The sequence below is a fragment of the Python bivittatus genome, unplaced genomic scaffold (assembly GCF_059951505.1).
Source record: "Python bivittatus isolate LINGU-HERP-01145 unplaced genomic scaffold, Pbiv_v1 ctg000020_np1212, whole genome shotgun sequence".
In the NCBI taxonomy this organism is placed as follows: domain Eukaryota; kingdom Metazoa; phylum Chordata; class Lepidosauria; order Squamata; family Pythonidae; genus Python; species Python bivittatus.
Genome location: NW_028277030.1, coordinates 2,066,309 through 2,537,535, shown reverse-complemented (window position 1 = coordinate 2,537,535; position 471,227 = coordinate 2,066,309). Strand labels below are relative to the sequence as shown.

General features: G+C 38.8%; 17 protein-coding genes across 36 annotated transcripts; 10 read left to right on the top strand and 7 right to left on the bottom strand.

The window, feature by feature from the left end:
* The first annotated feature begins 1,530 nt into the window (after window positions 1–1,530).
* Window positions 1,531–33,154, top strand: ITGB2 (integrin subunit beta 2). 2 transcript variants are annotated; one of them, XM_007434921.4, is made up of 16 exons: window positions 1,531–1,681; window positions 10,970–11,030; window positions 13,500–13,588; window positions 17,934–18,114; window positions 18,901–19,071; window positions 20,798–21,039; window positions 21,876–22,031; window positions 23,166–23,261; window positions 23,394–23,483; window positions 25,282–25,422; window positions 26,558–26,745; window positions 27,991–28,235; window positions 28,767–28,986; window positions 31,499–31,704; window positions 32,314–32,480; window positions 33,018–33,154. In XM_007434921.4, exons 1-16 carry the CDS (start codon window positions 1,658–1,660, stop codon window positions 33,081–33,083), a joined length of 2,343 nt encoding a protein of 780 aa, XP_007434983.1. In that variant the 5' UTR covers window positions 1,531–1,657; the 3' UTR covers window positions 33,084–33,154. The 2 variants fall into 2 exon arrangements, with proteins under 2 accessions (XP_007434983.1, XP_025026763.1); XM_025170995.2 differs by having other exon boundaries at window positions 1,536–1,681; window positions 10,973–11,030.
* A 2,180-nt stretch (window positions 33,155–35,334) lies between these two features.
* Window positions 35,335–65,365, bottom strand: KMO (kynurenine 3-monooxygenase). Of its 2 annotated transcripts, XM_007434919.3 has the most exons (15): window positions 65,237–65,365; window positions 63,648–63,717; window positions 60,088–60,185; window positions 56,468–56,557; window positions 53,695–53,743; window positions 52,494–52,581; window positions 51,497–51,662; window positions 51,324–51,395; window positions 48,206–48,327; window positions 42,989–43,136; window positions 40,630–40,687; window positions 37,060–37,142; window positions 36,879–36,980; window positions 36,704–36,763; window positions 35,335–35,906 (listed from the first exon to the last, which is right to left on the bottom strand). In XM_007434919.3, the coding sequence occupies exons 1-15, from the start codon at window positions 65,288–65,290 to the stop codon at window positions 35,790–35,792; spliced, it is 1,377 nt and encodes a 458-aa protein (XP_007434981.1). In that variant the 5' UTR covers window positions 65,291–65,365; the 3' UTR covers window positions 35,335–35,789. The 2 variants fall into 2 exon arrangements, with proteins under 2 accessions (XP_007434981.1, XP_087989486.1); XM_088133360.1 differs by lacking the exons at window positions 63,648–63,717; window positions 65,237–65,365 and adding an exon at window positions 60,644–60,745.
* Window positions 65,366–66,120: 755 nt separating this feature from the next.
* Window positions 66,121–85,512, bottom strand: CUNH21orf58 (chromosome unknown C21orf58 homolog). The gene is made up of 10 exons (XM_025170997.2): window positions 85,350–85,512; window positions 79,611–79,669; window positions 78,049–78,106; window positions 76,598–76,671; window positions 75,922–76,080; window positions 74,738–74,852; window positions 73,126–73,262; window positions 71,959–72,167; window positions 71,478–71,545; window positions 66,121–70,219 (listed from the first exon to the last, which is right to left on the bottom strand). The coding sequence occupies exons 2-9, from the start codon at window positions 79,665–79,667 to the stop codon at window positions 71,503–71,505; spliced, it is 852 nt and encodes a 283-aa protein (XP_025026765.1). The 5' UTR covers window positions 79,668–79,669; window positions 85,350–85,512; the 3' UTR covers window positions 66,121–70,219; window positions 71,478–71,502.
* A 14-nt stretch (window positions 85,513–85,526) lies between these two features.
* On the top strand, window positions 85,527–182,921 carry PCNT (pericentrin). 4 transcript variants are annotated; one of them, XM_088133309.1, is made up of 42 exons: window positions 85,527–85,657; window positions 87,125–87,283; window positions 87,580–87,835; window positions 88,768–88,826; window positions 90,271–90,445; window positions 92,044–92,168; window positions 93,081–93,171; window positions 95,884–96,148; window positions 96,641–96,728; window positions 99,053–99,269; window positions 101,377–101,615; window positions 104,466–104,932; window positions 106,708–107,260; window positions 111,234–111,377; window positions 112,366–112,514; window positions 115,307–115,539; window positions 119,218–119,408; window positions 121,830–121,992; window positions 128,332–128,544; window positions 129,264–129,493; window positions 131,138–131,261; window positions 132,830–133,053; window positions 136,892–137,059; window positions 138,592–138,744; window positions 140,130–140,297; window positions 140,699–141,751; window positions 142,335–142,853; window positions 145,969–146,071; window positions 146,938–147,098; window positions 147,564–147,755; window positions 151,555–151,774; window positions 154,273–154,447; window positions 155,137–155,287; window positions 156,541–157,233; window positions 158,581–158,837; window positions 160,448–160,541; window positions 163,698–163,853; window positions 165,726–165,964; window positions 166,570–166,658; window positions 168,094–168,229; window positions 175,004–175,113; window positions 176,901–182,921. In XM_088133309.1, the coding sequence occupies exons 1-42, from the start codon at window positions 85,589–85,591 to the stop codon at window positions 176,924–176,926; spliced, it is 9,297 nt and encodes a 3,098-aa protein (XP_087989435.1). In that variant the 5' UTR covers window positions 85,527–85,588; the 3' UTR covers window positions 176,927–182,921. The 4 variants fall into 4 exon arrangements, with proteins under 4 accessions (XP_087989435.1, XP_087989432.1, XP_087989431.1 ...); XM_088133306.1 differs by having other exon boundaries at window positions 151,579–151,774; window positions 154,273–154,495; window positions 176,901–182,919; XM_088133305.1 differs by having other exon boundaries at window positions 154,273–154,495; window positions 176,901–182,919.
* A 686-nt stretch (window positions 182,922–183,607) lies between these two features.
* On the top strand, window positions 183,608–185,123 carry LOC103063270 (uncharacterized). The gene has a single exon (XM_007430766.3). It carries the CDS (start codon window positions 183,618–183,620, stop codon window positions 184,683–184,685), a length of 1,068 nt encoding a protein of 355 aa, XP_007430828.2. The 5' UTR covers window positions 183,608–183,617; the 3' UTR covers window positions 184,686–185,123.
* Window positions 185,124–187,606: 2,483 nt separating this feature from the next.
* On the top strand, window positions 187,607–251,384 carry LOC103062705 (RCC1 and BTB domain-containing protein 2). 7 transcript variants are annotated; one of them, XM_088133287.1, is made up of 14 exons: window positions 187,607–187,887; window positions 188,344–188,451; window positions 192,369–192,497; window positions 192,972–193,122; window positions 197,614–197,780; window positions 198,512–198,670; window positions 201,240–201,347; window positions 204,641–204,783; window positions 206,456–206,646; window positions 210,632–210,758; window positions 212,000–212,139; window positions 219,053–219,183; window positions 221,560–221,730; window positions 250,926–251,384. In XM_088133287.1, the coding sequence occupies exons 3-13, from the start codon at window positions 192,372–192,374 to the stop codon at window positions 221,698–221,700; spliced, it is 1,584 nt and encodes a 527-aa protein (XP_087989413.1). In that variant the 5' UTR covers window positions 187,607–187,887; window positions 188,344–188,451; window positions 192,369–192,371; the 3' UTR covers window positions 221,701–221,730; window positions 250,926–251,384. The 7 variants fall into 7 exon arrangements, with proteins under 7 accessions (XP_087989413.1, XP_087989404.1, XP_087989405.1 ...); XM_088133278.1 differs by lacking the exon at window positions 250,926–251,384 and adding an exon at window positions 245,198–245,319; XM_088133279.1 differs by lacking the exon at window positions 250,926–251,384 and adding an exon at window positions 230,470–230,658.
* RB1 (RB transcriptional corepressor 1) lies at window positions 224,951–297,052 on the bottom strand. Its single transcript, XM_007430762.3, has 27 exons — window positions 296,575–297,052; window positions 292,471–292,576; window positions 290,172–290,281; window positions 287,407–287,541; window positions 284,818–284,856; window positions 284,189–284,256; window positions 280,454–280,564; window positions 278,977–279,119; window positions 276,817–276,894; window positions 276,170–276,279; window positions 275,408–275,482; window positions 274,711–274,798; window positions 269,034–269,150; window positions 266,058–266,114; window positions 265,941–265,972; window positions 265,763–265,839; window positions 265,347–265,549; window positions 246,642–246,760; window positions 240,144–240,283; window positions 239,806–239,951; window positions 238,199–238,303; window positions 236,772–236,885; window positions 236,515–236,681; window positions 234,326–234,356; window positions 229,050–229,192; window positions 226,699–226,748; window positions 224,951–225,922 (listed from the first exon to the last, which is right to left on the bottom strand). Exons 1-27 carry the CDS (start codon window positions 296,712–296,714, stop codon window positions 225,849–225,851), a joined length of 2,778 nt encoding a protein of 925 aa, XP_007430824.3. The 5' UTR covers window positions 296,715–297,052; the 3' UTR covers window positions 224,951–225,848.
* On the top strand, window positions 246,805–264,166 carry LPAR6 (lysophosphatidic acid receptor 6). The gene is made up of 2 exons (XM_088133298.1): window positions 246,805–247,843; window positions 257,869–264,166. Exon 2 carries the CDS (start codon window positions 258,194–258,196, stop codon window positions 259,217–259,219), a length of 1,026 nt encoding a protein of 341 aa, XP_087989424.1. The 5' UTR covers window positions 246,805–247,843; window positions 257,869–258,193; the 3' UTR covers window positions 259,220–264,166.
* A 1,746-nt stretch (window positions 297,053–298,798) lies between the features above and the next one.
* ITM2B (integral membrane protein 2B) lies at window positions 298,799–315,022 on the bottom strand. The gene is made up of 6 exons (XM_007430759.4): window positions 314,531–315,022; window positions 309,014–309,142; window positions 305,971–306,174; window positions 305,170–305,280; window positions 303,443–303,593; window positions 298,799–299,591 (listed from the first exon to the last, which is right to left on the bottom strand). Exons 1-6 carry the CDS (start codon window positions 314,663–314,665, stop codon window positions 299,503–299,505), a joined length of 819 nt encoding a protein of 272 aa, XP_007430821.1. The 5' UTR covers window positions 314,666–315,022; the 3' UTR covers window positions 298,799–299,502.
* Window positions 315,023–315,944: 922 nt separating this feature from the next.
* Window positions 315,945–319,566, top strand: NUDT15 (nudix hydrolase 15). Its single transcript, XM_007430758.4, has 3 exons — window positions 315,945–316,262; window positions 317,399–317,595; window positions 318,660–319,566. Exons 1-3 carry the CDS (start codon window positions 316,120–316,122, stop codon window positions 318,794–318,796), a joined length of 477 nt encoding a protein of 158 aa, XP_007430820.1. The 5' UTR covers window positions 315,945–316,119; the 3' UTR covers window positions 318,797–319,566.
* Window positions 319,567–322,810: 3,244 nt separating this feature from the next.
* On the bottom strand, window positions 322,811–335,341 carry MED4 (mediator complex subunit 4). Its single transcript, XM_007430757.4, has 7 exons — window positions 335,178–335,341; window positions 334,009–334,075; window positions 333,514–333,684; window positions 328,268–328,325; window positions 327,164–327,250; window positions 326,381–326,512; window positions 322,811–323,781 (listed from the first exon to the last, which is right to left on the bottom strand). Exons 1-7 carry the CDS (start codon window positions 335,258–335,260, stop codon window positions 323,609–323,611), a joined length of 771 nt encoding a protein of 256 aa, XP_007430819.1. The 5' UTR covers window positions 335,261–335,341; the 3' UTR covers window positions 322,811–323,608.
* A 768-nt stretch (window positions 335,342–336,109) lies between these two features.
* On the top strand, window positions 336,110–363,041 carry SUCLA2 (succinate-CoA ligase ADP-forming subunit beta). 2 transcript variants are annotated; one of them, XM_088133256.1, is made up of 12 exons: window positions 336,141–336,267; window positions 340,674–340,774; window positions 347,803–347,980; window positions 349,167–349,266; window positions 349,672–349,834; window positions 352,018–352,146; window positions 352,988–353,126; window positions 356,781–356,942; window positions 357,061–357,203; window positions 360,328–360,448; window positions 361,271–361,359; window positions 362,212–363,041. In XM_088133256.1, the coding sequence occupies exons 2-12, from the start codon at window positions 340,697–340,699 to the stop codon at window positions 362,284–362,286; spliced, it is 1,377 nt and encodes a 458-aa protein (XP_087989382.1). In that variant the 5' UTR covers window positions 336,141–336,267; window positions 340,674–340,696; the 3' UTR covers window positions 362,287–363,041. The 2 variants fall into 2 exon arrangements, with proteins under 2 accessions (XP_015744019.2, XP_087989382.1); XM_015888533.3 differs by lacking the exon at window positions 340,674–340,774 and having other exon boundaries at window positions 336,110–336,267.
* A 14,517-nt stretch (window positions 363,042–377,558) lies between these two features.
* Window positions 377,559–396,238, top strand: HTR2A (5-hydroxytryptamine receptor 2A). Its single transcript, XM_007432170.3, has 3 exons — window positions 377,559–380,966; window positions 388,201–388,401; window positions 391,413–396,238. The coding sequence occupies exons 1-3, from the start codon at window positions 380,561–380,563 to the stop codon at window positions 392,210–392,212; spliced, it is 1,407 nt and encodes a 468-aa protein (XP_007432232.1). The 5' UTR covers window positions 377,559–380,560; the 3' UTR covers window positions 392,213–396,238.
* Window positions 396,239–401,553: 5,315 nt separating this feature from the next.
* On the bottom strand, window positions 401,554–408,050 carry LIG4 (DNA ligase 4). Of its 2 annotated transcripts, XM_025169159.2 has the most exons (3): window positions 407,808–408,050; window positions 406,653–406,725; window positions 401,554–405,095 (listed from the first exon to the last, which is right to left on the bottom strand). In XM_025169159.2, exon 3 carries the CDS (start codon window positions 405,076–405,078, stop codon window positions 402,352–402,354), a length of 2,727 nt encoding a protein of 908 aa, XP_025024927.1. In that variant the 5' UTR covers window positions 405,079–405,095; window positions 406,653–406,725; window positions 407,808–408,050; the 3' UTR covers window positions 401,554–402,351. The 2 variants fall into 2 exon arrangements, with proteins under 2 accessions (XP_025024927.1, XP_007432224.1); XM_007432162.4 differs by lacking the exon at window positions 406,653–406,725.
* Window positions 408,042–415,945, top strand: ABHD13 (abhydrolase domain containing 13). Of its 6 annotated transcripts, none has more exons than XM_007432163.4 (3): window positions 408,042–408,171; window positions 409,046–409,155; window positions 413,887–415,943. In XM_007432163.4, the coding sequence occupies exon 3, from the start codon at window positions 413,922–413,924 to the stop codon at window positions 414,933–414,935; it is 1,014 nt and encodes a 337-aa protein (XP_007432225.1). In that variant the 5' UTR covers window positions 408,042–408,171; window positions 409,046–409,155; window positions 413,887–413,921; the 3' UTR covers window positions 414,936–415,943. The 6 variants fall into 6 exon arrangements, with proteins under 6 accessions (XP_007432225.1, XP_025024929.1, XP_007432227.1 ...); XM_007432165.4 differs by having other exon boundaries at window positions 408,098–408,395; XM_025169160.2 differs by having other exon boundaries at window positions 408,101–408,259.
* A 17,601-nt stretch (window positions 415,946–433,546) lies between these two features.
* TNFSF13B (TNF superfamily member 13b) lies at window positions 433,547–441,487 on the top strand. 2 transcript variants are annotated; one of them, XM_025169155.2, is made up of 6 exons: window positions 433,547–436,545; window positions 436,631–436,730; window positions 438,354–438,410; window positions 439,320–439,432; window positions 439,515–439,665; window positions 440,522–441,487. In XM_025169155.2, the coding sequence occupies exons 1-6, from the start codon at window positions 436,210–436,212 to the stop codon at window positions 440,632–440,634; spliced, it is 870 nt and encodes a 289-aa protein (XP_025024923.1). In that variant the 5' UTR covers window positions 433,547–436,209; the 3' UTR covers window positions 440,635–441,487. The 2 variants fall into 2 exon arrangements, with proteins under 2 accessions (XP_025024923.1, XP_007432231.1); XM_007432169.3 differs by having other exon boundaries at window positions 436,634–436,730; window positions 440,522–441,486.
* A 12,638-nt stretch (window positions 441,488–454,125) lies between these two features.
* Window positions 454,126–467,255, bottom strand: IRS2 (insulin receptor substrate 2). The gene is made up of 2 exons (XM_088133154.1): window positions 463,371–467,255; window positions 454,126–458,163 (listed from the first exon to the last, which is right to left on the bottom strand). Exons 1-2 carry the CDS (start codon window positions 466,693–466,695, stop codon window positions 458,159–458,161), a joined length of 3,330 nt encoding a protein of 1,109 aa, XP_087989280.1. The 5' UTR covers window positions 466,696–467,255; the 3' UTR covers window positions 454,126–458,158.
* Between the last annotated feature and the right edge of the window lie 3,972 nt (window positions 467,256–471,227).

Genomic DNA, 471,227 nt, shown 5'->3' with positions numbered 1-471,227 from the left:
ACTCAGAGCTTAAGTACTCTAATATCTTAGCCCAATTTTATACTTTTCTTGGCTTTGAGAGAGTTAATCTAGAGCCAAAGAAATGTGCTCTTGACTCTGATGTGCAGAAAGACGGGAGTGAGGCATCTTATTCTTGAAAAGAAGGTTAAGAAAAATCTTTTATCCCAGACAGCTACTTACTAATACCTTGTCCATCCTGCACAGAAGAGCTTTCTCTTCGGCTGGTCTCAGTGTTTCGTTATCTATGGTTTTAGAAGGGAGATATAATATCCCTGTACCTGGGTATCTTTGCCTCTGTCTAGAAAGGGCAATGCAGTCAGTCTTAAACTGTAGTTTTCTTGTGTTGTCCATTTTGTTTAATCTGGGACTCTGATTAATAATGCCTTTGTTAGATCATCAAGATAGGTCAGAGGAGGAAAACACATCCTTTTTACTAGCTAATTTGTCTGCAGAAATTTCTAGAAGGGTTATTATGTTTTGCTCAATTGCTATAGCTGTACGGGAGTTAATGGGATATGTGTGTGTGTATGTATATATATATGTGTGTATATATATATATATATATATATATACACACACACATATATATACAGTATATATGTATGCATGTCATCAGGATATGGAATAGTTGAGCAATAGTGTATTGCTCAAATAACAGAAAGTAGTAACTTCTCTGTTTTCAATCTGAGTGGACAGCTGGACAACTGGTCTCTGTAAATAAAGCAATAAATGAACAAATGAGGACTTTCTGATGAACACCTTGATAATTCAAAAGGCCCAGACTGACTTTTAACACATTCTGCAATGTACATTCTGAAGGGCATTATTTTGATACACAATTTTATATTTTATATATACACAATTTTATATATGCTTCACATAATGTTTAACCATACCTGTAACAGTGCACTCTATTTTATTTCTAAAGGGTTAACTTGCTTTTGCTTTGTAAAGAGCACTGGTTTCTTCTCCCCCCCCCCCCTTATCTCTTTGCTGAATGCCGGATTGTCTTTGAAGAAGCAATTAGCTGAATACAAGTTGTTTGTTTTACCAAGCTTTTGCAACAGTCGTGGGGCCCTGCAGTCCAGAGAAAAGATAAGAAAAATCTTGTATGCCATTCTCTTGGTAACCAGAAGAATAAGTTACATTTAAGTTTACCTTCCTAAGAACCACCTTTCACTTGCTCAGACCGTCCCAAAAATCCCTTGTATGGGTGTGAGGGGATGTACTATCTGATTACAGATTTACATGTCTATAAAGTCTCTGATGTTTGTGTTGTAAGGTGTGATTTCATCAACATTTCTTGTGAATGTGTTGATTGGGGTCACCCAGCTGTGTCTTGATCAAAATACATCTGTTATCTTAAAGAAGCCTCGTCTCAAGTCTTTTTATTTGGCTTTATTGAGACTTGGGAAATAAAAGGTGCCATACAATTCTGTGCAGGTTTGAATTAACTGCTTCTCCGCCAGTTGTTCTCCGTCTGTTTTCACTTCCTCTCTACAGAAACATAAGATCAGTTCACTAAAGGAAGGGGTGTGACTTTTAGCAGTTTTCTGAAGAGTAGGTTGTGGGCTTGTTTGTCTGTTTTATTAATACAGAAGTGACTCCTCAAAAGAATAGGAGCTCCACATTTTCACAACTAACAAAGAAAGCTGAGATGAAGCCACAGAGACTGCTTGATGTATGTTTTACATTTTTTTTTACATTTTTTTCTGGATATTTCTCTCCTTTGAAGATCATTACTCTCTGCATGGTGTAATTATAATTTATTTCCTTTTTCTTTAGAAAAATCTATGAGTTGACATTGCTTTTTAGTTATTTATATCCTGTGAATAGTCAGCTATTCTCCTATTTTTATTTTCCCTGTGGTTTTAATATGGCCAAGCTTTAATTGCTCTATTACCAGCAGCCGCAGATGCTTTTCACCATCAAGGTAACATATCTGTTAAGCCTCGGCACTCTGTTTTGTTTGCTTCGCTTGTTTTCTGTTTGTCTAAGAAAAAGCAACCTGTATCTTAAAACTGACTGCTTTCTTAACTACCATTTCTTGATTCCAAATCAACTTCTCAGTTTTAAATCCTGACATATGGGGGGTATAGAGTGCATGTTTACTCACTGCATTGAGTTCAGTCAGCTACTTGAATATCACATAGAACACTTTAAATATCCTAAAATTGTAAGAAATAAAAAATTGTTTCAGCTATATAATTGGGTACAGATAGATACAGTTTATCTGAAGCTGTTAGCAGTGGGTGCATCATGATGAAAACATAGGGCTTTCTGGAATTATTAAGCAGAGACTTACATCCTTAAAATAAGAAAGTCAGTCGGTTGTTCCACCCAGCATTCTACATGCAAGGGAGCGAGGGAATATAGCAGTGAGTACAGTGATGTTTCCAAACACAGATCTTTGCTGGAGGATTGTTCAGAAATGGTGTTCAACTTTTTCATCTATCACTGTGGAGGATTTAACTATTTATGAGTATGCGGTATTAGATGCAAAGGCCTGTGTGAGTTTGTAGGGTGGCTTGGTTTTTATACTTCTCAGCAGAAAGCTACATCCCATTGTTTCTAATTAAATTTGGTGTGCAAGTATTCATACAGCCTTGTAATCCAAAACTTTAATTATAAGAATTACGGTACTTTAGAGAACTTGTTGTTTGGGAACTGCAGCAGAATGGATCAATAACAATAAGGTTTATGTTGAAAACGTGTATGCTTCCAGGTAGATGTGAGATTGACTTGTTTTGGGCATAGTGGCCTACCTTCAGGTAATTTTGCAAGGAATGGATGCTGTCTTAATGCGAATTAAAGTACAGTAGTTGGGAGTCAACAGTATACAAATTTAATAAAAAAATAAAATTCATTCTCTCTTTCTTCATTTGTTTAAAGTAGCTAACATTTTCTTGGTGCCAACTACAGTCTGTAACAACGATATGACAAAAAGTGCTGCCAGTATTTCATTGTTCTGATCTGAAGCTTTAATTTGATATACTGTATATAAATTTAGTGATTAAAAAGAGAGATGAAGTGTTGCATCCACAAAATATTGGATGGTCACTCAGATGCTAAAGGCATAGGAGGGCCACTTAAAAGTTGGCAACTCTGTTGGGAAGCAGAATTTCTCAAATACGAAAGCTGAATGTCTCCCTTTATATGATTGTTAAAAATAGAGAATCGCTGACAGAAGTAAGATTGTCCATAACATCTGAATCTCTGATTTCACAGTTTTTCCTGTTCAGCCTCTTTAATCTCCCTTGCTTTATTATGTATGAGGATCAGCACCTATAGTTGTATCCAAATGTAGCTTCCCTGCTGATTACAACTAAACCATTTTTTAAAAAAGATTTTTAATCCCACCTTTATTATTTTTATAAATAACTCAAGGCAGCGAACATACCTAATACGCCTTCCTCCTCCTGTTTTCCCCACAACAACAAACCTGTGAGGTGAGTTGGACTGAGAGAGAGGGAAAGTCACCCAGCCGGCTTTCATACCTAAGGCGGGACTAGAACTCACTGTCTCCTGGCCTGGTGCCTTAATCACTAGACCAAACTGGCTCTAATTTAATTTAATAATAAATATTTATCTTCCAGTTAAAACAAGATCTCAAATCAAATATATTTGGATAGAATTGGAACAATATATATATGGAAGCTCTAGTAACCAAATTCCCTAACTTACCTGTCATAACTTGGGCAAGTGAATTGTGTACCATACAGTTTCCAGATAAGAACATCACCTATGCAGGCTCTTGTTTAGCTAGTCTTTGTAATAAGTTAAATTTAATAATCCTAAATGGTACAACAGCCCATGATCATCCTGGTGAATTCACATTTATTTCTGGGTGGGGAGCAAGTTTGCTAGAATATTGTCTAATACCTACCAATTTATTTCTCTTGGTTAGATCATTTAATATTGGCTTGAGTTCAGATAGTGACCACCAAACTATAATTTTAAGTTTGCTAACCAATGATAAAGATGTTTGTCTAACCCAACATGATTCTCCTGATGTTCTTCATGAAGGCAATTACAAATGCAGGATTTCTTGGGCAGAACACTTAAATAATTATTTAGCTTCAGTTTTAAACTACTCAAGTTTTATATTTTAGATCACGCATAATAGAAAATGGGAGTTTTGCAGAAAAATGTTTATAAGCCGCTTCAGTCCTGACGTTCTGGGTGGAACTTGGACTCTGGGTGACGTTCAGCAATGAAATAAAATAAAAATGGATCATCATAAAACCCAGAAGTTAAATACACAAGATAGATTCCCTCACTAAAACCAACAGAGGTTCAAATTGTTCCTTTATCAAGGAAAACCATAAACACACGGCCCCTGTTATTAAATGCAATTATCACAGTAATCCTTTATAAATATAGAAGTTATGTGTCATATGCAACACTCTAAGTAACTTCATACTACTGTTGCCAATTCAATTAAAGTTATTGTTAAAATACTAGATATCCTACCTCTTTAATATAAAATGGCAGTTAAAATCCTTGAATGAAACCGTAGTCTGTTCTCTAGCTAATGATAATGCTCTCTTCTCTTTGTGTATGTTATTATTTGAACCCTGCAAAAAAAATGGCTCCTTTAAAAAAATGGCTAATGAGTGACCAAAGTTTTGTGAGTTTCCCCAAACTTCTTTAAAGCAACAGTAAAATATTCCAAACACCATAACTTTTCTGAATTAACATGTAGCATATAGTCTCTGGGACTTTTTTTAACCAGTGTAAAGACCTTTTGTCCATTTTTATAAATAACTTTTTATCCTCTGCTTTGTGTTCACAGGATATGTAACCACTGACTAAAAGTTTTGCTTCCCTTCCTCCTCTAATGCTGTTGAAATGTTCTCTGGCTTTTAGTTTCTGGGTTGCCATGCTCTGATGACTTGGTTCATCACTTCAGAAGGGGAGGGGAAAGGAGAGCGGTTCCTTCTTTAATATACAGCTGTTTTTTCTACAGTATTTCACCATAGTCAAAATCTATTTTGTCAAATAATTTCCCTTTTCTGTAAAAATTCAATGTGTCAGAATATGCAGCATGAATTTAAGGGTATTAACTGGGAGCTTAAAAACAAGAAAAGTCCCTGAGTTCAGTGCATCTTCTTTTTCTTTTTCTTTTTCTTTTTCTTTTCCTTTTCCTTTTCCTTTTCCTTTTCCTTTTCCTTTTCCTTTTCCTTTTCCTTTTCCTTTTCCTTTTCCTTTTTCATGCCTTTGAATTAGTGTTGACTCCTGGCAACTGCCCGGATTAGTCCTGCAGTTTTCTTGGCAAGATTTTCGGAAGTGGTTTGCCATTGCCTGCTTCCCAGGGTTGAGAGAGAGGGACTGGCCCAAGGTCACCCAGCTGGCTTTGTGCCTAAGGCAGGACTAGGACTCAGTCTCCCAGTTTTTAGCCTGGTGCCTTCACCACTACACCAAAGTATAAATAAAAAGGCTACTTTGAAGGTTTTAAAGCTATCAATCAAATTGCATCAGAAAAAGCTTGTAATTAGTTTTCCATATATTAAAAATGAAAGAAAAAAGCATGACCTTCTTCAGATGCTATCTGTGCCTATATCAGCTATTTAGGCTCCTGCAGTTTTATTATATTTCATACTTAGAAGAGAATGAGGTGTAATTTTGACATAAAATGCAGATGCCTTTGTCACTAGAATTTTTGCACTGGGTCAAATGCTTATGCTTAAATAGTGATCCAAATAGCTCAGAGACCCCTGCCACCCTTTCCTCTTTATAGTGGGAGGGAGCAACCAGAGTTCCCTTTTTCTCAGCACTCTTTCAACAGTACAAACTGCAGACAAAATGAATAGGACAAGTAGGTGGAACAGTGCCGGCGTCTGACTGACTCTGACAGTGCTGTCAAAAGAAGTTTCACCTATATCTTTCCTGGCCCTCTCCTCCTCCTTATTCTGTTTTTGAAGACCACTTTGATGCCAATAACTCAGTTTGAATGTCAAAACAAATCATAGTTTAGCCATAAAGGACTGAACCTGAGCAAGTCTTGGGATCACATGCATTCCCTTCCCTTCTCCACCAGTGCAATCTCATATTTAAAGTTGTAACTCCAATTGGTTAATATGTTGGAATCTGGCAAAACTGTTGCTAGTTTAATCAACATTGTTTTTGAAACAAGTCAAGATGAAACTGCTCTTTAATCTTGGTTTGTTTCAGCAAATCATAGTTAAAATATAGTTCTTGGACAAACATGTTTAGGTTAGACAAAGAAGATAATTATTTTATTTTCTGATTTCCTCACAATCATTTTACAGATTAGAGGTGCAATGCTAGTGTAGGCTCATTCATAAAGAGATAAACACACCTTCTCCAACCTGCTCCCTTCCAGTTGTATTTAGACTACATTGTCCATCATTTTGTAGCCAATCTCAATAAAAGTAGTTTTAGCCTTTCTGTGAAGTTGATTTCCTAGTCTGGCCTGCCTGGTGGGGCTGACATTCTGAGACAATAATCACTGAGTCCAGTTTGGCTGTAATTCTGGGCAGAAGTCAACATCTGTGATGTGAAGCAAGAATCAGCTTGAGAAATCTTCAAACATTTTCTTCTTCCTTTTTTAATGACCTCTTTCTTTGCAAAGATTGACCTAAGAATTGCAGTTCTTACAATAACATTATAAACTAGGTCAGTATTAACCTGCCCCGCTCATCACATAATAGAGGAAGCTGGAGGTATGCAAGAATGAGAGATCAGGAAACAAATTTACTGAGCAAGCCTTAAGAGTTCATGGCAGAAATAAAATCTGACCCAAAGGTTTCCTCACTTAGAACTCAATCTCACCCCTACTGAGCTCAGTCACTGCCTAATGTGTAATTTATACTGCTACAGAATTATGTGGGTGTGCGCCACTTCTATTACTCAAATTATACTAATAGTGTAGACACTGTTTGACTATATAACTTGCTTTGTTGCAAGAGATGTTGCCTTGTACTGCTCTGTGTCTCCCTGTTCTGCTCCTGAATATAGTCATGCGCTCTGATGGCAAATATTACTCCCACCATACATTGATTCATGATAAGATCAGAATCTCACATACTGCCGAGAAGTTCATTCAGTTCAGTTCAGTGGAGCTTTCCTCCATTTAAGGAAGTATCCAACCATCTCTGTGTCTGCAGTCTGGAATACTCACTTTCCTCTTGTTAGAAGATTGTCACATTCTTCCACTGAATGGGGATGGTTCTGTTAAAATTCTGCATCCATTTACAGATGGTCCTTGCTTAACGACCACTCATTCAGCAACCGTTCAAACTTGTAATCATATACCCTTTGACTAGTTCAGTTTTGTACTTCACCAACAACTTATAAATAAGTCCCAATAAATGATCTGAATTTTGTATAAGTCAAATCTCTAAGTATTCCATTTTGTTTTTTGTAATTCTTTTTCAACTACAGTATGCTGCTTATTTGTAGATACTGAAGCCAGTGAGGTGGTCCTGGCCATTCTGAAGAGAGGATATTGAAGGATTTTACATTTGTCTTATTGATAATTAAGTCTTGCAATCTATATGAATTGTTATCCCTCCACTGACCGAATTTCTTTGTACATTCTTCTTCATGGGCACGAATATTTAGTATTGAAATAAGAGGCAATAAATCTGGGCTGATTCATTTTCCGTGTTTATCCCATACTTTTAGGACACTATTTATTTTTAAATGATCCTGTATAGATTGTATTTGTCTATTTATATCAGGCCACAGAACAATCAACATGCAACAGTGGGAATATCAATGGTAGAAAAATTTACAATCAATATTATGCTTAGGAAAAATGAAATAAGATGTTCTATTGATTGTATATTACTCCAGTAATGATTACCAAAATAGACAATTCATTCTCTAAAAATTGTTGGAAGCCAGGTTGGATCTTTTTTTTTTTTTTTCCATATTTGATGGCAATGCTGTAAAAGCCCAACTGCTGACAAAATGATGTATAATAGAATGAAACAAATCTTAAAGGTGGATTTTTATTTTTAGGCCACTATTTTTTACTAAATATTACTAAGCCTTATATTCCCACAAAGTATATTAAATTGGTTTTATACATGGCAACAGTTGCTAGGATTCTCTGCACTTCTCAATGGAAATTATGAACAATTTCTTCTGTGGCAATTGAACTTATGGGAGTATGGCTTGATGGCAAACTAACTTCTTATTTGAAAAATAAATCTGATATAGAATTTAATTCGATATGGAAATTATTTTTGGATTGTAATCTTATAAATGGGTGTGTATCATATCTAAAATTTGGGTTTCTCCTAATGTAAGATTATAATATCCAATATTTTTATGATCTGATAAATTTGCCATATTTCTTAGATTAGGCAGAAATGTTTGCAAGTTGAACTATACTGGTTATGGTTGTTAATTGCTGCATAATGACCCAATTTTAATATTGATTTATTTTAGTAATGTCTTAAAACTTTATTTATTATATAGTATGTAATATACATATGTACATACACACACATAATAACTAATAAATACTCTTATATGCAGATTTATTACAGTAATCTAATTTTGAAATATTTTAGCTAATTTTATAAACCTTGTAATTTTCCTTTCTGTTTACATTTTTTCCTTCTTGTTCTTCCCTTGTTGTTCCTTTTATTGCACTTGTAAAATTAATAAATTAAAAAACAGCAGGAAAAAAAGAAAAAAGATCATTCTATATGATTAAAACCAAGCCCTTTCACCACTTTTGAAATTAAACTGGAAGTAAGACAAAAGCGATAAACATTTTTCCTTTTTTGGCTATCATTGGTCAACAGAGGGTAATCTGAAATGTTCTGTTGTAATACTGGTACAATATGAATGTGAAATTTGCAGTGTTTCCTCATAATGTTTTACAAATGTCATTGTTTCCTTGATGTCAGCTAGAGCATGTTATCTCCTTTTTAAATTTGGACTCTCCAGAATGACACCACTAATATGGATAGGAGCATTTCTGGGAATAAATTAACTTCTGAGGAAAGAAATCCAGAAGAATTCAGCTTCAATTCTTCCATCTCTTGATGAGGTTCCTGGCCTACGAGGGCCCTGTTGCTTTCTTTCCAGTTGCTAGTGAATAGTTACAAAAATTTTAAAACACAAAGCACAATAAAGAAAATGACAGTTCATGTGCTGTCTGGAATGGAAGAACACAAGTACATCACTCATAATGACTCATATTTTTAAAATGCATATCCAACTTTCACACAGGTTTTTCAAAGGGTCTGAACCTTTGTAACTTTCTTAGTCTCACCTTAAAGCAAGGCAGAAAAGATGTTGGGGTTGAAGGTCACACTCTTTTTTATTGCTTTTTGGCTTCCAAAGACTGCAAGGCATATGGCGATAATGACACCAGAAGAAGTGGGAGAGAAAACCTTTGGCTCTTTGGGAGAGGGTGTCTTTACTCAAAATGAGTTTAACACACCTATTTGGAACTTTATCAAAACAAACATTGTGTGGTCAAAAATTGGCAATTGGCCACTGAATTTCAAGTGTGTGATCTTGTGGGAGAGCAGAAAAACTGGTTATATACAGCCCAGAAATTGTGGGGTTTGCTCACCTTTGTAGTAAAGCATGTACTGAACATATTCTGTGGCCTTTAATCCAGTCTGAACAAAAAGGCAACAACTTGTCTAACTGCAAATTAATAATATAAATATAAATTGCATTGGCTTTTTTGGCAGGGGCAGCACACTGCTCGCCTATGCTTAATCTGTGGTCTACAAGGATGCTCAGGTCCTTCTCATAAGTACTACTGCCAAGCCAAGCCTCCTGTCTTGTACCTGTGCATTTAGTTTTTCCTGCCTAAGTGCACAATATTACAGAATATTAAAGTCTATCAAGATCCTTTTGAATCTTGAGCCTGTCTTCTGGGGTGTTAGCAGTCCCCCCCCCAGGTTTGTCTTTCACGAATTTTCCTAAGCCTCCCTCCTATCCCCTTATCTAAGTCATTTATAAAAATGTTGAAGAGCACTTGGCCCAGGACAGAACCCCGAGGGACTCCGCTGCATCCCCCAGGTAGACGTAGATCCATTAAGGACCAGGGGTTGGATAGGGTTGTTCAGCCAATTGCAAATCCATCTGGTAGTGGGATCATCCATCCCACATTGTTCATTTTATCAAGAAGGAGGTTATGGTCAGTTTTAACAAATGCCTTCCTGATGTCTACAATCACAGCATTCCCTTGGTCTACTATTCTAATCACTTTGTTCAAAAACGTAATCAGATTTGTCTGGCATCACCTATTTTTAACAAACCCATGCTGGCTTCTAGTCACTGAAAAAGGCTTAAAGCCATCTAAATTAGTGGCTGTTGTGTTTCAAAGAAGCAAATTATATTTGTTTATGCAGTTTATATGATGCTCAGTTCTGAAGAGGCCTAATTTTATAGCTGAACTGGCTTTACATTTCTTTTTCTATCCTAAATGAAAGAATCTCAAGCATGTCTTTATAATGGCATTGATCTATACCTTTGATCATTTTGGTTGCTCTTTCTGTATTTTTTTTCTAGCTCTATAGTATTCTTTCGAGATATATCACAACCATACATAGTTGTATATCTGTATAAAGCTATTACAGTATTGGAATTTGCCTTTTCATACTAGTTGCACGCTAAGTTTACTGTTTTATTAGCCACCAACCTGCTTATAATCAATCAAACTCTGTAACATACAGCTCCAGTTCCTTATTGTTATGTATTTTACATTCTTTAAATTAAAAAGAATTATTTTTATTAGTATAATCCACTATAATTTTCATGCGACAGTAACCTTAAGTCCCATTTTAAAGTAGTCAACGAAACTGTAAGCAAATATTGCATATCCTTCTATTTCTCCTCAGGTGTTCTTCCCCCACAAAATATCTTCTTGCACTTATTATTTAAATTTTAGGCATCCTTTGTAAAGATATTTGTCCACATAACTTTTCTTGTTGCTCACATTTCATTGCATACTATTTACTTTTCACAGCAGATGTTTCGTAAGTACTTCCTGTTGTTTTTTGGAGCCGTGCTGCTGTTGTTGACCACAGGTAAGCTGGCACTTGCCATTACTATGTAATTCTGCCATACTGTCTTAATGCTTAAGGCCATTGAAATAAAGAAGCCCAATTCGTTAGGTTCTGCCAAAGGGCCAATATGTCCCATCGCATTCTAAAAAGAAGCCAGCCAATCCAAAGGCCCTTTTATTCAGTCATCTGGATCCCAGCTTATGCTGAGAGATAGAGGAGAGAACTATAAACAGAAGAGCTGAATTATCCTAGAGGAAACCTGTATGTTCCATCTTAAGTATTTTCCAGACTTTTTTCGAAGGCAGTCAAGGTGCTATATCTCTTAACTGATAAGTTCAAGGAGTGATGGGCATCAACTATATTGCAGGCCATGCATCTCCCAAACTACTCAAACTTTTTCCTAAGTACAGGTAGTCCTTGCTTAATGATGGTAATTGGGACCAGCATTTCCATCTCTAAGTGATGCAGTCGTAAAGTGCAAGGTCACATGACCTCAATGCTTGGCGACAGCAATCCCTGCGGTCCCCGTTGCTGTCATTAAGCAAAAATCACAGGTTGCTAAGCAAGGACCTCATGTGACTGCAACTTGTGACTTCCTGCTGGCTTCCCACAAGCAAAGTCAGCGGGGAAGCCTGCTAGAAATTGCAAGTCCCAGACAGCTCGCAAGCAGGCTGGAGGGCAGGTGAGTACAACAGAGTGAGGCGGGGGGGGGTGCTGTACGAGTGCATGTGGGCTGGGGAGGGGGGGCTGCATGCGGACTGGGCACAGAGTACAGCAGGAGCATGCTAAGGAGTATGAGATCCCTGGGATCTCGTACTCCGTAGGGGGCTCCTCAGGAGAAAAAGTGGCAGGAGTGATTTGCAACCTTCCCTGCCATCTTCCCTACTGACTTTGCTTGTGGGAAGCTGGCAGGGAAGGTCACAAATGGTAATCATGTGATCGTGGGACACTGCAACTGTCATAAGTGTGAGCTGGTTGCCAAGCATTTGGATTGTGATCATGTGACCGCAGGGGTGCTGCAGAGGATTGGTGGTAACTACTGCTCGTTCAGGGCCAACTTCAAACAGTTGCTGAATGAGTGGTTGCTAAACGAGGACTACGTGTACTCAGATCTTCTCAGTGTTCAAGGAGTATTGAATAAATGTAACTCTGATAGCTGGGTCACCATCTAGTGAACAAACTCTTCCTGGCTATGTCATGGGGCAATTAACATTTCCTTCACTTGATGCACCTGACACAACACTGTTGTTGGCTATGTTCCCATCAGAAGGGAAAACCCTTTGCTTAATTTCCCTTTTGCATGGATACACAGCACCTCAGGGTGAGACAGTGAGTTTTGAGAGAGTGATTTTAGTTTTGAGGTTGGCTGATCTGAAAATATTATTCCATTTGTGCATCTTGTCTCCCACTTACTTCCATATGTGCAATAGCTACTACTGTTACTATGGGGTCAAAACGGTTATCAATACCTTACCCAACCCCCTTATTCAAAATGAAAAGGAGAAAGACCTCTCTAACACTAGAAACACACTGAAGCTAGTGAAGGATCTTTAGCCCTAGGACAGACTTTTAACCTTAGTGAATATCTTGCATGCAAAATAATGAAGAATACTAATAAAATTTGTGATGCCTTCTACCTCTTTGCCTGCCATGAAAACTATATGCATTAGAAATCCAGCCACAGAAAAGATGGAGAAAATGCTTTCATTGTACATAGAAACAGAAATCTCCTTCTCCCTCTGGGAAACCCTGTCCTGTCACAGCCACGATTCCAGCAAATTATATTGTCCTTGTTTATGGTGTACAGGAATTGATAAGGGCCAGGATTGGTTGCTTCCCCACTGACCAGATGTCACCAGCTGGGAGAAAGCCTCCAGCAATCACTCTTCTTGACAGGGGGTGGGTCTTGGCTGGGGAGGAGGAGAGCTTTGACAGTTAGCTAGATTGCTTCACTGCACGGCCTGCTGACCAGAACTTGAATTTGGATACAGCTGCATGGGCCTTTGATTGTCCTGATAAAATAAAAGTATTGCATGACTTGGTTTTAGATTTTTTTTCTTATGAATTAGCAAAATTTATTATATTTTATCTGAAACAGCATTCAGCTATGCTACAGTGCATTGGATTTCCAAGCTGTTGCAAATGTGGAGTGGAGGGTCAACTTCCTCCACGTCAATCTCTTCAAGTGTGATGTGTAAACAGCTTTTTGGACCTTTCAGGAGGTTGCTGGGAGGCAGGATGGTGGTTGAGACAGGTAGTCTCATCCCAGTCCCAAAGCAGAGGCTGCACATACAGGCTGCCGGGCCCACAAGAGGAAAAGAACATCCCTTCAGTAGTGGTAGAGCACCAGGAGTTGGGGCGGCTGGCAAAATGCACCTCCAGATTGTAGGTGGCTGCTAAGGTGGGCTGTCCTCCATACCTGGGAGGATCCGGTGTATTTCTACTTTGTCTGTTGCTCATTATAACTTTTTCTTTCTCTTCCTTCTTAAGCATTTTCTCTCGAATGTACCAAATACAATGTAAAGTCATGTCAGGACTGCATTGAGTCTGGCCCTGGTTGTGCCTGGTGCAAGAAACGGGTAGGTTTTTTAAAGAAATAAAAGCAAACCCCCCCAAAATCTTACATTTTAAAGTGTCTTTTACTTGTCTCTTTTTAATTTGTTCCTTTCAGCTGTCTTTGAGTATTTGAGTTGCTTGTTGGTTTTTTGCTTAGGGTGGAAATTTTTGCTTACACAAAGTTCTGTTGTGTGAAAAGGCTAGCTGTCAGTGCTCTAAAAAAAGAAAATACAATCTTGCAGTCTGAAAATACTAAAAAAAAAAAGAACTGTATCTTTTTTTAACATCCGAAGTATCTGACCTTCTCCGACCCATCTCTCACAATGCTATCTTACTAGGGATGTAGGAAACAAATACACTGTACTGTAATGTTCTTCCTTATAGCTGCCACTAATGGAGTCAATGGATTGGCAGAATGCTATTGCTTCCCCAGGTGGAACGGGCCAGCGTTAGCGTGAAAATTTCTATGTCCACAATACTCAGACTTTCCTTAGATATCCACTAAAGGACTTGGCACATCTGCAGCAATTCTGTTTTGGGACAGAAAACGCATGCTTAGCATAGCTGGTTCCTACAGTGCAGAAGTGACTATGGATATTTCTGTTGATTCTAATTTGAATACATTTCTTTACTTTTTTGTGGGGGCGGGGGGCAGTCTTTCCTTACCCTCACACCTAATCTTAATCCCAAAGAATGAATGCATGTGCAAACCACCAGACAAGTATACAAAAATAAATATTGTAAGAGGAGGAACTTTAACAATTTCCCCTCTTATTGTGGAATGTAGTTGAGTTTTGATTGGATGTTGTCTTTATACTCTAAATGCAAACAATATAAGTATGCCCATGTTTACAATGCTGTAAGTATTCTGATTTGGTCTTAATGAGTGTTGTAAAGCTGGTGGCATGGAAAATCTGTAAGATTCTTCTAATTCCTATCTATTTTTAGTTTTTCCACTAAAAAGGAGCTGAATCTTTTATCAGGAAGATATTAACAAATAGGCTTTGTTGAGTCTAGAAAGAAATAAGCTTTAAACACTTTGTATATATTTATATACAAGGGTCTTCTAAAAGGCTATTCTTAATAGACCAAAGAAACCATAGTCGTTTTGTGCCACATTGATAAATTGTGTCACATAGCATAAATCCTATAAATCTACATTTTCAACTGCTTCTGACTTGAAGAAGTAATATTTCCTTCCCATGAGTTCTCACATGATACTTGGCAAACGTACCAAATAAAGTCACCTGTCTTTTCTGACATGCTATAATTCTCCAGTATCTCAGGTGAAGGTTTCCTTGTTTCCTTTTGAGGTAAGCAATGTTATGCAAAAAAGTAAGAAGTAGTAAGAAAAGAGGAAGAAAAGGAAATCTAATCTAGTTGATACCAACATCATCCTTGATTCCACCACATCTACCTACATTGCCTTCACACGTTGCCTTTTGTTCTTCCGAATTCTCACTTCTCTCATTTTCAGGATCTTATTAAATCCATCCAACCATAACTTTCTCCGTCATTTCCTTCCTCTCAACCCAGTCACACTTCCTTCATATAATTATTTTGTGGCTCTCTATATGGCCAAACCATCTCAATGTACTGATTTCATATTTCTCACTTACTTTTGTATTTACTAATCACCCATTCAGACACTATCTATATTTGTTTTACCTCACACATTAAAGTACAGTACCCCATTCCCACTGGGTTCAACCTTTTTGAATATTTTACCTGACATACATAATTGTAACACAAAAAAGGTAGAAACATGCTCTGATATACAACCATTTTCACTTCTTTCATTAAAGATTCATTGTTCTCAACAGACAACATACTACACTAACATTTTACCCACATCTGCATGTCTTTTTTCCCATCCATTTTCCATCTGCTATGAACATTCTACTAAGGTGCACAAATTTATTTATTTACTCCAACTTTTCATCATTTACTTGCAATTTTTCATTCCACTTTCTCTTCTACCACAACTACTTTGGCTTTTGATCTATTAATTTTCAAGCTTGTACTACTTATTGAATCTAACATTTACTCTTATATCCACCTTCCATTCATTCTGTTGGAAGATTAATCTAGCTTCTAATACTTTTTCATGCAGGACATGTAATTTTTTTCCCCCTGTGAACACTCTACTTTTACTTTAGTTTCTTTGACTTTTTTCCTTTTTTTTTCCATGTTCATTTTTTCCCAAGAGCCAATTCGTGACTGTGGAATCAAAACGCAGGACACAAATGCAGAATAATCAAGGCTTCACTGCAGTGTTTATTGAGCAGTACGTACTGGAGGGGGACCCCACCAGAAGTTAGTGGGAGGCACTCCCCTACAGGCAAAATGAATGCTCTGATATTTATACAGTTCTACAAAAAGGGGAAGAGAAAAGGAACGTATACGCATACATATTCATATGATGATGCGGGCATACCTAAATAAGCAATAGTTCTCAAGTTACTCTCTGCCCCTCTGTTATCTGTTAACTGCTAGTAAAACAATAGTGTCACAGAGAAGAAGAAACAAATTAGTTCAAGGTGCCAAATGCCAGGAAGAAGGCATCCTCCCTCAGGGCAGATGCCTAGGTTGCTATGGGGATGTTTGTGATAAGGAGTTTACAACTGGCCTGGTTCACATCAGCTTCAAGGATGCTTCCACATGCTTTTATGTTTCAATCTTATTAAGGCGATCCCATTCATCTGAGGCCTCTAGAAACTTGTCTTTTTCACCCAAAGATTCATTTTTCTCACAGTGACATTACCAGAAACCATCTGTACCATATCCAGAACCTGTTATCACCCTTGCATCTTTCACTAAGTCTCTTAATCTTTCATCATAAAAAATCCAAACTATCATGCTTTTAGGTTTATCCCTTTCAATCATGCATAGGCTTATACTTAAACTACATAATCAAAACAAACAGACCTTTTGGAAAGCAAATAATCACCAGACAACCACTATTTTCATTCAGTCTTCAGTCTCCAAATAGCTAATCACTTTTTTATACTATTTTGTCCTAGTCCCTTCCCTCCCATCCATTTACCTCTTTTCCCCCAGATCATCTTCTCTGAGAACATTGTAGTTGTCCAAAAATGTATGCCTGATTGTTTCATTATCACCATTCACTGGACATTTTTCCAGTGAATGGTGATAATGAAAATGTGCAACTGCTACCACCAGTCTATGAATCCATATGGCTCACAGATTCACTCTATCAATCTCTCCCCCAAAGCAATCTAGTTAATATCAATTCATATTTTCTAAACTACATTTTAGCTTTTTCATTCACAATTAAACCTACATGTTCACTTCTATGATCAGCTGCACTCCACAAGATGAGATTATTTTCATTCATCTCTGTTTCTCTCAGTTTCAGAATATATAAAATATCTGTTTTCTTTCTTTTCATTTATTAATTCATGCTCTTTACCATATACTCTTACATTCCACATCACAATCTAGGTACACCACTGGTCATCAGAAGATAGGCCCATGAATGTTGATCTGCAGTGCCCATCATGGCTTTGGTCAATCAAGGCTTTTATAGCAATTTTTAGAAGAAGGAAAAAATAAAAGTAGATTAGTTTAGTCATACCTGATCCGCTGCAGAATTTCCTGCTAATGGTAAGGACGGTATCAGCCAGTTTTGACACATTTTGACCAGTATGCCACAAAAGCAACTCATGCCCAGTTTGCCATGCTCATGCTAGTCTATACAAGCTAGGATTTTTGAGGTATAGGCTTGCAAGCCAACATACTGTTGACCACACCTCGCTGACTAGGAGGCAGATGCAGTTTGCTGACACACTCAGTGAGTTAGGCTTAGGTGAAAAAGCATCCTAGAAAAATACAGTCTCATACGACTTTTGTATTGTTGTCAAGAAAACTGTATGGCCATGTCATGAAGGTCTAAGAACTGAATTCAGCTCGAAGGAGATGCTGTCTTTCTATTGCTGTGAAATCAAGTGGAGTTATTATTATTCTAATAATAGATTCAAACAGCCCCCACCCTACTGGTATTTCGAAGGGCCTTGAAGACATGGCTCTTTGCCCTGGCCTTGGTGAGGACAACTGACGCCCCTTCTCTTCCTTTTCCTTGTCCCCATCTGGGTTTGCTTCTCTGCCATCGTGTTTCTTTCTCTTGTGTTTCTTGTACTGTTACTTGCTTTTAAATGTTTTAAATGATTTGTAAACCGTCCAGAGTCCTGGGAGTCACTGGGATGATGATGATGATGATGATGATGATTGCAAGAAGCATGCCCTCTAACAGTGAAATGTTCTTTTCTTCTACCCAAGATATATTAGGTCCACACAATATCTAAATCTTATTAACTGTTTTTATGCTTTGATTGTTGTAAAATACAGGATTTCACTAAAAGAGGAGAACCAGATTCTGTTCGATGTGATACAAAGCAACAGCTTCTTGAGAAGGGATGTGATGGGAATATTATTTTTCCAGAAAGCTTTGCTCACCCCTTTCCTTCTGATCAGCCAAATAGGAATAAACAAATCTACCCTGAGGAAGTTCAGCTGCGTCTAAGACCAGGTATCCCATAATCTTAACCTCAATTCAGAGAATTAGGAAATGGCTAAAAGGGATGACTGTAATTTTAGGACAGAAAGGTATATGACACACATGTGACTTTTTCTGCTTCTTTACACGTATTTTTTATAGAAAATTAGTATAGATCCAGCTTCAAATATATGACATTTTGATTTTTCTCATTCATCAGCAATGTTTAGACAACATGACTAACTGCTAACTATTTCCCAGGGCAATTCATTCACCATGCCTTTGTGCAAGCTGGGCACAACAATGGATGCTAACTTCAGTCCAATTAATTTCAATTATCTACTCTAAGATTGCCTGGTTTTCACTATAATAAAACACCATATGCGCCTCTCAGAATTTGTATGTCAGATCTGTACATCCCATATGAAAATTATGCAAATTAAAGAGGATGGGGGATATGCATGTGACCTGTGTGTGTGTATGCACAACTGTTGCTGGCTTGCTCTCTGTTTCTCTCCTGAATATTCTGTGTCCCCCTTTCATTCTCTGTGTTTCTCACTCTGCTCCTGTCCTCACACTCTGTATCTTCTCCTGGGACTTAGGTAACTCCAGTGATGCCTTCTTTATCATTCTGCCGCACCTTGGTCACCACATGACCACCATGTTGCTTTCTTCTGCCCCTGCTACTTTCATGGGTTTTTCACATGTCTCACAATCAGCTATTCAGCTTGCACTGCTTTACTTCAGAGAAGCATCTCTAGCTTTGTGAGATGTGGTAAGTTTTGGGTAAATGTTCATTTTCTTCCCTTTTACCAATAGAACAACCTGCTGTTTTTAATGTGACATTCCGTCGTGGTGAGGATTATCCAATAGATCTCTATTATTTGATGGACCTTTCATTCTCTATGGAAGATGATCTGCAAATAGTGAAGAAATTAGGAGGGGATCTCCTTAAAGCTCTCCAAAGTATTACCAAACGTGCACGGATAGGTATGTGCTTTCTTCTAAAATATATATGACTGTCTTCTGTCACAGCAGATGGAAGCACTTAACCAACTTTAGCTTATTTTGAAAAACAGCTAAGAAGGGTCAGACCCAGCTAGTGTTCAGTGAGAGATGACCCTGAAATCCTAGAGCTGTTGGCTGGATAGAAAGTATAAAAAAAATATCCCAGGTGGTGGCAGTGGCAAATGATTTCATATTGCTGCCAGGAAAATGGCATGGCTGTGTCCATGCAGTGATCAAGAATTAAGTTTGACTTGAGTGAGTCTCTGCTTTTTCAGTTGTTTAAAGCTACTAAGATTCCACTGAGAAATTCTCTAGTGTGGGACTGGTATTTCTCATATCATAGTTAACAGCTCTTAATCTTGCATTAAGGATTTTGAAGAAATATCCATTTTTAGAATGTTAACATTAGATAAAACTATATTTTGTAGTAAGCTTTCTGTGGACTTATATCAAATAAACTGCCAAGCCATAATGGAAATAAAAGAGACTAGGGCTCTAAGAAGGATTATATTATTTTGGGTTTTCTGGTTTTGGGTACTTCTATGCTATTATAGTTTCCACTCTTGAAGCCCTCAAATTTAGTCTCACAATGGTCTGCACTTGTTCCCCACTTCAGCCATTATGAATAATCGCCAAGGCCAACTAATGTTCTTCTGGTGGCAGGAGTGCCAAATCAACCACTTAATGGCACTGCACATACTTGCCCCATCCTCACTCCACCAGGATTATTTTCATAGCAAATAATAAAACATACCCCTGCTGGTTGAAAAGCCCAGTGTGACAGTACGAAGATTTGTAGCTTGTCAGCAGTGGAGAAGTGGAAATGCCAAAGAGAAACCAGCCCACCCCAAGCACCAAGGAGCTCCAGCATCTCAGTTTGTAAAATGGAAGTTTTGCAAAGTGAGATTTTGGGCAGTTGGGCTGGAAGAACACAGGAGCATGATATTGTTAAGAGATCAGCACTAAAGCCATTTGAGGTAGCCTTAGAAATCTCCTCCTCACATCATACTATAAACCAAGGACCTACAAATAAACTAAAAGTTGAGGGATTCAAGAAACTGCTTCTCATACTACTTAATGAAACAGTGGGATTCACTTCCTCAGGCTATGCTAAGAGTCATCAACTTAGATGACTTTAAAAGAATATTAGATAATTCATGGAGGATAAAGCTACTAATGGTTGTTAGCCATAATGATAATATGCCCTCTCCAGGAGAGGTAACATGGATTTGAATAATAGTTATCCTCATGCCCTATCCATAGGTTTCTGAAGAGATATCTATTTGACCATTGCAAGAAACAGAATGCTTGGCTAGGTAGATCTTGGGTGCAGTCCAGCCAAGCTCTTCTTAAGACAATTGGTATCTCCAAAGCAACTCCTTGAAGGACAGAAGCTAGTAGAAAATGAGAGGGAATAGTACTTCTAAGGGAGCATCATGTAATTTGTTTTGCACAACAGCTATATATAAGGAAAATAGCTATTTTTTAATGAAAGATAATGATGGCATAAATATATATTGACCCAAGTGTATCTAATTATCAAAGGATATCCCTTTATAATTTTAATAATTGCATTTACAGTCCTGTTTTTCTCTATAATTTTATTTTTAATGATATATCCCTGCAGTGATTTATGGTTCTCCCATACACACACTCATATTCAGCAAAGTTGACTAGTTTTCAGTAACATTTCCCCATTTTGCTTTAGGTTTTGGTGCCTTTGTAGATAAGACTGTCTTGCCATTTGTAAACACACATCCGGAGAAGCTTCAGAATCCATGCCCAAGCAAGGAGATCAAGTGCCAACCACCATTTGCTTTCAGGCATGTGCTCAGCCTCACAGATGACATACAGAGTTTTCAAGAAGAAGTAGGAAAGCAGAACATATCAGGGAATCTTGATGCACCAGAAGGAGGACTTGATGCCATGATGCAGGCTGCTGTCTGTGGGGTAAGTCTCGTGGCCACGACTGTGTGGAAATAGAATTGATTGATGACCTCTTGTGGTCAAAAATGGAAGATGGTTTTCCTTAACTTAATATTTCCAATATATGCTACTTTTGCATAAATTCTATACAAATACATTTCCTGTTCAAGGCCACTATTGTTGTGATGTTATTATTATTTACACTTACATTATGTTTGTGGTCAGTATGGGCAACTGAAACAGGTTACAATATACAAGTGACAAGCTGAACATAATTAACAGTCCAGAATTTCCATAGGGGCTGCTCAGTTGTTAATCCTAGTACCTGTCTTCTGCCCAGGCCTTTTTTCTGCAGTGAACTAAAAGAAGCCAAATCTTTTGACTTCAGATTTCAGACCTTGCTGTTTATTTAAAGCTTCTTAAGGTCATCAAATATCAGCATCAAGAGTTATTAGAAAGTAAGGTTTTTTTAATGGTTCCTGAGGTGGGGTTCTGTTGTTGGTTCTAACAAACACACTAGCTGAGTTTCAAATGAGAAGTTTTGGGAAGAATAGAAAGTAGAAATGCCTCACATTTATTTTATTCAGATCTCAGCCACTGAAGCCAGCCTGGGGGTAAATCAGGAAACAATAGTTTAGTTTCATGAAGAATTCTTTTGGAAGAAGAAGTCAGGAAGGGAACAATCTGATTAGACTGAATGCCGAATTTCCTTCCTTAGTGGCTGGACAGGCACCTGGGAAAGCTATGAGGCTTGTGTGTCTCAGATCAAAAATCTGAGACAGACTGATTCATCATGTTTCTTCTTGTATGAATTATTTTGTGAACTGTTATCATTATTATTGTTTTGCTTTAAAATCCAGAATAAAATTGGCTGGAAGAATGTGACTCGCTTATTGGTGTACACCACAGATGATGGTTTCCATTTTGCCGGGGACGGTAAGCTTGGAGCCATTTTAACGCCTTTTGATGGAGAATGTCACTTGGAGGAAAATATGTACAAAAAGAGCAATGAATATGTAAGTGCTCAAGTAGCTCCCAGCTAGTATTGCTGTATGATAAGTATTTTGCTGTTTCAATCTAGAGCTGGACTGGACTTCATGTAGAACAGCTGGTCTGCACTGTTTTGCCTCTAGAAATGAGAATCAAGACACCAATCATTTTGACAATAAAAACATGATTTACCAGACTGTGCAATCCAATGCAGTAATAATTATATTAAGGGCACAATTTATATTGTTTTTAATTGCATCTAATTACACAATTGTATACATATTTATTTCTATTATATATTTAGAGTTACATGTGCGTATGTCTGCATGTTTGCACATGCACCCAAACACACACACACACACACACACAGTGTACTGCCTAAAAAAAAAAAATCCATGGAATAAAAAAGAGCAAACAAAATATTAAAATGTAGTAGGGGCTATAGACATGTCAAAAATTATTGAAGAGAAGTACTGCAGACCTTGTGTGAACACAGAACCTCTCTGTGTTCATTAAATCTGTTCAAACATTTTTCAGACTTCCTCCCAGGGAGCCCGGGAAAAAATGGGTGGCTTTAATGAATAGCAGAAAGGTGCTGCCCTGTTGCTCTGCTCAGGCAGAGCCCAAGGCACTTCTTCTAAATCCTTGTCTAAGCATGGCCTCCACAGGGCATCTCTCTGTTGGCCATCCCATAACTTCTTTTGAAGAAAGGATGGCTAATGACAGAAGCTACTTGATTGTTCAGGCAAGATGAGTGAGGGTCATGTTCTGAGAATGATCATCTCTGCTCCTATAAAGCAAGAGCTCTCATAATCTGATGCTCTGTCACTGATGCTGCTAGAATTACCAGTCACATGACATGGTGCAGGAGACAGTAGTAGAATATAATAATGAATACACTAAGTAAGCATTCAGCAACTATTCCATCGTTTCTATCTCAGTGGACTTTTGTGGAAAGAAAAGGTGGGAGGAGAAAAAAAGTGGGAAAATATGGGAGAGGTACAGTGGGAACCAAACAATATTTGTACTGTCCAGATGAATTCAGGCTGAGACTGAGGCAGGGTGATTTCTTGTCTGAAAGCCAGGTCAGGTTTAGTGAATGGGTTAAGTTATCATCTGTGTTGATTTGAAAACAGAGCCCTGTTTTCTTGGTTCCTTAGGATTATCCTTCTGTTGGTCAGTTGATACAAAAACTTAAAGAAAATAATATCCAGCCCATTTTTGCTGTTACCAGTAAAGTGTACGATACATACGAAGTAAGTAAATCTCCAGTAAAATAGAACATTTTGTAAATTATGTCATGTGAACAATGCAAATGTTATTATGGTAATACGCTGCATGAAAAATGGTCAGATAATGCTTTTGGTATATTGGTTTTTTACTGGTAGAAACTGAGCAAGATGATCCCCAAGTCTGCTGTAGGAAAACTGCAGGAGAATTCAAATAATATAATTCAACTCATCCAGCATGCTTATGATGTAAGTTTTATTAATCTTCTTATCTTACTTAAGTCCACCTCTAGCTCCTAGGCTGTATAGGATCCCTGGAAGCTGCCTGCAGCCCATCATGTCTGTCTCTGTCTCTTTGACTGTCTTTCAGTTCCAGGCAGCCTGACAATCTGCTTACTTCCTGGCAAGCTGCAGAAGGTCACTCTTGCAGGGAAGAAACAGAAAATCTCATGGCTTCTCATTTTCTCCCAGTCTAGTACTTAATAATAGTAATGTCCTTTGTCAGTGGTAGGAATAAAGAAGCATAATTTCCTCCCTATCTAGGAGCTTAAATTTGCTCTGTGTGTGTGTAGGAAGTGTGTGTGTGCGCGCACACACACACAAGGAAGATCTATGTGTGTAATTTCCTATGCATGGTAAACATTTGTGTGTGTGTGTGTGTGTGTGCATGAGTGACATGTACATGAGGAAAGAAGTGTTTTATGTGTGAATATTTACAATGAAATACCTTTGTGTGTATTTGCATGCATCTGTCACGTGCAGGTATGGCCTCAGGATATGGTATGGCCTTTGCAGTGAAAAAGATTGCCCACCTTTCTTTAAGAGGTGATTAAGTCAGCTGTTTGTTTTGCTCTTTGGAAATATATTTAAATTACTAAAAAAGAATCAGGGAGCAGAAGCAAAAGCAAAAGCAAAACAATTGTTGGCTAGTATAGTTATAGCTATCCTGGCCATTTTGCTTGCCAAGTCAGAGAACAACGGGTTCATTACAGGGACAAAAAAATCCAGCTGTTTGCAAGAAACCAATGTTGTTGTGGCTGTCTCTAGGTTTGGAAGACTATGTAAGAAGGTAGCCATCAGCTGCATCAGTGGGCCATCACCTACTATAAGAAATGTTATCAAAAGAGAGTGACACCAAGATTCTTTTGGGTAATTTGATTAAATTAGCTGGAGGGTGAGAGTGGTGTCTTCTTTCTAGGTTTCAGCCAGGTTTTGTCAGACATTAAAAAGTGATTCCCCAATGAAGATTGGGCCAGGGTTTATGCTATTTATCAAGGAAATTTCACTTAATCAGTGGAAATAAATATATAGTATTCTTGAATCAAGCTCAACTCCTAGTGACTGTATCCATTCAGTTTTCTTGGTATCATTATGGAACTTATTTGCTAGTTCCCTCTTCTGGGGTGTTGTTTTCAACTTCCCTAGCTAGCCAGCAGCCGTGGAATTCTCAGGTGGTCCCCCATTCAAATTCCCACCAGGGCTAACTCTGTGTAGCTTCTGAGATAGCCAAGGTCAGCTAGATGCTGTTATCTGCTATTTCCCAGTGGAAATGCCTCACCTTAATCAAAATATTCACAGAGACATACAAAACAGTTAAGTCTCATTTGTTCTGAGCAGTGCCTCCATTTTCTTCCAGTTTGGGAACTTTTTTCCAGAACAAAATGCAATCTAAACAGAAAGCCTGAGCTAGTCCTTGGATAATGTCAAACACAAATCAAGGCACAAAAACACATGTTTTGGTGGATATCTTTTTTAATCTTATCTCTGCATATTCCCCTAAATATCAAGTTGATTATTTGACAGGTTTATGAAGAATGGAGAAAACTTCAGATCCATTGCAATGGAAAATGAACCCAAGAGATTACTTTTAGCTGCCCTGTTTTTCTCAAGGATACTCATTTTCTATTCTACATGTAAGAAATGTGTCAATGTGAACTTTCAGACAATACAATCGTATCTTGCTTTTCTTCCTTTGAATAATAAAATTTATGATACACAGGTTCCATTCTTCCATTCTTCCATCAACTTTATCTTTATTTCATTTTAGGATTTGTCTTCCAAAATTATTTTGGAACATAGCTCTGTGCCAAGCTCCATCAAAATCTCATATGATTCCTTCTGCCCTAATAAAATACATACAAAGGATCAACCAAGAGGGGAATGCGACAATGTAAAAATAAATAACGAGGTAGGGGTTAATTCATACATTGTTTCTGTTGAAAAGTATTTTGACTGTAGTGTACATGGAAAGAAAAGGCCAGTTTCTCCATTTCAGGAAACATTTATGAAAATGTATTTACTTATTTATTTACTAACAAACTTATTTTATAAGGCTGTTCACCAAGGCTTTTAAAGATTCTGTTGAAAAGTTTGTGGTGTTTTTTTCTTTGAATTGAAAAGATACTATGCTCTGCTTAGAATTCCTTCCCATTCCTTCTTTTTAAACCAATGCAATTGATGTGAAATTACTTGTGGCACCCCCTTTCTTAAGAGATGTAGCTGACTCCCTTACAGATGGCTTCTCAACAGAGCATTGCACCTGGAGACTATCTGCACTGAAGCTGCTTTGTCCTGGGTATGTGTGGTAGCAGTTGTTTTTCCAAAACACAGCTCCTGCTCAAGACAAACAGTACCGAACAAAGTGCAGTTTTTTATATGGCAGTCAAGGTATCTTGTCTGTCTGTCTGTCTCAAACTAGGGCTCATTGATTGATGGACTGATTAATCTGTAGTTCAAGACTGTGAAACAGACCAGTCTTTTTAGCAACCCTCCCCACTCCAAAGAACAAAAAGGGATTTGAGATCGGTGTGGTTTATCACTAATTAGTGTGTATTACAATTCAAATATAAAAACAAATCATGGTATCTGCTAAAGTGAAACTAACTTCCTGCTTTTACACATGATACCTTATCCTGATTTACCTTTACATACTAGCTCCATATGTTGACTATGTATTTGCCTCTGTGTGTCCATATATCCATTCCCTGTTTCATACTCTTGGTCCAAATCAGGCACCCTTTGACCTCTTTTTTAAATCCATGTGTATGGATATACATTAATGTTTAAATTTGAGAACTTATTCTTAAGGCATATCTCTTTAGTTTGGCCTTGTACGTAGTTTGGCCTTTTGTAAGTAGAATTTCATTGATTCCATATGGTACTGTGGTTATTTGTATGTTTTACTTTTATTTAACCAAGTGACATTCATGGAAAAATAACTTGTAAGTAGTATAGATAAGTAATTAATGAAGAACTGTGTGCCTTTACTCATTATTTTAAACATCATTTGAGACTAGATGGAGCAGTCCTTTATTTTCTTACAGATTACCTTCCAAGTGAAAATTACAGCAACATCATGCATTGAAAATCAGACTCTTACTCTCCAGCCTCTTGGTTTCACAGACTTCACCACTGTGCGTATACGCAGTCGGTGCAACTGTGAATGTGATGAGGAAATACCAAGTAAATCTGACTGCAATGGACAAGGGAGTATAGATTGTGGGATTTGCAGGTAATCTAAGTATTTTAGCAACACAAGCCAAATATTTGTTATCTTATGTAAAGGTAGTCTTTGGGTTACGATGACAGTTGGGATCAGAATTTCTGTTGCTAAGCAATGTGGTCTAAAGTGCAACATCACGTGGCCGCATTGCTTAGCGATGGCAATCCCAGCAGCCCCGGCTGCCACTGAACCCCAGGACCATGCAGGTCATTAAGTGGGAAGAGGCGGGAGTCCTGGGCAAGGAGTGTGGGGAGCTGTGTGGGTGCCACAGGCAGGCACAACAGAGTGCAGCTGTGTGCAGGTGCCATGGGGGGGGGGTGAGGGGTGCTGAGGATAGGCTCTACAGAGCGCTAGTGGGTAGGGATCTTCCCTGGGATCTCGAAGCCTGTAGCGGGGCTCCTCAGGAGAAAAAGTGGTGGGAGTGAAAATACATTTGCTTGCTTGAATTTTCCAAGACAAGGAATTTAACATGAAAATAATGAATAGTAATTTTAAAAAGTACCTTTTTTTTCGGTGCCTTTGAGTCAGTGTTGACTCCTGGTGACTGCCTGGACAAGTTCCTGCAGTTTTCTTGGCAAGATTTAGGAAGTGGTTTGCCGTTGCCTAGGGTTGAGAGAGAGGGACTGGCCCAAGGTCACCCAGCTGGCTTCATGCCTAAGGCAGGACTCGAATTCATGATCCCCCAGTTTCTAGCCTGGTGCCTTAACCACTACACCAAACTGGCTCTCTGAGTACCTACCTAGCAAATTTTTCATACTGAATCATTTTCTTATCAAATTCACAAATCTCTCTGGGCAATTTTCATTTTTTAACACATGCATACTATATAGAAATTTATTACAAAGTTATAAAACAGAAGCTTATGAAAATAACTGGAAATAAAACATATCTGATTGTAAATTAGAAATGTAATAGTTGCCTCAAGCCCTCGTGATAGTTCCAGGTGAAATCAAATGGTAGCTTACTAACCTGAGAAGAATTTGCACTCTGTACATAGGTCTGAGCAGCAGACACACCCATAGGCTGGATCCTGAATAAAAAGAAACTAGCAGAATAATTCTGTGCCTTTCCATCCAGAAGTAAAACCCAGCGGCATTCTTTTTTGATGAGTATATATGAGATGCAGCCTGTGTAGCAACAGATTGTAAATACTGCAACAGGCAAAGGAGGCTGCAGTTGAAATTAAGGATGCTCAAACTAATGTTGCTTGTTAACTCTATTCTTTGATGTTGAATATTTCTTCTCTCATGCCAGATGCAAAGCTGGCTATATCGGAAAGAACTGTGATTGTAAGACTGGAGGCAAAACCAGCAAGGAACTGGAAAAGAGTTGTCGAAAGGACAATGCTTCAGTCATTTGTTCTGGCCTGGGCGATTGTGTGTGTGGACAATGTATTTGCCATACCATGGCAGATACCAAAAAGCATATTTATGGTTCCTTCTGTGAGTGTGACAACATGAACTGTGAGCTTCACAATGGTCAAGTGTGTGGAGGGGAAGGTAAGTGACTGATGTAGGCAGATTATGAAAATACTGAATTTACCTCTTTTGGCCTTTGATACTATTACTCCAGATGTTCTTACTACAAGCTCTAAAGCATATCATTTCCACTACATTCTCTATGTTATTTTTCTGCATTTTACAAAGAACTATATGACTAGCACTTTGATCCAGACCATATATATAATTTGGAAGTGAGTCAGCTGATATCAATGGAATGAGTTTTTGTCTTCCTGTGAATAAATATTGACCATTTCCTTTAGAATGTTGTTTATTTTGCAGTGCTTCAACACCTAATTTGTCAAGGACAAACTCTTCTTGCATAGAAAAGCACTGCAGTGTTTTTCACGATAATAAGAATTCCAAGACTTCTGTGCCTGCAGTGGATCACTTGAGAATGTGGGCCATGTGGAGCAGAGCACTGGCCTCCGTTTTAATGTAGTAACCCTTTCTAGATCATTTGGGTGTTATGTGTCAATGATAGATGCAACAAATGCTTTCTGTCCTAACCTCTCCAGTTTCTCTCTGCAGCACGAGGAGTCTGTGATTGTGGGAAATGCAAATGTAAAGGAGGCTTTGATGGCACTGCTTGTCAATGCATATCTTCAACAGACGGCTGCGTGAATAAAAATGGGAATGTATGCAGTCTGCGTGGGGAATGTCAGTGCAATACATGCAAATGTAATGGACAATATCAGCCCCCTTTCTGTGAAGAGTGCCCAAGTTGTCCATCTCTCTGTACCAGAAATGTGTAAGTGATGTGAGGGAATTCTGCACTTTGATCCATCTTCTTATCATCACTTAGTTTCACTTTGCTATTTGTGATATAACTGGTTATGGGGTTCTAAAAGACCATACTCTCTTGTTCCATGACTTCTAGATTTACTTAGTAGCCTTTGTTGAAAGTCACTGTCAGAAACCTTTTGAGAGTACAAGTATCCAAGGAACTTGGGACACAATGAGCTGCAGTAAACATTTTGCTTGCACACTTCACTCCTTTAGTGTTGCTATAAGGAGAAATTAGATTATTTTCATTTCTTTTTTAAATTACCCATAATTTATCTTGACATTTCAGTAAAAAACAAAAATTCTGTAGTTAGTCTTGGTAAGACCATCATTTATGAAACTAGGTTACTTCTGCTAACCATATTAAAATTAGCTAGAGTTTAAGGTTTAGAAAATAATTTAAACAATAGTTAATGTAATTATCCTACTTCAGGTAATTAGGATAATCAGATACATTATGCAAAGACCTAGCTTTCTGGAAAAGGCTCTAATGCTGGGAAAGGTGAAAGGAAAGAGTAGAATAGTGGCAAAAAGGATCAGGTTATGGACAGATTGTCACAGAGAAAATCTATGGTGGCCAAGAGTTGACACTGACTTGTTAGCACATAATGTCAACCCTCCCAGGTAGACCAGACAGGAAACACAACCAGATAAGCTAATTCTACTTTATTGTAAGGCTATATTAACATCTTGCAAGTCTGAAAGTACAGATCTCCTGCTGTCTCCTTTACAGCCTGAGAAGTTAGAGAGTGTCCCTTCTGAGCCTCTTTCTTCATCCATTATGTAACTATGGGCTATGCCCTCTCTTCTCTGACCATTCCCTAAGCAGCATCTCTTCACCCTGTTTCTCAGCTTTCTCACATATCATTACACATAATCAATCAATCAATCAATCAATCGTTAATCTAATAGGAAAGATTTTGTTCTTCTAATGGAGAGAGAGAACTAGGAAGTACATTGTATGCATAGTTTATGGAATAACTCTTATCCACATATAAATAAAAGTGGATATTCTCAGAAACCATTTAAATACTGCATTTGCACTGCTTTGGACTCTTCCTGCATTGTATTGATTTAAGCTTTCCAGCTATTTTTGTTTTAGTGACATTTAGTCTTGGGAAGTATGCAATCCTGGCTTAGAATGTTAGGGTTGATTTCTTCTCTTCCTCGGCTTTTAATCTTCCCAGCAGTACACAGGATCTGTATTGGCCCCATCTTTAATTTGTTTGATCAGAGAGCAAAGAGCAAATCTGCTGATCTTTAAAGACTCAGTGAAGTAATTTTGAAACCTGTCAGAAACCTCTTCATTCTGATCATCATTAATGAGATTTGAGGCTGTTTAAATGTTACAACAATTCTCCAGCAAGTTTTTCAACTGAATATTCAAATGATTTCTTCTATATGATTTGAAGAAATTTAGCAACACAACATTTGGCTAATGAATTAATTATAGCTGATGACTTAGCAATTTACTTCTGTTCATACTGTTTGGTGCTAGTTGCACTATGCAGATAAGAATAGGATCCTCTGAAGTTTTCTTTGTGAGGATAAATATTAAAGTGGTATAAACAGGGCTGTGTCTTGACCTCTTTAATTTCTGTATCAAAAAAGTGATATGAATGTTCATGTCTTCAGTTCTTTCCTCCATCCATATAGAGCGTGAAAAGTCAGGTGCCATAGGCCAATCACAATATGTTTTATTAATATTTTTCAGAGAAGATGTTACCATACTTAGGAGTGTTCAAAGGTAATGTGTGAAATGAGTAAGGAAGTGTTTAAAAGAAAGTGCAACCAATTTGAACATTTAATGTAATTTATATGATAAACTGTCTATGGGGCCTGACTTTTGTACAGCCATCCCCTCCCCTAGTCAGCATACCACACAGAACGGCTGCATTATTTTTAGTCCCAGCAACCACCATAAACAAGGTTGGGGGGCTGTTACTTCCTTCCCCAATTTTCTCCCTTTTGAATTTTTTCTCTTTGGAAGGAAAAAATGAAATAAGTGTTGTAATTAGGCTTGACATCAAGACAGGCTCAGAGGGGTCTTACCTATCCCATCCCATTCCCCCCCCTTTTTTTTTTTTGCATGTGCATACCCAGTTAGTAATTAGAGATGAAAATTATTGAGGAAACAGAGATGGGAGTTCCTTGAAAGGGCTGTTTTGGGTGGAGTCTCATTACGATATCACCTCAGTCTCAGTTCTACCCGGTAAAGAGTTTGCCATACCAGTTGACCCGGGAGAGTTAATTTAACCCCCAGGGAGACTTCATCTATTTGAGGTTAAATCAAACTTGTCGTCCCCCTGTCCTGGAACCTAAACAGTATGTGTTTAACAAGTTTGGGTTCTCTCAGCTTTGCATCCTCATCATTTACAATATGCCACAATATGCTACATAGAATATAGGTCCATTGCATCATGACTCTATTATGAAACTTTTTAAAAAAAGCTTGCTTCTTGTTGGTTTGTTTTTAGTTCCTGTGTTGAATGTCTTGCCTTTGGGAGTGGGCCATTTCAGAAGAATTGCTCTGATGCTTGTTCAAATATTACTGTTCAAAGTAAAGTGTTATCAGAAGGTAAACAATGCAAGGAAAAGGATTCACAGAATTGCTGGATCTCTTACACAATATTTCAGACTGATGGAGTTGAGCACTATACTATTACAGTCAATCCTGAGAAAGGTATGCTTAGTGCCACACTACCAAAAACTAACATCTGCTCTCCATTCTAATATTTATTGACTAGAAATGACATTAGTGCTATGCAGTTGCGGGACACAACCGGTACCTGAAGCAGATCTTAATTTGCCCTTCACTTTGTAAGTGGTGGGAAGAGAGGCAGCTTGTATCGCTGAGGATTTTTAGTGGATCTTATGAGGATTTCTCTTCCTGGTGAGGGAAGACTTGCTCCTATAGGAACAAGGAGTCAGAGTTAGGTAGGGTTGGGTGGAAAGCCCCTAAGCAGAGTAACATAAAAGTTGTGCCCCCTTAAACAAGTTAGGATAGCTCCTTAATGGGATGCTGTACTGTACCACTGAAAGAATATGGGGCCTTTAAAGAGTTTCTAGAAATCTTATATGGAGATTCAGGATCTGTCATTTTTGTAGAAAAAAAAATGAAAATGCATTATGTATATTTTTAGAATTCTGCCTCTTTATCCATTTAAGGAATGTTTACTACCAGCGTGTAATACATACAATGGATACACTCTTCATATACATACATAGCTGTACTTTTGTTGCTCAGCCAAGTGCACATTTTTAAAATCGTTTTTCTCTCTTCTCTTCTTAGAATGCCCCCAACCCCCTAACATTGCAGCCATAGTGGGGGGTACTATTGCTGGAGTGGCTCTGATTGGGCTCCTCCTCCTCATGGCTTGGCGGCTAGTGGCAGAGTTGATTGATCGCAGAGAATATCACAGATTTGAGAAGGAGAAGTCCAAGGCTAAATGGAATGAGGTAAGGTGTTTAACCCCTGCAGAGAGATATAAAGGAAGGAGAAGACATACTTGTGTCTTTCTTCCTTCGTTTGAGTTATTAATCAAAGTAATTGATTCAGCTTGGTGTACTTAGACAGGCCTTTCAAATGGGTTAACATAAATAAGGAAGAAATATTTACATAACAGAGAAGGTGTTAGGTTACATGCTGAAAACACTAAAACTCCTGTGCAATGAAAACAGGCAGGCATCCTAGGGTCTTCCAAATACTGCTGAATTACTGCTCCTAACATGCTGAGAATGATAGTTTGGCCACATCTGGAGAATCTCCATCCCTGATTTAAAACATGCCATCCAGAGATAATGACTTATTTGTAGCATCAGTTTGGAGATTCTCTCATTAATAGTCCTGTTTCCTTGTTGTTGTTGTTTAGTTTGGGTTTTGTCAAACTGTTAAGAGAGCCCAAGTGTGTCTGATTGTCCATCTGAATCCTGATCTGTTCTTGAGAGATTAGGTGTTACTAGCAGCTAAAGATAACTCTGACGTTTTATTAACAGGCTGACAATCCTCTTTTCAAGAGTGCCACTACCACTGTTGTGAACCCCAGATTTAATGGCCAATGAAGTTAAAATTCAGCAGCAGTGCAAAACACCAAGAAACTCTTCAGCGGAGAAACAGAAGATGAAACAATTTGCCATGGTGCTTTTCTTAAACCAGCTGTTATTGTTGTATAGTATCAGTCATTATGAAAAAAACAATCTTTGGGTTTTGCAACATGCTTCCATTCCCACATTTTTTTAAATCCTAAATGCTACAAAACTTAACTGCATATCACAGATGAAGCACTCAGAGCAACTAGGTGTCCTCCATTCATTACCACTCAACATGTGGAGATTTGGATTTTGGTTTGAGTAATTATTAAAGATCTGCTATATTACCATATGTAAATAAAATTGGCAACTGCTACTCAGGGAGTTATGTTAATTAATCATCTTACTGTTTATAAGGCCTATTTTAAGGTAAGTCACATAGTAAGAAAATAATAAGCCCTACCACAAACCTTCCCCAAGTAAGTACTATGTTGGATTCAAAACGATGTGTGTTGTTGATTTGTTCATCTCATGAGCATTTGCAATTCCATCCATCTGTCAAAGAGCTCCAATATTTTGCACTGCGAACTATTTTTTTCCTGGGACTCCAAAAAAGAGAAGAGTGTATCAGAGTAGAGCATTCAGTCCCTTTGCTTTAAACTGCTGAGTTCACTGCCTCAGCGAGCTTCCAGCACTTAACACATTTCTAGCATTGCTCTTTCCATACTTATCACCCATATGCACCTATGTGTATGCTTGTCTTGTGGTTCACAAAACCAGGTGGGTAGTCAGAGAATGTTGCTTTTGGAAAATATTGATAATTGTGGAGTAGCCTAAAATGGCTTTGGCTCATCATGATTGTAAGCAAGCTTTGTGAGGTCTTATCCCAGTACTGTAAACTCCAAATTTAGTGTTGTGTTGCAAGGGACCATTCTAAAGCTATTAGCGAATGAACTGAAAACTCCACAAAGCATTTTATTCACCTGTTGCTGAATCAGCAACCTTGGGATCTGAGAGCTTTGGGGAGCAGATGGTGAGCTGAGGGCATGGCCAGAACATGCCCCAAACAGAGAATGAGCTTCCTTGAATGTGAGTTACCAAAAGTGCTAGATGCCCCTTCTGGATTATCAGTCGGCCATTCAAGCCCCAGGAACAGGACTGTTTTAAACAATAACATACTGGCAAAAATGTACTTTCTTTTCTCTTCCACTACTCAGAATGCCAAGTTAGTCTGGAAAAATGAGCTTTTGCCAAAAGAACTATCCACTGAGTGATAAGACTAAATGGTAATTTCCATTTTCTGGTTTAAGCTTAACATTAACAACTATATAAGCTGTTGAATATAGGGATTTCTTCTACTGAAAAAATATTGATAGGTCCACAAATTGTGATCAGATAGCTTTTATTTGGACTGTTGAATAAATCTGGATTCAAACAACATGCTAAGTCATAAATCACGTAAAGTATATTATGACTTGATGAGATGCATGTGCAGAGTTCTATCCTAGTTTTTTCACATTGCATTAAGCCTTTTTTTATTAGTTTGGTTAAACTGGTTGAGTTCACAGGACATAAGCAAATGCAAACCCAACCATTGTATGTGACATGGTGGCAGGTGAGATATCTGAAGGCTGTGTGCTTCATTTTTGAACTATTGACATTTTTGGCATTGGAGCCATCAATTGCTGGCATGATAGCACAAATTCCAGATGCTACATGAAGAATAGTATTGTCACGATTCATTTTAAGAAATCTTAACTAATAGAATGTTATATGAATTAAACTTCCTTGTGGTAAAAAAACTGTACAGATTGATTTTAAATCATGCATAAGGCCTTCAGTACAACCAAAAGCAAAGTCAAGTGTGGGAATGGGCACTTCAAAAAAATCAGGCAAGCTGTATGCAACCAGGATGAAACAAGGTAATCAGGAGTCACTTTATCACTGTTTTGTCTGACAGCTTGTCAGTTCCCAAGATGCCGTCCACAGGGAGGGCAAATGGCAAAACAATCATTGCAACCTAAACTCTCCCCTTTTGTATTAGCACTGCAATGTCTCACATGCATATTCATGTAAGGAGCAGAACTTGCATTGTGATGTCACAATGCACATACCATTGTTTTGACAAAATTTTGGTTCAACGCAGATTCCAGTTACTTAGTAATGTACATGACCACTGATGTTAATGCATCACTGAAATCAATAAAACTTTTACTGATTTAAAACCATTTCAATTTGTAATTGTAAACCCACGCTTGCGAGTTGTCAACTATACATTACTACCAATAAAGCTCATGCCCTATTTCAAATTGTGATCAAGCGTGTCATGTTTGTTGCACTAAGTCTAAGACATGAAAGGGGTTGTTTGGTATCAGTTTTATTTCCCCTTAAATTATGAACAGATAGAATCTTCTTAAGTTTAAAGGCAAGCAGGAGAAGATTCAACTGGGATTATATATGAGATTCAAGTATGTAATCAGAATTAACAACTGATTCAAATACCCCCCATTTTCCTAGTACATACTCTCTGCTGCCAGCATTCTTCACAACTTTGACCCCCCCACCCCATCTTCTCAGCCTCTTCCTGCTGGCCCATCCACCTTGGATCCACCATTCATCTAAATCATATGTATTTTTATAATATTTGGGAGATACAACTTCTAAAGCAGAGATTAATTATTCAGAAAATATTCAGTTCTATCTCAAATGATTTCTGGAAGTTTTCGACCATTTTTAAAACTATCTCCACAAGTCCTTTATGCGGAAGTCCACTTTGGGTAATTTTCCATTTCTGAACAGATAGATGCCACTCACTGCTGCTGTTACCATGATGAGGAAGAGGCCTCTATTGATCACCTTTAGCAAAAAAAAAAAAAAAAAAAAATCCAAATTTTAGTAAAAGATCTGAAAAATATTCCAATGGGGGACAGTTGCAATTATTTTGCCAACACTTTTATGAAGTCTTAAATCTGGCTATTTAAGGCTATTGTTTTGTACGCACAGCAATGTCGGTCCCAATGAGACTTAGGTTTGAGTCCAACATGCATTTCCTTGCATCCTTAATTACCATTTTTATTTCTCTGTTACATCATTCCCTATTTTCATCTGTCCCCTTAACTCACCATCAGACTCCATAATATAGAGGTACGCAGTATCTTGTGGACTGGGCAGGATATGGCACAAGGGAAATCTGCTGATAACAAGCATACCTTCATTCTAGCTCGTTAGTTCTGTCAGAACTGTTTAAGTTGGGCTCACATTCCAAGAAGGAAGAGGGTCCTGGGGAGGAAGAGGGTTTCAGGGCAGCCCCAGTGATACTTGCATTTCTGGTGATTCTGAACAGCCTCAGGGCTCATAAATTCTAGCTAGGGCATTACATGTACTGGTTGCCCTGAAGTGTGGCTGGTCATGCTATCTATCACCCCCAAGCCCTAATGAACAAAGAAGGGATGAGTCAGGTAGGACCTTTAGGTCTACTGGAAAACTATTTGGACATTTATATATAATTCCGTGGTACAGGCTATTCTAAACTTTCATCTTTACCAAATCTAGACTGAAGATAGATATACTTCTCCACTTCCTCATATTTATTTGCTAAGAAAATAAATGCTCTGTGTACCTATTCCAGGCAAATGCATCTAAATGTGGTCTACCTTATTCTGCCACTTCCATCTTTGCACAGCTTCATGGTACCGGATTCTGGAGAATGTCACCTGAAGGAGATTACAAAATCACTGCATGATTCTGAATGTATCCCAGAAAGAAAAAGTAGACAACCGGAAGAGAAAATACATGAAAATCCTGCAATATTAAGTGTTAGTGTCTCACCATAGTATACAGAGGAATGATGGTGGAGGGCAGGAGGGCATGAAACCAATTGTCTATGTGCTTTCGGAAAATGAACCACCTTGAATTCACATGTTCCCGCATCTGAAACCAGAAAGAGATGCATTTGCATTTGATAACATTGCCTATCATTCAATTGTCAATCAAATATTGTTTAACTTACCTCTATATAATTATACATGGCTAAGTCTGAAATTGCATGATCATCAGGTACTCTCAGATTTGAGAACATTGGAAGGCAAACACCTAAGGAAAAAGCAGGAATGTGACAGGCTTTCTGCCGAGAGAAACCTTAATATGCCACAGAGTATACAGATAAACAGTAGTTCTAGTTAGTTGTCCTTCTCTGGTAAATACTGGTTACACGATTTTTCATGTTCATTTTGCAGCTTTATGAGCATACAATGCCTACAGGTATGGTCTGTGAAGTGATTACAGTAAATATATTCTATTTCAGCCCATCTCAACTCAGGTTCTGCAAGAGATTGTGACCAAAACAAAAAACAAAACACAATTTTTAAACATTTCCATGCCACACAATGCCAGTGCTTGCAGTGATGGCAATTTTTATGTATCATGACTCAGCTGCTGGCCTGCTGGTTTGCTGCTGCTGTATAATAATGTTATAATTTTGTAACTGCTAGGTCTTTATTTGAGCCTCATGTCACTCACTAAGAAAAGTTTTTTTCAAAGTCTTGTATAAAGTTGTGTCTATATTTTTATTCATATTTCTTAGGGCTAAGGCTTTTAATAATAACTTTTAATAACTTCACTATTCAATGTTATCCATACATTTTCATGGTATAAATTTAAAATCAATGTATGGCCTTTATTTTTTAAAAAATGTAATGGGCTTACCTTTAGAAGAATTAAATCCCATTTTAGCTTATACCAGTTATTTAATAGAAATTTAGTATGAGTGCCTTATAAGTTTTTAGAATTTATGAAAGGAAAGAAAAAGATTAATTTTAAGAAAGATAAACTTAGCATAACTGCCTGTTGTTTTTTCCAGAACATGGGGTGGGAGAAAGGGGGCTAATATTTTAAAGTTTTAAATAGGGAAAAACCTACTCTTACATATACCATTACTCATTAGCATCTTGTAGAGAAGAAATTTGTGGTAAGACTTTTAGGCTTACCTGTATATGGAAAAAAAAAAAAGTAGGATTTTTTAAAAAAGGAAAAACTTAAGTTTCCTCTATCTACATTACTAACTTACATTAGACTTGACATCATTTGTAGGGGAGGAGAAATCAAACAAATCAACAAAAAAACCCAGACCCATGGAAAAATATAATTCTCTATTCCAAAGACCACCAACAATCATTACTGTATTAGATTATTATATCTACAATTTACTGGTCATTGCTAATGTGCCATGAGCTGTAGAGATAATACTTTTTACGCAGGGGTTCCCTAAGGCCTGAAAATTATTTCAAGGGTTTCTCCAGGGTAAAAAGGTTGGGAAGGGCTGCTCACATTCTCAGCTCAACCTCCTGCACAGGGCTGTTTTTTTTTTTTAGTTTTTTTTAAATCCCACCTTTATTATTTTTATAAATAATTCAAGGTGGTGAACGTACCTAATACTCCTTCCTCCTCCTCTTTTCCCCACAATAACAACACAGGGAGGTGAGTTGGGCTGAGAGAGAGGGACTGGCCCAGAGTCACCCAACTGGCTTTCATGCTTGCAAATCAGAGGCAGGAGCATTATGTATGCCACCTTGTGCTGTACAAAATAAAGGCAATATGCAAATCTAGCAAATAAACAAATTTCTCAGGGTTGTTGTATACATAGGTTTAGTCTCTCTTGAAAGGCTGCTTTCAAGATAGCTAGACCTGTGCTTAAATAACAGGGCTAGCCTTTGTCCTGTGCTGAACACAAGATTGACTTAAATGGGACAAGAGCTGCCAGCTTGGGTTGCTGGTTGTCTAAATAAATTACACACTTCTACAGCTTCTGCTGACAAGGGGTTTGCCTGGCTGTACTTTCTCTGTTTCTATTATTCTGGGGGTCAGAATAACTCCCAGAATATCAGTGCCCTTTTGACTATTCCTGCACTATGTTCCATGGCTGTTCAGGTTTCTGCCAGCCATAGCCACTCACCGCCAGTGCTGCCATTCTCTTGCAGGGTTTATCAGCTGCAGCTCCCTCCCAATTCACCCCGCGCCCCTCTTTTACACCTTTTACACCTGACACATCCCAGGCATGGAGGAAGGGCACAGGTATTTATTTATTTAAGCAATTTATATGGCTGCCCAACTCACTCAGTGACTCCGAGTGGCTTACAGGAATAAAAATCCCAAATATAAAATCCACTACACCTACACCCCTGGCAACAACACATTTACACTAGCCATTTGATGGGCTCCAGATTGACCTGGGACCCCCAGGCCCATGGGCAAAACCATGTCTTCAGGATCTTCAGGGACAGCATCAAGGTGGGAGCCAGGGTTATCTCTGCGGGGATGATGTTCCACAGGGAGGGAGCCACCACAGAGAAGGCCCTTCTTCTTGGTCTCACTAGATGGACCTCCTTAATGTGGGGGAGACACATACCCTGCCTCTCCGATCTGGTGGGTCGAGCAGTTGAAACTGGGAAAAGACAGTCCTTCAAATAACCTGGCCCCAAGCCATGTAGGAGCAGGAAGGAGCTCAGAAGAGTCTCCTCTGGGTCTGCAATTTGCCAGCCAGGGAATTTGGGGATAAGGGGTTCCCACTCTTTCAAATCCCACCACACCATGCATTAAGCAGTGCAATTATGTTTCCCACCCACAGGTGACACTCAGTAGAAGGGAAATAAAGGCAGGGGAATACACCAATGACTTCCTTAATTTGACTGTATGGACTGCCCCACTTGCTGGCCTCATCACTGTACTGAAGCAGAAGAGGCCTCAGCTACTGGAGCAGTGCTACTGATGCCGGCATCCTTTTTTGCTGACTGAAAAACTAGAGGATAACATGCTAATGCAGCTTGAGGTTAGGGTTAGGGTTACAGATTAATGAAAAACAATTGGTCTAATTTAAAAATACTTTGCCACAACAGGAATTTATACAGGCACAGAGAACATACTTGTCACTGTCTTAAAACTTACACAACAGGAGGGAGACTTTGAGCTCCATAATCTGAGATGTCATAAGGTTAGCATAAAAAGATGTAGGCAACTTATGCATGCTGTTTGCTTTAGCCTATTTAACGCATATTTGCAGATATATATTACAGGGCAATTAACAATATTACTCACAGTCCACACGGTGAACAGGAGGTCCTGGATGCTGTTTTAAATCCTCTTGTGGTAAGTACCCATCTTATGGAGTGCTTCGTGCTACAATTCCTTCTTGCATTACTACTGCTGATGGGGGTGACATTTACAAATGCTTTCCTCCCACAGACGGACAGAATAATCATTCAAACCTTTATACTGAATAGACTGTGATACTTGGGAAGTTAAATTCTCTCGTAAAGATTCCTTCCTGTTCAGGAGCAATCACAGTCCTTATCTCATACTCTGCTACACACATCCAGCCCACCCATGTGGGATCCATCTGACCTTACAATTTGCCCAGCACGCAGAGGTTGGGGGCATTGGTTCTTACCCAGTTCTGCAGATGAAGACACACCCTGAATATGTGGATGGGAGAATAGACGATAGAGATACTGAACTCATTTCACATAAAGCCATTTTTAATTTGCATTCGGTAGAATACTGTCTTTTCCAACTAATAGCCACTTACAGAGATCATTTTGAAACTGGTCCATCAGCTCATCAAAGACTAGACAGTCTTCAAATCCCTGGGGGGGAGGGGAAATGCAAGGTAAGTAATAACCTAATTTTAAATAGTAAATTCTAACTCCATAGGTATTGCATTGGGGAAAAGTGTGACATGGTAGATGCCCAAATTACTGTACTTTTATAGTTTTCAAGTGATAAAGTTGTCACGCAGGCTCAGGTAACATCTCCTCAAACCTTGATGATATTCTTTTTGGCCAGTTAGAACAACTGAATGCTCAATTACAAATATTTAACTCACAAGAAAGCAGAAAAATGATGACCTCAACTTTAATAAATCAGAAGTGGGAGGCAATTGAGGAGAGGGCTCAAAGGTTGCCCCAAAGACCTCAAAGAGCAGAGGTGGCCAGGGGCAAGAAGTTTAGCCTGTTGCTTAAGTATCACTATTGTTCACAACAATGACCTTTATCTCAAGAAGAACAGATAAGTAAATAAGAACTTCTCTGAAGCTTGTTTTCACTGTTTTGGATGAACTTACTGTTTTGTTGTTGTTCTTAATCATTCCAGGCACAGGTCAGATCTATTTAAACCTTTGTAATCTTTTGTCTAACCCTCTATGATTGCTCTTGCAACAGGCGTCATTCTCTTCCAGGCTTGCTAGCTTGCTTACTCCATGACCTAGTTGTTCTTCACCTTGATTGCCACAAGATTAATTCCCAGGATCATGCTCATGGTCCCGGCTGAGTCTGTTCTACTCTGATAATTATTCTCCACAACTTGGCAGAACTAGAGTCTTGTTTTTTACTTGACTCATCTTGCTGCTTCATTTACCTAAAAAATTTGCTGTATATATCCAGACTTTGAACTTACTTTCTGCTCTGATAAAACAAGTTTAAAGTCTTGTTCCATATCTAGTGTGGTTTTGGCTGTTAATGTCCTTTCTACTGTTTCTGGTAATTGGTGAGAACCACATCATCTGTGTTTCCCAGTTTGGGAACAATAGTTAAGCAAGGTAAAAAAAAATCCTAGGAAACTATTAGTGCTACATTTTCTACACATAGTTGTAGTTTTGGAGCGTCCTAATAAGCATTAAACTTCTGATCAGTTTTCCCGTTATTATCATCACTGTTTGTTAAGGAAACACTTGAGGTACTTTTATATAATTTAAATTTGGATCTAAAAACAGAGACTCTACTTGATATCCTGTATAAAATGTACTATCTTAACTGTGGAGTCCTTGGTGCTCTCTGAGCTTGGTTGTTTGATTGCAGACATTTCATTACCCAACTAGGTAACATCATCAGTGCTAATGAGTGTGGGGTTTGCTCCCTGTTTATATACAGTAGCTTCTCCTGCCAGTGTTGGTGGGGGTGTGGTTTTCTCCTTAGTAGTTCCTTGATTAGGCTATTGTTTTCTGCTTGATTGTTTGTTAATCCCTGCTTATCTGGGTGTAGGCTGCTGGAGAAGATGTGTTCTGGTCTTTTTGTTTTCTTCTTAGCTTTTTTATTGTCTCTTTTGAATGGTGTGTAAATGTGGTTTCTCTTCTATTGGATACTGTTTTACTACTATTTGGAACAGGACATTATAACCATTCTTCCTCTGTTTATTTTCCTCTTCATACTTGTAATCTTCTCTTGAGGTCTATCTTTTGCATCAGCATCTCAAACACAGCCAATCCAGAAAGGGAAAAACCTGGAGTCTTGGGAGTATCAGCTGATATTCTACACTGAACTCCCTGCTATCCCTACTCTAGTGCTATTTTTCATTACTTATTTGACAGCTCCTCCTTCTCTACTTTTCAAATGCTAAGAGTCACATACAATCAACCTCTTTGTATGCTGCAATCCTTGCTTCTCTAAGCCAAGGCTCCATCATACCTTGGCTCAAGTTCCCCAAGGTAGGTACAAACTAGGCCAAACAACACAGCTAGGAATTGAATCCTTGTGGTAATTCAGGAAGAATAATCACCAGTGTATAAACAGCAGACAGTCACTCAGCAGCATGAGGCTGATACAGAATTTACAATCCCTCCCACTTTAAAACCATCACGTTCTTTTCCCACATCTCCCTCTTTGTAACAAAGCTTTTGTCGTCCTTTTCTTATGCTTACTTGTTAACAGGTATGGCATGTTTATATCCCCTGCATTCCTGCTGAGACTCTCTTGCCCCTAACAGAACCCTGAGACCTTGTCACTGTCCCTTTGCCTTATTGCTTGGCAGCTTTCCCCTGTCACCCTTTTTTCCCTTGCTGTCTGAGCAAATGCAGAAGAAATAGGGCACTGGCTAGTGTGCTTTTTTTTTTTTAAGTGCTCTTTATTGAGAAAAACACAAAGAATTTCAGTTGCAAGGATTCTTTGACTTACAGCGTTCATGCCTTGGCCATAAAAGGGTACGACCGCATGTGCAGCATCTCCCATTAGCACGCACTGAGAGCCAATGTGATACGATGAGCATTTCACAGATACCATAGCCTGAGCTGGTAGCATAAAGTAATCCTGCATCAGTTCTTGCCTGAAATTTCAAAGTGCCATATCACTGATTAAATGCTAAGCAAACATTACCATTTGATAAACAGTTGGAATATGGATATTTTGAAAGCTACAAGGAGAGAGGGTAGTGAGGTTTTCGCACAACTATTTCATAGAAATCCAACAACTAGAAAAGTACATGTATATGTTCAGAACTTGAAAGAATCAACAACGTCACAAATATGTATATTTCAAATGAAAAAAAAAATCCATGAGAAAGTTTTCTTGTTTAAGGTAAACAGTCAGGCAATTGGCTGGGATCATATTTCAAAGAGGAATGACAATCAGTTTGGTTTATTTTTACCTTAGTTTTTCCTTAACAGAGACACCTGCTGGCAATTGCCTGTACTTTCCCTTTTTAATCATTTTTTTTTAAAGTGGACTTTAGCTATAGTAGGGACACCTGTTGGCAATTGTTTGCAATTATGTTTTAAAGTCTTAACAAATTATTGGGTTCCCCCCCCCTGCTTTTTGAGAGGGTTTTTTTTTCCCCTCCTTGTTCTCTTCTCTCTTTTCAGTGATACATCTATACTTTTTTGGGATTTTCATAATGGCAACACGCAGAACATGTTTGGATGCTAGAAGAACTTCTTTGGAACGGCCAATGGAAAAAGAAGATAAAGAGAAGATAAACCAATTTCTGTTAATCTATTCAAATTGATGATCAATGAAATGGGAGCCAAACTGACTCAGTCACTAGATGTTAAATTGGATGCCAAATTTTTGAATTTTGAAAAAAAGATTGAACAAAGAATGGATAAGATGGATAGTTTTGTAAAACAAGTGACTGTAGATATGAAACAGATGTCAGAAGAAATAAACAAATGATAGGATGGAAATCTTCGAGAATAAATCAGCAATTAGAGATTCAGAATTTGAAAGAGGGATGGATAATTTGGCATTGTGGGAGTTGAGAGCGAAAGAGTTCTGTCTGCGATTTAGAGCCATTCCAGAATCACCAAATGAAGATATTAAAAGAAAGTTGACTCACGCGTTGGCAGAATTCTTAGATTGGGAAGAAGAGAAAAGAGGAGAAATTGACAAAGTCTACCAGATTAATTCACATTTTGCTACAATAAGACACATGCCAAGAGATGTCATAGTACATTTTATCAGGAGCAGTACAAGAAATCAAGTTTTGCAACAACATTTTAAATCAAGATTGAAAATCAATAACATAGATATAATTATTTTGAAAGAAATTCCAATTAGAATTTTACATGAAAGAAAAGACTACTCTTTCCTGACTGAGGTATTAAAGCAGAAGATTCCATTTTGTTGGGAGAAATTGGAAAGCGTAACTTTTACTTTTCAACAGAAAAGATTTCGACTGAATACTGTTCAAAAGGCTAGAGAATTTTTGGAAAAATGTAAAAGAGTTTTGGAAGAGGTCCAAATGGAAATCCCAGAGAAAACAGACCAAGATTTGCAACGAGGAGAGGAGCTAGAGAAGGAAGATTTGGAATTAGGCGCTACTGATATGGATTTCTCTAAATTATTTCCCTAAAAATGGATTATAAATGCCTAATGTGGAACATTAATGGGGCTAACTCCCCTCACAAATGCAAAAAAGTATTCCATTATTTGAAAAAATTGAAACAAGATGTAATTTATTTGTAAGAGACTCATATAAGAAATAGAGATACAAAGTACTTAATACTGTATGTAAAAACTTAGGAGAAGAGTTTATTTCAGCAGGACCAAAAAAACCCTAACAGAGTTGTTTTATATATTAACTCTCATTTAAAACCACAACCAATACTGACAAAGGTAGATTTGTGGGAGTGGAAATTGAATTATATGGACTCAAAATTCTATTATGGGACTTTATGCTCCAAATGAAAATAAAACAGGTTTTTATAAAAGACACACAGAACAAATGATAAATTTTACATATGAGAACTGGATTTGATAGGAGACTGGAATGGTGTGGTTTTGCCACAATTAGATAGAACATCTGAGAAGAAAATTAAAATTACCCTAGGTAGATTACCTAATGGATATTTTAACATTAGTGGATATCTGGAGACAAAAAAATGGAAATTCTAGAGAATACACTTATTTTTCTGAAAGACATAGATCATTTTCAAGAATAGATATGATATGGACTTCAAAAAATTTGGTTAACAACACAACTAAAGTTGAGATCTTACCAAAATCTTTTTCTAATCATAACCCTGTGATTTGGAGTTTTAAAAAGAAACTTACTACCTTCAGATGGAGATTAAATGAGATGTTATTACAAAAAGACTGGATAGTGAAAGACTGTAAGAAAAAAATATTGGAATTTTTTGAGAATAATCTAAATAAAGACATGGATTTAAAAACAGTTTGGGATACAGGCAAAGCTTTTATTAGAGTATTTTATTCAATACAATATTGAACTGAAAAAAAAGCATAAAAACACAAGCTTTATTTTACAGGAGATTAAGAGAAAAGAAGAAGAATTAAAGACATTACTGATTAAGACAAATATATCAAATCAAAATACTACAGCAACAACTGTCTATGTTGACAGTAAGAGAAATGTAAACCAAAATGAATTATGTAAAACAAAGGAATTTTGAATTTGCAAACAAACCAGGAAAGTGGTTAGCTGATAAGTTAAGGAAGGAGAAAGAAAAGAGGATGATATTGAAACTTCAAGAGAGAAATATGACCTTAACAGACAATTTGGTTATACAAATTGTATAGCCAAAAATTTGGCTTTTCATCAATATTATTCCAATTTGTATACAAGACAAGACATTTATCTGGGAAAAATAGATTAGTATCTAAAATTGCAAAACTTACCACAACTTACAGATGTACAAATAATGAATGGACCTATAACAATAATGGAACTTTTGGAAGCTATAAAAAAGATTAAACAGGAAAAGCACCAGGGCCAGATGGACTATCAGGGTCTTACTATAAATGTTTTGAGGATGGATTTAAAGTTGATAAAAAGATGTATGGTTTTGAACAAAACAAAGCTGTTTTTGAAACTGAATTGTGTACCAATAATGGACATCTTATTGCTAAACTGTATAAGCTTTTGTTGTGATTTGAAACAGAAGATGAACAAGTTAAAGATTGTATGATAAAATGAGCTAAAATTTTTGGATATACAGTGGTACCTCTACTTATGAACGCCCCTACTTACGAAATTTTCGAGATACGACCAGCTCCGGCCCCAAAAATTTACCTCGATGTGCGAACTCCGCCTCGAGGTACAGCCATTTTTCCACCCTGACACGTGGTCTGCGGCCATTTTTCCGTCCTGACATGTGGTCTGCGGCCATTTTTCCGCCCCTGACACGTGGTCCGCGGGCGTTTTTCTGCCCCGCCGCGTGGTGCGTGGGCGTTTTGCTGCCCCGCCGCGCAGCGCGCAGGTACTTTTCTGCCCCTGACGTGCAGCGTGCGGGCGTTTTGTTGCCCCGCCGTGCGGCGCACGGGCGCTTTGCTGCCCCTGACGCGTGGTCCGTGGACACCGGAACGGATTAACGGTAATTACAATGAACCTTATGGGAAAAATTGCTTCGGAGTGCGACTAAATTCGAAGGGCGGAACGGATTAACCGTATTTACATTGAACCTTATGGGAAAAATTTACCTCGACTTGCAACCAACTCGACTTGCGATCAAAGTCACGGAACGGATTAAGTTCGTAAGTAGAGGTACCACTGTATAATATACAAATGGAACAATGGGAAAATATGTGGATGAAAGGGTTAAAATTTACACTGTGTTATAATTTGAAGGAGAATTTCTATAAAATGATGTATGGATGGTATATGTCACCAAAAAGATTATCAAAAATGTACAAAGGGGTTTCAAACATATGTTGGAAATGTGAACAAGAAGGGACTTTTTATCATCTTTGGTGGGCATGTAATAAGGCTAAAAAATTTAGGACCCAAATTCATATATTAATTCAGAAGATTTTGAAGGTTAATATACAGTTAAAACCAAAGACTTTCCTTTTGGGATTGATGGATAAACAATTGGAAAAAGCTCATGGACCTTTGTTTTTATATATGATAACTGCAGCAAGACTATATGCTCAAAGGTGGAAAGACTTGACATTACCCGCAAAAGGAAGAATGGATGGTGAAATTATGGAGCTAGCTGAGATGGCAAAATTGACAGCTTTGCTTAGAGAAAAAACACTGACTAACTTTAATGCCAACTGGAAGCCCCTTCTGGATCTTTTGCAGGAGACAGAAAAAAATGAAATCATGATATATGGATTTGATGATTAGTTAAAATAAGAGGTTATACAAAATATGTATGTTAAGATGTAGTTTTAGAGTAAGAGGTTATTATATGATTTATCTATATCTGCTGCATAAGAAGTCAGAAGTCATTCTTTTTGTAATTCTTCCTTTCTTCCCTTTTCTTTACTTTCCATCACTTCGGTATTCTTTATTTCTAACTCCCTTGTTCTCTACTTCTCGCTTTGATTATTAGTTCTTGTTTGCTTTTATCTTTATGCTTTTTTTATAACTTAATAAAGTTCTTATTAAAAAAAAAGAAAAAATATTATAGACATGACTGAGGTTCCAAAGTGTTTTCTGCATTGTCTTAAACTACTCCTATTGTTAATCTGCATTATAACTTTGAAAAAAACTTCACTAAAGGTTTAATTAAGACTTAATATAAAGCAAAGATTCAACAGAATGTGTAAATCGGTTTTGGAGGACAGCTGAATTGGTAGGCAGTTATCTTAATCTTTACTTGCTTTCTTAGCATTCACACAGAGTTTTATTTCTCTGAGTTAATCTTTTATATACCATCTTGGATTATAGGACAATTTGCAAAAAAAGTCAGATCTCAGAATCTTTTTTTCTTTTTGAGTGAAGACTAAATGAAGTAATAAGTGGAAATTAATGCACAGTGGTAAATACTGCACAAAGAAAATAATCAATTACTTTCAGGTCTCTCATTATCTCTGCAAGAGTTTGTTCTGCCATACACAGTAATTAACTGATTCTTAGATGTCTTCATTCTTAGACTAGGACTTGTTTTTATTTGATTTGATTTGAATCATAGTAGACAAAATAAAACTTACTTTCCTATTAGGGGAACTGAGTCTGGAAAATAGGTTTTGAAGAAATTCAGGACTTGCTCTCCTGTTGCAAGCTTTTCAAAATCATCAAAGGGCATGAAGAGTGTGCATGTGAATGATTTGTCCTATGGATTAAAAATGAATAAATTACATGAAAACTTGAAAGGAATTTTGACTTAGTTCAATCCTAAAAGCAGTCCCCCTGCAAGGTAAAGAGAAAAAATATATATTTGATTCAGTTATGTTAAACTAACTTATTTGTAAGTATATAATAAAACGGTTATCAAATGTCTTGTCTTTATTTTAAAAAAATTAATTAAATTCTATAACTGTGCCATCCCATAAGGCTTTCAGTAAAAAAATACTGTTTTTCCCCCCGTTTCAAAGCTTCTGCACTTACTTTCTATGCTCCATTAGGGGCTTCCTCCACTGCTGGGTTGAAGCACTATCCACCTGCTTGAAAAGGCAGAAAACTACAGCAACGTGTCTCCATTGCCAAACTCCTACCCTTTACTGCCTCTGTTCATTGCTAGTCGTCTGACCTTCCTGGCTGACAAAGTCTACAGTTTTCTATATCTTGAGGGTGTTCTTGGGTTCTGTCAAAATAAATGCTGCTTTAGGCTACTATAACACCAGTACAGCTAAGGATGACTTAAGCCAGCCTCACTCAGGGGTTGGCGATGAGCTGAAGGCAATCTCATGGGGATGAAGCAGGAAAATGCTATCATCAGGGCATCTTAGTGCTATGATTAGGTGCAAGTGGGAAAAGAACCACAGATTTTTAGCTGTCATCTTGGTGAACTTGCAGACCATTAAGGTCAATGGAATATTAATCACATTCCAAGTGTCTATTCATTTGAAAGTGAAACAGGCATTCAAAAACGAAATATTTATTTGCTTGCTGCTGTTTTGACAGCACCTATCAGCAAAGGAGATGCCTTACATTTGCTTGCAAAGTAAAAGAAAATGACATTTTTAAAAACCCATTCTAAAACTGTCTATCAGAAATTACGAGCTTACAGAATATTGATGCCATCTGCACTTACAGGCAGAGAAAAAGGATGGACTACGTCAGTCTAGTCTATCAAATCTGTGAGGAAAAACAAGTTGAGCAACAAAATAATCCTATCAGTTGAAACCAAACCCAGAAAAGATAACAATGAGCAAAGAAACAGCTGATCTTTTCTAACTCCTAAACCACCCACTTTCTAACTATGAATTACTGAAGGGTTGTTTTATGTCTGTCTGTCTGTCTGTTTTTGCAGGCAGCCCTCTAGTGATATATAACACAGCAGGGGAAGGCCTAAATGTGGGAAAGAAAAAAAAATCCTCAGAGCATTCCCATTTTAGAATCATGCTTGCCCAACTGGATGGTACAGCAAAAGCTGTTTTCCAGTCCATTTTAAGAGATGAAATAGCAAATTTGATCTTGGCTGTCAGGAGGTAGGTTTTGCGTTTATTGCAATGCTTTATCTGACAAGAGGCCATCTTTTGGAAGGAAGATGGGAACACTATAGGTTGTAATAGCTGATATCTAACCCTGTTTGTTACATTCTTCCTTCACTGCGAAAAATCACCATTTTTGCTTTGTCGTTAGGCTGTTTTCTAGAACATGCTATTCTGTACAGGTAGTCCTCAACTTACAACCATTCATTCAGCGACTGTTCTAAGTTACGATGGCACTGAACAAAGAGACTTACAACCGGTTCCCGAAGTTACGGCCGTTGCAGCGCCCATATGGTCACGTGATCAAAATTCAGGTGCTTGGCAGCCCACCTGCACTTATGACCACAGGGGCACTTCAACTCCCCCCACCCACCTCTCTCCCCTCCATCTATGCCTTTCTGGCCCCCTGCGCTCCACGGCCCCTCCTGCCCTAGCTGACCTTCATTGTCTTCTTGTTCCCACTGCTGACCAAGAATGCCTGGCCTGGCCCTTCACGAGGCAGCTGCTGGCTGCACAAGGCTTTCTTCCTAAGGTTGTATATGGTGGTTTCCTTGCAAGACCTGGGAAAGATGGCCTCACGTGGCCAGCATCTGCCTCATGAAGAGCCATGGCAGGCATACCTCATCAGCAGCGGGAGCAAGAAGATGGCAAATGACAGCTGGGGCAGCAGAGTGCAGGGCTGCAGGGGCCTCAGAGGACAGGGTGGCAAGTGTGACTGTGGCTGGGACTGGGCTGGGGCGGCTGGGACTTCCTGGGGCATGGCAGCTTTGCACCATGCTGCTGGGCTGGGCTGGGGCTGGGTTTTGCATGGCGCAAAGGGGCTTCCTGGTGCACTGCAGCTCTGTGCCTACAAAAAGCTTGCAGCCCCAGAGCTGCAGCACACCAAAAAGCCCGAGTTGCAGCGTATTCTTTCCCTGGCCTTCCTGAGCTCGTGCTGCACCACAGCAGTCCCCTCCCCAACTCATGTGTGGCCTGCACTGGGCCTCCCATGCCTCCCCCCCACCGTGGCTCTCCTGTGCTCCTTACCTGGGACTCCCACCTCTTCCCACTTAACCACCCATGTGTCTTGGGGTTATGATGGCAGCCAGGACTGCCCCAGGATTGCCGTCGCTAAGCGATGCAGTCACGTGACATGCTTTATGACTGCATCACTTAGCGATGGAAATTCCAGTCCCAATTGTAGTTGTAAGTTGAGAACTACCTGCATTGCAAAGAAAATAGAAACTCTTCTCCATTAACCAAGCTTTAAAAGTTTATGGTGGCTGAAATCTTCTAAAACGTATATTTTAATGTAACACCTGACACTCCACTTAGTACAGCATGTAGGAGGTGATGCCTCCTTTCCTCCACTTTGTGACTCCTTCTCCTAAAATCACCCCTCAGGCTGTAGCGAACTGTGCCGGGAATGCCTGCATGTAGGAGACAGTGATTATGAGTGGCTGAATCCACTCAGGCTGGATCCAGTTCAGTGGCTGGATGAGCTAGATATGGCCTACGAGCAGCAACAAGAGAGAACATTTATGCCTTTGTGTCAGAAAGAAAGTTAGACATGTAATTCCAGACATGCAATCCCTAATACTGTACATTTCCCACAAGTTTCCTGGCTGAAACTGATTCTCCAGACCAAATCCAGATTCCCGAATGTCAAAGATGGAAGATACATTAGCTCTCTTACCAGGTTTGGCAGCGCAATCATCATGAATGTGTTCCTAGGCCAGATGTGAAGGTAGTTTGGCTCCATTGCAAACTGAAAGACCAAAAAAGTAATGGAAAGGTGTCTGTCAGTGCCGGTGCAGCTATCAACTGGCAACAGGAGAAACAAGTTTACCATGAATTTTCACTACCTACATCTCCATCTTTTGGAGGAATTTTCAGTTCCAGGTATCCATGTGGAATATACACTTGGCTGTAATTGAACCGTGTTTGTCTCACAAATGGCTTCCTAACTGTGGAAAAGGCTCCATCACAGCCCACAATTAAGTCACAGGTGACCTCTTTAGTCATTTGGTCTGATCTTTAACAAAACACAAAGAGTACCATTGGTATGTGTATTCAGCTATTTATAAGATGCCAATAAATATTGCGGTATATTGAGTGGTGATTGAACCTGACCTCTGTTTGCGCAGATCTCCCTTTGTAACATTAAGTTTAAAGAATTTACTTATTTCTCTTCCTACTGAACTCTCTTCAAACAGATTTGGGGAAAAGGAAGTAAGTGAAGCTATTTCTGAAATAGGAATTTTGACAGCCAGTAGCAATCCTAAAAAATTCAAAATCACTGGCTTCTAAAATGTATATTTTAATGTAACAATTGACTCTCCACATGCTGTTAGATTTTATTGACAATAAGATTGATTTGTCAGTCCTATAATTCAATATTACTCAAAATGTTTTTTGCATGAGCAGATGGTCTTTTCAAATGTCCACTCAAAGATGTTTTCATATATTTGATTTCAAATATTTATTAGGAGAAGAGGAGGAGGAGGAGACTGACTGAATGCATAGAATTGATGCTTTACATTTATTTACTGAGGAAACCTTTTATCTTGTGAAAATATGAATCGTTGCTCAAAAACAAATATACCCTGATCTCAACAGAAGTCCCTCCACCCAAGGTTATACTGTCAGCAGTTTATGAGATGCAGTCACCTGATGGTTGATTAAACATTTCGTTGTGTTTGGTTAAATTGTTAATCTTTGCTAGCTTTTGAAAGAAAACCCTAATGATTTTTGAATTTACACAAATACAGGCCCCCACAACAGCTGGAAGGCGTCAGTGTGGCCTATTGTTTGGGTACTGATTAATGATTAGAGTGTGCTGGAGAATCTGCAGCTATTTGATTACCCTGAAAAGGTCAGTAGCCCTGATTCCACATTGCAGTGAAGCAATTTGTGCTCAAAGTATAATTTAACATTGGGATATTTCTCAGCAGCTGTAAAGAGAGGAAAAAGAAAACAGCATGAAATGTAAATATTTGGACAAAACAAGGAACTACTTATTTTCCTAGGGGTAGAGATCTGAACAACTGTTTGTAAGAAAATATTTCTGTAACAAATACATGTGTAGAATATAACTCATTTACTAACCACGTCAGTTTGTCTCATCCAGTCCATTCACTAAGATCCCTGTTATTAGATGCCGGTAATTTGGCCTGACGTATGTGTGCCAACACAAGATTTGGTTTTTGGCACTTGATGCGGTTTATATGCATCCACTTTCTTACTTCCTGCCTTAGCCTTCTCAATAACTAAGAATGTTTATTTTGTGCCACAGAGACCAACCGTATGGTGAAAAACAGGTCACTCCAGCCCACTCCAACATACTCAGGTCTTTGGCTGCAGTACGATAGTTGCTCACTGCAAGCAGCCAGAACTCTACCAGCTCTGAGCAAGGTGAAAGTGCTGTTCTCCTGTTCTTCAATGGAGGGCGGGGGCAGTAACTTCTACCAACATAACATTCGCTATTCCCATTATTGCTTTTCTACTGTCTCTGTTTTGGCTTGCTACGAAATGTTCATGTTCTCAATTCCTGCTTGCCAGGTGTCTAAAGCGAAATGACTGGGTAAATCCTCTGGCTTGCAGTTACCCAGATGTTCAGCTTGCCTGAGCTTATGGAGGTGTGATACTTTGGAAGAGTGATAAACCTACACTTAGAACCTGGCTGCTGGTCGGCAGGCTGCAGAGAGCTGCTGGGTTTTAGAGAGTTGGTCTCTTCAGTGGACTGTGCTGAGCTGCTGGGTTTGACCTCTCTCCCTCTTTCTACACCATACATAGACCACTTGTGGTCTTAGCTCATGCAAAAGGAGAAGAAGACAGCATTGATTTTAGAATTATGGTGGAAGCGGTTTGAAGACATATTTGCTGAACTGCTAACATGCTCGTTTTAAGAGGGGGATGTGAATTTAAACCACTAATTTTAAACCGTAAATAGCAATTCATCCTTCTTATATCTTGATTCCATGCGAGTAATGATACTGCCTCAAACACAGCATTACTTTAAATGCAATAAATTGAGAAGGGACCAAAACAGATTAAGCCACACTTACCAGTTAATAATTCCTTATTCAAATTTGCTCGATCTATAGAGAGAATATACTATCAAAAAACAAACAAAAACAAAATAAGACACAGAGTATTATACATGTTTAACTGTATTTGAATATACCCTTGTACAATACTCTCCAAATTTTTAGGAATACAAATCTTAGATTCTTTTCATGACCAGAGACCATGGTAACTGAAAGCCCATCCCAAAGGATTACCATCTTGATGTGCTGGGAGGACCCAGCATTTTTAACAGCTCTGAGAGCAATGCTGTGGGAATATGAGCTTCAGGGTCAGCCTTGCTGGTAAGACAGAAAGGCTAAAGGTAGCCCACAACAGGGACCACAGCAAGCAGGGCTATGCAGACATGAGAGAAGCCAAAACCTAGAAGAAACATCTCCAACCCCAAACACAGAAAGCAATTGCAAAGCCCTCCTGTATACAGTAGGCATGGCTGAAACTTTAGGCAAGTTTGAATGCCAGATGGCGAGATACCATCACCCTCAGGTCAGCACAGTTTTAGATACTGGGGGTGAATATTAAATAATTCACGGGTAAATCTGGAAGCGATGAGCTCACCGGGCCAAAATCGCAAGGACATCTGGTCACTGGTGGTACCAGTGCTGAAACAAGGCCATGTACAATTGGAACAGAGAATGTGAGAAGCATGAGCCGAAGAAAACCTGAAATTATCAAAGCAGAAATGAAGCATACTAAATTTGATCCTTTAGGATTTTAGATGGATTGGAATTGGTCACTTTAAATCAGATGATTACATTATATACTCTTATATGAGGTCACAGGAAGGATCAGAATGGCAGTGATGCTCAAAAAGGAAAATGCTAAGTATATGCTTAGTTAAAACCCAAAGGAGGACAGAAATAACATCTATTAAAATTAGTGGATACCAGGCAACCATCAGTGTAATAAAATGTGTGAACCTATTATAAATGCAAAGGCGAAAGGCATTCAGAATTATAAGGCAAACTGCAGGAAATGCTTAACACAACATCAAGAAATGGGTAAACAGAATACAAACATAGGAGAAATGGAGGAACCTAGAATTAGAGGAAAATTTAGAATGGGCAACTGCAATAATGCAGGAGACAGGTTAACAAAGGTTGGCAAAGAGAATGCTTTGTTTACTCCCAACACTTGATTCAAGCAGTATAAACAGACTCTACACATAGGCATCACAAGATGCCAAAATACATCACAGGACACAGAAAATGGAGAAGTGCATCCCAGTCAGCCAGGATATTTTCAGATACAGAATGTCAAACAGACAATGAATTTCCAGTGTCAAATACACGGATTAAATTGAAGAGAGTAAATGTGACAGCAAGATTTGACATACGGACACTTGGTCAGAAAGGAACAAAAGGAATAGAATTGGTATGCTTAATTTATGTGAAACAGAACCTGAAGAGGTGGGGGATGAGATAAAAGACATTCTGAAAAGAAAAATGGAAAAAATTATTCCCAAAATGTCAAAGAAGAAAAAATCCAAGTGGCTTTCAAAACGAGCATTTGTGATAGACAAACAGAGATAAAGGATGATAGCTCTGGGCAACAAGAAGGACACACAGACTTCAGTGACAAGTAAGAAACAGCAAGATAGGATATCTCCATCAAGAATGCCAACAAATGGAAAAAAGTAGAAAAACATTATTAAGAAAAGAGATGCTTTTAAGGTCAGATACATCATAAGAACAATTACCACTAAGATAGGAATACTCTGATTAATCTGATGAGGCAGACAAAGACTATACTGAAACCCTTTACAAACAAGATTACAAAATGATAGAAATGTTGGCACAGAAGGAATATATTCAGGAACTGACTCGTCTAGAAAGTGAGGTACAAAAGAAAGTACACCCATCATCAAATAGGAAAGTACCAGATATTGAATTATATAAAGCTACAGAAGAAAAGGAAGTTAATGTGCTAATAGCTCTGTGTCAACAATTATGGCACAGAGACTGAAAAAGGTTAGAATCAAAATAGCCGTCCAAAACACTATAACCATTTAAGATAGGCAGCCAACATCACTCTGTTAGGTGAAAGTAGAGAAGACTTAGAAGAGCCCATTTTGAAGGCTACCAAATCAAGGCTGCAATATTTTAGAGACACCCTCTTCTCCACAGTCACTGTTGAATTTCTAGCAGAGCTTACCTGAAATTACTGTATAGCACAAGCTGCTTGTATGAATTGCACTGAATATGGGCCTAATCTATGGGGACAGCATTTTGATTTTAATTTCTAATCCAGTGACATTTATTCATCAATGACTGCATAGTCACCCCGTGGTTTTCTTTTTTTTTAACTCTATTTGAATATATATGCCACAAGCCAGTTCCCCAAATTTCATTCCATTCTTCCAACATGTCGTCACATTTTAGAAGAAGTAGAAGAAAAAGAGAGAACATGCATATATAAGAGCAGGGATGATTGTTATATGCTAGATCACCAGGAGTAAACAGCAAGTCCACAAGTACATCTTTCTATTCTCCCCTAGGCAAAATTAACACAGCAAAAGGGAAATCTGCTGTGTGCTGTGCACTCCTGCTGATCCCAGTTTCCACTGAGAGCAATGCTAAAGATGGCTGCAATGTCGGAAGGTGCCATTTGTGTCCTGCTCATACTTCCAGAAAATATACACATACTCTCAGTAGTGCCTCTGTTCATAATAGTAGCAGACTTTTCATTAGCTATATCCTAAGAATTATACACAAGAATAAACTACAAAAGCTAAAGGAATATTTAACACGGTACCTGGCTTTTTGTTCCATAAAAAATTGAATATCTTTTGCCTGAGAGTGTGTGAATTCTCCTTCCCCTCATGGGGATGCCTTTGGACACAATCTGAAATTCAAAAAAAATTTTTTTTTGTAATTGAATTTTTTTTTAAAGCCACAAACAACTGGTTGGAATTTCAAAAGGCTCAATGTTGGGGGGGCGGGGGAGGTTTAGGATAGTTGTCTAGATTTTTGAAGCCCAGTTATGATAGCCCTAATTTAAAGATAATAATAAATAACCTGTTCTTGAAGTATCTCATGGATGAAAAAAATAAAAAATAAGGTGGACGGGCAGTTGTAGCCCCCAACCAATCATGGATATAGCAGGATTTCCATGTCAGCAGATACCAGTGGGCCAAAAAACATGCTCAGGCAAAGAAAGTAAGAAAGAGTTGTCTCTGAATAGCGTTTGGTTTGGAAGCAAGTTACTTTCAGTTTAACTGTTTAACTGTTGCTGTTTAGAATCTTGAAATGTTATGCTGTGGCCGCCCTTCTATGGAAAGCAAGCCTTGCTCCCTGACAGATGCTGTGTCATATTCTCAAGCCCAAATGTGCCCACTTGCCTAAGAGAGTTTGAACCCATCATCAGTATCGACTTGTAACATTATCTTCCTATATTTGTTATTTATAATCCATCTATCTGAAGATTAACAATTCAAGAGCACCCTCAAAATGAGCTCTGGCCTTCTGCATGCTCTACCCTTCTCAATTCCCTGCTGAGTTTTGTGTAGTTGTTTGCAGTTTTCTTCTGCCTGGTAATTAAAACATCCGAAAGGGAGATGGAATAATTCCCTCTTAAATCCATCATAAGAAAAAATATATACTTTCTTCCAGCATTTCAGTTCTTCTTTCTAATAATTCCATGTTCTTCAACTGTCAAGCCCAAGGAGCATCAACAGATTGGGTTGTAAAGGATGCTGAGCATTCCCTGCTTTCCTGGATATGGGTGTTGCCAAGTGCCTTCTCTGCCAGCACAGGCATGCCTCCTCAAGCAAGGCACCACAGGAGCGTTCCATGTATGTCAAGTCACCCTGCAGCATCTCAGAAAGCACTGCTATATACCACACTGGAAAAGCATACATGTGACTTCACCAAGGTCAAATTCCTGGGGTACTGTGCTTAGGCCTGGCCATGGATGCTGCCAAGGTTCAAGTAACCCAGCTAATCCCCCAAAGAGCAAAAAAAGATGTGTAGCGATTTCTGGGGCTGGCAAACATCTACCGCCTACCCTGCCTTCTAACACATCACCACTCCCATCTCTGGGCTACTCTGAAACAAAGGGCCATTCCAATGGGGTCCTGAAATGCAGTGGGATTTCCACTGCCTGAAGGAGATGTTTGTGTTGGTCCTCCTTCTGCACCATCCTGACCCTGTGAAGCCCTTCGTAGCTGAAGCCAATGCTTCTAATGTGACCATTATAGTAGTCCTCCTGCATTCCACAACATCAGATCTACAAGCCTTGCCCTGTATCTTTCACTCAAGGAGGTTGAGCCTGGTTGATGTCAACTACATTATCTGAGAGAAAGAGCTGCTTGCTATCAAGGATCCCTTCAGATTTGGTATGTAACAATTGTCCTGCCTGTCCTCAGGCTAAAGATGTCTTGTTCAAACCTACTGGCCTCTTTCAACCTCTATCAATGCCTTCAGGCCCCTGGAAGACCCCTTTCGTGGATTTTATTACCAACATCCCACACTCTCAAGGGTTCACCACCATACTGGTGGTGGTGGATCATTTTACTAAAATGGGGCACTTCATCCCTTGCAAGGGTCCCAACCACCAAGGGGACTGCCAATCTGTTTCTCCATTATGTTTTCCAGTTGCATGGCTTGCCTGCTTGTATTGTCTCATATTATATGGTCCATTTCACTGGTGGGTTCTGGAAGACTTTGTTTGGTCTCCTGAAAGTGGATCGCTATCTGTTCACCACATATCATTATATGAACTGCAGACCATCCATAACATACTCCACTAATAATTACTGGCAGCCAAGGAGTGGTATAAAAATTTTGTCCACCAAGCAAGACCACCCCTGAAAAGTCAATGACTGGGTCTGGCTAGTGACAAAGCACCTGCCTCTGTGAGGTCAAACATACTAGCTACAGTGTGATATATTGGTCCCTATAGAGAAAAAGGAAGATTACTTTGATGGAGATATGCCAGCTCTGTTGCCAAGGCAACAAATGGTAAAACATTTTTTAAGGCCAGAATGTCCTGATAATATTTGGAAGACAGAAGTTCCCTAATTTACTGAAATATAAGGAGGAGGTACAGCAAAGTCAGACTTGCAAGATTCTATTATTATAGCCAATTTCAATAAGAGTAGTTTTAGACTATCTGTGGAGTTGATTTCCTAGTCTGGTCTACCTAGTGTGGCTGACAGTCCCTTTCCCATCCTGGCACAGATCAATCCCATCACCTAAAGCTCCTACTTCTGCCCTCTTATTGGCTCCACCCTCTCTTTCACCAACCTCCCCTGGTTTGGGTATCACATCACATCTGGTTTATGAACTCCAGCATCACCTCTACCAGTGTTTGTGGACAACCATGAAGAATATGAGGTCCACCAAAACCTCAACTCCTACAGCCCCACAGAGTTCTGCAGTATTTAACTGACTGGAGAGCATATGGCTTGAAGGAATGGTTTGGGGAGGATGCTGCAGACGCTCATGCCTTTCATTGGATCATCCAGTTCCATCCAGAAACAAAGTGGGGGAGGATGCATGGCCCAAAGAGCAGGCTCAGTGACGCTGGAGAGCCCTCTGTTTCCCTGGATGAAGTCTTGTCCTATCATGTCCCTATTCTGCCAGGAAAGAGGCCTCCCCAACCAATGCAGTTGCCAGGCACTAGATCCCTGCACATCCACAGGAGGTGACTCATTAGTAAGCAGCCATCAGATTTGGTAGGCTGTCTGCCTCCTCAGTAGCACAGTAGCTCAGTAGGGTTGTTCAAGGATTGAGACAATGCCGGCACCACGCCTCCATTGCTGGAACCAGTTTTACATCCAGTTTTATGCTCCATGCTATGTGTCTCTGATTCCCATTACACTGTTGGCCTTGGCTCTGACTCCAGCTCACCTCTTGGCATTCCAAGGCTACACTATGCTTTCTGATAGGCCAGTCAGCCTTGTTTATGTCTCTCCTTCAGCTCAGGAAACTTGGTATGCAAATGCACATCCCACGCTCTCCTTTTCAGTAATTCCACTCCTGTTTCCTTGAATCTGCCTGCACACACACCCTCCTTGAGCCCTGCTCGTGGGGCTAATCTCTGATCCAAGCACCCTCCCAGTGTGTGCTCGACTCCACCTCCTCAGACACTCACACTGTGCCTAAACTCTGCCTGCCAAGAGCTCCAGCAATGTTCTTGCTTCCAGATCATGAAATCAGCATCCTTTTCAGCATGAGATACATGGGGGCATCACAATAAATGACGGGGTTTTTAAAAAATTATTATTATATATTATATGTAAACATTTACATTATGCTGCTCAGAGTCCTTCAGGACTGGGTGCCCTAGAAACGTTATTAATAAACAAACAGCAATCCTATAATCCCCCTGCTGCAAAGAATGTTAGATCTTTCTCTTTAAGGCATAGTCACCTGATCTTCCATCCCAACTGCCTTGAGAGCTTGCCGTCCCCTATGAGACAAGGCCAAATTAATGCTCCTGCCACGAGTTACACTTGAACCACGGATATCTGAAATGAAATGAACCATCCATTTATCACGTGCCTTAAGATATTATATTGCTGGTATGAAAAATGTTCATAATTCCTTATTACTCACTGTCAGAACATTGATTTGTACAAGGGTAGAACTAGGCAATTTTTTCCCTTAAGGATAGCAGAAGAATATGAATGGCATGTTGTATCTCATGGATGGGCATCCTTTCCCCCCCACTTTTTTTGGTGCCTTTGAGTCAGTCTGTCCAAATAATGAAAGCAACCTCACAGCAAATTTCTGCCCTTGGGGGAGATGGCTTTGTAAGATCGGGGGGGACGGGGTGGAAGAGGGTTGCATTGCAATGTTGCTTACATTATTCTGACTCCCTTGCCCTCCCTTTTTGGATGCTGCCTGACAATAGGCTGCTTTTCAAGCACCAAAATTCAGTTTCCCCCACACACTGTTGATTCCATTGCTGATCTCCTTCTTGTACCTGACACCAGCCAGAGGAAAACATCTGGTCACAGAGCTGCAGAAGGGTCTGCTTGTAGGTCTCTTCCTCTGGGTCTTCCCTAGCACCCCTTTTGGTCATCCCCTGAATATTTTTTTAAAACAGTATTAAATCACCAGCAATGTAAGGAATGAAGCTGGCATTTTTATCCAGCTTGATCAAAATGGTCAGCAAGTATAAATGTAGCCACACCCACCTATAAGTTTCAGCCAATAGATGGTTTTAATGAGCCAGATTCTTACCTCCAGGGAGACAAGTCCTCTAATTCAAGGGCTGGATTGGGCACACAGGATAGTACACTGAAAACTGATCTCAGAAATATTGTTTGGATTTTTTCAAAAGGGGAAAAAGTTATAGATACATACAAGCTATTCAACTACAGGCAGTCCTCGAGTTACAACTGCAATTGGGACTGGGATTGTCATCGCTAAGCAATATGGTTGTAAAGTATGATGTCTCGTGACCACATCGTTTAGTGACAGCAATCCAGGCAGTCCCAGTTGTCATCATAACCCAAGATGTGGGGTATGTGCGTGCGAGTGCAGGGAGGCCATGGAAAGAGGGCGAGGGGTGCGTGCATATGTGTGTGCAAGCACAGGGAGGCTGGGGAAAGAGGGCATGGGATGTGTGTGAGCAAAGAGGGGAAGGAGGGCGTGGTCCATGCAAGCGAGCGAAGAAAGGCCTGTGGGGGAGAGACTTACCCCAGCAACTTGTGACCTTCCTTGCTGGCCTCCCACTGACTTTGCTTGTTGGAAACTGGCAGGGAAGGGTGCAAACGGCAATCACATGACTGCAAGATGCTGCACCTGGTCATAAGTGTGAGCAGGTTACCAGGCACCAAAATTTGTTCACGCGACCGCGGTGGCACTGCAACGGCCAGAACTTCGAAGACCAGTTTAAGTCCTTTTGTTCAGTACCTTCGTAACTTTGAATGGTAGCTGAACGAATGGTCATAACTACCTGTATATGAGCTTGTCTAATCATGTTCCCTCGGAACACTTGGAAAACTGAGGGGGTAGAATTCCCTCTCTTTGAAAAGAAAAATCTGACAAGGGCTTCCCATCGAGGCTCTTGTTGACCCTGATCCTAGCAAGACAATTCCTGGCCATTTATATGATTTTATCTTCTCAACTGTAAGGTTATTCGCTGATGTGAAGTTTAGAAACAGGTAACATTGACCTAGCCTGCAAATATAAGGATAGCTGAGATCCTGTATTTGATCTGGAAAATTTAAATCACCACTGAAATTTTTATTATTATTTTAAATAATGCTAATTACCAACGTCTCTTGGTGATTTAATACTATAAGATCTCCACTTCTGAAAGAATTAGAAGTTTCAAGAACAGCATTTCAGAGACTTCTGAAGACAGCAATGGCAGACTGAACATGGCTCTGCTTTCCGGAGCCGACAACCGTAGTCGAAAGAGGAGCCGGTGAATGCATTGGCTCCTTGGGACTACTCTCCGGATCAAGGAGAGGACAAGGATCACCCACAAATTTGCTCCATACAGAATCTCCCTGTGAAGAAATTGTAAAATAGCAATTGCCAGCAGGTCTGAGAGTTCTGGGAGCTGGGGGAAAACCATCCTGCCTAAGTCATGGTTTGGTGCCTTTCAAAGACACACTGGGTTCGCCTACTTCCTCTCTTAATTACTTTAGGAAGCTGCTTTTTTACTGATTTTTTAGAAGTTAAGAACCTTCCAAAGGGCAAGAGAATCTCCTTCCACCCTGGATGAAAGAAGCTCCATGTAGGTGTAAGGATTAAAAAGAAAAGATTTACTTTTTAGAAAACAGCAAAAAGGAGACTAGAATGTGGATTTTGGAAAGTTAAAGGGCTAGATGGACTTGAAAGAATATTTCCTGTGGGGTGTTTTAAAATTTATAAAAGAATATATGAAGATTTTGAAATTAATTGTAAGAAATCCTCCCATGGGAAAGTTTTGTTGACTGGATAAAATAGAAATTCAGGTTGATTTGAATGTGGATTTGGAGTTTTTAAAAAGGCTGGATTATAAAAGTGATATGGAAAAAGATGCTGTGGATCTGAAAATGGATTTTAAAATGTCAGAGTATAAGAGTGATATGGAAAAAGATGTCAAAATGGATCCACAAATGAAAGCAACTGATGTCATAATAATTAAAGGAGATATATAAATAATAAATCAGATGAGTGATTTGGAAAACCTTCTTATCTTGGATTTACAAAAGGAATGCGTTAAACCAATTAAGCTGTTTTTGAGAGGACACAAAGAAAAACTACTGAAGCTGTTCCTGAAAGGAGACAAAGAGAAAATGATAAGAAATCAACTTGTGGAACATTATTTGACAGGATTATAGATCAAGCTCTTTAAAAGTAATCAGAAGGTTTACAAAGTGAATTTATTTGACCAGGGTTAAAATATATGTTCTGGTTTCTGTTAGCTATTAATGGGATTTTTTTTAAAAAATCAGGACTGAGTGATGAGGTTTTAAGGATCTGTTTATAAATGGAGAGAGATTTCTTTTGCTTTACTTCTTAGAGAAAGTGATAAATTGGATTACAAAATGGATTTCTTTGATTAAGGTTAAAATACATATGTTCTGGTAGCTCTCAATAGACTTTTGCTGATTAGGATTGAATGATGAGTTTTTACAATTTGATTATCGATAAGTGATGAGATATGGAAAGAAAAGATCTTTTTTTTATTCAAATACTAGAGAAGGTGCTAAGTTACTGAAATTGTTTATACTTGCTGGAGAGAGGGGAGGGTCATCTTTTATATATCTTCTTTTCCTTTTCCTTTTTCCTTTCTTTTTTCTATCTCTTTACACTTCTCTTTTTTCCTTTATTTTTTATATTTTCCTTAGTTCGTATTAGTCTTTTATCTTTGCATTTGTAAACGCTAATAATTTTTTCTAAAAGAACAGCATTTCAGTCAGATTTGCAGGCATCCATATAAACAGGGTTATCATTTAGAGTATTCAGATATTATCAAATTATCATACCTGATCTTGCTTCATACATTTCTACTTGGAATCCCCTTCTTGCAAAGAAAGAAGCATTTAGAGAACCCACCTGCAACAAAAGCATTGGAGTGGTTTTTGAGTTGCAAACCGAAATATGCTGAGCAGGATTTGGGGATATCACATGGTTTTAAACTGTGTGATGCATCTGAAGCATTTTCTGTAGGGGAGAATCAGGTAAACCAAATCCCCCAAATGACTTCTTTGTGTGAACCAGGCTCTTGTCAGCAAACGTAAATGCTGAGGGACCTTCCACTGCTACAAATGGTGTGAGGATTTTGAACATGCCACTTTATTGTTTCTATCCACGGAGAAGTTCCTTTTATAAAAAGAGCCATGAAGGATAAGGAAATTATTCAATCATTGCTTTTCAAAATAGTCAAAGCAAGTTTGAAGATATTCCTTTGCCTCGCTATAAATATTTTCATTTTTATTTCATGTTTTATTTCATATTTATGTATCTTTTCACACAAGCACTCTCAACTCTGTATTTAAGGCATGTTTGTGGAAAATGCCAGAATCCATCTCTTCTCAAATACAAATTGTCTCTAGAATTGCCTTCTTTTTTAACTAGTCAGAAACTGTGAATTTCACGAACTTTTAACAGGTATATTTTTTGTGCACAGACCCTTCTCAGTTGGGAAAATTGTCTCTACTGAGTTGCTGCCATTCACATCATAGTATTACAGTTAGCATCTTTTAAGGATAGTCAAAATGGGCTAGTTGTTTATGGACCATATTCTTATTTCCACATTACTTTATCCTTATTTCTTCAGACACAGGGACACCTTTACATCTTTTAGCAATAAACAGGCAATTACTTGTCATTTGTACTTAACAAATTCCTTCAGAAAGGTTCAAGGAGCAAAGTCATACACAGCATCAACTTAAGTCTCTTCCCAATTCATTTGTATGCAAACAAATAACATTATTAAAAAGAATATTTTACACCAATGGTTTTTTTTAGAAACTTTTTATCTTCACAGAATTCATCTCTCTTGGTCAAACACACACACACACACCCCGTCCCGTACTCAACAGACATGGAAGGACCTATGGTAGCTTCCTGATTTCTGCAGACTGTTGCCCCATAAAACGGGGCCCCATAAAATGGTGCTCCAAAATACTCAAAAGGACCTAGGTAGCTGCCACTCACAGGGGAGGACTGGTGAAAGCAAACAGGGCCAGCAGCATTCTTGCAAACATATTGCAAAAGCCACTGAAAAAGCCCATATGATAAATAGCCAAAGTGTATTACGACATGCTTGTGTGCATACATAGGCAAGAAGACATGAATGCAACCCCTTATCGTCACAGAAAGGGCAGCTATTTTCAGCTTAAACGTATTTTTATATTTCACACTAAAGCACAGTTGAAGGTTGAAACATTTTCAGCCAAACAGAAGACCTTGTTAGGTTTCCTGTTTCACTCTTCTCCATCAAGTAAATATATATGGGTACAAAACACAGCCAGTATTCACCAAGAGACTGCCTAGCAATGATCGTTTAAAAAAGGTGTTTGCAATTCTGGTCAGTGACTGTAGTAAAAAAACATTAAGAAAAGGTTCTTACCAATCCTCCCCCAATTATAGCTACTTTTTTCCCCTGTGTATCAGAAGAATCCATGGTTTGAACGCCTCTTCTTTTACTAGGCAAAGCAAGCCCGCACGGTCTTCTTGCGATCAAAGGGAAATGTTTGCAGGGTGGGCGGAGAAGGAGGAGGCTCCCTTCAGCTCTACGGCCAACCAGATTTTGCTGAAGCAGAAGACATTTCGGCACCCTGCTCTTCCTAGGTTGCTCATTCTCTAATGTAACTCTCAGCAGCAGAATGACAAGACCAAAGGTCGCCCCCTCCCCACCACCTCCCAGACAAAACATGGAAGAATCTGAAATGTGGCATCTGTTGCCTACGGAAAGAAAGAAAAGGGGAGGGAAATCCTAAGTAGAAGGGTGCTTCTCACTCAGCTCCCTTTGTGAATCCAATCTTTTTTTTTTAATCATCAGACTAGTTTGGGATTTCCTCTTCTTCTTTTCCCTTATAGGTACTGTACTCTTAATCTGGACCTTTTGGAAAGGTAAAAGAAAGTTCTAAAAAGTCCCAGTTGTCAGCCAGACCATGTGACTGGCTCACCTAACGTTGTTTAGTTTTAGTTTAATGAGTGGCATAAAACATAGTAAAAACAATCTGGGGCTTGTGATTTGTAAACCAATAGAACTACTGAGTGCATAGCTCACTCTGCAACTTCATGTGCATTTGCCTTTAATATTCAGAAAGTAATGCATGCAGCAGGCCATACTTTCATTAAAATCACAAAATGTGTGTTGTGTCATTGTGATACAAGGTGTCCCCCCCCCCCCCCCATGTACTTGCTTGGAATATCACAATGCCAGCACAAAAGGGACAGAACTGTATCAGATGATGCATTCTTTGTCTTTCATCCTCCTGCAGATGCCTATACACTCAATGGTGAAAAGCAACAACAGTGAATCAAACATTTTATTCTGCTTGTTCCTTTCTGGCTATGCATGCACTATAAAATAGGGCAGCAATAGCAAAGAAATCCCAAACTTCAATGTTTCTTTATCTGGAACATAGTTCATTTATTTTAATTTCTGGGTACATAGTATTTTAACCTTGCATAGGAACAAGATATACTTGCTGTATATGTTGGTGAAACAAGCACAGAAAAATGGATTTGAAGCTACTTTTTTAATGATTTGGCCTTTCCATGTGGTTGTAATAGTCTGTTGGTGGTTTCTGAGACGTTTCTGATGTATGGCAGTGTGATCCTTTTCATAGCTTGTGTTGGTTGTGTTGTAGTGGGTTGAGTGGTCAGGCACTTTTTGATAAAGTTGCGTGGATATCCATTTTGTTGGAAGATGTTGTGTAGGTGGTCTGTTTCCTTCTTCTGTTGTTCTGGATTGCTGCAGTGCGTTTGCGCTCATTTGAATAATGTTCTTACATAGCTCCTCTTGTGGGAGGTTGGGTTGTTGCTTTGGTAATGGTAAAAAAACACCAACAGACTATTACAACCACATGGCATCTCTGTAGCACACAAACCAACTAAAGCCCTCCAAAACATCTTAAGCAAACCAAAAGACCCATTAGCCCAAGAAGAAAAAACTGGAGTCATCTACAACATACAGTGTAAGGACTGTAACAACCACTATGTAGGACAGACAGCAGAAGGCTTGTAGAGCACATCCATGAACACCAACCAGCAGTCAGAAGACATGATGAAAACTCCTTAATCTCACAACACATGGACAGACTTAACCATAGTTTTAACTGGGAAACGGTCAGCATTTTAGACCAAGCTAAATCCAAAAATGCAAGGGAATTCTTGGAAGCCTGGTATTCAGACAAAGCAGCAATCAACAGACACATAGAGATAAACAGCATCTACATACTATTCAAAAGAGACAAAAGACCAGAAAATCGCCTCACCAGCAATCATCACCCAGATAAGCAAAGGTTTCCACCAGGCACACAAGCAAGCAGTGAACAATACCCTAATCAAGGAACTACCAGAGGAACAAAACCAAACCCACACCCCCACCAACACTGGCAGGGCTTGCCACAGTATATAAACAGAAAGCAAACCACACCCCATTCTAGCACTGAAGATGTTACCTAGCCAGGTAATGAAACATTTGCAAAAAAAGAATCAAGCTCAGAGAACCCCAAGGACTCCACAATCCAGTACATCTTTCTCCATATCCTTTTCATTGCTTGGCAAAATTCAATCCACATTCAAATTAATTACAAACGTATCCATTGTAGCTTGATCTTCTGTAACTTCATTGACACACAATCTGTCATGTTAAGTAATTTTAAAGAACAATATTCAAAAATAATATTAAAGTTGTTTGCTCCTTTTGTTTAACAAAACTAATTTATTGTCCTCTAGCTCCCTCTAGTGTCCAACCTTCAAGGTTTATTGTTGTATTTCCTCTTGCAAGAACCCAGTGCCATTTCCCACAGGAAGAATTCTTCTAATTAATTCAAAACTGTAATTCCAAGTCCACCTAGACTCAATGTTAACTTTCCAAAATCCATATTCTAAGCACCCTTTTGCTGTTTAAACCAAAAAAATTTTTCCAGAGCTTTTAAAATTACATTTAAAACAAAGTTTCTCCAAAGAGAAGGCAACTCACCTGATGAATACAGTAAAACCTTGCTGATCTGAAGTGTCTTAATATTTCCAGTGCAATAAAACAAAAATGTATTCCAGTAAGTGATTAAGAAATGAGGTTCAGTTGAGTTTTATGTCCTTAAAGGGCTGTGATATGAATATGAGCTTGATGTAAACCCAGCTCCCAGCGACTCAACTCATAAACCGACCACAAAACAATTCCTCCAGTCTGCTAATGAGCAGTGGCTGTCTGGAGTCATGTGGGTTATCTCAATGACCTCTCCTTCTTCCAGAGAGATTTTGCTGGTCTGGCTCCAGTATCCAGCTGCAATTTTCCTCGTAAACACAGCCACTGCCAGCAGGATGTCAGCTCACCATGACACTCGCTGGAAGTATTCAATATCCCTGATATTTCAATGAAGGTAGAAATTATACTACAGTACATGTGACTTTTGCCTTTCCTGCACTGGCAGTTTACACTGGCATGAGACTTTCCCAGAAACCTCTGATTACATATTCCTGGCCCTAGCCCAGAATTTAAAGTCTTCTGTTGAGCCATCCTTTTCCTTAAAAAAAAACTCTCACCTTTTTCTGCTAAAGCCAATAAGGTCTCACCTTGGCAAAGAAGTATGAGAAAAACAAAGAACTTCACCATCTCTTTTTGGGGAGGTAAGGTCAGGTGATATCTGATGAGTATATCTAGAGATGAATCTTAAGCCTGTAGAATGATGTGAAATACCACCTTCTCTTTAGATCACTGCCGTACTAGCCATGCCACTGGCCAGGTGTTGATAACGCTGGCCTGAAAATACTGGCATCAAACTCATGAGGAAATTGGCAAGGCATTATGAAAAGAGGACCTGGAGGAGGCTGTAACCCGGACAACACAATGAGTCTTTCTACCAACCCTTTCTACCAGGAAGGGTGATGCATTAAACCACTAGTGAGATAAATTCCCAAGTTTACTAAGTGGGTGGGAAAAGGATTTTGTTCCATGCCTGCACAAACTGCCTTTAGGATTGAATGAGAATATGGGGTGTGTAGCTAAAAGACCAGTGGCCTCTCTATTCTAGCTTAGACTTATTGACATGAATACTGTTGCCATGGTATATGAAGCAGATAACCTAAAACAGTTGGACAACAAGCCTTGCTGAGATGTTACCTGAAAACGCTCACCTGTCAGTTAATACTGCAGGGAGGGAGGAAAGGATTCACCTGAACTAGAACTTTTGCGTCCAGGAGCCTGGCTGTTGAGAAGAGGTTATGCACCTCTGTATCTTCCAGAAGTTCTGAAGTTTAACTCCCACAATCTCTTCTCACTGATCATGCTTGATGGAACTGATGAGAACTATACTCCAACTATACTTCTGAGGGACATCAAATTTATACCTATTATTGGCTCATGCAGCACTTCCTTAATTATCTAAGGAACGATTTTTTTTTTAGGTAGTGAGGAGGGCTCCAAGCCAATCCTGGTGAGAGGCCATAGCACAGTTTTAAACCTTGGACATTCTGCACAGAAGACCCAAAACTATTTAACTTGTGCAGGGTTCCTTTCTGCATATTTTGGTACTCATGACTAAATGGCTAGGGGATGATCAGTGCCCCATAGCTTCTCTATTATTTACAATAGAAGAGTTTCTTTGTGAACAGCCAGCAGAATAGTTTTGATTTCTGGGACCTCCTTCTCTTTTGCATATTATGGCACTATTGCTAGCTAAACTACAACTATTTTCCTCCCATTCTGTCTTGTAGAGCTTGTTTTGCTGCTCCTGATTCCAAACCTTATGCCCTAGTCAGTGCGGTATTATAACAGTTCAACCTTTCTTACTTTTATCACTCCCTTTCTTTGTATGACCAAAGATTATTTCTATTGTTTGAGAAGGTTTGTGCTACTATGCTCCATGTTACCTCTCCTTCCCCTTTTATTGGGCAATTAGAGCAGTGGTTTCCCACAAACTCTTAGTGGATGGATCACTCCTGCAGACTGCTTTATAGTGAAAGGCTCTGTTGTTGGCATCCTATCTTGATCATTGTTGGGTGGATAGAAAGGGGTACAAAGAAGGTCTCTCCACTGCTTCCTAAGTATTATCATAGGACTGCTGCTATGTGGCCCATAACTGGTATGAGTTTCCAATATGGCCATGAATGCTGGCACTACTTTTCCATGGCATTCTTCCTCCTCCTTCATGCCTATGACAGGAGTAAACAGGATATGGTGCATGTTATTTATCACTTGGTATAGCCAAACAGAATTGAAGCATAGGCCTGCTGTGTCTGGTGGAAATGTTATGCTCAATGCAAATCCTGTGTTCTCAGCAAATACGCATAGTTTCTGTCTGTCTGCAGCGAAGTGAAATATCAGATGAGAACGCTCCAGTGGTTTCAGTTAGGTAATCAATGTCTCTTTGCAAGCCACCTGTAAGAGAAATACAGGTGTGTATACAATATTTAAGCAGGGTAACATTGCACTTCTACAATGATGGAGGGATACAAAGAAAAGAACCAGAAAAACTAATTTGAAAAAGAGCTTATATACTATTGAAGCTCTCTTTCCTTCCCTCTAGCTCCAAAAGCTTGCATCTCAGATGGCTGCATGAATATAATCCTTCTAGTGCCAAGAAGTTCATTAATAACTGAAATCAATGGCCTAATGTGTCTTTTCATTATGGTTTACTATTTACTAGGTCTGCATCATAAGTTTTCCATAAACCACATTTTTCTATTACTGTATGAAAATAGAAAATGAATAATTCTACAAAGGCAGCATAGTAATCTAATTTTAAAAAATAAGAAATCATAAGAATGGACAGAGGTAGAATGACAAACTGTGTGTTATTCATCATTTAACTCTGGCAGGAAAATATATGTATTCAGGGAAGAGGAAACTATTAAAAATATGACTCTGGGTACAGAGGGGGTCATTCCAAACAAAATAAAATTTACTCAGCTTCTCTTTGGGCCAATCTTTTGTCTGGAGTTGCTCAGAAGCCACATAATACACTCTCCAACCCATTCTCCTGATGCTATTTCCATTCACATTCTGAACTCAGCAAATACTGCTATGCACTCATGGTGCCTAATACACCAAAAGGATTCTATATAGATTCTGTACTAGGAACTTATAGTTTTGTCTTTATAAGCTTACATCATCTAATATGCAGATTAGCTCTCTCTAAAGGAGTTCCCTGTAACAGCAGCTCCAGAGGAATCTTACTACAAAGTGATCAACTGAACAAATCGAAGTTTCATGCAAGGAGAAATAACCAGAACTGCTATCATTGGGAAAAGATGCTTGCTTGCTTTCTTCCTCAATAGGTGGTACAGATTTGGAAATGTCCAAAATTAAGCTTCCAGGGGTGTTGGGCTACAATTCCCACCACGTCTAGCCAACATGTTTGTACGCCTACAAATCTAGAGGAGACTGTCCTAGATCCAGGATTGTTCAACATTATCCTCCCATCAGCTTATGAAAGCAGAAAAGCTCAGGTAGGTTATGAGAGAAGCCCAATAGGTCAAGTTGAGTGATATCGTTGTTATGTGGCAATTTATGGTTAGCTGTGCCTAGTGGAACAATTAAAAAATCTCAAATCTGTTGACTTAGCAGGGAGATAAGGGCAAATCTAGCATACTGGCATAGCCCTGATATAAATACAGGAAGCCTATGCTCAAATTACCTTTTCTAGTCTGTTGCAATGGAATCTACAAACCCGAAGATAATCCAAGCAGTCCGTGGGTTGGCACACTTGGGAAAAAAATGTGTAATTAGAAATATATATTTATGCAATGATCTAACTTTATATCTGTGATTTATCTAATTTTCCCTTTTTAGTAAGCTGTTGAGCAATTGAAAGTAACCCATGTATACCTTGCCAGAGGAAAACTTTTCAAAACCTGCAAATTTAGCTGAGGCCTAACATCTGCTTAGAAAATTGAAACGAGATGGATAAGATGGGATACAATTTAACTTCTTATTCCTGAAAACATGAATTTTGCTATTTCAGTTATGTACTTCATTGTTGTTTCTCTGTGATACTTTATGGCTAACACATAATGAAATATAGCTGAACTGGAATATTCTAAGAAAGGAGCAAATAGACGAAAGGACTTAGAGAACTTCAAAACCAGTTTTCCTACAATGGCAACCTGTTGACTTACGTGTGCGATGCATTCGCTGGAATGGGTAGATTATGTATTTCAGATGGGAAACCTCCCAGCTGTGGGCTAGGACCAGGTTGCAGAACTAAAGGCCACATGGGAAAGCCACTTTGAGAAGGAATAACTGGTGCTCCTAAAGATGTGTAGTGGTGATGATGTACGGTTGATGGTCGTGATTTCTCCATTCTTATTGGAACTGGAGCAGTAAACTGCAGATAATTTTAAAAATAATACACACACACACACACACCCCATATATATCAGGTCAAATGATGTTGTGATTCTGTTACTGATTTGAAGCTTATGGTTTAAAATCTTCTTTTCTCCTTTGTTTCAGGCTCACAAACAACATCAATGAATCAGTGACACACTCACTTTCCATCATAACAAATGCAATTGAGGAAAGGACAACCTTTCATGTTGCAAGAAGCACAAAACATTTCTCTCTATGATGCTTTCACTTGTTTTGACTGGAGATGCTAACAAATATTTGTAGTTTGCCAAAAATATTATACTTCCACATGCAATACAAAGGAGTATCTTCCATACTCAAATTTTTAAGTGCTGCAATGCTTAGGTTTCAAATTGGAGAAAAAGGAGAAAAACCAGGTCAGGCAGAGGAGAGATTGCCTACAGAAATCACTTGGTTTCTCCCCACCCCACAGAGAGATTGGAGTGGAAGGATTACAAGAGAGTAAGGAGGCACACAATGGGGAATACACCAAGCTATTTGCATAATGCACCTGGGGCTGCCAGTGCCAGCGCGTTGCTTTCTATGTGTATTCCCTATTTTGTGCCTGCTTACTCTCTTGTGATCTCTTCCTCTCCAATGACTGTAATTACAAACATTAATTCCGTTCTTGCTAATTATCCCAACTATGGGGTGAGCATTCCAAAGGGCAGGGGAGTAGGGAAAACAAAAATACAGTCATGGTCATGTGATTTCCAACTTAGCGATCGCTTTGCTCAGTGAAGGAGTTGCCAGTCTCAATTGTGGTTGCTAAATGAGGACTATCTGTAAACTGTAATCCAGCCTTTTAAGAATCTCTATTTGAATGACACTGTCTGGCCATTAAAATGATTAGCACACATACATTTACAGATACGAGTCAGACTTCTGGCTTTCCCTAGCAGTTATTACTGAACATCCTTTAAAAGCATAGCTACCTGTTGTCCATGCTGAAGCATAGGGACCCCGTACCCACTAGCTGGTGAATAAGATGGTGGTAAAGATTTCAGCATCATGTTCTGCATAATGATTTGGTGCATCTGTGCATTTTGCATCAGCATCATTTCTACCATCTCTAGGAAAGATAGAAGACAATTTAAAGACCATGCTATGATTATTATGGAGAACATAATATAATGCAAGTGGTGAAGCAACCTTTAAGAAGTATGGTCTTTTGAACAGCATTTTTTAAAACAACCAACCCAGTATTAGCTGAGTTCTGCTGCAAAACTTATATTTTAAAAGTATGAACAATAACACATGATAAGAACCTAAATATGTATACAATGGACATACTACAAATGTACACAGTGACCTTCAGCAAAGAAGGAAATAATTAGCTCAACAATTCCTCTAAGTTCAAAGTCTGCCCAGGCAGAATCAAAGATGGGTCTAGGATACACACACACACACACACACACACACACACGTATACATACATACATATACACACACATACATATGATTCAGAGGCTCTGAGGTTTGCTAAGGAAGGGATATTACAAATTTTCACTTCTGTGAAAAAAAATCAAGGAGGTTCCCAGCTACGTGCCTAAATTATATCAGAGTAATACATATCTTGTAGAGCTCTATAGTTGGAGTGTGCAGGGTGTTCATGTGGCACCTTCTCTAACTCCTTAAAGCAGCCACATCTTTGCCCATGTTTTCCCAGCTGTTCTCTGCACCTGCACCATGATCCCAGAAAAATATGGTCTGGGCTGAAGAGGCTGCAGACAACTGCTCTGCACGTGACATTGCATTCTCAGAGGCACCATTTTGCCTTCTGCTGGTTGCACCTGCCATTTTGATGTTGTTGACCCTCCCTGCAGACACCCCTGCCCGTATGGTAAAGTTGTCAGGGAAAGTATAGGTAAAAATATCAGGAATGGTTTTATTTCTTTTCAATGCTACTTTTCTCAGTTGTGTGGCTGAATCTTTTCTGTCCCTCTATTTGTTTCTTTATTTGGATTGTCTGTAATTTAAGAATTATTAGCACTTGAATGCAGATCTAGATCTCCTGTCACTTGGTGCCACTATCTTATCCCCAAGTCCTTATTCTGTTGCATGTATTAAATTTATCCAATGTGCACACACACACACACACACACACACACACACACACATGTTATAACAGTTCCAGTTCAGGGAAAAGTAAGTTCCTCTTATTCCCCCAGACTAATTCTAAAAAGAATCTCCCCACAGCTACTCTCTACTTCTTAAACTGCATCCCCAAACCTCAAGTGGGCAAATTAAAAGGGAATATTTGGCACTTTTTATGCCACTTTACTTAAAAGTTAGTCACACTGAACCCAACAGATCTTATTCTTGAACTTGTGTGCATAGGATGGGAGCCATATAAACAACTCCATCCATGTTTACTGGGAAGTAAGCCACATTCTGTCCAATGGACTTAATTCTGAGTCAATGTGCGTAGGGTTGAGGTTCTGCAGCATAATCTTAGATATATTTTCTAGGACTTGAAGTTAATTATGCTATATTAAAGAAGAGTTATTCCTATCTAGTGTACATATAGTTTTTGAACATAAATACCTTCTTTAATACTCCCAGATCTAGGTGCTGAGAAGGACTGGGGAGATGGAATCTGTGTAATGAGTGGTGGATTTGAAGGTATTTGTTGAATTATGGTCGCTGGTTGCTGTGGTAACTTGCAAAAGAAAAAAGTTGGAAAAAGAATAGTGAAAGAATAAATTGTAGCTCCATTCTTATATCTGTGGCTGAATGAAATTAATGTGCAATTAAAATGTTATAATTACATAAGAGTTCATTGAGCAAACAGAGAGAGCTAACAAGAGTTTAATGGGGAGAGGAGAGACCAGAAAAGCTGTGCGTTCTGATGGATTGCATGCTGAGTCGTGAGGATTGAAAAGATCATAGGAGAAGATAATTACAAAGAAGTGAGGAATGGCCAGGACAAAAATTAAATTACATTTAAATTACATTTAAAAGGCATTTGCCTTTGGTTATTGTTTTTCTTCCCCTATTGTTTTTAATGTGATGATAGCTACCCAGAGTTGCATTTGTGGCAGCCATATAAATTGATTTAATAAATAAATAAATATTTAACATTATTACTTTCCATGTGTTTAATAATTCTTCTGTTAAAAATTACAGTTTAATGGCAATGGTTAGAACAATTCTAAGGGCTGTATCTAGGGCTTTGGGACCTCAGATTATGCTACCCAAACTGAAAGTAAAGTGCATTTAAATCTTCAATATTAAATTTCTCATACCAGTGCTAATGTGCTTTAACTTATACATTACAAGGCCATTCATCAATTAATGTGAAGTGTCATCTTCAGGACAATTGTGTAAGGAAAGACTGTCTGCCACCAAATTTTAGTTCACCTAGAATTGCAATCTGATTAGGGCAAAACACAGTAACTTGATCTGCTTGATATGCAGAAATCTGCATAGCCTAATATGCAAAAATTAGATGATGAATATATTACAATACTGTTAATGTCTGCAATCAAGTTGCTAAAGTTACAAAATCTGGAATCAGAAACATACAAACAAACAAACAAACAAACAAAAAAGCTGGCCAACCCAATTCCAATATTACCCCAAAAGTTCTTACAAAACTATGCTGTACTAATGAAATGATGTTCGGGACTTGTCATATAATTAATCTGTGCTGCCTACAGCTGGTTTTGCTTGAATTAATTTGATAATTTCTATTGGTCCCTCCTGGAAATAAAACAGAGAACACTTACTGTTTGCTGGATGATTCTTGGTTGCTCAGGTATGGGTGGAGGGGGAAGAGGAGGAGGAGAAAGAGAAGGAATTTGGTAGATATGTTGTGGCTTCAAGGGTTTTTTATGAATCCTTGGTAAACTGGGTGGTACTGAAAGTTCTTCCAAAAGATTTTGCTCCTGTAATACCAAATATAGAGTTTTCCTAAGCTTATACATTTGCTTAAAGAAAACTGACCTGAAACAAGACAGAAACTGAAGACATTTTCAACACATAACCTTTTCGTGCCAAAGACATTAGCAAAAAAAATTGAACATTGAGCTTTTCATTAATTGTATTCAACGCATTGGAGGGAAATAGATGTGATACTGCATAACTCTTCCTCCTAATTTTATTAAACTTTAAAACTGCTGTAAGAAATTTTCCCTTTGAGAAAGGAATCCTGATGTAGAAAATGGGTTATTTTGCCTTTCCTCCCAAATTTGCCTAGTCAAAATTACTTTGCTTTTCCCTAGAGTTTTTACTTTTCTCAGATTTGCAGCTCACTACAGCTTATCGAAACCAATAATACTAGCTGGCAAAGAACTAAACTACTGTAGGTTAACACTGTATTAACATAGTAAAAAGTGGGCAGTAAAAAGTGTATTTTACTCAGTTTGTTTTAAAAGAAAACAATAAGAATTAGAGATATCATACTCTGAGCTGCTGTAGAAGATCTTTCCTTCTTCTCAGTGCACTTTGTAAGGCATAGCCATGCTCATCATAATTCCCTAAAAAAAAAGTTGGAGACATTAATATCTCACTTAAAAAGGAGTGAAAGAAAAAGAGAGAGCAAAACCGGCATGTTACCCTCCATGCAGAACAGTTTGAACAACCATTCCTCTGGAGCTCATTAGAAATCCATGGGTATGGTGGGCAGCCTGTGGGGGCTCTTTCTCCACTTGGCAAGCACAGGTTGGAATAAGGCACGTGCAAATGTGTTGCTTCTACCTGTGAGGCAGAGGGACCTAACAGAACCTGATTCTCCTCTGGGCCCATTTAGAATAATCCTCCATTTGTAACCTGTCACTGCTCTGTCTTTGCTGCTGTGAAAGCTCCAAAGGATCTGCCATGTATGGTGGTGCTCTACAAATCGTAGCAGGAGGGGATAATAGCACCTCCAGTCACTTGCATCCATCCTTTCAAGGTGGGGAAGTTCTAGTCACTATAGAAACTGCTGGGAACAGAATGCTTTTTCCTTCTTTCATCTCCCGCACCCTCCTTAAAAGAAGTCAAAGCAGCTGCTGCAGACCTGCACAATTCACAAATTCATCACTCCTATTAAAGATTTTGAAGCAGACATTGCAAGCCCATAGAAAAAGATTTGGAAAGGGAGAGTCATTTTTAGAGAAGGCTTCTGCAACTCAAGCCAATCCATGTTTATTATTTATTTATTTAACAATATTCGTAATCTATCCCAGTTCTAATGGACTCTGATGTGATGGAATGGAATTATGAAGGCCAGACTCAGGGAGAAAAACATTTTCTTTCATCTCCTGAGGCGCGAGGGAGAGATAAGAGGATGACTGGCACCTCCCTGAGGAATTCACAGTGTTGTGGCTGGCATTACTTGGGAGCTGGGGTTTCAGTCTGGGAAGATTCTTGCTAGAGGTTGTAGCTAATAAACATTGCTGGACTGAATTTACATGGTCTCTTGGAGTTCCTTGGGCTAGGCCTGACATCAATCTTCCCAGACTCAAATCCCAGCTCCCAAGTAATGCCAGCCACAACACTGTGAATTCCTCAAGGAGGTGCCAGTCATCCTCTTATCTCTCCCTCGCGCCTCAGGAGATGAAAGAAAATGTTTTTCTCCCTGAGTCTGGCCTTCATAATTCCATTCCATCACATCTGAGCAGCTAATAACAAAGTATAAACACATTAAACAGACAATGAAAAGCAATAAAGGCAATTTGAGATCCTTAACCTTTCATCCTCCATATGTGTAGCCACTTATTATGTAATCTGATCAATAAAGCTTTGTGTGGTAAAAAGTTTGTAGACAGATATTAAATCCAGATGGGATGAATTCTGCAGAGTTCTTTACTGCAATCCATGATTTGACACCACTACATAATTCCAGTACAAATGTGACAGCTTTAATTGCTTACTTGTTTCAGAGAAGGGTGATTCAAAGTCATCCAAGTTTTCACGTTCATTTTCTAATTTCTATGGAAAAATATAACAGAATTCTTAAAAAAAAACCCTGTAACTTCTAGCATTAATTTCAACATGTAATGAAAGGGTATTCAAGATCAGTTTTCATAATAAAAATAGTGTAGATTATTAAGAAAAGGGGTCTGAGGAATCTGCAGGAAAATGTATCAAACTTCAGACAAAGCATAAATTAAGCAAAACTAAATGTGCTATTGTGCAGCATACGGATAGCCATCCTTTCAGGAACTCCAAGAGACCATGTTAATTCAGTCCAGCAATGTTTATTAGCTACAACCTCTAGCAAGAATCTTCCCAGACTGAGACCCCAGCTCCCTAGTAATGCCAGCCACAACACTGTGAATTCCTCAGGGAGGTGCCAGTCTCATCCTCTTATCTCTCCCTTGCGCCTCAGGAGATGACAGTGTGTGACATACCGAGACATGCCATCAAACCATGTTGCTGTTTTTGGTCTCCATCCTCCCTACATCTTTCAACAATCTCTCTCCTTCTCTTGTCCCACTCTTGTTGTTTGGGTGACTACTGTCCAACCATGCTGCCCTGGCAAGTCCTTCGGATGGAAAAGAAGAAGGAGGCCCTGTGGATGAGCCCAGCCCAGGCCTCACTGCTGAGACACAGTAAAATAAACACTCTGGGGGCAGCCACCAGAAAGTGCATCAGAAGATCTTGAGGAAGAGTTCATATCATCTCTGTCCAAGGAGTCTGCCGCCATTCTGCTAGCCAGCCATTTTTAAGCCATATTCTGCGGAACTGAAATGTTTGCTGGTGAGGAGATCAGAGTAATGGGAAACAACTCATTATCTCAGGGAGGCAAAAGAGAGGCTTCCTGCTTTCCTCGGATCTTCTCAGAGGATGGATTATGCCTCCTCTTCAGAAAAGGAGGAAACCCCAGGCAGCTCAGGCTTCAGCCAGATACAGGCACGTATCTTGGAAGCTTCTGAGCTGCTGGGACTGATTTTCTCTGAAGTACAGGCCTCTCACGGGTCAGTCAGCACTGGTCTAAAAAATAGGTTCTTCAGGAATTAATGCTCCTAGAAGATTTAACTAGCAATAGCTAAATTTGGGTGCAATTTTGCTTTCATATCTAAGCCTTCTATTTCAGTCCTTCTGACATTGGAAGCTTCTGCTTTGTTCAGGTACTTGAGGGGGACTGTTGGACTTACTCTCAGGTCCAAATATGTATTTTAACTCTCCAATAAAGTAATCTTTGTCTCTGTTTTTCAATCTACTTAACTCTTAAGGTAGTAAGTTTTGGGAGCACTCAGTGCTCGACTTTAAAGAACCCGCTGAGTTACAATATAATACAAATTGGGGAAAGGCCCAAAGTGGCAGGAATGTTTGACTGAAAGTACACATTTAAGCATATATAGCATTCTTGACCTGTTCAGTATGGAGAGCAACATGGATATCAGCTAACTGTAATGCAAAATCTCCATTTTAATTGACAGGTCTTTTTTTCATCCTTTGCTACCATTTCATTGTAGGAAAGTCAGCTTACCTTCTCAAGAAGTTTGAGCTTCAGACGGGTCATGTGATCAGCCACATCAGAGTCCATCACTGGGAAAAAATTCCAAGGTAATGTGTGGGTGGCAAGCTACATTATTTTGAATATTGGTTACCTTTTTCTCTCTCCAGCTTGTTACAATTTTCTATGTATTTTTTCCTCAGCAAGAGCTTCACGCTGAGGTTATAAGGGAAACAAACCTCTTATACCATGTCTTTTGCAATGTACACTCAACATGGTTGCTAAGATATTGTTTCATTTGAACAACAGCAGTATTTTCTTCAGTCTGCTGACTCTTCTAGTGCAAATTCAGCATGCCCAACCCTGTGTGTTGCTAACACCCTCCTCTGAATAGCTCTGTTAAGCCTAGGTAATGAGTTAGCTTCATGTCTGTTGGTCACAATTTAAACAGAATTCATTTCCAAGGACTGGTACAGTACTCACCTGGGTCATGCGATATTGAGATCACTATGACTTAGGACTTGTAATTCGTTTCAGTGTATAGCCAATCACAGATAAAATATAAAGAAGTCCTGAGCAACAAAGTACACCAATTAATATTTAAAACATTGTTGCTTCAAAAAGGATATTTTCTCATATGGCCTGAATTAATTGTTTTTAGCCCAGCATAGCTACCAATTATAAATTATTGCAAAGAAGGTCAGGGCAGAGTATGTGAAAAGTACTTTCCTATACAGTATTATCTGGACTCCTTTCAGTCAGGATTCAGGCCAGGATATGGGACTGAGACAACACTGATCACACTCTTGGATGACCTCTGGTGGGAGTGGGATGGCGGGTAGTGCATCCATCTTTGCTCTTCCTGGCCTCTCAGTGGCCTTCAATACCACTGATCATGGTATCCTTCTGGACTGGCTTTGGGGATTGGGGGTGAGTGGCATGGTATTATGCTGGTTCTCCTCCTTCCTCTAGGGTCAGTTCCAGTTGGTGGTGATAGGAGGGGAGAGGTCCAGCCCACAGCCCCTACTTTGTGGGGTGCTGCAGGGCTCGGTTCTCTCTCCCCTCTTATTTAACATCTACATGAGGCCACTGGATGAGCTGATCCGATGGTTTGGGGTGAGATATCATCAGTATGCCGATGATACCCAGCTTCATATCTCCACCCCAGGCTGCCTGAGTGATGCCATGGATGTCCTGTCTCAGTGCCCGGAGGCTGATGGGGCGCAATGGGCTTTGGCTCAACCCAAGCAAGACTGAGTGCCTTTGGGTGCTTAGGCCTTCCAGTACCAAGATTTTTCCACCTCTGGTCTTGGATGGGGTGGCACTGCCTTAGACGGACCTGGTGCACAATCTGGGGGTCCTCTTGAACTCATGGCTTCTGCTGGAAGAGCAGGTGGTAGTTGTGGCTAAGAGGGCCTTTGCACACCTTTTGAGTTGTGCGCTAGTTCCACCCTTTCCTAGACCAGGAGGGTCTGCTCACTGTCACTCATGTCCTCGTGACCTCCTGTTTGGACTACTGCAATGCACTCTACATGGGGCTGCCTTTGAAGAGCATTCAGAAGCTTCAGCTGGTACAGAATGCAGCTGTCTGGGTTGTAAACGGTGGCTATTTAGCACATGTAACAGCACTGCTTCAGAGGCTGCATTGGTTGTCCGTGTGTTTCTGGGTGCAATTCAAGGTGCTGGTTGTCACCTTTAAAGCCCTTCATGGCTTGGGACCGAATTACCTGAGGGACTGTCTTCTTCCAGTTGTTTCTACCTGTCCAGTCCAGTCCAGTCCAGTCCGGCAGGATAAGCATGCTCCAGGTCCTGTCAGCCAAGTAATGTCAGCTGGCAGAGACCAGGAGACGTGCCTCTTCTGCCATAACACCTGCCCTCTGGAACATCCTCCTTCCTGAGATTAGGATGGCCCCAACCCTGCTGGCATTTCGGAAGGCCTTGAAGACCTGGCTATGTGCCCAGGCCTGGGGTCCTAAGTGTGTGAAGGGCCCTGTTTCCTTGTTATGTTGACACCAGTGGATTATAATATCGCTTGGCTGCTATTTGTATTTAGTTTCTTTTTTGTATTGTGTTTTAACCATTTGTTTTTATGATTGTTCAACACCCAGAGTCACTGGTTTGAGATGGGCGACTATACAAAATGAATGAATGAATGAATGAATGAATGAATGAATGAGAAAGAAAGAAAGAAAGAAAGAAAGAAAGAAAGAAAGAAAGAAAGAAAGAAAGAAAGAAAGAAAGAAGTCAAGTCAGCACATTCAGATCTGGGACTGGAATGTATCCATTGCATTTGTCTGTGTGCCTTTGAGTCAGTGTTGACTCCTGGTGATTGCCTGGATTAGTCCCTGCAGTTTTCTTGGCAAGATTTCAGAAGTGGTTTGCCCTTGCCTCCTTCCTAGGGCTAAGAGAGAGGGAGTGGCCCAAGGTCACCCAACTGGCTTTGCACCTAAAATGGGACTAGAACTCATGGTCTCCCGGTTTCCAGCCTAGTGCCTCAACCGGTACACCAAATTGGCATTCTTATCCATTACCAAGCATTTCAAAAATTCCAGTACCAGAGAACTTTTATATACAAAGTTTCCAGTATTTCAAAACTGTTGTTCTGCTCTGAATGATGACGGTTGTTGCATCCAATTTTTTTACATTTCAAGGGTTTTTGCATTGTTAGGGGGTGTATTCATCTCGCCACATCCACCCTAATGATAGACTATTAACTCTGTGACCAGTAAAAAAGTTCATTTCCCCTATGCTTTCCTTCTTTAATGCTAGGGACAAACTATGATGTTTTTCATATGGTATATATGATTTTATTACGTACATTTTCAGCACAGGAAGCAATCAGCTTGCTGTATGTCACAAGAGAAGCTTTAACCTTTTGCCTCTATAATGCCTCTCTCAACTTTTTACATTTAAAGAGAATAGAAGAAATCTCTTTTTATAATAGCCATTTGTTATCTGAAGCAAGGGTCAAGACTGCCTGCTAATTCTGATCCATTAAGTTTAAAAATATATTCAAATAAACCTTATTTTAAATGAAGTTTAAAAATGTATTTAAAGAAATGTTATTAAAAGGCATAAGCTTTTGTGAGCTGCAGGAAATTTTTCGTAAAATACTTGTCTAACCGTTCAAGGTATGCATTAGTACTGACAAAACCTCAAGTGTGTCTACATATATAATTATTTGATAATAATAATAAAACAGGAAGTTTTGTGAATATATTTGAACTTCAACAAGCTAATGCAAGCAAGATTGTGGATAGACCATTAACCTGTTTGGATTTGATGATTCTTATCTACTAATTTGATTGCATTTTACTCTGACAGTACCAATACAATGCTAGGTTGAGCATGAGGTGTTGCACTTCACAGTACTCAGAAGAACCATACCTGACTGTCTAGCATTGCTCAAATCATAGGCTACAGTTAGCATCGGATAACACCATTCATGGTATAAACCAAGTTAACCGTTTCAAGATAAGCTGTACTCAAACTATACACCTAAGAAAAAAATTCAGATTGAATTGTAGTCATTTAAATACATAAAATAGACAACGTGTTGGGTCTTTGTGAGCTGTCTGCAGGTTATGTGCCACCCCAGCAGAAAAACTAGTGTGGAAGAACAATCCTGCTCTTCACAATAAAAATAATTAAAATCAATCAATTTTATCAGAGATTTGGCACTAATGATTGACACTCTTCAAGAGCTGACCCAGTAGCTGTCTATTACATATCATTAGAGCCCTGGAAATTATAAAAGATTGAAAGGGCAAATTTAGATTTAAAGTCCTTGCTGTCATTCAGCATGACACCTACATCCTTTTTGTAGAAGAGAGGAAAACTAAGTCTTTGCAGACATTATGGCTACACTAGAATGCAACTGACCAAATAAAAGTGCAACTAGTATCAACAGTGTGTTGAAATGCAAGATCTATTATCATTAAAGAGGAAAATAGGAGAAAAATGACAGGTTTTTCAATCTACAGTACTTAGTATAAGACAGCCAGTTTGGTGCAGAGGTTTAAAGCCTCAGGCTAGAGATTGTGAATTCTAATTCTGCCCTAGGCACAAAACTCAGCTGAGGAAGAAAGCAACAGCAAACCAATTCTGAACATCTTGCCCAGAAAACTGCAGAGATTTGTTTAGATGGTGGCCAGGAGTCAAGAATGACTTGAAGGCACAACCCTCCACCCCAGCTTAAGTACACTACTATATATACATGGCCAGAGAAGACACGCAGTACTATGATTTCCCCTTGGTGTCATGGAGAAAGCCTACTTAAATTTCTGTCTTGGCAGATAAAATGACACCTTTTGATCACTGATTTTTGCAATATAAAAGAATCTATAGTTAGAGCCACGAAAATAGTACATACTGTTTTAATTAATACAGAAGTGGAATTCAGCTTCAGTGCTGTGAAAAAAACCCCTCACTCCTGATATCTAGTATATCCAATCTCACATGCATCAAATTTCTGATTAAGTCTATCAAGCACTTCAATGCTGAGCCATATGTAAAATTACGATTGTGCAATTAACAGTTGGCTCCAGGTCTTTGCAGGGAAGAAATACATAATCCATCGAGGAAACCACAACTGTCCACTCTATAGTTGTTATTATTTTTTGCTATTTTAGTGGTTGAGAAACGCCCCTTTTTATTTTCTTAATTTAACTTAGGAGGGAAAAAGCTTCAATCGTAAACATCAAGGAGTTAAAACCCACTAACGGCGCTGCCTTTTCCTCTTCCTACTAACTGGCTCTTCTTCTGCGAGGGGCGGGCCGCATTGAATGCTAAGCGCGGGAACGAAGGCGGGGAGTGAAATTTAAAAATAAAGGAGAATGCGCAGTCTGTTCTCCTGGATGAGGTTGCGGTCGTGGGTGGCTTTAGGGAACCGCCGCGCTTGTGCGATACAGAAAAAGGAAGAGTTGGAGCTCCGTTCTCGGAGAGGAAAATTACTAATGCATTGGGGAGGGGTGAAAGCTGTCCATTGAAAACAAGGAAGCCTTACAGCGGTGATCGGGTAGCGAAACAAAACGTAGCAGGGTCCTGTTCTTTCCAACTCTGGGTCTTATTTCTTGTGAAGCTAGCTATTTTAAAAAGCCCTACCAGTTTCAATAATACATTTGTCACCATCGCTCGCTTCGCTATGCCCTCCTTTCTCCTCCCTCTCATAACGGCGGTACCTGTAAAGTACGCATAGTAATTTATTAAACTTGTATGTCGCCCGACTCTCAATGACGGGTGTGTGTGTGTGTATACACACATGTAATACGCATGTACACATACATCCTATTTCTTTTTCAGGACTATATAAGATAGATTTGGCGAACCGGACTGTGATCGAGCAAACCTATTGGACAATGCAATTGCTAACACTTTGTCGGTTTTGCTCCACAAAAGTAACACGTCAATACGCCATCTGACAACACTGAAATCTTGATTATTTGCAATTTCGTTTTCTTCGGCCGCCCAATCGCGCAGGATGGCTTGCAAGGGTGAAAAACAATATAAACAAGAAAACTACTACAGGAACGGCCGCGCCCGGGATTTCGACTGCACAGTGGGCAGACAAAGGCTCGTCTAACTCCTCATCGTTTGCATACAGTACAGTGTATACAATGGCGCTCCATGCATGTTATTTGTAGCCATGCTGCAGTTTCGAAGTTGTGAAAATCGAAACAAAAAGCAAGCTTTTTTCCAGCGACCCCCTAAGCTCCTCGGAGTTCCTAACCATTAAGTCTGCCAAACCCTCCCTCTCCCCAGTTCGGCGATTACCGGTTCCGGCAGCTCCGCCGCGCTCTCAGATTGCAGAGCCGCGTCCCGCGGCTGACTCCCTATTGGTTCCCGGCGCTCCAATAGTTGGCGCCAGGGCTGCGGGGCTTGGGCTTTGCTCGGGCACTTGGGGGAGGGGCGCGAGATGACGTCGACGGATCCCATTGGCTGAAAGTTGGAGGCCTCCGGAGGTTGCGCGACGAGCAACGGCCGAAAGTGAAGTCCGGCTTCGTTTGTTGGGCATGGAGCGGGGAGAGCCGGCGGCGGCGGCGGCTGGAGAGTCTGCTGGCAGCGCCCGTAGTCTGCCAGAGGTGCATTGCTTTCCGCTGCTCTGGAGCGGGGTCGTTGGAGAGCCGCAGCGAGCGGACGCTTATTTTCCGAGCTGCGTGGGGTGGAGGGGGAGGATCTGCTCTGTGCCGGATGGGGAGGGGTCCTTCTCGCCGCCTCAGGTGTGAGGCACGCGTGTTGCACGGTACAGGGTTCCTCCCTGTATTAGGGGGTCGCCCATGCTCCTGGCTCAAAGCATCTCTTGGATTGTCTAGGGCTGGGCTAGGGTAATGCGCTGCAGCAGCAGTTCCCGCAATCATACGAGACGCTGTGTCTTGAACTCTGGTCTTCCACCAAGGAGATCTTACGCGATTTCCTCACCTCCCCTTCGCCATTATGAGCCGCTGACAGCTCTTCACCGCTCTTTAATATGTATATATATTAGTCTGTCCTGCGCTGATTGAAAAATAAATCGTTGTTCTTTCGTCTCATGCTGTTTTTCTGTTTTTGGATTGCTCTTTGTTTTTAAATGTTTTTAACAACTGTAAACCACCCAGAGCCACTGGGAGTCGGGCGGCACATACATTTAACAAATTATTATTAAATTATAAACAGTTTGTTATTTTTATTTAATTGGAGTAATAATAATAGTTACAGACAGACTGCACCAGCCATAGTGTGTTGGTCCAGCTGCTTGTATTAGACACAGGCTCCTGAACAACATATATGTTCACTGTCAGTGCTTAAAAACATCAAGATTTCCCTTAAGTGAAAGGATTTTGCTTTAGAAGTTAATGAGGAACTGATTTAGCAGGGATAATCTAAAAAACAAGGGAGATGACAGTGTATCTTAAACATCTTAAAAATTAATGTCTTTAACAGGAAAAGGGGTAGTTGAAGTCATAATAAAGATGCTGCAAGATTTCAGAATTCTTTGAATCCATAGCAGAATATTAATAACAGATGGGACAAATAACTGGATACTAATAATCTAATTATAAGGAAAGAAATATTAAAATGAAGTATAGTATGCAAATGACATTATGCAAACCAGACTTTTGCATACTATTTGTTTTGTGGTGGAATAAAATGTACATTTTAACTAATAAACTAGTTTATACTGTTCAGAATGGTTTCTATTATAGGGAGACTGAAGGTGTATCTGGATAACTGGATGATTTGAAATAGAAGAGCATGCATTGCTGATCCAAATTGTTTTAAATCAACAGGAAAAATGACCAACCCCAAACAGTCAAAGTATAGTGCTGATGAAGAAAGCTTGGATCTTTTTTAAAAGGACTGTAAATTCAATTCTGATACTCAGAACATTCTTGAATCTGGAGTTATTTAATTATATCCATATGTTTATTGCAGCTGCTGGGTCTCATGGTTATAATAAAAGCAAATTTAGAGTTTTCAAGCTTGAAAACTGCTCGTCATCATGCTGATGGATATATGAATGTTCTTGTGTATGTGTACAAATATATGTAATGCACTTTGCTTCTCCTTAGGCTCAGGAACAACAAAATTGTGACATAGGTGAATTTTTTGAGTGTGAAGATGAGAGCAAAAACCTACATGCTAAATTAATGGAGGAACAACAGCAGTTATTAGAAGAATTGCAACAAAAAATGGAAGCTACACATCAAGGAGAGCTGCAACAAGCAGAGGTGCAGTATTCAATAGAATAAGCTACTGCAGATTTTAAATCCCCATTGACGGCAACCATGACTTGTGTCATTTATGTTGTCAGCATGATGTTACACTACCATTAATTATGAGAGCAAGCTGCAAGGAAACATAGCATGCTGCCCTCAAAACCCCAAATAAACCTTCCAATATATCTTCCATTTTTAATAGCAGCATGATTCCAAGGAACACAGCATTGGAACTCCAATACTGTGAGAAACTGACAATAGTTATAATAAAGCATATTCATTCATATGCTGTCTTTTTTAATTTGTAGGTCCCAGATAATCTTAAATTGGAAGCCTTAAGGCTAAGTTCAAATAATATACGCACATCTCAGATGGAGCTAATGCAAATGAATCTGACAAAGGAGAAGGAAACTGCCCTAATGGAGCTCCGTGAAATGCTTAATGATAAGCATGCTCAAGAAATTGCAGTTCTGCAAAGTCGATACCATTTTGAATTGGAGCTTATAAAGAAACAGAATCAGAAAGAAAAAGAAGAAATGGCTTTGAAACATCAACGTGATATGGGTATACAACTTATAGCTTCTGACTCACTAGTATAATTACTAAAACACTAGATTATTTGAGGAATTGTTTTATTACTATTTGGAAGCAAAATGAATCCCAAGTACAGTAATAACAGATCATATATGAAATTAAGTGAAATTAAGTAATATGAAATAAAAAATGAGTTGCCAATAAGACTTAAAAAAAATATTTAAATGAAATAACAGCAAATATATTTTAAACTTTGCAGAAATCTGACTGTTTTGCACAAGCTGAAAGTGGGAGTATTTAAAAGAAATTATGTGCAAAAATTTATATACTAAGTTTGAAAATTAAGGAAGAATGTGCTTTGACTACAGACAGTCCCCTACTTACGAACTTTTGAGTTGTGAACTTTCACTGATACGAACAAGATGGACCCAGAAGTCAGGGGAAGGCAGGAAAGGGTTAATTTCTGGAGCACTGCAAACTAACCCTTTCCCGCTTTCTCCCGCCTTCCGGGAGATTGGAAGTTTGTGTTGGAGTTGGAGTTCCTGGAAAAGGTTAGTATACCGGGTGAGGCAGGAGATGTAGCGGTGGCTCCCTGGGTGAAGGGATGAACTGGTGGGACACAACATGCTCTGTCGCTGTCCTGCCTCACCTGGCAATGGAGCGCACTGCGCCCCACTGGCTCATCCCACTGCACTCTCCAGAGTCTGCATGCTATCGCTCCTCACATTGGCAGCAGAAGACAGGGCTCCTCTGCCCACACTGCTGCCCTGCCTCCTGCCTGCTGCTCGTTTTTTTACTTTTTACAGTACTTTTTACTTGGTTGGACTTACAAACAAAATGGACTTACGAACAGCCTCTTGGAACGTAACTTGTTAATAAGTAGGGGACTGTCTCTAGTTAATTTAAAAAGTTTTCACATGAACATATGTGCCAGTTACATTCTGTCCCATTTCATATTTCAGATGAACAGAAGAAGGAAATAACTCTGGAAATGGAGGAGAAACATCTTCACGTTTTGGAGGTATTGTGTATAGTTTGTTACTTTTAGTAAATTACGTTTATTTCTATCTTAAAACAGAAGATCTGTTTTAATATTCTTCAGAATCTGATATGAATATGTTAATTAAAAATAGGTGATATATTAAAATTCTGAGATGTCAATAAGGTCTGTGTGTTCTAATTTCTAATCTAGGTTAAACTTCATATTGTACAGAAGATACCTTGAGCTTACTGTCCATCTTGTGTGGGATCACACTGTGGCTTAATTTAGTGATCTGTAACAAGAAATTGAACTGTATCTCACACAAATGTGTGTACATGTTTTTTTCTATGAATATCCAGACATGCTAGTAGAAATAACTGACAAAGCTCTGGACAGGTGCCTACTCAGGGCATGCTCCAGATCTGACGTGCTTTTGGAGGCCTTTTCTTTCTGGTGGGTTTATCAAGTGCTATTAAACAATAAAAACTGACAACAGGTCCTTTGCCTCTTCCCTTTTGGGGTATGGGGAAAGAACAGAGGAAGAATATTGCTTCCTGCTCCCTAGCCACTTAAAACAGTGTTTTTCTTTTTGTTCTGGAATCTAACATGGAACCAAGAATTATTATTATTATTTTTTTTGCATTGAGCCAGGATGACCATACAGTGCCAGCAGTCATGTTGCTTGATTACTGGATATTGTTACTTCTATGCCTGGCTGCTTGTCTGGAGTAGTACTGATGGAAACATCTTGAAATTACAACCTGAACAGCGTTGAAAGAAGCTAATAACTAAGGGATGACAGAAGCCCACCTTTGGCCAGCAGCTGAGAAGCACTGCTGTTTGTAGTACTCTGAATTCTTAAGATTGCTTCTGTTATTGCTGACCACCTGCAGCAGTGCAAGCACTCTTGGCTACTGACTCTCCTGTCCCAGTCCTACCTACTACCTGGGCTATTTTGTTTTCTAATAGCTAATAGGTTGGTGATCAGTAACTGGGAGGCAATACCACCTGCCTTACTCTGAGCTCTTCTGCCTTTGGAATGCAGGAAACATTAAAGGCATGGGAGAAAGGGTATATGTGTTTAAACAGGACAGGGCAGCTGTGCTGAGAAGAGTGACAGATGTTGCTGTTTCAGTTCTCTCACAGTGCCCCTGATGTAAGAAGTGAAGTGTGGGAGTGAAGTTGCCAATACCAGTCTTCCTAGGCTCACCTAGTTGAGGATACATTCAGAGTTCTGTGTTTCCCATTAGGAGACAGCTTTCAGAGGTGCTAAAGGAATCCTAAGATAAACATTCTTTTTGAAAAAAGAATAGGTTATGTTTTGTGGCTCGATATAGGCCTTGCCCTAGAATTTTGTTTTTGCAAAGTCTTTAGTAGCTGGGACAGATAGAGTAGAAGAGCCCCTAAAGTTACAAAAAGTCCAATTTGGAAAGATTTTGTTAAGATAATGGCATTTTAATGATTAAATTTCATTTCCTTTTAGAATCTTAAAAAAGAATGGGCATTGAATGCAGATGTCAGTTTAAAAAATGTATCTGAAGAGTTATCTCTAAAACATCAGACCGAATTGAACAAGATGAAACAAAACTTAACAGCAGAAACTGAAGAATTAAAGAAAAAAATGGAGAAGCTGTCTCTTGAAAAAAGACAGGCTGAAAGTAAGCACTGCATTTTGGCAATAATTATCTCCCCAATATCTCTGTGCTTCTCAGACAAGTCAAGAAATCAGCAAGATACAGGATTTTATCTTACCATTAAAACAAGTAGATGCTTTGCCACTGTTATCAGTAGACAGTAGACTGCATTAATTTTGAAGCATATGTCTTTCAGAAGTGAAAGACAAACATAAGAAGTGATATGGAATTTGTTAAGTCTTACATAACTAGGAATCAAAACTGTAATTAACTATTAGAATCGATACTAGTACATTAGATAATGTTGCTTTCTTCTTAGTCTCAGACAGTCATGATTTCCTTTGCCTGCCGCTACTGGTAGGAAGAGTGATGGTGTAAGGATTGCAGTAATCCTCTCCCTCTGCCAGCAGTTCTAAAGAATCTTCTCTCTCAGTTTTACCCATGTCTTCTGCACAGTGTGTTGGACACTATTTAATAAGGTGTCCAGATTTGGTATTAAGTCTCTTTCCAGTCTCTTTCCTCCTGCCAGTAATCCCACTCAAGAAACAGCAGCATTACTTGCAGTGGGATTTTTGAAGGAGTAGAACCTCTAGTGGGGAGGGGCTGGGCTTATAGCAAGGAATATGTAAGACCTCATTAGCCTCTGTGATCAGCCATTCGCGTATTCTCTGAAACAGAATGTTTAATCGTCCCTCATTGTATTGTTTTGAGTGTTCCATGCTGATCTGAATAAGAATGATTAAATATCTATTAAGTGAAGAATATTGATGAGAGGATTAGATCTTTGTCCTTGGTGTTGGGTCAATTCCTCGCTTTTGCTCTGTCAGTTTTGTTCCAAAGGAATGCGGTATTGTAAAGTTGTTTTAAGGTTTGTACAATTGCAGCATAATCAATTTGGAACTCAGGTGGAGAAACAACACATGCTTTCATTTCATGCAAATTCCTTGCCGAGGTCATTTTTGTTATTTTATTATTGTATTTTATGTGTTTTATGTCACTGTTTTTCATTATATTTAAATGAATTCTTTAAAAAATGCAGTGTACATAGCAGATAATATATAAATATTTTAATAAATAAATATGTGTTATCTTGGCCCATTGATACAGCCTCAGAAGGATTGTGAGGAATTCAGTGATTTAAGCTATCTACAAGCTGTTACCTTGTCCTATTTCCTCTTCATATATATCCATTCTAGAAAGACTATCCAGGTTCAGATAATTTTGTCCCTAAACTGCTAACCATCCTCCTTTCCAGTTATCCCATTTGTTGTTTTTTTCCTGATGTGGTTCATCTACATGTTCTAGGAAGAAACTGCTTGAAATACCAATTTCTCATTTCTTGTTTCATATTATAGCCTTTTCTGTTTTTGGATTGCTCTGAAGATTACAATGATTTCTTTTTTAAAAGTTAAAATGAAATTATGCAACTTAAGCAGACCATCAATTTCACTCCTTTTTTCCTACACCTCTTCAGAATTCTGCAGCTCTCTATTTCTTATATTAGAAAAGGTGATTTAAATGAGTCGTCTCAAAAGAGGCACTGTACTTCATGGGCAAAAGGTGTGCATTTTGATTTTTATAATACAAGAATGTTCATAACAGAACTCAACATTATTTTGTAGTGGAACATAAAATTCTAGAAAATAAATACCATCTAACCATGAAAACACTGCAGAGTGAACATGAAAAAGAACTGCAAGATGTAAAAGAGCAAAGCAAGAAACAAGTAGAAGAGTTGCAGCAGGAGGTAAATATGCTTTATGGAAACAGAATTTGATAAAGACAAAACCTCTTGAGAGTTGGTACTGTAACAGGCTGCGCAGAATTGTGCCTTACTGCTACATAAAATCATAAAGTAAAAAAAGCATCTTGTCCTTTCCATGTGTAAGAATCTGCTGGTCTGACAATAACTTAGAAATTCACTTTTCTGTGGCAAGTTTTGGCATTGCCTCACCTCAGATTTGGAGTACTGTATCCATATATGTCCATAATATCAGGAAGCTTAACCTATTTCAGACTCTCCAGAGCTGTTGAGGAAAATATTTTAGTGCTAGTGCTCTTAATAGATATCTATATACATGTAAAGTCTCGTAGTTCAACTCCTAGTGACTTCTGGCTGTATTTTTCATAGCAACAGTATGAAAATTGTTTTCCGTTGTTTTCTTCCAGATTTTTTTTTTTAACTTCCTAGTCTGGCATACTGCTTTGGTGTATCCTGGTGGTCTCCTATGCAAGCACTCACCAGGTCTGACCTTACTTCATTTTTTGAGATTGGCCAGAGTAACATACGTGCCTTGCAGGGTGTAATAGTTTTCTATATGGCTTTGATAACTCACATTATTGTGATATACAACAAAAACTTTTTGATAGAATCAGTGCAAGAAGAGCATGATTTTAAGCATTTGTGTCTGTGAGAGCCCACAATCTGGCACTTCTCCATAATAAAGGATAAGGAAAAGTACATCTCCACTAACTTTCTATATCTAAAGTATTATCAAATATTAATATTCTTTATGTATGTATGGTGATCCAAATGAAAAGTGGCATTTGTTTCTAATTATTGATTCTTCAGCTTCTTAATAATAGTTACACAGTTCATACAGTAAAATTTTAGTGTAAAAATTGACAAAGATGTGGTAACTTACCATGACTTCTATAGATACAGAAACTAAAGGCAGATTCAGAAGAAGAAATGGCACAACTTTGGTCACAACTGGATAGCGCACGGGCAAGTCGGCAAGAATTAAGTGGTAGGTTTAAAATTGGGAAATTGTAAATTGTAATTAGAATAGATTTGCTACCATTTAGTGACTGTATTTTGCTTTATGTCTGGTATGTTGCAGTTTATCAGTGACATGTTTTACACCCTCATAATGAATACTTAGTAAAGGAATAATTACCAGTTTTGAGGGAAATTGCAATTTTAATCTCCACATTTTAGATTATATCTACCTTCATTTTTGGAAATAGATGTAATTTTCCCTGTTCAAAAGTATGGGCCGCATGTATCACAAATTCATTTGCAAATTTTTAATTTCAGTTCAAAGTAATGGTATTTGGTCTTTATAGGCCTGAGTGATCTGGAGCCAGGGTACAACAGGGATCACTGCTTTTCATACACAATTTTCCCATTCACTCAACTCTTTGGAAGCCTTGCTTAGTTATCTTTCATCTCTTAAATAGCACTTAATAATTGCACAAAGCAAAGCCATTCAGAAATACTTCCATAGATAAGGAATTCTCCTAAGAAAGTTAACTTAGCAATCTTAATGAATGGATTAATCATGATGTTATTTTGATTTACCACAAAAACTTAACTTGATAGAATCAAGGCAAGAAGAGTATGATATCAAGTATTTGTGTCTGTGAGATCCCAAAATCTAGCATTTCGCCATATAATAAATGTCCTGAAGTACACCTCCACTAACTTCCTATACAGCATCTAATGTATAAAATATTAATATTCTTTATGTATCTACGGTGATCCAAACGATGATAATGATGGAGAACTTTCTTTTAAATTAGTTTCGTATTCAAACTTTTGGTGCTGCTGAAAATGTGCTATGTTTTAATGATTATGTTAGATTTTTTTAAAAAATCAGGATTGTTGACGTTCAGTCACTTCCAAATCTTTATGATCCGATCGCTATCATTTTGTCAGGATTCTCTGTCATAAATTGATTCTTTGAATTCTTGTAAGTGCATTATCAATGATAGTATTTGGCCTCTCTTTCTATTGCTTTAGATTTTTCTAAATATCAGGGTATCATCGACATATTTTGCCATTTTGTAAATGGCAGTGATTTTCTGCCTTCACAAATAGGCAAGAGAAGATTTCAGAACACATTTTTAAAATTATATCAAGAGAGGAGGTTCAATTTTAAAACTATTTATTTGGAGTTTTTTTTTTTTTAATTCTTTCCTTTGAACTTTATAAAACAGATAAGCACTCATTGGCTTCAGCAGCAAATGGCAGCTTGGAAGAATGCTGATCCTAGCAATTCAGCTTGTATATTATACTTCAGTGCTGGAAAAAGGTCCCTGTGAAACTCAAAATAAAATAAATATTTCTTTCTGATAAATTCTGCTGATTACTAACATGGAAGGAATTTATTTGGTATTTATTTCTAGATTTGTTTTATATGATGAAAGTCTTCTGTCTCATTGCACAGGCAGGGTATAGTGAGGGATTCCTAAGGATAATTTACTATTGTGGCCTGCTGGAAATTACAACAGTGCTTGTTTCTAATACTTCTAATTAATTTGGCATCAGAAAATGGAGAATTGTTCTCATTCTGCTTTGTGTAGTAGTAGGGACAGTCTGAATGCAAGAATGGTTCATCTCCCTGGGGATAGCTTCAGCTTGTAGACCTTGCCTACAAGTCAAACAGAAGGTATTCTTTTTTATGTGGAGAATGCTGTCTGACTCAAAGTAAGAAATTCAAGATAAGACATTTCCTGCCTATTTTAGGAATTCTCTTTTAAAGAGCATGATGGGCTCATTATGAGCATAATTTAATAATTATTGGAATTGCACAACTAATTCATTATAGGTCACAAAACCTCTATGTGGCTTTCTCAGCTTAAGGCAGAATGTGCAATTTTTAGCCTTACACTACATGTTATCCCCAAAGCCCTTCCAAAATTAATTTTGAATAAATAGTGAAATATTGTGGAGTATTTATATTAAATATATTAATTTTAATTTCATTTTGCAACTTTAGTTTTTGTTGTGGTCCCATCATTTTGTGCAATGCAATCTAGATGTACCATGGAGAGACTGAGTATGATTCTTTGCCCAGAATGTATTCCAGACCTCAGCCCTAAGAAATGCAAAAACAGGGACAATTAAAAATGGGTGTCATGTTACAGTTTGGGATTTAAGGTGTGTCTTTGATCTGAAAAGTTGTCTTGAGTCTTTCTGATTTGACAGCCATATAAGTCTAAGGAATAAAATAGAACTGCTGTCATATTAGTTCCCTATATAGACATATACACTACAGACTTGAGTTGATTTAGCAGTCATGGCATCCTGTAAAATTCAGATTGGCAAGATAGAATAAGAATGGCTTTTAAAGAATAAAACTGTGGTGAAAAACGTAGGACGAATATAGCTTTATTCATTTATTTCTCATATAACTCATAATTTCTTTTCAAACAGAGGGCCAGCTGAGAAAATAAAATTATATTATAAATTTAAGCTGCAATCCCATAGACATATATCAAAAAGTGTGTCCTATTGAATTCAATGAGATCTTTTGCATAAATATGCATGGAATGGAAGTTCATGTTCTTATAATGAGATCGCTATGTGTTCGTTCAGAATTAAGTCCCATTGTTTTCAGTAGTGCTTGCACTCAGTATTGCAGCCTTAATGGTATGGGAGTTGCATTTTTAAATTATTTTATTTCAGCTGAATTAATATGTTTAAAGTGAACAACTTTATCTTTTTTACCCATCAGAACTGAAAATACAGCTGCTTGCTCGTACCTCACATGTGGAAGAACTTGAATATCTGAAAAAAGATTTTCAACTTAAATGGGAAAAAAAAAGGACTGAACATGAAACTGAGTTGGAACAACTAAGGCTTTATTTTGAACAGAAATTAAAGTCTGTGGAAGAAAATTATAGAGAAGAATTAACAATGCTGCATCAGAGATTGCAAGAAGTAAAAGATTATTCCATAGTAGAGATGGACAAATCCGAAGAACAAGATGTGGAATTTGGGTGAAGTTAATGATTTAATATTGCTATTGTGCTATTGGTTCCACCTCAGTGAGCTTTAAATCCTAGTTTAGGTTGAATACAGTAATGATCTTAATTTGCAGTCATTAAAGAAAACATTTTGGCTCACCACCTTCACTAAGGATAAGAAAAGGTGCTGTGGCTTCCAGTTCATAGAGAAATAACTGTTCAAGTGACTTTTCAGCACACAGATGATTAGAACATTATGGAGAAATTAGTGTGAAGTTAGCTATATATTAATACCACTGTATCTGTAGTTTTCGATGATAAATGAAAATGAATTATGGAATCCATATAGCTTCACTTCATGCTAGTATTTTCTTATCTGATTGTGGCAGCATTAATACATATGTAAGGATCTTAAACTAATCTCAGATTGTAATTCAGCAAGTTTAAATCAATCATTCTGTTCTTAAAAGAATACTAGCTAAAGTTATTTTTCTGAAACATTGATATTCCATATATTTTATACAGCCCATCTGTTACATTATTGGAAGAGATGACAGAAAGAGAAAGGTTGGATTTGTTTGAACAGCTAACTCAGCAGCTGGAGCACTATAAGGTAAGTTACCAAGCAATAAATACAGTAGATGTATTTGAAAGTCATTAAGCTCATCCACATAACCTGTTCTCTATAGTGTGAAGATGCCACTGTTACCATTTGCTGAGGACATATCCTTACACTGGAGCCTCCATCTTGTAGGCTGCCTGCTACTGAAGCTGGTTTAAGATGCTGGGTTGTTCTTGTTTCTGTTTTAAGTGGTTCTGTTGAATAGTCAGCAGTTGAATTACATAGCTACAGCTTAATGCACGTAATTGAAGGTGTTTGAATTGTTTCAATTAAAATTGAAAGGACTTGGCTCTTATGCTTCGGTAGCATGTGGGGTAAGGAATTCCTTTCCCAGTGATTGTTGCTTTTAGGAAGCCCTGGTTCCCCATTCCTACTCCTCATGAACTGTTTTTTTTTAAACTATTCCATTGTACAAGGTAATCTGGTATAGATACAGCTTTAACATACTTTTGTCTCCTATTCTTTGGATAATTGGAGCTGTATGCATACTGTTATCTGACAAAAAAATCAATACAATTTCTTAAACTCCAGCTCTTCAGCAACATTTATCCAATGTCTACATCTTGGTTGCACAAATCCACACTACCACTAGATGGCAGCCAGGATGGACAAAAACTCCACCTTTTTGTTTCCATCTAGTGGCCAATAGATCAATTAGCTGCTAAGTCAATAATCGTTTTGGAGGAATTATGAGGATGTAATCAAGAGCATCTTTCTCTCCCACACATATCACACACACACACACCCCGTTCTTGAATTTCAGCTCCCAAAGCACTTACACAGTGGCTACACCTGAGCTGCACAAATCCAGGTGATTACTACCTCACAGTTAAATACAAGCTTTCTGCTGCCCACTGTTGATCATTAGGTTAACAGTACTTTGGAAAAGAAAAAAATGATTGGATGAAGTGCCCAAGCCTTAAAAGCACTGCCTCAGCACACATTCTGTACAGTGATTAGTAGTGTTTTTTCACATCTGTGGTGATACTCAGATTTCACCTGGGTGAAACAATCAATCACAGTGCAGTGTTACATGGAGGAACTAGTGGACAGCAGCACAACATGGCCCATTCTAGGTGCATGTTAAGGGCATATTGTTGGAGCATGCAACTTATGCTAACATGGTTCCCTCCTAGCATAATAGCTCAGTAATTTATTTAAAGGGTAGCTAGTAGCCAGATATACTAATTGATGAAAAGGATAATAAACTAGGTATTGAAGTAGGAAAAAAGGTACAGCAGAATTGTGGAAACAGTTCTTAGTAAAAGAAAGACAGGGATCATACATCATGCTAAGCCATAGTTTGATTAACCATAATTTGCTGTATAAGCTGCAGCGTGAAGCCAAAATTAGACAAGCCACATTATGTGTGTTATGTAAACAAGATGGAAGACTTTTAGCCAAACCAGAGTTAAATCCTGTAAGGTGGTGTAGATGAGACATTTCAGAATATGCATTTTGAAATGGGATTGGATTGGTGATTATGTCTTGGCAGGTTATATTCACAACCTCTTAAACCTGAAGTTAGCTAACTATTTTTTTACTCTCTCCACTGTAGTTCTTGAATAGTACATTTATACTGCGTGTATTGGGTAAATGGGGTTTCTGATGAATTAAGTATAGTCTATTATTTTGCTTCTCTTTTTGTTTATTATTGGTCAGTCCTTTCATACTTGCAGCCCACCTTTAGTTTAAATGTGACGTGAAAACCCACTTCCTTCTGCATGGTTGAAATGCTGCTACCCAGCTTAAAATGAGGGGAGGGGGATATCTTATTTCCAGGAGGAATTAAAAAAAAAAATTAAATGTATCTTTTTAGTACCTTATGCAGCTCTATAGACCTTTTTTTTTAATTTTAAAAACCTAACAACAGAATTGTAATGGTCTAGTATTTCGCCATTTTCATCTTATCACATTGTTTTCAAAGATAATTTCCTGTATTTACAATTTCCTGTATTTAAAATATTCACTTTACATATTTTACTCATAATTCTAAAATCATCATTTTGAACGTTTTTCCCTGAATTTGTCTTGTTCATTCCTCCACCTTGACTTTGCTTGCGTTGGTACTCCAGTTGTTAAAAACCAATGCTATATCTAACAGTTGTTCAGTTCTCATTTTCTTTATGAAGATTTGGTTTTCTCAACCTGTGATGTTGCTAAAATGTCATCTGCATATTGTAGCATAGTATTACATTTTAATGCTGATTACCAAGAGTATAGATTGCTGTAATGTATAAAATAGTGCAAAATGATTAAATAAAATTTTAATTTCCTACTCTTAATCATACATTTCTCTTACATGTTCCCTTTAGGAAGAACTTTGTTCTTTACAACTGCATTTGGACAAAAAACATTTGCATGAGATTGAGTTGTTAAGATCTACTCTTACACTCCAATACCAAGAGAACATTATGAAGATGAAGTTGGAGCTCTCAGATAGATATACTTCTGAAATAGAACAACTAAAAAGGAAACATTGTTTAAATCTTGAACAGCTACGTGCCAAAATTTCAGAAGAACACCTTAAAGGTAAAAGGCTGTGTCTCATAAGCAAGATGTGAATTTTGAATGCCCCAACTTGTAACAGATTAATAAATGGGCACATTTTATATCAAATGTCAAAGATAAACACACGATTATTCACTTAATCAGTGGTCACATGTTACACAGGCAGACCTCGCTTACTGACTACCTTGTTCAGCGACTGTTTGAAGTTACAGTGGTGCTGAAAAAATAACTTTATGACCAATGCCGGTATTTACGACCTTTGTAGCATCTGTTAGTCACATGATCGCCATTACAGTCAGTACATATTGTCCTGTGCCTGACCTGTTGTTTTTCTTTTCCACCCCTTCGGGAGTGGAGAGATTGGAGAGGAAGGGATTACGAGAGAGTAAGCAGGCACACAATGGGGAATACACATCAAAAGGAATGTAGTGGCACCAGCAGCCCTGAGCATGCTAGGCAAACAGCCAGTGTATTCCCCATTGTGTGCCTGCTTACTCTCTTGTATTCCCTTCCTCTCCAATCTCTCTACTCCCCAAGGGGGGGAGGGTCAGGCACAGGAGAGATTACCTACAGAAATTGCTTGTTTTTGTTTTCTTTTTTTCCCCCTTGCAGAGTGAAGAGATTGCTTAAATAAACAAGAGGGGGCAAGAAGAAAAAGCAGTATCTGTAGGCAATCTTTCCTGTGTCTGACCTGCCCCCACCCCCCACCCCCCACAGAGGAGAGAAATTGGAGTGGAAGGGATTACAAGAGGCTAAGCAGCCACACAGTGAGAAATACACTAGGCTGTTTGTGTAGTGCGCTAGTGGCTGCTGATGCCAGTGCATTGCTTTGTGTATTCCCCATTGTGTGTGCCTGCTTACTCTCTTGTAATCCTTTCCTCTCCAATGAATGTAAATACAAAGAGTTCCGTTCTTGCTAGTTATGCCAGCGCTTGGGTGAGCATTCCAAAAGGTGGAGAGTGGTTAGGAGGCAAACCAAAGCAGAAATATGAAACTGATTAGTCTTGTCAGTTTTGAGCTGGCTATTCCAGTGCCTAAGGCAGAGGAGTGGAGAAAAGGAAAGCACAATCACAGTGATGTGATTTCCCACTTAGCAACTGCTTTGCTTAATGACAGAGCTGCTGGTCCCAATTGTCGCTAAATGAGGACTACCTGTACCTTAAAAATAGATTATTGGTGACTTCATTTTTATAACACTTTCTTGGTTCTCAAATTATGTATCATAAGTAATGTACCAGAAGATACATGATAATTGAAACCTCTGAAAAGCCTTGGAAATAGCTGTTAATTATTAAGGTTAATTATTGAGATTAAATATGCATTTTACTATGAGTATTTTATATGGGAGCAAATTAGGGTTCCTGATAACAGTTTTGGGACATAGTTTTTATTTTGAGATTTTGCTTGTTTAAAAGAAAATAAAAACTCTGAAGAATTGAAGAGATAAAACACTCATGATTTAAGAACACAACTAAATGTCACAACATTATTTGTTGCTGTTGTAAATCTTGTAAACTGATAAAAAAACACAATGTAAAATAACACAGTAATTTTGTAAAATATCTTAATGTCTAATTTCTTTGGGGTCATTCAGTCTTGTATCTACAAAGTTTGGTAAACTTCATATCTGTAATGTAGTTACATTACTACATTAAAAATTATGTTAAATTGTTTTATGTGTAACTTGACAAACTGGACTAAATGGATTAGTTCCCTGGTTATATTGTTAAGAGCAAAATTTTATAAAACATTTTATAAAATGTACTGCAATTCTTAGTATATTGTGTTCCTGACCTATTGATTAGATAACAGTAGCTCTGTTAATCCCATCTGTAGGAATTTCAGCGTACTTTTCAATACATATATCTTCCCTATTGTCTCTTTAACTTGCAGAAGTGTAGCTCTTCCAGACGTTCACTTTTGGATAAACACTAGGACAGAACCAATATTCTCCAGCTATTTTATGTGGGTTAACATTTGTCTCTTACCAGAGAATTAGATTTATGAATAATTTTAACTGCATCATAGTAGAAGTGACAACAGTTTCTCAGAATTCACAAGACAAGGCATCAACCACAGTCTACCAAATCCTCTTTCTCTATGCTTTAAAACATTTTATCATTTTCAGAAATTACTAAAATTCGTCTACAAAGTGCTCAAGATGCTGCACGTCAGATAGAAACAGAGGTGGCAGAGCAACTCTTGTTGTTGGAGAATGAGTACAAGAATGACCTTGGTTGTCTTCAGCTTGAGATACAGTCCATTTCTGCTCAACAAGAAGAAATAGAAAAACTGAAGAGAAAAAATACTGAATTAAAGGAAATCAGTGTACAACAAGAAAAGCTTTTGAAAGAAGAATTAGATCAGGTATATATTGAGCAATGCAAAAATACTGCTTTTAGGAATAATTTGGTTTAAACATATCAATTATCTTTATTATTGAAAAATAATAATCTATTCCATTTTTTAAAAATGCCTTCAGTGTTCGTATTTACTGTGTAGTTATCCTCACTTCCAAGATTACTGAAAATAATTTTAAAAAACATGTTCTTTTATTTAAATAACGTATTTTATTTAAATCAGAGTTTAAAACAATTGTTTTATTAAAAATGAAACTAGCTCAAAGATATTATCATGAACATAGCTTCTAAGTATATTCTGTTCAAATTGCTAATGCTAATATAGAAATAAGTGAACTGACTGTAACAGACATTTTTCTAAAAGTCAAAAGACAAAGAAAGTCAGTGAATAAATAATTTGAGATCAGCTCAAGAAAGAGGAGCCTGGATATATGCAAGGGAAAATGAACAAAAAGTGGGGAAAGCCATTTCAGCCATATGAGGATTTAATAAATAAGTTTCTGGATATGAAGTGTACAAACCTAATCATAGCAACAGGTCCCTAAAAATACCCCATAGGGAAGTATTTTGGTAAAGTTTGACTTCCTGTATATGTGGGTAAGGCACAGGCAAAATGCAAATAGTGCAGTAAAGAAATGCAAGGCCTAGTTGCTCAAATGAAACATTATTATGAAAACTGTTGCTCCATCTTTGAAGAATGTGAGAGTTCAATTCTATTGTCATCTGTTGAAGAATAGAATTTCTAATATAGTTTTTTGTTTGGTTTATTGACAGCTTCATCCATAATAAAACAACAAAGGATGCAGTTCTGATCAATAGTGCAAAATGGGTAGAGAGAATTAAAATGGCAAGAATGTTGGGAAAGTTGATATGTTGCCTTAGTATTTACAATAACAAGGGGTGTGAATACTGTGTTTGCTGGATGTATATCTTGGATTTTAGGAAAACTGATTTTGAAAAGCTTAGATAAGTTCTGATGGCTAGACATTATGAAAGAAAAAGAGATCAAGAGGGGATGGGATATCATAAAACTGAAACCACAACAACAAATATTCCCATAAGGAGGAGGAAAAAGAGTTGAAGCTATTCTTTGAGACAAGAGCTCTCTGATGAACTAAGGCTTGCAAGAAATATGGATAGAAGAGACAGAGGTACGGTTTAGTTGGGAAGCCTAAGAAGCAGAAGGAGCTGTACCATGCTAAAAGAAGAAAACAGATTTACTTGCCTTGTTAGGAACAAGAAAAGGGTCAAGGAAAGATTGGATCTGTTGCTTGGAGAAGATGGTGAAATGATGTTAACAGGTGATGGAAGGCAACAGTTTTGACTTCCTGTGTTTTCTCAGTTGATACCATAAGAGGTGTTATATGCAACATGGGACAAGTAGAACTAAAGATTTAAGGAGCACAGAATAGATACAGTGGTACCTTGGGATACGAACTTAATCCGTTCCGTGACTCTGGGCGTATCCTGAGTTGGTCGTAACCCAACGCAAATTTTCCCATAAGGTTCAATGTAATTACCGTTAATCCGTTCTGGCGGTCCGCGGACCACGCGTCAGGGGCGGGAAAACGGCCGGGTGCCACATGGCGGGGCGGGAAAATGGCCAGGCGCCGCGTGGTGCGGCGGGAAAACAGCTGGGCACTGCACAGCGGGGCGGGAAAATGGCCGCGGACCACGTGTCAGGGGCGGAAAAATGGCCGTGGACCACATGTCAGGGCGGAAAAATGACTGTACCCCGAGGCGGAGTGCGCACATCGAGGTAAATTTTTGCGGCCGGAGCTGGTCGTAACCCGAAAAGTTCATTAGTAGAGGCGTTCGGATCCCGAGGTACCACTGTATGAGTTTAGAGAATACTTAACTACTTGAATGAATTAGTATGAATTATACTGATGCTGAAGGACAAGGACCTTGTGAATATTGTTTCAGAGACGTTGAATGTAATTTATGAACATTCTTGGAGAATAAGTAACATACCAAAAAACAAAGTTTGTCCCCATCTTTAAAAACTGGAGAAAACTGGGTTTAGGGAATTACAGACTAGTTAACCTGCTGTCAATATTGAGCAAAATGCATTGTTTAGTGGAAACCAACTTTGGGCTCATAGGAATGTCATGCTAGCCAATTATTTTTGGTTGTTGTTTTAGTAGTTGTGAGACTGAATGGACATTAAATACCATTAAGCTGTTGTATTCAGGGAATGGTCATTAATGGTTTGAGTGGAAAGTACAGGGTTCTTTTTAGGGCTATGTGTTGTTCAACAAATTTATAAATACAGAGTTGTTGCTGGAAGCAGTCAAAACCATAAAAGAGAATCAAGACTCAAAAGAATCTTCATATGCTGGAACACTGGGCCAAAGTATAAGATGAATTTCAAAACTCCTGTATTTTGGTACAGAAGACAAAATATAAGATGGGTATGATAGTGTTTGTTATTTTTACGTTTACTTTTCAACATCTGCTTTATATATGTTTAGAGCTGCAAATCTGAACTCATGTTTATGTGAGAAACAACTCCATTTAACCCAGTGACATTAATTGGGGTGGGTGGGGGAAGGACTTCTGTACATGGCTGAACTATAGATCTCAGGCAGTAAGGCAGTGGTGAGGGATGCTGGGGACTATAATTCAGCAGAGTTAGGAGAGTCACAAGTTCTCTTCTCTTGATTTATAGGTAAAGTTAAATGTTGCATTATGCATTTGGGGGGATAGACATTTTTGTACAAATAAATATATTTATGTTTTAGAAGGGTTTTTTTATATAGTAATGCAGAATTATAGTTTGAAGTATAATTTTTTTAAAAATTGTGTTGAGTTAGACTAGCTTAGGTTTCAATGGATTTTATGTGATATTTAATAGATTAAGTGTAAACTAATTGAAGATCATACAGATGAATTAAGAAGAACTAGAAAAGAGCTCTGGGAAGTGGAACAGACTCATAAAGCAAAAGCTGAAGAATGGAAACGTGAAAAGGAGATATTGGTAGCGGAAACTAAAGAAAAATTATCATTGCTTCGTAAAGAGCTTCAGAACAAGGCAGAATATGAGAAGCAAGCATGGCAAAGGCGGTTTGACCTTCGAGAAGCAGAAGTGACTTGCCTTCAAGAACAGCAGGCTGCTCAAATTGTAGAATTAGAGAAAATTCTAAAAGAGCAGCAAAATACTATCCAGCAGTTAGAGGATAGTTTAGTAAATGCACAGAAGACTTTGGCTCAATATAACAGTGAATTATCTTCCACAAAGACCCTCATGGCTGAAGAATTAGAAAAAGCTAAACAAGTTTTACAAGAAGAATATAAGGCTAATTATAAAGAAGCACAAAGCAGGTTTGTAATTTTTTTCCTATAAACGTCTAGCTTGATCCTTCAGTGTAAATGCCTTCATGACCATGTCTGTATATGCAGTGTCTATTAATTTAGCTATTTAATAAATATACCACATTTTCATAAATGAATGGCATTCAAGGCAGTTAATGCAATTATTACAATAATACACCAATTATAAATATACTTTAAAGCAAAGTTGCAACATTAAAAAGTTACTAGTATTCACCCAACTCAGTGACAACTTAGCTTGAAAATGGACTATATACAGGTAGCCCTCAATTAACAACCATTTGTTCAACGACCATTTGAAGTTACAGTGGCGCTGAATGAATGATAGTTATGCCTGCTCCTTGAAGTTACAGCTGTTGCAGTGCCCCTGCCGTCACATGATCAAAATTGGGGTGCTTAGCCCGCCCACACTTAACAACCACAGGGGTGCTTCAACTCCCCCCACCTGCCTGTCTCCCCCCATCTCTGTGCTTTTGGCCTCTGTGCGTTCTGCCATCCTGCACTCTGCTGACCCTGCCGGCCCTGCTGCCCCCAGCTGTCCTTCGCTGTCGTCTTCCTCCCACTGCTGATGCAGCATGTCTGGCCCAGCCCTTCATGAGGCAGCTGCTGGCTGCGCAAGGCCTTCTTCCCGCTTGCCAAAATTGTGTGCGGCCTTCTTGCGAGGCTTGAAGCCTTCCAAAGCCTCACAAGAAGGCCACACACAATTTGGACAAGGCCGCATGTGATTTGAACAAGTGCATCCTCCCTGAACCACACAGCACCTCTTGTGTATCCCCTTGTGCTCTCTCTGACCCTCCCTCACGCACACGTGCTCTTTTGCATCCTCCCTGACTTGTGCTTCGCCGGTCACGCACAGCCTCACGCACCCTCCCCAACTTGTGCAGCGCCTCTCGTGCACCCCCTTGCACCCTCCCCACCTTCCCCTGAACAACCCCTCCCTCCCCCACTGGACAGCAGCCACTTACTTTCCTGCGGGCCTGGGACTTAGAGCTTCCTGCCAGCTTCCCCACTGACTTTGGTTTTGGGAAGCCAGTAGGAAGTTGCCTCATCTAACAACTGTGGGGTTCAGTTAACAGCAGCAACCAGGACTGCAGGGAGTGCCGTCACATCGCTTAGCGATGGAAATTCCAGTCCTAATTGCCTTCATAAGTCAAGGACCACCTGTACCCAATTTGTAATACAACAAAGTATTATTCCTGATAGGTAGTTGTTTAGTTGAAATTGATTTGTATTTTTTATATTACAGAACTGTTTATGGTAGAAAAGGGTAGGCTTTTTCAGTTAAAGAGGAATTGAGCACTTCAATTGTAGCAGGATGTGGAAGGCAGAGATAAATAAAATTTTTCATTTCATGAAGCAAAAATATAATCTGATTAAATTGATAGTGATTTAAGAAGTATGTGTTTGTTTTTAAGGCTTATATGGCCAGATATCTTGTAAAACATATTTCTGGGCAGCTCACAACAATAAAAACCAAAGACAATAAAACCAGGTGCCTAAACCGCAATCTCCAATCCATCCAACAATACAGTCCTCGGCTCCAGAAGTAGATAGTCTTTTGTCTCTGGATTTCAACAGAAGACTACTATGTCACTATCTTATCCTTTAAGGAATAAGCTTTAGTGGGTTTGTTGTGTAAAAATTAGCTTAGTGATGGATATATGTTCAAAAATGTCCCAAGAGTAAAATATGCATTATTATATGTTGTTTGTTCTTTGTATGGTATGTTTCTGGTAATTTCTTCATATGCTTCCTTATAAATCTAGATTTTTGGAAGAGAATAAAAAAAGCGAAACAGAACATGAAATTCTTCTCCAGGAATTGAGGGAAAAGCATATTGATGAGCTAGAACTTCAAAATAAAGAGTTGCAGCAGGAACACAAGGAACAAATTTTGTCCCTTACATCCAGCCAGCAAGCTGAAATTGAAGTTCTCAGATCTACATTAGAAAGAAAACAACAGAATTGGTTAAAGACTCATGTGGCTGATATCCAGAGAAATCATCAAGCGCACATTACACAGTTGGGGACAAAGCATTTGTCTGATTTGAACAGTCTGGAGGCTACGTACCATTTTGAAATTAAGTTCCTGCAAGAAGAGCACAAGAAAACTCTTGAGAGTTTACAGATAAATTTGAAAGAACAATTACTTCAGAAGGATAAAGAAAATCAAATGCTTTTGGCTCAAGAATTAAATACGATGAAACTTAAATATGCTGAAGAACTGCAGGTTTGTGAAGACAATCTGAAAATAGAGCTGGCTGGTGTTCACATAGAAAAACTTAAAATAATGACTGCTGAAAGTGAAGATGTTCATAAGGTAGGTCTGAGCAGTAAAAGGTTGCGGTTGTTTTTGAGTTCTAATTTTAGTGATACAAGCCAACCCAGATGTCATAGTTGAACAATGACAATCTGTTGCAGTACGTATCTCCCTTTTTTTCTCACATGCACACAGTTTTGCGTCTTTAGTTCTTGGTTCCACGGGCAGGGAAGCTTCAGGTTTCCTATTGTCATGGACATATCACCACTTGTTTTGGATTGGATTAGTGGCTACATCTCACCTCTATAGAGGCAGTGAGCTTATTAGGGTGGTCATTGTGACTGCTGTGGTAATGCTTTCAGTAATCTGCTTTCTCCAGAACTGCCTGCATTTGAGAAACCACCAGTCTCTCAAACACCTTATTCAGCAATTCAAATATGAGTCTATAGTTGTCCATCTCTGAGGAATCCAAGGCAGGCTTTTAAAGAGATGTATTATGCAATAACGAGCACCTTTTGTTTTGATGCAAGCTGTTTGATAAAACACCAATTTCTGTATGAGCCTCCACACTTAGGGAAGATGGCCTAAGGAGGATCACCTACAGTTGCCACAAACTCATCTGTTCCAGTCTTCTCTGCTCCTGTCCCAGTTCTTTGGAATGCACTCTCTAGTTGAGGGGGCCTAATAACTTTAATAACTTTTAAAACTTTTAACTTTTAAAAAGACCCTTAATAGACATTTTGGAGAGGCTTTTAACTGAGAGTTTTAACTATTAATTTTAATTATTAATTCTATTGTTTTATTTGGTTAATTGCAATTTTAACATTTTGATTTTATATTTGCTATTTTGGTAGTCAGCAGTATAACCAAATAAATATGTAGTACTTGCTGTGACTTATAACATTATGACTTTATAAAATATGGTTACCACTATCCATAGTTCAACTTTAAGCTGGAACATACATTGGTCTTGCAGTTGGTGGAAAAGAACAGTTAGCAATCAGAATGGCTCATTTAGTTTAGATTATTACCACAAAATATTTTGTGGACCAGGAAGTAGAGAGAATGAAATGACATAGTGGGGAAGGACATACAGGCCTATAAGTATTTTCTAGATATCCATAATATGATTTGACTAGTTGATTATTATACAAGGGCTTTGCAGGAAGTGGGTGGGATTGTATTTTGCTTGCTTTAGGCTGCCTTTTTCTGCAGAGCTTTATCCTTGCAGCTGTGACTTAATTTTGGATTATGTGACAGATGATTATGTCACTTTTTGTTTAGCATTTAACCAGGCATATGGGAAAATATTAAGGTTTATGGTGATCATGCAGATGTCATCTGAATTATGCCACATTATTTGTATGTATTTTGTATGTATGTTTCATGAATGTTTTACACAATTTAAATATAGGCTGTTACAAGAACATAAGAGTGCTGCTGTTTGATGAGAAACTTTGTCAAGGTTTTTTTGAAAGTTCCAAGTATACAATATCAATAGGATCACCTCTATCCACATGCCGGTTGATACTTTAAAAAAAAACAATGGAAGGCTGGTGAGGCAAGATTTGTATATAGTAGTCCTCAGTTAACAACAATAATTGGGACTGGAATTTCCATCACTAAGCAATGTGGTTGTAAAGCCAGCGTAACATGACCTCATTGTTTAGTGATGGCAATCCCAGCACTCCCTGTTGCCATTGTTAAGAGAGAATTGTGGGTCATTAAGCAAGTCCCAGGTGGCTTATAAGCAGGCAGGCTTGAGGGGGGTATGCAGTTGGCACATGAGGCATGGTGGGGTCAGGGGTGGCTGTTGCTGGGCGGGGCAGAGTGCAAACAACTTACCGGAGCAACTTGCAACTTCCCCTGCCAACTTCCCCATTGACTTTGCTTGTGGGTAGGTGGCAGATGGGATGCTTCAACCCATCATAAGTGCAAGCTGGTTGCCAAGTGCCTAGATCGCAATCACGTGACTGTAGGGGTGCTTGGATGGCTGGAACTTTGAGGACCGGTCATAAGTACCACTTGTTCAACACTGTCATAACTTCAAATGGTTGCTGAACGAGTGGTCGTTAAACGAGGTCTATCTGGAGGTAGGTAGTCCTTGTTTAGTGACTGTTTGAAGTTATGATGGTGTAAAGAACAAGCATTGTGATCAATCCTTGCATTTATGACCATCACAGTGTCCCGCAGTCCCATGATCGCCATGAATGCACACCAGTTGTGAAGTGTCTGAATGACAATCATGTGACCGCAGGATGCTGCAACGGTCGTGAATGCAAGGATTGGTCACAAAGCTGTTTGTTTTTTTTAACACCATCATAACTTTGAATGGTTGCTAAATGAGGCATTTGGTAAGCAAGGACTTCCTGTATGGTAAATGTAATAGCATTGTGGGCACTGTTTTCAGTTGGTTCCACATTTACTTCTTATACCAGATTATGGTCACTGTTTAGGATTAAATCTAGGGTCACCTCTCCTAGTTCCAAAACCTGTTGTTCTAAGGGTCCAGTCTTTTAGAGAGTCTAGAAATTTGGGTTCTCTGTGGAGCACGAAAGAACAAAATATATGTGAGGGGTAACTGAAGTACCTTACTTTTACAATAACGTCTCCTGTACATGCCTTGCTGATTCCTTTTACAATATCAAGATTATGATCAGGTGGATGATAGCATATCCCTAAGATAAATTTATATTAGCAGACAGATATTGCCACTCACAGTGAGTCTTTGGAGGAATCTATGGAGGATTGTTTTCTACTATAAGTTTAATTTCTACTAAATTTTATGTCCTCTTTGAACTTATTTATTTATTTTATTCTATTTGATGCTGCCTGACTCCAGAGCAACTCTGGGCAGCTCACAATACAATAAACAGAATAAAAACAATATAATAAGGACAGAGAATGCCAGTTTGTTGTAGTGGTTAAGGCACCAGGCTAGAAACCGGGAGACCCGGAGTCCTAGTCCTAGTCCCGCCTTAGGCACAAAACCAACTGGGTGACCTTGGGCCAATCAGCCCTAGGAAGCAGGCAAGGCCAAACCACTTCTGAAATCTTGTCAAGAAAACTGTAGGGACTTGTCCAGGTAGTCTCCAGGAATTAACACTGACTTGAAGGCACCAAAAAAAAAAAAAAAAAGATGCATACAACGAAAAACCAAACTAGAAACTTCTCCCAGGACATCCTTCTGTGTCCTTTTCTATAAAGTTTATATCAGGCTTTCCCTGTTCCCCAAGGTTACAGTTATACATATTATATCTATGTTGTTGTTTGTAATCAAGTGCTTTCCCATCTTGGTTCAGAACCTTCTAGCATTGTCATAAAAACGCCTATATACCATGTTCTTTTAAGACGTTGACATGAGCCTCTTTCACAGACTTTTTATCTCCTAATTGCCATATTCATCCAGTAATTGGCAGCAAAGAGATAAGAGTTTTCTGTATCTTGTTTGCTGTTGTCTGGTAGGTATTAAGATTTTTGCAACCCATAGTGAGTAGCCATAATTATCATTTTTCTTAATGTATATCACTGGAAATTCTTGTAAATTCCTTAAGCATCTTAGACATGATATATATTATTTTTTGTGGTTCTTGATTATAGTAGGTATTAGTTGAGATTCTAAATTTTGCCTTTGCTGGACATGAAGCAACTAGTGAAAATTAGGGCCATCTAGGGGATGTCTGGAATTGTGCAGCTTAGATCTCGTAGCTCTATGAAAATATGCAAGCTGTGTCAGAAGTCAGAGTGGCATAGTTAAGTCACTGCAGTGATTCAAGTTAGAACTAAGCAGACAGAAATAGTCCATACAAGCTCTAAATTGTGTTTAATCTATAAGTAGAAACAAAATGAATTATATTATTTTAATTTTATCTGGTAGCAACTCTTTGTTTCTTTTGTGTGGAAAGATGAACAGTTTATAATTTGGGATTTATTTATTACCTTTGATTCTGTGTAGAAAGAATTAACTATAGCGCTAGAAAAGCAAAGGCATTTGTTGGAGGATGAGCATCATAAAACCCTGGTTGTTTTGCAGAAAGAAGTCCTCCAAATGGAGGAAGAACATAAAAAAAGAATACAGGGATTGCAAGATCTTCATTTGGTGGAAATCCAGAAAGAAAAAGAAAATTGTCAGCATCTTCAGAGAGAATTGGAGCAAATAAAGTCAGAAAAACAACAGGTGAGAAGTGCTGAAAAAGTGATTTCTGAAAAAGTAAAACTGTATTTCCATTTGGCCTTGATTTTGTATTTTGCTGTAACTTGAAATTATCTATCTGAGAAACTATAATAGAGGTGGCCAATTTTGCTGCTCTTACTTAGCGGGTTTTCTTGAAAAAATACTAAATATTGCTATATTTGTTTCTTGAAATACAAGATATGAAGAAATGCAACCATTTTCAGAACAGTTTCAATAGTTTCCCTCTGATATTTTCTCATCCCCAAAGGAGGGAAGATACTACTGATGACAAAATATAGTTTATCTCCAAAAGTAAATAGAAGACTCATCACGATTCAGGCAAAAGAGTTATGACGTGTACCTATTTATCATATTGGGTACTTAGGCTCTCAAAGTATGGAAAGATATTCCTTACTGAATCTGTGAAATAAGCCAATCTTAGTCACGCATAACCAGACTGATTCATTTCAAGTTGATAAAAATTTAGAATTAATCAGCCTTGACTGTTAAATTAACTGATTAGGTTGAAAAAGGGTTTTGGGTAGATGATGTCATGAGGTAAACTTGTTGAGAAGCATTTAGGAAAAAAAGATTCAGATAATTATGAATCTTAATTTTTACCAATGCTCAGTCTCTAAGACTTTAATTTGAGTAGACTTGTGTGTCTGTCTATGTTTTAATTACCTTGTTTTAACAGAGATTCCAGTGTTAAATGTAAGTGTGTGGTAGTGGTTATACCTTGATTGTGCATAGGCGTGTGTGGAGGCTATTTCTGAAGAATAAAACCTTTTTTCTAATAAAGGCTAAACTCAGAGATCATGGCAATGTCTGGGAAACTGCTTGCCCCTAGGGCACCCAGTAATATTTATTTATTTATTTTACTTGTACTGTATAGGGTAGAATAATATGAGAACATAATTAATTGAGTATATGCCTGCATGGTTGCCTTCACAAAAATTGATATTTATCCTTACTGTTGATTTTTCCACAGCTGGAGAAAGAAATCAATTTTTTAAAGAAAGAGGTGGAAGAGGCCAATACTGAATTAAAAAATCTACATCCACAAGGCAGAGTTAATCAAGAAGGAAATACTCTTATAGCCTTGTTGAGAGCGGATATTGACAATTGCAGGAATGAAAGGTTTGAACACTTGAAACATTCTAGAGTACATTTTGGATTTCATATAAAGTAAACAAGCAATGAAAATGTATGCATATTTTTGTATGCAGATGATGCAGTGTTGTTGACCAAGAACCCAAATGATTTGCAGCTAATGTTATCTTGTTAGATTGTATGGATCTGAAAATTAATATATCAAAGACCAAGTTATTTGTGTTGACAGAGAAAATTCATGAAATGAATAATTTCAAGTCATACATAAAGGGCAAAAAAAAAAGTAAATGGGAAGTAAATTATTTATAATCTTTGGTAAAATGTTTACAAAAAGTTGGGGAAATGTATACAGTATACAAATGTTGGTAGAATGGTACTGGGGTAATATGTAGTCTGTTGTAAGAAATGAATGTTTGTTAAAAAAGGCCAAAATACCTAGGGTATGTCAGGACAAACATAAAAGTAAGCTGAATGTAGTGGGAATGAGTTACTTAAAAGATGTGTGTGGCAAAAGAAGGTAGAGGGTCAAGAATAAATGTTGAATGAATTAATGACCGATATAGAAGTAGTACATTGAAGTGATTTGGTTATATAGACAGAATGAATGAGGATCAAATTGCAGAACAATGAATAGCATATATAAAAGAAGAATGAGGGTGGTGCCAAGAAAACCAAGCAAGTTGTAGTTAGGTAGAGTTGATGACATTTACAGGAAGAAAAAGATTGAAGAACAAAAGGAATTAATCAATAGTATGGATGTGCTGGAAGAGAAGGTAGTTTAAGAATAGACCGGTATAGAGAGGTATGAATGGTGTTGGTGTTGATTAGGTTTAGTAAAAAGTATTTTTTGGTTATATCCGTTTAATTTCTTATGCTCATTAATTCTTACCTTTTTTCTGTGCATTGCCTAACATTGCTTATCCTGAAAGGGAATAGTGTGATGGGCGGTATGTATGATAGAGAATATTCAAGCTAACACATTTGCCAATACTAAGACCAGCCTTTAAGCATCTAGTATTAAAAATTTAGTAATACAACACAATACAATAATGATCTTCAAATCATTTCAGAATTTGACTGGAGATAAATTGTGGGGAAGTTACAGTATGTATTTATATTTAATATTTAACATAACTTTGGTCTAGGCATTGTGATTTAATACAATTTAATACAGAACATACGAGGAGATATGGCCTGATCTTTTATTAATATCCTTATTCTAGAATTATATGAAACTTAGAAATCAAAAAACTTCTTTAAATCTTTACCCCATATGATATAGTTGACCAAGATGCCATTTTAAAAAATGGGTTGGAAAAGAGTAGTTTGGAGATTACAGTGTATTAATGTATCTTCTAGTATAAATAAATTGGTAGGAAGCTCTGAGACTACAGTAGTCAAAGATGCAGAATCTGTTTTAGCCCAAGTGAGCTGCTAGAAACCATTTTTCTGATGTATCGAATCTTCAGTGTTAGCCTAATAAACTGATGTGATGATATGATGAATGGATAGCATTAAAGGCTAAAGCTAATGCTAAAAAGCAGAAGGGCACATGGATATGTTAGCTGAATAGTCTAGTGAATAAAAGTGATTTGTGTGGAGATCCAACTCATGCCTGTCAAGGAGCAAGGATACAAGTACAAGTGTCTGATATAATAGCAGAATGGATAATTCACAAGCATGTAAGATGGTGATAGAGAAATTAGGACTTAACCTGATGAGCTCTTTGTCACTGCCAACTATGTAGCTGGCAGGTCCTTATTGATATCGTATATCCAGCTGCATTAAGTACAAATACACTGGAAGATCCATGGTCAAAAGAATTCCTGTATACCTCTCCCCAGTTAGACTGCTTCCAAAAGTCTTTAAGAATGAAGGATGAAGCTATTATAATTCTAATAGTTTTTCATTGTTTGAGATCTCCGTAGTTTTTGGAGCCAATCACCCTGGGGACCATGGTGCCTCTCCCACATGAGAGCGCTTGTCCAGGGTCCAATTTTAAAACCTTGCTCACTGCTTTTCCAACTGATAGCCTAAACGCTAAAGAGCAATAGCTAATATCCATGGGATATTAAGCTGATATAAATCAACTGGCAAGATGCATAAACCCACTTTGGAAATCTTTCTCAGTTGGTGTCACAAGGAAAGGTGCACATTTTTACCAAATGGAGAAAAGGAAATTTTATGATAAAGGATTAATAGTAACACAATTAAAATATACAGTATGCTTAATGGAAGTTATTGATAGGAAAGCCTGGAGTTAATTTACTTTTCTCCCCTTATTAACAATTTCTTGTATTCTGTTCCTTGGTGCTGTTCAGTAGGAGGTTGCATGCCACCTTGAATCATTTGGTCTACTAGTCCAGTTTCCTAAGAAAGTGACAAATGTCTTTATCCATCCTTAGGTCTGTGTCCTTTGTAAAAGTTAAATTTCCATGTTTTTCTGTATCAGTTCATTGTAAAATGAGTCAACTGGATGATATACTTCCCTAAACTTTAACCTTTGTTTTGTGTTGGTAGGAAGAATAATTTTAGCTAAAATATTACTTCTCTTGCTTGCTTTTTCCTGTCTAAAGTTGTAATTTTCAAATTAGAACAGCACTTGACTAGGGATAATTTTGGGGGAAATGGTATAAGAATTACATCTATTTTAGCCTTTCCTATGTAGCCTCCAATAAATACATAATATGTGAAGATTTGTTTTTGCTTTTGTTTTAATTTGCTTCCTGTTTTCTAATAAGGAAGAAGTCATAGTGGGGAGGTAATCAGTTAGTGGAAAGGCCAACCAGAACAATTCAATCTATAATATTTTATTTTAGGGATAAACTACAAGAATCTTGTCAGCAGGCTTTGAAATTACTTCTGAAAATGGTGCAGTCCACAAAAGATATGGAAGATCTTATCTGCAAGAAAATTGGCCTTTGTTTTGATGACAGCTTGGCATCTGGAGATTCAAGAGAGAGTCAGATCATGTCTGGAGAAATAGTACTCACACACACGCTGAAAACAATGGAGAAATGGCAATTAAAGAAAAACAGTAGAATTTTCCAAGGTAATAACCTGAAGGGAAAATAAAATACCATTGTCTATGATAGAATTGTGCAACCCTGTTCTTGATGTCTTCCAAGACATTGCTGTACAGGTAGTCCTCGCTTACTGCATTTGTTCAGTGACCGTTTAAAGTTACGCTGGTGCTGAAAAAATAACTTTATGGACCATTTATGACCACAGCATCCTTCAGTCACGTGATCACCATTGCAATCAGTATGTGTTGTCCTGTTCCTCACCTGTGGTTTCTCCCTCCCCTTGCAGAACAGAGAGATTGGAGAGAAAGGGATTGCAAGAAAGTAAGCTGCTTGCTCTTCTAAACAGCAGTGCGATCGCACTAGCAGCCCAGGGCTAGGAGCCACAGGTGCACAACGCAGACAGCTTACAGTACTCTCTTAAAATCTTTTTCTCTCCAGTCTCTCCACTCTTATGGGGGGTGGGGGGGAGAAAAAAGGCAAGTGATTTCTGTAGGCAATCTCACCTTTGCCTTACCCTTTCTCACTGCCGGTGCAATTGCATTGCTTTCAATGTGCACAAGACAGTAAGCAGGCACTTGAGCGTTCCAAAGGGCTGGGGAGTGGTTAGGAGGCAAACAAAAGCTGAAGGTATGAAGCTGACTAGTCTTGTCTCTTTCCAGCCTGAAAGCATAGTCATGGTCACATGATTTCCCACTTAGCAACCACTTTGCTTAGTGGTGGAGTTGCCAGTCCTAGTTAGGGTTGTTACCTGTAGTTAGATGAAAGTTACAGTCTAGTCCTGGGAGAGCTAAATGTGGATTTAATTGCTATCAATGAAAGTGTTTTAAGTTTAGACAGTTAATAATCTGTAGGTGCCTGATAAGGTCTGCTTATCAGAAGCCTACTGTTGCTTCTGTTATTTTTATCACAACCATTGAAACCATTTAACCTGTCTTTTCTAAATGTGACAAAAGGGAATAGAGCACCATCCTTACTTTGCAGTTTTCTCTAAGCGCCGATACAGACTGAGTCCGGATGAAGGATGCACATGTAAAGATAGTAATGGCAATAATGAGAAAGAAGTGAACCTAGTCAGAAAAAATAAGATCTGAGAAGAAAAAAACAGTCTGTGATACCAGGATTAGGCATCCATACTATGTTTTTCTTTCTCATGAATATATTAGAGTCTTTGCTAGAGCCTGTTTAAATACAGTATTACTTGATTCTTGGGTTTCACCAGGCATGAAAATAAAAGCAGGAATTGGAGTTGCATACTTCTAGTTTTATTTCTTCTTCATATTAAAAAATATTCCATATGAATGGTTTTTGTAGACTTCTAGACTAAAAAGCACTAGATGCTGAGTTTTAGTAGGTTTTGTATGTTACGTAGACTGTAAAAAGATAAGGCATTAACCCTCAATTTGGATTTTAGTCTGGGCTGTCTGTCTAATGTTTTTAGCCATTTTTATGTTTTTTTCTAGTTTTTTACACCACCCAGAGTAAATAAATGAATATTAAATAAATAAATAAATTTAAATGATTAACTACAACTGATTCATATTCATCCTGGGTTGAAAAACAAAAGCAGAGATATAACACTGGGCCATAAAACAAAAGTAATATCCTTTGCTATCCTGATTATATAACTGTTCTTCAATGTTATTCTTTGTGATTCACATCTCCAGGTTCTGTTGTAGCACAGTGCCCCTTTCAGAGTATTCTAGAGACAAACTTTTGGAAGCATTTAAGGGACAACACTTGGTCATTCTCCTAGGTTCTTTGATATCTGCAGCAGTAATACTATAAGAACATTTCACCATGAGTAGCAACCTGCCCACCAGCCACCCCACCCCACCCCACCCCATCTTCCCTAGTTTGTTTCATTCTTCTGATTTATTTACATTATTTTTCCCCTTGAGCACTTTGATGTTTACAAACTTGACTCTATATAAATGTGCTTAATGCAGGATTAAGTTCTCACTTACTGAGTACATTGGCAGATCTTTATTAATACTGTAGGCCTATTATAAACTCAAGTCACTATTTAACTCTACTATTGCAAAGAGTACATAGAGGTAAGAGCCCATTTAAAACATCTCTGCCTGAGCTATCAAAGTTGTCTAGGAAGAAGAAGAGAGTAAAGAATCATCATCATCTCCCTTAAATTGGTCAGTTTTATTTGCAAGTGTCCCATGAAAACATACTGGTTCTAAATGGTGCTGTAGGTTACAATATTGCTTTTCACATTCCAAAGCTACCCCACCCCCCAAATCTTCGCTAAAGTTGATAATTGACAGATTTTCACAACAGAGATGAGTTTCTTGATTCACAAGGAACAGAGGAGGTGAGAGAACACATTACTCTGGCATTCACAGCCAACAGAATGCTTCCCCCTGTTTCTGTAGGGGGTGACTCCATTGGCAATGTTAATGGCAGGAGTACCTTTAATGGACATTTGTAGAGTAGCTCTGGGATGAAATAATCTACCTTTATAAGGCATTATAAAATAAATTTGCCTCAGATGTGGACTTTGGCTGCAGTGAGTCACTATGAGTGTTGTAAACTGAGAATCTTATCCTTTCCCATCTTACCCTGGGAATACTGCTATAGTATACCCCTTTCCTCTTGGTTGTCATAAACAATTAAAAAGGTATTTGCCATGAAGTACTTTTCTAGTCTCTGAAAGATGGACTTGACAGTTTCACCCTATTTAGGAGGAGAAGATGACTATGAGAGTACCCAGGTGGCCAGGTGGCCCAGTTTACAGTACATGTGAGTCACTTACGCCAACTCATAAATTGTCCCATTCCCATTTCAGTTGCAACTTAGTTGTTATAGATGAAGTCTGATGGAAAGGGGTTTCCTCTGTTGGATAGGAAGAAATCATACACATAGTCTTTTGGCTAGAATAAGACACAGGTAACCCCTCCCTCTCAGGTCCATCACTGACCAGAAAAGTACCTTGCGGTAAGTCTAGCTACTGTTCTGAACTATACTTAGTCAAGACTTAAAATCATCTTTCACCAAGGATTCAATATGTTCTCCACCCCATGTTGTAAACCACAGAGAACATGATGAAGAATAACTTTTATTTACCTGTAAATGAAGTTCTTTGCACGGCCATGAATTTATTTAAACTCTCTAAGCCAATTTCCTGCTCTTGTTTTCTGTAAGTTTTAAAGAACTATTGTGCAATTCATCATAACAGAGAATGAGAAGTATCCACATCTTACATGGGATGCTCTTGCGGTGGCATAACTGGACTTTGTCAAAAGGTTTAGATTTGGTGTGTGCAGAAAGAAGCGTTGTGGAGATAAAGAACCATCAAGCAATATACTAATTATACAAAAAAGAATACGCTAAAATCAATAAAATCCAGTCAACTGCAGTAAAGATTAGGAACATCTGTAAATACAGTTTAAATAGTAAAGATAAAAATATCAAGAACAACAAACAGCATAGGAACAGTCAGAACAGAATCTCTTGAATATTTTAGAATGCAGAAAAGTTATGGGAAGAGATATTATTTCAAAAACTCTGGTTCTATACATGCTGCATGCATTGAATTATTTTCTGCACAGTGACATAATTCTGTGATAAGGAATTACATTCAATTGAATTGTAACTTGGCTTCTAAAATTATATTAGAGTAATATAATAAATTAAGTTGTTTTTTGTATGTCTTTTTAAACTCGTATTTTAAAATTAATCCATTTATTGAACAGGTGAAGTTCTTGATCAGACTGCACTGGAACACAGCTTTGATTCTTTGGAACTGAGTGAGCATTTATGTGAAAGTATTTTTGAAAATCCAGAGCTTATATTTGAAAATGAAGAGAGGATTAAAAAAATCTGCCATTGTTTATATATCACTGTGGAGAAACTTCTTGAGATGCTTGCTGAATCAACCAAACAAGTAAAATATTTTTTATTTAGTTAAGCAATAACTAAATCTTATATATTAATGTTATGGGAAACCAGGCAGTGCTAAAGACCTATTCCTTCATATCACCCATGGAAGGAGCTGGAGAGCAGTTCTTGAAGTGATGTACTTGTGTTATGTACAGTTCTCATGTTGTTGCATTTCAAACAAAGTCTTCAGTGTAACACTTTAACTACAAGCTCAGTGGTATGATAGATCTGTACAGCTTTCTAAAACAACAAGTAAAAATTCAGTAAAAATACTGAACGTTACTAATTACAAATACTTTTACAGACACTCCAAAGAATACAGTTATTACATGCCACACCAGTTGAGATTTCTGAGACACGTAAAACACAATTATCCAATCACGCTTGTCACACAGTTAAGTACCACTTATGCTGCAAAAGTAAGAAATTGAAATTGTCCATTTCTATTGCATTAAAACCCCCAATCCACTAAAATCTCCAAAACTATTGGCATTTTAGATATAACAAGATACTTTAACAGATAAATTAAACATTTTGTATAATAAAAAAGTTATGGAAGTGTAAAGGTTCATTTCAAAATAATATTCTGTAACAAATAATTTAATCTTGGTGGTGGTTCACAGAACCCTAGAACCCTTTCTTTCTGCTAAGGAAAGGAAGCGGGTGGATTTCTTAACTTACTAATACTCAAAAGTCCAAACATGACTACGATGCCTAAGGCAATTTTTTTAAAAAATTATGGCGCACACACCTGATGTTCACTGTCTCCCAGGGGTCACAACCCACAGTTTGAAACCCCATGGTATATATTATATTTCCTACCTAGAGATTGCTTTTGTGTAAGAAAAGTGTGATTTCTTACCATGAGTATAGATGAGACTTCACTGAAATTTCATATCTTTCCTGTGAAAGTAATTAAATTTAAAATAGCTAATGATGGAAACAAGCACAGTAGGAAAGTGAAACGCAAGAGCATGGAGTATGGCTAGAAACCAACATATTTTTACATCCTGGGATTAAGAGTTAAGATGCTGAAGGAAAAATTCAGAACTAACCTATATTTTAAGCTGCAATCCTATGCATATGATGAACTAATTGTTATTATTTCTAGTTTGCAGCTCTGTCATTATTTATTTATTTGTTTATTTGGTGCCTTCAAGTCAGTGTTGACTCCTGGTGACTGCCTGGACTACAGGTAGTCCTCAACTTACGACCACAATAGGGACTGGAACATTCATCATTAGGCAGTGCAGTCATTAAGCAAGGTGTCACATGACCGCACACGATTTTGTGACACTTTTTGCAGTGGTTGTTAAGTGAATCACATGGTCATTAAATGAATCATATGGTTCCCTGTTGATTTTGCTTGTCAGAAACCTGAGAAGGTTGCAATGGCAATCATGTGACCCTAAGACATTGCAACCATCGTAAGTACATGCCAGTTGCCAAGCGGCCAAATTTTGATCACATGACCGCAGGGACGCTGTGAGGGTCTAAGTGTGAGCACCGGTCGTAAGTCACTTTTTTCAGTGCTGTTGTAACTTTGAATGGTTGCTAAATGAATAGTTGTAAATTGAGGACTACCTGTAGTCCCTGCAGTTTTCTTGGCAAGATTTTCAGAAGTGGTTTGCCATTGCTGCCTTCTTAGGGCTCAGAGAGAGTGACTGGCCCAAAGTCACCTAACTGGCTTCATGCCTAAGACATGATCTCCTGGTTTCTAGCCTGGTGCCTTAACAGCAAACTGGCTCTCATTTCCTAGTACAAATGTATAAAGTTCTGTTGCTTAAAAATAAGATGAAGAAAGCCTTCAGAGAACATATTGTTATATAGCTTTCTTCCAAGTACTAGCTTTTAAATACCAAATTTCTGGTATAAAAAAATAGAGACCAAAACTCATAAAATTAAAATCAAGTCACTAGGTTCACTAGATAATACTATATCAGTAGAAATAGCATTTGAAAAGCAATATGTTAGCATAGAAAAAGAATATCTGATAGTAAAAGAAAACACTTTATTTTAATGGTTAATCAAAGTAACAGAATTTATTATTAATCTTCATATAGTGAAGTGGTTAACTTTATGGTGGCTGGGAAAATTGTCATTAGTATTGTTCTTGCTGCAGTTAGCAGAATGCTGGTATGCTTATGTCATTGGCAGAGATGGGATTTCTTATCCTTTGTTTCATTGGTTTCTTGGGAGGGGACAGAGGAAAATCAGCTTTCTAGATATATTAAGCTTTGTTTCCTACTAATAATCAGTAGGAATTTGTGCCACTATTTAGTTATTTGCTACCAAATTTTGATGACTTGATCTCAGGTGGCAGCTATACAAGAAGGATTTGGGGGCTAGGTGCAACCTAAGACTGCAAGTTGCTTGTCAGAGTGCATATTTTTATTGTGTTTTAAATCTGTTTTTTTTTTGGAAGCTGGAGGAAATGCATAATATCCATAGTCATTCTAAAGAGGACTGCGAGAATAAGAATTGGGAAGCATGCCAAGTGCTTAATGAGCAGCATGAGTTAATGGACTGTTTTAATGAAGAGAGTAAAGTGCAGAATCAACTTACATTGGAGCTTCATAAAGCAAAAGGTAAGCAAAGTATCTGCCCAGTAATGGACCATGGACTTGGCCACAGCTAGATGAAGGAAGTAAAGTAGGAAGTCAAGGAGTCAAGGAATAATTGGAATAACAGGCAAGTTTGGCCTTGGAGTACAAAATGAAGCAGGGCAAAGGCTAATAGAGTTCTGTCAAGAGAACAAGCTACACTGGGGCAAAAAAGTATTTAGTCAGCCATGAATTGTGCACGTTCTCTCACTTAAAAAGATGAGAGAGGCCTGTAATTTTCATCACAGGTATACTTCAACTATGAGAGACAAAATGGGGAAAAAAATCCAGAAAATCACATTGTCTGATTTTTAAAGAATTTATTTGCAAATCATGGTGGAAAATAAGTATTTGGTCAATATCAAAAGTTCATCTCAATACTTTGTTATATATCCTTTGTTGGCAATGACAGAGGTCAAACGTTTTCTGTAAGTCTTCACAAGGTTTTCACACACTGTTGCTGGTATTGTGGTCCATTCCTCCATGCAGATCTCCTCTAGAGCAGTGATGTTCTGGGGCTGTCGCTGGGCAACACGGACTTTCAACTCCCTCCAAAGGTTTTCCATGGGGTTGAGATCTGGAGACTGGCTAGGCCACTCCAGGACCTTGAAATGCTTCTTACGAAGCCACTCCTTCGTTGCCCGGGCGGTGTGTTTGGGATCATTGTCATGCTGAAAGAGCCAGCCACGTTTCATCTTCAATGCCCTTGCTGATGGAAGGAGGTGTTCACTCAAAATCTCATGATACATGGCCCCATTCATTCTTTCCTTGACACGGATCAGTTGTCCTGGTCCCTTTGCAGAAAAACAGCCCCAAAGCATGATGTTTCCACCCCCATGCTTCACAGTAGGTATGGTGTTCTTTGGATGCAACTCAGCATTCTCTCTCCTCCAAATACTACAAGTTGAGTTTAGACCAAAACGTTCTACTTTGGTTTCATCTGACCATATGACATTCTCCCAATCCTCTTCTGGATCATCCCAATGCTCTCTAGCAAACTTCAGACGGGCCCGGACATGTACTGGCTTAAGCAGGGGGACACGTCTGGCACTGCAGGATTTGAGTCCCTGGTGGCGTAGTGTCTTACTGATGGTAGCCTTTGTTACTTTGGTCCCAGCTCTCTGCAGGTCATTCACTAGGTCCCCCCGTGTGGTTCTGGGATTTTTGCTCACCATTCTTGTGATCATTTTGACCCCACGGGGTGAGATCTTGCATGGAGCCCCAGATCAAGGGAGATTATCAGTGGTCTTGTATGTCTTCCATTTTCTAATTATTGCTCCCACAGTTGATTTCTTCACACCAAGCTGCTTGCCTATTACAGATTCAGTCTTCCCAGCCTGGTGCAGGTGTACAATTTTGTTTCTAGTGTTCTTCAACAGCTCTTTGGTCTTGGCCGTAGTGGAGTTTGGAGTGTGACTGTTTGAGGTTGTGGACAGGTGTCTTTTATACTGATAACAAGGTCAAACAGGTGGCATTACTACAGGTAACGAGTGGAGGACAGAGGAGCCTCTTAAAGAAGTAGTTACAGGTCTGTGAGAGCCAGACATCTTGCTTGTTTGTAGGTGACCAAATACTTATTTTCCACCATGATTTGCAAATAAATTCTTTAAAAATCAGACAATGTGATTTTCTGGATTTTTTCCCCATTTTGTCTCTCATAGTTGAGGTATACCTATGATGAAAATTACAGGCCTCTCTCATCTTTTTAAGTGGGAGAACTTGCACAATTGGTGGCTGACTAAATACTTTTTTGCCCCACTGTAGTTACAGCAAACACTCTTTTCGAACAACACAAGAGACGACTCTACACATGGACATCACCAGATGGTCAATACCGAAACCAGATTGATTATATACTTTGCAGCCAAAGATGGAGAAGCTCTATACAGACAGCAAAAACAAGACCAGGAGCTGACTGTGGCTCAGATCATGAGCTTCTTACTGCAAAATTTAGGCTTAAATTGAAGAATGTAGGGAAAACCACTAGACCACTCAGGTATGACTTAGATCATATTCCTTGTGAGTACACAGTGAAGGTGATGAATAGATTTAGGGGATTAGATTTGGTAGACTGAGTGCCTGAAGAACTATGGACGGAGGTCTGAAACACTGTACAGGAGGCAGCAACTAAAACCATCCCAAAGAGAAAGAAATGCAAGAAAGCAAAATGGCTGTCTGATGAGGCTTTACAAATAGCCGTGGAAAGAAGGAATGCAAAAAGCAAGGGTGAAAGGGAAAGATATAAGCAACTGAATGCAGATTTCCAGAGAATAGCAAGGAGAGACAAGGTCTTCTTAAATGAACAATGCAAAGAAATCGAGGAAAACAATAGAATGGGGAAGACTAGAGATCTCTTCAAGAAAATTGGAGATATCAAAGGAACGTTTAGTGCAAAGATGGGCATGATAAAGGACAAAAAAGGCAGGGACCTAACAGAAGCAGAAGAGATTAAGCAAGAATACACAGAAGAACTATACAAGAAAGATCTTAATGTCCCTGATGTCCATGCTGGCGTGGTCACTGACCTTGAGCCAGACATCCTAGAGAGTGAAGTCAAGTGGGCCTTAGGAAGCATTACTAACAACAAGGCTAGCAGAGATGACAGTCTTCCAGCTGAGTTATTTAAAATACTAAAAGATGATGCTGTTAAAGTGCTGCACTCAATATGCCAGCAAGTTTGGAAAATGCAACAGTGGCCATGCGATTGGAAAAGGTCAGTTTACGTTCCAGTTCCAAAGAAGGGCAATGCCAAAGAATGCTCAAACTATCACACAGTTGCACTCATTTCACACACTAGCAAGGTTATGCTCAAAATCCTACAAGCTAGGCTTCAGCAGTACATGAACCGAGAACTACCGGATGTACAAGCTGGGTTTCGAAGAGGCAGAGGAACTAGAGATCAAATTTCCAACATTTGCTGGATGATGGAGAAAGCACAAGAGTTCCAGAAAAACATCTACTTCTGCTTCATTGACTATGCAAAAGCCTTTGATTGTGTGGATCGCAACAAACTGTGACAAATTCTTAAAGAGATGGGGGTACCAGACCATCTTACTTGTCTCCTGAGAAATCTGTATGCGGGCCAAGAAGCAACAGTTAGAACCGGTCATGGAACAACCAATTGGTTCAAAATAGGGAAAGGAGTATGACAAGGCTGCATACTGTCACCCTGCTTATTTAACGTATATGCAGAGTACATCATGAGAAATGCCAGGCTGGAAGAATCACAAGCCGGAATTAAGATTGCAGGGAGAAACATCAACAACCTCAGATATGCAGATGATACCACCCTAATGGCAGAAAGTGAAGAAGAACTAAAGAGCCTCTTGATGAGGGTGAAAGAGGAGAGTGCGAAAGCTGGCTTGAAACTCAACATAAAAAAAACTAAGATCATGGCATCTGAACCCATCAATTCCTGACAAATAGAAGGGGTAGAAATGGAAGCAGTCATAAACTTCATTTATTTGGGCTCCAAGATCACCGCAGACGGAGACTGCAGCCATGAAATTAAAAGACGCTTGCTTCTTGGGAGGAAAGCTATGGCAAACCTAGATAGCATATCAAAAAGCAGAGACATCACCTTGCCGACAAAGATCCGCATAGTCAAAGCTATGGTTTTTCCAGTAGTAATGTATGGCTGTGAGAGCTGGACCATAAAGAAGGCTGAGCGCCGAAGAATTGATGCCTTTCAACTGCGGTGCTGGAGAAGACTCTCAAGAGTCCCCTGGACTGCTAGGAGATCAAACCAGTCAACCTTAAAGGAAATCAACGCTGATTGCTCATTGGAAGTGTTGATACTGAAGCTCAAGCTCAGATACTTTGGTCACCTAATGCGAAGAGAGGACTCTTTGGAAAAGACCCTGATGCTGGGAAAGATTGAAGGCAAAAGGAGAAGAGGACAGCAGAGGATGAGATGGTTAGATAGCATCACTGAAGCAATGAGCATGAAACTGAGCAAACTCAGGGAGGCAGTGAAGGACAGGAAGGCCTGGCGCGATATGGTTCATGGGGTCACGTAGAGTCGGACACGACTTAGCGACTGAACAACAACAACAACAGATGAAGGAAGAAGGCATATCTAAATACAGAGGAGAAAAATTCTTAGCAAGAGGGCAGCCATACACATTGAATAAATATTGGAATTCTGCTACTATGACAACACTTTTGCCAGTTGCCACAGTTTTCACTTGACTATACTGTATATCATTGGTTCTCAACGGGGGCGGTACCGCCCCCGGGGGGCGGTGGGAGGATACTGAGGGGCGGTGAACTTGTTTTGGGCGGTAGGGGGGCAGTGGGCATGTTTTGGGTGGTAGAGGGGTGATGAGCATGTTTTGGCATTCGAACTTAATTTTAAAACTCCCAAAAAAATTTATTAAATCGATTATCCAGTTTACACCATTTGTACCAGCAATAAAACGAACTTACGTGACAGCTGCCCTCACGCACTTCTAAGAATGGTGAGATGAATTTGTATTCTAGGTAGGATGACCTTGAAGAACTGGACACTACGATTCTTCTCCGATCCCAACCAGCACAGCGCATGCGTCAGCTGTTTTCCCGCGCGATTAATTGCAGTGCGTGCGTTGAGCGTCCTTTCAATATGAATGTTTGGTTTGACCTGTGTTTCTTGAGTTGCTTTTCGTTCGCTTCATTTTTTTTGCATTAGTCATTTTAATTTTAATAAAAGGAATGCAATTATCTTCCAGGGCAAAAGTATCGAGTTAAATCGAACAAATTTGGTGTGTAAGTCTACTGAAAAAAATTACTTAAAATTTTTGCCTTTTATAATTCAGTAACTCCCCCCCCTCCCCAAAGGGTGGCGTTGAAAAGTTTTCCGCTCCTTAGGGGGGCAGCAGCTTCAAAAAGGTTGAGAATCACTGCTGTACATAATCCGATTCATTCTCCTGTTTATCCACATAATTTGATGGTACAAGTACAGTTAAAAATGTAAGTAGAAAGAATTGAGTACTGAATTATTCCTGATAAATATAACCTATTAATTTGTCAATTAATGAAGAAGATGGGGAAAGCATGGCTTCTGGAATCCTTTCCACCCCCCTTTACCAGAAGTAGCCATCAGGGTGAGGTGTCTGTATTATTTCAGTAGAACAAAGTAACATGTTGCATCTACGTGCACTTTCTATTCCGAGGACTAATCAGTGAGTGTGTATGCATGTTACCTGTGGCTATGAAACTCTAATCAGGATGGATTCGTAGGGGTTCCCTCTGGGTGTGTCTCTGTGTGAGGGACTACTCAGGGCAAGTGCATGTGCATTGTGTATTTGTGTGTTTCTACTCTCCCCCCCTCTTTGCATGTATTTGTGAGTATGTGCACTTTGAGAAACATGGAGTAGGCTGCATATGTTCCAGTCTCATGTGATCAGAGGGAAAAGAGACTTTTTGATCACAAAACAGAGGGGTCAGCAATTTGGGTAGCTGCCTAACTGCATTTTCCATAGGGATGCATTGAAATATTTTCTGCAGTGTTTTTCTCTGCAGCCCACAACCAGATCCAGCCCATTTTTAAATTCAATATTTCTTTTAGTAGCTTCTCCCATCACATCAAATTTGGTCCATTCTGTTCTTTACTGACATATTGACAGCAAAAGTTTATATTGTCAAGGCCATGTTTTTTATTGTTGTAATAATAAGTTCACTTCCATATAAGTGAACGAACCATCAGAAAGGCAGAATGAAGAAAAACTGGGGGGGAATTGAGAATATTTGGACCATAAGATCATTCAGTACTGGGTGATGTAAAACCAGAATGCTCACTGGAAAAGCTGATAATGAAGCAAAACCTTAAATATTCTGGAAACATAATTCAGAGGCAATAATCATTGGAAAAGACCTCAGTATTTGGAAAAATTTAAAGCAATAGAAAAAGAAGCCAAAGTGGTTAGAGAACTGTAATTGACAATGCCGGCAGAAGCAGCCAGTGACAGACAATCCTGGTTAAACTATGTCTATCAAATCAAAAAGAGTCAGAAGCAACTAACAACAAGGCATTTTTAAGGGAGGAGTATTTCGATTGTGGATGCTGTACTACCGCAGAGCACAATATCTTGGATGGAGAAAAAAAACCTTCATGTGCTAAGCTGATTATTTTGCCTTCCAGACCCAGCCAGTGCTTTAATGCTGATATAATTAGAAGAGATGGTAAACCATTACATATAGTAAAATTGACATTTTAAAAATAGTCTCCTTGCACTGTAGAATCCTACTATTTTAGCTGCAACAGTTATTATAGTACTTTCTTGCATAAATTCTTTCAGTGTTGAGTAAAAAAAATCAAACATTTTTATGCTGTTTGAATTGTAGGTCTCATTGAAGGTTATTTAACAGAGAGACATACTTTGGAAGAAGCTTTAAATCTTAAAGAAGAATCTGAGCATCGTCTTGTTGCAGAATTGGAAAAGCTTAAAGCACAGATTCAAAAGTTAACCCAGGATAATGCAAGATTTGTAGAGGAACAAAAATTGTTAACAAGTCAAAATAGAGCTTTGGCTGCCAATGTGGGGGAGAGAGAAGTTGGTAAGAAATGAAATATATCTTACTCAATATATTAAATACGCATAAATCTTGGTTGGAGAATAAGACTGCTGCCAGTTTTAAAGTAATTTGGATTGTATTTTTAAAAAATTACTTAAAACCAAAGTAGGCAATAATTTTATGTTGGTTAAGCTGCAGTACAAGCATTATTTATACTGGCATTTCAGAAGTAATATTTCTTATTCATGAATTAATAAAATGAGATTACACATTTCCTGAAAGATTCCTCTGCATTGTAACCCACATCATATAGACATGATTATGCACGGGTTTGGGGGAAAGTGGGGGTAAAATTTTCACAGTCAGACTGAAATTTGAGAATTTGAAAGCTATGGTCAAGTTTTCTTCTGGTTGACCCCCTCTTTTGCCCCTGATCCTTGTGGGCTTACCTGGCAATGATGATAGGCAGCAGAAGTAGGTGGCTGTGAGCTGCCACATTAATTTCTCACAATCTGCATAGTATAGCTATATTGCAGAATATTTTACCAATTAAAAATGGTAGCTAGACTCCTATGCCCTGTACTACTTGGAGTCAATTCTTGACCTTGTTGAGACAATGCTAGATGCCAATCTCAGTCATAATTATAATTCTGGTATACTGTTCAAAAAAAGGTTAATTTATGGTGCAGTAATTGTTTTAAAAGAATTTTCATATGAATGTTGAAACATCTTGGTATTGCTGTTTTTTCTTTATGTATTAGAATTAATCAAGGAGATAGAGCATCTAGCAAAAACAAAATTAGAACTGCAGTGTCAAGCAGAGAAAGATTGTTCAAACTTGAATACACAGATGAAAATCATGGAGATTGAACTTGAAGAACAGCTAAACAAAAATCAAAATCTAGCTGCAATGACATCTGAAGTTGTTGACCTAAGACAACAAATGGAAACTCTTGAAAGACAGCTGAAAAATCAGAGAGATTTCATGGACGTAAGAAAAATATATTTAAAATCTTGGGAAAACTTTTTCCTAGCTCTCTGGCTTAAAGTTTTTTCTCAAAATATAAAAATATGCTAGTCTATATTAAAAATAAAAATTGTGGAGTCCTTGGGGTTCTCTGAGCTTGGTTCTTTTCTTGCAAATGTTTCATTACCCGGCTAGGTAACATCTTCAGTGCTAAAATGGGATGAGGTTTGCTCTCTATTTATCTGCTGTGGCCTGCTTTTTCCAGTGCTGGTGGGGATGGGGGTTCTGTTTTGCTCTTCTGGTAGTTCATTGATTAGCATATGTTGACTGCTTGATTGTGTGCCTGGTGGAGACCTTTGCTTATCTGGGTGATGATTGCTGGTGATTGAATGCTGGTGAGGCAATCTTCTGGTCTTTTGTCTCTTTTGAATAATATGTAGATGCTGTTTATCTCTGTGTGCCTGTTAATTGCTGCCTTGTCTGAATACCAGGCTTCCAAGAATTCTCTTGCATATTTGGATTTGGCTTGGTCTAAAATGCTGACAGTTTCCCAGTTAAAACTGTGGTTGAGTCTGTCCATGTGTTGTGCAATTAAGGAATTTTCATCATGTCTTCTGACTGCTAGTTGGTGCTCATGGATGCGTTCTGCTAGTCTTCTGCCTGTTTGTCCTACACAGTGTTTGTTACAGTCCTTACACTGTATGTTGTAGATGATTCCTGTTTTTTCTTCTTGGGCAACTGGGTCTTTTGGTTTACTTAGAATATTTTGGAGTGATTTTGTTGGTTTGTGTGCTACAGAGATGCCATATGGTTGTAATAATCTGTTGGTGGTTTCTGAGATGTTTCTGATATATGGCAGTGTGATCCTTTTCATGGCTTGTGTGGGTTGTGTTGTAGTAGGTTGAGTGGTCAGGCACTTTTTGATAAAGTTACGTGGGTATCCATTTTGTTGGAAGATGTTGTATCGGTGGTCTTTTTCCTTTTTCTGCTGTTCTGGGTTGCTGCAATGCGTTTGAGCTCGCTTGAACAACGTTCTTACACAGCTCCTCTTGTGGGAGGTCGGGTTGTTGCTTTGGTAGTGGAGTACTTGATTGGTGTGGGTTGTCTTCTGATAAACTTGGGTTTCTAATTTGCTGTTGTTTCCTCTGCTGATGAGGATATTCAGGAAGGGTAGTGTGTTGTTGTTTTCTTCTTCTCTGGTGAATTTTATTCCTTTGAAGATGTTGTTAATGGTTTCAATGACCTAACTAAGAAAGGCCAGATCACAAAGGAAGAACAGTGGTGGACAAACCAACAAAATCACTCTCTGTAGCACACAAACCAACAAAATCACTCCAAAATATCCTAAGTAAACCAAAAGACCCAGTTGCCCCAGAAGAAAAAACAGGAGTCATCTACAACATATGCAAAGCAGGCCACAGCAGATAAATAGAGAGCAAACCTCATCCCATTTTAGCACTGAAGATGTTACCTAGCCAGGTAATGAAACGTTTGCAAGAAAAGAACCAAGCTCAGAGAACCCCAAGGACTCCACAGTTCAACCCTGAGCTACACATATTCGCCTCCAAAATAAAAATTGTTAAAAATTAGTAATAAAAATTGTTTTGATTTGATTTGAAATCTAAAATAGACTAAGACCTGGAAAAGTGACTTTCATTTTCTTAACAGAAACAAGCTATTGAAAGGGAACATGAACGTGATGAATTTCAAGAAGAAATTCAGAAACTAGAAATGGAGTTAAAACTTACAACAAAATCCCAAGATTCTGGAAAGTCCAGAGCCTATCTGGTAGGTAAAATCATTGCATATGTTACGGAAAACTTTTTTATAGTATTACCTTATAATGTAAGTATTTAGTTGGCTGGGCAGCCTTATGATTGAGGTGAGCATTAAGACAATATGTCAAAGTAAAGAAGAATGAATATTAGAAATTGAATATGATGTGCTGTGATTGTATTCAGGTTAAATAGGAAACCTACACTCAATCACAATATGGTTTTGTTTTCCAATGAGTTCAGTATGAGTGTTTAGTTTTATATCACCTCTTTGTTGATGTACCATGGGGTCTGAAAGATTTTTAAAAAAAGATTTAATAGAGAAAAAGTAAATTCAGCTACAAGATTGCAGAATTGAAATCTCTCAGGACAGAGCTTCAGTAGATTTTCCCAAAGCAAAGGAAATGAATTAGAGGAGCTAATGGAGAAAATGAAACTTTATATTAGCAGGGTCACTCAGTTCCTCAGATTTTCTTTGCTACTAATCAATAGTGAACAAATTAAGTCTGACGACTACTTACTGACAGACCCAGAAATGGCAATCAAGGTAGTTTTTTAACACCAGGGTCTTCCAAACTTTTTCTGGAATCATTTTATAAAGTTTGGCAGACCACATAGGCTCTATCAAGGTCAGATCCAGTTACAAATTAACCACTCAATTTGATTCACTTTCCCCATGGCCATGGAGCATTTAAAGGCTCCCATGGTGAAGACTTTTACAGGTAGTCCTTGCTTAACAACCCTAATTGGGTCCAGAACTTCCATCGCTAATTGATGCAGTCATTAAGCAAAACATATAACTGCATCTCTTAGTGATGGCAGTTTCAGTAGTCCCGGTAGCTAGCCAGGACCATGCCATCATTAAGCTAGGATCTCACACTTCTGTTTCGCTGTGCTTGCCTCTGCTTCAACTCCCCCTACCCACCTATTTCCCCCACCATCTCTTCCTTTTTGGCTGCCCTACACTCTGTTGCCCTGTGCTCTGCCGTTCCCACCACTGACCCTGCCATCCCCACTGCCCCAGCTTACCTTCGTCTTTTTCCTTGCACTGCTGATGAGGCACGCATGGCCTGGCCCTTCACAAGGCAGCTGCTGGCTGCATGAGGTCTTCTTCCTGAGGCTGCACACCGGTTATCAGAGCCTTGGAAGGGCCAGCAGAGGCCAGGCGCAGGTCTTCAGAGGCCTTCGGAGGCTGCAGGCAGGTGGAGGGGTGCTGCAGGTGTGCGCATGCTATGGAATGTGGGTGGGGTGCTACAGAATAGCAGGCTCCTTGGGAGAAAAAGCAGTGAGAGCAACTTACTGGAGTGACTTGCGACCTTCCCTGCTGGCATTGACAAGCACCCAGATCGCGATCACATGACCGCGCGGATACTGCAATGGCTGGAACTTTGAGGACCAGTCATAAGTCCATTTTTTCATTGCCATCGTAACTTTAAATAGTCGCTAAACAAATAGATGTAAGCCAAGGATTACCTGTAGTGGCTTTTGATTTGAAACACATTGGACTAATCAAAATAAAAATATTAGAAATACAGTGATTATTTTCTGATCTCTGAACTATGATTTCTTTTGTTTTTACAGGTAGAATCTCTCCACAATGAAATAAAAGAGAGAATGGATGATTACAACAGGCTTTTTGCAGAAAAAGAGCAAATAGAGAAAATCCTTGCTGATCGTAATGAAGAAATAGAAAGGCTGGAAGGACAGATCGGGGAGCTGAACTGTCTGAATAGGGAGGAGGCAAAGAATGCTGATAAACTCATGCAGGAACTGGAAAAAATGAAAAAGAAGGAAATTGAACTAAAAGAAGTAAGCTTAATTTTATAACTGTACATTTTTAATAAGAAGGAATTTAGAAATTATACAGGACAGCTAATAACTGAAATCTGTGCTTTGTTCAAAATAAAAGACAGATCTGTATACAAACTGCTCAATGAAGATGGCAAAATGCAAACATGTAACAAAGAAAAATGGAGTTACTGAACTATTTTGGCCAGTCTTCTAAGAGAAGTGGGTGTGTGTCTGCCAGGCAATTGTGAAGAACAGGAAGAGATCTGAAGCTCAAGACTGATAGAAATACAATCAGGGAATATCTGTTTATTTTGAATATGTTTTTGCATACTAATCTTACTTTATTTTTTATTGATAACTTTCTTAATAGATTGTGGGAATGTGTCAAGAGTATATATTCCCATTAGGGTCAACCAAAGTGCGAATGTCATCCCAGCTGCCCAGGTAAAGCAAGTAGGCATGATATAGGAGGGTGTTGGAGGCAGATGATCACTTTAGTGGCAATGGCCAAGGCATCATTTCATATTGTGTGGGAGAAAGTAGTGATAAACTGTTTCTGTATTTTACCAAGAAAACCACATGGACGGACAATATAAAGTGATTGACAATATAGTGCCAGATGATGCGCCCCTCAGGTTGGATGGCACTCAACATGGTATTGAGGAAATACTGAGGATCTTTTGGAGTACTAACAGTATTAATTACGTGGTTAGACTAAAGCATTTAGGACATTCAGTTGCTGATGTTGCCCTGCAGAAAAAGAAAATTTGAAGAGTTTTATGGTCAAATTCAATCTGAAAATCAACACAACATGCAAGCAAGATGTGCTGCATATGGTTGGAGACTGGAATGCCAAGTTGGAAATATTACAGACAAAAATGTATGGTAGTTGGACTGTGCGGCCTAGGAAACCAAAATGAGACAAGAGAATGATTTACTAATTTCTGCCAATTCATTGATTTCTTTGTTATTAACACAGTCAGTGTAGACAGTAAGGAAAATGACCTTGAGGAAAATAGGCAGGAATTGCTACCTAGGCAAAAGGTGCTGAAACATTTTTGAAGTGCAGAACAATGAGATAATATTCGGAGGTGGCTGAGGCAGATGTCTCCCTAATTCAATGGTGCATAAGAAGGAGAAGGTACAGCACAATCAGACTTGCAAGATTCTGGTATGGTAGCCAATCTCAATAAAAGTAGTTTTAGCCTTCCTGTGGAGTTGATTTCCTGGTCTGGTCTACCTAGTAGGGCTGACAGCCTTCTGACGACCAAAATGGTGCTTATATACATGGACACTACCAAATGGAGTAAACAGAAATTGAAACGATTAAGTTATTGGTAGAAGGAGGTGGAACAGTTTAGTAATAATAGCAAGAACATGGCCAGGGCTGACTATGGAACAGATCATGAACTGCTCATGTGCAAGTTCCAACTAAAGTGGAAGAAGTTTCCATGATATGTTATTGAGGCCACTATTTTCAAGGAAAACATCAGGAATCACTTTGAAGTTGTGAATTTCAATGATAGGGAACCAGAGGAATTGTGGAAAGGATAAATGTGAAAAGGGATTGTGAAAGACCAGGAAACAGAAGCAAGAGGACTGGATGTCAGAACAGATGATGGGAATTGCCAAGAAGGGAAGAGAAGCCAAAGTCAGGAAAGACAAAGATCTCAAGAAGAAACTTAACAAAGAATTTCAGAGAGCTGTTGGAAGTGACAAGAAGCAGTATTACAATGATATCTGAAGTGTATGTTCTGTGTATGTTTCCATCTTGAATGACATTGAAGGTGGAAACATACACATAAAAACATGGAGCATCTTCCAAAAGATCTGCAAACTCAGAAGGAGTTTCCAACTTCAAACTGGTATGCTAAAGGACACAAATGGGCAAATAATAACTGATTCAAAGAAGATCAAACAAGATGGAAGGAGCATACTGAAATTCTGCACAATAGAGATGTCAGCATCCAAGACACCTTAGAAGATATTCTCTATTTACAAGAACCTTTAGTACTAGAAGATGAAGTTAGATCAGCATTCTGGTCATTGCCAAGTTGGAAGGCTATAGGACTTGATGGAATGTTTACCGAAATATGACAAGGAACAGAAGAAGAATCTGTAAAGTTTCTAACAAGCTATGCTGATAAATCTGGAGAATAACAGTGGTCTAAATGTTGGAAGAAGTCAGTCTACTAAAGAAAAGAGACAAAAGGGTATGCAAACTATCATACAATATCCTTAATTTTACATGCTAACAAAGGAATGCTTAACACAAATTAAAGCCATAAGTGGAAAGAGAGATGCAGGAAGTTCAAACTGGCTTTAGAAAAGGCCAAGAAATAAGAGATATTATTGCTGATGCACACTAGATAAATGAGAAAGTCAAAGAATACCAAAAATACCAGTGTGCTCCATTGATTATAGAAAGGTCTTCAGTTGTGTCAACCATGTCAAGCTGTGAAATGTCCTTAGGAAAATGGTAATCCCAGAGCATCTCATTGTTCTCATGAGAAACCTATACATAGGTCAGAAAGCCACAGTCCAGACAGAACAGGGTGAAACAGACTGGCTCTTGGTCAGCAAAGAAGTGAGTCAGGGGTTTTATACTCTCCTCTTATTTATTCAGTCTATATACTGAATATATATTAAGAGAAGATGTGCTTGGTTTTAAAATTAGAGGAAAAATATCAATGACCTGCATTATTCTGATGACGCTTTTCAGATAGCTGAAAGTGCAAATTATCTGGAAGTTGTAGTAATGAAAGTTAAAGAGTCTAGTGAAAAAATGGGACTAAGATTAAATATAAAGAAGATGAAACTAGGTACAGTAATGAGTCTTGGAACTGACAATGAAGATATTGAAGTGGTAGATATCTTCTTCTTTTAGGGATCAACTATCAACAGTAAAGGAACCAGCAGTCAAGAAATATGCCACAGACTAGCATTTGGTAGAGTAGCCATGAAGGGCTTGGAAAAGATTCAGAAGTTATGATGTGTCTGTACCTACAAAGATGAGAATGGTATAGATAATGGTTTCCCTTGTGACATATGGAAGCAAAAGTTGGACTTTGAAGAAGCAGGATAGAAAACGTATTGATGCTTTTGAACTTTGGTGTTGGAGAAAACTCTTGAATACCATGGATAGCAAAGAAAACAAACAAATGGATCATAGAACAAATCAGAATTTTCATTTAAGGCACAAATGGCTAGGCTCAAATGATCATATTTTGGACACATGTGAAGAACTAGTTCTCTTGAGAAGTCTATAATGCTGGGAAAGATGGAAGGAAAGAAAAGAAGAGGACAACCAGCAGCAAGGTGGATGGATTAATTACAGTAGCTATGGGTGCACCATTGGAAGACCTGAAAGACCAGATTGGAGACAGATCATGGTAAAAATCTATCTGGTCACTAAAAGTTTAATACCTAGTTGATGGCACATAATCAGTCAAAGTATGGGATGGCATAGATACATAGCAGGTTTGAACACTACTCAGAATGTTCATGAATGGTTCCTCATTAAACTGAACTGAGGAATCTGTAGGGTGCCACAAACATCAATCCTGAAGTCTGTATTCTTCAGCATTTTTGTCAGCAACTTGGATGAGGAGATCGAAAGAAATGTAATCAAGTTTGCAAATGATATAAAATTGAATGAACTAGCTAATACTCTAAAATTAAATTCAAAATGGCTTTAATGCACGCCAAATGCTTTCAAAAGATGGTCACATGATTACTGACTTTTACCTCTAGAGTAGAGCTTGCCTCTTGCTTTTGGTGCTTCTAGGAAGCTTAAGCATCAACAGGCTGAATGAAATAGCATTTACCTACATATGCAATTTTTTATGTTTTACAGGATAAAGAAACATTGCAGCAGCAACAGAACAAAAATTTAATTCTGATTTCCACTTTGCAGTCTAAACTAGATGAAGTTAGACAAAGGGTACTTACTGATACTAGTGTGGATCATATGCTAAAGGAACAACTAAAAATACAAGAAGAACTTATAACAAAAAAAAGAGAGGTAAATTGAAATAAACATAACTCAAGACTCAGTGGAAAAAATCTCATGTTGATTCTTCTCTGTTTGAAAATATAATTAGCAGTGAATCCTATTTCAAGAATATAATTTATAAATGCATAATAACATCTTCTGTAAAACTCCACAATTCCTTTTTCTTTCTTTGCAGATGTTTATACAGGTAGTCCTCACTTACTGACTGCTTGTTCGGTGGATGTTCAAAATTATGACAGTGCTGAATGAGATTTACAGCCAGTCCTCAAAGTTGCAGCTGTCACAGCATCCCCACAGTCATGTGATTGCAATCTGGGCATTTGGCAACTGGCTCGCAATTATGATGGTCACAGCATCCTGCATTCACGTAATCACCATTTGTGATCTTCACTGCCAGCTTCTGACAAGCAGTCAATCAGGAAGTCAGCAGGAGGCCGCAAATGATGCTCACGTGATGTTGCACTTAATGACTGTGTGGGATTTACTTAACAACTGGAACTGCTAGAACTGCCACTGAAAGTCGGTGTGGTCATGTGATGTCATGCTTTATGACTGCGTTGCTTAGTGACCATGTTCCGAATTACTATCATTAACCAAGGACTGCCTTGTCAAGGAATTAAACTCTTGAATTGCCTTTGAGTGAAAGCTGGATTTATTTTATTTCCTGTTACAAAGGTGCAGGAAATATATTACATTCTTAAGGTGGGGCTCTTAGAAACAAATAATTCCCATTTACTTTGAATTCTTTATCATGGTCTCTGTGACTCATACACGTTGACTATCATTTGTGTAGAGCCTGTTCAGAATCTTATAAAGCTTACAGATTTCTTGGAAAAAGTCTCACTCACTATAGAGGTGGGGGCAGAATAGATCTACAGATGGGGCTATGCCTTCCAATTCTTTCAGAATAGACTTCTGTACCTTTTCCCACTGATCATCCTGCTGATCAGAGTGTGAAAATCTACAGGGTTTCAGATGTTTTCATCCTTTTTCCTCTGTGCTGGTCTTTGCAGCTCACAAGGATAATCTCTGCCTCCTGAAGCATCCCAATTTATTTTCTATCCATCAGGGGCAAATGGAAGATTTGATTCCATCTTCCCTCAGAGACAAATTAGATTAGGTCTTCCTAGGTACTCAAAAAGCCTCCAATGTTAAATGGAGTGTACAGAAAATGTTTCCATACTTACACAAAATGGCATTTGGTGGATTTCCACAATCCATATAAGGAATTGGGTCAAAACTCCACTCTCACTTTCCTGATCTGAAGAAAGAAAAAAGTAGGGAGTTCCTTTGTGACTGCTTGGTAAAGACTGACGCACATTCATCACCAATTTTTGTAAGAGAGTTTGTAGCTCAGGTTTGCAAATCTGAGGGTAAAGATTTGTTGTTGTTGTTTTGATAGGTTTTTAAGCTTTAGGAATCTTACCACTGAAATATATATAATTTATATAAATAAATAATGAACTTTTACAAATATGTGTTGATGGAATGATTGAAAACAGTAATGCTTTGTTTAATTTCATAATTTTGTTTTGCTTCAGGCAGCAGATTTATTAGAACAACTTGAACAATTTAAAGAGAATTTAGTGAATAAAAATGAAGAAATCTTACAGCTGAAATCAAAGTTAGAAGTGGAAAAAAATGCTAACATCAACAAACTAACCCAACTGAAAGAAGAAAATGCACACCTGAAAGTATGCCTGCAATTTAATTTTAAGGAAAAATCATTTCTTTAGAGATTGTGCTCCCTAGAAACTGCATGTAATTATCACATTTAAGGAGAAAGCAAATGGATTATATGAAGGAATCGTTTTTCCATTTTGTTACCTATTATTAAAAAAACCTCCTTTCCTCCACAATTGTCCTTCTGACCCTGAATTGGAAGCTATATAACAAACGTATTTGTGGGAGAATTTGTTGTGGCAGTGCCACAAAAAATTAATTAAAACTAGACCTAGACTAAATTTAGGCACGCCTCCTTGCTTTATTTTACTCAGATAACAATAACCATGGGTAAAATGGGTAGGAGCATTGCACTAGGAGAGGAAGGCATGCAAATCCTAAATCTGATTCCAGCGTCTCTGTTCAAAATTGGACTTCTTTAAAAATACATTGAACTCAGTTCAACTTACAGATATGTTTATATTTATTATATGGTTTTAAGAAAAGAATACAGGACAGGCTTTTTTCCATTTAAAGTTGCTGAAATATTAAGATTGGTGCTTTGGTAGACTTCCCATCTAATTTCTAGGAAAAGTTGAAAGAACACTAACCATTTTTTAAAAATCAATCCTGGTTATAGACTGAAACTAGTATAATGTTTTGCAGGCTGGCTCCCTTTGAGTTAGAAGTTCCCAATTCAAAACAATTTAGTGTTCAGTTTTCAGGGAAATAGATATAAAGATACAAATAGAGCAAGGAACCTGCAAACCTAAGTGACTGGTATATAAGTACAAATTTGTATTAGGCATCTGGATGCCTAATACTGAAGGCTGTAAATTATAACTGGATTGTCTTTATAATTTATATGCTACCTCATGTTTACAATTCTGTACAGTCCACGCCAAAGTATATTTTGCTTTTAAAGCACAAGGCTCATAGGTGTCTTCTGCTTGAAGGTATAAGTTCCCCTCACAAGCTATGTCTGAATTCTCTTTGCAGCTTGGTGACTGAGCTCAGGTACTACTAAGACTAAGAGAAAGAATCCTGCAAACATAGTCTGTTTCCTAGAAAATAGGAAAATGCGCTACAGCACAGCATTGTATTTCTGAGCAGAATTAAATAACACTGCAAAACATATTTTATTAATCTTGCTCATTTTTAAACTAAAGGCAGTTTTAATCAAGGCTGTGCTATCTCATAATATTCTTAATAGCAGAGGCATCAGTAGACATTTGTTCCAGATCAAACGTAAGAAAGAAGTCACTAGTTTAATACATGTAAACTAAAACAAGTTTTATAATATAATATACTCTATCATGTGGGGCATGCTTGGAGTGTCAACATGCCACTTTGTTTTTGTCAAGAGTAAAGGAACAGATTGTAGCAGATTGATCTAATACAGAACTCTTTCTGTTAGGAAAACATTGAAAAATTGGCCATACAAAGTCAAAATCCAGGTGAAAATGAGCTGGTTATTCTGCAGTTTCTGAAATCCTTGCTTGAAGAAAAGAATCAAGAAACTGATCATTTGAATGAGCAAATTGAGAGATTGGAACAAAAAATAGAGAATAGCAAGGAAAATGAGGTAACAAAATAACACTTTTTAATTTGCCTGATAATGAATCTATTAATACATATTAAGATAGTGAAAACTTTGGAGGTTAGAACCGATATAACAACAAAATTGCTACGAACTCAAGCATGTGTGAATATGAATTTAGAAGTTTCTACTATTTTCAATATTAGATTTTATTTATTGGCCTAAATGTGGCAAATAATGGTTTGCTTGAGTCATCATTTCTTCTCAGCCCACAATCACATTTTTATTTGAGTTCCTAATTAGGCCCTACTTCCCCAGCATTAAAAGTAATTAAAAGGAGCTCTCCACATAGATCACATAAAATATAAATATAATATGTTTATAGTATATGTTTAAAATACAGTACAAAAGATATATGTCAGAACTAATGCATAGTGATATTTCAGGTTCTGGAAAAGCAAATGTTTGAAACTGAAGTCATGAAATCAGTTATAGAAGAACTTCGTAGTGAGAAGGAGCAGTTGTTAAGAAATAAAGCAGAAGAAATTGAACAGCTCCATAAAGTAATTGAGAAGCTTCAGAAGGAGTCAGAAGTTCTTATACCCATATATCATGAAGCTGAAAATAGACAAGGCAATCCAAATGATTTTTCTTTGGAAGAACAAGAAGAGAATCTTGAAAATAAATTGACGGAAGGGTCACAAAGTCTTCTAGAAAACAAAAGGGATAATGACAACCGTGTGTTGTTTAATAGCAGTCAGAATGAGCTTCAGCGACAACTAGAAATGTCTTTGATGGATAGAGAAGTTTTGCAACAGCTGTTTAATGAAAAGGAATCTCAGTTTAAAATGGAATTTAAAATCCTAGAACAAAATCTTGAAAATGTTCGGGAGTCTTCTAGGCAGTGCTGTTCTGAACTAACATCTTTACAGTTGTTATACAAAGAATTGCAAGAAGAACATAAGCTTCTGAAGATGTACATAACACAGAAGGAAGCTGAAATGACAGAGATGAATTCGTATAGTCAAGATCTTGAAGTTAACCTAAGAGAGAGAGAAATAAAACTATTAGAGATAGAACTACAACTCCAAATAGTATCAGAGCAGAAAGTAGAGCAGGCAGCTAAAGTTCAACATATGACAGAAAATGTTGTGAAACTTGAAAATGAACTTAAAACTATGACACAAACACTGCACAACAAAGAGACCACTTATCAAAGAGAAATAAGTGAACTTCAAGCTACTGTTGCAGAACTGAAGTCTGAAATTGAGAAAAAGGTGGAAGAACTGGAAATACTAAAATCTGAAAAAGATCTGTTTCACTCACAGTTGAAGACCCCCATGGAAAAGGACCAAGACAATTACCAGAAAGAAATTAAATACCATAAGTCAGTGCTTGATCTTGCTGCCTTTTTCCCTTCTGAAGAAAAAGAGGAAGAGGAAGAAGAAAGAGATTTAACTAATGTGCTTTCAGCATCTACTAAATATCCTTTTCCACTGGTATGTATTAGCCCAATTACTGCTAATCTTAAACAGGAGAATCAGAGGATTTACACATGTGGTTAAAAGAAACTCAGATATACAGGGAAATTATCAATCATTCCTCAGTAAGTAGAATGTGCCCAGCACCAGTAATAATAGCTTGCCCTGCCATCATAGCCATACTTATATTGCTGTATTGCTTCTCTACAGAATTACTGTCTAGATATATTACCAAAAGAACAGGTTGGTGTATGTGTATTTGTTTATTTGATTTATTATAGCTGCCCATCTCATATATGTGACTGTGTGTGTGTGTGTGTGACATTATCAATTAGGAAAAAACCCAAAACTTTAGGAAATTTCAAACAAGTTCATTCTGAAGTATCACTGAATGCCAGGTGTCCAGGAAAAATGAACTTCCTGAATGTGTAGTGAGAAATGTAGCTGTGGTTCATTTTCTTCCATAAATAGCTGCAAAGAAAGGGCTTTTCTTAGGAGCAAGATATTTGCACAAAGCTTCCCATTTTCTATTTTATCTCAGTTAATGGTCAGAAGTATTCACGTTTACAGCAGTTTTCTAAACATTTGTATTATTTTGCAGGAGGAAGATAGTATGACTCATCTGCAGGTCTCCAGCAAAAATCTGAATATTCCTAATAAACAACCACAAGATGTCCCTTTCATTCAGGGAAAGCAAACAGATCCTGATGAAGTGCAGCAAAATCTGAAACCTTTTTTTCAAAAAATATGGCAATCGAATCATGCTTCTCAAAGCTCACAAATCTCTCAAACAATATCAGATTGCTTTCAAAATATAATCACAAATACAACCTTGTGGGATTCGCCTGAGAATATGAGGAAAGAGAACAAAAGTTTAGAATTCCAAGCAAGCCTTTCCTCAACACCCTTCTCAGAAGTTGATATGCATAGTATAGCCTTTGAAAGCCTGTGCTCAGAGAACTCAGTCATCCAGGAAGACACCCCTAGAGTTTTAGAATGTCCAGTTTCTTATTCTAATGGCAATGAGGAAGCAGCAGCCAATCTCCACGTCCTGTCTTCTGCATTCCCAGAACCCACCTCTTCTATTAACAAGTGCAATGGTGTACAAGAAAATGTATCAGTAAGTGACTGATTATTTCCAAACTCACATTGCTTTGTTGCTGAGTCATGTACCTTCAGCAGTTCCCATGGAAACTAAATGAGTTAAGAATAGTAAGTACTCTGTCATAGTCCTTTTTATATCATTTCACCATGAACTCTTGTCAGGAAAGTAAAGGTAATTCTGAGATAATACTGCCATGTTCTTTTAATAATCAATTATATGTAAGTGACTCCTTGAAAGTAAATATAACTGCTTTATTGTATACAAGGAAATAAACACAATTGGAGAGATCTGATCTAATAAGAGAGCTATTATAACAGTTGAATGTAGGATTATTCTATCAAGTCATTAATGGTTCCAAGGAAATTGTACTGATTATTCCTGTGCATGCTTTAAAAATAATTGGGAAGAAGTGCTTCAGCTCTCACACAAGTGCAGCATCTCTCTGTATACATTAAAGCATATTGTCTTTTTTCAGACTTCTGCACAAGCATAAAAGAATGTGCATCTGCTTTAAAAACATTAATTCAATGTCATTCTTAAAGCAGCTGCACTTTTTCAGGTTGACATGAAAACCTAAAAAAGAGGGGCTGCTTTAATGAATGCCAGAGAGGTGCTGTGATCACACAAGATCCAAAATACTTCTGAATAATATTCAGAGTGTGCACAGTTGATTATGTTGAACCATGAAAGCTCTAAAGGCAAATTCAGTTAGATTAAGCCAAAGGTTTATCTACTTCATTATCTTGTTTCTGCCTGGGAAGCTTCCAAAGCATTATTTCAAATGGAAGCCAGATAATTAATTAGTGCATTGGTTGTTGGATGATAAAGTGATCATACGTGATCAAAATGAAAAATTAAGATAATTATGGGGAACAGTTTAAGGAGATGGGGCCCTAAATCTGCTTAGGTCCTGGGGTTCACAAGGACAGCCAAAGGCACCTAATGAGCCAAATCTTGGCAGGTGAATTCTACTCAAGGCAAGGTGAAGTTATATACAGTAGATAGAGTCCAAAGAGATGTGCTTGGTCAAGATGACTAGCAGGCATGGATGGGTGAAGCAGATGAAATCTGTTAGATAAGCAGAAGAATTTTCAAGACCCCAAAATAAATCATGCTGACTGAAGTTTTTCCTAAGATAATAGAAGAATGTTGCTTTAACAGAGAACTAAAGCCATGTGAAGCTTGATATAGGCTGTCAAGAACTGTACTCTTGCCCACACCAGAAAAGCTGATTGGCCTGAAGAAGGATCTGAGTTTTACAATATCAAACTTCTATGTGCCTGAAGAGAAGTAGTGTCTGCCAGAGGTTCATCCTCTAAGTAAGAAGAAAATGGCAAAGTCCTCTCTGATTGGAAGTTTCTAAAGACAATAAGGGAAAATATTTAATTTCCCAGTCTATCAGTACAAATTTGGCTGGCCAACACATGGGACAATTATAAGACAGAAATGAACATCTAATAACTCTCAAGGAAATCAGGAATAAACAAAATATCTCAAGAAAATAGAAACTAGTTTTCCTATCCGCTTGCTCACTTGTAATTTCCTTTCAAGCTGCTCTATTCTAATGAAAAAGTAGAACGGAAAGAGGAGCAGGCACTCCGTTCCAGTTATACCACCAGGGGAATGATCTTCTGCACTCAGATGGCCATGTGTTTGTCCTATAACATTTTGTGGAAAGGCATCTTTTATGTGGACACATTCCGCTTGATCAGGAGAGTATCATGCATAGTACATAGCAGGAGAATTGTTTAAGATTATTGAAATTTTGCAAGAAACGTGTGTGTTTTGTGAGACCTGTTAATGTGTTACTGATAGGAATTATGTTGGAGGCAACAGTTTCTTGCACAGTGAAGCTAGAGCTCTTACCTGAGCAAGGGTTCTGAGGAAACCACTCACCTTTCTTACGTTCCAGGACTTGCACTTGTTTATTATTCAGTTGGATGTTTCCCCCTTCTGAATGGATTTTTTCCCAAATAGGGTTTTTTGCTAAAACTGATTCTTACATATTCTGGGGAACGTTGGGGATTTTTGCAGTGCTCAAGACAGGATGGGAGTGTTTATTGGGGTACCTAGACAAAACCTCTCTGCAGCAGAACTTCCCATGAGAACAAGAGGTTCTGTAGAAACCTAAGCTTTTCCTCAGAAGAGATCTCTACAAGTTGGGGTGCAAACATAGTCACTAATATGAGGATCACCTACTTCAGTGTTCCTTTGGGTACAGTATAGTTTGAATTGTACATAAACTGTAGAATATTGATTCAAAATATTCAGCAGTGGGGACTCAGTTAATTCTTGATTGCTTGTGCTCTGAAAAGATTCAACCTTTGCTGAAGGAGTATACAGTTCCCTTGATTGTAGAAATTCATAATTAGTTATTTTCCTAGATTCAGTCATGAACCTATATGCCCAATATTCAGCAAGGACCAGCAGTGTGTTTGCACAGCTAATACAATGTTAAATTTGGTTATATTAACACATAACGTATATATTATTTAGAATGCTATAGTGTACTTTGAAAATGTTCAGAAACTTATGGTTCATATTGTTTCAGCCATACGGTCATGTAGATCTTGTGACTATTGTCATAACAGCTTCCCTGGCCGCTGGTCTATTCTAATATTCACAATGTAGATGACTGATTTAAATAGAAGAGAGTATATGTAGTTCAGGGTTGAACTTGGGGTTCTCAGAGCTTGGTTGTTTTCTTGCAGATAGATGTTTCATTACCCGGCTAGGTAACATATGACTGATTTTAACCTATGTAACTTGGGACCAGGCTGTTGGAAAGATTGGAAGGTAATTTGGGAAGAATGTGAGAAAGGACTTCTCGGTAGTTGTTCTCAGACAAAGAAGTTCTCTATTAAAGGAATCTAGCCCAATTTAATATTTCCTAGTTTTTGCTCAAATATCCTAAGTCAAATTTTTTTTTTTTGGATTTTAAATGAACATATTTGCTGAATTTTTTGTTTATAATATTATTGTTAGTCCATTTAGCTCTATTTTTAGAACAAAAGAAGGGAAAGGGAACAAAAACATGGGCTATTAATTAAATAAAAGCAATAGTGGTTGTAGATCAATCTTTAACATACCTAGGAATTCATTCCATTTTTCTGTATTCACATCTGAATAGGTAAGCGATGCTGAAGTCATTTCTCTGATACCCTCTGAGTTACAAGATGGTCTAAAACTGACAATGTCCAGACTTCAAAGTGCAAGCACTGAATATGGAAGCAGTGAGTTCATGGATACATACTTCCTAGGATTAACTTGGGGGCATTTTATGACTATATTTTGTCATAAAATATATTTTGTTTGACAGCTCAAACAAGGAAATGGAATACCCTATAAGAACAAAAGCTCTAAATAATGTAGTTAAGTTAGAAGACTTTTTCAGAATGATCTTCTACCTGGGTATGCTGCATTTCAGTTCCCATAATCTCTAGTTAGCATGGGCAGTGACTGGGGTATATGGGAGATGAAGTAAAGTGTATCTAGAGAGCACCAGGTTAGGGAAGTCATTTGAATAAAAATTAAATACAGGAAGCTAACAAGAAACCACAAGCAGTAGAAGATCATGCTATCATTTGTTGCACATTGTCCCTCACAGACAACCAACATTTTGCCTTTTCCTTTCTCCCACCATATACCTTAATATTATTATTTTAACAAGTTGCATCAAAAAATACAAAATGGAAAAAACAGAAACATAAAAGCAATAATAAAAAACAGAAAAAGAGAGAGAGAGAAAGAAAAGAAAGAAAGAAAGAAAAAGAAAACAAAAAAGGGGTTAATAAAAGAATAGTCAGATTCCAAAGTTTAAGGACCTAATTTAACATAACATGAACATCTTTAACACTAAAGGATTTCTCCATAAATCTACTCTTATAAGTGACAGTGAACACAGAGCCAGCAAATAGCACAACCTTTTTCTGAAAGTCCAATTACAAGCTGTTCCCAGTGCAATTAACTCACCCTTTTATAAGGGAGGAAAACAAGGCTAGTTACCCAAATTAAATTGAAATTCAGATGGTTAGACAACTGCTGGTTCATTTGCACTAGCTCTCTGTTTCAATAACACAGTTAATGTTCTGTTTTTCAGGTACTAGTTTAGATTTAATACTTCAGCTTAATCAGGCAGAGCCAGGAAATAAGGTTTACCAAGACAGCAATGCCATGGCTTCTCTGCAATGCTTTGAAATGACTCCAGATGTCACTGCGGCAACAGCAAAAGAAACAGAAATGTTGTCACAACCATTGAAGGTAATATCTGGTAAATAAACTAGTGATCTACTATCTATATGGGAATAACAATATCTTAAATACGATATTTGTTGATTTCAACAGAAGACAGGGTAAAGCTATTAACAAAATTTCCATTTACTTTGTCCTCTTTTTAGTATTTTTCTCACATATAAACAGCAAATGTTGATGAAGTATTACTCTGTACCTCCTTCACCATTGGCCATATTGACTATGATTGTTGGGAGTTGTAGTTTTGCAATGTCTACACAGCTCTAAGTTTCCCCTGTCCTCCACCACAGAAACCTGCACGTGGGGATGAATAATAATAATTAAAAATCTCCCTCTCCTTCAAGGGCACAGTATGTAGGAAGTCTTAATTTACAAACTGCAACATAGCAGAGAGTCAAACTATTTCAAATGGTAAATGCCTCGTTAAGTGTTGACTTTTGTTCTCATGAAGTAATGTATTTGACTCCTTTTCAGAATGTGCTAAAGATGGTGTATGACGAGAGTTACAAACTGCTAGTTCTGTCAGAAAAACCTCTGCCTCTTGATGATGGTGATAAGATTCAACAAGTTCCATCAGTGGAGGGTTGGCAAAGAGAGAGACTAATGTTGCTTGATATAATACAATCACTGAAGAGTTATCTCAAACAATCCGACAAAGAAAATCAGGTACGTTGATATAACTTTTGTTTATAGTTATCCAGTTACTACTACTACTACTATATCATGGTTTTCCAGAAATTCTTAGACAGCATTCTTTAATTTCAAGATGGTCCTTCCTTAACACAGTTGATGTTCAGGAGTACGAATCCTTCCAGATTGCCTTTACTATTGAGTTACTTGGTCAGGTTTTGAGCTTCTGTTCCTAAGAGCCAGGTTGCTTGAATTATTGTTATTTTAGGTTTATTTGTGTAGCTTAAAAAAAAAAGATTCTGGTCTTTGTTCTGTTGATTATTGGCAGTTGCAAGAGGCAGAAGCTCAGTGATAGAGTACTCTGCTTTTATTGGCTATTTTCTAACACTCAGTGCACTTTCCAGACTCTTCCTAATACCTCTGAGCCTTCTCCTAAGGTGTTTTTCAACTTCCTAGCCTGTCTACATTGTAATGGAATGGATACACATTTGACACTTCAGCATCCAATTGTCTGTATTTAGATTGTGTCTCTAACATGAAGGTTGAAGTACTTTCCAGCCTTTTCTACAGGTCAGAAAATGACACAGCTCTTCCAGAATTATCTGGGCCAGCTAGTAATGGTGCATAACTATATTGAGTCTTGGTAGGCCTCTAATTCTTAGACAGTAGATGCAAAAATGGACAGTTGCCTATCCTCTCGTTGGCATTTTTGAAAAGAGTGAGTAAAGCTTTCCCTTATTGTAATAGTATGTGGGAATGACCTTGAGAGGTAAGGGGAAGAGATGCTGTCTAGGGAATGATTAGGTAAAAGGGGGAGGAGATTGATGTCAGCCTTCCAGGTAGACCAGACAGGAAACACGACAAGATGAGCTAATTCTACTTTATTATAAGGCTACATTAACAGAATCTTGCAAGTCTGAAAGTACAAATCTCCCGCCTTTTTTTTTTTTACAGCCTGATAAGTTAGGTCGGATCCTTTCTAAGTTTCTTTCTATGCCTGTTATTCAACTGTGGGCTTCTCCCCCTTTTATCTGATTATTCCCTAGGCAGCATTTCTTCCCCTTGCCACTCAAGGTCATTCCCACATACCATTACACTTACCCACACTCATACATTATACTACTGCCAGACTCTTGAAGGGAAATTTCTGTAAACCAGTTTTATTCATAAGTTCAGTGTCTGATGACTCAGAAAATTCTCTGTGTACTTTCTAAGCATAATAACTTCCAAAAAGTGTGGACTTAAGTGTAAATGGGAGGTAGGGTTCATATCTTTTCCTCTTCTTCTGATTCCCTATTTTCAAATACTGTCAGTAGACTGTATCACAATCATCTGAATACTCAAAACTCTTCTTCATGGGGAGGGGGGAGCCAAAGTTAGAGAAAGAACAGAGCCTTCAAGCTCTTGGCATTTTGGAAGATATTTCTTCTCTGATATATTCCTGAACACTCTAGCCAGAGCTAACAGTGTTCTGCAGTTGTAAGGTAGGTCTTTCCACTCTTAGGTCCAGGTCCAAGTGAAACCTCTGAACAGTCAGGCCTTTTTCATTCATCTTTCAGAAAATACAGAAACCAGGATAGGGAAATCTCTCCAAAACCAGCCTCGTGCCCAAGTTGTAAAATAACTTTATTTCCTATACAATAAGGTGTTGCTTTTGTGTAGATCATCTCTACCTTTGGCAGCATCCCAGTTGTTTGACTTAGCTCTGTGTAAGGATTCAGAGTATCAGCTAGTACTTTATAATGTCAGCAACTAACTCTTTCTTCTCAAAAATGATTCTTCTGTGAGCAAAAGGAGCTTGCTCATTTCCTGGGAGAAACAGTGACAGTCTCAGATGTCTTTATGGGTGAATTTCTTACTCAGTAATATATTGTACAGCAGCAACATGGATTTCTATACTTTTACTAAGTAGTAAAATGTGACGATTTATCATGTGGTAAAGCATATGCTGGAAGCAGCAAAACGTTTTACATACTTGTCATATTTCTATAATCCTAATCAAATAAAACAGTAAATATGGCAAATACAGAAGTTTGGAACACCCTCCCAGTTGATCCAGTGCTACTTTTTATTTTTTCACTATAAAATGGCTAATAAGGCTCCAAAAGGTGATTGAATAATTAAGCCTACAATTAGCCAGCTGAAGACAGTTCCACAGGCAAATGAATGCTATTGCCTCCAGTTGTAATTCTTCTCTCTACTCTCAACAACCATGAGCTTCTTTAAACTGCTATGTGAGTATTTGAAAATGAAGATAATTTACTCTTATAAAGCAGGGGGAAAGCTATGAAAAGCTCTAAGCACTTCCAGCTAACAATGTTAACTGTGGAAAACATTCTTAAAGAAATGCAAGTTTCAAGGGACTGTTGAATTAAAGGCAAACTCCAGAACTAAAGAAAACAAATCTGCTGGAATTGTCTAAAAATTGATCAGGTTGACAGAAGAAAACGAAGCACTAATGACCTCCTGGAAAATTAGCTGTTGCTGCCGTAGTTAATTCCAGGTCTAGTACATCTTCACTTAAACAATTATGATCTGCATGGGCAAGTTGTCAGAAAGAAATGTTTTCTCCATCCTTCTCTCATAAGTCATCATCTGAACCATACAAAAACCTTGATAAATCTGAACATTTTTGGAACAAATTGCTTTGGACTGACAAAAGTTGAACTGTTCATCCACAAGCACACAAAATACATTTGGAGAAAAGTACACTTTGACAACCATTGAGCATGGAGTTCCTCTATTATACTTTGGAGTGGAATGGCAATCAGTGGCACAGGAAATACTGTGCATTGGAAGGAAGAATGGATTTAATTAAATATGAAGGGTTAGGGATATGGCAATGCCCCACAATCAGTGAAGAAATTGAACCTGAAAAAGAGTGGGTATTTCACCAAGACAACAATCTGAAGCACACATCAAAGTCAGCAACCATAAGGTACTTATAGGAAAGAAAGAAAAAGGTGTGGGTATGGTGTTTACTGTCCCCAGATTTGAATATTATTGATAATCTGTGAGGAGGTCTCAAACATGCAGTGCAAGGAAGGAGACCTAAGAATATTTCTGAGCTAAAAGAGTTTTGCAAAGAAGAGTGGGGGGAAAAAATCTAAAAGCAAATGAGAAAGCTGGCTACAGGAAACATTTGGAATGAGGAAGTGTTACAAAGTACTGACTGAAAACGTGTCCAAATATCCACATCTGCCGTGTTCACTGTTTTCCTATTTTGAATCTATAAATAACTGCACATAAATACTAAGTATACATTAAAATTTGCAGAGAGATGTCGATATTAACCATTTTACTGACTTCCTTTCATTTAAGGATTAATTAATTGAAAGATACAATTGGACTAGATACCTAAACTTTTAACTGCAACAGTATAGTGAAATGATGATTTTTCAACTGCTGCATCCTGCTCACTAATATTACACTTGAAACAAACTGCAATGTATTGCTATTTATTTTCAGTGTTCTAATTCTAAAAGAATATTAGTCTGGAACATACATACCATATTAGGAGCAAAACAATTATATATTATTTGTCTCAGATTATTGTTATCTATATGTATATGTGGTTCGCTGATATATGCATGCATATACACATGTAGAAAATCCAAACCTATGCTGATGTATATTAAAAAAATCACATTAAAATGTTTTGATTTTCCCTAAGAACAACAAAAATCTTACAAATCTATGTTAATTCAAGTGGCCTAACAAAGTGTAAATTATATGCAATCTTAGTTTGAATTAGTTTTAAATTCTATGTTGTAAAAAAAATAGCCTAGGTATGTGAATTTACATTTTTTAAAATTCTGCCATATATTCTTTCAAGATAGGAAATGGACTTTCTTTTCAGGAGCAGCAGCAAAAGAGGGTTGTGGAACATCTTTCATCTTCAGACAGGAACAGCTTGCTTTCCAATGTACAGGATCTTGAAGTTGAGTTGAGACTTACAAATCTTCAAAGCCAAGAGAAATTACAGGAACTCCAAGAAACACTTGTAAATACAGAGAATCATGGGGAAAAGCAAGAACACCAGCTTCAAAGACAGGGTAATATATTTTTCTTTTCCTCTCATTGTTCATTTGACTAAATAAATATTAAAAATATAAATATAAAAAATAAAAATCAATAATTTATTGATTATTGGTTTTGTTTAAACTTTTGTGAATATTAGATCCCAGCCACTGAATATCTTCCTTCCAAATATTCTGCATTACTGGTCCTTCCTTTCATGTTTGTATCTCTTACTATTAGTGTACTTCTCTACCAAATATTGGAGAACTGGATAAGCTGGATAAGGAATTCTCAATTTTGAATAGTTGTCATCTTATCCACTACCTATTTGTAATTTCTTGTATTCATCCCACTAGCTTTCATCTTTCCTAGCTGGATGAAAATTTGCCCACCAGAATGAAAACTTGAGAAGCACAATTAATAAAATATTAATAAAAATATATCTTAAAATATATTTATTAGTTGTATTATCCAAGTACTATATACAAATGGCCCTTATTATCCATGGTCTCATTGTATGCAACTACATATATCTCCAGCTGGAAATTACCACATTTCAGTATCTACAGTAAAGATTTCACTTATGCATGTTTTTTGTGTACTTTCCATGCACAAAACGGTGGACAGGCTTTTTAAAGAACACTTTTTCATGATTATTTATTTATTACATTTCTCTCCGCCCATCTCCCCCCAATGGGGGACTCTGGGCGGCTCACACAAAACATTAAAACCATAAATACATAAAACATACAAATTTAAACAAAACATTACTAAAAAAGGAGAAAGTCCAAGATGATGATGGATCTGGGGCTGAAGTCAGCAGGCCTCTATGGGGCTAGCCATCCCCCACGTTTGATGTATTCCCTCCCCACCCCAGAACGTGGCAGAACCAGGTCTTCAAAGCCCTCCGGAAGACCAGGAGTGAGGGGGCCAATCTCACCTCCGGGGGTAGAATATTCCAAAGAGCGGGGGCTACCGCAGAGAAGGTCCACCTTCTGGATCCTGCTAATCGAAGTTCTTTTACTGAGGGGGTCCAAAGCATGCCCTCTCTGTGTGATCAAGTGGGACAGGTTGGAGTCATGGGGAAGAGGTGGTCCCTTAGGTAACCTGGTCCCATGCCATGTAGGGCTTTAAAGGTGATAGCCAACACCTTGAATTGGACCCAGAAGCAAACTGGTACCCAATGCAGCTCGCGGAGCAACAGCGTTATGTGGATCCTTCTTGGGGCTCCCAAAATAGCCTGCGAGGCTGCATTCTGGACCAACTGTAGCTTCCGGATACTCTTCAAGGGTAGCCCCATGTAGGGCACATTGCAGTAGTCTATATGGGAGATAACAAGGGCATGAGTGACTGTTCAAAGGGCATCCCGATCCAGGAAAGGGTGTAACTGATGGACAACCCAAAGTTGTGCAAAGGCCCTCCTGGCCACGGCTGCCACTTGCTCTTTGAGCAGGAGCCGTGAGTCTAGGAGGACCCCCAGATTACACACTGGGTCTGACTGGGGCAGTGCTACCCCATCCAGCACCAAAGATGACAAAGTCCCGGATACAAAGGCGCCATTAACCCATAGCCACTCTGTCTTACCAGGGTTCAGCTGAAGCCTATTGTTCTCCATCCAGACCCTTAGAGCCTCCAGGCACCATGCAAGGGTGGTTACGGCATCACTTACCTCACCTGGGATGGAGCTGTATAATTGTGTATCATTAGCATATTGATGATACCTCATCCGATGATGACGGATGATCTCGCCCAGCGGTTTCATGTAGATGTTAAAAAGGAGCAGAGAGATAACCTGCAGCACCCCACAAAGGAGGGGCGGGGGGTGGGACCTCTCGCCCCCTGTCACCACCAATTGGGATCAGCCCTGGAGAAAGGAGATAAACCAGCACAAAACTGTGCCACCCACCTCCAATTCCCTGAGGCATCCCAAAAGGATACTGTGGTCGACAGTATCAAAAGCCGCTGAGAGATCGAGGATGGTCCCACTTCCACCATCCCGCTCCCGCCAGAGATCATCCACAAGTGCGACCAGTGCCATTTCTGTACCATAACTGGGCCTGAAACCTGACTGAAAAGGGTCCAGATAATCCGTTTCCTCCAGAACCCTTTGAAGCTGTGATGCCACCACTTATTCTCCTTATTCATGGTTTTTCATTTGGAACAGAGTCTCTGAATAATGAGAGCTACCTGTGTGTCATCAGAATTATACTTTATTAGAAAGAAACAAATCCAGCAAACGTATTTCTTTATTCTTGCCTTGTCATACAGGCATATTGGCAAGTTGTCACTGAAATATTCTTGTTAACATGATTTCAAGCAAATCAATAGTTGATTTGAACAATAAAGGGAAAGGGAAACAAATAGTGAGAGCAAGTGATACAACAATGATATATTATCCTCATTGGCCTTCCATCTAAATTGGTAAATAAGCTTCATTTTAAAAAATGGTAAACGTATTTTGGGAAAAAAATATTTCAATTTTGGGAATAGATTTTATCTATTTACATTTTACAATGTTTAAATTTATTCTCAGTTGAACTACTAGAATACAAACTTCAGCAAGAGCAATCCATTGCAAATGACTTGCAGACTTCCCTAAAACGTGAACAAGAAAAAGCTTCTGAAATGCATGAATTGCTGAAACAGGAACACACTGCAATATTGAATTTGAAATCAGATCTTTGTGAGAGCAAACAAACAAACGAGAGGTTAGAAAAATCTTTACAAAAAACCCAAAATGAAGTAATTAAATACAGGTAAAGATTTCCAAGTGGACCCTGCCTTGCATTTTGATTAATCCATTGCTATATTATGAATTCTCAATCTTTCTGAATTTTCTTTCATAAGGGTTCTCAAACAGAAGGGGGGTGGTATGGGATCATAGACAAATTTTAGGGGTGTTATAGCCAGCTTGCCTAGACAAAGGGACCTCTGCCGGAGTGCACTCAGCTGTGCAGCCAGGGTTGCTGGCATTCTCTTAAGTCTGTCTTGTCTTCCTTCTTACATAATGAAGTCTTTTTGTTAATTCTTTTTATTATGGGAATTAACTGCAACATCAGTGTTATGATTTCTTATTTTAGTTACCCTTTACAGATAGCCCTAATTTTGTAATGATATATCCCCTTCCTAGGTTTTATTACTTGATTAAGAATGTATATTTTCAGCTTTGTATACACAGATTGAGAATTCATTTTTTATATTGGGTATTGAAACCAGCACAAGGAGATTCATAAACAGAAATTGACTTTTTTTGTACATTGGGATTAAAATCTGTAATGTGAAAAATATATGAATTTTTATTTGTTCAGTCATTAAAGGCCTGGTGTGCTGAAAAAACAGTGATTTGTCATTAGATTAACAATTTTTACAAATAGTATTTTAAAATGTTGTGTCATAGTTCTGTATTGGAAAATAAGGAGAGAAGTATTACAGCAGCACTTGAGGATTTACAGAGTGAACATCTTAAAAACAAAGAATTACAGATTATGTTGGATGAACAGCAGCAACAGCATAAAATAAAAGAGGATGAGAAATCAAAAGCCATAGAGGTAAAATATTTCATGAAAATAATAACACCTATTGCTACATAGTCTTTTGTATTCTGTTCTACAGTGTCTTTGAATCCTGCCACAAAAATGTTCTATGTAATGTTATTAATAATTCTTAAATATAAAAGAGGACAAGATCGCCCAGTTGTTTTCCTTATTTGCCCCCAAATACTAAGGTACTAGCTTGCCAGGTCAATTTCTCAGGAAAAATAAAACCCACATACTGAAAAGACTCTTTTCAATGGGTTATCTTGCAAAGACCACCTAATGCTTTTGTAGTGAAGAGAAGATACAAGTCAGTAAAAAGACAGCTATATAACCAATTTACTACAGCACTTTCATTTTCTACAAACAATAAAAAGTAAAGAATTTGCCCTATTTTTTTCTGGTCATTTATATAAATTTGTATAAAATGTATGTCAGTATCTAATATCTCAGCATGTGCGGAAGGCCTTTATTTTTACATCTGTATTTGTTGATAAGTGTAATGAATCTAGAGTTGATAGTCATTGGAGTCAAAAATATCAAAGATGCTGAAAAATATGAAATGTGAAAATTCAAAACATTCTGAACTATGGTAAGATAAAATACTGCTCACCAGTTAAAATCTTCTCCAAGGGCTTTATCAAATTTGTTATCCCTTAATTTAATGTTAGATCTACTTTATATGGCATGATATTTATGTCCCACCAGTCCAAATTCCCAGTAAATTTAAAGAAAAGCCTAATAGCAATAAATTCAACTCCAAAATATCTTAAAATTTAGACCATCCACATTTCTTTCAGGTAGCCAGCAAAAGCACACTTTAGATTTGTATAGTTAAAATGGCTAGCCTGGCAGCAGCTTCAATCAACTAAAGCACTTCAAATAGACTCACCCTTGCAACTCCAATAGAAGTGACAAAAATATACTCTCTGAATGTTTACTATTCATGTCTCATTACTTTACTGAAAACTTTTTTTTAACATGTTTGTCTTGGGTAAGTGCTTGTTAGGATAGACCCATTCCTTAATTTTATGCTGCTCTGTTATAAATTCCATTTGTCTTCAGGAGGATGTAGCCTATAGCTGAAAACACAGGTGGAAGGGATGGACCCTCTTTTGATGGTGAAATAGCTTCTTTGCCTTCTTCTGTTCAGTTTTCTTAATTTACTTATAATCTTCTGGGCTGAAACCTGCTTAATTTCCACCAAATCTCATTGACTTCACAGATATTCAGTATAATTAATGTAAATATATCTTTCTGTTGTACAGGAGTTGCAAGCTGCCTTGGAGCTACAGTGTATTCAGAACAATCAATTAACTGTGGCTTTAGAGCATGAACAATCAGCAAACAGTAATCTCCGTAAAGAACTCCAAATTGAACATTCTCGCTGTGAGGCTTTATTATCCCAAGATCAGAATAAACTGTTGGACCTGCAGAAAAATTTAGATATTGAGAAAAAACGAAATACAGACCTTATAAGTGCCTTGAATCATGAACGTGTTTTGACAGAACATCTGACTATGAGATTAAATGAATGTGGGTCTTGTAAACATAAAGATTCATTGCAGGAATTGCAAACTCAGTTGCATTTAGAAAGATCCCATGCCAGGGAGCTTTTAGCCATAATTGAGAAATCACAGCAGCAGGTATTTGATTCAAAGAAACAAATGAACGAAATGCAAATGTATTGTAAAGAATCTCAACAAGAACAAGATCTCCAAAACACTGTTCAAGTTACACAGTCAATGATGCAAAATAAAAAACAGGATGTTCTTCGTATTTTGGAGGTACAGAGAGAGAAAGAAGGACAAATGAAAAGGGGATGGGAACAATTGCAATCCGTTCTCAAATCTATGAGAGCTCAAGAGATCAGGACAGTACAAAGAGAAAGAAAAAGGACCCAGGAACAACAAACTGAATGTCACCATCTAAAGACACTGCTAGAAGCTCAAGAAAGTCAAGTAAGAATATCTTATTTTTGTTGCCTTAATGGTATAATACGTATCAAGGAGTCTACATAAAACCATAGATTCTATGGTCCAACCTGTACATTATCTGGGCCAACCCCTGATCAGTACAGGAGCTACTAAAGTGTCCTGAACAGATGGCTATTCAGTCTCTCTTTGAAGCCTTTGAATGAAGGGGAAAATACCACTTTATATCACTGGTTGACAGCTCTTACTGTCAGGAAATTTCTCCTAATACGTAACTTGAATCTACTCATAATCTACAATTGTTAATCCAAAATATAATCCCCTCCCTTTGTCCCTTCTTCCACTTTCTGACAAAAAAGCTTATCAGCAAGAGAGGACTTTAATTTCTTAGATGTCCAGTAGATGTTGTTAATTTAAATCTCCCATTGTCAAGTTTGGTCAGGTGGCATAGAAGGAACTCATCCATGTCTTCTGCCTATCTAGGCAGTCTATAATAAACTCACAACAATATCATGTTTGAAATAATAAGGGGTACCTCCTATTAGCTCCACTTTTGTAGTTTCTTGCAGTCTCTAAGTACCCTTCCACTCCTTTGGTTCCCCATTGTTTCCTGCATTTTTGGCCTCAGTTCTTGGTAGTATATTCAGTTCTGGGCTTTTGCCATCCTTTCCCTTTTTCTCTAGTTTAATGCCCTCTTGTTGAGAATGGTGAGGTACCTGTTGAGCACATTCTTCCCAGTTCCATGAGATGTAGTCCATCTTTTGTCAGAAGTTCTTCGTGTAAGTAGATCCATGATCAAGGAACTCAAAGATAGCAGCACAATCTATGTAACTAGTTGTTCACTTCCAGAATCCTGTTCCTCTTCTTATGGCATGATAGCTGGAAGGATTGACAAAAGCAGTATTTGTATTCCCAGTTTCCTCACCTTCCTGCCCAGGGCCTTGTAGTCTCTGAAAATCAGTTCAAAGTCCCTTTTGGCATTGTCATTCATCCTCACTTGAATACTCAGAGGAATAGTTATCAATGATTTGAACAGTCTCAGCAGCCTATTCATCATATTCTGGATGTTTCCTGTGATTTGATATCAGCTCAGCATACTCAGCCCTTGGTTTCTCTTAGCAATTACCAACTACCACAACGTGCCTCTTGTACCCCAAGGAGGTTCTTTGATTTGTTTGTATATGGCAGCAGAGGGCTTAATGTGATTAAAGAATCTCAGATACGCAAACAGACTTTCAGAAGTGTATTTCAAATAATATTTTTGTCAATTAAAAACCAACAACACTGACAATCTGGAAGTTCCCTCTGCTTATGAATATTCTGTATATACATTATTGAGTATAGTACAAATTATTATATTTTTTATTCCAATAGAATGAGTCCACATTACAACATTTGCAGAACTGTAGAAGATTCAAGGAATTGCAACAAATGCTAGAAGAGCTGAAGAAACAGGAAACATTATTAAAAAAATATAACCAATTTCCCTCAAAAAATAATTATGCTAACTTAACCTTTACAACTGATACTGTAAGATTGCATGTGGAACAACAGAAATTGGAAAACATCAGAGAACAGCTGGTTCTTGTTGCTGCATATCTTTCTGAGTTCATACATGAAACTATAGACAAGTGAGTATTTTGTAAGAATTCTCTTCATTTTAGAAACATCTTCTAGAAGTTGGAGAAACAATTCTAATAGTTGGACATGTCGTCTACACCTTCCAGAAAATACCAGTCCCTCTGGAAAAGAATGTTAACTGCAATACCTGATACTACAGTTCAGATTAGTGATAACATTGATTAACCAGAAAGCTTGAATTCAATGATACATCTAAGTGTTTTCTTTACTGAATGCTAACTGCTTTCCAGATTTTAGGCAAGTGTTATATAAAGATTCCAAGTTGCAGAAATTTCCCCTGGCCAAAATCTTTTTGGCCTGACCACTCCCCCATCCCCTCTGCTTGAAATAATGCTTCCTCTCCTCAGCGGTTAGGCTTTAAAAAAGTTTCCAGTGTAGTTGATGGATGCTGTTTTAAGGCCTAACAGTCTGCTGTACAGGTAGTCCTTAGGTTACGATAATTCATTCAGCAACCATTCAGAGTTATGGCAGCACTGAATAAGGAGGACTTACAACAGGTCCTCAAAGTTTCAGCTGTCTCAACTTCCCTGCGGTCACATGATCATGATTTCTGACAAGCCCTGCTGGCTTCCCATAAGCAAAGTCAATGTGGAAGCCGGCAGGAAGTCAGAACCATCTGAGGACCTCGCTTAACGACCCACATGGCTCTCATTTGACACTGTCAACTGGGACTGCTGGAATTGCCATCGCTAAGTGACAGGTCACATAAGGTTGCGCTTTATGACCATGTTGCTTAGCAGCAGAGTTCCCGGTCCAAATCACTGTCATAACCTGAGGACTACTTGTAAGGGGAATTATTGTAAGTGGCATGAATGCAGAGTGTGAATGTGGTTGGAATTTATTGGTGGGCATGGAATATGTAACTGTCAATGTTTACAGTGGAGTAACCCCCACTTACTTTGGGCTGGTCCAACCATTGTTGTGATATACTATTGATGCCTTTGTCCTTTAGCCAAAATAAATTCATTACATCTAATGTAGAAAAAAATGGCCCTTGGTTTGGTTTGCACCCTCAAAATAAGGATGAATTTCCTGTCCATGAGAGCTATTAAGCAGTAAACAGCCTGCCTCCTGGAATCATGAATGCTCTATCACTTGAGGTTTTCAAGTACCTCAAGTTGGACAGGAAGGTCCCTTCCAACCCTGTGATTCCTTTTTCCTTCACTACAGTATATGGATTACTCACGCTGTACTCTCTCATACAGTATGCAACTGGGGTAGAATCACACAATACCTACCTTCCTAGGCAATAATTGGAAGTAACTGGACATTATTATATATCTTTGTTCACTAAATGAGAAAGAATTTTGTTTTTAATGTTCTGTTTTCCAACAAAGGAAGGTGTCTTCAATTGTTTCATGGAAACTATATAAGCATATTAGTACAAAACAATTTTTGAGGTTGGCTCAATTTTTTTCATGACTTTTTATGACTACTGAATTATTCCATATAAGATCAGCTAATTGCTTCTAGACAAACTTAATATCTTTATCCCAAGTTGCTCAGGGACAAAATGTACAGAGTTATATATATGTTCTTTGGAATAGCTACTTGTCTAATAACTACCTAGAATAATTTTTTTCTGCATTGTATTTAACAGAACAGTAAATTGGTCTGCATCAAATGATGAGATAGTTGCAGCCTTACTTCATGTACTTGAAATTAAAGAATTACTGGCTTCTTCCAAATCTGGGGTAAGAGGGTGCATTTTCTTTTCATAAATAATTATTTAAACTTTAATTACAGTTTACAGAAAACCAGCTGATTTTTTGTGTCTTCAGTGGGATAAAGTATCTTTAAATTGTCACATCAGTTTTGAATTAGTACTATGTATTTTTTTTTTTTTTGGTCTGCGCTCAGTCATTACCGACTCTGCAGTGACTGCTTGGATGAGTCCTTGCAGTTTTCAAGGCAATTGTTTTTCGGAAGTGGTTTGCCAGAGCCTCCTTCCTAGAGTAGAGCCCAGCTGGCGAGCGCAGGAGGCGGGGTTTCCGTTGCTTCGCACCCTTTTTGGGCGCGCACGGTTTTTCGCGCTTACCGGCAATTGCTCCCGACTCCTTTTTGCAAGGCGCCGCCAGCATTTTTCCTCCCACCGGAGTGAGAGTACCCATTTATCTACTCACGTGAGTTTTCGACCTGTTGGGTTGACAGGAACTGGGGAGGAAACAGGAGCTCACCCTGCTTAACGCGAAGGCTGGACTCGAACCGCTGAAGCGTCGACCATTTCTGGCCGGCAACTTTCAGCGTCATTAAGCCGCTGCACCACCGCGTGCCCCAGTACTATGTATAGGCAGTTGAAAAAGACAATTTGGAGTTCTCTGCTCAGGTTTTTAGTGTATAGCAATATAGATCCATATTAAAAATGGCAAGAAAATTTTAAAAACTCTTAACAATAGCAACCTAATTTTCCAAGCTTTGTAGTTTGAAAGGTCTCTTTGGCAGTCTTAGTATAAACCTATATCCTGTCCTTTAAAACAGTAGATTGCCTAAAATAAGTTCTAACATCTGAAAGATTTTTCTGCCTGAATAATGATTCAATAAGATAGGAATTCTCAGAACATAAATTTTGGAATAGTTGTAACACAACGTTTCAAAGAAAGTGAGCGTTGTTTATCCCCTGAATCTTCAGTTAGAAAAGTAGCACATTAGGTAAGGCCTTGAGGAAACAGATAATGGATATTGGGAGGCTTTGAACAGCATTCAGTATTCTCAATGGAAGATTTCATGTCTTGGACTTTTAGTTTATCAGTACATTATTTGTTACTTTACTACTACTGGTTATCTGAAAACATAACTGAATTTGAAAGATGCTGACCATGAGATATACATTTTAACAGAGATAATCTCTACTACAATGAATTCTGTATAATAAAAGTATTTCTAATTCTTTAGGCCACTAGAGCAAATATAGACCTCATATGTGGTATAATTATCCCTATAAAAATTATTATTCTTATACTACTATAATACTTTATATTATTATATAATGTATATATTATATAACGTTGTATAATTATATTTATACTATTTTATTACAAAAAAATTAAAAGGTCATAATAAATTACTATTTTCCCAAAACTGTTCCATGGGAACATTATTTCCTATATTTACTCAGCCAGATAGACAGACAGACAGACAGACAGAGGTAGTCCTTGACTTATGACGGCATTTGGGACTGGAATTTCCATCACTAAGCAATGTGGTAAAGTGTGATGTCACATGACCGCATTGCTTAGCAACGGGAATCCTGGCAGTCCCAGTTGCTTTCATTAACCAAATCCCACGGTCGTTAGGTGAGGCATCTTCCTGCTGGCTTCCCACAACCAAGTCAGTGGGGAAGCTGGCAAGAAGTTGCAAGTCCTAGGTGGCTTGCAAGCAGACCGGCAGGCAGGTAAATGGCTGCTGCTAGGTGGGGGAGGGCACAAGGGAGTGCACAAAGGTGCGAAGCGTGGCGAGGGTTAGAGATGGTATGCAAGGGTGGGAGGGAGGCTTGAGGAGAGTGTGTGGAGGTGCACAAGGGTGCAAGGGAGGTGCAGCAAGGGTGCATGAAGGTGTGAGGAAGGTGTGGCGAGGGTTGGGGAAGATGCAGGGGTGCGCAAGGGAGACATGGCAAGGGTTAAGGAGATGCACGGGGGTGTATGAGTGGCTGGCGTGAGCACAGAGGGGCTGAGGGAGGGTGTATGGGTAGGGGAGACTTACCTCAGCAACTTGCAACCTTCCCTGCCGGTTTCCCCATTGTCTTTCTGGGGAAGCTGGCACAAAAGGTCGCAAATGGTGATTTCATGATTGTGGGGCACTGCAACTGGTCGTAAGTGCGAGCCAGTAACCAAGCGCCCAGATTACAATCACACGATCATGGGGGTGCTTGAACGGCCAGAACTCCAAAGACCAGTCATAACCACTATTTGTTCAGTGCCATTGTAAGTTTGAACAGTCACTGAATAAATGGTTGTAAGTTGAGGACTACTTGTATTTATTCCAGCAAATCTTCCCTCTAGGTATTCTGTAAATGTGGTTTGGAATCCAAACCAGTTAATTATGTTATCACAATAACATTTTTCAGTATTAAATAAACTAACATTTGAAAATTATTTAGGCTTTGATGAGAAACTTCCCATATGCAATGAAATATTTTCAGCAGTGAACAATTCATGGCCTGTAGATCAGATATGGCCCTTCCAGGGCTTGTTGCATAGCTGAAATTCAACAGCAAATGTCCAGTGAATGTGGGAATGGCGTCTGGAAAGCAAACTGCTCCCATTCTCATACTTACCCCCACCCAGCACCCATCTCCACACACAATATTGACTGAAAAATGAGTCAGTACTGTTCCATCTAAATTTGACAATTTGCTGTTGAATTTCACCAAAGCAATTATTTAGCTTTTTTTTACAATTTTAGGGAAGATTAAAAATAGGGAGCATTTTGCCTCTCAGAGCGCTCCCACCATTCAGTTAATTAAGTACCATCAAGGCAGGGTGACCTGTGGTGACTGTAGGGGCCCATGTTTGGCATCTTGATCTTGTCTTTAGCAACTTGTAACTCTTCCAGAGACATTCCAGTAATCTTTTTGATCCTCTCCATCCACTGGTAAACCACTTCTGAAATCTTGCCAAGAAAACTGCAGGGATTAGTCCAGGCAGTTGGCAAAAGTTAATACTGACTTGAAGGTACAAAAAAACACAATGTCCTCAGGAAGTTATTCAGTCGTCTTTTAAATTCATCTTTAGCAGATTGATTTGCCACAGTGGATTTAATTTTTTTTAACATATATTTGAATGCTGTTGAATTAAAATCATGTTTTATTGTATGAAGTTTTTATCAAGTTATTTTTAAAATGTTACATTTAGTTTATCCCTACAAGTATAATTCACTCTATGCAAGCATCAGAAAGGAATAACCAGGATAAGCATGGTTTACAGAATGGTTTGAAAGCAACAAACTATGACGCAACAAAAAATTTTGTGATGGAAAACAAGCTAACTGTGATGCCTTCCAGTCTAAAGGTAAACATTCTGTGAATACTGTAACTGTATTTCAGTTACTTTTATCCATACAGTACATAGTTTGGGAATGAAAGGAAAACAGGTTGGGATTTACTGTGCTTAATATGGAACAGGGGAGTTTTATTTTCAGCTGAAATCTCAAAACAAGTAGTCTCTGATTCATGTAGTATTTAGAGTCAGGAATGTATAAAAAAGCCAAGGTGAATTCTCTTTATCACATGAATATTTTGAGTCTTCTGATTATAAGGAAAAATACAAATTTGGGATTAGCTGCTGCTCTATTTTTTTCACTCCAGAGACCTATGTTGGATGCTATCTACCACCTAAAATACAGACAATTTGGCAGAAGGGACGGTTTTTAAATATTTTTGAACACATAATCCTCAAAACATTGAAACAGATCAGTTTTGTTTTAATCCACCTGCATTCTTGAGGAGTAACTCCCAGTTACTGAAAGAAAATTCCACAATAAGTCCAAACTTCCTTCTGATAAGAATGATACAAAAGTTTAGGTCTTAGCACTCACCCAGAGTTAGTACAACTCTGAATATTAGCAAAGCATGAATATAGGTTTACTGCCCCTTAAGAACAAAACATTCAGCTCATTAGTACTGTTGGATCCAGCCCTTATTTTGTATGCCTAGGTGACCTCTGAGATACAAAGGACTTTTTACTTATTAAGCTAAAGGACCACTCAGTGACCTTTTGAAGTTACAACGGTACTGAGTGGTACTTATGACTGAAGTTCCGGCCATCCCAGCATTCCCATGGTCACATGATCGCAATCCAGGCGCTTGGCAACTGGCTTGCACTTAAGATTGCAGTGTCCCACATCACGTGATCACCATTTGCAACCTTCCCTGCCAGCTTCCCACAAGCAAAGTCAATGGGGAAGCTGGCAGGGAAGGTTGCAAGTTACTCTGGTAAGTAGTTTGCACTCCTGCAGCTTTTCCCCTGGAGGAGCCCAGTTATGGAGTACAAGATACTCCGTAGTGTGTGTGCCCACAGCAACCCCCCATAGTGGCCACCTGCACACCCTCCCCCACCTGGCAGCAGCCGCTGTTGGCCCCACCATGCTCATGCCATGCTGTACCAGCCACCTGTGCATTTGGCAGCAGTCATGCCACGCCAGCCCCTCACACACCCTACCCCACCTGATAGTAGCCATGCCCTGCCATGCTCACACCAGTCACCCACACATCCTCATACAGTCTTGTGCACCCAGCAGCAGCCACCCCCAACCCCACTGCACTTGTGCCACGCCTCAACAGCCATCCATGTATCCTCCCCCACTTTGCAACAGCCACTCCTGGCCCTGCTGTGCTTGTGCTGTACCAGCTACCTGCCCTCATGCACCCTCCTCCACCCAGCAGCAGCTGACCCCACCACATTTGCACTGTACCTCAACAGCCACCCGTGCACCCTTCCCCACCGAGTAGTAGGCATTTACCTGCCCGCTGACCTGCTTGTGTGCCGTCTAGGACTTGTGACTTCCTCACAACTTCCCCATGGACTTTGCTTGTTGGAAGCTGGCAGGAAGTTGCAAGGAGGTCCTCACTTAACAATCCATGATCCTTGCTTAATGACAACCATAGGGAGTGCCACGGTTGCTGTTGCTAAGTGATGTGGTCAGAGACATCACACTTTACAACTGCATCACTTAGCAATGGAAATTCCAGTACCAATTACCGTCATTAAGCACAGACTACCTTGTAATTATCAAAACTCCAAAAGATTTTCTTTGTTTTGTCCAGCATAAAACATCTTCCATAGATTGAAGCAAATTAAACATAAATAGATCACAGGAAATATTTCTGTCAATAGTTTCTTAGCTCCCCATAAGTAAAATTATTTTGTTTTTTCTTTATTTAGATGCAAAAGCTGTATCGGAAGTATTTGAGAGCTGAGAGTTTTAGGAAAGCCCTGGTTTATCAGAAAAAATACCTTCTTCTGCTTCTGGGTGGATTTCAAGAATGTGAGCAAGCAACATTGTCCCTAATAGCACGCATGGGCATTTATCCTTCTCCTCCTGATCTGAGTGTTTCTGAATCACGAAGCCATTTTTTTACCAAGTTCAGATCTGCAGTCCGAGTAGTCATTGCAATATTAAGGTAATTAATCTATAGCACTTTGAAGAAAGCACTGAAGGGTTTACGTCAATTATTTCCTATTGTTGGTTTCCATAAGAGACTATGTCTGGTGAATAAAAGTTCCTTTAAGTCCAGTTGAAATAATGGGATTTAAAAGGTTAAGCAACCATTAACGCTTTAGTCCGTTTGTTTGTGTCTTCCCTTCCCTTCCCTTCCCTTCCCTTCCCTTCCCTTCCCTTCCCTTCCCTTCCCTTCCCTTCCCTTCCCTTCCCTTCCCTTCCCTTCCCTTCCCTTCCCTTCCCTTCCCTTCCCTTCCCTTCCCTTCCCTTCCCTTCCCTTCCCTTCCCTTCCCTTCCCTTCCCTTCCCTTCCCTTCCCTTCCCTTCCCTTCCCTTCCCTTCCCTTCCCTTCCCTTCCCTTCCCTTCCCTTCCCTTCCTTCCTTCCTTCCTTCCTTCCTTCCTTCCTTCCTTCCTTCCTTCCTTCCTTCCAGCAAGTTTAAGAAAGCAATACATTATGGTTAGACAGCACTTGTACTAAACTTTGATACTCAATATTTAGTATAGAAATATTATCTTGTGTGTTGTTTTAATTTGCTCATTAATGTCTGTCTTTTTCTATCTCCCAAGGTTGAAGTTTCTGGTGAGAAAATGGCATAAAGTAAATAAGAAAGAAATGCTGCCGGAAGCCATTTCTTCTAGCCTTGGACACAACTCCTGTGAGAGCTTTTTCTGATGAATCCTCTAGATCTTATGCAGTTCTTTAGTAAATCATCTCTATTAAGTAAACTGAAAAGTAATGTAATGATATATCTATATGATTCTGTTTTGCTACTATTGAACAAGCAAAATAAGATTTTATTATGCTGCAGAAATCATAAAAGCATAATTACTAACAGAACATACTCTTACTTTTCATAGTTGTTTAAATTTTAAAAAACCAGTTCTGGAAATGATATGAGATGGAGGCTGTTAGAGAGCAATGGAGAGATTCAGTGGATGGCTTAGCTGCCTTAAGTTGGTGGTTTTTTATACAGCATGATTATATCCGTATGAAGATCTTGTTTGGGGAGATGTGTTACTTGCCTATAACAAATAAATACATTGCATTTCTTTTCTATGTACATTTTGATAAAATAATTGGAATATTTGCTCCAATTATAGTTTTGATTCAGTTTTACTAACTTGATTTGGATAATATGAAAAGAGCAAATGACTGTTGCAGGCAAATTGGTATCTGTATGCCAATGTATGCTATGTTCTCAACATTTACTGTCAAGTGGACACTCACTGACAATATTAAAATCTTAAAGCTACTGTTTATTTTTCTACATAAAAACACTCTAAATTAATATATATCTTAATTCAGAGGTTTTCAGACACCTCATAATAAAATTAATGTCATTGAGGTTTTTTATGTATATATCAAATAAAACAATGATTGAATCTTTTAGTTTCATATATGACATTTTTACTGGACATAATTACACCGTCACATTTCAACTAATATTTTAGTGGGAAATATGAAGTTGCTTAGTTCTGAACAGTTCTTAAAATCTGTGTATGGTGTTAACATAGCAACTCTCCCTTTTTACTGCATGTTTATTTTTGGATTGATATTTGATCCTTATAAAACCAGCTATAGAAAACCATGAATTTGGTATTGGCTTTTCCAGGCAGAATGGGAATGAGTTCTGTCAACATTACTGCTTTGTGTGCTCAAGTAATATCTATATCTATATCTATATGATCCCCTTAAATTTGCTTATTGCTGCCCTTTTGGGATAGCAGTTCACAGTTTGAGAATTCCTGAGTTAAATTGTGTTTCCAATAAATTCTAAGCATTACTAAGTAAATGTTCATAACCAGATTTTTTTTTTAAGTGTTGGTAAAGTCAGCTTTGTATGTTCTTATACTTTCTGATAGTTTAATAGATGATTATATGGTAGAGTCTAATGGACTTATTGATATGACTCCCAAATTTAATAATTTTACTTGGTCATATTTTTTTTCAGAATACATAGTTTTTATTGCACAGTAGAATTTACTTTATTAATCATGCTTCTTTTTTTTCTTCATTTGCGGGGAAATGACTATAACCTGAGATTCTCACAGTACAGATTAAAATGAAACACTTTATATTGTTTAAAACAGATCCCATAGCTAGTATAGAAGTACTAAAGCAACAACAGCCCTTCCCAGGTTATGCTACTGAAGAAGGTGAATACAGAAATAATCACACAAGACTTGCAAACTGCACACCTAAATCCTTACACCATTTACATAACAGGTTAGTGCAGAACTTACTTTGTTGTATTGTGTCTTCTGCAGGATTATTTTTACTAACAATATTGTATTATAAAACATGTTTATATTATGCTTCAATAGACTCATGTTCAGCTCTATGTGTTAACAAAACGTGTGTTTATCTATACCAAAAATATTTTAGCTACTTCATTTTACAATTATTATTCTAATTTCCATTTTCATCAACAGTATAGCTTCAACGGTATAATTACAAGTACTTGTTGATATGAATACAGTACGAATAAAGTTTCCTGTCAAACTTGGTGTACCACAGAAATTAAGAAAATGAATCTTCTCTTTGAATATTTGTAGTTGCTATGAATTTGATTGGCCTTAGTCAAGCCATGTCTGTCCTATCGCATATTACCTATCTTATAGGTCGAATCCCTTTTTTACAGTTCCTAGAATTCCCTCCAATCATGCAACTGTTGAAAATTAGCATGGTTTCCAACCATGTTGATTTAGAATGTACATGAAAATAATGGCAATAATGAAATAGTTTTAACATAGTTTTAGAAATGCACATATACCTTCAGTCCCACAGAAATATAGAAAAGCTTGCCTGAACCATGCTACTACAAGGATCTATCCAGTTAACATCATTATCCCATTCATTGCACCCCTCAGCCTCATCATCAGTATTAAATGTGGTAGATGTTCATTCAATCATAGCTTATCCCTGGTGGAAGGATTAGGAAAAGATAAAATATGTAATCAGCTCTGCTCTTTAAAAAAATTACAAATAATTAAGCTTAGAAAACTATTCTTGTTCTTCTATGAATTGGTTTATTGCTGAGTCTTGGTGAAATTTCCCTTTCAAAAATAAAAAACCTATTTATTTAAATATTTAGCAGGAGGTGTCTACATTTTTCATATATTTAAACATACTATTTTATTTTTTGTAGTTTTTTTAAACATAATGATAGTATAATTAGAGGTAAAAAATACAGTATCATTATCCACTTTAGCTAGCCAGCTGAAGCAATAAATGCTTCTATTAGTGTACTTTCATAAATAATTACTATTATGTCTTATAACCTTAATACATGCTTTACTCTGTGCTCAGGCATGGTTGGCATAGTTTCTTTCTTATCTGCAGCAAAAGAGTATCTTCAGTTTAATACATGGGAAGCAATCTATTATATACAGTGTGTTTCATCCACAGATGTATTTGAAGTTCTCAGAATTTATATTGAGTCTAGTTTATTTAGATGCTGATATAAAAAGTTACTATTACAAACTGATAGTTTTCCTACTTATGCCATATGTTTCCTTATATTGTGCCATATAATTTCTTGATTACTTGAAATTATGATTTGGATTACAGCTTTAGCTGATAGTATCATAGATTTTGAGGGGGCATTACAAGCCATCTAATCTAACTATATAATCAGTGTCTGAAATCCTGAGGAAGCATAATGTAATCTCAACCAATGGCTGTCTAATCCCTGCCTGAAAATTTACAGCAATGGTGATACCTTAATATACTACTGTTTCTTTATACTTGCATTAATCCATTAAATCACTGTTTTGTTATATGGAAATTATTATCTTATATATATAGTTATATATAATTAATTTTTAACTCAATAATGAATGAGCTTCAGGAATGTAAAGAACTTCCTTTGTTATGGAAAGAGGATTCTGATTTATAAAGAAGGAAATGACTTACTTTGAACATAGATTATAAGATTTTTATGGCAATATTTGTGAAGATAATAATTTTTTTTTTTAACTGAAATGACACACCCTGATCAGACTGGATTTGTTCTGAAGAGATACATGAGAAGTAACATCATATATATTTTGAATGTTATCAAAAGATAAATCAGAAAAACAAAAAAAGGGGCTATGATTTTTCTTGATACAGAGAAAACTTTTGACAATTTAAAATGGTGTTTTATGCTTGCAATTTTGAAAATGATGAATTGTGGCTTTAGTTTTTTCATATGGATGCAGTGTATTTATAAAGAACAAGAAGACAAGATAATAGTAAATGGCTCTCTATCACCATAATGTACCATACTGAAAGGGGATGAGACAAGGTTGTCCCTTCATTTTTATTGGCACTAGTGTCAGATTCAGCCCAGCATGGCCAAGCAGCGGCACTGTTTCAGTTTCACCGCCGCTAGTCAGTTTCACCGGGAAAGGTAAACAGGCAACTGCAGGTCAGTTGCAAATGCAGCAGGTGGCGGCAATTAACCCAGGGCAAGAACAAAGGGAAACAGATACCTTGTAACACAGCCAGCTTCCCCAAACGCCCCAGGCAATGGTAACCACGATACTCAAGGAACTCGGCAATCCAGCAACGATCAACAACCAATTAAAAACCTCCGGTTTTACCCGCAGAAGAAAAGCTCCACGAGCACGGCGATTATGAGACAAAGGAAGCAGGCTGAATCTGCCATTAGGAGAAGGGAGGGGGAACTCAATGGAAGGGTGACCCAAGTATGGGCAGAGGCGGAAGCCAAGGGTACTGCGAGGTCAAGGGGGGAAATCCCATATAAACATTGTAAGGAACGTGCCAAGCCAATCCTGGCTTTGTCTGTAACCGTTACGCATTACACCCGAGTAAAGTAACTTTCGTCAAGGTTTTTATTCAGCGTTGAATGCAGCGATCCTTATAATTAGTGCCATTGGCAATTAATATATTTCAAGAAAATAATATTTCAGGAGTTAAACTAGCAACTCAAGAACACAACTTATATACTGGTGATGTTGTACTCAGAGTTACTCAAAGATTCTTGTACTGTTGACGCAATATATGCAGCAGTATGGTTCTGTATTGGGTTATTGGATCAATAAGATAAATTCCAAATATTGGCAAGAGGAAAAGCAATGCCTGCATCTAATAACAGGTTTAACCCTAACACTAGGAATTTGTTTGAAAAAAAAAAAGAGGATTTATTTTAAAATAATTATTCACAGATCTAGAAAAAATACAATAGTAGTTATCTCCAGAAGGAAAAAACAAAATTGTCTTGGTTAGGAAGTATTGTGGCCATTAAAATAAATATTTTACCAAGACCTAATTTATTGAAAACAAGATATTGTAAGGTTTGCAACCCTAAATCCCAGAGAAATCCAATTCCAAGAATTCAGGAGGAGGCTCTTAGAAAGAAACAGCACTTTATTCGGCCGAGTAAAAGAAGCTGGGTGGTCAGCAACCCAAAGCATAGGCAGCAGATATGCCAGGGTGTGCCAGGCCAACGGAAATGCAGACTTAGTTTTTATAGTCTTATAGGGGCAAGAGATTGCAACACACAAGGCAGTTTGAACCGGTTTAGCTATAGACCCTTTCCTGAATACCCTCAAGGTACACAAGGCAGTTTGAAAAGTTTAGCATACCCTCAAGGTACACAAGGCAGTTAGCTGTAGACCCTTTCCTGAATACCCTCAAGGTCTCCTGTGTCCTAAGAATTAAAGATTTTACAGGATTTGAAGAACGAGGTAGACTGGCAACTCCAAATTTTAAAACTGTTTTGCCATGTCAGTTGCTTACCATGGATTACAGAGTGGATTGTATCTCCTAATGGCCCAGTTACCTCTATAGAAGGGGGAGGACTTCTAGACTGTCTGCATAAATATTTCTGAATTGAGACAACAGAAACAAACAATTTATAAGAGAGATGCAATAATAAGCCATGTATTGGATGTCTGGAATAAATACAGGAAAATAATAAGTCCAGTTTTTCCCGTCTTCTATTAAATGTTTATTTTTATGAAGAAAAAAGCAAAAGAAATTAACTCAGTGGAGAGATAATAATTTCGATTATAAGAGTTAATTATTAATAAAATTTTAAAAAATGAGATTCTTAATTCACAATGGCTTGGTCCACCAGACAGGTTTCAGTGTCTTCAGATAAGTAGTACAGGATTAAAAGAATGGAGAAACAAGGGGAACTCTTAGGGATTTGATTGAATTTGAAAGTCTTATAATATGTAAGAATCTGCTGGGCTTTATTTATAAATTGCTGGTGCAATATGACTCAGAAACCGAACAAGTCAAAGATTGTATAATTAAATGGATTTAAGATGCAAGAATATATATGCAACAATGGAAATTTCAATGAAAGAATATTATATAGAGAAAAAAATGGTATAAGATGTTTTATTGTTGGTATGTTACTCCAGTTCTGAATGCTAAAATGGATAGTTCATTTTCTAAAAAATGCTGGAAATGTAATGAGCAGGTCGGATCATTTTTCATATCTGGTGGCAATTTTATAAAGCTCAACAATTTTGGAAAATTGCATACTAGAATAAACAAATCTTAAAAGTCGAATTCCATTTCAACCTGTGATAGTTTTACTAAAGTTTACTAAACTATATATTCCCTCAGAGTTTACTGAATTAACTTTGTATATGCTAATTGGTGCAAGAATACTATATTTTATTGATAGACCTTAGATCCCTTCTATGGAAGAACAGCTAAGTTATGGGAGCATGCTTCAGCATCTAGACTAACTTCGTATCTTAAAAGTAAATCTGACAACACAGTTAAATTCAAATTATAAACCATTCCTACACAACAGTTCAGTACAGTACATGGATTTGTAACACATCCATAATTTGGGTTTCTCTCTGCCTAAAGTCTATATTTCAATTTTATAGTATTTTTAAATTAGAATAGACTTTTAGTAGTATGGACAGAATTTATTGTAGTTCATAATCTCATTTTATGATCTATATTGTGTTGACCATATTTATGCTTTGCTTAGAGTTTAATAGCAATTTTCAGGCATTTAAAACAATGTAATATACAGTCGTGTGAAAAAGAAAGTACACCCTCTTTGAGTTCTATGGTTTTATGTATCAGGACATAATGAAAATCAGCTGGTCCTTAGCAGTTCTCAAAAGTAGGTAAATACAACCTCAGATGAACAACAACACATGACATATTACACCATGTCATCATTTATTTTACAAAAAGAAAGCCAAAATGGAGAAGCCATGTGTGAAAAACTAAGCACACTCTTACTGCTTCCATAGATATGAAGAAGCTAAGTAGCAGCCAGGTGCTGCTAATCAAATGCCCTTGATCAATTGATCATCAGCAAGTGTGACTACCTCTATAAAAGCCAAAATTTTAAAGGTTTGCTGGTCTTGAGTATTGAGGTATGTGTTAACACAATGCCAAAGAGTAAAGACATCAGCAGTGATCTTAGAGAAGCAATTGTTGCTGCCTATCAATCTGGGAAGGGTTATAAGGCCATTTCCAAACAATTTAAAGTCCATCATTCTACAGTGAGGAAGATTATTCACAAGTGGAAAACATTCAAGACAGTTGCCAATCTTCCCAGGAGTGGATGTCCCAGCAAATTCACCCCAAGGTCAGACCATGCAATGCTCAGAGAAATTGCAAAAAATCCAAGAGTTACATCTCAGACTCTACAGGCCTCAGTTAGCATGTTAAATGTTAAAGTTCATGACAGTACAATTAGAAAAAGACTGAACAAGTATGGTTTGTTTGGAAGGGTTGCCAGGAGAAAGCCTCTTCTCTCTAAAAAGAAAATAGCAAAGTTTTAGGTTTAGGTTTGCAAAGTTGCATATGAACAGATCACAAGACCTGGAACACTGTCCTTTGGACAGACGAAACCAAAGTGGAGATATTTGGCCATAATGCACAGCGCCACATTTGGCGAAAACTAAACACAGCATATCAGCACAAACATCTCATACCAACCGTCAAGCACAATGGTGGAGGGGTGATGATTTAGGCTTGTTTTGTAGCCACAGGACCTGGGTACCTTGCAGTCACTGAGTCGACCATGAACTCCTCTGCATACCAAAGTATTCTAGGGTCAATGTGAGGCCATCTGTCCGACAGCTAAAGCTTGGCTGACATTGGATCATGCAACAGGACAATGATCCCAAGCACACCAGCAAATCTACAACAGAATGGCTGAAAAAGAAAAGAATCAAGGTGTTGCAATGGCCCAGTCAGAGTCCAAACCTCAACCTGATTGAAAAGCTGTGGTGGGACCTCAAGAGCTGTGCATAAACAAATGCCTGCAAACCTCAATTAACTGAAGCAATGTTGTAAAGAAGAGTGGCCCAAAATTCCTCCACAACGAGGCTGACAAAGTCATAGAGAAAACTTCAAGTTATTGCTGCTAAAGGTGGTTCTAGAAGCTATTGAATCATAAGGTGTTCTTAGTTTTTCACACATGGCTTCTCCATTTTGGCTTTCTTTTTGTAAAATAAATGATGACATGGTGTAATATGTCATGTGTTGTTCATCTGAGGTTGTACCTACCTACTTTTGAGAACTGCTAAGGACCAGATGATTTGTATTATGTCCTGATACGTAAAACCATAGAACTCAAAGAGGGTGTACTTTCTTTTTCACACGACTGTCTATCATTATTCACAATCCATATACCAGAAAGTTTGGTGTAGCCAGTTTGTTGTAGTGGTTAAGGCTTCAGGCTAGAAATCGGGAGACCGTGAGTTCTAGTCCTGCCTTAGCCACAAAGCCAGCTGGGTGACCTTGGGCCAGTCACTCTCTCAGTCCTAGGAAGCAGACACGGACAAATCACTTCTGAAAAACCTTGCCAAGAAAACTGCAGGGACTTGTCCAGGCAGTCACCAGAAGTCAAAACTGACTCAAAGGCACACATATAAACACATACCAGAAAAGTATAATCTCTCTGACATTTGTAAATCTCTTGTTCATTCATTTGTATCCTACTCTTCTATCACATTCTTTGGTTCTTTTCTGTTTCTATATTTTCATTATTTTTATATTGTATAGGTCTGCTAGTTTTACTTCACAAACTTCATCAAAAGATCCTGAACATTCATTAACTGAATACATTGTGCACTTGGAGGCCATTCAGGAAAGATTAGGAATTCTTCTGCCAGGTAACTTCATTTTGATAAATTCTGAATCACAGCATTTACCTGTTTTAAATCATACTCAGTAATCTTAGTATTGACGTAAAATCCAATCTTGTACAATTTTTTTAAAGGATAAGTAACATAACTTTTTAAAACTGAGACTGATACAATTTACTGACTTGGGTGTGAACACTGTAGAACTCAGTTTAATTCAATGATTTCCTATTTTCCTTTATCTTCTAGAGAACATTTAAAAGCTCCTCTCTAGAAGTTCAGTCAAATTGATTAATCAATTTTGGGAGAAACCAGTATAACAAGCTTTCTTCCATAGAAATTCAGTAGAAATTACAGGTAATCCTTGCTTAACAACCATTCATTCAGCAACTGTGGGGAAAATAGGAGGAAGGAGTATTAAGTATGTTCGCCGCCTTGAGTTATTTATAAAAATAATAAAGGTGGGATTAAAAAAAAATCTAAAAACAAAAAAAAACCCTGTTCAAAGTTACAGTAACGCTGAAAGATTGGTAGTTACAGCTGGTCCTTAAAGTTACAGCCATTGCAGTGCCCCTGCGGTCACATGATCAAAATTTGGGTGCTTGGCAGCCCACTCACATTTATGACTGCAGGTTGTGCTTCAACTACCCCTACCCGCATATCTCCCCCCCATCTCTACCCTTTTGTCCACCCTGAACTCTGCTGCCCCTAGCTGACCTTCACTGTTGAAGACTCGGGAAGACCATGTGCGGCCAGCAGCTGCCTTGTGAAGGGCCAGGCCAGGCCAGGCACGCCTCATCAGCAGCAGGAAGAAGTAGATGGCGAAGGTCAGCTGGGGGGTGGCAGGAGCAGTGGAGTGCAGGGCAGACAAAAGGGCACAGATGGGGAGATAGGCAGATGGGAAGAGTTGAAGTGGAGGTGAGCACAGCAGAGCAGAAGTGTGAGGTCCTGGCTTAACAACGGTGTGGTCCTGGGCTAATGACCGCAACCGGGACTACCAAAACTACCATTGTTAAGTGATGCAGTCACATGATGTTTTGCCTAACAACCCTCATTGCTTAATGACAGAAATTCTGATCCCAGTTAGAGTCATTAAGCAAGAACTATCTGTACAGTCCTATGCTATCTAATTAATATCACAGTATCAGTAATTCACCATACTTAAGAATACAATACAAGGCTTGTTTTTTCATGCTACTTTATTTCAAGTGAAATTATATCAAAGTTCAGATCAGATATGGCTATAAACGTACTCTTCTAGAAGCTCAACCTTACATTCAGGAACTAGCTAGCAGTAGAAACTTCAAGAATCTAAGGTAGTTGCTTTCTTGAGGGCAAGAAAGTGATACATTAAAAAAAAAAACCTGCTGCTGAACCCCAAAATCAGGTCTTATGTATATGTTAGCTCTAGGATTTAATTTTTCACAAGCCAGGGACCTTCAGTTTGTTTAACAATCCCTGGCTTGTTAAGCCAAAGCCTGAAGCTAAAATTGGTTGCTGGTAAAAGGAGCTAACAAGCATGCAAGAAGCAGCATGTGCAACTAAGCTTGTTTGATTGGGAAGAATTTTGTCTTACTATTATGTGCAAACTAGACTACAATGTGGCCTTTTGTACTTTATTTAAATAGCAATATCTCAACATTTTTTGTAGAGTACCATAGATTCAGTTTTAATTATAAGTTAGATTTTCTATACTCGTTAATTCAAATTTGTGTTTAAAGTATATTATTTTTAAAAGAAAGATGTAATATATTTAAGAATCTGATTTCCAAATGTTAGTAGAATAACAAAATTAATTTTAATTTATATGAATTTAGGACAAACTACACAAGAAAACAGTTAAATGTAGTGAGAACACACCTTGAATCTGAACCAGAGTTCTTCGGTCACTGCTTTATTCTCCAGTGAACGGCTTGCACAAGTGTTGCGCCCTGCGCTTACAGGATATTTCAACACTTTTGTTCATTTGAATAAAGGGGTCTATGTGTGAGAGTTTTTGCATCAGATTTTATAAAAAAATACTTTCTGTGTTTTAATTTAATATACTGATATTCCATGTAAAATAATCCACAGTTTTTAATCAAAATTACTAGGAAGTTTACGACTATAATAGCTTTCCTTTCCTGTATTATTAATGCTAAATACCAGAATATCTTTTTATTAAAAATGTTCAACTGAATTGCACAGACTCTTATTCAAAATATGTTTCTAACTACTTAATTAGGATGACTGTAATTCTTTATTATTGTAGTTGCTAGTTTGTCTATATTTCAGAAAATAATAAGATTAATTAGTACTTTAGAGGTCATATTTGCACTACCTATGCCATCTTCCTTCACTGCAAGTGAATGCGTGGTTGTGGAAGTCAGAAGATCCTTTCCCAGTTCCTCTCTATGTTGTTAGCCCTGATTACATTAATGATTCCATTTCACTATCATGCTATCAATTAGTGAGATGTACATGATCCTAGCCCTCCAATGGATTTGTCAGCCTTTTCTCTAAGCCACCCTCCTACAGGGTGAGGAGTTTGAACTCTTTCAGTCCTGATTTTGATTAAAACAGTTTGCTGGGTCATCTGAATTCAATGAACTTGATTTAATTTTCACTAACAGTACTTTCAGATGAAGACTCTGTGCCAGTTCTAAAGAAGCTTATGTTATAATTTGTTACGTTCAAGAATAGGAACTTCTAGCTCAGCTTCAGGGTATTTGAAACTACAATAAAAACAGAGGAAGTCTTTGAAATGCTGCAACTTTGTGGAGCTAGTGGGCAGTCTAGCTCCTCTTGGATGGTGTGAGTTTGGGTGTGCAGTGATTTTTGTTCCTTCTTAGTGTTTGAGGATCAATAGTTTTAAAGAGGATTGCAGATTATCTACAAATTGGTTTGGAGATAGTAGAAAGTGCAATAATGGTGGTTTGGAATCACCCTATGATTTGTTTCAGACTAACCAACCTGAAGCATGGGTACTGGTTTGTTTAAACAAATCATAGTTTAAATAAGTTCAGTTCTAGTAAATGTTATTGTCATTGGCATGTAAAGAGGAAATGGTATATGTTTGCAGAGCTCATGGATATATAACATTTTACACATTAGGCATACTTTGGCATAATATTTTGCCAGTTTTCCCTTTTTTTCTGGGCACTGATATCCTAATCAGAACTTGTATATATTCCTCAGTTCTGGAGTCTTAGCATGTTTTCCAGTCATAGGTCTGTATAATATAAGTGATCCAGTAGGGCATGAAGTTTAGGTTGAATTTCCTCTGCACCATGTGGGGGCAAAATATGCCATTCTTCTACTTAACCATATTTTATAGAAAGGCCTGTTCCTACTTTTCAATGCTATAAGCATAATCTTAACAATCTTAGCTATAATTAACATAACAATCTGGAGAAATAAATTCCTCTTTAATTTCTCAGAAATAAAGACATTTTGTTGGGGGAGGGGTTGAGATTTTACCTGGTTGACAAAGGGTTTGCTGTCAATCATGTAGCGCTACTCAGGTGATACTGCTGTGTATTTACCAGACACAAAAAGTAGGAACATTAATACAAGTTTGTAATACTCCTCACTTAGATCTAACTTTCTAAATTAGCTAAGTTTCTATACAATTATGCTGCCAGTGCATGTAGATCAAACCCATAATTATATGCATGTAGCAGAAGCTGAGAGATTTTGAGGTATACCAAACTTGCGGGATTCAAATAAATCTTGCCAGTGTTACTATTCCATTTGAAGGACTAGATGCAGAATGTCTTATGACATTCTGCAGAATAAGCGTGTTGTTACCCAGTCACTTTATATATGTGGGGATGTGTAGGGAAATATGTAGTGAAAATTGAAGTGGATTCTTGAAGGAATCCAATTTAATACGGAATGAAAGAGTTGTGATGTATCTTATGTAGTTTTACTTTCTCCTCTCCTGTATAGCTTCTCCTTTTTTAGCACCAGCCTAGAAATGTCCATTTTCTTGTGTACCCTGACTTGTGTAAGTCAATTTTGATGATACTCAAACTTCTTGTGTCTTAGAGATCAAGGCTTAGGGGCAGCATAATTGAATCAAAAAGCCTGATTGATTGATTGATTGATTGATTGATTGATATCCTACATTTCCCTGCCTATCATTCCTGCCGTGAGGAAGGAAAAAGTCCTGTATTTAAGCCTTGCCCTCTCCAGATAGAACCTGGAATCACACCAGGCTTAAACCCCAGAGAGCTGTTAAATGGTTCAGTACCAAGTCAGAGGGAATCTGGTGGCCCATATGCTTCTGTATGTCAGAACATAAAATATGTCTTTACAGTATTTTTCACTAAGGAAAAAGAGCTTCACTAGTTAATAAAATACCTGAGAGATACATTATTATACATAGTTTAGCTTATTAAAATATACATTCTTAGAGCAAACACAAATTATACATAGAAATGTAAGCTTTTTTTCCCCATTCAGTACTGTAAATGCACTCATGAACTTTTCCTGGGCTTCTGTTATACTTTGCTTGAAAGCCAAATTCTGCATTTGCTTTTATTTTTATTTAAAGTGGTCACAATTAAGTAATTTCATGATAATTGGATGTGCATTGATTAATAACCATTATGAAAGAGGTGCAAGAGGGCTGTGGCATTTTTGTTTTTTTCTTAATATGTATAAATATATACAGTTTGGTTAGGTTAATTGAGATGGTTTTAATATGTTACCAGGAGAAATGATAACTGAATGAAATATTCCATGGGTTCTTGACTTCCAGATGTATAGCTGAAAGCACCCATGAACAGAGAGGAAGGTGTAGCATGTTGGTAAAGTTAGTTTTGAGAAGAAGACTTGGTGAAGACTTGGAGATGAATTTGACAGCTTGGAAATTGAATTCATACAACTTTAGGTTTCTTTGATTCTAAGGGTAGCTTTGAGTTTTCCTTGGACTACCCACTGAGTAATGTTATTTAGAATTAATCAAGACTTAGGTGTTTTGAACTGTGGAATAATTTTTCCAATGGATTCCTCCCCTCCATATTTGTTTTTAAATATAGTATATAATCCTTTCATATACATTATGGATTAAACTAACAAAACCTGTATTTGGTTGTCATTAAAAGAAAACTTTATTGTATGTTGTTAGCTTACATAGAAATTCCACATTTCAAAATTCTGACCATACACTGAGAATAAGGTCCTCCTAGATCACTGATTTTGAAATCAATTACAGATTATATCTTTAATATTTACAATTGGCTTTTAGTTGTAGCATATGGGGAGAATAATGGGACAAGATTATACTGGGAAGCTGATTTGAGAACAGAGATGCCAATAGCTTGCTTCCTTCAGGACAAGCTTGGTGCAGTAGTGGGCAAGCATCCTGTGGATGGTTTTAAAACAGAGTTTAAAATGGCAGATTGCCTTTGGTTAGGTTCCTTAGCAGCTGTTCCTGGTAAGCTGAGTGTGCTAAAGAAAGATTTACCAAGGCTGAATATCAATTTTTGGAAATACGGAAGCCAGCTGTGACCTGAAGCAATTACATGGCAGGTTTTGCATTAATAATGTGGGGTATTCATTTTAGTTGATGTACTAAATAAAAATTAGTCAGTAAAAACCAAACTCATTAGCATTACTTAGGAGCTGAAGTGGAGAGTGTATGTTCAAGAATAGAGTCAAAGAATAGCAAGTCCTATGTTTATTTTAAAGTTATGGGTTGACAGGGTTTAGAGAATACAAATACAATACAATACATTCTAGTAAACTCATGTTTTAAGGGGAATCATCTTAACATACAGGATTACTGCAAAAAAGAAAGAAACTCCGTAGAAACCAAGGTTTTTATTATCCCATTGCTCGCTTTACACAGACAGATGTCTGTTGAGATATCTTGCCAATGCATATATAGGTACCTATCTACAATATGCACCGACATCAAACTTCAGTGTATTATAATTTAATAAGAGAAGGCACAATATGTCACAGTACAACTAAACTGTCTTTATTTTTCCACATTCTTACAAGATGATTTGAGCTATAGTATTTACCAGGAAAAGCAGGTGGTGGGTATAATAGTGTTCATTTGCAGCTGCTTAAATTATTAACACTTTTTTAACCTGATGCTTTTACAGTCACGCACACTTCAACTGGTCTGTCTTAGCACAATGACAGCCAACCCTTTCACTTCTGTACTTTTTCCATTAGCCACTACCCATGTTTGAAAGTCATTTGAAACAAGCACTTTGGGGGTGCCCCAGGCTGCAACAAAGGTAAGAATGCTTTGGGTACTGTTGGATGTGACAAATACTGAAAGTTGCTGAAAAGGCAGGCCAGTGCAAAATAATTCAAAAGCACCTTGTTATTTCCTCAGGAGGCATATCTTTTCCTCTGTGCTGCTACAGGTGAGGAATTGCTTAAACATTTTTTTTTTCAGTACCTTTGTGTTGCCTATGGCGATTGAAAACCATTAATATTTTTTTCAGTGTTACACAGATAATTTTAATTGGAAAAAAGTTTATTGGGAATACTTAGACTTCACCACTCATACACAAGTGCTATGGTGGCTTACTGTAATGTTTCATGTACATTAGAAACACTGCCTCAAATAATTTATTACACTGCTCACTCTGTACATGTATACACTTATATTGAGGATCTTTGTTGTAGCAGCACAGTATTTCTTTTCTCAGTTTGAAACAGATTTAGGGCTATTTCAAAATAGCTATGCTTATGTAAAATTATGAGACTATGGTCTTCAGGAGAAGGTATACCCTCAGTGATTGGCATTCAACTCTGTCTTTACTCTTTATTGGATACTATATGATGATTGGTATTTTTTCTTTTTTTGTATTTGGTATGGGTTTCTTTTTAATTTTGTTGAGCCTCTTTTATAGCTCAATGCTAGTTTCCGTGTTTTCCACCTCAGAATGATGAGAAACCATGTTTACAATAATTATCAGAATGTGTTCTGGGTGCTACATAACAAAATAAAGATTTGGAGGCTGTGAGTTGCCCACTCCTATTTTATCATGTGAGGTATCTTCACACTGAGGATAAAGAATATAAATACCTTAGGTTTTGGGCAATGCCCTTTCAAGCAGAACCATCTGACCCATAACTCATTCATCACAAAAGTAGATGTTCTGATATGCACTGAAATCTTTAAATGGCTTAGGAAAACTTCCATATTCTTCAGCAGGTCAGATTATCTCAAGGTCTGCCTTGTTTAGGATGAAGCTGTTCCTTATTTCATCATTAAAGCCTTCCACCACTCAGTAGTCGCATCCTGTTTATAAGCAGTCTTCCCTAAGGGATTAAATAAGCTTTTTCATGGTTTGCCAATTGGTAAACAGTATATGTCTAAGTATTAACAGCAGGAGATTAGACCCTGTGAATAAGTTTTTTTTTTTTTTTTGCCTTACTATGTACTGTATTAGCAGATGTTCAGAGACAAAGATGGGTTTCCTATATATATGGCCTCATCTTTTGTAGGAAATGTGTCCTCATCTTTTGTATGAGAAGCTTCTTTAAGAACTTTTTTCTGTAACTTTTGAACCATTAAACCTATTTTGGATCAAATGTTTGTCACACTAGTCTACTGATAAGAGTATTTTTATTTGGTTTACTTTTTCTGTAATTATTAAAATGAGCTGATTATGGTTCCTAATGTATGTGCTTTGTCCTGATGTGCATTTTTCTAGTTTTATAAGTGATTTAAACTTTTGTACCACTCTGGGATTCTATTGACTGAAAGGGAGTATAGAAATGTTTTAAATATGTTTATTCTGAAATAAAAATCTTAGTTTGATTGTCATAGTGTCTATGATGAAGCATTCAAAGTGAATATCCATTAAGCATTAACTGACTAAAGTTTTAAAATTTAACTGTCTCTTAAATGGTCAGTTCTTAATTAAAGGAAATATAAGGTTAAACCTCTCTTCCTTGATTTGTATTTCCTTTCTTTCTGCTAATAAGTGAGTAGCCCATTCCCTTGTTACTATCAGAAAGCCAGAAAGAGAGAAGTGGGTTCTCTGATAATCCATCATGCCTTTTTAAAGATTCATCCAAAATCTACCAGGTTGCCAGTATTTTTCTTATCTTGCACTAAAATGTAGGGATCCAGGTGAAATAAAAGATGCTCTATTCTAAGTGCAGAACAAACAGACCCATTTGGAATGTTCCATCAGATAATTATATTTTGAATGTTAGTGCCATGGGGAGCAATGGGAACTCAAAACAACCCCTGCTCCCTTGGACAATCAACCATTTTAGAGGTTTCTTCCTAGTCTGCAATAAAGATTCTTACCTAGACCTGCCATGTCATGTGTTGAAGAGCCTTAACATGCATATCAGCCTATGAAACTATAAGTCGAATATCTGGGAAATTCTGCTGAGGACTTGACAGCCTGACAGTTTGTTAAGTATACATACACACAGGAGAATGAGTTAACAGCTTTGTCTCATGATGATAGTTAAAACTTAATTATGCATTGTGCAACTTTTTCTAAAATACATTTTGAATTGTGTTACCCAACAGGTGTCAACAAAAGCACAGAATAAGGCAGAAAATGTATTTCCATTACTTAATCTGGCTTTGGATTCCTCTTTCACATAGTGATTCTAAAATCTACCATGCCTGCAAGAAAATCTGTTTTTGCAAAGAAGGGACGATGTTTGTGAACTGTTCAGGAGTCCATGTTCGGGTGTCCAATCTAATGTTCCCCCCTGATACAGAACACTTGGATCTGTCACACAACAACTTGTATTCTATTCCTTGGAAAGGTCTAAGTTCCCTGTGGAAGTTGCAGGTTCTCCTTATGAGCAGCAACTCCATCAACAAAGTTGGGGAAAGAACATTCATCTCATTGGACCAACTCCATAAGCTTGATATTGGTAGAAATGAGATCTTATTCCTTGGCAACAGTTTTTCAGTGGGACTTAGTTCTCTCCATGAACTCATTTTGGCCTACAATAAGCTGCAGGAGCTACAGTATAAAAGTTTTCAGCACTTTGAAAACCTTCAGAAGCTGAATTTGCAAAATAACAACATCTCCTCCATAGAAATGGGGACTTTCCGCAGTCTCACTCGCTTGAGGCAACTTTACCTTCAGAACAATTGCCTTCATGCCCTACATAATAGATTCTTTTCTATGATGCAACACTTAGAGATCCTGAACTTGGAGGGTAATATGATAAAAACTATTGCTCCTGCAGCCTTTACTCCATTAAGCCGCCTTACAATACTTAACTTGATCCACAATAAAATTGAGCATATTAAATTCAAAACGTTATTATCTTTGCAAACCCCTGGAACTCACATCTTACTCTCAGACAACCCCTGGTTCTGTGACTGTGATCTTCAGAGAGTTTTTGCAAAACTGCACAGTGTCAGGAGGCTGGTCTTGGATGACTACTATAACATGACATGCGTGGAGCCTCATCTCTTGAGAAACCGTCCTCTATCATCTGTGGATACAGAGCTTTGTATTGCTGAGACAGTGACCGTTCTTGTCATAACCTTCACTGTCTTTGTAACTGTGGTAGCTGCCATTGGAATGGCTGAAAGGAACAGAAAGAAAAGGACAGGAAAACACTGGAGTGAGGACAGTGAGGCCTCTTACAATGCTCATAACTGATTAAACTTTTGGTGCTGGAAGGCTACATGCTTGAAAATGTTACTTCATTTAATTAACATAGTATATATTAGAACCATCTTCAGACATGCAATTCTGAATGTGTGAAGAAGATACATGTGGCTGGCTCCTTCTTAATTACATCCTGTTCATCAGGGATGCACTGAGCCAAAACAGCATTAGCTGAGGCTGAAAGATGCTTTCAGCATATTTTGAACTTTCAGCATGGACTGAGGAGTCTGGACTAATAGAGTTCTCATCCATATGGAAATCTTCATGCAGCAAAGTTCGCCTCTTCAGACTTAAGCCAGCCCCACACTGGCAGCCCCAGGGAGGACTACTGCTGCTAATGCTGTGACTAATAGAGCTACAAAGAAGATGGAACTAGACACAAGCATTTCTTCAGGAACTTACATCTATCATTATGTGGTCAAATTGAACATTAAACAACAGAATCCATCTTTATAAGTACATGAGACAGAAATGTAACCATTGCAGCAGTGTTAAGCCAGCTTTAGTCCATTCCAAATGGGGGGGGGGGAGTGTGCTTCTATTTTCCACAGTGGTCTCAGGATGAGGCATTCAAAGAGGCTGCCAATTTAACTAGTAACATTGAAAGAACTTTTCAATCTTTTACTTAAAGAACCTTTCAGATTTATATCCATATGCATGAGCCATTCAATACTCTCAGGTGATAAATGACATATATACCAAAAGATTTATCTTCTATTTCAAAATACAGCACTGAGAAAATACATTTGTAGGTCAAGGAACTAGTATTTCATAGACTACCCAATTCCAAGCCCTTTGGGTGGTGCTGGCTGATGGGGGATGGATGGTAGGCAGGGGCAGGATAGATTTACTACAGAAACTGAGTTTTGTTCCTTCAGCATATTATTATATGTATTATTAGGAGGATTGCAACAAATGGCAACTTGCAGAAAAAGACAAGCTGCCAAAAGGAAACTGGGGAGGCTCTATTAACCTGGTTAATATTTGGATAGGAAAGTGCATAGCTACCAGATCTGGTTTGTAAGAATCAGAAAAAGGAAACGACAGTACAGAAGACTCCTGTGTTCTAGGAGTCATCCTGATATTTGAAGTCCAGATGTGATAGTCCTAAGCCAGAGGTTCTTAAACTGTGGGTCATGATTCCAGGAGGTGGGACACTTTAAAAAATTGCTTATCATGTTTGCTCAAAGTGATAGCACTATCAAAACTTGGTCCTGCTTTATTTAGGCTGCCTTGCACTTAGGCTCAGCCTTGCACAAGCAACACAGGGAGTGAAGTTCAGGAGTTCTCAGAAGTGCGGGAGGGCCAGTGGTCAAAGCTAGCTGGTAAATTCTGATTGTGGCTTATAGTATCTATGTATCATTCTTTCAAAAATGTAATTGCAGTCAATGACCAGCAAGGTAGTGTGTATGTAGTTTCTACAGTATATGTAGAAGTGAAGTTCAGTATTTTTGTTCATTACTTTAAACTTCTAGCCTTTCAAAATGAAAAAAAGTTGGGTGATAAAGGAAAAGCTAACAGCTTAAGTCTGGACACCATGACAGTTAAGTCTCTTTTAGTAAATGATGTATTTATTTCTTGCAGAATTCTAACATAAGCAAAATACTTTTATTCATGTAGGAGACAAATTCAGTTATCATTTTAGAAAGTTACAGAATTGTACATTTTGATAAGTCCTACCCTAAACTATGTGGTAGACTGGGACGTCAGAACAAAAATCCTGGAAGGGGACAAGAGCAAACCATTTCTCACCAAAGGGAAATTACCGAGTTGAGCTCCGGTCCAAAACGCAATGGAATATTGGAAAGAAATTGTGTAAAGGGTCTGGCCCAAATAACAGAGACAAGAGTTTGTCTTGCTAAAAAATTCCTCGAGTGCGCCCTAATGGGAGAGGCTCTGAATACTGGCGACTGTTCCATTCACGATCCACCCCAGAGCATGCCCAACCCTCCTCCGTATTGCAGACACACGTTACTTTGCTATAGAGGAAAACACGTGCCGCCGCTAGCACAGGGACAGGAAAGAATTCGGCTCAGCTAGAAGGACCGGCAAAAGCAGCCAGAGCAAGCGCCTTTGTGAACATGCATGTAATTCCACCTCTTTCGTTCATAAACCAGAGCAGGAACCGAGTTGCTAAGCCGGTGTTTCTCAGCCGAGGGTAAACCGAAGGAGTCTAGGCAGGACGGGGCTTCCTTCCCCCGACTGGCTCGGTCCTGCTCGGAAAGGAAAGCCGAGCCGCGAGCCCTTCGGGTCTTTCCCCGGGTCCCGGGCGGGGGGAAGGTGCGCTTTATCCCCGCCTCCGCGCACGCGGCCGCCTGGGCGGGCAGAGGCTTCCCCCACGGTACCTGGAGCAGCCGCGGCTTTCCGCAGGAGCGGCGACTCAGCAGGCGGGAGGAACCATGGCGTCGCTTCCTGCGGGAGTCGCGGCGAAAGACCCATAGATAGCCCCCGGTGACCAGGGGCTGAAGCAAAGCAGGGACCCGGACCTGCGCACGAGGCCTTGGGCTTGAGAGTAGCACTTGGAGATGGGGGAGTGACGATCTGTTCAGGGAGAGGTTAACTCTGACCAAATACTTCATTATTAACCCACTCGTTCCGTATGAGAAGAGAGATTTTTTGCCTGGATTTTGGCCCAAGGCTATGGTTTTACGCGAGCCCAACTAATCAAGACATCGCTAGATGGCAGCGAGACACAGGAAAAACTCCCTTTTTACAGCACTGCCATTTACCGATCGACAGGATTTTTGCAGTCCAGGATATAGTATTCCTACAGTACTTCCATTGCTCTCGCAGAGCAGGAGCCCATTTTTAATCTAAAGCAAGGAGATTTAACCGCCGGAGCAAAGGGACCGAAGCGAAACCAAATCTGCTCTGGGATAGCAACGCACCGCCTCCTTTCTTCAGAACAAACACGAAAGCCCGCTCGGGGGCCCCTCCCAAGCCCCACCCGCCACCCCGGGCCTTGCAAATCAGAAGCGGCGGGGGCGCCGCGTCTCGCGCGCGACTCGGGGAGAGAGCGCCGCCCCGCTTCTCCTGCCCGCCGGGTTACTGCTCGTGCCGCAGCCGGAGCCGCGTTCGGATGAGGCGCGGCCCCTGCATGAGGCCGCAGGGAGGCTGGAGGACGGCCTCGTCCTCTCCCCAGTTCGAGCCCCCCGGGAACCGAAGCAAATTCCTCTGCGACCGAGCTGATTTGGTGAGGGGAGTTGGGTTGGCCTCGGCTCCCTCAGCGTATCCTTACTGGTCGTCGCCCCCCTCCCCCCGGTTAGGATACTCTTTAGAAGTCTTCATTGGCGGCTATGGCTACAGAAGCTGATTCTCACGTAGAGGTCCTTCTGTGAGCCTCACAAATGGATAATTAGTTTTGAACCGTTCGTTGAGAGGTTCAGAGATTGCAAAATTCAGGGGTTGGCGGTACGGCTGTCCCTAATGGCAACATATGGCACTGAACCTCAACATAGGTCCTGTTGCTGGGACGAGAAACTGCAAAACAGGTCAAATGTGAATGCTGACTTCATACTGACCATGGTTTAGCTTCTTTCTAGTCGTGTGGTCTGAGCAGTACCTTGGAATGGAACTGCTTTGAGGAAAATTAAAGCATCTCTCAGTGGCTGGTATCAGAACTGTTGTTTCTCTTGCTTCTTGTTAGCAGCTAGGAAGAGGCCATCTGCTCTCCACTACCTTACTGATAAGTGACCAGCTGGCTGGCATGGAAAACTGGAATAAGTACCTGCACCTCCAAAGCAGCCTTTAGATATTGGTATGTTCCTAACACTTCCTTGCTGAATATTGTTATAGGCTATTGACATGTCATAAGACTTGTTGGATCTTAAACTGCCTGCACAGAGACCAGTGGTTGCTGAAAAGGTAAGACAGATTCTGTGGCTTAGGTATTGTAACATTTTATTGATCAGGAAATGAATGCTTTCAGTCATGAATGCTAGTAGCGTACAAATGCACGTGGCTCCACAAGAATCGGTGTAGACAAAATGCATTTTTTTCTGTAGTGGAAGATTATTCCTTAGATGGTTGCATGTCCTACTCACCATTATACAGTGTGTACGGTGTCTGATGCATACGTGATTGCCTGTGTCAGAGAGACCCCTCTCTTGACCAAAAGTTCAGTGCCAAATCAGTTGGAAGCCAGGTTTCTTGCAGCAAGATCTTATTGAACTAGTTATGAAACTTAAGTTACCACCTCTACGTTTTGACAGCCAACCAGCCGCATTCCAACTAATTAGGGTAGCCTTGTTCTGGTGGGCCTCATGTCAGTCGTCTATATGGTTCTGAGGAGAACCCTGCATGTAGGAGATACAAGAGGAGGATTCTGGCTCTCCTCTCTGGTATAGGCTACTTTGTTTGAGATACACTAGCCTGCTTCCATCTTTGTAATGCAGATCTTGAGACTGAAGTTTCCCTCTCTTGAAAGTTCTAAATTTCAAGATTTAATAAAGGCAGAAAGATCCACTTTAAAAAGAAAAATAGAGAAAATTTGAGGGGGCTGTGAACATTGTGACGTCTGTTTCCATTAATATCCTGGTCTCCACAGAAGACATTTTTGAAAGTAACTGTGCCAGGTGACTCATGGAGTTATGTTTTGCTGAGGAGAAGATCCCAAGGAGTAAAGTCTGCTGATAGTGATGTAGCTATCTTCTCATTGCTTGGCCTGAATCCTACAAGTAATGTTTGGTATTGCTGTTCAATCCAAGTGAGCTTCAAAAGTTAGAGCAGGGAAGATACAGGGAAGACAGTTGGAATGGACTTTTCCCATCATTGATGGGAAAGTTCAACGGATGACATGTTTATTCTTAGATGTGTCTAGATACAGTCAAGGAAGATGATGATAGGACTGGAACAAGTGAAAAAGGCAAGAAGACCCATTAATAAAAATAATCCAGGGAACAAAAGTAAGACCTCCCAATTCAGATCAAGAGGAAGAAAAGGCAGGGATCTCTCTCTCTCTCTCCTACAATCTTATCTTCATTTGTCCCATTAGGCCACATTGTTTCCACAGAGTTACGAAGTTGCCATACACAGTTATCCCAAAATTTGCCAGCCCTTCTGAGATATCTCATACTTGTATAACTTCAGCAGTAGTACCTCAAGAGATAGGTTTGTTTTCCTCCCTTCTTTAGTGAATGTTATTCCTCAGAAACAGAAGGGGCAGTGAGCTGAATGGTTAGAGATGAGGGGTTCTGCAGGTAATCCTCTCCTAAGGCATAAGGTGTTTAAAATACTAGCTGACTTAAGCTTTTGTTTCTGCACTGTTTGAATCAGAATCCAATTATTACCGTCTAACTGCATTTAAAACAATATGACTCTGCCTGTTAATCACCACAATAAAGTCTTTATTATTAAAATAATATGAGATTGCTCTTGACTTCAGTAGGTGGAATCTTTGGGGAAATGGGAGCAAGTGAAGATATGTGGTGCCTGATGTCATCGCACAAGTGATGTGACATATTAGGCATCATGACATAGTTATGTACATTTGTGTGATAACATTGTGGCGTGTTATCATTTTGACATCATTGTGGCTTGTTATGGACATTGGTGTTCAGGAGGGAGATCTATTGTCCTGGAGATTGGCAAAATGATGACTGAACCAACTGGGTGCCTTTCAGATGTGTTGGACTTCACATTCATTGGGATTCCTGGATGTTGCATAGTTAATCCATCTGGTGTAGATTGAGGAAGGCTGCTCAAAAGCATTACAAATGTAATTTTAAACTAAGGCTGTTTATGCAACCATTAGGGCTGTGCAATGCTTTGGATGCCAAGGAGAAAAAGGGCACTCACATACTGATCAGAAGCTCCTTAAGGTAGCTGACTCCTTTCCCAGGATTGCATAACTGGGAAAAGATGCATTTTTAACTCTAGTGTTATCACCTGGGAGTTATTAACTGAATGAAACAGATTTACAGTAAAAAAGAGCCCCCAAGAATAATTCTTGAGGCAGATCATGATTTGAGGGTCTGAATAAGCTTATAGTTTTTATTATTATTTTAATATATATATATGTGTGTGTGTGTCCTAGACCAGCATAGAACTAATAACATAACAATCACTCTAAAATAGAAATAAAAATTTAAAAAATCATATTGATAGCATAAAATAAGGTAAAGAAAATTATTAACATAAAATTACAAAGTACAGGAATTAAAACCTGAGAAAAACCTATAAAATTACAATCAATTTTGCAATGAATAATCTAAATGCTATAGATAACTAAAATAGATAGCTATAAAAGGATACAGGTAATACTAGGATTTGTAAAACATTACAAAAATGTAAAGCAATGCTAACTTATATTAAGTCTAATATTTGCTGCTAGGGTTTGTTGGGATTAAGACTATGATCCAACCAACTATATCTAAGAAATAGCAAAGTAAAACATAGAATGATATGTGAGTATTTAAAAGGAAAAGAGAAAGAAAAAAGGGGGGAAGAAAAAAAAAGAGAATATATTGAGTTATGGAAGCCTAGGTAAGGCTTAGCATCACCTCTTGAAGGAGTTGTTTATGTTTAATCATAGCTCTGTCATAGAACCGGGCTACATTGTCCAAAATCCCTGCCTCTTGGTCAGCTAACAGGAAACTAAGGTAATCAGCCTCCGGTCTGCCTGAATACAGATAGTCCTCAACTTACAACCATACATTTAGCGACTGTTCAAAGTTTACAAAGGCACTGAAAAAAGTGACTTAGAACTGGTCCTTGCACTTACGACTCTTGCAGTGTCCCTGTGGTCACATGATCAAAATTTGGGCACTTGATAACCAACATGTATTTACAATAATTGCAGCATTCCATGGTCATGTGATTGCCATTTGCAACCTTCCCAGCCAGCTTTCGACAAGCAAAATCAATGAGGAACTGTGTGATTCACTTAATGACTGCATGATTCGCTTAACCATGGTGATTCACTTAACAATTGCTGCAAAAATGTTGTAAAGTTGGGTGCGGTCACATGATGCCTTGCTTAACAACCACACTGCTTAACAACAAATTTTCCAGTCCCTATTGTGGTCGTAAGTTGAGGACTACCTGCATTGTATTATACATGGGGAAGTATACATATCTCAGAGATTTCTGTAGAAAAGGCAACACAGCAACACATGACCCACAGTTTCAATTTTTCCCTCACCACAAGGACAGCCGCAGCTCCTTTGGTATGTTGTAGAACCTTCCCTCCAAAAGGGCAGGGAAGAGGACATTATAGCAAGCAACTATAAAAGCTCTTCTGGCATTTTTGGGGATGATACTTAGAGATCATCTTTTGGGTAATGATATTGTAGAGATAATATTGTGGGAGCAATACTTTTTTGTGGGTTCATTGAATTAGTATATGGTGAAGCCTGGCTAAGATCATTTTGCAGGGCCATATCTCTGGCACGTTGTTTGAAAGATGCTTTGGCCTGATCAAATCCCACTGGAATCAGTACATCGGGAGAATCCACAATGGCTTAGGGTGGCACCAAGTAATTTTCACCAAGAAGTCTGGAATTTGTCTTGAAGAGTCAAAGAAGCCAGACAACCTGGGCTGAAAATTAATTTGTCCTAGTAACTAATATGCTATTTGTTTTAATTGGAACCATTCCAGCTTCAGCCTGAAGGGTTGAGTCTCTAATTATCTTTAGACAAGCTGTATAATGTCTGTATATATTTTTACTGAAACAGAAGATGCTGGATGTTGGGAAATGGCCAGTATTTGCTCTCCGCTCTCAAGAGGAGCTGAAGTTAATTCGTCAGATTTGTGTATTTGGCAGCGCTGGCAATGAAGTTCTTTATGCGACGGAAAATGATGAGGTAACTTTTGAAGATGTAACAGTGAATAGTTGTTTCTCTTGGTGTCATTTTTAACTGCAGGTGTTTCATGATTCCATGCAAATGTGAAGCTTGACATTCTGAGAATCTTTGCATATACATTTGTTTTAAGATTTAGAGGGTATGAGGTTTCTCTGCCTTGCATGGTAAGTGGCTTTTCCCCAGGACTAAAAAAAAACCAGAATAAATGTACAATAGTGTACATCTGTTAAATATGCTACATTTGCATTATGTTCATTATAAATTTTAGCTTTTCTTGATGTACAGTTTTGGATTCCTTTAGGGCAGAATACATAGAAATGACAGAAATGTAACTAAAATATTTACAGTACATATCCTCAAACATGTAAACTCAAAATTCACTATAAATGTGTTTTGGGTGTTTTTAAATATTTTCAATTATATATACTTATGTAATACAAGTATTTTGATACTGACAGTATCATTGTGTAATAGGTTTTTGCATTAGGCACTAACTGCAGTGGCTGTTTGGGAACTGGTGACGTACAGAGCAGCATCGAACCTCGAAGATTAGATATTTTATGTGGCAAAAAATTAGCTTGTCTCAGCTATGGAAGTGGCCCTCATGTTGTTCTGGCTACTACTGGTATGTTACGTGGTTCTACCTATGGTTATTCTTATTAGTCTATTCCTTGGCAAGGCTATTCTTTTTTCTTTTAAATATAAGAATATTGTCAAGAAAGGAAAGCTAAGAAATTCTGGGGAGATGCTTGAATTACTTACTTTTATGTAACTGGTGCAGTAGATGGAATTGGGTTTTTTTACAGTTGGGTAATTGTTTTGGAGCTTAGTTGTTAGAATACTACATGGAAGTGATGTAATAACATTTAGCAATTTGCTTTTGAATGTCACATGGCTAAGGAGTATTCAGATTTTGCAATAAAACAGAACTTGGATATAGAGGCACTTAACTGCTTAATCTTGTCCAGGAGGCTACATGTAGACAGGTAAGCTTTCTGACTTTCAGGTTATATACATTCTATAGTTATCCATATTCTTCATTAAATGTTATAAAGCATACTGAGAAAATGGATGTGTTTCCACCTCAAAACACCTTAACAAGAAAGCAATTCATGCAAGACCATACAATCTGGATAACTTCCACAGAGTTTCAAATATTATTTCTGTGTGTATTGGATAGAGTTTTGGCATATGGGAAAGGCGGTTCATTTTTCTGCCTTCAGTTAAATGGGTCATTTTTAAGGACCCTCTGTTGTAGTAAAAGTATCCCTTCCTGTTTAATCATTTAATGTAGGAGAATTTTCCAAGGGGTATTGAACTAGAGATCAGGATACATTACATTGAACCACATATTGGTTTATTGACAGCACTGGAGGCCAAGACAGGCCTAAAGAAGAAAGGGTTACAGTCCCTCTTTATAGATTTATGCAAATTAGATTATACACGTGATTGGATACAGCAGCAAGGTATTTGATTGGATATAAACAACAAGTAATTGATTGGATATAATACATCCGGTGCCTAGTGATATCAGTGAGGCAATTAGGATGTAATTGTGAGGTAATAGCTGTCTGTAATAATATATCATATATATAATATATAATAGACTACAAAGACTTTAGGGGTTTGAAAGAACAAAGAAGCAGTATTCCATGAACATAATTTCTTTCTAGGGAGTTGCTTTCTTTTGCTTTCCCAGAGCTCTCCTTACCTTCCAGTATCTTCTCCTAGCTTATCAGCATCCCTTGACCTTGTAATGTCTTATGGCTGAGCTGACAATTAGTTTCCCTGGAAAAATATATTTGTGAAGGGGGTAGTTGCCTAATTTACCATCTTATTGCTGAACTTGTGCTTTGTTTTCTCTGAGGAAATATATTTGGGTTAGGGTCTTTCAACCTGACCCATCAAATTCTCCTTTGGTTGTTTCTGGGCAACATATGTAATGGATTTTTATCCAGACATCCTTGGACCATTCTAGAACTGAGCTGCATTTGGAGGGCTCTGAAAGGTTCCCTCTCAAGATTTTCCAGTATCAAGGAACTTTCTGCCTCTGCTTGTGTGAGATCATTGTAGTTGCTTAGCTGTGCTTCATTATCTTGCTGCTGTTCAATTTTAACACTGTAATACTAAAAAAAAAATTAAAAATTAAAATGGAACTTCTGTTGAGTTACTTATATTGTTAGGCATACTTTACTGTTGATGGCTTTGAAGGATCCATTTAGGAACTATCAAATATAGTAATAAGCTTCTATCTTGAGATGGATATTCTTTGTACCTTTTATTTAGGTGATGGCCTAAATAAATAGTGGATCTTGTCATCTTTTTTTGTTCACAAAGTAACATGTTATATCTCAGGGCTCTACTGTGGAAGCAAACTCTATGGGATGGGATGGTACTACAGCAGTTTCTGAAATATCTAATCCCATGGAGAAGAGGCCATTGAAAATTGGTAAACCTTTGGCATCAATTATATCATTAGAAAAATGTATTTTATTTCTGTTCCTTCTTTGATACTATCAATCCTGGCACCAGTTATAAAGCACTTATCTCAAAATCATTCTCCAATATTATGTCCCACCTTATCAGCCCCAGAGGAAAGAGGCAAAGATGCAGAAAGGCTACAAAGATGGCTCCTCCTCCTTAGAAGAAAACAGTAGCAAAAAAGACCTCTCTCAAAAGAAATATTAGGTCATTTTGTGCTTTGTCATCTACTAGTTTCCATCTCCTGTGCTACAACAAGTTTGATGACAGGCAGTACCTAAACCTTGAACGCTGGTTGGAGATATTACTGTCAGCTCAGCATCTGAAGGGAAGACATTTGTTTTGTCTGAATTTCACTCTAGATATTCTTCCTTCTTGGCAAGATCAATATATTCAGGGTATCTTGATATCATTCTTAGTTTTCTCCAGCCTTGGTTCATTTATTATATTCACTCCATCCCATTGCAATGTGAACCTGTGCTGTGCTGACAGAAATAAAACACTGTGTTGTTCACTGTGTTATAGTGGCAGCCTTAATTATGTTTGATACCAATGTTGCATCTCATTTACATTTGTCAGGCTTCATAAGGACATAGTCTCAGAGTCATACCTTGATACTATGCTAGGATCATCATAGCCAGTATGAGCTGAGTTTGTGTCACAGAAGCCCAGTTTTCATTAGAACAAGACATCTTTTATTCTAATGTAGAAGTCCCCCCACCAGAGGCTATAAAGCAAATATTTAAAAAGGCAGGAGTGTTAGACCTGGAGACTAGATGATTAACCTGGTTAATGACAGTCCAGCTTTCTAGGCTGTACAGTCAGATGAGTCAGTCCTGGTTTCAATATTGTTGCTACCAGTACACGTAGGACTCATAGCACACTGTCATTTTTGTTTGCATTCTTCCTTCCATTCCAAAGTTCACAGGGATTGGTTTACACTGATTTGAGGGATGACTGTTTCCATAAGACCATCTGACCAGACCATCACAAAAATTTTCATTTTGCAATTAAGAAGTTTTGGTTTGAGTTCACAGTGCTTGCCCTCCATCTCCTTGGGTGTTTAAATGTAATGGTTATGGCAGTTTTCCTTACTATGTTGATTGTTTACTGACAGCCCCTTGATTGAAGAAGCAACCAATATCACAGCTATCTTGGCTCTTATAAATCACCTGGGCCTTTATGTGAACTATGAGAAGTCACTACTGATCACCTTGCACTACATACTTGTCCAAAGTCTCAAATTAGATCCTTGTTAGATTCAAGTGTTCTTATTGGCTGATAAAGTTGTCATGCCCATTGCTCTTACATTGTGATTAATGACAGTGCCATTACCTTGAATCCATTTCCAGAAGCTGATCTTGGGCTACATTGTGGTGATTACAGTTGTCCAATATGCCAGTTTTCAGATATGATCACTGCAGTGTTGGTTTATGAGGTACTTCTCTCTACAAGTTTACCAAGCACAGTTTCAGCTCAGCTATTTACTTTGTTTAATCAAACCCACCATTGGTAGAGCAGCATAAGTCAAGTGCTTCCATTCTCCCTGTAAGCTCCATTTGGACCCTTAACCTGGACAGGTCTTGAACCAGACCATTTAGGGAATGCATTCCTACAGTTTTCATTATTTGGACAAATCTTATATGCCTTCTGCCCATTTCCACAATAATGGAGTTGTTTTGAAAATTTGTCAGTACTGATTGATTATAATCTTAACTTTTTATTTGGTGAGTAACCAGTTATTTAGGATGGTTACCTATATGTGCCTGGGTCACAGAAGTATGTGCATAGGTCATAGTGATCATTCACTTAGCTAAATTTTCCCCACTATTTTCAGCATGAATGATAGCAATGTCACTTTCAGGTTTATTAAGAATTAAGTTTTATAACGTGTCTCAGATGTCAGTCTTCATGTGACACTACTGCCTAGATAGGGTGTACCATCCTAGTTGTTTGGTAACTGCAGCTTGCTAGATATCTATATGAGTGATGCACAGAAACTGCTGAGTTTACATGTAACTGTAGTTCTTCAAGGAATAATCTACGTATTCAAACAATCCTTCTATCTTTCCCACTCAAGCATTATATCTAAATTAGGGTTATGATGGCGGCCTTAAGGAACCGAAGTCAATAAGAGTAAGTCATTGAGATATGTGCCCCAAAGAAGGAATCTTTCAGTCTGTCAAAATGTAGCTCAGCTCTAGAATGTTATGATGATGTCTGTGCAGCTGCTAACGATAAGAAATCAGCCCTTTGAAACCAATGCAGAGGAAAGCTTTGATGGTTTGATCTTTTTAATATGAATGAAATTGTAATAATAAAGAAAAAACAGATGGTCACATAATTTTGCATATCATGCAAAAGAAGTTCCACTTGCAGGCTAACATAGTGTTTGGAGTATTGATAGATTAACAGACACCATTCTCTCCTCACCCTGCCATCTACTCTGTTTATTTGTTTCAGCCTTTACTATATCCATTAATGTTAGCAAAGGGTGGAAAGTTAATTTGTTATTTACTTGTGATCTATGTAACTATCATTTCACAATGAAAAAATGTTCTAATTCATTGGGAAAAAACTTGTAATGTAGCCAGTTTTTATTTCAGCCTTTCAAAGCTGTTTTCTTATGTTATAGAAGGAGAAGTATATGCTTGGGGTCATAATGCTTACGGTCAGCTGGGAAATGGAACAACCAGTCATAGTTACATTCCTTGCTTAATCTCCACCAACTTGGTAAACAAAAAAGTCATTGAAGTTACCTGTGGCTCACATCATTCAATGGTATTGACTGCTGATGGTGCGGTGAGAAGAATTATTGTAATTCTGTGCAAGTTGCTTTTAAATTTTGTATCAAATTTTATTTTTTTATAATAATTTTTATTAAATAAATTTTTTACAACGTTAAAAGTTAAACACAAAAATATAGAAGAAAAGTAAGAAAGAAAGATAAAGGAAAAAGTGTTGAAAACAATAGAAAGTGAAGAAAAAAGAAAGAAAAGAAAAAGAAGCGACTTCCAATCTTCTTTATAGCAGTTATAGACATACTTCAAAATTATATAATGTAGTTCCCTTCTCCCCATATACAGCCCTTTTTAATTGGTAAATCCAGAAATCACCAGTTCATTTTTATCCATTTTCAGCATAAAGTCTATAAGAGTTTTGTATCAAATTTTAAAAGCAGTAAGAATTCGGTGTTAAAACTAGCAACTGCTAATTCCTTATTATGGCATTTCTGTAGTCCTTTAATTATTAAACATTGATTTTTTGACTTTCTGATAAAAGTCATTGTTGCAAGCAATTTTTGTGCTCCCTCCCACCTTTGACTAAAATTTAGATGTTGAAAGTCTCTTGAAAACAGTCTTTCAAAGACTGATGGGCTGACCACATTTAGTAAACAAGGTATGACTCTGTTGGAGCAAATACTTCATTTTTTAGATGAAACCAGGAAGGCAGCATTTTTTAACATACTATGCTGTACTATCTTTCCAAGATACAGGGAGGTTCACTTTACTGTTACTAGTTTCTCTTTGCAGGTGTATTCATGGGGTTATAATAACTCAGGACAAATTGGATCTGGCTCAACAGCCAATCAGCCTATTCCTCGAAGAGTTACTGGCTGCTTACAAGATAAGATAGCAATTAACATTGCTTGTGGTCAGATGTGCTCAATGGCTGTGGTAGAAAATGGTGAGGTAAGATTATTCTTCTGAATTACAAGGCCAGTTGTTTTAATATATGTAGCCTTATGTGCTAAATTGTTCATGGTGCCTGCCTCTTCAATTGTTAGAGTAGTCAGTGGAACCAATTAAGAAGAATTATATGTCATGCCTATATGCTCTCTTCTAAGATAGTAGAATTTTGATATTAGAATTTCTAAAAAAATTCATAAAAATAGTAATGCTATTTTATATGAGGAGTAAATGGGCACCCCAATACTATTAAGAAGTGTCACCATCAGTAAATAACTAGGGTTTTTCCCCCTCTTGTTGCTGGTACTCGTGAATTAAACCAAGAGAAACTTGTTTAGTGTTGCTGTCAAGGGAAGAATCCCAGTGTAGGAGAAGAATGGCTGTATCTTCTTGCATTTCCTTCTGGCTGCTTTTGGCTGTATTCTCTCCCTTGACCTTTTGTTACAGTTCAGACCATGCACTGTACTGAAGCATCCAGCAGCCCCTTCTGCCTATCAAAGGAAGAGCCTTTTTGCTGCTACTCCTCCTTTTTTTCTACCTCTCAATAACTACCTGAGTGTTTGCCTCCCTCCTGTCACACTGAGTGCCTCAGAATAGTTCTCCCTTTTTATGTGAATATATTTCCTTCTGTTTCTGTTTTTGTTGTTTTGGACTTGGCTCTTTCTCTCTTTAGCTATTCCATTTCTTTCACTATTCCCCTCTTCTTTGCTACACTTGCAATCTGATGTGCTGATAGAAGTGTTTTAGATACAGGTAGTCTTCACTTAGCATCCATTCATTCAGCAACCGTTCAAAGTTACAACAGTGCTGAACGAAGGGACTTAAGGCCAGTTCTTGAAGTTCCAGCCATTGCAGCACCCCCTGGTCACGTGAACAAAATTTGTGTGCTTGGCAACCAGCTCACACTTATGACCGGTTACAGCATCCCACAGTCACGTGATCACCATTTGCTACCTTCCCTGCCAGCTTCCAACAAGCAAAGTCAGTGGGGAAGCCAGCAGGGAGAGTCGCAAGTTGCTGGGGTAAGTCTCTCTCCTCTCCCCCGCCAGCCTTTCTGCACTTGCATACATGCACTGTGTCCTCCTCCCCTTCGCTTACACACACACCCTTTATTTTTCTCCTTGTTGAGTAATGCAGGCTAATGGCCTTTAGGCTGTGACATCTGCCTGAACCTTCATGAAACTATTTGGACTTCAGCTAGGAAGTTTCAGCCTTACTGCTGGGGTTTCCAAGAATTTGTATGTAGAGAATGGACCTTGTGTTGCCGAATCTGTATGAAGTAGTTGAATTGGAGAGATGGTTTTGGTTGAGATAGTATTGGTATTTTTTATCTTGATATAATTCAATAGGAATAATAAGGGTTAAGTTCTGAATAATTAACTAAAAATTGTGGACTGGAAATTAAATACATATATTACAGATTTTATTTACCATCTTGAGAACCTCAAAATCTTCAGTCAAGTTTGTGGCTTAAATACTAAAGGTTGTTGCATTGCACTTGTGTAAACATGGGACAAGCAGTTTTGACTACCTTTGGCTCATCCTTCAGCTGTGTTTCTTGAAAAGCTAAAGCTTGCTTACATGTCTATCTGACTTCCCATCTCAACTGTTGAATGTATGGCAGGTTGCCTTTGTTTGATTGCAACAAGTGCAAAATGCAGCAGATTGTTTATTAAATGTGCTTATACAGATGTTAGAGATGTTGAATTCATTTCAAGCTAGATTCCACTAATTCATCATTCAGTTTAATACTTTCTTAAACGTAAACATGGTCTAGCAGTCCTGTGGCAACTTCATTCTTCTGTCTCAAGCCTCTCACTGAGATTTTCATGAAATGCTATCCTCTGAGCGTTATGAAAACCAAAGTAGCTTTGTAGAATTGGGCTACCTCCTATAAGGATGGAATGTTGTTTTTAGGGAAGCTACCGGAGATAATTTGTTATCTGCACCTTTTAACAGCTAATTGACTTATCCCTTCATCTACTTTTTAATGCTATGATTGTCTTTGTGTTCTTTATTGTGTGTTTTTTTAAAAAAAAGATACAGTTGGGAAATGGCACTTTTCTCTAAGATTCTCATGGCCCATCACTTTTGTTTGAGGGAGACAATGGTAAAACAACAGATAATGGGAAGGGAGAACAGAAAGAACCATCACGTAGGTAAAATTTCTAAAGCATTCCTAAAGCATCCCCAGACTATTATTCCAGTCCTAAAACATCAACCTAGCATTTTCACTGACACAGTGCTGGAACTGAAAGGGAGTATTTAAAGATGAGACTACTCAAGCAGTTTGCCACCCTGGAATCGTTCAAGATTTCCCTCCCCAGGTTAATGGAGCAGGTTCAGAAAGGGCAGATACTTTAATGTTAGCCTGAGCTCAGGTGTCTTAATATCTCCGTAGAGCACAATATTATTAACTAGAACTGTTTTACATAAATGAAGAGCAAAATTTGTGGGAAAAAATCATACATACTAACTTACACATGGACTTTAGTGAATTCTGCACACCTAATTCTTTTTTCCTTTATAAGTCTTATTCCCACATACTGACTGGAATTGTCTTCCTTTTAAGGTTTATGTTTGGGGTTATAATGGTAATGGTCAGCTTGGATTGGGCAATGGTGGCAATCAGCCGACACCATGCAGAATAGCAGCTTTACAAGGCATCCATGTGCAAAGGGTATGTTTCCTGCATGTTCAGATCCAAACCATTACTTGCTGAGATTTCTGATACATCCAAAATGCTAGTTACAAACGAATAGCAAATTGTGAATAATTTAAACACTAGTTTTCATCTGTATTTTTTTATATTTTGCATCTTTATTTTATATTTTAGCTGATGCTAGTCATTTTAAGTATTGAGATGAATAGAATAAATTTTAAAAAATGCAATTCTCTCAGGTTCCTTAAGGCCAGCAGAAAACAACAGCTGCTATGCACAAAGTGATACTATCTGTAACTTAAGAAAAGTCCAATGTTTGCAGAAACAAGAATCTTAAAGAGTTGGGAGATAGGACTGAGCATCTTGAGTGAGCACAGAATGTTCACTGTTGTTTCTTACATGTGTGTGTGTACCTTTGAGGCAGTTTTTTTTACTCTTGGTGACTGCCTGCACAAGTCTCTGCAGTTTTCTTGGCAAGTTTTTGTAAGTGGTTTGCCATTGCCTGCTTCCTAGGACTGAGAGAGAGTGACTGGCCCAAGGCCGCCCAGCTGGCTTTGTGCCTAAGGCAGGACTGGAACTCAGTCTCCCAGTTTCTAGCCTGATTCCTTAACCACTACACCAAACTGGCTCTCTTTCTTAAATATACATGCATAATTTTATTTTGCAGACTAATAACAATACAATACAAATAACATTAAAGGATCAACACAACAGCAAAATGAATAAGCATTGCAACAAGGGGTTGGGGGAGGAAGAATGGTTTAGAATTTATGTAGAAATAGAACAAAACTCCAAAAACAATCATATTGTTCCAGTTTTCTTCTTTGCCATGCTGTAAAAAAAAAAAATAACATGTTGACAAACAACAATACATTGCTGCAAATGGACATGTGGAAATCTTCATAGATTCCAGATAGTTCAAGAAAAACATATTCATCCTTAACATATAGCTATTGATCCAGAGTCATATTAAAAATCTTGTTGCTGTCAGCCGAAATACAACAATAATAGAGCATCATCTCTGGGCTAAAATTCCAACTCCTGAGTTGTATCTCCAACAGGAAGATTGCAATCAACTCCTGTTAAACATTTTGCGAGGTGTCCAGTATATATGAAACATTTTTGTTGCATCAACCTAATTTCAAGATGGGAAATTAATTTAATGTTGTTCAATACAACTTTCCATTCATTTACCAAAACAGACCATTAGAGTCATAGAATCATAGGGTTGGAAGGGTTCTTGGAGATCTTCTAGTCCAACTCCCTGCCAAGGCAGGAATCCTCATACCATCTTGGACAAATGGTTGTCCAGTTGTTTCTTGAAAACCTCAGGAATGTAGCACCCACAACTCTGGGAGGCAAGCACCCACTTAATAGTTCTCACTGTCAGGAAATTCCTCCTTATTTCCAGGTTGGTTCTCCCTCTGACAAGCTTCCGTCCATTGCTTCTTGTCCTACCCTCAGGTGCTATGGAGAATAAATCAATGCCCTCTTCCCTGTGGCAGCCCTTCAAGTACTGGAAGACTGCTATCATGTCTCCCCTTAGTCTTCTCTTGGTTAAGCTAAACATACCTAGTTCCTTCAGCCGTTCTTCATAGGATTTAGCCTCAAGACCTCTTATCATCTTTGTTGCTCTTCTCTGCACTCTTTCTAGGGCCTCAGCATCTTTTTTGTATTGTGACTAGAACTGGACACAGTATTCCAAATGTGGCCTCACCGGTGCGATGTAGAGTGGTACTATCACTTCCCTTGATCTTGATACTATCCCTCTGTTGTTGCAGCCCAGGGCTGCGTGTCTTTTTTGGCAGCTGCAGCACAGTGCTGACTCATACTTAAACGATGGTCCACCAGGACACCTATATCCCTCTCATAGGCACTACTGTTGAGCCAGGCACTGCCTATCCTGTACCTGTGCATCTGTTTTTTCTTGCCTAAGTGCAGAACCTTATTTTTCTCTCCACTGAACTGCATTTTGTTGGATACTGGATTGTTGGACACTGGACTGTTCCAGTGATCACACAGGTCCCTACAGGTAGTCCTTGAGTTACAACCATTTGTTCAGTGACCATTCAAAGTTACAGCAGTGCTGAACGAATGGTATTAATGCCTGGTCCCTGAAGTTACGGCCATTGCAGCATCCCCACGGTCACGTGATCAAAATGTGGGTGCTTGGCAGCCCACCCACACTTACAACCGCAGGGGCACTTCAGCTCCCCCCACCCGGCTATCTCCCTCTCCATCTCTGCCCTTTTGGCTGCCTGGGGGAGGAGGCAATCCCTTACCTTACTGAGGCTCAGGGCTGGAAGGGACCAAGCCAGGAGTGGCTTGGATCAGGGTATGTTCTCACCTAACAAAAACCTGAGAGTTTTTTTATACAAATGTGTAATTAAGAACTTAAGACAAAGTTTTAACAACTAAATAGAAGTGAATGTAATAGCAAAACATTGGAAAGAAGAAGAAGTTCCTCTTGCTCTTTTTACACTGTCCAAGATGCTTATATCAGTCCCACAAATTTCTTTCAAAACTTTGGGAGCAGCACAGGGGTCTTAGTAAACACAGCTGTATTGCCAATCCCAGGTATAGCATTTGTACTCCTCCCCCCAAAATGAACTGACAAAGATAAACATGTCAGATTAGAGTACACAGAACCCCCAAGCAGTCTGAGAACCCAACTGATAACCCCCATGCATTCCCCACCACTTAGCTTGCTTATCATTATGAAACCCCAGTTGTTCAAAGATTGGGGAGATTAAGTTATGAGTAGGAAGAGTAAATTTGTCTATATATTTATTTTGATTTGATTTATATCATGCTTTTTGTTTGGGAGCTCAAGATGGTATAGTGTAGACAGCACAAAGCTGACAAATATTTAGCAGATTAGTTGCTGCCTAAATATATTCATGGTTCTTGACTTAGTTCATGGCCTGAATATTGCCCCTGCCACCTCTTTAGCACCTTCCCCAGCATTATGGGAACATCACACTCTGATGGCCACATTTTGGCCTGCTTATTTTTGGGCTGGGAAGGAAGACTGATCTCCCTTGGGTGGTGGTAATGAATCAGCCTACATGTTTTGTTATCTGCCCGTCTGCTTTTGAGTCAAGGAGCTCCCTGTACCTCACAGTTAGGCACAGCCCTTATGAGTGTCTTTGATTTTTTAAAAAACGATTCAGACGTGCTTTACTTTTTATTTCATGTTTTTCCAAAAAAAAAAAAAATGTATTAAAATAGTTTGGGGCATATTTCCATCTTTTCAGGTAATCAGCAAGAACAGCATCAAATAAAAGAACCTAATTCTTTTTCTTTTCTAGATTGCCTGCGGCTATGCACATACACTAGTTTTAACAGATGAAGGCCATGTCTATGCCTGGGGAGCCAATTCTTATGGCCAGCTGGGAACTGGCAATAGGAGTAACCAATCATACCCTGTGCCGGTCACAGTAGATCAAGACAGGTACAATTCTGTTCATCATGACTCAGTAATCAGAAGAGTTTTAGCCTGTAACAATGCTTCTGGCTTTAAACATCAGTAGACATAAGAAAAAACTCCTATTACAGAATTGTTTGTCTGTCTGAATCTAAAGCAGCCACGCCCACATAAAAGGGCTTCTGACAGTCAAAAAAGGGCCATTTAGTGTTGTGTAAGTTATATCTTTTGGTAGTTTTCTATGCTTCCCAACTGCTCTGCAGTACAGAACCAGTTACTAGTCTCTTGTGAATTGGTAATTATTTATGTACAAGACTATGCTCTATCTTTTTATCCCACATTGGATCCCCATATGATCCAAAGGGTAGCTATCTCAATACTTAAATAAAAAAGATTAAAGCAAAAATAAGCAATATAAATAGCAGTAAAGAAAATACATCAGGAATGGAATCATAGATTTTAAAACAAAACTTAAAAAGCAATAGTATAAATAAAAGTCTGTTAAAATAAGAGTTGTTTTAGTGTTGATTTGGCATAAAGTAAAGGTGATAACAAGCTTATTTTCTGGAGTTGAAAAAATTTCCAGGCATATTGAACAAAAACTACTGTAGTTTTTCTTTGTTTTAATGTAATATTGACATTTGACAAATTTTATTTCAGCTTTGTATTTTGCCTTGGATAAGATCATAATGTCTTTCAACACAAGTAGTCCTTGCTTAACAATGGCAATTGGGACCAGAATTTCTGTCACTAAGCGATGTGGTCGGAAAGCACAATGTCACGTGACTGCACTGCTTAGCAACACCAGTCCCTGATTACCATTGTTAAGGAAATCACTGCAGGTTGTTAGTTTTATATTATGGCTGAATACTGTTGACAAATCATAGTTGGTACCTCAAGAAGTTGCTTTATCTTGCCAAGCTGTATCTTGGGCAGATAGAGAACAAAATTGAATTGCTCAGAATCATGTTTGAGCTTTGTAAAGTACAATAGACAGGCTGTAGAAGGTACTTGTTAACAAGTATGAACAGTGGTCTTGTGTCATGTCTTGGAGTTTGTTTGAGCTTTAGATCTGTGTAACCTTGTATGATCTGCTCTCAGATTATAGAGCTCAAGGTTAAGAGCTCTATGATCTGATTCAAGTTCAAGAGCTTCTTGTAGCAGGATGTGACATCATACTGGTAGTAAGATGAAGTAGCAACCATTATTAATTGGGGATGCTGGAATCCCAGGAATAGTGGGAACCAGCACTGCTGAAAAACGCACAATCCTGAAGAAAGGAACCTGCTGCCTCCCTGCAAATTCCAGGTATAGTGGCATTAATGAGTTGGACTCTCAGGGACAAACAGCAGTTGGGGCTGAGCAGTATTTCTCACACTAGTGTAATCCAAATATACACATCACATTGGTATAACTAGAAATGCTGATAAATGCTGATTACATTGCTGTAAGCCAGAAATGCATGGATATTGGGGCGGCTGTATAAATTGAATGAAATAAATAAATAAATGCCCTAAGAGAAACCAAAGAATTTAGATGCTCCAATGTTTCAAAATGTACAAGGCTTTTAGGAACACAAAAGGGAAGCCATGCTGCTGATTTGCATTGAGTCAAATGCTTTAGTCTTTATGACTCCTATGGTCAGTCACATCATGTTCTCCTTACACTACTGATTTTTTTATTTGCTTTTCAAATTTAGAATTGTAGAGATTGCAGCATGTCACTCTACTCATACCTCTGCTGCTAAAACCCAGGGTAGCCAAGTGTACATGTGGGGTCAGTGCCGGGGACAGTCTGTCACTCTTCCATTCCTTACCCACTTCTGCTGCACTGATGATGTGTTTGCTTGTTTTGCTACTCCTGCAGTGACATGGCGTCTCCTTTCAATAGGTGAGCTTCAAATTAACTTTTTTTAATGCTTGCATTCATGAATCTGAATTAGACTTTGAAGACATGTAAATTACCATATTTTAAATGCACCCCTTAAAATAGTTTGAGTCATGATTTGGAAGAAGTCACATTCTTTTTGGCTGTCAGCACTGCATCCTCTTGTCTGCTTTCTCTTTGGATAACGATGCAACTTTTTTGTGTGTTCCCCATTTTTCTGCTTGGTTGCATGTGTGCCATGATGATAGCAAGAAACACTTCCCCATTCTGGGCTTTTGACATTTCTTTCAGTCTGTATTCTGTAGAAGATGCACTTAGAGCTCACTAAGAGAAGAAAAAAATCAAATGCATTGGGAGTCAGAAATTAGTTAGGAAGAGGGTCAAACGGTGGCCCTGGAAGAATGAGTTCTAAAGACACCATTCTTTTTTGTCCTTAAGCCAGAAGGTTTAATCAAATGAAATTTGAAAGAAAGATTATCTGAAATAATCAATTGAAAAGTATTATGGCTTTGTTTGGATTAGGGTTAGAAGTTTTTGAACAAAGATTTGTATTATTTTAGGAAATTTCATGCCAGCATTTCATGTTAGAAATAGCCGTGGGAAACTTTCAAGGATACTTTAACCTATTTTGCCTAGAGCTTTGTTGGTTTACTTTTGTAGACCAAGTAGAAATTTCTGAACCAAGTTGACTTAAAGAGACCTGCACTATATTGGTAGAAAGCACATTTTTAAAGTTCACCAAATGGGTGGGTGGATAGACAGATAGGCAGAAACATTTACTTGAGGTGCTAAGGCCATTGAGGACAAAAGTCCATACAACATTGAACAAATAATTTAAAAAAGAAAATAGTTGGACTCTATCAGTTACACACAGCAGCCTATACTACTAAAAGATTGTGCAGACATTTTACCACCTGTTTGAATTATCTTATTTGTCCTCCCCAAATAAAACAAAACTAATGACTTTGGCTGAATTGACATGCACTCAAATGCAGAGCACTTATTTAAGAGTTTTTTTCTTTTCTTCCTTCTGGAATATAACATAATTTGTTCTGGAATATATGGAGTTCCAGTGTTTAGTCTGCTAAAGGTATGTTTGTCCTCCAAGTTAATCAATATCCAAGTACAGTGGTACCTCGGGATACGAACTTAATCCGTTCCGTGACTCTGGGCGTATCCCGAGTTGGTCGTAACCCGAAGGAAATTTCCCCATAGGGTTCAATGTAAATCCGGTTAATCCGTTCCGCCCTCTGAATTTGGTCGCACCCCGAGGCAAATTTCCCCATAGGGTTCAATGTAAATCCGGTTAATCCGTTCCGCCCTCCGCCCGAATTTGGTCGCAACCCGAGGCAATTTCCCATAAGGTTCAATGTAATTACCGTTAATCCGTTCTGGCGTCCACGGACCACACGGAAAGCGGCCGGGCGCGGCGTGGTGCGGCGCGAAAATGGCCGGGTGCAGCGTGGCGCGGCGTGAAAACGGCGCGGCGCGAAAACGGCCCGGCGCGGCCCGGCACGAAAACGGCCCGGCGCGGCGCGAAAACAGCCCGGCGCGGCGCGAAAACGGCCGCGGACCACGCGGCAGGGCCGGAAAAACAGCCGCGGACCACGTGGCACGGGCGGAAAAATGGCCGCGGACCACGCAGAAAATGGCCGCGGACCACGTGGCACGGGCGGAAAATGGCTCGTACCCCGAGGCGGAGTTCGCAAACCGAGGTAAAATTTTGGGGCCAGAGCTGGTCGTAACCCGAAAAATTCGCAAGCAGAGGCGTTCGTATCCCGAGGTATCACTGTACGGCTTCTAGCTTTTCTGGAAGACTTCCTTCCCAGCCATGGGCTTGTTCAATATGACCCCTCCCCTCCACCCCAAGCTGTGTGAATGTTTTGCATCTTGGGGACAAGAGGGGTAAGCCTCCTGGGGTAAGCCATTCTGAGCAGAATTTCCATGGCTAGGAAAGACATGGTTAAATAGCCCTTCCCCTCCCCTCATCCCATTCCTCCATTCAAGTTAAAGCACCTAAAAATAAGAGAATCTCTTCTATGTTACTTTTCCTTGAGAAGTGAGTTTTTGGAGTCAAAACTAAAAATAGACAATGTATTGGAAAAGTAAAAAGGAGTTTAATCCTAGGGAGGAAAGCAATGATCATGAAGGATATGTCTGTGACAATACAGATCAGTATAGTTAAAGCAGTGGTTTTTCCAGTAGTAACATACGGTCCTGAGAGTGTGCCACTGAGAAAAATAATACCTTTAGATTGTGGATTTGGAGACAGTTACTAAAAGTGTCATGGATCCCAGGAAAACAGTTGCCAGTCTTGGATTAAACGAAGGCTGATCAGCAAGCCAAAAGTTCTCATATTTTGGGCATGTAAGATATGAGTGGATGATGAACTGGGAAAAAATATACTTGGCAAGGTTGAAGGAAGCAGAAGAGGAAGACAGTGAAAAGATTGTTACCAGATCTTATCAAAGAGATTATAGGAATGTTTTTTGAAGAGCTATGAATTAGACTAGACTGGTCATGATGGTGAACATTACCCATATACAGGTAGTCCTCAACTTACAACCATTTGTTCAGCAACCATTCGAAGTTACAATGGCACTGAACAAATGGTGGTTACAACTGGTCCTCAGGGTTATGGTTGTCTCAGCACCCCCCATGGTCATGTGATCGCAATCTGGGCGCTTGGCAACCCATACATACTCACATAATCGCCATTTGCAACCTTTCCTGCCGGCTTCCCCAGAAAATCAACGGGGAAGCTGGCAGGAAAGGCTGCAAGTCACTGGGGTAAGTCTACCCCCCCCCCCCCCGTGCACTCTCCCCAGCCCTTCTGTGCTCGCACCGCACCAGCCATTCTTGCACCCCCATGCACTTGACCCATCCCATGCATCCTCCCTGACCCACATGGCCTCTTGCACACCCCCATGCACCCTCCTTGACCCATGCTTCACCCCTGCACACCTTCCCCAACCTGTGCAGCACCTCTCATACACCCCCGCATGTTCTCCCCAACACACACACTGCCTCTCACACAGTCGCGCATACCCATGCACCCTCCCAGACTCATATGGCATCTCTCGTACACCCCTGCGCACCCTTCCTGATTTTGCGCACCCCCTCATACCCTCGTGCATCCTCCCCAACCCTCCCCCACGTACCCCCTCACTCTCCCCCACCTGGCAGCAGCCACTTACCTGCCTGCCACCCTGAGACTTACAACTTCCTGCCAGCCTCCCCACTGACTTTGGTTGTGGGAAGCCAGCAGGAAGTTGTCTTGGCTAACAACTGTGGGATTCAGTTAACAATGGCAAATGGGATTGCAAGGATTGCCATCGCTAAACAATGGAAATTCTGGTCCCAGTTGTCATAAGTTGAGGACTACTTGTAATTATCAGGAGTTAAACCCTATGTGATACCACTTAGATAGCTTTGTGGGGTGAACACATTTTAACCGGCACATAGACTAATTTGCTGTTTGTGCTGAGCTAAAGAGACTGCTACTTCACACATTGTATTTTCTACTGTCTATCTAGCTGCTTACCTATTTATTTATTTAAGTAATTTATATGGCTTTAAATGTTTTCTTTTGCATATAAGCAGCGCAGGCTTCTATGAGAAAAAATTCCTGCTAATATATACAGCTAATTTTACTGTTCAACCTTTCTTAGATTGAATCTCAGATGGTATAAACTGTAGGAACTTTCAGCTGGATATGTAACAAATGAAGTTGTGGTTAGTTCATCACTTACACTCACTATTCCTGATACAATTCTGACACAGCAAATGCAAATATATTCTGTAGAGAAGAATGCTGACAGAAGTATCCTCTTCTCTTGTTTTGTTTGTCCGAGTTTCATAGTGCTGCTTTTATCTGTATGGTGCAAAATGCAGCTTGTTGTTTGATTTCCATTAATGTTTTCATGTATTATGAAAGAGACTGAAATAAAGAGTACTACTAAAAATATTTGTAATATTTTTGTTTCAGAACCTGACGATCACTTAACAGTAGCTCAATCAATAAAGAAGGAGTTTGATAACCCAGATAATGCTGATTTGAGGTTTCAAATAGATGGAAAATACATTTATGTTCATAAAGTCCTCCTCAAAATTAGGTACGAAATTATCAGTCTTCTCAAATACTTTCATCATCTTCCCTGGCTTTCTGACCCTTATACAGAAAGTTTCTCTAGTGGTATTAAAATACTGTGCTGCTGAATTTCATAACTCATCTGAGTTTTTCTTAGTTTTCTGTAATAACAGTTGGCATCCTTCCATAGACTTATGAAAGCCACTTGGACTGATGTATTAATGCTATAATTACAGTAAAGATATCACTTTTTGAAACAATGGTGCAGTTACAAGTTGGAAATAATGAGCCATAAAGCAACAACATAAGTGGAGGTGTGGCTTGGCATTAATAAGGCACTGCTGAGGGAACTGCAAAGTACAGATATGTGGACAACAAGTCTTCCACACTCAACTTAAAATAAATAGCTTAATAAGAGTCCATGGAGAATAGAAAACTTTAAAATGTGAAAATTGTCTTGATGCCCATTATGTCTGTATCTTTAACTCATGTGTATGTATCTTCAGCTGAAGGACCAACTCCTTCTGTCTCCCCAACATGTACCATATTCCTATTCAGCTGGAGCTTGATATGTTTTTTATTAAAGAGAAAATATTACTCTGCATGAATAAACAGTTTCAAAAAAACAAAACAAGTGATGATCAGCAAAAGATTGTACTGACTATTACATTGTCAAAAATGGAAATAAGTCTTTACAATGTACATAATTCATCTGAGAGCCAGTTTGATGTAGTGGTTAAGGTTCCAGACTAGAAACAAGGAGACTGTGAGTTCTAGTCCCACCTTAGGCATGAAAGCCAGCTGGGTGACTTTGGACCAGTCCCTCTCTTGCCAAGGAAACTGCAGGGAACAGTCCAAGACTGACTCAAAGGCTATCTATCTATCTATCTATCTATCTATCTATCTATCTATCTATCTATCTATCTATCTATCTATCTATCTCTCTATATGTGTGTGTGTATTACAGTATTAAGTGGGTATCTAAGTTTTACATTATTTATGCATAATGGTATCTTTTCTGTAGCTATAGGACTTACTTGGTTCTGTTTCTCTTCCAGAGTGAAACACAATGCATTCATAGTTGCAAAAGACACAGCTAATATAGAACAGGAATGGCTCAACCCCTCTTTCTAATGCATGTTGCCTTTGCATGGGTTCATCTTTTCCATATCATTTTCATGTTAACCTTTCAGGTTTTCTGTTACATGGTACAAATCAAGCTGTTTGCTGGTGCTGATATTGTAACTGTTTCCTTTTTGTGCCCAGGTGTGAGCATTTCCATTCAATACTAAACAACAATAATGAAGAAATTATAGAAATAAGTGAATTCTCATACCCTGTTTACCGAGCATTTCTGGAATATCTTTATACGGATAGCATCAGTCTCCCTCCTGAGGATGCAGTAGGTAATTGGAACAGAAGAACTGAAATTAATTTACCAGCTAAGAAGTTAATGTATTTTTTCATGATATTTACATAACACTATTAGCTCTTGAATATACTGACTTGTGCAAACTTAGAGCAAAGCAATGGAATGAGTCTGCATATATTTTTCACATCTTGTAGCATTAGAGAAAGTATTTTATTAGTGATAAAGGAAAATAAGCAGACTGGTGTAACGAGACAAGTTGTGCAGTAAGTTGTAAGAGAAAGCATTACACTGCTGAATCCTATATTCAGCAATCTGTGACCTTCCCAGTAGGCCAGGATAAAGATAGGCACCCACTGATGTTTGTAATTAGTAATTAGAGGTGTGTTGCTTCCAGAATATATATCTCTCTCAATGTTTGCATGAATAATTATGAGAAGAAATTTAAAATTTTAGGTAGCCTAGTTGTGCTGGATTGCATCCTTTGTTTTAATCCATAGTAACAGCATAGTTACTACAGTAGATAGGAATTCACAGTCATCTCTGTTGGCTCTAAAGCTACTTGACCTGTGCATGGTTTAGTGAGTACTTGTGAGAATTTAAAGCACTCATTGCAGCCTTTTCTTTCTTCGCCTGTCCCAACTTGGGTGAAGATATTGCTTCAGCAGCAAAAAAATTCAAGTGTGGGTGCCAAGTTAAAATTAAGCCTTGCTACTGTTACCTTCATTGAAGGTAAGCTGATAGACAATGTCCAAGATAAAATGTATAGGAGAAAACCTATATTCCCTGTTGGAACTAGGAAAAAAAATCATCTAACAATCCAGAAGCAAGTTAAATGTATGTAAGAAACTCAGTGAAATCTTACTTTACCAGACCTTGTCGCAGTGGATTTTCAATGGAGCAGAACAAATTATGGCAGAAATTATGCAAATAGAATGCAGAAATGAATGAATTTACATAATTATGCAAATGATATAAATCCCCACAATGCCACACTCTTGGATTCATCAGACTTTACTCAATAGCAGACACCTTGCTAAGATGAGATTTTATAATAATAATTGGTATGCAGACAGTGCACTAAATAAGAAAAGTTAACATAGAAACACCTCATTCCCATTAAGCTGCCACAGGTATCGAAAAAGGGCAATTTCTTTAACTAATGTACTAGAAGTTCTCCTTGGGAACAATTTTAACATTTTTTGCTGAGTTCATAATCTTTATGTTGGAATCTGTCTTGGGAGTTTTTTGTTGCTGCAGTAATTATAGTTCAGAAATTTTATATTAAAGAAAATATATTTCCAGGCTATATTTGAGGGCAAAACTCCAGAAGATACAGTTCTGACTTTCCAAATGGTGGAGTAATAGCTCCAACAGTCTTTCTTGGCTCAAAGGAACTTTCTGTCTGATTGGGAAATCCCTGTTAAGGTGGTAGCCAGAAAAAGGAGAAGGAGGGAGTTTTCTTTTCCATTTCTGCTATTAGGAGAAGAGAAGGAAAGAGACCAGATGCCCCCATCCATATGCTGAAATCTTGAAAACAGATTTCAGCTTTTCCCAGATGCTTAATATAAAAGAAAGACAGAATCTCCCTGTGATTGCAATGGTCTCCTTAACTCAAAGGCAAAAAAAGCTTCTCCAAGGTGGAAAAGGCAGTCATTTCAGCACTGCATAGTAAGCTTAAATTTGGGGATTTTGGTTTTTTTTTCCTTTGCTTTTTCAAGGAGGAAAAAATGAACTAATTTGGATAAGGGACTGAAACCCTGGTAGATTATTCACAGGTGCTGTAATCAGTGGGCCAGCAACCCTCCAGTCCCACTTTCACTGTCCCTGCCTGCCTGCCAGCCAGCCCTTCCCACCAGACAGCAAGAGCCATCTCAGCCATGTGAATCTTCTCTGGGTTTCCCACAGAAGGAATTTGGTCTGGGCACATCTGCAAGAAGCAAATCCCCCAGATCCCTCCCATTCTGCTAGTTAAGAAGATGTTTTCTCCTTTCAGGCAGGAGTTGCTAAACAGGCTGGAAATGAGTGGGACTGAACATCTCTTAGCTTCAGATTTAAGTTGGCATTTGCAGGAAATAATTTCTAGGTAGCAAACTGGCACAGAAGTTAACATCTATTCTGAAGAGGAATGAGAAAAAGCTAAGAACTCTATCAAGTTTAATTTATTTTCTGTGCCTGCTCGTTCTACTACATTGTCTCAGGTAATTATGCTCTCAGTATAGTTGCTCAGTAAATTGTAGGTTATTTATTTATTTATTTCTCTATCAAATTTATAAAGCTATCCATCTGTCCAGTGAAACTCTGGATGGTGAACAAAAAGTACAGAAATCAACAATTGTATAAAACACACCAAAAAAGCCCCAGATCAAGGTCCTTGCATTAAATATTTCAGAGGACACCCACACTATACATTTATGCCAGAACTCCAAAAACTAACAACCTGGCCCCAATGCCTGGGGGAAAAGCCAGGACTTCACTGCTTTCCCTGAAGGCAACAGAGTGAGGGCCATCTGTATCTCTGGGGGGAGACTGTTCCATAAGGCAGGCATCATGACGGAACCCATGGTTCCTAAGATCCACCAGGTGACATGGCCGCATCAGTGGGGAGCTGGAGCGTGCCTGCTCAGCAAGATCCACTGGGACAAACAGAAACCATTGGGGAGAGGTGATCCCACTAGTAAGCTGGCCACATGCCATGCACGGCTTTAGAGATGACAACCAGCATCTTGAATTGCACTCAGAAGCCTACTGGGAGCCAGTGCTGCTTACATAGCAGTAGTAGTATATGTGCATATGGTGACACATCCATTATTGCATGTGCTGCTGCATTCTGGACCAACTGAAGCTTCCAAATGCCATTTAGAGACAGCCCCATGTAAAGCATGTTGCAATAGTTCAATAAGGGAGTAACTAAGGTGTAAGTGATCATGAGCAGTGCCTTCTGAGGAATGGATGCAACTGGCACACAAGATGTATTTGTGCAAATGCCCTCTCGACTACAGCTGCTACTTGATCCTCAAGCAAGAGCTGCAAGTCCAGATGGACCCCCAGATTGCACACCAACTCTGCTTGGGGGAGTATTACTTCACTCAGAATTAATTATGGAAAATCACCAGATATAGGGGGGCCTAAAACTGTTCAGTCTTGTCACGTTTCAGCCAGAGCTGAAGCTGGTACCTCCCCATCCAGATCCATATAACCTCCAGGCATCAGTAAAGGACTTCAACAGCATCATTCGGTTGGCCCAAGGCAGAAATGTGCAACTGAATGTGATGAGCATACTGATGAAACTTAATCCTGTGCTGGTAGATACCTTCACCTGGTGGTTCATGTAGATTTAAATAGGAATGGAGAGGGTGTCAGACTCTGTGGCACACCACATAGCAGAGGACTAGAGCTAAATCTGTTACACCTACCAACACCTATTGTAACCAGCCATGGAGGAAGCAAGAGAACCACTGAAGAACAGTGCCTTCCATTCCCAGCCCTTTCAACCAACCCAGAAGGATACCATGATCAATGGTATCAAAAGCCTATGAGAGATCAAGAAGGGTCAGGGTAGATACACTGTCCCCATCCCCGAGCCCACCACAGGTGTGATCATTGCCATCTTGGTGCTGTATCTCAGCCTGGGTCTAGATAATGACTTCCTCCAGAGCCCTTTGAAGCTGCAGGCCTGTCACCTTCTCAACAACCTTCATTAAAAAAGAAGATTGGAGAACAGACAAAAATTGTCCAGCATGGTTATTTCTTTCTTTTTCTTTTTTAATATGGTGTTGAGGCCAGATGCTTGTTGCTGGGCTAGATGTTTAGATGGTGTTTGATATGTTGTCAAGAGGATGGAGAGGCTGTTTGGTGATGTTTTGAGAAATTGGAATGGTTGGTGTGTTGCAGAGACCTGTGTGGTCCAGTGCAGGGTGGGAAGCTGCAGTGGTGGCAGCTTGGGAGGCTGGTGGAGAGCAGATCCCCTGGAGCAAACTGCTGGGTAGCAGGAATGTGGTTGAGTGGTCAGTAGAGAATTGCAGACCAGTGCTGAAGTCAGTGTGGCAACCAAAGAGGCTTCCTGGCATTCCAGTGGCAGTGTAGCAGATGGAATAGCACTGCTAATCACCTGTTGTCTGGTTGATTGGTTATTGGTTCCACCAGTTTGAGCCAGAGGAACATGGAATTAGAAGAGGCATCTTGCTGATTGCAAGGCTGGCTGTAACTTTCATGTTAGTTGTAATGCTAGTGCTTGCCCAGTGGTGGGGACAGCTTGAACCAGCCAGCCCTCAATGAGATGTGATCTGGAGTTAGGGGATATTGTCCTCTATCCCTTGTTATATACAGATCACTCCCTGTTAGCCTTGGAGTTCTCTGCAGCTACTCCCACTGCGTGGAGGAGGGACCTATGTGATTGACCCAGTGGGTTCCAAAGGGAACTTGGGGTATTCCCTGAAGCTCTGGTGCATGGTTGGCTGAGACCTTAGTCAATGCTTGGCATGAGCAAGAAATGGAGGCCTTAGATTGTGCCTGTGCAGATTTTCTGTGCATGAAAATCCCGGAGGCTCCCCAGTTTTCAGAGGTGCTTTAGGAAATGAAGTTGTGCAAGAGATACTTAGAGCACCACTGAAAGAAGATGAAGAGTGAGTGACTGAGCACACGAGAGCCTTCACTGAGGACAATCTTATGGCAATAAGGGTGGGGAAACGTCCTTATTCTTCCACCCTTATTGTGTTTGCGGATAGCCGCCCAGTGACCCTGTTTTGTGTGGCTTGGTCCTTTTGGGGTAAGGAGTGTTACAGGATCCCTTTTAGGGTCATTGTGACGATTATGCTCAGCCTCTGATGGACATAGTCATTTGGATCTGTTTGGAATTGAATTTCAGCAGAGCTGATCTTTAGATAACTGAGGCACAGTCTTCCCCAGATTTCTGGGCAGAGTTCAATCCGGTTCCTCCCAAGGAAGTGGACAGGGTTCTTGGGATGCTGAGTCCTGCCACCTTTGTGTTAGATCCATGATGCTCCTGGCTGGTTAGGACCCCCCAGGAGGTCACATGTAATTCAGTTCAAGTGGTAGGAAATGTCTTTTGTGCCACTTGGAACCTCTTCACATCAGATTCTTGCTTTCCAGGAAGACGAAAATCTATCAAGAAGGATCACAGCAACCAGGAATTTACTAGAGAAGTTAAGCTTGAGCCAAAAATAAAGCTGACCTTTTATCTTAATTTTTTATGGTTTATTGATTTTATTGTAATTTCTTTGTTTTTATTGTTGTGAGCCGGCCAGAGTTGGGAGTCGGGTGGCATACAAGTTTAATAAATTACTGTTTAATAACTACAAAACAATTCTGCTAAGGTAGGAAAGGTAAGAATGTATTGATCCAGAGGGTACTGGGAGAAGAGGTTGAGACCCACAACCTTTCACTCTCTCGGCCCAGTCTTGCTGCTACCTGCACATACCTGAAATTCCCTAATAGATTTCCATCAGACCAGAATGGAACCTCCTTTTTCAAAGTACAAACTATTACCCCACCCCTAAATAGTGCTTTTTAACAATAGATATTGTTAAGTTTTGAATTTGTGGAACACTGGCTCCTCTGGTGTTCCTAATAACGATAGGGTTTTATTATGTTACAAAACTAAGGAATCCCTCTGAGCTTTTGTAAAAAGCTTTTTTTTTTTTTTTAGAGCAAGTACTGTGTTCTCAGATTCATGGAGAATGTATTTTTCTAGGACCAGCCCAATTTTTTTCATGCATTAACTTTATTTGGGCTGGTCCTAGAAAAGTACATTCTCCATGAGTCTGAGAACGATACTTGTGCTAAAAAAGATCTGCTTTTTACAAAAGCTCAGAGGGATTCCTTAGTTTTGTCAACTTTTTTTACTTTTTGAATCCAGTGAGTCAGTTGCTTCATTTGTTAATAAGCCCTAAAACTGGTCCATAGATTTTAAATTATCAGAATTCTGGGGGGGGGAATAACTTCAAACTGAGAATCTACATCTTCTGCAAGGATAGACTCATCCAATTTCTTACCATTTCCTCATTTGTAGTCTAATTTCTACTTACCTCCCTAGTCAGTTTCTTATTATTGATACATCTAAAGACATTTTTGTTGTTGACCTAAATTTTAAAATATGCCGGAAGAATCAGTTACAATATATGTCCCCTCTCCCCACATCTTATTAATTACTATACTTGTTTTACTCTGGTTTGGGCAAAATTTCCATTGTGTGTAGACAATGCCTTGCATTTTAGAGGGGTCTCCTCTCCCTGAGAACTTCGTGAACAAAGTTACACAGCTAATGTTTTAGGGATGAAGAGAGTCTACTAAAATCTCCTGTACTCCCCCCCCCCCACTTTTTTTGCCCAGCTGCCTCAGTCCATTTGCTACTGTTGTTCCTGTCTGCCTTGCCTTATATAGATAACAGGGATTTTTTGTTTTTGTTTTTATTTTTTATTTTTTGCTTTATTATAAACCCAGAAGTAAATTGTAATATGAGGGAATAAGGATCCTTATTTTCTGTGTTATATTTAACAGTGAAGCCATTAATTATAAACAATTCCAACTCTTGATTCATTCTGTCCCTTTTTGAGCTGATGCTCAAAGACCCCTGCCCTGGGACTTCATTGGTGACCCACCTAATCTGTTGTACATAATCTAGCTGAGCTTGTAAACATGTACTGATCGACTCAGGCAATAAGGTGATGGTTGAACTCAATGCAATGCTTTCTTGTTTTGCTGCTTCCCTGATTTTTTCCACATTTCAGGATTGTCATCATTTTTTGAGCCTTGGGCTACCCACAGTGATCATTTGCAGATACCTATATTTAAAACACCAGCATTTCATATGTGACATTACCATCAACATTTTCCTCCCATGGGTATTTTATAGTTATGTATTACTGAAAGAAAAAAAATCACGCTTTCCTTCTAACCTGTGTATGAACTTGATTTTTTCCTTTTGGCAGGCCTGTTGGACTTGGCAAGCTTTTATAGAGAAAACCGACTAAAGAAGCTTTGCCAGCAAACAATTAAGCAGGGCATTTCTGAAGAGAATGCAATTGCCCTTCTGTCAACTGCAGTCAAGTATGAAGCAAAGGTATGGAGAATATTCTTTACTGGGTAGCTACGGCTGGGGGTTCTTGTTCTATATGCTTGGGAACCAGAAATGATCTAAGAAGCTGGTGATTAAGACTGAGCTGTGAGTTTGAATCTGCCTCTGCAATTATATTGGGTGGCATCAGTCAAGGAATCATTTTCCTCTATTTTAGTCTTCCATCCGCACTGTTGGTATATACTACAACTGGCCTATCTTATGGGGTCTGCTAAAAATTAGGAGCAGATAATGTATGTGAAGCACTTTGAAGATGTGAAAGCATTGTGCAAATACTAAGAATTTGCTATTATAAATCATTAATCTGAAAATCACAGTATTTGTAGTTCTCAAGCTATCAGTGCAGCTTCACAACTTATGGAACAACTGTTGGAGAGACACACTTGGCTGCATGAAACATCTAGAGAACTAAAAGAGGTGAATAAAGGAAATTGGAGCAACCCAGAGATAACTCCATGCTGGAATTTTAAGTGTATGCTGGAATATTCTGAGTTCAGTGAAACTAGCTTCTTAAAGCTAATGATTAAAACAGTTGTAAGTTAAATATGAATAATTAGCATTTTTAAAAATAATATTTCTTTTACTATAACATATGAGCTACTTTTATTGAAGACATTGAATCTTTAAAATAATAATGTATAGTAGCACTATCAATTTATTTAATTATTACTACAACTTTCATGCCACTCCATTTCTGAAAACACTGAGTTGCTTGCAATATTAATATAATAATATCAAAAACAAAAATCAATTAATATTGTTACAATCAAACAATCCAGTGTTTCACCATTCAGGGATAGCATGATCTTAGTTGTCCCCTAATGCCATGAACTGGCAACTAGAGAAGCTGCTTACGAGTAATCCTGTCAAGCACTGGGGACAAGCACTTATTCCAGAGGTTGAGCAGGAACTCAGTAGAACTCCTTCTAGGGCTTTGGAAAACTCCCCAAATGTCCTTTGGAAACCAGCTAGATCCATTAGAGTTCTGGTTCAGATTGATCAAAAAGGTCCATCTTCCTCACAAAGATCTGTGGTGCAAGTTAATTCCATGGAAGCAGATAGTGATCTGACCATGACAAGGGACTGATTGCGAATGCCTCCCACTCTGAGTTCACATCTCAGCTGCTCCAAGGTAAAATCAGATCTAATATGTGGCTGCCTATGTGAATCCGGCTCATGATCACCTGGGACAACCCCTTGGTTGTCATGGTGGTTGTTAATTTATGAGCAGAGAAGTTAAGTTGAAGTCCCCCTGATCTAAACAACTAAGAATTCCAACAGCAGTCCTATGATAAGGTCAAGGGACAATGATATACAACAGGAAAGCTGGTAGAACAACAGCATCCCCAACTTGCCTCTCATGTCAGAAATAATGCTTTACATCACTTATCTGCTGATCACCTGCCAAATCTCCTAGATGATAATCACCATTCCACCTCCCCTACATTGAATTTGGGGCTGCTACAATACCTGAAACCCAGATGAGCATCTCTCTAAAAGGAGAAACCACACTCCTCACCCATCCAGGTTACACACAGTGTCTGCCCTCTCATTCAAGATGGAGAAGGGTGGATTTATTACAGGCAGACCTGGCATTTAATAGCAACAGCTGGACTTCAAGGTACTCTGTAGCCCCACTGCCTGGCTCTTGAGATGAGGTGGAATGGCCACAAGAAAGGATCAGCCTAAGATTTCAATCTCCCTTCCCCAAGAGTGGTCTCAGGGAGTTATAGAAAAATTACAGTTGAATGAGAGGGTAAAACACCAAGATATTAAATTGCTATTTATCCTAGATCTCTGGATTTAGGTCGGATCTGACCCAATTACATTGAAGGAAGATGTGGAAAACCACAGAGTGAGGGATGACCCATGACAAAGAGGTGTAAATTGGAGCTTAGGAGAAGAGTTGAATAGAAAGCCTATCAGGTTGTTTCATTGTGATGGAGAAATGGGAACCTGCTCTTTGGTGAAGGAGGGCACAGGGGGAAAATGTATGACTATTTGGTACTTATTTATCATATTTATTTATTTAGTATTTAATAGGGCTGTGTTGAAATAGCTTCTGGGTTTTGTTTTTCCTTAACACTACTCTCCCTTCATTAATTTTCTTCCCCCTCAGAGGAAAATTTCATGAGTGGGAAACTGGCATTTAAGTTAGCTATGAGATCAAATAAAGATGATTTTTAATGAGTGGAACAGATTGCAACAGCTGTTTTCCTCAGTTTCTACTGCTTTCCAGATTTCTTTCCCCATTTCAGGACTGTTGTCGTTTTTTTCAGCCCTGGACTGCTACCCACATGATGATTTGGAACAATATAACATGTTAATGGTGTGTATTAATATGTAACACTCCATTTCCAGGAGTTAGAGGAATTTTGCTTCCGGTTTTGCATCAACCATCTGACAGTCGTTACTCAGTCTCCAGGTTTTGCAGAAATGGACCATGACCTCATGAAGAACTTCATAAGCAAAGCCAGTCGAGTTGGAGCATTTAAAAACTGAAGGAAAACCCTTGCCTGATAATGAAGAAAGGTATTTTCATTACCATTACTTGTATTTCTGAATCTTAAGTGCTGAGATAATTTCTTCATACGAGGAACCTCTCTCACTTAAGCTAGTGTTAATGCACTCAGTTTGCAGAGACTAGGCTTCACAAATTGAGTGGGCATGCAGCAGGATTCATACCTCTATTAAAAAAACACTAGCAACTAACTTTCCTCCAAATGTTATTAAGGTTTCTTTTTCATTAATATTCTTCTTTGAAAAATATCTGGAAACTGTTCTTTGACAGCTTTAATTTGGAAACAGGTTAGCTGTGACTGCTGAAGTTGCATTAATACCATGCAGTAAAGTAAAAAATGCTCTGAAAAACAACCTAAGTAGATATGTATTGCTTAGTATTTCTGGTGAAGTAAACTAGGAAATGAAAACAGTGAACTGTCATCTTTATGTGCTAACATGCTTATGGAATTCCTGTATTGCTGCTTTGACATAAAAAGAAATTGGCCTTAGTTTAAACATGGAGAAAAATATGTTGTTGCCATTAGTTGAAGGAGTAAAGCTTTATTTGTGGTCAGAAAGTTTAATTAATAAATAAATAAATAAGCCATTTATCAGCAGGCTGAGTATATCTTTTCGGCCATATCTAGGATCTCCACAAGTGACTCTGTAGCTGTCTCTCTCAAGTTATTGTCACTGAGTCAGATTCAAAATTCCTAACTGCCCTGATAAGTGACTTGAATAAGCTGTATTCTAAATTAGCTGTATGTGAATTTTGTAAGGAAACTTGTTATGCCTAGAGAAAACCAACTTCTCAAACTCAGTGCCGAAGATCTGATACTCTTATGCAAGATGGTTCCAAAAAACGAAGGAACAGACCGCCACTGCCCTTAATTAGAATCCTTTCTACATTTGTTCTACTTTGCTAGCCCTGAAACAACAAGGAGCAGCTTGGACTATTTTAATAGAATAGTGCAAGCATTGCAGCCAGCCTTAACCACCAGGAGCCCACAGAGAACTTACAGTACTATTCACGGCTGAAAGGCCTGGTTTGATATAGATTTCATAAGCACAAAGAGTTCATCAACACATACCAAACGTAGAGGCCATCTATCATCCTTCCCTCTGCAGAGCCTCATGATTGTTTGATTACGTGCCATCAAGTCATTTTTTACTCTTAATAGTCCTCAACCTACAACCATTCGTTCAGCAACCATTTAAAATTATGACAGCACTGAACAAATGGTAATTACAAACAGTCCTTGGAGTTCCGGCTATCCCAGCAGCCCCGCAGTCATGTGATTGTGATCTGAGTGCTTGGCAACCCATTCGTACTTACGACCAGTTACTAAGCACCCCAAGATCATCTGATTGTCATTTGCAGCCTTCCCTGCCAGCTTCCCCAAAAAGTCAGTGGGGAAGCCATCAGGGAAGGGCACAAGTTGCTGGAGTAAGTATCCCCCGCCCGTGGACCTTCCCCCAGCCCCTCTGCACTTGCACTGGTCACTTGCATACCCTTGTGCACCCTCCCCAACCCGCACAGCACCTCTCACCTGACCCTCACTGCGTCTCTCGCACACTTTTCCCAACTTGGACTGCACCTCTTGCGCACTTTTGCACACCCTCCCCAACCCGTGTTGTGCCTCTCGCGCCCTTGCAATCCTCCCTGCCCCTCCCTCATGCACCCTCCCCATGCCTCTCACACACCCTCCCTGACCCTCCCCTACCTGACAGCAGTCACTTACCTGCCTGAAGGCCTGGGACTTCCCACTTCCTGCTGGCTTCCCCACTGACTTTGGCTGTGGAAAGCCAGCAGGAAATTGCCTCGCCTAACAACTGTGGGATTCAGTTAATGACAGCAACCGGGACTGCAGGGATTACCGTCGCTAAGCAGTGCAGTCGTGCTTTATGACCGCATTGCTTAACAATGGAAATTATGGTCCCAATTGCCGTTGTAAGTTGAGACCTACCTGTAAAAAGACGTAAAGCCTCATATACCCCTCAGAAACACAATATTAAACAGCTGTTCAAAAGTAAAAAGGAGGCTATGGGGATGGCCTAGCATAAAGTGATTACTGCAGCTTAGTGCAAAACTGCAGCACTTTTCTGGTGCATTATTGCATGTCACTCATTGCTGAAGCCACCCCAAGTCAACTGGCATATTCCTGCAGCAGTTTGAGAGGAATGCCACTGGGCATTGTATAAGAAGGATGAAGAAGCCTTTATCACATCCAGTCTGGCTTGCTCTGCTGTGAAATAAATTTGCTGGTAAAGCAGCTCAAGCCCAGCCAGGGCCCTGGGGAGGATTCCGTAACATCAGAGGCAATCAGAAACAACCTGGAACGAGGGCTATTTTCTCCTGACTGCGCTGTGTGTTCTGTTAAAGAGGGGTGGGGGGTGGAGGGTGACAGTAATAATTCTGATATACAAAAGAGGTAAGAAAAAGCTGTCCCCAAACTACAAACCTATTAGTCTGTTAAGTATAGTCAGCAAGCTGTAGGACAGACACCTATGGGAACAATTAGTGGATTGAATATGATTCTGGCAGAGCAACATTTGGATCAAGCTGTTCTGTATTACATTCACCCTTCATATTGCACCATTTGGCAGAAAAACATCCCCCCAATCCTAATCAACTTTTACTGATTTTAGATTATCTGGTATAAATTACCATAAACATCAGTTAATTGCCACCTATTTCTAATGTCATAAATACAGTGTCCAAGGGTACCTCAGTTTTCAGGGGAGTTGGCAGGACTGCATCTTGACTCTATTATTATTCAATTTATATATTAATTCACTTGTCACTCATTTAGACAGTTCAGACTCAACAAAACTGCCCAGCAAACATCCTGGTGGTACTTCTTTATGCAGATGTCATGATAATTTTCTCTCAAACCCAGTAGTTTAAAAAGAGCATTATGCGTTCTTGCTCTCTACTGTGACAACTGATCTTAGAAATTATGGAAGAACCAAAGTGGAGAATATGGATTGTATTTCATCTGGCCTATATTTACCAAAGTTCAAAATTCATTTATAAAAATATATATTTTTGCAGATTTTCAGTTCACTGTATGAAACATTTCTGAAAGTCTAATTGCTTTCCATTTCATGTTTACTAAATTATAGCTATCACGTCAAATTATATCAAAGACCCAACTTCAGGATAAAACATGAATGTTAAATATAATTTTCATTGTACATTATTAATGATTCCCATGCTTACTTTTCAAAGTATTTTATTAATCTTTAATGTATTAGAATACAGAATATTTCTATGTTCAATTTGTCAAAATACATAGTTATTATAGTTTAAGGTTAGCCAACTCTTAAGTATGCTTCCTGCTAATAAAATTTCAGGACTTTATTTTCATAGTCTATATTGAATTTGCAATCTGAATACTGATTATTACAAAACCAACGGACTAAAAAAATGACAGCTCCAAAATTGCACTTCTCTGATCATGAGACAAATAAAACTGTGTACATTGAGGTGTTTTGTACCACAGTAATTGTGGTTTGCTGTACCATTCAATAAAATTCAAGCAGGCTGCCAAATTACTTTTCTAATTTGTGTGCATGTTTTAACAGGAAAAAAAAGATAAACATGTTAGCAATGTATATGATTTAATAGGGATATCTAATGGATTGGATCTAGAAACCATACTTAAGTGCACTCCCCAAGAGGGGATCCAGACCAGTGACTATACCTCACAATCCAATTGTATAAATTATTGTAAACTCTGTCCTGCAGGCAGTTCTCTGATGTATTGTTGGATGCTGCTTGGGGGGAACCTCAAAGATATAAATAGTGCATCAAGTCTAATATTAAAATGACATTTCTTAATAAAACACTAGTGCATTTTGTGTATTTCCAAATTGAACCTCAAATGTCTGTCTAAAACAAAGTAGATTGGTATAAACTGAAAAAGGTAATATAATTCAACAATAATGCACTGGGAAATCAATTTTACTTAAAACTAATATGTATAAATTAACACTTGAACGGATAATACATATGCTATATCATAGCATAAAACACTGAAAACATGAAATTCAACTAATTTAAATTAGCTACACAATATATGCAGAACAACATAGTAGAAATCAAAGCATACAGCACAGTGCAGATCATGGGTCTGAAAAGGAGTTCACTTCTGTACAGTGCCTGAAGCTTCAGCACCATCATTCAGTTTCTGGTTTTGTATTCTGGTCCGAGTAGATGCTAGAGAAACAAAAATACTGCCTTTTTAAATACTTGTTAGTATAAGCTGTGATAAAGAAGATATTTGCTAAAATAAAACAGAAGACATGCAAGCAGCTAATCTCATATTAGATCTGTGAATTAAAAACAGGATCCTCATGAAATGCAGGTACCTAGATTTTCATTACATCTTGGAGGACTTTATTTGATATTTTTCTTTCAGCAGTTAACAGTAATGGAAAATGAAAGAAAAAGCAAAATTGTACTGAAAGTAGCTTTTGAAATTTCTATTTCAAACATATGAAATCTCATTATAATTATCTATTACTGACTGATCTTTGATTTAAATGTAGCAGTTAGGGATTCCTAAAATAGTTCGTTCATAATGTCCAGATATGGAATGAAATGGAGCTCTTCTCTTTTGGACATAGACCAAAATGTAGATGTTCTGGGAAGACCTGTTTTGCGGGGTGAGAGAACAGTATGGAAAAACCAAGGTTGAGGGATTTTCTTGGGACAAGGGGAAGGAAAGATGCTGGGAAGCTTAAGGGGCAGGCCAGGTGATACTGAATGTTGGCTAGAATCTAAAAAGGTACTTTAGATACATGGAGATTCCTTTTACAAGAAATAGCTGACCCTGTTGGCTTATTACACTTTACTTTATAAAGAACCACTATCCCCAAAACCCAGTAAATGCATGGCACTAGTTATTTGGACCTTGCCCATTGTTGTAAGAAACCACCTCAATTGCCCCCACTAGTAATTTATAATTATTCCCATGATGAACAAATACTTACTCATTTCTGCAAGCTTTTGTTGAAATTTCGACTCTCCGGAAAGATGCTCCCTGTAAATTGGGGGGGGGGGGGGAATTCTACATTTTATACAGTTCTGATTCCAAAGTGTGTTGCACACATAATTTGTGGCTCTAGACAGCAAACGCCAATTCACATCGCAAAACATAAGTAACCAAATTGAATGATTCTCCTTCAGATGCTTATCTGCTTTATGTAGAATTTTTGACTAAATTGAGGTTATCTTGTTTTATTGCATGGGGAACATGCCTTCCCTATGCAGATGCCCTTTGAAAGATCAAACTCTACTCTCATTTTTATATAAACCTGACTGTAAAACTTCAAATTCAAATTTAATGTCATTTTTTTTGCAAAAATAACAAACTACACAGAATTCCACTTTCAACCCAACAGCGCTATTTCAGATATTTTTTGCCATCATTTATTGGTGTAACCAAAGTTACACCAATTTATAAAATCAACTGATCCCCCATTTACATATCCAACCATTCTCTTATATACAAATCATTGCAATACAAAGAAATGCAAATGGAAGGAAAGAAGACATCTTTGGATGTTACAGAAAGAGTTAAAAACTTTAACTCTTTAAGATCTAATACTACTACTAACTAAGAGAGCAACATTTTTAAAGTTGGGAACCTGCAAACCAATATATGGTGATAATCTACCCAAAAGTGGTATGTGTAAACACAGAAAACAATTCAAGAACCAGTCCAATTGAGCTGGAAATTCTCCAGGAAAGCTCCCTGTGCTGAGGGCAAGAAAATCACCACAGCCTAGCAGGCAGGAGACGGCGGGGAGCAGGAGGACCGTGGCAAGAGAGAGATCAGATTCCATTTTTAGCTTCTTTCTGCTTGCTGCTTTTACTCAAAAAAACCCTTGAAGACATTACAAGGAAACCTCAATTTAATGGACCAATTAGGAAAGGGGGTGCCCATTGAATTGGACAGCATCTCATCTACAGCAACATTATGGTAATGATATAAATTACATCATTTGCACCCATCTGACATCAATATGCAGATAGAATAAATGATGCAAAATGGCAAATACAACTGAAATTTTCCATTGCATCCAAGTCCACTAAATTGAGGTTTTGCTGTATAAACATTAACAAACATCCTGTGCAATGTCCATTTTCTCCACCATGTCAACCTAGAGTTGTCAGATCCAGCTGAAATCGGTCCTGGGGATGTCCCTCTGCTAAGTACAAATGTGCATGGGACATACTTGCCTGTCTGCATATGCCTGTGTGTGCCGAAAGACAGACTTCAGGCAGAGCCAGGACAAAAAGTATTAATTGAACTAAGCTATTTATAAAATAAAGAACCCATTTATAAAATCAACTGATCCCCCATTTACATATCCCAACTATTCTCTTATATACAAATCATTGCAATACAAAGAAATGCAGAGACATACAGGTACATTGCCATCTGTCCTTCCATCATAAATAGCAGAAAGGAAGTGAAAGGAGGGCAATGTGGTAAAGGGAAGGGGTATCTGCACTAGAAACTGAAGGAAAGAGAAGGAGACAAAAAAACTGGATGGAGCTGAAGCAAAGGGAAGAGATAACTGAACCATAAACAAGGAAGGAAAGAAGACATCTTTGGATGTTACAGAAAGAGTTAAAATTCACCTAAAAGCCATCCTGCCCAGCTGATGGTCAATGACACAGCTTTTCAGCAGTGGTATCTGCAGTCATTAGCACCTCCCGCCTACTTCTTTACTTTAATATTTTCACTAAGATGATGATATTCATATGGGGCAAATAGAATGAATTGTTATAATAAATCAGTAGTTACATTTAAAAATACTGATCCCAGGCATATACACACAGAGAGACCTTTTAAAATAAATAATTGAAAATTTGCTGAAATTCATTTGCAGGAAGCAACATAAAAGAAATTGCACACAGTACAACCATATAAGAAGCCTGGTTGAATTGTCCCAAACATGCTAAGCCATAAACCAGGGATTCATGTTAAGGTGCACACCAGGGTTTGGGTTAGTAAGATAAGCCATACCAGAAAAGGAAGCAAGTAGAACCAGGTCAGAAACTAAAGTTGATTTTATTTAGTTCACATTTAAACTTAATAAAAATTAAATACAACTATTCTGATGACTTTGTAATATGTCTTTAATATTGTTTTCACCACAATCTTGTTAAGAATTACAGTTACACATTTCTGCCATAAACCAGATAGCAAAGATGGGCTCCCACAACATACTAAGCCAAAACCCTATTCTGGCTGAGCAGAGCAAGCAAACCCAGATACTGAGATGGGGCCACCAATATATGCCTGGATTATTTGATTCAGAAATCAGCTCACCTTCCATCTGCTTCATCCTGTCCTTCTATATCAAAACGCAATCTCTTCAAAGGCTTAGGGGTGGTGCTTAGTTCAGCACTCCGTTTGAGGTGACGATCACTGTTACATACCATCTTGTTGATTTTTTGAAACTTTTCAGAACTCTAGAATACCAGAAAGCCATAAGAAGATAATTTATTTTTATATGTTGTTGGATAAGTTTTAAAACAAGTATTAAGTGGAATTCCTTGAATTACTTTAACAGAAGAATGGGGCCATTAAATCAAACTGAAGGCATCTTCCAAGCAGTGCTAAGTGACCCAGAGTAACAGCTTTATAGTGTTCTTGGGTGTCCTTGGGAGGAAGAAAGAAGGAGAAGCCATCTTCCTCCTGGCCCAAACAGATCTTCCTCTACTCTGTCGTGTAGTACTAGAAAGCTAAAGCCTGGCACTGATTGCCCCCGAAGAGGGCTCTTTATGGCTATATCTTGGAGGTGGGTTGGAGCTCCCTGGAGTAAAGGAAGTGGGATCCTTTTTTCTTTCTACCTGGATACCCCTGAACAGCACATAAAGAATATATATGTATGTGTGTAAGGGTGTATGTATGGTCTTTTTCTGTTTGGATCAAGGGGTAGATACAGTAGCAAGAAAGGCAAATGTTATCTCTGTCATCAAATGGGGAAAGGAAGATCCAAAACACTAAAGACTAGCCATTCGGCTACTGACACCAAGGAAGACTCTAGGATCAAGTATAATGTGATTGATCTCTAAACATCTCAAAAACATTGGAGTAATTACAAGAAATCAGGATTGTACAGATTGATGATATATCCTGTTTTGAACAGATAACTTTGTCAAGAGATTTGGGGAATGTTGTAGATACATCTTGATTTCAGCAAAAGATTTGACAAAGCATTCTGATTACCAAGCTTGTTAAATGTTGGCAATTAAGTGAATACATAAAATCTTGATAATCATAATTCAAAGAGTGTTTATCAATGGTTCTCAACAAACTGGAGTGAGGTGTCAAGTGGATACCTTAAGATTTAGTCCTGGGTTCCCTACTTTAACATTTTCTTAATACCTTGTATGAAGAGGGAATGCTTATCAAACATCCAGATAACATAAAATTAGAAAGGATAGATAACCTAAAAACAGAAATAAAATTCCCAACCACCATGACAGATTAGAGAAGTAAGCTGAGAATAATATAATTAAATTTAACAGGGACAAATGTAAAGTTTTGCACTTACAAAACAAAAATCAAATGCTTAGACAAAAGATATACTGTATATCTCATTCATACACAGAGCAAAGTTTATTGATGAAAAAGAAGTTGGAAGAGTTGTTTAAAACTGTACATGACTCAGAAGTGTGATATGGAAACCTGGCAAAACAATAGCATAATTTCTAAATCCAAGGAACTAATTGTTCCACTTTAGTCTCACTACACCTGAGGCATTGTGTCCAGTTCTGGACGGAACACTTTAAGAAGATTCAGATAAACTGGAACAAGGAGTGATAGAAGACTGATTCCTATGAAGGCAGACTGAAGGAACTCGGAATGTTTATCCTTAAGGAAAAACTGAAAGGACAGCCCTGTTCAAGCACCTGAAATGATGTCTCACAGAAGGATGCCTATTTTCTATTACCATGTAAGTATTAATGGCAGTTAGGAAAGGGCTCAGGCCTCCACCAAGCACTGCTAGAATGAGATTTTGGATTTAAGGTAGAAAGGCAGGTTCTGTTAGAAAAAGGAGCATCAGGAAAGATGAAGGGCTGCCCTTCCCTGGATCTGTTCAAACAGTGCCTGAACAGCCCTCTAGCAGGAGTGCTTTAATTTAGAGCTGGGGGTTGAAATACATGACCTAAATGGCCCCCTTGACTTGTATATTTTGAGAAAAGCAATATATTAGGAATGGTAGCATTTTTATATATCTTGATGTATACATTTGACCTATCAGCCACAAGCTATGTTCAGAATGCTTGACCTTTTTCAGCTAATTTTTGGACTGCCCTAGTAATCAGAGAAGTCATAAAACAGACTGCACATGAAGGATTTGTTCTTTGAGCAGCTGGGTAATGAAATCTGGTGAAGAATTTAATGGGGAAACAAACGGATTGAAAGTCAAGACACTGAACTTAGGCACCTGTGTTAGAACACATTAAGACTGAACTCCTGATTCTTAAAGGAAAACCCTGCTATCAGTTTGGAAACACTAGACTGAAATAATGGACCTTCTGCTCAAGTCACCAGACACTGCCAACAATTACAGTGATGCTGACTGGTACACCTGTTCCCAAACTTGAAGTGTTATCTATGTGAATAATACATATTCTCTCTGACAGAAATCTTACAAGGCTAGAAAGATGGCTTTCTACTGTAATCTGCTTTTTGAGGAATTTTAAATCTAGTAAAGTAAGCTTCATAACAGATGGCAACACTTAACCAACCTTGGCTGATCTTATAAAAACTAAGTAGGTTAGCACTAGGATGGGAAACCACTAGGAAATCCCACAGCTAGACTTTGGGAAATTGTAAAACATTCTGGAAGGAAGCAAAGCAAACCACTTCCCTAATGTTGTCAAGAAAACAGCAAGGATTTGTAGTCCTCAGGAGTTGAGTGCAACTTGTGGGAGACAAATGTCATTGCCTTTCTGCCAGAGATGAAGTGTCTAGGAGGTTCTCTTGGACTTGGTTTAGACCTCTAATCAAAAGAGACTAAGGGCCACAGAGACTAAGGGCTTTAATTAATCTAGTTAGCTTTAGAAATTACTTTCTTGCCTCCAACCATCAATACAGTTTTATCTGAAATGAGGTGACACTCGGATTTGAAGATTCCCTTGCCAAACTAGATACTCAGGAATCTCCAGATCCCTGCTGTGGAAAATGGGAAGAATGATAAACTTAAGAAGAGGTGAGGCTCTTGGGGAACTTCACTATGAATTGGCTCAAATGGGAGTGCCCGGTGGTTTCTCCCACCAGAAAATAAATTATTTGACTTTGCCTATATATTCAAAAAAGAGGTGCTATTCCAAAGATTTTGAATGTCTGCCTTTCATGAGTTTCAAGAAAAGGAATATTTAATCCAGGGACATGCAATTTGACGCTCACAAGATATTTTGGGTGAACTGGCATTGCTAATGTGGGAGGCTGTCAGCCCTCTGAGGTAGGCAAGACAGAAGCAGGAGGGATTCCAGGAACACCCTTTGCTGTTGTCGAGCAGGACAAACAGAACCTGGAAAGTCTGTCAAGAGGTTCTCTTTGCCCCATCTTATATCAGACAAAATGAACCCAGTGTTATCCTGAGTTTCTTTCTCACGCTTCCCACTTTCTCGGGGCAGAGCTTCCATTTGTCCTCCCGTCCCCTTTCCCAAGGCCAGATCTACAGTCTTTCACAGACATGGAGTCAAAATCATTGCCTATGGCTCTGTTTGAACCCTTACCCTACAAATAAATGTCTGTTGCTTCCTAATAGTGGGAAGAAAATACATACAGTGGGGCAAAAAAGTATTTAGTCAGCCACCAATTGTGCAAGTTCTCCCACTTAAAAAGATGAGAGAGGCCTGTAATTTTCATCATAGGTATACCTCAACTATGAGAGACAAAATGGGGGAAAAAATCCAGAAAATCACATTGTCTGATTTTTAAAGAATTTATTTGCAAATCATGGTGGAAAATAAGTATTTGGTCAATATCAAAAGTTCATCTCAATACTTTGTTATATATCCTTTGTTGGCAATGACAGAGGTCAAACGTTTTCTGTAAGTCTTCACACACTGTTGCTGGTATTTTGGCCCATTCCTCCATGCAGATCTCCTCTAGAGCAGTGATGTTTTGGGGCTGTCACTGGGCAACACGGACTTCCAACTCCCTCCAAAGGTTTTCCATGGGGTTGAGATCTGGAGACTGGCTAGGCCACTCCAGGACCTTGAAATGCTTCTTACAAAGCCACTCCTTCGTTGCCCAGGCAGTGTGTTTGGGATCATTGTCATGCTGAAAGAGCCAGCCACGTTTCATCTTCAATGCCCCTGCTGATGGAAGGAGGTGTTCACTCAAAATCTCACGATACATGGCCCCATTCATTCTTTCCTTTACACGGATCAGTTGTCCTGGTCCCTTTGCAGAAAAACAGCCCCAAAGCATGATGTTTCCACCCCCATGCTTCACAGTAGGTATGGTGTTCTTTGGATGCAACTCAGCATTCTCTCTCCTCCAAACACAACAAGTTGAGTTTAGACCAAAACGTTCTACTTTGGTTTCATCTAACCATATGACATTCTCCCAATCCTCTTCTGGATCATCCAAATGCTCTCTAGCAAACTTCAGACGGGCCCAGACATGTACTGGCTTAAGCAGGGGGACACGCCTGGCACTGCAGGATTTAAGTCCCTGGCAGCGTAGTGTGTTACTGATGGTAGCCTTTGTTACTGTGGTCCCAGCTCTCTGCAGGTCATTCACTAGGCCCCCCATGTGGTTCTGGGATTTTTGCTCACCATTCTTGTGATCATTTTGACCCCACGGGGTGAGATATTGCATGGAGCCCCAGATCGAGGGAGATTATCAGTGGTCTTGTATGTCTTCCATTTTCTAATGCTCCCACAGTTGATTTCTTCACACCAAGCTGCTTGCCTATTGCAGATTCAATCTTCCCAGCCTGGTGCAGGTCTACAATTTTGTTTCTGGTGTCCTTCAACAGCTCTTTGGTCTTGGCCATAGTGGAGTTTGGAGTGTGACTGTTTGAGGTTGTGGACAGGTGTCTTTTATACTGATAACAAGGTCAAACAGGTGCCATTACTACAGGTAACGAGTGGAGGACAGAGGAGCCTCTTAAAGAAGTAGTTACAGGTGTGTGAGAGCCAGACATCTTGCTTGTTTGTAGGTGACCAAATACTTATTTTCCACCATGATTTGCAAATAAATTCTTTAAAAATCAGACAATATGATTTTCTGGATTTTTTCCCCCATTTTGTCTCTCATAGTTGAGGTATACCTATGATGAAAATTACAGGCCTCTCTCATCTTTTTAAGTGGGAGAACTTGCACAATTGGTGGCTGACTAAATACTTTTTGCCCCACTGTATTTTGTTTTTTATCTTGCTGAGAGAAATACAATGTTATGAGGGCAATTTTGGAAAGGAAAAACAGCCTTGTGCCTTGTTTTGTCCTCCAGCATCAACTATGACCAATTACTTTTCGTCAAAAATGTCAGGGAAACATAAAACCTCTGATTCAGTACAGATTGGCCCTAATGCAATATATTCACTTTAAACAATTACTCAAAACAGGAAACTCACCCCAAAGGATTCACCAATTGAAACCAATATTCTGCAGAAACAAGGTAGAAAAAAAGCACTCAATCTTTTTTCTATGAAATGAATTTTGAGGCCACATGCAAAACATAGCACATAAAAGCTACCATATTAATATAAAGCAATTTATACAGTATTCTCTAGTTATATTACTATATAGATACTATTCATATCTATCTTACTAATTCCCAATCCAATCACAGGACCCACTTTTTGAATAGAGAAAAGGCAAGAAGGAAATATTCTAGAAATGAGTCACACTTTTTAAGCATTCGTCATGCCAAAGTCAAAAGCATCTAGAAATTATTCAAACATGCAGCCTTGATGTGATACTTTGCCTTGACAAATTAAGCTGGCTTCGATGTTTGCCACCCTTTTTGGAGATTCATAAAGCTTGTTAAAAACAAAAAAAGCTTGTTAATAACACAATTAAAATAAGGAAGAGCCTTATTTGATCCAACAGATTTTAGATGTCACAGAGCGAATCACGATGAACATACTGAACACACCCCAGCCTGAGGTGGAACAGCAAATGCACCCCTCTCCCCAATTCAAAGCACATTCTAACTATATTATTTTCGTTCCTGAAAAACACAGTCTCACAAATGCCTTCTCTGATAATAAATCTAAAACAATAATTCTGAATACCCAAAATCAGGTGCCTGAGGCACATCCTTAGAAATGACTATCTGAAAGGTTTTTTCTTCCAAATAATCATTAGAAAAATACATGGAAGTTCTGTGAAACATAGATTTCTCATTCATGTTTCACCATACATGTTCATACTACATAGCTACATGCATAGGTCCAATTAATTATGCTGCCTTGGTTTTCTGAAAGCATGTAAGGAAGTATGGTGGAGCTTCACCCATGCACTAATATATAAAGTGCACAAATGGCATGATTACAAATGGCTTCCTGACATTCACTTGCAGAAGCAGAAGTTCCTTGCAGTATTTAAGAAGTCTCCCTTCTTGCCTCTATGGACATAATTTAGTGGACAAACTGGGGCTAAGCTCACAGGGCCAGAACCGATGGCCAACTGAAAGTATGCAGCTTCTAGAAAGAGGCTCAGACCTCCACCAAGCTTTACTAGAAGGAGACTCTGGGCATGTACAGGCCCATAAATTTAAGGGTCCCTTAAAATAAGCTTTCCTGGCCAGTTGGTGATCTTATCTGCTAGAATGCCCTGAAACCTGTCCAGAAGCAGCCAGCTTCAGTTGGGTGGGAAGTGCCTGCTCATTTACACCGTGACTTGTGCTTCTGTGTGGGTCTGGAGAGGGAGGGCAGATTCACTGTTAAACAACAGCCATCTCCTTTGCTCCATTGCCCCATCTGATGCCGTAAGGTTTCTGTAGCCCTTGTGTCAAGTTCTGTCATATTAGCATTAGGACAGCGCAGCTCTCTTTTTAGTTTCTTCAGAGCAGGCTGCCTATCAACAGATTGCTAATGTGTTTCTGTGAGCACTATTTTTCACTGCTGCCAGGTTTTGATTTTTTTTAGCACCTTTCCAGAAAATCTGTATTTTACAATAAAATAATATGGGTATGAAACAGCAGCAAAACAAGAGACTGTGAGTCAATGGAAGCTGGTCCCAACCTGACCAAGAAAAGGGCACTGCTGCTCATATCAGTGAGGCCAGCTAAGTGGATGTCTGAGAGGCAAAAGGGAATTACCAGAAGCTATGCACTTCAGTCCAAAACAAATGAATAGAGCAAGCAAGCAGCAGGGATGGCAGTAAGCAGGCCAAGGGGAGAACAGAGAGAAGGGGGGAATAGAACTGACCACTCCTCCCAATTAGCTATTTGAATCTATGGTTCTCTTGGCTTCATCAGAGGTCCCGCATACACAGCTGAAGATGAAAGTCCAGGTGAGGTTCCATTAGCTCACTTTAACAAATGTGTTAAAGTCTAGGAAATTTTGAATGCTTTTTGACATTAGGCTGTACAATTCACATTATGTCCAGAATGTCTATAGAAAAGTCAGATTATACATGGAATCTGTGAGAAAAATTTGGGGGGGGGGTGTTATACAAAATAACTTTTTATACGTAGTCAAATAAGAATTTCCTATAATGAAAGAATGGCAGATGATCATTTCTATTAAAACTGAAAAATATCCATCTAGCATAGGTTGGTGTTTAATTTAGTTGCTTAAAGCAATAGTTTACTAACCTTGTTCTGGGTGTCATTTTTGTGGGTGACATAAGCCCTTCAGAAAATTTGCTGGGATTCTTCAAAGGTGAGATATAGATGTTATTTCCAGCAGAAACACGTAAAGGAGAATTAGAAAACTTATAAGGGCTCTGTAGAATCTGAGGAATGGGTGATAATGTTGGAGGCTGGAAGATGAAATTTTAAATTAGTGCTATGGAGATTTGTCAGTTTTTATTAAGAAATATTCATTAGGGGATAGATGCATAATTACTTACCCTATTGGAAGCATATTGTAAAATATTTGTTTTCAGTCTTTGCATAAATACCAAGTTGTAGAAGACTATAATGGAATCGTATTGTCCTTCCCTGATCAAAACACACTTGAAAGTCTAGATGGGATTGATGAGAAAGTTAGGCATAAGCCATCTATAATAACATTTCCCAGTGGCCATATCAGTCTGTGATGTCTCTCTTGCATTTAATTTGTCCAGGAATTTCCTTCTTTTGAAAATTCTTATGCTCTCCTCCCTCTCCCACCTTCTAAACAATGTTAGCTTCCTTAATTTAAGAATGATCTATTCAGAAAATGTTTGTTCCTGGATGAATTAAAAATATAATGAATAACTAATGTTCAGTGGATTTTGCCCTTTCCTGAATAATCATTTTCAAATGCTTTAGACAAGTGGTACACTGAAGAAAATGTGAGGGAATTATTTTTAATGGGCATCTCATGCTAGGATATGATGACATGCCAGTTAATGTTGGCATTATGCACAGAGTATAAACAATATTTTTGACTATGTGAGCATTTGGAATGTTGAGGACATGTCGTGGGCACTCTTGCAAAATGGCTATTCTGACAGGCATTGCTGATTGGCAATTTGATGACGCTGTTTCCTGCTACAACCTCTAGAGGGTGCCAAGGGTAATGTTCATAAATACAGTGATACCTCGGGATACGAACGCCTCTGCTTGCGAATTTTTCGGGTTATGACCAGCTCTGGCCCCAAAATTTTACCTCGGTTTGCGAACTCCGCCTCGGGGTACGAGCCATTTTCCGCCCGTGCCACGTGGTCCGCAGCCATTTTCTGCCCGTGCCACGTGGTCCGCGGCCGTTTTTCCGCCCATGCCACGTGGTCCGCGGCTGTTTTTCCGGCCCTGCCACGTGGTCCGCGGCCGTTTTCGCGCCGCGCCGCGCCGTTTTCGCGCCGCGCCGCGCCAGGCCGTTTTCGCGCCGCGCCGGGCCGTTTTCACGCCGCGCCGTGCTGCACCCGGCCATTTTCGCGCCGCACCACGCCGCGCCCGGCTGCTTTCCGTGTGGTCCGTGGACGCCAGAACGGATTAACGGTAATTACATTGAACCTTATGGGAAATTGCCTCGGGTTGCGACCAAATTCGGGCGGAGGGCGGAACGGATTAACCGGATTTACATTGAACCCTATGGGGAAATTTGCCTCGGGGTGCGACCAAATTCAGAGGGCGGAACGGATTAACCGGATTTACATTGAACCCTATGGGGAAATTTCCTTCGGGTTACGACCAACTCGGGATACGCCCAGAGTCACGGAACGGATTAAGTTCGTATCCCGAGGTACCACTGTACAGTGATGTCCGGAAGCTCCTGGTTACCTAACATTGTTGCAAAGATACTCAAGATAAAATGAGAGGTTTAACACAAATAATGCTAAAAAGTTTCCCATACCTCTTGATTTGTATTGTTGAGTTCCTTATATGCTGTCACGATAGTTTTAAACCTGAGATCAATGTTCTTCACCTTACATATGCCATACATGGAACACATCATAATCTGTTTAAAAGCAGAAAGGAGCCATCACAACTGGTAATTAAAGAAAGCTCATCCAGGCTTTTCAAGAACTGAAAAAGGTTTAGGACCTTAGCTATTGGACCACTGATATAATTTTAAAAAATATGTAATTTTTATTAAAACAATCAAAACAACTTAAACATTTCAGGATAATGAAGTGTAAGAAACAACAATAAAACTATGTAATATTAAATAACATTACATTTTAACAAAAAACAAAATCTTTTAAACATTGTACTCCAAAATAATTGGGGCACCAGCCTGAGAAAGTATCATGTAGATGTTTAACAGCATGAGAAATAGATATGGAGCACCAATCATATGCCAACCCTGGAAATGAAAATGAATCCTTTACTAACATCTTCCTGAAATATCTTCCTGAAACTCTAAAATAGGGATATCGGCTTTCAGTGATAAGTATTCCAGAAGGAATATAATGGAATCATACTCTCTCTATCCCTCTTTGTTGTTGTCACTCTACTAGAACACATCAAGACAGTTTTGGTAGAAAACCTGGGACTGAGAATATATTTAAATAATCAATTCCCTCCAATAGTGTTTGGTTCGAATTACCTTATCTAGAAAAGAAATCCTTTAAATAAGCCTTATTATGGCCTATGGGCCAGAAAGCACAACAATAAAACACACAATCTATAATTATTAATAGAATGTAAATCTTTTTAAAAATTGCAATAAAATTACACAAAATGCATTATTATAATAACTGTAGTACAAATTGCAGTGCCAATGACCAAAATTTGTGCTAAACTTCAACCGTAGGTAGGACAGATACAACAAATGACAGCATAAAATTGGGCAACCTGGAAAGATATGTCAGGGTCCTGGTCAGATAAAACCAGTGACAGATAGACATTGTGCGTGGACACAGGGTGATTTGATTTGATAAGCTTATAATTATAATTATTAGAATGATCTGGGCCCAAAGAGGAGTTACAAAGGAGAACAATTAAGTGGACAGTAGACACTTAGGACACGGGCAATGCCCATACTCATGGACGTAAGAATATTCATCCAAACGTGGCCAGATGGACTATTTGTACAGTAGCATCCAGGTTGGACAGTATGCAAGCAATTTTATCAACAAAATTATTAATTGTATAGCCACAACCAATTGCTGAGGGTTCTCTTTGACCTTCCTAGAAGCTGTGTTGATCCAAAGGTGGTTGGAAGGTAATGTTTTCTTTGCCAGCATCACCACTCCAGAGAAGGCTCTAAAAAGCTCTAACCTGTGTGCTTATTCTACTGTGCATCTGTTACTGTTTGAATCTGCTTACCTATCACCAAGCTTCTCATATACTCTGTGTGTGTGTGTGTGTGCGCGCGCGCATGTGCGCGCACACCACCGCCCTGCTTTAACTGTTAACAGACCTTGAAAACATTGAATGGCGCTATGTAAAATTTCCATGGAAATCTAAACAAAAAGGGTAAAATAGAAAATAAGCCCATCCGGTCAGATACATTACCTGGTCTAAGTGTCTGTCTTTCATCAGTTCATATTCATTTCGCAGCGTGTGATGAAAAAGGGTCCATATCAAATGTTCAAGTTCAGGATGATCAGACAGAAGACGCAAACATAAGTTATTTAGTCGTCTATAAGCCAAGCAGTACACTGGAGGAGAGATTTGTTTATAGATTAAAAATAAGACCAAACCATTATTTATATGTATATTGATACTCATACACACACAGAGTGATAATGTTGCAGTTGACTAATTTGCCCCTTCACCTGTTGCCTTCATGATTTACTCTGGTTTCTAAAACAGGGCTCATGTTTGGAAAATAGCTTTTAAAATCTACCTACCTTTTTTATAGAAATATGACAAAGAAATAGATTTGTATGGTTTTTGAGGCTGATTTAACCCTGCAGCCTGTGACTCTGGAGAAGAATACACAAAAGCAGAAGAAACTTTTTTCTTCGGAGACTTTGTGGGAGAGAGATACCTAAAAAAAAACATACAGACACACAAAATAAAAAAGAGTAACTAGGATAGTGATTTTCTGGACCACAAGCGTAATTTTCAAACGACTGACTACAAGATGGGCTGGGTCCTTCTCCATTGACTGCATTCCAACTCAGCCAGTAAGACACAGCTCACGTATCTAGAAAAAATGGGCAGAGTGGGAGACGAAGCATCATACTTAAACCTGGACCTATTTTTTACTTCTGCACCTTTCCTGTTTGCTGTTTTAACATACTTACGTTTTAATTCAAGTATTTTAAACATGCATTCACTATAAACTTCCTTGGGATGCCATTATGTCTCAAAGGCAGTAGAATATAGAATAAAATAGCAGAAAGTAGCACTGTTCAAACACATGCAAGAGTGGTCAAGACTGTTCCAATGTGCAAGATATGGAATCATGGATTTAAATTACAGGCGATCTGCATCTATAGGAGGGGGCCAGAGGGGGGCAGATGACAAAAGCAGCACTGCATTGTCACAAAGCACGCTCCCCCCTTTTCTAGGTGCACTACGACATTGCCGCCTGCTTCCAAAAAGCAAAGCTTGCAACTCCACAGCAGAATGCTGCTTTCATGATTTGGACAAAGGCAGGAAGCGTCTTCTGAAGCTCATGATTACAGGAAAGCAAATTCTGAGTGAATGTTAGGGAAGTTCCTGAGAGAAAGTACCATTTGACAATGGAAACTGTTACCCAGAGAAGTGGTAGGCTTCCCTTCCCTGCTGCATAGGTTCAAGCAGATGCTACGCAACCAGCTATCAGAGATGTTTTAATCTGGATTCCCACACACAAGAGGGTGGCTTGATGGCCTAAATGGCAACTCATGATTCTATGGGTTGGAAAGAGGAAAATATCTCTCACTTATCAAGAGACTTAGCGCATGAATGTGCTTATCTCTTTCACTGACCTGCACTTGATTTGCTACCAGTTTCTATTCTTTAAGCATTCAGCAAGCTCTTCTTCATTCACAGGCCTTCCAATTTTTTTATTATTATTATTATTATTATTATTTACATTTCTCCCCGCCCATCTCCCCCCAATGGGGGACTCTGGGCGGCTCACACAAAACATTAAAACCATAAATACATAAAACATACAAATTTAAACAAAACATTACTAAAAAAGGAGAAAGTCCAAGATGATGATGGATCTGGGGCTGAAGTCAGCAGGCCTCTATGGGGCTAGCCATCCCCCACGCTTGATGTATTCCCTCCCCACCCCAGAACGTGGCAGAACCAGGTCTTCAAAGCCCTCCGGAAGGCCAGGAGTGAGGGGGCCAATCTCACCTCCAGGGGCAGAATATTCCAGAGAGCGGGGGCTACCGCAGAGAAGGCCCGCCTTCTGGACCCTGCTAATCGAAGTTCTTTTACTGAGGGGGTCTGGAGCGTGCCCTCTCTGTGTAATCGGGTGGGATGGGTTGAAGTCATGGGGGAGAGGCGGTCCCTTAGGTAACCTGGTCCCATGCCATGTAGGTCTTTAAAAGTGATAATCAACACCTTGAATTGGACCCGGAAGCAAACTGGTACCCAATGGAGCTTGCGGAGCAACAGTGTTACATGGGCCCCTCTTGGGGCTCCCAAAATAGCCTGCGCAGCAGCATTCTGGACCAGCTATAGCTTCCAGATACTCTTCAAGAGTAGCCCCATGTAGAGTGCATTGCAGTAGTCTATCTGGGAGATAACAAGGGCATGAGTGACTGAAGGGCATCCTGATCCAGGAAAGGGCGTAACTGATGCACAACCCAAAGTTGTGCAAAGGCCCTCCTGGCCACGACTGCCACCTGCTCTTTGAGCAGGAGCCGTGAGTCTGGGAGGACCCCCAGATTACGCACTGAGTCTGTCTGAGGCAGTGGGGCAGTGCTACCCCATCCAGCACCAAAGATGACAAAGTCCCAGATACAGAGGAGCCATTAACCCACAGCCACTCTGTCTTACCAGGGTTCAGCTGAAGCCTGTTGTTCTCCATCCAGACCCTTAGAGCCTCCAGGCACCACAAAAGGGTGGTCACGGCATCACTTACCTCACCTGGGATGGAGCTGTATAATTGTGTATCATCAGCATATTGATGATACCTCATTCCATGATGACGGATGATCTCGCCCAGTGGTTTCATGTAGATGTTAAAAAGGAGTGGAGAGAGAACCGAACCATGTGGCACCCCACAAAAGAGGGGCTGGGGGTGGGACCTTTTGCCCCCTATCACCACCAATTGGGATCAGCTCTGGAGAAAGGAGGTGAGCTAGCACAAAACTGCCGCTCACCCCCAATTCCCTGAGCTGTCCCAACAGAATACCGAAAGCCGCTGAGATCAAGGAGAGCAAGGATGGTCCCACTTCCACCATCCCGCTCCCACCAGAGATCATCCATAAGTGCAACCAATGCCATTTCTGTACCATAACCTGGCCTGAAACCTGACTGAAAAGGGTCCAGATAATCCGTTTCCTCCAGAACTCTTTGGAGCTGTGAGGCCACCACTTTCTCAACCACCTTCCCCAAAAAGGGAAGGTGGAAGACTGGACAAAAATTGTCCAGTACAGTAGGATCCAGGGAGGGTTTCTTGAGGAACGGGTGCACCAATGTCTCCTTAAAGGTAACTGGAAACACTTCCTCCTGCAAGGATGTATTAATCATTGTCTGGATCCAACCACATGTCACCTCCTGAGCTGCTTTCACCAGTCAGGAGGGGCATGGGTCAAGATGGCAAGTGGTGGCCTTCACCGTCCCCAGGATCCTGTCCACTTCCTCAGGATCAACAGGATCAAACTGTTCCCAGATAACTGGGTAAGAACGGTGCCCCGGTACCTCCCCAGACCCTGCCCCACGCTCAGAGTCCAACTTGGAACGAATCCAAGTGACTTTATCCTGAAGATGCTCTGAAAGTTCCTTCGTGCAGCCCTGCAAATGAACCCCCACATCCCCCTTACCAAGGAGGGACCTAGTGATCCTGAACAGGGCTGCTGGGCGGCATTCTGCGGATGCAATAAGAGTGGAGAAGTAGTGACGCTTCGCCGTCCTTATCACCACAATGTAGGCCTTGATAGTGGCTCTAACTTGTGTTCGGTCAGATTCAGTCTTTGTCCTCCTCCAGCGGTGCTCTAGACATCTCTTAACCCTCTTCCTCCATAAACCATGGGGAGTATTGGGGCCGATGTGGCAAGAAGGCTGCATAGGCACGATCCTGTCCAAGGCCCCGGCTGCCTCTATTCCAGGCAGCAGCCAAGGCCTCCAGTGGACTGTGCAGCAAATCCTTGGGAATACCCCCCAGCTCCCTCTGAAACCCCAACGGGTCCATCAGGCGCCAGGGGGCGGACCAATCTCCTGGGTCTTGCCTCCCTGTGGAGGGGGCTGGCATAGGAGAATCCCAGGGTCACCAGGACATGATCTGAACATGACAAGGGGGAAAGCTGTAAATCTCCCCTCAGATCACATTGCCATTGCTCTGACAAGAAGACCAAATCCAGCATGTGGCCACTGTCTCGGGTCGGGTGTCGCACAACCTAAGACAGGCCCATGGCTGCCAGGAACTCCCAAGCCACCTCTGAGGTCCATCCCAGGGACAGCACGTTGGTCCCCCAGAACCATAAGTCTGGGGAACTCTACCGCCAGCCCCAAGATGGCATCCAGCAGCTCAGGCAGGGAGGTTGCCACGCAGCAGGGAGGCTGGTACAGTAGCAGAACTCCCAACTGTTCGCGGAAACCCAATCTAAAGAACAGTGTCCCACAGCCAGAAATGTGTGGAGCAATGCCCCTAAAGGCCACCAGAGATTCCCGGATGACAACAGCCACCCTTTCTCTCCTGCCCTGGCATCTTGGCTGGTGCCACACCATGAACCCAGCTGGGCACATTTCCGTGAGGGGCACCCCCCCCTCGGGTCCCAGCCAGGTCTCAGTAATGCATGCCAGGTCTGCCCCCTCCTCAGTGATCAAGTCACATATGAGGGGGGCCTTGTTGTTAACCGACCTGGCATTAAGCAGCAGCAGCCGAAGGCCAGAGCCCCTATGAATCTGCTGACCAGGGCCTGGGAATGAGCAAGGAGGGCCAGAACACACCACCAGTAACACTGGTAAATTTAGTTTCTAGATGTGATTTATATGCTTTAAATTATAGTCTTAACCTACATTATATAACTTGTGCTATACAATCTAAATTATCTATTTTGACAAACACTTGTATACTGCCCTGCTATCAAGAATCTTGACAGTTTACAAAACAAATAAAAAATCTCAACCCCCAGAGCAGAGCCCAACCAAAAAAACTGATCATCTCAGGAAGGCAGCATGTTATCACCATTAGTGCCAAAAACCTAACTCAATTTGCAAATTTGCCAAGACACTTAAGGACCTAAGGACCTAAGACTTTTTTTTAAAGCCAGAAATTTCAGGAAATATACTGTATTTTCACATCAAGACAATATTCATGGGTTGTGATTGCTGAAGTGAGGCTCTTCTTAAGAGCAACTGACAGGCTGATCAGGACCAGACAGTCTTAGATTAATGTTATGGATCCTTTTCAGTAAGAGCTGAGACAATGATTCTGGCACTGAAATCACACTGGTCACCCTTTGGAAGAGAGGCTCTAGCAGTTTGACCCTCTTGATCCTTCTTCATTTCCTGACTTTCTGATACCACTTGCAATATTACCCTTTTAGATCATGGCTGTGTGAGTTAGGTGTGGATGATACTGTAATGAAGAGTCATACTAAATGCTAGTTTCCAGAAGCTGATGCTAAGAGATTTCTTCATAAACTGTAGGGATTGGGTTTGAGATCCCACAAGGTTTCATCTTTTTACACTACGCTATTTAATATTTATATGAAATAGTTCAATGAAGTTATCCAGGGATTTGGAATGCCTTATCATCAATATACTTTGTTTCTCTTTTTCGTCTGATTAGGCAATGAGTTCATTTCTTCCTCTGCCCACCTGAGTGGTATCCAGTCTGCTGTGGAGGGAAGTACTTGTCCTAAAGGAGGCATTTTTGGTTTCCGTATTACCATTTGAGACTTCATGACTTGAGTGCCCTTTAGCTTAGGAGAGTATCCTTTTGTAACTCTCTATGGATAACTTTGCAACAGTAACCCCCCCCCCGCCCCCGCATAGTATTATTGAAAACAATATGGCAACTGCAGCTGATGCAGAATTGGCATATTAAGATGCCAGGAACACATGATGCCAGTCCTTTCTTACCTCTGTTGGCTACTCATTAATTTCCAGGCACAATTAAAATGGCTAGTTGTTACTTATAATGTCCTCATAACCTGCAAATTCAGTAGCTAAAGGAAACTCTCTTACTCAGTCTCCCCAGTCCTAAATTTACAAGTATTCATGGAAGAAAAGTATTTTTTTAAGCAACAGACTCGCTCCCCAATGTGCTAAATGTTTCTTGGAAAAGGTTTGACAGAAGCCCATCTTAATATATTTTTGGTGCCAAGTTAAGATACTCCTTTTTACCCTGGCCTTTGGAACATCATGTTTACATTCTTTTATTAACAATATAATCAGTTGTGTTATTTTATTTACTTACATTATTTCTTTATTAGAGTTACAGTCCACCTTTCCTCTAAGAGCTCCAGGCAGCCCACATAGCTGCCTTCTCCAATTTTTAGATCGATTGAGTTTTGCTGTTTAAACTTAGCTATTATTTTTGCAGATGGCACCTATTTTATCCTGTTATACAAAAATGGGTATGGGTATGGGTAATTTTTTGTATTTTAAATTTATACTCTCCCTAGGAATACTGCTGGTAGCAAAGAGGAAGTCCTATTTCAGCTGTGGTGTCCTTCCTCTGGAACCTTAGAAGAAGGGAGGGAGACAGGATTTCACTGTTGTAGTACGTAAAAGAGTACCCAGAGAAGATGGTCACAAACTATTTTCTGCTGCCACAGAAACTAGGACCAGAAATAATAGTTACAAGTTGCAGCTATCTAGATTTCATTTAAACATAAAGAAAAAGTTCTGACATCTGCATGCCAGTGGGACAGCCTATCTATGGAAGTTGTAGGGTCTCCATCTCTGGAGGTTTTTTTAAAAAAGGCTAGACAGAATGGTTTAATTGGTTTTCCTGTACATTGCTGAGGGTGGACTAGATTATCTTAGTGGTCCCTCCTGAGCCTCCCATTCTACAATTTTATGAATGGAGATCAAGGGGCCAACACCCGGTGGTATAATACGCAGTGGCATTTCTACCTAAATCAAAGTTGGGTAACACGAGTGGGAAATAACATCTAAAATCCTGAGGAATTATTTCAAGTCAAAGTAATAGCTCTGATACAGATCAGTCAGTAATGGGATTTTGCATCCTAACACGTTCCTGTGAATTTGAGTACAGCCCTACTTACAAATCTGCAGCACTGTGATTATGCTGAAGAGGCTGAGTGAAATAGTTGGCAGGTTCGGGCTCATCAGCCTGCCCCTCTCGCTCTTTTGACTGCTTTACAAGTTCAAATAAAGGTGAATTCTAAAAGACACAAAACAGTAATTACAGTTCTTATGTAAATTATTCTTACTCATGACATAGTAGCCTATATTAGAACTGCCAGTCTCTGAATATTCAGAATGATAGCTAACTTTCATATGCATTTGTTCCAAACATCTGTTAATACAGCTTTTAAAAGCAGGGAATTCAGCAACCACAATAGTTACATATGAAGCATATATGCATGTAGAAAACTGCATGTTTAATTATTTAAACAATTGAACTAGTAAATAATATGAAATATCCAAAGAAATCATTTAGATATAGTAAGTATACACAAATTCACATGACTTTCATACTACAGTGGTACCTCTACTTACGAACACCCCTACTTACGAAATTTTCAAGATATGATCAGCTCCGGCCCCAAAAATTTACCTCTCCTTACAAAGTCGCCTCGACTTACGAGCCATTTTCCGCCCGTGTCACGTGGTCCGCGGCTATTTTTCCGCCCGTGCCACGTGGTCCGCGGCTATTTTTCTGCCCGTGCCACGTGGTCCGCGGCCATTTTCCGCCCGTTCCACATGGTCCGCGGCCATTTTTCCGCCAGTTCCACGTGGTCCGCGGCCATTTTTCCGCCCGTTCCACGTGGTCTGCGGCCATTTTCCGCCCGTTCCACGTGGTCCGCGGCCATTTTTTCCACCCTGCTGCGTGGTCAGCGGCCGTTTTTCTGCCCCTGATGCGTGGTCCGCGGACGCCGGAATGGATTAATGGTAATTACATTGAACCTTATGGGAAAATTTACTTCGACTTGCGACCAACTCGACTTGCGATCAGAGTCACGGAACGGATTAAGTTCGTAAGTAGAGGTACCACTGTACTGTGCTTTATTTTAATTTCCTATTTGGTTTCACAAACAAGCCTGATTTCCACATCAGTAAGGACATGTATAAATGTGCTACACTGAGTCCCAATAAGGTTCGATACTATAAGATTACAATATTAAAAGGATCTAAATCCTGAACTACAAGTTCTAGATGCCAATGAAAAACTGGTAGCACCGCAGAGCACAACAGCAGCACTCGAGTCCTGAAATTTCCTAGAGGTCTCCTATTCAAGTACTAAGTAGGTATGAGTCAAAGAAATACTTAACTTATTTCATCCTGGAATGAAGAGAAGGCTATATAAAGGAAACTGGCCAAGAAATATGTAATAAAACAATAAACATTACAATAAAAATGGGAAAATACAATAAATTCCCAAATGACACACACAGAATAATGATGTTGCACAACGTCACTGAAAAGGCAAGCTAGATAAATTCATATTCACATGTGATGCAAACTGTTTCCAAAATGTTGGTGAGAACTGAGCATGCTCAGTTGGGAAATATTCTCTGACAGTTGGGAAGGAACCAAAACCAGAGGAGAAATTGAGTGAAGCAATCTGGAGGCTCACTGCACACCACACTTGTCTATGCTCAATTATCAACATTTTAATTTAAAAAAATCAAAGTAGCTCTTACTTTTTCTAGCTTAACTTATGCTGCTAAGGAGGCTCCCAACACTAAATTATTTATTGTTTTGGAAATTCTGAAAATAATTTATTCCTATTGTAAGTAGCAAATGTGAGAGATTATGTGGAAAGTGAAATGAACATAATAAAAGTGTTTACTCTGGCCATAAATTGGTTTATAGTGCAACCAATTTACACTATCCTTTCCAACTTTGTACACATAAATACATTTATATTAAATAATAGAGGAAATTTCTTCATTAGGGACAGGTCAGCTTTTGTGACAACCGACAACGAGCTGAATAATCAAAACTACCAAAACAGTAATAGAACATGGCACACACAGAACTGCTCCAGAAATGCTGCCGTACTAGTTTTGAAGGTAGGCAGACTGGTCTTATCTTGCGTCCTTGCCTAGAAATTCTTAGATATATAAGTAAACAGTAAAAAGCAGCACCCAAGTAAAACATATCTATCCAAAGGTATTGCTTTTCTGGAGAAAAAAATCCACCTACTGTTGCCTAAAGACAAGTGTGAATTAATTTTTATTAAGAAAATTCACTTATACATTGTTTTCAGCATTTCCTCAGAAGTTTTAAAAGAGAATAGCATGTTTATAAAAAACATGCCGTATCAATTCTTCTAAGTAGGCTATAGCACAATTCCACCACTCAGTGCTGTTTGGTTACAGTTTTCAGAAATGGATTTTAAAGTAGTACATACATACATCTTTGCAGTATTTATGATCAAAGACAAATTTGCAAAACACCAGTAAACTCTAACAAGGGTTCGTCCCATCCAAGGTATGTTGAATAAGCTGTTGTCATATTTTCAGAGCAGCCATGCAGAAGTTTGCTGCCTTAAGAATTATACTTCACATCCAGAAGGAAAAAGATGATATAAAATTCATATAAATTCACTTGATCTGCCCAGGTAATCAGGCACTATAGGGCTGAATTTTAAAGGAGTGTTACTAAACACAGTCACACCCTCTGCTTAGGACTTTGTACTTTCTTTCACTTGTATCTACAGAAAGTATCTACATGATCACATTTGTACATAAACTTCAATATAATAAATTCTGTCCCAGAATTTTAAAGTGGCACTTTAGCATCCTAGATTTAGAGATAGATAGATAGATAGATAGATAGATAGATAGATAGATAGATAGATAGATAGATAGATAGATAGATAGATAGATAGTATATGTATAAGAAATTAAGGTGAGATATTAAGAAATTAAGGCAGTCATGAAGTAAAGACTCATTTCAAAGTAGTTTAACTCTAAAGCCCATTTGAAACAAGGAAGTGCCACCTCAGAAAATATAGCAGTTTATTGCCAAAAAGTAAAAAATTTTTGAAAAGTCCATATGAACACACCAGCAGGGAAACATCTTCTTATTTACAGGCTGTGTCCCTGACTTCTTCTGGAGGTAGCCCCCAAGCAGCATTTTAAAAGGCAAAAAGAACTATTTTGTTTGCCTAACATTTATTTAAATATTTATTTATTTAACAAATTTATATGGCCGCCCAACTCACACAGTGACTCCAGGCAGCTTACAAAGTAAAATCCCCAATACAAAAAATCAACTCTCACCCTCAATGGCGGCCAAAAGCAATCAACACAACCACTTGATCGGCTCCATTTCAGCTTGGGGTCCCCAGGCCCACTGGCAAAACCATGTCTTCAGGGAACAACATCAAGGTAGGGGCCAATCTTATCTCAGAGGGGATAACATGTCATAGGGAGGGGGCCACCACAGAAAAGGACCTTCTTCGTGGTCCCATCAGATGTACTTCCCTCAACAATGGGACCCACAACATACCCAGTCTCCCTGCTATGGTGGGCCAGGTAGATGTAACTGGGGAAAGGCAGTCCTGCAAATAACCAGACCCCACGCCATGTAGGGCTTTAAAGGTGATAACCAGCACCTTGAATTGGACCTGGAAGGAAATTGGCAACCAATGCAGCTCCCACAAGAGGTGACACATGCGCAAATCTGGACTTGCACAAAACTATGCAGGCCGCTGCATTTAGAACCAACTGAAGCTTCCGAATACTCTTCAAGGGCAGCCTATGTAGAGTGTGTTACAACAGTCCAAGTGGGAGGTGATTAGGGGTGGGTGACTGTGAGAAGGGCACGCTGATCCAGGAATGGGCACAACTGATGCATAACTCACAGTTCTGCAAAGGCCCTCCTGGCCACGACTGCCACCTGCTCCTTGAGCAGGAGTTGAGTCCAGAACCTGAGGGCACACCAGGTCTGTCCGGGGCAGTGCCACCCCATCCACACGGCATTCTAACACTTATAGTTGTGAGAATTTAAGATGATCAAGCAATATGTTAACTTTTTTGAAACATTACTGAAAATCTATGTCTTTACATGCTTGAAAAAAATTAGCAGGGCTCCACAAATATGTAACTGGCATACGACCCAGCTTCTATTTGTGCTTGTCATCTAGCACATGCAAATGGTTTCAGAGGGAGATGGGGTCATATCTAAATCTCATAAGATAACAACAGAAATCTTTCATTTCTTTTCTACTCATTGTCATTGTTCAGATGTTTTTGACTGCAGTGAACATAATTTCAGCAGAATCTCAGCATCTATTTCTTTGAGTTCCTGCCAAGTCTATCCACTATGTCTTCAGTCAGCCTCTTTTTTTATATTTGACTTTTTTTTGTTTTCAGGCATCAGGGTTTTCTCCAACAACTCTTGCCTTCATATTATGAATCCAAAATATAATTAGGCAGCAGTCTGGTTTTACTTCATCTGGAATGATTTGTTCTTCTTGCAGTCCAAGTTTCTCTCAGCAATTTTCTCCAACACCTCAATTCAAAGGCATCAATTTTTCTTCATTCAGCTTTTCTGATGATCCAGCCTTCACAGCCACATGTTACAATTTGGAAAACCATGGCCTTAACAATACTGTATGTACCTTTGCTGTCTGTGTAACATCTCTGCAATAATACTTTTAGATCTGTCTTCTTTTTTTCCCAAGTAGTAGACATTTTTTTATAGTATTTCATAGCTACAGTCATCATTCCTGAGCCTAGTAAGTAAAAATCTATTACTTATTAATTAATTCTCTGCCTCTAAGCATTGGGTTGGCATTGCCTGTTGATATACAGTACTGTGCAAAAGTTTTAGGCAGGTGTGAAAAAATGCTGTAAAGTAAGAATGCTTTCAAAAATTTATATTGTAATTGTTTATGTTTATCAATTTACAAAATGCAAAGTGAGCAAACAGAAGAGAAATCCAAATCAAAATTTGGTGTGACCACCCTTTGCCTTCCAAACAGCATCAATTCTTCTAGGTACACTTGTACACAGTTTTTGAAGGAACTCAGCAGGTAGGTTGTTCCAAACATCTTGGAGAACTAACCACAGATCTTCTGTGGATCTGTAGGCTGCCTCAAATCCTTCTGTTTCTGTTGAGATCAGGGCTCTGTGGGGGCCAAACCATCACTTCCAGGACTCCTTGTTCTTCCTTACGCTGAAGATAGTTCTTAATGACATTGGCTGTATGTTTGGGGTCGTTGTCCTGCTGCAGAATAAATTTGGGGCCAATCACATGCCTCCCTGATGGTATGGCATGATGGATAAGTATCTGCCTGTATTTCTCAGCATCAAGGACACCATTGATCCTGACCAAATCTCCAACTCCATTTGCAGAAATGCAGCCCCAAACTTGCAAGGAAGCTCCACCATACTTCACTGTTGCCTGCACACACTCATTATTGTACCGCTCTCCAGCCCTTCGGCGAACAAACCGCCTCCTGCTACAGCCAAATATTTCAGATTTTGACTCAACAGTCCAGAGCACCTGCTGCCATTTTTCTGCACCCCAGTTCCTATGTTTTCGTGCATAGTTGAGTTGCTTAGCCTTGTTTCCACGTCGGAGGTATGGCTTTTTGGCCACAATTCTTCCACAAAGACCACTTCTGGCCAGACTTCTCTAGACAGTAGATGGGTGAACCTGGGTCCCACTGGTTTCCACCAGTTCTGTGCTGATGGCACTGCTGGACATCTTCTGATGTCGAAGGGAAGTAAGCATGATGTGTCTTCCATCTGCTGCATTAAGTTTCCTTGGCCGACCACTGCATCTACGGTCCTCAGTGTTGCCCATTTCTTTGTGCTTCTTCAAAAGAGCTTGAACAGCAGATCTTGAAACCCCAGTCTGCTTTGAAATTTTTGCCTGGGAGAGACCTTGCTGATGCAGTATAACTACCTTGCATCTTGTTACTGTGCTCAGTCTTGCCATGGTATATGACCTGTGACGTGAAATTATCTTCCACAACCTCACCTTAGTAGCAGAACTTAGTAGTTCCTCACCCAGTTTTAAGCCTCCTACACAGCTGTTTCTGTTTCAGTTAATGACTGTGTTTCAACCTACATATGAAATTGATTATCATTAGCACCTGCTTGGTATAATTGGTAAAATCCTGGCGGGAGCGGGATGGTGGAAGTGCAACCATCCTTGCTCTCCTTGATCTCTCAGCGGCTTTCGATACCGCCGACCATGGTATCCTGTTGGGACGGCTCAGGGAATTGGGGGTGGGCAGCACGGTCTTGTGCTGGTTCACCTCCTTTCTCCGGGGCCGATCCCAATCGGTGGTGATAGGGAGCGAGAGGTCCCAACCTTGGCTCCTCCTTTGTGGGGTGCCGCAGGGTTCGGTTCTCTCTCCGCTCCTTTTCAACATCTACATGAAACCACTAGGCGAGATCATCCATCATCATGGGGTGAGGTATCATCAGTATGCTGATGATCTGCAGCTATACATCTCCAACCCTGGTGAAGTAAGTGATGCCATGGCCACCCTTTCGCGGTGCCTGGAGGCTGTAAGAGTCTGGATGGGGAACAACAGGCTTCGGCTGAACCCTGGTAAGACGGAGTGGCTGTGGGTAGCTCCTCTATATCCGGGATTTTGTCATCTTGCTGGATGGGGTGGCACTGCCCCAGACAGACCCAGTGCGTAATCTGGGGGTCCTCCTAGACTCGCCCCTGCTTGAAGAGCAGATGGCAGCCGTGGCAAGGAGGGCCTTTGCACAACTTCGGGTTGTGCATCAGTTACGCCCTTTCCTGGATCAGGATGCCCTTCAGTCACTCATGCCCTTGTTATCTCCCAGATAAACTACTGCAATGCGCTCTACATGGGGCTACCCTTGAAGAGTATCCGGAAGCTACAGCTGGTCCAGAATGCAGCCGCATGGGTTCTTGTTGGAGCCCCAAGGAGGGCCCATGTAATGCCTCTGCTCCGCGAGCTGCATTGGGTGCCAGTTTGCTTCTGGGTCCAATTCAAGGTGTTGGTTATCACCTTTAAAACTCTACATGGCATGGGACCAGATTATCTAAGGGACCGCCTCTTCCCTATGACTTCAACCCGTGCCACCTGATCACACAGAGAGGGCATGCTTCGGACCCCTTCAGTGAAAGAACTTCGACTGGTGTGGTCCAGAAGGCGTGCCTTCTCTGCGGTAGCCCCTGCTCTTTGGAAGATCCTGCACCCGGAGGTGCCATTAGCCCCCACACTCCTGGCCTTCCATAAGGCTTTGAAGACCTGGTTCTGCCACCTGGCCTGGGGCGGGGTGGGAATACCTCAAGCATGGGGATGGCTAGCCCCATAGAGGCCTTCTGCCTTCAGCCTCAGATTTTTCATCCTCTTGGTCTCTCCTTCTTTTTAGTAATGTTTTTAATTAAGGTTTTATGTATTTATATATTTTATGTTTTTAATGTTTGTTGTGAATCGCCCAGAGTTCCCCCATTGGGGGGAGATGGGCGGCCGAAAAATTAAATAAATAAATAAATAAATAAATAAATAAATAAATAGGTTAATCATGCACCTGACTCTAATCCTACAAGACCCTGACTTTGTGCAAGTGTAAGAATTGATGCTGGTTTGAAGCCAAAGGGTAGTCACACCAAATATTGATTTGATTTAGATTTCTCCTGTTTCACTTTGCATTTTGTAAACTGATAAGCATAAACAGTTACAATATATATTTTTGAAAGCATTCTTACTTTATAACATTTTTTCACACCTGCCTAAAACTTTTGCACAGTACTGTAATGTTAGGGGTTTTTTAATCCTGAGCAGCAGACCAGCTTTTGCATTTCACCTTCAATAAGAGATACTTTAACATTTCCTCACTTCCAGCTGTTAAGTAATATTATCAGCATATCTGATAGTGAAGCTGATTGTCCCAGCAGTTTTAATTCCAATTTGACTTCTTTTTCAATTGTGGGTTTCTTCTTGTTAGCCTCATCTTCAGTGATGTCATGAATTTTAGTCTAGAGTTCTTCATGCATTTTTATGCATTAAAACTTCCCCCATTCACACACAAAAGAATAGAAATTCCTGTCTCCCACTTGAGCACTCTGTGCAAGCAAGAAGGTTGGAGAGAAAGGGTTAATCAGCATTTGCAGCACATTGGCCAATGCAAAAATACGGATGGAAAGTTCAGAAGGTTTATCTTCTTCATACCGCAAAGCAAGGAAATATCAGGGACAGGAACTGTGCTACTCATATTGCGCACATTTCTGCTACTGCCTGTGGTTTAATACAGGATATTGGCCCCTAGTACTGTATTTATAAAAAAAACATTTCTGCTGTGAAATATTGGAAGATAATGTAACATGCAACAGGCATCGCTAAAGATTATAGCATTTTCATAAGGCAAATTACTGTAGTTGTGAAGGATCATGGACTGGAGAAACAGACAATACGAAATAAAGTTGGTAATAAATAATTGAAAATCTAATATGTGGAGGCACTATGAGACAATTTTATCTTTCAATTTAACCTACTGCAAGAATAAAAAAGAACCTATTTATAGAAATCTGAGTTCTTTAGTAACAGTAACAAAAAGTAAATATAGTATTTGAGAGAACTGTGGAAACCCAACCTACTTTATTTTAAAAACCAAACAAATACTGTATAATTTTATATTTTGTATATAATTTAAAATATGAGAATAAAAGAAATACTATCATTCTAAAACTTAAATTCCAGTGGGTAACATTTCTACTGTTTGGAGAATAATGCAGTAGGAGATGAATAATAACATAAATACTGTATAACCAATGTTCTCTTTGCCCTTTCTCAAATCAAACCTCCTGATTTATCAGCGTTTATTAATCCTTTCCTATCACCAAGCTCTTTCATTTCCATTAATTTTTTTTTATGCACCCCTTCTTTATACCTTCCTCTTTAACTTTGTGTTCTCCTCTGACTGCTTCCTTTCTTGCTTTGTGGCACTTCTTTGTGTCAATTTCACTTTTCTCTCTTTTCTTACTTTTATGTCCTAACACCTTTCCTTGCCCACATCTCCCATGCTCTTGTTTTTGGCCTTGCTCCATTTTTATACAATTGTGCATTTGTAAACACTGTGCATTGTAAACATTTGTGCATTTTATACAATTGTGCATTACATTACTGAACTCACTACAAGTCTGGATAGCAGAAAAATGGGCCACACAATATTTTTCTGCAACTGAATTCTTCAGTGTCTGATATTGATTCTGCAAAAACAATTTGATAACTTCTAAAGTATACTAAAATTTAAAATCTCCTTTAAATCAAGCTTAATTGCTGGTGACTTCATGGACCCTTTGATAAACTTTTTTTGACCACAATATGGAAGTAATTTCCCAAGACCTCCTAGGAAGGTCACTACCTTACAACCCAACAAGGGTTGTAAGGTAGTGACCTTCCTAGGAGGTCTTGGGAACAAAAGTACTAAACAAGCAAAGCCTGTTCACCTTTCGAACCTTCAGTAAGTCAGACTGGTACTGCTACCTAACAAGACAAAGCTACATGGGAAATATGGTGGTATAGACATTCTCGTTGTTGTTTAATGTTACGAGAACAAGCTCTGTCTAGGCGCAGGACAGCAACCTGTTGTACATAATGCAAAGAGTTCTCAACCGTAACAAGAAGTTAGAATCTGTCTTTAATGTAACAGGAGGAATCTGGAGAACAGAATCAAAACAAGATTTTTATAGCTTTAGTAATGATTCACAAGTAAGTATGTTCTTAAATAAAAAGCACTGTATAGCCTCTTAAAATCTGATTCATCCAAATCACTAACCCATAATGCAGCTTATATAGCTTTGGCTAAGTATGTTGTATATAGCCAGCCATTGTAGCTATAAATCAGGGTTTGTGATTTAGCAAGTCAAATGACCTCATCAACTGAGGTTTATTCAACAAATTAAGACTTAGCACAACATGTAATACCCTTCTCCCATTCCTGTCTGGAAGCTCTTGGCTGCAAAGACTGGCTGTAGTTGAGGTTCTGAATATCTCAAACTCTGTTCCTGAATCTACAGTAAGGGAAAAAGATCAGTCCAGAGAGGCCATCAGAGTGAATTCAAGTATGGAATTACTAAATCTTGGGCCATCCTTACTGATAAACCTAGATGTTAAAGGATTGTAACACTATTCAATATGAAGATGACCCACCCAGATCTTTGATCATCTGGAGAGCCGCCACCCAATGAAACTGGGCGGGTAGCCACAAGACAGGACCTTCTCAACTTCAAGGATCTGTTTGTACAATACTTTTTCAAGGGAGGGAAACAACACATAGCCATAAACATGGTTTAGCAGTGTATGCAACTTTACTCATTGTCCATTTTCTTTGGCAATGGTAAAAGAATGAGGTTATTGTAACTAATCAGTTATTCAAAAAGCTTGCTTGCTTCCTCCAAGGAAGATGCACAATATTGGCAGACTATTGTGTTACTAGAAGTGGCTTTATTTCCCTCTTACATGCATTAGGAAAAGCTGCTTGGATGCTAAGACTAGGTTGCAGCATTGTATTAAAGAGAACAAGAAAAATGGGCAATGAGTAAAGTTTACAGGGAGGTTCATTCCACTTTAAACTAGCACTGACCTATTTTTCAGCCTACCTTTAGTCCTTCTAAAGTTTAATCTACAGTAGATTAGGCCTACACCTATAGTGTACTCATGCTGCAAAAAAAAACCCAGGAGCTTAGCATTACCTTTACTTCCTAAAATAGACTGAATATTACTTCATTTCATGAAAGTTGGAAGCTTGCTCTTACAACAAGCTTTAAAAAATGTGTCTATATTAAGTTTACTACAGAAAACGTATGTTTAAGACTAATAGATTATTTCCAAATAATTGAAGTAAAGTTTAAGTATCCGTAAAATAAGTTCAGTCTAGTATGCAAAGATTTCAAGAGGATTAAGGAAGTTTTGATTATCACACTGAGTCATTTTATTACTCTGCAATACAAATATTTGTGCCTAAAACCACTTCAACTAAACCCCATAAAGCAGAACTGAAAACTGAAACCTTCTGTAGCTCAGCCCCTTCTTCCTGTGATGTTATCATACAAGCTGAGTAAGCATGGGCTGGGTTTTTTATTTAATCTTCTCTGAAGACTGAAATACATATACTAGAGCAGGCATCTGAGGAGGGAGCTGAAATTCAGCAAGAAAGGACATGCTTTGGAATTTTATTTCACCATATATTTCCTTCAGCTCAACGACAAGAAGATTGAAACCTGCAACATAATGATGAAACTTGGAAGTCTATTCCCCAAGGAATTTTGATGTTATTTATTTGAAGTTTACAAAGGATTTATTTGCAATATTTTTTCCAGCAAACGTAAAGGATTAATCTCTTCATCAACATTTGAAGAAATTAGATTTTGGATTTTAATTCATTTCAAGGATGATGTTTCTTATTTATGAAATTTACTACTGTCTTGAGTTGTGAACATGAATGACTACAGTTTTTGGAAGAAAGAAATGACATACTGATAAGTACAACTGACTTACTGAGCTATGAAGTTTTCGAATAATGTGGACACAAGTGAAGGGAAGGACTAGATTTATAAACCATCTGAGGATTTACTACAGCTATACAAAAAAAAAGGTACAGATTTATTGAAGAATTTTGTAATTATAAATAATTAAACTGTCATTATGGTGGCAAACTCCAATTGTACTATTCAAGATTCCTTTAAATATACTTTATATGGCTGTGTATTTAGTATGGTGTTTGTTTTTGGTTTACTATCAAACTGTGTTGCTATTTACATTTTTACTTGCACACTAAAAATCAGAAATGAAACTACAACTTACATGCTTAATTTAGCAATATCAGATCTCCTTTTTGTGTTTACATTACCATTCAGGATTTACTCTTTTGCATCAAAAGACTGGCCATTTGGGGATATACTATGCAAGATTTCTGTCACACTGTTTTATACAAATATGTATGGAAGCATTTTGTTTTTGACCAGTATCAGCGTTGACCGTTTTTTAGCAATCGTATATCCATTTCGGTCAAAGACAATCCGAACAAAAAGAAATGCAAAGATCATCTGCATCATAATTTGGATAATTGTGACAACAGGAAGTATACCAGCAAGCTTCTTTCAATCCACCAATGCCCGTGTCAGTACTGAAGGATGGACACACAATACATGTTTTGAACACTTTTCTGAAAAAACTTGGAAAACCTATCTTTCAAGAATTATTATTTTCATTGAAACAGTAGGATTTTTTATTCCACTTATAGTGAATGTGACATGCTCCACAATAGTTGTAAGGACATTAAATAAGCCAATTACATTGACCAGGAATAAATTAAGTAAAAAAAAGGTCCTACGAATGATACTCGTTCACTTACTGATTTTCTGTTTCTGCTTTGTTCCATATAACATCACCCTAATACTTTATGCACTCATGAGAACACAAGCATGGATTAATTGTTCAGTCGTTACTGCTGTTAGAGTTATGTATCCAATCACTCTGTGTATTGCTGTTTCAAACTGTTGTTTTGACCCTATAGTATATTATTTTATTTCAAGCAGTATTCAAAATTCAATAAAAATGAAAAATTCATCAACTAGAAGACAGAGACTTTCTGAAACTCAAGTTTCTGATACTCAACATAGATTCCAAGCCTTAAAAACAAGAGTATTTGACATTGAATCTACAATATAAATTGTGTCGATAAAGCTAGAAAATAGAAACAGAATGTTTATGCTATAAATATTTTTCTTTTTTCTACAGATATAAAAGGTTATATTGAGTAAAAGAGTTGCTAATTTTAAACAATATGTTTAATGTGTAAGCATTTGTTTCATGAAATTTATATTATCAAATCAGAAAAATGTCATTTCATCTGTGTGGATTAAAAAAACTTTTTTATTATTCAATACCTTATGAAAAGGAGGTGTTATAATAAAGAGTGACTAGGTTTCCTTACTATACAACAAAATAGTTTTCTTTCTGATGAAAAATGTGTTATCAATATCAATATTAATAACATTGACAATTTAATATTTCATTTTATTATTTTATTCAAAGGTTATTCACTGTTGAAAAGACTGTGGAACTGTATAATAAACTCTACCGTGTAAAAGTGAAGTAGTTTATAGTCATTGTTTACCAAATTAAGCCTTGGTAAATCTTGTTCACTTGAATGGTGAAGTATTAAATACTTCTTTAAACTATCCCATGAAACCAAACAAGCTCTAAGTGAGACATTATTATCTCCAAAAAGTGTGATGATAGTTGAAAAGACTCCTACTGTGAATGGGAAAACAGTATCTGCATAGCCTTTAGACAGAATATTATTAGATTTCTGGATACATTTTTCTCAAAGTATAATTATGTGAGTTAATTGCAGTAAAAAACTGGAATTATCTTGTACCAAAGAAGCATAAATGCTCCTTTCTAAGTAGATAACTTATGATATGTTTAAATGGTTTTAGCTAGCAATAATAGGGTACAATTAATACATTAAGTTCACAACATAATAGGATGCTGTTTGTTTAGTTTGGCTTAAAGTATGAACCTAGCAATCGTTTTGATTTATAAACTTCACAACTCAAGGGTTTTTTTGTGTGCCTGGCTAATTGTGGCTTCTTGAGCAACCCATGGTTTAAAAAAAATGATGTAATACAATGTGTAAATTCTATTGTGAGATTCCAATGTTTCTTTCTTCTGGGTCTGTACTTTCTGCATTCGTTCGCTTTAATTTTATTGTTTAGTTCTATTAATCTTTAAAAGGTAGCTGTGAGAGCTAAGATGGATTTTCATATACTATATCGAAGAAAACATATCTCTTAAATTGCACAATTTCACTACGGAAACTACTGCCTTGACCAATCATTAATTGCTCAGCACCTCAGTAACTTTTTACCAGAATAATAAAACTACTTCAACTGTACTGTACAGAACAATAATCAGTTACTTTAATATTCTCAGCAATTTTGAAGGCTATGCAGAAGCCTTCCCATGCAGAAAAATTTACAATAATCAAATCATGATCAAATTAAATACTTGTACAGTAGCAGTATGAAAAAAAAAGATTGCATCAGGAATAAGTAAAATTGGCACATAATTCTCAACTGAAAAAGGCACTTCTGGCTACAGTCAACATCAAAACATAGCAGATTACAAATATACTAATATCCTCATGCAAAAGCAAAACGTGCAAGAAATCATCTTCGCATAAAGCTATGATTAAGGCTGAGCAAAGCATTCAAAGATGTTCCCAACATGTGGAAACACATGCCTCTTTTCAAATAATTAAAGAAGCAATTTTATTTACAAGGCCCACAAAATTCTTTTGGAAACTACTCCCAGTTGTCTCTGCATGTATGTGCATGCAAAGCAACTTCTCGTTGCTTCAGTTATTGAAGTTAGGGGCAACTAGGAGCATTCAACCTTAAGAGCTGGCCTCCGGCAATCTGCCATTTTAATTCCACATAACCCTCTGGGTCTCACAGGAACCAAACACATTTCTTTGAAAATAAATATAGCATGTGACAGTGAACCAGACTTTACTTTGAAATATTTCTAGTTGTGTGTATATAGAGGGGGGTGGAGTAATTATAGCAAACTATCACAGGAAGGCTTTGGGTTGGTGAAGAGCTAGTAGGAAGAGGAGAAGGCTGACGAGAGCACTTTACTACATTGTCAATTTTTGTCATTCTCTTTAATTCAATGCTGCAACCTAATCCTAGCATCCTAGCATCCAAGCAGCTTTTCCTACTACATGTAAATGGGAGATAAAACAACTTCTCATAACTTGATTGTCTGCCAATATTATGCATCTTCCCTGGAGGAAGGGAACACACCCTTGCAACTATTTGGAGAGGGTGCTCAAGACCCTACCAAAATTCCAACTGGGCTTATCTCCCAAAACGTTTGGAGATATTTTGCTTCAAGATGTAAGGTAAGAAAGCTCCATCAATGGATAATGCTACAACTATATTGTAGAAGTTATAACGGGTGTTTATTTATATAAACATTATGGTAGCTGTTCTCTACTCACTAGTTCCTGTTCTTTTCCCTTGTCCCAGATATTAAAATTCTAATAAACAACGTGACACACAGGCTGAAACAGCATTAAAAGTAAATGAAGATGTCCAAGATTAAATTACTTATTTACAGGCCTAATTTCATAGCAAATTTATGAAATCTATGATTTATTATTTTTAAGCATTTCTTGCATCATTAGTCTACACCACTATTGAGAATTTTATGTGGGATTTTGTACCACACCCAGAGTACACACTAGAAATTGGAACTGCTCATCATTTGGGTTTTTCTTGCCATTCAGTACAGAAACCTACAGTAGTTCTACAAGTAGACCTCATTTAACGACCATTCGTTTAATGATGGTTCGAAGTTACGATGGCCTCGGGAAAAGTGCTTTATGACCTGTACTCGCACTTACAACCGTTGCAAACTGTTGCACCATTCCCAGTATCAGATGATTGCGATTTTCAACCTTTTTTACAATGGTCGTTAAGCGAATCACTTGGCCGTTAAGCAAATTCCAGCAAAAAAGTCCATTGGGGAAGTTGGATTCACTTAACGACCATGTGATTCACTTAACGACCATCATAAAAATGGTCGTGAAATCGGGTCCAGTCACGTGGTGACTCGCTTAACAACCATTCTGCTTAATGACCATTTTCCAGTTCCTATTGTGGTTGTTAAGTGGGGACTACCTGTATATTAGTGAGCTTTTTAAGGTCTAAATATGTGATCATACCCTGCATTTTTCTTGGCAGGTGAGATCTCTGGAACTGAATGCAAAGAAATAATTTTTTTTTTCAGACTTCATAAACAATTCAGAAATGCAAATTATTTGATAAATTGTTTGGCAGTGAAACAAAAGGAGATTTAAAATATTTCTTTTTCAATTAATATATTTATTATTGTTTATTCTTGGTAGGAAGTTTTTTTGAAAGAGGTGATGCAGGAAAGTTTATTACCTTAGGGTCTTTGGTAGCAAAGAAGTTACAGACTTTTAATATTTAATATTTCCTTTTCATATTTTTTAGAGGGAGATGAGCTATATTGGCTTGGAGGGGGGAATCCTTGCACTGGATTTTCAATACAAGCAATTGTTTTCATTTTTCAGTTTTTTCTTTGTTAATTCTATTACTATTTATTAATGCTCTTATTCACTATTTTTTCTAATTGTGGTTTGTCGTATCTTTTTTTTGTGTGTGATTTTAAAAATTTGTCTCAGTTAAATGAAAATTCTTTTCTCTTTTTTCCTTAACTTACTGAATTTTTTTATAGGCAATATTTTTACTTATGTCAACTTTATTTGTTTTGAGAAATGTAAAAGGCATTACGTCTCCTTCCAATTGATACTTATTAGATTGGACAATATAAATCTGCAAACTGTTATTATAGGAGCAGCAAGTACAAGAAGCTCATATCTTTCCACATCATGAGAAATATCATTTATTTAGAAGACAAGTTGGTCAAGTATGTATTAGTAAAAATTAGTACCTTTGATTAAGAAATCTTCAAAATTTATAGTAGAAATAAGTGAAGCAGAAGGAATACACATACACACACACATAAACACACACAGTGGTGAGTAAATATTTCAGCAACCACATTGTATGTATTAATTATGACAGCTCTAAGTACCATCCATATGTTTTACATTGGTGTTTTGAGTATCTTTTTATTTCATTATGGATCAAATAATTATGGCTAGAGATTTTAATCAAGTTTTATATCATTTGTTAAAATGTTAATACTATTCCAGCTAAATTAAATTCTTATACCTAAAAAGTACTATGAGCTTATACACTCAAACTTAATTTGGTGGATCTATAGAAATATTTATATTCTTCACAGTAAGAATATAGTTTTTTTTCAACTCATGAGATATGTTCCCAACTTGATTATTTCTTAGGATCTCAAACTTTAGTTGATTGTGTAGTTAAATATACATTCTACTGCATTATCTAATCACACTCCAGTATCTCTATCCATTACTTTAAGAAAAAGTCATCCTATTTTTCAAGTTGATATTGAAAAATACCACTGTTAAATGCATCATTCATGTTTTATACAATAAATGAAATGCAATTCTAAAGATATATTTATATGAACACTTAATGGACTTAATCATTTGGGGGTTGCTTCTAAGGCATATATTGTATATGTATTGTTGCATATACTTCATGGAAAAAGAATTTTAAAAATATAAACAAGAAAAGTTGGAAAATAAAGTTTTCAGGTTGACAGATTGAGTGGCTCTGCTTCTTATGTTCCTTCTCCAAAATCTCCTCTAACAGAGCACCAATCTGGTCCTACCTACCGGCATGGTTGTTTATATAGTAATTAAATTGCCACAATCTAGCTGGCTGCAGACCAACTGGCCAAGATATCTTTCCATTTTACTTGTCTGACAAATCTTGGACTGAAATTTTAGAAATGCATTCAGAAAAACTGGAATCAGTAATATTTTCATTGGATGTGGAAAAGGCCTTTAATATGGTGCAGATGAACCTTCTGTAGCAAATGTTGGCCATACATGGATTTCCTTCATTTTGATCTTTCCAACTCAATGGTCTGTTGGAAAGAAATTATGTAAAGAGGCTTATCCTGGTAAGTCTCCAGAACCAGCCCTCCAAAAATGAAATTTGAGGTGAAGAAAGAAGCTGGCAAAAGAAAGAATAAGTTCAAAATTCAGCTGGAGCTGGCCAAGGGCTGTGGAGGACAAAAAAAATCTAAAAAAACCTCCCCCAATTATCTAGTCCTATGGAAGAGGGAGCTGGGCAGGGGCTCAGAATGGTCCTGACTACTCCAGCTTCCCTTTTCTGGCCTTCAGAACACATGACCAAGAATGGAGGTGATATTAAGGGTTTGGAAAAGATTTCAGAAGCCATGCCTTCCCTACCTTGTTTTACTCACTGGACTAAAATGTGATCCTCTGTCCTTTGGTCCAGGTTTTTACAAATGGAATTATTCTCTTGCCCATCAAACTGTCTTGTGTGACTTAGTCAAGGAGGCCCTTTATCTCCTTATATTTATCCTTATATTTGATACTAGACTCATTGGCCTATATTATTAGGCAACCAAAGGTAATCTGTGTATAAAAGTAGCTGGAATTGAACCCTATTTTCATTTTGTTTTCCAATATTCCTTAAACAACCTAATATTGATTCCTACAAGTGAATTATGCACTATCTTTTTTTTCAAAACAATGAACCTAAAAGTAAAGGACAAAGCATACACTTGATTTCTTTAGTCACAGTCTCTGAAACATAATGAAGAAACTATCTTTTCCCCCCTTAACATCCTTCTTAAAATTCAAATTATTTGTAACTGTCCTATAACCAAGACTGCAGGGAGGAGGGAGTATGTAAAGGCATGGGTAGGATGCCCAAAGGGGGAAAAGATCCACACTAAGTTGAAAAAAAACCCTGAGATAAACACTTCTATCCTATTTAAGTTACTAACCCTCTTTTTATCAACCTTCCAGTTCACTGTAAGGAACAGATGCAGACCCAACAACCAATCTGTTTGTAAATATTGCAGGGACAGAAGCAAAGCTATCATAAGGAAATAGAAAATGCCTTCGGACGTAGCTCTTCAAACTACTCTTCACAATTTAAAAAATACTGTGTGTTCTACTGGGGAAATAGATATCACTTCAACTCCTATTTCACTTGGACTATACATTTATAAAGTCGCCCAGGTGTAATTTTATAGTTCATACAATAAACTATATAATAAATAATTTTATGGGAACATAAGACCTACAAATACCATGTTCTTATATGTTTAGAAAACAACTTACTGATTGCCATGCAAGGGATTCCATAATTTTGTGTTCACAGCCTTCTAGGTGTTTTATCATCTCTCTAGTCAAGCTTGGTTCTGCTTTAATGAAGCTTTCAATAATCATGTATAATTCAAAGGCTTTCAAGTCCAGGACATTGATGATCCATGGGAAAGACAAGTCTGTCTCCAGATTCATGCTCTGTGAAGCGTTTCTTGATGCTTAGGGGAACACAACTAATTAATATGGAGCAACAAAGTCATGTATAAAATTAGTTGTTGCTATGCTGAGTTACTGCAAGATTTTACATTCAAAATAACAATATTTTAAAGACAGCAGATCCTCTATCACAGAAAATGCTTTTGGAAAAGAAGTTTGTCCCAAGAGTGAACTGAAGAGACTGCTTAATAATACTTATAGTAATTTGAACTTACTGCCATATGTAGCCATGACTAGCTCAAGAGCACAAGCCAGCAGAGATATGTGGAAGATGTCATTATTCAAAAGTTTGCTGTAAAAAAACATACATCTCAATAACGAGCTTTTAACATAAGAGCATTCTAAAACAGTTTTACAAAATAGGGATGTCTGAAGGATGTTTAACAAACATACCTAAAGTTATGAACTGACAGACGTTTTTCTTCCTGTAACAGATATATAACTAAAGTTTTAGTATAGCATTTTAAAAAGCTAACATCTATTATAAAAAATAATATATTGAAAACATACCGACTTTAATAAGGATTCCATCACTCTGTAGTATAACCTTACTCCAATTCTGTACCTCTGAAAAGAACAAATAAAATATTATTTAACAAGTGGAAACATAATGCTATTAGTGCAAACTATTTAATCTCATTTGTCAATTTTTGTGGGACCATTTAATTATACAGTACTACTTAAAGAAGTCTACTAGCACTAGAATCCAAAAATTTAAATAATAGAATGCAATGCTTACACAAAAAATTCATACCCAATACCACGGACTTTCATAACACATTTTATCTTGTAATCCAGGAAACATTTCAGTCCATAACATGCTTTTGGAAATACATTACATTCAAACTATTTTTTTTTTTTAGTAAAGTGCTAAATTCTCTTTTATCCATTAACAAGTTATTGCACCAGTAAATAAAAATTACATAACTCATTTTTGTATAATATCCCTTCATGGGGATACACCCAAAGCCACTGAAGAGAACTATGTATTAAAAATATAAATCTTAGTGATATTTTGCAAAACCTATGTTAATTAACTTCAGAAATATCATAACATTTCAAAACTGTAGTGGTTCATAATTTCCCATGTCAGTCAGTCCTGGAGGCTGTAGTTCAGAGTATTGCAGGTACTTTCTTTGGCACCTGAGGTTGTTCACTTTCCCCTGAGAGATACCTGCAGTTATGTTTAAATCTCCTCCTAATACCAAATTCTCAATACCAAATTGTACTAATTTCGTTAATACTTTCCTAAGAAATTGTACTTGACCCTGATTAGGAGAATAATTTGAAATGATAACAACTGGTAATTTATCTAATTCTCCCTTGATAAATATGAACCTTCCTTTGTTATCCTTCAAAATCTTTGCACTTTGAAGTATTAAATGAGCTTCAGATAAAATTGCAATCACTCCTGGCTTATTAGTGCCTAGAGCAAAACACTGTTTATCAAGCTATTTGTCTTTGACACTATCCTATTTGTTTTTTTGTAATATAACACTTCAGAGGGAAAAGAATCTCACATATCTAAATATTCTTTATATTTTTATTGTGTCTTCCAACTCTATAAATTCAGTAAGATAAATTTACAGACATCATTCAAGAAATATCATTATTGCTACTTTGGATACCTTTTATCCTATAAAATAAACTTGGCTTCTAAGAATAAGCCCTTTGTTGCTTGTGCCAGTGACAATCTTATTTCTTTTTGCTTTGATCCTTCTGAAAACTCCCAGCCCTCAGCATATCCATCCCCACCCACAAATCTTCCCCCTATAATGATCCCTAAATTCTTAATACCCATATTCTTAATACTCTGACCAACCTCCCTCCCTGTTCAATCTTAGACTTAGGTTCACACTCTTGAGCCTCTTCACAGTCTAAGTGGGAAACGTTTTGCTGCTCCCTCACACCTTTCCCTGTCCAATTTAAATATATATCAACTTTATCTTGTATATTGTTTTAAGTCCTAAATTAAACTTTCATATACTATGCTAAATCTTAGCTGGTCAATATAGAGTTTGGTTTTTTTTATTATTTTTCTCTTTTGTCCTTGTTTCTGTTGGAATCCTCCTTGGTCCTTTTGCAGCTGAGTCTGCTAGTTTTAATCTCTAAGACTGTTCCTTTTGCTGGCATCAGGGAGAATCTTCTTCAAATATGCCATAGTTTTGTTCTTGTCCTTAATACTAGCAATTGCCTCTACTGCTTGTGGTTTCAAAATTACAAGTTTGAATGGAAATCCCACATTTATAACTAATTCCCATCAACAGTTCTGTTAGACGCTTAAATGCAATTCTTTTTTATAAGATTTCCTGAAGAATTTTATCTCTGGTACATTCAAGTTAACTATAGTATCCCTTTATTTTTTAAAACTTTGCAAGACTGGAATTTTTAACTCTATGTGCACATACTATGTCCTTTTCAGAAGAGATCCTTAAGTTTCAATACTGTACAATCTATCATGTTATTGTTCTCAGCATGTTCACTGATACAGAGGTTAGTTTGTCTGTTATGATCTTCTGTTATGATCCAAGAAAACTGCAGGGACTAGTCCAGGCAGTCTCTGAGAATCGGACATGATTGAATGGATTAAAAAAAAAAAAAAAAGCTTCAACATCCATGTGTTTCTCAATCTTTTTCACACAGGAAACATTTTTAGTATTTAAATCATAGGCCTGACTACCTATCTGAGCAATGTCTGATATTTACCCTGGTAAGTCTTTAAATGGTTTATTAATACTTCCAGACATACCTACTAAATCTTCTTTTACTAATGTAAAAGATTTCTCCCATCCTAGCTTAAGGTCTCATTTAAATTCTTTAAGGGAATGCTTGATGGTGTTAGAGTCCTCTTTGGAGTGATAAGATAGCAGCCAAAGCTGTAGGCCTCATCTTCCTCTTCCACTGGAGCACTGCCAGTTGGTTTTTTTTGTCTCTTTCATGTTTGTTTTGATCTTTTTGTTGTAAAACACCTCTCCTGAACATTTTGCATTTCTTAATTACTTAAGAAGGGGATTTAGTGCAGATAAGCAGTTGATAATAACTAAAAAGGGCAGGCTGAGGGACAAGCAAGGCTTTCAGCAGCCCATCTTCAACAGTGCTCCACTTCAAATGCTCCTAGTAGTACCTCAAATGTCATTCATTCCAGCCTGTTTATACACCACTCTGGTTTTCATTTCATTTCTTTATGTTATCAACACAGGATGATATATATGTTCTCTTTAAATTCTAGATTACACAGTATGTTTTGATATTAAAACAGAACTGGGTTTAAAAAGCCCACAGCTATTAAAATCAGCCTGCTTATAAAGATAATTTCAACATCTTACTTTTGTCTCCATAGCTATGTAAAGGATTTGTATTAATAAGAATTATGACTAAACATATGTATGATTCCTGGAATACTTTAAATTATTCAATGCATTCTCTAGTTCAGAATTAACCCAGCTCTTAAGAAAAAGTTAGATTTGAGTTATTGGAGAACCCTACCTGAGATCCAATTTCAGCACAGCCTTGCCCAACTGCTTCAGCAAATTTCTCCTTGAAGATTAAACCCAGATTTTCTATTCTTTTCACTATGTCTTCATGAGGATTAATTGTACAGTTCTGTAATATTTGGGGGAAAATCTTTAGATACACTGTATTATATTAGAAAAACAAAACATCTTCAATTGGAGCATGAGCTTTAGAAATAGTACATTAGTAAATCATTCCTTCATTTTGTTAGCAACAGGATAGGATTTGTGAGAATCCTAGTCAGAACAAACATAAGCAAATAAATGATTATGCTTGAGAAATCAATTCTGGAGGCTAACATATAATAAGGAGCTTTTGAATTAATTTAAAACTTAACAAGCTCTCAGATCTGTTATTGCAATAGAAGAATAAAGGTCTCTGCAATATGGGTTTTTTTTATCAGAGAAGTATCACCGCTATGACCATTGTAGATAACAGATAGCAATGATTCCCACTCTGATCACCTCTCATTTATGTTATATTGCAGCTGCCTTTGAACATGGTTCAAAATATGGAAGTAATATTTCTATTTAGGATCAGCTATTATGAACACGCTACACCAATCTTTCAGGGTTTTGTTGTTGTTGTTTTTTGGTACAAGGCTGAATATACAGACCTAGTTAGGACCACTAAGTGACTTGGATGCTTGATATATGAAAGAATGCCTCTTCATATTAATAACTGTGTTTCCATTGGTTGGCAGAATATAATTAAGGAGACCAGCAGTAGATTTCTGGATGGTTTAAATTCTGTCTTGCGTTAGCTGAGGTTTTTGGATATTGTGCAATGGTGAAAAAACAGGAAAAAACCAAGTATACCCAATTAACCTGAAGTCTGCCTACATTTACTGTAAGTTGAGTGGAGGCCCTTGAATATCCTCCAATTGAGGTACAGAGGATGGCCATGAAGAAAAGCATCTTTTCTGTGTCAGCTCCTTCCCATGCATGAGATGTTGGCCAGACTAGAATCAAACTGTTGTTATCAATGCCAGTTTCAAAATCATGGGTTAGTATGATGTATAAAATTCAACCTTTGTCCCCTTGACTGATAGCTATGGGAAGTTGTTTGGGATGTTATTTATTCCCTATTTTAAATTCTTTCAAAATGAAAATTGGCTAAGAAATTTATTCAGAACAAGATTAAAAAAAAATCCCCTCTAACCCCTATGGGTGGTATATGTCTTCCTCAATCTCAGGTTCTCTACCAAGAGGCCTGGGAGTTTGAGGGTTCTGCACAGTATCTTAGCTGTTCCTAGCACTGCACTCTTCTGGACAGAAAGCTCTGATGTTGTTCCTGGGATCTGTTGGAGCCACTCTCCCAGCTTAGGAGTCACAGCCCCAAGTATTCCTACCACCAGTGGGACCACTTTGGCCTTTACTTTCCACATCCTCTCTAGTTAGGCCCTGGTATTTCTCCAGCTTCTCATACTCTTTCTTACTGATGTTGCTGTCACTTGGCACTTCTACATCTATCACTACCACTGTCTTCTGGTCCTTGTCTACTACCGTGATGTCTTGTTGATTGGCCAGTACATGCCTGTCTGTTTGGATCTGGAGGTCCCACAGGATCTTAGCCCTGTTAATTCTCCACAACCTTCTGTGGAATCTCCCATCTGGACTTGGGAGGGTCTAGCCGATACACTGTGCAGATATTCCTGTACACAATGCCAGCTACTTGGTTGTGCCGTTCAGTGTATGCTGTTCCCGCCTGCACCTTATACCCTGCCACTATGTGTTGGACTGTCTCTGAGGCCTCTCTGCACAGTCTGCACTTTGGGTCCTGTCTAGTGTGGTAGACCTCTGCTTCTATGGATCTGGTGCTTAGCACCTGTTCTTGCGCCGCTATGATCAGTGCCTCAGTGCTGTCTTTTAGCCCGGCCCTTTCCAGACACTGGTAGGATTTCCCAATGTCAGCCATCTCAGCTATCTGTCGATGGTACATCCCATGCAGGGGCTTGTCTTCCCATGGCACTTCTTCCACTTGAACTTCCTCCCATGTCTGCTGCTGCCTCAGGCATTCTCTCAGCAGCTCAGCTTTGGGTGCCAACTTACTGATATACTCCTGGATGCTCTGGGTTTCATCCAGGATAGTGGCTTTCACACTCACCAGACCTCACCTGCCCTCTTTCCAGCTAGTGTAGAATCTCTGGGTGTTGGACTTCGGGTGGAAACCTCCGTACATGGTGAGGAGCTTCCAGATCTTCACATCGGCAGCTTCCATGTCCTCCTTTGGCCAGCTCACTATACTGGCAGGATATCTGATGACTGGCAGGGCATACGTGTTGATGGCGTGGATCTTGTTCTTCCCATTGAGCTGGCTCTTCAGGATCTGTCTTATCCTTTGGTGGTACTTGGATGTTGCTGTCTTCCTTGCCTCCTCATCGTGGTTCTCATGTGACTGTGGGATACCCAGGTACTTGTAGCTGGTCTCTATGTCTCCTATGTGACCCACTGGTAGTTCCACCCCATCAGTCTTGACTACCTACCCTATCTTTACAACCATCCAGCCACATTTCTCCAGTCCGAATGACATCCCAGTGTCCTCACTGTAGATTCATGTCAGGTGGAACAGTCTGTTGATGTCTCGTTCACTCTTAGCATACAGCGTGATGTCATCCATGGCTTCAGTCCTTGTGATTATCTGGCTGAGGAGGTTTGAGCCTATGCAGAACAGCAGCGGGGACAGTGCATCACCTGGGCATATGCCACACATGATGGTCACTTTTGCAAGCTGTCTTGAGTTTACTTCCAGTGTTATCTTCCACAGTCCCGCTGAGTTCTTGAGGAAGGTCCTTACTGTCCTGTTGATTTTGTATAGTGCCAGCATTCACAGATCCATTTGTGTGGCACTGAGTCGTAGGCATTCCTGTAGTCAATCCAGGCTGTGCTCAGATTGGTCTGTCTAGACCTTGAATCTCAGACAACTACTCTATCTGTGAGCAACTGGTGTTTTGAGCCTCTGGTGTTGTTCCCAATGCCCTTCTGAGCTGTGCTCATGTACTGGCCAATATGGTCAGGCAACTATGATGCCTGATAGCACCTTCCATGTTGTGGGGAGGCAGGTTATTGGCTGGTAGTTGGACGGTGCTGTTCCCTTGTGGGGGTCTTTCATGATCAGCACTGTCCTTCCTTGTGTTAGCCAGTCTGAGTGGGAGGCTGCTGCTAGTAGCTGGATCATCTGTGCTGCTAGGCGTTTGTGCACTGCTGTTAGCTTCTTTAGCCAGTAGGTGCGGATCATGTCCGGGCCAGGTGCTGTCCAGCTCTTCATGTTCTTGACCCGCTGTTGGATGTCTGCTATTGTGATGGTGACTGGTTCCTGTTCTGGGAGATTGCTGTGGTCTGCTCTCAGGCCCTGCAGCCACTTTGCACTGATGTTATGTATCTTCTCTTTCTCCCATAAATTCTTCCAGTACTGTTCAGTTTCTGCTGTTGGTGGCTCTGCTATTACTGTGTTGTTGCACTGCAGTTGGGAGTACACCTTGGATGGTTCTTTGGAGAACAGGGCATTTATCTTCTTGGCTTCTGCTCCTCTAGTGTATCTCCTTAGCCTGGCAGCCAGTGCTGTGAGCCTTTGTTTAGCAGTCTCTAGGGCTTCAGATGAAGTCAGGCCCATGTATTTTTTCAGTAGTCGAGATTTATCCTTAATCTTCCTACTCTTCTGTAGTTCCACCAATTGACTAACTTCTCTCCGAGTTGCCTTGATCTTAACCTCCAATCTCATTTTCCAGGGAGGGTTATGTACTGCTGTTTTTCTTGATCATGTAGCCAAGCATCTCCAGGATTACAGCAGCTGTAGTCTATGTCAGTTCATTGTTTTGAGTTATGGTGGTAGTAGGAATTGTCGTGAGGGCTCTACTGGCATCTTCTAGCATACTATCTGATGGTACTTCTCCATTGAACCTTGGTAATCGGTCTCAAGGGTTGACCGTAGCTAGTTTATCCATGATCTTATGCCTCATATCAGCTGCTGTGCTCTGTAATAGAGAGGGCAGCAGTGATGTTCCAGCTTCAGGTGTTGGTTGCACATCCAGTTGTTCTTCCAGGTCTTCTTGTGTCCGGGATGTAATGTGTAGTTGGTGTATCTCAAGTTGTGAGAGCAGCTTCCTGTTCACTATGTTGAAGTGTTGGGTAACTAGCTGTTTCTCAGTCAGTGATGTAGGTCTTCTGTCCATCCAAATTTCCCTCATATGTTTTATATATCCCCTCTCATTAGGTCTACTGTTGTAGTAGCATCTCATCAATTCCAGGTTCTCTTGTTTCGTCCATGTATGGTTTGTTTCAGTAGCCCACTTATCATCAGATTGTCCTGGTTCCCCAACATCTGGCGCAGACCTTGTTAATCCAGGCAACCTCCAAACCAGCATAACTCTCTTAGTTTGTGTCACTCTCATATTCGAGGTAGGCAGGTGAAGCATTAAGGGGTCTTTGCCCAAGGACCCCTACTGGTAAGGTACCAGCCAGGATTTGAACCCTGGTCTCCCACATCAAGGACAGTGCTCTAACAACTATGCTATCCAACCACTACAGGTTGATACACACAGGCACGCACCTGCATATATGCATGCATGCATGCAGTAGGAGATTAACCATAAGCCAACATCATGTACACAAATGTCAATTAACAGAAACTGTCTTGTCCTTTCCTCCTCTCACTGAGCTCTAAAAATGTACTTTGGAACATCCATATGCTTTAGAGAAGTTGCTGGTGAGGGCTTTATATGTGGAAAGGGGAAATTCTTTTTGCCAATGTCAACCATAGTGGACAGATACCACTCAATTTCACCCTATGATTCAAAAAAGATGATATTAAATTTCTTCTTAATTAGCATTTTATTATGACATTGTGATTTTTTATTCCTGGCAAAAATAATGCCCATCCTGCAAAAATCTTCCTTTTCCCAAAGCTTATGCCTTATCAGGAAATAAAAAAATAATTCCTGACAAATTAATATACTCTGAAATATGACAGAGCTGAGAAATTTTAAATACATTTTCCTTCTACTCCTTTTTAATTTAAAAAGGCATATGAAGTCCCTAACAACATTGCAATACATAAAACATAGCCTGGTTTCCCTGTGATATTAAGCCATAATTTTTAATTTGCTTATAACTATAGGCTTGTTTTAACAGTTGAGTTACTATTACGTCTTAACCTGGAATCCAGCTATTTCTGGTGTGTTTTATTCTCCATAAAAGCAAGTACAAGGCTAAGAATTCTCTTTATTTTCAATTCCATTTAGTTAAACAACAATATTTTTGCATGTCCAGCTCCTTTCTGAGCAAAAGCAAATATGGGGAATTATATCCACATAAAACACTGCCCTAACAAAAAACAACTACAGAAATTAAACAAGTGGTCTTCAGAATCACAGAAAAGCACATATATAATACCCTTCATAAAAACACACAATAACATAAATCCTCTAACATATAGGCATGGTTTGCACAAGGTGGTAAGCCAACAAACTTGACTAATGGCAGTACACACTGCCAACTTACTTCTTTGCATGTCTATCTTTAACAAATTGGAACTGACTAAAACTAACCATATCATTCAAACCTGAAGCAATTGTTATTTCCAGTCAGCAAAAAACACAATCTGATACATACTACTGAGAAGTCACAAGTATAGTTAAATTATTGCTACTTACATTAAAATAGAAGAGAAGATTGTCCGATGGTGTATCACTTGCAGAGTTTAATATTATCATTAACTGCTGAATAGTATTCATTGCAGCTCTAAAGTGAATGGAAAACATTATTAGTATTTTCTGAAATATCATAGCCTTTAAATAAAAACATTTCTCAGAAGTATAATTTTTAATGTTATTACATTATAGTTGTTCCCTACGACAACAGCATTAGCATCCTCTGAAGCATTTCAAACTATCCACATTACAAAGAACTTATTTGTAGCAGCAGTGAAGTTGTGAGAAAATTTCTGGCATAGGTTTGCTAAAGTGATCTAAGCCACAGAATGTTTGCAAGGATTCTACTATATGCTCAGAAAAGTACTACTAGTAAAATATTTGAACCTGTAGGATAGTTTTGCTAAGACTACCCTTACTGTTGCACCTTTCCTTTGAAACTACAAATGTAAATTTGTGCAATATTTAATATTTGCTGTAAACCTCTCAGAGTCATTCTGCAGTGAGATGGGCAGTGAAAAATTTGAAATATAAATATATAAATATTTAAATAAGACCTAAACACTAACGCTTCACAATACTTAAGAAACTGAAACATTACGTTAGTTACCTTATTTAAATTTATAAGTATTACAATTTAGAAATAATTTAAATAAAAATTTAAAGAATTCAATATTAATGCAATTTAAATTATTCTCACCGAACAGGGGTTTGTGGAAGTACAATAGGAGAATCTTCACTTGGGTTTTTTGTAGGTGTTCTCTCTAACTGTAAACTTAATATGAGAAAAAAAAATGTCTCTGCACATACATCTGATGCTAGATATATAAAAGCTTCTCCTAAACCAAGCTGAAATCTCTCGTCACATTTGTCCCCACCACCACCACCACCACCACTTAGAGTTCTTATTAATGGAAAAATTCAAAGAGGGATTGCTACATACTCCAATTTGAGTTCCTGAAGGAGAAACAAAATATACATCTGACAATAGTAGTTCCTGTGGTGTCCTTGTTCTGTGAGGTTTCTTACTTTGCTCTGGTTGCTCTATTTTTTTTTTTAAAGCTGTACTAGATATAAATCTAGCATTTATTCATTCTCCTTTCCTTTAACTTATCTCCCAGACTTAGGCTTGACTAACTCCTGCAATTCAAAATCGTATCTACTTATTTATATTATGATCATAACTTGGAAGGATCCATTTTAGTCCAAGCTTTTACCACAGCAGCAACAGCACTGCCAAAGCTGGATAGCAACTAATGAAAGAGAGCCTACCAACTTTAACCAAATTGGATTCCATTCTATTGTCAAGCGGCTCAGGCCATCAGTATGTTCACTCTAACCTTCCATTCTTAAATAATGCATCACTGTCTATGAGGTAGACAAGGCTAATCCTCAGTTTACTTCATGAATGAATAGATATTACTGGAATACAGATTATGCAAAATATATATATATATATTACCATTCTGCATTTTCATATTGCAAAGTCTCATCTTTCTCCAGAAATAATCTAGCATCAATATCCTTATTTTTCAAATACATTTCTTCATATTTGCTTGACATATTTTCAATCTTAAGTTGAAAGAAAAAATAGATTCATATTAAAATATACTATTAATCTATGATACATTTATCTGTAATTTATTTTGGAAAGCATTTAGTTATACTCCATTTATTTTAAGAAAAGCATTACTAAGTTATCATCTAGTGTGGTGGTTCTTGAACTGCGGGTAATTATCAGTAAGGGGATAATCTGGGCATATCCTGGGGGTAATGGAGTAATTTGTAATTACTTGTTTGTGAGTCAAGGATCCAATTTTGGACTGCCACTGCTGAGATTCTTGTATAAAACAACAGTGTGGGGATTTTTGCAGGGATAATGACATTACTTGAGACCAGGAAAAGGGGTAATTGGGTCAAACAGTTTAAGAACCACTGAGTTTGTGTCATCTGACATTCAAATGTATCTATATTCACAAAAAAGTATTAATATACTGTTAAGTAGCAATTCACTATTAGAAAATTCTATCAAGAGACAAGTTTCTAATTATCAAAATCAGAACTAGGATTCATTGTGGCAAACAGATTTTCAAATTACTTTAGTTTTACCTCTGGAAGTCCTTTGAAAGCTGTAATGCCCATTGAATTCAGGCATGGAATAAAACTAGTGAAGTAAACATTTTTCACCTAAAATGATAAAACAGCATCATTGTCATGAGTAAGAGGTCACTGTTCATGCATAATATAGCATAACAAATGTATGTTGTTCACTACAGTAATTTAGTAGTATGAAGATGTCACTACATCTGACAGACTTGTTCTCTAGAATTACATTTAGTTTAGCATAAGATGCTTATAAAATATATGGTTTAGGACATACCATTTGCATGAATTGTCCTAAGGAGATATATGCAAGATTGATTAGCAGCATAGGTTTTGACCATAAAAAGATAAGAGATTAATCTTCTTGTGAAGTACCTTCAGTTGTTTTACCACCTGAAAGCTAAATTCACAGCATGTCTCAAGATCAGCTTTACTGATCCCATTACACAGGAATGAAAGCAAAGAGCAAAGAATGAAACTTTATTACATCAATATTAACAGCATATATTGTATATCAGATGCCACCATATTATGAAAGCCATCTAATGGAAACAGTTGACTAACCCTGGCAGTCAGCTGCCTTCAAGACTCCTGTAACCATTGACTGATATATCAAAACTGTGAAATATTGAACTAGTTGGGATAAGAAAAAATTAATTGAATGTTGACAAATACAATTTCTTTAAGCAATCTGAAAAGTCAGTTTACTAAGGCAAATAGAATCTTTATAAAGAGGAAGATATGAACGTCATGAGCATCCAGGAGAAAGAGACAAGAAGGACTAAATCTTGGAACATATCCAAGTGACAGGAACAGAAACGGTGTCCTAGAAAATAGGAACTCCAGTTAATAAAATCATGGAATTTGAGAAAAAAAGAGTATAATGAAAATGTGGGCTGGGGAAAAAATATTGCACAGTTCTTCCAAAAAGTTGAATATTCATGACTTCCATAAAGTTAAATATTCATCAAAATGCAGTCTACGACCCAACAAGGCCCAAACATGTTTGGCTGCTCACAAATGCAGAAATGCAACACCTTTTCTATTATGTGGACCCAGGCAATTCCCAGGACCTCAATGGAAAATAAAGAAACTTTCCAAGAGAGCCCACCAAGGTTGATCTTCTGCTAAATTTCCATTCCACATAAATCTAGCTGATAAAAGATAAGCTTGATAATTATCATAAAATAATCTCAGTTTAGCTAATGAAATCCTAGGTGGTCTATTTTTATTTAGGATTAACTTCTGGATAGCTGTTAATACATAAATTAATCATGGAGCAATATTCATTTTAATAACATTACATAGGAGGCAAAATGTTCTATTGGAAATCGAAGATAGAATCTGGAATACGTAATTTAAATCAATCAGTTGGTAATAATTATTTTAAAGATTTTTCTCAACTTCAAATAGGTTTTTGTCTCCCTAGTTCACAACAGTGGCAATATAATCAACTCAAGCATCTTGTAACAACTCAATATGGATTAGATGCTTTGACTGTTTCTGAGAAATCTGAGGTGCTATTATATTGATGGAGTCAATATCTGAAACAAAACCCACATCATTTTTGTATCAAAAATTAAAGAATATTTTTAAAGTTGACATTAAGAATATTTATGGCTCACAAATTAAAAAAAATGGAACACCCAATAACGGAACATCAATGGCTGCAGGTCTTAAAACATGTTAAATTTGCTTCAGTAGATTTAAGTTTAAAACTGTTCATCAAAAGATTTCAAGCCTGCTGGACACCCCAAGGAATGTATTTGACAGGACGGACATCAGATTTTCTTATATAAAATGTGAGAGGTCACTGACTAATACGATTTGTCTTGGGAATCACTGACATCTTTTTGAAAAAATATGTTAACGTACATATGTAGATGTATGAAGAAATATTTTAATCTTAAAGATGTTAATGTCATATTAAATTATGTCCCCAAACTTCGGAACCTGACTATTTTTGAGAAGTTAAGGTTAGGTGCCTGGGGTATTGCTAAGAGAATTATTGTGAGAAATTGGAAAAGCAGTAACATTCCTGATATTAAGGATCAAATTCAAGAGATGTCTCTTTTTTCATTTTTTTGTATGTCTTTCTGTAGAACTTGTTAAGATAACTAAACTTTAAAAAAATACAAAATTCTAAGAACCTTAAACTAATCTTACCTCATCCAAATTACAATCATATTCTTTACAGAGCTCTTCAATAACCCTGATGTCTGTATCATTTTTTGATGTTCTCGTACTTCTATTCTGACCTTGTCTACTTGTTCGAGATGAGCCATTCCCAGATACTGCAGTTACAGATTCTATGGAAAGAAGTCAATTGTTTGCTTATTGTAAATAAGTACTTCAACACAAAGTTTAAAAAGTGGTTTCAAGTATACAAAAGAACATTTTTTTAAAAAATAGACTTGTTTAGCAGATCAGAAACAGAGAGAACTATTAAATGAGAGGCAGTGTGTGGTATCGGCCATAAAGTTTTTGACAGGCACCGAAAAGACACAGTCCATCCTCAACCACAGAAACCTACTCAGAGATTTTTGGGCTGGTCACTCTTAGCCTAGCCTACATCATAGGGTTGTTGTTGTACAGAAAAATGGGAAGAGGGAGTACTTCATCTTAAACTCCTGAAGGAAAGTATATACAAAACAAATAAATGCATAAATAAAATATTTGCTTCATGAGTAAACTTCAAAAGGCCTCTGTCCTTTCTGCGTGGAATACCTTCCTCAAAACTTATCAAATCTTGGCTTAAAGTTCTCAGGCCAAACTGAAAAGGTCTAATGGTTTAGTTCACATGCCTGCTGATAGCTGCCTTGTCTGAATACCAAGCTCCCAGGAATTCCCTCACATTTTTGGATTTAGCTTGGTATTCAGACAAGGTAGCCATCAACAGGCACATAGAGATAAACAACATCTACACACTATTCGAAAGAAACAATAAAAAGGAAACAAAAGACCAGAACATCTCCTCACCAGCAATCATCACCCAGATAAGCAGAGATTAACACCAAGATTATCACCAGATATACAATCAAGCAGTAAACAATACCCTAATCAAGGAACTGCCAGGGGAAAAAAAAAACCCACCAACACAGGCAGAGCAAGCTGCTGTATATAAACTGAGAGCAAACTCCACTCCATTCTAGCACTGAAGATGTTACCTAGCCAGGTAACAAAACGTTTGCAAGAAAACAACCAAGCTCAGAGAACCCCAAGGGCTCCACAATTCTGTAATGTGAAAATGAGGAAATTGTTCCAGGTTTATTTCTGGAAAAAATGAATATAGGAATGCGTATTCTCTTTGGAATTGGAATGTACATTATGTCCTTCCAGTTATGTCTCCAGTTTTCATACTCACTATTAGCATTTCAAAGAGATGTAAAAGAAATGGACATATAACCTTTTGTCTGGCATGATGTTACTTCTGCCTGCTGTTTTACATTATTCTATGAAAAAGTGCTATATTGCAATTAAATATCAAATGGGTTAGAACTGAGTAAAAGTACATACTGTTGAAATGAAAATACAGCTATGAAATGTGTAAGGCAGGATACAGTTCTTTTTAACAGTTATAACTACTATTTTAATACATTAATTTCTTTTTACTTATGTTAATAAAAAAATATTAAATCCTTACTATATGGTTCCTTAAGTAGTGCAGGGGGTAATAGTCTGATACAGTAATCAAAAACACACAGTAGTAATTGGAAAGAGATAACCAAATCATCTTCCATCTGCAGTATTTTTCCTGAAACATTAAGTAAACATATTGTGCTGAATATCTTTATAAATTAAGCAAGACTTTTTATTTTGAAATTTTCATTGAAGCCATTATAAAATAATGATTTACTCCATTTCCCCTCTACTCCTCTAGTTCAGAGGAAGCCCTACAATTCCTAAAATGGAAGTAAGCATCATCGTATGCCTTTAGTCAAATTACAGAGAAAGCAAATTGTAACAAAATTAAGATTGCAATGGTATAAATGTTTACTAGAAAGTCATATTGACTAACTACATGCAATGGAGGAATTTTTGGGGCATCTGCAGGACAAAGTCGCTCGGATTCATTCCAAGTTAGACTCCCAGCGTGGGGCAGGGTCTGGGGAGATACCAGGGGACCGTTCTTACCCAGTTATCTGGGAACAGTTTGATCCTGTTGATCCTGAGGAAGTGGACAGGATCCTGTGGATGGTGAAGACCACCACTTGCCATCTGGACCCATGCCCCTCCTGGCTGGTGAAAGCAGCTCGGGAGGTGACATGTGGTTGGATCCAGGCGATCGTTAATACATCCTTGCAGGAGGGAGTGTTTCTGGCTACCTTTAAGGAGGCATTGGTGCACCCCCTCCTCAAGAAACCCTCCCTGGATCCTACTGTACTGGACAATTTTCGTCCAGTCTTCCACCTCCCCTTTTTGGGGAAGGTGGTTGAGAAAGTGGTGGCTTCACAGCTCCAAAGGGTTCTGGTGGAAACGGATTATCTGGACCCGTTCCAGTCAGGTTTCAGGCCCGGTTATGGAATGGAAACGGCATTGGTCGCACTTATGGATGATCTCTGGCGGGAGCGGGATGGTGGAAGTGCGATCATCTTTGCTCTCCTTGATCTCTCAGTGGCTTTCAATATTGTTGACCATAGTACCCTGTTGGGACAACTCAGGGAATTGGGGGTGGGCAGCACAGTATTGTGCTGGTTCACCTCCTTTCTTCAGGGTCGATCCCAATCGGTGGTGATAGGGAGCGAGAGGTCCCATCCTTGGCCCCTCCTTTGTGGGGTGCCACAGGGTTCGGTTCTCTCCCCGCTCCTTTTCAACATCTACATGAAACCACTGGGTGAGATCATCTGCTACCATGGGATGAGGTATCATCAGTATGCTGATGATACGCAATTATACATCTCCATTCCAGGTGAAGTAAGTGATGCCATGACCGCCCTTTCGTGGTGCCTGGAGGCTGTAAGGGTCTGGATGGGGAACAACAGGCTTCAGCTGAACCCTGGTAAGACAGAATGGCTGTCGGTTAATGGCTCCTCTGTATCTGGGACTTTGTCCTCTTTGGTGCTGGATGGGGTAGCACTGCCCCCCTGCCCCAGACAGACCCAGTGCATAATCTGGAGGTCCTCCCAGACTCACGGCTCCTGCTCAAAGAGCAGGTGGCAGTCGTGGCCAGGAGGGCCTTTGCACAACTTTGGGTTGTGCATCAGTTACGCCCTTTCCTGGATCAGGATGCCCTTCAGTCACTCATGCCTTTGTTATCTCCCAGATAGACTACTGCAATGCACTCTACATGGGGCTACTCTTGAAGAGTATCTGGAAGCTATAGCTGGTCCAGAATGCTGCTGCGCAGGCTATTTTGGGAGCCCCAAGAGGGGCCCATGTAACACTGTTGCTCCGCAAGCTCCATTGGGTACCAGTTTGCTTCCGGGTCCAATTCAAGGTGTTATCACTTTTAAAGACCTACATGGCATGGGACCAGGTTACCTAAGGGACCGCCTCTCCCCCATGACTTCAACCCGTCCCACCTGATCACACAGAGAGGGCATGCTTCACACCCCCTCAGTAAAAGAACTCCGATTAGTGGGGTCCCCCACTCTTTAGAATATTGTACCCCCGGAGGTGCGATTGGCCCCCTCACTCCTGGCCATCCGAAGGGCTTTGAAGACCTGGTTCTGTCACTTGGCCTGGGGTGGGGAGGGAATACTTCAAGCGTGGGGATGGCTAGCCCCATAGAAGCTTGTTGTCTTCAGCCCCAGATCCTTCATCTTCTTGGACCCTACTTTTCCTCTTTTTTAGTAATGTTTTTAAATTTTGATGTTTTATGTATTTATATGTATTTATGGTTTTAATGTTTTGTGTGAGTTGCCCAGAGTCCCCCATTGGGGGGAGACGGGCAGGGGAGAAATTTAATAAATAGATAAATAAAATAAATAAATACCTGCCAGATAAATTATAAGATGGCCCAATGTGTTAACCTCACCACTGAGATCAAAAGAAACCTAGGTTTGTTTAGTGCTTCCTAATTTACAATCTTCTCATTCTCTAACATTTAAGAACATTTAAGATATACCCACTGATTATGATATCTAAGTCAACAAAACACTATAATTAAGGAGCATACATTCTAGAATATAAAATTAGCTGATCATGTAGGTTGCTACCTCTAAGCATAAAACTTTTTCTAGCTTTTTAGCTTACCAACTATGTAATATAATTAACAAAGTAGAGAAATACTATTCAGAAATAAAACTTCAACTGGTATAGATGTTAAATATATTCCTGTTTCTTTTACTCAGATGAACTGCTAAAATAATCCTTACCCTTGTTCTACCAGAACAGTGAGCCACTATAATGCATTGGTTTCTCAATTTTATTTCAGTCATAGACCAGCATATAACCAATGACATAGCTCTTATGCTACAGTAAGTATATAAAAACAAAAATCATGTTAATAGCATAAAATAGAATGTGGATAGAATTATTGAGGTAAAATTGCAGTGTGAAGATATTATAAACAAAGAAAATCCTTTGTAGTTACAGTTAATTTTACAACAAATAATCTAAATACTGTAATTGACTAAAACAAATAACTATAAAATGGTATAAATAATACTAAAATTTGTAAAAGACTATAAGAAATACATTTTTATACTAACTTGTATCAGATCAATTATTATTTGGTCACAGAGTAGGAAGTTAGACATAAGATTCACACCTGATTAGGGATGTTACAGAGTATTGTACAGATTGTAAAACAGAATTTAGCTGAGGACAATGAAATAAGATCAGATTGGTCTGATAGGAGCAACTTGAGATAGAAAGAGTCTGAACGACCTGGGTGTTTATCAAAAAACTGGGATAATAGTTCTTGGCGAGCACCTGCATAGGGAGGGCAATATAAGATGATGTGTTCCATCATTTCAATTATTCCTTTGCCACACGGGCATAGTCTTTGATTGAGGGGAATATTTCGATATCTGCCTTCAGTGATAGCTGTTGGAAGGGCTTGCATTGGTTAAAAAGTTGAAGTGGAATAGAGAAACCGAAGTTCAAGTCCCACTAGACCATGAAACTCCTTGGATGACATGGGGCACGTCATTTTCTTGCAGCCAAATGTTTTTATTATGAGAATTATATGAAGAGAGACCTGTCACCTACAACCCTTTGAGATCTCAGAGGAAAGATAGGTTTTAAATATACTATAATAGCCATGCAATAATATTAATTACTACTCATTTTCTATTGGCTTGAACCAATAACATTAAACTAGAAATTCCAAACATAATTAGGTAATCAAACTGTTATTTCAGTTATAAATATAAACACAATTTGAAATCAAGTAAATAGCATGTAATAATAAATAAGATTTAAACATTCATACCTTTTGCCAAAAGAAACATGATCCAGCAGAGTTTTATAAATAAGCAAGAACTTATTTCAGCACAAGTTCTACAAATAAAAATACAGTAAGATTTCTCATTTGACCATTTAAAACAATTGTAAATATAGTGACTCCATATTTTGCATGGCACAGAGATTTTCAGCCAAGAAAATAGTTACACAGGAATATTTCAGTGGCTTTCTTTAGGAAAAAAAAGTTAACATTTAAATTACTTCAATGAAGGGAAGACAACGCAACTACCCTACTGCTTTTAACTTTATCAGAACTCACAAAAATTCAAGATAGGAGCAATAGTGTTCATTTCCTTGTAACAACAGCTTGGATCAGTAGCTGTTTTTCTTAGTCCATCTTCTGAACTTATTTCAAGTTCTTCAACTATGATAAAAGTATTTGTTAAAGTTATTCCTACCCCTCCATCACGGATTGTAAAGTGACAGACAACATTATATTTAAAATCAGAATCTTTGTCATTTAAAGAAAAATTCAGCTAAGAACACTAAATGGATCTGCTTACCCCGTCCTTACCCATTGCTCTGCCTGAATATTTGAATGTTTGAAATACTAAGTTTTAATTATTAGCCATTTTTATTCTATGAAAACAAACTTACTGATCATTGGGCTGGTCAATGCAGATAAGCTCACAAGTCCTAAAAACAATAGCAATGAATACATCAGGTTATAAAATCTAAAATTTCACTTCAATATATTTATAGTATCTTAGAGGAGATGGTTTTCCGGGGGGGGGCAGGAATCAGAATTGATTATACCAGCAAAAGGATTTTTAGTGGAACTGGGTAGATGCAAAATGGGATAATTTATCATTTTTGAGAAATTCAGGAAGTACACCTCAGAGTTCAAATTATCCTACCGTAGAATTCAACAGGAAGGGCTATTTGCTGGCCATGTTTTATTTTATTTATTAAATTTATATGCCACCCATCTCCCCCAGAGGATGACTGTGGGCAGCTCACAATTACGATCAGACATTAAAAAGAGTAAAAATATAAATATCTATATTAAATTAGCTAAGTAATACTATATAAAAAGATTATATACATAAAAAGACTATAAAAATCAAGATGCTGGGGGAGCAGAATCAATTACCACACAATACCAGCTACTTGGTTGTGCCGTTCAGTGTATGCTGTTCCCGCCTGCACCTTATACCCTGCCACTATGTGTTGGACTGTCTCTGAGGCCTCTCTGCACAGTCTGCACCTTGGGTCCTGTCTAGTGTGGTAGACCTCTGCTTCTATGGATCTGGTGCTTAGCGCCTGTTCTTGCGCCGCTATGATCAGTGCCTCAGTGCTGTCTTTTAGTCCGGCCCTTTCCAGACACTGGTAGGATTTCCCAATGTCAGCCATCTCAGCTATCTGTCGATGGTACATCCCATGCAGGGGCTTGTCTTCCCATGGCACTTCTTCCACTTGAACTTCCTCCCATGTCTGCTGCTGCCTCAGGCATTCTCTCAGCAGCTCAGCTTTGGGTGCCAACTTACTGATATACTCCTGGATGCTCTGGGTTTCATCCAGGATAGTGGCTTTCACACTCACCAGACCTCACCTGCCCTCTTTCCAGCCAGTGTAGAATCTCTGGGTGTTGGACTTCGGGTGGAAACCTCCGTACATGGTGAGGAGCTTCCAGATCTTCACATCGGCAGCTTCCATGTCCTCCTTTGGCCAGCTCACTATACTGGCAGGATATCTGATGACTGGCAGGGCATACGTGTTGATGGCGTGGATCTTGTTCTTCCCATTGAGCTGGCTCTTCAGGACCTGTCTTATCCTTTGGTGGTACTTGGATGTTGCTGTCTTCCTTGCCTCCTCATCATGGTTCCCATGTGACTGTCTATGTCAGTTCATTGGTCTGAGTTATGGTGGTAGTAGGGATTGTCATGAGAGCTCTACTTGCATCTTCTAGCATACTATCTGATGGTACGTCTCCACTGAGCCTTGGTAATTGGTCTTGAGAGTTGACTGTAGCTAGTTTATCCATGATCTTATGCCTCATATCAGCTGCTGTGCTCTGTAATGGAGGGGGTTAGCAATAATATTCCAGCTTCAGGTGTTGGCTGCACATCCAGTTTTTCTTCTGGGTCTTCTTGAGTCTGGGATGTAATGTGTAGTTGGTCTATCTCAAGTTGTGAGAGCAACTTCCTCTTCACTACGTTGAAGCATTGGGTAACTAGCTGTTTCTCAGTTAGTGTGGATATAGGTCTTCTGTCCATCCATAATTCCCTCATATGTTTCATATAGTCCCTCTATTGTTGTAGCAGCATTTCATTTCCAGGTTCTCTTGTCTTGTCCATGTATGGTTTGTTCCAGTAGCCCACTTATCATCAGATTGTCCTAGTTCCCCAACATCTGGTGCAGACCTTGTTAATCCAGGCGACGTCCGAGCCAGCATGACTCTCTTAGTTTGTGTCACTCTCATATTTGAGGTCGGCAGGTGAAGCATTAGGGCATCTTTGTCCAAGGACCCCTACTGATAAGGTAGATACCAGCTGGGATTCAAACCCCAGTCTCCTGCGTCAAAGGGCGGTGCTCTAACCATTACGCTATCCAGTCGCTCGCTATGAATTATTATAAGGTAAACTTCCTCAGCAGGCTTTCACAGCTAAAGACTGATATTGAGCAGTGAAATACGGTAAGGGTTGACTCTTCCAAGAAAGAGCATGCTTAGCATTCAGACCCTCTCCATTAAGTTTCATGGGAAAGACATCCAAAAAAATGAGGACAGCCCTTAACAAACTTTTTAATGTATATTAAGACCTGCACCATCTATAGAAATTGTTAGTGACTAGCCTTTCCTCACATACTCATTTTAAATTTTTGTTTTTTAGCCCCAAAGGAAAAAGAACTTGAGACTCAGTAATCTTATCCTTCATAATAGTTTCTTTTTCACATATACAGTAGATGGTGTTAACAAGTCAGAGAATTTAGGATCAAGCTACAAGTTTCCTTTTTAACAATTGTTAATAGTACAAACTGGAACAATCATGTGGTTCCCAGTCTGATTCAAACAATATCCCTTATATTTCACAGCAATAATATTAAAAACGCTTGTCCTAGTTTTATTATCAGCAACTGTAAATAAAGCCATTTCATAACATATAATATGTTTAACTATTGTTTAAGTAAAAAGTATTTTTTAAAGAAATCTAAATCACAAAATGCAATAGATAATGAATATTTTACCTTGTAAACTTCTGGTAGAGTGCAAACAGTGTGTCATATTTTTTTTTCAGGCGTGATATAGTACAGTCCATTTTAGTACTAATTGTATCCATGTTGACATCAACTTCTTTAATCAAGTGCACAAATTTGCATACACTAAGAAAAATACAAAAGGGAACAACCTAACTATTCATTTCTACCATTTACTAAATCAAGAGTGTAATAATACTTTCCCATTCCCATGAAATTATATCTCCATATCATAACAGTGATTTTGTTCTCATATCTGATGTTTTCTATTAGTATAATATCAGTCTCATGTCTGAAGTTTTCTTGCCCTAACAAATACAATTATATTATAAATCTCAAAAACAAACATGCTACTTGAACATCACAGTTCTTCATCCAAGATAATTGCATAAAAACTAAGAGTAATTTATTAAAGCAGTTGGTAATACCAAGCCAAAAAATCTAAGTATTTGGCTAATACTTGGATGGCAACGACCAAGAAATCTCAGAGCCATAGGCTGAACTTTGAAGTCAAAAATCATCCCAGAAGATCAAAAGAAGCAGTGGCAGTCCACTGGTGCCAAGCAAACTGCTTGATCATATCCACGTACACACCAGGAACTCAGGGACAAGTATCTCTAAGAAGAATACTACAGCAAATGCTATAAAAATATAAATGAAAATGTCTTATTAATGGAGGTTCCTTAGGTTTATCCATCAACTCAAAAATCTCACATCAGCCAGAAGATGGAGAAAATCATCTAACACTGCAGAGACTTCCCTTCCTGCATTTAAAAAATTCAGTACTGGTAACTATAGTATGAAACTTGATGTCATGAAAAGATGCATTTGCTTCCAAAACAATACTTTGAGGCATAACATGTATGTTCAGCAAACCATTTTAAAGTTAAAGTATCAATGATTCAACGTAGCTTTCAGAGTTGAAAACAGAATAACCTTTTCTAAGATCCCAGAAGTATCTTAGGAAATAAACTAGTCAATTCAATATAAAATTGGAGTACTTTGAAACAAGATTTTTTTTTTTTTGCATTCAACGTATCATGAAACAACTATTCATTATATGTCCAACATAGCAGACTTGGACATGATCTAATGTACTTTTTAAAGATTTAATTTCAAGTAGTACTGTAAATGAGAGCCAGGTTGGTGTAGCGGTTACAGGCACCAGGCTAGAAACCAGGAGAGTGGGTAGTCTAGTCCTGCCTTAGGCCCAAAGCCACTGGGTGACTTTGGGCCAGTCACTCTCTCAGCCCCTGATGTCAGGCTCGGGCGACAAGCCAGTTAGTCAATTCCTTCTCAACCAACAGATAAACATTCGGTTGATCTGAAAAAAAGCGGACCCTGCACATGCAGGAAAAACGCTAGGAAGAAAAAATATATATATCAGAAAGTATGAAATGGTGTCATCAAGGCTGTTGTGGATACATGTGAAAGTAGAAATGCATACTGAGGATAGCTGTAATTTATGCTCCAGAGTATAGAGAAAATGGAAGAACTAGATTTGAGTAGGCTTGTTTTGAATATGTGCATTTAAGGACATGCCTATTCATTCAGACATATTCCCATGGAATATAAATCTAAAAGTATAATCATTAAGATGAAAGTTTGACAGAATCAGAGCTGGATACAAGGGTAACTTGAGGTTCTAAATGTGAGACAGGCCATTTCTGGGTACTATCAAGAATGGTTCTTTGAAAAAACATGGGCACAGAAGGAAAGGAAAGAAGTGAAAAAAACAAGGGAGAAAGTGTGATTCTTAATGAAAAAGTATTAAAATATAGATTAATTATTTGATATTTGAGGGAACTGCCTCTCCCCAGTTGCATCTACCTGTCCCATCAGGTCCACAAGAGAGGCATGTTGCGGGACTTGCTGACCAGGGAGTTTCATCAGGCAGGACCTAGGAGGAAAGCCTTTTCTGCTGTGGCCCCCACCCTGTGGAATATCATTTCCCCTGAGGTGAGGCTAGCCCCAACCCTGTTGGCCTTCCAGAAGGCCCCTAAAACATGGTTCTGTCAACTAGCTTGGGTTCCCATGGCAGAGTGTAGCCTGCTAGATGGCTGTATTAATGGAATACACTCTTTGATGTTTGTTGCCATTCTTTTTTTACTTGTTTTTACTTGTTTTATCTTGCTTTATTTTTAATTTAAATTGGTTGTTTTAATGGTTTTTTATGTATTTTGACTGTTTTATGATGTATGCCACCCAGAGTCACTATGTGAGATAAGCAGCTATACAAATGTGATTAAATAAATGAATAAATAAAATAATTACCTAACAGAATTAATATAAAGTGGAAGTAAAGGAAGAAGATGTGGAAGGTATGAAAAGATGCAGTGAACAGTGTTAACAATACTTCTTTTTCCTTTATCTCATGCTTTTAATTTCTTTGGCTTATTAGTTTTTACTCCTTTTCTGGACTCTGCATTCTTTTGTTTATCCCAGAGGGAAACAGTGTGAGGGATATATATGTATAATTTCCCCAAGAGGGTCAAAGAGCAGTGGGAGAGAAGCTAAATAAGAATACTTAAACCCTTCCTGCCCTAACCCGGCTTCCCTCAAAATTAACAATCCTGCTACTTTAAAATATAATTTACTAATCACTGATTACAAACACTCATATAGATTATTTAGGGCAATATAAAAGATGCTTCTCAGCATGACTCAAAATAAGATTTATGTATCTCTACTGTCATTAAACAGACATTACTATAATTATATAATTATAGAGATCTAAGTTGATGCAACAAACATACCTAATTTTTAAACATTTCAGAAGTTCTGTAAAAGTGAATGACATCTCATCCAGGTCAACTGCAGCCATAAAAATGCAGATCCCCCACAATTCCTTTTTTAGATGGCTCTCCTAGAAAAAAAAAGTTTGTTCATTTATATGTTGCATTATTTAGAGCTGTAACAAATAAACAATACCAGATCAAAATGTGCATTTTAATACGATTGTTTTATACAGAAATTTTTGCAAAGTTATATTTATATCGCTTATAATATCAAAATATTGTCTATTATTAGAAGATATTATTGAAGATGTATTAGAAGATATTCTGAGGGTAATAATATAGTTGCTGTTGCTGCATGTTTAGGAAACTCAAGATAGTTTTTAAGTTATTGTTATTTCAAATGTAAGAATAGCCCAACAAGTTTTATATATGTGTTGTTTGTATGTGATTATTGTACACCACCCAAAGTCACTTTTCATGAGATGGGCAGCCATATAAATTTGATTAATAAATAAATAAAATTAAAATTCTTAGGATTGTGCCTTTTAGGATCAATAGAATAGTGAAGGTTATTGCGCCAACAGAAAAGGGAGAGATGATATTAAAAATGGGGATTGTCTGTTTAAACCCTAACTATTATCCTGGAGGTTGAACACATACTATTGAGTAAGATTTTAAGACCGAAAACATTTGCCTGATACCACATCACCAGTATATACTACTTGAAAAGCCTTTCCTGGCTGATGTCTTCCCAATATATTGAAAATGCAAAGATCTGGCAGTGCCAGGTGGGTGAAAGCTGTACAACAGTCTCAGATTCAAGACCCAAAATCTCAATAATTTATCATTATTTCATAGGATTTGAAGAGTTTCAAAAAAACCAGAAAAATGAAAATATATATTTTATTCTTTAAAACCTTCCCTCCCAGTACAGCGGTGCCTCGGGTTACGAACGCCTCTGTTAACGAACTTTTCGGGTTACGACCAGCTCCGGCCGCAAAAATTTACCTCGGTTTGCGAACTCTGCCTTGGGGTACAAACAGGATACGCGGCCATTTTCCCTCCCATGACACAGTCCATGGCCATTTTTCTGCCCCTGACACGTGGTCCGCGGCCATTTTTCTGCCCCTGACACGTGGTCCGCGGCCATTTTTCCGCCCCTGACACGTGGTCCGCGGCCATTTTTCCACCCCGACACGTGGTCCGCGGTCATTTTCCGCCCCTGACACGTGGTCCACGGCCATTTTCCGCCCCTGACGCATGGTCCGCGGCCATTTTTCCGCCTCTGACACGTGGTCCGCGGCCATTTTTCCGCCCCTGACACGTGCTCCGTGGCCATTTTCCGCCCCTGACACGTGGTCATAGGGAGGGGGACTCTCCCTCCAAGCAATAGCCACCTCCCTCTCCTCCATGCCAGAACGGATTACGGTAATTACACTGAACCTTATGGGGAAATTTCATTCGGGTTGCGACCAATTCGGGTTGCAACCAGAGTCACGGAATGAATTAAGTTCGTAAACCGAGGTACCACTATAGTATTAAAAGTCTTGGTACTAAATGAATGAAGTCATAAATGGGCATCCTTTTATTAGAGGCTAGAGATATATTGTAATTTTTTTTGTTGTTTAAGGTCCGCCCTTTATATTTAATACAATTCTGTATTTAGAGCCAGCAGATCAAACTGCATTTTTCTAACTATAATCTAATAGTCAAGAGTAACAAAACACTTTCTAGGATACACCTATATTAGTACTAATTGGGATACGTCAAGAAGTCAGTGCAAAACTATTGGATAGGATTTCTGTATTACATCCAGCTTATGCTTACCTGCCAAACAAGCCACCGGAGCTTAGAGTAGACTTTCTGCATATACAGAAAGCAGAAGCAGTAACAAGGTCCCTGTTCCTTGCAACCCTCTGTACCATATCAAAGTTACTGGCGATAAATGGTGACAAGCAATTCTGAAATATTAGCACTTTGCAGCCATTTTAGGTTATAGCACAAAGACCAAGAAGCTAAAGAGTACTCACATTGCAACACAAAATTGAGTCTAGACTACATCACATGTGTGTACTAATATTATTTGCAAATCAATTTGAGCTCATGAGAAAAGTGAAGTAGCATTTAAAAAAACAAACAATAGCTAAATCTGATAGATAGATAGATAGATAGATAGATAGATAGATAGATAGATAGATAGATAGATAGATAGATAGATAGATGATATAGATATATAGATTAGATATATAGATAGATTTGGCATTATTTTCCAAAAATGTATTATGGTTATTAGTTAATAAGCAAGCTGTATACTCACAACTACATCCATTTTTTCATAAGCCTTCCAAGCAGTTATTCTCACATTGTCTGTTATGTGTAAAGTATCACATAAGGAAACAAAATCTGTTTCAGCAAACAGAAGCCTAATAAAAAGAAATATGTTACTTACAAAACTGAAATTATTTTAGGTACTTGACAGATTATATCATTTTGTGGAATATGTACTATACCATCTACTTTAGCAAACAATGCACAGACTTTTCACTTCCAATACTTTCCTTACACATCAATAAGCACAAGCAATGCAAATTGTATATTAAAAAATGCGATGCAGACGCTATTACAAACATGTACCATGGTAGTTTCCTGACCTAATTCTGTGAACTCAAGACACACACTCATAAACATATCAATGCAAATCAACGCATGTAGTTATTTTCTCTAGGTGGAATAAAACATATTTAATATAACTAATAAGAATATCTGATGAAAAGCATCACATGAAAACCATGACACTTTAACTGCTTTAACACCAACTACACAGTGGTGCAATCATAGGTCATTAAATTTACCAGTTGTCTTTTCAGCACGCTAAATATATATATATATATATATTTTCTTTTGTTTCTTTTATCTTTAACCCTTGTTGCAAACTCAGTAACTCACACCCTCTACTCCAGGTATCATGTTTTTTTTCTAATATTCTATACCATTGTCTATATGATTCCTACTCTGAGATAGTAAAATGTTAAGAGGATGAATGACAATAAGAAGAAAGAAGAGTAAAGAAATCAAAGAGGAAAAGAGAACAGTATTTATTATTATTAAACTTCAGAGTAATTGCTATCTTTTTTTACCACTGTAAAATTGATGGCTTGGTTAAGAAATACTGTTTTGGCAAAGTAAGTCATCAGGCTCAGTTTCAGATACATGAAAGAAGAGAAGCTATATCATCACGTTGTGAAACTAAATTAAGCCAAATGAAAGTATTTTATACATACAGACATATATACATATCTTATTTAAACAAGCCCTTAAATCCTGGCTCTTCCCCCAGGCCTTGGGTTAGACTGGGTAAAGGACCTCTTTTAGGATGTTTGGTCTATTAGACTGTGTCATTTTTTCCCCCAGACATTTTCCTTTTCAGGCTACATATATCCGTGTCAGTCATGATAGAGTTGGACAGTCTATAAATGTTACAATATATACATACCTACCTGGAAAAGGCCATAGGTTTATAAGAGAAATTAAGAAACAAAATGAGATTGAGAACCACCTATGAACTTCCAAGACTTATGTTAACAGTTGATTAGGGGGGAGGGAAAAGAGAAAGAAGTCAGCCTTTTCAAGACTACTTATTCCTATAAATCAGCATTTGGGCTGGAAAAATGTGTACTAGAAAAAAGATCAATTTTGATTTGATCTTTTTTCTAGTACACATGAAAAGGCTGACTTCTTTCTCTTTCTACAAACTGAAAAATGCCACCCATATATTTGGACAGCTGCTGAATAAAAAAGGGGGAAATATAAAAGACATAATAGAGCAGGCAAAAACTACCTGTGCTCTATTTTTCTAACTTAGCTGCATAACATACGTTCACAGAAAGGCAACTTTTTGACACATGGTAACACAAAGGTGGGCCACAAGTAATGATCATGTAAGTGATATAATTAAGATATCTCAGGCAAAATGAAGCACAACTACACTTTAGCTTCTATGATCAGCATGTGCTACTGAAGTTAACTGGTATGTTGCATCAGAAACAATCTTGTTGGCTAGTAGCAATCAAAACAGAGACACCTGCACACAGTGCATAAGTTCTTCATATTTAGCAGTTTCTTCATGTATTACTCCAGGAAGTGGAGTTTTCCAAACACTTCCAAGGCTTTTCAGAGGAGAACATTTTGATGTGGCAGACAGTTGTTGCAAGGTCAGAAGAAAACAGGCTGAAACCATACTAGTTCATTAACAAAGAACAGGTGGAAAATATTCCTCCCACCCAGACCTTTAAGTCTGTTACATTATGCAGGGTGGGAGAAAAAGGCACAAAAAATTTAAAACTTGATTTCACTATAAATGGGACTTGCATTTGATACATAGCAGTCACTGAAATCCTTTCATAAATGTTTCTTTAGCATTTCTACAACAAACCTCTCTTCTGTTAAGAAGAGTTGTATGTCCTCCCCGTTGTGCCTGCTCCCAGTATAGTCTAATATTGTTGAGCAAAACCTGACATTAGGTGAAAGTCATGACAAGTTAGGAGCAAATACTCAGATTTAGGTTCAAGCCTCCACAATAGCTGATACTATTCTAAAAAATGTAGCCACTATGTCTCATTTGAATTTTCCTAACCCAACACCAAATACTATCTCCTGGAAAGAGAAGGCACAAGCCTTGGCACAGTCTCAGTTTTCTTTTAATATGCCTATTATGTTTTCCTGAAAAAAGAGCCCCCCCCCCAATTAACTGCTAAGGAGGAGGTCATATGACTGTAAACACTACTGCTGCAAAGCTGGATAGCTTTTTTTTTTAATTAAAACTTTTATTAAGATATATAACAAGTACAGTTAAAATACAAATCAGAAAGTATAGAAAGGAAAGAAGATAGAAAAGAAAAAAACAAACTAAAATAGTGAGATTAAGTAGAAAGATGAAACAGAAAGTGACTTCCGACTATCTCCAATACAGATATGAGTACAAATTTTAAAAATCATATCATATCTCTTACTGCTAATTAATCCAGATTCACATTATTTCTTTCAACACAAACCATCATTTAATCATTAAATCCCACAATCAAAGCTTCATTTTTTCCCAACCCGTAATCTAGGAAGGTTTGCCATGAGGAGACAAATTTTGAAATGGTATTGTCTCTTACTAAAGCTGTTAACTTTGCCATTTGAGCCACGTCCATTAGTTTGATAATCCATTCTTCCACTGTAGGTATTTGTGAATCCTTCCATCTCTGCACATCAAAGCTGGATAGCTTTGAAGATCATCTAATACATGTTCCTTGCTTTGCTGCTCTTTTAATATTTTCCATAATACCTAAACAAGTATTCTCTTTTTTTTCTTTTCTATTGTTACTTCTACCTCAATCTCCACCAAATTTTCTATCCCTCCTTCCCTTTAACACCCTTCCAAGAGCATCTCCATCTTGGTTTCTTTTTCTTCTGGTATATCTGCTTTAGGGAAGGAGTGTTCACATATGTGTGAGGAATGTGTGTTTTTTATAGGTAGACAGAGAAAAGGATTCCTTATTTTACAGGAAACTAATTCTAATCAGTAATTATTACTTCACTGAATTTGTTATAGCACTACCCTTCCTTTCCAGTGTAGCTTCTTGCACACACACACATATATATATATACACATGTCATTCACACATATTTATTGTGGAGAGGGAAATCTCCAGAACTGGTTTCAACTGCAGTTGGCAATGCCAGTTTGACACAGTGGGGAAAGTAGGCATTACACAGGAGCTTTGTCTGTGTTCATAATTTTTTCTATTTCTTTTGCAGGGTCATGTATCTCCCAGGTAAAGTTGCCATTATGATAAGCATAACAGCCGCAAAGGAAAGCTGCACTGGCAGCGAGAAATGAAAATAAGAGAGAGAAAACCATGATCCTTTCAACTCTAAGCAGAGCATTCGTTCCTCACAGCTGATTCAATAAGGCAACATCTGAGAGTGAAGCTTGTATTCTTCTAATGTTCTGTTAAATGTCACTGATCTGAAAACTCGGTGCTATCAGGACTGGCGTTTATCTCTACATGTTTGTTTGCTGTCCTTAGCATCACTCCTCTTGGGACCTCGCTTGGCAGGCACCCGATCCCCAAGTTAAGTGGAAATACGGGCGGCAGCTTTTAAAGGGGCACATGGCTCTGTTGGTGGTTTCAATGTAACATACAAGCTCCAGGAGAAAAAAGAAATCCAGCCTCGAGCCCCAGACACAGAATTCCCTTAACCCAACGAGCAATCGAGAGGTGGAGACTGCGAGTTTCCTCTCTTGCACGGAAAAGAAGATGGCAACCTACGGGCCACTCCGATGGGGGGACGGCGACCAGCTCATCTCCTCGCTTTCTGCCCCACGCCTGCCCCACGCCCCCAGGCGAGAGCAACCACCGCGGGGAGAACTGACCTGTCAGGAGCCGGGGGCGTCGCGGCGGGCGCTTCAGAGTCCCCCGCGGGCTCGGGGCTGTCCTCCCTCTGGCTCGGGAGCCCAGTGCCCACTTTCCGGGGCGGGGTGGTCGGCGCCATGTTCGACGCCTCCAGCCACATAGAGGCTCCCCCGAGAGCCGAGCTGCCGGCAGAGAAACCCGGCCACCGCCGCGGCCGCCCTCCTCAAAGCATCCCCGCCCGTCTCCCAAACCGCGGGAAAAAGCCTCACGCCCCCCGCACGTCACTTCTGGTGAAGCGCTCCGGCGAGAGCCTCCCGTAGAGATAAGTCGGCAGCCGCGGCTCGCGCTCAGCCGAGGCTTCCCGGGCGCGAGGCGCTGCGCCGGTTCCCAGTGGGCGAAATCGTAAACCGCGTCTCTACGATTCCCCCGCCTCGCACCCACGGAGCCTGTCCAAACTAACCCCATTTTCTCGGAGTGACGAGCGAGCCCGGGCTGTAACTCTCAACATTTCTATCTCTGCAGCATTTTCGGGAACAGGGAAGAAGAGAGAAGCAATGAATCTAACCAGCCCTTGCGCCGGCAAAGCCGACCCTGCGCTCAGTGGCTCTCAGGAGGCTCGGCGGCCAGCCGGGAAGAACAGGCAGCTCTCAAAGTTGCTTTGAGCGGCAGGAGCGCATGTCGCTACGCTCTTCTAGCCCACCTGGTCGAGCCCCGGCGGCTCCCCAGAGGCAGCCAATAACTGCTGACAATGTTTAGTGACTGCTTTTATAGTGAACAGTAGATCTTGTGATAATTATGCCAATAATTACTGCTGTCGACTCCTTTCGCTAGGTTTGCTGGACTGCAGCTGGTATCCTTCCCGGGCACTCCCATGCAAGACTTGTTGAGCGTCTTCGCTTTGCATCACCCGGTTTAAGTCAACCAGGCTTGGTTCTATGGGAATCCTAACCCAATCCCACGTCTTCAGCTTCCTATCCACTTTTAGCAAGGTTTCGTATGATCCGAAATCAAAGTGAACAAACGTTCAGGTAGAAGAAACCGGAATTTGAGACTAAGTTTAGTTCAAATCGGAAATCCCAGTAATTTTAAGGGTTAGACAGTTCGTTACCACAGAAGGGCCCTGGCAGGGCTCAAAGTACTGCATGAGTTAGGATGGAGGGCTCTTTCAGTTTGACATAGCTGTTCAAGCCCCTTTTTCAAACCAGCAAGATATTTATACCATATGACAATCTCCAAATTCCGAAGAGCACTAACTTTAGCATGTTTCAAATGCTCTTCCCCCAGCAGTTTTGGAGGGCTGATAAAAGTTCCCTATGAGCTAGACTGTGCCCCTGGGGATAAGGGGCTATTGAAACTACACCTTGTGTCCTGTTACACTGTACCCTCTATAAGGATTTTAGGACCTGCCTTACCTGGTAAAACACCCAGGAAACTTTTTTTATGTACAATTGTTATCAGATTGGTGTGATTTAGTTCCCTTGAACATAGCCAAATGCTAATATACTGTACTGCCTGTAAAATTAGACATATCTTGACTAATGAACCCACCACTAATTGTAACATTCTTACCCTATTTTGTGTTTTTATTCTTATTTTTAACATGCTTTTATTTATCTCTGGTCTGTGACCATAATAAACTATATTTGGATTTTGTTCTTTTTTCAGTTCTTCAGAACACTTTCTTCATGAAATCCACGTCAATATAAGTAATCCTCACTTAGTGATTGCCTTGTTCAGCGACCATTCAAAGTTACAACGGTGCTGAAAAAATAATTTTATGACCAATGCCCACATTTACAACAGTCTCCATTACAGTCAGTATGTGCTGTCCTGTGCCTGACCTGTTGTTTTTCTTCTTTTCCTCCCTTGCAGAGTGAAGAGATTGGAGAAGGGGGATTACAAGAGAGTAAGGAGACACACAATGGGGAATACACATCGAAAGCAGTGTGCTAGCATTGGCAGCCGCAAGGACGCTACACAAACAGCCCAGTGTATTTCCCACTGTGTGCCTGCTTACTCACTTGTAATCCCTTCCTCTCCAGTCTCTCTGCTCTGTGGGTGGGTGGGAGAAAAAAAAAAGCAATCTCTGTAGGCAATTACTTCTGTGCCTGACCCATTTCCTCCCACTCATAGAGAGAGTGGAGGAAACGATTATGAGAAAAACCAATTCTTTGCTACTTGAATTTACAACTAAATGATAAAGAAATGACAACCCTTAGTATAACAAAACAAAACAAGATCATAGTATTTTAACATTTACTTTTTTAGAAAGTGTTTCAGTTCTACTCTAAATCATTATACAAATAAAGCAATTCCAAGATTAGTAGTCTAGTAATTACTAGTAATTTCCAGAATACAATTCTAAGAGAAAGAGTTCATAGGAAAGAACTTAACAAAAATGTTTAGACAAACAGATTTATAATATTTATTTTCCTTTGCATACATATAGCTTATATACAAGTCAGTAACATGAAATTACTGCTGGAGTTTGTACAGCAGACATATTAGCACAGCCAATCGGAAGTGAAATTTAAGTGTGACTGTTTCAAAACACACACAATAAATTCCACCTTTATTATAAAATGTTTCCTAATAAGCTGTAATCAGTTATAGCACTAATACACTGTGAAAAACCTCAAAAGTTGCAATTTATCTATACACTTTTTAAAAACTTTTAACTCAGAATTATTTTATCCAAATTTATTGTAATATTGGATGTATTATTTATCTCCTGATATTTCAGGGTTTATTATGTGAAATACCAACATAAAAATAACATCATACTTCAAAATATGATATAAAGATGTTTCATGAGATTAAGTAATTGGGTTCAGCTATAAAGCCTTGTCTACTCATTACATAAATGTTTTAAAACAGAGATCACTGCACATAATAGAAAGGATGGATTGAAGTATCTTTTTAATCTTCTGTTATAGTAGCATTCCTTATTATTCTTCACAAATAAGTGTTTCCACTGCAAATCTGTTCTCAAAGTGTCGAATTATTCGGCAATTACCTGCTTCACGCTTGTGAATGCCTATTATGGGAGAATGAACAAATATCAAGTTATTTTACAAAGAAAATGTTTATATGTTGTCTTATATGAAAAAATATGCATTGAAAAAACACAATGTACAGTCAGGTCCAGAAATATTGGGACATCGACACAATTCTAACATCTTTGGCTCTATACACCACCACAATGGATTTGGAATGAAACAAACACAATGTGTGTTAACTGCAGACTGTCAGCTTTAATTTGAGGGTATGTACATCCAACTCAGGTGAACGGTGTAGGAATTACAAGAGTTTGCATATGTGCCTCCCACTTGTTAAGGGACCAAAAGTAATGGGACAGAATAATAATCATACATCAAACTTTCCCTTTTTAATACTTGGTTGCAAATCCGTTGCAGTCAATCACAGCCTGAACCCTGGAACGCATAGACATCACCAGACGCTGGGTTTCATCCCTGGTGATGCTCTGCCAGGCCTCTACTGCAACTGTCTTCAGTTCCTGCTTGTTCTTGGGGCATTTTCCCTTCAGTTTTGTCTTCAGCAAGTGAAATGCATGCTCAATGGGATTCAGGTCAGGTGATTGACTTGGCCATTGCATAACATTCCACTTCTGTCCCTTCAAACACTCTTTGGTTGCTTTTGCAGTATGCTTTGGGTCATTGTCCATCTGTACTGTGAAGCGCCATCCAATGAGGTCTGCAGCATTTGGCTGAATGTGAGCAGATAATATTGCCCGAAACACTGCAGAATTCATCCTGCTGCTTTTGTCAGCAGTCACATCATCAATAAATACAAGAGAACCAGTTCCATTGGCAGCCATACATGCCCACGCCATGACACTACCATCACCATGCTTCATTGATGAGGTGGTATGCTTAGGATCATGAGCCAGTCCCTTTCCTTCTCCATACTCTTCTCTTCCCATCACTCTGGTACAAGTTGATCTTGGTCTCATCTGTCCATAGGATGTTGTTCCAGAACTGTGAAGGCTTTTTTAGATGTCGTTTGGCAAACTCTAATCTGGCCTTCCTGTTTTTGAGGCTCACCAATGGTTTACATCTTGTGGTGAACCCTCTGTATTCACTCTGGTGAAGTCTTCTTTTGATTGTTGACTTTGACACACATACACCTACCTCCTGGAGAGTGTTCTTGATCTGGCCAACTGTTGTGAAGGGTGTTTTCTTCACCAGGGAACGAATTCTTCGGTCATCCACCACAGTTGTTTTCCGTTATCTCCTGGGTCTTTTGGTGTTGCTGAGCTCACCAGTGCGTTCCTTCTTTTTGAGAATGTTCCAAACAGTTGTTTTGGCCACGCCTAATGTTCTTGCTCTCTCTCTGATGGGTTTGTTTTGTTTCTTCAGCCTAATGATGGCTTGCTTCACTGATAGTGACAGCTCTTTGGATCTCATCTTGAGAGTTGACAGCAACAGATTCCAAATGCAAATAGCACACTTGAAATGAACTCTGGGCCTTTTATCTGCACATTGTAATTGGGGTACTGAGGGAATATCACACACCTGGCCATGGAACAGCTGAGAAGCCAATTGTCCCATTACTTTTGCTCCCTTAACAAGTGGGAGGCACATATGCAAACTGTTGTAATTCCTACACCGTTCACCTGAGTTGGATGTACATACCCTCAAATTAAAGCTGACAGTCTGCAGTTAACGCACATTGTGTTTGTTTCATTCCAAATCCATTGTGGTGGTGTATAGAGCCAAAGATGTTAGAATTGTGTCGATGTCCCAATATTTCTGGACCTGACTGTATATTTTGTTAAGCATGTAGATTTCTCATTTAAGGTCATTATCCTCCCACTCAACAGACATAGCCTACCCCACCCACCCCTAAATTAGCCTATTGAATAAAAGAAAGAAAACTGCAAAAGAATAGTGACCTCATTCTATACTGAAATAACAAGAAAAATAATATTTGAGTATAGGTAGATATTGTTTAACTACCAGTCAGCGACCGTTCAAAGTTGCGACGGCGCTGAACAAGTGGTGCTTACAACCAGTCCTTGAAGTTCTCGCCGTCACAGCACCCTCACGGTCATGTGATTACAATGCTCACAATTATGACTGTTGCAGCATCCCATCATTATGTGATCACCATCTGCAACCTTCCCTGCTAGCTTCCCATAAGCAAAGTCAATGGGGAAGCCAGCAGGAAAGGTTGCAAGTCACTCCCCTAAGTCATTCCTGCCACTTTTTCTCCCGAGGAACCCCGCAACGGAGTATGATGCATACTCCGCATACTCCATAATGCGCGCTCATGCCACAGCAACCCTCCCCCACCCAGGCGAACTCACACAGCGCTGCATGCACTTGCATGGCACTGCAACACCCCCTCCCCAGCCTGCACACACCCACACCATGACACAGCACCCCCTATTAGCCATAGGAAGACAGGTGGGCCTAAGTAACAGCATTATGGTTTTAAAAAAAAGTAGCACTGTTCTCAGCTGGAAGGATATTCAACTTTATCCATCTGCTATGTTCACTGGTTTCTTATTTTAAGTATGCACTCAAACTTGCAGAAAGATACTGAGTTTAAGTTTGTATCATGAAGAGGGCCTATCAGCTTCCATTCACTTAGAGATTACTGGAACATAACAGTGGACCAAGCGTGCCTCAACTTATGCCTGTAACTGTCTAATTGGGCTAAGCCTCATGGAGCACAGTGGGGTCTGCTTTGAAGTTCCAAAGTACAACCTTCAGACCCTCTCTATCTAAGTTAGAGAGAAATCAAATAAATAGAGGAAATAATTAACGTAAATAAGTTAAATAAGTAATCAAATCTTTAGTTTTCATTTCAAGTTTCTTCTTTGTACTGTCCCAAGCAATACTACTGTAAGATAACGCACCCCATTTAAACCTACTGGACATGTTCAAGCTTTCAATCAAATACGTTTAAATTCCATTAATCTTGATAAGTTTAACCACATGCTTAATTTATCAAGGTGAATAGTAGTACACAAATGAGTTCATGTTTACCAAACATTTGTGGGCAAAATGTACACAAATGTTTTAATATATGAAAGTAATATTGGTAAAATTAACACAGTATTAAAACAAGTAATTTAGCCATAGGTATATCATTTCTTTTTATTACAGAGTACATTCATAATTCATCAAGAACCATTTCCTTCTAACCAGAACATTGTGCTAGGCACAGAATTATTGACATTGCCATCTGACAGGCAATGTTTAAAAGCACCAAATCTCAGTTCTAAGGCTTTGCATATATTAAACATGCACACCTGCAACATTAAAAATTAGGTGCTACAACAGGCATGGAGATTTTTATGGAGATTTTTCACAATATAGGTGGTCCTCATTTAATGTCCACTTGTTCAGCGACCATTCGAAGTTATGATGGGTCCTCGTAATTGCAGCCATCACAGCATCCCCACAGTCACATGATCGTGATTTGGATGCTTGGTGACCAGCTCACAATTATGACATTGCAGCGTCCCATGGTCACATGATCACCATTTGTGGCCTTCACTGCTGGCTTCCAACCAGCAAAGTCAATGAGGAAGCCAGCAGGAGGTTGCAAATGGTGGTCATGTGACTGTAGAATGCTGCAACCACGCAGGATTCGCCTAACACCAGCCACTGGAACGGCTGGAACTGTTGTCGTAAGTCAGTGGGGTCACATGATATTGCACCTTATGACCGCATTGCTTAGTGACTGAGTTCCCAGTCCCAATTAGTGTCGGTAAGCAAGGACTACCTGTACCAGATGTTATAACAGTCCATCAAAATATAAGCATACAGACTGAAATACTACTTTTCCATAATTTCATGTGGAAATGAAATATTCATTATAGCTATCTTTATGATCCCATCTATGTTTATGCCATACCTTTCAGTGCTTCCTTGCGCTGCAATTTATAAGTCTCTTTACCACGACAAAGGCGATAAATGAAAAAACCCAGTTGATCCACATTTTCAATGCGGTCAGTAACTGTCATCTGTTCATGAATCAAGTATGACTGTGGCAAGTATGTTCCAGCCTACATAAATCAATATAAATATGGAAGTGTTTAAAATAAAAATATTAAATTTGTTGCATTAACTTTTATTTTACTTATTATTAATTCAATTTATATGAATTTATATTAGTTTGCATCTATAATTTTGCCTCTGTAGAATGTACATCATAAGAAACAAACTTCGAGAGAAGTAGCATAATGTTTTTGAAGGGATTATAGTTTAAATCATGGACTGAGAACCAAGAGTCTCTTAAACAAGTTGGTAAAATGTCCTTTGCCAGAGAAGTTTGTCTCCTAAAAAAAGCTTCCAGGGTGCCAACTGAAGGGTTTTTAAAATCTAAATGGCATACCATTAAGCTATTCAAGGCCAAAGTATTGGGTATGCCACTATATGATACCCAGGTGTGTACCTCTAAGAAAATATCCAACTTCTACTCTTTGCAAGCTGTTTCTAAAAACAATACACACATCCCTCACTTGACCTCTAATGCTGTAATGCAATTAGAATTGGGCTACGACTCAGGGCTCATGCAAGACTAGGCTGCTTAAGGTCTTAAGCAAGGCAAATCTTTTGGGGGACCTTCTTCGTTCATCTTAATCCTGAACAATAGATTTGTATCCATCCTGCAAAGGCAAATTGTGGTCTGCCAATACCAGCTCTACAGTACTTACTTTAGGCCTCAATAAAACCTTAGCAGAACTCAACCAGAGGTTCTGGGACTTGGATAATCAAGTCAGTCAGGGCCAAAATCTCCCATCTCTATAACAGAAGAATTGCTCCATTCTCCTGGACTCTCCCTGGCTACTTTTTCTTTTTTATGATCATGCATGCTTCACATAAGAGGCTTTTTTTTCTCTGACCCAAATTGATATACTACCCAACAGGGCGACAACTGAAAGATATTTCAACCGCTCAAATGAAAATCATATTTGTACATGTTCAAACATGGAGATTGAATCTATATCACATGTTCTATTACAATGTCCACTCTATACACAATGGCAATTAAAACGTATAACTCCTGGCTTTACAAAGTTTGATTTCTCTCATCACAAGATTGCTGCTTTCCTTTTAAGTGACCAATTTCTCAATGTATTAAGGGCAATGGCAAAATTATTACCTGTAGCTTTAGCCCATGGGGCCTTCTTCACAGCTTTGGTTGTCTTTTGTTTTTATGTAATTTATATAATTTTTTAAAAACTGTACATGTTTTCATGTTCGTTGGTCTTGGACCATAAATAAAAAAACAGCAACTGGCACATAAGATCTGATTTGTTGGGAGGGGTTATTACTAAATGGGTTTAGTATACAGTAGTAAAATGTTAATGTAAATGAGAGATGAAGGTTATTCTCAACAGCATCTTAAGAGGTTTAACTAAATAATCTGATGGGATGTTTTGCATTTTACTTGCTCTGACTATGAAACAAACAAGCACCATATCAGAAACTATACAAAGGAATCAACTAATATACTGCAGATCACAACAGGATAAAATTAGATTCACAGGTCATTCTAACCAACTGGGATATAAATTAGTTTAATAAAGATAAGGATTACTGAATATATTCAAATAAACTCTTCCATTTTAATCTTACTTTGATGTTGATCAGCAGTTCCAAGAAGTTTTTAGGTGGCATAACAACTGACGTATTCAGAGGAATGACATAGCATTTATTCAGGCTGAGGTCAAGGTAAGCTGTAAGTTTCTGATAAAGAAATGTCATGAATCCCTTAATAGTGTTAAAATATATAACGTCGTATATGACTTAATACACTACACTGTTCTTTCAAAGGCAAAATTTAAATATGTTAGGCATCATTTATTCCATTTCAGTCTCTAGATACTAAAACATTTTCTGATAACAAGAAAAGAAACAAAAGAAACAATTAGAAAGTATTCCAGACTAGTTTTCTACCTGCTGTGTTCCAATATACAGTACATTTAAAACAGTAAGTACAGATCAAAATAATACCATGGTGGGTATATTAAAGTTTTAGGACAGCATATCACAAGTTAAAGATGGGAAAGAGTGTCCTTTTGTAAACTCTTAATAGTATTAAATGTTTCAGGCTAATAACAACCCAGAAAAGGCACACTGCTCTTAGAAGCTTGCATACAATAAATCTTTTGCTCTGCAGACCCACTAGTACTTACATAATTAAATTATTTCCTCACCTGTGACAATAGTTAGGGAACACAGAACTTTGCAGGCTTTAACCAATCTATACTGTCCTCTTAGTTCATCCCCCCTAGGACCTACCTTGGCTTGCTTTGTGTAGCTATCAATAAATATATAAAAATAACCAAGATATCTGAAATAATCAGTAGCTTCAATATGAGCACAACAAGCTCCTTTTTTTCCCATTAGAGTGCTGTCCAGAGCATCATTCCTTACCCTCTGAAAATCATGGACAATATCAGCGGGATCATTATCAGCAAACTCTGGAACTGGCACACTAATGAACTCAACATCCTCCTCCTGGAGGATCTGGATACTCTCTTCAATTATCTGATAACGAGGAGCTGAAGCAATTGCATCTGGCTCCGTTAGGGTTAAGCCATCCTCAATATACTTAATTCCACAGAAGTAAACATTTTCCTAAAAGACAAAGGAAACACATATAAGCCAATGCAAAACAAACCTTTGGAGTTCATGAACCTCATTGTAACATATATTGACCCCCTCCTCTTCATTGCCAAATATCAAATCCTGAAGACTAGCCACTCTGTTTTTAAGCCTATTGGATAATACTGCAGTTTATTCAGGGCAGAATTTACCATCAGAGGAAAACTACTATCTATCAACTGAAGAGAGACTTTGTAGTTTGAACTTACAACTTTCTGTACTTTCCAACCATTAAGTAATGATTACTACAGTTAAACTCAGGCTTGGTTCATACAAACTGATAAACCATATTTACTTAATTATTAAATCAACCAATGACTAGATTGGCATAACTCAGATGAGCCATAGCCATTTTGGCTTTGGTTCAGACAATAGAGAGAACAAAAAATAAAAATAAGAACCCGTATTGTGGCTTAGCCTGTGTTCTGCAGGTCACAAATGATACTCCAATATTCTACCTAGGACATCCAGACTGCATCAGCAAAATTTGCCAACAAAAAATGCCAAACTTTGGTAATGTACTGTTTTTTCAAAATTTAAGGATGGGAAAGGAAGCCTGTGAAAGGTAAGCTGTTTCCCACTATTAAGCCACCTCCAAACAGTTTTCAGGTCAGTTCTTGCCTATTTTTGCCATTTGGGAGATTTTTTAAGGGCTATATGGAAAAAGGTGTTTAGGAATGATAGTATCAACCATCCAGAACATCTACATGGTCTATCAATTGGCCAGGACCGCAAGAGTACTGCTGACAAACAAGGTAGAAAAATAACCAAGCCTTTTCAGAAATCACCCAGGCATCTGGGTCAGACTATTTTGTAGCCACCAGTCTACAAAACTTATTTATAGAATTTGTTTATTTCAAATTCTAGTTAGTGGCAGCTGGAAATGATGGTTGCCTTGGCTTTAGATGATATGCTGAAGTTCAGGTCAACCACTAGCAATTATTACATAGCCAACAGAATGAGATCAAGATGGCAGCAGGCAGTTTAATTTAACCAACCAACATTCCTTAGCAAGTCATATAAATGCACTCTAACTTTGTGATGAATATTGCCTCTCTTTTGCTAATGCAGAACCAAACTATGAGCAAAATGAATCCAAAGTTGAGTCACATCTTTAGTTCCAGTGGTTACGTTTGCATGAAACAGAGCCACAAACTCTGTTTTAGCCTAATGTGTTGTGCAAACCCAGCCCATGGGATTGGAAAATTGAATTAATTCTGTAAAGATGGCAGATGAAGATACAGATCAAATACTCAAATAAATTTTATATCCTGTAATCTTCAATTAACTTTCCAACATTGGCCTGGTTCCCATAGCTAGTGGATTCAAAGATCTTTCTAAGCTGGGGTGAGTAACCATGCAGCCTATAAACAATATGTAGCAGCACCTACCCAGAACCCAATTTGCAGCCCTAAAAGCACCTTGAGATCCTGCAGCTGTAATTCAGAGATCAAGTGGCCAATTTTCAGCAGCAGATGTTGACTCCCCAAATAGTAAAATGTGGGCACTAAGCTTCTGCAAGGTACCCCTTCCTCCTAAAATTGTTCCCTTTCCTGATTATATCATCTCATTATTGGACATGTCTGCCATATCCCCTAGGCTGAGAAGTATTTTTAAAGTATCTTTAACCATAGCTGATTAAATAAATCACAATAATCTGTGTTTACAAAACAGAAGGAGCCTTAAACTATGTTTTATAAACACTATGACTGGGTTTACATATCACATCAAGCATGAGGTCACTTGGGACTCTAACCATGCAATACAATGAAGATCTGCTCAGAAATAATTTGCACAGGATTCAATGAGACTTACTCCTAGATTTGACCAGAGCTGTGGCTTCTTTAGCAATCCAGACAAACACAGCAGCAGTTGCTAAATCTGCTGCTTTTGAATCTTGGTTCTAGGCAATTCACAGCAGAATGACAGAAAAAATATGCTATTGAAGAGCTCTAACAAACTGGTGCATCCAGAGAAGTAACTTCCTTTCTAGGCGAGAAAGAAGAGCTGAAGGTTGGTTGGATAGCTGTCCTTCTGAGCCTGGCTGATGTTCTGTGTGCAATTCAGGTCTCTGTTCTCCTTCCCTCTGAACTGAACTCTTCAGTCCTCCCCAAAAGCCCCTGGCATATCCCACAGAACAAATAAGAGCAGTAGAACTTCTCCTTTCTGCTAACATAACACCTGCTGCTACATGGGAGAAGAAGGACAAAGGTCTTGGCTGCTGCTTGTCTCCCTCTTCTTATGTTTGGTATGTAAGCCTTACAAGTAAAAGAGTTGGGAACTGACAAAAATGCTGCTCTGAGCGTCTGAAGGGAAGATGAGATAAACATCACAAATAAATAAAAACACCTTGATTTTTTTCTCTCTCTTTAATATGAAACGGAATCAACAGCTTACATTTCACCCAGAAACCATAAATGGTTTCCATTACTGACATACTATTTTATTCAGGTAAAAAAATATATTGAGAATGTTTTCTTCAGGGACAACAAGCAAGTACATATATTTACCATTTGCAACTTTTCTACCTAAAATTAGTAAGAAACCTCTTTTACAAGCTGAAAAACTGAGGAGATATCCCAAGAGACTTAACTTTCACAGCAAGGGCACTGGCAAATCTTTCCTAATATTAAGCTGAAATCCAAATGTATTTAAAGTATATGTTGTGTTGGAGTTAATTTTCTCAGGTAAGTTTAAAAAAATATTTAAAATTAACCTTATATTAAGACTTAAGCTGACAAGCCAAGTTGGACAATTTCTAGTAAACTACCAACAAAGACATTTAAAGCTTGTTCATATATTTTCATCCTACCTGGAACTGAAAATACTTATACAGATAGGCACCACCAAGGATTACAACAGCAAGCATAAAAGCTAATCCAAAACACATACACCAACACCAAGCTCTTCTTTGTCCAAGAGGCACCACTTCTTCTGGATCCTAGGAAGTCACAAAAGAAAATAGTAATCAATAGTGAGGCATATCCAGCTACATCTTGTAGGTATGACATAGTGACCACTTGTGTTGATGTTTTGTGAACAGGCTTCCTTTCTCATCCTCTTTTCCACCTTGCATACCCACCAAATCTTCCACAGAATCCTCAAACCCCCTTCTTAAGAGGCAGGTGGAATTGCATTCTCAAGCAGAAGCTATTCCATCAGCAAAAACTTTTTCACTTATCTATCCCAAGTTTCATAAGGCTACAAATGTAATTATTTTTTTCATTATAAAAAAGAAATTGACCATGAAGTTTTCAGGCACTATGAAATAAAATTATGAGCATAAATATGGAACAGAACTCCATAAATGAAAACAACGGTCTTCTTTGAGTAGCAACTTCGTACTGTAATTTAATGTCACTTGAGTAATCCATGTCTTGGTGACTGCTTACCTAGATTAATATAATGCATTATGTACAAGGCTGCTGTGGAAGACAATCTCGAAACTTCAATCAACAGAAAAAAAGGTAACCAAGAAAACTTACAGAAGTACTCAGTATGATCATGTTACACCATGTTTGTGTTTATTTCCAATTTCAATTTAAGGTGTCATTACTAACCAACAAAGCCCTTCGTATTTGGGGACCACAATATCTGAAGGAGCACCAGTCTTCCCATTCACTCTTGGTAGTTTTATGAAAAGGCTAGATAATTCCAAAGTGATTTTTTAAATTAATGTCTTGGAGATACTTCATAAAATGTAAAATACTTTTATTAATTTCTAGAAGGAGTTAACATCAGATAGAACGAACTTGTAATACCATCTTGGTGAACTAGCAATCCTGAGTAAATTATGTGTTCCATCATATTCCGTTCTGGTTTTTCTATGCAGTCTCTCTCACACACACACACACACACTCCCACACTCAAATGACATTAGCTGCTACAAAAATTCACACATTTAGGATGAAGGTCTGCAGCAATCAAGCTACACGATTGAGAACTTGATAATGCCAGACCCCCAACACACATGGAGACCCACATGCACCCAGATGTCTATGTGAAGGCTTCTCTGCTACAGACATTCACATTCAACATGCAGGTACCTGCAACTGCGGAGACATTCAAATTATGTGGGCAGGAAACTGGGAAGAACACTCTAGATAATGGATTATACTGTATAGGATCAATGAATCTCAGACAGAGTGAAAGCACTTTAAACTGTATCAGATGATGTTAGACAAAATCTTCAAGTTAAGATCAGCTCTTGCTGAAATCATAGATGCATCCATATAGATTTCTTGGTATGCCATTGCTTTCCTCCAGGATTTTGTTTAAGTTTCTAGTCTAACAGCCCTGGAATTTCCTGGGGTCTATCCTTCCAGTACTAACTAGGTTTATCCTTGCTTGGAGTGACAGCATAGAAGTCTCACAAGATTAACTTTATTTTTTCTGCATCTGCACTATTGCACAATAGCATGCAACACTATTCCAAATGTTTTGAACTACAGCTCCGGCAATCCCTTACTTTTTGATCACAACAGAGATATAACTTAAAGCCATACACATACAAGCCATCTAGTTATCTTTGCCAATGAAAGGTAATGAAAGTAGTTGGGCTGTTTTGTGAAGCAGTCTAATTTACAAAACATTTAACTACAAGCTGTGTTTGCATAACACACTTCTCCATGGTAAATAATAGTTTATGAAATTAACCCAAATCTATGGGTTTCCATAATACTAAGCTCACAAAACATGCTTAAGTGAGTCATTTAAAGGTTAAATACTAAGCCCACAAAACACGCTTAAATGAGTCATTTAAAGGTTCAGCACATCATGCAAACCCAGAAATTCAGTCATTTCTGGGTCAAATAACACTATAATACCTGGATTAATTGTAGATTACTTACCCAAATGAATCCAGATGGTTAATTCTCCCTTCAGGCCTCAGATACAGAGATGGGAACCTAAAGAAGGCCTGCAAAAGCAGGATTTCTTCGGGTAAGCAATCTTTTTTAATACATATGTGGGTATGCATATAGGGTGAAATGGGTTACTAAGGATTGACTGGGAGAGCCAATTTGGTCTAGTGGTCAAGACGCAAGGAGCAGGCAGACCTATGTTTTAGACTTGCTTTCTCTACAGAAATCAAGTGGATACCCTCGGTCTTGTCACTCTCTCTCAAGCCCTAGGAAGAAGGCAAGGGCAAACCATTTTCAAATATGTAAAAACAATAAAAAATCCCCAGGAAGTATCCATGTAGTTGCCAAGAATCAAGACTAACGAAGGCAAAACAATGCTTCCCCCCCCATCAAGCCTCCTGTACTTCATTCATAATGGCTCTTACCTTGATCAAGGCACTGCAGGTTTGTTTTTTCTGTTAAAAGCAGGAAGTCACAGATTTCTGTTCAATACAAAGTTAGGATGCTATCAAAGATTGCCCCTCCCATTACAACTGAGGCAGCCAGTTACATAAGTACTTTACAGGCCTGTGATTATTGTGCACACACAGCCACTGAGCTGTAAGGTCACCACAGAGACCACATTTTCACAACATCCTATGATAAAATGTGATTTGAGAGTTTGTGGTTTAATAGTCTCATGAACCTACAGACAGTAACTATACACTTTAGCATGTTCAAGGAATGTCTTCAAACCCTAAGCTGTGATTATGCTACACTCTGCTTATAAAGGGGCTAGAGTGTTTTATTTTTTTCCTTTTCACTACTCCCTAAGAAGCTGTTTCCATTGCAAAACTTTTGTTTACAGGATATGGGTGATCATCCATAATTAGCTATGCATTATGCTCTTACACAGCCATTAAGATGCAAATTCTTGCCTTCCAGTTCCACCTTATATACTGTAAGGCTATGAGAATGAATGAATGATAGTCTCCTGTGCCATTGTCTCTCCTGTCATAACACAGTCACCTGACTTTTGTACTTACTTGCTAGGACAATTGTCTGTGAGCAAAAAGTTTTCAAAATTAATATCGCTACTGCTTTATTAGTAGATCTAATAGACTTCTCAAGATGCCACAACACATTTCTACTTACCTTAAAAGTCAGCAGAACATGTTACATTATACTTTATTAAAAGATACTGTAAAACATTAATATGACATATACAAATAGAAATAAGTGTCTTTAAAATAGACTTTGCAATCATATGGAGATTACATAATTTTAAAAAGGATGACATATAAAAATGTAAGAACAGAAAAAACAAATATATCAGTGGAAACCAATGGCCTGGGTGAACCTGAATCGTAGAAGTTTGCAACATCTCCACAGGCAAGGAGCTCCACTGAGAAAAGCCTTCATGCAAGTGAGTCCCTGACAAAGGGTTGGGACAGCTCTATGATAGTCAGAGTAAGTCATGACAAACACAAAACCAGGAGCCCAAGGCAGCTTCTGCAGGGACACTGAAGCCTTCCAGTATCACTACCTCAGAGCATTCAGAGCTCAGTCTTCTTTCAGCAACACCACCACCAGGGAAGAGGCAACAGACTGATGTGATTGCCCAAGTACTGTTGGCCAGGAATAATCCGAAAAAGAGATAGCCTTCCATTGTCTGAAGCCTCTTCTCTCCATCTGGCCTGTTGTCCCCTGAACAACAAACCTCCTTCAAAAGTACAGAAGAAATTCTAAGAAATCTTAGGTTCCAGGAGTACATATGACACCATTTTTAACCTCTTACCTATCAAGATTGACCCTCATTTTTTTGGACTAATTTGAATTCCAAATGGTCACAATTGTGACTCTCTTTAGATCAAATGGCATATTTTAGGTTGATGTAAGTTACAGTATCTGGATGAAAGGCAGCCAAGAATTTGAATGATATACTGTAGTGTCTTCGTTCACACCCACGCTTAACCAGATCACTTAAAGAACTAATGGCTGCACACATACAGCATGCTAAGCTTTGTTAGTTTTAACATTACAAGTTTTCTTCCCCCATTTTGGTTATGTTAGCCCTTCAAACAAGAAACACAACAATGAATACTAGCTCTATCTTTATAGTAAGATTATATTAACAGAATCCCGCAAGTCTGAAAGTACCTCTCCTGTCTCTTACTCTCTCAAAAACTAGGGAGGGTCCTTTCTGAAATGCTTTCTCCACCCCTCCTCCTTCCAACTTGCTTATCAGATTTCTCTTATCAGGCAGTTGTCTAGGCTGGGGCTCTTCCTCCTGTCTCCCTCACACACCATTACAGGATGAAATGTTGTATAACCCCAGCATATCTGGTTAGTTCATGGTTCAATGTACTGCATAAATCCAGAAAATGGGTTAAACAACAGGTGTTGTATGATCAGTCATAGAGGATCTAATGGTGCACTGAAAAGAGATCTAGGTTCAAATCCTCACAGCTCAAAATCACACTGACTTCACAAAAGTAAGCCATGCCTCTGAGTCAGTCTGGATGCCTGGCAACTACATAGACAAGTGCATGCAATTTTCATTAATAGTGTACTCTCAGCCTTCTTCCTAGGGCTGGGAGTGACTGGCTAAAGTCACCCAGCTGGCTTCCTGCTTAAGGTGGGACTAAAACTCACAATTTCCCTTGGCACAACTACATAGTACACAAAGGATCCAAAATTAAAAAAAAAACTTTCCAAAGTATGGCTGGAATCTCATGAGATTTCATAAACGAGAATATCAAATTTGAAAACAATTTAGATTGACTTTTTAAAGGTGCCCGCACCCACTGTATAATAATAACAATTTGATTATTTTTTTCCTAATTCCCAGCTCAATCTGCAATCCTGGAGCTCCCTGTGGTCTTCCATCCAAGTACTAACCAAGCCCAACTCTTAGCTTCAGAACCCAAGCAAAATCCAGATAGGATTCTGCAAAAATGCAAGGCCGATCCGGTCCTGCGTAACTGAGCTAAAATAAAATACCTAAAAATAAAAAGAGGCCGTGACGTTTAAAGGCTCTTCGCACGCCAGCCATTTTAGATTCAAAAAATGATCTGCCAAAAATTCAGGTAATATCTCTCTCTTTACCTCCGTCGCGCTCCGCGGCAACTCTCCGAACTACCGCACACTGAGGACTTATGAGAAATAGGTTCGTCTCCAAAGCGTCAGCCGGCCTAACGCTACTTCCAGAGCCTCACCATTAAACAAGGCCCTATATATAAGCGAAACCCCGCCACCACAGTCTGCTTCCCAGCACCTCCTTGTTTCGATCCCATCTTGCTCCCCGGACGACCAACCCTCAGCTTTACGTCCTCCTTCCAAACTCTGCGCAGCGCTTCCTAGCTGCGCTTTTAGGCCGCGGCTTGCAAAACAAGCTGCTGGTCCGCGCCCGGGAGAAACGACCCCATTTCTGCTTCTGGCCCTGCAGCGCTCGGAGGGAGCATTTGCTGGCGCTGCCGTCTCCTCACCTTTGTGTCTGGGGACAAGATGAGCACTTGGCTGCTGCAGCTGCTCTTTTCCTTCTGTCCCCCTTCCTCCTCCTCCTCCTCCTTCCTGGCTGCGTCTTTCTGCGCCAAGGCCGAGTTAAACGAGACCTTCACCATGGCTGCAGAAAGCTCTCCGCTAAGGCTTCAGAGGGGAAACAAAGCGCCGGGCAGCAGCAGCAGCGAAGGCGGCAGATCCGAGGCCCGCTCCCTTCTCGCCGAGTCTCAGGGGTAGAGCGGGGCAGCTCTGCGCGGCTTCTCCTCCTCCTCCTCCTCCTCCCTCTCGCGCTCAGGTGCCGAGCCCGCCCGACCAAGCAAGGCAAGCCGAGAGGCAGGGGGAGGACGCGGGAGGGAGGGAGCCAGCCAACTCAGCGTCGACGGCCGAATGGAGCAGCCAGCCCTCCGCCGCAGGGCAAGCGGAAACGAGCCTCGGCGGGCCAGAAGTCGGAGCTTCTGCGCAAGAGGCGAGGCGAAGGCTCCCGCAGACCGCGAGCCTTCTGTGGAAGCTTGCCTGAAGCGCAGAACTTGACCTCAACTGCTCAGGTTTTCCTTCACTCCGGTTGTACATGCGATGCTGACGAAGAGCAGGGGGCTAGATTGCTGCTGTGAACCCCCTCGCTCAGCTCTCCAATTGGTCATAAAGCTAACTTGGTTCCAGCCACTTTCGCCCAGCCAGCTCTGCGCAATATTAAAGTGACTCCTAATTTCGTTTTATTCCCACAGCCATACAGAGGCACATACACCCCTCCAGGGTTATAGTGCAGGCATTTACTTCTACTAAATTAGGCCATGGCTCGTGGTAGTTTGCTATTACAGATGCGTTTTTCGTCTTTGGCTGAATAACAAACAGCCTGAGCCGTAAATTAAAGACTCCATCCAGTTGAGCTCAACTCCTGGGGAAACACAGACGTGTATTTTTTCTGGCAACAGAGCAGAAATGTTGTGTCATCCCACCTTGTTTTTTTTTTCCGTCTCTGCAGGCCCAGCTTACCCTTCTATAATTCCCTGGCGGCCTCCACCCACGTGCTAATCAGGCCTGACCCTGCTTAGTTTCTCAAGATCAGCTAAGGGCGCTTCATTCAGGTTGAGAGGTTTATGCAAGTCCATCCTAAGTTATCAGTTTGTGGCTTAGTGCACTGTGCAAACCCAGTAAATTGAGAAAACCATGATTAAGGTAATAAGGGGTGCCTCGCGCAGTCAGAGCCAGCCTCTTTCTTTTAAAGTGAAGTTCGGAATTTTTACCCCTACTGGTATTATTTTATGCTTGTTTACGCAGACTTGCACCCACCACCCTTGTTTGATCGGTCGATTTTTGCAGGCAGCTTTCCCTTCATTCCTAGTGGAGATTGTAAGACGGCTTCTCTTCTTTAAAAAAAGCTATTTCTTTTTTTAATCGAGATAATCACCCCTTTTGAACCTCCGCTACCAAATTGGCAGTTGCCACCGGCAGCGGTGCATTGAGGCGCCCGCCAAAAGCCTCTCCCACTTCCGCCCCGGAGCGGCGCGTATTGGCTGCGCGACCGGCTGGCCGAGGGAGGCGGGGTGAAGCCGAGCGCTGCCTTGCGGGACCCGGCATGGAAAAGCGGCTACGTCCGGGGGTCGGAGTCGGGGTGGTGATCACGAGCCTTCAGCATGCCGGTTGCGTCCTATTAGGCAAGCGGAGAAGTGTCGTCGGGAGGGGCTCCTTCCAGCTTCCCGGAGGGCACTTGGAGTTTGGGTGAGCTGAAGGCGTGCCTGGCGAAAGTGCCGCACGGCTCCGCTGCTCCTGCGCGTGTGGACCGGGGGGGGGGGGTTGCGGGTTCAATCGTGGGCTGAAATCGGTGTTCTTCAAACGCGGCAACTTTAACGTGTGGACTCCAACTCCCGGAATTCCCCTGCCAGCATTCCGGGAACGGAAGTCCCCACATCTTGAAGCTGCCAAACTTGAAAAACACCGGATTAAATAAACTGTCATAGATGGGATGTCTTCTGAATGAACGCTCGATATTAATTTTAAAAAGCCGTGAGCCCCATGGAGCCGGGGCAAGGAAGGAAGGCGAAAAAGGAAGTAAGCAGCTAAGAGGTCAGTTGTTCTTGGTATCAGTAACTGTTTTAACTACGTTGAGTGTTAATTTTTTTAAGGCTTTTATTGATGGTAAAGCTACCAGATTTAGGTTGTAAAACACTGCACGAAGTGGTAACAGAGATACAGTAAACTAATTTTCTCTCATCTAGTGGCCATCTATATTTTTGTAGCCCAAATCTGGCAGTGCTAGTTATTAGCTAAACTAAAACAGGGAATTTTGCTACTGGTCTTCCTTGGAGCACAGAACTGAGGGGAAGGAAACGCTTTGATTCTAACAATGAGATGTGGAAGCTTTGCTTGACTTTCTAGTGGCTTTGCAAATTTGTTGGGCTTTCTCACATTTAGCATTTTTTCCCTATTTTCCTTTTTCAACCTTTGCAAAAACACAAAGGGGAGAAGATTTGATTACATGCTTCCCAGAGAAAACCTCTTAAGGATTAGTATAAAAGTACAATAAATAAGAAAAGAAACAATATCAGGGTACTGAAACATCAAAGATTTTCCACTACCTCAACATGCAAAAGGGCTTTACAGATGTCATTAATTATGCTGGATCACAGAAAATGAATTAATGAAAATAAATTCCTATTGCTCCTTTACAGACAAGACACCCATTTCTCTGAGAATAAGGCTAAACAAAGTTTATCTTGGACAAAAATATTCAGGCACTGTATTCGGAGTAAATGACTGCTAGTTGTCATATAAACTGTTCTTGTGATGTTTCAAACTGATAGGACCCATTCTTCCTTTCTGAATAGTTCATTCCTACCTTTTTTTCCTCTGTCCAGTGAAAGCTTGGTAGAATGTGCAAAGAGGGAAACCTTAGAAGAAGCCGCTTTGCATCTAACGAATGTGCAGTTTGCTTCAATTGTAAATGCTGCTAGTTTAAAGGACAATTACCATTATGTCACCATCTTAATGAAAGGAGAGGTTGATATGAACCATGAATCTGAACCAAAGAATCTGGAACCTGACAAAAATGAAAGTAAGATTTTTTAAACCCCAGGGAATACTGCTTAGCTAGAAAAATCTCTGTATCCATATTGTCTGTATAGCTATAATGTACAAATAAATTTGTTTCTTCTATTTGAACATGTTTCCTTGTGTGAAAGCACAAATTACATCTAGTATTTGTTTATACTGTGTCTAGGCAAGGCTTGGGCTTCAAGCTTATCTGATTATCTTGAAGTGAGCTGAATTAATTTCCAGGATCCAGGTTATAAATGTGCCCCAGTATTACAGTTTGAGTTGTCTGCTTAATGTTTGCCTTTAAACTTCCCGCAATAAAGCATGTGTCAAGCAGTATGCCTCCAGAATAATTTTGCGGGGATGCAATTCAGATATTATACTAAAATGTAATAATATAGCAGGAATGCTTGAATCTAGTTTTATGCAGGACAGTTTGTCTCCATCTGCTGCTCATGAGGACCCCAAGGCCATCTTGTTAGCCAGTATGAGAAACAAAATGTTGGATTACGATGGTTCTTGATCTGATCCTTTAGGGCTGCTATATTATGTGTGTTATTGAAGCAACTGTACTTAATTAAGCAGCCATTTCAAAGAGTTTGAGATCAGGGTAAACAATGGATCACTTTCCCCGGTATAGATTTGGATGACCATTAGGGATCAGTCTTTACCTATGCTGCCACCTGCATGCAACAGGTCTTCACCTCTTGAGAGGTGCCTATGTTTTAGATGTATGAAAGCCACAAGTATTTTTTTCTTTGTTTTTAATATATTCTTATGCTTTGCTTTTAATTTTCTTTTTTAAAATTGAACATTATGTACACCACTTTCAACTGTCATGGCCACATGGAGCTTCTAAAAATGATGCAGTACTGGTCTTTTGTGTTCTGGGTTAAAAAAGCAGTATTATGTCTTTGTATCACAACACTGTACTGTATGTATTTTAGCAGTTCACTACTTTCCAATGATTTTCTAGCTCTAGAAACTCCCAGTCCCAGGTCTGGTGCTACTTCATCCTGGCAATAATTGGTACATTAACTTAATACTTATGCTGAAACTTTTCTGTTCTCTCTTTTTTTGTAGGTTGGGAATGGGTAAAATGGGATGAGTTTCCATCAGCTGATAAACTCTTCTGGCCTCTACGCTGCTTAAGAGAACAAAATTATAATCCTTTCAAAGAAGAATTAAATCACCTCATGGGGTACACTGGAAACCTATGAAACAGTTAAATTTTCTGGATTTAAAACATACAGCATGCCAGTAGGTCCCTGTGAAAAGAGACCTTTGCTATCAGTACCAGTTGTACACTTGCTCTACATGTCTGGAACGAACTTCTGTCGCTACTGCATGACTGGCACTAATCATATTCCCTCCAAAAGCTGTATTTTGACATTTAGCCTCACAGATTATTTTTCTTTCTCTATCATAACAAATAAGATTTTAATACAAAGATGTACACTAGTAAGCACCTGTTAATGCATGCTTAATGGTAGTTTAAGGTAATGTGCTACTAGTCAAAGCAGCTGCAATAATGCATCATATACTGTATATTTTATGTTACTTGTTGAGCAGCCTTTGCTCTGTAGAAAAAATAATTGTATAGCAAAATAATTGTGGTTGCCCCCATAATTGATATTATCCAGTCTAATCACAAAGATCCATGTTTTAAAGTGACTTCCCATTCTAAACTGCTTTGCTGTCTTCTGACTTGGGAGAAGTACCATTGGCAAGAAGAGAAATTACTATCAGCTTGGGAAGTTCTCTTTTTTCATCATGAAGAATCTCTCAAAACTTTCTTTCCAGCATGGGAAAAACCACATGTTTTATGCAACTATATAGCCCACACTGTGTTCAGTTTTCTACTATGGTTACTTTTGCACGGTATGTTGAACCAAAACTTACTCAGCCACATGTTAGCTTAGTGTTTTGTGTGAACCATACCTCTGTGGTTCAGTTAACTGAATAAACCATATTGAACTATGAAAATCCATGTCATGTGAACCGAGCCTGTCATTTTTTCAGGCAGATTCTTTTTAAATAAAATAAAAAGCCTCTGGTTTTGGGATACAGGTAATCCACGACCTACAACAATTCGTTCAGCAACAGTTCAAAGTTACGACAGCGCCCAATAAATGTGGTTACGACCAGTCCTTGGAGTTCCAGCTGTCCCAGCACCCCTGCAGTCACATGATAGTGATCTGGGTGCTTGGCAACCCATTCGCACTTACAACCTGTTGCCAAGCACCCTGCGATCACATAATTTCCATTTGCAACCTTCTCCAACCTCAAAAAGTCAATGTGGAAGCTGGCAGGGAAGGTCACAAGTCACTGGGATAAGTTTCCCGATCCATGTACTCTCCCACACCCCCTTTGCACTTGCACTGGCCATTCATGCACCCCTGTGCACACTCCCTGATCTATATGGTGCCTCTTGCACACCCCCTTGCACCCTCCCTGACCCACAAAGCGCCTCACACGCACCCTCCCCAACCCATGCGGTGTGTCTCTCACACCCCCACGCACCCTCCCTGACCTGTGCCCACCTTGTACCCTCCCTGGTGCTTCCTGTGCACCCCCATTCATCCAGCCCACGCAGCGTCTTGCATCCCCGTGCACCCTCCCCAATCTATGCGGCACCTCTTGCGTGTACCCTCACACACCCTCTCCAATCTGTGCCTCTTGTGTACCCCCTTGCATCCTTACTGTGCCTCTTGTGCACCCTACCCAACCCTTCCCAGCACCCCTTCACTCACTCCCTTACCTGGTAGCAGCCACTTACCCACCTGCAAGCCTGGGACTTGCAACTTCCTGCCGGCTTCCCGTTGACTTTGATTGTGGGAAGCCGGCAGGAAGTTGCTTCACCAAACAACCGTGAAATTCAGTTAATGATGGCAACCAGGACTGCAATGATTGCCCTCGCTAAGCGATGCAGTCGCTAAGCAGTGCAATTGTGCTTTATGACCGCATCACTTAGCGATGGAAATTCTGGTCCCAATTGCCATTGCAAGTCAAGGGCTACCTGTAATTAGAATGAAGAAAAGGAGAAGTAAATTAGCAGAGGACTGGGATCCAAGAGGAAAGTGTTATTTTTTACTTAAAACTGACATGAGCAGCATTCTAGTAAGGGATCCCAACAGACAAAGACCAAAGACTGAAAAAGATTGGAAACCACCCTGGTAACCTCAGATAGTTGGGAATATGTGATCCAGTACAAGTGAAATCCCAACCCAAACAGGCTGAATTCACACATTATGCTTAAATCATGATTAAATTTTGGCCTAATGTGAAGATCCAGCCAATTCTGATTTAAATAAATAAATTAGGGTTTAAGAAAAACATGGGTTTTCAGGATGGTTAAATCCCTTCCTAATACTCAGGTTTTCTTAAAATTTACCTCTTCCTTTAGCTCACAGGGAAGGTCAAGTCCCTAGTGTTCCTACTGAAAAGCCTGCCCTTTTTCCACCACGCTCTTTCTCTCTGAGCTCTCCTCAGCTTCTACTGCTGAAGTATCCCATCGCCCTTGGCGTCCACACAGGATCATCTGCTGCCACTTCTCTCTCCCTTTTCCCTTGACCTCCTTACCTTTCCCTTCACCACGATCTCACAATTCCTTGTCTCTGATCTCTGAGACTGAGAACCAAAACCACCACCTGCATATGCTCTGGTTGCCAGACTTGGGGCATATTTGATGGATGTAGCTTGCTGTTAAAAATACAGGTAGTTGTTGCTTAATGAACACAACTGGGACTCCGTCATTAAGCAAGATATCATGTGACCACAACTTGCAATTTTACTGCTGGCTTTTCCATTGACTCTGCTTGTCGGAAGCCAGCTGTGAAGCGTGCAAATGGTGATCACATGACCGCAGGACACTGCAACACTCATTAGGTGGGAGGACCAGTTGTAAAATTAACTTTCCCAGTGCTATAACTTTGAACAATCACTAAACAAGACAGTCATTAAGCAAGGACTACCTGTACTGTTCAAGCAAACAAAAACATGATGGAGCCCTTAATTCTGGGAAAGCGCTTGTAGTTTGAGCAGTGCCATTTTGCAGTTACTGTAGCTTCGTGTTTCTGGAGACTAGGAAGGGTGCTAACTTCAAAGTAACTCCTCCCTGGGTTCAAATGACAAGTAGAGCCTGGGTAAGGTAAATACCCAGTTTGACTCAAGGTCCAGTTTCCCCTGACACGTTGAGTCTTGCAGAAACCATGGTAAATGACTTATGCTGATCTGATGCCAAATGACCATGCTTAAGTTCTCGGGGAACAGATGTTTTGGCCAGTTCAGTTGGTCAGCTCCCTTTTTATGCCAATTTAAAAAATGGTAGCCCAATTGGGACTGGAACCAACCCAGACAAAAAGGAAGAAAGCTTAGTCGCTTTATCCTTTTCAGCAGTTTCATATCCTTTGCATACAAGTGGAAGGAAAATAGAGTGGCTGAAGCAGGCTCACTTTTGCAGGGGCTCTCATCTGTGCTGGATGCTTTTGACTTTAAACATTCAGAGCCAGTTAAAGAACCTGATATTTAAGAATCCTGGGGATAAGATGATAAAATGTCTCCCCCTAACCTGCCTGAAAATTGTAATTTTTGAAGATTACTAAAATACCATTAAAATCATAGTGTTAGATATGGCATAGAAGGAAAATTATTTAAAAAGTGAGTTTAATACCTGAAATTTGAGGATAAATGTACTGTTTGACAGTGTGTAAGGTGGTATTTTTCAGCAAACACACTTAACTAATTTGCATTCTTTAGCACTTAAACCTTTTCAACAGTCCTCTATACTTTTGAATTTGAATTTGCCCACTTTGGAGAACAATGCCCTACATGGTACACACAAAAGCTAAATGTGGCCCTTAGCTTGGTCAAAGTTACACATGCAAATTCTATAATAGATTTTAGGTCTTGCAGTCAAAATCATGATGAGATCAGTATAAATTATCACAAATTCCTGTATTTTCAGGCTGATTCAGACATTTCAGACTTCAAATGATAGGGTAGAGGAGATTACAAATAATGTATTTTTCTTTATGATTATAGAGCACATAGATTTCTAACTACTTGTGCTGCCTGAGGGTCAAGGTACTTTTCAACCATCCCCTCCCCAGTATGGCAATATCATTTAAAAAAAAAAAATCAGTATTTTAATAAAAGGTCTGGTTGGACAAACAATAATCATTCATAAAGGAAAAAGTTCACAATCCTATGTGATACAGCTCAGTATCTACAAATTCAGTATTTTTAATGAAATTTTATTTGTAAAGGGCCTATTCACAATAAATTACAAAATTAGTTTGTTTGTATTTGATATAAACATACACAATATGGTTGTGAGTGAATCCTACTAGCAAATTTCATACAAAACTAGTTTTTTACACCTTCGTACTCTTCATGTATATTGGACTACAACTCCCATCACAAAAAAGTCTAGGAAATGGTAGTGCTGGTGGAATATTACAAGCTAATGCACATGGAAAGTACCAGGCTGGGGAAATCTCATCTAAATACCTAATCCTTTCTGATATGTAATCAGAAAGACTATTAGATCTGGAGATCCACTAGCAGACTTTTGCTCATGGAATGCTTCTGTTAATGGGGTAGAATGGAATTCTCTCCCACATCTCCTTTCATGCTGCTCGAAGATCCATTCTGAAAGACTGGAAGACCCACCATAAAAATATATTAAGGAATTAGTAACAATTCCCTCCTTGCTGTTTATAGAAGTACCCCCAAGCAACAGCTAATTTGCAACTTCTCACAGATATTTTGTGCAAAAACATATTTTTAGGAGTAAACACATACCAGAATAGTGCCAGAACACATTTCCATTGGCTACCTCCAGCATTATTCCAACAATTATCTGAAACTCTGGAATAAACTCATATTCATCAAATACAAGAGAATGATTCCCATGAATTTGTAAGTTTCCTGCTTGGTACCGCAGCCATCATCTGGACTGCAGAATGTGTATAATGATGATGTACAGTCTGCTTTCACTGGCACATAATCAACTGATTCAGATGCAGTCCTTAATCCGAGTCACTGCTGCTACTCGAGGAATCAGTTGACATAACCTCTACATCATCCTCATTCTCCTTATTATGTCCAGGAGGTTCTAACATAAAGTCATTGCTATGATTAGGAGGAAGCATGTTCATTGACATGTCACTTGATTGCCAGGGATACTGAGGTGCAAGTACATCTGAAGAAAAAAGAAAACAAATATGCAATTACTCCATGTTCCAGTTGTTTTTTTTTATAATAATATATGAAAATGACTTGGAAGAACCTTCTGAACTTATAACCAGAAATTTACAGTATAAAACTGCACAGCATTTCTACAGAAATCAAAGTAAGCCAGCCACGCATTTGTAACTCTCAATGATTTCAAAAGAGAAGACTATACTATTTTTCCCATTAAACCCTCTGATGCTAGGAATGTGGAGCTCAACCCTTGTTAGAAAAGCAAACTCATACATTTTATACTTAACAAGAATTGTGGGATGAGCATCCTTTAGCTTTTCATTTTTTAAAGTATTTTTTTTAAGTAACATGCTAATTAAGACCATTTTATGTCTATACATTTCTCAAAATACATAGGGGGAGAGCTTGTGGAAGTCTATGGTAGCCAAAAATCAGAAAGGCTACTGTAGTACCTTTTTAGACTAACAAAATGTATTAAAAGGCATAAACCTTCTTGAACTATATCTTTAAAAGCTGACTTTTAAGCTAGTATAAAAAGATGCTACCAGACTCTTGATTTCTGGCTACAATGAGAAGCACTCAGTTCAGCTGGATGGATCCATAAAACTTACCAAGAAACTAGAGGTATCCAATGAAGTGAGCTGTAATTCATGAAAGCTTATGCCTTGTAATAAAATTTGTCAAATCTAAAAAGATCCTACCAGACTCCTCCTAATTTCAAAATAGAACAGGAAACATACCATGCATGCATATAAAATAATTGGACCAACTGATGTTCCTGTTAATTTTTTTACAATTGATTTTCCATTGGGGCACAGCTGCCTACTGCTTACCATCTCCCTTTGTAAACTGAATGGATGCTTACCATGGATAGCAAATAGATTTCCCACTGTAAAGTAACTGGACAAATACCCTCCCCCATATAAAATCAAATGAAGTCTCCCAGGCACAAAAAATGGATTTCCCAGAGTAAAACAAACCAATTCCTTCCGTGATAAATACAGCTGCTATTCCCCACATACAAGAAGTATAAACCACTGGCCATAGTTAATAATTTCAAAAAGAAAAAAAGTAGATTGCTGGTAGTAGAAGAAAGATCAAAGGGCCTCAAGAAGCTGAAAGACTGGAATTTAATTTGTGCATCTTAAAGCTAAATTGCTGGGTGGAAGTCAGAAAGGGGTGAGACATCTGTGATAGAGAATATGGCTCCCAGCATTTTTCAAAAAGCAATTTCTTCTTCTCTCTTCAGGCACTGGGAATAGCAAACTTATTTCTTATGAAGCACAAACTAAACAATAAAGCTTTCAGCAGCACTTCCCTAAGAACACCAAGCCATCCCAGCTTCACGATGGTCAATGTCTATTCTTTTTACCTCCACCTACAGAGCATTGTGTTTCTACCAGGCAGCTCATAAAGTTTCCCAACAAGCACACAGCCAGAACTGGTTCCCCTGCAGCATTTGTGTTACCCTCTACCACCTTGAGCCAAGAGAGTGCCATCTAAGAGCATACAGAATGTCAAGGTGTAGGCAATGGTGAAATAGTATGGTGATCTTAGAGGATGCAAATGCTTTGAGGGCATACTAGTGACTCCGCAAGGGCACAGTGGCATTTGCAAGCTTTAGAAGGACCTAACTAAAGTTCTCATAAGACAGCAAATAAATAACAGGTATTCTTTGTGCTATCTCCCACTTATTTTAATTGGTCAATAAGCTAATTTGCTTTTCTCTCTCTTCCTTACATCAACCCTAAAAATCTCTGGCTTATCATGTCCCCAACTCCCCTCTACTATTTTCCAAACCACTTATCCTCCTTTCATCTAAAAGCTTATTCAATTATTATTTATTTGTGTTATTTTTTCCAATTCATTTCTCAGGCTATTACCTAAACCTTCCAGGATCTTGTCTTCTTTAGAAATCCATTTGCTTAACTCTTCCTGCCATTAATAAAACGTTACTTTTTCCATTTAAATAATCACAAGATCAAGTTCTTTACTCTAAAATTAGCAGTATATACATTTTCACCAGAAAAGTATTTTATAGCAGAGGTAGGCAACCTTGTTCCCTCCAAAGGTTTCAACTTCAGTGGTAAGATATTGAGATGCTGATATTCCAAAACATCTGAAGGCCTCAGGTTATCTATTCCTGATCTTGTCCCTCTTCGCTGCATTTCAGTGACACTTATCTTTCCCTTACGGGCCAACTTTGATTTAAAAGTTAGAAATAATTCATCTCCTCCTGATAAAGTACTAAACCTAAGCATTTTTTAAAACAACCAATCCTTTTAGTTGAGCATCTACAAATACCGTACATACATTTCACTACACTGATCAGTAAATGCTTTCAATAGTTTCAGTTTTAATCTCTTGGAATATATTACAATTTATTTAAAATTAAATTAATTCTTAAATAAAACAATTTATTTCAAGGGACTTGTCCTTATTTTCCTAATTTCATTAACTTCTGAGACCTAGAACTTCCATCCATGCCTAAGGTTCAACATTGCAGATCCTGTACATGTGTATGCATTTTATACACATGAAGTGCACATATGAACACACATTAACAGCAGGCTTCATTTCTCTTAATTTTCTATTACCTGGCAATCTGCCGGCTGCAAGTGCATCCCCCGGTAAGTGTCCATTAACTCCGTTTGCTGAAGGATTGTTCATCTGACCCAAAAGACCACTCCTCATCTCCAAATCAGTTGGATATGGCCTTCGAGGATCCCCTTAAAAATAATAATTTTGTTTGCAATTCTGAACAAATTATCTATTTGTAAAGCAAATATATAATAATGGTTTTTCTCCTGGCCTGATCATTTTTACTATTGCTTTCATTTATTTTTATTATTTCTTTTAACCTTCTATAAACCTCCCGCAGTCATTGGTGAGTGGCTGGCTTTAGAAATAGAACAAGTGAATGAATAAATAAGTTATTCCTTTTACCCATATTCACAAAAATATCTTAGATAAGTTAACAGCTGTTCACTTGGTAGCACAAAGCATGCTTGTATAGTCAGAAGTTCAGAGTCAAAGGCAAAAAGATGCAGCACTCACTGTGTTGGCAACTCCTTAAAGCAGTTACACCTTTTCTCAGGTTGCCCTCTGCAACTATAGCTTGATTCTAGAAGGCATATTCAAGGAATTGCAGACGCATGCTACATCCACACCCATGTGTGCTCCAAAGCATCTTTTCCTCTTAAAAATCCAAAGCACTGCACAACCCTCTTATTTATGTAAGAAATTATATATTCCGCATTACCTGTCTGTCAAATTTAGCAAGCATCAGTATACATACACATATATTTGCAGTTACCAGAGAACATTTAAATACCTACTATCAGTGAAAATAAGACAGTATATACATATTTATTATTTACCTGGCACCCACGTCAGAGGAGCGCAAACAGCATTGCTGGCACTAATTCTATGAGCATATTTAATTATTTCTTCAGAAGAAATAGCTCCTGTAAGAAATGTAGATTAAAAAAAAAAATACAGTGAGTGCATGCATGCATCCATTCTGCAACATAAATTCACTACTAGAGGTAGTCTTTCAGGTAAAAAACGTAGAAGCAGTAACATTATAAAATGATTGCTTGCCTTTCTTTTCCTGAGTCTTTTTTTTTTTTTTTTTTGCAGTTCTACATGCATTTTTAATCTCTCTTCTACAATGGATGTTTATATCTTATAGAGTACTACATTTTCATATGGCATGGTGGCTCTCATATGAGAAGCTCCTTGAAATTTCTAAATGAAAGTAATTCCTATGTCCTCAAATTAAATTCTTGTACAAAAATGCTGTAGTAAAAGCCAAACATTTAGAATATTTCTCTCTGCCAAATCATTCATTTATATGACATTACAGACAGTAACAGAGACATTCCAGTGTCATGGTAGTTTTACTATGTTTCAGTTCTGCTCTATAATTCTGTGTAGTTGAATTATAACTCCCAGCTGCTCTAGTGTAAAGAATGTCAGGAGTTACAATTTTCCAATCTCCGGAGGGTCACCATTTCCCCTTCTTATAATTATACCTAGCATCCTGGGGATGAAGCACCAAAACCTGCCTTACAGAGCTGGAGAAACTAAACTGGCAATACATGTATTACTCAATTGCTCCTTTTACTTTAACCTCGTTCCTTTCCTAAATAGATGCTCTGGCAGGAAACTGTTCTTGGACCATTGCTCCAAGATCTTACAGAAGATTGCAAGATTTTATTTATTTAATTTTTTGGAGTCACAGCTGTAACATGTGCAAATGATTGAAAATGCCGTAGACTGAACAACAGTAAAGTACGGGTAATGATACTGATTTGTGTTGTTTTTAAAATGTACCATAAACTTTTTTAAAATTATAATCATTGATGAAAATAAATTACAACTGAAACACAAACATTTATAAATTTCATGAGAGACACAAATCAATTTATGGTTGTAAAAATAGATCAGACTTCCTAAAATATAATAAAAACAACACTCACCCTTTCTTGCCTTTTCTATTGATTTCAGCTTTTCTTTTGCTTGATAAACAGCTGTAGCCTATATGTAAAATAGTATTTAATGTTATGCTGATTTATAATAAAAAGCTCATTAGTCTTTCATAAATCCTCTTTATGTTAAATCATTCAAACCTCATACGGTTATGTTTCAAGAAACCTATATAACAAATAGGTTGAATGATATGCACTTTGATAAACAATTTTTTGCACAAGGTCTAATAAATCAAGGGGAGTAGCCATTCTTTTTAAAGCTGGCATAAATTTCAAGGTTCAAAAGATTTTGAAAAATAGGGAAGGTAGATATATATTTATAGAAGGGGAATTTGACAATATTAACTCTAGCATTACCTCTAGCACCTATATATGCTCCTAATCAGGGTCAGATTGGTTTCTTACAAAAGATTATGAACAGTAAAAAAAAGTAACACATAATTTTATAATAGGAGGGCACTTCAATACTGATGCATTAAAACCTCAGATAGGAATGTATAAGAGACTTCGAAATTTAATGCATAGTCATGGATTCATAGATATATGAATTATGAACCCTACAACAAAAGCACATACATTTTATTCAGGTAGACATAAATCTCATACTAGGATAGACTACATATAGATATCTAAAACTTTTTCAAATTTCCTGCAACAAGTTAAAATTGCACCAATTCTTAGATCACACTCCAGTGATTATTACACTCAGATTAGAAGAGATTATTTCATTTACTTAAAATTGGCGTTTTAATGCTATATTACAGCATTAAATGTAGCAGCAAAGCAACAACTAACACAAACTTTGACTTTTTTAAAAAAAAAAATAATACAAATGAAACATCAGTAAGTACAAGGTAGGATGCTATGAAGGCAGTATTGAGAGAAGAGTGTATAAATCAAATGAGTGATAAAAAATCATCAGCAAGTAAGCTTTTTTAAGAAATTAACAATTTATTAGCAAACTCTAATAGAACTGGATTAGATAGTATTTACAAACAGCTAGTAAATAAAAGGAGAGAGTTAGATGATTTGGAGATAAATAAAATCTCCTCTCAGATTATTTTTGCTAAGCAAAGATATTATGAACATGACAATAAAAATTCTGGAATACTGGCAAACAAATTGAAAAAAGCTAAGGAAAAAATATATTAGTGTAATTAAAAACAGCAATGGTCAAATTGTGACCAAAACCAAAGATATAAGTGAACAATTTAAACTTTTTTTCAAAAATTATATTCTTCAAATAATGCATCACCAATAAAAATTAATCAATTTTTAAAGCCAAGAGTCACTTATACATCGGCGTATAAATTTAATAGACAGACAGACAGACAGACATTCCCAGTATTGGCTCCAGAAGATATCCAATTTACAGAATTTCTTTTTTCTATTTCAGAAATCTCTGAAGTTTTCAATACTATTAAAAATGGAAAGTCATCTGGCCCTGATAGATTGTCAGGGGAATTTTATAAAGAATTTAAAGAGATTTTAATACCTGAATTTTTATTTTTATGCAATTCTTTGCACCAAGGGGACCCTTTACAAAGTCTTAGAAACAGTCTAAGATAATTTTGATCCTTAAATCAGGTAAAAATTCCCTTATCTTATAGGCCCATTTAACTTAACACGGAGTATAAACTGTACACTAAATTGTTAGCTAATTGACTAACATTGATTATAGGTCAAATTATTCATATCAATCTGGCTTTATTCCAAATCAAAATATATCTACCCCTATCAGGAAATTATTAAATATTATACAATTTAGTAACATTGATAAATCTTCCCCAGCTATTTGTTCTTTAGATATATTTAAAGTTTTGATTCTCTGGAAATACAATTTTTAAAACAAATATTAATTAAATTTAAATTTGGGGGTGGTTTTCATGATTGAATATATTTATGGACCAACTAAAGCCCAGATATGACTTAAATTTATGATTCAGATCCCATCACAATTTTAAGAGGAACCAAGCAGGGTTAACCGTTATCATCTTTACTATTCAGTCTAGCTATAGAAGCATTGGCAATAGCACTTAGATCCAATAATCAGATTTGTGGGATGAAAATAGAAGATAACATGTATCTTTTACATCTATTTGCAGATAATATGATTTTGATTCTCTCAAGTGCTTCCTATTCAGCTAGTTATATTAAGAAGAAATTAGAGGAACTTGCAGAGGAGTCAGGACTCTCAGTTAATTTTCATAAATCAATTTAATGTTTTTCATATTCCCCCAAAAACTGAAAAGGAAATTTCCACAGTTTTAGGGGTTCCAATAGCATATAATTCTTTAAAATATTTAGGTATTACTATTACTAAAATATTAATAAAATCTTTACAGATAACTATATACCAGCATGGAAGAAATTAAATAAGGAAATGAACAATTGGGCTTCAAAACATTTCAATATTTTACGGCGAACTGCAGCAGTAAAGTGTGTGGCTTAACTTTTTATTTCAATGCCTCCCAGTGGTAATTCCAGAACAGGCTTTAAGACATTGGCACAAAACAACAACAACAACAAAATAGAAAGCTTCTGCTTTCATGCAAAAAAACTGAGAGTAAATAAAAGGAAACAGGGAGGCTGGGGCATGCCCAATTTGTTAATATATTATCAAGCAGCACAGCAACAAATAGGTGATAAGCTACCATGGCTTTTTTGGTATCAACTCAAATCTCTTTTGGGCAATAGAAATATTAGAGCTTCAGCAATATAGCCTTATACTAATTTTGAGAATTTAATACATTATTTAGAACAATCAAAAGGAACAATCTCAAAAATTTATAGGTTATTACTGCAATCAGAAATAGGAGATCCACCATATGGATTAAAGGAAGCTTGCGATACTGATCTTGGTAATCTCATACAGGAGACAAACTGGCAGCAGTTATGGAAACCAGGTAGATTCAGTTCAGCTTCAATGCAAGAATGGCAGTGGAAGATTATACATCGTTAGCATTGGACTTCTGTTAGATTGGCACATATATATCAGTATTATTCTTCCAAATGCTGGAGAGGTTGTCAAAAAAAAAAGGGGGGGCATTTTTTCACTTGTGGTGGTCATGTGATAAAGTTACATCATTTTGGCAAAAAGTTTTGGAGAGATAAGTATTATCACTAAACAAAGAAATGAACCCTCTCCAGAGTTAGGCTTATTGCATTTATTTACAGGACCAAACCATAAGCTTAAAAATAAAGAACTGATTATTTATTTAATTTTAGCAGCCAAAATAATAATTGTGCGACACTGGGAAATTTTAGATAACAATTGAGTTGTGGATTAACAAGGCCTCTTCAACTGCCACATTAGAAAAAAAAAATCACAAGTAAAGTTAAAGTAATGAGACTTCAGAAGCATGAACTACAATTTTATCAAATTGGATGGATTTTATAGTTTACCTTAATAGCAATAGATTATAATTTGGTGTACTCTATATATATGATAAATTTTCACATGTATAGCACCTGTCTCTTTATTCACATAGTTGTTTTTTTACCTGCTCAATGGTGTCCAATTCTCAGAGACTGCCTGGACAAGTCCCTATAGTTTTCTTGGCAAGGTTTTTCAGAAGTGGCTTGTCATTGCCTGCTTCCTAGGGCTGAGAGAAAGTGACCGGCCCAAGGTCACCCAGCTGGCTTTGTACCTAGGCAGGACTAGCACTCATGATCTCCCAATTTCTAGCCTGATGCGTTAACCCCTACATCAAACTAGCTCTCATTCACCTAGTAGTAGATCTTTTTTGTATTTTCTATATCTTTCTTTACATGTATCTGTCGGGCAGAGTGATAATCACAAACACTCCTGTTTGTGCAGAGCGCAGCAAAAACTCCAGGAAAATATTAGCCATGAAAGCAAACACAATTCAATGTCCATTTCTTGTTTCCCAAAGAAATCCAGTCAGAAAATATATACTAACTGGTGTTTATTGATAAACATGCAAAATTCCATAAAATGCAAATATCATACAAAATATAAAGAAAAACACATCTTCTCATGTAATTGTAGCATCCAAGACTTATTAGCAACACAAGCTTAACAAAATCTCTAGCTACAAACTCTTAGAGAAGAGGTACACTACTTGGTAATTTGTTACAACTACGTAGCCCATAAAACCTACATAGTGGCTAACACTAAAACAACTAACAACTACTCAGAGAGGCTGCACATTTTCCTCCCCTTGTATTATAGCTCTATGCCACCCCCACTGGGTAACTAGCATACACACGCCAATAGGTGGCAGTAAATAGCACAATACACAACACACAATAACAGGTGTTTTTCACATGATCTCTGTAGCCAAAATATTATCTGTTATTGTTGTAAAGATAACGGGATGAATCCTTTCCCATGAGAAAGAAAATCCTGACAGTATCTTGGATTTATGTTAATATAGTAACCTGATAATGCTTGAAATGAAAAAAAAAAGTCCTTTTTAAAGAAGTTAAAATTAGATTAGTATAGGAGGTATGCAAGTTATCCTAATCAAAGGAAAAGTTTAAGAACAGTGGCTTAATTATTTAATAGGATCTCAAGCATGTATCTGTACTTCTTTAGGGCTATATTTCTAACTATTGTGCTAACAAAAAAAATCTTGATCCAGTGCCTGGATTAAAATTGTGCTAAACCTTGGTTTAATCATGGGTTGTTAAATAAACCAGAACTGGCTGAGTTCACACAAAATGCTAAAGCAAAACTGCATTGACTGATTTTGTACAGCGTGCTATGCCAAAATATGGTTGTGGTTCAAAGTACTGTACAGATTCAGCCTCTTGGTTAATTACAGTTTCATGTGACCAGGCAACAATTTGATAAACAAGAGGGTACTGCGTCAGGCTTACACAGCCATTATGTCTTCTTTAGTGACATGCTTTAGGATTCATCTAAAATATCTACATGGTTACTGGCTAGCACATCCAAATACCAGGAACTATTCAGCTAGGAGCTGGACTACCAGAAAAAAAACCCTGCAGACTAACACAGACAAAGGAAACAGATTTAGGGAAACTAATCCTAAAGCAAAAAGAAACTATAGATTTCAAGAGAGTAAAAGACAGCTTTGGTTTGCTGTGGCATAGTAACTAGGGCAAGGATTGAGGAAATTAGAAATGAACTAGCATAATTTGTATTTACTAGATATATTTAATACTAATAAACTATACTTCCTTTCTGTATGACTGATTTAATAGGCACAAACATCCAAAGATATCAAGCATTTCACCTACAGACTCACCAGAATATGCTCTGCTTCTTTCAGTTGTTTCTGAAGCTGCTGAATATCATTGTCTCTTTTCTCTACCACTTTTTCCAATACCTGCATTTCATGGTGAATTTTCCCTTGATCAAGAGCTAGTTTCATTAACTCTTGGAACTCTTTATCCCGCTGAATCAACAATTCCAGGATCTGTTCAATAACAAATAATTATATATTACAGGAAAATGTAACTTATCAATTTCAGGATTTTCAACAAACTTTAATCTGGTAGTTCTGTATCTTTTTGTTGTCACCTAGTAGCTTTCCAGATTTTTGCAGCCCAAATCTGATAGCCCTAGTTATAAAATCCCTGGGCCTGAAAAAACAAGTATAATAAAAGCATTCATGTAACAACATTCCAGTAAAGTAGAGAAACAGATGAACTAGTTTACCTTTCAGGCTGGTTAACATGTAGATAACTGATTAACAAAATGGAGATTTACTACAGTTTTATAAGATTTTTAAACTTTTTACCTGGCTCTCTTCCCCAGGCTGTGCTAGCTTCTGGTTTCTTGAAATTGCCAAAACTTCAATCAGTTCTCTAAAGAAAAGTCCCATAACAAGTGTGGGAGGAAAGAAGAGAGAGTTTTAGTGTACTATCCACTCCTTCAAAACAAATAAATTAAGTCTTCTTCCTTCCATCTGAAACCGCACTTCCCTATTGTTTTAGCTGATCAGGGTAAACCCAATTAGATCTGATATTTGAGGGAAATAATTATATTATTGCAGATAGTAAAAAATTAAAATGACAGTTTAGGTGGTCATAGATTACAGTATTATATGTATTAGCAGAGAGATAAGAGATGGGATGGGGATTCTATTTTTAAAATATATAGTTTGTGAAATTGGGCCAGGAAGGGCATGGTGTCTAAAGCAGACATCCTGTCTATAGTGGCTCCAGTTGGGCCACTATAGGGTTTTTTCTTAACTGCGAAAAACCAGTAATTTCTTTCTTTTCTTTTTTTGAGTCATCAATAGCTAATGACTATGGTTTGTCAGGTGAAGTAGCATGTGCAATGTAAAGCAAACCTTTAAAAATAGCTGCTCAGAGATGTACCAACATAAAGCTACATTCAACTGCAAGAAGTGATTTTTGCACCCCACAGTCTTGAACGTTGACATTTACAAAAAAATTTCGAAAGAACAATAATTTTTCACAGAAAATAAGACAGATTCAAAAAGAATGCCAGTTCCTTCCTGTCTCCAACATAACGTAAGCGGACTTCCCTCAGCTGGTGCCCCCCAAATCTGCTCCCGCAAGTTTCCCAGCCGTCCACGACTGTTTTGCAGGAATCTCCCTTTACGGCTCAGTTTGTCACGTGAACCTAGAAATTAATCATTTGAAATTGGGTACTTATTAACCGTCCGATAACACGCTGTGTGCGTCAAGACGCCACGAGTCCCACTTTAACCCACACCCTTTTAGCCTAGCTAGCGGTTGTGCAAACCCAAGCCTGTGTGGTTAGTCACGCGGTCGGTGTGATGATGGGGATGATGATGATAATGCGAGCCCCGAACGTTGGCTGCCTTAAAACATGGTTAGGCTATTCCAGGGGAAGCGCGCCGCCCGAGCAAAGCCGCGCAGCCAAGCGCGAAGGGCAGCGCTCGAGAGAGTCCGCGGCGCGGCGGCCACGAGCGCTTACCTGGCCAGCAGCTCCAGATCTTCCAAGGCAACCAGCAGCCTCTCCCTGGTGCTACTCTGCTCCCCGTTCGCTCCAGCCGCCATCGCACCGCCTCTGCTGCCCGGAAGGGGAAGCCGTGGGAGAGAGCGGAGACGCCTGCAGCGGGGCAGCGGCCCCTGGCGGCGCCTCGTAGCCTCGGCGTCGGTTTCCGCGCGGGGAAAAGGTGAAATCGACGCCCCTTTAATGCCGCAATCCTGTGCCGGGTTATCGCGTTACGTTCAACAAGGCTTCTTCCCCGCAAGGAAGGGCTTCTAGGAAACAGGAACCCCGTTCATTGGGGCCGCTTTAACGTGGGGGAGAGGGGTATAGTGGCTGGCCCACTACATCTGCATTTAACCCCTTGCATTTCTTCATCGGTTTCGGGGAGGTTCTCCCTTTTCCTACATCCCACCTCAGTTTGTTGCAAAGGGTGGGGGGGCGTTTAAAACGTTCACAACGTCATTAATAAAATTAGGGGAGCTACTCTATGCTGGGAAAGGTAAAAGAAAAAGGACGACCAGCAGCAAGGTGGACCGACTCAGTTACACAGGCGATGACAGCACCGTTGGGAGACTTGAGAGACCAGGTTAGGGACAGATCGTCATGGAGAAAAATCTGTGTGCGGTCGCTAGGAGTCGAAAATAATTTGACGGCACATAATCAATCAATCAATCAATCAAATCTTTAAGATGCTTGAAGGAGGGGCGGAGCAGCTGGGGGGTCCAATGCCCACCAGCTTAGCGCTTTTAGGACATACGTAACGTGCCAGCGACTCAAAAGTAACGCCCGGGAGGTTCACCTCAGGTGTCTCCCCAGACAGTTTCCGCTTCCTCCCCAGAGAGGGAAGAAAGGTAAACCCTCCAAGACGCCGGGCGGCCTGCGGGTCAGTTCCGGTTTTTCTGCGCAAGCGCCGGACGGGCGGGGTGGTTCTCGGGAGCGGAGGGGCCCCGCAGGAAGGAGGTTGATCATGGCCGCCTCCATGATCTGTACACGGGTGGCCACCGCGGCCGCCAGGCAGCTGAGCGGGTGCCAAGGGGGCAGCAGCCATGCGGGCTTCGGCGCCGCTGCCAAGGTGAGCGAGGGGGCAGGCGGCCTCTGGGAGGGAAGGGGGACGGGGACGTCCTTCCCACCCTCCCGCCACCTGCTTGGAGTCCAGCTACAGGAGCCACCCTTCAGCCGAGGCGCCCCGAGGGGGTCAGGTGTCTCCTCGCCGCCCCCGTCTTGCCTCCCCTCCTTTGCAGGGCAGGAGCGCAGATGGAGAGCAACCGCGGCTCCGGCCATTCTTCCCACCTGCATCCGCTCCTGTTCGGGCTCACTGGCCGCCGTGCTGGCTTATTTCAGCACCTTTCGGCGGTTTTCCACATCGGGGGGGAGGAGCGGGTGCAGATGCAACAGAGAGGGCTGGCCGAAATGCGGGGGGGGGGGATCCTGTCAAGGAGAGTTCGGACTTGAGTCTCAGCCTGAAGGATAGTGAGGAGAGTTGGGGTCACTTGGCCTAAAACAAGGTCACTCAGATCATGACAGTGTGCTCTTTCAGTATGCCTCAGGAGTCATAAAGGGAAAACCAAGATACAGTATCCAAAGTTGGCTTTATGTATTCTGGATGCAGTTTTTGCTCATTTACAAGTGGAACAGCTACAGTAAGAGTTGCACAAGAACTGAAATTTCATGTGCTGACTTAGGAAGAGAAGAAACAAGGCATTGATAGCAGCAGCCTCTTCTACCACCTGTGTGATAACATCCTCCTGTGCTGTTGACTGTCATTCTGTATTGATAGTTGGGGGGAAAGAATCTGCATGTGGAACTTGCACTTAAGTATTCTTTTTTTTTTAAGCATACAGCCCTGAGATAAAGTTTGTGCCCGTTTAGTACTATTCATATTCCTGCAGTACTGTGACTTGCAATGTGATCAGAGCTTCATCTAGGTCCTATTAATAGATAGAGATTCTTGTTAAACTTCATGCAACAATGTACAGTGTCTTTGCTGAACATGCTAAGCCAACATTCACTGTCTTTGTTGGGAAAAGTATTATGTGAAGCCTTAGAATAATTGGCTATCTTAAGGACACATTGAATCATGTTTCAATGAGTGAGATGGCAATCAGAGCTTAAGGGCTTCTCCTCTATAAAACAAACATGCACATTGGTTGCCGCCATTGGAGTCTGCTCTTCCTAGGTTTGTAGAATTGAATCTTGCCCCAGTCAAAAGAGATGCAGGCAGATTTCATGTTGATGCTCAGGAAGCTGGAAAGAACTGTCAAACTCTTGCTAAAGATTTTGGCCTCCATCAGTCCACAATCAGGCAGATACTGTACAAATGAAGAAAATGCAACACTATACACTTTCTAGGGGTGGTCATCCAGCAAGAGTCACCCAAAGCAAAGCATACACTACTTCATGAGGTCACAAAAAACCCCAGGGTAACACAAAGGACCTGTAGGTCACTCTTATGTATCTAATGTCAGCATTCACAAATCTGTCATAAGGGAAATACTTGTTCAGTATTTAGTAATAGGAGCAGGTGCCAGCTGTGGCTACGGGGGCCTTTGCACAAGTTCATCTTGTGCACCAGTTGCACCCTTTCCTGGACTGGAGGGCCTTGCTCACAGTCATTCATGCCTTAGTCACCTCTCTGTTGATTACTGTGACATGCTCTACATGGGGCTGCCCTTAAAGACCACCCAGAAGTTACAACTGGTCCAGCACATATTTCATGATTTGCTCATATCACACCACTGTTGCATGAGCTGCATTGGCTTCCAGTTCCTTTCCAGGTGCAATTCAAGGTGCTGGTTATCATTTTTAAAGTCCTGAATGGCATGGGGCCAGGTTATCTGCAGGACAGCATTTCCCTGAGGGAATCTGCTTGTCCCACCATGTCAGCTCCAGCTTCTTTCCTTTAAATGTTGCCATCTGGTGGGACTTCGAAGGTGTGACTTTTCTGAGGCTGCCCCAGCCCTTTGGATCAGTCTTCCCCCTAAAATTCAGAGTGTTCTACTTTCTTAGCTTTCTTGAGGGCTGTGAAGACCTGACTGTTCACCTGACTAGGCTAGGATGGAAGTGAACCCAGCAAACACAGTGTTGGTGGGAAGTTGTGGTGCTGTCATGGGAAGTATGATTCTTTTTGGGATTTTATGAGTTTATATTTATTTATTGTTTTTATGGACTATTGCTGTGAGTTGCCTAGGATTGTCATGTGTAAGATAGGTAGCCATGTAAGTTTTCTAAATAAATAAATTTGGGTAACTTGAATATGCAAAGATATTTTAAAATTTCAGTGACAGTTACAGTACATACTACACTGCTATGCAAAATTAGAAGTTACTGTAATTGTCAAGTTTAAGAAATAGAAGCAGAGAATAAATACATATAGAACCAAAGCAGCAACTATCATACAAAACAAAGGCAAAGAAAAATACAACGTTTTTCACAGTCCCTGTCAGGTTATAGTTTAGATGTACAAATTGAATAAAAGTCTTACAGCCTCTCCAACAAATCATTTTCTGCATATAATCTGTATCTCTCTTCACTTTTCTCTTTTTTGTTTCTGCATCCTACAAGTTTTCTTTGTATGCATGACCTGTGTTCTGGCATTGGCTACATTTCAGAGGACATTTTTCTATGTTTTTTTGTTTTTTGGCCTGGCCTTTATTAGGCTAGTTTTTAATGGCTTATCTCCATTTGGCATCAGTTTCTCCTTTTTTGGTTATTGTTTCTGAGTTGCAGATTTATATCTGACACTAATGCTGAAAATAGGGCAATTTATTCTATGTGCAGTGCAGTTTATGATATCTTGCAGAAGAAAAAGTCTTAATTGGGTATTTGTTAACATGTTGAACAAGAACTGAGGAGACCCAGGTTCACATCCAGCCATGGAAGCACAGTGAAAGCTTTGGGGCCAGTCATTGTCTCTCAACTCAACCTGTCCTACAAGGCTGTTGTGGGGAAAATGCTGATGAGAATAATTCTCTGCATCCTATTTGACCTCTAGGAGGAAAGGGAGGATACAAATTTAATAAATGCATTATAATAAACAAATTACCTAAGAAGAATGCTTAAATGAAACAAGTTATCTAAATCTTTAATTTAGAGAATGAATGTACATTTAATTTACCTAGAGAGGTATGATTTTAAATATTCACAAAAGAAATAATGCAAAATAAGTTACTAGAGATGAGCTTTAGCCATTAAAAACTAACCTAATAAAGATGTGACAACATTTTAGGAAGGTTCTGCATTTCCTATGTATGAGCACTTAGGATAGATGGTTATGTGGATGAGAGACAGGGCACCTTTTGAAAAAGAAGGGGTTTTCCAGGAGGAAGAAAGGGAAAAAAAGGCATACTCAATGTGTTCTCATTGCTGTCAGGTTGAATAAAAGTCTGACATTGAACGTCCCCAGGATCTGTCCTGGGCTCTGTTCTGTTCAACATTTTATAAATTACCAGGCTGAGAGAATAGTTCAGTTCATGATTTTAGCCGTCATATTGAAAACTATCCCATTCACACATCTTTACCTGCCCCCTCCCTCAACTCCATCTGCTTGCATATTTTCTACTAGGAAAAATCAAAACTTTTAACTGGAGTCATTGAAAGACTGAAGAGAAGCTTAATTCTCCCTCCCTCTCAGTGATTCTGCTCAGGGCAACACATGTTGAGCAGAGGCATTGGGAAGAAGGAGCAGCAATGAGGCAATCCCACTTCTATTGGGAAACTGTCCATCTCTTTCTGTCAGCCAACTGATTATACATTACTGAATGGCTGGTCTGCAGGTTAAAAGGGTATGGCACCATTCATGCAGGTAGTTGATTTATAGTGTAAAAGTTTGTTTATCAGATGTGTAGATGACACAGCACTACAAAGTATAGCCAATACTTTAGAAGACAAATTCAAGGTTTAAAAGGATCTTGACTATAGAAAATGGTATTTATTACAAAAAAATGGAAATATATGTGAGCCATATGTTTACAGGGAAAAGAGGCTTAACCTGCTTTTCTCCTTCTGCAACTTGTAGGATGTGTTCACAAAACACGCCCATGGTTAACCTAACTGGTTTTCTCAACCTAATTTTTTGGATTTGTACAACATGTGATCTGTAAACTAACTATACCAGCTAAGGTTGCACAATACAGTAGGTTAAAATCTGGTTAGTTAATTTGTGATTCATTATGTTGTGTGAACACAGCCAAAAGGGGGTGATTATTAAGTCACAGTGTCAACCTGGCCTCAAATATTGGAGGGATGCTGGTGATGTCAGGGGCTTTGCCTTCCCTTATTTTTATCTAACATAAAAAGATTAATTTTTCATAACCCAACTGAAAACAATATTTCTTAAAAATTCTGAACCTCCCTCTCTCTTCCTTATGGGTGATGCAGTCTCTTCAAGCAGTCACACACTGCTCTAACACTATGGTTTCAGTTTAAAGTTACTACAGCATATAGAGGACTTATATTTTGTATTTCATGTTTTCTTGTTAGAGTAGCCCAAATGAAGCCACAGAATGTACAGAATCAAGACGGAGTCTACATGTATTCTGTTTCCTTGTATAATTATTTCCTTTCCTTCAAATAGGAGAAAGGTTAGTGTTCTTCACATTCTCATCTTACATTCTAGAGTCTTTGAAGGCTTTAGTTAGCTTAAGATCAACAGGGGTTTACTTGATCATGAAAAATAAGCAGGGCCCACTGTAGAGACTCGGTTGCATTCATTTTGCATATGTACCACATTTTGGTGACTGGATATTCCCAATGATAGACTTATGTGGCTTTGAGAGTTTGTAGCTTTTTTCAACACATTCAAACTAACTCAGTGAAATCTAGCGGTATTTCTAAATGGATGTATGATCTATGGTACAAATATAGGCTGTGAGGTTGTGGAGAGGAATTTAATCTGTAGCACAAAGAAGACTGCTGATTCTTTAGATCCTGGAAAACCACTTATTCCCAAAAGATCTACAGAAAATGAAGTAGGATGGAAGATGGCTGGAGCACAGATAGCAGAAATGGCACAAAAATGATCAAGCAGAGACTAGAGCATATTACTATGCCTATCACATGCCAATAAATGGAGTGAAGGTTTCCTTTCCTTCCACTGTTGCATCATCTATAGCTGCCTAACAGTTGTTTCTTATGTTTCTGAGCTTTTAAAAACTATTTCTAAAAATAGAAGTTTAAAACATAGTTAACTGTTATGACTCATTTGCAGTGTAGTTTAGAGAAGATACTACTCATCTTCATATTCAGTGTTGCATTTTATGCATGTCCAAGGTTCTGATTTGTCTGATTATGTTGAATTATCAGTTCTTGAGGTCTGAGAATATGGACAAGAAGCTTGTGTTAGACTGTGTCTCCATTCAACTCCTACCCATCATGGCTGAGTTGATCAAGCTGTAGGGGATTAACTGGATGGGTTGGAAGGGAGGTAACTTCATCCTTGAAGGTTGAAAAGTTGCTAAATGTAAGTGGTGTATAAATAAAAAAATTAACTCTGGTTCATTTGGGTCTTAACAGTAATTCATCTGTTACAGTAATTCATCTCCTTTCAGGTGAAGGGAATTTGGAAGGTGGTGGCTATATAGCTGCAGATGCTCTTGGAAGAAACAGATTATCTGGTTCTGTTTCGGTCTGGTTTCAGTTGTGGTTGTGGAACCTAATGGATAACCTATATAGGAAGAGAGGTACAAGGAATGAAACCTTGTTGATTCTCCTTGACCTCTTAGTGGTTTTTGATTCTATTGACCATAATATTATTCTAGACCAGCTTTTTGGGTTGGAAATTGGGGACATTATTTTACAATGGTTCCAATTCTATTTATGGAGCTGTGATCAGAGGGGGACCATTGGGTGGCTATACCTTGGTCATATGATAGTCAAGCTTTTATGGATTCTATACTGTCCCAAATGCTGTTTGAAATCTTTATGCAGCCTTCAGGAACAATCATCAGAAGAAACAGAGTGATGTTTAATCAAAACTATGCTAAATATACCCTATTCTGTTTCTTTATATCATACAACTCAAGATAAACTCTGCTCTGGACTGATATCTGGACAAAGTGGTAGGCTAGTTGAAGTCCAGTATGTTGAGGCTATATCCCAATAAGCTAGGTAGTTCTCTAATTTGGGAATTTGCCTGCTTTGGACGGGGTTGCAGTGTACACTGAGGGAGCAGTTGTATAACCTGGAGTTATTCCTATACAGTAGCCATCATTATACATGTATCTCCAGGACAAAGAGTGCCTCTTTCCAGCTACAGCTGCTCCTGGACAGGGATATGCTCTGAATTAGTAAACTTGAGATTCGATTATTGCAATGTGCAATATACAGGGCTATTGTCACTTTTACAACTTAAAAAATATCAAATTTGTTCTGAAGGACCTGTCATTTGCTACCAAGACAGATGCAGCATATTTACTCTGACAAGCAAAACCTTCTACAGAATCTGGCTATCAGATATAATACTTGATACTGCTTATCAATTAAAATCTAGTATATATGCCATCTTGAGGGTGCAGCATGCACCACAGATTTATTTGGAAAGCTTGTATGAAGAATGACCTCCATTGTGGCATTTGCTCTGTTTAGTTTACAGTTATGTCGAGCCTTATGCATTTGGGGTTTAAGATGTATGTGTGTCTTTACCCTGACCTTTGTTTATAGGCAGTTGCTGCATGTTTTTGCTTGGATAGTATTTGGGGGGGGGGGGCTGCCTTTGAGTCAGTGTTGACTCCTGGTGACTGCCTAGACAAATCCTGTGATTTTCTGGGCAAGGTTTTCAGAAGTGGTTTGCCCTTGCCTCCTTCCCAGGGCTGAGAGAGAGGGACTGGCCCAAGGTCACCCAGCTGGCTTTGTGCCTAGGCGGGACTAGAACTCATGGTCTCCCGATTTCTAGCCTGAGGCCTTAACCAGTACACCAAACTGGCTCTCTTTGGGTAGTATTATTGCAAGATATTCACAGATATTTAAAGAGTGGTGGTATTTGCTCTTAAAGGTTTTGTTTAAGTAGTTATTTTTAAATGTGGTTGTATTTGAAGTGCTTATATTTTAACAGAAATGAATCTCCGCTTTTGAATTGTTAAGAAACAAATAGCAGAATAAATGAAAATTGCTACAGAAGTTGATAACAGGGTGATGACATAAAAGTTGATACTTTTGTGGGGGATCGTAAGGAATGGAACTAAATAAACATGATAATGTGGGGAAAAAACACATATCTGCTAAACGATTTGTTTCCTGTCTGACTTCTAACTTCCCATTATCAGTGTTAGTGAGTGTGGGGGTTTGCTCCGTTTATATACAGTAGATTGTCCTGCCAGTGTTGGTGGAGGTGTGGTTTTCTCCTTGGTAGGTCCTTGATTAGGGTATTGTTTTCTGCTTGATTGTTTGTCTCCTTGGTAGTTCCTTGATTAGAGTATTGTTTTCTGCTTGATTGTCTGGTGTTAATCCCTGCTTAACTGGGTGTAGGCCGCTAAAGAGGATGTGTTCTGGTCTTTCTGTTTCCTTCTTAGCTTTCTTATTATCTCTTTTGAATGGTCTGTAAATGTGGTTTACTTCTGTGTGTCTATTGATGGCTGATGTGCCAGGTGCCAAGCTTCTAGGAATTCCCTAGCGTTTTTGGATTTAGCTGGGTCTAGGATCCTCACAGTTTCCCAGTTCTGTGGTTAAGATTGTCCATGTGTTGTGAGATTAAGGAGTTTTCATTCTGTCTTCTGACTGCTAGTTATTGTTCATGCACTCTGCTAGTCTTCTGCCTGTCTGTCCCACAGTGGCTGTTACAGTCTTTACACTTTATGTTGTAGATAACTCCTGTTTTTCCTTCTTGAGCTACTGGATTTTTTGGTTTACTTAAGATGTTTTAGAGGGCTTTAGTTGGTTTGTGTACTACAGTGATGCCATGTGGTTCTAATAGTCTGTCTAACTTAACCTCTCTACTACATTCAAGCTGTATCTTGGCTAATGCCTTACCTATTAAACACTCTACCTTTTGATACATTTAAAAGGGGTCCTATTCTGGATGTTCAGTGGGAGTTAGGCCTTCTTTCAGTCTTAACCCTCCAGTTTCATGAATCTCTGCCCTTAAGAGAACCATCTCAATCTTGCCTCCTAGATGCTGGGTCAGTTCCTATACCTGGGAAACATAACACAACATCTGGTAGCCTGAGATTTCAAATGGTTCTGTAAGCTTTTTGAATATTTTGTCAGTAAGCTGCCATAGATAAACACCATCTGATTAGGACTGAATTATACCTGACTTCTCTAGGGACAATTAGAATGGTCTTTGTAAAAAGGCATCCAGTTGGATTCCAGGAGATCTTAGAAATGTTTGTAATTACTTTATCAGTGTTCTGGTTGATAAGAGGAATAGGGAACAATGCTAGTGCAGTTAACACAGTTGTAATAATTCATCTTCAAAATGTTTATTATAAAAGGCTGGTAAACCATCTGGTCTGGGCACTTTCCCTATTTGAACCTTTTTTATAGCTTCACAAACTTCCCTTATTGTAATGGGTCCATTCAATAATTGTTTCTGTTTTTCTGTATTGTAATTTTGTTTCTTTAAATATTCATCAACCTTTGCCAGGGAAATTTCTTCTGTTTTATATAATTTAGAGTGGCATTGATGGAATATTTTTTGCATCTTTAGATTATCTGTTAGAGTATTTCCATCTTGTAATTTTAATATCATTTTTTCTCCTTTTAATTTATATGCCAACCATTTCCCTAGCTAATTTGCAAATAAAAATTCTTTTGTTTTACATAATTCATTTTTACTTCCATTTATCTTACTGTTAACAGACAGCTGCCATTATAAAAATTTAATTTGTTGTGAAATCATTTTCTTTGTTGGGAATTTCTTTAATTCTTCTTTCATTTTTATCTGATCTAAAATCGCCTGTGTTTTATCTTTCTCTCTCTCTCTCTCTCTCTCTCTCTCTCTCTCTCTCTCTCTCTTGAGTTTACTATTATGCTGTTTAAATACTCCCTCATCAAAAATTTTATTAGAGATTGAACAATCTTTTCTCTAGTATCTTCTCCAGGATCCTCTAGAACTGCTCTAAATCTCAGGCAGAATTCTTTTTTTCTCAATTCCAGTAATGCCAAATTGTCTAAGTCCTTTTCCATCTCTCTGTTTATTATTTCTGTTTTACTTTCTAAAATTTCCACTTTGTCATTAATTTGTTTAACCTCCTGTAAGATGCCCTATAGATTCTTCATTTTTTTCGTAACTTCTTCTTTCATCTCCTCTTTCATCTTTACAAATTTTTCTTCCATTCTCCCTTCAAAAGCAACCAACTCACTTTTGACAGATTTGACAGATTCAGATACCTACTTTCCCATTTCTTCTAATATGTTTCATAATATTTCTGAGGTAATTCCTTTTTTTGCCAGTTGCTCTAACCTCTCCTTCCCTCACCTTGCTTTACAGCTTTTTGGGTGGTCATCATTTCTTTTATTTATAATCCAAAAGTAAAAGTAAGCCAGTTATAAAGATGAAGGTAAAAGTAGGCTTCTCTTTTTATTTTCCTCTTTTGCCTTTTCTATACCCTTAAGACTTTAGTCCAATCTATCTTTCTGTAGTTTAGATGACATAATTCATCTCATATTACACTTATTTCCTTATTTTGTAATTTACACCAATTATCTTTTCCATTTGTTGTCAATCAACATTCCCAGGAAAGTCTAGTCTGTTTATTTAATTAATTCCAAGTAGTGCCAAAAGCAGTTTCACCAAAATATTTATCTTTCAGATTTATACTGTCCCTTTTATCCATTTATAACTTTCTTAGTCAAAATCTTGATTAAGCTCTTTACTGTTATTTTAAAGTCTTTTAAAAGTTTTTTTCCTCTTTGCTTTACTATTTGTAATCCAGAAGGAAGGCTGGTTCACTGAGAAGTTTTCTTTGTCCTGCTGTTTTCAAAGACCTTTTGAGCTATAAATTGATTATAACCTGAAGTGATTAAGAAAGTGGGGGTTGGTCAAACTTAAGTGTCCTTTGAAAGGCTGCACATTGCGAGTGAGATGTTTCTCCCTTGACTCCCAGCTGCTCTACTCATGAGAAGACTGCAAGACTTCCATCCTGCAGTCTCCTTACAAGGAACAGCTGTTTGGAGCACAGGTGGGCAATATCTTGGCCTCTCTTTTATCTGGAAAGACTTTCACCAGCCAGAAATCACCACTTGCTGCTGTTCACTATTGCTGCGCTGTCTCTGCTACTTCGGAGGCATCTAGTCCGTCATAGAACCTCACCCCGAAGCCTCACTTTAAAGCTTTTAAAATAATGTTTTAATCAGAAGATTGATACATTTCAAAACAAATACCAGGTAGTCCCCAGTTTAAGAATGAGTTCTGTTCCAAAGGTCTGTCCTTAAGTTGGATTTGTATGTAAGCTGGAACAATATTATTATGTAATAATGAATAAGTAGTATCATGTAATGAACTCGAACCATTGTGTATTTAACTCGAATCATTGTGTATTTAACTCAATTTTTGCTACAGTAAGCTCCATACTTAACTATGGGTCATCTGTAACCTGGGCGTTCTTAAGCCGGGGACTACCTGTACATTCATGGAAATTGTTACTACTTTTTCAATAAAGGTGAAATATTTTATTTTTCATTGCATCAAACTAATTAGAATTACTACATGTGAATGTATATATACACACATGCCCATACATAGACTCCCTTAACAAAATAACACTGAAATATATGGAAAAGAAAAAAAAATGCCTACATATTTTTCATGTACAAAGTAACAAAATACAAACAAACTGATCATATTGCTTCTTTGGGCCTTTCTCAAAAAAACCTCTTAATTCAAATAATGATGGCTCACACATATCTGTAATCCATTTAATCCAGTAGATTCAATATACATAATTTATACAAAAAGAAACTGAGAAACTCTGGAAAGAGATAAGAGGCTTTGTGAAAACTGAAGCAGAAGAAAACTCCAAATTTCAGAGACTAAAAGATCAAAGTCAACTCCAACCTTTCTTAAAACCATGGTAGTGTGTAATCATAGATTCAGTAACTTTTGTTTTTATGGAGCCTTCTGTACTGGAAATGTTATACAGGTAGTCCTCAACTTATGACCACAATAGGGACAGGAAAGTTCATCGTTAAGCGAGGCATCATGTGACCACACCCAATTTTATGACTTTTTTTGCAGCAGTCGTTAAGTAAATCATGTGGTTCCCCATTGATTTTGCTTGTCGGAAGCCATCTGGGCAGGTCGCAAATGGCGATCAAGTGACCCTTGGACACTGCAACTGTCATAAATATATGCTGGTTGCCAAGTGCCTGAATTTTGATCATGTGACTGCGGGGACACTGGGATGGTCGTAAGTGGGAGAACCAGTCATAAGTCACTTTTTTCAGCGCTGTCGTAACTTCAAATGGTTGCTAAACAAATGGTCATAAATCAAGGACTACCTGTAGTTGGGGAAACAGCTTCCATTTCAGCCTGTGGATCTCTAGGGACCAGAGGTTTTTGGTTCAGTTGGTAGTTATACATTTCTGCAATGGTCAGGCTGCTTGTTTGAAGGAATAATGCTAAATGATTATTTAAAATTTTGTTCAATTGAAAGTTATGTTCTAATTTCTATAGGTTCTAGGTGGAAACCCAGGTTTATTTAACAGATATGTATTTCAAGTTCAGCAGCGAAGGAACTTATCACTGCATGAGTACCTGAGTATGCAATTATTGAAAGATGCTGGCATTTCTGTTCCATATGGATTGGTTGCAAAGACACCAGAGGAAGCTTACAACATTGCAAAACAAATAGGTATATGACTAAAGAGAATATATGCAATAAAATTATTTTTTCATGTAATACCTTGTTCTCATTCTTCAGATAAGAATACCAAAATCATATGAGATTTTGGCCATTTTAAAAATATGTATTTATTTTAACCCTCACTCCAGAGTCTATCCATATGAGCTATGAGATTAGAAACCATTGCTTAACTATTCTAGTAAATGTTGGAAGGAAACTATTGTAAATGTCAAAAAATAGGTCTTCCAGTTGGAACTAATTGGTATTAACAGGTAAATGCTACTAAAAATTTTTATATTTTATCCTTTATTATCTACTCAGCTGATGAAAAAACTCATTGGAAAAAGTACTGCAGCTTTGGAGTAGCAGCTATCTCTGCCTAACAATCTTTATGATTGAGCTACTTTCCAGTTAAAGTGTTGTTGTTGTTAGTATTATTAGTATTATTATTAGCTTTTTATCCTGCCTTTTTTATATTTAACTCAAGGTGGTGAACATACTCCTGCCTCCTATTTTCCCCACAACATCAACCCTGTGAGGGGTTGGACTGAAAGAGAGTGACTGAAATCATGTTTGATTAATTCAGGCTTAGGGACTTTATTTTGCTCTATTTCATGATTAAGCAGACTCATACAAATGTGAACCCTAATAATTATTTCTTTATCATTGGGAATGACATTAAAAGGAAAGGCAGGAATCTTTTTGTTAACACCTTATTTTCATTACAAAACAGCTAAATTATTCTTGGTTTTTAATGCTCAAACATTCCATGACCTCATGCTATTGTTTTGAGTTTCTCTAGAAATAAAATATTTGGTCTCAGCTGACTGCTTATAGAAGCATTTGCGATAGTAATCTCCTTTCACTAACAGCTATCCTAGTGCACTTCTGGCCTGTTTTAACTAGAAAGCAAACCGCAAAGTTATGCATTGAGAAAATAGTTTACAATCTTATTAGAATCTTTCTTGAGCTGTGTGTTTTTCTGGCTTGACGCCAAGGAGACTTTACAAGAATAAAAAGTTTGTTTCATTTTTTTTTCTCCATTATGCAGAGAAGCGTTTCTGTCCTTGAATGCATTATTTTATCATTGATTTTCAAAGTTAGATATATAATTGCCATAGATTAAAAGATGTCATACAATATTTAACATAAGTTTAAATTAAGACAGCTCTTGTCTACCCCTTTTTTGTTCCAGGTGCAAAGGATCTTGTTGTAAAGGCACAAGTTCTAGCAGGTGGCAGGGGAAAAGGAACATTCGAAGGTGGCCTTAAAGGAGGAGTGAAAATAGTCTTTTCGTAAGTTGAACCAATGGAAGAACACCACTTTAGACCTTACAAATATACTACATGCAGACATTTGCTTGAATTATTTCAATATGAGTATTCTAATAATGTTTATTATTTGAAACAGTGGCTGTAAGAAGAGCAATGCTGGATCTGGCCTATCTAGTCCTCCTTTCGATTTCCATGTGGCCAGATAATGCTTATGGAATGCCTACAGAGGGAACTTGAGCAGATTTTTCCACTCATGTCCTTCAGTAACTGGTTTTAAGAGGCTCTTTAACTCCAGTAATTAAAGTTTACATCTAGCCCCAGCAGCCTCATTCTCCATCCACACATAGTAGAATAAGATTTTTAAAAATATAATATTTCTATTTTCCTCTATCTTTAATGCTTGTTTTTTGTTTTTGTTTTTTTTAGTCCAGAAGAAGCAAGAGAGATATCCTCAAAAATGATTGGGAAAAAGCTGTATACAAAGCAAACAGGGGAAAAGGGCAGGATATGCAATCAAGTATTTATCTGTGAACGCAGATATCCCAGGAGAGAATACTATTTTGCTATAACCATGGAACGGTCATTTCAGGCAAGTGTATCTGTGAAGTACATTGTTCTTGTTTGACAGAAAAACTCATCTTACTGGTAGTTTGTCACAGGAAGCAAGTATATGATACTTCCATTCTCATTTGCAGGGGATAGCTGGCAAGCATTCTTTTATGTTTAATATAGGATGATGCAGTTCAGCATGTAATTACATATATGTAACATTAAGTATGTCATGAATCTATAAGATGCCTAGTCATAGAAAAAGTGCTTATTAAAGTAAAGTTATGATTAGAGCTGGACTTCATTTTGGGGTGTTTTTCTTTCTTGCAGATGCCTTTAGAAGATTCTTAAATAGGTCCTTATTTATACATATTTAATTGGCGAAAACTCTGGAGATTACTCTGAAGAGGATAGCAGATGCTTCCCTGAAATACTTTGAATGTCTGTCTGTCTGTCTATCTATCTAGGCATCTTTTCACTAAGAGCTCAGTATGGTTTACATGAAGTTTCCCAAATTTTATCCGAGAATAGCAACCCTATAAGTTAGAATTAATGCCTGGCTCAGTGTCATTCAGTGAGCTCCAGGTGGAATGGAGACTTGAATCTGGATCTCCTTGGGCAAAGTCCAATAAGTTAAATACTATTTTACACTAAATGTCTTTCACAGGTTCTATATTTAATATGTATAGCAAAACTCTTGTTGACCTAACTCTGTTCTTTGCCATCCCTTTGTATCCTCTTAAGTACAGTATTCAAGAATTAGTTTGGAATTTTTCAGTTGGGAAATAAAAGGAAATATCATGCCCTTGTTTTGTTATAATTGTATTTTTTAATCTATTTTTAAATTTTACTTTAGTGGATATTTAAAAATGCAATTGAGAAGTAAAACAGAAAAGAAAGTAAGGAAAAAATAGAAAAGGGAGTCATAAACATATTATTGAATAAAAATACCAAAGTTACTGCATATAAAAAGTATCATGTATCAAGCTGGATAAAAGTATTAGATATCAATTTAGAACTTCAGAACATTATTAAAATCAAAATGTGGTAATTAACTACAACAGCCAGTATAACATGAATCATAAATCAAAGTGAAAAATTACAAAAAAATCTGTCTAATTTAAGAAATCTCTCTTTTATCAAATCAAAAAAGCTTAGATATGAAAGCCTTATGTTAAGAGAAACCCAAACTTTGGATGTGGTAGAAGCCCTTATGTGCATATTCATAATCCATGCATTCATAATGTATAATCTATGAATGGTTTCCAAGTTGAATTGCATTGTTATATTTGTTTTTCAAATATGAGGTTATTCAAATATACCCACAACATAATTTGCCATTCTTTAAAGAGGGAATTATATATGATTTCCAGTGAAAAGCATAAAGTGTCCTGGCAGTTGTTACCATATACAAAGCCAGTTCAATATAGTTTGTGGGAATATAAGATTTGGTAATGAAATAGCATGCTTATTTTTGAACAGCACACAGCATTGAATGTGAAACATCAGTCCTCAATAGAATATCATTATGCAGATTGATCATAAATGATAAAATTAGCATTGTTTGCATAATGCCATCATTATACATCCTTAATAACAGACACCCCCTCTCTGGTTACCCTGTTTTATATTATTTTTTATAATTAATATAAAAAAATGATAGCTTGCTTGCCACTATTGGGTCATGGCTTGTGAAGAATTTGAGGGCTGGCTGGGCATTTGGGAAAATGTGGATAGAAAGTATTACATTGTCCTCTGGCTTGGATTAAAACATTTTTGCATAAAATGAAAACTCTGAAAGCTGCTTGGAATTCTTACCTTAATGTACTGTGCCACAAGGTGATACCAGACTGTTACTGTCTTTGATAGTCTACTTATATAAAGAAATCCAAAAATGATGTATTTTTTCATACAGGGTTTCTGTTACAGGGATTTTGATGTAATAACAAAGAAGGCTAAGTTTTAAGTTTTCAAAACTTAAAATTATATGTCTATCACATTATATTAATAAACTTCTTTTATTGATGATTTATCTTTCACTTAGTCACAAGCTTTCAGACTCGTTAGTTACTAATCAGGCTCCATTATTATATAGCTCTGTTTTCTAGAAGCCTCTGAGAAAGCCTCTGTTCCACCCAGAGCCTAACCAGAGTATGAACACAGTTTCTGGTTTTAAACTGTATTAATACAGTACTAATTTGCTGAAACGTTTCTTCTTTTCAGGGGCCTGTTCTCATTGGCAGTTCTCAGGGAGGTGTCAATATTGAAGATGTGGCTACCGAGAATCCTGATGCAATCGCAAAGGAACCAATTGATATTGTAGAAGGCATTAAAAAAGAACAAGCCATCAGGGTAATGAAATGTCACTGGGGAACAGTCTTTCCTCAGTGACAGCACCTGTATAACATAAGTGGTATAACCTGTTGAACTGATAAAAATATATCAGATGGATGCCCAGGAAATGTTTCTAGGGAAAGGAACCTGCAGTGTAGATAATAGTAATTTGTCCATGTAGAATATATTGATACAATTGTATGTGTCTGTTTTGTTTTGCATTTGTGCTTTGTTGTGTAATATCCTGTTCCATCACAGAAATGCAGTACAGGAATTTTAACAATAAATTAAACGTTTTTAGTGCCATCATCATTTTTATAAGTTCAGTAACTGCTGGAGAACCAGGTCTTTAGTCCGTGTATCTCACTGTCATCTATGTTAACTGGCAGTTGCATCTCCAGCATAATTCACAGGCTTTCAACATATATATAATGGAGAATTTGCATGCATTGGCAGAACTTAGAAACTCATAAAAATTGCAATTTTTAAAATATAAGAATTGAGTTAAAAACAAAGACAAAGTTTATTTTTGTTTCATTTGTTAGATATGCAACTGCTCAATCACAACTATACCAGAAGTGGATTTCTCATTTTGTTTTTCCCAAGAGGAATGATTGGATGTTCACTGATGATCACCCTGCAAATTTACAGAGGGGAGGGATTCATGTTTTACCTATGAATGTATTGCTTTCAACAGGGCTTTTCCAAAACTTTTAAAATGTAACCTGGGAATCTTGGCTATATGGTTCATCCATGGGGGGAGCAGAGGCCCCTCACTGCAGATGCCACTTTGTAATATAATGTAAAATAATCCAGTATTTGGTTTGTTACTGTCTTCTCTTTTTATTTTCTTTTTTAGCTAGCCCAGAAAATGGGATTTCCCATTAATTTGGTAGATGAAGCAGCTGATAATATGATTAAGATATACAACCTCTTCATTAAATTCGATGCTACTATGGTAGAAATAAATCCAATGGTTGAAGATTCAACAGGGATTGGTAAAGTACTTTCTCATGGCCTTCTTTGATATGGTGACATGTAAAAATTTTAAGTTTCAGTATCCAAGTTCTGGTTTCACTAAAAAGGAAATTATGAACAATTAAAACTTACTCAGTATATCATGGTATGATGGAAGGGCAAGCTTTATATCCATATTGCTGTTCAGTCTACACAATAGTTCTCTTGTAAAATGTTGTGTATCATCGGTCTTCTAGAATGTGTTGGGACCAATTTACTGCAGCCGCTGTTAAATGTAAACCATAGCTTAGCATTGTATGTGCCTCAACCTATGACTTCTTCAACAAACAATGGTAAGATCTTTTTTTAAAATAACTTTATTAAATTTTAAAAAGGAAACAGTAAAAACTAACAAAAATTAATATTAAAGGAAGAAAATAAGAAAAAGAAAGGAAAATTAGAAAAAAAGAATGACCAAGGTCAAAAGTGTGAAAAAACAAAGAAAGGAAAAGAAAGATGAAGAAAATGGAAGAAAAAAAAATTGACTTCCAACCCTCCTCACAACAGATATAAGTAATCGTATACATCAATCTCTTGCTCCAAGTTTACGACATAACTTTCATTATTACTATAAACCCATATTATCTCTAATAAATCCATAGAACATAATTTGATTTTTTTCTATTTCCTGCAGAAAGTCCAAAAAAGTTTCCAATTAACAGTAAAATTAAACAGTGTCTTTTCTCAAATCAAAGCCAACTTTTTTTTTTTTTTTCTCAAATCATTTCACCATCTCAGCCAACTCTGTTAACTTCACCAACCATTCTTCCAGTGTAGGTATGTCAGGTCCTTCTACATTTGTATCTACAAAAACCTTACTGTTGTTATCATATACAAGAACAAAATTCCATATATTTAATAACAAGCTTATTTTAACCTTAGTCAAAAATAAATCCATTTTATAATCCAATTTATCATTTATACACAGATCCTTAAAACCTTGTCATTCAATCCTGGTCACAAAAAAATCCCATTAATAACTACCAAAAACCTCAACATATATATTAACCATAATCAAATAAGTTCACTTTGTAAATCTTCTCTTTACTTTTAAGAAGCTTAATCTTTAATCCTTTCAGATAGTGTTCCACAAGGTGATTCCCATTTTTCTCTCCTTGTGTTTTCCCAGAAGCAGCCCCAGTAATCTTTCTTTGTCTCTTCCCAGGAACAGCCTCACTGGTTCAATGCATTCCTTTTGCAAATCCAAGCTAAAAAGTCTTTCCAAGTTAGTCTTCTTTTCCATTATTTGTATGTCCCCTTTGATCATGGTGACATCAGTTGGTTTCATTTGTACATCTGTTCTGGCATTCTTTTCCATATCACTCTTATCCTTTGGTATTTTTAAATCCATTTCCAAATCCACAGCATCTGTGTTCATACCACATTCATAATCCAGCATTTTTTAAAACTCCAGATCCACATTCAAGTCAGTCTCCACCTCCATTTTAAAATTAACCATCTTATCAAATCTTTCCTCTATCTTTTTTTCAAGGGACTTGAATTTAGCTCCTAATTCATCAAATATTGATTGGAGTAAACCAATCAAGTAAAGAAGTCATTTTATCTTCTAACAGCTGCTCCAAAGGGCCTCTTCTAGCCATTTTTTTTCCTTCCCCACAAAGCAAGCAGCCGTAGATATTGTATAAGTGAAAGTAAGCAGACAGTTCACACCCTCTGGTGCCTTTCACTCTGTAATTGCAGGCATGTGCCAGCAAAAAATACACAGAGGGCTCAAATTACTGTCATCCTCTATTTTAAAAATCCAGCCAATCATCAAGCATACCACAGAAAAACAATTTTTCTTCCCATAGAAAAATCAAATCCAATTAATACAGGTGGAGTTTCGTAAAGTTAAACTTTTTAACAAATAAATCTTCCCCTTTCACCATAAGTAACTTTTATATCTGTTTTTGTATTCTCCTTATCTTCCAGCTTTTTGCAAATTGTTCAAATTACAATAAAACTTAATTTTTCTTTTAAAGTTATAGTCCCAGAAATAAGTAATTCTCTTGATGTTCTTTCATTATCTGTTGCAAAGGAAAGTCTCTCTTACGTTGAAAAATAGTTACATTCCAAAGTGATTTAGAAATGGGGTTTGGCTGGCTCCAGTGTCCATATTTAGGCTGTACCACAGCTGTGAACAAAGATGGATCCCCCGCCTCCCAGCTGCTCACTCGCAAGCCATTCGCAGAAGCTTCCGTTTCTGCGATTAGTTTACGAGAAATGGCCATCCCAGAGACCAAATGGGTTGATTTCTTGCTTCCTCCTTAATCTGGAGCAATTTGGGCAGCAAGCACTTGCTGCTAGCCAGCGATCTAGCTGCAGTGCTGTCTCCCCTCTCACAATAACTAAGCCACCATTGTCCCCACTGGAAATCCAAACTATGGTAAGATCAAACATGATACAGAATAAAGTCTAAGCTTTGTAATAAGATGCAACATAGTTCTATTCTATATCAGTTTTGGATAAAGAAATAGAGAGGATGCAGAACAATAAGGATGGGAGACTGCAGAAAATGCAGAAAGTTTCTAGAGTTGTAGCACAAAACTAAATATAGATTAACAGCATATATAGCAGCTAAACAGGCAAGAAGTAATGGTCATTTTATCACTTTATTCTGCTTTGGTCAGACCTCATCTGGAATTCTGTGTTCAGTTGTGGGCACCACAGTTTAAGAAGGATGTTGACAAACTGGAATGTATCCAGAGAAGGGTGATGAAGGTGATGAGGTGCTTGGAGACCAAATCCTAAGAGGAAAGGTTGAAGGAGTTGGTATGTTTAGTCTGGAGAAAGGATAATGAAGAGGTGACATGACAGCCATCTTCAAATATTGAAGGCTGTCACAGATGATGGAGCCAATTTCTTTTCTGTTGCTTCAAAGAATAGGACTGGAACCAGTGAGTTCAGTTAACTCCACCAAAAAAAAAAAAAATGGAGAGGATTTAGATAAAATTCCTCTTATAATTTGTAAACTTCTGAGCTCCAAAGGTTGCTGAACCTCAATCATCCCTCACCTTATTCCATGTTTATTAAAGTGATAGTGGGTGTAGTCCGATGTCCTCTAGAGATGCCCTGGCTCCCCATTCTCATTGCTGGACTAAACCTTAGGAGGATAACCTGATAATACAGGCTATTTGTTGGTGAAACAGACTGCCTCAGAAAGTGATGGATCTTAGATATAGATATTGGAAAGCGCAGAATTGATGGCCATCAATCAGTGATGCTCTAGCAGAAGAGTTTCTTGAATTAGTGCCCTTCTAACCCCATGATTCTTTGAATTCAGTCGTTTGGAAGTTAGCCTACTTGGGTCCCAGAAGTATTATGGGATAGTGAAGGAAGAGGGTGGTTGGAATCTTGCCACCAGTTTGCCCAGTTTTTGGTTTTTGGTTTTTTTTTTAAGTTAAAAACAAACACAAAAACTCAGAAGGACAGGTACCTGCAATGTGGAAGGCAGACATGTTACACTGACTCATATATTAGGTCACACAGAATGCAGTTTTCTGTCATATTGCAGAACTGCATTTAGTGAAAAAAAGCTACTGTGACATCACACCTAACTTCCAGAACGTATTTCTTTAGGAGAAGTTTAGGTTTTAGTGCTAAGAGGTCTAAACACAATTTGTTTGTCTTCCAAGTGATGTGTATGGACGCAAAGATAAATTTTGATAGCAATTCGGCTTATCGTCAGCAGAAAATCTTCGACCTGCAGGACTGGACCCAGGAAGATGAGAGAGACAGGGACGCAGCAAAGGCAGATCTCAGTTACATAGGATTAGATGGAAGCATTGGATGCCTGGGTATGTTTTCCTTGTCTGACATAAGAAGCTCAAAACACTGGTACTTTGGATCATTGTGATTCTTATTTTATCTTCACCCTTGTCTTTCTTTCTCTCACCCCACCACACACACTCATAGTGAATGGAGCTGGTCTTGCAATGGCTACAATGGATATAATTAAACTTCATGGAGGCACTCCAGCAAATTTTCTTGATGTTGGAGGTGGTGCTACAGTGCAACAAGTAACTCAGGCCTTTAAACTTATAACTTCAGATAAAAAGGTATGATCAGAGTTGCTATTTGGAATCCTTGATTTATCTTATTGTTTTTCTTTAAACCTCTTTCTGAGCTGAAAGACCCAAATGCCATGTGCATTATAAATAAGGACCTTTTTCTGTCAAGGTACCTATTGAATAATTATAAATAGCACAATCTTACATACATTTATTCAGAAACAAGCCTCAAAGCGTTCAGTATGTTCTCTCACTAATAAGTATGCACAGGCTTATAGTCTTTTGTAGAAAAATCATATTACTGTTTATTAATTGTTGAAAGCTTAATTTGAATATTGAATAGGGTTCTTTGTGTCCTTGTTTTGCCAAGACCTTTGGTTAATGCAAGTAAATTTCTTTTTTCTACAATTTTCTATAATGGAACATTATAATGAATACATCTGGTTCCCTGGCAGCTTCCCATTCAGTGCCTGACTAAAGCTAGATCTGCTTAGCTTTCATAGGTTTGTTGTGGCCTCTGCTACCTGCTCTTTCTAAAACTAAATAGATGCCCATACTTCCACATCATATCCTATAAAATCACCCAAATGCTTACCACATGCTGTGATTAGTCCCGTGAATCTCTCTCTGCAGGACAGGAGCCCTTGTGAATAGCATGGTCTGTTGCTTTGCCTAAGAGTCTGCTGCCTGATTTTCTGGAATACTTCCTTCTGCTACAGCCCCACATTAATGTGTTGTCACAGTTCAAGAGGGTTTCTCCAAGAGCTTTTTTGGCATTGCAGTCAATTAGCAACTGAACTTTTACTCAGCTCTCAGGGATTCTGATTTTCATTATTTTAAACAATCTTTCAATTTATATCTGCTTTTCTACTCAGAAGACAATCTAGAAATGTGTATTGTGTGGCAGTTTATACACACAATTATGCAAAACAAAAGTATTTCTGTGGAAATACAGGTTGCAAACAATATTATATGAGTGGCTTTTCCTTTATATTCTACCACCTGTTTTGCACGTTTATTAAAATGTATTTTGTATTTTGGAGAACAGATAGGCCATTTTATTCTTCCAGGGACTCTGGGTTTTACTGTTCATTTAGTTTAGGGTTTTTAAAAATCCTCTATTGCTATACTAGTTGCCACAGGGTAATTATCCAATACTTTCTGTTTTTTTAGCATTGGAAATTATCTAGTGTGTGTCTATTTATTTGTTATATCAATTTATATAGCCACCCATCTCACAATCACGACTCTGAACAGCAAACACAAGACTAAAAACCAACAGAACAAGAATAAATAATAACAAACAACTATAACACAGTAATAGCACAATGACACCCATTTAATCTGTTAATATATTATTAAACACTATGGGGCATGATTTTAATATACTTACCTGAAAAAGTTGCAACGGCATCATTTTAAGATTGCTAAATGCTATAGTTCTCTAAATATCTCTCAGTGTTGCCAAATGTGTGATAATTATCTGCCTTAGAAACCAGGAATATACCAATGTGTGTGTGTCTGTGTGTGTATAAATATAATTTATAGATATAGATATAGCTGTATGAGAGCCAGTTTGGTGGTTAAGACACCAGGCTAGAAACCGGGAGACTGTGAGTTCTAGTCCCACCTAGGCACAAAGCCAGCTGGGTGACCTTGGGCCAGTCACTTTCTCTCAGCCGTAGGAAGGAGGCAGTGGCAAACCACTTCCAAAAATCCTTGCCAAAAAAACTGCAGGGACTTGTCCAGGTAGTCTCCGAGAATCAGACACGATTGAACAGATATATCAATTTTTCTCTCTCTTTCCGTCTCTCTCTCTCTCTACACACACACACACACACACACACACACACACACACAGTGCATTTGGAAAGTATTCAGAACCCCTTCACTTTTTCCAATTTTGTTATGTTGCAGCCTGATACTACAATCATTCAAATTCATTTTTTTTCTCATTAATCTACACTCAGTAACCCATAATGACAAAGTGAAAACAGAATTTTAGAAATGTCTTTCTTCATTTTCTAGTTGCCTACCTATAGTGCGTACAGTGGTACCTCGGTTCACGAACTTAATTCGTTCCGTGACTCTGGTCGCAATCCGAATTGGTCGCGACCCGAATCAAATTTTCCCATAAGGTTCAATGTAAATACGGTTAATCCGTTCTGACCCCTCCGAATTTGGTCGCGACCCGATTTTGGTCGCATCCCGAATCAAATTTTCCCATAAGATTCGATGTAATTATGGTTAATCCGTTCTGAACCATATGTATTTTTTTTTTTAAACCGCAAAAATATGAAACAAAATACAGTACGAAGAGAGAGAATGCTAACCTTGCTCGACACGACTTCTGGCGTGGACGACAGGAAGGCGGGTGGGGAGGCGATTATTGCTTGGAGGGAGAGTCCCTCTCCCTACAGGAAGCCACGACCACATGTCACGGGAGGGAAAATGGCCGCAGATCTGTTCGTCACCCGATCCAGCGTTCGCGAATGGAAGCAAAATTTTGCGAACGGAGCTGTTCGTGACCCGAATTGGTCGTGAACAGAAGCGTTCGTGACCCGAGGTACCACTGTATTCGTTGCATACGCCAGAGGTTGCTGTTTAAGTTGAAAATGTCTAGCTAATATTTACAGTCTTCCATTTCTAGGAGCAGTGAGGAGGCAATAATTAAAGTACTAGCTTCTTTTTGCAAGTATATGGAGCTAGTCTGGGTCCTAGTTGAGTTTTCCTGGGGATTGATAATTGCTTGCTATGTCTTTGAATGTGTTTTCATGTGTTTAAGTACTGTGATGAGCATGCACATCTAAATGTGAATATGGAATTAGCATTTCATGTATAATTGTAAGATTTACTCTCTAACTCAGAAGAAAAGGCTTGTAGGATAATGACTCCCTCCCCAACTTCCCTGAGACTGGACAGCCACCTTCTTTTAAGGAGGAGGAGCCAGATAAATAAAAGAAGAATCAAGTGGAATCTTTTAGGTCTACTCCATTATATAGAAATTGACCCACTCCTGCCAGTGTGGATGTTTTACAGAGAGTCATTTAATTGCTTATGTTCCAAAAATTGATTAGAACAAATCATTTTCATATGAATCGGAAAAGCTTAAAAAATCTGTACTTTTAATAGTTCTTCAACTTATGGTCATATGTATTGCTTATTTACACAGGTCCAGGCTATTCTAGTAAATATTTTTGGTGGCATTATGCGGTGTGATGTGATTGCCCAAGGCATAATAATGGCAGTAAAAGATTTGGATCTAAAAATACCTATTGTTGTACGGTTACAAGGTGAGCGTTCCAAATATGGCTGTATCCAAAACTATGCTAGTGAGTGGCCTCTTTGCTTTTTTCATTCATCCATTGATGGTAAAAAACAAAAAACCTAACACCTATTTAAAAAATAAAATCCACATGTTAAAAAGCTATATGAACCTAGAGCAATTGCTTTAGCTCTCTACCACATGCAGAATCACACTTCTCCCCACCCCCACCCTCACCCCACCCCCAATGTCCTTGCTTGAAAAGAGCAATTGCCAAGTGAGATTTGGTTATATTTACTAGCAGTTTTTCTCAGATAACTTGCATTTCATATATGTACCGGGGTGGGGTGGGGTGGGGTGGGGTGGGGTGGGGGATGGGCTCACTCAGTTCTGGTATGCAGGAAATTGTTCCGTATTATAAATACCTTTGTTACTATAGTATCATATTGTCTTATTCAATATCTTTTTGCCAGAAGAGCAAAGAAGGATATATTGAGCCAAGATTAATATATTGGGATTATCAGCTGATCCACTATGCTTGAGCCTGTTTCTATTTGTAGACAGGTATGAGCTTTGTGCTCAATCAAGCTGTTGGTTATTGGCCTGTACCAAGAAACCAGGCTGGAATGATAATAAAGCACTTTAATTCAGAAATTGACAGCTTTGACATTAGAGTCAACTCCTAAACCCTTAGAGGCCTATTAGAGGTAAATTATGGGAAAAATCAGTGGGAAGGAAGGAATGGCGTGGCAGCTGCTCCAAAAAAGACCACTCTGTGGTACAAATATTGCACATTATTAAATTGAGAGAAGTAATATTTTAATCCTGAAACAACCATATAATTATGCAGGTACACGAGTTGATGATGCCAAAGCTTTAATAACAGACAGTGGTCTGAAAATACTTGCCTGTGATGACTTGGATGAAGCTGCTAAAATGGTGAGCAAAAATGTTTTCATATATTTTTGCTGCTGGTTCTTATCCCAGGGTACTCTCAACAAGTTGTTACACTGATTATTAATTATACTGTAGGGACAAAATTTTATACTCTAAGTACAGAAATTCAGATTGCTATAGAATTTGTCTAAATGCATTCAAGCCTGGTTTGTATATATTTACTACTTAATCTTAATTGTATAAAGCTCCCAAAGTTAGTTCTGGGCTGGAGCATCACTCTTAAGTGTCAATGCCCTGATGACCACTCACCAGTTACAGATTAGAACATCACAATCTTTAGATTTTTGGGGGGTATAGATCAGAAAGTCAACCACAGCATCATGACTTTCAGGATGATTTGTGTGGAACCGTGAAAATATCTGAAGAGTGAAACTAGTGAGGATAAGACAGTGAATAGAAATGAGATTTGGAGAGAGAAGAAAAACAGGTGGATGCTATAATGTTGAAAGAGGCATCTCTCATTATAAGAAATATAACTTGAGCCTATACAGATCCCCTGGGTGTATACGTGTCTCAGAAAACCACAGAGAAGCCACGTGGCCAGAGACATATCATACATTCCTGATACACCTGAGATACACTTTCCATTGGCCTAACCTGTCCAAATTTGCTCATCTCTTTGATGCAGCTACCTTACTGAATCTGTGTAGGTACCTATCTAAAAGGAGAACTTAATGGCTATCTTACATGCAATAAATTGAGCTCTGTTGAAAAGTGGGCTTACAACTAATATAGGTTCACCTGCATTCTTGAATTGCATGTAGAATTAAGTATATGTTACCTCACGTTTTCCTAAAGAGAGTATCTCATGGTAATTTCTGTTTTGTCTTCCAGGTTGTGAAACTTTCTGAAATAGTGACCTTAGCAAAACAAGCCCAAGTAGATGTTAAATTTCAGTTGCCAATCTAGTAAGATACATGGTTAATATCCCTAAACCCTCATCATGTTTTGTTCTCTGAAATGCTGTTCTGTTGCTTTTCTTCTCCCCCCCCCACCATGCTTTTATGTATGTCAGCATTTGGTGTGTGGTAGTTTTAATGACCACATACAGGTTTCATTTTTCTATTAATATTCAGAATGTCCATTGTAAAAGAATGGTTTGATCCTGATTACTTAGTTGCAGATCTTAGTTCCTTAAGTTTACAAATGCAGAATGAGCAGTTCTTAATATCTGTTGTAAACAAAAACATGCAGATTTGTTTTTTTCCAAATATAAGTTTGATGTGAATAGGATTTTCCCTTTGCCTATCTGATAATTAACCAAGTGACAAGACTCATGAGAATGTATATGAGCAGTTGCAACTGCAGCATTCAACAGCTGTTAAGGAATAATTCAGGCAGCACAAGAATATTAGAATATTATGATTGGCATATACTGATAAGGCATCGCATATTAAAGATATTTATATTCTGCAGTACAGTGAATAAATGGAGCATCTCACTTCCTAGTTATGGACAGTGTATCTCTCTACTTATTGTTCTCTGAAGCAACAACTCCTTGAACACAAGTAACTTAATCACTACAGTAAATACTGTAACACTTAATTCTTAATTTCCGGTACTTATTTAAAAGTATCATGGAGTTTTCTGTTTGTAAACAAATAAACATTATTTATCTTAGTGCTGAGCAGACATAGTATAAAATAATAAAGTTCTAAAAAGCTCAGCATTGTTCTTAGTTTGATTTTTCAGTATGCTTTCATTTAAACATTGCAGTGAAATTTGCAAGCAGATAATTTATGAAACTATAATACAGTTAAAGCCTCAGTTCTCTGGACCTCCTTTCAGCTGACTTTGGATGCAACAGACAAAATTTTACTTTGGACTTCAACCCAAATAACGGATAAAATCCATTGTTTCCAAGCAGCATAGACAGTTGATGTAGTTGATGACATTTTTGTAATTCTGTAATTGACAGTTTTATGTCACTTATATCAGTTGGTGTCATCTTTTATGCAAAAGACATAAAAATGTAAAAATATCAATCACCACAACCCTGCCTCTCAAGAATAGCAATGTTTTCTACAACTCTCAAAAGTTTACCTTTGGCACATGAAAAATGTGTGTGAGAAAGGAATGGAGGAGAATGAGGAATTTCTAAAGTTTGTCATTCAAAATAAGACTATTATTAACCCCTTATACATTTTATTTTGTAGGAAAACAGTGGGATATGATAAATCATCCTTTGAGATTCTTATGCCTTTTGATGTATGGGCACATAATTTTTTTGTTTTTTGCATTACTTTCCACCATTGTACACAGTGGTTTGCATTAAGCTGCAGCTCTCCCTGTAATTAGCAAAGCTCATACTTTGGAAAAGATCTTGCTCTTTTCTTACACTCCAACACTTTTTTAGGAAAAAAAAACAGGAATAATCCTTGAAAAATTTTGTTCTGCCCATTTACCCTTAAGGCCATGTTTATACAAAAGATAGGGGAAAATTGGGGGACAAACACTTAAAATCTATTCCTTTTCTTAGACCAATGATCTTACTGAATGTTTTAATGAAATTTTGAAAGCTATACAGGTAAGCATCTTATGGTTTAGAAATCTTTTCAACAGCTGTTTACTTTTACTGGAAAGAATATGGGTAGCCTCATGGTTAAAGCATATGGAGAAAAGGAGGAAAGTTGCCTTTTCCAAATATAAAAATATTCTCCAAACCATCTTAAAGATAACCTGGTTCAGATCCTGAACAAATCAGAAACAGGTTCATTTGGATGGTGACGCCTGCAGCAAATCCTCCCAGCACTACTGTGTACACCTGGATCAAGGTCCCCACACATGCTGTTGAAAAAGTAGCACACATATGGTTCACATGCCAATATGTACTTTGGCTCTGAGATACATGAGCCCAAGAAGGTGACATGATTTTTTAAGCTGCCCATCAAATTGTAGATAAGTGATATTTTCATATTTTCTTAGAATGTTCAGTTTCAATCAATTTGGTAGAGTGCTTGTGGCTAATGTTTGGAAAATGTAACTCAATCAGTGCAATTTTCTGAATTCAAATTAGGGATCAGTTCAAATTGTTGACCTACAGTCATGTGAAAAAGAAAGTACACCCTCTTTGAGTTCTATGGTTTTACGTATCAGGACATAATAAAAATCATCTGGTCCTTAGCAGTTCTCAAAAGTAGGTAAATACAACCTCAGATGAACAACACATGACATATTATACCATGTCATCATTTATTTTACAAAAAGGGACTTCCAGTGGAGGAACAATGAGGGAAGGTTAATTCCGTCTGAAGCTCCACTGAAGCTGAAATTTTAAGCATGGTAAACTGGATGTCTCAGGATTTTTTTCAGAGACACAAAGCATTCTCTGGGCAGAGAGAAGCCATTGAATCACACCTTGTGTCTTCCGGACAGCTATAGCTTATCGAATGATCGTCAGAGGTGACCAAACAGTGAGCGATCAGCTGGGAAGTAGGTGGAACAGCTTGTTGGAGCCGCACCTAAAGCCTCCTTAAAGAGACCTTACTTCCGGCCACCCCTCTTCTAAAATCACCTTTGTTGTTTGTTATTCAAAGAATTTAAAAGGGGCTATCCCCACTGCAGAAATATTTCTTCTCTTGGTTGGCTTTTCATTATTTTTTGGTACTTCTAAAGCGCGTTGTACTGGATTTGAAGGATTGAAATACAAGAATGCAATCTTAAAGTTCTTAAAAGTTTTGTAGGAAGTTTTTTATACTTTTAGGAGACTATTTTTATCTATATCTTACCTTTGCTTTTAAAAAGGAAGATTTTTATATAAGTGGCTTGTGGAGTTGAGAGCGATCTATTTTTAGATGCTGTGGGAAAGTTTTGGTCTGGTAATTTTTTCAAGCTGTGATTGGTTGTAGACTCCCCCCCTTGCTATGTTGCTAGTTGTGGATATCTGGTTACATTTGGCTCTGGGGAATATTATTTTGGGCCACATGAGGGAGCTAAAGTATTACATTTGGACTAGTGGATTACTGAAAGGGAGAAATAGCTATTTCTTTTTTTTCCTAAGCAAGCGGGGAAAGAAGAATTTAGAAATAGAGACAATGGCTACCAGAAAGTTAACAAGGTGTGGGTCTGGTGAATTTGACTGGATAAAAGGTATGTTTGAAGAATATACTTTAAAAATGTGAGAGATGGATAAAATATGTTATTATTGACAAATAGTAGCTTGAGCATGCTAAGAGTGCAGCTGTGTGAGAGATAAGGAAGTAGTGTTAAGTGTTATGGTTATCAAATAGTGGCAGATGGAGAGGAAGTTGTCTCCTTGTGTGGGACAATGTAAATGCAAATTAATTTGGAGCAATCTTTATCAGTATAATGCAATTAGCTGAAACCTTGAGCAATTACCATAGATGAGGTGGGAGGGACCAGGGAGAAATCCTAGAGCTGCCGGAAAGACTGTACACCCAGAGTACCTTAGCCAATGGGGAAAAGGGGAAGGACTTGTGATCGGGAATGTATATAATTAGGCCGGAGTGTGTATGTGGTGTGGCTTCTTATTTGCAACGAAGTCCACCAGCCTTTGCAAACGCTTCCAATAAAACTTTACTTCTGACTAACCCAGAGAGATTTGTGGTGCTTGTTTCACACAAAAACTACACAAATTATTACCCAAAGTGTTACTCAAACACTTAAAGTTTCTTGAACTTGAAAAAAGGCTTGATAAAAAATCGATCAAAAAATTGAAAAAATGGAGAAGAAATTGGAAGGAGGGATCAAAAATCTTAAAGATAGATTTGATCTGCTGGAAACTGAAAGGGAAAAAGAGCTGGATAAGATTGCATTATTGGAGTTGAGTCTGAGGCTCAGGGGAATACCTGGAGTTAAAGAAGAAAATTTAACAAATATGATTACATGTGCCTTGGTGGAACTAACTGACTGGGAAGAAGATAAAATGTCAGATGAGATAGAAAAATTTTTTCGTATAAATTCTAGATATGCAATTGTACATGGTAAGCCAAGAGATGTGTTGGTACAGTTTTCTAGGAGAAAAACAAGGGATTTGATTTTTGCAAGCGCATTTTCTAAACTTCTAAACTTAATATTGAGAATGTGGATATAATGGTCCTTAAAGAAATACAGCAAGGATTTTAAGGAAGAGTAAAGAATATGCATTCCTGACAAATGTTTTGAAAAAGAATAAAATCCCCTTTTGTTTGGAAAAACTGGAAGGGATAAGTTTTTCCTATCACCAACAAAGATTTAAATTAATTTCGATTCCTAAGGCTAAGGATTTCTTAGCTAGATTTGGAACCAATTTGGAACAGGATACATCTGGAATTAAGCAAATGGATGTTGTTACATATAGGGAAGAGACAACTGTCATTCCTAAAGACTATGGTGCATCTGCATAAAGATGGCTTTGAAGTGTCCTACATGGAATATAAATGGGGCAAATGCTCCACAGAAAAGAAAAAAAGTTTTTCACTATCTGAACAAATTGAAATATGATGTAATTTGTTTACAGGAAACACATATAAAGAAGAAAGATACAAAATATTTGATAAATAAGAATTTTGGACAAGAATTTGTGTCAGCTAATTCAAAGAAATTAAACGGACTTGTATTATATGTTAAAAATCACCTGAAACCACGTTTGTTGTTAGATCATGGTAGATATGTAGTTGTTGAAGTGGAGATACATGGACTTAAAATGATTGTTGTGGGAATATATGCTCCAAACGAGGACAAGAACAAATTTTTCATGCAGGTTTTGAATGAACTGTCAGCTTTCTTGTACCAAAGTTGGTGTTTGATGGGAGATTGGAATGGAATTGCTTCACCATTGATCAATAGAACATCTGAAAAGAAAATTGAAATTAAGCAAGGAAAATTACCAAAGTCTTTTTTTGATTTAATGGACAATTTGGCATTGGTGGATTCATGGAGATATAAAAATGGACTGGCAAAAGATTTTACTTTTTATTCAGAGAGAGACAAATCTTTTTCAAGAATTGATATGTTATGGATTTCAATGGACTTGGCAAATAAAATTTCTACAGTGGATATTTTACCAAAGACTTTTTTTGATCATAATCCTGTAAGCGTGATAATTAGAAAATTTACTAGGTCTTTAGGTGGAGATTGAACAAATCTATTTTGCAAAAAGGAAATGTTGTGGAGGACTGTAAGAGGAAATTAAAGGACTTTTTTGAGATTAATCTAGATAAAGATGTAGATTTAAAAACAGTGTGGGACACCAATAAAGCGGTTATGAGAGGAAATTTCATTTATTATAATCGTACTCTTAAGAAAAAGTCTCAACAGAAATTACGAATGATTTTAGATCAGGTTAAGTTGAAGGAGCTGCAGAAAAAACCATCTGATAATAGTATTGTCTATCAACTTAAGTTATTACACCAACAAGTTTCAGTATTGACTGTGAAAGAAATTGAAATGAAATTAAGATATGCTAAACAGAGACATTTTGAATTTGCTAATAAACCAGAAAGATGGTTTGCATACAAATTAAGGAAAGAGAGAGAGAAGAAAATGATTTCTAAAATTCAAGAAGGAAATGTAGAATTATTGGATAATGAAAAGATCAAGAAAACATTTCATAACTTCTTTTCAAATTTATATAAAAAACAAATCTCTTTGGAAAAGGTTGATGAATATTTGAATAAGGAAAACTTACCAAAACTTTCATAGTCACAAAAATTAATATTGAACAGTCCTATAACTACTTTTGAAATAGCTGAAGCTATAAAGAGAATTAAATTGGGAAAAGCACCAGGACCTGATGGACTACCTGCAATATATTATAAATGTTTTGAAGATGAGATTCTTATACTTTTTAAAAGATTGATGACCTCTATTTTGCTGAGTGCAGCAATGCCTGATTCATGGAAGGAAGCCAACATTGCGCTTCTACCTAAAGAAGGACAGGACCCTCTTTTAATTAAGGACTACAGACCAATTTCACTGTTGAACAAAAGATTACAAAATATTTGCTTCAGTGTTGGCAGAAAGGTTTAAAAAAAATCTTGCAGGAATTTATTCATCATAATTGAATGTGGATTGTGGATTTCTGCCTAAAAGACAATTAAGAGACAATGTCAGAGTCATGCTGGACATTATAGAATATCTACAATACTATAACGAATGTCAGACGGCTCTTATTTTTTTGGATGCAGAGAAAGCTTTTGATAATTTGAATTGGATGTTTATGTTTAACGTTTTGGCAAGTATGGATTTTGGAGAACATTTTATACAGGGAATTAAGTCAATTTATATGTCTCAGAGGGCTAGTATTATTGTGAATGAAGAACTAACTGAATCATGTCATATACAAAAAGGAACAAGACAGGGTTGCCCACTATCGCCTTTGCTCTTTATTTTGGTTCTCGAAGTTCTTAATAGAGACATTAGAAGGGACGAACAAATAAAGGGCTTCGGGATTAAACAAGAGGTTTTTAGATTGACGGCTTTTGCTGATGACTTAGTTTTGATACTATAAGACCCTCTGGAATCTGCTGAGTATCTGATGAAGAAACTGAAGGAATTTGGCTCATTGGTGGGTTTTGAAGTAAATAAACAAAAAACAAATGTTAATTAAAAATATGACCCTGCCTAATCAAGATCAGTTGATGAGCAAGACAGGTTTCAGGACTGGAAAAAATGTGAGATATCGGGGTGATTCTGTTAACTAAAAATAGTGTGTTGTTCCAGAATAACTATGGTAAAATCTGGAATGAAGTGAAAAAAGTTTTGGTAAGATGAGAAAATTACAGTTGTCTCTCATGGGGAGAATCTCTGTCAATAAAATGAATGTTTTGCCTAGGATGTTGTTTCTTTTCCAGACTATACCGATTTTGACTACAAACAGAGAGATATCTAAGTTCATTTGGCAAAGCAAAAAACCGAGAATTAAATATAAATTGTTACAAGATGCCAAGGAACAATGGGGTTTGGGTTTGCCTAATTTAAAACTGTATTTTGATGCTTGTTGTTTGCTCTGGATGAAGGAGTGGCTAACCTTGGAGAATAAAAAATTATTACAACTTGAAGGTCATGAATTAAGATTCGGGTGGCATGCCTATTTGTGGTATGATAAAGTTAAAGTTAATAAGGATTTTAAAAACCATTATATTAGGAATGCCTTACTGCGGATTTGAAACAAATATAAGGTAAGACTGTCTCCTAATATACCCTTGTGGTGGTCACCTCAGGAAGCATTTACTAGAAAAGAAAATATGGGAGAAATGGTTAAAATATAAAGACTTGTTAAATTTTGAGGAGGGTGAACCAAATTTTAAAACAAGAGAACAGTTACAATCAGAAGGTTTTATATGTCACTGGTTTACTCATATGCAATTATTTGAACATTTTAAGCTGGATAAAAAGAACCATAGATTTGTTAATGAAACTTCTTACTTTGAGACTCAACTTTGTAGAAATGATGAACATGTTATTGCTAAATGTATAAGATGTTGTTACAGATGAATCCAGAAGATGAACAAGTTAAGGAATGTATGATTAAATGGGCTAAAAACTTTGGATACAATATCATGTTGGAACAATGGGAAAATATGTGGAACAAAGGTTTGAAATTTACGTTGAATTATAATTTAAAAGAAATTTTTTATAAAATGATGTAACGCTGGTATTTAACTCCTGATAAGTTATCAGAAATGTATACTGGTATAGCAAATGTTTGTTGGAAATGTTTGCAGGGTGAAGGAACTTTTTATAATCTTTGGTGGACTTGTGAAAAGGCTAAAAAATTTTGGGACCAGATATATATTGTTATTCAAAAGATTTTTAAAGTGAGCATTAAAAAAAAAACAGAATTGTTCCTATTGGGTTTGATGGAGAAAAGACTGGAGAAACAATATGGAACTTTGCTTTTATACATGACCACGGCTGCAAGACTGTTATACGCGCAAAGATGGAAGGACTCACAAATACCTATGGTGGAAGAATGGATTATCAAATTAAGGGACTTGGCTCAAATGGCGAAGTTAACAGCATTAATAAGAGATGATACTGTTTCTAAATTTGTCTCCTCATGGGAACCCTTATTAGATTACGTACTTGGGCGGGGGGAAAAAACGAAGCTTTGATTGTGGGATTTAATGATTAGATGGTTTGTGTTGATAGAAATAATGTGAATTTGGATTAATTAGTGGTAAGAGATTAACCTTTTTTTAATTTGTACTCATATCTGTATTGGAGATAGTCGGAAGTCATTTTCTGTTTCATCTTTCTATCTGTTCTCACTATATTACTTTTTGTCTTTTTCTTTTGGTTCTATTCTTTCTTTTCTATACTTTCTGATTTGTATTTTAACTGTGCTTTTTATATATCTTAATAAAAGTTTTAATTTAAAAAATCATTTATTTTACAAAAATCCAAAATGGAGAAACCATGTGTGAAAAACTAAGTACACCTTATGATTCAATAGCTTGTAGAACCACTTTAACAGCAATAACTTGAAGTAATTGTTTTCTGTATGACTTTATCAGTCTCTCACATTGTTGTGGAGGAATTTTGGCCCACTCTTCTTTACAACATTGCTTCAGTTCATTGAGGTTTGCGGGCATTTGTTTATGCACAGCTCTCTTGAGGTCCCACCACAGCATTTCAATCGGGTTGAGGTCTGGACTTTGACTGGGCCATTGCAACACCTTGATTGTTTTCTTTTTCAGCCATTCTGTTGTAGATTTGCTGGTGTGCTTGGGATCATTGCCTTGTTGCATGATCCAATGTCGGCCAAGCTTTAGCTCTCGGACAGATGGCCTCACATTTGACTCTAGAGTACTTTGGTATACAGAGTTCATGGTCAGCTCAATGACTGCAAGGTGCCCAGGTCCTGTGGCTGCAAAACAAGCCCAAATCATCACCACTCCACCACCGTGCTTGACGGTTGGTATGAGATGTTTGTGCTGATATGCTGTGTTTAGTTTTCGCCAAATGTGGCGCTGTGCATTATGGCCAGACATCTCCACTTTGGTCTTGTCTGTCCAAAGGACAGTGTTCCAAAAGTCTTGTGATTTGTTCAGATGCAACTTTGCAAACCTAAGGCATGCTGCCATGTTCTTTTCAGAGAGAAGAGGCTTTCTCCTGGCAACCCTTCCAAACAAACTATACTTGTTCAGTCTTTTTCTAATTGTACTGTCATGAACTTTAACATTTAACATGCTAACTGAGGCCTGTAGGGTCTGAGATGTAACTTTTGGATTTTTTGCAATTTCTCTGAGCATTACATAGTCTGATCTTGGGGTGAATTTGCTGGGACGTCCACTCCTGGGTGTACGGTTTACCCCATTCATCTAGAGAAACTCTCGTGACACGTGTGTTCAACAAAGAAGTTTACTCAAGCGTAACGTACGTAATTACAGACAGAGCCAGGACTGGCTTGGCACATCTTGCAATACAATTTATAGTCCCCCCCGTTCCTGTGCTTTGCCCTGTTGCTAGGTTACAAATCCCCCGCAGTAATTCCCCCCTTCACTGAAATGGCAGATTCAGTTCAGTTCTTTTGTCTCTTGATTGCTTTACCTCGCTGGCATGGTCATGGTCTTCTGTTTTACTCTTTCTGTTGCGCGCAAAGCCAGGGTTTTCCCAATCACGCGCTGATCGCTTTGCCGCTAGGTGCTGCTCAACCCTTTGTCTGCGGCGCCCGAGGCTAATTGGCATCGATATAAAATATCCGCTCTGCGGTTTTAGTTAAGTGGCCCCAGCTAGCCCATTAATCAGCTTGCGGTTTTCCCACTTCCCCTTTTTCCTTTGCTCGCGCTCGGGTGGTGGAACTGACTCAGCGCGGCTGGGCAAGTCCCTGCCGTGCAGCGCCGGCTGAATCTGACACTGGGAAGATTGGCAACTGTCTTGAATGTTTTCCACTTGTGAATAATCTTCCTCACTGTAGAATGATGGACTTTAAATTGTTTGGAAATGGCCTTATAACCCTTCCCAGATTGATGGGCAGCAACAATTGCTTCACTAAGATCATTGCTGATGTCTTTACTCTTTGGCATTGTGTTAACACACACCTCAGTGCTCAAGACCAGCAAACTTTTAAAACTTTGCTTTTATAGAGGTAGTCACACTTGCTGATGATCAGTTGATCAAGGGCATTTGATTAGCAGCACCTGGCTGCTACTTAGCCTCTTCATACCTATGGAAGCAGTAAGGGTGTACTTAGTTTTCCACACATGGCTTCTCTATTTTGACTTTCTTTTTGTAAAATAAATGATGACATGGTATAATATGTCATGTATTGTTGTTCATCTGAGGTTGTATTTACCTACTTTTGAGAACTGCTAAGGACCAGATGATTTTTATTATGTCCTGGTACGTAAAACCATAGAACTCAAAGAGGGTGTACTTCCTTTTTCACACAACTGTATATTTGATTGGAAATGATCTGCTTATTCCTCTTTGTATATGCTTTCAAAAGAATCCAGACTATGGGTCAGTTATCCCCCCAAACCTGCACAAAACTTTAAATCAAATGTCCCAAAAGTGTATTTCTACTACTGTGTATGGTATAATAAATGCTCCTAATCCCATATGAATTATATCAGGTGAGAGAAGATGAAAGTGGTAAAGGATTTCCAATTATCTCTTGTTTAATTAATACATTTTATCAACATGAAAGAATACAATTCTTTGATCACGCTACTTTTCTAGGATTGGTCATATGGGCTCATCTGCACCACTCTTGAAACTCTGGGTTACAGGAAGCAATGGAGCTCTCATTATTTCATGTTATGCATCAGAGTCATATCCTGCCTTCCATCCTTAGCACTCCTTTCACCTTGCAAGATAAGTTGGGTAGAGAGAATGACTGGATGAAAATTGCCCAGGAAATTGCCCAGTGGCCTTCCGTAGCTGAGAGTGGACTGGCAACCAGATCTCCATATTTCTAGTCCCACCCCTTAACCCCTACACCACACTGGCTCCTAAGTTAAGACCGGAGTTTTCACATGCAGGGATTTAAGGTAGATTGCACTTCTTGTGGTTAGCAACAATGTCATCACACTCAATTGTAACTTACACTGATTTGTGCTTCAGTTATTGTTAGTCTGGCAGTAATTTTTTCCATTGAAGTCAGATGTCAGACCCTTAACAAATACAGCACCCCTGATCGTATTTGTAGCTCCTCCTGCAATTGAAATAATGTTTTTAAAATGCCCCAAATCTCACAAGATGTCAGTGTTTTCATTTGAAATCTCACAACATTCTGAGACAAGGACTCTGAAATCTCAAGTCCTGTCATGTGATTTGGAGCATTTTTAAAAAAGAAAATAATAAATTATTTTATTACTTTGGCACCCACTCTTAACGCAAAATTGTTTGATGATACCCAGCACTGAAAGTCTTGCTGATTTTTGGTTTAAATCATCTCAGCTGTTCCTATATAACCTAATATTATCAGAATTTACACATAATAATAGAGTTAAAACTGTATAAAAGTATTGCTGCACAACAACCTATTCATGATAATGCAATTTGAACTTCTCTTCCAATGAATCACTTCATGTTAGCTGACAAATGTCAGATCCACTCTATGCCTTGTCATTAATTGAGCTAGACTTACGAGTGCCATGGAAGTTATGAAATATTAACCTGCTCCAGAGGTGGGGTGTAGAAATCCACCAAAATAATGAGTTTTTGTGAATAATAATAATAATAATAATAATAATAATAGATTAACATCATCCTGAAGCTCCTGTGTACAGGCTGGGAATTGCTTGAGTAATGAGATAGATACAAAATCCCAGTCTGATGTACTATTACTAGATGTATTCAATAAGATTACTTGATAGATTGGATTCTCAATCAATCCCTATGACTATGTCTTCCCATCTTTAAAATTTGCCTACAGCTGGTAAGTACAGTAAGTCACACTGGCACCCACTTTTATGCAACTACATGTCTCATCAGTTTGTACATTCATTATTGAATTCTGGGTTACAGAACTTTTGGGGGGGGTATATACAGTACTGTGCAAAGGTTTTAGGCAGGTGTGAAAAAATGCTGTAAAGTAAATGTAACGAGCTGCCACCTGTTGATCCCAAATCCAGCAACTTTCCTTGCAACCAATATTGATTCAAAAGAAAGTTCATTTATTGAGAATAAGTGTACAGATCCAAAGCATTGCTAAGACTGATCAAAAGCACGCCAAAAGCTGTTTTTCTTACTTTCCCCCCCCTACATTGCCCTTAGTTCTTGGTCCTCTGATTCTCTTGCTGGTATGACCTTGAGCATGCCAGAGCTTGTGATAAGGAGCCATCTGCTTTTTAACAGTTTCTCATCCCTACTTCCCCCCCCCCCTTTTACAATGGCAGAACCGCAGCATGTAAAAAACAATTTTTTTTCTTTTTAAACTAGCCATCTAATAATCTATTATAAAATCTTGCGAGGATTCTGACAGTAATGCTTTCAAAAATATATATTGTAATTGTTTATGTTTATCAATTTACAAAATGCAAAGTGAGTGAACAGAAGAGAAATCTAAATCAAATCAATATTTGGTGTCACCACCCTTTGCCTTCAAAACAGCAATTCTTACACTTGCATACTTTGTACACTTGCACAAAGTCAGGGATCTTGTAGGATTAGAGTCAGGTGTATGATTAACCAATTCCAAGCAGGTGCTAATAATCATCAATTTCATATGTAGGTTGAAACACGGTCATTAATAGAAACAGCTGTGTAGGAAGCTTAAAACTGGGTGAGGAACAGCCAAACTCTGCTACTAAGGTGAGGTTGTGGAAGACAGTTTCATGTCACAGATTATACACCATGGCAAGACTGAGCACAGCAACAAGATGCAAGGTAGTTCTACTGCATCAGCAAGGTCTCTCCCAGGCAAAAATTTCAAAGCAAACTGCAGTTTCAAGATGTGCTGTTCAAGCTCTTTTGAAGAAGCACAAAGGAATGGGCAACGCTGAGGACCGTAGACGCAGTGGTCAGCCAAGGAAACTTAATGCAGCAGATGGAAGACACATCATGCTTACTTCCCTTCGACATCAGAAGATGTCCAGCAGTGCCATCAGCACAGAACTGGTGGAAACCAGTGGGACCCAGGTACACCCATCTACTGTCTGGAGAAGTCTGGCCAGAAGTGGTCTTTGTGGAAGAATTGTGGCCAAAAAACCATACCTCCAACATGGAAACAAGGCTAAGCAACTCAACTATGCACGAAAACAGGAACTGGGGTGCAGAAAAATGGCAGCAGGTGCTTTGGACTGATGAGTCAAAAATTGAAATATTTGGCTGTAGCAGGAGGCAGTTTATTCACCGAAGGGCTGGAGAATGATACAATAATGAGTGTCTGCAGGCAACAGTGAAGCATGGTGGGGGTTCCTTGCAGGTTTGGGGCTGCATTTCTGCAAATGGAGTTGGAGATTTGGTCAGGATCAATGGTGTCCTCAATGCTGAGAAATACAGGCAGATACTTATCCATCATGCCATGCCATCAGGGAGGTGTGTGATTGGCCCCAAATTTATTCTGCAGCAGGACAACGACCCCAAACATACAGCCAATGTCATTAAGGACTATCTTCAGTGTAAAGAAGAACAAGGAGTCCTGGAAGTGATGGTTTGGCCCCCACAGAGCCCTGATCTCAACATCGTCGAGTCTGTCTGGGATTACATGAAGAGACAGAAGGATTTGAGGCAGCCTACATCCACAGGAGATCTGTGGTTAGTTCTCCAAGATGTTTGGAACAACCTACCTGCCAAGTTCCTTCAAAAATTGTGTGCAGGTGTACCTAGAAGAATTGATGCTGTTTTGAAGGCAAAGGGTGGTCACACCAAATATTGATTTGATTTGATTTGATTTGGATTTCTCTTCTGTTCGTTCACTTTGCATTTTGTAAATTGATAAACAATTACAGTATATATTTTTGAAAGCATTCTCACTTTACAGCATTTTTTCACACCTGCCTAAAACTTTTGCACAGTACTGTATCTCTCAACATAATGAAAATGCATATACATAACCACACACTTGATCACAAAACTGCATGCTTCTCCCAGGGATTAGCTTTCTCCTGCTTCACTTGTGTGCTTTTGAGCAAATTGGAGGGATTGTCATCATCTCACTTTCTCAATGAATCTAGATAATTGTCTAGAAGAGTCTTTCAAAAGTGGAAGAGAAAGAGCTATTACTGTTACTGTTCTTTTTCCAAAATCATTCTGCCCTTTAAGAGGAGGTCAATTTAAGAAGGGCCTGGTGCCTTCTCTCTCACTTACAGAAGCTTGCAAACCACATCAAAAAGGTTTTTAAATGCATCAAATAACAACCACTTCACAATCAAAATGTGGAAAGATACAAAATTATTAGTACAGGTAGTCCTCATCTTATGGCCACAACTGGAACCAGAACTTCCCTTGCTAAGCAATGTGGTTGTTAAGTAAGTCACGCTTGATTTTACAACCTTTTTCTACTGTGGTTCTTAAGTTGGTTTCTCCCCATCCAGACCCTCAGAGCCTCCAGGCACTTGGCCAGCACAGAAACAGCATCACCTGCCCGGCCAGGGTATATAGCTGGGTATCACCAGCATACTGATGATATTGTACCCCATGCCATCAGATTACCTCACCCAGCGGTTCATGTAGATGTTAATGAGAGGAAAGAGACCCAAGTCCTGAGGCACCCTACATTGCAGCGGCCTAGTGCTTGACCTCTCCCCCTCCCCATCAACACCAACTGAAACCAGCCACGGAGAAAGGAGGAGAACCACTACAAAATAGTGCCTCCCACTCCCAACCCAAAAAGCCAGTCCAGAAGGATACCTGGATATATGTGTATAAAAGGTGTATGGGGTGTAAAAATGATGTCTATATGAGCATGTGTGCATTAAAATAATCACTTTAGAATTGTTGGAGACATAGAAAAACAATTTTTGCTTTGTCCTAATGATATCTAAATTAATTTTTTATACTCTAAAACACTAATGTCCTTTGACATTAAATGCATTAATATTTAATTTAATATTAATAATTAAGTACAGTGAAACTAGAGTGATTAACTATTTGTGGAGTCCTTGGGGTTCTCTGAGCTTGGTTCTTTTCTTGCAAACATTTCATTACCCAGCTAGGTAACATCTTCAGTGCTAAAATGTGGCAGGCCACAGCAGATAAATAGAGAGCAAACCCCATCCCATTCTAGCACTGAAGATATTACCTAGCCAGGTAATGAAACGTTTGCAAGAAAAGAACCAAGCTCAGAGAACCCCAAGGACTCCACAGTTCAACCCCGAGCTACACACATTCACCTCTATTGATTAACTATTTGTATAGTGACTCTTTAACCCTGCTCCACTAGTCCCACTGGGCACCAACACTCTCCACTTTTCTTCCTCATCATTATTTCACCTTTATATCTACAGTAGATCTTTATTTCTCAGTTTTTGTGCCTGATTCCTTACTAACCAGCAGCACCTCCACCTTGTCTGGATTTATTGAACTTTAGCAGTAGTCAAGGAAATCACCATTTTGCCTTCTACAAACTGATGGGTTGAGACTGGTAACGTGAATGGATAAGAATTCAGCCCGCTCGATTGGCAGCAGTACCAACAATATGCTTTTCAAATATGCCTACCAGCCTCCCAAATTTTGGGGCCCTCTTTCCTGTCTTTTATGTTCACTGAATATCAAATATGAGGCTTAACTTTAGTGTTGAACATAGCATCTATGCTATGTTAATTTTACTGATATATAGAGTACATTCAGTCAGTCTTATTAATGTGCTGTCCTCTGGTATATTGGTATAAATTTGCTCTGCCCTCACAGTTGATCTCAACTCTGCTTCATTAACAACTCTGGTGAGTGATGCTGAAGGGCAACTTAAGGTACAGTGATTGGTGGATTACACTGCCAGCAAGAAAAATGTCCACCAGTTGTTCTTCTTGATGAGAACAGGGAGGAGGTTAGTTCAGATGTCTGGAGTGGTGGGTTTAGCAATTCATCAGAACCTGATTGGGAAGAGGGCCAATAAAGTAAGAGGGGGTCTCCCCTCCTGCTTTACTAGGAAATGCTTACCCATTTCCTGGATCACCTCTAACACCTGAACAACAGGGATGGGATGATGGAGGCTGCACCCAAGGATCAGAGACTCTTCTTTCCTGCTTGACACAGTTTTCCCTATGCTCACAGTTGATCATTTGCAGCAACTGGTCCACCAGGGGTGAGTGGGCAGTGATGGTTATCACCCTAATCTATGTATTAGATAATGCACATTATCTACATGGTGAGTAGCAGCTTGTCTAGTCATTTTCTGTGGCCAGCTGAGCACCCTTTCTATCAGCCTCTCCTCACCTACACATGTAAGGACTATTAGGCAAGGCACTCAGTGCTATCATCAGCAAAAGGCACCCCAGTAAACATCCTAGTTATCAGTCCTACTCGCCCACATGGCTAGAGCCTAATGGGCAGAGTGCTGAGTCCAGAAGGCAGCAAAGGGGCACAGGGCTTACTCATTGAGATCATCCATGGCATGAATAAAGGCTAGCAGGCAGGGGACTTGGCATGTCCATTTTGCTGACCAAACTATTGGCAGCAAAAGGGCTCTGCTGAGCCCCCTCTCTGTCAGCTGAGCCTTCTTTTCCTACATGTGTTGACCCAGGTAGAAAAAATGTACACTGGCAGGCCAGTTATTTGGGACTCTGCAGTCTGAATCCACCAGGCTCATAATGAGACCTGCTGATAGCAGCTGAGAGATGCTGGGGAGAGCCCCCAACTTCACCACCACATCATTAACTCAGACACACCCCAGACCCCACACATTCTGCCAATAGTAAGACTTCTGTCAGGTTGGGAGAAAGTGGAAAACACTTCAACTTTGCTTCAGAAAAACCTAAAGTTAGCTGGCCTCAGGTACAGGCTGGTTAGGAGAGACAGGCTACATCATGCAGAGATTCCTTCAAGAATGGTTAGGTAGACATCCTCCAGTTGAAGTTTTATGAATGTATAGAGATGCCCAAAGTAGTTGTTTTCTCTATACTTTTTTTCAAGCAGGCTAAGTTAGTTTTTCTTAATTCAAAAAGCATGCAAAGGTAACTCCCTTTCTTGAACAGGTTATTTTCTACACCATCAAATTAGCCCCCCAATTAACACTACTGAGAGTGTAATATTAACCTTTCAGTGTAAAGCTATTGTATAATTAATTGGTTGAAAGGAATAATCTGCTGTTTGCCCATCATATACCATTCCTAGCTTCTTTTTCTGTTTCATAGAAGAAGCTACTGTATGACAGGCTACTGTTATCAAGAGCTGCTCTGCAGGATATCCTTTGGGAAATGTTAATTTTTAAAAGTATGAATGCCTAACACTGATACATGCAAAACTGCAACATGTTAAAAAAAAACATCCTGCTCTGTTCAGTCTACCCTCCTTCTGCCTTTGCCATTTATGTAACATCAAAAATAATGTGATGCCTTACAAAGCAACAGGGCAAAAGAGAACCACCTCCATTTCTGCCGGAAACACTTTCAAACCTTTTGTGGAGACTTCTTTCCTTCTTGCATTGTAATTTTTTGGGATAATTATCAAGAGATTATTCTTCTACCATGGTTCACCTTACGGAGAAAAACAGACACAGGGGTAAGTGGAGCAGCTGCAAATAGCAAAGAGGACTTAACAGACAAGGAAGTATCGCTGCTGTAAGGGGGCAGTTGAGGAGTCTGCAAAATGCATTTGATTCATGCAAACTGGAATTAAAGAACACCATGCTAGCAAATACAATGAAGGTTAAAATAAATCAAGGCACAGCATTAATCTAAGGAATTTCTCAAGTACATAGTAAGTGTACTTATAGCATTTTCAGAACAGTAGCATTAAACAAAATTATGGTAGTTAATAACTTCCATGATGGGACAAAATAATAATTGCAACCAATTATTAAAATCTTTTAAAGCTGCCAATTACAAATATGAATAAAATGTTTTGGGGAAAGATCACTATGGCTGAAAAAGTTGGAGATGGGTGGACTGCTTTTTCCTTTCCTTAACATTTGGCATTTTGAAATTGACTGTAGTCTTTCAGCAAGATTCATTGTATGTAGTAACACCAGATTATATATGAAATTGAAAATGATAGTGTCATCTGAATGACAGTTTTCTTTGTAAAATTTTATTTTCATTTTTGCATTAATAACTAATATAGAGCTTAATGCTAACAAAACAGCTGCAGTTTGCATTTTTATGGTATACCCTCATCAGTTTCAGAATTTTTAGAAATGGATATATTTTCTGAAGAAGAACGCTCTGGGAACCTAACAGCAAATTCCTTACTACAATTAACCCAAGCCAGAAAATTCAACAGAAGTGTACTTACTTCTGAAGAAATTAACAAGTCTTGTTTATGCAATGTGACTGCAGACTTTGAACACGTAATAAACTGTCCTTGTGAAGGCAACCTGACTCCATCATTGTTTCCTATTCTTCATGAGAAAAACTGGCCTGCTCTGCTAATAATTATTGTGATTATTATAACCATTTTTGGAAATATTCTTGTCATCATGGCTGTCTCACTAGAAAAAAAGCTGCACAATGCCACAAACTATTTCCTGATGTCACTCGCAATAACTGATATGCTCTTGGGCTTTCTTGTCATGCCAGTATCAATGCTAACCATATTATATGGTGAGTACCATTAACAGTCTTTAAAACTCAATGTACTTTAATGTAACTATAGGCTCAATGAAAACAGATGAATCTCAGGCTTTCTAAAAAATGAGAATTGTGAACTAGAAAGTGTGGATATCTGAGAGCCTCTTCTGCAAGATACTTTTATTATTTTTCAAAACAATAGAGCATTGTTGATTACAAATGTCCCCACTCTGTCCTCACACTGTTGTCTGAGAATTCTGGGAGTTGTAGTTCCAATGTATCCAAAAAGTATTAGGTTGTCAAATATGTGTACAGTTTGATATTTTATATTTTAAAAAATCAAATATTTTTATTGAGGTTATAGACCAGTACATTACTGTATATTTTAAACATGTGCAACATCTATTGCATTTACTATTCAGATTTCATAGCTGAATAATTAAGATTGAGGAATCATTAAATTTTGATGGGAATGGAACTGTAGGGTCCAGGGACCGCATCTCATCACTGTTTGGGGCTCCTACTTTAGGTGGAAATATGTGAAGATGAGAATGTCCACATAGTTATGAAATAAAATAAATGACTGTTGTATAGTTTTATAGTTAATTCTAACAAATTAGTGAAATTAGATATATCATTATGAAATTGTTTGTGTACAGGTACGTGTGACATGATTTTTAAATGTTATCACTAATGTGGATAGCCTAGTGAAAATAGTAAACTTAATGAATTGCAAGTTTAAAAAGATCATTGCCTAACCATGATTCATTTGTCAAAGAGTTCCTCAATAAGTACAGGATGAGAAAGTAATCTTGAGATAAAATATTAGGAGTATTAACAATCATTTTCAAGAATATTATAAATCCAGGTACTTGAGGCAGAATGTAGTGGCAAGGTTGCTGGCTGGAGCATCTTTTGGAGATCAGGTCATATTGATCTTCCAGGAAATCCATCAGCTGGCTGGCTGTAATCAGCAGGACTCCGTGATTTTTGTAAGGACATCTAAGGCTGCATATGGCTTAGGAACTAATATTTGGGGGAATGCTTTCTGGAGGATTAGGTCCCGAGGTTTAAGCTGTAAAGAAGGGTCACCATCAATGCTTGTTGGCTGGGAGGAATATCCTACGTGGGGGCCCTCAGGGTTCTTCATTAGGAAGAGTGGCATATAAATAAAATTAGAAACTACTAATACTATGATTATGTAAAACTGCCCTTACATTTGTAGACTAGTTTGGGCTATATCCACTGCCTTCCAAAACAATATCTTCTGAAACAGCATAGTGCAGTGAGGATTTATGCTCCTAAAGTTAAAATTCTCTAGTCAATATTACAGCCATATATAATGTCCTTCAGAGATAAGTGAGAGGGAGGTTTTTGAGAGTGATATGGACATGCATCCTTGCCTTTATTTTAAGAGAAATATAATGTCTGGTTTTTGTGATGCCATGCTTCCCATTCTAAGAAGACAGCTGCAGGGTTATTGCTGAAAGTAGGAATTATGAGAAGAGTTTATGCCATTTTTTCCACTTTTCCTATGAAGTAACTACTGAAAGCATTGTAAAGATAAATTTACATGTACTTTACATGTGTTTGTCCAAATATGTATAAAGTCTCTCTCTCTCTCTCTTTCTGCCCATATGTACACCGACAAGGCACACATACATATGCATCTGTCAGCACTCACAAGATGTCCTGAAACACAATAATGGGGAATGACACAAAGCAATAAATTATCAATTGTTCCTGAGAAGGAACTTTTGAAACTGGATATCTGGAATAAGGAATCTCAGAGCCTTGAAATCTCTAGTCAGGTGTTTGCACAGCAAACCACACCTGTCAGTATCTCTAATAGTGGATAGCAAGAATATTCACAGTACTTAGATGCCCCTGTACATCAAGATAAAATTAAAAGTGGGATTTGGTGCTTGAGTTTACTAAACACTGCACTGGCAAATCCTGTGTAGGGAATGTACAAAAGTTTAAGTGCACATTAATGATTTCCCTGATCTGTTTATCATGTGGCTTCTCAGCCAACATGGTTTCAGCTATGTACAAAAGGACATGTAGATTCACATCCCTAATCAATACATTTCTAACACCAGCACAAGCATCCCTTATACATTTATCTATAAATTCATTTAAACAACCAAAGGGACAACATGTAATCATGCCTTACTCCATGCTCAGTGAACCACTTGCTAAGCTTTCATTTGTTTTCAAACATGCTTTATTTCTATTACATAGCACTCTTAACACATTCAGCAACCAACTTTCAACTCCATATGTGTGCAAAACATTCCATAACCCCTAAGCATTCATTTATCGTCACTCACTTCCTTTGTATTGTTATGTATACATAATCTATTTTATTTATTTATTTATTAAATTTGTATGCCGCCCATCTCCCCCAGTGGGTGACTCTGGGCAGCTCACAATGAAAGTAAAAGCCACAAACAGTTAAAAAATAAATACCCCCATTCATTAATTAAAATTAATTAATCAATTAAAAAGTCAGACTACAAAAACATCATATCCTTACCTCAAATCAATATTAGTGCAAAACATTCCAAAATTCAGGTGCATTCATGTTATCATACATTTTCCCTAAATTAACAAATGTACAATAAACTTTTTTTTCACATTCATATATTTCTCAGTAACCTGCTAAAGAGCCAAAATATGGCCTTCACAACCCCTGCCTGGTGTAAAGCCATATTACACTTCCCACATTTTGCTCATTTACATCTTTTGGACCAGAATTCTACTGAACACTTCTCCAGGTGCACTTAACAAAATAATCCCCCTGTAGTTTTGCACTTGTTTTTGATACATTTCCCACTCTATAGCAGAATAAATAGCAATTGTCAGGCACCTCACGTTAAACAAGTTGCCCAGCTGCTTCATAAGCAAACCACATTGATATTTTAATATTTCTCCAGTTACACCATCTAAACCTATAACATTACCTTTTTAACATTCTGAAGCATTTCAGGCTTCCTTTTCCATCATTTTTTTCTTGAACACTAACATTTATACATTCTTTTCAGTTCCTGTCTTCAACAGTCAATATCATTCCCATTCAAAGTATCCCTCTCAGCATTCCACTACTTCAGTTGCATCCCAAATAATTTTATCACTCTTATTTTTAATTCTGTTCAATCTACTGGAGGTTCCTAGTTCAGGTTTTTCATCTTTTTCCTAAACATTTAAAAAACTTCTATCAAATAATTCTGTATTTTCTCTACCTCTTTTAGTTTTAACTATTCCTTATTCTGTTTCACAACATACTTTGCAACTTTTTCTCTATAAATATTTTAAATTTCTCATTGTTTATTGCAGCAATCATGCTATTATATGGATTTTTTTTTCATCCACAGCTTTTTTCACTTTATCTTTCTACCAAGCACCCTTTTTCATACTTTCCATTAGAGTAGCTCCACACATTTCTGTGACACTCTGTAACTCAATTCAAAGCAGGTTCCACATCCTCTTTTCCTACTTTCATTTTCCATTAAATCAGTTGGGAGATTAATCTGTCTTCTAATGCTTTTAATACAGGAGTTATACTTTCTCTTCCCACAGTCATTCTACTTTTACCAACATTTCTTTCACATCTTTCTTTTTTCTTCCATATCTGTTTGTTCCCAAGATGTACTCTTGACGCAACAAAAACAGTCTGTCCCACACTCAAAGCTTCTCATCATATTTGTATCCTTTATAATTTCCTCAGTCTTTCATTACAATCAATTGAATTTTAGATTTATAGGCATGTCTCTGCCATATGTATTTATAATTAGATTTATTCTTAAACCACATAGTCAAAACAAACTTGCTTTTATTCTAAGAAAGTACTCACCATGCTCCTTCATTTCGGGGTATCTGAATGATCCAATCAGTTCTTTTGCACTCCGTGATTTTTCTCCCACCTATCCATTCCTGTAACCTAGCAGAATAGTTTTTTTCTCCTAAATTACATTCATTCAGAATGTTGCCCAATTTCCCCTCAAATTCATCCTTGATTTATCTATCATAGTATCACTATTCACAGCTGTCACCAATCTGTCGGTCCGTACTTTCAAACATATCCATGTTTGAATATAACAGTATAACAGTATAACAGTTTATACATTCTGATATATATTTTAGCCTTTTCGTTCATAAGAAAACCTACACCTTCCATTCCCAGCACGTATTCATCAACTCCACTTAACAATGTCAGGCCACCTTCATTCAGATCTATTCTATCCTTTCCTTTTCTCTGGTTTCACAAACATAACATTTCTTTCATTTAATTTTATTAATTCATTCTGTTTAACATTTTCTCCTCTTACATTTCAAATCTTAATCTTCCACATGCCTTGGTTATCACCAGGTTGGTCCACCCGTCATGGCTTTGGTCAACTGAGGTTTTCATATATTGTTTTTTAATAAGGTATGGGATGGATTAAGTTACCAGCCTTAATCACATTTCATCCTGCTTGCAGCATTCCCTGCTGAGGGTAAGAAGAAGGATGTTTTAATACGTTTTGGCCAGTATGGCACAAGTGTAACCAAAGACAATCTTGCAAGCCAACATACCATGACTCACATCCCACTAGGGCACTAAGTACACTAGGATGTCCTGAACTGACTCAGGATGCAAATTTTTCAATAAATGTTAGCATTCTCTAGTGTTTCCCAGTAGGCCTCTAAGATCTTAAAACTATAAAGAGTTTGTTTATCTTTGTTAATAAAAACTGTCCAGTGTGATGCGCAAATGTAGAATAAACCAGTCTCATACCAACTACAATAAAGTAAACTTTCATATATATTGAAATAATTTTAGATGCTATTCATAGAAAACAATTTATTGGTTGATTAACTTAATTACCTACCATTTGGAAAACTGAAATAAACAATTCCAGTTTACTTAGATTATAAATCAGTTTAAATTATGTGTCAGTTTAGAGGATAAGAAAAATTGAGTCTTGTTTACAAGATTTTATAGCATAATCCTATGCATGTATACAAAGCTGTGTTTTGTTCAGCAGACTGATTATAGGAATAATACAGCTTAAGACAGAATTAAAACAATAGCTAATCTTTTTGTCTCAAGTCCTAATTCTAGTATTTATTTTAATCAAATTGAATTTGATATTGTAGGGGAGATGGGCGGGAGAGAAATCCAATAAATAAATAAATAAATAAATAAATAAATTTCTGAGATACCTTTTCCAAGTCCCCTATTCAGTTGCTAAGGCACTTCTCTGCCTAGAACTTGGATGTATCTCTGTTGAGGCCCATTTATGTCTCTGCTGGTTGAAGGACTGGGGTAAGCAATCCTCAGGGGAGAATCTTTAGCCCAATCAGTATGGACACCAGTATCTTTGGAAGAAACAAATAACAGCTGAACTGGTTTACTGTGGTCTTACCCTTGTAATCTGTATCTATGCTTAGCCTAGATGAAGCCTGGAGAGAGCTTAAGTAGAGAATTTTTTACCTCAATATACAATGAGACAGAATTTGTATTTCACGTTTCTGTTACAACAAACTCTCACACCCTCCCTTTATTATCCCTAAGTATTTTTATTATCTTCTTGTTCCATCACATAGGAGAGCTTTTGCACTGGCACACTTGGATGCTCTTCCAACAATGGTACTGTCAGGAAGATGCAATGGTATTCCCTACCAAGACCCTCTATGTATCTGCTCAGATTATGAAATTGAGACAGTAGCGCATGTACTTCTGAAATGCCTTATCCTTGGAGGATACAGCTTGTCTCCCTTCTTATTAGAAACTGCCTAGATCAATCTCCCATGGCAATTGTGCCCTACTTTCTAAATGATCAGGCCCAGGAAGTTTCCAGAACGCTAGCCAAATTTCATGCCATTCCAATAAAAGTCACAACCTACTGGATGTGAAGATACTCTAGATATTCTTAGTCTCAGGTTTAACCAGTTGTTTTTTAAATGGGATGTTTATAATTTGATACTTAATGTTTCTTTTTTTCTGGTCTATGACAGTGTATTTTAATACATTAAAATTAAATTTGTATAGAATATAGCATGGTGGTGGAATGGTAAGAGTGATGGAACTAGAGAAAAAGAAGGTCTAAGTATCTATTATAAGAAACGTTCATTGGACTTGGTATTAGTATTGTCTCTTCCAATGTTATCCTTCTTTAATGTCATTTTCACTAGACTATCCTAAAAACTGAAAACAGAGACATTAGAAATTATATAAATACATTTACAATTATTTTGAATGTGATATCACCACTGGATGGGATTTGGTCCCCCCCCCCAAGATTTAGGGAGGTTAAGATGCAAAATATATGATTTAAACCCAAAGATATAAGTGGGGGAGAGTACAAAAAATAGAATAGAAATCTTTATTGTCATTGTACTACTTGTACAACAAAATTAAATGCCACCCCAGTGCAGCTTTAAAAATATAAAAACCATAGAACAAATAAAACACATAACACACATAAAACACATAAAACACAACCTTCACATTCCATATTCCACAACCCCTGATGCTGCATTAATACTGCACTATACGATAGAATTCAGTATAGTTACAGCTCTAAGATAGAAGCTATTCTTCAGCCTATTCGTCCTTGTTTTCATTATCCTGTACCGTCTGCCAGATGGTAATGGTTCAAAAAAAGAATGTCCCGGGTGGGATGGATCCTTAAGAATGTTTTGAGCCTTCTTAAGGCAGCGGGAACTATAAATTCTTCCAAAGAGGGGAGAGGGCAACCAATGATCCTCTGGGCAGTGGTGGTAACCCTCTGGAGCGCTTTCCTATCTGCCACTGTGCAGTTAGCAAACCATACACAGGTGCAGTAGGTTAAAATGCTCTCAGTGGTACAGCAGTAGAAGGTCACCAGCAGTTTTTCATTCAGTTGTTGTTTCCTGAGAAGTCTCAGGTAGTATAATCTCTGCTGGGCCCTCTTAACCAAGGCTGCAATATGAGCGCCTTGTAAAAGAAATTGTATCACTGAAAATTGGCAGATCTGCTGCACATATCAGCTACAATGACATCTAGAGAACTCTGCTGGCTTCAGAAATAGATATGGGAACCACTAAGAGCCTGCAGGAATCAGCAGGACACAAATTGCCCACTTTTTGTTCTATTCTTGCTTTACCTGATTTTTTAAAAACTGTAGATGGGATGAGATAAAGTATAAGCAACAGAAAATACCACATTTTATATAATAATTAAATATAAATATAGCTTTCTAACTTCTGTACAGTTAATAACAGCTCTCATTGGTTACAGAATATAGATGGCCACTGCCTAGGAATCTCTGTGCTATGTGGATTTATTTAGATGTGCTTTTCTCCACTGCCTCCATCATGCACCTCTGTGCCATATCTCTGGATCGCTATATTGCCATACAAAACCCTATTCATCATAGCCGGTTTAACTCCAGAACAAAGGCCTTGGCAAAAATTGCTGTTGTTTGGACATTATCAGTAGGTGAGTAGATCAATCGTTATGTGCTATGCTATCATCAAGGATTTCTACTTTCAGTAAAATTATATGTGCAAGGCATCCTTCTCCCAATCTCTTTCCAGAGCTATGCATTTTCCTCTGGGGCCTTTTGATCTCTTTGACTGATGCCATATTTTCTACTGTATTTTTACAGATGATGATGATGATGACGATGATGCCCATTTGGGCAATCAAAAATATTTTCACCTCCCTGCCACCCCAGGATAATTCAATTTGAACTAAATTGTCTACAATTTACACTGATTTTTTCCAGAGGGTTTGGTTTAAAAACTCATATGCTACTAGTGCAGTTCCATTTTAATTCAAATGGAGCCTTCCCTTTAAAACACACTGGCTCATAACGTGAAGTGCAGATTTGAATAGATGCAAAACAGTTTATCAGCAAAGTGGTTTATGAATTCACCAGAGTGTGGTAACCTTGGGATAATAACAACACTGTTACATGAAACCACACTGCTCAGCAGTAGTAAGTCAACTGTGATGCATGGGACAATGGCTGGAACATGAAAGACCCATTCCCTGGTCAGTTAAACATTTGGAATCTTCCCATTGCTTTCTGCTGTTAGATGGTTAACCATAACCATCAATGAAGGCCTGAGATATCAAATTTCTTATTGGGAACAATGTCTTCTGTAGTTAGTATGTCCCTTCACAATACTTTGGGGCACAAGGAAACCAGCAGTAATACAAGAAGAAAAAGAGGGTTAATTGCAGAGGTGTAACATGGAGAGAAAATTGCATTAGCTGTCCGTTAGTTTATTCATTAAGTTACGTTTTCTTGAACATGCAGTTTTGCATGCTTGATCAGGCATGTGCATTAATGCAGAGTATTAGAACATTGTCTTCTTCTCCAGCTGTGTCCTGCAGAGATAGCACTGTATTCTTTTGCCACATATAGAATGCATGGAGATAAATATGCTGCAGAACCAAAATAGCACAAAAGACTAGGCATTTATCATTCACAACAGACAGTGGATGACATATGTATGGCTTGAACATATTAAAGGCTGGCTTTGTTTTGTTATTGCTGGAGAGAGGGTTAAAGGAAAGCCTTTGAAAGAAAGTAAGGAACAGAATGAACAAATGAATTTTAAAATATTACAATTTGGCACTGCCCACCTCCCACACCTAAAGGGCTCGTAATCTTGAGATAGTTGAGATACAGCAATCTCAACTGAGTTTGCTGATAGGGAGACATTATCTTCTTCCTTCCGGTGATCCCAACTGCATAAAATCACTGGGGAAGAAGGGGATGCTTTGTTTCAAATTGTATATATGTTGGTAAATATATATGTGTAGGTTCCCCAGGCTATTCCAGCATTATTTCTGTGTTCTGTATGAGAGGGTATTAGGGCAACAGGTAATCCTTGCTTAATGATGGTAATTGGGACCAGCAGCTCTGTCACTAAGCAACGTGGTCATAAAGCACGATGTCATGTGACTGCACCAACTTACGACGGCAGTTGTGGCAGTTCCATTGCCATTGTTAGGCGAATCCCGTGCAGTTGCAGCATCCAGCAGTCACATGATCGCCATTTGTGACCTCCTACCATCTTCCCATTGATTTTGCTTCTGGGAAGCTGGCAGTGAAAGTCAAAAATGGCGATCATGTGACTGTGGGACGCTGCGACTATCATAATTACAAGCTGGTTGCCAAGCGCCCAAATCATGATCATATGACAGCAAGGATGCTGTGATGGCTGCAACTACAAGGAACGGTTGTAGGTCCTCTCGTTCAGTGTCATTGTAACTTTGAATGAACGTGTGGTTGCTGAATGAGGACTACCTGTATCTGAATGTCTGCTACTGTATCAGTATTGTGCTGTTACACAGCTTTAGTCTTAAAGGAATTTTGGAAGTAGCTAGGTTACTATGTTGTTTTGTTTTTTGCACATTAAAAAAACTTACTGCTTGTTAGAAAGCCATTTTAATGTGCAAAGAAACCTAATGAAAATATTAACTGCTTTTCTTTGGGGAGTTAGTGCTCCTTCTTTCCTTTAGCATTTGAAGGGGCATCTGCTTTTTAAAATAATTAAATATGCTTCCTTCCTCTACTATTGCTTGATAGGGATACTGTTGGTTCAGTAGAGAAACATCTGCACACAGAGAGAAACTACTGAGAACAGTGGATTGCCACAATTCCTGCTTCTTCAAAGGAAGGAATTACTAGGGATGTATATCAGGTTTAGCTGAATCCCAAACAGATAAACTAAAACAGACTGACTCAAATAGATTAAGAAGCTGTCAAAATTGAAGCAGAGTTTCTTGTAAGCCAACCATATAAAAAACAGAACCATTTTAAGCTGTGTTAGTCCATTCAACTTGCAAAATAAAAAACTCAGCTGCAAGTGGAGGAAGGGGAAGGACAGCAACCCTAGACCTAGCTCAAAAGCTTATCCACTCTACCACACTGTTGCAAATGTTGCCTTCCAGTTTCATCCAATTCTATCCTGAAGTAAAGTTATGATCAATTTCTTTAAAAAAAATATACATAACAACAACACAAATACATTGGTATTACTAACCCTGACAAACAGGAAAATCTTATGATTGTGTCTTGTTTTCCAATAAATGCTAATGAGGGATATGAATATTCAAATTTCTGAATTGAAATTCTAATATGTAAAATTGGTGTTGCTGGGGACTTCTGAATTCAGCAATTTGTTCAAGTGGTTTTCCAATCTATCTTTGTAGAGTTTGCACAGCCCTTGTAGCTACTACCAAAGGCAAAAGCTTTAACTTATTTCTATTTGTAAGGTGGCACTTTGTTTTTAGCTTGTGCTGAACAGTTGTGTTGAAGCTGCAAACTTCAAGGAAGCAACATTCACCTTCTGCAGTGATGACCTGATCCTCATTTCTAGGAATGTTATCAGGAACCAGTTGGGCACCCACTATGGTACACCATAGAATGACATACTATTAAAAATGAAATTGACTGCACTTAACTTTCCTCTTTTTTTTGACCAAACATATAGGTATTTCAATGCCAATTCCTATATTTGGACTCCGTGATCATTCCAAAGTTTTCAAGAACAGAAGTTGTTCCCTTGTGGATGAGAATTTTATTTTAATAGGTTCCTTTGTAGCATTTTTTGTTCCACTTGCTATCATGGTCATCACCTACTTTTTAACTATAAAATCCCTTCAGAAAGAAGCCACATTATGCATGAATGATCTTGATTCAAAAGCTAAGTTTGGCTCATTCAGTTTTTTCCCTCAAAGTTCCCTTTCTTTGGATAAACTTTTCCAGAACTCTCTGAACAAACAACTAGGAACTTTTAGGAGGAGAAAGATGCAATCAATAAGTAATGAACAGAAAGCATCCAAGGTACTTGGAATTGTCTTTTTCCTGTTTGTGGTGATGTGGTGTCCTTTTTTCATCACCAATGTGATGGTAGTCTTTTGCAAGGAGGCGTGCAACAAAGATGTAATTGAGGATCTGCTTAACATTTTTGTTTGGATTGGCTACCTTTCTTCCGCAGTCAATCCACTTGTATACACATTATTCAGCAAAACCTACCGAACTGCTTTTTTACGTTATATCCAATGTCGCTACAAAGAGAAAAAAAAACCACTGCAGTTGTTCTTAGTGAACACTATCCCTACTGTAGTGTACAAGTCACATCAGCTTCAGTTAACCCAAACGAAATGCTTTAAAAAGGAATCTAAGCTGATGGCTAAAGACTACTCTACAGGGACAACTGAAATACATAATCTGGATGAAACCTTAAAGAACAAAGCCAGCAACATGAATGAAAAGATTAGCTGCTTGTGACTCTGGTACAGGATTGTGTTCTTTAACTATGTATATTCTGGAAGCTGGAGGAAGCTGAAATGGAAAAAGAGTGTGCAACGTTTTTGGGAATTTGCAGGATCCTAGACAATGCTTCACTAACAAAGATTTATCTCACTCTCTTCTGGGAGCTGGAAACAGTTGCTCAGGAATGTGCAGGAGTGTGAATGCAGCTAGTTCCTATCTCTGACTCATTAAAGTCACTCATTGCAACTGTTTCAGGACCATGCAGCTTCCTGTCTGAAGTGGCAGATAGATACAGATAGTCCTCATTTAACAACAGTAATTGGGACAGGAATTTCTGTTGCTAAGCAACATGGTTGTAAAGCACAATGTCACATGACTGCGCCATTGAGCGATGGAAATTCTGGCACTTCCAGTTGCTGTCATTAAACAAATCACCATGGGTCCTTAAGCGAGGACATCACGTGGTGTCCATTTGCGACCGCCTGCCGGCTTCCCCACTGACTTTGCTTGTAAAAAGCCATGATTATGTGACCACGGGGATGCTGTGTTGATGTAAGTACAAGGACTGATCATAAGTACCACTTGTTCAATGCTGTTGTAAGTTCAAATGGTTCCTGAACGAGTGGTCATTAAAAAAGGACCACCTGTGCAGGTAGTCCTCATTTAGTGACTACCTCAAACAGCAACTGTTTGCAGTTATGATGGTGATGAAAAAGTAATTTTGCAACCAATGCCTGCATTTACGACCTTGCAGCATCTCTCAGTCATAAGTTTGCCTTTACAGTCAGTCAGTATGCATTGTCCTGTGTAAAATCATAAGCCCAGTCGTGGTCATGTCTGATTTTTCACTTAATGACCGCTTTGCTTAACAACCAAGTTGCCGGTACCAATTGCAGTCACTAAACAAGGACTACCTGTATTGCATTCACACTTCCATATATTTCAAAGTATCTTTTCTCAATCAAATCTGAAGCATTGCACAATCCTAATAAACATTCATGTAATTTTATCAAACAAAAGGAATAGAACTAGATTTAGACTTATTAAAGATTATAGTGATTTTACTGATTTATTACTATTGCAAATAGAAATTCATCAATAGTTATCATTATAACTACAAATCAGTAATGAAGGAGGATTTTTTTAGCCTAGTTTCCCACAGCAACTACTTGCTGTTTCTTGAGAAATCTGAGGCCTGTAAAAGTGCAAGTCTATAAGGGCAGCCATGGGCATCCCATGGGCATTAAGAGCACTGTGATGTCCCAGAGAACATTTACTGAACCCTCAGGTCTAGTAAGATTTCAGGTAGGAATGCTAAAATAGGGCATAAATCTCAGTTTTCTCACATGAGATTTTGAGAGTGAGAGCAGTACAATCTAAAGTTTTGATTTTATTATATCAAACAAATATGTTATTGTATCAAACTAATTAACAGAAAAAGTACAACAATTTTAGGAAGATACTAGACAACCTGTGACCTGTTGGGTCATCCTTTGAGAGAAAGGTAGTGCAGTCTGATGTGACCAGAATGAACATTAAATTTTAGACTGACCATATTTTTTTTATCCCAATGCTGGATGGTTCCATGATCTAAGAAGAGTATATATCATAAATAGAAAAATAATTGTAATGGCAAACGAACTTCAGTAATAAGTCAATATTTACTTACCTAAACAGATAAAAAGAATGACCATGGGTGGGCAAAAAAGCAGTGGGAGTGGGAGCGACTTCTGGCTTCCCCACTGACTTTGCGTGTGGGAAGCTGGCAGGGAACATAAAAAAATCATGATCACATGACCGTGGGGATGCTGCAATGGTCACAGCTTTGCAAATAAAATTATCTGAACATTATGGAAATTTCAATTCCATGGGATTAATGGATCCTGGATTTTTTATGCATTCTTTAAGTTAGTGGATTTTAGGTCCTTGATTCAAAAATTGTTGTGGTATAATGCACCGTTTGGGCTAACATGAGGGTACAAACAGACAAACAGATAAACACAATGAGAGTTTTAGCAGTATATAGATTGCAGTAAAAGTAATAATGAAATATAATATTTTAAACAGAAGTCAAACAAGTCCTTCATTACCTCTATTTGGAAACAGTGATTAGCACCTGAATCAAATAGACCAAATTACAAATGCTTGAAACCACCAAGAAGCATTCTGAGGTAAATTAAGCTCCTTTTTTAATTCTGTAAAAGTTTTTAAAATGTCTTCCTCAGAAATGACACAAAATGACATTGTCAGTTTACCCCCTGAATAGATGGGTTACTTGCTCTTTTTAAACTGGTATTGTTTCATAATATAAGCTTTGAATAGATAAAAGTGTCAGGATTATACCTGTGATCCAATATTTTCCACATGTATCATGCAGCATTAAATGCAGGTATTAAAACTGATACAGGCACTAACAGGGTACCAATACTTTGCCCAGATTTCACTGGGTCAAATAATAACTCTCAAGTTGATCCCAAAGAGGAGCTGAATTTTGAAGTCCTTTATTCCAGTCAGTGACCCAAAGCCCTAATCAATGCTCAGTGAAGAGCCTTAATGTGTGCAAAATTCTGCCTTCCCCCCAAATAAAATAAAAGGAAAGTAAAAATGGTACTTTAATAAAATAGTAAAAATCTGAGATTTTTACTCAGTATCCTGTTAATTTGTTTAAACAATGTGATGGAATAACAGAGGAAGTCTTCTCAAAACGTATTCCAATTAAATTCATCTTAATATTTAACATCTCAGATAAATTATCAATGGAGCTCTAGGCAACCTGCCCAGATCTTTTTCAATTGCTTCAAAATAGGATAATATAAATATTTTTAAAAACTCAAATGTTTAGTTGAGGAAGCTTCCTTGAAATTACTACACTAAAATAAACAAAGGAAGCAGAACACAATTTAAGTCCCCAGTTCTTACACTTGTCAAAATTATTTTTATGATCTAGTGGCATCAAATCTCCAATTTATAGAATAACCAGACAAGAAACAAAGTAATATAGCAATGAAATTGGATCTAGAATACAAATTTTGGTCTATTAAATATAAAATATCATCTGCATATAGTAGAATCTTATGTTTTACCTGCCTCCCCTCCACTACAGTTTTCAGAATTTCTAATTATGAATGCAAAAGGTTCTAAAGCCAAATTTAAGAGGCGGGGGAAAAAAGGTTCCCACCTAATAATTTTAACAGTTAACATAATTTTTTTTGTTCATTCAACATGTAAGATTGAATGTGCTCAGTGCCTGAAAAGTTTGCTGACTCCTGTTCAGATGGGCTTCTATGAATGACAGTGGAGTAAAAATGAGGACTGCTCTTTGGTACATATTCTGTACGGGATATTCAAGGCAGCTAAACACTAATCAGTGTAAATGAAAAGGAAAATTAAATTGCTGTGTGATTTGAGAATTTAATTTTTTGAAAGCCAGTATTTTTGGCATTGTTCTGTAAGAATGGAAGTGTTAGCATTTTTGTTTATCTCAAAAAACTTCAAAGGATGCATCCTGGCATTGTTATATTTAACTTCCTATGTCTATAGAATTAGTGTTAACAATTATGTAGTATATATCTATTATTCCCTGACATCTGAAATGCTCAGCAGTGGAAGCTCTGCTTTCCTCTCATTACATATAACACCAAACAGCACTACAAGCTCATTGTGATCTCCCCTCTTTACTCTGCCTCATTAGTTTTGGTCTGGGGGTTTTGTTTTGCTCAAGGAACATGACCTGGAATTATTTAACTTGGCTGAGGGGGAATGGGAGTAGGATAATGATAGAGCAGATTTTAGGAATGTCTTGGTGTAATGTAACCCATGCACATATTCTGAACAGAGTGAAAGCAAGGCTCTTTCTATGCACAAGGGGATCTTTACGTGTATCTGAAATAATTAAGCAGTTCCTTTTTCCAACTAGATAGGCATGTTTATTAGAAATAGTTTTGAAAATATGTAAACTAGATAGTTTTGTATGCTGAAAGGAATGTTTGCTGTGTTTTGTAATATTAACTCTTGCTGTAATTTACTATTAAATAAAGCAATGATTACAGTACAACTTAAGTATACTTAAATGTCTCTTAAATTAACATGGAAACTACACCCAAGGCCTATTTGAGGGAAATATTTTGATGTACTGAAGTTGTTGGAGACATTTGTACAAGCCCAGTCAGGCAGTTACAATAATTTTTAGTTCATTTTGTTGCGCACACACAGAAAATAGAGCTAATAGTTGCTTTAACTACATTTAATCTTATCAGATAGAGAAAATTCTTTAGCAGTTTAGAAAATTGAGGTTTTTATTCTCAATTATACCAATAATAAAACTGAATTTTAATACATAGTGTCATGTTGCCAAAGGACATCCTATACAAATTCTACAGTTAACCCTAAATGGCTTCTCTGCAGGGCCATCTTCTGGTAGATCTACAAAAATGTAAATGGTATGTAGCGGTATGATACTGGTTTTTCATTTGGGCTTATTTTACATACATCTGAGAATCCCAGTAGGGAAAAACATTACTCAAAATGTATATGAATATAGGGATTCCTCTCTTCTTCCCTTTACACGTTGCTTCATTATTTCTAACTTCAAGAGGGGAAGTTTCAATAGCTGTGAGAAAAAAAAATCTGCCTTTTAAGTACAATGTGACACAATAATCTTATGGTGTTTTGAAAGATGAAGAGACTGAATTTTGGGGTAACATGAGCTCATCTTGCATATCACCACAATTCTCCATTAGAAATATGTCTAAGGATACCAGATTGGTGTTTAAGTATACACACAGAGACATCCAACTCACATTCATCGGCAACTGTAGCAAACTTGGCAAGAGTAGGGAGCACGGTTACCCCACAATTACCTCTGTGTGTTTCTTCTGTGCACAGAGAAATTAAGGGTGTATAAAATGATACCAAGCCCTCAGGACATCAACACCCTCCATTTATCTTGGTGACTTGGCACCTTTAGCTCTTTTCTCAGCCAGGTGCCAACCAAAACTAACCAGGGTGTCCAGCTGGCCCTCTTCTTCTCCTTAGAGAAGCTGCCACTACCTGCTATTTATTAACCACATGTCTACCATGCAGCAATCCAGAGACTCTCGGCAGCTTTTAGTACAGCCACCTGTAATAACTTCAAATATACAGAAAAACAAATACACCACACTATTACAATTATAGATATATAGATACAGAATTAGATATAATTTGGGGGGAATGAGTTTTTAATTTTGTTTAAGTAGGTTTTGCTTTATTTTTTCCCCATAAAGATGGGGTTTCTTTTTTTGTCATTTCCCCCCTCTGCTGGGTAGTTTAATATAGGTTTTTCTCTTTCTCACCAGTTTTTTTTTTAAATAAAATTAGTTAGGTTTCTTTATCCTCTCAGCATTGAGGTTGCTCCCTTTTCTCCCTTCAATAACTCCTATCAACTCATTTTCCACAACCAACCATCAAAACTATCATGTTCAACTGTCCCTTGCATTTACTCCCAAACCTCCTTGCCCATATTCACTACTCTTGAGAAACATGACTATTGTTCCATTATGAGTGGTCGGCCATTACCATGTATTGCTGTCCATACTGCTTGGGCACATCACCACCTGTCCTTGTATAAAAAATTGGCAGAGGTGCATTTTAGCAGATCCACTCAGTGATATGCTGATATTTTGAAAGGTGTGTGTATTTAATATATGTACACTCAAGAATTGAAATGTGTAACTGCTTATGTGGATATTTAATGATGCCCAAATTTTAGTAGGGAATTGATCAGCTCAAGTCCTACAAGCATTAATCATAGTTATTACTCCTACTCCAATCCTATGACTTGAATTTATGCCATGTTCTAATAAGCAGGTTAGGGATTTTGTAACCCTGACAGTGGTGTCCACACCGTTGGCTGCCAAAACAAAAATGGAGAAAGAATAAGTCCAGTATTTAACTAGCCATTGTTTCCTAATGCATGGGATGAAGGAAGCTTTACTGTATGTGCCCAGTCTCTTTCAGAATTACACTTTTTTCCAAGCATGCTTAATGGTGCAATTCTTTCCCTCCACTATTCCTGATATTTCAGCTTCTATGTTATGTGCCATTCCTGTTTTATTCCCAAAGATATGTATAGCAGACTTAGGGTAACCACAACACAGCCTCCCTATTTGAATTTGTAATTGGTACAACCAGTTAGCCACTATGACTGCCACATCCAGAAAAGGTGTAAAATATAATCAAAAGATATTCATAGCCTTCTTTTGTGAGCACTAATCAAATAAAATTGATTGGTTTTTGATGGATTATACCCCTTTGGGAGAGCCAGTTTGATGTAGTGGTTAGGATACCAGGCTAGAAACTGGTAGGGAGACTGTGAGTTCTAGTCCTACCTTAGGCACAAAGCCAGCTGGGTGACCTTGGGCCAGTCACTCTCTCTCAGCCCTAGGAAGGAGGCAAGGGCAAACCACTTCTGAAATCTTACCAAGAAAACTGCATGGACTTGTCCAGGTAATCGCCAGGATTTAACAATGACTCAAAGGCAGACACACACACACACACACACACACACACACACATCCTTTGACCCTTCAAGGGAGAAATGGTAGTGTTTCTCTTTCATAGTGGCACGATTATATCCCTGCACTGTTCTCCTAAACATTTTATGCTGACTTGGTCATCTAGCTATTTACAGCATCTTTAAAAGAGTTTCTTTTTCACCCATGTGTTTGAAAGACTAATCCTTCCTGTTGAGCTAAAGATCACAGGTAGTCTTCGACTTACAATCATTCGTTCAGCAACCGTTTGAAGTTACGATGGTGCTGAACAAAGGGACTTACAACCTGTGCCTGAAGTTACGGCTGTTGCAGTACCCACACGGTTGCATGACCAAAATTCAGGCAGTTGGCAACCCACCCACACTTACACAGGGGCACTTCAACTCCCCGCACCTGCCTATCTCCCCCCGCAAATTCTGCCCTTTTGGTTGCCCTGCACCCTGGCTTGCAGGGTGGCGAGCAGCCCCAGAACCACGCAGCTCTGGCACTGCAAGAAGCCCCAGAGCCGCAGCACAGCACAAAACCTCAGCTGCCCCAGCCCACCCCTGCAAGCATTCATTCACACAGCTGCTTTCTCCCAGTTCCCTGCAGCAACCTTTCACCAAAGCAGAAGTGCCTTGCTGCCTTTGCTGTCTCCTTTTTGGACCCAGCTTCTCCAGCGAACCTTTCCTACACATGACTCCCTGAGAAGGCTGCACTGTCTTCAGAAAAATGTGCTATCTTTGGAGAGCCTATGGGAAGATGGAGCAACTTTCTGAAGGCTGTGCTCTCTTTGGAAAAATGTGCTGTCGTCGGAGAGCTGCTCTGTCTTTCCATGCAGTTCTGGGGCTGCTTGCCACCCCACAAAGCAGGGTGCAGGGCAGCCAAAAGGGTAGAGATGGGGGAGAGATAGGAGGGTGGGGGGAGTTGGAGGCAGTCTCTTACCTTACTGAGACTCGGGACTGGGAGAGACCAAGCCCAGAATGGCTTGGATTGGGGTGAGTCCTCGGCTAATGACCAGTAAAATTTGCTTAACAGCAAGGGGAATTGCTGGGATTGCAGTCACTAAGTGATGCAGTCACATGACATCTCACTTTACACTGCTTAGTGACCAAAATTCCGGTCCCAATTGTGGTCGTAAGTCAAGGACTACCTGTAAGAATGGCTCAAAATTTGTCCTTCTTGTCTTTAACAGCCTGTTTGCTTGGGCATTCCCTAGAGCAATCCAATCCTGTTCTTGATTGAACTTTGACCCAGGATGCAAACAACTGTCCATTCTGCTGGTTGTGCTACTATAAAATCTCTTGACACTTCTTTCCTTGTTTCAAGGGTTTAGCATCTGCTGTGGTCCTTCATTACATATTCACTATTAATAAACACATATGCCACCTTTGCTTATTAGCACATTCACTTTTCTGTCTTAACATGTCTACTGTTTCTTCCTGTAGTCCATCCTGGTAAACATGAATCATGTCATCACCATTAGGATAGATTATTGTAATGCGGGATTACCTTTCAAAGTTGCTTGGAAACTGCAATTGATGCAGAATGTCTGTGTGCTGGCAAGTGAGAACTGCTACAGCCATGTAAGTCTTACATGCAGGTACTTCATTCCAATAGGTTTCTGGGTACAACCAAGTGTTGGTTATCTCCTGGTACCTGCAGAGTCACCTACTACAAATTAGTATTAAAAAGTCATATCTATGAGGGGGAAAAAACTGCTAACGCTTATTGGTAGATACACTTCTAGAACTTATCTCCACATCATTAAATTACTGAGAAATCTTTCATTAGCCCAAATCTGTTCCCCAGCCCCACCCTCAATATATGTGGGACCAAAATGACCATTTGCTTATAACAATCTGTGTTCAGGAATTTATGCAAACACATGGGATAGTAAATGAGGTGTTGTTCTTCAGGACTCCAACATTCATTCAGCTATGATGCCTATTGGGACAAGTTATTCAGTGTTTATCAATCCAATCGAATCATACTATTGAAAGAGTCAATGGAATAATTCATGTAACTACAGTTTAGTAGAGGATCTCATATAAAAATTAAATGGCACTTCAGACAGTTAATAATACATTAAATTAAAATACAGAAATTAATTAAAACAAAAACAGAACTGACATATTTTACAAATATAATAAAAATATTACTTAACCTTTCAAAAGGCTACTGTGTACATGCTGATGCTCTCTCTAAAAACAGATGGTGTGGAAATAAATTGTAATACCACAGTGTGTCCAACCTTTTGGTAATAATACAGGTGCGAAAGATATACTGCAGAAAAGTGCATCTGTAGATGCAGTGTTTGTAATATAAGGTCTTACTCTACTCTTGACCAACATGGCAAGGTATACATGGTACAGCATATGCCAAACATTGTCATGCTTTTATTTAAACATAAATCCTAATAAGAAATAAACACCACCTAGAAAATTGCACGTTACAGCAGTTAGTTGCACCCAGACAATTTTGGTCAATTCTGAAAAAGCAAGGCATATTCTGATCTAGCTAATATTTGGATGGGAGCCCACCTTGAAATCACAGGACTGTAAATTAGACTAGAAAACTTGAAAAAACGCCCAGGAAGAAGGCAATGGCAAATCATTCTTATCATGTTGCTAAGAAAACAGCATGGATGTTTCATGTATCACCAAAAGCCAAGCCCTACTCAAGGGAGATTTTATCATATAGAAAATCCTAGGAATATCATCTTCTAATAAAACACATTAGCAGTTACTACAAATTATACTACACAGCCATCAACAGAACCTTGAATATATATATATAGAAAATTAAATTTTCTCAGTTAATTACTTATTTCAAAACAGAATCAGGTTTTAAAATATATTTTTATTTAATTAATTATATTAAATATTTATTACAGAATGATGAAAAGAGAAAACGTGCAGAAACAAGATGTTCTCTCTATACTATTGAAAAGCAGTCCTTTAAAGTTTCAGAAAATGGATCCCTTGATTCTCTTTTGTTAAAACTTTAAATGTGATTGTAAAACTGAAAGCATCTTTGCTGGGGAAGAAAACCCTGTGACTTTATTGATGCATTTAAGATTATACTCTGATGTTTTGAATTCTCCTGAAGTTACACATTCATTTAAAAGTTCATCATTATAATAAAGCATTAAACATGAATATAACTTTAGATAGATAGCACTTTTTAAAACAATTAATTACTTCATCTCAAACCAAATGCAGTACTGGAATTTAAACTTATGTAGCCTGGTTGGCTGCAAATAATAAAGTTCTTTAAGATTAGAAAATCCGTATATTTTTAATATATATGAGTAAAACAACTGAACTTCCTATAAATATATTAAAAGCTAGGTAAACAGATAAAAACATAAAAATGAAAAACAATCATCATTCTGTTTTTCCGAGCATCCTTTTCTTTCATTCACACATCTTCAAAAGATATGGAGTATTAGAAGAATAGAACTGTGTAATGCATTCAAAAAGCACATTCTGCAAGGTTTACAGTGTGCTCTGAAACAACTTCTGAAGCAGTCACGTCAGTCTTGCAGAAAACATGGCTATTTTGAAAGAGGTACAAAGCATCTTTTTCAAATGCTTTGCACAGCCCTAACAAACAAGACTTTTCTTACAAATTAAAATCTTACATTATGTACAAGTTTTCATTTTGTAACTCTCCAGCCTTTATAGAATCCTTTACCCATCGCTCAGACACAATTTTAAACTTTTTCTTAAATGTCCTTCTGATGGCTTTTATTTTCTTCAAATCAGAATGATCTCCACTGATTACATGGGATACACCTTCTTCAAGCTGCGACACTACTTTTGCTCCATGAAAGCGAAGTATCAACTCTACAGTTAAAAATCTGGTTTGACTTATCCTATTCCTTGAATTGCTCATTTCATCAGAAAGGCTCAGGTAAATGGTTTGTTGCCTGAACATACTTAGAGAACTCTCCCAAGAATAACGAGCTTCTATGTCAGCAATCACATGCTGAGAAATCTTTTCAAAGGTATTAATTCTTGAGAACACTTCCCTCAACTGTAGCGTATCAGTATCAGCTGTGAAACTGTCACCGTAAGTGTCATATTCACAAGCAAAATGTTGCTTTGTTTCAGGAGACATGTGAATCATAAAAGCAGGCTGCCACGGCACAAACTTTTCAGTTTGGAAGCACTGTAAAAGCCATTCCGCTCTCACAACATCATAGTTATTAGAAGAAATAATATTTTTCACTCTAACATTCTCAGTCCCTGCCACAACACAGTAAGTGTCTGGCCCAGGATTTTGAACTATGCTGCCACCATATTCTGCTACTTTGCTTTCCAGGACATATTTTGAATGATTTTGTGTCCCAGTCATAATACAAAACTCAACATCTTCAAATATACTAGAAACTTTGTTTATTTTAGAAAGATCAGGTGCTTTAAAACGATCCATTAAGCCAATTATCTTTTTAACCTTTGGCACAGTTTTACGCTTCTTTTCTTGTGGTTCATCCTCACCTATATCAAGGTGTTTTGTTGCAAGCTTCCCAGAAGCTTTACTTCTGAGTTGTTCTAGAAGGTCAAGAGTCATACATTCATACCATTCTTTATCTTCCCTTATTCTCTCAATGCGAGGAAAACGTAATGTGCATTCTGTTTTATACATATCACTACTCACAATCTCAGCAGCTTTAATCTGGACAATCACTGAATTACAAGGTTCAATAAAGACTTGAGGCTTCTCAACACTACATAAGATATTACAAGGCGGAACTTTCCTGTCATATTTTTTCCAATATGTGGCTAATTTCAAGCCAAGATCATACAGTTCTTTCATAGTGCAACCGGAACCAACACGACAAATCGAATGGAATTTAGATGGTTTTCCACCAGGTGAAGGAGTCTCAGCAACTGCACATAAAAAATGAGATATCATGCCACCACGAAGACCTTTGCCCCAGTAGCCCCCAATAATTAAAAGGTCGAGTTCATCCATCAACCCACTGACATATTCTGGTTTGATCTTTAGCCATCCTTCCCCACGCTTGTCTGGCTTGTAAACTGACATGGGGTCTTTTATTACAATTCCTTCTTCTCTGTTATCAATTGCTTCATTTAGGGCATCTACTACTTCTTTCTGTGTGTTTGCTTGAATTCTAGAAACAATCTGTATTCGACCAGGTATTGGTGTAAATATTGTATTTAATATATCGTATCTTTTGCTCAGCATCTCATGACCCAACTTTTGGTCACTGATCATAAGAACATCAAATACACAAAAACAAGTTTGTAATTCAGAATCATCCACCATCCTTTTGATGTCAAACTTGCTTCCTTTCTGCATAAAAGTCTGTGTGGTAGGGCTATAGGCCATCATTTCACCATCCAGAATGCAGTTTTGAATATTTTTAAAAGCCTTATGAATAAAAGGAGTCAATGAACCTTCAAGGGGAGAAGTACCAAACTGCTGAGTATAATCATATCCATTTCGGGAAAAGTATTTGTAAACATCTCCATCTTTGTGCATCTGTATTCGTTCACCATCTAATTTGGTTTCTATGTAGAAAGTCTGATTATTCATTTGCTTTTCAATCTGGTGCACACTGGCAATAGAAGCAAGCATTGGTTTAAAGGCAGAAAACAATGTAATAGAAGCATCACTAAGTGATACAGAAGGATTATGCAACTGTCTACAAACCTTTTCCAAATCAGTTGTGACACTATGCAATTCTGCAGCATCAGGGTGGAAAATAGAAAATAAAGTTTGCTGGCTGACACCAAGTTTCAAATCCTTTATGATCATCCTGATCAACCACTTCTGTTCTAGTGCTGAGCTCTGAGTTATTAACTGAAGAAGGCTCTTCTTAACCAGATCCTTCCTTTTGGCGGCATTATTATTAGAAATAGAATCTAGAAGATCATTTACTTGTTGTATGGTCAACTGACCTTGGCTGATGCATCTTGATTTCAAAACAAAGTAGGCAACCATAGCAAAGTCTCCAGCATTTCCTTGTGAGCCAGTGGGTGTTCGAAAATTTAAAAGTTTTAAAGCGTCTTTTCCATCTTTGGGTAAATTTAGCAATTCAATATAGAACTTAGCAAGCATAGTTTCTTTAATTCCATAGGCCATCCTCTCTCTTTCCAACTGTGGAAGAATAAGCCTCATTGCAGGATAAAAAGAATCTATCACATCCTTTTCATTTTTATGAAGAGCATCATGAAATTTCCTCCAGGAATCTAGAAAATCCTTGAAATATCTTGTTTTATCTGACCGGGATTTGCACTTCTGTATTCGTTCTAGTGTTGAACAGAGATCTGCAAAAGGGACTTGTGATGCTACAGTTAGCTTGGAAGATGAATGTGAAGTAGGGATGGAAGCCATCTTATATTTTTTTTCCTCTACAAAAAGAAACAACCAAAGGAATTACAAATACATGGCACTTTTTATTTTGAACATTTTCTACTACTCACTGTTTTACCTTGAATTAATTGTATGCCTCTACATACATAATGAATGTTAAAGTAAAAGTAATACATTTAGTTTTATTCTCTGGCTCTTATGCCATTGTGAACTATATATGGCTAGAAGTACATCCTACTGGGTATCAGAATATTCAAATCAGCTTTCACATGACTGTGTCCATCAGATGAGGTACACGGGCACAGCAAAATGCCACTTCAAACACTAAATAAAAGCTTTAGGCTGCAACATTATATACTATATAAGCACAGAAGTTGTTTTCATTTTTATTTTTACTGTATGTTTGTTTCTATATCCAGTTATTCTAACTTTATAATCTTAAAGTTACTTAGCCTTTGACAGTATGTGTTTTTGCTACATGATGGATGATAGTAGCACTACAGGGCAACACAGTGAGGAAAAATGGGCAGAAATTGATTATAAGGGAGAAGTGTTCTAACTGAGGCATAAAGCTGCATGTGCCCTCACCAAACTTTTTAGTGATGCTCCGAAAGTCCTCCATAAGTTATCAAATTTTAATGGTTCATGTGATAGAAGGGCAGCAGGTGAGAGGATAAGGGGATTGCTACAGGCAGCTTGCTCTGCCTACTTGTATTCTTGTCTTTGCCTTCTGCATCCAGCAATGGTAGTACTTAGACTGAGAGGAACCAATCATCCTGCTGCCCTTAAAGATTCTTTAAGAATTCTGCTGCCCAGAAAGAGAGCAGATGGAGATAGCCAGGAGCTTAACTCAGTGCAACTCGGTCCGCTCTATGCCAGGCCACCTGCAAAGGAGATACTGGACCAGTCTTTCCCATTCTCCTACCTTGACTGCCATCTCTGGTGGAATAGCAGAATGCTGCCCAGACAAAGCACTGGGCCAGACTGGGAGAATACACCCACACAATCTGCCATACCAGATTTGTCTTCTAAGGACTTAATATATTTTTATCCCACCTTATTTATGTATAACTCAAGGCAGCAAACACACCTAATACACCTGCCTCCTATTTTTCCCACCATAACAACTCTGTGGGATGGGTTGGCCTGAGTGACTGGCCCAAAGTCACCCAGCTGGCTTTCATGCCTAAGGGAGGCCTAGAACTCAGTCTTCTGGTTTCTAGGCCAGCACCTTCTCCACTACACCAAACTAGCTCTCATTCCCACAACCTGCTAACTGCAGATAGGAGAAACCTCAGCAATTTATTTAATCACTTCACATCCTCTAAATACATCATTAACTCATCTCTGACCGAGAAGGTACCCTCAATACATATTTTCCTGTTCCAATTTAAAACTATATTTTTAATATATGGTGTATATATAATACAATATAGCTATCTTTTCAACTTCCCGTCATCTACCTGTTTCATCTTTTATCAAGGTAACATGGGCACGACAGCCAGAGGCTGCTGTGAATATGCCCCTGCCCCAATCCCTACCTACTGATCTTCAGGGCCATTTGCCTTTTGGCAGTGGAAAAGGTCTGGACTCACCCACTGAGTCAAACAGCCATGTCTCCCCCTTTTTGTGCCAACTCTTCCACACCTGGCAGCAGATCTCAGGTAGCTAGGAGGGATGACAAAAAAAGTATGTTTTGGCAGCTGCTCTTTAATCACCAGTTCTCCTATCCCAATTCTGTGGGATCAAAGAACTCTTGGGGAAAGAGGAGTTACTGTTCACTGCCACCCCACATCCAGGGTAAGATTGCCCACCTAACCCTGGTAGATTCAGCATAGCACTGGCTAATTAGTGGGGTTGGGTGGGTACAGCTTTTAACCCACTTCCAGCAGTCTTCCACAACACTATTATTACCATATATCCTCACGGATAAGCTGAGAATTTTAGGTGCCAAAATACACCCAAAAAATCAGGTTTGGCTTATCTGCAGGTGGGCACATCCACAAGCATATATACTTTTTTAAAGTACCTGTACATATTTACAGATAAGCCCCTCTGCAGATAAGCCAACCTTTGAATTTTTAACCAAAATACCATGAAAAATGTGCCACCCCCAGAGAAGCCAATTGTGAAAATTAAAACATACACAAACTCCAAAGGTCAGCTTATCTGTGGGTGGCACATTTTTCATGGTACTTTGGTTAAAAATTCTAGGGTTGACTTATCCGCGGATGAGCTTGTCTGCAAGTATATATGATATGTGCCAAGATGTATCCTCACCAGTGGATTACAAGCTACACTGCTTACTCCACACGTAGGGCCAGCATTACTGGAGGACAGAAAGTTGGGAGTGGGTCTCTTCTGTCAGTTCTCCAATCTCACCGCATAATCATTTTCAGGGAGAAGTGGCAAAAAGGAAAGGTCCTCTCCCGCTTCTCTTATCATCCATGGAGAAGGGAGAAGCAGGGGGAGGAGGAGAATTGGGCTCGGAAGTTCAGTCAGCACATTTTTACCCCACTCTACATTCTGCTCCCTCCGCAGTGAAGAGAGCCTGAAGTCACCAAGACTGTGAACGAAAACATTCAGGAACTTGTGACGCCGCCCGCGTTTCCCTCCCGCTTCTCTGCTGCAATTAGGGTAGGCGTTTTTGTTTCCTTCAGTGCCGTGCAAACGCGTACGAACAGCACCGCCCTTGCTCCCCGCTGGAGGAGATTTGCTACAGAGATAAAGAAATAGAGAGAGAACAGCACCTCCTCGGTCCACAGCGAACCGCAGCCTTCTGAAGCGCTACTTCCGGAACCTCAAAGGAACGGTTAGGAAGTTGCCATAGAAACAGGAATGCTAACTTGTCCTCGAGGCCGAGAAAGAGAAGGACGTCCCCGCCGCCGGCCTCAGGTCTGACCAGTTTCTGGTGCCTCCACGGACCGGCGCGCAGCGCTTTTTCAGTCGGCTCGGGGAAGAGGGCCGTTCGTAACCCCCTTTCTCTCACTCGTTGCCCGGAAGCACTTGTGACGTCGTCAATTCGCTTTCGCGGAAGTGACGGCTGCGTGAGGCGAGCCTGGTCCAAAGGAGGAAGGACGGGATGCGGAATATCCCGTCCCAGAGAGCGACGAGGTTGGTGTGCTAGGACTCCGCCGATCCCAGCAGAGGCCTGCGCGCTTAGCTAGGAAACGGAGCGGCGCCGTCGTCCTCTCCCTTCGAGGTGGGGGAAGCGGCCGGCTGGGTCTTCTCCAGGTGCCCATGGCCTCGGGCGCCGCCAGATCCATAGAGCTCTTCGCCTCCTGCCTGTCTTCCCTGCATCCTGGAGGCTCCCTCTTCGTGCCACAGTAGTCGACGCTGTGCGTTTCTCTAGAAAATCCCTGGGGTGGGCGGAAAGGGCTCCGCATATGTAGGAGGGTCTCCCTTCGAAAACTTTTCCTCGCTGCCTCATGCATGAGGCTGGGGAATTTCTGAGATCTTTCCAAAAGGACATTTCGCCTCGCTGTTCCGAAATAGGGCTTTCCCCTCCCCCCTTAAATGACTCTGGTGGCAGGGGAGGATGGGAGTTACAGCTTTGCCTTTCCGGACTGCTCCAGACTGGGAAAGGTTGGTCCTAGTTAATGACGTGATAGTCTCCCTGAGATTAGTTTGCTTTACCCTAGCCCCTATCCAAATCGCCTCCACAACTATTTTTAACCCAAAATATGCTGGAAGATCAGAGCTTGGATCTTCTGTAATACTTCAGGTTTGGTCTGAAGAGGGCCACTTGAAAGGGATTGCCGCTATGGTTTCACCAGTTAGTTGGGTGAAGTGCTGGCTCAACTTCCAAAAGTGTCTGACAGTGTAGTTCTTACAGTCACATTTTCCTAAGCCTTACTAGCCAGTAAAATAATGCTTACTAAAATATTTAATACCTTGAATAGAATTTGTTAACAGTAGGAACATTTCAAAACAAATATAGTAGTAATTGAAATAGTTACTGTTTGAACTTCTTTATTTTCTATCCTAGCTCCATTACTAAATCCTGTGGGGATTCTTTGTTATAAAACAGTTCCTGATCTAAAGTTGAAAAGAGATGGCTTATGTAAGAGACATTTTCTTCAAGAAGTTGATCCTTAGGTATGAATGCATCAGCTGCCTTTTGTGTTTCTATTAGCATATATTACCAAGTAGTTTCTCCAGTCAATTCTGTATCTGGTTTGATTATGTACATTAAACTAGATTGGTAATAAATATCTTAGCTCATACCCAGAAATTAATCGGGTCTAGAAAAAAATATTGGCTTATTTCAGGAATACTATATGCTTTTTTTAGAGTAAACACACACACACACACACACACAAAAGCCTTTGTGATATTCAGTTCTACCACTATTAATGCATTATTAGAGTGAGTTGAGGCAATTTGCACTGTTAAGCTATCACTAGTAGATATTTTAACTCTTTTTGTGAAAAGATTATGTAGAACTGAAATAAGGTGTAGTTGGGTTTCTCAAGTTTTTCTGTAGGATATATTTTGAAAGATTTTGAAACATTGATTGCATGAGGCCAATTTTGTTTTCTCCATGCTATTATTGTAAAATATAGTATGGCTACTTGTATAGTTCTTTTGTATTATACAGAGCATCTCTGTTGACATTCCTAAGAATTTTCACTAATAATGTAGAGAGTCAGAATACCACCATGGTATTAAAAAATAATGCTAAAAAATTAGGGCAATTGTTTTATTTGCTTACTTTAAGATCAAACATTTAAGGATTTTGTAGTTAAGCAAATTGAAAGGCTGCATATAATTCCAAGCAATGGCTTAACATTATATGCACAGTCTGCAACAAATTTGATTTAAACCTGACTTATGGACCCTCCCCTACGGTAGAAGTGACTGTGTAACTTTGTTTTATAGAATTCACAGTTAGTATAACCTAGAAACCAATTGCTGTCTTGTAAAACAAGCTGGTCAGCTTCAAATAAATCAGTTTCCAACATGGTTTCTGAATCTGACTTGTTTATTTAGCCCAAAAGTGAACATTAACCTAAAATTAAACACTGTAGAAACTGAGAACATGTGAGAAAGTAGGAAGAGTATCTCATTCCCATCTGTGTTGGATTCTAGTTTTTGAGTCTGCCTATCTTCTTATGAGTTTGATTTTCAGGGCACAGTTAAATGATTCTTATGAAGCTGTAGGTAAAACTCATCAGACTTAGTAGCTGAAAAATTAATGAAGCCTGCAGAATATTTTTTAAAAATCTAGATTCCTGATCACTCACCACCGGAAATCTTTTATCTCTTTGTCAGTTATTACAGTAAAACAATTATAGGACAAGCAACACCTTAATCATATATTTTGCAGGGCTGGAGTAATGACAGGAATCAACAGTTGGCGTGAATCTTTTTAAAAAATGAGTGAAGAAAAGAAAGGAGCCAGAATAAAATTAATACTACTGTTGTAGTTGTTCATTTCCAAGATTAGTGGATAGATGGATGGTAAATAGATGAAGTAGTCCCAAAGGAATCAAGCATTTAAATATTCTATGACTGCAACTGTGTTAGTAGTTTATAGTAGTTGACAATAGGATTGAAATATTGCTACTTTTAGTGTGCTGGGTTATCAGGCACTTAAAAGTTTTTTTTTCTTGGCAATCCTAATTACCGTATTTGTTAGTACATCTGATAAAAGTACATTTGTTTTATATAAGAATACTATATTTATTTTTATTTATTTATTTATTTATTTATTTATTTATGAGAAGGTAGCACTTCTGAGAGGTAGTTTAATTATCCTATGCACAAAACCATAATTATGCTTTTAAGCACCAACCCTGCAGGGGCTGAAGAAAAATATTTCAGATTCATGGGTGCTGATATAATGCTTCTAGATTCCTGAATGATGAGGTGCTTGTGATATTTCCCCAAGCCGTTTTTCAGTACATCATTAGACTGCAGCATTTGAGTATCTAAAATATTTTTCTGTATGACATTGGCTAGGATTTGTGTGATTCGATAGGAGAATGGAAGGCACATCAGTTTGTTTGGTGTAGTTTCTGGTTCTCTGATCCAACTGCAGTCTGTTCCGATCCAGTGCTGTTCTTGATGGTCCCTTAACTGTGAGCACCTGGTTTGGGGGAGTATAAGGATATTGCAGCAGGAATGGTCATCTGATTCTCAAACAGTTTTTAGCGGGGTAGGAAGCTGCGATGGGCTGGATGAGACAGGAAACCCTGCTGCATATCCATAGTTCTGCTCATACTACTTTGGATGAAAACATTATCTGGTTGTAGGCTTTATTGGTAGCCCTGGAGGTTTTTTTTAAACAGATTTTGCTAAAATTAGAGTAAATAGATTTGGCCATAAAGCTTTGAAGTGTGTATAATCACTATTATGCTAATATAGATACTATTGTAAGATATGGTTGTATTTAAAATGTTTCTTTTAATCAATTCTACAGGTTCAGCACTTATTATTAAGCTTCTACTGAAGAATCTTATTAATCTATTTAAAAATATTCATATACTGCCATTCAACCTAGAAGGCTGCCAGAGCACCTTATATGTTCATTGAAGTCAGTAAATACCCTCAGGCCTATAGTTTAAATGATGCAACACAGAAGGGAAAAAGGGATGTTAAGAGAAAAGAATGAAAAGGCACTTGAGCTTAATCAGGCACTTGAGCTTAATATGAAGGTTTGTGTCATCAAAATATATCATTTTCTCATAATCTGCATTTAAATATGATTAATAGTTAGAAATTTTATCCCTGAAATGTAGTAGGTGAGATTGTAACATGATCATTCCAGGAAGCATTAGTGAAGAAGTTTCACTCCTCAAAGACCCATTGCTTTTGTAAGAATACATAGCTTTGTGAAAGTTTAAAAAAGATGGAAAAGACTCTTGGTTATCTCACATATTTTAGAAAGAGAATACAACTTTTGTCACCCCTAGGTTTGAAAAGATTTCTTTTTCCTACAGATTTTTTAAAAAATAGTGCAAATACTTGCTGGCCTGGAAATCTGCCCTACAAAGCAACCAAGCTTGATGTACCATTACCTATACATTCCTACTTAAAGAACATCTTGCTATGCTACATCTTACATCTACATGTGGAGCAGTCCAGATTGTGCATCTTATGTTCTATATGCTGTGGCACAGTTTCAGCATAAGTGGGAAGATCTAAAGAGGCTTCTTGTCCCAGCCCTGGTATCTGTTGAATTGGCAGGAAGAGAGGAGATCACAAGATATAGAAGTCTGAAGAAACACTTAGGTCTTGAATGGCAGGATTACCTAAACCTAAGTTATAAGCTGGAGTGGTGTTGTATCAGGGTGAGGAGTCAGCTGCTACCTATACATGCACTCAGTAAGCCTGGTAGGATTCTGAGTTCTCAGGGCTGCTTTCTTAATAGATGGAGCAGCTAGGTGCATATATTTTATTAATCAGTTGTTTGGGTTAACCATGATTTATTAAATGAGCCACAATTTCTGGGTTAGCACAGCATACTGAGCCAGAAATTATGGTTTCTAAACTATACTTAATGCAACACTCAGCCATAATGTGGCTTATTTTATTTTGGTTGAAGTATTATATTAACCCAACCAGTGTGGGGTTTCTGGCAGGAGACAATTACCAGCCTATTGCAAAGAAGATATCATTCATCTGCAATTGAATATTTCTTACATGAGCTGGGATATTATCCCAATTCTTCACTTGTATTCCTTTGTTCTGTAGCACTGTGTGATCTCAGCCATTGTGCGGCTCGCATCTCACATCTAGGCCGAAGGTGGTCCTTTCTTTTGCCTTCAAGTAATAGAACAGGAAAAGTCTGTGATACCTATTCCACTCCTAGATACTTGGTTGTACCATCTTATATCCACACTTGAGTTGAGGAATAGTGATGGTTCTTCAGGTTGTTTTTGAAATTCCTTTGCAAACACTGCACCTGTCTGTGTCTCATTAAAGGAGTCGAGGCTACTCTCATGCCTTTGGGAAGCACCTCTTCTGAACTGAATCCAAAGCATTATACAGCCCTGCTTTGTCCATTTACGTACTTTGGGATCCACCTTGTAATTTCTTTGAAAATTTTTAGATAGCATATTTTTCTAGTAAGATCATCTCTTTTGTAACCCATCCTTTCAATCTTTAATACAAAGCGTAATATGGTACTGAGGGCAAGAATAGGAGGGAGGTTGGTAAAAATCTGCTCCCTCAGTTGGTAGAGGTATGTTCAACTAAGGCATAGCCAAAGAAAGCCCATCCCTATTTTTGAGATCATATGGCAAGCAATGAAGGTCCTGTCTTGCTTCACACTAAGGCAAAACCAATATTGAACACAACGTTGCACTTATACATTAACTAGTGGCTCTGAGTTGCCAACTAATGAGTTCTAATTACTACTGCAAGTTGGTATGTCTGTACATGGATTTGACAGTAGGAAACTTGATTAAATCTAGTTAAATTGTGTTTCTCTTTTCTTTTGGGGTGAGTGGGGAAGATAACAAATTTAAATTTCATTTAAATTGCCTTGATTTAGGAGACATCAGTCAAAACCTAAGGAGAGAAAGGGCTGAAGCTCTCCACCTTCCTTACCTCTCTATTCTCTCTGTCTTTCATTTATAAATTTTTAAATTAGTTTAATTTCCTTATTAATTTGTTAAATTAATTTGTTAAATTAATTAAATATACTTTTCAAGTGCCTTAGATGAGACATTTAATTTGTTTTATTTTTAAAAAACATTGCTCTTTTATTACCAGAGCAATCTAATTTTTGTGATATATTACTCTTACCATTTGTTTTGCTTTACTTTTTTTTTTTCTTTTGGTTCATGTTGTTTTAAGCCTAAGTGTATTTTCTTCTTTCAGGATTCATATGGACTAGAGATTCATTGGCTACTATAATGGAAAAATCATGGATGCTTTGGACTTCCATTGAAAAATGGCTGCTTGCTTTGGTGTCATGGTCCTGGGGTGTCTGCCGTATTTCTCTCTTACCTTTGATAGTGACTTTTCATTTGTATGGTGGCATGATTTTACCTCTGTTAATATTTGTATCTATCACAGGTATACTATATAAATTCCAGGATGTGTTGCTTTATTTCCCTGAGCAACCTTCTTCATCACGGCTCTATGTTCCCATGCCTACTGGCATTCCACATGAGAATATCTTTATCAAAACCAAAGATGGTGTGTTGCTCAATCTAATTCTTCTCAGATTCACAGGGGATAATTGCTCATATTCTCCTACTATCATTTATTTTCATGGGAATGCAGGCAACATTGGGCACCGACTTCCAAATGCTTTACTGATGCTGGTAAACCTGAAAGTAAATTTATTATTGGTTGACTATAGAGGCTATGGGAAAAGTGAAGGAGACGCAAGCGAGGATGGCATCTATTTAGATTCCGAGGCTGTTCTAGACTATGTGATGACTAGATCAGATCTTGATAAGACAAAAATTTTTCTTTTTGGCCGTTCGCTGGGGGGAGCAGTTGCTATTCACCTGGCCTCTGAAAATTCTCATAGGATTTCTGCTATCATGGTGGAGAATACATTCCTTAGTATCCCGCATATGGCCAGCACTCTGTTTTCTTTCTTCCCTATGAGATACCTTCCTTTATGGTGCTATAAGAACAAGTTCCTGTCTTATAGAAAAATATCTCAGTGCAGGATGCCTTCACTGTTCATCTCTGGACTTGCTGACCAACTGATTCCTCCAGTTATGATGAAGCAACTTTATGAACTTTCCCCTGCTCGGACTAAAAGATTGGCAATATTTCCAGATGGAACTCATAATGACACTTGGCAGTGTCAAGGCTACTTTACTGCACTTGAACAGTTTATCAAAGAAGTTATAAAAAGCCACTCCCCTGAAGAAATGGCAAAAATGTCATCTAATGTAACAATAATATAATTGTAATTCCAGTCTGTCTTTCTGATACAACTGCATTGTACCTGGATTTGTGGGAAGTGATAATTACCATTTTTAAAATGTGTATTCTGTCTGTATTTATCTTAAAAAGTGAAATTAAACATGGAGACATCTACTAACTTATGATCCAAGATAGTTTTTACACTCTGCATTGTAAACAAATAAAGCTTATATTTGTTTTAATAAAATTACTTTTAATACTTTCCGTTTTTTAGGAAAAGGCACTTTAACACATTTGTTGCTGAATTTTATGTTCTTCTGAATTTAAGAGAATAATGCAGTTCAGTGTAGTGCATATTTTGACTTCATCGATAAACATGGTTTGCAAAATATAGATGAGAACCAGTTTTCAGAGCATCACAGACAACCAGCTAGATACCAGATTAGTCTGTTACTAAAATGAATCTCTAATTTCAACCCCTGCTCCTGGTTGGTTAAGGCCTCCAGGGAGGGGCGTATGCAATTCCTACAACAGTAAGTGCTTCCTTGAGAGACAGGGTAGTCCTACCAGCTCTGAAAGAGGCAAAGGTCTCCCCCTGGATCTCTGAGATTTGGATGCTTTTCATCCAGTCTCCAGGCTTTCCATCTTGGGAAAAGCAGAGCATGTGGTCAGCCTGCTGCTCTGAAGGGTCCTAGAGGAGGCAGATGATCTGGCCCCCTTGCAGTCAGGTTTCAGATCATGGCATGGTTGTCAGAACCTGCATCACCCAACTGTTGTTGTTTTCCATTGTATTGCATTCGTTGGGAGTTGGATTGATTTCTTTCTGCCACTTGTAAATGGGGGGGGGGTGGCTGTTAATGGTTATAAGGGGAGTTGGGAAGCAGCTTAACCATATATGGGTAATTTAGACTGGCTTGATTGCCGGCCAGGCAGCTGGGGCCCAAAGAACCAGGAAGAAGCTCTGGGAGGAAGGAGAGAGGTCAACAACAGGTGAAGAGGAGTCACAACGCCAGGCAATAAGGGGAGGGGGGATAAATAGAGGGAGGTTTACCCAAGGCGTTAGTTTTAGCAATGTTCTGTTTACAAGCTACATGTACCCCTTAATAAAGAAGTATTTATCTGACCCAAGCCTGGTTGTGTGAGAATGCTTCATAACAGAGTTGGACATCGTGGACTTGACATCGTGGTACTGAAACACTTGATGACTTGTGGCAGGCCTAGGATGGATCTATCCTGGCCCTTGGTGATCTCTTGACAGCTTTGCATAGCATTGACCATGGTATCCTGGAGAGGCTTAGGGTTTGGGGGTAGGGAGCACTGTGTTGCAGTGGTTCTTCCATCCAGTCAGTGTTGGAGGCAGCTGTCTAGTCCTAGATCCCTGCTTTGCAGAGTGCCACAGGGCTCTCCCCTCTCCTTTTTAACATCACATGAAGGCCCTGGGGGAGATCATCTGTCAGCAAGGGTGCAGTATCATCAGTATGCTGATGATACTCAATTGTATATTCTGCCCTTAGCTGATCAAGTTGTTAGATTTGTTCCAGTGTCAGGTTTATGGAGTTCCCAATGGGGATGGACAGGCTTCAGCTCAATCCTACTATGACGGAGTGGCTGTGGGTTTGGGTAGGTCCTGGAACTGGAGAGATTTTATCTTTGACTCTGAACATGGTGGTTGTACCCTGCTCGGATTCAGTGTGCAATTTAGTGGTCCTCCTAGACTTGCAGCTCCTGTTCAAAGACCAGGTGACATCTGTGAGCACAAGGGCTTTTGCACAACTCTGTTGCACCTGTTCCTGGACTGGGGGCCCTGCTCACAGTCATTCACCCTTGGTTGTTCCTGATTGAGTTATTGCAACCTGCTGTTCCTGGAGCTGCCCTTGAAGAATATTTGGAATCTTCAGTTGGTCCAGAATGCAGCAGCGCAGGTAGTTAGTTATAGGCATTCCTTATTACACCCATGTGACATCTCTACACCACAAGATGGGCTGGCTCCATATAGGTTTCCGGTTGTGATTCAAGGTGCTGGTTATCACCTGTAAAGCACTATATGGCACAGCAGTGAACGATACCTTGCCTTTTCCCAGTGGTATCTGCCTGTCCCACATGCTCCCACAGAGAGGGCGCAAGATGAAACAATGTCATCTTGTGGGACCCCACAAGAATGCCTTCTCAGCGGTGGTCCCTACCCTTCGGAATTATCTCTCCCCCCGGCCCCACTGCAGTATACAGTTGGCCCCGGCCCTGCAGGCCATTAGAAAGGTAGTTAAGATCTGGCTTTTTCCCTGGCCCTTGAGTTAGGATGAGCAGAGCTCCCATTTGGCGGGATACAACAACTTTTTGTTTTGATTACCATATAATTGTTCTATGGTATTTTATTTTAATGGTATGTGTTTCTTGTTTTCATTTAGTGATTTTTGTATGCTGCGCATAGTCACATTGTTTGAGTAGGGTGGCTGTATAAATGTCATAAATAAATAAAGGTGGAAACCATTTTACCAGCCCAAAATCAGGGAGCAGAAAAAGGCATAAGAACTTGAACCTTGATTTCATTGTAAATAGGCTTTGAATTTGATACATGTCCATTGCTGGAATTCTTATGTAATAGTTTCTTTGTGGTTCTTCTACAGTATTTCATGTTATCAGAAGTTCTTGTATCCTTCAGTATTTATCAGCTTCTTCTGTTCAACCCAGCTTGGCAGGAGAAATTTGACAATATCCTTTATAGCTATTGCTTTAACGTGTATGATTAAATCTCCAGATTTAATTTAATTTTGTTAATGCATAATTAACATCTTTTAATATAGTTAATATTATGAATAGCACTAACAGAAATACACACTTCATTGGCATGGCTACATAAATAATTTCTAATTGCCTCATTCTGCATTTAAATAGAAAAGGTATATTTAAAGGTGATACTGTTTTGATATTGCCATATAGTCTCAAAGATAGGCAAAGCTGGTCGTTCCTGGGTCTTTAGTTTGCTATCCTGGTACTGCAAAATTGACTCTGTTTATTTTCTTATGGATTTTTACTTTTTTTTCATCATGAGGAAGTCCTGGTTCAAATCTAGGTGCCCCCTCCGGAGGATTGGGATTGCCTGATTTAAAACTGCATTTTTCAGCCAGCTGTTTAGTTTGGATGAAAGAGTGGGTGCTGCTGAGAAATAAAAGAATTTTAGAATTATAAAAGCATGATCTGAGGTTTGGATGGCATGGTTTTGAAGGGCATTATTTTAATATATGATTTTATATTTTGTATATATATTTAACATGCATGTAACAGTGCACTCTATCTTATTTATAAAGGATCAACTTGCTTTGTAAAGAGCACAGCGTTTCTTTCCCCCACCTTATCTCTTTGTTGAATGCCTGATTGTCTTTGAATGAATAAACAATTAGCTTGGTAAAAGTTGCAAAGAGAGAGGCCCTGAATTCTACAAGAGATAAGGGCGTGTTAACATGTGCTATTCCCTTGGTAACAGGAGAAGAGAGTTGAGCTCACTTTCTTCTTCTGGGATCCACCTTTTCCCCCCCTTAGACCATCCCTGCATTTCTTTATATGGGAATGAGGGGATGTACAATTTGATTTCGTTGTGGATGTCTATAAAATCTTTGTTGTTTGCTTTGCAAGGTGTGGTTCTTTTCAACACTTTGTCATGGTGTTGAATGACCCATCCAGATGTTTCTTGGCCCAATAAAACATTTGTTAGATAAAATGCCTCATCTCAAGTTAATTTGGTTCTCTAAACTTGGGTAAACGAATAAACAAAGGCTAGTGCCTAACATTTCTGGCGAGCCAGGCAGGAGTCCCGAAGGCAGGGATTCCTTGGGGAGGCTGCTTTTAGCCCCTCTCTATATTGCCTTCACTATAGCGGACGGAGGAAATCGACGGGGACCTTTAACAACGTCAAGCGCGCGCCTGGAAAGTTTTCCAGTGACCTTGTGCCGGGCACCGTCAACAGACTCCGCTCCTGCTGAGCCTGAACGCCCAAAATCGAGGCTTTTTCTTTTATATCTGTTGTATAAAGTGGATTTGGGGAAACTGGAAAAGGGTGAGTATGCTTTTATTAGGGGGGAGAGCTGCCTTGTGAGTGCGTGAGTGAGATGTGGGAAATTCCACTAGGGGCTTGCCTACGAAGTGAGTGCGGTATGTGTGCTTGTTGGAATATATTGTCTTAGAGGAGGATTTTGTATTAGGTGAACCCACCGTTTCATGGAGAAGGATTTCAAATTGGGAAGGGTGACTGGCCAGACCCCGAGCCGATGGAAAAGGCCCGAGAAATTCCCAGAAATCCCGAGCTGAGCCCTGCATCGAGGGAAAGACGGACAGGGAGGGAAAGAGCCCGAGAAATTATCCAGGTGCAGTTCACAGAGATCCTGAGTTGAAGGAAAAACCCGAGAAATCCTCTTTGTGCCAAAACCCAAGCCGAGGGAAAGGCTTAGGAGAAAAAGAAAAGAGAAAAAGGAATCATAAGGCTTAGAAGTAATTTTTAGAAAAAGAAAAGAAAAAGTGGCAAGATTTTATATTCTTTTATTTTGCTATCAATCTTCTTATCATCAGAAGAAAAATGCCAAGTGCTTAAAGCAGCTACTGACGCTTATACAGCTGCGAAAGAAACTTGGATGCACAGGCTGGCCACCCACTGGGTGCCTGACCGGCCGCCCAGTTATGAGGCTAACCCCAGTACCCCAGATAGAGGACTTGTTTTGGAAAGGGTTAGAACTGCTTTCCTTCAGAGACTGCGATTGGGTGTGTTAAAGACAGTGAATTTTCACTGTGTCCATCAAATTGTTCAGGAATCTAAAGAATCCCCTATGGAATTCCTGACACGCCTTAAAGATGGCCACCACCACTTCACTGATCTTGACCCAGAAGCCCCTGCCAATGAAGTTATGATCAAAGCTGCTTTTGTTGGCCAAAGTGCTCCAGATATTAGGAAAAAGCTTCAAAAGTTACCTGCCCCATCAACCCCAAAATTTTGAAACTCCTATCTAGATGGCTTTCACTGTTTATTCTCAGAGAGAGCTCTGAAGATAAGTTTTAAAATGGACTCTTGTTGCTAGTTTAATATTAATATTTGGGCTCCTGCAGTCATTTAAATTGTTTACTGTTTACTGTTTATTGTGTTTCTCTTTCTTTACTTTCTGCCTCACAGCAAAACTATGGCTCTGTTTACTTTTATGTTTATTATAGCCTATCTGCAAATGCCATAAATGTAATACCCACTAGATTGGTTGCCTACTATCAATTCCTATCTGACTTTGGTTCATTTAATAATCCCACCTGGTGAACCCTTCTGTGCTCTCGAGGGAACCAACTGGGATTCTGTGTTTAAAACATGTTTTGTAGGAGTACCTGACCTGTTTCTAAATGTGCTCCATAATTTGTGTCTTCTTTGTGACACTATTGTTTTACTAGCAGTTAGCAGATAACAGAGGGGCAGAGAGTAACTTGAGAACTATTGCATATGGCTGCATCATCATATGAATATGTATGTGTATACATATATGTTCTTTTTCCCTTCCCCTTTTTTGTAGAACTGTATAAATATCAGAACATCCATTTTGCCTGGAGGGGAGTGCCTCCCACTAACTTTTGGTGGAGTCCCCCTCCAGTACGTACTGCTCAATAAACACTGCAGTGAAGCCTTGATTATTCTGCATTTGTGTCCTGCGTTTTGATCCCACAGAAACTGGTGTCAGAAGTGGGATTCACAGTTTTCGAGCTGCGACCGGAGACGACAGCAGGGCGCCCTTCAGGGTGAGTGTTGTTGTGAGCCTGATCCCATGTCCCTTTCCCGCTGCCAGATAAGGGCACCGTTTAGGTGTGTGTGTAAGGCAACTGTCTGTGTCTAAAAGTCTATTTTGGCTAGGGAGGTTTGTCAGGAAATTTGGGCCATGCCAAATCCTTAGCCGCCCCTGGCTTCCTGCGAGCTTAATTGCAATGACCGGGAGTGTCCAGAAAGCAAGGGAGAATTTGGTCTTGGCAGAGTGAGTGTGTTCCTTTTGTGTTGAGTAGAGGCTGACCCTGAGACTCTGCTCAGACTCCCTTTCCCTGTTGTTTCTCTTTGAATGAAGTTGCTTTAGGCTGCTGATAGTTAAGGAGGGAAATGTTAACGGTGTCCAGGCAGGCTGTGAAAGGTTTTTGAGTGAAAGTGTTAAGGATCACATAAAAGCTGATCCTTCCCAGTCGTAACAGCCCATACACATGAATCAAAGGACTGGAATAATCAACGCACGAAGGAGAAAAGAAAAGAAAAGAAAAAAAAAAGCCGGCAAAAGAAGAACCTCCACATCCCGGACGCAGGCAGAGATTGAAAATTAAAGATAAGTAAATTTAAAGTTTAAAAAGGGTCTCTGGGAGGAAAGGGAAGAAAAAAAAAGAAAAAAGAAAAAGAAAAAATGAACAGAAAGAAGATAAGAGAATGCATAAACAAGCATCTCTTCTTGTACTGGCCATTCACCCACAAAGTAAAGGGAGGCAAAAATCCTCCCCCTTAGAGACTCATACAGAAAGAACAATGTGCAAAATGTGAGCAAATTGGCCACTGGAGAAATAAATGTTGGTGGAATGCCAAGCCTGATGCCCAACCTTCAAGGGCCAACAGAGGCTGAAAAAGACCAACACTGCAAGGCCAAGAGCCACAGAGAGGCAGACCTCAAAACTTTCAGCAGAGGTCTGGACCCCTTTTTAAGTGCTCAAGCCTCTGAATTTTATTCTGAGAGCAGTTCATACTAAAGGGACTCCAGAGGGCTTTTGTTTTCCCCCCATCCTCTGGTTGAGTTAAATGCCAACCCTATCATTTTTTCATTGATATAGGTGTAACTTATGGTGTTTTAAATGACAAAAATATTCCTTGCCTGACCATTTCCTCTGCTCCTGTAATTGGTGCAATGGGAGTTACGGAAATGGCACCAATCAGTCAACCTCTTTCAGTCGTTGTTCCCAGGGACCTCAATTGGATTATTCTTTTTGCTCATGCCACATTGTCCCATCAATCTTTTTGGTTGGGACCTATTAGGAAAATGAAGAGCTACCATTTAATTCAGTGATTAAGGCTTGAGTTTTCACCTTCCCCCAGAACAGGCTTATTTTTGTTTTTATCCAAGCCAACTGAAGCCAGCCCACTTGATAACACCCAGATTGACCCACAGGTGTGGTATCAAGGGAAACCAGGGTTTGCTCGGTTTGCCAAGCCCCACATGGCTCAGTTGCTCCCTGAGGCACAACCCATCTCGATCAAGCAATATCCTATTAGATGGGAAGCACGCCTGGGAATTAAAATATTAATTGACCACCTTGTCTAGTGACCAAGTATGGTACACAGTTATTGATTTCAAGGATGTCTTTTTCCTGCATTCCTTTAGCTAAGGAGTGCCAGCAATATTTTGTTTTGGAGTGGGAGGATCCCACTATAAGATAAAAATGTCAGCTTTTCTGGACAAGGCTCCCCCAGGGGTACAGAAACAGCCCTACAGCGGCTGCTGTTTGTTGTTGCTTTGTCCCCAGATTTAAAGGACCTTTCCCCCAATGGGAATTCTCTGCTTCTTTAAAGAAACTAAAAGACTCTCTTGCTAGAGCTGTGGCCCTTGCCCTTCCTGATCAGTTTAAAGGCTTTGATTTGTTTGTTATTGAAGAACAAGGATGCACACTAGGAGTCTTCACCCAGAAATTAAGACCTGAAAAGGATTCCTATTGCTTATTTATCCAAAATCATGGATGCTGTGGTAAAAGGCTGGCCTTCTTGCCTTCGTTTAATTGCAGCTACAGCGCTTTTAATTTAAGAGACAGAAAAGATGTCTGCACCCCCCACTCTGTTCAAGCATTGCTGGAACAAAACTTCCTGCATGGGCTACTTCAGCCTGATTGACTAAACATGCCAGCTTAATTTTGGAAAATGATTCAGTTAAACTGTTTCGCTGTGAACGGCTCAACCCAGCCACCCTCCTGCCTCGACCATCAGAGGGGCCTGGCCCTTCAGAAGGCCCCATGACTACCATCAGGTTTTAGAGACTATTGTTGGAATTCGCCCTGACCTCCAAGTTGAACCTTTTAACTTGGCAGAAAGTCAGTTTTGGACTGATGGTTTTTCTCTTGTTGAAAATGGGGTCCGGCAGACAGGTTTGGCTGTGGTCACCACTGATAAACCTATTTTACTATGTAAATTGCCCTCCCACTGGTCAGCCCAAGCAGCTGAACTGTTAGCCCTCATAGAAGCTTGCTATCTTGCCAACATTTTTACTGACAGCAACTCACACACGTGCTGCTTTTTGGAAGGCCCGAGGATATGTGGAATGGAAAAGCCCTGAAAATGAAATCTCTTCTTGATTTACCCAATTAGCAATAGTTCATTATAGAGGCCACCAGACTGATCAAGGTGAAATCTCCCAAGACAATTGTGCTACTGATTATTGGGCAAAACAAGCTGCTCGTGGGAGTGATGTCATGCCTGCAGAAACTCACCAACTTTTGCCCCTCATTCCTGTAGAGCCTGATCACCCACTTCCCCTCTCTATGATTAGAGAGATCATCTTGGTTCACAAGAAAAGTGGAAGAATGGGTGGTGGATTGTTGACAACTGTGTTTAACTGCCTCTTCAAATCCTGTGGATGGTTGTCAAAAGCCATGGCCCACTATGGCCCCAAATCTTTTAAGTGGCTTTCTCAAAGATACAGCAACAAGAAGTTGAGGCACCTTTGCCAATCAGCTGTAGCTCAATGCACCATCTGCCACAGAAATAACCCAAAGAGTGATAAACCTACCCCTCCAGGCCACCTCCGTACTGCTCAATACCCAGGAGAATCCTGGCAAGTGGACTTTACTGAACTTCCCAAAAAGAGACCCAAAAATCATCTTTTAATCTTTGTGGATTTGTGTGCAGGAAAAAATGGTTAGGGCCTAGTGGAGCACATCATTCTAAGATTTTCGGTCCCTAAAAGGTTAAATCAGATAACAGCCGGCACTTCACCTTTGAAGTCATTCAGCAAGTCAGTAAATTCCTGGACATTCCTTGGTATTCACATTCTAATTACAAGCCTCAGGTTTCAGCCAGGGCTGAAGACATGAAAGGGGGCTGAAGATCGTACTTTAAAAGTTCAGCTTGCAAAGCGACTCAGTTGCCGTGGCCCCAAAATACTGCCCCTTGCTTTAACACTATCAGGGCTATGCCCAGAGGACCACTATTGCTGTCCCCCTTCAAATGTTTTATGGGAGACCGTTTGTATTTCATGAAGTGCAAACTGCCTGGACTGGTGGAAAAGATTTCCCTGCAGGTCCGAGATGCTTTGCCAATTGCTCTTGACATATCACCCATCGCCCAGCCAGGCCAGTGGGTTAGAGTGAAGGAGCTGTTCCCATCCTGCACTGATCTGAAGTGGTCCGAGCCGAAGCAAGTCCTACTGCGCATGCCAACTGCTGTAAAAATTGAGGGCATCAAAGCTTGGGTGCATGGATCCAGAATCAGGCAGGTGAAGGAACCCCCAGACATTTAACAAGTTTCCTCGGTCGATGGACTCAAATTAACATTGCAGCGCTCTCTAGCTTCTCCAGCAGGTCTTTTCAAAGACTAATTAGGTCCACCGGTAGTGACCTAATTCAAGAACAATCAGAAGATTTGGCATCATAGATTTTACCAGCCACACGACCCCTAGACGTACTGGCTTTGTCACAAACTAAGTTGTGAAATTGATATTGTTGTTATTGTGTTGATTGTTTGTTCTGAAATACTTTTCCTTTGTTGTTGGTTTCCCCATGTCTTTTGGGGAAGAGAATTATTATTTATTGGAGGGAAGATATCTTAATGCCCTGGATGCCAGGGACAGATCAAAGAGTGTTTGTTTGAAAATTTGATCATAAGCCTATTGATAATTGAAGTGTTTCTTTTGGTTGACAATATTGATGCTTATATCCAAAGGTATGGAGTTTGGAAACCACCCCCTTTTACACCAATTTATATGTATAATATGTGTGATACATACTGTGGTTTTGTCCCAAACTCTGCTGCAGGAAGACAACCCAAAATAGCAAAGGATTGTTGGGTATGTTTACCTATAGCCCCAGGGGTTCACTAAGCCCTTCCTGTCTCAGCAGAATGATGGTACAAAATCAGGACTAAGTTGGTTTTCACTGGGAAAAAGACCCCAGAGTGGAATCGCTTAAGCTTATTTTTATACACTTAAGAGGATGATATTGAGAAGGGGCCTGTTGCTCTTAAAGTAAAAATGCTAGATAAAAACACCAACATGTGTTCAACACATGATCCTCATGAACCTAAGAAACGAGTGGGAGTGAGAAGAATTGATGTGAATGTTTGTTTTATAGTGGTTTCGATGGTTTATAATCACGATGATGAAAGCTATGTATGTACCTATAAAACAGATCAAAGATGTGTATTTAACTAGAGGATCCAGAGTAACTATTGTGTAAAGAAAAGTGAGAGAGAACTGGTGTCTGGATAAACCTGTCTACGCCCAGTTCAATCTCCTCCCTTGGCTCTTAAAGAGCAAGAAGAAAAAAAATGTTTTCCCTATTCCCCAAAGGTCCCAAGAGGGACAATGGGAAGACTCCTCATATTTTGTAAACCTTTCATTGCCAAGAGTGGTAGTAAACAAATCAATGGAAGCCCCTGTGAGCCCACAAGAAGGGGTACAACCATTGGTAATATGTATTTGACTGAGACTTTCACTGGGAGGTTTAGTGAAAGCTCACAAGAAAAGATTTATGGATATAACGAGAAAAAGAGCGAGTGAGCAAGTAGATGCGGGCAACAGGATGTGTGATGAGCAATGGCTGTGGACTGTTAACTGCTTCAGTGAGAATATGTGTGTGTAAGAAGGAAGGAAGGAAAGAGTGGAGAAAGTGAAAGAAAGAAGGAAAGGAAAAGAAGAGAGATGTGGTAAATTTAATCTTATTGTTGTTTCCAAATAGATGAAAAAATTACAGGCCAGATGTGTATGTTCCAGTTCAGACCTGGACAGGAGGGCTAAATCTTGGATGGTTTGGTGATTGCTTTTTTTGATTGAAAACGCATATGATTAATAATTTTATTGGCTTTTGTTAGACTTTTGTTTTTATTTTGTTTACTTTCCCTTATATGAAATGTTGTTTCCATGATTGATGGTTTAACTATAATTGCAGCCCCCAGAAATCAAGCACAAACATCTGCCAAACTTATGATCCTTTGCTTTCTTCCAAAAACATATAAGTAAAATCACATACATAAGAAGCATCTTATGTTCAAAAGCAAAGGGAGGAAATGAAGGGCATTATTTTAATATATGATTTTATATTTTGTATATATATTTAACATGCATGTAACAGTGCACTCTATCTTATTTATAAAGGATCAACTTGCTTTGTAAAGAGCACAGTGTTTCTTTCCCCCACCTTATCTCTTTGTTGAATGCCTGATTGTCTTCGAATGAATAAACAATTAGCTTGGTAAAAGTTGCAAAGAGAGAGGCCCTGAATTCTACAAGAGGTAAGGGCGTGCTAACATGTGCTATTCCCTTGGTAACAGGAGAAGAGAGTTGAGCTCACTTTCTTCTTCTGGGATCCACCTTTTCCCCCCCTTAGACCATCCCTGCATTTCTTTATATGGGAATGAGGGGATGTACAATTTGATTACGTTGTGGATGTCTATAAAATCTTTGCTGTTTGCTTTGCAAGGTGTGGTTCTTTTCAACACTTTGCCACGGTGTTGAATGACCCATCCAGATGTTTCTTGGCCCAATAAAACATTTGTTAGATAAAATGCCTTGTCGCAAGTTAATTTGGTTCTCTAAACTTGGGTAAACGAATAAACAAAGGCTAGTGCCTAACAGTTTTCTACAGTATAATAAAATTAAGGTTAAAGTAGATTTTAAAAATCACTATGTCAGAAGCGCCATATTGAGAAAATGGAATAAATATAAACCCAGACTGTGCCTGAAAATGTCTTTATGGGTCTCAGCACAAGAAGCATTTTATAGGAAAGAAATGGCAGGTAAAGAGAAATGGTTAAGTTATCGAGAGTTGTTAGAACAAGAACATGGAGAATATAAGATGAAATCAAGCAGAGGTATTTATTTTTCAATGGTTTTCATACGCACAGCTAAGAGAAAGCTTCAAGGTAGATAACAGACATTTGGAATTGAGCAACAGAATTTGAAGTTGAATTATGTACAAATGATGAACATGTAATTGCCAGAAAGTATAAACTCTTGCTGAAATTTGAAATGGAGGACAAACAAGTAGAAGAGTGTATGATAAAGTGGGCTAAGAATTTTGGATATAACAGTGGGAAAACGTGGTTGAAAAGACTGAAATTCACATTATGTTATGACTTAAAAGAGAATTTTTACAAAATGATGTTCCATTGGTATATGACTCCAGAAAAAGTATCTAGAACGTATAAAAGTACCTCAAATTTATTTTGGAAATGTGGACAACATGAAGGGTCATTTTATCATGTTTAGTGTACTTGTAAAAAAGCCAGAAAATTTTGGGTTCAAATACATATACTGATATAAAGAATTTTAAAGACTAATATTCAACTGAAACCAGAATTTCTTTTGTCGGGATTAATGGACAGACAACTAGAAAAAAGCCATGGAAGATTATATATGATCACTGCTGCGAGACTAGTATATGCACAAAAATGGAAAGATTCTGAAATACCCACAATGGAGGAAGGGTTGGCGAAGAAGATGGAACTAGCAGAGATGGCAAAATTAACTTGTTTGCTTAGAGAAAGATCAATCACTACATTTATTAGTGACTGGAAACCCCTTGTGGACTTTTTGCTGGAAAAAAAATGAACTGATGATTTATGGGTTTGATGATTGGAAAGAGTAGATTATGGAAAGAAGGAAACCTTGATGTCACCTTAGAGAGGGTAAAATATACAGTAAATGTACTTGTAACTGTCATTAAGAAGATCGGAAGCCACTTCTTTATTTTTCTTTCTTCTTTTTTTCTTTTCCCCTCTTTTCTCTTTTTCTTTATTTCTTTTTCACTTCTGTATTATTTTTCTCTATATCTCTTATCTTTAATTAAAAATTTGTATTGCTTTTACTCTCTGGAAAAACTTCTTTATTATTCTTTATTATTCTTTAATAAAAAGTATATATATAAAAAGGGATGAAAAAATGGAACTGCCAACAGTGCAGTTAAAATACTTTTTTTTTTTTACTGGAATGACATGTTGATAATTGAGAGTAGGATATTGAAAGTTTGCTTTTTTTAATCCCCAGTATTACATTTATCTCTTATTCCCCATGCAACTGTTTATCAAAAAACATTTTAGAAGCTTTTTGTATGACGAAAACAGGGTACATGTTTTTCCCCATGGGCTTTCTGTAGAGGTACAGTGTATGTGTGTGTGTGTGTGTGTGTGTGTGTGTACATATAAAAATGGCTAATCATATGGGTTGTCATCTATCTAGTCAGGTTCATGTAACACAGATATAAACTGAAAATATTCTGGTTTCTGAAAACAGAATCTTAAGCCATCTATTCAAGAATTAAATTCCCAAATATTGGAAAATTTGCTTAAAGTAAGTCTGCTTTGGAATAAAGTGCAAACCTAAAAGCAATTTGTGAAGAATTGATCTTCACTATTACTAAACCAAATTGTTTGCTCCAGCACAATTCATCTAGCGGTGGTTTGTCTTTCTTTTAGAAATTATCTTACTTTTCTTCCCCTAAACCCAGCCCTTCTCCCCAGACACCTTACCCATTTAGACATCTCAGAATCCTAATACTTTTTAAGACCTGATTTAAAACTGTGTTTCCTGAGAAAGTATAGTCAGCGTCTTTGGGTATAGCTGGATGAGACTATTTTTTCATATATTTTACATACATGAGTAAAAATAGGATTAATATTGGATATTTACATGGGGACATCTTTTTATTTTATTCCTGCCATTCCTTTTCTCTGGCATAGTATTTTATTGTTTATTGGATGTATATTCCACCTTTCACTCAGGAACTCAAGGCAATGTATATATAGTGTTCCCTCCTCCTATTTTCCCCAAATAACAACCCTGTGAGGTAGGCTAGGCTGAAAAAGTAACTGGCCCAAAGTGACTCAGTGAGCTTTTGTGGTTGAGGACAGGCTAGTCCAGCACTGTAATCACTATGCCACGCTGGCTATTTTCTTATGTTCTCATAACACTTTTACCATTTCATTAATTATACTGCAATATTAAATATGGCAAAAAAAATACAGTATTTGATGCATTTAAGTACCTGTAGCATTTGCACTCTGGCATATTTTAATTTTTTTTCTGTGCTGCTCTTTTGGCATTACCTACTTTGGAAACATCCCTCTGCCTGTGCTATTCTGGGCATAACAATCATAATACCAAGATGTTCTACCCCAAATAAATATGAGAAATGTTCTAGTGTTATTATGCTAAATAGTATATTTCTTATAATATGTGGTGTAGAAAATTGATTGTTATGTTCAGAATAGCACAGGCAGTGGGATGTTTACAGCATTATTATGCTAAATGAAAGCCAGTTAAGGCACCAGGCTAGAAACTGGGAAACCGTGAGTTCTAGTTCCGCCTTAGGCATGAAGCTAATTGGGTGACCTTGGGCCAGTCCCTCTCTCTCAGCCCTAGGAAGCAGGCAAGGGCAAACCACTTCTGAAATAATAATAATAATAATAATAATAATAATTATTATTATTATTATTATTATTAGATTTTTTATCCTGCCTTTTTTATATAACTCAAGGTGTAAAACATATCTAATGCACCTGCCTCCTGTTTTCCCCACAACAACAACCCTGTGAGGTGGGTTGGGCTGAGAGAGTGACTGGCCCAAAGTCACCTAGCCGGCTTCATGCCTGAGGTGGGACTAGAACTCACAGCCTCCTGCTTTCTAGCCCAGCTGCCTTCACTGCTACACCAAACTGAAATCTTGCCAAGAAAGCTGAAGGGACTAGTCCAGGCAGTTGCCAGGAGTCAACACTGATTTGAAGGCCCACAAACACATATACACAAAAACAGCATTGGTTGCACTTTTGGATGATCTCTGGCGAGAGCAGGATGGGGGTAGTGCATCCATCCTTGCTCTTCTTGACCTCTCGGCGGCTTTCGATACCATCGACCATGGTATCCTTTTGGGTTGGCTGCAGGAGTTGGGGCTGGGTGGCACAGTGTTGTGCTGGTTCAGCTCTTCTCCAAGGCCGAACCCAATCGGTGTTGATAGGGAGCAAGAGGTCCAGCCCTCTCTAATAAATGCAATTAATTTTCTAATTAATGGATGAATTGATTTCTTCATTGATTTTGATTGATTTTATTAATTAATCGATTGATTTCCTAATTACTTTCTAATATATGCAATTAATTTTCACTCTTGCACTGAGAAATGTATAGAAATTGTGCTGAAAGAATTGTGATCCAAGTAGGATCATAGCAAATATATAAAGTCCTCTTAATTTTTATTTCTTCCTGAAATAGTCACTTGATTACTCAGATCAACTGATTCCACAAGTTTATTAGGCTCAATTGTAATGGCTGAGTTGTGACCTGAATTTATTTTTACACATATTAGTGTTTGCAACTGCAAACCACTGAATCACAGATAATTCATGGTACCCTTTGACAGTCAGTACTAGGGTATTTGTATACTGGAACACTACACAGGCCTTTAGCTGTTTGGAAGAAGGCTCAGCTGGGGCTGCTGGATCTTGGCTACAAAAATACAGACAACCACTAGATGCCAGCAGGTATTAAAGTATCTACATCTCTTTCCTGCCATCTAGTGGTCATTGAGGGCTTTGCAGTCCAGATCCAAGTAAATGTGGAGATTATGTGTGTGTGTGTGTATGATGTCTTTTTGTGCTAGTAGTCACTTATCAAATTTACATCTGAGTTGATCAAGTAGATATTTAAAATGTGTATAATTGTCTGTGCATTTGCATCGGGGGGGGGGAGAGAGAGCGATCTCAATGCTTTTGTTAATATTAATATGCAATTATTATTGCATTGTTTTAGTTCATGTTTTGTACAATTTGTACAATTTTACCACTAAAATTTGAGTTTATAGATGATCGCCTACTGATGCCTCATAAACTGAGAAATTCTGTTTGATATTACATTTGCTCACCAATTTTTTCTGTGATTATTCTGATCATACATTTTACTTGGCCCTTTCATTTTTGTAAGGATGGTGTGGTTGATAGTGTAATGCTGTTAATTTTTTGGAGCCAAAGTGCAGGTAAAGATTGTGCAAGGATTTTTCTTTTAGAAATTTGTATTTTGTCCAATCTTGCATGATCATCTTTAGCCAATTGTATCTTGTAAGCTTTTCCCCCAATGCTTCCTAAACTTCCAAAGTTGTAGCCTGAAAGAGAGAGATCTTTTTCAGCATCTTTGTTGGAGCATTCGCAAGCTCTTAAGCATGGGTTCTCTTGAGCTGGGGGGAGGGAGGAGTTCTGTAGGACAGGCTCACACCTTTTCCCTCCAAAGTCACTGTTGATGGTACTTTCACAAAGTCACATGTCTCTTCACCTCATTTGCACTTGCAGAGCTTGCAATAAATCAAACCACACATACTCCATGACAGTTGTCGGAGCGGGGGTATGCGTAAGCATTAAAAAAAAGGATTGAACTCAGTGGAAATTGAGTAAATGTGTTTAAGAGGAGATCGTTCTAAAATGTTTCAAGGGGTCTTTGTATGTGAGAGAGGAAGACTAAAAGCTAAGCTGAATGTTCCTGTTGTTTAATGTGTGTTTAGACTGTGAGTAATATATAATAAAAGACTTGCTTATATTTTTATTCTCATTTTTCTTTGCAGTATTTTTTTATTCTAGTTAACTTCTACATTTGTGTACTGAAATATGCATTAAAATGATGCATTTACAATTAGTACTAACTTCCTTTTCCTGTGTGTGGTCTGCTTTTAATATAAATATACTTTGCTGCTTGCTGCTAATTTCCCAGATTAAAGCATCATGCTTGTCTTTTTTTTTTTTTTTTTAGTGCTCTTTTAAAAGTTGCATGACGTGTCCATTTGAAATTGCAGTTTGGGACAGACGGAGGTTGGAGCCCTCAATGGTCCTGTGGGAGATGCTTTGACAGAATCTATTTCATAGTAGCTGTCTCCGTGCAGCCGTGTTTTATGTGGCATGCATTTGCTGCATAAAACACTGTATCTTCTCTGTATAATTTCTGAAATTAATGTCTGTAGCTCTGTCATGGGAGTGGGGATCCTTCGATATAGAAATCAGTGCACAAAAACGGCTGATTATGGAGAGGCCTATTGGTGAGTAATGAAGGGATACCTCTCTGTGATACATATTGTGTTTGCCAGTCCTCAGCTGTGATCAGATGCGTATTCGGCCACATGAAGTAACTTTCCTTTTCGTTACCATGAATGGAAGATCCTTGTTTATTTAACTTCATGGCACTTGAATTGCAAACTCTTAGAATCTTTTGCTGCAAAGCAGCCTATCAAAGCCCATACGATGGGTTTCTGAGCCTCTATTTTATTTGAGAAACTCTGGAGAATAGATGAAGTGCCAGGCAATGGTCTTTTCACAAAAAAAGGAAGATTGAGGGAACTGCAGAATCCTCAGTCTGACAGGGTGTTGCTGGCTGAAGTGGCTGCCGATTGAAAACCGAAGAAGAAATGAATGAGAAATGCCAGAATAAAAGCAAACAACAAAGTTTTATTGAATAATTTTGGGCACTTACATAGGAGGGTTCCCTTCCTAATCAGTGATGGTGGGCACGGGGAGCATCAGCAGGGGTTAGCCATAACAAAACCACCCACAAGGGGCTGCCTTTGTTGGTTAAGTTTCATAACCCTTCAACCTCTCCCCCCCCCCCAATTGTTTAAATTGCTTTTGGGAAAATAAATCAAGAAATAGCTGTATAATTTAGGCATCAGCAAGGAGTGATTACATATTAGCAAGGAGTAGCAACATTAGGTACTGGGTGCCTAGTTATGGCAAAAGTGGGAAATAATTAGCTAATTGAGCAGTGAGTTTGTTATTGTGCAGCTCACACAAAGCAAAGAAGTGGCGTGCAGCTTTGACAAGCAAAAAGGAAGAGACTAGCTTGCTAGCCTGCAGCCTAACAAATACTTCTTTGCTGTCATGTGAGTCTATTGGAGAAGTTTGGAAGTGCCCAGGATCAATTTTTGACTTTTACAACACAGCCTGAGTTGTTATGGTGGGTCAGCCAGCAGAATTTCCTACAGCTCGCTCCAGGATAACTTTTGTTCTGAGCCTGCTGAAACGAGGAGCAACAAAATGAGTTGTGCTTCTCACTGAGAGGAATGATCTGGTACTGGATAATTACCAGAATTTATGCAAAGATTTAGAGCTGCACTTGACAATCTGGCTAGGAGAGCCACATCAGCTGAGGAGACAGCACAATGTTCTCTAGACCACATCTTTAGATACAGGGATTAGTAAGTCATGTGATTTTGGACAGTGGCTCTCAATTTACATCCAAGTTTTGGAAAGCCCTTTCCCAGCCATTAGACATTAAGATTCATTTGTCATCCATGAATCACCCAGACTCTAATAGAAAAGCAGAGAGAATAATAATTATTAAATTATTGTTGTTGGTCACACAGTCAGCCAGATGACATTACTATTATTATTATTATTATTATCATTAATAATAATAATAATAATATATGTTTCCTATTAGCCAGACAATTGCATTGTTGCCACTTGCAGAATTTGTGTATAACAACTTAATACAGGTAGCCCTTGCTTACCAACCATTCATTCAATGACCATTCAAAGTTACGATGGCACTGAAAAAGGAGACTTGCGACTAGTCCTTGAAGTTGTGGCCATTGCAGCGTTCCCGCATTCACGTGATCATGATTCAGGCACTTGGCAACTGGCATGCATTTGCAATGGTTTTGCGGTCACAGGATCACCCTATGTGACCTTCACAGCCGGCTTTTAACAAGCAAAGTCAATGGGGAAGCCAGCAGGAAGTGGCAAGTTGCAGTCTTGTGATGTTGCACTTAATGACCCATGGTGACTTGCTCAACAACGGCAACTGGAACTGCCATCGTAAGTCGGGTATGGTCACGTGATATTTCATTTTATATCTGCATCGTTTAGCGGTGGAACTGCTTGTCCCAAGTGTGGTCGGTAAGTGGGAACTACCTGTACATTCCTCCATAGGCATATCTCCATTTCAAGCAGTCTGTGGCTACTACACCTTGATCTTGCCCTATGGAACTCCAGCAATCGCTGTTCCTCACACCTCAGACTTTATGCAGGAGAGGCTGCCTATTCAGCTCCTCTTAAAGACTAGATTTGAGAAAGGTGGCATGCAAGTGGGCTGCAGGCACCCACAGGCAAGAGTGTACCAAGATTGCAGTGGGGGATTTGGTATGGCTTTCCACTAAATTTTTACCTTCTGCCTGCCTATCTAAAAGTCCAGCTAGTTTACTGGCCCTTTCCCAGTTACCCAGCAAATTCACACAGTGGGCTTTCATTTGCAATTGCCTGTGTCAGCCCTTTGAGGTAGGCCAGACCAGGAAACCGACTCTTCAAGTTTGACTGGAACTACGTTTATTGATATAGGCTACAGTAACAGAATCTTAAAAGCCTGACTGTGTTTCCCCTTCTCTTCCTCTTAAACCCCTGGGAATTAGGGTGGAGCCAGTCCAAGTTTTCTTTGTTTCCTGGGCTTACAGCATGTTTTTGTAGATATTGTAGCATCTCTGCATATTTCTCCAAGGTCATCTCTGGGGCTTTCTCAGCCTGTTGCGATGAAGATACACCCAGTACTCCATCGAGCACCACTTGTTCACGAGGACTTCTGTGCCCCTTGTGCTCTAAAGTGGTTTCTCCCCACCACCACCTCTTCCTCCTCAGTGCCGATGCACGGGAAAGAAGAATTTGAAGTGGAATGGACTCCGGGTTCCAGATGCAGGAGGAGATGTTTGAAGGATTTTCTTCACTAGAAGGGCTGCCTTGAATCTGAGAGGCCACGAGAAAGGGCAGCTGATGCCCATGCCCGTGCTATGGGCCTCAGTTTCGTCTGACATTTCTGCACAAGCATAACAGACACTCAGTGCAACTGCCAAGCCAGGTTGGGAGGAGTGAGCCCATAACTGGCTCCCACAGTACCCGCCTGGTGTCTCCTTCCCCTGCAGAAGGGGAGGCTGAGTCTGATAGGAAAGGTGATCTAAAGGAGTATGGAAATAGCCTTGAAAAACATATGCAAAAGCAGTTAAGTAAACATCAGTCCAACCCTCAGAAAAAAGAGGGAGTGAGGAAAAAGCTAAATATTGCCCTGCTTTAATTCTCTTTGGTCCAAGAGAGGGCAGAGGGAAACACTGTGATTATGCCCTGTGGCAGGGGTTCTTAACCTTTTCTGTGCCATGGACCCCTTTGAGAGACTGGCAGACCTACGGACCCCTTCTCAACTAATTTTCTGTCACAGGTGAGTGAAAATATAGTTGTATTGTTTTTCCCCACCCAAGTTCACAGACCCCCTGAAATCTATCCACAGACCCCCAAGAGGTCTGTGAAGCTCAGGTGAAGAATATCTGCCCTACCACAACAAAACAGAGTTCCAGTAGCCTTTACCCAGTTTGTTTCCTGACTTGGCCTACCGTGAAGGGCTGATGGAAAGGAAGATTCTTACTGAAATTAGACAATAATAATAAGAGTAGTTCAGTATTCAGACAGATTCCCTGGTGGGCTCCCATTTTCTGGGTGTATTAAAGCAGAGATGCTTTTATTTGGATTTCTCCACCAAGCAAGGCTTTGGTCTCAGTGGCCTAAATGATTCGTTCCAACAGCTGAATCAACCTGTCAACCCATGAGCTGACAAACGTCACAGTCAGATCGCTCTCTACCACTTGCAATCCTTACGTGTTTTCCTCCTGCGGTTTCACTTTTTTTTCTAAACCTACACACACAAATGCACTCATTTGTTAAGGAGGAAATTATTGCCTAGTTGCAAAATGTAATTTGATTGGTAGAAGTTGCCCATCTGAAAGCAGATGGAGGGATGAATCGGAGTGCAAGGTACTTTGAGCCATCAGGCAAGGTCATGGGGTCTGAACAGGGAGGATCATGGGTCACAGTCTGATAAAATGAGGCAGAAACCGAAATGAGGAAGATTCATTACGGAAATACAGAAACAGAGCTCTACATTGTACAGATGCAGAACAGAAGCAACATACATGGCATTTATGGTCTGCATCAGCAGGCTCTCATGACCGGAAGCACGCAGTATGGGCATTTGGACCATGTAGCTTGGATGCAACTGGCAAAATGTTTCCACTGCACAGAACAAGAAGCAGCTGAAGTTTCCACTTGGCTTTAATAAAGGAGTCATGAAATCCATGAATTTCCCACGAGGAAAAGGCAATACTTTCTCCACCACTTCCAGGTCTTCCCCCTCCTCCTCTCCTTCTGTTCATGGCTTTGATTACAAAGGGCTCTTCCTCATCTTTCTGGGACTTGCAGTGTTTGTCTCATCTTGCCTGGCAGCAGCGTCTCTCTACTACGTTATTGCACTAAAAGCAGAACTAGCAGTCCTAACCAGCAAGCTGAATGGCAGGGCTCAGGCAAGGACTTCACTTCCACGGCTCTTTGGACCACTGGGAAGAACCAAGGAGGCCAGCCCCTTCATTCCATACTGGAAGGTGGCCAACGTGGCTTCTAGCCAGGTGAGGTGAAGACCTTTGGGCACTGGGGGACTTGAAGAAAGACTGCAGTTACAGCCTTCATTATGCTTATGTGCCCATGTTTTAGCAGGGAATTGCTTCGGGGTCACATCGAGGAAGCCGAAACATAATGTGGACTGGAGACAGACACAGGGGGAAAAGATCTCCCATTCAAAGAGGCGAACCAGGTAAGGTAAGATCTGGTTAGGTGAAGATCTGATTAGAATTCATAGTGGTCTCTGGAAAAACACCCAAGGGTCCAGGACGTTAAGAACTGTGGATGGGCATGCAGGAAGGGTCTTATCTTTGCTCAAAATAACAAATGCTGATAGGGTAGACCAGAGGTATCTGTAACAGCAAACATTCCTGCTGTAAAGATGGGTGCCTTTCAAGCTTCATCCCTTTAGAAGGGTTGTTGCTTGATGAATTTTAACCATCTCTCTCTTTCCCTGATCAGTTACCTCTTCCACCCATCTCATTTACATCTAATTTTGTTCCCCTATTTCTCTTTCCCTTCTTTCTCTGTGGAGCTTCCCATTACCTTATCCCATCTCTGTTGTTTCTGTTTTCTTTTTCTTCCTTTTTTTAAGATTTTTATCCCACCTTTTTTTTTCATGTACAACTCAAGGTGGCAGACGTGCCTAATACTCCTTCCTCCTCCTATTTTCCCCACAACAGCAACCCTGTGAGGTGAGTTGGGCTGAGAGAGAGTGACTGGCCCAAAGTCTCCCAGCTGGCTTTCATGCCTAAGGCGGGACTAGAACTCACCATCTCTTGCTTTCTAGGCCAACACTTTCACCACTATACCAAACTGGCCCTCTTTTAAAACTATTTCTATTTTAAAACTATTTCTGCCAGAAAGAGGTATACATTTGTGAGAGAACGGGTAGGTGGGGTAAGAATGGTTCTGTCATTCTGATGAGGAATCAATTAAATTTATAAATGGGTTTCCATATTTTAGAGGTAATTAATTTTAATCAATAACTACTCATTCAATTAATATTCATTTTTATGTTCAGGTCTTGCCCTCTTTTTGTAGTGTGGTTTCTGACAGGTAATATATACACACATACACATATGTGCAAACATGCACCAGCCACATTTATGGAGGAGCGGATTTCCAGGTCTGGTGTGAGATGGAGTTTGCAACCCTCGGTGGACAAGGTGGGAAAGATGAGATTCGCATAGGATTTGTGTCTCTGTTTACACTTTTTCCCCCGTCTACTCTGCTTTGAGAGGCAGGGGGGCTATTTTTAAATTTGAGGTTGTCTTTCAGAGATAAATATAGTGCATGGATGAGGTGATGTCAAAGACTCAAATTCCCAAAATGGTACCATGAAAACCCCTGCAGCATACTGATGCTTTTTCACATTCAAGGAAAACATGGCAAACAGCTTCATTATTCCTTACAACATTTTTCTTGCCAAAAGGTTAACTCTGTGATTAAAGTTAGAGCTACCCCCTTTAAGTAAGTGAAATAACCCTGTCTTACGTATTACATTTTATAACAGCTCTTATTCACATGGTTCATTTATTATACAAAGTATAACATTAGCAATAATATAATTCTAAACTGTCATGCTTTTCCAGGAATAGTTTGAATGGGCCTCTAGCAACATATGTATTCATAACAGAATATGAATGGAAGTTCACCTGGACCAGTTTGAATTAAGAGCTCATTAGTAGCGTCGGAAGAGTTACAACCAAGAATTTCCTGAAACCAATTATTTTTTCATTCCTTTAGTGGAACCCAATGTTAATTTCCTTGTATGTCTTTTTCCTTCTCTCTAATTTGAAATATCTCTTTCTAGTATTACAGTCATGTCTGCAATTGATAGCTGACAGCAAAAGTGCCATTCAGCAACATGGTAATGTACTAATCTCTTAACCTGACTTAGTGCAACCCACCAATTTTCTGCAAGTAAACAGATCCTGTCATTGCATTTCAGTTGCTCAAAAACAAGCTAGTTCTTAAAGGTTCTCCAATAATGCAGGAAGGGCAAATCCAGTTAGACTTATTAGCATTTCATCACTCCACCTTTCCCACTTTTAGGGGGAGCCCTGGATTAGGGATTCAGGTCTTCAACTCTGATGTTCCACTGTTTCAATGGATGACAGGTGGGAATGTACAATCAAATAGGGTCTGTCCCAAGGAGTGTGTTGCTTCTATGGCCCATATGCTAAAAATCTATGTGTACATACAACACGTCCCCACTTCTGACTACAACTCTTTTCCCACACTCCATTGCATTCCTCTAGTTCATCAACTTTCTGAGGTGGGTTCTGATACAGCCTCAACCCTGATAGACCCACAAAAGTATGGCTTCTGCCAGGAAGCTTTTCTCGAAGCTCTTTGGAGTTCACATTGTACCTAAAAGCTACTCATCTCTTCTTATAAATCCATGTTTATTGTTAAAATGTTGAAATACAGTACAAAGAATGTCAAAAAAAGCAAATATTGAAATACAAAGAAAGTTGAAAAAAGCAAGATGATACAAAAAGGACTACTATATTTGAATTTAAAAAGCCATAGTGAAAAAAGAAAAGGTCAATTAGTTTTTAGTGATACATCCTTCCCTTCCCTTCCATTTGTATCCTCAACCACTAGCCACAGTTTAAATATTTGAACTTTGCATCAAACATTACTACTTGTTTGTAGCTTCTGTTTGAGCTATTCATCTCAAAGGCATATTAAATTTTTTCTCTTTAAAAAATTCATAGGAAATATTCAGGAAAAGTCTTAATCCACAGTTAATGAGAAACTAATAATTTTTCAGATGACTCAAGTCTAGTTCCCTGGCTTCTTAGCTTTAAAAGAGGAACAGCTCTAGAAGAACAAGGAAATAAAATACTCGTCAGAGAAACTGGCTACTTCTTCATATATGGTCAGGTAAAATAGAGGAAAAAACATTTTTTTTTCCTAATTTGTTTGAAGTTTTAATTCAGAGTTGTAATGCAATCTATTTGTTCAGGTTTTATATACAGATGAAATGTTTGTAATGGGACATTTGATTCAGAGGAAAAAAGCCCACGTCGTTGGTGATGATCTCAGCCTGGTTACATTATTTCGTTGCCTGCAAAACATGCCGGAAACCTCTCCCAACAATTCTTGCTACACCGCTGGTAAATATGATAACCACCCTAAATTTATTGGCCTAGATAAAGCTCCTTATTGGTAGGGAAGAGAAACAGCCATTTAAAAGGTTTCATTAGTGGATGGTGTGGTGGGTCATGCTGAGCTCCTCAGCATGAGGACATGCTGAGTTCATGCTGAGCATGAGGACATGCATGAGACCTGAGTACAGGTGAGTTCCAGCTAATTCCTTCTCTTAATTTCAGGGTCTGTGTTAGAGAAACAGATGCAAAGATACACTGCTTTTTGCCTTTTGGTGCCCCTTTCTGTGTTCGGAAAATGTCAGAGACCTGAGGACTGCCTGATGGACACACACATAAGATGTGCTAGGAATGGGGAAGAAATGAAATGGATGATTCTGTTACTGTTATTGTTATTTCTTTATTGAGTTTATATTTTGACCATTCTCCAAAGAGTTGGACTAGTGTCCATGGTCCTCCATCCTTTGATCCTCATGATGATTCTGCAAGATAGGCTGGAGTCAGAAATAGTGACTGATCCAAAGCCATCCGGGGAGGTTCCGCGGCTGTGAGTGGACTTGGACCCAGCTCCTAATTTTAAACTACATCTACTATACCTCACTAGTCTGCTTTTCCATCTATGCGGGAAGCCAATATCCCTCTGGAAAAGGGCTTACATTATTTATTTATATACACCTTATTTATAGGGGTATAGGTATAATATACAACCTCAAATAAAAGAAGGTGACAGTTTCATTTAACCTCAAAATGAAAGAAGGTGACAGGTTTGTCAGTTACAGGACTGGCCAAATCATACCCAATATAATTTTTTAAAATTTTGGTATATTAGATTGTTGTACTTAAAATGATTGCAATCTTTTGGCAGGTGTTGCAAAATTAGAAGAAGGAGATGAGCTTCAGCTTACCATACCACGGACAAGTGCCAAAGTAGTCTTGAATGGAGATGTCACATTTTTTGGTGCAGTCAGACTTCTGTGAAACTCTTTTTGACATTATTAATTGCCTAGCTTTTTCCAGTGCTCCAAGATATTTCAGGAAATATGAAATCATTTGAAATAATTATGGGGTTTTCCTGCATATTTCCTCTTTAGTGAGTTGAATGATGGAATTTTTAAAAAATTGTATTAACTTATTCAGAAAGAGGAAACCCAACTCATGCTTGTCGTACACTGCCCTCTCATGTGTTGATTACCAGAAATGAAACTTTTCTTGTGAAAATATAAATAGCTTTATTATGTAAGAAGAGTTGAACATCTGCTGGATCAATTCTGGAGTCCAACTTGTTCACAGAGGTCATCCTTCTGAGCCCAGCAAAGTCACAGACAAAACAAGGTGTAGATATCTCAACTTTCCCTACATTTTCCCCAAGCAACTGCAACTGAAGAAACAAGGCTTGCATCTTGCAGCCAGCAGAAGAGGAAGGAAAGAAATCATACTGAATATGAACATCATCTAAAGCGTCCTACAGAAAGCAATAAAAATATGAACTATAGCAGGAAGTAGATGGTTCCTCTTTAGGACATGCATAAACATGATTCCATATATGTTCATAAATCAAAATAATGTTAGTGTGATTTTTATGCAAGTAACTGTACTAGGCTGCTGTATTTAAAGGGCTAAGCAAGCAATAAGGTGTATATTCTATCTATCCACTCACCCATCTTATTTACTAATAATCTGCAGATAATTCTTAACTTCAAGTACTTAAGAAACAAACATTTCTCCACCTATGGTGCATACTGAATATCTGTATTAGCACTCATTGTGAATTTTAGTTCATTTGTATTGTCACTGAGATATAAAAAAACACAGCAAAGAATGAGAGTACAGTCTTCTCAAAAATAGAAGATGTCACACCTCCAGCTTCTGTGTAAAGCTCAGAACAAATTTTCATTTCTATTTAGTTTCTCATTTGATGAGTAGTTCTTTGTTTTTCTATAGTGAAAGAAAAATATGGCTTCAGTCCTGTATTGTAAGGTTTGGAAGATTAATAGAAATGATCATCAAGGAGGAATTGGAGGTGGGGCAGGGGAAAGGATCACACTCCTTCCAAGATTGACCCAGGCATGTCAAAAGGAACAATCAAGAGTTTTCTCCACCAGTTTTCCAGGTCACTTTGAGAGAGCCCAGTCTTGATACCCCCTGTTAATATCTAACAAGAGCACCATTATAGCTTGTGGCAGAGGAAAAGTAGAGTATGATCTCAGTTCTATATAATGCCTGATGTTTTTTAATTAGTTTCACAACCCTGTCTGGAAACTGACATCCTCAAAACATATCATGCCCATCCTCCATTTCCAGACATTAGAAGAGGCTTCTTTAAATCCTTTCCAAACTGTTTCTTCAAAGGGGGAAAGGCAGTTCTGAAAGTAAGAAAATGTGTGTTAGTGTAGCTTTGCCTTTTCTTTTTATCAATAAAAACAAGGAACTCTTGCTCAGTATCAGAGCAAATAGTTGGGGCAGCACAGGACTTCATATTCAAAGAGCTGCTACCGAATGTCTGGGAGTATAAATGTAACACTTGTGGTCAACTCCTTAAAGCAGCTGTGTCCTTTTCCTGCTATATATTCCCAGGAAATGAAGCATATGGGGCTATGTTCATGCCCCCAGGCACTCTGAAGCACCTTGTTGCCTTTGAATATGAAGTGCTGTTTCAGCTTTTGACAATGCAGAGGATTTAAATAAATGAGAAATGGTATATATGGAGTTTAACTATAAGAAATAATACACTGATTCATGCATGAGTTGGGGTATCATGTGATCAAGATGGCAGTTTCCCAGGCTGCATTTGGCTCTGGAAATAATCCTTTTGAGACATGGACTCGAACGAAAGCTAGTTTACTTAGGCGTAATGCGTAGTGGTTACAGACAAAGCCAGGATTGGTTTGGGACGGTTTCTTACAGTGTTTTATAGGGTTCCCCCCTTGACCTGTAGTACCCCTGGGTTCTGCCCCTGCCCTTGTCCCAGGTCACCCCTCTGCTTGTTGTGATCTCCCTCCCCTCTCCTTAATGGCAGATTCAGTCAGGTTTCATTGTCCTCATGATCATCGTCTTTTGTCGGCGTTGTTGGTGTGCTTGTGGGGCTCTTCTCATGCAGATGAAATGGGGTTTCTTAAGTCGGGTTCCAGCTGGTCACTGATTGCCTCCAGATTGCTGTGTTCCTGAAGTATTATAATCGGCGTTGCCCAGGGTATCTGGGGAGCCACCTGCGCCACAGTGTTGTGGGTTCCAATTTACTCTCGGCCATGAGTTAATTGCCACCACCTTCCGGCAATTAGCTTGCAGTTTGCTTTGTTTCCCTTCCCTGACCGCCTATGCCTGAGGCGGTGAAATTGACTAGCAGTGGTGAAACTGAACAATGGCGCTGGCTGTACTAGGCTGAATCTGACACCTGATAGGCCGTCCTTGCTGAGTAGCATTTCCATAGAAAATGGAACCCATCATCATCAATTCTACAGAGACACTAAAAATGCTCTCCTCTCTAAAAAAGAATACAGGGACCTGGACTCTGTTGTGATGCAAACAACCTCTCTCTAGTCCCACCCTGTAGCTGTAGTCAATAAGCATTGGGGTTCTGGATCCTTCGTGTCTACTGCTTTGCAACAAAGAAACAGCAGATGCTGAAGCCATTGCCTTTACTGACAGCATCTGAGATGTGGATGGTAGTGAAAAATCACATCATCATTGCAGGATCGCCAGTCCTGACCACAGCAAGACTTCTGTTCATTGGACAATGGACCACTGGGCAGCACAGAAGCGGGTGCAACATTTTGATCTTGCAGAAAGTGGAGACATCTTTCTCTGTTCCATAGCTGTCTGAAGCAAGAATATCAACAATCCTCTATAGAAATTACCAAGAGCACCTTGGTCAGTCACCATTGCTGGTCTAGATAGAGGAGGGTAGGAATTGGTGTGTGGGGAAGAACAACAGGAAACAGCAGTTGGAGCACCAGCTCCTTAATCCTGCGTGAACAATGATCCATTACAAGGGAAAGAGAAGAGATAACCATGTTATGCTCAGCCAGCACTTGTGCCTCTGTTCTGGAAGAACGAGAAAGAGGACCCTCTGAGCACTTGTCCTTGGCTGATACAGAATTTGGCTGTACCTGGGAGACCCAGTTGCCCATGTCTGAGAAGAAAAAACACTCGCATATGACCATTAAATTTTTGCATTCTGCAAAGTGGACTGCAGAGCCCTGGGTGACTACTGAAGCAGTTATACCATTTAGTCTTAGCTCCCCTCCCTTGTCTGTGTGGGTTTGCAGGATTGGTGGTGGTCCAGCGCTGGGGATGAATAGCGATGGGCACGTGGTCAAAGGCCTTCCAATGCATGTTGAGAAAAAAGCCATCTGTTGCTTGGAAGGGAGAGGCAGGAGGGCATTACAGAAACACATTTTGTTCCTGTCACGATGTTCATTTCTCACAAAGGGAAACAAGACAGGCAGTTGCAGCAGCTGCACAATACTGCATGCATTCATTCCCGTTTCTCAGGGCGATTCCTCCCTTCCAGCATCCCCAATCCTATAGCAGAGGCTGAGATAGGCTGGCCTCCTTGCCTGGAATCTTGAACGCCGGGGTGGGGAGTTGTTTGAGAAAGTGTGCAGAATTTGTGCAACACTAGCAAAAATTGCTACTAAGATGGGAAGCTTTGCGCTGTATTATCGGATAGGATTTACTACTTTGATTTTCTGTCTCACAGCCTTTCTGAATCTAGTTTAAAATATGTCCAATATGTGATGGGATGGGGGAGGTTCAAGATGGAGCGAGCCAAGAATCCATCTAAAGAAGGCATAGATTCTCCTTTAAGCACATTGCTGTCAGCATTTCTTGATCCCTGGTACAATACCATAGGCACAGGATATGTCAAAATGTTTGAAAAACAAGCCTCCAGTTAATGTAATCAATAGGAAACTCATTCTACCCAGCTACCAGGACTCCATCTTTTAAATGCCACGTGAGACCTTAAAGTGAAGCTAAGGAGACTCTCCAGTGCCACCTGCTGGTTGGATATTTTGCAACACTTTCAATTTGCTAGTGGCTATTTTGCTGGAATTTGCTGTGTCGATAAACTTCTGTGTTTCTATGAATCATACAAAGTCAGTCATTCAGAGACTACAACACCCATTCAGCTAGACTTTCAGAGGAGCTGGTAAGTTTGGGGCTGTTTATGCCACTATCGTCCTGATACACTATTGTTTGTTACTGTAATCTGAAGGGATGAAAAATATTATTATTACTTGCCCCTATTTCAGGTGTCTCTGCTATCTCTATTGTTACCCATACATCCAGACTGGGGTCCAAGGTTTTCATGGCTGGAAGCTGAAGAAAGGGTTTAATCTAAAGATAATGGAAAATTATCTTTAGACACAGAATTTGACACAGTAACTCAGGCAGTATATCTCTGTATCAGTTTAAGATGCCCATATCCTATGCTCTTTTTTCACTTGTTCCCCAGCATCACTTCTGCAACAGAGCTTGTATGATAGGATAGCTTTCTGTGGGTATTTCACTCAGAAGTTATAGCATCATCCTTGCCAGTAGAATGATACCTAATTCACATTCTGAACACTGAACACTGATTAATTTTTCCTGAGTAAAATAGTAAAACATAGTAAAAAAGCAGTAGTGCGGGGTATGCACATTTTATCTTGGATTGGGAACTGCCTGGGCAGCTTGAGCCGAATAACTTTTAAGCTAGCCTCTGTTTCTTTCTAAAATAGGAATGAGATCTGTACAGACCTCAGAGAGATTATGCCCATGAATAGCCACTGCTCCTTTAGGTGGTAATCCTAAATCCTTTAACTGGGAGAGAGTTCATGTGAAATAAATAAACTCCATGCACTTCTAAGTAAAAATCCATAGATGGCACCATAGAGTGCAGGCCTGTGCTTTGGCCTTCCCCAGTCTGATGCCTTCTGGTGAAGTTGAATCAGGAGCCGTGAGCTCTCAGTCAGCAAAGTCTTTGGCTGTGCTGGGCGACAATTAATCTTCCAGTGCATCTGGAGGGATGGTTTTGGAATGCAGCAAGCGCCGCTGAATTCAATGTGACATGTGGCCACATAGATATGCGTCAGATTGCATTGCAAAAGATTGTATGCACGGTAAACAACCATAGTAGTCTCTTCGACAGTAACTTGGAAATGCTATTTATGTTTTAGCTCACATCCAAAGTGGTTCACTGTAAACAAAGGAATTTAAATTTAAAAGGGAAATGATTTGTATACAACCCCCCCCCTTTTTTCCTTTTTTGTGCTTGACACTCTGTCTGAGCATAATTACACTGTCAGATCAATAACCGTATCAAGCACCCGCTTGTTCTTCTTGCTGTGCTGTGTCCTGCACTGATTCACAGGGACTGCTGGGAGGCGGGGCTGCCTGCCACCCATCTGTTTGGCTCCATTTGGGAACTGAGTACAGGAAGGTGGCCATTGTACAATATTAGTTTCCTGAATGTTAGATGCAGCAGGAGCAGCAAAGCACAGAGTGCACTTATTAGCACAGAAGGTCAGCTAGGAAAAACAAATGATGCCACTCAGTCTCCACGTGACACGGAAACAGCCTTTTCTTAACGACCTCATTACTGTCCCGGGACCTGTGGCTAATGACAAATTACTAACCAGCCAATCTTTGGCACTTGCTGCCCCAATATGAATCATTCGATTCAGGCGATGACCACTACTGCCACCATCAAGGCACGCCACGCCTTGCCCCAGGATATGTACGCCTGAGTTCAAAGGGAGCCATGTAGAGGGGCTCCAGGCACATGAAGACCTGCTGCATTCATTGATACAACTATAATTTTCTAGTGGCAATTCACATTAATATGGGGTTGGAGAGCTTATGTCCTCACGCTCCCTCCCCCCCCACTATTTGCTATTTCATTTTTAATATGATGTGTAATGTACTTATCCTGCACCTTGAAATTTGGGTTAATATGGACTCTTCCCATTTCTAGAGTTGGAATAAATGCTATTATCTTGCAAAAAAGCTGTAATGAATTAAGAAAGCAAGTGCTTTGGGCCTTTTTCAATTGGGCTTTTGGCATAACTTTCCCTATTAGTTGTTTGGATACCAGACCGCAAGATCAAAATGTACAGATTGCATAGGTTGTGTTTATCAGTCCTGATCTCCATGCTTCTAGATCCCCATCCATCAGTTAGCAAATATAACAAGCACCGTCTTTATGTATCATGAATGCTGTTAGAAACCGCTGGCCCTGTTTTAATGAAAATGTGAGATATGTAATGCCAAAATTGCTTGAGATTCAGTACTGGTTAAATGGAACCCTTTGTTTTTAGGACTTGAATTTTCACTAGGGAAAAATGCTTTATTTGTTTTACAGTCCTGAGATCATATGATGCAACTTGATACAAAAGTGATGTGCATAATAAGTACAGATTGCTAGAGGTGTAATCTGTCAGTGGTAATTACACCTCATAATAAACTGTGGGAGTAGACTTTGAACCAAAGCAAGTCAGCAGTCTTTGGAAAACAGAGAGTCAATCAGGCTGGTGATATTGACTGGGGTGGAGGTACTGAATGACTATAGTTAATTATAATGCCACATTCTTCAGCGAGCTAGCTCTAAATTAGAAGTAAGCAAATGAGTAATTCTGGTTCAATAAAGCTGTAAACCCTGTGGACACGATGGAGAATTCCTCCTCTGGTATGCTCCCCTACCCCCACCAAGGTGATTTTCATTTTCTTTGAATGTCTATGATGTCTTAGGAACATTTGTTTTCTTTACCTTGTAATTTATCTTACCCGGAACTGCACATCTGTCCTAGAAGGGCAAGATACAAAAGTACAACTAAACGCTGATCAACAATTGGGGCTTCCGATAATTAGGCATGTCAGGAGTGGTTTCAAACTGTTCTGCCTAAGAATTCTCCATCTCTGGAAAGTCACAACCTGCAAGGATGCTTTTAAACTTATAAACTCAGGCAGTTGATAAACACACCTGTATTGTGGCGTAATGTGATGGAGAATATTTATTTTTCAAGAATTACAAATATAAACATACACAAAACATGAGCACAGAAACAGGCAACCCCCAAATCATCAATCACTCAGAAATTACAAACAATTCAAAGAAATCCACAAAAGGTCCAAAACAGAGGAGCAGATTTTTCCATAGCTGATGGGGAACCAGCCTTAAGCAGATATCATGGAATGGCATAAAAAGAGGACTTCCTCCTGGGTGAATATCAGACTGGTTGGTTCAGTCTACCTGGATGGCAGCTTCCAGCTCACCTGGGCAAGTCTTGTAAAGAACATCACAGGTGGTTCAGGCCTGATCAGCCTGCCAGGTCTGAAGGTTGTATGCCTAAATGTAATTACTTGCTGACAGATTTAAGAGGACTTTACAGATTGTGGTTGTCAAGTTTTCTTCTATTCTTGTTTCCCTATATGGGCTTATATGGTACATAGTATGTACATTCAGGTATGCTTACAATGTGGGCCAGTATGGTGCAGTGGTTAAGGCACCAGGCTAGAAACTGGGAGACCGTGAGTTCTAGTCCCACCTTAGGCACGAAGCCACTGGGTGACCTTGGGCCAGTCACTCTCAGCCCTAGGAAGGAGGCAAGGGCCAGCCACTTCTGAAAAGCCTTGCCAAGAAAACTACACGAGTCAAAACTGATTTGAAGGCATACGCACACTATATGGGATAAAAACATACCATGTGCCAAAGTAAACTCTGTCCAAGGAGTTCATTCCTGGACTCTGTATACCAATTCCAGGTGCCTTGAACATCAGATGGGTTCCTCCTGAATATCAAAGGGAAGAACACCTCAGCAAGAACCCATCACTGTGGAGAAGGCCTGCTTAAAGTACATTCAAGATGGTAATTACAAATGTCATATGGATTATGTCACAAACAGCAGGATTCCTCTGATTTATTTTAGTTATCACCCAAGTCTATAACAAGGATATTGAACTGCTAAGCAACTGGCCTCAACTTAGCTACCAACCTTGAACTTGGCTGAGTAGCTAACAGGCAGCCAGTATAATTGCTCCAGTAATGTGTGGTTACCACTTTGTGAATAACAGAGGCCAGGATGCTTCTGTCTAGGAAAAGACAGAGTGCAAAGATCACTTAAGAGATTGAATGGCAGGGAAATTTCTAGTAATATTCTTCAACTACATGACTGTTCTTTTGAAAGAGGTGAATCCCATTGACAAAAGACAGACTCTCAAAGTCCTATATTCAGACACCATCTACCCTCAAGGCCTTGGTCTGATCAGGAACCTCAGCTTATTTAGCCTTCATTCAAACTCTCACTGAATCCGAACTCTGGTTCAGAGCATGCAGAGCAGTGTCACCTTCAAGATCTAACAAGATAACGGTATCTCACTTAAAATCTTATAGGTTTTCAACATTCTTATATGACAAAATATGACATTATAGATGCACGTTTTTGGTCAATTATTGCTTAATTAAAAATAAATAGATTTAATATTGGGGTTTCATAGATAGCATCTAGAGATGTTTGGAAGCCATGGTGCTCACAACCACCACATTACTAATATTTGGAGAGGGCTTTAGATTTAGTTGTTGATCTAGAATATCCCATAAGGTATTATCTTGTCCCATATGTGTTTTCATCTACATGAAACTGCTGGAGGAGGTCATTTAGAGTACTACTGCTGTCCACCATCTAACTCCAAGGAAGCAATCAATACCTTTGAGCAATGCCTAATCTTGATAACAGACTGGAAGAGGAAGAACAGTCTGAAGTTAAATCCAGACAAGATAGAAGTGCTGTTGGGAAGGAGAAAGTTGGATTCAGGGAGGGAGATGAAACCTATTTTGAATGTAGTTGGTTCCCCCACAAAGAGCAGGTTCACAGTTTTAGAGTGCTCCTGGATCCCCAGCTGTTACTGAATATGCAGGTACAGCTATGATGAGGGGTGCATTTGCACAAATATGGCTAATGTGTCAAACTGCAACCCTTCCTGAACTGGCCAGACTAACAGTTATCTACACTTTAATTACAACCTGCCTTGATTACTGCAATGAGTTTCATGCTGACCAAGCCTTTAAAAGTGTCCTGTCCAGAACTGGCAATTGACTGAAAACACATTGACCAGGCTGCTGACTGGTGCAAATACAGGAATCACAGTGTTTGCACCGAAAGATTTGTACTACCAACCAGTTGCCTGCTGGTCACAAGTTCTCAAAATTTAACCAGGATATTTACTGCCATCACATTTTTTCCTGGTGTACAAGAAATCCATCCAGATTCTCTTTGAAAACCTCCAGTGAAGAAAAAGCTTTCATCTTCTGAGACCCATTACTGATCAGTTTCTACTATAAATAAGCTATTCCAGTTAATTTATTCATATACATATTACATTGTCTTATTAGGGCTGTGTAGGAATCTGAATTTGGGGGGAAAAAAGGTTATTCACCAATCAGTGGGGAAAACAACCACTGTGCTGTGACTGGAAAGGGTCCAACTTTAGAATTCCACCCAAACCTCCCTGCCTCTCCTCCCAAACCCATTTGACCTCTTCCCAATTAAAATAATGTGAAATAAGAAAGACATCAGGGTAGACCCTAGACACTAGAACAGAAATAGTCCCAGAAAGGAGGAATTATCAGGCGGATCCTGTTGCGCAGAAGAGATGAAACTGACTTGATGATGGGCATCCAAGTGTCTTACTTGGGGATGACAAATATACCCAACAGGCAATAAGCAACAGAAACCCACTTTAACATCCCTTGTTATTTTCCAGACATGGCAGTGAGGAGAAATAGGGCTTTTGTAAAATAGATTTCAGAATATGTTCAAAGAGAAAAGCACAAAAATAGCCCTCATCTTCCCAAAGAAAACATTGGATGTATGTTTTCCTCTTCTCTACCTGTTGAAAAACCAGAGAGAAGTTGGTATCAAAAGTACAGGAAGGAATTGATAGATAAGAAATGAACTCTGGAAACACAGTGTAAGCTGGAGGAATGGGTGTGGTGAAGCTGGCAAAGGACAAGAGGTTAGGAGGTGTGCCCAGGCCTCCCAACATGCCCATGGTTGCACGCACAACAGCTCAATTAACCTTTTCTCCAAGGTAATGGATGGCCAAGCATTACTGTGAAGCTGTGGAGAAATATTAATTTAAGGTACACCTCATGACAGCTTAAAGCTATTACATTCATGCTGGAGATGAGAGGAGGACAAAACTGTGGCCTGCAGGGGAAGATCTGTGTTGTCAGGGCATGACTGAATTGTGGTAAAGTGCAAGTGGGAACCGAACTTCAGTTGGGAAAGTCAGTGAGAAAGAATTACTAAAAGGCTGGTGGTTAAGGACAGAGGTGGAAGTGGGAGTCATGGTGGTTAGGTTATTCAACTCATTGTTTATTCTTCCCTGGATTACTCGTTCTGAGTGCTTGGTTTCATAAATAAATACATGTTTATTCATTTAATCTCTTGTGCCTTTCAGTCTTAGTACATTCTAAAGTAAACATTTCCCACCCATCCACCCCCTGTTGGCTGAGATAGATCTAATCAACTGAATATACAAAGAGAAGAATGTGGTTGCTGTATAACTCAGGAGACAGTAGAAGCAGTATTAGAGGCAACCAACGGAGGGACTTAGCCAGGATCATCTAGTGACCCTGGCCTTGTAGGAAGCTCCCGTCCCCGATGATTCCTTCCCTGTATTTTTGTCCCCTACTCTATGAGGTTTCCTCCGTGGACTGGCTCTATTTCTGCCTAGGAGCATGGCTAGCTGGCAACATGTCCCCTCTTTCATGTACATGTATATAAGACTGATTTAACAAACTTCCAGTACAGTTGACCTTTTTTGTTTCAGACTTGGGGCTAAGTTATCTGCAGGACTGCATTCTTTCATTGGAATCAGCCCATCCAAAACAATCTAGAACCTGCTAGTGGTTCTCCATTTGAAGGGGGCTGAGGCTTGGAAGTGCTGCTTTTTGGTAGTAGCGCCAGTCCTTTGGAATGGGCATCAGGTTGGCTCTGATTGCTTTCTGGAAGAAGCTCAAGACGGAGCTCCTCTGGAAGGCATTTGGATCACAATACAATTTTGGCTGGGTATACTGGGAGGAAATGGGTCAGGCGGAGGAGAGATTGCCTACAGAAATTGCTTGTTTTTTTCCTCTCCCCCTCGCAGAGCAGAGAGATTGGAGAGGAAGGGATTACAAGAGAGTAAGCAGGCACACAATGGGGAATGCACCAGGCTGTTTGTGTAGCGTGCTCGTGGCTGTTGGTGCCAATGCATTCCTTTCCATGTGTATTCCCCATTGTTTTTTTTTTAAAGATAAAAATATATAATCTTTGAAAAATAGCTTGAATTTACTAAATTTTTAATAATCAAAGTTTTTTTTTTAAATGATGTCATTTTTCAAGGCAAAGGTGCTTGTCTTCAGATTCAGTGTTGTCATTATCAGAAAATAACCTGACTGAAAATGTTTATCAGTTTTTGGATTTCCCACCATGTAATTCAGGGGTGGGCAAATGTTTTGCATCTGAAGTGTGTCCTTCTTTATACTACTCTTTTGGGTAATAGAGGACCACTGTGGACCAGGTGATGTCTATCACATTACAGAGAAGCTCTGGGATTTTTCAACCCATATTCCCCCTTTGAGGAGGATATTATAAAATATAAGCACATTAAAGCTATCATAGACTTAGTACACCCTTTTCTTTGTTTCCCACAAAAATGGGTGGGAAATTGCAATACCCTTGTTAACAGTTTGTTCCTAAATTTTGATGGTAAGACCACAAAGGGCTCTAGAGGCTGCAAAAAAAAAAAAAAAAAGTGGGACTGAGGATTTCATGCAGCATGGCAGATGTCTTTGTCCACCCCAGTTTAATGCATCCATGGGAAGAGAAGAGGTGCCACTTTGGAGCAACGGAAGAAGCTCATACCTTGTCTCCAATCAAAGTTGCTATCCCCTAGTTTAATGAAGGTATGTTTCATAGGGAAGATTTTCTGTGTAGAGCAACCAGCAACTTGGGGGAAAAATTAATCAGGAAAAATGGTTGTAAAGAAAGGAATTAAACAACTTCCCAGTCATAGCGCCAATCAAATTCTGGATACCTGCACTGGCATTTTGTTAACTAGAAAAATTCCATCATTACTAAATTGACCCTGAATGAGATGATAAACTTGTGTCTGGATAGTACAATCTACACCATGGGGTTTGGAGCTTTTTCATAGAGGTGGTAAAGTGAGCTACATTTGCGTAGTGGGCTCAGTAAAATGAATGCAAGTGTATCCAGTCTAAATGTCACAGATTCTTGCTTGGAGACAACTGGCTACTGCTGAATGGGCTGGCGGCCTTCTTTCAATGCTGGTATTCTGCAGTTTTTCAAGTTTAGGAACATGACCATGTTTACTTCCATATACAAGTTAACAGGGCCAGCATCCTTTGCATACGATTTAAGGGCCAGCCGATATGCAGTGAGACAGCTGCATTGTTCTTACACATGCCTCTCTTGTTGGTGTATAAAACTGGGGATGGAGATTAAAAGTTCACATTAAAAGAAGTGAGGAAGCCAGGATTGGAGTGCTGCCCCTCTGAAATAAAAATAATCACTATAACTTACCTCCTGGAACATCTGTCTGCTCAGAATTTAGGAGGAATTGTTTAGCCTTGCAAGAGAAAGGCAGGGAGTTGTGGCTAATGAACACATTTCCTTAGGTCTTCAGCTACCTTTGCTCGCCCATTGCATGTTGGAGATGCACAAGTTGTGCATCTCTCCTCAGAGTAACTCTTCTTTCTACACAGTGCTTCCTCTTTTGGGTGATCAGGGGTCAGGAGGAGACTCAAGAGGCCATTCTGTGCCTGAAAGGGAGCCTCTTTCCTGCAAAAGAAATAAGCTGCTGAAGTAATGCTCAAGTGCTAATGCGACCCATGCCAGAAACCACACTGCCAAGCAGTGCGGATCTGTAAGAGGGCTTCCAAAAGAACAAAGTCCCAATGCAGAAGCACTGGAGGACATGGCTGAAATTTAAATGAAAAATGTCTTCTAGGAGATCATTCATTACCTCAGGTATCTATGTGATACAAGTACAGGGGATGAAGGATTAAGACTGTCAAATCTTTTTCCTTTCTTTCTTTTTCATATCTTCAAGTTAGGCACTTGAATTTCAGGGGGAAAAAAACCCACTGAGGGAATAATAGAATTTGAACGTATTAGATACAACAAAACATTGTTTAGCAGATTGAAATGTATTGATAGCTTTGGTATCAAGAAGGGAAAGTTAAGGGTGTAATTCTGTACACATTTACTTGGGAGTAAGCCATCTGAACTCAGTGTAGTCATGCACAGAAGTATCTAGTGTACAGTTTATGTAATGGAAGAAAACGTAACCAAACCTAATTCTATTGTCTAGTACACCAGCTTTCAAACTTTTTCAGGCCATGGAATCTGTTAGCTAGAAAAAAAAATTCCCATAACCCCTATTTAAGAAGCAAAACACTCAGGATAGAAAACTGGCAATAAAATGAAAAGTAGCTGTTTATTGTAAATGCAAAATTAACATTTCCAATGTACACAAAATAGAACTTGAATTTCACAATTATTTGGGAGGTTCATGTTTTAGTCAAACAAATCAGCGACTAGGATGTGATTGCTTTTCCTTGGATAAAAATTCAGTGTTTGAAACTATTGATATTACCTGTAAGCAGAGATAATTTTCTATATTTGGATTATTTCTGTACTTGTTTTGTTGCTGTATGTAAAGAGATGGTGCTCTCCCAAAGACATGTTGTTGCAAATGGCATCAGATATTTTCATGCTCAACTGACAGATTCAGGATATTCCTTTAGAAGCTCTATCCAGAAATTCATTATGTTCTCCATGAGGAAATGTTTGTCCTGTAAAATCAGTCAATTTTAATTTTAATTTCTCAAAACATGTGCCATATGGATACCAGCAGCATTGGCTTTTTTTTTTTTTTTTGCTTTCACCTTTTTCTGTAGTGTTTGCATTTGTATCAATTTGTAGCCAATGATCCATATGTAGAAAAAGGTTCACATTGCATAAATAGGTATTAGGCCTTGTCAAAAAACAAAATAAAAATAGTATGAGTGGTATACCTCTAGGACAGGTATTGGTGGCATGGATTTCTTCCAAAGTAAATGTCCTGCTGGAGCTACCAAGCACTTACCTTCCCCTTGCCTGCCTGGATTTGCAAATGTGATTCTCATGTTGTGTTTACTCCAGAAGTCCCACTTCAAGGAGGTTTGAGGTACACGTGCACTACAGCAATCCTAACTTCTTTATTGATTCCCACACAGCTTAAAGACACTTACTCCTGAGTAGCTGACCTCTTGGGGACATGCACATGCATACCCACAAATATGGTCTGCAATGTGGAAAATGAAGAGGGAGGGAGGGAGGACTCACTACAGTTCTTCTTGTGCTGCTAAGCAAGTTAGATAGGTTTGGCAGACGTTGGGGTAGGCAGGGAGTCAAGTTTTGTGTGTCTGTGGTGAGGGAAAGACAGCCAGCTGCCAACCCGTCCAGAGTATTTGCCAATGTTGCTGATGACAAATGCTGAGGATGTTACAGCTATTGAGAAGAGAAGAACAGCATCAAGGAAGAAGTGGATGGCTGAGTGTCTGCCAAAGACCAGCATGTTTAAGGCCCCCACCCCCCAATCTTTCACAGAACCCACTCAGCCCAGTTTATGCTTGAAAATGCATTATTGTGTAGATCTCATTCTTAGAGACAATTGTTTTGCAGTGTTTCCCCCCCCTAAAAATGATCAGAATTCTATGGCCGGTAGAATTATGGCAGAAAAGGATGGGCCATTTTACACACTGTAAGAATGAATTTTTTTAGACTTCATTACAAGTTTAATAAAACAAGATTTTACAAATGAGTATTTTATTAGATCCAAGGATTTCTAGATGTCAGATTCTGATATCTAGATGGAACTGACAGTGCAACTATAGCTACTAAAAATTATCAAAATACATCTAATATACGTTGCTATAAATAAAAAGTAATTAAGATGAAAAATATTAATTTCTGGAGACGCTACTTACCCCAAGTGGCAGAGATGTTCATTTGCCAAAAAGGTTGTTGGCAATAGTTTTTGTGAATTAACCTCATCATTACTGGGGTTGGTGGGGCAAAATATCTGTTTAAAAGCACTGTTATTAATAAAAGACTGTTTCCAAATCTGAAATTATTTTCTCAGGACTACACTGCACATTTTCAAGCAAAGGACAGAATTTAACTCTATCATTTCTACTGATGGAACTTTTGATTAGAGAAGATGATTGAGGAAGAGGCTCAAAAACATAGCAGAAAGCTATATTATAGAAAACAATTTTGATTTAAAAAAGGAACAGGCCTTCAAGGACTTTAATTCTTCAATAAATAACATTTTATTGCATATGGCTATTAAGGATAGCAGCCAAGATCAGTAAAGACTAAATACTAAATTTTAGTTCCATGGTTTCTCTTCCCCAGCAGCATCATTGATTATTCCTATATACATAGTGTGCATTGGAAGACACAGCAAGATATATTAAGTGTTTTGCCTTAGCACAATGGCAAGAAATATATTTACTATCTCAATGTCCAGAAACAATTATATTTCTAAAAAGAAAACACTGCTTATAACTGTTAATGTTACGTAGCAAAAAATATTTAAAATTTAAGGTAAAATCAAGCAGAATGTACAAAGACCCAATATACATAGCAAAGTGTTAGCAAATTTAACATTTATACATTTTGGTTTCATATTGTAAACTAGATTAAGAATGTAACTATTTGCATATGCCTTTGTGAAATGTAAAGTATTGACAAGAAGTCAGTATATATTCAAGCTCATTTATTTTAGAAACTAACTAAACTGACTATTATGGTATCAGGAACTGATTTTTCCCCCTAAGATCATCAGATGCAGTGCTCCATTACTTGAGGACATCATACGCAGCCATCTTCATTAATTTAATTTATGACAGTCCCCCACAACCTAGTGCCTTCCAGATGTTTTGGATCACAATTCCCACAACCTAAGCCAGCATGGGCATTGATCAGGGATGTTAGAAATTGTAGTCAAAAACTTCTGCAGGAAAGGTGAGGTACTGAACTTTTAAATTTTTTGTTATTTGATAATTCCATTCTTCAACATATGCATTATTCTACTCTCCTCCCATTCCCTCAAAGAAACCATGAATGGGTAGCAGTTACATTCAGATGCCCCTTTTTACAGGATCTTCTGTCCCAACGCTCAGCATGGAAGGAGAAGAACTTTGCGTTATCTTGAGCAATAAAACCTTAGCTCAGTAAAGACAGAAAGCACATTGTGCTTCTGGTGACATTGTGTTCATTGCTTAAACACAGGACTGCTCAAGGAAAAAGCTTATGGTTGCTCTTAGTAATGATCAGGTACCTTTAAAATAACAACACGTTTTTAAAAAGCTTCTTCAAGCAAATACAGATCAGAAGCAACAAGAGGAGGACCACCATAGTGCAAGCTCTGAAGATGAGATATGTAAAAATAGCAGCCATGACACTATTGTTTTCAAAATACTGAGTATGTATATCCTTGTGAACTATTTCTGGGAGAATGACTGAAAATTTTGCCCTCTCCCCAAATGTTATGCTTTTTTTTTTTTAATGGAAACTGTTACTTGTTGAAGAAAAATATTCAGCCTTACTGAATAATGTTGTATTTTGTACAAAAGTTTGTCACCTTTTTGACACATATTAGCCTTCATTTCTAAATTTTAGTTGCAAGAAAATAAGCTAATACCAAGAGTAGCTGGTAAACGTAAGCATACAAATAGGATAAAAGATCTTTGAAGTCTGCAGGACTTTAAAAGATAAACAGAAACTATCAAACAAATGTCAGAGGTATAGAATGACATCCCAATATAGTTTAATGGTACCAAGTTTTGTTGCTTCCATAGCGTATCTTATAATTATCATAAATATATTGATAGAAATCTAATCTATCAAGTTGCATCTTGGCTTTAAGTTTTTCAGGTCCCATTCTGGGCTTTGCATGTAAGTAAACGAAGCAGCCAGCCAGCAGCAGGGTTCTTGAAAGATTCAGTAAGGCTGACGCCTGTACTATGCCACTGAGAGAAAGGAAATGCCAGCCATCCTAAACCACAATACAAATCCAGTTTGACTTTTAACTGAGGTAGTGCTGTAGAGGTTTGAAAATATGCTAGTAAACACCAGATTTTACTGCTGTAGCATGTGCAAGCAGAACCTCTTAACATGCTGAAGAATAAGTACAGTTCATTGGTACTGAAAAGGCAATGATCACAATGCATCAGCCCACCGTAGAGGTCCAAAGTCCTAAAAGATACCATGCTGAGCATGGTTTATGCAAACAGCGGCACAGTGTTGCAAAAGATCCTGGTGAATGAGACAGGTTGCTTCTCCTCCAATAGTAACGAAGAAATGTTCTGAAAGCTACATGAAGTAGGGAGAAAAAATGGATCTTAAAGCAGCTTAAATCTAAAATGATGACAGTTCTACCAAGCAGAATGGTAAAACTGGTTTCTTCATTCTGAAAAGGGGGGAAAAAAATGAGTCAGTAAACTCTAATCAAAAGTAAACAAAGATACAAACGATCCATAAGTACTAATCTACTCTTTTTTAAATCACATGTTGGCATGCCTGCCCTCCTCACAGCTGACTTCTAAGGCTATATCCTTTCTTAGGAATTCACACCTGCTCCAGAAATATTTGCTGCCACAGAAGATGCTCCATGTGTCATTCCCTAGAGGCAGCAAAGACACTGCAGATCTAACATTACACTCTTAAGTTTCCCTTCAGTATCACTGCCACAATTCTCCTCCTAGACCCAGGAACAGGAGATCAGAAGAGAAACTATTCACTTCCTCTAGCAAAGCTAGAATAAACATAGGTGAGCAATTCTTTCAGGGAACACAAAATACTCTGTTCTGAATTATCAATTCTCCTTACTACATGCTTTCTAGGAAACAGAAAGTGCAGATTTGTGGTGTACTTTTTCTCTCCTTCACAGCTTTCTTCTTCTTTTACTTAGTACTGTACAGTTTTTTTTCTTGTAGGTTCAAAGGACAATTTGGCAAAGAAAAGAAAGATGACAAATGTTCCAAGAGAGATAATAAAACAACAACCCAGGCTGAACTGGGCATTCAAGCTCATTTATTTTAGAAACTAATTAAACTATTATGGTATCCAGAACTCATTTTCCCTGCTAAGATCATCACTTTCCATGGTTCACAACAAAGTTTTGAGTGTTGGGACACCAATAATATGTGTATTAGTGCTGTACAATCCATTGGGAATAATTTAGAAAATATACTTGGAATGTGTAGGAGCATAACTGCACCTTTCAGCAACTCTTTAAAGCAGCGGCATCTTTTCTGAGCTGTCACCAAAGCATCACACAGCTCTAGTGAGCAACCTATCAACAGATTGACTGAGAGCACCACTCATCCTATGGGTATCAAGAGCATTCAGGAAGAGCAGGCAGAGGTCAGGTTGATAGCACCCCCATGAACAAAAATCTGGCAGTACTGAATTCACTGGACTGAATGAGCTTATTTTCACAAGATTTTATAACATGTTTTCCTGTATCAAAACTTCATTCTGTGAAGACTCTTGAGGTTGACTAAAGAGCCATCCTGCTAGCCTATTTAATGTGCTGTTATTCAGTCCTTGAGATCGCACCAAGTATGCCAGCACAAATTTACTCTGTCGAAATAACCAGACTGTAGTCCACATTGCTAACAAAAATGGAAAGTGATGCTGTCTTAATAAACTATTGTGGGGCAAGCTAAGATGCAGTGGTTGGTAGATTTTCCTGCTGATGGGAAAAGATCCACTGATCACTCTCCCTAATTTAGGCTGAGGCTGAGGCTGGGGCTTGGGAAGGAGGCTGATCTGGGGGAACAATTCCAAGAAAACAGGAGAGGCTCTCTTTCTTCCCAGATCACCTGCTCTGTGAGTGGGCAGCTTGTACAGGGGATCTGGGAGACAGGAATTTCTGCTCTCTCCTCCAAGATTCCCCACATGTCTTCCACATACCATGTGGGTAGACACAGGCTGAGCAAAGAGTTCTGCTTCAGCAAGCACCACCCCCATATGGCCTGTTGTAGGAAGCCAAGGAAATGACTTTGGAAAAAGAACCGAGAGGCCGTTAGAGAAACACCAGGTGCAGAAGAAACATGCATTTAGTCCAGAGAGGAAGAAGAGTATTACAAAGAAACTCAGACTAGCCTTCCCCTGGGTCCTTGGGGTATAAGAGGGAGGGAAGAGAAGACATGGGCAGACTTGCAAGATTCTGTTATCATAGCCTTTCTCAGTTCTGGTCTTCCTGTGGAGTCTGCTTCCCAATCCGATCTACCTTGAAGGGCTGATACCTGCTCACACACTGTGAGGAGAATCCAATACATGGCCCACATGGTGTGGTAGCTGGCTGTGTGTGTGGCACCCGTTAGAGCAAGAGCTGCCATTGATGCAACCTAATGGCATGGCTATCAACAAGGTAAATGAGAGAGGTCCTCATAGAATGCCTCAGGAGTCTGTAGGCAGCTACTAGTAGCTGAGGTAGGAATCCCCTGGCACCTATGGGTAGTTTGTGAGTTAGTGACTGCTGTAAGGAGTTGGAAATTCCTTCTGCTACAGCCAGAGCCACCACTATGCACAAGTGGCAACACTCTGCCTAGAGGAGATCTGGCAGGGCTGGTGCTGACACTGTGTTCACAGGTTGCAGGCCAATGCTGACCTTGTAACTTGCTGAGCCCCCACTCCTCAGTTATACTGATAATCATGCTGGCCTGTCATGCATGGTGATGGCTCATGATTACATGCCATGCAGGGCTCTGTGGAGTGCCAGCAAATTATGGGAAAAGGGAAGTTTCTGTTGGTTCAGCCTTCTGATGTGGCTGCTGGCATGCCATGCAATGGAAAAGGGAAAGAAGTATGTCCACCTGCCAAAATGGCCAACAGGAGATGGGAGATCCCCCCTCCCATATCACCAGCTCAGATGCCGCCAAAGTGACTCACATTGTGTAAATAAGAAGGCTTCATCCAAGAGAAGGTGAAAAAAACCCAAACTCTGATTCAGCTATAGCTTCAGTTGGTCTGGAGATGAGAGGAAAGGGTCCAGGACATAGCTCTGTAGCATTCCCTTTGATACAACTCTCCAAGCTGACATAAAGCCATTTATGAGTACTCTCTGGCTGCAGTCATTTGGTCATTTAGGAATCTATTTTACCATTGTATCAATTGTTTTAATTCCTAGCACTTTTCAGTGTTAGTAATACAGTTACCTATGTATATATTGTTGCCATTTCCAAGTGAAATCGAACACTGTCAAGATCCACAGACAAACTAGACTTACATTTATGCCCATTATACAGTTGTTCCATTTTCAATGCAATATTTTACTTAAATCCACAGATTTAATCATGTGAGGGCTCAATAGGTTCTTAACAAAGGTACACATTTTCTTATCAACTATGAAAGAACTGAATGATTTTTCTTTGCATTGACTCAGCTGTATTTATACTCAGTATATATACAACCAGACCAGAATGAAGAATATATATGTCTCTGGAACTAACAACAATGCACAGAAAATGTACACATCTATTTTGTATCTCCTTAGCTGACAAAGGCATTTTGATATTAAGACATTCGTTTTGCTTCTTGAGCAGGACTGAAGCAGAAGGTGCAGGATTTAAAAATGACAGTAGTCAACAATCATTCCTCCATAGTTCTTTGCTTCTTTTAAATGACAAATGCACAGCCCTTAATCACTTGGAAGTGACTAAAAACAGCAAAACATTGTGCAGATTAGGATTGATGAATTCTAGGTGAAGACTAGCATTGCTCTTCCTCCATTTTCTCATGCAAGCAACTAACACCAATTTATTTATTTATTTATTTATTTATCATATTTATATAGCCGCCCATCTCACACAAGGTGACTCTGGGTGGTGTACAACAATTAAATAAATAAATAAATACATAAAACACTATATATAAAAAATAGTAAAATTATTTGCCTCATTATCCTGCTTATCTTGCAAAATACACTTGATTTATTTGGCTCTGCAAGTTCAAAGAATAAACTTGAATAGGACCTGTGCATTGTTGAATTGGGAGGTCATTTGGAGGAGTAAAGTCGCATGCAGCTGGGGAAAAGGCAAACACACCCAGACTTAATACTATTTTATATACTTTCAAGATCACTATTATTTCAGTGTTACCTTTTTATCCTTTACATATTTTGTGCTAGACAAAACACAACTGTGAGACACACCCAATTTACAAAATTGCTTTGTTAATTATTAGAGTTGTTCTGTTAAATGCTAGTGTTTCCTTGTTGTTTCCTTATTATTATTTGGGATGTATATACTTTCAAAGTTAACATCAATAGAATAAAGCTGAAAGTGTATTTTGTGTTCACTATTCCAAATTTTCATACCAAACAATTCAAATTAAAGTAGTAGACCTGTTATTGTGTGGCTTTGTTTGAAACTTGCAACAGAAATGCATACCATTGCATACTGTATATAAAAGTGTAACTAATCGGTAACAATGAACTCTACTGAATTTATCAAGGCATCAGGAATTACATGAACTTCACACTTGGGAGGGAACCAAAGTAACTGTTGTGTGACCCTGGGATGATAAATGTGCACGCAATTTACAGCAGTGGATGACTGAGACCCATTGTTTGTCAACATCTGAATCTATTGTGGTTTTGGTTTTGGGGTTTTTTTTGACAAGGGCCAAGGAAGCAGGCTTTTAAGCAATCTCGTCAAGTTTTCTTGATGTACATTTTCAGGGTTTGTTTTTCATCTCTTGTATTATATATATATGGTGTACATGCGATCTATTCATACTATCTGGTATGTCCCTTTTTTCCTTGTGTTTTTTCTTCAGTTATAAATAAAAATAGTGTTATAATTCTGTAACAGAGCAGAATAAGTACTCCCCAGTGGGAGAAAACATGCAGGAGAGAGAATAAAAGTACAATTAGCTTAAGATCTCTATTGCAAAAAAAACCAAACAAACAAAAAACCAGATATATAGGCAAAAATATCAATAGCACAATTCTATTAATGATTACTCTGAACCTAACCAACTTGGCTCATGTCAAAAATCAAAGCAAGTTAAGATCTGGCCAGGCAGGGCTACGATATCTAGGCTGCAAAAATCTGGACCTCTAAGTGGCAGCAAAGTGTTCATTCTCCCTATCTCTGAACTGCCCTCTAATACTTGTCCTGATTTTTGGCAAGATTTTTGGTGGCCCTAGATTAGTACTTGAATGAGAGTTCTTTTGAGGATAGCACAGATGCAGTAGATTAGACCAAGAAGTTGAAAAAATATCCTGGAAGAAGGAAGTGGTAAACAAGTTCTATATTGCTGCCAACAAAACTTCATGGTTATGTCCAGCTCCACTTGAAGGAGAATTTACCTGTTTACTCTGAACTACATCCTACTTTTTTTTTCCCAGTGGGAATTACTCCTAGAATTTCAGCTTTAAAATGTTAGTGGACTAAGAAATAACAATGCACTAGCTGAGACTCACATATTTAAATTTGGAATCCTTTTGTATAACCTTAAGCTAGCCTCTCCCCACAAGTTCAGCAAAATAATTTAAAGTAAATGGCCAAAGTATTTTTGATTTTGTGTTTTCTATGGCTCTAATGTGATCTCTCCTTCAAAAGCTCAGTTATTGAACGGGGAGCGGGAGTAAGTTCGCAAACTCACCTTTCACTAAAGATGTTTTTTTCAGATTGTGGGCCAGGACATTTATACTGGCATAAGTACCATTGATGCTTCCATTGAGAGGACGCCTGCCTTTGTGCCCAACTTGGTCTCCAACTGCAAGGTGGCTTCCATCTGATGCATCAACAGCAATGTAGTTGAGGCCATTCTGGAAGCCAGCTGAGGTTTCCCGGCACATGGGGCTGCTGTTCTGTTCCTCCCCCAAACCTTCATTTTTCCTGAGGGACACATTTTCTACAGAGGCAGAACTCTGCCGCTTAGGATTGTGTGCAAAGGAAGGAGAAACAGGAGTCACTGTGGTAGTAGATAAGAAAGTTTCTGAACTGTGCCTCCGACGCCCCTGAGGGTCAGCACGAATGACTTTGGCTCCATGATTGGGATTAAAAGGAGGACTGGCAAAGACAAAGGCCTCCACCCCAGGAAGGGTAAGTTGCTTCAGGCCAGGGCCAGGGCCGGTCACCCGGACGCTTTCTGGCTTCTGTGAGATGGGCTGGGGTGGTGCGGTGGCAGTGGTAAAAATCATCTCCGTATAGTCACCGGCTTCAGAAGATGGGCTGGAAAGGCAAGCCATCTGTATGCCAATCTTTAAATAATGCTTGTCTAGCTGCCCAGAGCTAGGGCAGGATCCTGGCAAAAGTACTTCTTCCAAGGACCCCAGAGAAATGGCATTTGACTGGGGACCATCAAAGTTGAGGTTCATATAGTTGGAAATCCTTGAACCCCTATGCCCACCTAAGCCAGAGTTAAGCAGAGAGGGTGAGCTCTCACAGGTTGGTGCCAGCGAATAGCCAATGTTGACATAATCCCCACTGGAACTCTGGGGTTCCTTTGGAAAAGGCTGTTCATTCGTGCTGGGTAGCAAAAGCCCTAAAGAAGGGTGTATGGGCTGGGCATTGCCTGTCTGTTGGCTGAGAGAGCTCTGAGTCTGGCTGTGATGCATGGATAAATGCATTGCAGTACTGCTGCACGGAGCAAGAAAGAATTCCCCTTTGGGAGTGTAATTTTGTCTGCCTGTTGGAGAGCTCATAAGCACATACTGGTCGCTGTCCTTTCTCTCACCGTGAGAATCTGACTGCTGCTGGCATGCATGCGATAGGCTACCCAAGTAGCTAGCCTGATTCCCAAGCCTCAGGACGCTGAAATGATCAGTGGAGAGCACAGGCGAGTCCGAAGCAGGAGGCCCATGCAAAGGGGGCAAAAGCAAAGGGGACATACTGATGTAGTCCTCGCTGGCCACTCTCTCCTCCGGACTCTCTCCAGGCAGCCGGGCACTGGTACTCCACATGCGCATGTAGCCACTACCGTCTGGAGAACTCTCACTGTTGGCCTTGTAGGAATGAGGTTGTGCAATCTGCTGTGGGGCTGACATACTGGTGGGGCGCATAGACATATAGCCACCGGGATCAGTCCGCAATGGCAAGACACATGCTATGCTGGGACTCATGGGCATATAGCCATCCTCCTTAGGCACGCTGCAGCCTGAACGTGACCTGTCACCGCTGGTGCCACTGCACCCAATGTCCACATCGCAGTAATCCTCAGGATAAGGAGTATAGGCTGCCTTTGGAGAATACCCCGCTCTGGAAAAGGTGGCCTGCATGAGTGTGTATTCATCCAGGGAGGCAGAGGAAACTGGAGGAGGCAAGGAGCCCTGGTGTGCTGGTGTTGTCAAAGAGTAAGTGCGCTTCCTGGGAACCTTGTCCTCGCCACAAGGATATGGCTGGTGGCGAAAGGGTCCCCGTTCCATAGCAATGTAGCCGTCCAACTGCCAGCCAGGAGGAGTCTCAGGTGTGTTGCTATGGTGGCTTGTTGCTGAAGAAGATGAGAAAGGCAGTAGGTCTCCAGCTGGACTGGAGCCTAATTCCTCAAAAGTCATGAAGCCAGCTAGGTCACCTGGGGAACCAGAAGCAGAGGCACTGCAACTGGATAAACGCTGAGAGGCCAGGCTTGGCTCTGTGGTCAACTTTGGCCCCAGGGAGGAAGAATGCCCTAAAGCTAGGGAGCCACCAGAATGGATCGCTGTTTGCCCCCCCAGTGGGCTAGCACTCCCCCTGATTCCAAAGCTGTGTGGGATTTGCCCAGTTTCAGGGCTCAGGGGGCTGCCAGACAGTGAATCGGCCCTAATTCCGTCACTCTCGCTGGCAGTCCGCACCCGGCTGCCGTGACTGCTGCTGCTACTGCTGCTGCTGCTGCTGCTGCTCCCTGCTACAGCCAGGATATCGGTGCGCGATCGGCGGAGGAGGCCGGTCTGGCTGGGGGGCAGAGGCGCCAGCGGGTGATGGGCGTGATGGCGGCGGCCGGGAACAGAGATGGGGCGGCTGCACATAGACGACAATCCGCCGCCGCCGCCGCCAGTCACAGCGACTGTGGTGGCGCCGCCGCCGGACGAGGACGACGAGGACTGGCTCTTGCTACGCGGGCGGAACTCTACGAGCTCCCGCAGCGCCTTCATGGCCTCCAGGATGGTCTCGTGGATGTTCTGCGCCACCACCGAGTCGTCGGCTTGCATCCAGAGCTCCCCGGGCCCCGTCGAGGCCGAGCGGCCGAGTTCCATGAAGAAAAAGCTGTCCGAGTGGCCGCATCGGCGGATGTTCATAAGCTGCAGCGTCACGCAGGGCCGATCGCAGTTGAGTCGCACTAGTCCGACCGTGCGCGCCGCCAGGCACAGGCGGTGCACGCCCGTGAGGTTGCGGCTCTGCCCGAGTCCCTTCGGCTTCAGCGTCACCTGCCACACCTCGCGGTAGGCGGCGGACGAAGGGGGCCTGCAGCCCGGTTGCCCGTAGCTGAAGTCCTCGCAGGAGGCCAGCTGTGACGGATGCCGAGGAGAGCCCTGCGCCGCGGCCTGGCTCTCGCGGAGCAGCTCCGTGATCGCTTGGTACCAGGCCTCCTGCTCCGACTCGCTTTCAGCCGCCAAGGCGAAGTACTCGTCGCGCGTGTAGAGGGCGATGAGGTGCTTGTGCTTGGCGTCGGCTCGCTTGTGGATGTTGAGGCAGGCGTCGAGGGCGATAGTCCGCTTGGGTGCCGTCGACTTACTCCGCCACTTCTTCTCGCTCTCATAGTACTCCAGTCGTGCGGGCTGCTGCGGCGACGCCTCCTCCCCCGCTGCCGCCCCGCCAGTGGGGGCGCGAAGCACGAAGAAGCGCTTGTGGCCATGCTTCTGCTTGCGAAGGTAGCCGCACTTGCGCACGCCCGGCGGCGGCTGCTGCTGCTCCTGTTGTTGTTGCTGGTTGTTGTTGTTGTTGTTGTTGTTGAGGTTGGGGCCAGCCGAGGAGCTACTGGGCGACTCCGGCACGGGGGAGGTCGCCATCCCCCAGGATGGGACGGTACTCCAAGGAGGGCGAGCCCAGAGCTTCCGCGGCGCGCGGCACCTGTCCCTGGTACCTTCTGGGTCTGCTCTCACCGTCAGCTCGCGCTCCTTCGTCTCGGTCCGCCCGGGGCTACTGCGCAAGCTCCTTCAGTTTCAGCACCACGGACGCAGCGAGTTACTCCTCGCACTTGGCTCGTCCCCGCGAAGAGCAAAACAACACGTGAACTGCCGGTTACCCAGCAGTTACCCAGACGCTCACGCACACGAAGGGATGGGGTTGCGCGGAGATGCCGCCTCTGGCCTTTCATCTCACCGCGCTCCACATTGGGTGCCATGCCGCGTAAAAGGCAGCTTGCTCCGCCAATGGCGTGGAAGAGAGAAGCTCCCCCCTCAAGGCCTCTAGGGTATTATTGGATTGGAGGCTGGCGTCTTTTTCATGCCCCGCCTATCCGTCCCGCCTGTTTCCTTCCCTACCTGTCTCCCTGCGACAGTGTTTCCTTGCGGAGCACCTCCTGCGCAATGAGCTGCGACTCTCTGGCCTCAGGCAGCTGCCTTGATGGTCCCAGCTCCGAGGGCGCCCCGAAACCCTGAGCTCGAGTTTATTTATTCTAGCACAGTTCTAGCTAGAGCTGTAGGTAATTATTTGTGTTCGCGGGGCGCGCGCATACGTACTAGAGTTCATCGTGAATTACAGCATCACGTGATAGCTCTCCTAAGGACTGGAATACTCGGGGGAAGCCGTAATACGGTGGAAAGGGGAGAGCAGTTGGACATTTTCTGCAGTGGTGAGGAGGCGGCTGGGATAGGTTTGGAAGGACTAAAGTAGGAGAAACAGAAGCTGAAAAGGAAATAGGCATCTTATACAGATCTTCCCTTGCGCTTAAACATGCCAGTTATTTCAGCTGTTCCTCCTGGGACTTGTTTCCAGATGCCCTGAACCATCTGGTTGCCGTCTTCTGAACATATTCCAGTTTGTCAGTGTCCTTCTGAACACATGATATCTACAGTACAACTGGTTGCAGAATTTCAGAATACTTTTTTGTGTGTGTGCGTGTCTGAATTGCGTTGCTGGTTCACGGTTATCAATTGTGTTATTACTACCAAGAATTATTTCATCCTGGAAGAAAATCAAGAATACACACACACACATTTGTGCCTTCAAGTCAGTGTTGGCTCCTGGTGACTGCCTGGACTAGTCCCTGCAGTTTTCTTGGCAAGATTTTTTGGAAGTGGTTTGCCATCATCACCTTCCTAGGGCTGGAGAAAGTGACCGGCATCTAAGTCACTCAGCTGGCTTCATGTCTAAGGCAGGATTCCCAGTTTCTAGCCTGGTGCCTTAACCACTACACCAAACTGGCTCTCTTAAAATATATTAGGAACAATAACGATAACAACAAAACAGTCAAGGAGGCTATTGGACTACTGAATGACAGAGCATTAAAAATATGTTAGTGCAGACAAGTTTAATAAAGTATTTGCTTTCATCTTCACTGGGGAGGACATACAATACAGGCTTATGCCTGAACTAGCTTTTTCAGGAAGAGAATCAAAATAACTGAAAACAAACATTAGTCATAGAATATGAAGTCATAAGCCTACAGGCCAAATTAAAAATAAATAAAACCCCAGGTTCAAATGGTATTTGCCTGAGAGTTCTTTAAAAAATGAATTTTTCAAAGGTTAGCGCCTATTCCCAAAGTCTGTAAAATGTGCAATTTTTAAAAAGGAAACCAGAGAAGATACAGAGACTGTAGACATGTTGGTTTAATGTCCTTTCTGCATAAAATGCTACAAAGTGCTTAAAATAAACAAATTTAAATATACAGAACAATGGAATTTATTAAAAAGGACTTAGCTGTATTCTGTAAAAGTAAGTTTTGTGTCACCTAACCTTCAAGACTTTTCTAAAGATGTCAACATTGACTACTTGGGATACTTGATGGTAAACATGTCAGTATTGAATACTTGGAGCAGTACTTTTCAATTTGCTTATAAATGATCCAGAATTAGAGATAAGCAGTAAGATGCCAAGTTCAGTGATGATATCAAAAAGGGACCATGAAGAGCTCCAAAAAGATCCATTCAGATTGGTTAAAAGGACCCCCCCCCAAAAGCAAATGTTTTCATTGTAAGCAAGTATTAGTTGATAGTTGTTGTTGTTGTTCAGTCGTTAAGTTGTGTCCGACTCTTTGTGACCCCATGAACTATATTGCGCCAGGCCTTCCTGTCCTTCACTGCCTCCCTGAGTTTGCTCAGTTTCATGCTCATTGCTTCAGTGATGCTATCTAACCATCTCATCCTCTGCCGTCCTCTTCTCCTTTTGCCTTCAATCTTTCCCAGCATCAGGGTCTTTTCCAAAGACTCCTCTCTTCACATTAGGTGACTAAAGTATCTGAGCTTGAGCTTCATTATCACCCAAAAAACCCAAACTTCACAGATACATTAATGGAATGTGAGATGAAGAAATGGATCAGGAAAGGGATCCTGGGGTAATCACAGATAGCTCAATAAAAATGTGAATCTAGTGCATGGGTGCTGTAAAAAAAAGGCAAATTCTATGTTTGTACCATTAGGAAGGAAACTGAAAATAAAACAGAATAGGTAGTCCCAGTTTAAGAATGAGTTCCATTCCCAAGGTCTGTCCTTAAGTCGAATTTGTATGTAAGCTGGAACAGTATTATTGTATAATACTGTATAACTAGTATTGTGTAATGAACTTGAACCATTGTGTATTTAACTCGTATCATTGTGTATTTAACTCAAATGTTGCTATAGTAGGCTCCATTCTTAACTATGGGTTGTCTGTAACGTGGTCAGGTGTTCTTAACCCGAGGACTACCTGTAATATCATTTGCTCTACATGGATTGTCTTCTTGGGATATTTTAAAATCAAAGACCTTCCACTGAACAGGGAAGAACTTGTAGGATCTCTAATTTGAAAGAGCCAGTCCTGATGTAATGACTAAAACACTGGGCTGGGACTGGGGAGATCTGTGTTCAGGTCTATCCTCAGCCATAGAATGTCACTAATGGGTAACATTGAGAGAGTCACTCTGTCAACCCTACCTATTTCACAGGATTGTTATCAGAATAAGATGAAGAGAGAGCCTTGTATGAATTTTTTTAAATTTAAAACTTAGTAATTTTTATTTTAATAGTAAAAGGAAGTAAAATCATGCCCTCTATGATCCAAATTCAGGAACCATGGAAAATACTGCAGAGGAAGATTTCTTCCCTGATATTGCTGGGAATAGGCTATGACTGAGCAAGATAGCTGTTAAAGCAAACTTACTGATAGGAACTCAAAGGATAAAATCCCTCAAGTTGGGATCTGGTTACGTTATCCCAGGCAGTATGATATCATAATATACTCTTCTAAAGTATTACAGAGTGTTCACCCTTGTGCCTTTTAACATCTTCCTTTCAGGAACATTGCTAATGTGAGACACTGCCCATGTGGGGAGGTGTGTAGAAACAGCCTTTTTAAAATAATAATAATAATAATAATAATAATAATAATAATAATAATAATAATAAAAAATCCTCCTCCTCCTCCTCCTCCTCCTCCTCCTCCTCCTCCAGGGACATCCAAAGTTCTATGATAACCCCCCCATTATAAAAATCCCCAGGTGCTCTGGATGACTTGTATGTATACTGTCTGCTTGCAGATACACTCTGAAATCTTGTGGCAAGTTTGTTTGACTTTGGCAGCTTGCTGGATACTATGCTGTCATAAGAAGAACACAGAATGTAGGAAAATAGAAATCTATGGTCTTCCCTTTCATCCAATCTTATATTGATTTTATAAATTGTTATGTAGTTCTTGTTAATATCTGAAGTCATAAATTAAACTTTGACATCAGTCTGCTATTGTGCAGTATTTTAGAATTTTTGAAAATTATTTTAGTATTGTACTATTTTAATCATTCAGTAGTTTATTAGTTTAATGTTTTAGTTTTTTTAGCATATTAATATTTGCACCTGTATTATATTTTAGCTTATTTTACTATTTTCTTTCCTGATTTTTTTTTGTGCCTTACAAGTTTTGATATGAAATCGTACAAAAATCTGGTCAGAATATTAATTGAATTTGAAAAATACAATTGCTTGGCATCAGAGGAATTTGATAATAGAAGTACAAGAGGAAACACTATAGTCTGGAGAATATTTAAGGGTATTTTTATTCTGACGTACCTATTATGAGTGGAATAAAAGTAACATTTGAGGCTGAGCATGACATACATGATGGATGAATCCGCTATCAGAATAATCAGCTTGAGGCTGCTAGATACCACTGGTACTAAAACATGCAGAAGCTGGAAGAGTTTATGACACTAATTAGGTAATGTGCCTAGTGAGTTTATGGTACTTCTCAAATCTTGGAAGCAAAAGTGATTACAAATGAATGGCAGAATGCAAGTTTATTAAGGTAAGGACAAACTACTGTGATAATAATAATCACTGAGTGAGTAAAAAGAATAACAAGTGTGGCAACAAAACTTGTACTTCAATAAGCAGGATCACTCCAATGC

What these genes read in the sequence shown, in the direction of transcription:
- ITGB2 (XM_007434921.4), top strand. Translation starts at nt 1,658, where the DNA reads ATGAAGCCACAGAGACTGCTTGAT. An exon ending in AAGTGTACGATACATACGAA is followed by an intron (nt 23,262 to 23,393) that starts GTAAGTAAATCT and finishes TTTTACTGGTAG; the next exon opens with AAACTGAGCAAGATGATCCC. An exon ending in TCATCCAGCATGCTTATGAT is followed by an intron (nt 23,484 to 25,281) that starts GTAAGTTTTATT and finishes ATTTCATTTTAG; the next exon opens with GATTTGTCTTCCAAAATTAT.
- KMO (XM_007434919.3), bottom strand. Translation starts at nt 65,290, where the DNA reads ATGGATTCTTCTGATACACAGGGGAAAAAAGTAGCTATAATTGGGGGA. An exon ending in AATGTATGAAGCAAGATCAG is followed by an intron (nt 60,186 to 63,647) that starts GTATGATAATTT and finishes ATTTCATTTCAG; the next exon opens with ATATCCGTGGTTCAAGTGTA. An exon ending in TGATTGCGCTGCCAAACCTG is followed by an intron (nt 48,328 to 51,323) that starts GTAAGAGAGCTA and finishes TTTAATCCATAG; the next exon opens with GACAAATCATTCACATGCAC.
- CUNH21orf58 (XM_025170997.2), bottom strand. Translation starts at nt 79,667, where the DNA reads ATGGACTCTGATGTGGCTGATCACATGACCCGTCTGAAGCTCAAACTT. An exon ending in AGCTCAAACTTCTTGAGAAG is followed by an intron (nt 78,107 to 79,610) that starts GTAAGCTGACTT and finishes ATTTTTCCATAG; the next exon opens with AAATTAGAAAATGAACGTGA. An exon ending in CAAGAATCATCCAGCAAACA is followed by an intron (nt 74,853 to 75,921) that starts GTAAGTGTTCTC and finishes TTCTTTTGCAAG; the next exon opens with TTACCACAGCAACCAGCGAC.
- PCNT (XM_088133305.1), top strand. Translation starts at nt 85,589, where the DNA reads ATGGAGCGGGGAGAGCCGGCGGCGGCGGCGGCTGGAGAGTCTGCTGGC. An exon ending in GAAACATCAACGTGATATGG is followed by an intron (nt 87,836 to 88,767) that starts GTATACAACTTA and finishes TTCATATTTCAG; the next exon opens with ATGAACAGAAGAAGGAAATA. An exon ending in TAGAAGCTCAAGAAAGTCAA is followed by an intron (nt 157,234 to 158,580) that starts GTAAGAATATCT and finishes TTATTCCAATAG; the next exon opens with AATGAGTCCACATTACAACA.
- LOC103063270 (XM_007430766.3), top strand. Translation starts at nt 183,618, where the DNA reads ATGTATTTCCATTACTTAATCTGGCTTTGGATTCCTCTTTCACATAGT.
- LOC103062705 (XM_088133287.1), top strand. Translation starts at nt 192,372, where the DNA reads ATGCTGGATGTTGGGAAATGGCCAGTATTTGCTCTCCGCTCTCAAGAG. An exon ending in CTGTGGTAGAAAATGGTGAG is followed by an intron (nt 198,671 to 201,239) that starts GTAAGATTATTC and finishes CTTCCTTTTAAG; the next exon opens with GTTTATGTTTGGGGTTATAA. An exon ending in GTCACAGTAGATCAAGACAG is followed by an intron (nt 204,784 to 206,455) that starts GTACAATTCTGT and finishes TTTCAAATTTAG; the next exon opens with AATTGTAGAGATTGCAGCAT.
- LPAR6 (XM_088133298.1), top strand. Translation starts at nt 258,194, where the DNA reads ATGGTGGCAAACTCCAATTGTACTATTCAAGATTCCTTTAAATATACT.
- RB1 (XM_007430762.3), bottom strand. Translation starts at nt 296,714, where the DNA reads ATGTGGCTGGAGGCGTCGAACATGGCGCCGACCACCCCGCCCCGGAAA. An exon ending in CAATTGGTGAATCCTTTGGG is followed by an intron (nt 229,193 to 234,325) that starts GTGAGTTTCCTG and finishes CTGGTATTCTAG; the next exon opens with AGTTCTGAAAAGTTTCAAAA. An exon ending in ACAAAAGCTTGCAGAAATGA is followed by an intron (nt 225,923 to 226,698) that starts GTAAGTATTTGT and finishes TTGTTTCTCTAG; the next exon opens with CATCTACTCGGACCAGAATA.
- ITM2B (XM_007430759.4), bottom strand. Translation starts at nt 314,665, where the DNA reads ATGGTGAAGGTCTCGTTTAACTCGGCCTTGGCGCAGAAAGACGCAGCC. An exon ending in TTGTCCATGATTTTCAGAGG is followed by an intron (nt 305,281 to 305,970) that starts GTAAGGAATGAT and finishes TTTCTTTATCAG; the next exon opens with AAACTTACAGCTTACCTTGA. An exon ending in AACTGCTGATCAACATCAAA is followed by an intron (nt 303,594 to 305,169) that starts GTAAGATTAAAA and finishes TGATTTATGTAG; the next exon opens with GCTGGAACATACTTGCCACA.
- NUDT15 (XM_007430758.4), top strand. Translation starts at nt 316,120, where the DNA reads ATGGAAAAGCGGCTACGTCCGGGGGTCGGAGTCGGGGTGGTGATCACG. An exon ending in GGAGGGCACTTGGAGTTTGG is followed by an intron (nt 316,263 to 317,398) that starts GTGAGCTGAAGG and finishes TCCTCTGTCCAG; the next exon opens with TGAAAGCTTGGTAGAATGTG. An exon ending in GGAACCTGACAAAAATGAAA is followed by an intron (nt 317,596 to 318,659) that starts GTAAGATTTTTT and finishes CTTTTTTTGTAG; the next exon opens with GTTGGGAATGGGTAAAATGG.
- MED4 (XM_007430757.4), bottom strand. Translation starts at nt 335,260, where the DNA reads ATGGCGGCTGGAGCGAACGGGGAGCAGAGTAGCACCAGGGAGAGGCTG. An exon ending in AAGAAGCAGAGCATATTCTG is followed by an intron (nt 328,326 to 333,513) that starts GTGAGTCTGTAG and finishes TTTTACATATAG; the next exon opens with GCTACAGCTGTTTATCAAGC. An exon ending in AATAGAAAAGGCAAGAAAGG is followed by an intron (nt 327,251 to 328,267) that starts GTGAGTGTTGTT and finishes CATTTCTTACAG; the next exon opens with GAGCTATTTCTTCTGAAGAA.
- SUCLA2 (XM_015888533.3), top strand. Translation starts at nt 336,163, where the DNA reads ATGGCCGCCTCCATGATCTGTACACGGGTGGCCACCGCGGCCGCCAGG. An exon ending in GGAGTGAAAATAGTCTTTTC is followed by an intron (nt 349,267 to 349,671) that starts GTAAGTTGAACC and finishes TGTTTTTTTTAG; the next exon opens with TCCAGAAGAAGCAAGAGAGA. An exon ending in TGAAGATTCAACAGGGATTG is followed by an intron (nt 353,127 to 356,780) that starts GTAAAGTACTTT and finishes TTGTCTTCCAAG; the next exon opens with TGATGTGTATGGACGCAAAG.
- HTR2A (XM_007432170.3), top strand. Translation starts at nt 380,561, where the DNA reads ATGGATATATTTTCTGAAGAAGAACGCTCTGGGAACCTAACAGCAAAT. An exon ending in AATGCTAACCATATTATATG is followed by an intron (nt 380,967 to 388,200) that starts GTGAGTACCATT and finishes CATTGGTTACAG; the next exon opens with AATATAGATGGCCACTGCCT. An exon ending in TGTTTGGACATTATCAGTAG is followed by an intron (nt 388,402 to 391,412) that starts GTGAGTAGATCA and finishes CCAAACATATAG; the next exon opens with GTATTTCAATGCCAATTCCT.
- LIG4 (XM_025169159.2), bottom strand. Translation starts at nt 405,078, where the DNA reads ATGGCTTCCATCCCTACTTCACATTCATCTTCCAAGCTAACTGTAGCA.
- ABHD13 (XM_025169161.2), top strand. Translation starts at nt 413,922, where the DNA reads ATGGAAAAATCATGGATGCTTTGGACTTCCATTGAAAAATGGCTGCTT.
- TNFSF13B (XM_025169155.2), top strand. Translation starts at nt 436,210, where the DNA reads ATGAAATCCATGAATTTCCCACGAGGAAAAGGCAATACTTTCTCCACC. An exon ending in AAGTGCCATTCAGCAACATG is followed by an intron (nt 438,411 to 439,319) that starts GTAATGTACTAA and finishes ATAATTTTTCAG; the next exon opens with ATGACTCAAGTCTAGTTCCC. An exon ending in ACTTCTTCATATATGGTCAG is followed by an intron (nt 439,433 to 439,514) that starts GTAAAATAGAGG and finishes CTATTTGTTCAG; the next exon opens with GTTTTATATACAGATGAAAT.
- IRS2 (XM_088133154.1), bottom strand. Translation starts at nt 466,695, where the DNA reads ATGGCGACCTCCCCCGTGCCGGAGTCGCCCAGTAGCTCCTCGGCTGGC.